The sequence below is a fragment of the Scardinius erythrophthalmus genome (genome assembly GCF_964197995.2).
Source record: "Scardinius erythrophthalmus genome assembly, chromosome: 2".
NCBI lineage: Eukaryota > Metazoa > Chordata > Actinopteri > Cypriniformes > Leuciscidae > Scardinius > Scardinius erythrophthalmus.
In genome coordinates this window covers 28,523,853-29,100,568 of record NC_138222.1, presented here as the reverse complement: position 1 = coordinate 29,100,568, position 576,716 = coordinate 28,523,853, and the positions used below count along the sequence as shown (strand labels likewise).

The window sequence follows — 576,716 nt, the reverse complement described above, 5'->3', positions numbered from 1 at the left end:
TACTGTAAGCTTACAGTAATACTGTTACATGAAAATACAAATCCAGTTCAGTACAGAATAAAAAAAATAAAAAAAACCTAAACATCTCAAAGCCTAGCTGGATCTGGCCACAGGGCCTTGTCAACATCACAGGCTATATTTTCATTTGCAAGGCAACGTGGGAAGAATCTTTCGGAGTGATGAATTCAACTCCCTCAGTATTAGTCCGTGGTTTATTACATGGTCCACAATTGTTTCCAAAAACGAAAACGAATTTCGTTACACGGATTTGGTTGTCTTCCCTCTCCCTCTTATGAGGCGCCACGTAGGATTTAAATCAAACTTCGCTTATCAATACATACATAACACACGTGCATATACACCTATAAATTACTCGCATATACATGTATACTATTGGATGTTCACAATACATATATGAAATACACGTGCACACTAATATGAAATCCATACCAATACATATTATGTTAGTCATGAATGCATATACTTGTGAATAACTTGCATATACATATAAACTTGACGCACGCATACACCTATAAACACTCGCATATACATATAAACTTCCATGCATATAAACCTAAACACTCGCACATACATATAAACTTTCATGCATATACACCTATAAACACTCGCACATACATATAAACTTTCATGCATATACACCTATAAACACTCGCACATACATATAAACTTTCATGCATATACACCTATAAACACTCGCACATACATATAAACTTTCATGCATATACACCTATAAACACTCGCACATACATATAAACTTCCATGCATATACACCTATAAACACTCGCACATACATATAAACTTCCATGCATATACACCTATAAACACTCGCATATACATATAAACTCGATGCGCGCATACACATCCATAAAACACTCGCGCATACATAACGTGGATGTGTGCTTTGTGTATGTATATGCGAGTGATTTCATATGTATGTGCGTGAACTTTTCAGTGCAAACGGAAGGCATTTCAGTGTAACCGGAAGGCATTTCAGTGTAAAAGTCATTTGTGTCATTTTGATAGTTTATTTTCCAATTTGAAATGAAATGAGTAAACGAGAAAACGGCCCCTTTATTCGTTTTTTTTTTTCGTAAAAAAATAAATAAAAAAGCCTAAGCCTCTTACGTTGTTGATTTATATTTCAAACAAGAATTCGACATTTGCTCGCAATGTTTTTCTTACAAAAAAACTCATCATTTTGCAGGACAATTGTCTATTACAGTATACAACACAGAAGGGTAACAATAAATCTGTGGTGATATACAACACGCTTTAAGAAAATTTTATTTCCATCACACTGTAAAGTGTTTTTAGATATTAGCCTACATATAGATTACATATACCAAAGATTTTACATATAAACTGGGTCAGCATACTGGTAATAACAGTTAGTACCATGGGAAATAGGGGTGCTGATGTGACCCCTGGAGTGGAGCCCATGAAGAAATATGGTTGGGGATAAAAGTTCACACAAACAAAACCAAAAAACTGTGGTGTTTAGCCTATAGGCATACATATTAAGTGTGTTTGTTTTTATTTATTCAGTATTATAAAATACCCATATAACAAATAAATTAAATATATTTGGAAATTGCCCTTTAAAACGAAGGCTCAGTTTGTGGTTCACAATTATTTGATTAAAAACAACAAAAACAATAAAACAAAGACAAAGTCACTTATATTAAACACTTTTTTATTGATTTTTTTGTTAACAGAAGTTATATCTAGCACCTTTAATTGCCTTCGCTATCGTCCTGTCAATCATCTGTCTCATTCTCGCGGGTCGCGAATATGATTACAGTTTCAGTAAAAATGTATTTCACCATCATCGGTACCCACCCTCAGCCGATTGGCATTACAGTATTTGCAATCACCATCCCGTGGCAAAACGGAGCGTCTAAAAGAAAAGTTCTGACTGCTGACTGTTGGTCAGCGCTGTCAAGCGCAGCTTCACCACACAGATTTAACTCCGCACAGCTAAATAAAACAGGCTGGTGGCGGACTAATAATTAATATCTCTGATGTAAAGATTTCTGTGAAACGCGTAAAGTTGCACAGAAGAAAGCCTGACCTGCCCTGTACAGTTTAAGAATCTGTAGCCATAGTAGAGGACTATTATTTTGTAGAACAGACCCGAGCGACAACTGATGACGTCACATGCTCAGACTTGCTAGACCAATCGGCGGAAGGGGGCGTGTCAGGCCGCCCACATGTGGAAAACGAATTTTGAAGTAATTTATTTGTATTTTGCCTGTGAACTAAAAATCCAGCCGAAATCTTTTTTTTCTTTTTTTTTTTACGAAAAAAAATGTATAAAGGGGCCGTTTTCTCGTTTATGCTCATTTCATTTCAAATTGGAAAACAAACTATCAAAATGACACAAATGACTTTTACACTGAAATGCCTTCCTTTTACACTGAAATGCCTTCCTTTTACACTGAAATGCCTTCCGGTTACACTGAAATGCCTTCCGTTTGCACTGAAAAGTTCACGCACATACACATATGAAATCACTCACATATACATATATACACAAAGCACACATCCACGTTAAGTATGCGCGAGTGTTTTATGGATGTGTATGCGCGCATCGAGTTTATATGTATGTGCGAGTGTTTATGGGTGTATATGCATGGAAGTTTATATGTATATGCGAGTGTTTATAGGTTTATATGCATGGAAGTTTATATGTATATGCGAGTGTTTATAGGTGTATATGCATGGAAGTTTATATGTATATGCGAGTGTTTATAGGTGTATGTGCATGGAAGTTTATATGTATATGCGAGTGTTTATAGGTTTATATGCATGGAAGTTTATATGTATATGCGAGTGTTTATATGTTTATATGCATGGAAGTTTATATGTATATGCGAGTGTTTATAGGTTTATATGCATGGAAGTTTATATGTATATGCGAGTATTTATAGGTGTATGCGTGCGTCAAGTTTATATGTATATGCAAGTTATTCACAAGTGTATATGCATTCATGACTAACATAATATGTATTGGTATGGATTTCATATTAGTGTGCACGTGTATTTCATATATGTATTGTGAACATCCAATAGTATACATGTATATGCGAGTAATTTATAGGTGTATATGCACGTGTGTTATGTATGTATTGATAAGCGAAGTTTGATTTAAATCCTACGTGGCGCCTCATAGGCGCCTCATACCCTCTCCCTCTCCCTCTCCCTCTCCCTCATCCTCTCCCTCTTCCTTTTTCTCTTTCTCTTCCTCCACCTTGTTCTCTCCAGATTCCCCCTCTCATCCGCACTTTCCCTCTTTCTCTGACACTGTCCATTTTTGTTGAAGACAGGTGAACTTACCTGTTGCCTTTTTATAGTGCATAAACCTGATTGGTGTGTCTACAATTACAGTTTTTCTCGATTGTTTACACACATTTTCTGAAAGCATGCCTCATATTCTCAGAACTCTACACACAAATCCAAAAACACACACACAATGGGCAAAACCCCTCAATTCTCCTGCAAAATGAAACTTTACATTCAAAACAATGTTATTTCTTCTCAAAATGGTATTTTGTTTTCAAATGACACACACAAACCATCACATGAATAGACATTTATAAGAACCAGTTGAACACTGATGTGCTCAATGTAAAACACTATGATGAATGGAAAACATTTATTCTCCATTCATCATAATGACTAAGGCCTTTTTTTGTTCAGCGTTACACTTACTACAGACAGTACATACATAAGTGTGTTGTAAAATTGAGAATATTTTTTTTATACTCAGAACACACAAATACACGGTAACAAATATATTAAATTTTTTCCACAAAAACAATGTACACAGTGTACATCCCCAACCAACACAAAGTTGTACATACAGTGGACTACATGGTCTACAAAACAACAGAAGAATTTACTGTATACAGTTACAGTAAAAAAAATAAAAAAATCCAAAGTTGGCATCCATTGCTCCATTGAAGAGCTCACCTGTTGCCCTTTTATGCTAAAGCTCTGATTGCTAATTGTAAAACTGTGTGACGGGTGTTTGTCCATGTGATGAGTCAGTGTGCATATTTGAATGGCAGTGTGTTCCTTGTGAAAACAAGAGATTTTCTGCATGAAAATTGTGCCAAAAGCAGAGAATTGTGTGTAGTGTTTTGAAAAAAGTATGTTTTAGAAGTGCAATTTGAGTGTAAAGCAGGAACTGAGCTTGTTGTTCAGCACAATTGGTTCAGGGGGTTGGCGAATGAGTTACATGTTGTCATTGTGTCTCAAGTACCAGAAAATGTGTGTAAACAATCGAGAAAAACTGTAAGCACCAGTGTGTGTGCACTCCTGGTGGCTGTGCTTAACCAATTGGTTCATGGGTGTGTTCATTTGAAAGCCTTTGCTTTGAAATTGCAAGGAAATTACATCATGATACATTTCTGTTTCAAATGTAAATGTAATGTTTTGCAAAAAGTGTGAAGCTGACCATGTGCTTACAATCGTGCAAATCTAGGCCGGTGTTTTGCTCCGTGAGTATAAGGTTTTGCTAATTGTGGGAAAGTTTTAATTTTAGTGTGTAAGCAATTGAAAAAAACTGTAAAACTAGTGTAGTTTGGTAGGGGAAGCATACACCCTACAGCAACAGCTCAGACTAGCGGCAACAGAATCTGATATCTTCCAAATAACGACTGGGCTAAATAACCTTAAAACCATCATGTTTCCAACATCACTAACAGCTTTTAGAGCAGTGGTTCTCAAACTTTTTTGGTCGCGCCCCCCTTTAAACCTTTAAAAAAAAATCTGAGCATGTTTCAAATAGCAACCAGATATAAGCATGTTTCCAATAGCTACAAAACAGCCTTAAGGACAAGCATGTTTCAATAACAACAGATAACCTTTAGAGCAAGCATATTTCCAATTTCACTAGATAAACCAAGCATGTACGATATCCAACAGAATCAACGCTGAACTGACTCAACTGAATAGTGACTGTTTACTATCTTTTTAGAGCTGTGCCACAGAAGAAATGATTCTGTTTGCACTACGAATAGTTATTTCCTAACTATCACCACAAGCTGCTTGAATCTGTGCTGCATAGTGCTAAAAGCACAGCATGTGCAACGCAAGCAGTTGCCAATGACAACAGATAAGTAACGCACATAGCCAATATGATCGCATAAGCCCAGTAAGAGCATTTTAATGAAAACGACTAGATAAGCCCCAAGCAACACGGATAGCATTAGCAACAAGCATGTTGCCAATACCCTGATAGCTTTTAGCAATGAGCATTAAAAGGAACTTAGCTTAGCTTCATGAAGACTTTCAGAGATGAATGGAGAGTGAATCACATTGAGTCCTGTGTCAAAAATGCAGCGATGCAGGCAGCAATGCAGACTGAGGTCACTTCCAAATCAGGCAGCTTATGATCAATGCGGCGAATCTTAACCGCAATCAAACGGGGGTAGAGATAGAGCCCTCAAAACTAGAGCTAGATCCCACAGCGGCACGGAGGGTGGTCGTGAAGGATACAATCTCCTCGCTCCCCTGAGAAATCTGATCACCAAAGCATGCTTACCGATCGATTGCCGTCAACCGCGGAACGAAAAGCAGCAATAGTGGCCACATACACCTTCAGCGTGGATGGCAAACTCCCGCTATCCATTCTGTGCTGTAGAAAGCGCAAAACATCCAACACGGAACAGATCCCCGGGTCAATATCGATGTCCTGGCACCATTTTGTAAAAACTCCCTATTTCAGAGCGTAGAGGCACCTGGCAGAAGGCGCACGTGCCTCCGGGAGTGTGCTCAGCACTCATGAATCCAGAGTGTCCCGCTCATTTAAGGTCCCCGCAGTGGCCACACATGAAGGTTCCACAGCTCGGGGCTGGGGTACCATATCGTGCCGTTTGCCTGACAGCAGGTCCTTCCTGAGGGGGATTTTAACTCTTTAAAAAATCCCACCATTAACTCTTTCAGGTCCACGAACCAGGGCTGATTCGGCCAGTTCAGAGCCAAGGGGATCACTGACGCTCTCTCCTCCCTGATTTTGCACAACACCATAGGCAGAATCTTCACCGGAGGGAACTTGTAAAGCCTGGCTTCTGGCCAACACGATGTCAGAGCATCTCCCGTCAGTGGGGAGTGAGATAGCGAGAAGAACGTCTGACAGTGCGTGTTCCTGCTTGTGGCAAACATATCCACTTCCACCCTCCCGAATCGATCCGAAATCATTTGGACTGATCCGGGGTGAAGCCTCCACTCTCCTTGAGGAATCCCGTTTCTCGAAAGCATGTCCGCTCCATGGTTCAGGAGACCGGGGATGTGCGCCGCTCTTATGGAGAGAAAGTGTCGGTCCGCCCACAACAGGAGACTCGCTGCCTGCTTGAACAGAGCTCTGGAGCGTACGCCGCCCTGGCGATTTATGTAAACCAAAAGACTGTGCTCTACTCCCCTCCTCTCCCCCTCCTCCAGGGGGGACCCGGTCATGGCGGCTGTGGCACCTGGGGGTATGGATCGATGAGGTGAGAGAAAAGGAGACGGAAGCATGAGGAGCGACAGAGACGAGAGAGGGAAGAGAGAAAAAAATAAATGAGTCAATGAGATTGTCTCTATGTGCTCTTGAGAGAGAGGTGGCCTCGCATCGCCATCGAGTCCAAACATACTCCCAGATATGTTATAGTTCGACTCGGTATAAACACGCTGTAACGAGGTTCAATGTTATGTGAAGAAGGAGGCGGGAACTGGCTCACTATGCTCGATGGCACCACGGATTCCCCAGAGCGGTGAGGGCTCTTTGACAGCGTGTTCCTCAACGAGGTTCAATGTTATGGGAAGAAGGAGGCTGGAACCGGTGAACATTTAACAAACTCCTTTATGCTTCCGCTCCTCCGTGAGAGATACAAGACTCTGATGTTGCTGTGATATGATGTTGCTCATCATTAATCATGCCACCGGCCTCGCACCGCTCTCTCACGGCCCTCGGCCTCGTCCTGCTCGCCACACACGCTCTTCTGCATATTCATACACAATCCCAGCGTATCCAGATGGCGAAGCAGTGTTTCCATGTGACTGATTAGCACATTTATTGAGTACGCAATCATGCTCTCTCTCCACGAAATGCAAAAAAATTCGAATTTTGTTTTCTTCCAGCTACGCTACATTTTTCTGGCTGCTCTCATAAGGGCCAGAGTGTGCTCGTTGTACCACGGTGTTGGACTATTTTCTTTAATCTTCTTTAAGCGAAATGGAGCAACTGTGTCTAAAGTGCTGGAAAAGTGAGAGTCAATCATTTCTGTTGTAACATCGAGTTATTCTAAGCTATCTGGGATGCTGACGAGATGAAGCTGATCAGGAAGATTATTTATAAAGCAATCTTTAGTGGCAGAAGTGATAGTTCTACCATATTTATAACACAGAGTTGGCTTTGCAACCTTGGCTAAATTAAATGAAGTTTTATGTAACAAAGTTCGGGGGGAGCATGTTCAGGTAATCATCCAATCAGCACAAGAAGAAGCTAATATAAATAAAGCCTTCCCTTACCGCCTGTCTCATGACAATTTCTCAGCATCGGATTCTGCCTTCGTGCCGTCATGGTCAAGTTAGAGCTCTTCCCCTCCGACGATGAGTCTTTCATCATGGAGGTGTCTCCATCGCAAACCGCAGATCCAGCGACCTTTTCCTCTCCAGCAGCCAACAACAACACTGAGCCTCCATCCTCAAACAGGAGACGCCGGCCCTCCAGATCCTCTCCGCATACTCCAAGACGCCGAAGACTCCCCTCACCACCACCAGCGAGGAACTCATCATCTTCCTCATCGTCTTCCTCCGCGCCTTCCCACCTTTCAGCTCACCCAAACATCCCTCCCATAGGGAAGTGGACAGTTAAGGGGCTGAGACAAGCCTTAATTAATTCGGATGCAAATTTTTCCCCCAGGATGAAAAAAGCAGAATTGTTTAATTCATATGTCACTTTACAATCTACTCACCCTTCTGTTTCAGCTCCAATCCCATCGGCTCGAACGAGCAAGGCCCGCCGGGCCCCGATCGCTCGTCCTGCAGCGTCTACACCTTCCTCACAGGCAGTGCCGGGCCCCGCCCCCGCGCCACGTCGTCGCAGACCTTCCGCTAGCCTAGGCCGCGCCCCGGAACCAGCCTCGGAAGGGCGCCAACCTTTTCCGGGTCAACTCCTCTCCTCAGCCCCTCCCACCGTGGTACCTCACGCTCCAGATCTCTGCAATTCCACTTTCACACACGATCCTCAGATGTCTTTCTTCCCTTCTACTTATTTCAGTTTTCCTCCTTTCCAAGCGCCAGGTGCTCACCCTAACGTGAGGATGCCTCCATTAGCCGGTCAATCGCCGGCGCATTTCCTTCCCCTTCCCCTTCCACACTATGCTCATCCTATTCCTCCTCCACCTATCCTGGGGGCCGATCTCTGCGCAAGGATGCCTCCGCAAACGGCCACAGCCCCGACTTTCCCTCCCTTTAACCCTCTCCAAGTGCGATCTCCTTTCTCTCTCTTCTCAGCCACTCCTCAACTAGCCCCTCCGAACGCAGTTGCCACAGAACCTCCTCCAGTGACGAACAACATCAGAGCTCAAATCCTCGCAGGTGCAGATGTAGATTTGGGTTCTCTCCTGTCCTTGTTTCCCCCAGCCGAGTCCAATCGCCAAGTGGACTGTGGTGATATTTCAGTTACTCTAAAAAATAACGCACAGGTTTCATCACGTACATTATCACTGGCCGAATTCTGTATTGCCTTCAGCCGCTATACAGAAATCATATGCTAGACTTTCCCCCATAGACGGCGCGAGCTGAACGATTATCTTTCTGTCATAGCGGAGTTCGCGTTGTCTTATGGGGGTAGTCATTTTTATATGTACCACAAGTTGTTTTCCGCAAAATGCGCCATCCGCATTTCTCAATGGAATCAGTGTCCCTATTGGGGAGCGTTGGACACTGATCTCCATAACCGAGTCTTCCTCGGGTGCCGCAGCAACATCTCCTGCGCAATCTGCAGATCCACAACCCGTCACCACGGCATGCCCCCAAATCAATCCCTCAATCCCTCCCTGCCCAGAACAGAATGCCATAAAATCCACAAGTTACGTTCCGCGACCCGCAAGAGAAGATTTTTCGATCAGAGCACCATACATTGCACCCGACAGACAAGTTTGTAGAAACTTCAATGAAGGGAGATGCCCAAGACAACGCTGTCGTTTCCTTCACATCTGCAATTACTGTGGTGGTGCACACGCCCGCGTGGTATGCCCAGTCAAAAAATCTGTCAATAAAAATGCAAAAAACTATCTCTCGACTCCTGTGAATGTTTTCCGCCTGGCTGAGGAATTATCCCACCACCCAGATGTCAACTTCACAAATTATTTGCTGACAGGTCTCAATCAAGGTTTTAAACCCGGCGTGGAAAGTTATCCCTCGCAAAACATCATCTGCGCTAATCTTCAGTCCTCCTTAGCGGAACCTGAAGTAGTAGACAAACTAATTAAAAAAGAAATTGAATCCGGTTTCATGATAGGCCCCTTCGAGGCTCCCCCGTTCGACAAATTTCGCGTCAGCCCCATAGGCGTGGCTACCAGGAAATTCTCGGGAAAAAAGCGGTTGATAATCGACCTTTCAGCCCCCATAATTCTCCATATCCGAGCATCAATAGTCTCATCCCTCTCGAAGAATATTCTCTCAACTATCATGATATCGAACAAGCCATAACCATGATTAAAATAGCTGGACAAGGCGCATGGCTAGCAAAAGTAGATATCTCCTATGCCTTTAAAGTAATGCCAATCCACCCTGATTCGTGGCACTTATTCGGTGTGAGCTGGCGAAAAAAGTATTATTTCGTCGTGCGCTTAACTTTCAGCTGCAAAAGCAGCCCAAAAATCTTTGACACTCTCTCTGAAGCCATATGTTGGATCCTTTCCAATAATTATGCAATCGCTCAGCTTCTCCATCTGCTCGACGATTTCCTAATAATTTCACCATACGACGCCATCCCCGAGGCTCACCTCCTCACAGTGCAAAAAGTTTTCGCCGAGCTAGGGATTCCGTTAGCCCAGGAGAAACAGACGACATAGATTGATCCAAACGCGAACTTCTCTCGCTGCTGGGCCACCTAAATTATGCTATGCGCATTATTCGACAGGGCCGCCCCTTTATCGCGCATCTTCTCGCCTTCATATCATCCGTTCACGCGCTGGAAGATCGGATTTATCCTTTCTGGCGAGTCCAAAAATGAGCTAAAATTATGGATTAATTTCCTTAACCAGTGGAACGGCTTAACTTTTTTTTACGACGACTTTATCTCTCTCCCCCTCGATATCAAACTGTATACAGACGCAGCTCCCTCGATCGGCTTCGGCAGCTATTACCAAGGACGCTGGTTCGCGTCTCCTTGGCCTCCTCAGCTCCAAGACACACCCCAGTCTTCGGCCTCCTCTGCCCTTTTCGAGCTCTACCTGATCATTGTCGCAGCTTCCCTATGGGGGAAAGAGTGGTCATCCAAAAGCATCCAAATCCATTGCGACAACGAGGCAACCGTACACTGTATTAACAAAGGTCGTTCTCGCTCACCCGCGCTAATGCCACTCCTCAGACGCCTCATCTGGATCTAGATAATGAAACCATATCATTCTTCATTAAACAAAGTAAAACTGACAGAGCTAAAAAAGGTCACTTCGTATATATTTTCAATCTACAAACTCCCATCCAACCGTACCATGCTCTTTTTAACTACCTGCAGTACAAACGTTCCACGTCCAAATCCCCACTCTTCACTAACGACTCCAATCATCCAGCTACGAGATTCTGGTTCTAGAAGCACCTTAAAGCAGTCCTTAACAAATCCGGTGTCTCAGCAGATAAATTCTCTAGCCACTCATTCCGTGTCGGAGCAGCTACCACAGCCGCACAAAAAGGTCTCTCCCAACAACAAATCAAAACCCTCGGTCGCTGGTCATCGAATGCCTTCAAAACCTATATCAGATCCAGCTGTTTTCACATCAGAAATGCTCACCAAGCCCTAACTAATTAGTTCGTTTATCTCTATCACCTGCTGCGCTTCATGTTTAGTTACATCCGTTACACCAAACCACTTCAGATTGCATCTGGGCTCTCCGCTTGCACGCTTGCTTAATATTCATAGGAATCGTTTTTACAATCATATGCAGACTCCCCCATTCGCACGCTGCAATGGCTCACCCGTTCGAAGGCCGGGCTCCGCCCCCCTTCTGAATCGCTGGTCGAGCCCTCCCGTTCGAATTGCAGTGAGAGCCTGTCCGTCTTAGTTGTCGCCGGACGGCCGCGCTCGTGCCGCTAGGTGGGCTCCCCATTCGTCGGGCCGCAAGGGGTCTATTCCCGTGCCCCAGCCCCGTCGAAGCGCCGGTCGAGCCCTCCCGACCGAGTTCAGCGGGCGCCCTCCGTTCAACCTGCCGAGGCTTACCCGTCCGATGCCGTGAGCATATAAGTTCCCGTCGGATGCTGCGAGAGCCCTCCTGGGTGAATGGTAAAACTCGTTCACAAATTCACGCTCGCATAATTCTTGCGTCATCGAGCTGTCAGTTCAACTGCAGAACGGGCTCATCCGTCTGATGCTGTGAGCATCCAAGTTCCTGTCGGACGTTGCGAGAGCCTTCCCAGTCGAATAGGCAAGCTCGTTCCTTGGTAAATACATACCCTTCACTTTTGGGGGAGATAAATTCTACGCTCGCTGTCCTGCGTTCATCTGGCTTTTTTGGGGGGAGTACTCTGGGGTCGGGACAAATTCCGAACTCAGAGCCCTCCCCCCGGACAGCAAGCCAAATATGCATTATAATATTACATCAGATTTCATTAACATGTGAACTCGTGAAATTAAGTTTTATGTAACAAAGTTCGGGAGGAGCATGTTCAGGTAATCATCCAATCAGCACAAGAAGAAGCCAGTATAAATAAAGCCTTCCCTTACCTCCTGTCTCATGAAAATTTCTCAGCATCCCACCACCACCCCATCACCTCACTTCGGCTGGGCCTGCTCATAGATACCCATGATCTATACATTCATATGGGGGAGTACTCTGGGGTCGGGCCGAATTCCGAGCTCGGAGCCCTCCCCCCTGACAGCAAGCCAAATACGCATTATAATATTACATTAGATTTCATTAACATGTGAACTCGTGAAGTATACATGAGATTAAATAATGATGTGAAATGTCATCGCTCTGCTGCAGAATTTCAACGGCATATTTTTCATTATCTACATGGATATTCACTAGTTCACACTTACAAATAAGTTAGATAGAATAAATGCGTATTTGGCGTGCTGTCCGAGGAGAGGGCTCCGGGCTCGGTATTCGGCCCGAACCCAGAGTACTCCCCCCGTATTCCTGGCTGTAAAGATTAAGCCAAGAGTGAGGAGTCGGGGTGGTGGAGGGATGCTGAAAAACTGTCAAGGAATATTAGGTGAGTTGACAGTGTGGATATATATATACTTCTTGTCATGCTGATTAGGGTAGACATAATTGTTTGATGACGAGTAGATTGGATTGCTTATTTGAACGTGCTCCTCCCGAACTTTGTTTATAAAACATCATTTAAAATCACCAACAATTAGGACTTTATCTGCAGCCAGTAGGCTACTAACTCTGATAAAAAAATTAGCAAATTCTTTGATAAAATCTGTATGGTGCCCGAGGATTTGTGACTCCACACTCAAATTGCGGAGTCCAAATAGCAGAGGTTCAGCCAGGCGGAAGTGGACTTCTCTTAATATTGGTAGCCCCATTCTGTCTGGTCCGAGTATGGTTCTTGGGCCTTGTTTCCTTCCTGGAATGTGGTGTCGATGTTCCCTTCAAAAGGGAATGTCTCAGGGTTATGTATATAACCCGGTTCCCTGAGAATGGGAACAAGACGCTGCATAGCGTTGCCATTCTTCGAGTACTCCTGCACGGCTTCTTCAGAAAAGAGAATCTGGTGACGCTTTCGCACAGGTGTTATTTATAGATGTGATTATGCACGTCATTGCGGCCAATAGCTTGGTGCGTACTACACGTAACTCTGACACTGGCTGAAACTGAAGGTGTTTCTGTTGCATCAACACCATGACATGGCATCTCATTTACATTCTCAGGGAACCGGGTTATATAACCTTGATACGTTTTTCTCAGTTGCTTTGTTAAATTTCTCAAATCATCCTTAACATGTGCAGACCAATAAATGCATTTTTCGCATCGAAGCCTGTAACTTGCTGAAAATCCTAATTTTATGTCAATGAACATTCCAATGCCATCAGAATGACAAGTGGTTGTTTTATTGTTCAAAAACAAGATAGTCAAAATGCCATGTTATCAATATAATATTGTACACTGACAATATTTCCTGATGTAAACTATTAATGATTATATTTATATTATTTAATGGGTGGTTGATTATGATTTCACTTTTCTATCTTTAGTTAGTGTGTAATGTTGCTGTTTGAGCATAAACAACATCTGCCAAGTCACGATGCTCAAAGTTCAAAGCAAAAGGAGATATTTTCTTTTAAAGAAATTGTTTTTTAAGGACTACAACAAACAGCTGGTAGGGACTACACAACATTCATCCCGGGTTAGTGACATCACTAACCCTAAAATGTACATAAACCTCGCCCCCGGGAAAGCAATTTATAAATTATCATGACAGAATATGTTAATCAATGATTAGGAGATAGTTAACTCCACATGAGCAACATAAATTTAAACATAAACATAAACAAAAAAAGTTTTTGAAACTTTCAGGACACAAGCTCTTGAAGCTCTGCCCCTTGTGCCAGGAGCAGTAGCTAATTTGCATTTAAAGGGACAGACACAAAAACTGTGCATTTTTGCTCACCCTTTTACATGCTATATAAAATTTTACAATTTTAACATGCTATATAAAAAATAACAGTGGGGTATTTTGAGCTAAAACTTCACATACACACTCTGGGGACAACAGAGACTTATTTTACATCTTGTGAAAAGGGAATTATACCACCCCTTTAATGATAAACTAACAATGATTGAAAATGCACAGGGTCAACAGTGCAACATTACACATTTTATTGTATGTGGGATAATGATTGCAAGAGATTGCATGGGATTCACATTTTACTGTTGGTCCATCAACAAATTACATTACAATGTCAATGCAACTAACACAATACTATTTTATAGCACTAAAGACAAAATAACTAAATAAATAAAATAAAAAATTTGAAAAGTAAACATGGAAAACACCTCTTAGAGCTGTACACGCAGCACTGTATGGGGATATATGTATTGAAATGTCTTATCATTCACATTCCCCTTAACTGGTAAAAAAAAAGAGTCAAGATTCACATGAGAGCAATTCATCAATTCAGGACATTTGTAAATAAGACATTTGTACATGACCAATTGCATGAATTCACTGAAGCACTTACAATTTGAACAAAATAATGAGAAATTACTTTTAAAGTTGTGTACAGTGGCAAGATATTTACCAAAGCGACTGAGAAAAATGGTTCCCTAAAACACACCTAAGCCTTACTGTGCAGAGCAGAGCCAATTCAAGGATTTCAGTGGTAGTCAGAGGATATTTCTGGTCTTTAGTGCGAGGGCTGTGATGTAGAATCTACTTAAATGACTTTTAAAATAAACTAATTAAAATGACATTTTCCTTTTAGTAGATGAATACCAGTAAGAACAGTTTAAGGGGGCTGAGAAACAAGATGAGGTTGAGTTGGAGAGACAGACTTTCAAAAAGGCCTATGCAAACAGCAATCAACCACAGGCACACAAAATACAAAGCAATCCAAAAATAGATATATTCTAGTGTAACAAAACAGACAGGACAAGCAGGACACACTAACTCCACTAATGAGGCACCCAGATCGAACAACAAGAAAAGACAGTGTCATTGACTGTGGTAGAGGTCTGTGGTTAATTATTTCCCAAATACTTTTTTGACAATGGCTGAACTATCACCACCATAAATGAGACATTTTCAGCTCAGGGAAACCCATTCTACATATTAAATGTCACAAGCAGGTGAAAAATTTAATTGCAATTTGATAAGCGTAGCATACAATCACTTTCACCTGGTGGCTCACCTTCTAAGAAAATGCAATTGACCAAGTCCTGGAGTAGTTGCATTTCCTTACCCATTTCCCAAACAAAAACTAACAAACTGAGGGGGAGAAGATGCAAATATACAAAAATAAAATTAACTGCAGGTTGTGACCACCAGATCAGCTGCCCCTTGTGTATGTGTGTGTGTGTGTGTGTGTGTGTGTGTGTGTTTTATTTAACTAATCTACAAAGCAATATTTGAATAGTTTAGGCGAATACAAATGCGGAACACTGTTGTTCACTATCTTTTTTTAAATTTGTTCTAATTTTAATTTTTGTAGACCCGTTAGCGAGGCTATTCCAATAGATACTTCATGCAATAATTTGGATAAATACAATTTTGAGAAACAAAGCCTCAAATGAATCTAGCTGATAAAGAGTCTGGGTGGGCAATAGTACTTCTGGAATATAGTGTCTTTATCAAGCCAGATTACTAATTTAACATTTTCACAATTATTGAACAAATTTACAAAACAGTAGTAGAGTCAACTAACGCTCATTATATTCACATACCACCTGCAGTCCAGTTTAACCAGGCACAATCTCCACTGGCATATTCCTGTACCATGTATATTTAAGTAATTGTCATATTTTATAGTGTCATAGTGTGTGTGTGTGTGTGTGCGTGTGTGTGTGTGTGTGTGTGTGTGGCCTAGTAAACTCTACATTATGGGGACAAAATGTCCCCACAAAGATGGCAATATTTGAAATCCTTGTCCTTGTGGGGACAGTATAGAAAATGCAAAAAAACAAACAAAAAGAGTAATTTGAAAATTCAATCCTCCCTGTACTATATTGAAAACACATTATTAACACATTATTTGAGGTTTTACTTTGTGAATTTAATTTATTTTTTTTAATTAATTTCAAATCTGATGACTGCAACACGTTCCAAAAAAGTTGGGACAGGGGCAATTTAGGACTAATGGCAATGTGACAAGTTGAAATAAGAAGGTGAAGCCTCCAAAAAAGGCCTAGTCCTTCAAGAGCAAGGATGGGTCGAGGCTCGCCAATCTCACCAACAGATGCATCAGCAAATAATCAAACACTTTGAGAACAACATTCCCCAAAGACAAATCAGTAGGATTTGGGGCATTTCACCTTCTACAGTGCACAATATAATTAAAAGATTCAAGGATGGATATCCTGACATGGGCTCTGGAATAATTTGGTAAATGGTCAGTCAACACCATTAGCCGCTGCATCCACAGATACAAGTTAAGGCTTTACTATGCAAAGCAGAAGCCATACATCAACACTGTCCAGAAGCGCCGTACACTTCTTTGGGCTCGATCTCATCTGAGATGGACATTAGCACAGTGGAATCATGTTTTGTTGTCCGATGAGTAAACATTTCAAATAGTTTTTGGACAAAACACCCTTTGTGTGGAAAAGGACCATCCAAGCTGTTATCAGCTACAGGTCCAAAAGCCAGCATCTGTCATGTTATGGGGGTGTGTCAGTTCCCATGGCATGGGTAACTTGAACATCTGTGAGAGCACCATTAACGCAGAAAGATATGTACACATTTTGGAGCAACATATACTGCCATCCAGACGTCGTCTTTTCCAGGGACGTCCCTGCATTTTCCAGCAGGACAACGCCAAACCACATTCTGCCCGGATTACAAGCGCATGGTTGCATAAGCAGAGAGTGCGGGTGCTAGTATGGCCTGCCTGCAGTCCTGACCTGTCTCCAATTTAGAATGTGTGGCGCATTATGAAACGAAAAATAAGGCAACGAAGTCCACGTACATTTGCGCAGCTGAAGAAATGTATAATGGATGAATGGGGGAAAATTCCACTTGCTAAACTTAACCAACTGGTGTCTTCAGTGCCCAGACACTTAATAAGTGTTATTAAAAGAAAAAGTGATGTTACACAGTGGTAAACAGTTGACTGTCACAACTTTTTTGGAGTGTTGCAGTCATCAGATTTGAAATGAGAGTATATTTTCAAAAATAAATTAAATTCACAAAGTAAAACATCAAATAATGTGTTAATAAAATAATTAGCCTATGACCAATTAATTTCATATTGTTGCCATTAATATGTGGACACCACTTGTTTTAGCAAGTGTAGGTAGTGTGTCTATTATAATATACTGTATATATATACAGTCGTGCTCAGAATTAATCATACCCCTGGTAAATATGATCAAAAATGGCTGTAAAAAATAAATCTGTATCGTTTGTATCGTGTGTATCTTTTGATCTTTCATTCAAAAAATTGGCAAAAATCTAACCTTTCACTGAAGTAAAAGAATTGAAAGCTGGGGGGAGATCACATTATGAAATAAATGTGTTTCTCCAAAACACGTTGGCCACAATTATTCATACCCCTAGAATTTTTTATGAATAAAATATCTCTGAAGTATATTCACATTAATATTTACCTTTTTTTCCGCACACCAGGGTGACTAGGAACATGAAATTGTCCAGCTATGACTTCTTGTTTCACGGGAGTTTAAATATGAGGAAACACAAAGGCCAAATTCCCTTAATCATCCATCACAATGAGTAAAACCAAAGAATATTGTTCTGATGTGCAGCAAAAGATTGTTGAGCATCACAAAATAGAGAGTGGCTGTAAGAAAATAGCTAAAGAATTGAAAATCCTTGACCATCAGGGCAATAATTAAGAAGTTAAAATCAACTAAAGATGTTACATATCCTCCTGGAAGAGGACATGTGTCTGTATTGTCTTAATGGAGGATGAAAGTTTGAGTGGCCAAAGACTCTTCAATAATCACAGATGGATAATAGCAGAGATTAGTTGAGTCTTGGGGTCAGAAAGCCTATTTAAAAAAATCAAACAACCCCTACATCCCCACATGTTGTTTGGGAGGTTTTCAAGAAAAATGCTCCTCGCTCATCCAAAAACAAACTCCAGCATATTCAGTTGTCAGACACAACTGGAACTTCAAACGGCACAGGGTTCTGTGGTCAGATGAAACTAAAAAAAGAGCTTTTTGGCAGCAAACACACTAGATGGGTTTGGTGCACACAAGGATAAAATGTACCCTATGTGTACAATTTAATATACCATTGGATCTTTAATGTTGTGGGCCTATTTTTCTGTTGGAGGTCCTGGACTTCTTATTCAGATACATGGCATCGTGGATTCTATCAAATATCAACAGATAAAAAATCAAAACCTGACGCCTTCAGCTAGAAATCTTATAATGGGCCGTGGTTGGATCTTCCATCAGGACAACGATCCAAAACAAACATCAAAATCAACACAAAAATGTGTTAGGGAGCACAAAATTAAGCTTCTGCCATGACCGTCCCAGTTCCCTGACCGGATGAGTGGAGTGAACTGAAGAGAAGAAGCACCAACATGGATCTGGGAATCTGAAGGATCTGGAGAGATTCTGTATGGAGGAATGGTCTCTGATCTCTTGTCAGGTGTTCTCCAAACTCATCAGGCATTATAGGAGAAGACTCAGATCTGTTATCTTGGAAAAAGGAGATTGCAAAAAGGTATTTAATAAAAGGGTATGAATAATTGTGGCCAACGTGTTTTGGAGAAACACATTTATTTCATAATGTGATTTCCCCCACACTTTCAATTCTTTGACTTAAATGAAAGGTTAGGATTTTGCCAATTTTTTTAATGAAAGATCAAAAGGATAAACGATGCAGATTTATTTTTTACAGACATTTTTGATCATATTTACCAGGGGTATGATTAATTCTGAGCACGACTGTATATATATATACAGTATATATGTGTGTGTGTGTGTGTGTGTATGTGTCTGTCTGTGTGTGTATAATTATTTATTTGTAGAATTGAAAATATTCTTGACTGTTTTTCTACCCCCTCTTCCTACCACAATGGCCATTTGGAGTTCCTAAGGCACCGAGGGGCTGATAGTGATCTAGGTCTGGCCTGCAGGCCAAATGTATGTACTTTGGGGGTCGATGAATTGTCACACCTTTAGTACAGTGGAGGACGTGTGGTTGTCTGATTGGTCAGTTTGAATGTCTCACATTTGGGTTTTAGTCACATGGTCAAGGAAAGGATAAAACAAGATTGAAACTGTTGCTCTGTCTCTTTGATGCTCTGGCTCTCTTCTTCTCTGGGCTCCTTTCTTGGGGGCTCTTTTCTTATTCTTGGGGCTCTCTCCTTTTGCCTCTTTTCTTTCTCTCTCTCTCTCTCTCTCTCTCTCTCTCAGGTAACATTTTACATGCTGGGTAAAATTAATGGTATAAGTTATCATCATCTCATACATCTATTTTGTAACTATTTTAAGTGTAACCATAACCATATTTTGTCATTAAACCTTTTCAATTAAAACTAATGTGCTAACTAGTTTTGATTTGGTATTGACTTTGAAGTGCCACATATTGCAATACAATATCCTCACTATCTAGCAACGCTCTCCCACAAATATTAAGCTATTGTAACTGCGCTTATTTTCGTAGTTGGTATAAGTGGCAGTGGGTGGAATAGACAAGAAATGTGCAGTTTTCTACAATCTTGCTAATAACGTAACTTTAGTCATTCGGCATTTCTTGCAGCTTGAACCACTGCAGGAATCCACCCTTACATATTCCTCGAGACATAATATCAACAATGTCAGGTGACTGACCTTAGGGGCTGGCTATATAACATCCAGGTGAACCAATCACTTGCCTTTCTCGCCTCATCTGAGACTGACGCGGTAGAGCGCATTTTTTGATTACAGGAGAGATTAGTTCCAATCTGTCATGTTTTCGTGCAGGTGCTTCTCAGGATTGCAGTGTTTTTTTCCTCATTTAAATATCTCGGCGTGTCGTTGGAACGCACGTCGGTGAGAGTTTCTTTATTTTTTCTGTTTGTTTAAAGGTATTTGTTGTTGGTTCTCGGGTCAGCTGTTCGCAGCAGATGAGAGTTTTTCCATCTTATTTACTGCGTGTGCACACGTAGAATGATGGATATATAATTTTCTAATAGACTACGATTTTTTTTAAGGAGTTCTGTTCGCAGACTTATTTTTAAAAATTAGTATGAAGAGTGATTCGTCACAATCTATATATTAATGTTATCTGGTTAATTGTGTTTAAATAATACCAGGCAGGAATTTTTGAGGAATTACAGTTTAAGGAAGTGTTTGATTTGATTAATGAATGGTAATTCGTCACAATCTATATGTTAATGGCATTATTGATTGTGTTTTTCAACTAAATGCTGGGTAGTTTATTTTGGAATCTTGCAGTTCAACTCCAAGAATTAGTTAATCTTTTGTTAATTTATTAATTTTTTTCTTATCATAAACTGTTATTATATGAGTGACTTGACCTCTGGCTTGTGTCATGAGTCACTCAAAATGTCGGTTTTGCCAAATTGGCATACACCCAAGAGATGGGCACCGCGAATGCCCCTCCTATTTGGGTATGCAACATTTATTAGACGATATCGAAAATCCCTTTGCAGCTGCAATAGACCTATCTTTGCAGGAAAGAGTGCAGAGAGCCAAACAGTTAACTGGTGGTAGCAAAGAAATGGGTTAGAAATGTTACACCCTTGGAAGATGTTACCATCACAAGGGGTTCCTCTAGGCAACATCCCAGCGAGGCGGTCTGTGATAACGACAGATGCTTCTCTAACGGGGTGGGGAGCAGTTTGGGAAGGCAGGTCCATCAGGGGACTCTGGAAATCCCCCTGGACCACGGAGCACATCAGTGTGCTGGAACTCAGAGCAGTCCATCTCTCCCTGAGGGCTTTTCTCCCATTGTTGCAGAACAAACATGTTTTGGTGAGAACGGACAACATGTCTGCAGTGTACCACATCAATCACCAAGGTGGCACCAGATCAGCGCAATGTCTCCAGGTGACAAAGGAACTACATTCTTGGGCATTTCTAAAGCTCTCATCACTCAGAGCAGTATACATACCGGGAGTAGCAAACAGAGCAGCCGACCTGCTGTCTCGAACTGGACCTCTCCCGGGAGAGTGGCCTCTCCATCCCAAAGTGGTGAGATTCATATGGAGGCATTTCTGTATGGCAAAGGTCAATCTGTTTGCGACTACCGAGACAACTCATTGCGATCTATGGTATTCCCTGAACAGCCAGGGAGGTCCCTTGGGGATAGATGCACTATCTCAAGAATGGCCGGAAGAATTGTTGTATGCTTTTCCTCCCCTACCCTTGATTCACCTGGTGCTCAACAGGGTAGCTTTGGGCTGTCACAAGGTTTTACTTGTGGCCCCGAGGTGGCCAAAGAAACATTGGTTTCCAACTCTTGTACGTTTGGTCCAAGGTTACCCTTGGCAGTTACCAAAGAGAGCCGATCTCCTTTCCCAAGCGGAGGGCCAAATCTGACACCCAAGTCCAGAGATAATACAACTGTGAGTATGGCCCTTGCTCAGTCCCTTTCTGAAGACTTGTTGCTGTATTGAGGACAATAAATAGTTCTAAGGCACCGTCTACGTGGAGTAACTACTCTAGCAAGTGGCGAATATTCTCAACATGGTGTCAAGACCGACAACTAGATCCGGCCAAGTGTGGCACCAGTTTGGTTGTTCGTTTTCTTCAATCATTGATGGATTCGGGGAAATCAGTTAATACCATAAAAGTCTTCATTGCAGCCATCTCACACTTTCATGCGGTAGTAGATGGTGCAAATATTGGCAAACACCCTTTGGTGTCTCAATTTCTCAAGGGTGCAAACCGTTTACGCCCAGGGAGAATTATGAGATCACCTGCTTGGGACCTTTCTATTGTCTTACACTCACTGGCCAAAGCACCTTTTGAACCTTTGGAGCAAGCCGATCTCAAGTTCTTTACTTGGAAAACAGTTTTCCTTCTGGCGATATGTTCAGCCAAGAGAGTTGGTGAATTGCACTGTTTATCAGTCAGTGAAGACTGCTTGAGATGGAAGGCGGAAAAAACAGGGTTTTTCTCTGGCCAAATCCATCATTTCTACCCAAGGTTCTTAAGCCTAGTACAATAAATCAGGTAATTGAGCTTGATGCTTTCCATCCAGATCCCCTTTGTTCGGGTGCAGGGCTGGATAATTTTTATCTATGTCCTATCAGAGCATTGCACACATATATTGAGTGTACTCATCAATTACGACAGTCACACACACAACTATTCGTATGCATTGACAAGAAGTGTGCAGGCAAACCTGTGTCTAAGCAACGATTGCCTCATTGGATAGTGGATACAATTTCACAAGGTCTGAGTGAGGTCGAAATAGATCGTAAGTTATGACTATAACTATGGATCTATGAGGCCGAACGATGACCGTCACCATCCCTTGTCACTCGGGACGAACTGGGGCGTTCCAGGCAAGAGGAAGTGGTTGGTTCACCTGGATGCTATATACCCAACCCCTATGGTCAGTCACCTGACATTGTTGATATCTCGAGGATAGGCGAAGGAATGGCGTCATTCAAGATAAGGCCTTGGTGATGATAATCTCAGGTACTGTTTGTGTGCTTTTTTTTGACAAAGATTGTTTTAGTAAATCAGTATCCTATGTATTTTAAATAATGTTTAAATGGTGTAATATTTGTGAATTTTACTACTTATCCATTTTCTTGTGAGTGCCGTCAAGATTACTCTCTGGTGCTGTGCACTTGACACTAGACCCCACCGAAACGCTGTTCTGATTGGCTGTGGGTTTTGATTGATTTTGACGCATCTCGCGTCGCGTCTAGTGTTTACAGACAAATTATGTGTCGCTGGAATCTTATCGCATCACATCTGGTTAGGACACGGTGTTAAGTTAAAATTTCGATCTAATGAAGAGCTTCATTAACGTTAATAGCCACTAGGTGGCGAAATGAGTGGCGTTTACGTGCTGGCTCCTCCTCGCTGGAAGCATAGCTCCTCCTTGATGGATCGCTCAAATGAGGAGGCGCTCGGCGTAAGCTCCACCCATTTGCTCTGCAGTGAGCACCATATGCTTCCGCCTGGCCGAAAACCCTTCATATAAGCTCCACAATCTTGGGGTGAAGTCTCCATTCCCCTAGCCTAAGCCCCTGCCTCAACAGGATGTCTGCCCCCTTATCCTTTTTTGTAAAGATGAAGTACCTGCTGGAACCTAGATAACCTCATGCTTCTTTACTGGTCTCTGGTTTTACCCAAACAAATACTGTGAAGTGATTACTGATATTTGGATGAGAGAAAGAGATGCCTGATTACACATGTAGACAAATGGCACCCAAGAGCAATGTGAAATCACTAGTAATTTCTCAGTCGAATTAAGGCCAGCACTTAATCAGATGCTTGTCTGCTGATTTCAAAGAGGATCAGTGCTATTTTTCCAGCTTATATGACAATGTTCCAAAGAATAATAGGAAGATCCACTGACAAATATATAACCACATCTCATTCCGGCAGACCATTTCCCAAGCTTTCCTTCCCATCTCAAATGTGTTCTGTATGAAAAATGGGAAAGTCATGAGGTTGTTTTTATGCAAAGCAAATTATGTACCACATATTTGGGCATATTATTGTTGGACAAAAAAATTTTCCCCCTCATGTGTCCTGTGATAGAGTATGGGAGGAAAGACACCAGGTGACTATGAATCAAACAATGACTAAATAATAAAATTCCATAGTGATAGCAGGATTTCCATTTAGGCCAGCTTTGCTGACAAGACTCTCAGTCTCCTGGGGCATGCAGTGCTGCCTTTTTGCCCTGAACTTGCTGTTAACCTCTAAAAGGGCGAGAATTCAGCTGATTATTGGAATGATGCAGGCCTTGAGCATTTTCAAATAAGTACAAGAAACAACAAATGTAAAAAATTAATAACTTTGATTATTTAAATTAAATGACTTGCATTCTGTTCCATCAAAATACAGTCAGTAAATACAAGTATCAGTATCCCTCAAGGTTTCACATCAGATGAGATAGGAAATGATTAAAGGAAAAATGGCATTAAGTCTGTTCAACAATCACATTTAACTGACTTTTGTTTGCAACCGAGCTAACCTGCATAACTGGAGGCGCAACACCTTGATCTGATCAATTGCTTTAACGTTTTTATTATTATTATTATTATTATTATCAATAGTAATAATAATATTGGCTGCTGTCGCATCATCCAGGTGGATGCTGCACATTGGTGGTGATTAAGGAGATTCCCCCTTCGAAAGCGCTTGAGTACCCAGAAAAGTGCTATTATCATTATAATAAATTTTTATTCTCCAAGAGCACAAGTCATTTAACTTTACCTGGATCATAATAGTAAAACTGTTTATTTGTTTGTTTGTTTGCTGGCAGGAGCCTACACTTTATGTATTAAGTTTGCATGTTCTCCCTGTGTTCCTGTGGGTTTCCTGGGTGCTCTGGTTTACCCCACATCCCAAAAATGAAATTCAGTTTAAGGGCTGTGACACCAATATCAGGCCGTCGTGACACATTATACTGCTGGGGGAATAACTAGAATATATTAATAAATAACTGTTATTTATTTATATATATATATATATATATATATATATATATATATATATATATATATATATATATATATATATATATAAGAAGTTCTACTTCGGATGTCATCTTACCTGAGCGTACTCCTCCCGAACTTTGTTAAATAAAACCTCATTTAATTGTTTTCTTTAATAAAAATTGCTTGTTTAAACGTGAAACGTCCTGCCTCTCCTGAGCAAACGGACTTGTGTCCCGTTTATTGGATTATTTCCCTGTGTGAGGGACCAAGCAGTCAAGGAATGAGGGCCATAAAAATATGTTCCAAAAAATATATATTTTTACTAAATTCAAAAAGTCATAAACAAAAGTTTAAAAAAAAAGGAAACAAAGTCCAAATAATCAAAACAAATATTTAGGCCTATAAAAGAGATCAACAGAACAAACTAAACTCAAACAACTGAGTATGTGTAAAGACAAACTGAACTGATCTACAAGTTAAACATCAGGGACACATTTATACAAACGGACTAGTCCACTTTAACACATAAGGGAAGACAAAACCAACAACTTCATAATACAACAACAAAATCAATACCAAAGCCAGTTAAATAATTACACTAATAATTAAAATGCATATTTAACACAAATAATAAATCCAGGAAAAAGAACAAGCAATTAGGAAAGAAAATACCAATACAGACATTCGAGAACCCCCCCAACCCCCCCCCCCCCCACACACACAATTAATCTACTGGTTGGTAGCGGCAAGCGGAACTAAAATAGCGGTTGAAGCGGCATGCCGGTGTGATCATAGACAGTAAATGAAATGGACACAGCGACCCCATTGGAACTCAATTGAGACAAGTGAAGCCCATTTTTAGCGATTTCTTAGCACTTCCTTTCCTGACGTGCAGACTCACCCGAGCAAAGCGTTACACGGACCACGTGAGCAACCCGTCTGTCTTCTAGTAGCTGTGCCAAGAGAAATCTGAATCATTCCCTTCCGAATATTGCAGAGACGGAGAGTGTGAGTAGGAATTGTCCATGAGCTTGGAGCAGGAGCAACCTTTGCTAGGTATTCTGATTAATTATATTGTCATTTTGCCTCCACGTCCCCCCGATTGTCCGCGAGCTTCTCCTCCCGTCCATACGGTAATCTCTCTACTGTGCGACAGAGAGTCGCGTGGTTATGACGCAATCGTTAGCCTACTTTTGCAAAAACTGCTTCTACGGGGCCATAACGTAAGATACAAGGTAATGGAGCATTTTATACATTGTCGTGTTTCTTTAGAAATAAATAATGGACAAATGGAGTCTTCAAACGCCTCAGATGTAAAGTTATTCGCTGTCAAAGTGACGCCAAAATGAATGGGAGTCAATGGGATGCTAACTGCAGGTGAAGTTCTGCTACAAGATGGTGGCACGCGGCCGGCTTCAACTTCTGACAACTTCAGAATGTGGAGGCATCCAAGGCAGATCTATAAAACATTAATATTTCGTTAACACAAACCAGGGGTGCAAACCAGATGAGGCTTCTGTAAGACTACAGGTGAAGCAGTGCTAAAAAAAGTTTTACAAAAGTCTCACAATAACTATTTTCACCAAAAGAGGACAGGTTTGCACCACGTAATTTGAAGTTGGTCAAGATTACTCTATCTAGCTAATCTATTAAACTCTATCTAACTAACAGTCGAAATCTTAACTAAACAGGAAACAGTCGAAATCTTAACTAAACAGGAAAACAATCTAACATGATTAAAAACTTACCCTCCATCGTGCAAAAAGATGTACACAGGGTAACGTTAACTTCCCACTCCACAGACGAGTCCAGAGACGGTTGGAATCTTTGACGGTGGCGCGCGGCGCGCTGAGGTCGACGAGAACCCGCATGAGAGATGTGACGCAGGACGTAACCCCGCCCCCCGGGCGAGATGCCCCAATATTTATGAATCCCATGAAGAATCAGTATGGCGTAATTTTTAAGTCAAATGTCATGAGCGTGTAAGACATGCTCACGAGCACATTATGTTATTTCACGCGCGCAAAAATGAACCTTCAGCTGGCATGATAAAAGTACTCGCGCACAAATTCAACAACCGAGAGGTGTACAGGTAGCTGCGAGCGAGCGCCTGGCATACTCTCATGCTTGTACAGTGGAATCCTGCTCGCGCGCAGTGGATTTCTGCTCGCGGAGTGCTGTTTTGCTCGCGCAGTGGATTTCTGCTCGCTCAGCTGATTTCTGCTCGCTCGAGTCTACACGACTTTTGACAATTTGGGGGCGGAAACCAAGGAGGGCACTGACCCTCTTATGATTGGTCACTTTCATCATGGGAAATCTTGGGAAATCCTAACCCCGCCCACCTTCTGACGCAGCGCGCGTCACTCAGCTCGCTCTGCTACTCCGGCTATCTCTGTATATTTTAGACAACGAAATATGTGATAAAACACCATACTAACTATTTTCGTTTTCATTTAAAGAAATCTTAAACATGATAGCCACACAAATGTGGTTCAGGCAACGCGTATTGATTATATTCACTGCACATAACGTTTGCCTATTAAAAACAAAACTAAATATAAAACACAAACCTGCCTCTTTTCGTTTTAAATATAATATAAAAACATTAAACATTTTAATATGGTCCAGGCAATATGTGCATTTGTACTAAACAACAGATTTTGCAGTAAACAACATTACAGTTTTTAAATTTTTAAATACAATTATTACAATTTAAAATGACAAAACTCAACCCAGTCTCTTTTTGTTAAATTTCAGTTTTATCAATATTAGCCATGATAAAAGTATAAGTAAAAGGTATAAGAAGCTATAAGCTACAAATAAAGCAAACAATTCAGTCAAACATACAAAGTCAGCGCTCTTGTCTAACCATACAACGATGACCGGGCGCTCGGCACTCATGTACCCCGCCTGGAACAGCCTTTCCTCGGTTATAGTCTTTCTGACGTTCGCCGCTTTCGCTGGGGTCTCTGTAGTGGTTAAACATGAGATATAATTCGTCTTGTGTATATCTAACGGGCGATTTTTGGTCTCGTGAATCTATAATTTATTCCCTGGCCATTGTGGCCAATCGTTTTGGCTGAGGGGAAGTTTCATAACTTTATAAGCTATTTAACATTACCGTTGTATGGTTAGACAAGAGCGCTGACTTTGTATGTTTGACTGAATTGTTTGCTTTATTTGTAGCTTATAGCTTCTTATACCTTTTACTTATACTTTTATCATGGCTAATATTGATAAAACTGAAATTTAACAAAAAGAGACTGGGTTGAGTTTTGTCATTTTAAATTGTAATAATTGTATTTAAAAATTTTAAAACTGTAATGTTGTTTACTGCAAAATCTGTTGTTTAGTACAAATGCACATATTGCCTGGACCATATTAAAATGTTTAATGTTTTTATATTATAATTATTTAAAACGAAAAGAGGCAGGTTTGTGTTTTATATTTAGTTTTGTTTTTAATAGGCAAACGTTATGTGCAGTGAATATAATCAATACGCGTTGCCTGAACCACATTTGTGTGGCTATCATGTTTAAGATTTCTTTAAATGAAAACGAAAAGAGTTAGTATGGTGTTTTATCACATATTTCGTTGTCTAAAATATACAGAGATAGCCGGAGTAGCAGAGCGAGCTGAGTGACGCGCGCTGCGTCAGAAGGTGGGCGGGGTTAGGATTTCCCAAGATTTCCCATGATGAAAGTGACCAATCATAAGAGGGTCAGTGCCCTCCTTGGTTTCCGCCCCCAAATTGTCAAAAGTCGTGTAGACTCGAGCGAGCAGAAATCAGCTGAGCGAGCAGAAATCCACTGCGCGAGCAAAACAGCACTCCGCGAGCAGAAATCCACTGCGCGCGAGCAGGATTCCACTGTACAAGCATGAGAGTATGCCAGGCGCTCGCTCGCAGCTACCTGTACACCTCTCGGTTGTTGAATTTGTGCGCGAGTACTTTTATCATGCCAGCTGAAGGTTCATTTTTGCGCGCGTGAAATAACATAATGTGCTCGTGAGCATGTCTTACACGCTCATGACATTTGACTTAAAAATGACGCCATAAATCGGGTCCAGTGTGGTGAACAATCGGGCCGGCTGAAGAGATGGGTCCGGGCTGAGGACCCAAGCAATCCGATTGGCTCAAAGCCCATTTTATGGGTAATCGCTTTAGTGCCTGGTTACAAATCATACAAAATCATTTTATTATAGAAGACGTTTGTACTACGTTATAACGAGTCATTAATGTATTTAATGTATTTTAAATTATACGTTTCATATACTAGTATTTAACCAAAGCTATAGATTGTGAAATTAAACATTTCTCGTTGTTAGTGTGTTTTTTAGTTAGCTTAGATAATAGCATAGCATACAGCTAACGTTATCCCATGATCGTGCTGTGAACTTATACTGCACTGATACTGCCTTACCGTATTCACAGCCATTCGTAATGCAATTATAATTATGTCATTATTTTTTATCGCAATAATCAGCGCAATATGTTACAAGTACACTTTTATTTATTAAAAGAGCCATAAAATGTTTATTTGTGTATATTACTATTTTTCTTATTAACAGTTTAGACATTTAAATAAATTACAAAATGCTAGCTATGTTTTGTGGGTATAAATATTAATTGGTTGTCTAGCCTTGACTAAAGAACACTATAATACAATTATGGAATCACAATCTTAATGTAATTAATCAAACCCCTTAATTCATATAATAATCTTTTATTTTAAAGAAATAACATTTATAAGTATGTTTTGTGACGCAGTTATTTGTTATTAAGCAATAGGGCATAATATGCTTTTTTTATTACATGCATGTCATTTGTGTACTAATGCATATGATTTATGTCATAATTAATTCTTAATACAGAACATCATACAACACAATAACATTTAATGTAATAAAATTAGAGAACCAAAACTTATATAAAAATTTAATTAAATTACACAATACAATACATAATGAATTCAACTGAATTATGAGATGTAATATATTACATTTTTATTAAAACAAAACTATAAGCAAAATGCACATCGTTTTAGGACATTTATAGAGCTTTTTAAAATACACAACAATACAAAGCAGCTTTAAACAGACATGCTATGTCTTTACTTTTCTAAATACTTTTGTGATAGTCCTCTGGCTATACATTGTGAAGATTTAAAAACAATTAATGTTGAGTTAGCTGTGTAAAATATTTAATGAACTGTAAGGTTAAAGTTTTTTGAGAGCTAATGAGACACAAATGCACTGTCTTTTGCTGTATGAAAAGTCAAATCTTTAGTTTGAAGTAAATTCATGTTGTATGTGCAGTCAATTCTTTGTGGAACCATCCTAAGGCCTAGATGATGCAGTCAGTCAATTTCCCCTTTAGATGGTGGGGGCGTGACCTGCTAGGCGAGGAGGCTGGACTAGGTGTCATGGATGGACTGGCTTGAGGGAACTCTGCAAAAACACACAAACATGCTACAACACGTCACGTGCAACTGTACACTTGCACAGTCTTTAGTGCTATGGAACACCACTCACTGTGTTTGCTTTGATATGCAAGCCCAAAGGTGCAACGCAGCAGAAGACGTAGTTAGCTCGTTGAACCTGGGTGTCATGGATGGACTGGCTTAAGGGAACTCTGCAAAAACACACAAACAACACTTCACGTGCAACTGTACATTTGCACAGTCTTTAGTGCTATGGAACACCACTCACTGAAGAAGACGTAGTTAGCTCGTTGAACCTGGGATGTTGTGACATTAAAAGGCTATTTTAATGACACACTCCACAAGATAAGATATATCAGCCCAAAAGTGACTGAAACCTTCCGTTCGTCTCAGTATTATAAGGCTGATCTGTACAACAAAAGATAAAAAAAAGTAATTACTTAATGAGTTAGTTTAATGAGTTAGTTCACCAAAACATATAAAAATCAGCTATCAGTTTCTCCCAACATATTGTCAAATGATACCAGGGTGAGAAAATGATGTGTTTTTTTGGTGATATAAAGTACTTATTTGTACCAACACGATCCCATAAAATGCGTACCTCAGGAATCAGTTCATACATTAAAAGGTCGATATGTTCAAGCTTTTTGTCCTTCTTTTGCTCAAACACAATGTTGTCGATGTGTCCTAGAAGTTCCTCAACATGTGCTGACAAGGCTGGATGAAAGCTCTTAGGTTTTGTCATTTTCCCAGTCTTCATTTGCCACCATTTGTTCCACGTGGGTTTCAGTGAGCCTTTCTCCAATCATGCATTCATGTCCATGTCTCAGCACCCTCTAACAGAATCCATAGTTGTGAGAATATCCATGAAATTTAATTTTTCGACCTAAAAAAACTATAAGGTGTACGTACCCTTTATAGATATTTTGGGTCGAAAAATAAAGTTTCTTGGATATTCTCGAAACTGTGGATTCTGTTAGAGGGTGCTGAGACATGGACATGAATGCATGATTGGAGAAATTTTGGGACTCAGGCGAGCCCTCCGTATGCGTCCAATGGAAGCTTATTTGTATGGGCGTTTGTACACGAACCTCTGGTGCTGAGACATGGACATGAATGCATGATTGGAGGCTCTAGGGCCTTCCAGAGCTGAGATATGGATATCCCACAAAGCATTTATTCCATTGTGGCAAATAGCGACTCGCATACAGTGAAATTTTGGGATGCAATTTGGCACTTTCACAGCTTTTTGTTTGGATGTTTTCTGGAAACCGGGACTAACTAGCGCTATTACAAATATGTCTCAAAAATGTTATCAAATTAAAATTCTAACGTCGTCATTCAGCCATGGGAAACTTTTCTTCTGTGGACACAGTGTCTCGAAATCTTCAACTGTGGCCTGGCATCTCGGAAGCTGAATGAGTGGCCGCTTTCTGTCGGTTTCCTCATTCAAAATTCTCATATACATTTCCTAGAAAAAAAAATGCTTTGTAATTGTCTTACATATATAATATTATATAATATATAACAGACTTCCATTTATTTTACATCTTACCTCTTCTAGCTCCAAGATGTGAAAGCGATCCACTGAAAACTGATTTTTTTTTCAATTTCTGTAAACACGTTAGGATCAGTCACAAATCTTTGTCAAAGTTACTTATTGTACTTTTTAAAAAGCAAATCAAATAAAGCATACCTGTGCGTGATGCATCACCTCCTGCCATGTCTGTCTTCAGGCAGTAAGAATCATGGTCATCATGAATATTCACTGAAAAAGGTTGTATATGTAATATGTAAAATTTGCCATAAACATTTACTTCAAAAAGTGGACCATCTACTGTAATGTACTGCCTTTCTCACCATTCAGGTTAATGTCACGCCGCAGGAATGGTTTGAGTTGGGGCACATTGGTTTTCTGGCGGAGAATGTTGCCTGATTTGTCTGCAAGTGTGGCAACCCTTTTTCCGGTAATTTCTTTGACTACAAAAGAGCCTGTCCAGTTCCCCTCTAAACGTCCACCTTTGCGTCCCTCTTTTCTTTTGTTTGCTTTGAGTACCTCCTCTCCTTCGTGGATGTGAAATGATTTCACTTTTTTTTTTTTTTCGGGACTCATACTCCACCTTTTGCTTCCCCTGTGCTTTTTCAATGTGATCCCGCACCTTATGAAAATAATGTATAATAAACAGACTTAATAGAATACCTTAAATAATGTGAATTATTAGTTAATTATAGTTCATACTACAGACAATCACCTTTTCCTGTACTGCTGTCACCTCTACTATCCGTGTGGGCATTACAATATTCGGATCCTCTGCTACAAAGCAATCTTTCTCAGATACTACCTTTGTGTTTAGAACCTCTGGCGTGATTGGGTGCCGGTGAAACATCAAAAAGAATGGTGTATATTTTGTAGAGCCCTAAAAAAGTGTTTCAACAAAATGACATTTACATAATCAATTGCATATAATCATTCATTTTTTAAGCAGTTCCAATCACCTGCTTTGAGGTGTTAATGGCATGCACCACATCCTCCAGGTTTTCGTCCCAGTCATTCTGCATGTCATTGCAGTACTTTGACAATGACCTCTTTATAGTCTGATTAGTCCTCTCATCCTGTCCATTTGACTGAGGGTGGTAAGCTGACGTGACACACTGCTTCGCACCCAATTCCTTGAATATGTCCTCATTTAGCTGTTATCAAAAAGGTATGCAAGACATGGTAGATTCTTATAACATATAGCCAAAAAATGTAATAATAAAATCTTAACTAGATAATAATAACCTGGTTCACAAACTCTCTCCCCTGGTCTGTGATTATTCTTTCAACCAGTCCATATGCATTAAATGCTTGTAAGACCCCTTTAGCCACCTCAACTGCGGTCTTACACTTCAGGGATTTGGCGAAAACCCATTTGGTGAAGAGGTCAGTCATTGTGAGGATATAAATGTTCCCCTGAGGACTGGTTGGAAATGGTCCCATCAAATCCATTCCTATTACAGTCCAGGCTTTAGTGACCTTGATAGGGTGCAACACTGGAGCCACTGTTTTAATAGTATCATTACGCTGACACTGTGGACAATGGGCAATCTAAAAATAAAAAAAAATTAGGTGTTTGTAACATCACAAACAACAGAAACACATTACTTTGTACAACTACATCAGGGGTCTCAAACTCAACATAGGATCTTGAGGACATGACTTAACACCATTAAGTATTTAATATAATATGATCTTGTGGCCTCAATATAATATGTTGTGGCCTCTACATAACGTACCCATGAGTTAATTATTTACATTTGAGGGGCTGTATGAAACCATCTCGTGGGTCGGGAATTTGAGTCTACAATTATCTTACCCACTTCGTGACGTCCGAAAAGATGCCTTGCCAATAGTATGCACTTGCAATTTTATTGCATGTCCTTGTTATCCCCTGATGCCCACCTGTAGCTGGGCTGTCATGGCAGTCCCGAAGGACTCATTCCTTCTGTTGCTCATCCATGACAACTAGACGGTTTGATCCGTCTGCAGTCTTGTAATAAAGATGTCCACCTGTATTAGAGACATAAAGAGGTAATGTGAGGGAACGCAAATTAAATCATGTTATTTATTGAAGAAAATATTATGTAAAATTAGTTGTTTTATCATAAGCAAACGTAGCGGATACTGTAAATTACAGAATACATAACACATTAAAAGGCAATGATATTTTTTCTACTTCCCCTGCACAATGAACTTCTTAGCAGAACGCCTGACAATTCTCTTGCGTCCGTTGTCGGCGTTCTCTTGGTAAACTCCACGCTCCAGGTACTCCTTCACCTCAGCATGCAACGCAAACTGTAATATAACTTTAATGCAAAACAAAAGTAATGATATTAGGTTGATTAAACCTATATTAATTGTGCAGTCAATTGATCCAAAAAATTAACTAGATTAATTACACTTTTGTTCTGATTAATTGCAATTGATCGCAATCATAAACACTCAAGTTTCAGTAACACTTTAAAATAACGTTCAGTTGTAAGTAATTTATTAGTGATTAGTAAATTATTAACTTTAAGCTTACTAAGATTAACTAATCATTTACAAAACATGAATATGCGTTTCATACATGTTCAATAAATAATGTTATTTTTTTTTGTATGTATGTAGCAATTAGAGGGTGCAGAAAGTGTTGTAAATGCCTTGAATACACATACAGATCATTTGTAACAGGTAAGTGTAACACATTTACAAGTGATGAATAGTTTACACTTAAGATTAGGGGATGCATAAAGTGTTGTAAATGATTTATTCATGCATTTACACATCTATAACAGGTGTTGAACACTGTAGTGTGTACTGCAGTGTAAGTGCTGACCGGTGAGGGTATAGACAGCTGTCTTCTCTGAAACATATGGAGTCTTTAACCACTGTTCACCTGATGTGAGCAAAACATACAAAAAATTTAACATAACGAACATTTATGAAAATGCATATTCATTTTTTGTAAATGTTAATCATTAACTAATCAGTTGTAAATGACTTATAACTGAATCTACACAACATACATAAAAATAAATGAAGGCCAGTAGCACTGAAACTAATACAGCTACTGATGTCTTGATAAATATGGGAAATACAAAGAAATTGAATAAAGCGATCAAACACTCTGCACTGCATAATTTATAAATTAGAAATGAATCCTTATTAAAGCTACAAAGGTTCTTTAGTTAGGAGCAGTGAGTAATTTTCTCTGTTCCCATTGTTATTTGATTGACCTCGAGTGAGACAGCTATATTGGGTGCTGTCCCTTTAAGACCTGCGTTGCCGACTGCCGACTGCTGCGCAGTGCGCACCATAGGTGCGCGTCTGTCAGGACACGTGTGTCTTTTCGCGCTCGAATGTTTTAAAACCATTTGCTTTAATAGCATGATCAATGTAACGCTAGCTAAAGGATGACAGAAACAAATAAAATAACTTGGATAGCACGAGTTATTCATATATATATTAATATATTCAATGCAACGGTGCGCAGGTGCTCAAACTCGCTTTGATGTATTTATTGTAAGTGCCTATAACGTTAACGTTACACGACCTGAGGCCTTTAATTTTTAATTCTTCATTCGGCAACAAAGACTTTCGTCCAAAATGTATTAGGCCTATAACATTGCAAATAGTTTTTCCGAAAGAAAAGCATGCTCATGCAAGAATTATGAACTTAGTTTTAAGTATCTATAACGGTAAAAATTATTACAGGCCGATAATTGCGTTATTATTAAAAAATAACTACAATTAAACATTATAAAAATACACCGGGTGATGGATATACTTACTGAGATGTTGGATGATGAGGGGAAAAAAAACAATAATTAATGTTAAGTTAAATTGATAATTAAATGGTATTTTTGAATTAAGTAAGGTAAATGTATTGGTCGCAGAGATGAAATTGTCCAGAGTTGTTTGATCACAGAGATGAAACTGTCCAGAGAGATGCTGTCATGACTTCGGTCTGATCGGCAGTGTTTTTGTCTTTTCCCTGTGTGTATTGTTGTCTTTTGAGCACATGTGCTTGTTTTGATTGCTTGCCATGTGCTCCGCTGTCATTTTTGTGCGTCTTCCCTCCCACTCGTTATCCTTGTTCTCTTCACACCTGTTATCAATTATCCCTCATTATCTCCTTCTATTTTAGATCCGTTTGTGTTCAGTCCTTTGTCAGACTGTTGTTGTGAGTAAGGCTTCTCCTGTGACCAACTCTTCCTTGTCTTGTGTCTTGCTGTGCTTCTTCAGACTCCAAGTGTGGGTTTTTGTTTTATGTTTTGGTTTTTGTCCTGCTGCCACTGTCTCCCTCTCATCCTGCCAGGCCTGGTTTCCTAGACTGCCTGGCCGTCCAGGTGTTATCTTCTGTTGGGACTTGGATGGACCACCCCAGACCTTCTCTGTGAGCTCATCATCTTCAGCAGGGAACTCAGTGTGACTTGGACATTGCATCGGATGACGCTTTAATTGGTTTCTTTTGTAAAGTGCTCTCCTGGCCCAGAGGATGTTTATTTTGGACTGCCTTTCCTTTCTGTGTTCCTGTTTTTTCCTGGGATCTTTTGAGAGCAAAATAAACTGTTGTTACCTGCAAATGAATCCGTGTCTCTTCCTGACAGAACAGTCTGACCATAAAATGGATTCAGCAGGTGCAGACCAAGTCAGAAACGCGGTGAGTCAACAGGGCGCACTTCTGGGACAGCATTCCAGTCAGTTAACTGCCACTTCACGGGAGGTTGAGTGTCTGACTGCCCAAGTAGCGGATCTCAATCTCCGGATCCAAGAACTCCAGCAAGAAGCCTTGGCCAGCAGATCAGCTGCTGTGTACGGCCGTTCTCTACCTCATGCTGAGCCCGAACCCCATGCCAAAAGTCCGCCACCCTATGACGGGGACCCCAATTCCTGTCGTGCGTTCCTGTCTCAGTGTTCTCTTGTCTTCGCACTCCAGCCTCGACGTTATGTCACGGAGGAATCCCATGTGGCCTCTGTTATCACTCTCCTGAAAGGTAGGGCCCGTGACTGAGCAACGGCTGTGTGGGATGCCCGTGCCCCATTCTCTTCCACATTTGAGGATTTCAGAGCAGAGATGATAAAGCTGTTTGACCGCTCTGCTCAAGGTGATGAGGCGGCCTCCCAACTGGTGCAGTTAAGTCAGGGTGGCCGTTCTGTTACGGAATACTCCATCCAGTTCAGAACACTGGCGGCCGCCTGGGACTGGAATGAGGCGGCATTACGTGCTAGGTTTCGGGAGGGTCTGACTGACGACATCCAGGATGAGATTGTCACTCACGAACTGCCTCGCGACTTTGACACCCTTGTGGAACTTGCTCTTCGTGTGGAGGGGCGTCTTCAACGTCGACGCCAGAGGTGGACAGCTCGATCCTCCTGGGTGCTGGATGAAGGTGCTTCCGGCGCTGTTCCCACCTCCTCGTCTCCTTCAGCAGACCCTGAGCCCATGCAAGTGGGGCGTTTTCGTATCACCTCTAAGGAGAAGCAGGATCGTCTGGTTCGGGGCCTTTGCCTTTACTGCGGGAAGCCAGGGCATCGGGCTATCCGGTGTCCGTTAAAAGCCGGAGCCCATCAGTAATCCGGGGGATCCTGGTGGGCGCTACTCTTTGTATCGACTCCCCCATCTCACGCACCCCCATCCGGAACTTTAGCCTGGTTGCTGCACCCTTAACAGCACTCACCTCTCCTAAGGTACCGTTCAGATGGAATTCTCAGGCTCAGGAGGCCTTTGATGTTCTTAAGTCCCGTTTCATCTCTGCTCCTGTTCTTTGTCTTCCAGATTCTGAACGCCAATTCATTGTTGAGGTGGATGCCTCCGATGTCGGGGTAGGCGTGGTCCTGTCCCAGCGGTTCCCCAGAGATGGGAAGGTGCACCCGTGCGCTTTCTTCTCTCACCGTTTGAGCCCTGCTGAACGAAATTATGACATAGGTAACAGGGAGCTGCTGGCAGTCAGGCTGGCTCTGGGGGAGTGGCGTCACTGGTTGGAGGGAGCAGCGCAGCCCTTCTTGGTCTGGATGGATCACAAGAATTTAGAGTATGTCCGTTCAGCCAAGAGGTTAAATGCTCGCCAGGCTCGCTGGGCACTCCTCTTTGGGCGGTTTAACTTCTCCCTCTCATATCGGCCGGGCTCCAAGAATGTCAAGCCTGACGCCCTCTCGCGTCTGTTCGAGGGTCCTGGGGGGGAGGCAGTCCCCGAAACCATTCTCTCCAGGCAGGTGGTGGTGGGGTCCCTTTCCTGGGACGCCGAGCAGCGGGTGAGGGAGGCCATTGAGGGGGGGGGAGTCCCCGAGGGGGTGCCCGGTGGGTCGGTTGCTTGTGCCGGCTGCGCTGCGTCCTGAGGTCCTTCGGTGGGGACATGAATCCAGAGTAGCCTGTCATCCGGGGGTTCGGAGGTCGCTGGCTGCCATCCGTCAGCGATTTTGGTGGCCATCCATGGCCCAAGATGTCAGGCAGTTTGTGTTGGCTTGCTCGGTATGCGCTCAAAATAAGACGTCTAACCGTTCTCCTGTTGGTCTGTTGCAGCCATTGCCCATTCCCTCTCGCCCTTGGTCACACCTGGCCCTTGATTTTGTCACTGGTCTTCCCCCATCGAGAGGTAACACCATGATTCTGATGGTGGTGGACCGCTTCTCAAAGGCGGCCCATTATATCCCCTTACCTAAGCTCCCCTACGCCAGGCAGATGGCACAGGTGGTGGTGGATCACGTCTTCCGGATCCATGGTCTTCCGGTGGACGTGGTCTCCGACAGAGGACCCCAATTTGTCTCCCGGTTTTGGAAAGAGTTCTGTAGACAGATCGGGGCCTCAACGAGTCTGTCTTCAGGTTTTCACCCCCAGACCAATGGGCAGGCCGAGCGAGCCAACCAGGATCTCGAGCGAGCTCTCCATGCTGCCTGGCGTCACATAGTCCGAGCTCTTGGAGTCAGCAGCTACCGTGGGTAGAATATTCCCACAACTCCCTGCCGGTAGCGTCTACGGGTATGTCTCCTTTTCAATGTTCTATGGGTTATCAACCGCCCCTTTTCCCAGCACAGGAACCCGAAGCCGCGGTCCCGTCTGCCTTGGCCTTTGTCCATCGGTGTCGTCGCACCTGGAGGAGGGCTGAGGAGGCCTTGGCCCGGGCTTCCAGACAGACCAAAGCGGCGGCTGACCGTCACCGGATTCCGGCTGCCCAGTATGTGTGCGGTCAGAAGGTGTGGCTATCTACCAAGGACCTGCCTCTTCGGGTGCCTTCTCGTAAGCTGGCACCCAGGTTCATTGGGCCATACCGCATCACCAAGGTCCTGAGTCCAGCGGCAGTGCGGCTCAAGCTTCCTTACACTCTTGGTCGGGTTCACCCTGTCTTTCATGTGTCCAGGGTCAAGTCTGTGTTTTGGTCCCCCCTTAATTCTGTTGTTTCTTCCCCGACACACAACCCTCCCCCCGGCTCGGGATATTCTGGACCAGACTTTGATCGAGGACTTTCGTCGGCGACGAGGTGAGCCCCTCCCGGTCGCGCCAGGTGGCGCTCCTGGGGGGTTGGGGGTAGTGTCATGACTTCGGTCTGATCTGCAGTGTTTTTGTCTTTTCCCTGTGTGTATTGTTGTCTTTTGAGCGCATGTGCTTGTTTTGATTGCTTGCCATGTGCTCCGCTGTCATTTTTGTGCGTCTTCCCTCCCACTCATTATCCTTGTTCTCTTCACACCTGTTATCAATTATCCCTCATTATCTCCTATTTTAGATCCGTTTGTGTTCAGTCCTTTGTCAGACTGTTGTTGTGAGTAAGGCTTCTCCTGTGACCAACTCTTCCTTGTCTTGTGTCTTGCGGTGCTTCTTCAGACTCCAAGTGTGGGTTTTTGTTTTATGTTTTGGTTTTTGTCCTGCTGCCACTGTCTCCTTCTCATCCTGCCAGGCCTGGTTTCCTAGACTGCCTGGCCGTCCAGGTGTTATCTTCTGTTGGGACTTGGATGAACCACCCCAGACCTTCTCTGTGAGCTCATCTTCAGCAGGGAACTCAGTGTGACTTGGACATTGCGTCGGATGACGCTTTAATTGGTTTCTTTTGTAAAGTGCTCTCCTGGCCCAGAGGACGTTTATTTTGGACTGCCTTTCCTTTCTGTGTTCCTGTTTTTTCCTGGGATCTTTTGAGAGCAAAATAAACTGTTGTTACCTGCAACTGAATCCGTGTCTCTTCCTGACAGATGCTCAGATGTCCAAAGATGAAATTTTCGCAGAGATACTTGGTAGAATTTCTGACGAAAGGGACCTGTGAAACATGACAATCGTATATATAGTCCTGCATTTAAAAAAAAAAAAGTGATGAGGCATTCTCATTGGTCATTTTCAAGTGTCTTTAAAAATGACAATATTTTATTGATGAGTCGCGTTAAATTGTTTTTAAAAACCTGTGTAACATATATATATTGCCCTTTCGATGTGTGCAAAAATATTGTAGATGGTAAAAAAACATTATCTCTAATAGTTTTTTTTGTAATGTACAAACGGCATGGCAATATCATTACATCTTTGCATTAGAATATACAGAACAGGTGCATAAAAGAAATACAAATACAACAAGAAAAATGATAATCATAGTATTAAACAAAAAAGATTGAAAGGTTAAAGGGGCCTGGTTGTGTTTTTGTTTTGTAAATCATATTCTTCTTTAATGCAAACACTATTTATTGCATTCTTTTTCATCACTTTAAGGGCTTTTATATAATAAACTCATTAAGAAGTTGTCTCTCATTTACAACTCTTCTCATTTATAACTCATTTATAAGTAAAGTAATATATTACAAGTAACATGCATTACATAATAAGATCACTTTTTGATGTTACGAGTAAAGAAACGCATTACAATAACGTACATTACGAAATCAGATATATATCTGTTTATATATTATTATTTATATATATAAATATTTAGGCCTAATAAATAAGATTTATGTAACATACACATTTATGTCACACTCAACTGAACACATCACACTAATTTTCAAGTCATTTCAGTGTTTAATTTGCATAAAAATGAGTGTCCTCGAAACCACTATTTGGCGGCAAAATAGTGGCTTCGCGGACACGGTGGTTTTTAAGCTTAGCTTTCGAAATATTTTGATGAAACCTGTTTATCAACACTCAGCGGGCTCCCCTGAGTCCGTAGCACCAAGTGTCATCCCAAAATTCCACTGTCCGTGAAACCACTATTTTGCACAGTGTAACAAATGCTACGTGGGATCTCCATATCTCAGCTCTGGAAGGCTTTAGAGCCTCCATATGATTAATGTAAATACATATACATATACACAAATACATAACGTAATGAGTAAATACATATGATTAATGTATTACAAATTTAATCAACCAATACTTTGCATGAGTGAGGACAGAGCATGTGATTCCTTCCCCGTATATTGGCGAACCGGCAATTGGGCCAATATAGCGGGCCTTACAAAAGTCATGGTCTCTTTTGAGCCTTTGTCAGTGATACTCTGAAATACTACCCATCCCATACATGAAAAAAATACATGCCATGTTGGTGATATCATATTATATATATATATATATATATATATATATATATATATATATATATATATATATTAAAATATTCTTAGGCTATATAAAATAAAATGACACAACCCTGTCTCCTTTAGTTAAATTTCAGTTTTATTGATCAATAATAGCAATTATGAAAGTATAAGTAGCCATACAAGTCAAGAAATAAAGTAATTAAACGATTCAGTCAAACATAAGTCAGCAGGCTACAATGTTAACGATAAATAGCCTAAATAATTTTACGTTATATAAAGTTATGAAACTAAAACTTTGCCCTCAGCCAAAACGATTTGCCAGGGAACAAATTATAGATCAATGATATCAAAGATCGTCCCACAAGACGAATTATATCTCATGTTTAACCACTCCACTAGACTAGAGAGCAGCAGCAGCTCTAGCCGAGGTAAGGCTGTTCCAAGCGGGATACATGAGCGCTGAGCACCCGGTGATCCCTTGGATCTCACATCTCCGAAAACGTCAGATCAAATTTTTAAATAGGCGCTATCTGTATAAACAAACAACATATTTGAGATTGAAACAACTACATTCTCGACTGAAAAACTCTTAAAACTACATTTCGTGACAAAATAACAGTAGTATTTTTAAATTTCGCGGTCTTGTGTGTGTGTATATATATATATATATATATATATATATATATATATATATATATATATATATATATATATATATAATATGATATCACCAACATGGCATGTATTTTTTTCATGTATGGGATGGGAAGTATTTCAGAGTATCACTGACAAAGGCTCAAAAGAGAACATGACTTTCTAAAAGATCTTTTAAATACAGATTGTTTGTGTTTTTGTTTTACTTTTAGGACTGGAGAACATCTGGCAATGAGATGTCACAACTTTTTTCTGTTTGTTAAATGCTTAGTAACGGTTGGGATCTCTGCAAAGGAATACCTTCTCACAACATAGCGACACTTTATAGTTAACTTAATGAATTACTAACGTAATGATAGCAGTAACACCAAAACGTTCTTTGCAAGATTAAGCGCTGTTTTATATGGATTAACCCTTTCATGCATAGTGGTCACTACAGTGGACAGCTATTAAAAAAAAATCTTAAATTTGTACGGGTTTTGATGGCATAGTTGCACATCATCTTCTTCAGTGGACCCACCCTGGTGCATCATCCTATATATTTAAACCAAGTGGCAAGCCATTGTGTTTCGATTTTTTTCCCCCTCCAAACCAAGATGGCAAATGGTCAGTCATAAATGCCAAGTTGCTCCGGAATATCCACCCATTCCTTCTATCCTAGGAGACTCTTGTAGGTAAAAAAAAATATTACAGCATCAAGCAATATCTAATGAGTCCTATCAAAGTTGAGTCATTATACGTAAACGTGCCATTTTGTGTCCCTTAGAAAAAAAGCTCTGTAAATCTTAATAAACCATAAAACAAATAAAATATTTTATAATTTAGTTTCCATAATATGTCTAATAATATAAGAATAAATTAATTTCTGTTCCTTTTGTTTTTAAAGGATTTTAATCACATTTTTGTGCAAAGCATCTTGCAGAAATGTTGAAAATGGCATGTCCCTCAGTATGATTTTTCTACTTCTCCTTGCATCATCTGCCTTTCATGAAGTTGATGGTAGAAGACAAGTGTTCTCTTCTTTTCTATGTGTTTATGTAATATCTGAAAGACAGGGACACGCTCATTGTGTCAGCCCTGTTACCAGAAAAGCATACGTTAAAAAGTTATTTGTACGTATTTAAAAAGGGATCTCCATATCTCAGCTCAGGAGAGGTGTAGAGAGCCAGGACTTGCACTCATCTCTACGCCTCAGCACCCTCTATCAGAATCCAAGGTTTCAAGAAGATCTGAGAAACTTTATTTTTCGACCCAAAAAAAAATATAAGGGTAGCCCTGTCATTTTTTATGGGTCGAAAAATAAAGTTTCTCTGATCTTCTTGAAACTCTGGATTCGGATAGAGGGTGCTGATGCGCAGACAGGAGTGCAAGATTGGAGGCTCTAGAGCCTTCCAGAGCTGAGATTTGGAAATCCCACGTAGCATTTGTTACACTGTGCAAAATAGTGGTTTCACGGACAGTGGAATTTTGGGATGACACTTGGTGCTACGGACTCAGGGGAGCCCGCTGAGTGCTGATAAACAGGTTTCATCAAAATATTTCGAAAGCTAAGCTTAAAAACCACCGTGTCCGCGAAGCCACTATTTTGCCGCCAAATAGTGGTTTCGAGGACACTCATTTTTATGCAAATTAAACACTGAAATGACTTGAAAATTAGTATGATGTGTTCAGTTGAGTGTGACATAAATGTGTATGTTACATAAATCTTATTTATTAGGCCTAAATATTTATATATATAAATAATAATATATAAACAGATATATATCTGATTTTGTAATGTACGTTATTGTAATGCGTTTCTTTACTCGTAACATCAAAAAGTGATCTTATTATGTAATGCATGTTACTTGTAATATATTACTTTACTTATAAATGAGTTATAAATGAGAAGAGTTGTAAATGAGAGACAACTTCTTAATGAGTTTATGTATTATATAAAAGCCCTTAAAGTGATGAAAAAGAATGCAATAAATAGTGTTTGCATTAAAGAAGAATATGATTTACAAAACAAAAACACAACCAGGCCCCTTTAACCTTTCAATCTTTTTTGTTTAATACTATGATTATCATTTTTCTTGTTGTATTTGTATTTCTTCTATGCACCTGTTCTGTATATTCTAATGCAAAGATGTAATGATATTGCCATGCCGTTTGTACATTACAAAAAAAACTATTAGAGATAATGTTTTTTTACCATCTACAATATTTTTGCACACATCGAAAGGGCAATATATATATGTTACACAGGTTTTTAAAAACAATTTAACGCGACTCATCAATAAAATATTGTCATTTTTAAAGACACTTGAAAATGACCAATGAGAATGCCTCATCACTTTTTTTTTTTTTAAATGCACGATTGTCATGTTTCACAGGTCCCTTTCGTCAGAAATTCTACCAAGTATCTCTGTGAAAATTTCATCTTTGGACATCTGAGCATCTCTCTGGACAGTTTCATCTCTGTGATCAAACATCTCTGGACAATTTCATCTCTGCGACCAATACATTTACCTTACTTAATTCAAAAATACCATTTAATTATCAATTTAACTTAACATTAATTATTGTTTTTTTTTTTTCCCTCATCATCCAACATCTCAGTAAGTATATCCATCACCCGGTGTATTTTAATAATGTTTAATTGTAGTTATATTTTAATATTAACGCAATTATTGGCCTGTAATAATTTTTACCGTTATATAGATACTTAAAACTAAGTTCATAATTCTTGCATGAGCATGCTTTTCTTTCGGAAAAACTATTTGCAATGTTATAGGCCTAATTTGGACGAAAGTCTTTGTTGCCGAATGAAGAATTAAAAATTAAAGGCCTCAGGTCGTGTAACGTTAACGTTATAGGCACTTACAATAAATACATCAAAGCGAGTTTGAGCAACTGCGCACAGTTGCATTGAATATATGAATATATATATTAATAACTCGTGCTATCCAAGTTATTTTAATTGTTATTTTAATATCCAAGTTATTTTAATTGTTTCTGTCATCCTTTAGCTAGCGTCACATTGATCATGCTATTAAAGCAAATGGTTTTAAAACATTCGAGCGCGAAAAGACACACACGTGTCCTGACAGACGCGCACCTATGGTGCGCACTGCGCAGCAGTCGGCAGTCGGCAACGCAGGTCTTAAAGGGACAGCACCCAATATAGCTGTCTCACTCGAGGTCAATCAAATAACAATGGGTACAGAGAAAATTACTCACTGCTCCTAACTAAAGAACCTTTGTAGCTTTGATAAGGATTCATTTCTAATTGATAAATTATGCAGTGCAGAGTGTTTGATCGCTTTATTCAATTTCTTTGTATTTCCCATATTTATCAAGACATCAGAAGCTGTATTAGTTTCAGTGCTACTGGCCTTCATTTATTTTTATGTATGTTGTGTAGATTCAGTTATAAGTCATTTACAATTGATTAGTTAATGATTGACATTTACAAAAAATGAATATGCATTTTCATAAATGTTCGTTATGTTACATTTTTTATATGTTTTGCTCACATCAGGTGAACAGTGGTTAAAGACTCCATATGTTTCAGAGAAGACAGCTGTCTATACCCTCACCAGTCAGCACTTACACTGCAGTACACACTACAGTGTTCAACACCTGTTATAGATGTGTAAATGCATGAATAAATCATTTACAAAACTTTATGCATCCCCTAATCTTAAGTGTAAACTATTCATCACTTGTAAATGTGTTACACTTACTTGTTACAAATGATCTGTATGTGTATTCAAGGCATTTACAACACTTTCTGCACCCTCTAATTGCTACATAATATACAAAAAAAAAACATTATTTATTGAACATGTATGAAACGCATATTCATGTTTTGTAAATGATTAGTTAATCTTAGTAAGCTTAAAGTTAATCATTTACTAATCACTAATAAATTACTTACAACTGAACGTTATTATAAAGTGTTACTGAAACTTGAGTGTTTATGATTGCGATCAATCGCAATTAATCAGAACAAAAGTGTAATTAATCTAGTTAATTTTTTGGATCAATTGACTGCACAATTAATATAGGTTTAATCAACCTAATATCATTACTTTTGTTTTGCATTAAAGTTATGTTACAGTTTGCGTTGCATGCTGAGGTGAAGGAGTACCTGGAGCGTGGAGTTTACCAAGAGAACGCCGACAACGGACGCAAGAGAATTGTCAGGCGTTCTGCTAAGAAGTTCATTGTGCAGGGGAAGTAGAAAAAATATCATTGCCTTTTAATGTGTTATGTATTCTGTAATTTACAGTATCCGCTACGTTTGCTTATGATAAAACAACTAATTTTACATAATATTTTCTTCAATAAATAACATGATTTAATTACTGTGTGTTGCGTTCCCTCACATTACCTCTTTATGTCTCTAATACAGCCAGGTGGACATCTTTATTACAAGACTGCAGACGGATCAAACCGTCTAGTTGTCATGGATGAGCAACAGAAGGAACGAGTCCTTCGGGACTGCTAGCGCAAGCGCATACTATTGGCAAGGCATCTTTTCGGACGTCACGAAGTGGGTAAGATAATTGTAGACTCAAATTCCCGACTCACGAGATGGTTTCATACAGCCCCTCAAATGTAAATAATTAACTCATGGGTACGTTATGTAGAGGCCACAACATATTATATTGAGGCCACAAGATCATATTATATTAAATACTTAATGGTGTTAAGTCATGTCCTCAAGATCCTATGTTGAGTTTGAGACCCCTGATGTAGTTGTACAAAGTAATGTGTTTCTGTTGTTTGTGATGTTACAAACACCTAATTTTTTTTTATTTTTAGATTGCCCATTGTCCACAGTGTCAGCGTAATGATACTATTAAAACAGTGGCTCCAGTGTTGCACCCTATCAAGGTCACTAAAGCCTGGACTGTAATAGGAATGGATTTGATGGGACCATTTCCAACCAGTCCTCAGGGGAACATTTATATCCTCACAATGACTGACCTCTTCACCAAATGGGTTTTCGCCAAATCCCTGAAGTGTAAGACCGCAGTTGAGGTGGCTAAAGGGGTCTTACAAGCATTTAATGCATATGGACTGGTTGAAAGAATAATCACAGACCAGGGGAGAGAGTTTGTGAACCAGGTTATTATTATCTAGTTAAGATTTTATTATTACATTTTTTGGCTATATGTTATAAGAATCTACCATGTCTTGCATACCTTTTTGATAACAGCTAAATGAGGACATATTCAAGGAATTGGGTGTGAAGCAGTGTGTCACGTCAGCTTACCACCCTCAGTCAAATGGACAGGATGAGAGGACTAATCAGACTATAAAGAGGTCATTGTCAAAGTACTGCAATGACATGCAGAATGACTGGGACGAAAACCTGGAGGATGTGGTGCATGCCATTAACACCTCAAAGCAGGTGATTGGAACTGCTTAAAAAATGAATGATTATATGCAATTGATTATGTAAATGTAATTTTTGTTGAATCACTTTTTTTAGGGCTCTACAAAGTATACACCATTCTTTTTGATGTTTCATCGGCACCCAATCACGCCAGAGGTTCTAAACACAAAGGTAGTATCTGAGAAAGATTGCTTTGTAGCAGAGGATCTGAATATTGTAATGCCCACACGGATAGTAGAGGTGACAGCAGTACAGGGAAAGGTGATTGTCTGTAGTATGAACTATAATTAACTAATAATTCACATTATTTAAGGTATTCTATTAAGTCTGTTTATTATACATTATTTTCATAAGGTGCGGGATCACATTGAAAAAGCACAGGGGAAGCAAAAGGTGGAGTATGAGTCCCGAAAAAAAAAAAAAAGTGAAATCATTTCACATCCACGAAGGAGAGGAGGTACTCAAAGCAAACAAAAGAAAAGAGGGACGCAAAGGTGGACGTTTAGAGGGGAACTGGACAGGCCCTTTTGTAGTCAAAGAAATTACCGGAAAAGGGGTTGCCACACTTGCAGACAAATCAGGCAACATTCTCCGCCAGAAAACCAATGTGTCCCAACTCAAACCATTCCTGCGGCGTGACATTAACCTGAATGGTGAGAAAGGCAGTACATTACAGTAGATGGTCCACTTTTTGAAGTAAATGTTTATGGCAAATTTTACATATTACATATACAACCTTTTTCAGTGAATATTCATGATGACCATGATTCTTGCTGTCTGAAGACAGACATGGCAGGAGGTGATGCATCACGCACAGGTATGCTTTATTTGATTTGCTTTTTAAAAAGTACAATAAGTAACTTTGACAAAGATTTGTGACTGATCCTAACGTGTTTACAGAAATTGAAAAAAAAAAATCAGTTTTCAGTGGATCGCTTTCACATCTTGGAGCTAGAAGAGGTAAGATGTAAAATAAATGGAAGTCTGTTATATATTATATAATATTATATATGTAAGACAATTACAAAGCATTTTTTTTCTAGGAAATGTATATGAGAATTTTGAATGAGGAAACCGACAGAAAGCGGCCACTCATTCAGCTTCCGAGATGCCAGGCCACAGTTGAGGATTTCGAGACACAAAGTTTCCCATGGCTGAATGACGACGTTAGAATTTTAATTTGATAACATTTTTGAGACATATTTGTAATAGCGCTAGTTAGTCCCGGTTTCCAGAAAACATCCAAACAAAAAGCTGTGAAAGTGCCAAATTTCATCCCAAAATTTCACTGTATGCGAGTTGCTATTTGCCACAATGGAATAAATGCTTTGTGGGATATCCATATCTCAGCTCTGGAAGGCCCTAGAGCCTCCAATCATGCATTCATGTCCATGTCTCAGCACCCTCTAACAGAATCCACAGTTTCGAGAATATCTAAGAAACATTATTTTTCGACTCAAAATATCTATAAGGGGGTACGGTACGTACACATTTTTTGTCTGAAGGTAAATGTAAATCTATGTAATAAATTTCAGGGACAGGAGACACACTTATTTACTTAAAAATATTTTACAGGACCTTGATGAGCATGACACGGTCCTTATTCCAAGAATTGTTGGTGGACAGAGCTCTGAAAAGGGAAACCACTTCATTTTGTGGGTATGTGTGGATTAAAAAAATCTTTTTTGCTCAACAGTTGTTACTCTGGTTAAAGCGGTTTCTGTTTATTTTGTAAAGGTCTTGGATGGTTTGCTGAATCATATTCGAGTTTACGACCCCACTGGCAACTACAAGTCAATTTCTGCGATGGACCTGGCTATACTATGGTATTTTGTGCTTTGTAAATGACAAAATTGTTATCTTTATTTACTAATGTACATTTATTAATTTATTTTTTCTTTTGTACAAAAGCAATGCCTTCCAAAATACTTGGGACTTGGGAAAATGGACTGTTGAATACCCAGAACAGTGGAGGCTGCCTGAGGCCACATTTACACATAGCCGGGTATAAACGAATATTTCTCCCCCTCCGTTTTCAAAAATAACATCGTACACACAACACCGTTTTCAAAAAAAGTTGTCGTTTACATCAACCCGCATAAATACAATGGGCGGCAGTGTAGGGAGAAGGATAAAGCCATGCAAGCCAATCAGAATCCTCAAAATCGACAACAACGAATAACACGAGCGACTTCCTGTTCCTTTCAAAACAACAGACATGACGCGAGGTTCGTTCGTGTGGACAGACAGCGAAGCAAATGCAAACAGGCCAAAAGCGTTTGCACAAAAGTAAAAATGAGTACCACTTTAACAGCATCCATGATCAAATAGTAGCCAAACAAACTCTAAACATAGGGCGCTCACATGACGTAAGCATTTTCTGGCGCATAATGTGACGTTTGAGAACCTAAAACCCCGTTTCTCCCAGTTGACACGGCAACACATAACCGGCGTTTTCAGAAATCTCCACTTTGGCCGGAGTTTTTAGAAATAATCGTTTTCTGGGATAAAAATGGCGTTTTCGTGTAAATGACAGGCCAAAACGCAGGGAAATATCTGCGTTTTCCCATCGTGTAAACGGGGCCTGACTCTAACAACTGTGGGGTTTTGGTTTGTACAGTAAGTTAAATAAATGCGTTTATTTATTTATTGTTTTTTTTGTATTACATCTACATTACTTTAACAACTGTGCTTATTGCATTAGATGGCAGAAATGGAGGTGAGGGACAAATGGACCTCTATGAAAAACGAGGGGATACAGGGAGACGATCTGTGGCATCTGAGAAGATATCACGCATCATCAATGGCAGCATATGCTGTTCAGCATATGACGTATAAAAGGTATGTGTAAAATGTGTGTCCTCATTCATATAAACCAACTTAAAAGTTTAATAATTCAAGTATATCGATGATTTTGGAAATATAGGACAATTAAGGAGGTGGAAAAAAAAGGAATTTGTTCTCTTGTCAGTGACACTGAAATTCAGGTACATATAAGAGTTTACTTAATTTTAAATGTCTAGATATTGTTTGCTGTACTAAATATTTTTTCAGGAGTTGTTCCAAGGAATTGTGAAAGGCTCACTGAAACCCACGTGGAACAAATGGTGGCAAATGAAGACTGGGAAAATGACAAAACCTAAGAGCTTTCATCCAGCCTTGTCAGCACATGTTGAGGAACTTCTAGGACACATCGACAACATTGTGTTTGAGCAAAAGAAGGACAAAAAGCTTGAACATATCGACCTTTTAATGTATGAACTGATTCCTGAGGTACGCATTTTATGGGATCGTGTTGGTACAAATAAGTACTTTATATCACCAAAAAAACACATCATTTTCTCACCCTGGTATCATTTGATAATATGTTGGGAGAAACTGATGGCTGATTTTTATATGTTTTGGTGAACTCATTAAACTAACTCATTAAGTAATTACTTTTTTTATCTTTTGTTGTACAGATCAGCCTTATAATACTGAGACGAACGGAAGGTTTCAGTCACTTTTGGGCTGATATATCTTATCTTGTGGAGTGTGTCATTAAAATAGCCTTTTAATGTCACAACATCCCAGGTTCAACGAGCTAACTACGTCTTCTTCAGTGAGTGGTGTTCCATAGCACTAAAGACTGTGCAAATGTACAGTTGCACGTGACGTGTTGTTTGTGTGTTTTTACAGAGTTCCCTCAAGCCAGTCCATCCATGACACCCAGGTTCAACGAGCTAACTACGTCTTCTGCTGCGTTGCACCTTTGGGCTTGCATATCAAAGCAAAAACAGTGAGTGGTGTTCCATAGCACTAAAGACTGTGCAAGTGTACAGTTGCACGTGACGTGTTGTTTGTGTGTTTTTGCAGAGTTCCCTCAAGCCAGTCCATCCATGACACCCAGGTTCAACGAGCTAACTACGTCTTCTGCTGCGTTGCACCTTTGGGCTTGCATATCAAAGCAAAAACAGTGAGTGATGTCCATAGCACTAAAGACTGTGCAAGTGTACAGTTGCACGTGACGTGTTGTTTGTGTTTTTGCAGAGTTAATTACTAAAATAGCGGTTGAAGCGGCATGCCGGCCCTTAATTCGCGGACCACAAACGGAACTAGCCGATCACCATCCGAAGCTCCAGTCATCCACTCCTCAGCGACACAGCGGTAACTTAAACTCAAGGGAAGCAATATTAATAAATGTGTGCACTGCACAACACCAACTAAATTGTGTGCACTTCAACCAGTTAGTGATGTACTGCAACTCAAATAAATATCTTAATGAGAAATAAAATAAACAATGTCTGAATCTTATTGCCAAATAAATATATGAACAAACTATTGAGAAAATAAAACGAAATGCTAAATAATGTGCAAGATAAATTACAAGACCATATGAATAATGGGTGTTTGTATGCATGTGCGTGCGCAACATCACCGCTCATTGATGTGTGGCTGCATCGAGGCCATCACACGCATCGTGGCGTAGTCACTATTAGACGAGCCACGTTTTGCTACACTAGGCTACATTCACACTGTCAGTCCAAATCAAATTATTTGTGTACCCAATTTGAATCTGATTTAAATGACTGACTGTCCACACTGTGTATCAGATCTGATTTGTGTGTCCATGCAACTCTTTCGTTTTCCGGAAAATCTGCATACGCCAAAAACAAAAACCACAATACGCATTATTCAAAGGGAGCCTGCAGCTCACAGCTTCGGATATGTGAGCCACACCGGCCAAAAGGTGAAAACGATTCCATCCTCCCAACTAGGAGGGCCCATCCAGCATACGACGGGAGCCTGCAGCTCACAGCATCGGATGGGCGAACCCTGCCGATAGACAAGCAGGGGTTCGAGCAATTCCGACTGCCCACCCGGGAGGACTTCCACAGCATTTGACAGGAGCCTGCAGTTTGCAGCATCAGATGGACAAGCCCTGCCAGTCAGTTAAATGGAGGTGTGAGAAGTTTTCCTAATATGAAAGGTTGGTATGGTATGAAAGGTTGGTGTGATTGTTTTTTGGAGGTGTGATTGTTTTTTGGATTGCTCCTTGCTAGGCTCGATTGCTCCTGTCTGCCCTGCTGCTGCTGCTGCTGCTGCGTTGCATTGGTTTGTGTCTGTAAGCTTTGTATCTTTCTGTTTTAATCATTATTTACTATCATTCCTTGTTATTTATAATGCTAAATATAACTTAACATCACACATTAACCTGACTTTGCTAGCTTCAATCTAAATCGTTATTGCTAGCACAACACGCTAGTAATCCGCTAGCCTGTTAGCGTGCCATCCGTGCGCTCTTTATTTATATATTTATTCTCTAGCGCGCTCGCACCTTCCGTGCGCTCTTTATTTATTTTTATTTTTTTTCTCTCGCGCCTTTTACGAGTTCATCAAAAAACTGTGGTGAGTATCAGTCAAAAAACACGGTGAGTCATGTCATCTTCTCTTCTTATTGTCACCTGCACCTCATGTAACATGTATAGCATAGCCTTCTCTGCCAGCACAGGTTTTACATGTGATAAATGCAGGGAGATAGTCAGGCTGGCGCAGAAGATTTCAGAACTAGAGACAACCATCCAAACTTTAATCAAGGTTAATTGTAAGAGTGCAAGGGCTTTAGATACTGCTTTGGATGCGATTAGCTTAGTGAACTCTGTACATAGTTCGGTTCCAGCTACAGAGCCCGTGCAGCAGGGCAATTGGGTGACGGTGAGACGCTGTAGTCACGGGACAAAACACCGCTCTTCTGTTCCGATTACAACATCAAACAGGTTCTCATCCACTGAGAATCCTGTTGATTGTGCCCTAGTTATTGGTGATTCTATTACACGGAACGTGAAAATAGAGACACCAGCCACCATAGTCGGAAACCAGAGCGCTTGACATCAAAGCAAATTTAAAAGTGCTGGCTAATGCTAATCGTAAATTCTCTAAGATTATATTCACGTCGGCACTAATGATGTTAGACTCCGCCAGTTGGAGATAACAAAAATTAACATTAAAGAGGTGTGTGAACTTGCAAGTATGATGTCAGGCACTGTAATTTGCTCTGGCCTCCTTCCTGTTTGCAGGAGTGATGAGATAGTTAGTAGATTGTCCTCACTCAATGGCTGGCTGTCGAGGTGGTGTCAAAATAATATAAAATTCAGAGACAATTGGAAAAGTTTTTGGGGCAAATCTGACCTGTTGAAAAGAGATGGTATTCATTCCTCCTGGGATGGTGCTGCTCTTCTCTCTAGTAATATAGCACATAGTCTGAGAGCTCAAACATGACAATCTGGGCCTCAGGTTAGGAAGCAGACAGACTGGCTAAACCAACCGTCTGCAAGCTGTCTCACGTCACCAAGGTCAGATAAATTCCATCACATAGAGCCTCTTGCACCTAGATATCATCATATAGAGACTGTGTCTGTTCCCCGAATTAAGACATACAAAAAACTCCAAAACCCATTCAAAGGTACAATTTAATTGATGTTCAACAAATAAAAAACAGATATAATACGGATGAACAAATGATAAAGCTCGGGTTGCTGAATATTCAATCCCTTACTTCAAAAGCACTCATTGTTAATGATATGATTACAGATTATAACCTAGATGTGCTGTGTTTGACAGAAACCTGGCTAAAACCAGACAATTATATTACTTTAAATGAGACCACCCCGCAAGATTACTGTTATGAACATGAACCTCGTCTGAAAGGCAAAGGGGGAGGTGTTGCTGTAATTTAGTAACATCTTCAGAATTACTGAGATGTCTTGTTTTAAATATAATTCTTTTGAATTGTTGTTGCTAAATGTAACACTATCTAGTTTAAATGATAAATCACGTTTAACATTTGTGCTGGCTACTGTATACAGGCCAACAGGGCACCATAAAGACTTTATCAAAGAATTAACTGATTTTCTATCAGAGTTAGTACTGGCTGCAGATAAAGTCCTAATTGTTGGTGATTTTAATATACATGTAGATAATGAAAAAGATGCATTGGGATTGGCATTTAAAGACATTCTGAACTCTACTGGAGTTAGACAACATGTGTCAGGACCTACTCATTCTCGTAATCATACTCTAGATCTAATATTATCACATGGAATCAATGTTGATGCCGTTGAAATTCTGTAGCAGAGCAATGACCTCTCAGATCATTATATAGTCTTGTGTAAACTTAATTTAGCCAAGGCTGCAAAGTCGACTCTGTGTTACAAATATGTTAGACCTATCACTTCTGCCACTAAAGATTGCTTTATTAAAGGGGGGGTGAAACACTCATTTTCAGTCAATCTCATGTTAATCTTGAGTACCTATAGAGTAGTACTGCATCCTTCAAATCTCCAAAAAGTCTTTAGTTTTATTATAAAAAAAAAACGAGCGGCTGGAGGCGTGCCGTGTGAGCGGAGCTAAAGCTGTGCTTATGCGCGGATAACTAACAACACTCAGACATTTGAAGCAGAAAAGCAGTTTTACTCACCGCCTGCGGGTCCAACGCACGACCGTGAACCTTTATCGTTGGGATAATCCTTAAGCATTAGACGATCGTCGCGAATCCGGCGTCGAACTGGGCTTTGTTTATAAAACAATCATCGTCGAAATGCAGGGAACAAACAGTCTTGCACAATCCGTTGATGCTCTGGAAAAACAAACTCCATCCACTGGTCCCTTAACGCTGGGTTCTTTGGGAATCTGTGCAGGGTTATCTTGCCCTGGCAACCAAAAACCCACTTCTTTGGTGACAATGAGTTCCCTAAAGCCGAGCATAGTGCTTTGATGGGCGTACTGCTTTCGCTCTCTTGCTCTGGTCTATGGTTGCGCGCGCGCCCGCGTCCTTCCGGGAGAAGTGCCCTTAGGACCCGTATAAGGAAATTCCGTCCCATCTGACGTCACACAGGCCCATACTCGAAAAAAACTTTCCGAAACTTGTGACAAACCGGAAGGAGCATTTTTGGAACAGAAATACTCCTTCAAACGTACAATTTAATTTTTTAAACTTTGTCCATGTTTAGCATGGGAATCCAACTCTTTAACAGTGTAAAAAACTCCAGTATGCATGAAATAGCATTTCACCCCCCCTTTAATGATCTTCCTGATCAGTTTCATCATCTTAGCATCCCGGATAGCTTAGAAGAACTCGATATTGTAACAGAAACTTTTAACTCTCTCTTTTCCAGCACTTTAGACACAGTTGCTCCTTTGCGCCTAAAGAAGATTAAAGAAAATAGTCCAACGCCGTGGTACAACGAGCACACTCAGGCCCTTAAATGAGCAGCCAGAAAAATGGAGCGCAACTGGAAGAAAACAAAACTAGAGGTATTTCGCATTTCGTGGAAAGAGAGCACGATTGCATACAGAGAGGCCTTAAAAGCTGCTAGACCTGCTTATTTACCGCCACAGAGACTGTTCATGTCACGTCTGCCGAGCCTGTGTCTTCAGACAAGATGGCCGACGCCGAGCCTGTTCACGTCACGTCTGCCGAGCCTGTGTCTTCGGACAAGATGGCCGCCACAGAGACTGTTCATATCACGTCTGCCGAGCCTGTGTCTTCGGACAAGATGGCCGCCACCGAGCTAGTGTCTGTTCCTGAGCCGGTAGTGTCTGTTCCTGAGCCGGTGGTGTCTGTTCCGGAGCCGGTGGTGTCTGTTCCTGTTCCTGAGCCGGTGGTGTCTGTTCCTGTTCCTGAGCCAGTGGTGTCTGTTCCTGTTCCTGAGCCGGTGGTGTCTGTTCCAGTTCCTGAGCCGGTGGTGTCTGTTCCAGTTCCTGAGCCGGTGGTGTCTGTTCCAGTTCCTGAGCCGGTGGTGTCTGTTCCAGTTCCTGAGCCGGTGGTGTCTGTTCCTGTGCCATGGCCGCCCGAGGGGTCGTCTCCGCCCTGGCCGCCCGAGGGGTCGTCTCCGCCCTGGCCGCCCGAGGGGTCGTCTCCGCCCTGGCCGCCCGAGGGGTCGTCTCCGCCCTGGCCGCCCGAGGGGTCGTCTCCGCCCTGGCCGCCCGAGGGAAAGTCTCCGCCCTGGCCACCCGAGGGAAAGTCTCCGCCTTGGTCTGTCCCTCCCGTCCCGCCCTGGTCTGTCCCTCCCGTCCCGCCCCTCCCGTCCCGCCCTGGTCTGTCCCTCCCGTCCCGCCCTGGTCTGATGGAGCGTCTGGTAGCCGCTCCGTAGGGAGGGGGTAGTGTCACATGCCTGTCCTGTCTTGTGTTGCACTTGGGTGTTTTGTTATTTTGGGCCATGTGCTACTGTCATTGTCTGATCCCTCCCCCTTGTTATCTGATTATTGAGTTCTTCCACCTGTTCCCTCTTGATTTGTTCCCTTTATAAGTCCCCTCCTGTTTGCAGTCTGTGTCGGTACGTTGTCTAATGTTTCTTGTTCCCCGTGATCCTGCAGTAAGTTTCATGTTCTGGTTTTGTGTTGTATTTAATAGTTATGTTTTCCCCCCTCGTGGGTTTTGTTTTGTGTTTGTTTTTCTTTATTGCTAATAAATATTCATTCTCCTGCACTTGAGTCCTCGCACCTTTTTGCACTCATCCCTACCGTGACAGTGCATTGTAGTCTCCTTGAAGAAATTTGATTCATTCATTGTTATGGAAGAGGAAGAATTTACTAAACTCATTAAATCATGTAAATCGACAACATGTATGTTAGACCCTATACCGACTAAGCTACTGAAAGAGATGCTTCCAGAGGTCACAAACGCAACTTGATCCTACAGAATTAGTCAATTACAGGCCGATCTTGAATCTACCTTTTCTGTCAAAGATACTAGAAAAGGCAGTATCCTCACAACTATGTTCCTTTTTAGAAAGAAATGACATCTGCGAGGATTTTCAATCAGGATTTAGACCGTACCATAGTATTCAGACAGCTCTCATTAGAGTCACAAATGATTTGCTCCTATCATCCGATCGTGGTTGTGTCTCGCTATTAGTGTTACTCAATCTTAGTGCTGCATTTGACACTACTGACCACAACATTCTTTTAAATAGACTCGAACATTATGTTGGCATTAGTGGAATTGCATTAGCATGGTTTAAATCATACTTATCTGACCGTTATCAGTTTGTAGCAGTAAATGAAGAGATGTCCTATCGATCACAAGTTCAGTATGGCGTACCACAAGGCTCAGTACTAGGACCGTTGTTGTTCACTCTGTACATGCTACCCTTAGGAGATATCATTAGGAAGCATGGCATTAGTTTTCACTGTTATGCTGATGATACTCAGCTCTATATTTCTTCACGCCCAGATGAAACTTACCAATTCACAAAATTAACGGAATGCATAGCTGATATAAAAAAATGGAAGACTAGTAATTTCCTACTACTTAATTCTGAAAAAACAGAGATTCTAATTATTGGACAAACAAAAAACTTCCTCACGTAATAACCTAGAATACTGTCTAACACTTGACAGTCCCTCCAGTTCCCTTTCGTTGTCACTCCGAGTTACGTCGGATGACGACGAATGGGGTTTCGCTTAGAAAGCCTATCATCTTCGAGTATATAAAACGAGCCAATGGCAATGAAATGCCATGGGTCTGCGGAATTTGCATAGCGTATCTCTGCCCCATCCTGGGGATATATAAGGAAGTACGCCGGCAACATGCAGATATGTTTTCGCTTCAGAGCCAAGATGATTCTTCACTCCACAGCCAATTCTGAGTTCATCTCTTCATTCTCTTCGAGACGAGCCTCTCTCCAGGTGTTGGTGTGACAGCGAGTTCCAGCGAGTGCACATTCCCTGCTTATCTGTGCAGTGATTTGCCAGAGTTTGTGTGTTCATCTCCCTGGTCGCTTAACATTTGCGGAGAAATCTCCTTTCACAAAAGAGCATTGCACGCGGCACGTCTTTTTAGATGCCTCGCCAGTGCATTTCTGGTTGCGGTCTGTATGTGTCTGACTCTGATGGGCACAATCGCTGTCTTGTGTGTCTGGGTGTCGAGCACGCTAAGGCAGTGTTTGTGGATGAGTCATGTTCCCACTGCGGGAACATGCCCATCGCACGGTTGCGGTCTAGACTCAATGACCTTCGTGGTAGAGTCCCCTCACCCGCACCCCGATCTACGAGCTCTACGAGAGCTGGTACTTCGGCTGGCGGCCAGGGTGACCTGAGGGTTACGGTGTGGAACAAAGCGTCGACTATTCCACGCTCCACACCGTCCTCTAGCGCCGTGCAACCCGCGAGTGTTCAGAATGAGCCTGCAGTACAGTCCTCTGACTTGCCGCAGGTCTCATTCGGCGCTCCAGAGGAAGACCGTATGTCGATCGCTGCATCACAAGGTGGGCAGGAGTCCTTGGGAAGTGACGATTCGGCTGTGCTGCCACCCTCGGGTGTCCCAGCATTGCCCGAGTCAGATACCGAGCTGATGGCCATGCTTTCCCGGGCAGCCGCGGCCATTGGTCTAGAGTGGTCCCCGCCACCTGGCCCAGTGCACTCGTGGCTGGACGATTGGTTTTTGGGAGCGGCCGCTGACCCTCGTCGCCGCCCAACCCCAATGCCTTTCTTCCCGGATGTGCATGAGGAGGTCACGAGGTCCTGGAAGGCACCATTGTCTTCCCGTGATCGCTCGGCGACCTCCTCCGCCTTGCCTCCTCTCGATCAGGCGGCTGCTAAAGGGTACACTGGGGTTCCCCAGGTTGAACGCTCTGTTGCGATGCAACTGTGTCCTCAGAGTCCTCATGGCGACACTGCAAGTCTACCAGGCCCAGTTGTTGCGTGACATGCACGAGGGGAGGACTGACCCAGAGTTGCGTGCCACCACCAACCTCGCTCTCCGGGCGACGAAGGTGACCGCACGCTCGCTGGGTCATGTGATGTCCACATGTGTGGTCCAGGAACGACACCTGTGGCTTAACCTGGCTGATATGCGGGAGGCCGAGCGGACCCGGTTCCTCGACACCCCCATATCCCAGGCTGGCCTCTTCGGCGGTGCAGTCGAGGACTTTGCCCAGCAGTTCTCGACTGCCCAGAAGCAGACTGAGGCTCTAAAACATGTCCTGCCCCGGCGGCCCGCTGCTTTGACAGTGCAGTCGTCGGCACAGGTGCCTCAGCCTGCTCGCCGTCGAGGGCGCCCTCCTGTGGTTCCCACCCCTCCCGACCGGCCTCAGCAGTCATCAGTCGTGGAGGAAGCCGCAGGAAGGCGCCACAGCCCTCTCCCGCCCCGCGCCCCGCTAAACGCCAGGCCAAGCGGCGCTCCTGAGATGGGCTGCTCAGAGATGGTTCCGAGTTCTTTTCAGGAGACGGTAGCAGGGCCGCTCCTTCCCCCGGTGGAGGGCCGGGGGAGAATCCTTGGTTGTCCCACTCCCGCTGCTCGTCCCACGACGGGCAGCACCCTAATGTGGTTAAAGAAAGAACTCACTCTTCCATCTCTGAGCACACAGAGTTCTCGGATGACAGTGTGCGCCGCTCACGAGCCTCGCCACTCTCGTCCCCCTCTGTCGCCAGACCCCTGCCAGAGCACGCCCCCGTGGGACGCTGGTCCTCCCCTGGCCTCCTCTGGCAGGACGCGGCTAATGACCGTGCCCCCGCACCGGGCCGCAATGCCACCCACGCCTGGGCCGGTCATTCCGCCTCGCTGCACCACCAACGGTACGTCTGTGGTCCGTATGACCCCGCTGGTTCAGTTTCTGGGAGCCTGGTTAGAGCTTCCCGGTCTGTCCCGCTGGGTCGCGAGGACCATCAGGCTCGGCTACGCGATTCAGTTCGCGCGGTCTCCTCCCCGCCTTAGGGGAGTCCGCTTCACAATGGTCGGTGGCAATGCCCCTGTCATGAGAGCGGAGGTCGCCACCCTACTGGCGAAGGGTGCGATCGAGACTGTCCCTCCAGCCGAAATGAGGTCCGGCTTCTACAGCCCTTACTTCATTGTACCGAAGAAATCCGGTGGACTACGACCTATCCTGGACCTGCGCGTCTTGAACCGCTCCCTTCACAGGCTGCCATTCAAGATGCTCACGGCCAAACGCCTTTTCGAATGCGTACGGCCACAGGATTGGTTTGCAGCGATCGACCTGAAGGACGCCTACCTCCATGTCTCCATTCTTCCTCGACACAGACCGTTTCTTCGGTTTGCTTTCGAGGGGCAGGCATACCAGTACGCGGTTCTCCCTTTCGGGCTAGCCCTGTCTCCTCGCGTTTTCACGAAGGTCGTCGAGGCAGCCCTTGTTCCCCTACGAGAACACGGGGTTCGCATCCTGAACTATCTCGACGACTGGCTGATTCTAGCTCACTCTCGAGACCAGGTTTGCGAACACAGGGACCTTGTGCTCCGGCACCTAGCTCGTCTGGGCCATCGGGTCAACTGGGAGAGGAGCAAACTCTGCCCAGTGCAGAGGATCTCTTTTCTCGGTATGGAAATCGACTCGGTCGCCATGTGCGCGCAGCTTACGAGCGAGCGCGCAGTCACTGCTGACTTGTCTTCGTCAGTTCGAGGGCAAGAGTGCGGTCCCACTGAAACTTTTTCAGAGGCTCCTGGGGCATATGGCATCCACAGCCGCAGTAACGCCGCTCGGTTTGCTTCATATGAGACCGCTTCAGCTTTGGCTTCGCGATCGAGTCCCGAGGTGGGCATGGCAACGCGGCACGCTCCGAGTCCCAGTGACTCCGACCTGCCGTCAGACCTTCCCCCCGTGGTCGAACCTCAATTTTCTACGGGCCAGAGTTCCCTTAGAACGAGCTTCCAGGCATGTTGTTGTATCAACAGATGCCTCCGCCACGGGTTGGGGTGCCATGTGCAATGGACATGCTGCCGCGGGCTCCTGGACAGGACCCCAGCGCCTTTGGCATGTCAATTGCCTCGAATTGCTGGCTGTACGCCTTGCCCTGCACCGCTTTCGTGCGTTGCTCAGGGGTCAACACGTACTAGTCCGGTCAGACAATACCGCCACAGTAGCGTACATCAACTGTCAAGGTGGTCTACGCTCCCGCCGTATGTCGCAACTCGCCCGCCACCTCCTCATATGGAGTCAGAAGCATCTGAGGTCGCTTCGAGCCATTTATATCCCGGGAGACCTGAACCAGGCAGCCGACGAGCTGTCTCGGCTTCGGCCTCTCGCTGGAGAATGGAGACTCCATCCCCAGACGGTTCAGCTGATTTGGGATCAGTTCGGGGACGCACAGGTAGACCTGTTTGCCTCCCACGACTCGTCCCACTGCGACCTGTTTTATTCCCTGACCGAGGGAACGCTCGGCACGGATGCACTGGCGCACAGCTGGTCACGGGGCCTCCGCAAGTATGCGTTTCCCCCAGTGAGCCTTCTTGCGCAGACCTTGCGCAAGATCAGGGAGGACGAGGAGCAGGTAATTTTGGTTGCCCCATATTGGCACAACCGCACCTGGTTCCCAGAACTAGTACTCCTCGCGACAGCACCTCCCTGGCCAATTCCCCTGAGGAAGGACCTGCTTTCTCAGGGACGGGGCACCTTATGGCACCCTCGTCCCGATCTTTGGAACCTCCACGTGTGGCTCCTGGACGGGACGAGGCAGGTTTGAGTACCCTACCACCAGCGGTGGTGGCTACCATCACTTCCGCTAGAGCATCGTCCACGAGACATGTCTATGCGTTGAAGTGGAACCTCTTCGTCAACTGGTGTTCTTCTAAAAATCTAGAACCCACGAAATGCCCGATCAGTGTCGTGCTTTCCTTCCTGCAAGAAGGGTTGGAGCGAAGGCTGTCTCCCTCCACCCTGAAAGTATATGTTGCCGCCATTGCCGCACATCACAACGCAGTTGATGGTAAGTCCTTGGGGAAGCACGACCTGATCGTCAGGTTCCTGAGGGGAGCGAGGAGACTGAATCCTCCTCGTCCTCCCCTCGTACCCTCTTGGGACCTCTCAGTGGTGTTAACTGCCATGCAGAGTGCTCCCTTTGAGCCTCTGCAATCAGTGGAGCTTAAGTTCCTGTCAATGAAGACAGCGCTCCTGGTTGCATTGGCCTCCATCAAGAGGGTAGGGGACCTGCAGGCATTTTCGGTTGACGAAGCGTGCCTGGAGTTCGGGCCGGCTAACTCTCACGTGATCCTGAGACCCGGCCTGGATATGTGCCCAAGGTTCCCACCACACCCTTTCGAGATCAGGTGGTGAACCTGTAAGCACTGCCTTTGGAGGAGGCAGACCCAGCCTTGGCACTGCTCTGTCCAGTACGCGCCCTCCGTGCTTACGTAGACAGAACGCAGTGTTTCAGGACCTCAGACCAGCTCTTTGTCTGTCATGGTGGGAAGCTGAAGGGAAAGGCTCTCTCCAAGCAAAGGTTGTCTCACTGGATAGTGGACGCCATTGCTTTGGCTTACCAGCAGCAAGGTCGACCATGCCCCCTTGGTGTGACGGCCCACTCCACCCGGAGTGTGGCATCCTCTTGGGCTCTAGCGCATGGCGCCTCGCTAACAGACATCTGTAGAGCTGCAGGCTGGGCGACACCGAACACATTCGCGAGATTCTACAATCTCCGAGTGGAGCCAGTTTCTTCTCATGTACTCGCCTCAACTAGCCGGTACTAGATTCTGCTCAGGTGTCTTCGCTTGCTCGCCATTCCTCTTCACGGACGGGATACATGCAATATTGTCCTCAGGTGAGCCTAATAAGCCCTAAGTCTCCTCCAGCACTGACGACGTCAACGCCAGAGTTATGCCACCGGCAGCTTTCGCGCTTGGCTAGGTGCCTCCATGTGCATGGTTCCCCTCCGGGCGACCCCCACATGTGTATTTCCACTGTAAGCCTCTTTGAGCATGTGTCTTTCCCTTGGCAAGCCACCTTGCCACCCCTGGGGTTGAAATATTCCACCTGCGGCTGGACACCCCAGTGTTACTCCGTATGCAGCCCTTCGGGGTCATATGTGTATTCCAAGTCCCCCCCTTCGGGTTGGGCATGATTGCATATTTCCACTGAGATATGCTTCCCAGTGTACCTTGGTATTCCTGTGTTAAGTAGGAGTCCTTCGTCCGTGCCAGTCTCACGACAGGGAGCTCAGACTTACGCAGGGCACTGGAAGACAGTCGAGAGGTGGCGTGATTACACTGGGAATCCCATTCGTCGTCATCCGACGTAACTCGGAGTGACAACGAAAGGGAACGTCTCGGTTACGTATGTAACCCTCGTTCCCTGAGTAGGGAACGGAGACGTTACGTCTCCCTGCCACTTCCGCTGTACCGCTGGAACACCTGAGTTCAGTCTCGGCTCCTCAGCGAAGAAACATATCTGCATGTTGCCGGCGTACTTCCTTATATACCCCCAGGATGGGACGGAGAGATACGCTATGCAAATTCCGCAGACCCATGGCATTTCATTGCCATTGGCTCGTTTTATATACTCGAAGATGATAGGCTTTCTAAGCAAAACCCCATTCGTTGTCATCCGACGTAACATCTCCGTTCCCTACTCAGGGAACAAGGGTTACATTCGTAACCGAGACGTTTTCTGCAATCGCTGAATACAACGCAAAATCAACAAAAGGTAGCATTTTTTTGCGATCCTGTATTATTCCTAATTTAACCGCAAAATAATCACAAAAATTAAAAAGACCTCACAAAACATTAAATTATAATCACCCAATTGAAATATCTCTAGTTTAATTAAAGTTCCAATGTATTTTTACGTGGATACAGATGTTGCGGGAAAAGGGGAAACTCCTTTTCCTCGATTTACGGAAGCCTATAATGTAAAACGCATTTTGCAGCTGGCTCACTCATTGGCTGTGCTGCGACAACTGCAATCCAATGGCGCGGGCGCCTCTGACGTGTGCGCCAATGAGCTAGCATCACGCCATTACACTTTAGAGCCCGCCAAGGGGGCGCGGCCTTAGCCTATATTATTCTTTTACTGTCTATGATATATTTAGTCCCCGAAAAACCTATTTTAGCAGGTTAAACGACTGAAGTGACAACTTGCCAGGTTACTATAGTGCGGCCGGCTACACAATACTCGTTCCCTACTCTCAGGGAACTGAGGTTACGATAGTAACCGAGTAGTTCCCTTTTGAATGGTCACTTCGTATTGCGTAGCTATACGCAGTGGGGACGCCATGCAAAACGCTGCACTATAAGTAACTGGTTGCCTTCTGCAGCTCAGAACCCCTCAACTCAGGATTTACACACAGTTCTACAGTATAAATTACTACACCTGCTGTTAATATTTACATAGGTCAGGTAGAAAAATTGCCCATAGGTTGTTTTAAAAGTTAATTTGATGAGAATTTGATAGACCGAAATAAACAAGCTTTATGCATTTTGTTTGTGATTTGTGTCATGTATGACTATTGTGCATCTGAAATAATACTATTATGGTAAATGTGATGTCCTAATTATAAAATATAAAAATCGCAAATTTTTTCACAAATTTCTGGAAATTACCACCACAAAATCAGTCATTTTAATCGCAAAAATCACACAAAAAAATCGTGAAATTCTGGAGGGACTGACTTGATGGCTGCTTTGTTAAGTCTTCATCGTTGGTTAGGAACCTGGGTGTGCCCTTTGATACCAATCTTTCATTTGAAAGTTACGTGTCTAGTATCTGTAATACCGCAAATTTCCATCTTTAAATATATCTAAATTACATCATATTCATTGACAAATGCGGAACAATTAGTTCATGCGTTCATGACATCAAGGCTAGATTATTGTAATGCTCTAATGGGTGGTTGCCCTGCATGCTTAATAAACAAACTACAGCTGGTCCAAAACGCAGCAGCTCGAGTTCTTACCAGAACCAGGAAGTATGACAATATCAGCCCAGTTCTGTCAACACTGCATTGGCTCCCTATTAAACATCGTATACATTTTAAAATATTGCTGATTAATTACAAAGGACTAAATGGTTTAGCTCCGCAGTACTTGAGCGAGCTCTTAACGCATTATAGTCCTTCACGTCTATTGCGATCTCAAAATTCCGGCCAGTTGATAATACCTAGAATATCAAAATTGACTGCTGTGTCCTTCGTGTGTGGCTGAACAGGAGGAGGAGGAGAGTGGGGCCTGGCAGCGGTGGAATCTGGGGCACGGCCGGGTATTGCTGAAGGCCTGCTGCTGTGTCCCAACCCTAGTCTTCTAGCGCGTTAATAAAAGATGCGAAGGAGAGGAGATATGAGATGAAAGGGCGGCCTTGCTGGATTGTGAAGTTTAAGTGGCTGAGTTAGCAGTAACATAGCAGTTCACGTTTAGAACAGTTTGGACTGTCTAGGAAGGTGTATGTGACCAGAAATATCAGTTTTTCCTTGTGCAGTGAGGCCTGGAAATTAACCATATCCAAATTAATATTGAGAATTCAATGGACGTGGCTGGACCCATGGTTTTATCCTGGGAGATTGGAATCCAGAGCTCAGCGGAAACAGAGCGGGACTGAGAGATCGATTATTAATGATCTATCCAATTCTACTTATTTTCGCTGTTTTTTCCTTGGTTTTCTCATGGTCATAACATGCGCTTACATGATGAGAATAAGCCTAAAATGCTTTATAGTCTGCGTATATTCACCTCTGACACATCAGTTTGATACTGTAACTGCTTTTTGAAATTCAACCAGGGATAGAAAACGAAAAGGATTTGAGCTGTAGGTCTTGCGGGGTGTGAGCTGGCAGGGACTGAATCTGCAGTGCGGTTTAATTTTGAAGGCCTGCTTTGGCAGCCTGATGCTGCTGGAAGGCCCGTTCTTTCACAGGAAGAGGCCGGCATTGCCTGAGGCGCGAGTTTGGTGACCGACGGGCCTTATTGTCCATTTCTCTATGGCAGGAATGATTGAATGAATCCAAAAATATTTCCTTGCCTTGATTTTCCAGTTGTAGCAATGGAAATAGTTATTTCCTTACACACAGGCGCAGAAGGCACGTGCTTTGCAGTCACCTGTAGTCTTTGCGGTGTGTTCAAGCACAGCTCTTTGGCCCAGATGCAGCTGATGCAAGGCAACAACACAGTCAGCTTTCGTTGCCGCTAGTTTCTTTGACGTCGGCTTGGTGTGTCAAGAATTTGTGGAGGAAATTAAATTAAGGTTCTGATATACAAAGTGAAATCAAAGAACGAACTGGTGTGACGTAATTTCAAACAAAATCAGATCAAAACAATATTCGTTTGAAGTTTGTTTCAGGAGTTTAAAACAGCTTGTTAAAGCAAACTTCCATAAAAAAAAAACAAAAAAAAAACTCGTAAACACCTTCAAACTACCATTGGTCTGTGACGATTACATAATATGTAGGTGTGCTCTGGGGCTCCGCCTTATTTGAGGTGGAAACATTCCATCTTATTTCTTCTGTTCTGTACGTCAATGTCAGATGCGAATAAAAGCATGAACACACTGGAGAGCCGCTTTAGAGTAGAAACTGAAGTTGTAATTCTAATTTAAAGTGACTGACATTTTTTTTTTTTTTTTTTTTTTTCATGTTTAATACTGTAAAGCTCTTGCTTCTAAGCAATCTATTGTTTTAAGTGCTATATCAAAAAAAAAAAAACGTTTCTTGACTGGAGTGCCAAATTGCAGAGCTTGTGCAAACATATCACTATCACTATGATCAGATGCTTTTGTAACTCCTGTCATTTTTATGTGTTTATTTTGTTTATTGAGAGAAGGACATATTTAGAGTACATATTCATCTAAACGCTCTTAGCAGTGTGGGTGGCGTTGGCTTGGGATGTTTGCTAACTGTATGCCACTGCTCAGGTATTTCAAACTTCTTTTTACCCCAAAGCGACGAACAAAAAAGAACTTTGGCGCGAATATATCGGGGCCTTTAGACATCACATGCGTCTGGGAGGCTTGAAACCTTCAAAGACAACAGGGATCATCAGGGTCATTGTATCTGGTTCAGACAACAAGGTAATAGACAGACGAAGTGCCTCACTGAAATAGTATGCACAACAGACAAGGATTATCTTAGGACTCACCAACATTGCTTTCCAGCTTTGCTGTTGCCTTTAGGTTTGACTTATCAAAGGCCTGACAAAGTCTTTTTCATTTAGTCTCCCCAACTCCAGACCTCCCAGTTCTGGCCAACAGCCACCATGCCCCCAGCTACCTCCTAACCTGCATCTGCACAGGGAGGTTGGGCCAGAGAAAGCAGATACAGTCGCCCTCTCTATAGCCTGGTGTGCGTAAGAATTGCAGGGGGTTTGGGGGAGAGGGCCCTTACATCAGTACTTTGATATTAGCTGACGGATGGCTTGTGCAGGGGTACTGACTGTGAGTACTGACTGTGAGTAACAGTAACCCCCCCCCCCCCCCCCATGCACAAGCACATGTGGTGTCAATTACAAAAAAAATTGTTTTTACCCACTGCCGGATGGAGAGGAAGGCCGTTGTTTTTTGGCAGGACAAGTAGGCAGCAATTCAATTTCGTATCAGCGTTATGGCATTTAGATCACACTATTGTTTACTCACTTATAAACAAACAGTACATTAGAGGCTCTATGACGAATAACAAAAGGATGGTAGTAACCGGAATGATCAAACTTCTCTCTTCTGTATGAATATACAGAAGAGAGAAGTGAATGTGTATGCAGTGTATACTTTGGTTAATTTTCTGATTTTTAGTACGCTTCAATGCGTTTGTACATAATAAACATACTAAAACATGTATATTTCAGTTTTGTCTGGAGGAAAAAAATAAGGAAATTAATTTGTCTTGAAAGATGGGCTTCATGAAACATATTGACAATTCCTGCTATATACAAATCAGTTAATCCTCTGAAAATAAGTCACTTTCAAACTGTTCGCTTAAATGAATAAATATAAATGTAAATGTAAATCTTAATGTGGCAAGCAGGACTCCCCTTCTTCTTCCCTGAATAACAAAACTTGTTACACTTAAAATAAAAAGCTACCAGCTTAGAGAGGAGCCGGTATGCATGTGAGAAGTGAAGAAAAAGTGTGTAGTGCCGTACCAGCCCACTTCAAGCACTGGTCATTATGATGACTTTTTTCATCAGTTTCAACTTTTAAACCATAGTTATGTTTTTTATGCATAATTTTTTACTTTAATGTCATAATTTTCATGTCATAATTATGACTTTTATATCACAATTAAAATTTACCAAAGCATGTTTTTGTGGTAAAAATGGGCTTCCAGAAACTCAGATATACTGTAGACGGATAGTTTACTGTAAAGCTGGTGTGGGGGTTTCTACAGTAGCATCCTGGTAAGCAGTAGGCTGTCTCACATAGTACATACAGCAAATTATGTGAAGGCATAGTTAGCATCATTTCCATAATTTCTAACCTTTTCACTTGCCTTTTCATACTCAATAAAATGTGAAAAAGAAACATTCCCGCCCACTGAGTCACTGCTGTTCACATGTGCAACTAATAGCACCTGTAAACATTGGGGGAAGTCCTTTACGCAGTTGTTAAACGAACCCCATCTTTTTCTTCACGGAGGCCTTGACAGGGGCTCAAGTGTTTGGGAAACACTGCTGTCTATAACGTATAACAACAGTGTGTTATTTGCGAGGTTCGGTTACAGAAATCCGATATGGAAACAACCTCATGTTCTCCACTGTGGGTGAGGGAATGAGCCAAGCTCATGGAAAGCACAGTTCTGCTTATGAGCTTTTGTTGGTAATGAACTGTACCTTCAGGGCACAGTTTATTGCACTGACTACCAAATCGCAACAAGCAAATTTTATATGGCAAATTAAGACAAAACCAAGCCTACACATTTCCGGAAAACTCTTTTTGTCTTGCAGTATTGGAGAGAGAACTGTTTTTGGATAAGCTATATTCAGTTTTCTTGTCTCCTAAATATTTGGACATGAGCGAAAAATAGCTTAATTGGGGTGGCTAATAGCAAGTAATTTGTTCACTAAGGAAAGTCTGAAATATGTTTGTGAAAGCTGTTCTTTCTTGGTTTATAAATGCTGTTACGTATCTCAAATGGGAAAATATGATCACTGCAAACCATGTCAAATCACAGAAGTCTTAAAGTTACAGCAAATTTGGACCTGAATCTAAACAGACAGCTTTTTTAGAGTGTCAGTCAGGTCAAATTCTGAGGTCACAACTCACAACTGAGTCCAACTTCATAACAAAATATTATATATTGCAAACCACAAATCCACACCACTATAGGCTGAGGCACATCAATCAAAGGTCTGGCTCATGAGGTCGTGTGGCTCCTCTGGTGTTCTGAGTATAAGGTAATGGAAACACCAACCCCCGTGACGCAGACAGAAACGTCCTTGATGTAAGTGAAAGCCAGTTGTTCCTCCGCTTTGAACAACTTTGCAATGAAAAGGCAGCGAGAGATGATATTGTTATTTTCTCACACCAATGAGTGATTTGGTAATGGACTGACAAGATGTTTGGGATACTGGGATGGTTGAGTGGAGAAGATGCAAGAAATGAAGAGCTGAGCCATTTCTTCCATACAACATTGTGTTATTCAATATGAACATTACTCCCATTTGGAAGCCTGGGAGATGGTGGGGCTCTAATGCTTACTTTTAGACAGCCTTTCTCTGTGAGTGAAAATCCATGACGCAGGTAATAAGACTTTCCCTAACGCAAAACCGTGTCCCCTCCCCCCTTCCCTATGTTTTCCATCTGTTTTACAGACTCTATTTCAAACTTGTTTAATTCAAGTCTGAGTGCAGGTTCATCAAGGAAAAAGTTCATGACCATTTCAGATCATCCAGCGCATGGTATATTTCTAGCAGCCTCAGCTTCATCTCCAAATAAAACCAGGTTTGCAATGGATTAAAGCGAACTGAAGAAAACATTTTAAAGGTTATTGAAAGTTCTGTAATCCACTCCTTTATTTATCATTTGCAGGTCATTTGCAACTAAATAGACTTTGAAAACAGATGTAATGTGAAGGTCAGAGCAGTCTTTTATGAAACATATTTCAAACATTTCTTTTATTATAACACAGACGGACATTGCTTTGCGAAAGGGAGTAGGAACCTTTAAAAAAAAAAACACTGAATAGGTTAAATAAACCAAATTCCCTGATTTAAGGGAAAAAGTATGAATCCAATAAATCCAGTGGGTAGTTCCATGGAAACTGTGTAAATAAGTTCCATTTCATTACCACTCTATGGCGACTTTCCTGAAGAGCCCATGATTAAAGCCGCCAGCTTTCAGTTCAAAGGGACTTACAAATTGTGTCGTTCTCACCTATGCCAACCACTCCTGATGACACACTGTTTTGTCATGACCTCATATTTTATTGACCAGACTAACAGTCAAATGGCAATGTTTGTGGTATTTCTGCCTGCACCACCTGGCAGCGGGGAAGAGGAAGTCGGGAATTCATTCATCCAGTGCACCTTCCTCAATTAGCTGTGAGCCAGCTCTAGGTCAAGGAAGTGCCCTGAAATCCAGTCTGTCCACCCAGCAAGAATGTAAAAAACAAGGAAAGACATGTGTCTAGTGTGTCAGTAACCTTGCTTTGACTAGCTCTGGTCAATCTTCTGTCTGTCCGTCCGTCCGTCTGTCCATCCATCCATCCATCCAATGTTCTCAATTAAAACACAAGCACATTTTAAAAGGCAGCAAGGAGCAATAAGAAATAATAAAAATGCTAATTTGTTCATAAATTGTTGTATTAATATAATAATACTAATCATATGATGTGGTGAATATTTAATCAAGATTAAAGTTTTAAAATTAAAAAGATAACCCTGGGGGTCATTGACCTCTTGTGCTTCTGTACATTTATACATGAACCTGTAGAACACACCCTGATCTGTGCCTAATAAAACACTGCCTCCTCCGCATACACATAAAAAGAGAATTGTTCAAGGTCTCCACCTGCTCTGACATTGACTCTCATGTTGCACAGGAGGTCTTGGATCACATCCATTCATTGAAGACGATGAATCTGTCATAGAGCTTTTCCTTCCGAAAAGGGTCTGCCTAACACCACTGAATCAGGTTGCAGTGCCTCAGGCTTGTAATGTTCCTAAATATAGGCCAATTCTTCGATTTTCAATTTCTCTTCTTTCTAAAATACTGAGCTGACAAAAGTGGCTGCTCTCAAATTCTGTTACCTATTATAACCATGACCCATTATATGCACCCTGAAACACACATCGACACAAACACGCACACACCCTCATACAGACACTAATTTCCACAACAAATGAAAGGGAACATCTTGCAGAGGAACTCTCTCACACATACTGTACACACACATATTCTGTATGTATAAAGGATATAGTGTCATGAATGGATTTTCACATCATAGCTTCCAATCAAATGAAAAACGTCATGGTAAACGTGACGTTTGAAGTGCACACAGTAAATAAACAAAAGACATTCATTGAGTTCATTGAAGTCAAACAGGCTACGTGGGATGAAACTAAACCAGACTGTACAAAACATCAGTTTACAGATTAGTTGGGCTGAATCTCTCATTTCAAGACAATCATAGAGGGTCATAAAAGTCTATTATATGCATACTTTCATTGAATTTATGAGCACTATCAGATTTCCACAAACTCTTTGTAGTTCCTAACAGTTGGAATGGTTGTCATTCGATTAAGAAAAGCCATTCATCAAACTCAATTCTTTGAAAAAGTAGGCTAAGTAAATCCTATGACCCAAAGTCCTCTGAGAGACTTTTTTGTAGAAGCTGAGAAAATATCAGTTCAAAGCTAAAAAGATGAAAAGCAACCTGGACAATTATTATTTGCCACCAAAAGAGTGTCTGTTTCAAAGCACAAAGGTATTCAGCATATCCATAAAACGTGTTCACTATATTTAAAGCAATTTACATTTGAATGTCCAAACGATTTCATGTTGTAACACATGAACGACTAGTAACTTTTGACATACTATATAATTTTGACATACTGAGTTCCCATTTTTCTTCTCATTTCAGTAACTTTCAGTGGTTCATTTCAGGTGATCTGCTGTTATTTCTCTGCTGTAAGTATCTTGGATAATACAAGGCAATAAGATACTCAGAAACAGGTAAAAGAACAAAAGAAAAGGCGTAGCCCTTGCCCCCCTCACTCCAGTGCCTCGCTTTTCACCAGAGACAGCAAATCCCCTCAGAAAAACAGACTTACGTAACCGCACGGCGCACCTGCAGTGAGCACAGAAGAGAAAATTTGAAAGCAACAGTGTTTGAATGGCTGGACTTAAAAGACGTCCTGAACCAACTGTCATAATATGTAAAGCAATATGGTTATGATTCCAAAAACTTTCATCTGTAATTGTTTAGAACTGACCTCTTCCATCGATTCTGTCATCAGTTTTGGGTTTATTTTAATGACCGTAAAAAAAAGCTCCATATTGTAACCTTGTATGCTTCATGCAATATAAGAGACTGTCTCATCTAGCTATGATAAAAGCCAAGCCAGCATAAACAGAACAGAGGGGATGCACTCATGCAACCCTTTGACCCTTCAGTGTGTCCACATGTTGGGCGTTGAGGTTGTCTGTGGTAATGCCTTTAGCTTGGAATTTCTTGCCACCTAGTGGACAAAAGGGGAACTACTGTAATTTACGCAAATTTGGAGTCTTGATCTAGTGTCATTATTGTTTTGAACCAATTCATTAAAATATGGAATAGTTTAAGGCAATCATGACACTGTAATGAACATTGTGTAGTACAGCTTAATGTGGCTGCAGGCCTTGTGTCCACTTTTTCCATGTAGACTACACAACATGTAGGCTAACTATTAACATTCATTATGAAGAGAGATGTTTGTGTCAGATATTGTTTGTACATTGTAGGCTACAGATTATGAAACCAAAGACAGATGTATAGGCTTTGGGGACAGACCACTCATAACAAATAACATCATCTAAATGGTTTGATCTTCACATATGCGTTGCAGAGGTACTGTGAATAACTGAATTTGGACTGGACCATGGCTGCATCTGCTCGATGTCTTAATAAAAAAAGAATTGGTGAAAACTTATAGAACCCCTTACATATTACATTATTCATAACCCCATTGGTCAATTAAAGGCAGGGTAGGCAGGATTTTTCTAAAAAACTTTTTCCCAAATTTGTTTAAACTGTCTTTATATCAGGCTTGTGCAAAATTCAGAATTTCAGAATTGGCCTCCATTCAATTCATGAATTGGAATTTGAATTGAATTTACTCCGCCCCACAGGACGTTGAATTGAATTTGAATTGGAATGACAGGAAGTGGAATTAAATTCATGGCAATTCAAAGAAATTCCACACAGTCACACAACAGAAAGAATGTGTTGAGTCTCACATGCATTCAGTGTTAGGAAAGTTGGAAATGTTATTGCTTACTGTTATTAGTTACCCATTATAAATGTGGTTTGGATTACTTTATTTGGATAACTTTATCAATGCAAAGCAATTTCGTTTTAAGTTGATTAGTAACTAATTGAATTAAACATTTTACCTCAGTAATACAACTAAATACAATTACATTAATTTTGTAATTTAATAACAGAAATTTCATTTCATGTAACTATTTATTTCTCAACCCTGCATACATTTTGTTCTAAAATAGATATTGATCAAATTCTTGAAATAAATTACCCCCTCAATGTTGTTTAATTAGTTTTGTTTTTATCATTGCTTTTAACATTCATTGCTGGGGGAAAACATATCCTTTTAATGTAATCTGTACAAGTAGTTCAAACTAATACCATTTATAATGCAATCATATCTGACATATACTGTAAAGCTTCATTGTTATTATTTATTATTATTATTATATGAATTTCTTTGAATTTTTATTGAATTGCAATTCTGCTTCCTTCAATTCAAATTCAAGAATTGAATTGGAATTAAGGAGTCATTCTCAATTCAATTCTGAATTGTGCTCAAGCCTGCTTTATATACCAATACATAATTAAAATGTAAGTACTCTGAAAAAGAGAATATAAAAATCGAGTGTCTGTAGTCCTCTCAGGACTGTAATAAACACAGCTACTTATTTCCATTCAGAACGAAATGATTGGCTGGGCGACTGTCACTCTCCCTCGCTACCATGGCCTTTAGTTTCAATTATTTGAATTATTTGAAACCTTTAGTTTCAATTAATTTCAATGGAGTTACCGTTATTATTTATTTTCGTCATCAACCCTTCGCAGGGATTTTTATGGAAGCTTGTTTCCGCCACAAAAAAAAAAAAAAAAGATAATTGCGACTTTTTATCTCACAATTGCGAGTTTACATCTCGCAATTCTGACTTTATTTCTCAGAATTGCGAGATATAAAGTCAGAATTGCGTGAAATAAAGTCGCAATTGCGTGTTTTAAAGTCAGAATTGCGAGATATAAAGTCAGAATTGCGTGAAATAAAGTCACAATTGCGTGTTATAAAGTCAGAATTCTGACTTTTTTTCTCGCAATTGCGACTTTATATCACGCAATTCTGACTTTATATCTCAGAATTCTGACTTTATATCGCGCAACTGGGAGATATAAAGTCAGAATTGCATGATATAAAGTCGCAATTGCGTTTTATAAAGTCAGAATTGTGAGATATAAACTATTCTAAGGGAAAAAAAAAAAAGTCCGTCATTTTTTTTCCCTTAGAATTGGACTTTATATCTGACAATTCTGAGAAAAGATGTCAGAATTGCGAGATATAAACTCGCAATTATGTGTTATAAAGTCAGAATTGTGTGATATAAAGTCAGAATTCTGAGATATAAAGTCAGAATTGCGTGATATAAAGTCGCAATTGTGAGAAAAAGGTCAGAATTCTGACTTTATAAGACACAATTGCGACTTTATATCTCGCAATTCTGACTTTATATCTCAGAATTCTGACTTTATTTCACGCAATTCTGACTTTATATCTCGCAATTCTGAGAAATAAAGTCAGAATTGCGAGATGTAAACTCGCAATTGTGAGATAAAAAGTCGCAATTATCTTTTAAAATGTTTTATTCAGTGGTGGAAACAAGCTTCCATAGATTTTGATCAACAGGCGATCTGACCAATCATAATCCGCCATTTTGTCCGACAAAGCAGTCAGGAGAGTTAGTAGATTGGAGGATTTAAACTTGAAAAACGAAGTGTACCGACGTCTTTTCGCGTAAAAACAACATTCCTTCTTATGTTCATTGATGTTTATTTGATGCTATAAATGAACTAGAAGGAAGAGATGATCGGTTCACGAGCAGCTTTAACTGAGGCTCTACAGCGATCTGTCAGACACATTAAAGAGCCACAAAATGGTATTTATTGTTTAAATTTCTTTAAAAAAAATGACTAAATTTGAAAGGTGAGAATTTGTTTCATATAAAAAATAACCTGGTCTGTCCTGTCTGTCAACGCCTTGTCAGGGTCCTCTCTGCTCTGCGATGTAGCAGCTATTTTTCTCTGTGTGAGAACATGGTGTGGCGTGAGAGTGGCGTCGCTTGTCGGACATATCAACAGTAACTAAAGGGAACGTAAGGGAGTGGTTTGGGACCGTTCGCAAACCAGTCTGCGAACGGTCAATTGGATGGGAATATACGTTGCACTTGACCTATCACTACAAGACGACTCGACAGATTTGGCGGCATTCATTCGCGGAAAAATCATTACATAGCCTACATGTAGATTCCTTTAAATGTTAAGGGGAAGATTAAAAAACAGAAACTGGATCTGTGAATTCTCACAGAATCACAATTGAATTCATATCTTGCTACTCAGTCAGAATCTCATTAATCTGGATGAGTCTCTGTCACAATAATCATATAGGCTATGATGTTTTAAGGCCTTATTGGCAGACATCCATTTAAAATGGCAATGGCATATTACCTTTTTTCCATATCCACTTAAGATTCTCGGCTTGTACTCCAGTAACATTAGTGTGGTCCAGGTATAGCTTTGCATAAAAAATGGTTGTCATTCGCAAGGCTACTTTTACTTTTATACTTAAAGTAAATTTCCAGGCCTGTACTTTGTTACTTTTACTTGAGTAAAAAAGATAAATCAGTACTTCTACTTTTACCAGAGCATTTTTTAACACAAGTATCTGTACTTCTACTTGAGTACGGGAAGTGGGTACTTTTGGGGCTGTTTACACCTGGCCACTTCATGCGTTTTCTCAGATCGGATAGCTATCCGATCATGAAAAGACCAGGTGTAAATGCCCCCCGAAACGCATTCGAGACGGATTTGAATTCGATCGCTCAAACCACTTCAGGAGGTGGTCTGGGCCGCATTCCAGACGAAACTGGACAAGTGTAAATGCATCTGGTTGTTAAAACCACATATGTAAACTGTACTCCTCCCAAAAATGCTAAAAAAATAAACGTGTGAGAGGTTGTTATATGTGTGGTGATGTGATCAATTACGGTAGTGATTAAGGGCGGATACGGTACGTTCAATGAGTATAAAAGATGAGGTTGACATCTCACTTAGCGCATCTTTCTGGGTCCTGGGAGTGACGTCATTTCAGGTGCGCCGTTTTTTTGTCCAGGAGTTAAGAGCTACTAGTGGCATTCTCTTCATGAACGTTTCGTGTGTAAGGGTAATTTGAGACTCATCTGATTTGTGTGTGGCTGAGGAGTATGTTAGACATGTCGAACAACTATTTGTCAATGTGAGGCCATAATTGGCACGCTATCGAGTGCACTGGGCGGCGTGAGTTACCATATGCAGGTATGTTACACTTACTTTAATGTTAGGTTCACAGGACAGTGATTTCTTACATTGAAATGTGTATTATATTTTAACAGTGACACGAGAGGCCAGGTGTTGCAGCAGGCTTCGTGGGCGCTTTTAGGCTTTATGTGACCCATTGCTGGTCCTGTGAGTTTAGGATTGCCTGCAGCTGGTAGCCATTATTCGAGCTAGAGTGCTTCGGAACGGAGTCGGATTCTCCTCTGCAAGCTGTCTTCGACCATTCCTTTGCCTTTTACTAGAATGACGCATTTACTGCCGATCTGTACTTTTACTCTAATTGACCCTTCGCTAAGCCACGTACGAAAACCGCCACAGGCCAATCGTGGCTTAGCAACCGTAACTAGGCGCGGGAGGTCTGGCAAGCTTTCGAGCGAGGGAAACATGCCGAAGCGGTGTGCGTATGGATTGTGCAAATCTGATACCCGGTATCCTAAAAGTTTGGACGGGGTGGTGGATTTTGTTCCCTTCCCGAAACCTAAAACCCAAGGGGAGAAATGCCGGGCGTCATCTTCATTTATATAGCGCTTTTAACAATGTAGATTGTTCCAAAGCAGCTTTACATTGATAATAGGAAATTAAAAGTAAAGTGTTTTGGCTTTATAGCAGCTCTAGAATAAAGTTATTAGCCAGATCGTGGATCAAGCAGTGTGATTAAAGGCAAGACGGAGGCTCACTGACATAATTTAACATTACTTAAAAATATATTTCAGCATTTTGTAATTTGTTAATCGACGGCCAAACTAGTAACTTTACCCCAATCCGATCGTGACTCTCCCGGTGTTAGTTCTAGTAAAAGTAAAAGATAGTAAAAGGAGGGAACATCAGGGGGCTTGCCGGAGAGCTCCAAGGAAAAGGTTGGCATGCAAACTTAATCAGTTCATAACAGTAGTCACTAATGTGACCCACGACGTGTGAGCAGTAACGTTAGCCTGGCGCACTACAAATATAAGCGGGAGAATGTTATCATTGCAAAGTGGTCAGGCTAATGTCTTGTGTTTATTCCACAATACATTGGATAAAAGCGCTTTGGCGCTTTGGATAAAAGTGTCAGCCAAATGCATAAATGTAAATGTAAATGTACATATGGATAAGCTGTTTGATTTATAAATATTAGAATATTTTCACATTTCACTTACCCTGCTGGCTCAATTTGTGTGTTTCCCATTTGAATGGTCAGCGTACGAGGCGGCTGCTGCTTGCGCTGGGACCTAACGTTATAGACTTTAGCTTCAATTTTGATGAAATTATTCTCTAATCGTTTGCATATTATGTCGTGGATATAGCCCTCGAATGCATACTGCAGTCTTGCTCTCTCATATTTTCGCATACCTGTTCGCCAAAAATGACTAATTATCTCCTTAGGAATCCCACATAGCAAAATTTGTCTGGCCCACCTCTGGCCCTCATCCTTGCTTCAATTCTGGCCCAGTTCTGGCTGGGTCCCCGGCCCAAAACTGGCGCAATACACTGAAAACGGACTCAAACAACTTCCTCTGGCCCAGATGTGGCCCAGGCACTGTAAAATGACTCTCATTTATTGATATGGCCCAGGTCTGGCCCAGGCACTGTAAGACAGAACTGGCTGAGAGTCGGCTGGGTCCCCGGGCCAGATGTGGCCCACACCCTGTAAAATGACTCTTATTTATTGATATGGCCCAGGTCTGGCCCAGGCACAGTAAGACAGATCTGGCTGAGAGTCGGCTGGGTCCCCGGGCCAGATGTGGCCCAGAAACTGGCAGTGAAACACAAATTCAACCATTTAAAAAGATTAAGGGTTTTTATTATAAAATTAACAAATACACTTTAATATAAGCATGTATTAACAATGAACAAATACACTATTAACATTTATTTACAACACAATTTTTAAACTACAAAATAATAAGTAAATTATATTTACTGTATATGATTAAAAGAAAAACATCACTCTTTCACACACAAACTATCTTTCACTCTCTTTAACACTAAATAAATTCCTTTTGCAAATGTCAAGTCACCATTAAATATATAGTGCTATATACAGTAATGACCGTTTCAAAGCAGCTTTACAGGGTCAAACAGGACAATGATCAATGATGCAAACAGTTCAATTTGGCTGTAAAGCTGCTCTAAAAAGAAATAGTGTCATTGTTCAGCTGAATTCAGTTCAGTGTTGATTCAGTTCTGTTCAATAACTGTATAAAGTATATCAATTATAAAAAGAGTTCATTTTCATTATTAAGCAGCTCTGCAGAAAACAGTGATGTCATCGTCCAGCTCAGTTCAGTTCTCATATAATGGTGTCAATGCAGGCAGATCAATATTATTAAGAATAAGTGTCCCCAACTTAGCAAGCCAGAGTCCATCAGTGACAGAATGGAGAAAGAAAAACAGGCTCAGTCGAAGGACCAGTTCTCCTCTGACCAAACAACGGACATGGTGTGTATTAGCATCCAGGCTGCTTCACAAGTCAGATTGTGGATTGATATCATTCAGAGTATTTTATTCAGCTCCTTTTGCTTGAAGGTTGGAAAAGATTACATCAAGGTAAAAGAGCAGCAAAACTCAAGAGCATGTAGATGTGAATTTGAGAACTTGTACAATAGATATTTGTACTTATTTACACTCACAGCTCCAATGTGAAAACCTCCAATGTGAAAACCTCCAATGTGAAAACCTCAATTAGGCATTTGCAACTTCTCAAATTTGCCATTGCAATTTTTTTTAATTGCCCCGCCTTTCTCTCTCACCGCCACTAAGTTTGCAAGTGCACACAAGTTATACAGTAGTTAGGCATCTAAATATATCGCGAAAATAGTTGCAAAGTCAATGTGTGAAGATTTGAAATAGCAATGGCAGATTTGAGAAGTTGCAAATGCCTAATTGAGGTTGTATTGCGAATGTGAATGAAAGAATACAGGTTTGTGACTATTGTCTTTGAGTGAAAATCTCAACATTCAATAGGTTTTCAAGTACAAATATTTATTGTACAATTCACAAACTCACATTTACATGCTCTGGAGTGTTGCTACTCTTTTACCTTCATAAGATCACACCAGCATCTGGGGTTGAAGCTGGCCGTTGGGTCTGTGCGGAAGACTGGTCTGGCTCTCGTGGATCTGATCCGATGACTGTGTCGAGGACTGTTGTGTCAACGAGGTCTTCATGGCGTTTGTTTCTAGGTCTCATCTAGTTGTGATGTTCTCGTCTGGCATTCAGGGCTGTTGTGGTCATCTGAGGGTGCAGGTCCATCATCTGGTCTGGATATGGACTAGATCTGGCTGAATTCAGTAACCTTGGGATAAGACTGAGACAGAGAGACTAACATTAGCATAGATGCCATTCTTCTTATGATGTAACAAGTACATTCGGTGTAATGGGAAGTGTTTCCGGTTCTGGTTGACTGAATTTATGCAGCCTAACAATCCTTTAACAGATGTGAATTTTAGAAATGTGAGAGTGTGTTATGTTTATGCTAGGTTAAAGAGGTGTGTGTTTTTAAATAGATTTAAACGTATCTTGTGTCTGCCCCTCGTTCTGCTGCCAGTCCATGATCCCTCGATCTCCATCTCAGCAGCATTAGCTGTGAGGGTTTCTCTGAACTGCACCTTTTAAATAAAGGAATAGATACTGTGAGGTCAATATTAAATCTTAAGCATTAGTTTAAGCACATAGGTTTAACAAATGTTGTTGCCAGAGTTCATACAGCAGTTTAAAATATCTGTAACACTTTACAATAAGGTCTCAATTGTTAAAATTAGGCTATGTGTTAACTAACATTACCAATGAACAATAGCCTACATTTGTTACAATATTTATTAATCTTTGTTAACATTAGTTAATAAAAACACAACAAAAATGTATAATAAAAATTAGTTCACAGTGCATTAACTAATCTTAACAAATACAACTTTTGATTTTAATAATGCATTAGCAAATGTCAAAATGAAAATGAACTAAGATTAATAAATGCTTAAGTATTGTGCATTCTTAGTCCATATTAACTAATGTAAACCTAGCCTACATTAACGAATGAAACCTTATTGTAGTGTTACCAAAATATCTGTAAAAAGCGTTGGTGTCAGATTCCAAACAGTGCGTTCAGATGTTCGTTCATAGCCTAATCATTGTAAGTTAACATCCCCTCTGCAGTAAAATGTTAAGAACTACCATTTTAATAACATTACACAGTGGTATACGCTTTAAATTTTTCTTTAACTCTAAAATGCACCTGCTCTAAAGCAGATTACGCAATAAATAAATAAAATAAAGCAGATTATACGCTACATTCAAGAACACAAGACGTGCCAAAGACAATGAATTAAGAAGCTGCACTTATTTTGCAGCTTCTCTTATGTATCTAACGCTTTTCGGAGTTCCCCAGGAGTGTTAAAACCAAATAAATCTTATTTTTTATTTTAGATTGTAGCCTAACGTTAACTGTTACACGTTGTCTCCGCGGGTGTAGTACACTGTGGTCAATGTAGTTCGATTCACAAATAAATTACTCTTTTGAGAGTTTGTGAATCAAATCAGAATCGCCTGTATAGAGAACTATGGCGCCGATAGCGTAGTCTGACTATGATTCGACTCCTATGAACTACTCGTTGAAAAAGACGAATTGACTGACTAAGTTTGAGCACAGGAATAAAACTCAATATCATTTCATTAGCCAAAATCCAGTGCACTGGATACAGCACAGCAGTTTTTCCTAATAAAAAAACCCCTTAAATTTATCCTAAAAAGAGACCGTAGCTCAACACTCTCTCCGGGACCGAATGGATATTCTGAAGTAACGTATTATCATCGTAAACATCTGATCTAACGTTAGATATATATAAAAACACTATTTATCTTGACAATTAATACATCAAACAGCACTATAACAACAAATTATTTAAATTACTTACTCGTTTTTTCAGATGAATGATTCCTCTCGAAAACGTTGGTCTGCGTCTGCAGCCTGCAAGATCTTCCTCAGGATTTAAATTAACCGCCAAAACCTTTTTTCAAGTGGCCCGCTTGTGACAAAACGAACTCGGGCCGATGGTAAATACACACAGCTAACTTATATTATAGCGCGAGTACAACTGCTTTTAGCCGACACTGGCCCTTCATAAAAAGCCGTATATGAGCCAGCGCGAGTACAACTGCTTTTAGCCGACACTGGCCCTTCATAAAAAGCCGTACATGAGCCAGCGCGAGTACAACTGCTTTTAGCCGACACTGGCCCTTCATAAAAAGCCGTACATGAGCCAGCGCGAGTACAACTGCTTTTAGCCGACACTGGCCCGTTCATAAAACGCCGTATATGAGCCAGCGCGAGTACCACCGCTTTTAGCCGACACTGGCCCATTCATAAAACGCCGTATATGAGCCAGTGCGAGTACAACCGCTTTTAGCCGACACTGGCCCGTTCATAAAATGCCGTATATGAGCCAGCGCGACTACCACCGCTTTTAGCCGACACTGGCCCGTTCATAAAACGCCGTATATGAGCCAGCGCGACTACCACCGCTTTTAGCCGACACTGGCCCGTTCATAAAACGCCGTATATGAGCCAGCGCGAGTACCACCGCTTTTAGCCGACACTGGCCCGTTCATAAAACGCCGTATATGAGCCAGCGCGAGTAAAACTGCTTTTAGCCGACACTGGCCCTTCATAAAAAGCCGTATGTCAGACAGAAGTGTTGTGTACACAGTCGGCACGACTCTGGCCCATTATCTTTTCACCGATGCCGACACTGAGCCGACAGTAACGCATTTCAGCCGGAATCGGCCCAAATGTGCTTGCTATCTGGGATGTCTGAAACCAGTGCATACATACTGTAATAGACGTGCCAGGCGAAAAAGCTTGACAGGCGTAGCAACAGTAACTAAGGAGGGCGGGGCTTAGCGAAGGGTCAATTAGGCTTGACGATCTCCTTTTAGCGAACGAGGGTCTCCTTGACGACCGGAACGACGCAACTGTTGCTTATCTGTACTTTTACTCTAATTACCTGACGATCTCATTTTAGTGAACGAGGGCAAAGAGTATAGAAGTACCAAGAGGCGAAACTCCGCTGCAGTTTTGACAACAGCCACTAGGTGGCGCTTCGGTAGCGCGGCCGCCATTTTTGACTGAACCAACGGCTTTACCGTTAGCACAACTACCATATACAGCATTAACATTATGTCTGGAAATAATTGGAAACAAAGAAAACAGTGTTCTGCCATCAACTGCAACAACTACCAGTGTACAACCAATCAACTAGCATTTCATAGATTCCCCAAAGATCCAGAGAGGTAAAGTAGAAAAGTTTTTTTTTAACGTTAAAAGTGAGCTAACGTCAACGATAACAGGTGCTGTAACGTTAATGTAAGCTATCCCATAACCGCAGTAGCTGCTAACAGTTTGCTAACGTTATGTATTTGGTCGAAATTGTCAAGCCTCGAAATTTGGCCTTTTTAAATCGCATACTTTCAGAGATATATGAACACCTAACCTGGCAAATGACCGCTTTATTAATTCATTGTTATCACTAAATTAACCCTTTAACTGTCACCTTTTTTTCCGCATAAACATGAAAAACACTAATGTTATCCACACTTAAATGGTTGTAATTCAAGAATGCTTTGGAATATAGACCTATTGGTCTTGTTTTAAAGAAGACATTTGTCAGATTATTGTTGAAGTGAAATAAATTATGAAAGTGAAACAGAAAAAAGTTATATAAGTTTGAGTTTATTAAAATGTACAAATTTAAAAATAGAATTATTTATATTTTATATATAATATATATATATATATATATATATATATATATATATATATATATATATATATATATATATATATATTACAAAATATATTTTACTCTATAACTGCAAGAAAATGAAAGCAAAAAATCTTAACAAGTTGTGTTCCACATTTTAGGTTGATTTAGGCTATATCTCGCTACCTCACCCTTTCTGCGTGTGCTCTAACGTTACATTGCTACACGTTTGGAGCTGCGCGCTCTTGCTCGCTCGCTCTAGATTCCGGGAGATTTTAGCTAATTTGCGGGCATCAGGGAGCCGCTATCAATATGCGGGAGACTCCTGGAACTTCCGGGAGACATGGGATGTCTGCTATAGAGATATTAAAAACTAGAAACTACTATTTTGTTCATTTAACCGCTTTTGAATTTGAACTGGTATCGTTCAATTCTATGACAGCTGTGTTGCGTCAAAGTCCTTTTAGGCAAGTCGTGCCACTCGGCCGCCATCTTGGCAACGCCTCCGGGCAGCTATTTTGGACTAACAAGACCAGGCTCCTATCTAAATGAATGGGCAGAGAGTCAGAACTGCACTTTCACTGGTCACCGGGACATAAAAACTGCATGTATAGAAACAGCAGTAAAATATGATAAAAATCGCTGAAAAAGTTTGATGACTTTGCCCCAAAATAAGTTTTAAAACGCCTTTTTCCCCACAGGTTATACTTTTACTACGCATGCGCAAGGATTCACGTTCACGACACCAACTTCATTCACGTCTCTATCCGGAATGCCGGTGTTGTGCCAAGCACTTAAACAATTATATGTATTTAAATGTCTGAAACCTAAAATAAACATTATGTGGTTAAAAACACTGAACAGTTGTGATATAGCCTATGACAAGCGCTGAGTGCGTCCGTCTTTGGCTCAGCGCCAGCCACAGCGCGCAAGCACAGGTTGAATATGGCAGTTATGTCACGTCACTGTACATTCGCTCCTTAGTGGTCAGCTGCTGACTGTTAAAAGCAGATGATTGGCTTTCCAGCGGGAGGGGCGGGACATGTGCATACAACCGCCATCTTTGCCGTTACGGGTTTTCCTTATATAGTTGTATTGAGGATTGAGGAAGTGGCATGTCTCATATAAATTGTCTCTGGTTGCGTTCAGTCCAAGATGGCGGAGCTGCAGCTCTGCGCATGGGTGCGTTTGTTGCAATGGAACGTTCTATCCATAGATATCATATAAAGGCTAGATGTCTTAAGGCGGAGTCACTTCCGGCATCACCGGCGGCCATCTTACCACAGGGCTCTGTGAATTAAGGTGAGTGAGCAGCACGCACACAAATCCTCTTATCTCGCTGAAATCTGGACGGATTTACAAACGGTTTGGTTTCTTACAAACGTTATTAACGTGGCTATAATTCTGAATGCTTAAACATTTTGAACATAATTATTCATATGTATGCAGTATAATAGCTACATCTCTGACGTTTATAACAAACCAAACCGTTTGAAAATCAGCAGAAAATTGAGCAAGTTATGGTTATTTAAAAGTACATGCACCATGTTATGAGTGAGAGAGCACCCTGTGGTAAGATGGCCGCCGTGTGCGGATGTCGAGCTCCATTGGCCAGCAGCGCGGACGAGACATCTAGCCTTTATATGATATCTATGGTTCTATCCACGACTTTCCCGAACTCTGACCTTTCCCGTGATCGCTATGGCAACGTAGAACAAGCTGGTAAGAAGTTCCGGTTTACGTTAGCCTGAAGATACCGCTATCAGAGAGCCTCAACAAGCCCAAACAATTTGCTTGGATAATGAGGAGTAGAGCTCAGGCTACGTTTACACATAGGTGGCTATTTTCATAAACGGATATTTCACCCCTCTTCGTTTTCAAAAATAACATCGTGCACACGAACCTGTGTATATGCTGTCAAGAGCATGCCAAACCTGTAGGTGGCAGTGTAACGAGAAGCTCAAGCCCACCTTAGCCAATCAGAATCCCGAAAATAGTCACATTCTGTGACGTCGCTACCTAAAACTCCGGTTTTCTCTGTTTACATGCAAACGTGCAAACGAAGATTTTCAAAATCTCCACTCTGGCCGGAGTTTTTAGAAAGAATCGGTTTCATTGGCGAATCCTCCGTTTGCGTGTAAACGAAGGGCGCAAACGAAGGGAAATGTCTCCGTTTTTCAAAATAACCATGTACGTGTAAACGGGGCCTTAGATAGGGCCCAAAAAATCAAGCCCGACCCTACCTGAGCCCGTTGTGTCCGAGCCCGGCCCGACACATTAACTGTAATTATGAGCCCGAGCCCAATTTAGACCCAATCATTTTTAATACGTGGGCCGTTATAACCAGGGGCGGCGCCAGATATTTTTTAACGTGTGCTGAGGGGGTGCTATATATATAAATAATTTTAATAAATGAGCAAAAATTGGCCACTTAATATTTAATATTCAATTATTTTAATGATCACAATTAAAGTATTAATTTTATTAAATTGAACAAGCACAGCATTCAATCAAATATTATTAAAGATTTATTATTATTAATAATGTTATTTCAACACAATATCTTGTTATTTCGACATCATATGTGTGCCGAGTGTGCGTGCAATAAGCAAGATGTGCATTTGTAAATCCAGTGACACGCGTGCATTGATTTTTATTAATAAACTAGTGTTTTCTGTCAGTGTCTGCTGCAAAGATGAAGATGATCATGGTGTTCACTTTTCATAATCAACATAGATGGAAAAAATTACATTATAATATTTGAACAAATATGAAACTAAATGCTCTTATTTAATGGCTACAACAAATATAGTAGGCCAACATACTCTCTATTTGTACAAATTGCTGCACATTCAAGTTAATTCTCGAATTAATTTAAATTATTGAAAACAATAAACATACCACTTAAAAATATATAGGCTACAGTTGTACTTTTTTCTAAGTAGCGTTACAAGAAACACTCTTTCTGCGTAGAGGGTCCGTTTATGTTGGAAACAACTCCCATTCATAAAATCCTTCAGTTTTCGCGTGTTGTTTGTGCACCTGACAACAGTACACGTTGAGCCACAAGGAGCCATTGCTTATCTGTCAGCATTACTACTTGTGTGTAATACCTGCGTGAAGTTGGCCCCCCACCCAACGCAAAACGTCGTCAAACTATGCTCAATCGTTTGTGCTCCGTTTGTGCTGGTTTGTGCTGTAAAAAATTTCGTGCTGTTTCGGTTTTTTAGATATTAAAAGAATATTTTTAGGTCATTCTGAGGTCACTTAGCCCCCCCACATGTTCCAAATTCACCCAAAATAGTCTCGTTCGTTTGTGCTTCGTTTGTGCTGGTTTGTGCCGGTAAAATTTTCGTTTGTGCTGCTTCGGGTTTTAAAATATCAGAAATTGAATTATAGACGATGACGTCACCAGCCCCCCCACATGCTCCAAATTCACCCAAAATAGACGCAATCGTTTGTGCTCCGTTTGTGCTGGTTTGTGCTGTAAAAAGTTTCGTTTGTGCTGCTTCGGTTTTTTAGATATTAAAATAATATTAGGTGGTCATTCTGAGGTCACTCAGCCCCCCACATGCTCCAAATTCACCCAAAATAGTCTCGTTCGTTTGTGCTTCGTTTGTGCTGGTTTGTGCTGTAAAAAGTTTCGTTTGTGCTGCTTCGGTTTTTTAGATATTAAAATAATATTAGGTGGTCATTCTGAGGTCACTCAGCCCCCCACATGCTCCAAATTCACCCAAAATAGTCTTGTTCGTTTGTGCTTCGTTTGTGCTGGTTTGTGCCGGTAAAATTTTCGTTTGTGCTGCGTTGGGTTTTAAAATATTATACATTCAATTATTTTTGATGACGTCACCAGCCCCCCCACATGCTTCAAATTCACCCAAAACAGTCTCGTTCGTTTGTGCTTCGTTTGTGCTGGTTTGTGCTGTAAAAAGTTTCGTTTGTGCTGCTTCGGTTTTTTAGATATTAAAATGATATTTTTAGGTCGTTCTGAGGTCACTCAGCCCCCCATATGTTCCAAATTCACCCAACATAGTCTCGTTCGTTTGTGCTTCGTTTGTGCTGGTTTGTGCCGGTAAAATTTTCGTTTGTGCTGCGTTGGGTTTTAAAATATCAGAAATTGAATTATAGACGATGACGTCACCAGCCCCCCCACATGCTCCAAATTCACCCAAAATAGTCTCGTTCGTTTGTGCTTCGTTTGTGCTGTTTTGTGCCAGTACAATTTTCGTTTGTGCTGCATCGGCCTTTAAAAAATATATATAATATAATATAATATAATATAATATAATATAATATAATATAATATAATATAATATAATATACCTATATATATTTTTTTACAGTAGCTAGTTGAAGTAACAAGGTAAGACCGAAACGGATTAAATTAATCAAAAGGGGAAAAAATATCAAAAATTAAATTTTCCACAAAAAATATTAAACATAAAAAAAAAAAAAAAAACATACGCAATATGTAAAAAATATAATACAAAATACAATACAAAATAAGAGCCTTTCTTAAATGAGCAGTGAGCACCAATAATAATTGAGCACAACATCAACATCTTATGATTTCTAAAGAATAATGTGACGTTGAAAACTGGAGTAATGATACAGAAAATTCAGCTTTGACATTACAGGAATAAATTACATTTGAATTATATTAAATTTGAATTATATTAACATTAAAATATTAATTATATGAAAATATATAATCTATTTATAGGCTAATCATTTTTCACAATATCAGCAGCACTTCCAAACTGTAATACATTACTTTGTTACTTTTATTTAAAGGAAATTATTTAGAGTACCTTACAATAAAGGCCGTCTCAGAATAGTAATGCATTAGCTACTCCAGTTACTTTCACCAAAATAACTGCAGAAGTAGAACTTAACATTTCTAAAACAAACGACTAGTGCTGTGTAACAATATGCAATATGAAACCAAAATCCCGACGCTCCATCCACGGACCTGTGTTGCGGTGTGAGAAGGCAGAATCGCGACACACCCCTTCCAACTCCTGAGTCCAGATCCAATGCTACCACATCTTCATATAACTATTATTTGAAGTTAACATTATAAAATACATAGACTTACACCACAAAAATAGTTGAGGATAAATTCTTTAAAATTGGTCAATTCCAGCGTTATGGACGTGACATTTCAACGCTATCTCACAACCAATTCGTACGAATTCGTAGAGTGATAAAAAAGTGGCTAATTCGTACGAATTCGTACGACCTCACTCGTACGAATTTGTACGATTTGTCTAAACCCACGTGATGGGTAGGTTTAGGGGCGGGGTCAGGGGTAGGTCATTCGTATGAATTCATACGAATTGGGCAATTCGTAAAATATGTACGATTTAGCAAAAATCGTACGAATTCGTACGAGTGAGGTCGTATGAATTCGTACGAATTAGCCACCTCGTGATCAGGCTGGACATTTGCAAGTCAAAACGTACTTGGTTACTTACGTAACCTCGGTTCCCTTAGAGATAAGGGAACGAGTACTGCGTTGAAAACGCTGTGGAAAAACTCCTTTTCTCGAGAATATTGAAGCCTTTATTTTAAAACGCATTGCTGCAGCACATGCGAGAGCTAGAAGCTCGCGTGAGCGTGCTGATTGGCTTGTGCAAAGCAACTGCACGAACCAATGGCGGAACAGCAGAGGAGCGCGGACCAATCGGGGCGCTTGGCACTCTGCCAGAGTCAAGCGCGCGAAACCGCACGTGACAGAAGAGTATAAATACACAGAGAATCTGCCATTTGACAGGTTTAAATCGACTGAAGCGAAAAGACACCTGCCATAAGAGACAATAGCACGGCAAGGCAACGCAGTACTCGTTCCCTTATCTCTAAGGGAACCGAGGTTACGTAAGTAACCAAGTACGTTCCCTTACGAGAACGTTCTCTCGTACTGCGTTGAAAACGCTGTGGGAACACTATTTAAAACGCCGTGCTTGTCGTCTTTGGCCAATCTGACTCACCGAGAGCTCCAGGAAGTACAGAATAGCCTAGGATAAAGAGACCGAATCTTCGGGCCCTTAGATATCCAAAACAGATAAAGCTGGGCCAAGGGCCAGTCTTAAGAATCCCACAACTCGAGATGACAACCAGTGTCTGAGTCAAAAACTAGTCTGGGTCCACAGAGGCAGCGTTAGGTAGAGACTACTCATGCCTATAAGGCAGGTACCATAGAGGTTTAAGATGCGGACGGAACAGACCAGCCGGCCGCCGCATAACGTCCTACATAGGCATTTTCATAACTAGTCTGGATCCATAGAGCCAGGGCCTAGCTAGAGAGAATTCGTACCTGCGGAGCAGGGACTTTTGGGTTGTAACGTTTCACAAATGTGGACGAAACAGACTAACCGGTCATCGCACAAATGTGACAGAAGGAATGTCAAAACTAGCCTGGGTCTGCAGAGCCAGAGCTTAGATAGAGAGAACTCGTGCCTGCAGAGCAGGAACTTCCAGGTTGTAAAATCTCACAAATGTGGACGGGACGGACCATCCGGCCGCCGCACAAATGTCCTCGATAGTAACACCACTTGACCAGGCCCACGAAGAGGCGACGCCTTTCGTGGAGTGAGCTCTAACACCTATGGGACATGTAAGGCCCAGTGAGGTGTAGGCCAGAGCAATGGCATCCACTATCCACCTGGACAGCGTGAGCTTCGTGACAGGAAGACCTTTGGTTCGGCCCCCAAAGCAAACAAAAAGCTGTTCAGACTGTCTGAAAGAGGCTGAACGCTCTAAATAAATCCTCAAAGCTCTGACAGGGCAGAGTGTGAGAACATCACTGAACTCTTCTGAGGTGGGAAGAGCTGACAGAGAAATAACCTGGGCTCTGAACGGAGTTGAGAGCACCTTAGGAATATATCCATGTCTTGGCCTAAGGATGACCTTAGAGTCATTGGGGCCGAATTCCAGACAGGAAGCGCTAGTAGAGAGCGCCTGTAAGTCACTTACACTCTTGACTGACGCCAGTGCCAACAGCAGGGCAGTTTTCAGGGAGAGAGGTTTTAGGTCGGCTGACTGAAGTGGTTCAAAGGGAGGTCCCTTAAGAGCCCGCAGAACCAAAGAAAGGTCCCATGCTGGGACAGATGGCGGCCGAGGCGGGTTAAGCCTTCTGGCGCCCTTAAGGAAGCGAACTATAAGGTCGCATTTTCCTAAGGAGGCTCCGGCTTCCAATACATGCTGTGCAGCAATGGCTGCTACGTATACCTTGAGAGTGGAGGGGGAGCGACCCGCATCCAGCATCTCCTGGAGAAAGGATAGCACTCTTGGAATTTCACAAGTGTGTGGGTCGAGGTTTCGAGCTAAACACCAGCTGGAAAACACTGACCATTTATGGTGGTAGAGGCGTCTGGTAGACGGAGCTCTAGCTTCCCTGATCGTGTTCAGGACGCCCTCTGGGAGGTCCTGGGGTACCCGTTGAGTGGCCAAGCGTGTAGGGCCCACAAATCGGGACGGGGATGCCATATAGTCCTGCTGGCCTGAGCCAGGAGGTCGCGCCTCACTGGGATTGGCCAAGGGTCTGTCACAGACAGCCGTATCAGCTCCGGGAACCAAGACTGGGTTCGCCATAGAGGAGCTATCAGGAGCACTGCGCATTTCGTGTCTCTGATCCGTTCGATGACCTGAGGGAGCACCGAGACCGGAGGAAAAGCATAGAGGGGAAGGCTGGGCCAGTCGTGGGCCAACGCATCCCTGCTCTTTGAAAAGAAGATTGGGCAGTGACGATTGTCTTCTGAGGCGAAGAGATCTACTTCTGCCTTCCCGAAGACCTCCCAAAGTAGGAGAATCGTCTGAGGGTGGAGAGACCATTCCTCCGGGGGAACCCTGCCCCGAGAGAGCATGTCTGCTCCTGTGTTCAACGTGCCCGGCACGTGAGCTGCCCTGAGCGAGCGCAGATTGGTGTGAGCCCATAACAGTAGCTGGGTGGCTATGGCAAGCAGGTTGCGGGACCTGAGGCCGCCCTGGCGATTTATGTAAGATACCACTGACATGTTGTCCGTCCGGACCAATACGTGGTGTCCAGCCAGGTATGGGAGGAAGGTTTTCAGGGCCAGAAAAACTGCCCTCATTTCGAGGCAGTTGATGTGTAGGCGTTTCTCCGAGCTCGACCAGAGGCCGGAGGCAGGCCTGCCCTCGTACAGGGCTCCCCAACCTAAGTTGGAAGCGTCTGTTGAAATCATCCTCCTCTTGGAGACCACCCCCATACTCACGCCCTGCTGAAACCAGCTGGCGTTCGTCCAAGGGGCCAGGGCTTGAACACAGCGCTGATCCACCTTGATAATCAATCGGCCTGAGTGCCAGGCGTGGGGTGGCACCCGAGGTGCTAGCCATAGCTGAAGAGGACGCATGCGCAGTAGGCCTAGTTGGAGTACTGATGATGCTGAGGCCATAAGGCCAAGGATCCTCTGAAACGTTCTGAGGGGTGCATGAGAGCCCTCCGTGAACGATGCGGCGAGCCGCTGAATCGATAGAGCACGGGCCGGGGAGGGCCATGCTCTCATAAGAACGGAGTCGAATACTGTCCCCAGGAACATGATACGTTGGCTGGGTGACAGAATACTCTTTGAAAAATTCACCCTGAGCCCTAGACATTCTAGATGGCTGAGGAGCCAGGCTTTGTGAGTATGTGACTCCGCCTCTGACTGAGTCAAAATGAGCCAGTCGTCGAGGTAGTTTAGAATGCGCATTCCCCGCTGTCTCAGTGGGGAGAGAGCTGCATCCATGCACTTCGTGAATGTACGAGGTGCCAGTGCCAGTCCAAACGGTAGAACCGTGTACTGGTATGTCTGCCCCTCGAAGGCGAATCTCAAGAATGGCCTGTGGTGGGGATTCACTTGAATGTGAAAGTAAGCGTCTTTCAGATCTACTGAGAAAAACCAGTCGCCTGGGCGAATTTGCGCCAGTATATGTCTGGTCGTGAGCATCCTGAACGGCCGTGACATGAGAGCCTTGTTCAGATGTCTGAGATCTAAAATGGGCCTCAGGCCGCCGTCTTTCTTCGGAACGAGAAAGTAACGGCTGTAAAAGCCTGACTCGCTTAGAGAAGGGGGAACCCTCTCGATAGCCCCTTTTGTTAGCAGACTTAATACTTCGGTGCGGAGGACATGACACAGTGTGCTGCTGACCGAGGTTTGAACCACAGCGCGAAAGCGCGGGGGTCTGCGTGCAAACTGAAGCGAGTAGCCGTGCTTTATGATGTTTATCACCCATTCTGAAACTCCTGGGATAGCCTGCCAGGCTAGGGCCCGAAGAGCCAGAGGCATCATCATATCTGGAACGCCCAGAGACGGGGGCTCGAACTGATATGAAGTCAGGGGAGAAATTTTGCTCGTTTTGTGCTCTGTGTGGGTCGCTGTTAAAACAGCGTTTGGGTGCAGGGGTGCGTAACACGTGACGGGCCCATTGTCTGCATACACAACTGCTCCAGCCGCCTGAACTGAAGAGGGAGCTGTGAGAAGCACTCGTGCGATCTTCGGGGCTGGTCCGGCCACGGCGGGACATAGACCCCTTTTCCTGCCGGTTAGGACGGCTTCTTGGGCTCATGGTCGAGCGTCAGCTTCGGTCGAGGGCCCTGGCGCCTGGGAAACGGGAATCGTTTTGCAGGCTTCAGGCGTCGAGTGGTGTCAGCCGCGGGGAGGGGCTGGAGAACCTGAGACGCGGGCTTTTCCGGTCGCGGCGTGCTCTTGGGGCGCCGTTGGACCGAGCTAGAGCGCTTGGGCAGGAAGTGCCTCATAGCACTTGAAGCTTTCTGAGCCTCCGTGAAGCGATCAGCGAAGCCATTTACAGAAGGGCCGAAGAGACCGGATGGAGAGACTGGAGAGTCGAGGAAGGCGGTTTTGTCAGCGTCCCTGATCTCCGTTAAAGTAAGCCACAAGTGGCGCTCTAAGACAACCAGGCTAGACATGTTCCGGCCCAGTGCTTGCGCGGTGGTCTTTGGTGGCCCTCAGCGCCAAATCTGTAGCACTCCTGAGGTCTTTGAAGGTGTCTGGGTCCGGGCCAGACTCGTCCATAGTGCGGAGGAGCTTAGCTTGAAACACCTGCAGGGTCGCCATAGCGTGGAGTGCAGAGGCGGCTTGGCCGGCGGCAGCATAAGCGTGGCTGGCGAGAGCCGAAGTGGTCCTGCACGGCTTAGAGGGGTGCACGGTTTTAGCCCTCCAACTCCCAGCAGTGGGAGGGCATAAGTGTGCAGCGACCGCTTCCTCTAATGGAGGGAGAGAAACATACCCTTTCTCTTCAGCGCCGTCGACAGAGGACAGCGTTGAAGAAGCTGAAGAGCGTGTTCGCGCTGAAAAGGGCGCGCGCCAGCTTTTAGTGAGCTCATCATGAACCTCGGGCATGAAGGGGGCGGCACGTTGACGAGGGGCCTGTTGGCGCCCCGGCAGGTACCATTCGTCGAGGCGGCTTTTGGTAGGCTCAGCTGGGGAAAGCCAGTCGAGTCCCAGTTCTTCGACAGCGCGAGACATGACACGGAAGAGTTCGGCGTCGATGCTCGCTTGAGTGTCAGTGGGATCCAGCTGAGAGAGGGGGGCGGGGTCCGCGGAGCCCGACCATTCCTCACTTTCAGATGCCGCCATAGAAACAGCGTCGTCCAGTTCTTCTGCTGACAAACCGAAAGAGACGAGACCTGCCACTTCAGAAGAGGGGCGTTGGTCGCTCTGGGAGAACAGGACTGGAGATGAAGGCGCGGGCGAAGCGTGCGGGGAGAGACCCGGCGTGCATTCGTCCAGATGAGCGCGTTCAGGAGGCCTCTGGTCGCGCCGCTTCTTCTTACGGGGCTCACGGGGCGCCGAAGATGGAAGGTGGGCGGGAACACTCAGCGAGGCGGCGGACTCAGGGCCGAGGCAGGCAACGCACAGAGAGTGTGTGTCAGAGGCGTGCAGGGAGACCCCGCATGAGTCACACACGGTGAGCGGCATTTGAAACAACGCCGCGCGCTGTGAAAACAGCGATTTGCTCTCTTAGAATGCTCTTTTTGAGTTAGAAAAAGGATACTCGTCGGATGCCACAGGGAAACGCTCAGCTTGGCAGACGCCGAGATGCGAAGCAGTTCCGCTGGAAGGCTGTTCGACGACGAGCGGCTTCACTCTGGAGAGAATCAGCGACGAGGTGAGTCGAAAGCTGAAGGAGATAAAATCTGTCAAATGGCGGATTCTTTGTGTATTTATACTCTTCTGTCACGTGCGGTTTCGCGCGCTTGACTCTGGCAGAGTGCCAAGCGCCCCGATTGGTCCGCGCTCCTCTGCTGTTCCGCCATTGGTTCGTGCAGTTGCTTTGCACAAGCCAATCAGCATGCTCACGCGAGCTTCTAACTCTCGCATGTGCTGCAGCAATGCGTTTTAAAATAAAGGCTTCAATATTCTCGAGAAAAGGAGTTTTTCCACAGCGTTTTCAACGCAGTACGAGAGAACGTTCTCGTAAGGGAACTTGAAGTATAAATTATCAGAAAATGCACTTAATACCAATATTTTGAAACTGTTTGTTATATATCCATAGGCTTCTCCCTTAATAAAGGAGTCCAGACATTAAAAAAATATCAGTCTACTCATGCGTTTTATATTTAATATGAGGGAAATAGCATGTGCGTTACATTTTTTTTTTTTTTGTAATTCTGCGCAAACTTAAAGTAGCCTAATACTAGCCTACCCACCGGATGAAGAAGCGTTGTCTCTCCGCAGAACATAAATTATTCATTTTATTTAATTTTTCGTGTTTGCATTTATGAGGAAAAAACAATGTAACGGACGGAGAACTGCGTTACGGACTGACCACTCTGAAAACGACACTAAAAGACTGCTTTAAAACTTTCACAGAGACCTCAAACAGAAAGCACAAAGCCTTTCTTTAAGGTGAAATTCGTTTTGTATTAATTTTATCTTAATTTTAATCATTGTTTCATCTACCAAATGCCAGGATTTAATAGGCAAAATAAAATGTTAATAGGCCTATATCAGACAATAGATAATCGGGACATAGAGGCGCCGGCGCCTGAACTGCAGTTGGTCTCATAAATGAACCGAAACTCAGCGCCTAGACCTACTTGCATCACAGACATGTCTATTTTTAAACAGAAAAATTCAAAACGAAAGAAAACAGACTGCTCTCTGCGTATGTATGAAATGTGCATTTCTCTGTGGTGCGTTCATGAAGATGCAGGCTGGTTGAAGTCATTTAATGGGCTGGTGAATTCACCGTCTATAATTCGCTTTCATTCGCTGTCTAATATTTTAAAGGCCGATGCAGCACAAACGAAAATTGTACTGGCACAAAACAGCACAAACGAAGCACAAACTAACGAGACTATTTTGGGTGAATTTGGAGCATGTGGGGGGGCTGGTGACGTCATCGTCTATAATTCAATTTCTGATATTTTAAAACCCAACGCAGCACAAACGAAAATTTTACCGGCACAAACCAGCACAAACGAAGCACAAACGAACGAGACTATTTTGGGTGAATTTGGAACATATGGGGGGCTGAGTGACCTCAGAACGACCTAAAAATATCATTTTAATATCTAAAAAACCGAAGCAGCACAAACGAAACTTTTTACAGCACAAACCAGCACAAACGAAGCACAAACGAACGAGACTGTTTTGGGTGAATTTGAAGCATGTGGGGGGGCTGGTGACGTCATCAAAAATAATTGAATGTATATTATTTTAAAACCCAACGCTGCACAAACGAAAATTTTACCGGCACAAACCAGCACAAACGAAGCACAAACGAACGAGACTATTTTGGGTGAATTTGGAGCATGTGGGGGGCTGAGTGACCTCAGAATGACCACCTAATATTATTTTAATATCTAAAAAACCGAAGCAGCACAAACAAAACTTTTTACAGCACAAACGGAGCACAAACAATTGCGTCTATTTTGGGTGAATTTGGAGCATGTGGGGGGCTGGTGACGTCATCGTCTATAATTCAATTTCTGATATTTTAAAACCCGAAGCAGCACAAACGAAAATTTTACCGGCACAAACCAGCACAAACGAAGCACAAACGAACGAGACTATTTTGGGTGAATTTGGAACATGTGGGGGGGCTAAGTGACCTCAGAATGACCTAAAAATATTCTTTTAATATCTAAAAAAACGAAACAGCACAAACGAAAATTTTTACAGCACAAACCAGCACAAACGGAGCGCAAACGATTGAGCATAGTTTGACGACGTTTTGCGTTGGGTGGGGGGCCAACTTCACGCAGGTGTCAGAAATCAGTTTCACCCGTTTGTAACGCGACGCGAGTATCCCTTGTGTGCAAGCTTCATTAAGCGTTACGCTAAACCGGAACTGAGATACCGGCAACAGGAAGTATCGAGTGTCATGGCGACGCCCATTAAGACTCGCAGGAAAGTTGTGGATTGAGTTTCGCCTCTTGGTACTTCTATACTCTTTGACGAGGGTCTCCTTGACGACCGGAACGACGCATCTGTTGCTTATCTGTAGCCTACTTTTACTCTATTTACTTGACAATCTCATTTTAGTGAACGAGGGTCTCCTCGACTACCGGAAAGAGAGCGCGTTCACAGCCGTAGTGACGCATCTAAATTTAGTCTTCTCCAGAATTGACGTTGAGACTGAGTGATTTACAGTGGCGAGAAGCTACTGATTTTCTTTGCCACTACTATTGTGTTTTATTGTGTATATTTTGTCTCTTTGAATGTCGGTTGTTTGTGAATGTGCTTTTGAGTATTGTAGTGTGAGAATACATTTTTATAGGACGGCGCTGGGCTGACAGAATTAACTTGTATCAGCCAGTGAATGATTGCATCATTTTGATAAACCGATTCTTATGGCAGCATGTGACAAGTGTAATTTATAGACCATTACATGGAACATGTATTTGTGTGTTTGTTTGTATCTCATTGTCTTCTCTCCCACTCAGAATTGGGGTTCCAGATTAGCCAGAGTCCTCTGTGTGTGGTGGTGGTTCGGCTATTGATCTGCAGTGTTCACAGCGGGTGAATTTGGTGTGGTGTGAGAGCACAAGTAGTTGCTGTGTTTATTGGATAGGCAAGACGAACTCCCCAATTCTGAAGTGGTAAAGTGTGTCAGTGTATCGTGCTGCATGATTGATGCATTTCCCCTTTTTTTAATGTTTGTATACTAAAAAGATACCAGTTTGTATTCTATCGTACGAAGTATTGAATAAAATCTGTGAATTGTTTATCCATTGTTGTTTGATCTCTGACTCAGCCACTGCGAATCTGTGTGCTTTACAATTTGTGACTGGGTCCCCGGCCCATTTCCGGGGTGGCGTAGTCGGTTTAGTGCCGTAATTGGCATTTTAGTAAACATTTGAAATCCAGATTGCCACATATGCTAAATGACATGTTATAGACAGATATGACGATGCTACGGGAACACGCATCACGCAAATGAGAAGCTGAGCATATATTCATTAAGCCAACGTGCAAACTATCGCAAATCAAAGTGAAAGTAAGTCGCAGACGCTTAACACACAATCATCATCATTAAAAGTAAAGAAACGAAATGATCTTACCAGGGCTGTTGCCGCTCTCTCTTATTGCGATCTTTGATTTTGAAATTTTAGCTGATGATCAATAAAATGCAGCTCATAGGCTATCTGTTGCTTTCGGTGACGTGCACTCCATTAAATCTGCATATAGCGCGGGAATTGAAGATCGGATTTAAATCCGTTTCGCAAAAGCACATTTATGTGACCAGGTGTAAATGGAATCGTTTTGATAAATAAAGAAAACAAGAAAGCCGCGCGCCCAATCAAAGACATGACAAAACAGGAGTGTCAGAGCTCTGTCACAAAACCAAAAAATAAACTAAACAGAAGTGACAGAACCAAAGTTTTTTGTCCAATAATTAGAATCTCTGTTTTTTCAGAATTAAGTAGTAGGAAATTACTATTCATCCAGTTTTTTTATATCAGCTATGTGTAACCCAGGTTAAAAGGAGATCAAGTGTAATTTATTCACAATTTATTAACATCTAATTTCCTTAATAAAGGTTTAAAAGTGATGTGTAAAAGCGATTTAGGTAAAACTGTTGAAGTTTTGAATTATTATTAGTTGATTTGTGATTGACCAATGAGAATGCTCCGTCATCACGCGCTGTGTATGTGGACGCGCGCGCGCCTGTGTAACGAGAAAAGAGAGAACTGAACGTAGAGGAGAGAAGACGTGAGTTGATCTCCGTGATTGAAGATAACATTATATAGTTAAGAGAAAAGTAGAAACACCCGTTAATTTGATTCATTTCATATCGTGAAGTGTATGGAGAAGCTCAGTGAATGTTATTGAGTCACATTTTACTCCGGTGAGTCAGCATAACCTTATAAATGGAAAAAGTTCATGTATAAACTTAATAACACGATGAAAAAATAATAATTTGTTCGATCAAACAATGCTTAATTCCATTTTCATGTCGCATTTCAACCGTCTGGGTATAGTGAACCGCGTGGGCGTTCCTCGTTCACTGACGCCATTGCTGGCCGTGCGTGCCTGTGAGACGCGCCTGGGTGAAAGCAAAAGACGATTAATATAGAGGTAAATGATTAATATAGGATTAAAAGTTCTTGTGATAAATTAATATTGCTATGTTCTATTGTTTAATTTTACTATTTCATTCTAAATTACTATAAGTGTGGTCATAGTGAACCGCGTGGTTATTCCTCCATTTCAGTTCACCGGCGCCATTATTGGTCACATGCGCCTGCGTGAGAAAGATCTAATGCGATTGTTCTAGAGGTAAATTAGTGTAATTTATCATTCCTTGAAAAAAAATGATATTTGTATGTTTAATTGTTTCTTTTGATTGTTTCGATCTTTGATGTGAAATTATTTCTGAAATCACTATGAGTGCTCTGGTCTGTGAACAGGCCAGGTTTTTCTTCTTCCCTGTATTTCTATTATTTTTTTCCTTGGTTCCACGGATTGTGATCTTCTGCGACATCCCTTGAAATTTCACGTTTGATGGCGAGCCACCCGAATCTGCTACAGAGAAAGGACGATTCATAAAGAAGAGGACAATATCCTTTCTTTCATTCTCCAGTCTTGCTTAAGCAAGACAATTACTATTTAGAGACTATTAAGTTCCCTGTCGATTTTGACTGACAAATACAGGGACTGATAGGAAACTGACCCGTGTTTTTTTTTTGAAGAGCACTGAACACTCTTTATGGTGTATGGTTACCCATAACCAAATTTGATTATTGAGATCCTTGCTTGATTAAACCATTGATAATTGTGACGTGTTGAGAAAAAAAGTGTTTTTAGAGAAAGAAAGAAACCACTCCATTATTTGCATTTTATTTTATTTATTTTTGTCATTTCAATCACCTGTCTGTGTATGTTTTTGGGGTAAAAGAAGAGTGCACTCAAGGGGAGATTTTCATGCTGAACTTTGTGTATTATTGTCTTATATTGTAACTACCTTTTCCCCAATTCTGTTTATTATTTTCACTGTAAATCAAATTACATACCAGTTCGTATCTAACTTGTGTTGTCTGTTGTTTCTCACCACAACCCGCTACCTCCTTTACGAATTTTAAAATCTTCTGCTAAATCTATTTGCATCAACAGCTATTCATTTAATTAATTAACTGTTAAATTTTTAGACACCTGTTACATATGCATTCCGTTAATTTTGTGAATTGGTAAGTTTTGTCAGGGCGTGAAGAAATATAGAGCTGAGTATCATCATGAGCTTGTCATGTATTTATTCTAAACTATGTTTCAGAACCCATGTTAGCTACCTGGTTTCTAAGCTTAAGATAAAGCTTGGCTATCTTTACAGATCAAAATCATGCTTATCCATTCGTGCTAGAGAATACCTGGTGATGGCCACTTTTCTTCCCATATTAGATTATGGTGATCTGATATATATGAATGCTTCTGCCAAATGTTTGAAGAAACTGGATGTTGTGTATCATTGTGCATTACGTTTTTTTCACTGGTTGTGGTTATAGGACACATCATTGTATCCTTTATTGTACAGCTAAATGGCCCTCTCTTTATGCAAGAAGGTACACTCATTGGCTATGTTTCATTTACAAGGCACTTCTTGGACTAGCTCCTACTTATTTGAGTGTCCTTTTAACAAGAAATCACGGCCATTATGGATTACGTTCAAATGATGTACTACATTTGTTGGTCCCCCATGTCAAAACAGAATTAGGCAAAAAAGCCTTCTGCACCTTCTGCCTGGAACCTTCTTCAGAAATCGTTGAAAATGACTACCTTTATTTCTTATAGACAACTCTGAAGAATGTGGAGCAGGTGAAAATTGTTCAGTGTAACTGTTCATAAAGTTGTATTAAGCCTTATTCAGCAAAGGGTCTTGTGGTATGTATGTGTTTTTGATGTGTTTTTTATATGTTGGAAATTGTTCTTTATGTTTTTTATGCTGCATCTTGGCCAGGTCTCTCTTGTAAAAGAGATTTTTAATCTCAATGAGTTTTCACCTGGTTAAATAAAGGATAAAAAAAAAAAAAATCATCAGCATAACAGTGAAAACTAATGCCGTGCTTCCTAATGATATCTCCTAAGGGTAGCATACAGAGTGAACAGCAATGGTCCTAGCAGTGAGCCTTGTGGTACATCATAATGAACTTTTGATCGATAAGACATCTCTTAATTTACTGCTACAAACTGATAACGGTCAGATAAGTATGATTTAAGCCATGCTAATGCAATTCCACTAATACATACTTTTTGAGTCTATTTAAAAGAGTGTTGTGTATCAAATGCAGCACTAAGATCGAGTAACACTAATAGAGAGATACAACCACGATCAGATGATAACAGCAAATCACAGTGACTCTAATGAGAGTTGTCAGTACTATGGTACGGTCTAAATCCTGACTGAAAATCCAAGCAGATACCATTTCTTTCTAAAAAGGGACATAGTTTTGAGGATACTGCCTTTTCTAGTATCTTTGACAAAAAAGGTAGATTCGAGATCGGCCTGTAATTGACCAATTCTGTAGGATCAAGTTGCATTTTTTTTTTAAGCAGTTTAATCATAGCCAGCTTAAAGGTTTTTGGTACGTATACTAATGACAAAGATGAATTAATGATATTAAGAAGAGGATCTATGACCTTTGGAAGCATCTCTTTCAATAGCTTAGTCGGTATAGGCCAGGGCCTAACATACTGGATCCACATGCTTCCGACTCCTCATTACAAAAGACTTCGCCATCTATGGATCCAGCAGCCGTGTATCATCTCACCTCCGAGGTTTCAGCTCAGGCTAACGTGTTAGCGTCACACCAACAACAACTCGCGTTGGTGTTTTAATGCTTTAGCCCTATAAAATAATAAAGGCTTTTTAACTTTTGCATCCTACTGAGTGCTTGGACCTGGATTCTTTTTTATGAACATTTAACCCTTCCACGAGCACCAGAGGATACAAGGGATACCAGCAGCGCTCTAGTTCTCCTCTGTCTAGTCTTCTCTTCTTCTTCTAATAGTTTAAATTTACCCATCTCTCTAATATGAATGTCATGGTTGAGACGATGGCTTTAATCGACTCTGGGGCAGCGGGAAACTTCATTGATATCAACTTTGCTAATTTTCACAAACTTCCTCTCCTTCCATGTGGATCTTGGTTGGCAGTGGCGGCGCTAGACGGGTGCCCTTTGGGCACAGGACTGGTCAAGTGCACTACCCAAGACCTCATTCTAAAGGTCGGATCCTTCCACACCAAACTCATTTTTCTCTTCGCCATTGACTCACCACAAAACCCGATAATTCTCGGCTTACCCTGGCTGGAGAGGCACAACCCTCGTATTTCCTGGACAACTAAACAGATTCAACAATGGTCAGAACCCTGTCAAAAAGAATGCCTGCAGTTCCAACTTCATGTCACAACCCCTGAATCTCCTTTATCATCAGAAACCTCGGTCATACCAGACCTTCCAGCAGAATATCAAGCACTCTCTGAGGCATTCAGCAAATCAAGGGCCTCTCAACTGCCACCACATCGATCCAGTGATTGCGCCATCGATTTGCTTCCTGGAGCTATGCCGATGAGAGGCAGAGTATTTCCCCTATCACAACCTGAATCTGAAGCAATGAAAGCATACATCGAGGAGGAGCTGGCCAAGGGCTTCATTAGACCCTCCACCTCTCCTGCATCAGCCGGGTTCTTCTTTGTCAAGAAGAAGGACGGGGGTCTATGACCATGCACTGATTACCGAAGTCTCAATGATATCACAGTTAAATTCCGTTACCCACTGCCTCTGGTCCCAGCCGCCCTGGAACAACTTCGTACTACCAAGTACTTTACCAAACTCGACCTTCGCAGCGCTTATAATCTAATTCGCATCCGTGATGGAGACGAGTGGAAGACGGCTTTCTCAACGACCACTGGGCACTATGAATATCTCGTTATGCCGTTCGGCCTCTCCAATATTCCATCCGTCTTTCAAGCCTACATCAATGATGTGTTCCGGGACATGCTCAATCGCTGGGTTATAGTCTACATCGATGACATACTAATTTACTCAGACTCTCTGGAAACACACATTCAACACGTCCGGGCAGTTCTAAATCGTCTAATTGAACATCAACTGTATGCCAAGAAAGAGAAGTGTGAGTTCCATCTAACACGAGTGTCATTCCTGGGTTACATCATCAGCGCCGACGGGGTTGCTATGGACAACAAGGTCCAATCAGTGCTGAACTGGCCTCAACCCACAACCGTGAAAGAGCTGCAACGATTCCTGGGCTTTGCCAATTTCTACAGGCGGATCATACGTAACTTCAGCACCATAGCGGCTCCGCTCACTTCGTTGCTCAGGGGAGGGAGACGGCGCTTAAACTGGCCGCCGTCAGCTCAGAACGCTTTCCAACAACTCAAGGATCGCTTCACCACTGCTCCTATCCTTCATCACCCAGACCCAGATCAAGAATTCATAGTCGAAGTTGACGCTTCCAACACTGGCATTGGAGCTATCCTATCTCAACGTCAGGGCAGTCCTCCCAAGCTATTCCCATGTGCTTATTATTCAGCAAATTGAATTCCACCGAGAGCAACTATGACGTTGGAGACCAGGAGTTGCTGGCGATGAAGGCAGCCTTTGAGGAATGGCCACATTGGCTAGAGGGTGCCAAAGTTCCCTTCACTGTTCTCACAGATCACCGTAATCTAGAGTATATACGCTCAGCCAGAAGACTCAATCCCCGGCAGGCAAGATGGTCATTGTTCTTCTCACGCTTCGATTTTAAAGTCACCTATAGACCCGGGTCCAAGAACTGCAAAGCCGATGCACTGTCAAGACTGCATGACTCTTCATCATCTCTGAGAAGCATCAATGAGAATGTCATTCCATCAACACTAATCGTATCTCCAGTCCAATGGGACATTCTCACTGAGATCACCGAGGCTCAAACTAATGATCCCACTCCACCGAATTGCCCCAATGATCAAACTTATGTTCCTCATGATTTTCGCCAACGGGTCTTACATCTGGTACACGACTCCCCCAGCTCTGGTCACCCCAGGATTACGGCATCACTTCAGCTGGTGTCTGAACGCTTCTGGTGGCCATCGCTACAGGCTGACACCATCGCATTCGTCCAACAATGTCCAACTTGCAATATGTCCAAATCATCTCACCAACGCCCTGCTGGGTTGTTACAGTCTCTGCCCGTTCCTCAGCGCCCATGGTCTCATATTGCCATTGACTTTGTTACTGACCTTCCCAACTCCAGGAATTGCACGACCATTCTGACCGTGATCGACCGATTCTCCAAGGCTTGCCGACTCATACCCTTACCCAAACTACCCACAGCCTTCGAGACTGCAGAGGTGCTCTTAGAACAGGTCTTTCGATTCTATGGACTTCCCGAAGACATTGTTTCAGACCGGGGTCTGCAATTCACGTCACGAGTCTGGAAATCCTTCTGTCAACAACTCAACATCAACGTCAGCCTCACCTCAGGTTACCATCCACAATCCAACGGCCAGGTGGAGAGACTCAATCAAGAGATAACCCGATTTCTAAGATCCTACTGCCATCAAAACCAGAATGATTGGAGTCGGTTCCTGATATGGGCCGAGTACGCCCAGAATTCGCTCCGCAAACCTTCAACCAATCTCACCCCATTCCAGTGTGTTCTCGGCTTCAAACCGCCCCTGTTTCCCTGGTCAGGAGAACCCTCTGAACTCCCTGCGGTCAATGACTGGCTAATCAGGAGTGAGAATACTTGGAATGCTGCTCATGTACATCTACAATGAGCTGTACGACGAACTAGGGAACAAGCCGACCATCGAAGAAGGGAGGGACCTGAATATACACCTGGACAATGGGTCTGGCTCTCCACTAGAGATTTACGACTCTGACTGCCAAGCAAGAAATTAAGTCCCAGGTACGTGGGTCCATTCGAAATACAAATCACTCCAGTTTCATATCGTTTAGCTAAATCTGCCAATTATCGTATCTCACCCACCTTTCATGTCTCCCTGCTTAAGCCCGCCGGTGGTCCCAGAGGAGAGAGGGACCAGGAGGTCGCTGACGAGAGAACCCCTCCCATCATTGTGGACGGCGAGGAGGCTTACCAGGTCAGAGAGATTCTGGATTCTCGACGCCGTGGACGAGTGTTGCAGTATCTGATCGATTGGGAAGGATATGGCCCAGAGGAAAGATCCTGGGTCAACACAAGGATATGGCCCATGACATCTTGGATCCCACACTTACCACTGAATTTCACCAAACTCATTCAGACAGACCTGCACCACGTGCTCGTGGACAACCTCAGCGTCGAAATACCCCTTGCGCCCGTAGCCGCTCGCAGGGGAGGGGCTCTGTCATGAATCAGACCTCTGTGGTTCTCTCTGACGGCCACCGGAGGGCACCCTCACCTGAGTATTGACTATCCCGGACTCCATTTCCCATGCACCCCGTACAGAGACTAATCACCTGCACAGGTGTTTTCCATTATCTGCTCTTCTTAAGCAGAATTCACACTCATACTCATTGCGAAGTCTTGTTTTGCCCCGGCTGACATTTCTAAGCGTTTACCCTGATATTCTGTGACCCTTCTGTGTATGATCTTGGATTGTTAGACTACTGTTGATTCTCTGCCGTCTGCCCTTGTGATCTTGCTCTCTGGAACTTCGACTGCTTTGCTGCCTGCCCTGACTCTTGTCCGGTATCGTTTCTGTTTCTGCTCTGCCTCTGATATTCCTGCCACTGTTGTTTGAACACTGCCTGTTTGACCCTGATCTTGATTATTAAAGATAATCTGCAAATGGATCACACATACATGTTGTCGATTTAGATGATTTTTTCGAGTTTAGAAAATTCTTCCTCTCATATAGCAATGAATGAATCAAATTTTTCCTCAAGGAGACTACAATGCACTGCCTGATGCGATACTGCAGTAGACGCATAGTTATAATTTACTCCCTGATATTATCAATCTTGTAAGTAAAGAAATGAAAGCTTTAGCATAAGTTCTGCCGGAAAGACTCAATTACTACGTCACCTATTGCCTTCACTTCTATCCAATCATATTCTTATGCTCACTGTATAAAAGCGGTACTTACACATGTTTGAGTTCGCAGATACTGAAGCGACGATTACCCCCATCCTCCCCACCACCACCAGGATGGTCCTGTCCATACCTCCCCGGGGGGTCGGCTGCGCCCCTGCCTTCATCTTCAGGCAGGAATTGCAGATCCGATACCCTCGGATTATGCACTACGGACGGGGCCTACGCCAAATGACCTTGTATATTATAAGCTTGCTGAGCTGTCAATGTACGATTTGTTGAAATAATTCTCCCGAGTCTTTCTGGTAGAAGTTCATAAAGTCATTTCTGCTGTGCTGCTTGGAAACGTCTGGGGTTTATTTTTCATTAATTTAGCCATTGTTTCAAATAAATACCTAGGGTTTTGTTTATTTTCTTCTAATAGGGTTGAAAAATAAGCAGATCTAGCAGCTTTTAAGGCTGTCCGCAAACGTGCTGTCTTTCCATGAAATACTATTTTCTTTAATTTTCTTTAAGCGCAAAGGAGCAACTGTGACTAAAGTGCTGGAAAAGAGAGAGTCAAAAGTTTCTGTCGCAATATCGAGTTCTTATAAGCTATCTGATATGCTGATGAGATGAAACTGATCAGGAATATTATTAATAAAGCAATCTTTAGTGGCAGTAGTGATAGGTCTAACATATTTGTAACACAGAGTCGGCTAGATGGAGTATACACGAGACTAGATAATTATCTGAGATGTTATTGATCTGCTGTAGAATGTGATAATATTGGATCTAGAGTATGATTATTTTATTTTTATTTATTTTTTTAATATGGACATAGCAATAACATTGGACAAACCAGATGCATTGTTTAAAGTGTTATAGCACATGTGCTAATTTTCAACACCTGTCCATAGGGGCTTTTACAACAGATAAAACACATTGTTAAACAAAGCAAGACACATATTACACATGGGAACAACTTTGGCCCAATTTAAGCCACTGTTTGAGCTCTCTGGTAAAGATTCTAATATTGTTCTGCAGTTTGAATCCAGTGGGGAGAGAGTTCCATAGTGTAGCCTCTCTGAAGGAGAAGCTAGACTGTCCAAAAGATTTTCTGAACTTTGGGAACACACAATCCCCACTAACTGAGGCTCTGGTGGAAGGTCTAAGAGAGCCCTGACGCCTCTGCATGAGACCAGAGAAAAGTGGTGACACACAGTTGTTCAAACATTTAAAAGTCAATTTCAAAATACTAAAATTTACAAAATTTTCAAAAGTAAAAAGCTTGTGCTTTTGTATGATATCACAATGATGCCATCTCATTGGTTTCTTGTCAAATATCTTAATTGCCTGTTTATATAGGGAAGTAACTGGTTTCAGAGTGGACACTGATGTTTGTGACCATGCTGTAATACAGTATGACAAATGTGAAAAAACCAATGCATGCATAAACAATAAAGCCGCATGATGTGACAACTCTCCTCTAATAAAACGAAAACATTTCAGATTTGATTTGACTTTCCTACAAACATGGTTTACTATTATGACAATGAGTAGATCCTGACACGTGTTGAGCTCCAATAGAGTTCAGAATTTCTTTCAAATGCCAATCCTAATGCATATTTTTCATTATGTACATGCATTTTAAAATCACCAACAAGAGCAGCACCATCCCAGGAGAGATGAATACCATCTCAACAGGCCAGGTCTGCCCCAAAAACTTTTCCAATTGTCTATGAATTCTATTACTTTGCTGCACGGGCTCTACAGCCGGAACCGAACAATGTACAGAGTTCACTAAGCTAGTCGCATCCAAAGCAGTATCTAAAACCCTTGCACTCTTACTATCCTGATGAAATTTTGGATGCGTGTCTCTAGTTCTGAAATCTTCTCCGTCAGCCTGACTATCTCCCTGCATTTATCACATTTAAATCCCTCATTGCTGACAGAGAATGATATACTATAAATGTGACACAAAGTGCAAGTGTACTCACCGTGTTTGTTGACTGATCCTACTCACCACAGTTGTTTGATAGACTCATAAAAGGCACGAGTGCACGCAAGAAAAAAAAGATGGCAAGCACGGATGGCAGGTTAACAGGCTAGCGAGATACTAGCGTGTTGTGCTAGCGATAACAATTTATTTAAAAGCTAGTGATGTCAGATTAATGTGATAGGCAATATTAGACAATATCTTATATATGTTGAAGAGTAAGTTAAATTTAGCAAATAAAAACAAGGAATGATAATAGAGATTCAAAACAGAAAGCTTACAGACACAAACCAGCAGCAAGGCATGAGCAATCGATTAAAGTGTTACGGTAGAAAAACTGTGTGTGTGTGTGTGTGTGTGTGTGTGAGAGAGAGTTTGAGTGCAAATGCATAGGCCTACATGTTTTTCTATCCTGGTGGGGGCTTCCATCTGAATGCACACAGATTCATGGGGACTCGTGTCACTGTGGGGACCATGAAGAAACAACGTTATAAATCATACAGAATTAGTTTTTTTTTTTTTTTTAAAAATGCAGAAAGTTTTCTGTGATGGGTATGTTTAGGGGTAGGGTTAGTGTAAGGGGACAGAATATACAGATTGTACAGTATAAAAAAATTACATATATGGAGTGTGTGTGTGTGTTATATGTAAACAGAAAACATTCCATGTCATAGATATGGAATATACATATATGTCTGACAGATTTTGATAACTAAATGGATCTTTTTGCATGCATGGCTCACACAATTAAAGAAGGTTTATCATTTTTGATCAGCAAATCATGTGAATTTAATTACTATGCAATTTGTAAACAATTGCACTTGCTCTTTTATCCCAAAACACATGCAATTTGCTTAAATAAATAAGAAGTTAAAATCTAGTGTGAACAAGAAACTAAGTTTTCAGAGATTTAAACTTATAGTTTTGAGAAAAAGAATTGAACCAATGAGAGAAACTGCAAGAGCAGTAGCTATATGGGTGTAACAATATATTGTCACAATATATCGCAATGCAAAAATGCAACAATATGTATCATGGATAGTGACAATCTATACTGTGTATAGAAAAGTACATATATATATGACTGAGTTTTAGTGTCAGTACTACATTAAATTACTATATATAATGTTGAATTATATAATGTAATAATGCAATGGAGGAATATTTGTGGGTCCTGATAATGCCAAATGTCTTATGTTACCAGTAAAAAGTTACATTATTTTAAATATATAGTCAGTGACAGAGTGCAAGCATATTTATCTAAAATAATTCTGTATTTTGAGGTTCAAAATATTTTTATTGTGGTGTCACCAAGCCTTTGCATTTCCACCGCCAATGTAATACCACATTTAGCATTTTAATCAACAGTACATTTGTTGTTAACCTTGTAGCGACAAATGACCATATTGTCACTTAGAGGTGTTTGTAGGGCTATCTGATGCGTGGTTCCAAACAAATACACTTCCAGTCCAGTACTGCATTTATCTTCTTTATTTGTCTCAGTTCTGATGCTCAAACACATTGCAATCACCAGTTAGCATGTCCTTACATGATCCTGACACGGTCAAACCAGAGAATGTCTAATAAGGGGAGAAGTTTCACTCTCAGTAAACTTCCGGCTTCTGAACTGGTTGCAGTTCCACTCTGGTTCCATATGAGGGCGCTCACAGGACGAGTGCAGAATGAATGGAGGTATGGCGCTATAGCACTCAAAATCCACTTTTCTCAGGATATAATTTTTTGTCTAGTAATTTGAATGTTGTATTCGAAAGGAGATGCAAAGAAATTACATATTGCAGGGTGTTAGATTTTTTAGAGTCACTTATTTGCTTTAAAAAGTCTTTTAAAGTGTCAATGACGTCATACACTTCGTACGACCAGGGATACTTCTTTACGGCAATCCTTCAGTCACTCTGGTGCTTTCGCGCTCTGCACTTTCTTTTCTCTCGAGGCATCGACAACACACCTGACGTAAATACACGTGCTAGAAGAGTTTTTGTTTTGTTTGTTTCTGGTCCCGCTTCGGATGCCACGATGCCATCAAGTGGTATCTCTGGTCGTAATCAGTCCTTCACTGACCAATCAGCATTCATTAGCAAAATGCTAGCGTGTTATGGGCAACAACAACTCAACCTGTACGAAATCGAAAGGACATAAGTACTCGTTCATTCAACTTTCGACCTATAACCCATGTTGAACTGGCAAAACCTACAATCAAATCTGAGATTTCTCAACGGCAGTCGGGTGAAAGAGACAAATTTAGCCGTCTAGCCCCATAGACTCCCATTCATTTTGCACTCATGGGCGATCACCCCCAGTTGAACTCTGGTGGAACTACAACCAAAATTCGGTACAATAGTACTTAATAGGGAGTGGGCAGGCTCTCCGTAGACGGGCTCTGGTCAAACATTGTTTGCTTCCCCATTACACCTAACGTCTCTTGCTCTCCGATTACCTATATACCCTAAACCCATACTCCACCCAGTGTTCTCCAGTGGAACTACAACAGACATTTAAATAGAGCATAATGGCTCTTACAAATCTTTTAACATATGTCTTAGAGTATTGCGATAATAACGTATCTTGAGTTCAGTATCGTGATATATATATCGAATTGTGACATGAGGGTATCGTTACACCCCTAGTGGCTACAGGTAAGATTATACAGATTTTCTTTAATGGTATATGTAACCCCTCTAGCGGTTAAAAACAAAAATAAATGCATTTTGAACATTGTTTTGGTTGTGCTTCGGCTTTGCGTGACTGTGCGGATGTAAATGGTTATCCTACTGCTCATAAAACATTCACTGTATAGGCTTAAGAGATATACAGTAACCAGTTTAGATGGAAAGGATCTCAAGCTGACTAGCTGAAGAAGTTGCTATTCATATTAATAGAAACAATACTTAGTTGAAAAGAAATTCCACAGCGCTACAACAGCCCACAGTGAAATTACCTCTTACGATAGATAATGCTTTACAATGAACTATGTTAGAGAACTACACATGGCAATTTATCTGTTTAATAAAATACCTTATACTCACCTGTAGAGTAATAAAACACTTTTAAAGCATTTAAAATCCCATCTGATCTGTTCTCGCCATTTTCGAGAACCCAAGCCGATGTTCATTCTCGTTTTATTACAAACTTTGTCAAATTCTCTTTTTGCCAGCAAACTCTCCTTTGTTCAGAATTTTGTTTTTTGCTTTTTAAAACGGGTGATTCCCTGGAGGTTCAAGATTTAGCTGCTCCATGCATGTCAACCTTTCTCTCTCATTGTGGCAACTCAATGCCAGCACCATGCACTCATTAAAGCAGCCAGAGAAACTTTTCTCCCTGACCAGACACACATGGGCGATTGATGTTTTTGATTTTGATTGATTTCTCTAGAAAAACATCCCTTTAGGTCTAAAACATAAGCACTTATACTGTAATAGGCTTACCATAATCAGGGAAAGACAAAAACACATTTTGGAAGAAGGATTTATGATGTATTGAGTCATTATTTAAATTTAGTTCATTTTGAAACAAAAAAAAGTTACATGAACCTTTAAGAGAAGGTAGTACAAAAATGTAGCTGCAAAAATGGTCTTTACTTTGATTAATATTTTTATTTATCACATGACGATGGCTCTAGGTGGGGTCCTATTCAGTGAAAATTGCAACATAAACACCTAACTGCATTAAACTCATAAAACTGTGTGAAACATTGTGATGAAATGTAAAACATCACTAAATAATATAGCCTAGTCAGGCTATTAAAATAGTAGGCCTAATTTAACACAATGTTTAAATAAAACCACTTGTCAAAACTATATTTGGAAAAAAAAAAAACTTTTATTGGTTTATGATTGATGTAGCCTATCATAAACCAATAAAAGTAGCCCAAATGTCACACCACCCCATCAAGCAGACTGTACCATAGACATAATACATACATAGACGCCCTATTGGCCGCTGGATACGTCAACGGCGCTGCCATATTGCGGAAGGCAACTTTCCCATAACTTTCATAATGGGAATTGAGAAAAATGCCTGCTTCGTGTGCTGCTTGGGGCTGTACAAATCGCCACAAAAGACTGAACATTTGTTTCTGGTTGTATTTGGTCATTATATAATCAGTAATAGTAATGTTAGTTGGCCACCGGAGTCAGTCAGACTAAAATAGATGTGAAAGTTGAGACATGAGTTGACATGATTTATATTATAGTTTTAGCTTAAATATTATATTTTATATAATAAAGTAAATTTCCTGAAATCTAAATATTAATCTATATTTTCTTAAAACCGACTTTTATGACAAGTACTCGTTTCGGGTAGGTAGGCCTATAGTCACTATTTAATTTACTATTTGTATTATTGCCTATATTATTCTGTAATTGATATAACATTGTATTTGCTATTATTATTATTACTATTACTATTATTATTATTATTATTGCTATTTTAATATTATACCTCTTGCGATTATCAATCTATTATAGTTATGCTGATAAATGATTGTACTATTCGCTAGTCACTATTTAAAGGGGCTATATGTAGTTTTCAGCGGCCTCTGGCGGTAATGTTTCAGATTGCAACCAATACAAAGCGGAGGTTTCTCCATGATTCAAAAGCCCTGCCGATGTTGATCCGTGTTTTCGTCCGAAGTTGATCCGATTCACGTTTGGCCTGACAAGCTTCAGCAGATAAAACTTTTTTTTGTTTTTTTATCATTATGTGGAGTTTGTGTTGGAGTCTGTGTTGTGCTGGGAGCAGGTCGTTTCTTAGTGTTAGCAGACTCCATGTCATACGTTGCAGTGTCGTCGCTGTTGAGTGCAAAGTCAGTAGACGAGGCGAGAGGCTCAGGAGCGCGCATGCAGGTCTCAGTCACGTCACTGGATTTCGCGGTAAATCCGACCCGGAGCCTTCACATAGAAATAGGAATAGGTTGTTTTCACATGACGTCACGCTGCTGCATGGCTAGAGCGCGGAACTCAGATGGAGGGCAGGAAGTGAAATAGCTGAATCTGCTGTCTGAAAAAATGCCAGTGTATTGTGTAGTTTACGGCTGCTCCAATCATTCTAATCGAGAAAAGGGAAAGGGTTTTTATAGAGTACCTAAGATTGTCACTCATAAAGGTGAGAAATGTAAAAAGCTCACAGAACAATGCCGTAAAAAGTGGATTTTTAACGCAAGTTACATCTGCGGTCGGGAGGAGCAGAGTCTGTTAATGCCCGAGTCTGCAACGATCACTTCGTCGGAGGTATGTTAGCTAGCCAACGTGTTTTTTGTGTCTGTGTTTATATAGCATTAGGTTGTTGTTAAATGCTCATTTACCTCGTTTACACTGTCAGTGAAATGTGATCCAATTCCGATTTTTTGCTCTTATGTGAGACAGATCGGATGTGTTTTATGAGTGTAAACAGGGGAAAAAAACGCATGCATTCAGATATTTCGAGAACGGTTTCAGGCCTCATTCATATGTGGAAATAAATCGGATATTTGCCACTGCGACTGTCATGTAAACAGGCAGATCGCGAGGCATTACGTTAGGCAATGTCTCCGCGGTTAAAGCCAATATTTAAACACAATATGCTCCCACCAGTCATGAGATCTCTTTCACACATAATAACTGAAGCATATGTGCAACGATGGCACTTTTCGTCCTCCTTCGCCTCATAATCATGATGATGTTTGGCGAACTTCGCATATATCGCAGAGCATCCAGCATATTTCGCGTCCGCCCATCTGTGCAAGAGAATTTAACCGTTTAAGCATGCGCGATGTTTCAGATAGTATGGCAAGTGTAAACACATGAATCGGATATGGGTTAACGTTAGAGTTGAAAGAATGTGTAAACGGACGGTCAAAAAAATCTGATAAATGTACAATACGGACACTCCGCAACGGTTTCCTCCATAGACGTATTCTCCATGTTTACTTCCTGCCCTCCATCTGAGATCGCCCCGCCTTCGCGCGTCATAATAATCACGTGACTGAAACCCAGCTATACTTGCTTTCAGAGGTAATAGGAAAACCCGCCAAGTGGATCATTTTAATGTGAGATTACAACCTCTTCTCCTCACAGGCAATAAAAAAAGGATTCAGAAAAACTACATATAGCCCCTTTAACTTGTTTTTTTTATTGTCTATATTCTGTCATTGATATTTCATATTCTATTGCTATTATTATAGTATTATACATAAACTATATGCTATTATCAATCTGTTATTATTATATTATTGTACTTATGATATTATATAATTATACCATTCATTACTATTTTATTTGCTGTATACTGTTTATTTTTATTTTATTGACTACACTAACTATTTACTATTACTTCTCACTTTATCTTATATTTACTATTTGCATTGCACTGTAGTTGTACCATATCATATGTATTAACATAAAGAATCCATCAGTTATCTTTGTTATTGTATATTTGGAGTATCTATCTGTAAGTATCTATCATTTTAGTGCTATAAAAATACAGAAAGCAGCCTGCCGGTGTGATTTGTATTTGCTGATTTGTTTCATTTTCTCAATGGCGGTCAATTCTAAGCACAAGAAAAGCTAAAATCGGGTTAAAGACAGAAAATGCTTTTTCCACAGTAAGAAAACTTTATTTCATTTAATGTGAAAATTTAATTATATCTCAGTATGGGGTCTTCACAATTAGTATCCAAGAATAAAAAGCCAAATACATGACAAGCCTGAGCTTTGACAATTCCTTATAAAAAAATATTTTATAAGTCTAACTATCGAGATTTTAAATAACTAGAGATGGAACTTTTTGTACACCACGTAGGCCTACAAACCACTGAAATCGGTTGATACATGTAAACGTTATTTTTGTTTTTATCCAGAAAAACCGCAGCTCACCCATTTACTTGCATTTGTTTACAGCGCAATCTTGACGCGTTGACATATGTATTTATTATGTTTATGGACTGTACTCTGGGGTAGGCCTACTTGCATGAGGTCAAGGGTCAAACCCACAGCAGATACATTATAACGCAATCACCAACAGAGGGCACAATTGTTTCTCTTTTCACTCTTTGTTGACAACGATTTTGAATATGGACTGTGTGTGAAATTATTAAAAAAATAATCTGTCTGTTCGTCCATCCAGTCATGATCCACCCAAACATCCCATACCCTGAATTATTTGGAAGGTTATATTGTTTTATATTTGAACCGAACGTGGAAGAGAAAGTGTTACTAACAATGGCATTTCAGTTTTAAACAAATATTTACAAGTGCTTAATTTCACATATTGACATTTGTCAATTACCTCATACACCTCTTACATCTTTCAGTCTAAGGCCTTAGTTTAAATTCACAGTTTATACATATGTTACTGTTAAGCTACATTAAGACTCAAGACAAACGAGTTTGTATAACATTCTCCAACACAAAGGTGAAGAGCTGCGTTTGCTTAGTGTAATGAACGGTCATCATTTCCATAGTTGGCAGCAGGTCACGTGACCAGACCTGCCAACGGTTCAATCTTTCCCTGGGTTTACTGGCAGGTCACGTGACCAGCTGCCAGCCAGGATCTAACTGCACAGGCTTCTACAGTCTGTGCGCTCTGACGTGCTGCCTTGCGTTGCTCTCAATGCTTTTAGATGAAGCTATTGTATTCGCCACGGGATTTTAGCTATTCGCTTCGCTTTACCTCCCATGTTTTCAGCGACGAAGGAATGAAGAGTCTTCACAATAAACGGTAATGATTTTTCCCTTTATCCGCATTTTATTTATGTATTCGATATCATGGCATCTGGTTCACCATTCTTACTGTTACTGGATGTTGCATAGCATAACAGTGATATTATGCAAGATCCATTACACAAAAAGAACTGCAAGGACACAACGGAATGTCATTTTAAGTGATTCTCATTAGAATGTATTTTGCAGCTGGAGTGAGAGCGATTTGAAACCCACTATATGTAGCATCAACATCTCGGTTATTTGTGTCTTGTCGCCTGTTTTCAAAATACACGTAACGTTACAATTGCTAGTTATTCTAAGAACCAGTGAATGAAAATGCAGAAGAAAGCAGCGAGAACCCGCCACTTTCAGCGGATTTAAACTGAAGCTGTTTACAAACATTCTCTCTGCATCACACCTCTGAAATGCGTCCTTCATTCTGGCTCAGTTCAGGTGATTCGGTGATGGAATCTCCATGTTTTAATCTAGACACATCTTTGATGCATGCCTTTTGATTCTGCATTTCGAATAATCCATTTCATCTTTTTCAATGACCATTATGCACTTTTATTATACTATTTTGGATTTAGTGCTTACATATACAGGTTCCTTTATTCTGCTTTACTGCTATTGGAATATACCTCTATAATCAGAATATTAGCCTATTATTAAACTGCTGTTTCTTGAGTTCTTGAGATAGGCCACTAAAGATTTTGCTCTCACATTTGTGTGATTTAAAAAGTATTTCTGAGGAATATTAATACAGACAGCAAGAAGCTAATTTATAAATGAAACACGTTGTTTGGTGTGGACTGTGAAGATAACATTAACTAACATTTTACAAGCATAAAAAATATGACCTATAATTGTAGATCTAGATTCTAATGGCCTACATTTTGCAATTCACTAGACTTTTATTGAGAATTTTTATCCAATATCTTGTTAATTGTTTTGATTAAAGTGAATGATTTCACATTTGAATGTATATTCCCAATAAATATATCTTTACAAAAATTATATTAAAAAAAATCTATAAATATACAGCATAGTAAATAGCAAGAGAGAAAAAAAATAACATGCAAGTCTTTCATTTAGATAATGCTGATACATGCATACAAGAATATTACAGTAGCTGTGAAGCATGTAGCCTAAACTTATTTTTCTTCTTCTTCTTCTTCTTCTTCTTTTAAAATAGTTTTAACATTAATCAGAAATTGATGTGCATGTAAACATGGCCAGTGTTTCTCTTTCTCTCTTCCCACACACAAACACACAAATTTAGGGGTAAATCATGCAGCTTTTGCATTTCCACACACAGATGTTCAGTAAATGGAAGTAGGCCAGTGATAGATCTGTGTGTAAGCTTTTGGGTGGGCTTCTCTGGCTGTATTTCACAGTTATTTAGCCTTCATACGGGTCTGTAGACTTTTAATTGTAGGTCAGAGAGAAATAGCCTCTAAAAAAATCCCACATTTCTGTTCTCACAGTCTCAATTCCAACCCTCACTCTTAAAAATGAAGGTACTTTATGGGCTTCTATGGTTCCATGAAGAACATTTATCATCCATGGATCATTTCCATTCCACAAAAGGTTCTTATAGTGGAAAAATATATTTTTTCACAGTTAGAAGGAAAAAAAAAGCTTCTTTTAGGAGCTGTTGACTGAAAGGTTCTTTGGGGAAACAAAAATGGTTCTTCTATGGACTCGTTGTGAAAACCCCCATTTGGCACATTTATTTTTAAGAGTGTTGTGTAAATCTGTGTTAGTGCATGCTGTTTATAATCTTTTAATTCATTTTCTGATATTGTTTTAAAATATGGGATGCACCTTTTCACTGATGTTCAGAGGAGAGATTTCAGAACTGTGTCCAGTCTTACAAATCCTGAGATGAACGCTCAACGCTTCAGACATGGACATGCACACCAGTTTAACACACTGCTTTGGCTCTGTTTATGGATGGCTGAGCCACTGAACATAAACACTGCTCATCTGGCAGACAAATAAACTGTTTAGTGATAGGTGTGCTTGTGCATAGCCAGACTTTTGACTCCGGCATAATGTCTGGACCTCACTGCATGTTATTCTGAAAAAAAAAAAAGAGTGTGGACTATTATTCAACACAATTCCTCATTTACATACATTTACAGTACATGCATACGTGTGAATGTAAATGGGCAGAACACTTAATACTACTTTGTTTCCAGGTTTAAATTGGTAATTTCAGTCTTTTTTGAGTGAAATATGTATTATTTAGACAGTCAGTGAATGGATTGAGGGAGGTCTGTGGGTGTGCCGTCTGACGCTGAGACTAGACTATTATCTTCTGCTGGTCTTTGTTGATGTCATAGGGATTAGTTATTCTTATAAATCAGCTCAAGAACAATAATTTAATCTGTTTTTTCTTTTTTATTGCATAATAAGCTTTTTATTCAGCCCCATGTGGGTACAGCTTTATCATTCAGTGGTTACTTGTTACAGTGACATTAAAAACATCTCTCATCACTGAGGTTTATCTAAATGAGCTACCTCAATCTCAAGTCTTTCTTTTAAGTTTTATTTTTGGTCTTTTCCCTATTGTATTGTGAGCTACAGTAGAGAAGTGGGACAGGAAATGACAAGGGAGAAGGATCTGAAATGAATCTTCTTCCTGACTTAAACAACCAGACGCAAACTTGCATCACCTGAATGAGCAACATAGCTCAATGCATTGGCTGCTAGGCTACGACTATCTTTTTTCATTTACCAAGGTGATCACTAGTGCTCTATCGATCTCACACAAGGTGACACTGTACAAGGTGAAGCAAAAAAAAAAAAAAAAAAAAAAAACCTAGATCACTAATCAACTTACTCTCAGGGTTTCCTTCTTACTTTTGAGACTACTGAGAAAATCTTTGTAGCAACTGTGGAGTTTTAAGAAATATCTTATAAGATGTATTAGGCCTGTTCGCAAAAATCATAATCACAATTATTTTGGTCAATATTGAGCTCACAATTATTCAACAAAATGACTAATTCAGTACATCATGCATTTATTTAACATTTTAACCATGCATTTGGGTCCATCTTGACCAAGCAGAGGTACATAAATAAAAAAATAAATAAAAATCAAAATTTGAAAAAAAAGTTGAAATACACATAACTTATTATTTTTTCTTAACCAAAAAAATGTAAGAGATATAACTATTTAAACTAAATTGTTAGACCATTTGCATCCGGGTCCGTTTTGACCCGAAATTGAACTGTTGTTTTACACATGATTGACATGAAATTATGCTGGGCTTTTTTTTTTTTTTTCTCATATATATATATATATATATATATATATATATATATATATATATATATATATATATATATATATATATATATATATATATATATATATATATATATGAGAAAAATATAGATATATATGAGAAAAATATAGATATATATGAGAAAAAAAAATTCTCATGTATATCTTATATGCGCCAGACAAACAAGCGTGCAGCCACTTTAGAATACATTATTGTCTTTGAACTTCCATTTTTGCGGTCGCGTTATATTTCTATGGCATCGCTGTCCAAGAGTAGCCTAATTAGCTGGTGAAGTGGATTTACTTATTGTAGAGTTAACTAAAGTTATCATGCGCATTGTAATGTTTAAAGCAGATGTCTTAACAAATGTCAATAGACCGGGAAGATTTTAAAACAAGCCATTCATTCATAAATATGTAAGATCGCAGTGAAAATACAAACCGGAAGAAAAAAGACAATGAGCGCAGCGCTAGAAAAGGGGCGGGGCTACATATAGGCTATACTGTATATCTCTATTAGTTAGATTAGTCTCAAATTACTTCTGTAAAATACATTTATTTTATATACATAGCCTATATACATAGCATACATAGCCTCTTACACACACTCATTTCCTTCCCATTGGGGCTGCATTTTGTTTATAAATGAACACAAAATAATTCTGAAATCAAAATAAAATGGCAAACCAATTAATCTCTTAATGTGTTTGTAGAGCAGAAGTTCATAGACCAAAGAATTTACATTTGAAAAAGGAAAGAGGGTTTGGAAAAGAAAAGTTTAAAACGCTGTTTGACATAATTTTTTCATATGAAAGTAAAAGTTTATGCAAGTAAAATAAATGTATTTTGTTTGAAATATTGATAATTGAGTAATATTGATATTTTGGTGTTGTTTTGTTATAAAAAGAATATGTAGGTTTCATAAATACTGTTTTATAAACTTATGTTCCACCAGGTCCAAACAGACCCTGGAATGCAAAAAGTGAATACAGTTCATTAATGCATTAGGAGGGTTTAATATTTGATCTAAGAAATTAACTAAAAAATAAAAAATAAATGAAAAAAATTTATAACAATAAATAATTCAACAACCCCCCAGAGACTGTAATCATTTACAAAAGTAAAAAGATCCAGAGCAATGTTAAATAAAATATAAAGTACTGTAATATTTTAAATGTAGGATTTTTTCATTTTTTTTTTGTAATACAGCTCAGCTGTCATAATTATTCAACCCTTGTTCAACATTGCTATTTTTAAGTCACCTGTATAGTATGGCACAAATTAAGCCTTTGGAAACTCTATGGCATAGAGTCTATGACAACATTTAATTAGCTTGAGCTGTTACGCATATACATTTAGCCCATGCATGCGCTTCAACTTATTATTCATATTCTTAAGACATTATCTCAGTTAGGAGAAAATAGTGAACACCAGATTCTGCTGAACGTGTTATTTAAGTTCAAGTTCACTTGTGTATGCACATTTTGTGCAGAAGCAAGTTGTTCTAATATTGCATTTACATAGAGCATTGCATTAATCACTTGGCCATGGCTCCAACATGAGACATATTTTAATTTTTTTATTTCAGTTTATATGACTGTAGGTATTGCACATTTCCTTCCTTCAACCACTTGAAGTGTTACCACATGTTTTGTTTTGGCATACTTCAGGTTTTAGATTCTTATTAGTTTTTCCTCTCCAGGATTTGCTTTTCCATCAAAGATATATATTTTTTCCTCAGACCTTAATGGGGAGTTGTTCAGATTATAAAATTTGTTTGTTTTTTTAATTAGTACTTTGTGTATATCTGGGATCTGGTTTATTCCAGTAGGGCAATATTTCGAAGTTTCTAAGTCTAAGTTTTAGGTCGACACAGACAGCCAAGAATAGACTGTACACATGACCATTACATACATGTGACATGCTTAATGTTGTAAGGTGCAATAAGCAAAGTAGGGCCTACTCATGCACACTGGAAGCATAATCCCGATTTCAGTTCTCTTCCGCAGCTTAAGGGGCCAAATACACACAAAATTATGTCAAAATGTCCATCTTGGTGAGTATTCACGTAAACACAGTCAGTTATGTCTTAAGTGGGGTAAACAGTTGAGAAAGAAAGCATGTGTGTAACAATATATTGGACCCGTGCAGCTGTAAAGTGACAGGGGGATGTAACGATTCACTCCAAGCCGGTTGAAAATCGATAAAAATCGGTTGATATGTTAAACAAATTGCAATACATGTTTTAAACAGCATGGGCGCTAAAGCTGTATACTTAGACCTTGCTTTACAGGCACAATAGCAGCAAGCAAGTTGTAGCTAGCGTTATGGACGGTGCGTGCACACTGGGGCGGAGCAGAGCGAGCGTTTAGCAAACATAGCGATGGCAAGCATAGATGTTGACGTTGACTCATTCAAATCGGAGGTGTGGCGTTATTTCGACTTTCCGAAGACTAATAGTCACCACAGTAAGATGCTCCAGTCACCTCCGTTTGCATGTAAAAGATATTAATTGGCAAGGTGCATCAATGTTTTCATGTCAAAAGATATGAGGCTATGAGAGAAAGACCAGCACGAGGGTGTATTCCAAAGAAGACTGAAGGAGAAAGCTGTGCTTTTGCAGAACCAGGTGTTGTATTTATTTTACTATCCCTTTCTCTAAATGTGTAAAAAAATTTTTTTTTTAATTTGTTGATTATTATGGCATATTTTTCTAAATGTGTTCTGGTTTCTAACTCTTGCAAGTGTAATGATACAAATTATAACAAATAATATTACAATCTTGCCTTTAAAACTATGTGAAACAGGGTTGCTGTTGTACTTAAATTTTACTTATTCTTTTAGTTTCTGCTATTCCTCTGCGCAGGATGAGGGTGAAGAAGGAGCCAGTGGCCAGACAGACAGACAGACTGAGCTGAAACATCCTCCTCCAGAGAAAACAGCATTGGAAGATCTCTTTGGAGGGACTTTTTGGGGATAAAAAAAAAAATTAAACTGTTTTATTATTTGACATAAAATATATTTCAGTTTTACAAAGACATGTGCAGCATTTTGTCTGAGAAATAAAATGATACTTTTTCATTTATATTTTGTCTTACATCTAATTTTGTAAAAATAAATTGTGAAAAAATCTTATAGTGAAACCAGTATCGTGAATTGTATCGCATTGTGAGTTGAGTGAATCGTTACATCCCTAGACCGCAGCCTTATGAACCTGCTTCCCTCTGTGTGTTCTTGAGTGAATAACTTTTGTAGCTTCAATAAGATTCAAGTATATTTAATTCATACAGTAAATATTTTTTTTATTTTTTACAATTGATTATTCAATTTCTGTTGTTAAATAAACCTAATGTAGACCTGAAACCCTAACCCCCCTGGTTTACACTGACGTTAAGATGACACTTACTTTTTATGTAGTCCAAAGTAGTCGATTGCCGAGTTCACGCGCATAGGTTTAGTTACCTATGATCACGCGCGTGAACTCGGTAATCGACTACTTTGGACTTCAACCGAAAACAGGATGTAAACAGGTATTTGCACTGGCTTAAAGGAGACATATCATGCTTTTAAATTGTTCCTTTTTACATATAAATCATACATTTGTGGTCTATATAAAGCGGAACTGCAATGCTTGGGTCTGAATTCCTCATTATTATAGCTCCACGGGCCCCTTTTTTACCCCTTTTCTGAGGTGCTTCTGAGATCAACTCGTTTTGGTGCGGTCTCTTTAAATACAATTGAGACACTTCATACCCCGCCCCCTCTCCAGGTTGCAGAGGTTCAACTCCACCCCGTTCGGCCATTTTTGTAGTCTGATAGCAGAGATAGGATTATCTAGCGGCACAGAAACTTTTTATTCACACGTTATTAATAAAATGTCAACAACGGACGACTTGTCCAGCCAGCCTTAGATGTTCGAGCCAGAGTTGGAGCCGGAGCGAAATGAAAATGAAGACGACGAACCTGCAGAACAACGTCTTCATATGGATGTATCGCAATGGTGTGTTACTGTATTTATACATGAAACTTTGGTCTTCCGACCTTTTACCACCGTGTCGATTTATTTTGATTAATATGTGCGAGGGAGAGAGAGCAAGACAGCGTCTAGTTTGGAGACGGTGATGTCTTGTTTACACTTTCGCCTGGCTCCGAGAGAGAGTGCGAGCGCGCGCGAGACCGGGTCTCTCTCTCTGCTCGTTCTTTTAGTTAAACATGCGCCACAAGCGCGGCAGTTCATCTACATTAGACGGTGTAATGAAGCGTGTGGGTTACTACATCCAACAACCGATAATTTTAACTTACCCTCTCGTAACTTCTGCATCCTTTAGCTTGGACTACAAAATTGCAGCGAGAAATAATAATGGCGGATCGCTCGAAGTGTTTGGCCGGAAGTCAATGTCCTTATTTGGCAGTTCCGCTGCAAATACTGTGACGTGATAGTTCACAAAACGTCATAGATAACAGAAAAATCGGAACAGGTTGAAAAATATGACCAAAACAGAATATAAAGATATCAACGAAGCACCTGAAGAGAATAATTTCATCTTTTCTGTACTTCTAAACACTCCAAATATACAACAAAATGCATTTAAGGGCTAAAAAAGTGCATTTAGCATGATATGTCCCCTTTAAATAACATAATTTTTATACATATCTTTCACATCTACTGCAGTCAGATTCACTCGTGTTCACTCTGAAGGAATCACTCACATTTTCTGTGCACTTGTAATCAAGGATGTTAAGAGGCTAAAAGCAGGTTTAGTACTTGCCCCATTGAAGTCAACAGGGTGCAAATTTTAAAAATAGAATAACTCGGTGTAGGCAACACCGATTTTTGTCGTTGTTCTCTGTATTGACCACTCCAAATGTACAAAAAAATGAGCTCAATGTTAAAATTGACCGGAGTTCTCCTTTAATTTGCTGGTGTTTTTCTATTTGCATGTGTTTTCTTCTGTTGCAGCGCGTTGAGCTCTCTCAGCCAACGTAAGTTAGGGTGGCTTTCTTCTCTAAAAAAAATAGAATGAGAAAAATGTTGGTTGTATCATTTTCAGTTTTTATTCATATTTAGAATATAATAAATAAATTAAAATCTTAACATAATTTAAATTTAATTATACTAAAAGCATTATCATATCGCATATGGAATAACAAGTTATCGCATTTCCCATTTTTCATCAAAATTGTGTGCAGCCCTACATTCCAGCATACTGTTACTCATCAGTTACTCAGATGTTGTCACTTGTCACTGCCATATGCTTGTGCTCAAATAAAACAACAGCACAGAACTAATGTACATTGACTAAACAACTTGCCACATTAATGGTTGGTCTCAGTGTTGCCCCCACTGTGAGTGTGAAGACTCTTAGCCAGGACAAGGCTCTCTCAGTGTGTTGAAGTGCTCTACATCTGTGAGCTAGCTAGTACGAGGCAGCGACGGCCCACCCAGATGGCGGTGCAATTGATGCCAGTTGTCCCGGCACGAACATTGACAACTGTTCTCCCCCACACGACTGTTACTCTCCCCAGCTCCAAATGTTGAGCTTCTCCCTTTTACGTCGGAACAGTAAATGTCAACAGAGCAGAACTAGATGCTTATTTAATCCCATCCAAATTACAACTCTTTCCTCAAACAAAAAGTGTCATACCGCCCAGACTTGGCTTGTTTAAACCTTGACCTCATTGTTGTTGTTTTTTTAGCATAAAGTGAACTTTTTTTTTGTCATAACAATGCTATACTCATATTTCCATGTACACCCAGTAGCCTGGCCAATAAGGCCTGATGTCACACTTTGAAATTAGTTTAGAAGGTGTAGTGCAATGTTTTGAGAATGACTCGAGAATGAGATCTATTCCACTTGAAGCCCTTTTTTTTGTGTTGAGCCCCTGCCAAACAAACACAATGATTTTTTGACAAGCTTTGAAAGAACTACCTTGTATAAACTCCTGCCAGCTTTTTATCAAAAACACATTTCTCAAATAAAATTATGACATGCTTTTGACGTTTAAGATTATTTATTGAGACCGTATGATAATAACTAATAGCGATGGCAAATTGTTTGTTAAATTATTTGTTTATTATTTGACACATATCAAGAATAATGAGTAAATCTTTTCATTTTAAACTGTTCTGGAAGATGTCAAATAAGCTCAAATGCCATGCATGCATATTGCTGTTTAAAAATGCTGAATACCTCATATTATGTATGCTTGCCAACAAACATAGCCCTCATTCAGCACACATGAATAATTCAGAGCTTTAGCCCACATTTATTCACTCATGTTTACTGTCATACGCAAGTCATGGTGTGCATTTGTGTTCATTCGCCAATATTCTTCATTTGAGTGAACAACAAAATCACCATTACTGTGACATCACTGAAACATATTCCAAAGGGACATTTTATAATAACTGTCAATACAATATCAAACATTATTTCATTATGTAATGTACAGCAGAATATGAATATGAACCTTAATGTTTGTTGATGACATCAATCAGTTATTATATAATGTTACATTATTTAAATTGGTGTTTGAACTTTTTAACTTAACATAAAATCTGCACTGCCATAAAACATGCTTCAGATTTTGTGAGACTCTATTCTATCCTTAGTGTCCATATTTTTAGAGGGCAATGGGCAGTGATTTCTAGGTCAGGCGTGGAGTTCCACATCCAGCTGGGAAGATTTTCAGCAGAAAGGCCTGTCATTCCATATACTAGTGAGAGCTGAAACAATTAGAGAGCCAACCGTTAGACTCCTGCTCTCTAGAGAAATGGCTATTTATGGCACCTTGTATAAGATCTATGCCCGCAGGTCAACATTTTCCCTTGTATTTGACTCATAAATAGAGTTTATTTAAATAGAATTTACAGCAGTCAGGCCTAAAATGGAAAGTCCAGATGAATTAAACAGGCTTTTTTTTTTACACTGACACAAGTGATCAAATACAAACCCCACCCAGTCTCCATTCAAACAAGAACACAATGTATTGGCCTAATTTCTGCCATGCTTGTTTCTCAGAAATAACTGAAACTAAACTGCTTGATCCAGTGAATTGAGGAACTTGCCTCTGTTAAACCCCTTTTCATTCCGTGTTTGATAACAGGAAGAAATTGCGTGGATCACAAATGTTTTTTTTATTTTTTGGGGGGCAGGCAGTTTATGCAAAATCCATTTGGTTTAGTGCCCCCTTTTTTAAGATTTTCTATAAAATTTTACACACTGGATTCTGTTGTTTCAACAGATGTTATGAATGATTTTTTTACTGTCTCTAATGTTCTTTTCAGCTGGAAACTGCAGTGAATTGTATGTATAGGTAAGTTTTTCAAATGAGCTTAGGGTGGAATCTTATTGAAGCTTCACAAAAAAATTAAATGAGTATGAAGGGGATACAGGCCCATGGTTTTGCCATATTTTCCATATTGTACAATATTTAGAAATAGTGTACTATAAACAATTCTCAGTCATTGCAGTATCCCTACTGATATTAGAATGATCTATAAGTAATAAAACCAGCAGAATGTAAGTCTTTTCAGTACTGTCAGCTGATGGGTCTGTATGAAATGCTTGCTCATCAATGTGTCCAGTAAGGCATCCATTTCTCTCTCTCTTTGAAACAGGGATGGTACGAACACCGACCAACAGAGCTACTAAATCAGTTTTTCTTCGTTCATTCTCAAGTCAAACGCAGCAGCCCAAGCTTAAAAAAAGCAGATAGTTTCCACATCACCATGTTATATTCAAGATTATTTAAATAATATTGGATCCAGGTTCTTCTGATTGACTCTTGTCCCTCCTTTTGGGGACTGTCATCTATCGTATCAATCAAACAGTCCTCAAGCCCCTGAGAAAGCATCTGCTGTTGCATTGCTGATACCTCACAATGAGAGGCCATGTAAATGCATTTGCAGATGACTTGTGCAGATGACTTGTGGGATTTTGCAGGGATTTGATGATGTGCCACCATTCAATGAAAATACAGTATTTCAATTATAATATTTTCTTAGTAGGAGATGTTTTTAATACATTGAGGAAGAATCAAAATTGTGTGTATGCTACACAGGTAAAATAATAAATTTACATACATTGTAAAGGCATATCAGCAACAACAAAAACACTTGCCTCTTTAACTATAGGGTTAATGAAAAAGTGGAAAATAGTTATCTAAAACATTATTACTACTATTCTTGGTGCATTTTAAGTGGACATCAGGGGAAAAAAGTATGATGTGGCCTAAGGCATACAGCGAAAATGACTCACTTTATTCTATTAGGCAATGGTAAATGTAAGAAATGAAAATAAAGCTAGGTTAAGTCTCTGTGACAGCCCAACAGATTAGACCAGGTTAAAAACTGTACGCACCTTCACAAAGAAACTGACATAATTGCATAACAAAAATGAATGATATTTTCCTCTACCCATCTAATAAATCTAATGCAATATAAATGACTATAACATATTCAATATAAATATTACACATTTCTGCCCAAACCATGGTACATTACTACAGTACATGCATGGTAAATGTTTGTAAGGGTGGTGATTAGGGGATTTAAAGTATTCTACATAAATTTTGTTCATGGCACAATGTTTCTCCTGCTTTCTTCATCAGATGTTGAGGCTGAGAACAATGTTGAGGCTGTTTCATCCGATTTAATAGTAGTTAAATCATCGAGTGATTTGTGGTTTGTAACAGAGAGGTGTCTGTCGAATTGAAACGCTTCCCACTGGTTGTCACAATGCTGTTTAATAATAGTGTCCGGGACCGGGAGTAAACGCAACTCTGTGCTGGGCTGTACTGAAACAACTAGTGAAACAACTGAAAACAGCGCTATTTGTTGTTACTGTACTGATCGAGAAACTGCTTCAGATTATTCAGTGACAGAGCGGTCCGAACGAATCTGAATAGTTTCAGACCGTTATGCAAGCGCGTTTAGAAAGAATCGAATGCTTCAATAGAGGAAGAACAAGCAAGAAAGCAGGGTTGTAGCAATGAAGAAACTGGGTGTCAGGATGAAGTTGGAGCAGACAATGGAGTGGAAGGTTTTCTGGCTGGATATCTGCAAATGGAACCCTCAGAGAATCAAGGTTTTGATTCAAGGGGTGTACAATGTCCTCCCAACCTGTTTGGCAAGGTAGAAACTCTAGCATGCACCCTGATAGGCAGGCTCTCTTGAACACATCTTGAGCAGTTGCTCCTGGGCAATGGCCGTTATCGCTGGTGACACGATCAAGTCCTCAAGACCTTAGCTGAGGCAATCAGCAGGGGGATTAATGAGAGCAGAAGCGCCAACACTTCAGCCAGGATGATTGCAAAAACAACCCTGGTGGCTTGCTCTACACAGCACAAGACTGGGTGATGACAGTTGACCTGGATAGACAGCTGAAAATTCCAGCACAAATCAAATCACCCAGTCCATGCTTAGACCAGACATCATATTGGTCTTGGAGTCAACAGCTTATCCTACTGGAGCTAACTGTGCCTTGGGAGGAGAGGATGGAAGAGGCACAGTTAGCTCCAGTAGGATAAGCTGTTGACTCCAAGACCAATATGATGTCTGGTCTAAGCATGGACTGGGTGATGTCAGTTGACCTGGATAGACAGCTGAAAATTCCAGCACAAATCAAATCACCCAGTCCATGCTTAGACCAGACATCATATTGGTCTTGGAGTCAACAGCTTATCCTACTGGAGCTATAACTGTGCCTTGGGAGGAGAGGATGGAAGAGGCACAGGAGAGAAAAAGGGCAGAAGTATGAAGGACTGCTGGAGACCTGCTGCTGGAATGGGTGGAAAACCAGGTGGATTACAGTGGAGGTGAGTTGCTGAAGATTTGCAGGTCCTTCCTTCAGCAAGGCTTATTGAATGCTGGGAATAACTGGTGCAAGCCGGAGAAGAGCCATCAGCAACAGCATGGAGGCTGCAAAGAATGCATAAAAATGGCTATGGCTGAAAAGGGGTGACATGGGGGGATAGTGAAATGCCACTTGGACACAGGCCAAGGCTTGATTAAACTCATTTGGGTCGCCTGGAAGAGGGTGTCTGTTGAAAGACCCGAAACTTGATATGTCCAAGTTTGTGCATCAGAGGTTGTATAAATAACTGAAAACATATGTTATAATGAATTTGGTATTTTGGATTAGACCGAGCACTTGTACTGTCAGAATGACAATCTTGAGGGTTATAATCTGGGGTTTAATCACATATTGCATAACCTAAGCCTTTGCTGCTTGCTGCAAAGGTGGCAGATGACGACACTGCTTTCCTCAGGAGAAGGAAGGATTTCTGCACTTATCCTTAGGGATGTGGATTAGGGTGTTTGGCAGATTATCATCTTGGTTTATGTAAGTTTGGGATCAGGCCATCTTATCCAGATTTCAGATCAGTCTCTTTGAAGGTGACTATTTTGTGTATGGGTTAACAAGAATTCACAAAACTGATAATAATTTTTTTTATTGAAACACCAAAATTATTTTTACTCCAATTTAATATAACATTCAAACTGTATCTGTAATTAAAAAAATTGTGATGCTTGATTTATTCAAACATAGTCTACATTAAATTAATATATAAAATCAAAATGCTCCTCTCTTTTTTTCTAGCTAACTAATGATCTGTGAACTTTGAATGACTTTCCTGAGGAAATGTGACATTAAATGGCATATTGTTTTTGTGGCGTAAGCTCTTTATTGTTTCTCTGTAAATATTGTTTGGATTATTTGAAGGCTTTGGGAGGAGTTTTGCAGAGCACTACCTTTACACTAAAGTGTTGTGTTGCATTATATAATCTGACATGTTTTTAATATTTCTTATGGCTAAGCCATGATCTGGACAACCTCAGCTGCCCTTTTAAACCATTTATAAAACTGACATAGAGAGTGATTTTAGTGAGAGGATATACAATGTAATATAATGCCAGTAGGCTGAACAAAAATGCTTAGTAAAGTCTTTTGCTTTCCTTTAGTTTTACAAACTGTGGTATGGGTTTTGGAGTAAATTATTTTCTCATTGAGTAGTAAAAGATTCACAGGCACATAATTATTTCCTGTAGTTCTGCTAGTTTTAAAGTCATCTAAGCATACTCTCTCTCAAACCATTATTGTTCCTGATGATGCCTTTAACCACTTGCTATAATTTATTTATGAAACACATAGATCAGCTTCTCTGTTCACTTGTACTTGCGTCAGCACTTATCAGCTCTATGATTGGAATAAGCTTCAAGTTGAAGAAACAATGAGAGTGATGGAAAAATTGGGAAAGGGGCAGAAGAGAAGGCCATAGTGATAAAAATCATTATGGTATATTATTTACGAGTGTCCTGTCTAAATACATCTGGAAATGTCATCAATGATACTGTACAAACGAAACGGATGCGCTTGTTGTTTTGTTAATTTGGGTATGAGGGTTAAGTGACTTGTCATTAAGAGAAATACTTTACTGTGTTTTTGTCTCTCCTGCTTATTGAAGATTTATATGCCAGATGGTATGTTTTGGTGATGGGATCGAAATATTGAATATGACATATGATGGCAAGCCATGCAACGCTGTGTCCTAGGGTGGGTGACTGTGTTTGTCAGTTTCTATTTTTTGTGTGTGTGACAGACTCAGCAGACACACAGCACTCTCAGACAGCTGAAGCCTGGCGGGAATCTTTGTTCCCTTCCTGTGGCTCTGAGGTTCCCATGGGGATAATGTTTCTGAGACAGTCAAGGCCTTTATATGACCAACAGGATCTTAAAAACATTATGAGCGCTCAGGTTGCCAAGTGCCAAAAAGATCTGATTTTGGACCAGTTCCTCAGTCTAAATGATGAATATGTTGCGCTCATGAGCAGTCTAGGTTTGGTTCTGTATTACTGAGCCGTCCTCATAGGGTAAAGTGACTATAGGGTTGGGTATCATTTGAATTTTAGCGATTCTGATTCTGCTTATCTTTTCCAATTCAATTTTCTTTAAGTAAAAACATTTAGTCAAACATCTTTTGTGTCTTTTCATTACAAATTTCCGATTCCTGACCTTAAGTATCCAATTCCAGAACTGGAATCCATTTTCGATTCCTAACCTTAAAATGTACCCTTTTTAATACTGATCTTTACAAACATATAGCCCCTAAATAAAACTTAACGTATCTGTCTTCCAGACTGTTCAGCTTTTGTCAGTATTCTTTTTTTCTCCTTGTCATTAATTGTTTTTTATGTGCTGTATTTCTAGATATTGACATGAAGAAGGACATAGAGGTGCTGATAGCAGAGGAACGTGCTGAGATCATCTCTAAATATAATAAGGTAAATTGTGCCGTTTACTCTCACTTTTTTTTAATCAGATATTCACTGAAAAAGTATGAATAGTGTGATACTTTCTGTAACTTTTTCAAGTTTGCAAGTTTCCTTTAATGTACAGTATGAGTTAGTAATAAAAATGTCTGTTCCAGAATTGATTAAAGTTCATAAGTGAGTAAATTAATACTTTATTCAGCAAAGATGCATTACATTGATCAATAGTTACAGTAAATTTATGTATGATGTTCATTAAAATGTATCAGTGTTTTAAGCAGCACAACTGTTTACAACATTTATAAAAATAAGAAATGTTTATTGAGCAGCAAATCAGCATATTATAATGATTTCTGAAGGATCATGTGACACTGAAGACCGTAGTAATGGTGCTGAAAATTCAGCTTACCATCACAAGATTAAATTACATTTAAAAATATTATTATTATTTATTTATTTTTTACAGTATTTTTTATTAAATAAATGCCGCCATCGGTGAGCATCAAACACTTTAAAAATCTTACCAACCACAAACTTCTGAACACTAGTGTAATGATTCGATTTTGAAGATGTGTTTTGAAGATGTTTATGCTGAGCATTAGCTTTTATTAGCTGGGGAAATGTATTATTGTACTGTATGTTGCTGTATGAATTTTGAATGTTGTAGATGTTGTTTATTTTGCACTGTGTGTTGTCTACCTCTAACCTTTGAGGTTGTTCACATATGCTATGATGACCTTTGTGGCTGCTGAGTCAAGCCGGTTTTTATTTGTATAGCGATTTTCACAATACATATTGTGGTAAGGAAAACTCCCTTAGGGAAAGAGGGAAAAAAATGTTGGGAGATGTTAAAGGCAGTTTTATGTGCTAGTGCAACAGACAGAAGATTTTTTTGTACCAACAAAGTGTTTGTGGTCTATATGGATGACATGGTGATCAATTTGACCATGGCACATCATAACATTCTCTAACAGACTCATTTGAAATTGGGGGAACACTGAGACTATAATCCCTGGCTGTCTGTCACACATCACTGCTTTCCACTCTTCTCTCCACCATGGGGTTGAGAAGAGGGCAGGAGAGCAGCAGCCGTCCCCCCTCAGGGAATCAATCCACACCAACTGGAAAAGCTTTTAAACGTCAGCTGCACTCAATGGCATTGGTTTTATGACAAGAGTTGAGACACATTTGTTTGCATTTAGTAATTTCACTAGGATGTTTTGCGAGCCACAGAAAAGTGTGTAGAGAGCTGTGTGCTAGAGAGAATATTGCTGCTGTCGTTTTCCACAATTGCATCGACCACTCGGCAACACATTAAAAATAAAAAGTCCCAGCACAGAACTGCCACTTATAACACACAAAAAAAATGAAAGCTTCAGCTCGACTACTAGAAATGTTTCCCCTGTATTACAGTAGATGCATCACTGGGGTGGGATGGAGACAAAATCAGTCATGGCAAAAAGTGATGAGGCGTAGATTCAGATCACCAATGTACACATTTGTGATAATGTAGATATTCAGTGAAATGACAAGACATTTAATATGAACCCATTGAGCAAAAATGTGTTGCATATCATATTTATTTGTTTTATTCAAGTTCTTTTTTCAGTTTATAAAAACTGCAACATGCCCAAGTGTTTAAAGTAACATTTATTTACTTTCTTACTTACTTATTTTAAAACTGTCAACCACCTAGTCAGTTCAAATAAATGCAGAATTTTATTTGGCTCACATTGTCACACACAGTTGACAACACAGTCACAGCACAGCACAGACTAGCCTACTTTAATCACAGATTTACTGCTGCCATGATCACTAGGACATTTTATTTCATATTCATAATTAATCAAATGTAATTATATCATAGCATAGCATTCAATGTGTTATTACATTACCATTATTTATATAATTATGAAAATAATATAATCACTCACGAAAGTATAGAACTTCAGAACTGTTGCCTTTAAAGATGCTTTAAAGTGGCCTGGAATTGGAGGAACAGTTGCACCTTTGATAAACTCTACAAAGTCTGTGTACAAATTAGACAAAATAAAGTATTGGCTCATGTGTGTATTTCAGGGTAGAGACGCAGGGGTTCAGATCGATCCTTGGGAGGATGCAGACTACAGCATATACAGAGTTACGGATCGCTTTGGATTTCTTCAGTAAGTCCTGGATAAAACCCAGCATTCAGTTTCCATATTGTCAAGTGAAATATGCATTTACTCATACTGTATGTTCTTAAATCCCCGTAAAGCTATTTTTATTTTGTCTGAAACAAATTGTCACTCATAATGACAGTCTCTTTTTTCATTCATTGCATTTTTTTATCAGCAAACATTGTCTGTCATTATATGTAACCATAAAGCAGCGATGTAAGACTATAATGCTGTTGGAAACAAATTAGTTTTCACTTATAAGGCTATGCAAAGTTGGATTTACAAGACATACACTACTATTTAAAAGTTTGGGGTCTGTAATATATTTGTATTTCTTTTGAAATAAATTCATATTTTAATTCAGGAGGGGTGCATTCAATTGACAGTGACAGTAAAGACAAAATGTTACAAAATAGTTTATTTAAAAACTATTTTCTTTTGAGTTTTAAAAATCGATAATAAGAAATGAACAGCAAATCATCATATTAGAATGATTTCGGAAGGATCATGTGACGCTGAAGACTGGAGTAATGCTGCTGAAAATTCAGCATTTCTCAAAGGAATAAATTGAATTTGGTAAGCTTGAGATTTTTTTTTAAAAACGTAAAAAAAATCAAACAGACCCTAAACTTTTGAACGCTAGTGTACTTTGCGGTTTTAATTCTGTCTGAATCAAACACATCTGACACACAACCTCAGTATAATTACAGATGGTCTACTCAGGGTCTAAACCTAATCCCATCCAAACAGGAATGTTTGTGATTGCATGAAAGTATTAGTTAGTATAGTGTTTTTACCTGTTTGTTTTTCCCACAGTGAAGAAGAATTACCCACACCCAGTGCCATTGAAGAGAAGGTAATATAGACATACACAAATTAAGCATGTAAATATAGTATACAGGTGATGTACATTCAAACAGCATGCGAAAATACTATTAAAATAGTATTTTGTAGAATGGTGGGAAAGATGATATTCACAGACAGAAACACAAAAGAAAACAAAGGATCACAGACTGAATCAGTAGCAGTGTGGAGACTCTTTTGTAAACAGGCTTATGGTGACCTTCAGACATGAGCGTTTAGTATACAAGAGTGTGTGGCAAACACAGCTGGACTGTCTGGAGGTGTGTTCCCATGTGACATTCACAGCGTGGAGGTGGCAGATGCATTTTCCAGCTGACATTTGTGCAGTCGTGTTGTGGCACATAAAGGTTAAACACTAAGGTTGGAAAGAGTGAAAGCTGTCCTCAGAACAGATGTTAATAGCAGCAGGGTAATCTGAATTCCTGTCCTGCATCTAATCCTGAAGTACTTGTACATATGAGGAAAGAAATATTACTTAGAAAAAGAAAAAAAAAAACAGGAGGGTTGTTTGTGTCATGTAGCAGATATTTATATTCAAACCTGTGGACCTAAGGATTATAAGCATGTGATATGCACCATATACCTACCACTGATGACATATTCTTTCAGCTTTTTATTTATTTTTTATGTATTTATTTTTATTTTAAGATAAAATAAAAACATTTTTATCATCATTATCTATTATTATTATTATTAATTACGATGATGATGGTTGATGTTATTTATTTTTAAATAATTTAAACATTTAAACAGAAATTAAACATTTATATATATATATATATATATATATATATATATATATATATATATTGCAAATCATTTTTCATCAGATCTCATTGTTTTCCCCTGTGCAGCAAAAACAGGTGGAGATTGAGAGGGTGCAGAAATGGCTGAAGATGCTGAAGAACTGGAACAAGTACAGGAACAGTGACCGGGTGAGCTTCACATATAGAGGTTGCAATCATTCATCTGAAAATAATGATGTATTATTTATACTGTACAAATTCGATCCCCTAACCCTAAACCTACCCGTCACAGAAAAAGTTTTGCATGTATACATTTTCTAAAACTATCACTTAATTTGATTTATAAGACCAAAAATGTCCCCAAAAGGACAAGGATTTTGTATATTGCTATCTTTGTGCAGACAATTTGTCCCCATAACATATACCTAAACCACACACACACACACACACACTGACACACTTGCACTTACTCCTGGTGTCTTTGTGCAGATGATTAAGCGGGTGTATAAAGGCATCCCACTACAGCTGAGAGGACAGGCTTGGGCCCTGCTACTGGATGTCGAGCAAGTAAAGAGCGACAATGCAGGAAAATATGAGGTAAGGGAAAAAACATCCATGCATATACAGTGAGGAAATTAAGTATTTGAACACCCTGCTATTTTGCAAGTTCTCCCACTTAGAAATCATGGAGGGTTCTGAAATTTTCATCGTAGGTGCATGTCCACTGTGATAGACATAATCTAAAAAAAAAAAATCCAGAAATCACAATGTATGATTTTTTAACTATTTATTTGTATGATACAGCTGCAAATAAGTATTTGAACACCTGAGAAAATCAATGTTAATATTTGGTACAGTAGCCTTTGTTTGCAATTACAGAGGTCAAACGTTTCCTGTAGTTTTTCACCAGGTTTGCACACACTGCAGGAGGGATTTTGGCCACCTCCTCCACACAGATCTTCTCTAGATCAGTCAGGTTTCTGGGCTGTCGCTGAGAAACACGGAGTTTGAGCTCCCTCCAAAGATTCTCTATTGGGTTTAGGTCTGGAGACTGGCTAGGCCACGCCAGAACCTTGATATGCTTCTTACAGAGCCACTCCTTGGTTATCCTGGCTGTGTGCTTCGGGTCATTGTCATGTTGGAAGACCCAGCCTCGACCCATCTTCAATGCTCTAACTGAGGGAAGGAGGTTGTTCCCCAAAATCTCGCAATACATGGCCCCGGTCATCCTCTCCTTAATACAGTGCAGTCGCCCTGTCCCATGTGCAGAAAAACACCCCCAAAGCATGATGCTACCGCCCCCATGCTTCACAGTAGGGATGGCGTTCTTGGGATGGTACTCATCATTCTTCTTCCTCCAAACACATTTAGTGGAATTATGACCAAAAAGTTCTATTTTGGTCTCATCTGACCACATGACTTTCTCCCATGACCCCTCTGGATCATTCAAATGGTCATTGGCAAACTTAAGACGGGCCTTGACATGTGCTGGTTTAAGCAGGGGAACCTTCCGTGCCATGCATGATTTCAAACCATGACGTCTTAGTGTATTACCAACAGTAACATTGTAAACGGTGGTCCCAGCTCTTTTCAGGTCATTGACCAGCTCCTCCCGTGTAGTTCTGGGCTGATTTCTCACCTTTCTTAGGATCATTGATACCCCACGAGGTGAGATCTGGCATGGAGCCCCAGTCCGAGGGAGATTGACAGTCATGTTTAGCTTCTTCCATTTTCTAATGATTGCTCCAACAGTGGACCTTTTTTCACCAAGCTGCTTGGCAATTTCCCCGTAGCCCTTTCCAGCCATGTGGAGGTGTACAATTTTGTCTCTAGTGTCTTTGGACAGCTCTTTGGTCTTGGCCATGTTAGTAGTTGGATTCTTACTGATTGTATGGGGTGGACAGGTGTCTTTATGCAGCTAACGACCTCAAACAGGTGCATCTAATTTAGGATAATAAATGGAGTGGAGGTGGACATTTTAAAGGCAGACTAACAGGTATTTGAGGGTCAGAATTCTAGCTGATAGACAGGTGTTCAAACACTTATTTGCAGCTGTATCATACAAATAAATAGTTAAAAAATCATACATTGTGATTTCTGGATTTTTTTTTTTAGATTATGTCTATCACAGTGCACATGCACCTACGATGACAATTTCAGACCCCTCCATGATTTCCAAGTGGGAGAACTTGCAAAATAGCAGGGTGTTCAAATACTTATTTTCCTCACTGTACATTCCCACGCAATAGCTCCTATGGACACTATGTAGCCGCAAGTCTCTGCTGGCCTAAAGCCGGGTGTTTGGTGAAAGTGGGATTACTGGAGTGGTGTTGTGGTAGAGCTATTTCAAAGGGATTAGAGTGTGATCTGAAAACAGACAGATGGCTGATATATGGCATGGAAAGAGATAGGAGGGAACAAAACACAAGCTAAACAAACCTTCAGAGCTGCTGAGATTTTACAACTAGCAGGAAGTATTTGTAGCCTCCACCATGTCGCTGTTGATAAACAGTTTTTTTTTTACACAAGTAGCTTTGTAAATGCATTACACAGCTGTCCTGAATACTTGATTCTGATTGATATTTAGCAGTATTTTTGTGTAATGACCTCTAAACTGTATACTTGCCACACGACCAGGAAAAACTGTATTACAGTTTCCACAAAAATATTAAGTAGTTTTCAACATTGATAATAATAAATGTTTCTTGAGTCAACATATAACAGTGATTTCTGAAGGATCATGTGACACCAAAGACTGAACTAATGGATGCTTTGCCATCACAGATATAAATTACATTTGAAAATATATAAAAATTACAGTTAACAGAAAACAGTTATTTAAAATTGTAATAATATTTCACAATATTTGTTTTTAACTGTTTTTATCAAATAAATGCAACATTTGAACGGTATTGTAAAAAATTGTGGCAAAATAAACCCCATTCAATATTATAAAAGATATAATACCACATAATAATTAAACCTAGAGATGTTTTTCTTCTAAGGTCATCTTGTAATGCACGTTAGTATGTCAAAGATGAAACTGTTTTTGATAAAGCCGTTTGTTTGATTGACAGAGAATGAAGGAGCAAGCCCAGCTTTACTCTCCTGAAATCAAACAGATTGACCTTGATATCAACAGGACCTTTCGAAACCACATCATGTTTATGGATCGATTTGGTGTAAAGTAAGTAAAACACACATGCATTCAAATGTGCTATGATGAGATAACTTTAATTACTGTACTGTAGATGCATTGATGCATTGCAGCTCTGCTTCATCTGCTCTGTTCTGTTCTCCTCCTACTCGTTCAATAAAAACACTAATCTTATAATGCTGCTCAGTGATGTAACGTTAGCATACTTACATGCTGCCACTATATGTAATATATGTACGCTGACAAATCACCGTAATTTGCAGCTTTGGAGCATTTAAAACACTTGACCTTGAACAGATTTTTCCCACAGGCTTTCAGACTACACTAGTTTACTATGACTCAGCTCTTGAAACTTCACATAACAGTAATGGCTCATAAATGGTTTATCTGAGTGTGCCTGAAGAGATCACGTGCAACCTGTAACAAACTGCCCACTTCCACTTTTATATATTAGTATATGGAATTTATTGTCTTCCTATGTAATTTTCATACAGTTCTCATATAGGAAACTTTGTACTTGGAGGACTGATTTCAGAATCAACTAACACCCTGTCCCAAATGGCATCTCAGATTATGTGGACTTCACAGAAGTGAAGGCTATGAGACCACAAGTCCAAACCAAGTGTGCCATTTGAAACAGGCCCTAAGATTTGACCCTAAAACACAGACACATTTACAAAACAGAGACCATGTATATGTTTATTATTAAATTAAATTACAAGTTTGCTCAAAAATTTCTTCCATCGGTTTTGTAAGTGCTTTAGTAATGTGTTATATCCAACTATTTACTGTATCAATGATGCTGCAGCATACGGTAGTATACACTACCATTCAAAAGTGTGGGGTCAGTAAGATGTAAAAAACAACAACTTTACACATTTTATAGAATTTAATAGTCTTATTCAGCAAGGAGAAGAAACTTTTGAACGTTAGTGTGCATCAAATATTCTGTATAAGAGAAATATAAAAAGGCAGAGTGGATGGTCATCAACATCTTGCTCTCTATTGGCTGCTTCTGCAGACAACCTCTGGAACTGGTTTCTCGATTTTGAGAGCTTGTTCCCCCAGCAGGCCAGAAATGGGAGTGATGTCACTGAGGATTTAATAGATTGCAGGCTTTAGAGAGCCAAGTGGAAAGTCTTGCTCATCTGAAGGGTGTCATTAATGCTCACACATGATGGGAGGGGCTCCACTGTAATTTGAAGGAACAAATGCATCTTTGTGGGAAAATATGGATGTTGGTTTGTGTGTTGTTGATGTGTGTTTGTATCACCGATGATGTGACATTCAGTAAAGGCAGCAACACGAGAGTTTGAGCCTGAGAACTCTGTTTTTCTCTTCTCAGGCAGCAGTCTTTGTTCCATGTGCTCACTGCGTACTCTGTTTACAATACGGTAAGTGTGCAATCACATCCATGGTTAATAAAGAGATGTTACATAATAGCTGACTTTGTCTGTTCTTGTCTGCAGGAAGTGAGTTACTGCCAGGGCATGAGTCAGATCGCTGCCATTCTGTTAATGTTCATGAATGAAGAAGATGCATTCTGGGCTTTGTCACAGCTCTTAACCAATCAGAAACATGGCATGCATGGTGAGCTCTTTTCATTTATTCTGCTTGTGGCTAAGAATTTTAATGTTGATTTAATTGCTAGCGTATTATATAAGCTTCATAAGACTTTATGACATAAAGCACACTTCTGTTCAATAATAAAAAATTTTTGTGTGTGTGTGTATGTGTTTGAAAGAAGTCTCTTATACTCACCAAGCCTGTATTTAATTTGATAAAAAAATAAAAAAATAAAAAACAGTATTATTGTGAAATGTCATTACAGTTTGAAAATAATTATTTGAAAAAATAAGTATTTCAAATTGATGGCAAAGCTGAATTTTCAGCAGCCAATTAGCAGTCTTCAATGTCACGTGAATCTTTAGAAATCATTTTAATATGCTGATTTGCTGCTCAGGTAACATTTTTTATTATCATTATTAATGTTGAAAACAGTTGTGTGTCTTGATGAATAGAAAGTTCAAAAGAACAACTTTTTTATAGTAATATTTATAATATTCTACATCTCTTTACTGGCACTTTTCATCAATTTAATAAAGTATTTATTTGTTTCAAAAAGAAAAGTCTTATTGACCCTAAATTAAATGCATAACACTTTAGAATTTAACACAGGGTATTTTTGTTGGTCTTCTGTTGGGAAATTTTTTTCATACTTGCACATTTGCCCATCCCAGGATTCTTTGTTCCCGGATTTCCCAAACTTCAGCGTTTCCAAAACCACCATGACCAGATTCTCTCCAAACTTTTACCCAAACTGAAGAAGCATTTGGTAAGGTTGCTTTGGCAGACACAATACTGCAAAATGTACTCAGAACCTGTAAGATTAGTTAAGTTAAATAGTTTCTCTTTTGCTGAGCTCTCTTCTTTTCTCGTTCCTTTTTTTTCCATTTACATGCACTCGCATCAGGATAAGGAGCAGATGTCCTGTGGGATTTACAGCACTAAATGGTTCCTCCAGTGCTTTATTGACAGGGTACGTGTTTGATCTCAGCAGATGCATTGTAACCTAACTGACAAGTGTGTTATGTATGCAGTGACTAGTAGATAGGTATACATGCTCAATCATATGCTAAGCTTAGTCATCAAAGCCAAGGAAATGATATATCAGCTGTGTGTATATTAAAGTGCCTGATCAGGTCACTGCAGACAATCCTAAAAGTGGTGATTCATATGCCAAACGGAGGTGGAGTTTTGGCTTTATTTGAATGCAACTGGTGAGTCAGTGTTCTGATAGAAACCGTGATTATCTTCCACCATCGAGGGACTGAAAAACATATGAAGAGGTGCTGGCAGTGAGACCTGCTCAGCTAAAAACTTCACCTTGAGGTGATAAGTGGACATTCAGATTTATACAGGCAGAGGTTTTGATTGATATTATAGATGTGGATACAGAAAGGGGAATTGGAATTGAGTGTCATAAGCAAAGCATTCATAGGGTCTGATCTTATAAAATGTGTAAAGGAGTCAAAACAGTGGCATGAATTCCTCTATCACACACACAAAGATCTGCTGCAAGGAAACGCGGTTCCGATGCCTTTACTGAACTGTGATGATAAACAAAGTATTCTATGATGAGAAAAAAACAGGTATGCTTGAGCATTCCATTTTAGAGTCACATCTTTGACATCACATACTGTTTTTGGTTTGTTTAGATGTCTTTGGTCCGTGCTGTGTTCACATTCCACTTAAACCGCAGCAGAGTTAGTTTGGAAGTGGACTTTTCAGGGGTCTTGATCCACTTGTTTGGTGCACACCAGGGTTCGGATTTCAGCTTTCACACTTCTTCAAGTGAACCGTGCTAATAGAGCAATAGCACCAGTTTGTTTAATCGAACCAGTGTGAACACAACCAATTTGTATATTTATAATAGATATTCATATTGCAATATTGAAAGTCTAGGTCTAGGTTAAGAGTACAACATTAAAATCTGTAAAGAGTAGTACAAATAAATAATGAATAAATGGTAAATAATTCAAACTTAATTTTGGGGTCAGTAGGTTTTGAGGACATAAAAGTACCCACAGTTTAAGGAACATCCTAAAAAGGGCTCTCTGATGGATGGACTCACTTTGGTTACATGAGGAAAACAGTTTATGTAGAGTGAGTGACCAATGGCCATGTCTTAAGTCAAACAAATTGTTATTAGTTGATGTTTGGCACAGTGCACTACTTCCCTAAGCTTCTGACCACTAGTTTCTGACATCCAACTTATTTGAATAACCTTAAATTTGATCAAAAACACCTCATTAGGTTCAGTACAGGCTGGTGATATATGTGACAGTCTGATTTGAAAATAGCTAATAAGTAGCCACAATACAGCATTGTAAAGCATGGGAATGTAGATTGAGGTTGGTGGACTTGGCGAAGAGGAATTAGGTTTCAAGAAAATGAAGGAAAGGGGTTGAAAGAAAGTGTTTCTTCCTCTCTTTTTCAGGGCCTCTTGATAGAGGGAGAAGTGTGCAATTAGCAGGCAGACAAGGGTGTTTCAATGTTTACTCTGCACATACACACAATCCTGTGGGTTTGGCTCTGGAGGAAAGAGAGCAGCCACTGTCAGCACTGCAGAATCCTGTCCAGCTCGGTTTCAGAGCTGTGCTTGTGGACTGGCAGGATCCTTGCTGAGGGAGATCAGCTTTAGAGCAACAGAGGGCCCAGTTTAAAACTGTATTTGAGAATGAAGATTCTACAGATTTAGATAGTCCATTATGCTGTGAGGGCCTTTGTATTGAGCTGCCGGTCTTAGTTCATCCACAAACATGTCACCTTTTCCAGACCCCATTCACTCTGACCTTACGTCTGTGGGATATCTTCATCCTGGAGGGCGAGAAAGTTCTGACAGCCATGGCTTACACCACCCTTCATCTCCACAAAAGTGAGTTCCTCTTTTTACAATACTAAATTAACAACAATTTTAATGCAAAGATCTCAAAATCTACTCCATATCCATTAACAACTAGAGCTATTTACTACATACCCTAAATAGACTTAAATTAAAACCTCTCAGCACATTATGGAAATCTAATGATTCTTCACTGTGAAATGAAAAACTTACTGTACCTACTTATGTCCAGAACGTTTGCTTAAGATGTCTCTGGAGGACCTGAGAGAGTTTCTGCAGGAGAAGATAGGAGAGTCAATCTACCTCAATGACGACATTGTCATAGAGCAGCTTAAAGTATCTATGTCTGAACTTCGCAAAATGAAGCTTGACTTCCCACCACCAGGTTCAGCTATTTTCTTTATATGATATCTAACTGCATGAATCTGTTCACTTATGTGTTGTCATTTGAATGTCTTTATCACTGTTAACTTAGTTAGGAGAGCTCACTGTGAAACACACACCCTTTTTATCCCTCATATACAGAATGTGTAAAAGAATATTTAGTTTAGTTGACATAATATACAATTTTATAACATAATGTAAAGTAATACTGTATATACTATACCATTCAAAAGTTGGGTTTAGCAAGGACACATTCAATTGATCAAAAGTAACAGTAAATACATGAATAATGTTACAAAATAGTTTTATTTCAAATAAATGCTAATCACTTTTAAACTTTCTATTCATAAAGGAATCCTGAAAAATGTATAATTGAGCACATGCAGCACAATATTTTTAACATTGATAATATTAAGAAATGTTTCTTGAGCACAAAATCAGCATATTAGAATGATTTCTGAAAGATCATGTGACACTGCAGACTGAAGTAACGGCTCAGCTCTGCCACCACAGGAATACATTACATTTAACAGCAAAATCTGTATTCAGGATCTGTATTCATTATATTATTCATTATATTTTTGGCCACAGTTTATGTAGGTCACCTACATTTAGTTCATTATTACTTTTGTGTTCACAGCTAAGCCTGATGAGTTTCCAAGGAAACCTCTGGGTCTGGAGCTGCCTGTAGTTCTGACTCCGGACAAAAGGCCCAAACCGAGCCTCTCAGAAGATACGCCCAACAAAGCCCAGCTCATCAAACGGCCACCAGTCTCTCTGCACATCTCTCTACTGCAGGAGTCCATCATGCTAGATGACAGCCCTCCACAGGACAAGAAGCCTTACAAAGATGGAGGCACCGGCAGCATGTCACCCCTCCCGTCACCCGACCCGGTTCTAGTGCACAGCCAGATTCCCCTCACACCTGACGGAATGATAGGAGCCCCTGAGGACGGCGGGGAATGGCCTCCTCCATACGAACCTCCTGTCCCAGAGATTATTAAGACCCAAAACCAACCGGAGCTGTACGATTCTACTCGTCCTCCAAATGTGGCTGAAACATCACCTGGTGAAATGGCTTCACAAACATCTCAAAACTTGGAGCAGGACACTTCAGAGACAGTAGGGGGCAGTGTGGAGAGTGACTTACCCTCGGACAATGTTTCCATGCAGCATTCCAGTGTATCCAGCTCTGAAAATGGAGAGGTGGGAGATGATGAAAGTCAGAATATGGACAAATCTTCAGAGAGACTCTCCATATCGCCCAAAACATCCTCAACAGCCTGCGAGCAGTCACAGTTATCTGACAAACCAATTCCCACCGTCCATTCAGACCCTCTGTTTCAACACCCAACCAGCCAACACTTGCCCAAGTCAGAGACATTTTAAGCCGCCAACTAACTTTTATTCAAGTGCTTTGCCAGTGTTCCTGTGGAAAGCATTATTGATAAAAGCAAGTATTTTAATATTTGACTTTTCAGCAGCTCAAGTTTGTTCAGGCTGAATCTGGACGCGTTTGTACAAACATTACAGTTGGCGCGTATGACCAAGATAAAGTCTTCATAAAAAAGTGAGCCGGCTCACTGTTAAATCAACAACTCAGCTTATAGTCAATTGTTTTATGAACAACTGCCTCCTGACTTTTCTTCCGGACTATCTTAGTTGGATATGGTTTGCACAGAACCGTCACTTAAGAACACCACAACACCGCCAAAGTCTTTGCAATTTCTGTATCCTAATATAATGTAATGGTATTAGCTGTAATGAAAAGACATGCTCTGAACCGCACTGCAAAATGACTGATTTTCAACTATAGTGATTTCTAACATTCAAAATCAACCAGTGGTTAATATGCTATGGCTTGACAGAATATTGTAATTATTTGTTATCACATTCCACTCCAGGTTAAATGACACAGTAGCTTACCCTTTCAGATAAGAAGGTACAGAGTAATATACTTGTAGTGTGTGGTAATTTTAATGGTCATAATCAAATAGGCTCCGTTTGTGATGTGAATTGTTTGTTGATATCAGCTTTATGGTAATTTTGCAGTCCACAAGCCAATATTTTGAATTCTGATAGGGCAGTATGGCTCAAAACGATCTGGCACAGTTTCACTGAGACAGCTGCAATTTAACTTCCCATATAGATAAGCTCATGGCAATATTAAACATGGCCTTTAACAAGATTGAACCATATTTTTCTGGTCACCTCTAACCACAACTTTCTATACATTTGGTATTTGTACATTTTTCATTTGTGCGAACATTTTGTACATTTAGCTTTTTAGAGTATAGTATTTTAACGCTTTTGTATTTGTAAATAACTTTAATGTCAGATTTGCTTTCTGATGGCCTCATCTAGCATAAGCCTACTTAATAATAATAATAATAATAATAATTTGGTCCTGGAAGGCTGTACCCAGGAAGTGCTTCAGGTTTATTTCAACTGGTTTAACAAACTCATGCTTTGAAGGTTATGAATTGTTTTGCCAGATGATGTTTCTCATCATTATATTACTAAACTAAAATTGTAATCTTAAACAGAGAAAATAGAATGGAAACAATGGAAATAAGTATTCTTAAGTAAAGTAATTATACAGTCATTAATTATCAAAACAGGTTCTCTAAGCATTTTTAAGCAGCTGTATTGCCTCTCAGAATAACAGTGTAAACCTATTGTAAGTCTGAAATGAGCAATGTATTGTTATTATTATGCCATTGTATTAAGACATTGATGGTTTTAAATTCTATTACAGTGTGGACTCTGTCAGATGCCTCTCTGTAAATGTCATGGTTATCAGTTTTTTTCCCAAATTCAAAATATGTTTTCAGTACACTATTTGAGTTATGGATAGTGTACATTCCTTTTAAGGAGTTTTGAGAACTCCAACCAAAAGGCTTTGGTTTTATTCAGTCTGTATATAGTAAATATACCTATTTAATTTGTTATTCTATGTTTGAATTAGATTTGCAGAAATAGAACTTTTCTAATCTGGTGTGGGTTGTTTAGATTTTTTGTTGCTGTTGTTGTTGTTGTTGAAACACACAATACGCCACTGCTCCGTATTACCACAAGAGGGCTCTGTAAACGAACTGTTTGTTTACAATGTATCCTCACTGAGTCCTCATTCGCACTTCATCCCACGTTTTAGTTAGCCTACTTGTCTTATTTTCAGCAAAAGATTAATAGCATTATAATCCATTTAATTATGCCTTTCTTTTATGCATAGAAAAAGTGTTCTTGTGAACTACATGGTAGGCACAGCAATGTTTTTGCATTTTTTTTTTGAGATTTCCATCTCAGAGAACACGTCAGAGATTGATACCGCAGTGAGATATTTGCTAGCATCATCAGACTACCTGTAATATGAGTATCTTTCATGTCTGTTTCCTGCTCTCGGAGGACACTGACAGCATGTGGTGACACAGGTTTGTGTGATGGATGCCACGCCTTGGCAGATTGTGAGTGCCATACATCATAATTGAGCCTCAATGAGAGAGAGAGAGAGAGAGAGAGAGAGAGAGAGAGAGAGAGAAAGAGAGAGAGAAGGGCTGACAGAAGTAGAGCAGACGCGAGAAAGATGACACCCCATCACTCATCTTCATAATTGAGCAGGTATTGATGCGCTCATCTGTGCTTAGTTTTGCAATGCAACACTTTACCCTACAAAGGTTATCGGACTGCACTCATCTAGCCTACTCTTTAGCCTTTGATCTGAAGAAGCAAAAAGATCAAATTTTAGATCAGATTTAAAGGTATATAAAGCAGCTGGACTGGAAATCTTGTCAGTTCATATTCAGCTTTGATCTGATTTTGATCAGCTCCTTTTAACTGAGACAGAATCAACTCTCAGGGTTGCTGAACATTAGCACTTGCACCTCTCTTTCTCCTCCTGCTTTATGCCTGAGGTTATCCGTTTAAAGACAGTTTATCATGTGCCTTGGTTTCAGCATCCAAAACAAGGAGGACAGAAATCAGCTTTCAAAGGTTATGTGCCTAAAATAATAATCTCCAAAGGAAGCACCTTTAATCCTGACATACTAAGGGTTTTTCAAAAGGATGCTTTATTCAGACCAAGCTGTTATCCAGCCCTCCATGAGCCATAAATAATAGACTCTTCTGGTAGAGTTTTAGCAATGGCTCAAAACAGAAACTGCTGTAAATATCATATACCCACATACTGTACACTGTTAAATTTCGCTGTAGATTTAGCAGCACAGTACTGTAATAACCTACAGTACAATACTGCATTTCTATATTACAGTAAAGTACCGTCATTTGCATTGTATTGTGGGTAATTTTGTTTGAGCGGGAACATTTTACAGTACATTTTAGTGTTGCTGTAACCTAGCTGTAACCTGGCTGTAAAATGCCTGGCAATAATACAGGGTTGCTGTAAACAGAGAGAGCGCGCGCCGCCCGACTGACGTCAGACTCAACTGCAGGCAGATCGCAGCAGATCACTCGCTGGATGAATGGATCTCACTCTGCGGATATCTGGAAATTTGGTAAGTTAATTTTGAATTTTATAATAAGGTTTTAGGATTTTACACTATAGTGTACAAATGACAGTGGAAGTTTAGCCAGCGACGGTTGCAAAAACACCGTTAGTTAGATCTGCTCTTTCACCCCGCTGCTTGTCTCGACCGTCTCGACATTTTCAAATCTAACTCGAGATTTGAACAGTGAATTAACATTACCTTACGGTTTATTTCGACCAAAACAGACTTGGTGATTGTTGGAACGGTGGAAGGACAAATCGAGGTGGTTAATTAACGTTAAATGTGTTATACAATCGTCTGCGAGATAAAAATTACTGCATTTGACGTTAACGTTACGTTTGAAGGATCTTATGATAACAAAAATGTCTAACGTTAACTGTTATCTGTAAGGATCCTTTCCATAACATCCGAGCCCATCAGTGGTAAAAACAAGCACTTATAATAGACATAACGTACGTTATTTTGCTCAAAATGCTATATTTGCAGTCCGTTTCTCGGATGGCGAACTTGATGGTTTTATGATTTTACGAACTTTTATGATAAATACTGGACCAAATTTATTAAGTCGTTTAGACACAAAAACACGTGAAAACACGGGTTAAAAATACTGCACTTTCCTTTGCAACGCAAAATGGGTGATTTGGTCTAAGAGAGTTTGGCTATTGGTACCAGTTTAGCCTTTTATTTCATTTCTATTAATTAGGCTGGAGACCCATTTCTGTAGCATTGTGATTTGTAATGACAAATAATGATTACTATAATAATTTAAAAATATAAATAAAGGTGTAAATTGATCTATAAAAAAACTATCAGAGTTAATAATGATCTATTAGGCAACAAAGACAAGTAAAATGCATGCCCAAAAAGCAAGTTAGAATATTTAGAGAGGTCAAGTGAAGCTTAAAGTGAAGCTTATTTTTGTTAACCTAGATGTATTGTAAGCAAGATGTATGAAATATATGTCCTCAACAAGAAACATAACAGTTAACTGAATAATATGTATTTTGATTTCTTACAGCTGTACGTGTGGGACGTGGGAATTTTATTTGCAGCCTGGGAAGGAGTTTTCTGTAAGTATTAGCCATGTTAATACAATGTTTTAAACTTAAAGTTTTAAAATCTAAAGGTTACATTTTTATTTTTATTTTTTTAATTGGCTGTTTTTTTAATTTTTTGTTATTTCTACAAAATTTAATTTTACAATTGATCTCTTACACTGTCTGCTCATCTTTATTGGTGCTGTGGATAACAGGATTTGTCATACGTGTTTTTGTGTGTCATGTCTTTTTCAGTTTTGGTCACCGCCAGGTTCCAGTACCACCTCAAAGTCCCAACCAAATTTTAAAGTGTGTCCAGCTACAGCTGCAAGTCATGCAGTTTCTCAACCTCTCACGCCGACTTTTTGGAACTTCAGCTTATTCACCGTATCCCCCAGAGTTAGATAAGTGAAGTCCATACATACCCTTTTCATCTCCGTGCGTGCTGTAACTCTGTCTGACGCACCCACCGCCAGCCTAGCTTAACACAAAGACTGGAGGTAAATGTCTCCAGCTAGCATACTGCTCCCAATAAGTGACAAAACAACGGCAACATTTTCCTATTTACATGTTGTGATTTGTATAGTCGTCACAGCGTGTACAAATAACAAGGTCACATGAGACACAACCATCTTCTAACCGTACACATACTGAGAACTATATTCTCGTAGGCGAATGACTACTACTTGGGCGGAGTGATTAGCGCAACACTCTGAGCGAACTCTCTGCTCCTCACCACAGGTGCTGCGAGTAAATCACTCCGCAGAAGTAGCAGTGCTTCGCCTTCTGAGAATATAGTTCCCAGTATGTGTACAGTTGGAAGATGGTTGTGTCTCATGTGTCCTTGTTATTTGTACACGCTGTGACTTTACAAATCACAACATGTAAATAGGAAAATGTTGGCGTTATTTTGTCACTTATTGCGAGCAGTATGCTAGCTGGAGCCTAGCTTAGCACAAAGACTGGAGGTAAACTACGGTGGCCGAGAAGGGTCACAACACATACAAACGCCACAACAACTTCATATTCAGAAAACAACTTCGTCGATTTCACATCACGTACGCTGCAAATATTCACAGCACGAGCAAATAGGGAAACTGCAAACTGCAAAGACACAACGGAAATGTTTCCAGGGGGGCCTTGATCAGTGACGGACCCGCATCCATCTGGTTGTCCTCACGCTATCTGAATGTGCGCTTTTGTTGTCTACAAGTCTGTCATAATAAAAGAGAAACACTTACCTCTTGCTCTTGTAGACATAGACAACAAAAGCGCACATTCAGATGGATGCGGGTCCGTCACTGATCAAGGCCCCCCTGGAAACATTTCCGTTCTGTCTTTGCAGTTTGCAGTTCGTTTCCCTATTTGCTCGTGCTGTGAATATTTGCAGCGTACGTGATGTGAAATCGACAAAGTTGTTTTCTGAATATGAAGTTGTTGTGGCGTTTGTATGTGTTGTGACCCTTCTCGGCCACCGTAGTTTACCTCCAGTCTTTGTGCTAAGCTAGGCTAGCGGTGGGTGCGTCAGACAGAGTTACAGCATGCACGGAGATAAGAAGGGTGTGTATGGACTCATCTAACTCTGGGGGATACAGTGAATAAGCTGAAGTCCCAAAAAGTCGGCGTGTTCCTTTAACTATCCCTTTAAAAGCTGTTTACCTGTAAAGTGTTGGTGTACTGGACATGTAGTGTTCCTAAATGAAATGTTTTTTCACAAATACACAATAGTGTAATTGATTAATAAAAAATGTTTTTGACAATAACATTGTTTGGATTGATTGATTTGCAGTTATTCTGAAGTTGCAGTATAATATTATTACCTGTAAATGTATATACTATAATAACTCAATATTATATAAATATAATATTATCATTATTAGTAATTTGAAAATTATAAAATTTAGCAATAATGTATCAATATAGATTTTACAGTACAATACTGTACAATTAATTACAGCAGAAACAGAAACATTACAAAAATACAGTAAAAATACAGTAAAGTACTGTTTTGTAGTTTACAGTACTGATATTGTGTACTGTAAAGTAAATTACAGTAAAGTTGCTGTAAATCAAAATACAGTAACTTGCTGGCCACCGTGCTGCCAGTACTGTACTGTAAAAATACAAGAAAATCGTTAACAGTGTACCTAAACTGACTTAACATATAAAGAAATATCCATTTGGATAAATGAAGATGAACAATACAATGAGCAATTCACTTGTTATTAGGATATTTCTTCACATTAGCTCCAACGCTTTGTTACAGACCTATATGAACATGTAATCAGGGCCTTATACAGTATGTTTTAATTTATTGGGCTGTGGTCATTTTCTCATGTTCTCAGAGTGGTACAATAAATATTTTTTCACAAAAATAAGTGCTAAAATAATTAGATTTAAAAATATATTATAATAATGGTAGTCTAATAATGTACAGTAATTATGTTTCTCATCATGGATACAGTCCATGTTTGTTGGATAACAGGTGGATGTTATCCAAAAAAAAACATATATAGGCTATGTTTTATTCAAAAACTTTAAAACCACATCTATAATTAAAACATACTTAAATAAAATGTCCACACTGTTATGCAGGGATTTAATAATAGTTTAGTAATATAAAAAAATATTATGTTAAGTGTGTCTCTTAAAAACATTCTAATCTAAATTAAAAGTGAACTTTAAGCTTTATAGTAGGCTTTAAAGCTTTTTGACATACAATGAAATTACTTATATTGTAAAAAATAATAATAGTTATAGAGAGAGAGAAAGAGAGAGAGAGAGACTATTTTAAGGTATCACATCAGGGGACATTTTGTCACTTAATAAATGAAAAAAGTTGCCTATTATATCAAAAGTTTAAATTAGAGGTCTATTAGGCTAGTATTGTCAGTCAATATTTTGAAAATGTTTCCATAAATAATAATAATTAAAATAATTGCCTAATATGATAATAATGCCATTTAGTTGTATGATTTTTGACAACTTCCCTTTAATAAACTTAAACTTGGTAGACTTTTTCATAACCCCAAACATTAAATGGTAGAAATGGCTCATCATTACTGAGCAGGAGTCTCAGTCTAAAGAAAGGCTACTTTACTTGGCCTCTGCATCAGGCTATACTTTTCAGAACAATAGCCTACAGTACATGAAGATACAACATTACCAAATAAGTAGGCTACCTTGCTTAACATAGTCCAGTCAATGTCTTTTTAAGAGTCGTAACCGTCAGTGTGTGAATGGGATGATGAAGGTGGATTCAACAATGCCCAGGGATCATTCTTGAGGCTTTCAGGGAACGCGCGCTGCGAAGGCTTGCTCATGAAGGTAACAGCTCCCTCTATCATCAGAACAGACCACTGTTGAAAACCAGGATGCAACTATGGGATGCGGTCGGACAAGTGCGCTGATGCTGGGGGAATATTTCAGTTTTCTTTAATAGCAGAGAACACCAAAACAAAAAGGACTCAAAACAAGGATTTAGATGGCACCAGACGAAGATGTTTGCAGTCGATTTGTTATGACTATAAAACAGACCGGGAAAACAAAAGCGTGCTCGTGAATACCAGCGCGAGAAGAGGCACCGAGACAAACCCAGAAAACAGCGATGCTTTATCAACGCAAGCAGAGCTTTATTTGTTTTCATCGCTCTTTTTACAATAAACACGAGAATAATCCGAGAAAAATAGATAATTTAACACTTCCACTGTCTGCTCATCACATAACGCGCCTGGAGTAATGATTTGTGCTGAACTATATTGACAATAACAGACTTTAAGATGAAAACCTCCGTGTGAGACATATCGAAAAGGAAAAAAGTGTGTACAGTAAGTTTGTTCTGGTTGGACTCAAGTGAGCAGTCAAGACATACACAGGACATCAGCCAACACACACACATCTCCTGTGTTGACACCGGTTAGACATGCCAATTTTATTGAGAAAAACACGTCTACGGTAAGTATTAATTATCAAAGCAACAATAACTGACTGTACACATAACCGTGTAAATGTCATTTATAATGAATACCCTTTAGTACAGCAGATGAGGATGTGGCGGGGAAGTTTTGAATGTCATTGTTATATAAACATATGCTCATCAAGTATAAAGGAAACATTCTTTAGATGTTCATTTGCAAGTCTAAATCTGTTCCAATCTGCTAACTATTATCAGTATTGTGGGTGTGAAGCTGATCATTTCAACATCTTTTGAAATTCTAGCTGTACAAGATCAACACTGAAGGGCACCAGTCTGAATTTTCCACTGAGTGGGTGATGTTACTGTAATGAGGATGCGCTTTCCTCTGAAGAAGATCCGCAAGCAGTTTAAACTCCTTCTGCTGCTCGTTTTGCTTATGTTTGCCATTGGGTTCACGTATCTTCACATCAACCAAGGCAAAGCCATCAAACTCCACTTCAACTATGGGAAAGGTCAGTATGGATGATGGTGAACGAGATTTCACCAAGTACAGCATGTTCCTGGATCAACATCTTTGTTGATCCTGGAACAACATTCCAATCAACCAATCAGATTTGAGGGACGTTGAAGTTTATAGTTTGTCACTAGGCTTACAACCAGTGTTTGGTGCTTCTACATCAGTGTTATTCACCTATATCATTCATTTCTCTATGATTTTATGGGTAATTTATGGGTTAGGGTTCTTGGAAAAATCATGGTGACCGGATGACACTAGCCTTGAACATTCATATTTCTTATCAGCGAACAGACAGGCCCATTGAAGCTTTAATGAACATATCCCGAATAAATTGGACAAAAATCTAACCATGTGAAGAAATGAAAAATGGACTATTCATAATTATCAATTCAATGTTTCTATTGGGTTTCAGGAGGTTAATGAGAAAGGCAGTACATTAAAGTAGAGCTGTCCATTTCTTAAGCCATTGTATGATCTAAATGAGGATTTTTTCTTCAGGTTAAAGTTTAATTATCTCTTATTTCTGCCCAGCGAACTGCTGATTATTCTCAAACTAATTTGTACTCTTGGTTGTACAACCATTAGTGTCATTTATCTCTTTTAATTCCTTTTATAACTGTTTTAATTTCCCTCGCTTTTATTTTGTGCTTATTTTCTATGCAAAGCACTTTGAATTACCGTAGTGTGATATTTTAATTCCTTTGTAAAGCATTTTGAATAACTGTTTTAATTTTCCTTGCTTTTATTTTGGGATTATTTGTATTCCTTTCTATGTAAAGCACTTTGAATTGCCATAGTGTATGAAATGTGCTATATAAATAAACTTGCCTTTCCTTGCCTAGTACTACAGATAAGACTTGAAGCGGCTCTGTGCAAAGATGATTTTCCTTTATGCTTTTTAAAGAGAAATTAAGTCTAACCCACAGGCACAATTTGATGAATGTCCTGAAAGGTACCAATTCAGTGACAAGAGTTCCCCTTCCTTAAGTTACTGTCAGGAATAATCACTTACCACACAATTCTAACAGCACTAGTGACCTTTTACACATTTTTCTTTTATACTTGGTGTTGTATGTGAATGCATAAGAGAGGTTGACGTAAAATGCTTTTTACATATCAAGACTTTTATTCACATAGTAGATATGCATACATGTAGCATAAAATGTATGATATATACAGTATAGTTAGAAATCATGAATTCCAGTGCTCAGACATTTTTATTCAGCTCACATGATGTGGGTTTTGTTTCTGCTTACCGTAAATAACATTGCATCAACTTAAAAAAAAAAAAACATTTAAAATATACAAAGATGTTTTAGCAAGAGTAGTCTGATGTAAATTATGATGTCCATGCATAATGCAGAGTTCGGATGTTGTTAAATAGGTTGTCCTGGAAAACTTATGATATACAATAATCAGCACATTCACTAATCAATATATCAAAAGCTTAGTTTGAGATTCTGCATTGGTTTCCCACATTAAAACACTCACACATTAAAACATTTTTGTTTGTTTTTCATACCACACCCACATCCTCTCTTATGCAAAAATCATATTTGCTCTGAGAAAATTTTGAAAACAATTTCTAATTTAGCATTCTAAAAAACTAAATTGGATTTTTTTTTTAATCACAGTCTCTCATTAACGTTTACCTTGAAGCCATATGTCCTTTGTTATTAGAGGTGAAGTAATTGTTGCGGATTAGTTGATAAACCATGACTATTTGAGAGAGGAATACATTTGTATATTTCTAATTATAGCATAAAGGCTCTAGGCTTTTTTTTCCCCTTGGTTTTCCACTGATTGAGATTTAAAAATGGAAGCTAGCTGCTGTGAATTCTGTGGCTGAAGTTGACAGGCAGAGAAATTAGAGGTACAGACTCTTTTAACCCATAGGTTAATGAAATTTGTGTTAAGCTTCTCTCAACACACAAGGTAATGCTTATGCAAATTGGTGTTTTGGACAGATGCCACAGTTATCTCAAGTGAGACGTTCATATAGGTGGGAAGTAAGAGCGCTAATCTCGAAAGTCACTTCACCCGTTAGTCATTAGTCAGAGGGGAGGTAAACGTCTTGGAGGGCATGTTGATCTCTGTGGACAAAGGTATTTTGGAGACACACTTGTTGCACAATTGAATTTAAATACTGTGCATCTTGAATGCTAGTCTTTTCATCAGCGGGAGAGATCCTGCATTTGTGTTTAAGTGACTGAACAGTCCGTTGTCTGTTGACTTGGCTCGGGGCAAGGACACATGGAGCAGGTGGTGGTCCACTCAGCACAAGACAGGAAGAGCATAAAACATGCAGATTTTGATGAGCATACTGCCAGTCAGAGAATTCAGGCAGAAGCACATTTTGAAATATGAAGTCTTATTCAAAATGACTACTTAGAAGAGACACTGGAACATTTTTTTCTTACAGTTATTCTTAGCTCAGTGAGGTAGCCTATCATATGTTTACATATGCACATGCACTTTTTATGTGCAGAATATTTCTATAACAATTTTTATGAACAACTCAGTTGTCCATGCAACCAGCAATGCTTTGGGATTATCAGTGTTTCTCGTCTGGGCAGCTTCAAGTATCACCACACTTCATAGATCTGTCTGCGGCTTCTTTCTGCAAGAAGGAGCAGTTTGTTTACCACCCACTCGGTTAATTGGGAGGCAGTCGGCTGACATCCAAGGAGCCGTTCATGTGTCACCTACACCTGCTATGAAATTTGGACTGAGACTGACTGGTCATATACGTTCAGGTGTGAAGCCACTGGGCTGCACTCAGATTGGATAAGCCCATCTGTGCCAGGCTCATTTCCTTCTTCAGCAGGATATCACAGATATTAATGTATGAAGTGAAACCACGAATGCTCAAAGTATACACCTTTCCAAAGCATACAGTAATATGATAACTGTGGTCACAGATGAAGCTCTTATTGGACTTGCATCACTACTCTAATGTGTTACCTAGTCACTCTTCAAGAACTACTTGAAGACCTGGACCATTATTGTAAAGTGAAAAAAAGTTTTTCACTTTAAAATAATGGCCAAGATCACTAGTAGTTCCTGCAGGTATATTCAGAGTAAAAAGAAAAAAGAAAAAAAGATTGATTACGTCTCAGACACACGATAATGTTGTGATTAGTGATTAATTTATAATTCTTTATAATTTGTCATAGTTAATAGTTATTAATGAGGCTAATCTCATTCAGTAATTATTGATTACACATAAGGAGCTCTCTTAGTCCTATGTGATGAGGTTCAGAGTTTGGAAGGAAGAAGACAGGGTCGGCGTGACCGGGACTCATACGTTTTATTGTGAAAACTCCAAAACAATTAACAAAACAAAAGGCGCGCAGACAGTGCATTCACCGTAGCCTCGCTACAGCACAAAACAATCTCACATTAAATACTCTTTCCACTTGATCAGCTCAGACTCATTCCACTAAGTTGTCGGCCACTCTTTCCACTTGATGACGGCGTACGAGTCCTCAGTCCTCTCTCTCTCTCTCTCGCCACATCCTAAATTTTATATTACTTACTGATTAGTTAAGCATGTTTCCATATTAGTTAATAGTAGTAGCTAAAGTGTTAATGTAGTACTACTCATTTGTTCTGAATTACTTCCTGCATTACTTATTAATGACGGACCATTATTCTAAAGAGTTACCTAGCATGTTTCATACACCCAAACATTATGTATTACATATAAAAGATGCTGGCACCTCAAGCTCTCATTGGTATTCCTGGATGCAGCAGTGGCTCTGGCTCTTGGGCTGAAGATGTGCTCTGCATGGCTTGAGTCCAATTGTAGAGGAGCCATTATCATTCCTTATTCATGGCTCTTTTATTTAGGGAGAGCAAACTATATGAGAGGTTGCAGGTTGCATGTACTTTTTTAACAAATGTTCTTTTACTGTGAGAAGTTTGCACATTGCTTTACACAGTTCGGATCCTATACATTATTTCAAAATAATGTATTTTGCAGCCTTTGTCTTATTAGTAATCTTTGCCAATATTGATATTGTGTTTACCTTTCAAAAACTCATGTTAAACTCATGAGCAAAAGTCAGATTGGCAGTTGTTAATGTACTGAGTATAAATAATCTTTTATACAGGCAGTTTTGCAGTACGAAGGAAAGGAAAATCTTTATCCATCTGCTAGGCTAACAGTACAGGTGCAAGTTCAGTTGATTCTTTGAAGATGGTGTGACATCCAGTCATGCTAACATTATTCATTTAATTGTAATAATCATCATTTAATTGTAATATTATTTCACAATATTACTGTTTTTACAGTATTTCTGCTGATTTATTTAGCAATGACGCCCCTCTGCTGTGTGTTGCAATGGATCTGCTTTGGCTTTGGCTTTGTATGAAGCTATCTTTAGGTTTCGGACACCGTTACAAATGGCTGTCCCCTCAAATAGTGCTCTATTTAAGGGTATGGAAGCATTTTCAGACAGCCTTGGAATTTGCAATCCATGTTTTCACTGTCATACGGTATGGAGTGGTATTACGTCTCTTTTGAAAGAGTACAGAATCTCCGGATCAAAACACAGTTGAAGAGAAACAAGCGATAGAAGCATTGCTTATGCACAATGGATGCTTGGACATATCTAGCACCAGAAGATCTTGTGTTGTTAAAAAGCAATTCCAGACAGAGTCTTTAGACGCTGCTTGGTTTTTCCTCACTATATATTCACTCCTAAAGTAGATTTTGAAACTATGAAACATACATCAATTACTAATCAATACTTAATTTAAAATATTCAAGATATTCAGACATTTCTCGGTCTTTGTCATATGGAGGCACATCATCCATGCATGTTTTGAGAACAGCTGTATATCTGGTCTTCATAGAGCTTGTCTGTTAGCCTGGGGCATGTTCAAGTTCAAAACGGTGCGCAACGTTTTGCTACGGTTTCCGGGTTGAACGTCACGTTTCCTGGAAACGGCGTGCACCGGTGTGCAACGAGGTTTGAGATACGTTTTCTCTTGTTTGGTGGGTGTGTCAGAACTGCAGTCCAATCAGCAGCAACATGTACGCGGTATTAAAGTGAACTCGCACAATGGGTTTAAGGAAAGTAATTTACAAATGTGTTCGATGCAACTCGGTATACGCAACAACTGAGGCTATTAGAAGACATGTTTGTCGTAAGTTTTATTGTAAAAATATAGGATATCAACATAATGATGTAGTTGTTTATATTTTTAGCTTCATTGCAAGTGTATGACATTTGGTATAGAAATAAACAATGGTAATTAAGTGCTTTTCCTGAAAATGAGAAAGAACATACAGGGTATTAAAACAGTATGAACTACAAATAAAGTCAGTATGTGAGGCTAAATAGATGTGTTTTAGTCTGAATTAGGTAAGATGTGTGCTTCCATTTCAGTTTCCACAAATCCCTTCACTCGATTGGGATGTTCTCTTTTGTTCTGGGCGGCAAGTGCAGTAACTGTAACATCGGGCATATTTTGTAGTATTAAAAACATATTTATACCGACTTCATCAGGCTCAGAAAATTCTTCACAAAGAATGACCTTCTCAGCTGCCATAGTTGCAACTCTTGCGTCATCAGAACAGTGAGTTCAACGCATTACCGTTTCTGTTTAAAAAACGTTGTGCAACGTTTTGTCGGGGCTGAACGCAGCCCTGCTGTCACGTTTCTGTTTGTTTGGACTTCCTCTGTGTTCATTTTTCAGTTTCTAGCCACTCCTCCTTCATTAGTTCATTTGGTTCAGCTGTATCTTGTTAGTTACTATGGTTACTGTCATTGAGTTCATTTGCCCCAGCTGTGTCTCGTTTCCCTAATCCGTTCTCTCTGTATTTAAGCCCTCTGTTTCTCACTGTTGGTTGTCTTGCATTATATATTGTTATCAGTGATTTGTGGTTGTTTGTTTTCGGGTCTAAGTTTTGAATTAAGAAAAAAAAAAAATATCCTATTGTATCTCCTTTGCTGTGCGCTTGATCTTAACCACCTCACCTGTGACACCAGCTAGCTGACATGGACAGAGATCTAGATGCTAAAGATTCATGTGTGGGTGGGTGGAGGCACCCTCTGTAATGGATGTGTTCAATATGCTGCTTTGATGAAAGCAAGAGTTTGTATTGTTGTAAGAGTGTTGTGGCAAATTGGTGCAGGTGTATTTTTACTCAATGCTGTTGAATCTGTTGGACTTTCAATGTTAACACAATTGTTCAATTTAACATCTTAAACAAATAGTTCTGTCTTTGAAGGATGTGATTTAATTAATTTTAATGCTAGCATTTTAAACAAATGTGGGGTAGGGTTATATAGAGTATAAGTCAGAGCTTGTATTTTCACTTGCCGTTAAATAGATGCTTGCAAACAGAAGTTTTGACTGCAGAGGTAACCATAGCAACAATAAGCATGAATGTTTTTTTATTTTATTTATTTCATTCAATATTGCACATCAATACTATATACTGGCTTAATATACATGCATTGCCATTATTTGTCATGGTCATCATGATGTAATCCCTTTTTTGTTTTGATAAAAAAGCTGGAATCTGTACTGAAACAAATTTAGCATGCGATTAACATTGACAGGTTGCACCTTAAAAACATTCTTACAAAAAAGTTGACTCGTCTGAAAGTCACTGCATAATTTGCATGATTTTTTGTTTCACAATGAACACAATGCTTTCTTGTTTCATTTAAATATAATTCTGTGAAATGTCTTGAGAGTGCCATGGAAAATGCAAATTCCTACGGTAATATAAAGTTCAGATTCTGTTGCCATTTTGCAAATATTACATGTTTAAAGCCCTTATTCTCAAATGAATTTGCTTTAGCTGTTAACACCCCTGTCTCCGATAGCCTCTTAAAATAAGTTGTTACATTATCACATCTATTTTAATTAACTGAAGTACATAGTACTTTGCATCTAGCATTTTTAATTGGTCCCACAGAATCAATTCAGTTCAGGTAATGTTGACACATCTTTCTTTAATGTTCTATCTGTTCTTACGGTCCTGCTGCCCTTCTTATCTATGTGAGTATTTGGGTATAAGAGAGTGAAGTTCTGTTTATTCTGGTTACCTTTTACTCCTTTATTTTCTTTTGGCCTAATGAAAGAAATCACTGGCTGCATGTGTGACTGATTTAGATGATAAATCTTGTTGTTTTTGTATCAAAGCCTACAGCACTGAAATGATTCTTGAGGCTTTTTAGCTGTACTGTAGCTCCCAATGACTGTTACAAATCAGCAGATGAGGGACCGGGCAGTCTGTTTTCTCTGTAGGAGATCTGTCCCTTCATCCCTTTCATTTAATCTCCATTTTTTCTCTCAATGTGAAATGTACTATCTCTCTCATTTTCCCAAACAAAGGAATCTAACATATGCATGTATTCATTTATAAATATTAATGTTCCTGGAGCTGTCTCCATTATTCCAGAGCTCGGAGGCTCAGCTAAAGGACTTTACTCAAGAAAGACACACTTTTAAACCTCCACACAGGATTATTTGTGATGAACTGGGTGAATGTTTTGTTATCCCCACACTACATATGACTGGCATGAATTCATAAATGTCACAAAATATCATGGTTTTTATTCTGAGCTAATGATATTTTGGATCCCCTAACCCTAAACCTAAACATAACACTCCACAGAAAACTTTCTGCGTTTTTACATTAAGTATCATTCAGTATTATTTTGTAATAATTGCAACAGGGGACAAATGAAGCTTACTTGACAACAACAGTTTCATTTCAATATTTTAACAACTAGAAAATAGCCTTAAATACTGTATAATTACCGTCAGTCCAGCACACATCAAGCTTTTTTGTACTTTTTACACACGATAAGCGTGTTCAACATGGATGCACAATCGATTGCTGTAACCAACAATACCTGCTTGTAAAACCAAATTTACATACAGTATCTCTAAGGCAAAATTATTAAATATTGAGAATGCAACAGAGCGTATTATATTTTCTCCATATTTAACTCCAAACGATCGCCACTGATCGGAACCAGCTAATAATCACACATTTCGATGATGTAAAAGACACGCGCATGCTCACGCCGTGAGAGGCAAACATGCATTTAGGCATTTAGACAATATGGGGAAGAACTCAAATATGCACAGCATGCTGGGAAACTTGAACTTGCAGGACTTGGAGGCTTTTTGTCAAGAACAGCAAACAACTTAACTTTTCAGGACTAACCAGAGACCACAGGAATTCTCACTATTAACTAATTGCTTATATTACTAGGATATTGTCTATTTATTAGCACTTATAAAGCACATTTAATGCCTTATTCTACATCCCTTAATCCTACCCAATACCTAAACTCAACAACTATTAATAAGCAGTAATTAGGAGTTTATTGTGGCAAAAGTTGTAGTTAATAGTGGGAATCGCCGAATTGGACCCTTATCTAAAGTGTGACCATTTTTATTTTTTGTCTTGTAGAATACATGTAAATATCTGTTAAGTCACATACAGTAGCTTGATCGGGGCATTACAAAAAAAAAAAAAAAAAAAATATATATATATATATATATATATATATATATATATATATATATATATTATATCCAACTTTATCTGCATACATACAGCACACTCACATAAAGCGTTATATAATTAAAGCAAATCTCAACTGCCTGATTTTTATTTAGTTGCTGAATGTAACCATATTGTCACCCAGCTCCCTATCTAAATTTGGATATATAAGAATGTCCAACTTTATTTGCATACATACCATACTCAAGTATAGCCTTCTCATTTAGTGCAATATATATCTATTGTCTTGACTTCTAGATTCTACAAAGAGCATGCACACTTATGAGCAGAACCATATGTGCCATTAATATTGTAGTATAGTGGTTTGCAGTGTTAAAAAACACATCATGCCACATGTTAATTTGTGTGTTAGTGGCCAATCTCTCTGTTGGTTATTAGTTTCAATGGGACAGCCTGGTGGAATGCAATTCCCTCAGATGTTGTAGCGGCAGCTGGCACACAGATGTTAGAGTCGCCGTCAGGCTCTGCGGGTAAAGGGCAGAGAAAGGCTATAGGCACACCTGCCTTATGTGTGTGTGTGTGTGTGTGTGTGTGTGTGTGTGTGTGTGTGTGTGTGTGTGTGTGTGTGTGTGTGTGTGTGTGTGTGTGTGTGTGTGTGTGTACCCTTCTTGAAAGTGCAGGTGCATTGCAATATGAATGAATGCATTACATAAATTATTTTGTTATCTGAAAGTCAGCATGAAATGGAAGTTTCTTCCCTGTTGTGATGTACAGTATATTCGAGTGAAACGGCTTCTCGAACAATAACAAATATAGGGTGGGGCTTGATTTTGTCCATATGGAAATGATTGCATCATTGAATTATTGTGGTTTGCTATTGCTATGACATCATGTGAGTGACAGGTTGTCCTTTTGAATTGTCAGTTTTTTATTTCATAGTGACTTTAACATGAGTCATTCAAGGGAAGCTTGTTACACATTGACTAATTGCTCATAAGGTGGCTGCGCTCTGTTGAATTTAGAGGCTAATGATAGTTTCCCCCTTAACCGTAATTATATCCCGACATCACTCCTTTAGCACTGTTTTTGGTATGAAAATAAATATGTTAGTGAAATGCCACTTATTATTTTAAGTACATTTGACACTTCATTTGAATAAACCATATCAGACTTTAATCTCTGTTCTTATCAATTGTCTCACACCTCAAACACGCAAGAAATTATTAAATCATACCTAGCACCCTGCTGCACTAAGCTAGATTGATCTTTTTATAGAGTCTGTATTGTTAAAGACCTGTCTTATGTGAGCGGGTGGCATGATGTAGGTGCGCTGTGTGCTGTCACTTCATCAGATAGACACGGATCAGACAGACCGATCTCAGCGCAGACAGCAAGTGTCAAAACCTGTCTGGAAGAATATGTTCATTGCCCTACAATCGATTATCCATATACGAATGTATCTCTACATATAAAGTTCATGTGTTGCTCTTGAGGACTATTTTTAGTAATGCATATTTTAAGATTTTTTTTTACTAAAAACAGTCTCTCTAAGTACATTAAAAATGATTTTAGCCACACATTCTGCTTTAGTGGGGAGTCTGGTATGCTTAGCTCATGCTCTGTCATCAGTGAAGTTAAATTGACTTTCATTTGGGAAAAAATCAGAAGAGGTAATCAGTAGAGTGTGCAGAAAATTCTCAGTGGTAGAAAAAAAATGCAATTATCTGCCCAGATTCCATGTTTCTTGCACACAATAATGGAGGTTATTGTTTGGAGTCTAATGGAACTGTTTACTCATTGTAGAAGCTTTGAAACTTGACCAGATTACACTGTCAATTTGGTTTTATTTGTATAAAGATTAATGAGAGAAATTGCCTTGGTATTTGACTTCTATATATGAACTAATTATAGTTAGTTGAATTGCAGCTCATTAATATGTAAATACACAAGCCTTTCTCATTAACGCACAAGACAGTTTATGCTGAAACATCTAAATCGTTTACAAGTGCAAGGTAGGCCTAATTGAAATGGGCATTTAAGGACCTGAGGGTGACCTCTGCATTGCTGATACTCTTTTGTACAATTGCAGAATATAATAATTTTTGCTGTGGCAAATCTGTAATTCTTCAGTAGGACGCCTTGCTGCATACGCTGCAGAGATAGATTAGTTTTCAATTACCTGTGTGTAGTGAAGCCTAAAAGCTGGACTGGCCTCTTCGTCATAGCTGTTAGGACTATTTAAAGCTCCACATATGAGATTTTGCTGATTCTGAATCTCTGAAGTGTCTGTAGAACTGCTGTGACAGACCTAGGGTTTTTGGATGCAGGCATTTCAGTGGAGTATTTTGCAGCTTCAGAGTGCTGCCCTAATGTACTTCAGATTCAGAGAGTCATGGAAGATATCATAGGGAAAGAAACACATATGCTTCTGCAGAGGTTGATACTAATTATAAACATTTGCGTTCATGATTCATTTGTTTATTATTGCAATTAGCAAAATGTCAGTGTGTTCAATCTTACAGTTTTGCAAGATTTAAAATTAAAATGCATTTATTTTTTAATGCATGTGAGATTTGTGGGATCGTGTGTGTGTGTGTGTGTGTGTGTGTGTGTGTGTGTGTGTGTGTGTGTGTGTAGGTTTGGCTGTACTTGTGAGGGCCAAATGTCTGCTCTTATATAGTGAAATATTATGGCAACCGACCAGTGAAGACATTTTACTGGTCCTCATTAGGTAAAAAGGCTTATAAATAAATGAATATATATATTTATTACACAGCTCTGTCTAATACTTGATTCTGATTGGTCAATCATGGCATCCAGCAGCAGTATGTTATTCTCGGATAACAACCAGTGAAAACTGTTAACACAGGCTCATCTGGGTAACTGAAATCAGTGTTATACGCTTGCTAGGCACCGTGCAAAATACAGCAAAAACATTTTAATAGTATTACAATTTAATATCCATTTTAATATATTTTAAAATGCTGTTTATTCCTCTGATGGCAAAGCTGAATGTTCAGTCTTCAGTGTCACAATATTCTGCAGAAATAATTCTAATATGCTGATTTGGTGCTCAAGATTATTATTATTAATGTTAAAAACAATTGTGCTGTTTAATTTTTTTTGTGGAAACCATGATAAAAAATAAATTAATTCAAAATAACAGCATTTATTTGAAATGGAAATCTATTGTAACATTATAAATGTCTTTACTGTCACTTTTGATCAATTTACCACATCATTGCTGAATAAAAGTATTAATTTTATTAATTTAAAAAAATCCCCAACGAAATACATATTTACAGTTGTATATACAGTATATATATATATATAACTACCTTAAATTCATACCACATTTTTATGATTATACTGTAAGGTTTTTCTGATTTAGTTTGCATATAAATGATGTTTTGTCAGATTCAGGCATGAAGACGTGAATGCTCACACCACTGCTGATTGCTCTTCTGCCTCCGCTGTGAAAGCCCACTGTGCAGGGAAGGACGACTGCTTGTATGTGTGGGTTTCATGATGCAGAAGATAAAATGCCTGCCAAAACTCAATTGTCTAGTTTCCTGTCCTGCAGCTATAGACTCTTTTTTACCCTTTCGACAACAGCACCGCTCCCAAGCCCCTCCATCTGAACAAATATAACTTTACCAGATGCATCTTAAGCCTCGCCTCAGACCAAACTGTTCAGCTGATGCCAACTCTCCATTTCAAATCTTTTTAATTCAGTTTAATCCGTGACGGCAAACTCATACTCACAGACTCTGAGGAGAGCTCACTTACGTAAACAGACAAAAAGATCAACAGCTCCAATCACATAAATAAATCAGTGATTTGCTTTTGTGTCCAAGGTCAAAACTAAGATCAGTACAAATGTCCCTTTTAATGTTTCTTCACTCCCCACCTTTGTGTTTTTTTGTGTAAAAAGCTGGTAATTTTTTTTTTTCTGCTTGACAAATCATGCCTTCCCATCAGCCATCTGTCCTGATAAATGAAGCATTATTGATGGCAACATGCTGCATTTTTATGTTCCTCTGTGAATCAGTGCGCATAAGAGTCAAGTAAGAAATTACCATGACAGTCATATCAGGGGACAAGGCATGAAATAGATCAAGGTGAAATATTTCTTATTAAATGTCTTATCTTCACCAGCTGTGCTGATATTAGATATTCTGTCAGATGACTTGGACTAAAGGGATCTCAGATGGTTTGTTTTTTTTTCCTCAAAGACGCTTCTAGTTTCTCCATTAAAGCACGTGTATGAGCACTCCCAGTGGAAAATGTTATTGCTCAGAGGCTTTTCTAGCTTCAGATACTCAATAGAGTCTCAGTTATGTATTATTTATGTATCAGCTGTATATTTAGTTATAACTCCTATAAAATTAATTGGGAAGTATATATACAAATTCTGACATAGCCTACTGTAGTATAGAATTAATGTGGATAGCATACAGTAGCAACGATTATTTGGCTTTGTGTGTGTGTGTGTGTGTGAGTGTGAGTGAGTGTGAGTTAGCTCGTGTGTGTGTGTGTGTGTGTGTGTGTGTGTGTGTGTGTGTGTGTGTGTGTGTGTGTGTGTGTGTGTGTGTGTGTGTGTGTGTGTGTGTGTGTGTGTGTGTGTGTGTGTGTGTGTGTGTGTGTGTGTGTGTGTGTGTGCTCATATTCGTATATAGGCCTAATGACTTTTTCTCCAACAACAGTCATGTTTTACTAAAACAATTTTCACTGGCTTTATTCACAAAGTCTCTTATTAACCTATTCTTCACATTTCTGGTTCCTCTGACATTGACAATAGGGTGGCTTGCAGACCACATCACTGGTCAGGACCTTTTTTAAAAGCAAGATTTAAATGCAAGATGAGGCTTCCCTGAGCTTGTGTAACTGTTATTTTCTTTAGGACAAATCAATGTCATATAGGGAACACTTAGGTAAAGCTTAACCTCTACTGTAGGACAAATTAGACTAATACGTCTATTTTTTTTTCTGAACATCTACCTAAAATAGAAGACAATTTATAAAACAGATAAATATAAATTCTCAACAAACAAAAAAGTGACCCAGTGACACAACTTGGGGTAAGTTGTGTCATTGGGGAATTAAAAAATGTACATTTAAAATACAAATATGAACATAAAATTACTTGTTTAATGCATTTTAATGAGCCACTAGCACAACTTGCCCTCAATCTGATAAACTTTACTGATAGGTTTATTTATATTTATATAGCGCCTTTCCGTAGCTCAAGGTCACTTTACATTGTTCATTACAAAACATTCACACACCCGCACACACATTACAATCACATATGGACACGTATAGTCACATTATCCCAAATACATGTTAAATAGATATGTTTTTAGCTGAGTCTTGAATGTTGCCACAGATGAGATATTACGAAGTGTATGAGGTAGTGAATTCCATAATTTACGAGCATTAACACTATGACCTTCCACCTACAGTAGACAACCGGACAATAAACCAAGCTCATCTGATCTAAGGGACTGGGCAGGGCGGTAAGAGTAAAGTAGATCTGACAGATATGGAGGTGCAAGACCATTTAATGCCTTAAACATTAGAAGTAATACCTTAAAGTGAATATGTGATGCCATGGGTAGCCAGTGAAGGTCATGTAGCAGAGGAGTAATGTGAGCAGAACGCCTGGTGGAGGTGAGAACTCTTGCTGCTGAGTTTTGAACATACTTGCAATACGTTTTTTGGGCAGACCAAGAAATAGAGCATTGCAATAATCCAGACGTGATGTGATTATTGCATGAATTAAGGTTTCAGCATCAGCTAACGTGAGAGAATATCGAATATTACGAAGATGGAAAAAAGAGTTTTTAACAAGAGAATAAATATGAGAGCCAAAAGATAGAGTTGAGTCGATTAAGACACCAAGGTTACGATAGATGACGAAGGCTTAACATGAACTCCATCAATATCAAAAGACAGGTCCATCCTTTTGACTGAGGCAGCAGAGCCAATCACCAATATCTCCGTTTTTTTATTATTTAATTTGAGGAAATTCAGGGACATCCAATGTTTGATATCCCTGATACATACAGTGAGTGAGTCAGGCAGGGATGGCCTATCGGAGCTGGTGGTAAGATAAATTTGAATGTCATCAGCAAGTCCATGTTTGCGTATTATGTCACCAAGTGGATATATACAGATGATAAACAATAGTGGGCCAAGAACTGAACCTTGAGGAACACCCTGTGTAAGCGAAGCAGTGGCAGATCTATACCCTTGTATGTTGATATACTGTAGTGCTTTCTGTCGCTGATGTAAGAAATGAGCCAGGAAAGAGCGGAACCAGTGATGCCGATATCAGAAAGCTGAGAGATATCAGTATTTCTTGGCAAACTAAATGCAGCGCTTAGATGAAGAAGCATCAAGATGTTTATTAACCCTGAATCCACGGACAAAAAAATGTTGTTAACCACCTGAAGAAGAGCAGTTTCAGTGCTATGAGATGGGCGAAATCCTGACTGAAAAGGTTCAAAAAGACCATTAACATCTAAATATGATCGCAATTGTGAAGCCACAACCTTTTCAAGGATTTTGCTTAAGAATGTTAAATTAGATATTGGCCTATAACTGTCCATATTTAGATGGTCAAGGCCTGTTTTTTTTTAAGAATGGGGGTCACCGCAGCCATTTTTAATTCTGCTTTAATTCTGGGACAATGGCGGAAGCCAAACTACAGTTTATCATATGTGTTATGAAGGGTGCAACCTCGAGGACACACATCTTAAGCAAAGCAGTAGGTGTAGGATCAAGCTGGCAGGATGTGGAATTAGACTTCACAATTAGATCACTTATGACAGCAGGAGTAGTCAGAGTAAAAGCAGAGAGAGAGTTTGTTGAGTGAGCTGAATTAGATAACATCAAATGAACATTTGAGTCACTTGTATTAGGGGTGTCTTTGGTGATGGATTCGGTGATTGACTTCAATTTGTCTGAAAAAAATTTGGGAAAGCTATTCACAAGAACCCCAGAGCTAAAATAACATGTTGTGGTGGATTAGTGAGTTTGTTAACCATAGCAAAGAGTGATTTGGGCCTGCACGTGGAATTCCTAATGGTATAGGAGAAATAAGAGGATCTTGCATCGTTGAGGGCTGTACGGTAGTTGAGCAAATGTTCTTTAAAAGCCAGAGAGTGCACAATGCGTCCAGTTTTCCTTTCTAGGCGGCGACCCTCAGTTTTCATCGTTCGAAGTTCAGGAGTGAACCAGGGTGAGGCACGAGTAGATGGAACCAGTCTAGTTTTAACAGGAGCATGCCTCTCAAGTATTTGAGAAAAATCATTATTGTAAATACAGCAGATTTAGATAGTAAACATTCTGACAAGGTTGAAGCCCTTATTGATTCACAGAATTGATTTTACGATAGGTGAGCATTTTCTTCAGTGGTGATATAGATATTGGAAAACTAAATCTGAAGTTTATGAGTTTTGATCTGAGAAAGCAAAATCAGAGCCACTAACAAGAATATTATATAAGCCAGATGTACATATGAGATCCAGTATATGACCCCTGGAGTGAGTAGCAAAAGTTACATGTTGAGTGAAGTTAAAACAGTCCTGCACATACATGAATACTTTGCATTGTGCAGTGTTTTCATGTATATTAAAATCACCAAGCAAAATAACAGATGAATGACTACCACAGACAAGAGTAAGTAACTCTCTAATCTCAGAGAAAAATCCAGAGGGAAATTTTGGAGGTCGGTAAATTAATATTACAGCCAGTGACGTTTGGCCAGTCATTTTCAGCACTAGGTATTCAAATGCTGCAACATCATGAAACTCGATCTTGGATATTTTAATAGATTTGCTTTGAAATAAAACATCTCAGGGTTACGCATGTCACCCAGTTCCCTGGGAAGGGAAAGAGATGCTGTGTCATGGCATTGATGCTATGCCTTCAGCGTGCGCCGGTGTCTGAAGCACGCATTCAGACACCGGCGAAATTACATATTACATACCTATTACATATGTAGGAGTCTTAAAAAATTCCATGCTCCTAGAGTAGACTCTCTGATGCCTAGAGACAACACCTTTCCACACGCCTCATAGTCAAGGTGAGCACGCAGGCAGGTAAACACATTTTCCAACAAAATGTGTCAAAACAGTAACAGTTCTTTACTTTACTTGCAGAGGAGCCATCTTTCCATTCTTCACAGCCAGTCTGCAGTTAAACTAATTTAGGTTTTACAACCTTAAGAACACAAAACTTGCCTCATCTCTGTACGGATATGACTGATAGACTTAAGTTCATATTAATACAATCACTCTGACGGATTCAGTGAATGATTCGTCAAACTGATCCAGTCAGGTAATTCCTGAGTTGAATGTTTTTTGAATTATTGATTAAAAGAACCAGCTCATAAGACTCCTTTGTTCATGAATCGTATGAACTGGTTCTGCCTAATGGAGCTTTTGTTTGCAGCCCACAATGATAAATCAACAGAAAGGTGTGTTTTCTTGATATTACTTTATGATAAATAGTCTTTTTCTGTGATCACATTTGATTCAAACTGAAAGCTGAAACCGGGTAAAATATAATTTATTTTGCTGTGGCACTGGATGAGAAAACCAAAATATATATTTTTTTAGACGTACATTGTAGTACCATGTAAATACCATGGTACGTGATGTTTCTGAAAGTTTTAATAGCTTTTTGTGCCTATATTTGTCAACACAAGAGTAGCGTTAGTTCTGGCAGGTCATGTCAGTCATGCTCGCGTCAGCTGACTCTCAACTGATTCACATGGATACAACACTTATCATAGCATCCCTGTATATAAGGTCCATTCAGTATTATCAGCAGATTTATCGCGTTGCTCAGGTGCTAATAACCCTCCTCCATTGCCATCTCCTCTCTCGTCCACAATCAGGACTTGGCCTTCTGATATTTCTCTTCAAATCAAACTGTTATTTATCTTGATTCATGCTGTCGCATTAAATTATTGTCATTAAGAACATTAATGATATCTGCAATACATTTATGTTGGTTCTGTTCTGTGTATTCTGTTCTTGCCCAGAATGGAACCATACAGCCAATCCAAACTGTATGCTAATTGTTAATCATCTTTGACGATAGTGGTCCTGACAGAATCACCGTTTTTGTAGATACACACATAAAACAGTTTTTTATCATTAGTTTCATAAGCCTTTTAAAATCAGCTGTCAGTCTTCAGATTCTCTCTGACTGTCTCACTCTATCTCTCTTATGTCTGTAGTTCATCTCAATCTGAAAGTAAGTTTGGAGGAGTAGGACAGGTGTTATTCTGGTGAGCTCTCTTAAAGAGTCATCAGTTCTGATTCTCCCCAGGATGTGTTTGCCTTGATTAAAAACTGCTCTCCAGGAGAAGACAAAGCCTCTCTGAATGCTAAGAGTGTTCTTGAGAATTCAAACATAGCAGGCAGTAGCTAGAAACTTGTGTTCATTCACACATATTTTAAGACTGTAATGTCTGAAAAAAAGTTGTCATTACACTTTCTGCTGTATTTGATGCATTTCATTTACATCCTAAATATTCAGAGAGTGATGAACTCACTCATGCAAGATTTAATGATTTTTTGAAATATCAGTTTGTAGCTGAACTCTGTTTGGAGATGGATACTCTCGTCGCAAAAGCCTATATTTTTAAAAAGCCTTGTTCACTTCTGAGAGAGATTGAATTTTTGAATAGTAAGACCCAGATGCATATAAAATGATTTTATATGTTTTTTGATGAAAGTAAAATGAGAAAATATACAATATTATTGTGATTCTGGCTAGTAGACATGCTGCTCTCTCTAAATAGGTGGTCGTATTGACGGGGCAATTAGTCATTATTAGACCTACATTGATCCTAACTCTTCTTTCACCAGCAATTAATGTTTTTATTGGGATAGCAATTGGAGTTAATTGTGTTGTTAACTATGCTGTCTGCTCAGGTGTATCCTTGAATACAACAACGGACAACAGATTCATTGCTTAATTGTCTCTCAAGCATCCCTCAAACAACAGACCTTCTGATCATCATCTCACTTTTGTGACCTTCATTCCACTACCACTGCATAAGAAGTGGGATGGATAGATATGCCATGTTTCCGACATTGAGAAGAAACCAAATGACTTCTTCACTTGATGTTCCATATTCATGCTGCATTGGCTTTGCAGCATCCCCATCAACACTAACACTGACAACCTTTCAGGCTTCAACTTGTGAAACCACCCATTAGTCACATGAAAAGAAATGGAAGAAATTAGGAAAAAGGGGATATTTTATCTGTCTTCCATCTGCCAGCCTGTTATCTTGTTAGAGCCAGATGCAGTGGGAGAAGCACCCTGCTCCTTGGATGATAAAATGGCATCCAGTCCCCCAATTTTCCTCTGCTTTCTTTTTCTTTAGTACCTTATCATTTCACCTGATTTTCGTACTTTTCCATGCCTCTCTTTCTCTCTCATTTTCTATTTAAATTCCTTAAATTTGTATTTTTAATTAAGTAAATTTCTTTCTCTAATAACTGTGTTTTTTAAATGAAGATTTCAATAAATTTTGTTTCTCCCCACAGATATGGAGAAGCAGGCAGACGGGATAGGGTCCAGTCATAAGAAACACCTATCCTCATCTCTCATACCCTTTGAGCATGACAATGCTGCTGACAGTCAGGAGGAGGGCTGGGGGGTGAGTGAGCCATGTTTTGTATCATAATCAACACTCTGTTCACTTTCAAGTAGTAAGGTGAAAATAGTTACTCTTGGCTTTGATGTGTTAGTTATACAGTATGTGATGTTTGGTATGCTATGCTAAATATGATTTTTAAAAGTTTTATGTACTGTTTAGTGGGTGTTATGTATATCTACGCATCAGGATTTTGCCATGCTCACAATAACCTTTAAATAAAAAGCTCTCTAAATGAGGGTTTTTACTAATTTCATGCCAGTGGATTGTTGACATCCATGCATAATATAATCTCTCTCTCTCTCTCTCTCTCTCTCTCTCTCTCTCTCTCTCTCTCTCTCTCTCTCTGTGGCCCTGTGGGGAGCCAGGCATGTAACTGGCTCAAGGGATGAGTCTCATTAAAAATAACAGTACTTTCATACCAGCACGATACATTTAGATTTTTTTTTTTTTTTTTTGGATCTTGTATAAGTCCTAATAAAATCAGAAGCTAGTGAGCTCCAAAACAATGTCAAAATTCACGTTTAGAAGATACATGCATTCAAAATTTACAGTCTCATTCTAGCACCAATACGGATCAATATTTTTGATTAAATAAACATCATTCTGCACTTCAGCTACTCCCCAGCTATCAGCGAACATTCCCAGAACTTTGGCTATTAACATTCAAAGGTTGTTAATACCTAACAAACAAGGTTTTCTCAAAGTTATGAACAAACGTTCTTCAAGTAACATTAATAGAACATTCGTTCAAAGTTATTTGGTCTTTAACAATGTTCTCAAAACATTAGCACAAAAACATTATTTATACATCAATTATGGAACTTTTTTTCCTTATATGTTTTAACTGGACGTTCGTCTAACAGCTTTAAATGTTACTGCTTGTTTCAGAATATTCAGAGAACATTCAAAAGTAACATTCCCATAATTTTTTGGAAAATGTAATGCTCCCTTAAGGTTCACATCACCAAGAAAAAAAAAAAAAAAAAAAAAAATATATATATATATATATATATATATATATATATATTCTGTCATAATTTACTCACCCTCAAGTTGTTTCAAACCTGTATGAATTTCTTTTTTTTCTGCTGAACACAAAGGAAGATATTTTGAAGAATGTTGGTAACCAGACAGTTGATGTACCCCAATGATGACAGAATTTTATATTTTAAAGTGGTCATCGGATTCCCATTTTCTACAAGTTCGTATGATTCTTTAGGGTCTTCATGCAGGGTATCCGTGGGGTCTTGAAAAGTATTAAAAGGTGATAAATCAATTTTGGGAAAATTAAGACCCTTAAAAAGTATTAAAAAGTCTTATCACGGCTTTATGAAGTCTTAAATTTTGAAAGTATTTTTTCTGAATTAGCTGTCCAACAGTTTGAGTCCCAAAAACATCGTAAAAGTGTGTGAATTTAGTCATTTTTATTAAAAAAACGAAAAGGTACATAAAAAACTAGGCTATTGTGGGTGCGTTCGTAAATTGCCTCTGAGAGCACCAGAGCGGGCAGGCGGGCGGAAGTTCAAAAGCACAATGTACGCTCTGGCGTTCCCAGTGCGTATTACGAACGCACCGAAATGTTTTAAAGGTGAACTAAGTAACTTTTTTATCTTAACTGAACAGCTTCGGAGTCATTGGAATGGTTATATGACTGTTTTCGGGTTGAATGGTGGTCTTCTCGCACCCCTCGAGCGCCTGTGAGACGAAAAATCACCCTTGCAACATTGGGCCGCCGGCCGCAGCGTCAGCAAGTATCCCGTGATATCAGGTCTCGCGATGTAACTGCTTTACGGCACAACACACATACACTATCTAAAAAAGTGTTTACCCTCATTCATTTCCAGAAACGCTGGCCGCAGAAAGTTATCAATCAACATCAACATTTATTTGTATAGCACTTTAAAACAACCGTCAGGTATCCAAAGTGCTTCACATCATAGAAAAAATAAACATTATATCATACAATAAATACATATAACAGTAAAATCAAAAAAGAAAAGAAAAAGTTTGGGGAAAAACAAGAAAAGGAAATTGTGTCACCACTACTACATATTAAAAGCCATTCTAAACAGGTGGGTTTTGAGTTTAGACCTAAAAAGAGTTTCATCAGCAGTTGTACGAATATATCAGGGGGTAACTTGTTCCACAGTCTTGGGGCAGCAACTGCAAACGCCTGATCACACGTTATTACAAAGTAGCAAAAAAATATGGAGTTGTAGCCTACAAAGCGGAGCCCTAGAGCAGGGGTCTCCAACACTTTGCTTGTGTGCTACCAATAGCTCGTGGCTTGATATGAGCTAGCTCGCCAGAGGCTGTTCACATATCACGGCTTTTGCACGCTCAAGTTTGTTCAAATGTAGGCGCGCGGGCAAGCGCGCTCATAATTGAAGTGACGCGCTAATTTTTTTACCAGGCGCAACGAGATGAAAAAAATCTAAACTTTTCAGAATGCCGCAAACGCACCGCAGGTCATGTGACAGGAACCAACCAATCACCCCTTTCCATAACAACATTGAAAGCTCAGTCAACATGAAGGATGGGGGTGCACCCAAACACTACTAATAAATATAAGCTAATGTGTAAATGTCAGTAATTTATCTTTTTTGACTCATTCTTTTTATAAAAAATTATTTAAAGGCTGAAATATGAGGTTTTTCTTTGTATAAAACCTTTTTTGTCAAAACTTTATTTGAACTTGTACATGTTAGTAGATAACATGTTGCAAGACACTCTTTTATAATCTGGCCATCATTTTTTATGGTATTTTAATGTTTACATAAACAAAACGTGCATATTGATGCTAATCAATTTGTTATTTGCTGTTTTTCGACATAAAACTTGTTGAATTGACTTCATTCTGTAGTATTAGGCTAGTACTTTTTGAACAGGATTCTGTGATAACCGTGATAATTTTGGTCACTTTAATCATCTCATCATTTCCTCTCTAGTTATGATCAACTGTGATCAACTAAAATCAACAATAATTGTTTTTTTACAGTATAATATGCAAAAGTACAATTTCGATAAAAAAAATTTACCTCTCCCTCTCTCACACACACACACATCAGATAATCCTAGATAGATAGAAAGATAGATAGATAGATAGATACTCTAATGATCCCGAGGTAACTATCTATCTAACTTGGATAATGCGTCGTGTAGGTCTTAAATTTCAATCTTTCATTTGTTAAAGGGGTCACATCATTTTTGTACAAGCTAATATGTTTCTTTAGGGTCTAAATTAAAAGTTTGTAATATACTTGAATTAAAAATTCTCATTAGTATTGTAAGAAAACACTAATTTTACCTGGTCAAAAACAGCTCTGTTTTCAGCACGCCGTTTCAGTGCATGTGTCTTTAAATGATAATATGCTTTGCTCACCCCGCCCCTCTGTTCTGTGCGTACACCGTTTGTAACACAATTTAACACAATAACCATAACGCGTTGCTTATTATAAACATGGGATTATTAATTATATTGAGAACGTCATACATAGAAAACATGCCATAATGTACCCTGAGAGTAAAAATAGCCGCATTCATCGTGAAGCGTGCAGCAAGCGATTTGCAAAGATTAATATAAAGATTAATATAAAGGTCAATAAAACGTTACACTCACTTCAGTTCTTCTGGAGGTTCAGCAGGAACACGAATAGTTGGTACCGATCCTTTTTTCAGGAACAGCTTCTTAGTAAAATCAGCTTTATACTGACCCTCGTTTGTAAAGCAGTCTGGTGAAATGATTCACGCAAACATGAAAGTATTGACGTTGATCGCGGGGAATTCCCTTCGAAAACAAACTCAGCCACTGCGTCTTCAGCTGTACGGATTTAGTAACATCAAAATGACTGCTGTGTTCGTTATTACCATTACACCCAAGAACACCACAATCGCTTAGACGCCATTCTACTCAGTGCTCCAGCTATCAGCAATAAACGCGCCGGTTGGCGCGGGCTATGATTGACAGCTCGCTCACGAGGGCGGGCTGTCAATCAACCATTGTGGGAGGGGCGTCGATTTTGTGACGTCACAAAATCGAACAGCTTGATTCAGGAGAGGGGGAAACATATAAGAATATTAAAAAAAAACACTGGATGGATTTTTATCATTTTATGATGGTTGTGTACAGGCACTGCCAACACACATTTCAGTACAATCAACTTGTAAAAGTGCATGTACCATTATATGACCCCTTTGAAATGTCTTAAAAAGGTCTTAAATTTGACTTACTGAATCCTGCAGAAACCCTGTCATGTAAAGTTTGTAACATACTTTGGTTAAAATTTCTCAATGGTTGTGTAAAACAACACAGTTTTTACCTCTTCAAAAACAGTTCAAAGCGATTAGTTTCGGTGCATGTCCCTTTAAATGATAATGAGCAACTTTAAATGATAATGAGCAACTGCTCACCCCACCCCTCTCTTCCGTGGGGCGTGTCAACACAAGACACTTAAAGTGCTGCCTTGGCAACCTGCCTTGGTGGACAGTATACAAATGGATGAGGGGAAAATATGCTAATACGGGACAGTCCGTCAGTGGTCGTGGGTGGAGCATGAGCAATATGACATCATATTGCTCAGAAAATCCAAACGGCTTGATTATTAAAAGTGTTTAGGCTTTTTGAGGATTAAAATAAAAGGAGTGAATGGATTTTTTCATTGTATGGTGATTGTGTCCACACACTGCAAAGACACATTTATATGCAAACACCATATAAAAGTGATTTTCGCATCCAATGTCCCCTTTAAGTGAACAATTCCTTTAATGGCAATGTTAGAAAAACATTCTTAGAATATATTTTTGTTAGCTGGGTCATCAGATTTTCTGTTCAATCAAGACTAGAATCTGAGGCTCCCACCCCCCAACTCTATAAAAGACTGAAATCGGTCACTTGCTCACACATTTACTATTTTCTATTTTCTATTCTATTTCTATATATAGAGGATAGTGAACTTTCAAGACAGTGTAAATATGCTTTCCATTGAAGCAATTGTAGTCATGTTTTGTGTCAGTGTGCTTCTGGTTTGTACCCAGAAATGTACTCATCTAAATGTTGTATTTATACATACATATGTATATAAGTTCTGGCATGAAAATCTAGATGGTGCAGCATAGCAAATTTATTCCGCCAAGACCAAACATACACCATTGTCATACCCATTACCATGCCAATCACTCCGGGAGTTGCCATGACAGAAATATTATTATAATGGTTAGAGAGGCTCAGTATTATAAACAGCAATGACGAGCAGATCAAACAACATTGCTGCCGCACATCAAGAGTGAATTACAAGCATTTTAAACTACTACTAAAAAATACCTCCACCTGACTAAACATTACTCTTTTGCTGAAGTAACAGTGTCATATTAAATCTAAAAAATGAATCTATTAGATTTAATTTGTGATTTAACTGTGGCTCTCAAATGTGGCATTGTTGAACGGTGACATAAACAAAGCACTACTTGTTAGGTTTTTTAGAAAAGGATGAGCCCTTTGATGTTGCTTTCCCAGAAATCATTTTTCAATTGGAAAAAAACCCTGCTCATTAAGTAAGGGTTTACAATGGGTTATGAGTTATATGTATTATAATGAACTCATGTAAAGGATGGCATTTTAAACCTTACAAAGCTCACTCATTCATATTTGAAGTCATATGGAGTTTCTAACTGTTTGTCAAAAAGTATGTGCTAGCGATTTGGACAAATGGACATGAAGGAATAAAGAAAGTGGTTGTTTGAAGTGGCTGTGGAGGTCTAACCTGATTTAAGAGCTCTGTGTATCTTTGTCAGCACTGAGATAATTTTAATCATAGTGAGGTTTTTATGAGCCCTGGAGTAAAAAAGAACTACTCAGCCTTTTCTTTAACCCCACTTTGGCATAGGAAACGATGAATTATGTATTTTTTTCTGCGTATAGCATATATGCCCAGTTTGTACAAATCGTCCTCCAGCAACACTTGTGCCATCCTGCAGCATGGTTTTAGCTTAGTCTCTTAGCTGTCAGCTTACTGTCTGTCCCTGTAGCTTTGACATACTAACTACATGTGCTTGCCATGTTCACAGATGCACTTCTTTGTCAGGCTAGGCAGAGAATGGCAACAAAGCTTCAGCAAGTCAACACTGAACAGTTTTAGCCTATGCTAATTTCAAATATGCAATACTGAAGCGTAACTCTGTATCCCGAAATATAATTCAGTGATATTTAGGCTGACTTTCAAGGAGAAAAATGTGGGTGAAGCGTCTAGTATACACAGCACCAGTAGGTGAATTTAAATCTGCCCATCTGGATGCCACCATTAGCTGCTCTGCTCGCTCCAGAAGAACACATGGCTGGGATAGCAACAGTCACAACAGAGAGTTGCAAAACAAATTTTGGGAGGAGAAAAGGAGAAGCCAGTGGGAAATATCTGGGACAGCTGAACCTGAGTATTGAACTGGGTTTTTGTGATTTGTTTAACCTCAAAAGAGACACATTCAAAACGAGACAAGTTTAGACAGAATAAAGGACACATAAATGTGTTAGTGTGTGGTGGGATTTGTATGTTTGGATTCGAGTCCTTTATGGTCCTTTTGTCTTTCTGTAGTTTAGAACATTCTATCCTCTCCTGAAGAATGCCGTCAGGGACATTTGTCACATTGATTTTTACTAGTCTTCTGCACCCATGATTGATTTTCTAACCATGATTAATCCCACTCCTTGCTGTGTCTGCCTGGGGCCACAAATAAGTCTTGCCTTAGCTTTGCTCTTTTAAACCCTCAAGTCATTTTTAAATCATATTTGTTAGTTAGAAATGTGAATTTCTTACAAATGTGATTTTTTTTTTTACTATAGTATATGTGCTTATTATGTACAGTATATTGTGCAGTTTGCAGCATTTTGAAAATGTTATTTTCATTCTTAGTGCATAAAAAAGTTTAGCATATTTGTTAAAGTCAGCCTGAGAATACCGCATGATGAGCCAAAATTGGTTTATACAGACCTGCAGGTGGTAATCTCAGTGCCTGATGGGTCTTTGCAGTCCTCTTTCTTCACGTTTTGGTGGTATAAGGGGTTAGAGTTTGATCTAGACAGGCTGGGAAGAACTTTTGTTGACAAGCTTATAGAAATCTCACTTTGAAAAGCTCCTACAGCAGACCTTGCTGAGCTCACTGGAATAACACGAAAAGAGATTCTGTCTTGGAGTTTGCCAGAGCCCTGAAGAGGAATTTTAGGGTGTGAGAGATGTCTCAACAGATATAACCTTAATAGAATTTTTTTTTGCCATGGGCTTTGGGCTTTATTTCAGAACAACAACAGAATAAGCCTCACTGCGTTACTCGTCACCATTCTTTAGTGGAAGATCGTTTCTACTGTGGAAAATCATATCATTGAACTCTTGATCCCCCCCTGAGGGTGATATGAAGGCATAACCGGGACATTACGAGACCAGCAATTTTCACACAGAAGTGTACTTGCTGCAAAGTCATACTTCTTGGTCAAACATCTTGGTTATTGTGAGCATTTGGATGAACGTGGTGACCCAAAGTGATGATTCCTTACTATATGTTTGCTTAGAACATTTATTTTCTCTTCACTCGATTTAAAGCTAGTTAGTTATAAAGACATTGTATGAAATAAAAAAAATCAAAGTAGTATTCTGCTTAACTCACAGCTAGCATGTGTGTTTAATATTTTGCATAAAAACCTCTCAGAATCCCTGGTTAAAAATATTTCTATGATCCAGTGCATTGTAATTTTTGTATTAAAAACAGTCACATGATTTGTTTCTTCATTTGATACAAAGTGCATACTCTGCAAAATCTAAGGTTACTTACAGTTGTCCAAATAACAGGTTTATACCATAGATATATACACTTGATGTCGCCTTGTATACGGCAGTTCATTGGAACGAATGCATCAATAGAGCCGCCATCTTGAAACAGGGGAGCCCCTCCTCTTTAATGCATCAGCGTCAATGTAGGCAAAGGTCTAACGGAAATAAAATCACCAAAAATCGTCATGTTTTTTTGGTTCGTTCCAACGGTCAGACATGTATTTATCATTGAGTCCAGAGAAAATTTTTAGGTTTTGATATTAATATAATCTACTTCTTTTTCAAAATATAATGCATAGTGCAGGTAGGCCTAAGTTTATTAGTCACATTCTTCCACTTGAGTAAACTTAGAATGAACTATCGCTACTTTATATATATATAAATATATATATATATATATACAGGTATGAGCAAAACTTGGCCACTAAATATTTAATATTAAATTATTTTAATGATCACAATTAAAGTTTTAATTTTATTAAATTGAACAAGCGCAACATTCAGCATTCAATCAAATATTCTAAAATATGTATTATTAATTATATTGTTATTTCAACATAATATCTCGTTATTTTGACATAATAGCCTATGTGTGCATGCAAGATGTGCATTTGTAAATCCGGTGACGCGTGCATTGATTTTTTTTTTATTAATAAACTAGTGTTTTCTGACAGTGTCGACTCGGCTGCAAAGATGAAGTTGACATTCGCCATATTTGTAGTGAACGCGCCTATAGAGAGAAATGCACATTATGGATTACATAATCAGAGAGTAGACTTTTTCTTTTCGTTTTGAATTATTTCGTTTAAAGACATGTCAAGCTTTGTGTATTTGATGTATTTCTCATGTCTGTGTGAGGCATACACTGAGTTTCGTTAAGTTAGGATGAGATGCGCTCCAGTTCACGTGCAATGCAAGTGACCGTGCGGGCGCCTCCATGATTATATTGTCTGACTGTTATATTTAAATATGTTATACTGTTAAAAATAATCCAGGGAATTGGTTGATGAAAAAATTATTAAAATTAAGATACAATTTATACAAAACGAAATTCACTTTAAAGAAAGGCTTTTGTGATAAGGTTCAGCTCAATAATGACAAGGAAGGAAGAAGACAGGGGTCGGCTTGAGCTGGGACTCGATTTTTATTCACTCTTTCCAAAATAACAGAGGTGCGCACAAAGCGCGTTCACCGTGCACAGGCACAGCAATAAATAAACATTAACTCAGAATTCTCTTTAAGCGTTTCTTTCAGGTTTCCAGCAGCACACGAGGTCCCAGCTCGTCTCTCTCTCTCTCTCTCTGTCACTCTCCGGCTTATATCCGGTCTCTCCACGCCAATTACTGCAATCAGACACAGGTGTTCATCATCTGCACTTGACCTACTTACGTTCCGTTCTGCTCCGTCCTCTCTCTCCCATTACAGACTTTGCAAAACCACGCCCCCCTCGCCACAGCTTTAAACCAGGGATAGACAACTCCGGTCCTGGAGGGCCACTGTCCTGCAGAGTTTATCTCCAACCCTAATTAAACACACCTGAACAAGGCAATCAGTGTTTTCAGGATTACTAAATAGATACAGGCAGGTGAGTTTTTATCAGGGCTGAAGCTAAACTCTGCAGGACAGTGGCCCTCCAGGACTGGAGTTGTCTATCCCTGCTTTAACCCTCTGGGCTTCTTCGTATTATAGTCACACTTAGCTTCCTCCCGCCCGAAAACGGGCGAAGCCTTAAAATCTTACTTTACTTTTTCCCAGGATAACCAATCAAATATATTTTTGTTCTATAATGTTTTCTGATTATTATTTAGAATTTTTGGAATTTTTTATGATATTTTGCATTAATTATATAATTTTTATGAGCTATTTTTTCCATTAGAATTAATATATTATTTTTTATTTTTTTTATTTTTTTATTTTTTTCAATAAATGCAACATTTCACATCAAAATAGAGTGCAGGCCTAAAAAAAAAAAAAATTAAACTGAGAAGAGCGCCATCTAGTGGCTTCAAAATGTATTAATTTGTGTCATGTCCTATAACCGCCTATAAGTTATATACATTCGGAAAGAAAAAAAATTATTACTAAGCAACCACTGAATGGAACAACACAAATTATATATCATTTTAAAGCTTAGGATCTCAGCTTTTTAATGCATCTAATTACATTTATTAACTCCTAACGAGTGCTGAGGAATCCCTCTAAAACCGAGTGTACCGCCAGCAGGCGCCACCTAGCTGCGAAAATATTCTTTACCATATTTTTTAAAAATCTTGCCTTGATTAACACAAAGTTGATGTCATTTGAAAGCTTAGAGTCTGAACTTTACAGTGAATGTATCCACTTTGAAAAACTCTTAAGTATTGCTGAGTTATTTGCTGATAAATAGAATTTCTTTTTTTTCATAATCTATAAAATAATGTACTGCAATGTGTCAAAAACATCATACAGCTCATGAAACATTCTCAGATAATTGAAAATGGCACTTCATTTTTTACAGCATATTATTACAATTAAAATGAGCCCAAAATTAACATAATCTATTGCTTTTATGACAAGATATTCTTCATGAAGAAAAAATTGCCCATGAGGGGGTGTCAAAGACTGTACAAAAAGGCTATCTCTTTTCCAAATGCTGTAACTTTTGATTCCTTTGTCCAAAAATTATTATTTTTTTTATCCAGATGCAGCTAACATGTAGGCGGACTTCACTAAAAAAGAATTTTCCTCCTACCTTATTTCCTTCCTGAGTTATTCCATGACAAATAAGAAAGATATGCAAAATCATAATAAAAATTATATATATATATTGTCTTTTATCCGCTGTTTCTTGGCAGGACAATGTCCAAATGTAATGTAATTTATATTTTCAAAAAATTTAAAAAGAGTTCTTTCAAACGATACCTACCTTTTGACTCTCCTTGCTATAGTTTTGGAGTTATTATGATTATATCATTTTTATATAGTTTGGGGCAAAATGTGCTGTTTCAGTCTTACCAGTTCATTTCTCTGTGTGTGTGTGTGTGTGTGTGTGTGTGTGTGTGTGTGTGTGTGTGTGTGTGTGTGTGTGTGTGTGTGTGTGTGTGTGTGTGTGTGTGTGTGTGTGTGTGTGTGTGTGTGTGTGTGTGTGTGTGTGTGTGTGTGTGTGTGTGTGTGTGTGTGTGTTTGTGTTTGTGTGTGTGTGGGGGGGTGTCTTATTTGCACTCTTGATGTTCTAGAGTGTCACCCCTTCATTGCTGTACACTTTTTTTCAGCACAGTGGCTGATCTGTAGCTTGTACCACCAAAAGTTTCTCTGAGTTTTCCTATTTTTTCGTATTTCCCAATCATTTCCTATGTCGCCCGTTTTCGAGCGGGAGGAAGCTAAGTGTGACTTTTTTTTTTACGACCCTTTAACATATCAGAATCATCTCCTTGATTTTTTTGTGTGTTCATATAGGTAATAAAACAAAAGTCACCAAGTTTCACCCCCATCCGATGAAGCAAAAAAATTAAACAATTCGAAACGTTCAAGTTCCCTTTCGTAAAGGGAACTCCCGCTGCATCGATACTCGATACTTTGGGGAATGCCTTCGGCATGAAGCGTCTGAAGTCAACTATGGAACTATTCCAATCTTGATTGGTGCAACGTCACCCGTGACGTCGCATGTGACGGTGATCCGGAAGCTACAAAAGGGTCACAGGAACCAGGAAATGTTAGCTTCTGGTCTTCAGCAAGCGCTCTATGTCAATCTTGTCTGTTCTATTTGGTGTTGTTTGTCCCGTGAAAAGAGTATTATTTATGGCGAAAAAAGAGAAGCTATTCAGGCAGTGTGCGTCCCCTTGCCCACGTTATTTAAGCGAGGATGATACACACACGCTTTGTGTAGTTTGTCTGGGAGTGGAGCATGCACGGGCGGTGCTCGAGGGCGCTGTCTGTGCAAACTGTTTTCAATGAAAAAGCTCCGCTCCCGTTTGAGCCTGATCGATCAGTTAGATCAGGCTCGCGTTTCCAGTGCATCAGGTCCCGCGTCTGTTGAGGCAGCGCGCCGCTTGTATGCATGTGATTCGCACGTGGGGCTGGCATATGATACTGAGACGGTTGCGACCCTTTCTCAGTGTTTATTAACCAGCTCCACTGGTCTCGCGCACGGTTCGGAAGCCCGCGCTGCGGCTTCTTCCGACCGTGTTAAAGACACAGCGTTTGATTTATCTGTCTCCGAGGAGATAGATATTATCTATTAACACTAAATCACGTGGATATGGGGATTCGCCACCCCATATTTCCGTTAGTGAGGAGTTGCTGGAGGTTGTAATCAGGGCAGTGGTTAAATTAAATGTTAAATGGCCATATAATAAGCAGGAAGCGACTAAGAAAAATAAAATGAATGAGCGCTTCCTGCAGACCCAGTCACAATCTCCGTGTCAGAGCCTTCCCTTTTTCACTGATCTCCATACTGAGGTATCAAGATCGTGGAAAAATCCATTTTCGTCTCAATTATTTTCCCCCATGTATATATTTACTCATCCATTAGGGAATCTAATGAAAATGGTTATTAGGTGATGGCTCGGGTTGAGGAATATTTTGCGAAATATTTTCTCCCCGACATTGCGTCACCCCTGATAGCTCAGACACTTCCCTCCAAATCTCGTACATCGAATTTGTTAGGGAAAGCATATATGGCGGTGGTCGAGCTGGTGCATGCCCACACACGATGGGGTTATTACAGGCATACCCGGCTGACCTCCTCAAGCAGGTGGACTATAACTGGGAGGTCTCACTCTATATTACTGAATTTCGTAGAGTAGCTGACTTATCTCTCCATATTATTAAAGAGACGGCCCGTGCTATTGGCCGTGGCAGCACTAGTCGTCTCAGAGAGACATTTATGGCTTAATCGCTTGTGGATCGGGGAGAAAGACAGGGCTTTCCTTCTCGATGCTCCACTTTCACCTTCTGGCCTCTTTGGTGACGCGGCAAGAACCGTTGTCGAGAGGCTTCAGGAGACAGAGCGACAATCAGCTATCCCCAGTTGTCAGTCCAGGTCTCATGGGGTTGCTGCCAGGGGGTAGCCTCATGGGACAGCCGCCAGCTCCTCATATTTTGAGAGGGTTCCCTCTTGTGCCCCCCCGTATAAGGCTTGGGGCCAGAGGAAACATTCTCGCACGAAGCTCTCCATACCGAAGACAGGTCTGAGGACTGTCTCTCGGGCTAAGACGGCTTCAACTAAGAGGTCTTGTCGTAACACGCAGACCCTTATGGGCGTTCCCCCAGGAGAGCGAGTACAGTAGTCTAGCCCCCTTATGCAGCCCTTAGGAAATCGATGTTCGCTTCCCGCCGCCGATGGCGCTTCGGGACACATCGGCTTCCAGCGAACACAAATCGCAGTATCTGCCCGAAGACGTTGCGGCACTGTCGAGTTCGCCGCCTCTCAGGAGGTCTGTAGAGAGCATATTTCGGTTAGTTCCTGCCAGTTAGCTGCTTCAGGTCACCGAAGCCATTTGGAAATTTATAGCCGAGGCCAGTCTCGAGGGACTGGTCCCCATAATGGCATATTTAGACACCCCGAGGGGTCTTCAAAATACAGCCTAGGGGGTCCTGCTTACAGTGGAGTTAATATACAAATATTATCTACTAAGGGTGGTTCACATGTCGGCCAGCCCAGAGCAGGGTCGGTTTTTGGAACAGGAAGTCTAGTCCCTCTTAACACAGGAAACCTCAAAGTGGGCTCTTCCTTGGTTTACGGGAGCCCAGGTTCTACAGCTGGCACTTCATAGTTCCTATGAGGGGGGGAGTTAGGCCTTATTTTGGATCTCAGGGTACTGGATCAACCTCCGAGGGGGTTCAGATTCAAGTTACCGACTGTCAGTCAGACCAGCTCCAAAGACTGGTCTGTCTTGATAGATCCACAAGCTCCTTAACTCCTCTTTCCCTTCTAACCCCATCACAGGAAGTTTCCGAGATCCGCTTTTGGGGGGAAAAGCGCATCAGTTCTGGACTCTTCCAGTCGGCCTAGCCTTATCCCCTCGCACCTTCACTAAATGTATGGACACGGCCCTTGCTCCATTGAGACTTCAGGGGGTCCGTATCTTATAGATGACTGGCTCATTTTGGCTCAGTCAAAAAGAACTAGCAATTCAACATCGAGATGTTGTTTTGCGCCATCTGAGGTGCGTGGGGTTGAGACTCAATGTGAAGAAGAGTTCCTTAACTCCTCTTCAGAGGACTATGTCCCTTGGAGTAGAGTGGGACTTAGTCAATGCGGGCACAATTGTCTCCTGCTTGTATAAATACTATCTTAAACACAATGAAGAGTATTAGGTTAGGCCAGGCTATCACTGTCAAACACTTTCAAAGAGTTTTGGGTCTTATGGCTGCAGCTTCCACGGTAGTACCCTTTGGTCTTCTCCATATGAGGGCTTTGCAGTGGTGGCTCAGGAACAAGGGATTTTCTCCTCTGGGAAACCCTTTTCGTACGATCAGAGTTACGCGCAGATGCCTTCGTTCTCTTGTCGTATGGAAGAAACCATGGTTCCTGTCTCAGGGCCCGGTTTTGGGAGCACCATGTGAGAGAAAAACTCTGACCACGGATGCGTCCCTCACGGGCTGGGGTGCGGTTATGGAGGGCCGTTACACCCGAGGTACTTGGAAGGGCCATCATCTCACATTGTATATTAATCGCTTGGAGATGTTGGCTGTATTTTTTTGCCCTGAGGCACTTCCTTGTAGACCTCAGAGGCCATCATGTTCTTGTTAGGACAGACAATATGTCAGTGGTCTCTTATATCAACCGCCAAGGAGGTTTGAGATCTCGCCCTCTTTGTAGACTGGCGCATCAAATTCTTCTTTGGTCCCAGGACAAATTTCTCTCTGTCAGATCTATTTATATTCCTGGGGTTGAAAATATGGGAGCAGACATCCTGTCGAGGCAGGGGCCGAGGCCCGGGGAATGGCGGCTCCACCCTGAAGTGGTTGAGCTTATATGGAGAGAGTTTGGCCGGGCGGAGGTTGACCTGTTCGCTTCTCATGAGAACTCTCATTGCCCGCTCTGGTACTCTCTCTCACATCCAGCTCCTTTGGGCTTGGATGCCACGGTACAGATGTGGCTGAGGTCACATCTGTACACTTTTCCCCCGATCGCTCTGCTCCCTGGGGTTCTAGAAAGGGTCAGGAGGTACGGAGTGAGACTACTCCTTGTAGCTCCGTACTGGCCGGCCCAAATTTGGTTTTCGGACCTTATTAGTCTCTTGGAGAGTCCTCCATGGAAAATTCCTATTAGGAGAGATCTTCTGTCTCAGGCTGATGGTATATTATTTCATCCCCGACCAGAGTTATGGAGACTATGGGTCTGGCCCCTGAGGGGGTCCCACCCATAATTAGGTTGCCCTTTCCACCGAGGTGGTCAGGACATCCATACTAGAACCCCACTCTACTAGGAACTAAACAATTAAGTTAGGGAGGGCATTGAACCCAGTTTATTACTGCCCACTGGCTTCAGTACTAGTGTTCCATCCCGCTCTCTAACGGGGTCTCCTGTTCATGCTTAGGGCCTCTGTGGCGGCCTCAGTGCCCTCCGCAAGCCTCTAAGGGTGTTCTCGAAAGGACGTTCCCACTGAAACTCCATGTTCCTGTAGATTGGAGGATGAATCCTTTTCTTCCAGCCTATTGGCATCAGGCTGATGGGTTATCCCTGGCACCCATCATGTCCTGTGGGTGAGGTATACGAATATATATTTGAGATATATAAGTATATATAGGAGAATCTATTGAGTCTGCTTCCTGCTCGTCTTACTCTCTGGAAGAGTGGTGGTCGTGCCCCCTCTTACTTGCTAGCGTGGGAGCCACTCAACGTTATTTTTGCCCTGTACTGAGGTACTTGTAGGCAATGTTAAGATTCTTCAGGTATTCCATCCTCCATCGCATGTGTCGGATGGTCAAGGTCATAGCCTTTGAGGTTCCTACATTAGGACTCAGGCTGAGAGGAGTCAGTCCATCTAGTTATGCATCAAGGGTTAGGAGCTATTCCCTTTATTAAGAGTACAGTTGGTTATCTAAAACCACTCATATTTGAAGTACAAGGTGCGCTTCTGCCTTCACCTCTCATCTAATATTTTCTACTGTCTGGGGCTCCCAGCCATGAGGTCAGTCGAGCCTCCGGCTCCAGACCTCCCCTTCTTGCACCAAATCTTATGACAAGCTAGTTTGGATCTGCCCTCTACTCATTCTATCGTCCGTGAGTGTACCAGATGCTTTATACCAGGGCGTTTTTACTCTCAGTGTGGCGGCGTGGGTATTCGTTCCCCAAAGTATCGAGTATCGATGCAGCGGGAGTTCCCTTTACGAAAGGGAACGTCTCGGGTTACGTATGTAACCCTCGTTCCCTGAGTAGGGAACGAGACGCTGCATCCCTCGGCCACACTTTTCGCGCCCCTGAGAACGACTTGCTTTGACCAATTAGAAGCTAACATTTCCTGGTTCCTGTGACCCTTTTGTAGCTTCCGGATCACCGTCACATGCGACGTCACGGGTGACGTTGCACCAATCAAGATTGGAATAGTTCCATAGTTGACTTCAGACGCTTCATGCCGAAGGCATTCCCCAAAGTATCGAGTATCGATGCAGCGTCTCGTTCCCTACTCAGGGAACGAGGGTTACATACGTAACCCGAGACGTTTTCGCCCGTTTTCGGGCGAAGAAGCCCAGTTAAACAGTTGACATTTTCACAAATTCCAGTGTCCTTCCACACCTCCATCCCCAGTTTGCAAGGAAGAAACAAGCCTTTACAAGCGCCACACTGTTTTTTTGTTTGTTTGTTTTTTCATTAAAAGGTTTGAGTACAATCGGTAAAAAATCGAAAGTTAGGAACAACAAAGTACAACAACACAGCCAAAGGTGGGTATTGAGGATCAACTCCTGCATATTGTAGCCTACATTTTAAACACAAGGGTTATTTCAAATAATATCTAAAGAGTACAGCACATTCACAGTTCATTTTCTATGCGAGAATCACAGTTCATTTTCTTCCTCCAAGCAGAGAAATGTACACTGAGCTTATAAAAAAACAACTTGACTACTACCATCCACAGAGTAAATGTATTCCCTTGCTGTCTGGTTTAGATTTCGTTCGTGTGAACATCCATACGCAGCACAAAAGTCCGATATCATCCATGAATTCGAAGTACAGGCGGAGATAGCAGTGTTACCTAGCTACTTCCTATGACAAGACCCCTGTTCCAAGATGGCGGCGGTTTTGACGCATGCTTAGAACCCCAAGGCGACATCTAGTGTATAAATATATATTTGGGTTTTTACTAGGCAATATCATTTTATATCCTTTTCCCATTATAATTACAAATATTGTTCACAGTTTTCACATGTCCTGTGAAAATTCAGGCACCATTATGTTCTTATATAAAAATATATCAGTATTTTTAGATCAAACATCTTACAAGAGTCTACAAGTCTCTCAGGTAAGTTTTGAAATGCATCTCCTGCTGTGACATTTCACAGGGCTGTACTCGGATCATTCAAGTAGTTCTAGTGCTACTGTGAGTCTGCTGTTACTCTAGTGCTTAAAGACTGACAGGTTGAGTTGTCCAGGCCAGAAAATACATTTTTGTTTGTGAACCCTGGCATTCATTCTGCAGACTGTTTCCTCACTTTTGTGCTGGGAAAACAGTGTGCAAAGTAGTTTTCTTCATGTTAAAACAGTTTTGAGAACTAAACAAATGTGCAAACAGAATATTCGAGGACATTGAAACGTTTTTGAAAGTTGTGCGGCTAAAATTACATTTTAAAAAACGTAAAGATAGATCATGTCTGTTGTGTCTAACATATTGCTTCTCTGCCATTGACATCACCAAACGGAGCTCTTGCAAGTGAGCACTTGTGGCAAATTTTATTTAAAGGTATACTATGTAACTTTTGGCTCTCTATCGATTAAAATCCAAACTGCATGCATTTTGCAGTGCAGTTTGGAGTCTCATTAACTAAGCATGTGTAAACACAATTTTGTGCGTGAAATGTGCGTACAAATGATTTTAAAAATAAATTATGATTCACCATTTTTTTTTAAATAAAATCTATTCTAAATTTACGAAAAAATATAGGAACAACTAAAACCACACGTACGCAAAAAGCACTTACTCTGTATGGCCTTATAAACATGCTAAGAAGTGATATTTCATCCTAACACGATAATTATATTGAAGGATGTTGCATTAATTGTATTATATAATCCATATACTGTATAAAATGATATAATAAAAATTATTAAATAATGCAATTGAATTTTATCTTAAATACATTCCATCATATACAGTTAAAGAGTAAGAAAAGCTGCGTTATAGCTTCAGCAGCGAGGTTTCTCTGAACAACGCAAATATACACGTGTGTACAACTGGCTTATGAGAGGTCTGTATAAAAGGTGTTTATTGTGAGAACTGGTGAGAATGGCACACTTGGCTTTGCTCGAGGATTGGGTGAGAGCGCGTCTGCAAAAAGTGTTAAGTTTGAAGAGAGTGATGAAAGGCTGTAAGGAAATCGTGTGCTGAAAACTCTACATGTTCAAATCTCTGTATACCTAACAGGGCCTATAACAAACTTTTTTGTTACACCTGCCAATGGCCGGTGACTTTACTTGCCAAAAATATTTTTTACCAGTCATGACAAAAATAGGCAGTTATGGCAACAAAATGTTAGATACTAGTTAAAATTTACAATCCTCTATTCCAATTTTGATCAAACATGTAGTAAGCTTTATCTATATTGATTCCAAATCTTATTTATATTACATATTATCTGTATATATTTATATTAATCTTAAACTAAAATTGCTCATATGTAATGGATTGGGGGTATAATAATTATATGAATAATAAATAAATCATAAAATAATTATAATAAATAATCATTACTATAGCCAGACAATTTAGTCTTTAAAGGGGTCATGAATTGAGAAATTTTCCTTGAGCTTTTGACATATAATACTATAAGAATATCCTGTAAGTTTCAGAGCTCAAAACGTCCTTGTTAGGCCAAAAACAGCTTTTATTGTAACCAAGCCCAGCGAACGACTGTGGAATGTGCCTCTTTATTACGTAATAGTGTGACAAAAGTCCACCTCTGCAGATGAAAATCAACACCTACTTCATCATTGCAACTTTAGCCCCACCCATTGGTGTGTTAGTGAGATGATGAGGAAAGAGGAGCACAGGATCACTCACTGGACTAAAAATGACATTACCTTCCAAAGGATCCTAATGCTAGGAATGTGGTTATTTCTTTTCAACAAGGTGAATGTCTCAGTTGAGCATTATTTATTTGTAATCGGTACATTTCACTGTGGATTCTTTGGTAAATCAGTTGCAATTTTGACGCAGGATTTGCAAACAGACTTTTACAATATGGACTCGACAATAATGCGACCATGGCTGGACTGGCCATTGGGCATACCGGGCATTTGCCCGGTGGGCCGACGTGCTTTTTGGGCCGATATATCTCATACTCATATTTTTTTTTTTTTACGGCCCATAAAATTTGTACATCGGCGGCCCATTCGTTTTGTTTTGTTTTGCTTAATTGGCGGCGCTGGGTTTGTGCCGGTGTAATGCATTGGTCAAAGTCAGTGTTAGTTTTTTTTTTTTTTTTTTTGACAGACCAGCCCATGAAACACGTAGATCAGCGGCCCATTGGCTCTTTTCTTGATTGACACTGGGCTGGCCCAATCACAACTTTAAACAAGTGAGCGAGCGTGCAGCAGTGTCAGTGTGTATCTGTCAAAAATATATGGAGAAGAAACGCAAGGAATGTGCAGATAAATAGCGTGAAAAAATAGAACCAGGCCCTTAAAGCAGACACTGTAAACTGTGTCAAAATATATGTTTTCTGACCTTCATCAGCTCCTGTGGCAGATGATGATAGTGAGGACGGAGGATCAGGAGAGAGATGAGAGAGTGTAGAGTCCGCGGTAAGCAGAACTACTTTCAAAACACTTAGGCCATGTCATGAGTGTAGGAACCCATAACCCAGTTACAGATTATTTCCACATCTGCATAGTTGACGATTACCGCAATTCACTAGACATTTAATAAGAGGCGTTTGTAAACCATGTTTTCTGCCAAAATAAAAGCTTGATGCAGTTTGCGTCAAAATAAAAGTTCATGTGCTTATCTCTTTCAAGTATAGAAATTGGTACAACACTAATTATGAAAGTTTCCTTTATTTTTTAGTGCATTTGTTTTACAAAATATGGCTATTACTGTCATTGGACTAATATTATAGGCTAACTAGTATTATGTAGTAGGTGTAATGTACACACTGTAACTAAAAGAGGTTTGAAGTCCAGCCCTGAATGCGACAACATGTAAGTAAGTGTTAATTCTAATGCCTGATCGCCAGTGATTTCTGATATATTGATTCATGTACAGTCAGATGTTCTTTTTTTTTCTTAGTAGGATGAAAATAATCTGTTATTTAAACTGTGATTAAATTATATATAGAAAGTGATCAAAGAGCGCTCCCTTTACAATCGCTGGAGAAGCTGTGAATCAAACAGCATGAGTTTATCAGTGACTGAGTTCTGGACCTTCCCCAAAACTCCCGTTATAATAAACAAATCTCTTATTTACATTGTGTTTGCACTGTTAGTTTCGATTAAAGTATTCGTTAGTGTGCAGAATTTGAGTTTGATGTGATCACTGCATTCACACTCTCAACATTTTTGTGATCAGCTACAATCCTCATCACTGCAACCTTTCATACTGTAGATTTAAATATAATGCTATAATCAACACTTTTCACAATTAGCTAACCTTGAGAGCTGTAATAGTAAAAATGTGCTTAAAGGTGCATTGCGCAACATTTCATGTTAAAAATACCCGTTTTTCTAACCCATACATGCTTAAACAATTGCCTGATGGGCTGAATGAGCCCTTCTCTCTATAATCCTGTACAGTAAAATAAATAAGAGGGATTCGGGTCGGAATTTGAGACTGGGCGTGACGTCATGCGCGTTCAGTTGCAGTGTTGCAGTTTCGCTTGTCGCCAGAGGGGGCATAGTTCTGCAAAAACTCAGACACTTGCGCAATGCACCTTTAAAGTTACAGTTTTACATGTAATACTTAGCTATTTCATTTGTAAAGATCACCAATCACAGAAGTGGGCATTTACTCTGAAGTCTCACATCAGACATAACATAGAACATCCCTTGAACATAGCGTTCAAATCAGAGGGCTAAAATCAGGGTAGGAATAATGCCTTTTATTTCTAAATTATGACAACTTTTGATGTAAAAATCATACTAACATTATGGGCCCTATTTTAAAGATCTAAGCTCATGATCTAAAGTGCACGGCCGAATCCACCACCGGGTGTACGATGGGGCCCTATAAGTGCACCCCAGGAAACATAAAACAGTAAAACAAATGCAGTTCATGACCCCTTTAAAAATCTGTTACTATGTACTGTAGTGACCTATAATTTAAAGCAAGAAAACTTGGAAGTGATTTTATTGCGTCAGACTTGAGTCACTTTGAGCAAGTTTGCGATGGAGCGTAAGTTACAATGAACACCACTAAAAACCAAGCCAATGTCATAGTGCCTAAACCCCTGAAATCACGCAAACTAAACTGAAACATACCTGGCTAGCCACTTAAACCAGCTTCATGGTATAGGCCCCTGGTTTCACAGACAAAAGTGATTAGATGATAGTTCATAAAAGGATTGGGATTAGACATTTAAAGGCACAATATGTAACTTTTTTGCTTTAAAAATAGCAAAAATCACTAAATCTATGTTATATATATTTTTTAGTTGTGTACTTACATTAACCCGACTGTTTCCAACAACTTTCAAACCAGGAGAAATTTTAATTTAATTAGAAGACACGGCACGTTTCTTTATTTCCGTTTTGTCACAGTCAATGGCGTCATATCCACGTTGTCCCTGGTTTCCGCTCATACTGCCATGGTAACCAGAGCTATGAACCAGAGCCCTCTGATAGTAACCAAAGCGACAGACGTGGACAATGTAGTTCGCAATGTCTATTTGCACGCTGTTGTTGTTTCGTTCGAACATTATGGACCATGGCAAGCAGACTTTGGATAAAAAATGAGAACTTAAACGAGAATCAATATCAGCGCAGTGTTTTCGATATGCCGAGAGCTCCCATAGACAGTATATAAACGAGAGCTCCACGTCCGAGACTTCGACCGCTCCTACATGCACTTTATTAAACAGGTGAGCACATTTACATAAAACTAATCAATGTTTTATAGTTCAACAATGATAAAATGTTATAATATGATCTGTATATTATTCTAATGTTGATCTAGCTTACTGCTAGTCTCATACAGACAAACTAACACATCTATTTCAACACATTGAAATGCAGTTTAGTGTGCTTGTGTAATGTTAGACCAAGTGAAACAGCGCTGCGTTACCTCACAAGTTTAATTTGTCTAATAAACTGACCTGTGAGTTCTGCACTTCCGTGTAGTTCGGTAGAATGAAATGTCCATATTCCTTTTATATCCGTGGGACTAGCGTCGCGTTTGGAGCTGATAGCTGTCTCTTAGCAATCCCGAACTGCTTCATATCACAGTCGTGATAAAAGCATTGATGTATTTAGTCATCCATAAACATTATTAGATCGGTTGGCTTGACGTTGACGACAAGATCCATAGTTCTTAGCAAATGTTGCATCATCAAACTACGCCTTTGTTATTGTAAAGAGGTTAGCGACCCCTAGTGGCGAAAAAATTCCATACTGTCTGTTTAAGTAAATTTTATAAATGTGCCTTATAAAAAATAAAATAAAAACATTAATGGTGTGCATCATGAGACAAAACAATGGCAGTGACATTTTAAGAAATGCGGGTCTATTATTTATAGACCCGCATTTCTAAACCCCTATTTTGCTTTACACTTAGGATCTGTCACAGTTTTAAGGCCTGTTCACACCGGGACGAATAAAAGCATAATTACGCCACGCGTAAAAGCATATTTTTTTTTAAAAACGACTCGGGTTCGTTTTTTTTTGGTTTGACGCGCCGCGTCAAAAACTATCCGACCAATGAGATTGCCGCTTTTGCTCACGTGTCTAGAGCTTCTGAAGTTACAGTAAAACACAACTTGGGGGCGCTCAAACACAAAACGGTCTTGCCGAGCACACATACGTAACGGCGAAGAAGATATACGCCGAGTAGCGTCTAAACACTGCCGGGAAGAAATAAGACGAGGAAGATGCAAGGCGAGATGAATGTAGAGCTGCTGGTCTCGTTGGTGTCGGAACATAAAGAACTGTGACAAACGCGACAGCGACTACAAAAATCTTGATAAAAGAGAACTGTTATGGAGTGGTATTAAGCGCCATCTAATGTCAGGGAATGAATTTGCATGTTCACTCGGCTCATCGTCAGCGAAAATCGCTTGGGTGTGAACCCAAAAAATGCGTTGAAAAACGCTGGCGAATAACACGCGCCGATATTCGTCCCGGTGTGTACGGGCCTTTAGGCTGGTTTTCACAGGGCTGAACAAACATGTTTTAGAGGTTCTTTTTTCCTTTCTTTTTGGAAGTGTGAAACTATTTGATTTGTTTTGAATTAACACTTTATTAAAAATTAAATGAAAAGTTTATCCCAAAGTTTATGAAATCATTTTAAATGCAATATGTAGATGTGATGGCTTAATTTTTTTTAGCAGTCATGAAAAAGATGAGTTTATAAGCATGTGGCATTGGAACAGAAAGTTCTCAAGTTTAGAATGACTGTTGTATCTTTAACTAAAATTATTATTAGTATTATTATTATTATTCGTGTGTCACACAACAGAAGAGAACAGACAGGTGATCATATAAACAAGGTTTATTAATAGGATGGAGGGAACAAACACTGGTCGATGGAAGGGTGAATGTGAAGTTCAAGCAGTTGCACTGTGACTTAGCTGGGTGGAATATGATGATCACAGATGCAGGTGGTTGAAGAATGGCTCAGGATCAGGATCAGACGACAGAAGACGGTCATCCGAAGACGGGTAGTCAGGCAGGTAAGTCTCAGACTGGTAATGGGAGTTGTAGCAAGAGATGAGTCTGTACATGGTTAGATGAGACCAGACAATGGTGCGCAGGTTGTGTGTGGTATATATAGTGCAGGTTGATAAGGAGGTGCAGGTGCGTTGAATCAGTAGTCCGGGGAGAGTGAACAAGTAAGAGGAGCGTGCTGATCTGGTGACGATGGGCTGATAGATGGTTGTGTCACCGTGACACAGTAACTGAACAGTATATACACCATCATTCAAAAGTTTAGCTATAGTTTTTTAAAATGTTTTTGATAGACATATCTTATGCTCACAAAGACTTTATTATATGCAATATTGTGAAATATAATTACAATTTAAAATAAAAGTTTTCTATTTTGATATATTTTAATATTTAATATATTTTCTTCAGTGTCACATGATCCTTCAGAAACCATTATATGCATTATATAAAATGCTGTTTTGGTGATCAAGAAACATTTCTTATTTCTTTTCTTAAACATTTCTTTATTTATTCAAAAACTTTTTTGCTGCTGTCACGAACAGTAAAGAACGTTAAAGATTCCTCAATTGGTCACCGGAGGTCTCACTCGCCTGAGTGCTAGCATTCAATTTGGACTACATTTCCCAAGAGCCCACACCTGGACTGATTACCACACACCTGTCTCTCATCACTCAGACTATTTCAACCCCGGCTGTGTCCGAAATCGCCCCTATACCCTTAAATAGGGCACTTTTTGAGGGGACAGCCATTTGTAGTGGTGTCTGAAACCATAGTAGATAATATTGAGTGCACTCATTCAATCCCAGAAGGCACCGCATTAATGAGTGTACAAACAATGTATACCAGAGATGGTCTTCATCTAGTGGCTTTGTGTAGGCTCAACGGCTAGAGAATACCCATAATGCACTGTGAGTCGAGCGTTGGATGAATTCCTGCATCTCGATGGGAGATGCCGCCGACAGCTGAATCAAATCATTCATCCATTTTCCAAACCGCGCTGCAGCGTATATCATACAGGTATAAATTCCTTTTTAATTTGTTATTAAATAGTTTAATTACATTTTATATACTAGTTTCCATGTCAGGGTTCAAGATAAACCTTTTCGTTACTATTGGAGCTGCCAGTGTACCAAGTTACAAATGGTTATTATTAAACCGCAAGCACAAACTATGCAAAAGCGGCAGCCCTTTCGGCGCACTCAGTGTCCGAATTCACTCACTCGTTATCATCAACTCCTTTAATTGGACTATATTAGTGGAGTAATGTAGGTAACAGTGAAAGAGGGTATAGGGGGGCGATTTCAAACACAGCACCTGTGTGTGTGATCTCTCATTGCAAAGTCTTGTTTGCCCCGGCTGCATTTCTGTGTGTTATTTTCCCTGTGTTGTTCTGCCCATGTTTGACTCTGCCTTGGATTTAGTGGTGGGCAGAGCGAGGCTTCATGGAACACTGAAACAGTTGTGTAACAGCAAATGTGCCGTATTGTGTTGAGGCTTCGAAACAATCCGACACCCGCCTCCAAGATGACACCGAGTGGTCAGAACAGTGGAAATGCAACAAAAACTCAGGCCAAACATGCATAAAAATGCCTTTTACAATCCCATTTTTAATGAAAGTTAAACATATCAAACTAATAATCTAATTCGATTTAATATCAAGTGTCTGTGTTCCTTTTAAACATTTTCAGTGCTTGTTTTGTTTGTTCCATGGATGGATGGATGGCTCAGATAACAGGCCAATAAGAGATTACTATTATTACTAATAATTACTATTATTCCTTTTAAGTATACTAATGTCTAATTAAAATGTGTACAAATGTATAAAACTGATCAGAGATCAGGTAAAACTCATAGAAACACATGATTCATGGGTTCACCTACATTCGAAACAGTTATGATGTAACGAAGCCTTGTTTACCGAAATTACATGAGTTAGGCAGTTTAATACATGCTCCGATCCACTGATTCGAAAGAAAAGATTCATAAAGGTTTTGAAGCTTCATGAAGCATGTTTTCGAAAGTGCCCATCATATTTGGACTACCGTGTACAACTCTTTGCTGCCTGCAAAGCACTTGTGTTTGCCTTGACTACTTATATTGCTGTTTGCTGCCTTCCCTGATCCTCGGCCTGTTATGACCATGTTTACTGCTCTGCCTCTAATATTGTTGTTTGCCCTGGAATTTCGACCAACTCCTGTCTGGTTTTAATAAACCGCAAATGGATCTCACTCAGCCTGAGTCCTCGTCACAGCTGCTTAATATTTTTGTTATACTTTTTTCAGGATTATTTGAGAAAGTACAAAAGAACAGCAGTGCTCTCTGACTTTTGACCAATTTAATGCATCCTTCCTGAAATTATGCATATAAAAAAAGTACAGACCCTAAACTTTAGTGTATCTACCTTTAACAAAGGCTACTCTAATTTGACTTGCTTGCTCGTTACAGACAGACTCGTTGTCATCTTGTGTTTTCTTTAGTTTTTCTATGTCTGCTCAACTTTGTTAAAAAAAATGTTATTCAGAAATTGTCACAACAAGTAGGACAAAGTTTACCTCCAGAACATTAGGAAGGGGCTTTCAAAGAGTTTCCCAATTATATGTCTATCTTTCTTTTTAGTTTCTGTAATGTGAGTCTTTATCCTCTTCCTATTATCCTTGTGTGTGGACCCTTTTGTAGCAGGGCTATTCATGCTCCCACTGTCAATTTGTCTGCTTCTATGTCCTCTGATTAATGGCAGAGAAAACACAAATTGAAAGCCATCGTCTCTTGCGGATGAACATCTCTGTGTACAGTCCCCAGTCAGAAAAAAAAAATTATGATGGAGGCTTCATTCAAAAATTTCATGAGTATTATAACTTCTATATATATCATTTCAGCTAAACATGACTTCTAAGTTGGCTAAACAGAACAAAAAAGAACCAAAAAAGGTCTCCACCGTACTAAGCTTAACATGGCAGACCACGTTGTCAGATCACACACACAAGATTGCTTCACTCAAATCGAGTGTCAATGTGATAGACGAACAGGTTCTGGGCCCGGTTGCATGAAAGCCTTTAAAGGCCCACTGAAGTGTCTTGGAACGCACAGGTTTGTATGATGCTTTGACGTAATTTCCACTGAAAGATAAGACGGGACATTTTGAATGGTTCCTCCCCCTTTTAAAATAGCCAATAACGTTTAGTTTACCTCACAGACTTCAAGTCGTACTTTACAGCACCATGGAAGCGAATCAGAGTGCTGATGATACGTTGGATTCAGTAGTAGAGGTGTGAATAAATTCTAGCCATTTCATTCTTAACCAACGTACAGTTGGAAAACGGAATAAAACTTGAGTGTTTTAGCAACCAAATTCACATCTCCAACCCATATTGCTCAGTGACATGAGCAGGCAGATAATATTGTGTCAATGGTCACTTTGGCCAGGTGGTATTTATAGCATAGGGGGCGGGATGCTATAGATTCTAGAGAGCATTTGATTGGACAGAAGATGTGATGAGAAGCTGAAGTCTGTGGCAATGTCATAAAACTGTGATCCATTTTAGCGGAAGTGAGAGACTGTAAATTTTGAATGCTTATATCTCCTAAATGCGAATTTTGGCATTGTTTTGGAACACACCAGCTTATTCATAACTTTAAAGCTAACATATTCATACTAAGTATAAAAAAAAAAAAAAAAAAAAAACTTACATTTTGATTTCAGGGGGGCCTTTAAGTTAAGTTAAGAAAACCATTAGTTTTAAGGTTAAGGGTACCTTTAGGCTGTCATTAAGTATTTTCCCTTAATTACTTTAGAGTTCCCTTAAGTTCTGTTATGCCTTGCAACAAAGTCCTTATTAACCATTTAGCCCTTAAAAAAATGAAGAGATCAAAACAGGTCCCTTAAGTCATCTGCTGAACTCAAACGCAATGGATGATTTCATGTTAATTAATGGAGGAAGAGGAAATACTGATGTGTTTTAGCAATCAAAATAAGCCTGTTGAAAGTATGACGTCAAACAGTGTGTATTGTCAAAAATAGAATCGAATAAACACCAAAGCTTTTAGATTTTTTTCATCACTTCCACTGTGCACTTGAATTAATGATCTCATGCCAGTCTTTCATCTTGTGCGCAAGAGAGATATAGCGGCAGGCGTAGATTTTTTTTCCACATCTTTAAAAAATGAAGATTTTTTTTGTCCTTGGTCCATTTTGGTTTAGATTTCTTCTTTCCAGTAGCCTACTGTAATGCCGATTGGCAGACAGGACTAGGCACGTCGCGTCTAGGAAAAGACGCTCCGCTGCACTCAGCCAAAGGCAATGGATTTCTTTAAGAGTGTTGCAACAAACGTCTTAACCGTCACCTTTCCCTAAGTGTTTATTAAAGCTACAAGATAAAGTTGTGTGAATAGAATTCAAGGTCCACAACTTTCCTTTAATTATATAACTTAGGCAAGCTTTATAATGACTCTTTTAAAGCAGGATTTTAAAGCAAGGCTCTGACAACTCAAGTCAAGTCAAGTCATCTTCATTTATATAGCGCTTTTAACAATGTAGATTGTCTCAAAGCAGCTTTACAGAGATAAACGTATAATTTAAGGTAACAGAGATTGTTTCGGCTTTACAGCAGGGTTAAGTTATTTCCATCTAAAGTTAGTTTTAATTGATTTGCTTCTGTCGCAATGATCATTTGTTATTAAATTAGGGGCCGCTAAGACGACACTATTCTCTCTACACAGACTTTAAACGCGAACCTGTGAGAAACGCTGATGGCGTTCACATGCGCATTTAGAATGGGTTCTATAGTTATGTGCGTTTGAATATACGCAGGTTTGGAATTCCCTACAAGCCAAGCCTAAACAAAATACTTGTCTTTCCTTATAAATTTTGATAAGGAATTTTATTTTATTTGTTGCTTTGGGGTAGGACCGCGAGACGAATTTTCCCGACAACGCCTTATCTGTAGAGTGGTAGTGGGACCCTCCATAGGGAGAGAATAGTTGGCACTTCAGCACTGCGTTGTCATCAGTCCAGGCGAAGGTCCTTCGTCAGATCTGGATACGGCCTGGATCCGGCAGGCTGCAGGAAAACCTCGGGATAAACACAGACACTAAAATTAGCGTAGATGCCATTCTTCTTATGATGTAACGAGTACATCAGGATTTTTGGGAAGTGTTCCCGGTTCCGGCTGACCTACTATATGCAGCCTAACATTAATTTATAAAAGTCTATAATGTATTATGTGAAAGCTAGGTCAAAGAGATGTGTCTTTAATCTGGCTTTGAACTGACAGAGTGTGTCTGCTTCCTGGACAATGGTAGGAAGACTGTTCCAGAGTGTTGGTGCTAAATAGGAAAAGGATCTACCGCCAGCAGTCGATTTTGAAATTCTAGGTATTATCAACTGGCCGGAATTTTGAGATCGTAATAGACGTGACGGACTATAATGCGTTAAGAGCTCGCTCAAGTCCTGCGGAGCTAAACCATTCAGTGCTTTGTAAGTAATCAGCAATATTTTAAAATTGATGCGATGTTTAATAGGGAGCCAATGCAGTTTTGACAGAACTGGGCTAATATGGTCATACTTCCTGGTTCTGGTAAGAACTCGAGCTGCTGCGTTTTGAACCAGCTGTAGTTTGTTTATTAAGCGTGCAGGGCAACCACCCAGTAGAGCATTACAATAATCTAGCCTTGAAGTCATGAACGCATTAACTAATTGTTCCGCATTTGTCAATGAGAGCATATGGCGTAATTTAGATATATTTTTAAGATGAAAAAAAAAAAAAAAAAACTGTCCACAATGGGTGCATACAGAAACTGTCGAAGCATACTCTTTACTCTCTTGTTCTCAACTTCCTTTGGTTCTAAGCATGGTCTCAAACAATACTGAGTCGATCGTGCCCTGCGATGCGTTTTCATGAAAATCGAATGTAAAGAGTTTTATTTATAAAAACAGATTAGCTTATAACACTAGTATATAGGGCAGAGAGTAAGTAAAAGTAAATCGCAAGTTAATACCACTAACAAGGCTCAAAATAGCCTCACACTAACACGGGAGCATAATGAGGGTCCCTACATGCAAAACGAAGCATTGAGAACTTTGTAAGTGTACAGACAGTTTAATAAGAAGATACTTTATTGATCTTTAGGCTATTTTGAGCCTTGTTAGTGGTATTAACTAGCGATTTACTTTTACTTACTCTCTGCCCTATATACTAGTGTTATAAGCTAATCTGTTTTTATAAATAAAACTCTTTACATTCGATTTTCATGAAAACGCATCGCAGGGAACGATCGACTCGGTAACCATGTGTTAATTAACCCCAGGTTAATTTTTCACTTGATTTGTCCTTTAAGCTGTACCTTATCGTTAATACGTGTTTCCCGAAACGTTCTTAGTTAAATATACCTTCTGTAAGTCATACTTTCGGAAGGTTGGTCTGGACCACTCTTAGCTTTACCTTATCACTGTTGCAGGTCTATATGAATATAATTCTGAAGTTTTAATACACACAGACAGTGTTCAGTTAGGCTAATTCAAGTGTTTTCATGCAAAGAATAAAATTGTCATTACACTGATTGATAATAGAATTTTGATTATATTATTATATAGGCTATAATAAAATGTTATACATTTATTTTAATTAAAGAGTGCTTTTAAATTAAAGCCAGTGAAAGCATAGGCTACTGTCAGTTAAGTCCTATTCGGACGCTAATATTGATTCTAATATGGGCTCGTACAGTAAGTTGGTTATTTTAGTGCCGTCCGAATCCATAATATCAGTGTTTTTTTCACCCAACCCGCGTAAAAATCCCTGGCCAAATTAGTACCTACTGTTTTTTGACAAACAGGTTGTACGTTAATTTAATTGCCGTCTGAATCCACATCTCCGAGTTTACAAGAAGAGATTCAAAATCCACTGTTTAAATCCTTTTTGATCACTGCCGAGCACCGTACATGACGTACACTTTTATTACTGAAATGCTGGAAAGTATTTACAAGAACAATATTTCATCACAGCTCCACCTCAGCGAACAAAAATGGGAAAGAGAAGAAAGCACATAAATAATTGAAATGGTTATTATGGCAGCAATATATGATACAATTTTAAAATATGTAGGCAAGGCTATTATAGGCTATTATAGTTTGGGTTATTTTTTATAATATCCCATAAGTCCTAATAAATGCAATTTCAACTATTTATGAAGTGCTTATTTTATAAAGAACACCGCTTTCTCACATAAACAGCCCCTGCACGAGAGAATAATTGATTCTCGAGCCATTGATATCAACCAATTCAGCACCATCGCCACGGACAGCACCGGGTAACGTCGCACGTAAGAAGGTATATCTTAAGCGGCTTCCTAAGGTATAGTTCGGGGAACACGCCTAGAAATGGTATACCTTCAGTTAAGTTATCCCATAAGAGTCTTCGTAGCGAGCTAAGAGACAACGTTATCGGGAAACTCAGCCCAGACCCTTACCTTTAGTCATCTGATGACCTTCTCAAGATTAACTCCTGTGCGTTAATTAAAAAAGTTACACAAAGGTCCATAGAGGACAAAAATGTCGGTGTCAAAAAACTGTCGTAAAGTTTAAGCTTGGGAGCACAGACTTATGTTTGGTCTCATTTTAAAGAAGAACTATAACAGATTATTGTTGAAGTAAAAAAAGTTTAGAAAAGTAAAAAAAAAAAAAAAAAAAAAATTATATAAAATATATATTTTATGAAACATGTTGAACTCTAAAACTACTAGAAAATCAAAGCCATAAATCTAAAGAAGTTGTGTTCCAAATTTGAGGTTGATATCTCAATAAATGAGCTTCAAAATCAGATTTTGTTTGGGCGCAGTACCACATTTTTAGATTCCAGCAAAGCTCCACCGGTGCAAAACCACACTCTAATATCATTACCAACACACCCAGACAGCTACAGCTGCATAATTTATCCAATTTGCTCTATAATATGCATAAGCAGAAAACGATAGACCAAACCTGAGAAAATGGCACCATCTGGTAAAAAACAGTGAACATTTAAATGTTGAGGCCTTGCCAACAGAATGAAAGCCTATTAACAAAGATTGCATTATTTTATAGTTAAATGGCCCTACACTGTAAAAATAAAAGGTGCCTGGAGGAACCTTTTGGGATTCTTCACTTTGCCACACCGGCGGAACCGTCTTTAGATCCTCTAGGCACCCTTTAAAAAGGGGCGGTTTTCTGAGGAACCACAGTGGTTTTCTGAGGAACTCTTATATTAGGCACTGTGTGGAACCACTTTGGGTGCCTCCAGGAACCAAATTTCATTTTCTTCACATATTTAATTTCATGTTGTAACTATGGTTACCTTTGACTTCTATTATAATAAACAAATTGAACCAAATACAAAATAAGAATTGTTTATTACATATTTTATATTCATTTTTATACATACTCTTCTATGCACATAGGAAAAAAAGCTAACTATAGATTAATATCAATGAATACACAAAAAATAGTATAATACATAAGCAACACATGTTCCACGAAATAAATCAATGTAAACAAGTAATGAAAACTCGGTGAGTGTTTTAGCGCAATTTTCTCACCTCATGGGATCACAACACTAAGAGATAGTAAATCTTTTCCTGGATTTTTTTTTGTGCGTTCCCGAGATTAGACCTTCCTTAACATAATGCCGAAAACCCGAAGTCTCTAGGTGGTCTGGTTGAGGAGTAGATAGAAGTGCAAGATTGGTGCGCACAGACGCACAGAACAGAAATCATGAGTTAACAAGCGCAATTTTGTCCGGTGGAAAATTGCGCTAAAAATAATAATTTTGACTAATTAAAAATGCCCATCTTCACTTAACTTTAAAACATTTGTGTTTCAGTTCGATGGCAAGTCTGACATCACTGTTTCCAAGTCCAAAAGCTCTATCAGATGCCAAAAACAAACAAAAAGTGCTAATATGCACTCATTGTGCTGTAATATTCCTGAAAATTACGATCCTAACCTTTATCTCTATACCAAAATCTCTGATGGTTAGATATTCAGCTATTTTGAATCATAAAATGTTGAAGTCTGGGATGCCGTTAGACTGGAGACTAACGTACACTATGGCTTTTGAACAGCTTAAATGTGTGACTTGAATCAACAGTGTTCATAAATGGTTGTTGAGTATTCTCATGAAACAAGATAGAGGAAGTAGAGGCTTCGACCCGGAAACAGTATTAAGGTGCAGTACAATTATCTGTTGTTCTGTGAATGTTCACTGGTGAATTCCAGTCATTTCAATAAGAATACACACGATCAGCAATTCCGTTTGTGGTCAAAAATGTCACTATGGGACCAAGTTGGTGTGAGGTACTTAAAGAGTTAGAAAAGTGAAAAGGTGCCGCAGATTTGGTTTCCGTTTGTTTTTCCTCTTTTCTGGTGGATGGTCCAGGCACTTCAATGATTTTCAGGTCTACAGGAGGATTTTTATTCTTGTTCAAACTTGCATTTCAGCTTACCGAGATCCTTGAAAAGTACAAAATGTACTGTTAGTAATGTTATTAAAGTGATAGTTGTGAAATTTAAATAATTTCCACAGCCTTGTGACGTTCCAAACCTGTTTGACTTTCTGTCTGTGGAACCCAAAAGCAGATCTCAGGCCTAATGAAACCCCAGTCACCATTCAATTTCACTGCATGAAACACAAGCAGAAAAAAAAATGTGTAAATCATTCATGAAACCATTCTTGTGTACACTTGTCTGGTTCAATTCAATGCAACAATTTATGTAAAAATGGTTAAGCTCCAAAAATGTCCCAGAAAAGATCCTAAAAATAATCAATGAGTTCACAACTCATGTGTTATGGTCTTACAGTCTTCTGAAGGTCTATAAGGTCTATACAGTCTTCTGAAGCCATATAATAGCTTTTTCCTTTTTTTGTCGAAAAAGACTAAACTTGAAGTTATAATTCAGAGTTAAAATGTCTTATATTCAAATGCAAATGATAAAGATATAATAAAAAATGCCTATCATTATTTGTGAACCAAACCTGTGATATTATTTTTCTGAGTAACATGAATGAGATTTGAGAGCATGAGGGAAGATTTTCAGAGAATAACTGATTAAAAAACACAAGTACACAGTCAAACAATACAATTTCACACAGAGAAAGTTCATAGTAATTAAGTACTTGCATGTGGTGCAGGTAACTTACTGTAATTCAATGTTGCCACTGAAATGTTCAGGTTATTTTAGAAATGTAATGGTTGTTCTGGGGAAACAAAAGAACAAATCTGATTATTCACAACATAATATTTATTGACCAGTAAATGGCTTTAAAATGGTATTTGAGAGAATGAGAGCACCTGTAGTAAGTAAAGTTAGGCTAACATTAAACAAAAACAGACTATATTAACCTGCTTTTGTTATTCATAACAAACGCCAATGACGACAGCAGGAATCAGCTAAATTATAGGCTATATCAGCAATTTGAAGACACAGTTGTACAGAATATGTTGAATTGAATGACTAAATCAATCTAAGACAATAAGTCAGTAATTTCCATTTGTTCATTAGATCAACGTACGTTAGTTAGCATCGCGACTAAAACCTTCATACCAGATACTGTGCAATAAATGAGTGGTTAACACTGTAAAAACGTAGTAATGTATAATACATTTAGTTTATATGTGTGTTTGAATATATAGTGAGTAGACTCTGTATTTATATTTATTTGGCGAGTTTACAAACCTTGTAACGGAGAGCCGAACAAACGGTGGAAGCTTTGATGAGAGGAACCGTTACTTTCAAACCCGATGACGTCGATCAGCTGAGCTTTGTTGCGCGCGAGCAGCGCGAGCTTCACTGAAACGACGAGAGCAGAGGAATAGCAGCAGTTTCGCGACACAATAAAACTTTTCTCCTCCTGGTTCTTCTTCTTCATATTATTAATATTATTATTATTTTGGGTTGTTGTTTAAGGTTTAAATTACTCAATAAAATAGACCTATACTAAATAAATGTAAGCTACCCAAGTGAAAAAGACGTAGGCTACTGTTAAATGTATTAAAAATGCATTAAAGTATTTGTATTGTAGGTCTACTAAAAACACACTCAAGTACATTTTTAATACATTTAATAGTACGTCTTTTTCACCTGGGTATGTATACTGAATCAAACTTAAGTAGCCTATAATAATACAGTAATAATTATAGGATAATAATAATCGTATTCTGGCCTCACTGAACCATTGGGTTCCTCCAGATGCTGGCTTTAACATAAGAGATCTTCCAGGAACCACTTAAATGTTAAAAGATCTTCCAATAACCATTTTTTTGCATTCAAGTTCCTCTATTTTCTCCCAAAGCACTTTGAGGACTCATGGTAATGAAAAGGTGACTCCAGAAACTCTGAACTAAATACAAAGTGCTTAAAGGATCCCATAAGTTCCAGCAAGAACCTCAAAGATTGTCAATGCTCCTCCAGTAACCCTACTATAGGAGAAAGAGCTTTGAGGCACCTAAATTACATTTTGAAGTTCCTTGAGTATCCAACAGGATATTTGAGGCTCCTTTAGTTTTTACAGTGTAGGATTAAAAATTGCAGTTTTAATGGGTTTCAATGGGGACATGTTTATCCCCAAGGTCCTGAGTGGAACTATTTTGTGTACCTAGTGCAAAATAGTTTTATTAAAGGAAATGGGGGTGAAATAGTAAAATTCCTATAAAAATACACTCCTGTGTAAAAATGTGTGCAGTTGGCATTAACACAGGCAAAATGATTAAAAAAAAATGAAGAATTTTTACAAAGACAAAAATATCCAAAAAGTCGCACATGGGTTCAGCTAATTTTTCCTCAAAATGAGCAATAATGATACTGCATCTGGGCATTTTAGTGTTGTTGTTTTTGTCAATTCCATTATTAGGTGATTTGTCATTATTGTAATACAGTACTATTGCAGATGTGCTTAATTACCTCTACAAAGAGGGAGTATTTGCTTATCTAAAAAGTATAACCTACCCAATCATTACTGATTTTGGTTCTTCCAAATTAGACATTTTATACAGAAGCAGTTCTCTCACTTCGTCCCCTGGAAACACACATTGATCCCTTTCTCTCTCATTTCAACCATAAGCATCTAATCTCTGTCATATTATAATTTCATAAACTCTATTAATGCGGACCCTACAGGAAGCTTGACCTAGGAGTTGCTGTCTCAGAGGATCTATGACATAACATCTTGAACACCATACAGTATGTCCCATGGTTTACTACAGTGTAAAATACTATTCAGAGCACACCTAGCCAATGCTGTTCCATAAGACTTGGGATCCCGTTTTGAACTACATTAAAGGTCTACCTTGCTCACCGGTAACTGACAACAAATAATATTTGTCAGATATTAGAAGGAACTTTTACTTTTTCTCTTCACTGTTTCTTGTCCATTTGTGGAATGGGGGAATCATGGAAGAGATTAATAATGGACAATATCTTAGTGTTTACCCTGATCATCAGTGTACCATTCTGTATTGTCACACAAAATGATTACATAAAAAAAAATATATTACCCTAACTCCCCACCCTATATCGTCTGTCAATGCTCACAATAAATAAGCCCCATCTCTTCTCCCCCACTAATGTAAATAAGAAGAATTCATTAACCTTGCTGATAATCCTAGGTTCTGCTTCCAGGGTGTTGGTGGGAGCCATCTGGTTAACATTGCTGTCTTGTCAGAGAGCAGAGAGGAGATCCAGATCTCACTTATTTATGAGTCCTGCCCTCGGTCTCGCGTTTGGGTCAGATCTACCAAACACTTAGACAGCAGTGGTTAACATTAGGCTTGCAGAACAGCTGGGAGGCCGATTGCACAGACACCATTAGCCGGGATGAAGCCTGCCTTCTGGACTGCACGACAGGGGCACATAGCTTAATTGGGATAGATGAGCTTTTAGGCTTGTCTTCGTTATTTTGTGTAGTTGAAAGTGACTTTAATTTGTCTTGAAGGCAATGCAGACAGAATACTGATCTAAAATAACTGTTTCCTACACTGTTATTTACAGCACAGTATTGTGACCACTGAAGTGAAGACCGATTGCAGAATAAATGACTCTCATGAGTTGTTTTTTTATTCTGAATGAAAAACATACAGCACGTCCTGTGTAGTCAAATAACCAAATGAATTATGCATTAAATTGACCGAAAGTGGTGGTAAAGACAATGTTAAAATTGAAAACAAATTATATTGTTCACCTTTTGAATCACAGTTTCCACACAGATATTAAGCAGCACAGCTGATTTCTAAAGGATTTTTTTTCTTCTCTTTCTCTGTCTCCCTCTTTGATTGTTCATCAGACTATGGAGGAGTGTGAGAGAGAGGAGTTCATGATCTGTACCATCTTGTTCACAGCATACAGATGAATACAGACTCTTTTCCCTGGATTTCTATTGTGGGATCGGACATTGCTTTGTTGTTACTGTTCAAATCTCTGAAGTCTGAGAGTTTTTTATAGAGAACTGTCAAATAAATGTTACCATTTACGTTACTCCTGTATCTCCACTTTATTTTTGGTACATTTTATGTTTGTAAAGTGTAACACTAGTACACACACACACACACACACACACACACGCACACACACACACACACACACACACACACACACACACACACACACACACACACACACACACACACACACACACACACACACCTGTGTCAAAGTGTTCCCATTCCAATAATTCAATTCATCAAACTTTTTTATAGTCGTCAATGAACTTGCAATTTTGGTTGTGCAATTCATTAACCCCAACCCACTCAACATGACACAGACAAAAGCAGGAGCTTAAGTGCTTTTCCTTCTCTCAGCACTTAATATTGCAGTTTCATTCACAGGCAGGGCTTCTAAAGGAAACGTGTGCTTGTTATTGGGCCCTGGAACTCTTCCAGTCATTTTTAATGTGATTTGTAGTGGCTCTCACCTGGATGGAAACATTTCTTCAAGAGAAGTTCTTCATCTGCTCCACTCAGTCATTGTTTTGATAGGGACTAATTCACAGTTCAATTCACAATTCACCTGCACATGTCCTTCTGAATCTCAAGACCAGCAAGACATGTAGAGTAAAAAGTCTTATTTATAGAACATTTTTCTATGGATGTGTAATATTTCCTTTGACTGTGATGAGTAGTATAAGTGGTATATCATTTTGCATTTAGGAAACATACATTGTCTGTTTTGTCATTTAAGCAGGCCTTAACGGTAAAACAGTGTTGAATATTTAAAGGGGCCACATCATACCATTTTTTACAATTATATATTTTTCCCTCTGCGGCCCAATTTCAATGCTTATGATGTTCCTCATTTGCATGTTGCTTTGGATAAAAGCATCTGATAAATGAATAATTGTAAATAATATTAATGAGAGTTTCATGCACTAAAACAGTTTTAGATTTGCAGTCAGAACATTTCCAGAACATCAGAACAGAGCAAAAGTCCACATTTTAATTAAAAATTAAATACCTTTTAAAACTGAATAAATTGTCCTCCAAACTGACATTTTCCAATGACACATTATTAGTGAATAGTACACTATGCAACTTTTGGCGCTCTCTAGCATTTAATAAACAAAACTGCATGTATCCGGAGCTACTTTTTTCTGTTTATGTATATGACGAGTCACGCAGGTACTGGGCTACTCTGCAGTGGTTGTCGTCCCACATGGTCTAAAATAGTCTGAATATAAACACTTATTATTAGGGGTGTAACAATACCCTTATGTCACGATTCGATACATATCATGATACTGAACGAATATGCTTGCACTCTGTCACTGACTAGATATATTTAAAATAATGTAGGCCACTTTTTACTGGTAACATAAGACATTTGGCATTATCAGGACCCACAAATATTCCCCAATTGCATTATTATACATTATACATTATATTCAACATTATATATAGCAGTTTAATGTAGGACTGACACTAAAACTCTGAAAACTTGATTTTTTTTCTCACACATTTTTTATTTTGGTTGAACTATAGCCTACACAATACATATTGTCACCATGATGCATATTGTTGCATTTTTGTATCGTGATATATTGTGATACGCTATATTGTTACACCCCTACTTATTATAGGCATTACCTTAGTGATTCAGGATAAGACAAAAACACGCTTTGGAAGATGGATTCATGATGCACTCACTCATATCAATTTTATAGATTTTGCAAAGTGTACCTTCAAATAAAGCTATACATAATTGGACATCAGTCTAATTCAATGTCATCTCATTGGTTTATTGAGGAAAAAAACGAATCAATCTTTAATTTCTTGATTCAAGCTGCACTAAACACTGTATTTTGGCATTATATGAATAGTAGTATAGCACAGGCGCTGAGTGTTGCTTGAAAATGTCTATGAGCCATCTCTTTATGTAAGGTCACTAAGCACACCTTGTTCCTGCTGTTTCAGGGGGAAGAGCTCAATGAATCTGCTCAGGAGAGTCGTGCCAACGCTGAGATGCACAGACTCCTCGGCCAGAAGTTCCTCAGGTTGCCATGGAAACCAGAGGTAAAACATCCTTTTATAGTGTTAGAAACGTACACTTTAGTTTCCTACAAAGAAGACATTCCTACATAATGTGTATGATAATGTGTAATACTCAAAACCACACTGGCAGTGTGCAATATAGCTGTGAATCTCTCTCACGCTCTCGCTCTCATTGTGTGTGATTTCCTTAGGGAGGCTCATCCTCCCTTAGCTCTGCATCCCGCCAGGAATCATACTAAAATTACATGAACAGGTGGCCGAAAAGACAAGAGAACAACAGGCGCTGTATTGATGATGAACCAGCCAGTTCTGCTTAGCCCTGCTATCTTGTTTTATATATAAAAATGATTTAGACACCCACAAACACCTGAATATCAAGCTGTAAAGGGAATTTATTATGCCCTTTTTTACAAGATGTAATATAAATTTCAGGTGTCCCCAGAATATATCTGTGAAGATTCAGCTCAAAATACCTCACAGATCATGTAGTATACCATGTTGTAAATGACCATTTTTGAGTGGAAGGAAAAACATTCTGTTTTCGTGTATGTATCTTTAAATGCAAATGAGCTGCTGCTCCCCATCCTGCTTTCCAGGAGTGGGCGGAACCTTTACAGCTCGTGCCTCGAATACTCTGCCAAAAACTAAAATATCTGTTTGGTTTTGATTATCAACTCTATTGCAGTCACGCTCACATGACATTGTAGTTCTTCATCATCACGAAAGTTTATTATCTGCATGCGTTTTAAAGGGGTCCTATAATGCCTTTCCATTTTTTAAACTTTAGTTAGTGTGTAATTTTGCTGTTTGAGCATAAAAAACTATCTGCAAGGTTACAAAGCTCAAAGCTCACTCCAAAGGGAGATACTTTATTTAACAAAGTATTTTTTTAAAGAACTACAACAAACGGCTCGTTTGGACCACATAAAAACGTGGCTCGCAAGCCATAGGTTTCAGAGCTCTGTTCTAGGGGAACCCCTGCCCATAAAAATTTAAGCTTTGCCCGAGGGCAGAATGTACGGAGGCCGACCGTTGTGATTTCCATGCAATGCATACCAAGGTGCAATGCCCATCTCTAGACTCGAGTCTGGCAACCTGTTTATATGCTTGGGTGAACCTTGTGATGTCATCGCACTGCGTCTGCCAGTGGCTTAGTGTCACATGTGTCTCAGACACTCCGGGTTCTGCGGGATGCGTCCCCATAGCATAATTCGACACAGTGTGGAGTTCCTTGGAAAGGGAACATGTATTATTAAACATGCTTTCATATAGGGCTGTGTGGTATATCGAGTTTGTACAATATATCGATATATTTTTTTGAAACGATATGGAATGAGGCAAAACCGTTTATATCGATACAGTAGTTTGATACGAGCACATCTGAAAAACAGCGGAAGACGCAGTGTGAGCTGCCGCAGTGAAAGTACATAGTACAATTTGTCCTAAACATGACACAAGCTTATATTAAGGGCTTCAAAATAACTGGTAAGATATAGTTAACAAGTTTAAAGCAGCTTGCCCTGTCAGATGCTTACTGACAGATACTGTTGCTGACTGACAGATAAATACTTGCGCTGTTTAATGCGTTTGAGATGTGTTGCTTTCCGCAGTGCTTAACTTACATTTCACAGGTATATTCTCCATCTGTAAATGTTAGAAAGTCAAACAAATATGTCCATTTCACTGTCAGGAGAGGACGGGCTTCTGCAATTGAATCTCTGCTAATATTCAAGCTTCCGTGAATGAGCGACGCCGCGCGCATGCGGGCCAAACAGATGGAGCACAATAGAATAGTAGCGCAATAATTCTGGCTAAAATATAGCCTTCATATTGCTAAAATATTTGTTGTTGGAAACAATAAATATGCCATATGGGGAATTTTAAACTTACAAGTATATTTTTATGAAAGTGACCATTATAACGGGGTAATCAAACGCAGGCTAATAGTTGAAGTTCTTTTGTTTTTATTTTAATTTTTAGTTTAGCCTTTAGTCAATTTAAAAACAAAAGCATTATTTTTGTTAGAATGTAATGTGATTTTAACCACCTTTTTGCACATAATATATTGCATAGCCTACATTACATTCACTATATTTGTTTCCATATCCTCCAATATCAACACTGTTTGTAGGATATCATTGGGCAGGATGAAAATGGCATGTTTTTTAAATAAATACAGATTTTCTTTATCCAAATGGAAAAATGTAGAAAGTACCGAGATATATATCGTATATCGCCATTTAACCCAAAAATACCGAGATATGATTTTTTGGCCATATCGCCCAGCCCTACTTTCATAGCATTTTTTTTCATGGTATGACCCTTAAGCAACATGTCTATATACCGTACATAAAGTGACTTCAATATTGTAGCTTTTTTCTAAATACTGTGAAATAGATTTCCGATCGATAAGCCAACAGTCCTTATCTTCTCTCCCCACCTCATCGACATAGCAGGCAAGGAGACCAGACACTATGTGTGATAATGAAGAGACAATGATCAAAGAGGGTCCCTGACCGCATGCTGCCCCCAAGGCCCCCTTCCTTTGGGCCTGTGACAGATGAGCTCCTTGTTTGACACTGAAGTTTCAGTTGCGGGCGAACCCTCCAGGAAGTTACGAGAGCACAAAAGCTCTTATGAGGCATGTGATTTAGGGAGCACCAGATGCCAGAAATAGCGATGGCGCAAAGACATCACACAGGAGTCCTTGTGCTGCCCTGTTCTCCCGCCGTCTATTTTATTGGATATGTGTCAATTGTTTGTCAGATATTTATCCACAATGATACACAGCAGAGAGAAAAAAATACCCCAGTGCAGAGATAACCTCTGTTTTTATCCATTGATTTATGTGCTTTCCTCTGTGTTATTGAATGTCATTATATGGCCAGAATAACCAGACTGGGAAATATATCATCAAGGCTTTGGCTTGAAGCAAAGTGAGACAAAAGATCTCAGGCCATTCATTCACACTCCATATGCCGCGGCATAAGATGCTCTTATCGTGCACTGCAGAATGTATTTTATAGTTACTTATAATTCAGAGATAAAGGGAAGATGAATGCTATTCATTTTGTGTGACAACACAAGATTCACAGGTATTTATATCATACCTTATTCTAACAAGTACAGACAAGTCTATTACTGATACACAACGAGACTATTTAAATATTTTTTTTATCATACCTCTGGGGGATTATGGTAGAAAATCCCATTTTTTCATGATTTATGGTGCATTTATATTACATCGCTCGTTTTTATATAGATGCTGTCACAATCTCATTGTTTCCCTTTGCGCAAAACAAACCAGGGTGACAGTTATTCATCTATTCTGAGCATGTGAAAATTTAAATGGTACACTTGATAATGCCCAGAGCTAAATCCACCGTACCACCTGTGACCACATTGCATACTTTCTTTTCCCTTGACGGAACCCTTGCCATGTGTTAATGCGCCGTGGAGTCGCAATCCAGTTGTGCCAATGACAGCTGTAACCATGCCCAAGATTTCTTAGATTTCTGTGGTGTCCTGTCCGCCTCTGAGTGGGTGGGATGCCAATCCCACCATTCACATCAGATGCAATTATATAGGCTAAATTTAAACGTAGCTGTGAGGAAAGAGACCTTATGACTGACAGAAGGGGAAAGGCAATGTAATGTGAGCTCACCTGCATGGTGAGTAATGCTTGTCTCTGTCACCGCCACCACCAGGAGAATTACAGAAAGATAAAGGGTGGTGAAGAATTCAGTACATGAAGATTTGCAAAGGTGCACACATTTCCTGCTAAATCCCACCACTGCTGCACCACCAACTCATAAATTCTTCATTAAATCGTGAGCATGAAGTTGTTGGTAATGCATTGCCCAATTTTCCTGTTTATGACAATTGGTTTTTTACTGAAAGCATTTCTGCGTATCCAATATACAAGTAATCACTCTGCAAACTGTGAGCATTTTGTCGTATCCAGCTTTCCGTGCCAAAACATGATAATTGTTATTTTCCTCCTGAGGAGAAATATATATTATTGGTATTAGGCCACTACATAGTTATATTACAATTAATGTTAAAATCAAAGAGGTCTCTAGCAACTGGAGAAAGGTATCTGTTAGCGTTCCCATTCCCATTTACTCAGTGTTGAGCTGGAGAAAGATGCTTTTTGCCCCATATGGTATAGTTATGACATTTACAGTACCAGCAGGGGAGTAACTGGATCATTATGCCAAACCTTGACCTTTTGGTTTAAAACTACACTGTTTCTTTAAAATTGCTTGGACCAACATTATATTTATACATTTATAGTTCATTTACAGTTTACTGTTACTCTTTTGCCTTTATGGTAGTGGCATATTGACAGATTGATTATCAATTTCAAATATGCTTTTTGTCTGGCTGTTCAGTGTATAATCTGGGTCTGTGTGAATGCCTGGGGTCCTGGTTTCACCTGTAAATCAATTGTTAATTCAGCCAATTTTATTTTTATTTTAAAGTTTTTTTAATCACTGGACATTTGCTTTTTCCTTCAAATCAATGCTGGTTAGACATGAAGCAAAGGCTGATTCTCTTTTTTTTTGTTCTCTATCAGTATAAAGGTCAGGCCAATCTGCATGTGTTTGAAGACTGGTGTGGTTCATCTATCTCCCAGCTCAGGAAGAATCTTCATTTTCCTCTCTACCCACATGTAAGTTTCTCAGACACTGAAAGAAAGAGTTTGATAGAACAATTAAGATGAACTTGCTTGTTTGAGTGATAAATAAAAGTCAGTATATTATTTTAATATATAAAATATAAAAAAAAAAAAATATATATATATATATATATATATATATATATATATATATATATATATATATATATATATATATATATATATATATATATATATATATATACACAGTGCTATGCATAAGTTTAGACACCCATGCTAAAGTTGACTAAAAAGAGGAATAAAAAAATCATCTTTTGGAAATTGAACTTAATGCCTTAATTAAAAAATTTTAAGGACACCAATTTTCTTTGTAAATGAATAATGTATCGTAAATAAATAAATGTTCTTCCTTAAAATACAGGGTGCATACGTTTGGCCACCCCTATGTTAAATTCCCATAGAGGCAGGCAGATCTTTATTTTTAAAGGCCAGTTACTTCATGGATCCAGCATACTATGCATCCTGATAAAGTTCCCTTGGCCTTTGGAATTAAAATAGCCCCACATCATCACATAGCCTTCTCCATACCTAGAGATTGGCATGGTTTTATTTCAGTTAGCCTAAGAGCTGGTTTAATTTGCATTGAGAGATGATCTTATGGAAAATACTCCATGCCAATCTCTAGGTATGGTTTTCACTCCATTTAAGTGAAATTATTGAACTTAAATATATGAGCGTGATAAAAATGATCATTCTAGAAGAAAATTTCAGATGGCACATAGAGGCTTTTGCATCTGAACTCTTCATATATATATATATATATATATATATATATATATATAATTTTCAATATTTTTATTAACAAAACCCAAATGTTGGCCTATTTTTGCTTGTGGCAGTATGTTTTACAGCCAGAGTTAATATAATTTCTTTTCACAGTGTTTTGAAGCTGTCTGTTTATTCTTCTTAGAAGTCGTTTTGAGGTGTGATTCTGTGAATTATTGTTTGTGCCTTGGGTTTAAGAGTGAATAGGCCTACAGATGATTTTATATTTAATTCATCCCCACAGACCAGGACCACACTGAAGAAAATTGCAGTGGCTCCAAAGTGGAAGAATTATGGCCTTAGAGTCTTTGGATTCATTCATCCTTACAAAGATGGTTAGTGTATTTCATCAAGGTTTTTGTTTCATTACAGGGATTTCATCTATACAGTATTTTTTTAACAAACATGATTTATGAACTTTTGAAATATTATGGATTTGTTTTTATCATAATTAAAATCAAACACATTCTCATTTAATTTCTAATGCCTTCAAAAATGCACAATAATTTATGCAATTGCTGTGCATTGATATCCTTGTTCAGTAACTAAATCAATCTGTCCTATTGGTGGTGGTAACTAAATTGGTGGTGGTAACTAAATCAACCATTGGTTGAGGAGATCCCCCCCCCCTCCCATAGAATTTAGAGTCTTTTCTTCCATCATGGATTTTTTTTTTTTTTTTTTTGCCATCCTACATGATTCAGCTTGTATTAAACAGATGGCTTGACATTCAGCTGTAGCATTTTATGATATAACTTGGACTGCATTGGTCCCTTAGGGATCTCAAACCATTCAGGTCTGTAGACAGCATAGCAGATATAGATCATTATATTATCCAGCCTGATCGTTTTCACCTGATTTGTTCCACTGTTTACACATTTATGGAGAGAGTCTTGTCATCTGTCCAAAGGACAATGTTTCAGAAGCGCTTTCAGAAGTGAAACATCTGGTGCATTACTTTATACCATTTTGTTTGAAGTCATGAACACAGGCATTATTGAATTCCAAAGGTACTTTATCATCAGTAACTAGTTATTTTTTATCGTAATAAAATGTGTTCTGTGTAAATAAAAAGGGTGAATAGAAATACATACTAGTAGTGATTAATGCCCAATTCTAAAAGCTTCTCAAACCTTTGTGCTGTACCATCACACACGTGCAATGCATACACATTAAGTGTTGCTTTGTGTTCGAAGTGTTCCTCAAAGCAGGATTGACTGGGGTGTAAGAGATCTGAATATTGCCAAAGCTGACAGGACGTCTAAAGGCACACAGAAACCATTATTTCAACGGATTCCCTGCAATCAGCACATTTTGCACACTCTGCTTAACCTGATAAGAAAACGCTGCTGTGAGGACTACTGTATGAGCCCTGATGTGTGCAGGCGTGCTCATGTTTGCAGGGGAAAAGTTATGAGACTTAAGACTTATGAGACGTTTTCATTAACAAATAACCAGGGTCGCTGAGTCAGGCTTTTGACTGTGGTGCACTAGCTCACAAAACAATCAGATAAGGAAGAGCTACTGTCAATTTAAGGTATATAGCGGAGAACTACAGACAGCCAGAATAAAGCCACTAGCACTGCTGGGTGATAGACTACTGCGAGATCCCTATGACTGCCAAACAACATCTTATCAAAGGAAGCTTAGAAGTGAGAATCTGCTGGTCAGTCATAAGGTTATGCAGTACAACTCTCTAAATGATGCATTATTTATTTCAGGGGATTTCCAGTTCGCCATAGCATCGGATGATAACTCTGAACTGTGGCTAAGCTCAGATGAGAGTCCACTCAATGCCCGGCTCCTGGTGTATGTGGGACAGGTGTGTACTATGATGCATGGCTCCTAAATAAACCAGGCTGCACTTCTGAACAACTTCATACCTACAGTAAAAGGGCTGAGTTTATTTTTATCTGTTTTTTGTTGTTGATTTTTTTGTCTGACATAGGGGCAGGGAAATGTCAGAATTGAAAAATGACTAAATTTATGAGTGTGTAGCCTATTTTAATTGAATTGGCCACACCCCATCTATCTATCTATCTATCTATCTATCTATCTATCTATCTATCTATCTATCTATCTATCTATCTATCTATCTGTCTGTCTGTCTGTCTGTCTGTCTGTCTGTCTGTCTGTCTGTCTGTCTGTCTGTCTGTCTGTCTGTCTGTCTGTCTGTCTGTCTGTCTGTCTGTCTGTCTGTCTGTCTGTCTGTCTGTCTGTCTGTCTTAATTCACTTTTATTCTTCTTCCTAACATTCAAATTGCAAGTTAGCTTCCTCTTTAATACCTCAATTAAATTGTAATTTAAAACGCCCTCTCAATTCAATTCTGAATAGTACAAGCCTGGATATTGTGTCCTGTGTGTCCGTGCTGGAGATGAGTTACAGTCTCTGTTGTCTGTTGTCATATAGCACGGCTCAGAGTGGACAGCTCCAGGAGAGTTCAGCAAGTTCAGATCCCAAACTTCCAAACCTGTGCGGTGAGTGTCATACAGCATATGTTTCCTGGATTTATCCTCATAATTAAATGCATATTAGGAGAGTGTGACTAAAGGGTTGTCTGCAACATGGAAAGGTACTTGCCAGCTCATTGCTTTATACAGCTATACAGTACGTTTAAATATGCTGTGCTCTGGATGAGCAGCAATGAGTGAGACAGGATGTTAAGATCACAGTTGTGGTAAGTGACACATTAACTTGTCATTTCTTCTCAAGATGAACACTGATGTTAATTTTTTTCATTTGTCACTGCTTTTATTATTTCGCAGAGGGTATGAACATGCATATTCATCACACATATCCCTGGTTTCACAAAAAAGGCTTAAGCCATTCCCAGACTAAAATGCATGTTTGAGCTGTTTTAACTGAAAGCAACTTGCAAACTAGTCTAAGCCCTGTCTGTGAAACCAGGCCACATATTTGTATTTGTAAATTGAGTTTAAATAACCTGAAAAACAGTCATGCCACCAAACTTTTTGAATGAGTGAAAACATTCAAGATATTTTCCGCCATTCCTTATCCATTCACATTAAATCGAGGTGTATGCACCTTATATACTTTATGCCCATAATGATTTAAGACCGCACACGCTCAACTTCACTGTTAAATGAACAGGCATCAGGGGCAATTACTGTAACTGTAAGCGTGCTGCCGAATAGGTGTCTGCAGAGACAGTGTGATTGGGAATAACAAGGGGACACATTAAATAGTAGTTTGTCAGAGTGAAGTGTCATGTCGTCCGTTTGAATCGCCCTTGTCGGTCTTCTCCAGCCACTACTGATTGGCGCAGAAGTCGAGCTTCGGTGTAAATAGTGTGAGCCGCTGAATTATTCATCAGCAGTGTCAGTCTAAAAGCAAGCGTGTACATGTTCCAGAATATTTTAGTGCCAATAAAAATGAGCATGCTTATTGGCACTCCAGAGGGAAAGGCAGAGAAGTGCCTCCTCTTTTCAGCGAGCTTTGACAATGGCCTGGCAACGGTTCAAACTGCCACAAGAGTGTCTTTGATATCCTCTGCTTTTCTAGTTGAGGATGTCAGGATATAAACTTTTTTTGACTTCTGTTCAACTTGAGTTAGACGACTTTCTGTCTACGTACCTCAGTTCACTGTTTGCTTTCATTTTGCCCTTCGATTGGGGCTTGTTAGTTTGGTGATAGACAGAGCAGTGTAGGCCAATGCGTCATATAGACTAATGGGGTGGATTTTAGAGAGCAAAAATGGCAAATGTCTGACAGGATTGTCTGGAATTCCCATAGTTGCTGGGCAAAATAGCGCACTAATGAACTACAGGGAAAAGTTTACAGAGCAATCAAGAGGCGAGACATGCCTGTCAGTTGTGGATGACAGAAACTAGGAAGATGCTTTAAGAAATTAGCTTAATACATGCCCAAACATCTCCATATAATATATTTCCACACAACCCCCCTGTCTCTCTCTCTCTCTCTCTCTCTCTCTCTCTCTCTCTCTCTCTCTCTCTCTCTCTCTCTCTCTCTCTCTCTCTCTCTCTCTCTCTCTCTCTCTCTAATAAATAAGAAATATATCATTTTAATTTATGTAATGTACATGAGACTCTGTGTCTTACTCTTATGTAGTATTTTCATGTATCACTTACATAATAGAATGGAGAATATCTATTTTGCCCTCCACGGCTGAAAGAAAGAAAGGGCAGAGTAACTCAGAGTCTTAGATACTGCAACTGACATTTATGGCAATATGTCAGTTCTACAGGGCCAGCAGAGGTCAACCTCTCTTGACATTTTAGAAGTATCTGTCACAAGTGTGCTGGGAAATGTTAAAAGCAGTTTCAGTTCACTAAATATACTGTATAAATGTATCTATCAACTGGACTTTTTAATGCTAGTACATTTACACTGCCACTATAAATCCATCCATCCGTCCATCAATCCATCCATCCAGTATATATACAAATTGCAACTATAAAAGTGCTAATGTGAATGTACAAGTACTAGAATTAAATGTTCATTTATTCATTTTTTATACAGTGTAGTCCAAAGACTCCATCCTAAATTTTCAAATATTTATACTGTCTAATTCAGTGGATCATACTATTATTCTCTGTTTTTCTGTATTCAGTTCAGGCAACTGTTGTTTTTCAAGCCTGTCCTGTCTGTTTGTTGTCCGCTAATCTGTGCATAAATTACTTGATTACTTCCCAAAATGAACAAACAAGAAACTTTACTCAAGAGGGAATTTGCATTTTAAAATACTTAGCAATCTCCCTTCTAAGGTTTGTTTTTAATTCAAATTTGTGTGCCAACGCTCACTTTCATGTTACATTAGGTTTATGCAAATGTCTGGAGCATTAATTAATGAAGTCAGGATAGTGGGTGCTGTCATCAAAATGAACTAGATAAATATTGGTTTTATTTATCTAGCTCATTTTGATGACAGCACCCACTATCCTGACTTCATTAATTAATGCTCCAGACATTTGCATAAAGTAGTGGGGAAAATGCATTGTTAGCTTCAGATTGTCTGAAGAAAGAAGTCCAGACATGCCTTAGTATTACAGTATTGCAATGCAACTCAGAGTCTGCCAACAACTTCTTATAGGAAAGAGTACGAGGGAGAGCAGGTGGGGCAAATTAACCAAATCAGGTGACAACAAGGATTGGGTTAAGACAATGGACAGCGGAGAACATGGGACATAGAAACACACAAAACAAAGCCATGTGTCCGCACAAAACATGACATCAGAACACTCAACCAATGAGAGTTATATTAAAAATGTCCTGGCTCTTCCAAGCTTTATAATGGGAGTGAATGGGTATGTTTTTTTGGAAGTCCATCAAAGCGCATCCATCCATGATAAAAGTGCTCCACACGGCTCTGGCGGGTTAATAAAGTCAGCCCTGTGTCAAATCGATGCGTCCGGCCGTCTGCTGGAAGCTAGTTATTTTAGTTGATAAAGTTTTAAATATGGATATTTTTCTTTCATGAACGCATCACTTCACTTCAGAAGGCCTTTATTAACCTCCGAATCTGCGTGACACCTGGCTCCCATCCCCCATTGAAAAGAGCCAGGTGGGAGCAGAGCTTCTTCACTGTGAAGCGGTCACAGTAAGCACAGCCAGCCCCCTCAAGTGCTGACAGAGCGCGCTCCGCTCCTAGACAGATGACACACAGCTCGTGTGTATCGTCCAGTGTGATAAATCTATCACACGACATGACACATCTCTTGAGTCTGCTAGTCATGTTTCTTTTTCTTTCTTCTAACCACTCACACACATAGATTTCATATGCACACACAAAAACCTGAAGACTAAGAAGCTGATGATGCTTTAAAGTTCCACTTTAAAAGGGAACCCCACTACTAGTGGGACCAGTGATCATACACTATGATTATACTATAACACCGTGTCCTAACCAGATAAGATTTGCAATATGTTGTCTACTATGAGAAGTTTGCCCTTGTGAGTTGACTGACATCTCAAACAAGCCTACTGTCTTGCTACAGCAGTTGAGAGTGTGTTGAGAGTGTGTTCATGTGGGTTTTGTCTGAATACACTCTTTCTTTATCTCTCCCATCACTCAGTCCTATTCAATTATTGAGCAGAACACTTTCAGATGGAGCCTGGCAATTAGTCAGCCAATTAAAACTCCATTCTGTACCCCCTCAAGCCTCTCTCAATTTATCCTATCTAGCCCTGATCTACTGGCCAGTCCTTTCTTTTGGAGTCTTCAAATCCGTTATTTATTGAACTCTCAGTAGACATGAAAAACATACTGCCATCCCTTAAAGAACAAACAAACACACATAAAATGTGTGTAATGCTTATTACTAATGCTCAGTTGTTAATTCGGTTTTGTGTGTGTGTGGCCCTGGTACGTCTTCACAAATATAGTTATACCAGGAAATGTTGACCTTGTGGGGACATTTTGTGGTCCCTATTAGGAAACAAACTTATAAATCATACAGAATGATCTTTTTTGAAAATCAAAAAATTCTGAAAGTTTTCTGTGATGGGTAGGGTTAGTGTAGGGGGATAGAATATACAATTACACAAAAAATTGTTTGTGTCTGTGTGCGTTCAAAAATACTTATTATGGAAATAATATGCTTTAAACGAATTTACTTAAATGCAAAATTAATGTAATGTAACATTTATATTAAATGCAATTATTTAACTTAAGGTTAAGAGGATTGTCATACATTTATAGTTTGATGTCATTCAGATACTTGAATGCCTTTTTCTTGTATGTTATGTATTTAAATACATTTTACACATTTGTATAAAAAACTTGCACAGTTAAAATGTGAAGTATTTTACAAGTGCTTTAGTATATTAGTCAACACATCAAATACTTATTTAAAACAACATAAGATTCTTAAAATTAATTATTAATTTTCATTATTAATGAAATTATTATAATTAAATTATTAATTCATTATTAATAATTTTCATTATAATGAAACGATACACAAAACAAAAGGCGCCCACAGCGCATTCACCATAGCCGCGCTAAAGCACAAAACACTTTCACATTAATACTCTTTCCGCTGGATCAGCTTAGACTCTTTCCACTTGCTGACGGCATACGAGTCCTCAATCCTTCTCTCTCTCTCTCTCTCATCTCTCACTCCACAGCGGCTTATATCCGGTCTCTCCACGCCAATTATTGCAACAAGACACAGGTGTTCATCATTTGCACTTGACCTACTTACTCCTTGCTCGTCTTCTTTCTCTCTCTCCCTCGCGGAACCACGCCCCCCTCGCCACAGTGTACTTGAGTGTATTAAATACAGTCATGAAAGTCTCTTTAAGTACACTTTATGACCTTTTATTTAATTGATATGACAAGTACTATTTAAAAAATAAACAATTTGTGAAGTCTTCATGAAACAGAACGTGCATCGACATGATGTAGATCCAATTGAAATGGCTTTTTGAATGAAAAAGGACTTGTTTGGTTTATCGTTGTGGTTTGCTATTGCTGTGATCTTAAGTGGGTGTCAGGTTGTACAGTTCTCGTGCAGTAAACAGGTCATCAGAGAAGAGATGTTGTTACAAGAGTTTTAATTTTTTGTTTAAATATTATGATGTAGGCCTATATATAGATACTTTATAATAAGCACTGCAATATTCCGCCAGAAATATGAATTGTCCATTTTGATTTCATTGTGACTATAAGATTTGAAGTTCACTCTTCATTACATGAAACTTCACTACATTCTCATGCTGTCACAGTAAGCTGCATTGCACTTGGCTGATTTAATCAAAGCAACTCCAGCAGAACATCTGAAGAATAATTGTCATAACACAACCTCTTCATCTGAATGCTATTCACATGTCTGTCTGTTTGTGACTTTTGTCTTTTCTAAGATGAAAATATCTTTCTAACAGAAATCCAAATCTGTGGTCTGAGATAGTTTACATTTGTGTTTTCATCCCCTTGTCAACATTAAATAAAAACCTCCTTGCAGCTGACATTAGAAATCTATTTTTTGTAATACAATTTTATTTTGTTTGAGGTTTGATGGAAAGACTACGTAGGAAAGAGCATTCAGCTGCATTTCTGAGGAAGGCGCTTCTTTGAATTTTATTTGGCATTGGATGGTATATGGCACAGCTTCTCTGCCCTTTTTGCTTAATTTGACAGTCAGAGTTGTTTTATATTAGTAAGGTTTGTAAGTCAATTTAAAGGGCTGCAGTAACAGAAAGGCAGCTTGTCTGTCCACCCATGCTTTTGTCAATATTTTGATCAGTTTGAGCTTTCACCAGCCTCCTTGTTTTCATCAATTGTATTCTATAAATTAGCTTTTCCTCTGTGATGGAACTACAAAAAAACAGTCCTTTGGAGATTCTTTAAATATCTCTAAATGGAGATTTTTTTTTTCTAAACATTAAAGTGCACATATGAAGCTTTCATCAACTATCAGACACAGGTAATCACACACTCTATCTCTATTTCTTTCTCTACCCAGTAATACTAACTTCACTGATGCAGTCCAAGCTATATTGTTGATAGTTCTAAATAGACGTTTTTGAATTGGTACAGAGGATTGGGCTTGACTCTTGTTAACTTGAGATTTAAATTTGTGGTGGAAGAAAGTATACAGTAATGGCTACAACACACAATTTCGTGAAGTGTACGTTCCCGGATGAAAACTGAAGACTGATAGAGAATAACTCACTTTGGAGAGGACTTTGTACTTTGTAACTTTGCAGAACTTTTTCATCCTCAAACAGCAACATTGCACAATAAAAAAAGTTGCAAATGTAAAAAAGAATAATAGGACCCCTTTAAAACATAATGATTTAAAATGTATTAAGTAAAACATTTAATTTGACATTATTACAAAGTGTTCTTTTTAAAAGTGTAATTAAGTCATACTCTTTACACTTAAGTGTACTTTTACTTCAGTAATAATATAGTATCTGCAAGTATTTTTTTAAATATACAGTAATTTTATGATTTGAAGTACACTACAAGTGGACATTAATACAATTAAGCACACTTCCTTTTCACCAGGACTATCATGTTTGAAAATCAAATGAAATTACACTGGCTAGCATAAATGGCTAAGGTTACTTCACTGCTAATATAGTTCTTTTTCAAACAATCGAGATAGACTATGGAAACACCAATCACAGCTCATGACAAGGAGCCCACCTCCTCCCTATACTGTATACACCTGTGATCCCCGAAAATGCATTCTTGTTCTGTCAAGATTGACGTTGCCGTCAAGGTTGACGTTGCCGAACGCAGTGCAGTTAAAATCTGTTGTGGATTCTCTGCTCTTTACTGAGCGTCTCTGCTTCGCTTTCATTAGCGGTGTCTCCTATCCTAGCTAACGCGTTATGGCGAGCTAAGGTTACAGGATAATCTGACTTACCATGTATGTGTCCAAGGTCGCCACGGAGAAAGGGATGGCAGGATGTGGATTTATGATCTCGGGCAGGGATCCGCATCCGATGTGTATCGCATGCATGGGTGTCAAGCATGCTCAGGCCGCGCTGGTGGATGCGGAGAGTTGCGTGCACTGTCGTGTAATGCCAGCCAGGATCTTGAAAAGAAGGCTTCGGGTGGCTGCATCTTCTAAAGACGATCCTGTTCTCTCTTCCGTCCCTCCTTCGGCAAAGGGGGTCCAACCCTCTCCCCTGTGGGATATTTCTTTGTGGGGGAATATTATGGATTCAGAGTCCCCTGAGTTTACTCTGATTTTCGACCAGCAGCTGCTTGCGGAAGGCTTATATGCCTTTTATGAAGGGAGTGAAGCGTTTGAGACCAGTGTCAAAGCGACTGGTCCCATCATGAGACTTGTCCACGGTTTAGAATGCTTCAACTCGGGCCCTGTTTGAACCTCTGGAGAGTGTTCATGTTAAGCTCCTATCTCTGAAAACAATCTTACTACTTGCTTTAGTCTCAGCTAAGCGAGTGGGTGAGTTACATCCCAGTCAGGCATGTCTAAATTTTAGTCTGGATGACAGCAAGGTTACGCTGCTGCCTAACCTGGCTTTCGTTCCCAAAGTCAGTGATTCAGCTTATAACTGCTCTGCTTTGGAGTTGCGTGCCTTTTACCCCCCTCCATTTTCTTTGGAGGAGCGGAAATTGCACAGTTTGTGCACATTATGTAAACAGGACACAATTGTTCAGGAAGAATGATCAGTTATCCATTTCATTGGCCACTCAATGTAAGGCTAAGTCGATCTCATTTCCCATTGGATGGTAGAGGCAATTAAATTGGCCTATACTTCTATGTGTCTTCATTCCCCGGCAGGCTTAAGGGCTCATTCTACAAGGAGTGTGAATGCATCTTGGACATTGTTTAAGGGGATTTTAGTTGGAGATATTTGTGCAGCGGCAGACTGGGCTTCCCCTCATAAATGATCATCAGATTTTACTGTCTGGATGTCACTGCGCCTTCTATGGCTTATGCAGTTCTCAATGTTGGCTCTTTAGAGAATTGAAAGGTTATCTTTCTTTCTTGCTGGGTCTGTTCGGCGGCTTCTGAAAGCATGCGTTATGGGAGTTGGCTTCTGTATATCATTCCAAAGTGAGATACCGAGCGATTGTTTGAAAGAGAACGTTAGGTTACTTGGGTAACCTCGGTTCTTTGAGAACAGAACGAGGAATCTCACCAAGCTTCCCTACTCGCATAACACGGGGGAAGAGCGTGCTTAGAATGCTGTTTCGAGGATAACATTTGTATATATAGGGCGGGGGTGGGCTCCTTGTCATAAGCTGTGATTGGTCCGTCCTTCAGACAGACGTGGTGTAATTGGTGGTGCTTCCATAGTCTAGCACGCCTGGGTGCGTTTCCCATAGTGAGATACCTTGCTCTGTTCTCAGAGAAACCTGAGTTATGCAAGTAACCTAATGTTTTTCTAGTAGTTGAACAAGACTGTAGTGCTTCTTTGAGGAGATAAGGCACCTTAGTGATTCTGTCACTAACAATGTACACATCCTTCAGTGCCTATGGTGCTTTGTGATTTTTTTTTTTTCATCTTTGCATCGGCCAAATGTTTTTTTTTCCCTTTCCTCATCTGGTCTCTCTCCATACCTCTCTGAGAGTGTCCCCTGCCCTCTCTTTCTTTCACTTTAATTCTCCTCCTTTTCCCTCCTCTCTCTCTCTCTCTCTGCAGTCTTATGTCCTCGCGTCGATACTACTTTGAGGTTTTGCACAAGCAAGATGACCGAGGTTCAGACCATGTGGAGGTGGGGGTGAGTACAGAGCCGGAGTTTGGAAAATTCTGGTAATTTACTGTAGATGTTGAACTGTCCTCAATAAAACTTAAGTGAATGTGTCAATGAAACCTACTATGTGATAGTGTGTAGAAATTGTATATAAAACCTTTTTATTGATATTGTTTTATCCAGGACATCTTGCTACCTTTTAGTATATTTTCCTACCATTAGACTGTCCACCAAAGCTTTAATGTGCCCTTATGCTTCTATGGTCTTTTATGGTCTACCTCTTTTAGTTATTGCATCATTTAAAGCTGAATAATAGAGAAGATGAGAAACACGGCAAATTAGTCAAGGAAATATTTTCCAAGGCTTTCGTCACTTAATACTGCAAAACACATACAGAGATGTTCTTGGTAATGGTTGAGTCAGAATTATTGCTGCAGTGCTAACCATGTAAAACTTTGTAAAAAAAAATATATATATATATATATATATATATATATATATATATATATATATATATATATATATATATATATATATATATATATATATATAGTGTCTATATTCACAGCAAACAGGCATCTATCAGCCCACTTTTGTAACTCATTACCCATTTAAACATTTATAGATACTGCGTCTCTGATCATTACAATATCATTGAGTAGCATAACAGCCTCTTTGATAGCCTGATTATTTCCAGACTGCACCCAAAGGATGCAGAGTTTAGCCAGCGCATCTCAGTAATTTTATTATGCAGGAGAAGATAGAAAGTAGAAGAGAGAGAGAGAGAGAGAGAGAGAGAGAGAGAGAGAGAGAGAGAGAGAGAGAGAGAGAGAGAGAGAGAGAGAGAGAGAGAGAGAGAGAGAGAGAGAGAGAATAATGGAATAGAAAACAAATAGATTAAAATTGATTAGATAATTTTGCGTTCTTCCTGCTTGAGAGGGGCACACTTGAGAATGAATATATATATATAATATATTTTAATACATAATTACATAAATGTACATATAATACATTTCCATACAAGCCCCTTTGATAACAGATGTTGTTGCTCCCTCCATCTCTCTCTATCCCCCTTCCATATAAATGTTATTTATGTAAGTTAACATTATTTAACATTATTTAATTTGTTTAACTATTTATCCCCTTTAATATTCCACACTTTTTTATTATATATGTATTTCTCCTAAACTAAATTTAGCTTTGTGTTAAATATGATTAACAAAATAGCAGGAAAGTCAGCTACCACAGGGTGCCTCAGGGTTCAGTGCTTGGATCCCTACTCTTCTAGATACACAAAACATTTCTGAACTTAGAGTATCATCCAAGCACATAGATTTTTCAGCAAAATCGGACCATTCTTATCTAAGCATGCTTCTTGAACGTCTCTATACTAGACTACTGCAGTGCTCTTTTAGGCGGTCATCCTGTATCCACAATCAAACAACTGCAAATGATTCAGAAAGCAGTGGCATGTTTGGTCTTCAGCGAACCTGTCAGTGCATATATCAATCTTACCAACTCCATCAGAACAGCTGAGTCCTTTTCTACCTGTCCTTTTCTATCTCTACTGTCTCTACTCTTAATGCACATACTTAACTGTACCATTCTCTTTCTGTTGTTTCACAGGGTCAGGGGTTTCACCTATATTTCTGAGCTTGTATTTTTCTGGTCAGTTATGGAGCTTTGTATAACAGCACTTCTCTATGAAATGCCAAACCTTACTTAATAATAAATAAATATATAAATAAATAAACACATACATACATACATAAATATACAAATAAATGTATATAAATGAATAAATTCTTATTTATGTATAATTGTTTATTTCCACATGTATTTATTTCTACATTTATTTATTTCTATATTTCTTCCTCTGTATGCTAATGGTGGGGGCGGGGGTTTACCTCAGACATAGCAATCGAGCTGAGAGTGGCAGTGCTGATGCTTTGAGGCCACAGTGACACTTTGTGGTGTGACCAAACCAAACGTAAGAGGTTTGTGGACGTGCCTGTACAGGAGGTTACGCAGGGAATGAATGACTTAGAGATTGGCAATATGGACAAAATTTTATAGCACGGTTTATGTCCTTTAATATCACCCTAACTGTAGGTTTACCATACATAGGCCTACACTTTATTCCGGACATGGCCGTAAAACATCAACGGTCGGGATTTCTAGAATGTCTTGGCACACATGAACAGAATCCGCATACTCTTTGACACGGAAGCGCGTGAAATTATCCACTATTAATCACATTTCATGTAAATGTGCTGGATGAGGCTGATAAGAGCTTGTGTTTATTGTCGATGAGACTCGCACACCAGCTCAGAACGAGGAGAGAAACCAGCGCACATTTTACTGTTTAAAGTCTACGCAAGCATAGGCTATTGGTCAGTGCGTTTGAAACGCAACTGCAAATTCAGTTCACATTTCCTAATTTACATGTACATGACAATTCAAATGCTTTACAATATAACGCATATTCTAAAGATGCTGCTCTTAGATACTGATTAATCACACATCTTAGGCTAAATCTTCAATTGGAATTATTCGGGATTAAATCAAACAAGAGCATCATGTAAGCACAGCTAAGACACACATCTCATGCCATACATTGTAGAGAAGCTAACTGCATTTTTAATGTATCTTCCAAAAACAATGTTGACAGCAATAAGAACAAACTTTTCCATAAAGAGGTGATATTTCCGCTATAAATTGATTTCCATGGGCATTTTTAAAAAAAAACCTTATTAAATATAGGCCATCATCAGCTAGGCCTATGTCAAGTTCTTAATTTTAATCGATCAATTCAGTTAGAATACAAAGGCACTACTATTATGGCTATTAGCCTACCGGTAAAATACAATCAGTTTCAGCAAAATCCATCTTCGCACTGCAGATGTGGGACGTGCAGAAGCGGACTCTGAATGGCATTAGATGAGTCATTCCACGAAACCGGTATGATTTGAGTCCCTCTGACCTTTTTAAGTGTGTTTTATTGGGTCACCAACATTTATTTTTAAAAGCTTTTTGTATTAATTAAAATGTCTCCTTTAATAAAGTTTAAAAATAATAATGACATACATTTAGTTATATTAGAAATTATGTTGTTGTTTTTTTCTTTCAGTTGACACCACCTACTTTGTCATGTCCCTCGTGGCCTTCTATAAATGTGTATTTGGGATATGAATAATACAATTAGAAAAAAGTCCATACATTTTGCCATTCCAATGAATATCTATCTGGGGCCGTATTCACAAAGCATTTTATCTTACCACTAGGAGTACTCCTAAATCGCACTAAAAGATTTTAGCTTGGAGTTTTCTCTTAAAAGTTATTCACAACGCCTTTCAGACCTACTCTTAGTAAAGAAAAATGACACCTCTTAAACTAAGAGTGAGTCTTCGTTGCTATGGATGACGTCATTACTCATGCACGAGCTTGACTGAATGACCACCTTGATTGGCTGATGATTGTAACGCGGGAATGATTCCAAACACCTCCCCTACGATGATGAGTGACAGGTGACAGGTCTGAGAATGCGTGCGCTACACAAGTAGTGTGAAGGACGGAAGATGATGAATAACTGAATAAATAGCCTAAATGAATAAAGAGTAAGGCAAAACAAATAGCCTAGTAGCCTAATGAAACATATGGATTGATGCAATATCTTTGCAACATTATTGAATTAATCTGTCACTATATGCCTCTGCCTACGTTTGCAAAGAGAAGAACATTTTAATTTGATTCACAATGATACGTTACAATTAGTTTACATGCAATGAGTAGCCTAGTTTTGGTTGTTGTTGGTGGCGTTATTGCATCCCTAGTTATGCCTACAATGCAAAATTGTTCCCTCGTGATTGGAAGCTCCTGTAGCCGCCGCATACGCATTTCAAAACATCGCAACGTGAAATGCCACAAAAAGCGGTTTGTCAATAGGTCTTAGTGAGTTAGGAGTCCTCTCGACTTCTTTTAAGCTGTCCCAGGCTTAGGTGCTACTTTTAGGGCTAAAATGCTCAAGTTAGGAGTGACACGCCCATTATTTTTAGGAGTTGCTCCTAAATTCGCCAGTTAGGAGCTACTTTTAGCCTTAAAATTCTTTGTGAATACGGCCCCTGTGCTTTTTTGCTGGTAATGTGTTTATAAAAAAAATATATATATATTATTAAATTCATGATTATTAATTAAAATCACATTATTTAGTTCCGTACCTCAGTAACCCCTCAACCCTGTTACACAAATAATTCTCCCCCCATAAAAATAATGAACGGATCCTTATGTGACATCATAACATCATATAAGTCCTCTGAACAACATTGTGTGTAGACACAGGCAAGTTACCACCTTCTTTTATAACTACAGTATAACTTATTTAGGATTGTGATATTATGGTTGTCAAGCTCAACGACTCAACCCTGTTACATCAAATAAAGATATAAATCTATTACTTGTGAAAATGATCTTTGTTATTTCAACAATATACTGTACAAGATTTCTTAATATCATGCATGCCATGTGCTCCCCTGTTATTCACTACATGTAGAGCAGTGGTTATTTTGAGCAAAAAAATCACAACCCTGTCACACTCAACCCCGTTACTTCTTTGTCACGAAGCGCACGCACATGCAAAAAAACCGCACAAACACACGCTCACGCACGCACACACACACACACACACACACACACACACACACACACACACATCAAAAAAGCACACAATTTATGCTTTATTTTGAGGTCATTCATTTTATAATGTTCTAATGCAGGTATGTTATTGTTTTTTCTGCAGTCAGGTCAATAAAACTCATTTGCAATTGCAATTTATATCTGTTGTCTTTCTTTGTTACACAATGAAATTCAGTGCTTATAGAAAATCTTACAGTGAATTTGAGTAAAAAACAACTATTTATATGTTATGCTGTATTTGTCTCTTCAACCCCGTTACCATTTTCAACCCTGTTACCCTAGTCTCAACCCTGTCACACCTACATTTTTATTAATTCTTTTTTAAGTTTATAAAAAAGTAATTTAATGTTTGTTGATCTCAGTCTGAAATGTTCAGAGCCATCATAAGAATACCAGGAGTTCAAATTCTGAAGTTAAGCCACATCTTTGATCAAAAATGATGAGGTTGCGGTCACAAAAAGTGCCCATGTCAGGCTTTAGTACAGAATAAGAGTGAAATTTTACGTAATTTTTATATTTGCAATTACTGAATTAGTGTGAGGGACATCTGATTTATAGGAAAATGTTGATTTCATTACAAATATATTTTAGAATCATATTGAGAGATTTCCCATAGTGTCCATAACGGGGTTGAAGACTAATAGTGCCCATATCTAAAAAATAATTACCAGTAATAATAGGGATTTGATGCCTGAGGTGGGAATATGTTTTTCTGGAAGTTAAATATGTCATTAATGTTGTGGGGTGTTCAGAAAGTAGTAATACATTTTGGTAAAAAATAAAAATAATGTGTAAGTCAGTTAGCTTCTGTGTACGTATCTACAATGCATTTTTAAGCATTTGAATTGCCACATGTTGCGCATGTAAAATTTGAAAATGTGAACTGAATTTGCAGTTGCGTTTCAAACGCACTGACCAATAGCCTATGCTTGCGTAGACTTTAAACAGTAAAATGTGAGCTGGTTTCTCTCCTCGTTCTGAGCTGGTGTGCGAGTCTCATCGACAATAAACACAAGCTCTTATCAGCCTCATCCAGCACATTTACATGAAATGTGATTAATAGCGGATAATTTTATGCGCTTCCTTGTCAAAGAGTATGCGGCTTCTGTTCATGTGTGCCAAGACATTTTAGAAATCCCGACCGTTGATGTTTCACGGCCATGTCCGGAATAAAGAGTAGGCCTATGTATGGTAAACCTATATACAGTTAGGGTGATATTAAAAGACATAAACCGTGATATAATATTTTGGCTATATTGCCGATCTCTCAGTCATTCATTATCTGCGTAACCTGTACAGGCCATAGACAGTGAAAGAAATGGACACAGCGACCCCATTGGATTCAACGGAGAAAAGTGAAGTCAATTAGAAGCACTCACTTCCTGATGGCTGAGCGTACTGCGCAGACTCAAACTGAGCTTGACGACGTAGATGTGATGTGAGCAACCTGTCTGTCTTCTAGTAGCTGTGCCAAGAGAAATCTGAATCATTCCCTTACGAAACTTGTAGAGATGGAGAGTGTGAGTAGGAGGTGTCCATGAGCTAGGAGCAGGAGAAACTTTTGCTAAGCAGTGCCGGCCCGAGCCTTTTGGGGGCCCTAAGCAGAATTTGATTTGGGGGCCCCCTCCCACCACGCGGAGTCACCTGTGCTTGACGATAATTGACACAATGTCACTCTATAATGTTACATTATAAATTAATACAATGAGGTTATGTATTAATACAAAATAAATAGCCAACTTAATAAAAAATAGATACTTAAATAAAAATGTTTTAACTTTTTCTTTACTCTTTTACTAACTCTTTGAAACTTCTGAAAACAAACTGTCAAAAAACATATTAAAAAAAAATTATTTGCAAAATATCCTCCAACGTTTTGCAACCCTTTGCAGTTTGAATGATGTCTTATATGAACATGACGGAGTATGTGTTTATGTTTCCACTGTTCGATCGCGTCCGCGCCTCACACACACACACACACACACACACACACACACAACATAGGCTATTCCAGCACTGCAATCTTGACATCGCAGCCTGTTCGTTATAGCCGTAATAAAAAATACTAATAAAATAGTCAAACTAACATATAAAAATTACACTGCTCTTTTTAAATAGTCAGTAGTAGCCTACAATTCGTACCATTCAGTGCTGCGTATAAGCACCGCTCCACTGTGATGTTTCCAAGCACATTTTTGCGCATGTGAAGAGAATGATTTTTTCCCTCGATATTGGATTTCAAGCACATTTTTGCGCTTGTGAAGAGGATGATTTTTTCCCTCGATATTGGAACGTGGGTGAAGTACAAAGAAGCCTATAATAAATAATAGTTTACCATCCAAATCCATCGCGAATGTTGAAACATTTTGATTCTAATGAGAGAGATCCGCTTTCACTTTCGCTTTAAATTATTTCGTTTTGGCTTGTTTATAGTTATTTTTTTATTCTTGTTCTGTTCTGAATATCATTAAATTTAAAGGATAAATCATTGATCAAATCAAATTTGTGTGAAATGGCTTAACATTAGGCTACCGTGACTTTGCGCACGAATTTTATGCACGCGAGGTTATGCGCATATGACTCAAACACTGGCAGACACAGCAGCAGTTGTAGGCAGGTATATTGATCATGAAATCAGAATTTTCTTGTCTTGAATTATTAATCCATTCATTAATTTATGTCACTTGTTTAATTTAATTAGGCCTAATATGTAAAAAAAAAAAAAAAAAAAACTCGCTTGGGGGCCCCCTGGTGGCGAGGGGGCCCCAAGCAGCCGCTTAGTTCGCTTATGCCTCGGGCCGGCCCTGTTGCTAAGTATTCTGATTAATTACTTTGTCATTTTGCCTCCACATCCCCCCGATTGCGCACGAGCTTCTCCTCCTGTCCATACGGTAATTCTCTACTGTGCGACAGAGAGTCGTGTGGTTATGACCCAATCGTTAGCCTATTTTTACAAAAACTGCTTCCACGGGGCCATAACGTAAGATACAAGGTAATGGAGCCTTTTATACATTTTCGTGTTTCTTTAGAAATAAATAATGGAAAAATTGAGTCTTTAAACGCCTCAGATGTAAAGTTATTCTCTGTCAAAGTGATGCCAAAATGAATGGGAGTCAATGGAATGCTAACAGCAGGTGATGGTCTGCTAATCAATGGCGGCGCCCGGGGAAGCTTAAATTTTTTCCGAATGATTGCCCCCCTGGTACAGGCACGTCCACAAACCTCTTACGTTTGGTTTGGTCACACCACAAGGTGTCACTGTGGCCTCAAAGCTTCAGCACTGCCACTCTGAGATCGATTGCTATGTCTGAGGTAAAACACACACCCCTCATTAGCATACAGAGGAAGAAATATAGAAATAAATAAATAAATGTACACATTAATACATATACAGTATACATAAATAAATGTGAAAATAAATAAAAGTGGAAATAAATAAATAAATGAAAAAAATACAATTATACATAAATAAGGAAATAAAAGTTACTCATTTATTTAATTTTTATTTTTTACATTTCTTTGTATATTTATGTATTTATTTATTTATTTATTTAGTCAGGTTTGGCATTCCATATTCTCATGTTGCTGTTTTCATAGCAATGCATTTTTTGTAGTAGCTATTCCTCATTTTTAAATAACTTTGGATAAAAGCATCTGCTGAATGAATAAATCTAACATTGTATAATCAATAATGGCTAAAGAACAAAAGTGAATTCATAAATGTTTCAGGTTCATAAATCTTTCTCATCTCTGCATATTATATGATGCTTCTTAGAATAGCAGCCTCAATTTTGTAAACTTAATTCATGACCCCTAGATCACTTTGTTCCTTTATGATAAATATTTAGATAAATTAATAAGAATGTAGAACTTCATCTAATGTCAGTCAAACAAAAGAACAAACTAGACAACTGAGTAATTCAGTTGGTTTGACCCTTTTATTTCACACACTTGACTGGACAATCAGCACGGAGTACAGATAGTGGAGCTGTTAATTGGAAAGAAAGGATTTGGTGTCATTGTCTATAGATTTTTCACTTCTGCTCAAAGTCTGTCAGCTGAATTGTTACGTCTTTCCTGCTAGTCTAAGAGACATTTTTTTTATCTTTAACTCATTTATCTACTCACAACGCTAATGTGACCATAAAAAAAGCTGTCACTCCTGCACAACTTTGTATCACTTATTATTATTATTTTTTACACCCAAATCCACACTGCACAACTTTCAGTGCCTGGAGGCAAAGAAGGCCCAAGATGACGCATCTGTGTTTCACATCTTATTTAATGTTCACTGCAGAGCGAATAGGATGTTCAAAGACATGAGAGGAGCCCAATGAATAAATTCATTGAACTTGGAGGTATTCTCAGCTAGAGAGTCAACAGGGACCAGACACCAAAAAGCAAAAACAGCTAATTATCTGTGGCAAACACAGAAATTCATATATTAACAAAAGTGCAGTGAGCTAGACTGTCGAGTTGACTCGAGATGCTTCAGATGTTATATGTTTTTAGGCTCACTGAAACGTTAAGATTCCCCTTTGCCCCCAGTTCCAGCTATTAAATCAGAAAAGGTAGGATAACCTCTGTGATGTGCATATGTGCTTAATCTTTTCATGGTTGCTTTGAGAGTATTCTGAGGCTGATTAGCATTTTAACAGAATCCCCAGGCTTTGTAAGGACAAAGATATAATAAAGCCTGTCTGATGTAGTCTGACCAGAAACTATCCAATATGACATTTGCAGGAGGAATGGATGGTGCTGCCAGTCAACAGTGAATGGGCTCAATTTTATTCATCGTCAATCAATACAAAGCAGAAATAAATATGTAGCTGATGCAATATGTGCAACATTATGCAAGCTACATGTTGTTTTCTAGGGATTGCAATGCTTTGAGACTGTCTTTAACTGAACACAGTTATTTGTGTACCTTTATTTAATAACGTTAGTTAATACTAATACAATGTTCATTTTTAGTTAAGGTCCATTGAATAATATTTACAGTTATAGCTTTTGATTAATGTATTCATACATGTTGAAATTAACATGAACCAAGTGTCTTTCGTTGTTAGTTCATGTTAACTAATGTAGTTAACTAATTTTGACAAATGGAACCTTATTCTAAAGTGTTAGTAAAGATTTTTTTTTAGTTATATAGACAGTGATAAAGGACCGTATGTGTTGGCTGCCAATCTTGTCCTTGATCAGTGTGTAATACTGCTTACAGCATAGGTGTATTTGTTGGTGTGGGAACGTGCATGATTGTTTGCATGGATATATTTGTGTATGTGCGCGTGTGTGTATTATGTCACTGGGGGCAAACAGGCATCTGTGACTTCTCAGATCTGACATTGTGCTGTAACTGCACTCCATCGATTCCCGAAAGGCAAATCTGACCTTGAGAAACACAAGCTGTGCAGAACAACAGGGTGAATACTAAACACTGAAGAAAACTGATTCAGGTGTGTGGATGTTTATGTTGTGTTTTCCAAAGCTAACCCTCATCAGTGTGTTAAAAGTAAGGGTACGTCTATTACATGTTTGATTGTGGCACTTAACTGGAGTCTTTCTCAAGATTCCTCGACTGTCAAATAAATCAGCGAATTCATAACTGAGTCAAATAATCTTTCTAAATGCTCATATTTTGAATGTGTGCTTGTGACGATTAGTATGCAAAGACAGTGAGTTTGATAGACATTGCTTCTCTATTATGTACCATTTTCTGGACCTGGAACTGTCAAACTATAAGCAATGTCGACATCAAACTGCTCTAAATTCAAATGAATTTCTCTCATATTTTCTCCTCTCTTTGTTCTCTTTTTCTCTCTGTATCTCTTCCCCCTACTTTGTTCAACTGTACAGTCTGAAATGCTGAAAGCTGTTGTGTAGTGTAGCATTGGTGTGCGAATGAAAGAGTGGAAGTGTGTGATTCTAAAGATCAGTGTGATAAGAGTTTTTTGTTACAGTATGTGATTGCTAAATTGACCTCTTGCATAAGAGTGGCCGAGAAGTGATGTTGTAATTGTAGAGCCTCTTTAGAAAAATTGCTATGTGTCTGTATCCCATCTATTTCGAGAGCCAGTGTCGTCCCAGAGCATTGTGAAGGTGAAAGCAGAAAGACAGTGAGGGTGGAGGGGGATTCTCTAAAAATGAATTGTGTCTGCTTTGCCTTCGCTGTCTGCATTGTTTAAGCTGTCGATTCACTAAATGAATTATATAAATGCCACAAATATGGCAAAAGTCTGTGCTAAACACAAAATGCCCACATTTGAACTGCAGGTTTTGATGCCCAATTCCGATTTGTTGACTATATCCAGCTTACATATTCTTTTAAAACTGACCCATATCCGATATCTGCATTTACACTTTACACTTGGCATACATAGTAAACTATACAAAAAAACATGCCAAGGTAATCTTACTGACCCGGTAAAGCTTATGCCAAGGCAGACTAAATGACAATACAAGCTTTAGCTTTCTGCACCATCTTCAGAGGTCAGCAAAACATTGGTCTCTTAAGGCGGAGAAAGAGAGGAGTGCCCTTGTTGCAGCCTGGGCATTGAAAAGAGTCATGTGATCACAGATGGTGTCCACCTGAATTGACGTCATTCGCCACCATCGCTTTTTCAATGACGGATGACTCGCATTGACAGGGGAATATCTGATCTGTCCACTTTCATGGCAGGCGCAAATGCATGTATCTTCGCAAACGCACGTATTGTCCTGCTTACATGTTCTTGGGTCATATCCGATCTGTGCCACATGGGAGGGAAAAAAATCCGAATTGGGTCACTTGAACCATATAATGTAAATCTGGCCTTTGTATGGTACTATTTCAGACCATACTTTATTGGAACTGTACAACATCACCTGCCAGTATCCTGCTATCGAGGCACCATGAATCAACATATGCCCAGTTTTAATCATTTTTTTTAGTTTTATATAGTTAAATAGTTTTATTTATTTCATTTTTAGCATCTGGTCATCTGGATGGCAGGTGGTTAGTGAATTATTAATTTTATGAACATTTTTTATTTTAAAAGTATATTCATTTAATTATTAGCATCTTGAACTGAATTCCAGGTGGTTAGGTGGAATAAAGCGCCCTGGAATAAGGCATTTGTTTTGCCCTGAAATCCTGTATCGCAAAGTGTCGCAACTGATTCGTGAATTTGCCCCAGCAGACTTTTCTCTCCTTTACACCTCTTTGTCCGTCTCTTCTCTTGCAGTGGAGACCTTTCCTTCCTGGGCTGAAGTATGATGTCATTGACTCAGCTTATATCTCGTTGTACACAGGTAAATCCTCCTTCCTTTTAGAGATTTTTTTAATGCTAAATATACAAGCACATGTTAAGGGAAGATAAAACAGAAAATGGAATGAATTCTCAAAGAGTAACATTTGCAAACTCTGCCATTTGCAATCATATCTGAATATTGCAGTTCACATTCACAGCCTCTGAACATCACAGCTTCTGCAGTTCTGCTGTTTGTGTGAAAAGTGACATTGCACTTACATTTAAATGGAGGCGGTGGCAACTAGGTAATCACCAGAAAACACTTTCCCCTGAGCCTCCTGTGTTTGCTGTGACAGTCAGCATGTACGTTGTACTCCTTTGCCTATCGTCTTATCAAGTATTACATATGTTCACACGCTCCCCTTCAAATTACTTCTATTTATCAAGGGAACTGACTTTAATTTACACATGCTTTTAAGAGGAAGTAGAGACACAAAGTGAGAGAGGGAGGGGAAAGAAGAAAGACAATCCCCATGGCCCTCCTTTGCTTCGTTTACATAATTATTTGAGACGAAAGCAATTTTTCGATTAAATCCTTACTGTACTTAACAAGCTGAGGGAGAGGGGGATGTGCATTAGCTTCCACCGCCATCCCACACAGCTCACCGGAGAGTACGGAGCCAACTCCGGAGTGTCCTAATCATTAATCACGCAGACCACTCCCTTAAGGAAGACCGCACCGTATGTAAGGCACACAGACACACTCTTTTTCTCTCTCTAGTCATGCCATCTGGGAGATGCAGATGGAGGGAGATCTCCAGAGCGAGAAGTTTAACTTTGACTGTCTTTCTGCTCTATTAACAAGAGATAGAGTATATGGTGAACCTTCATGAACCAGTCTCCCTTCCATTTGCTTTGTTTTGTTTTTCATAATTTTTCATTTCATTATCAACGTTTCTTTTAATTACATTTTTATTTCGTTTTTATTACATCTACATCATGGTTATATTGATCATTAGGGGTGTAACAATACACTCATGTCACGATTCAATACAAATCGCAATACTGAATTTGTGATACGATACTATCGTGATATTTTAAATAAATAAAGAAGATCGTTTTTTTTATTATTATTACTTTATAATTCTTAAAATAATAATATTAATATTTTATTACTATTAGGACACACAAATATTCTCCTATTGTATTATTCTACATTATATTCAACATCATATATAGTAGTGTAATATAGTAGTATCACTGAAACTGTAAAAAAAAAATAATAATTCTCACGCAGTACTCTGCATAGGCCTTTTGCAAACCAAAGTCAATTGTATTGGAAGGGTTGTTGGATACTCTCTTTGAACCCTTGGAGTCAGTTTCTGAGACGTTTTTGACCCTTAAAGTGGTCTTGTTCATCGCCCTTTCAGTTGCAGAGTCCTGTCTCGGTTTTGCCCCCGGACTAGTTAAGGTGAATTTGCATCCTAGGCCAAATTACATCCTAAAAGTGCCTTCATCTCCCTTCCATCCTGTTGTTCTCCAATCCTTCTCCCCTCATCTGTTTGATACTCCAGAACAAGAGAGACTGAATACGTTTTGTCCAGTCCGGGCCCTTAAAACAAACGTCCACTGTTCAGGCCAGTGGCTTATGACTGATCAACTCTTTGTATGTTTTGGTGACCGAGGTTCCACCGCTTCCAAACAAACTATTTCTCATTGAGTCTCAAATGCGGTCTCTCTGTGGCCTATGAGGCGCGTGGTCTTGCTCCGCCTCTAGGTGTGAAGGATGATTTTATCCGGAGTGTGGCTGCCTCAATGACGCTGGCAAGGGGTGCATCTTTGCAAGATGTTTGTGCTGCGGCAAGCTGGTCCTTTCCGCACACATTCATCAGGTTTTATGTTGTGGATGTTTGGTCAACCCTGGGCTCTCAAGTGCTGTTGGGTTGTCCCATTCCTAAACTACAGTTGGTGCTTGTGCAACTTTCACATCTGTGATGCAGGCATCCTCTCAGTATGGTGGCATGGTCATTGATGTTCCCATTGTGTCTACAACATGATGCATTGTTGATGTTTCCTCGAAAGGGAACTTCTCAGGGTTACGTACATAACCCGGTTCCCTGAGATGGGAACGAGACGATGCGCCGTGTTGCCATACTTCAATTACGCCTGTGCAGCTTCTTCAGACAATTGAATCTGAATGACAATCATGCAGGTGCCTTATATAAATGTAGTCGCGTACTATGTGGCGTCACCTGACATCATCCATGACCAATCGGAGCTTGGCATGTGGCACACGTGGTTCAGACACCTGCACGCTCTGAAGGCTTCCCATTGCATCAACGACATGACACATACGTAACCCTGAGACATTTTCGAATAAGAAGTTTATACACTAAGTTTATCATCTATTTGCTCTTCTATGCACTGAAATGTTTTGTTAATTTTCCTATACTTAAAGATGCCACAGTCACTGTATGCATGTGCTGCACTTTATTTGTACCATTTTGTTTTATTAGTAGATTTTTATTTATCTGTTTACCTTTCTTTTGAATTTTTCCAGATCCAGTACAGTTGGCTTCTTCGTTTGTCAACAACATATTCTTTGCAAACTCTCCATTACACTGTGCCTCATTTACAAAACAACCTGCAGTCAAATTCTCTGAACAAACATACAATCCTCTTATTCAATCCATTACACCAATAATAAAAACATCACTGTGTCAGATTATGCAATTTTGACTACTAAATTCTTGTGTCGTTGACAAGAATCATGTCAGACTTCATATTGCTCCCTGACCAATCATCGCTAGCCGTCTTTGACAACATCGAGAAGGCAGAATTAGCGATTGACTTCACAAGAGCATAAACAAACAATACTAGCCTAATGCTAATTTCAGTTCTCACCGGGTTTCTGAAATTCTTCCGATATAATTTGCGTGGTAGTCCCTGGACAAAACATCATATAGGTAGGAGAATTGTTGCCATAGCTCCATGAACCTTTCCTCCATTGCATAATTCCACCTAGCATCACCAATACAATCGTTACTCTTTCGTTTTGCTGTGTTTGAACGCTGTGTAAGGAAGATATCTGTGCTCATATTGGTCAACGTCACAGATGTGATGGAACCCCTTGTCATGTCGTGAAGCGTCCACTATGACACACTATACGAGATGAAACGATCATTCTTGCATCCCGGAGGCCATTGTCGTTTATGAACCTCCACAACAACTTACGTCAAATGGATTGTGCCAAAATCAGGCTGATATCGTGTGGTCTGAACCCGTCATTACGCCTCCATTTAGTCTTCCTTTTGTCCTCTTGTCAGCAGACTCAAGTGCGTGGAGTGCATGAGAAAGCATCTGTATAGCAACTCTATCCAGTGTAGACAGCGTCAGTGATTATAATGGGTTCTATTTGCTTTTAATGCAACGCTCACATCCTGTGTAAGCAAGTGTCAACTGTTAAGCGACTGGATGCCAGTGGGTGGGGCCTATGGTGCAATGTTGTAAAGCTATTAATCGATGTCTTGCTCTGGAGGCAGTCATATGCAAATGTATTTGCCCGTGTAATATCACAAATCCCACAATATATAAAAAAATCTGTTTTGGGAGCTTGATTAAAAAAATGCTTTGTTTGTAATGAAACAAAGTTCCATAGCTTAAAATGTCTTTAAGCTATGAAACTTATAGGATGTTTTAATGGAACAAATACCTCTTACAGTATATGTCAAAAGATCAAGGCAAATTTGATTTATCATATCATGACCCCTTTAAAGTGATATCTTTGTACTCTAAGGTACTAAAATGAACCTAGGAGTAGATAAAATACAAAGTTATCCCTTTAAGGGTATTGCCCAGTTTTCGTTATTTTATCTTTATTATTCAAAAATAAGATAAAACATCTGCAAATTATGAACAATACAATTATAATTACAAATTATGAACAATTTATCCAAAGCGACTTACAAGAGCCAACAATATTTGTAATATTTGCAAGTTAGAAAGAGGAGAAATGCAGAGACAAAATAGAAGAAAGTTTGTTTGAGATTTTATTCTATTTTATGTCCAAATTAATTTGCTTGTTATGTGTCTGTTCAATAATTAATAAAGCCATATGGCCTATGACTAAAGCTTTAAAGCTTCAACAGCATCAACGGACACATCAGTCAAAGCTGCAGTCTTTTTAGCCTATAATGGCACAACTCTGCTCCATCTCTTTGTTCTTTGTCTTCATATTGGATGTTACTCTAGGCTATCCCTTTATACTTTCTCTTTTCATCCCTCTGTCAGTGCCACGTGCTTTCTTTCAGCATTTCTAGCATCAGTGTAGACAGACTATAACTTGACTGATAGACTATAACTTATACTTGCCCAGTAACATATTTGCAGTAGATTGATAGGACTAATTAAAGTGTGTTTTCATCAGCGGCTAGCTGAGCAGACACTGTTGTGAGCTCTCATAATGTCAGGAGAAAAGCCGTAATGAATATAGTCTCCCTCTCACAAACGCACACACACACACACACACACACACCTGCATGCTTCAGTTCCCATAGACTGATCTCTAAGGGATTGTCTTAAAGCACGGGAGGTGTGTGTGAGCCTGGTTGCATCTCTTTATGCCTTAGGGAAGTGTCCATACAAAAAAAAAAAAAAAAAATGAAACTGATCCAACCAGAAATTAGGTTTCCCAGAGGGAGGTTGGATTTTGAATTTGAAGCCTAGCAGTGTGGAAAGTGTTGAAGAGTAACATGTTTATTGATGGTCTGTACTGGCTCCAGATTTAGTGTAAAGATGTAACGCTATAAAAGCTGAACTAAAATATGCAGTCCATAACTCACCTCCTCTCTGGTGCAGTTTGGCTCTGTGTCAATGAAATGTCACTTTAAACTTTGCAGTTGTGGTGACAAGCAGCAAGCATCTTGTTTCCTGACGGCTGTCTATGAGCATCGACTGTCAACTTTAGGACATTTTATACATTATTTTCAGTGGTTGTAATTCCTTTGTAAATACATATACACTGCTCATAAGTTTGAAATAATGTTTTTAAAAGACATCTCTAATGCTCAGCAAGGCAGTAAAAACAGCAACATTGTGAAGTAAGGACCACCCGTCGGCCCAGCAATGGAATCCAACATCGTGGACGAAGGTATAATGTGTGTAGGTCTTTTCAGTGCTTCTGTGAAGTTCACTTAATTTATTATAATTTCGTTTAAATTTGATTCTAGTTCCGTGCTTAGTCTGACTCAAATTTCAAATGGTTATTAAATTTAGACTTGGGTTCTAGTTAGGAACTAACCATAAATATTGGTTATGTTTTAATAGGTAGGTATTTGATTGTTCTGGGTATCCCATCATTTCAGTTATTCGTTCATTAGGGGCCCGATGCCGCATAAAGACACGCCAGCTGGGTTACGTGGATCTCAGGGACACAAACTCGCCTGTCTGATCTTACTCAAAGGGAGCAGAATTCCCAGTGACTCTTCGGACAGTTTCCTTTAAATACCCAGACCAGAACAAAAGAGTTGTTTGTTGGACTTACTCTCGTGCCCCAAAGGGCCACACTTGGTTTTGGGGGAGAGGAACAATGATTATCAGATATCCTGAAGAGACACCACCCACAACAGGAGAACAGAATTCTCCTAAGTTTTCAATCTTTCACGTAATATAAGTGACTGCTGTGAAATTTGAGTCATTTAAAATGATACCAAACATGAAAGAGAAAAAACAATATATTTACAAGATACATCTTATAACACAAGATATGTGTAAACAACATTCTTAGTGAACTTTCATTGACTTGAGCCAGGGTGAAAGGAGGGGAGTAGGTAGAAAGAGGCTCATAGATAAGTGAGGAGAGAAGTCAAAGCATTGTCTTATGCTCTTTCTTTGAGATCTCTCCAGATGAGTGAGTTTTATTGTTTTATTGCAGGTAAGGATTCTCAAGTTCAGTCTTAGCAGAAATCCATCCTTACAGTATTATAATTACAATTTAAAATAACAATAATAATTATTGTATTTTCAGCATCATTACTCCACTCTTAAGTGTCCCGTGATCCTTCAGAAATCATTCTAATATGCTGATTTGAGGATCAAGACACGTTTTATTAATATTAAAAGTAGTGCTGCTTTATGTTTTTGTGGAACACTGATTTAAAAAAAAATAATAATAATTTGTGATGAATATAAAGTTCAAATGAACAACATTTATAATTTTTGTAACAATGTAAAACTCTTTACTGTCACTTTTGATCAATTTAATGTGTCCTCGCTGAATAAAATGATTGGTTTTTTTTTTAGGAAACAAAAAAATATCTGACCCCAAACTTTTAAATGGTAGTTAATGCCCATTTGCATATAACTGCAAATATTCAAACGCACATAACTATAGAACCCATTCTAAATGCGCATGTGAACGCCATCAGTGTTTCTCACAGGTTCGCGTTTAAAGTCTGTGTAGAGAGAATAGTGTCGTCTTAGCGGCCCCTAATTTAATAACAAATGATCATTGCGACGGAAGCAAATAAATCAAAACTAACTTTAGATGGAAATAACTTAACTCTGCTGTAAAGCCGAAACAATCTCTGTTACCTTAAATTATACGCTTATCTCTGTAAAGCTGCTTTGAAACAATCTACATTGTTAAAAGCGCTATATAAATGAAGATGACTTGACTTGACTTGACATTTGTCACATTAAATAATCATGTTAACACATACCTTTTGAAAGTGTGGGACCATGTTGAAAATCTAGGATTCAAAATAAACCTGTCAAATTTGTTTTAGAATTTTTAGGATTAAAACAAAGGATAATTTTGTTAAATGAATATTATAAGTCACTAATCAAATTATTACATTTGTGACTTTGATCATGTGACTCTCTAAAGATGGTCAGATATTCTTGCTTACATTGAAATGCAAGATGCTCTTTGGATCATTCTTAAATCATGTGTTAGTACTATAATGCTATTTTCTGGTATTTAGACAATTCTAAAGTTCATGTTTATTTTTAATTTCAACTTTTCATTCATATAGTTATGCTGATAGTTATGCTTTAAACATATAATAAAAAAATTGCAATAGCATCTACACTACAGGAGTCTGAGTATAAAGTATGCCACTCCATTTATTTTTCAGCGATATATTCCAGTACCATTTCTATAATGGCAAACTAACAGCACAGGCTGTTGAATGTTAGTATGACAGCTGATTTAAATTTAGATGCTGTCTCTCACTGTCCTTATTCTCTCTCTTCTCTGTGTCTTTGACAGATGAATCCAGTCTGAAGATGAACAGTGTTCATCACATCCCACAGACACTGGCCAGTCACTCTCTCGCTCTACAGGTTAAGCACCGGACAGAGACACATTCTGCAGACATGCTCAAACCAGATCCACGAGACACCTTCTACAAGAGTGAGTATTCCCAATGGTGTGTATGCAAATTCACAGATTCAGTTCACTGTTCCCCTTTGTGAATCATCCATTTCACCTGATCGAACTGAGCCTCTAGTTCGATCATTGCATATCTGGATACTACTCTTTGCCTAGTAAAATAATTGATATAACATATCATATTACACTAATGTTTAAAAGTTTCGATTTTTTAATGTCTTTGAAAATCTCTTATGCTCACCAAGGCTGCATTTATTTGATCAGATTTTTTTTTCAGTTTTAATATATTTTACATTTTAATTCATTCCTGTGATGACAAAGCTGAACAGCAGCAATTACTCCAGTCTCTAGTGTCACATGATCCTTCAGAAATTAATTTAATATGATGAAACATTTCTTGTTTCTATTGTGACATTATATCCAAGTGAAATTGCTTCTTGGGTGAGAAAAAACATGGGACTTTGATTGGACTGGTTGGATTGTTGTCATTTGCTTTTGCTGTTATCTCAAGTGAGTGACATGTTTCTGGATCAGAGAGGTTAGTCACACCCTTGTGCTGATGAACACATCATCAGAGAAGAGAAGCGTTGTTGCAAGTGGGAGGGGGATTATTTGATTAGAAAGTTCAAAAGGCAGCATTTATTTGAAACATAATTTTTTTCTGACATTATATATAGAGATGCACCGATTACAATTTTCTGGGCCGATTCCGATTTCCGATTTTTCATTAAGTTTGACCTGCCGATACCGATTTTAGCCGATTCCGATTTCATTTTTTCTAACCACTTTACAGCACACACAAATATTTATTTTATATCTTTTCTGTAATAGAACATTTTACAATTTGCATAGTTCCCACACATCTAAAGTGCAGTGTTGTGGAAGAACCATTTCCTTTTCACATTCAATATCCAATATATATATATATATATATATATATATATATATATATATATATTTAGCAAACGAAACGTCTGTATGAAAACAGGGAATGGCAATAAAATAATAGGCTATATAAATAAAAAATAAAATAAATATAGCCTTGCAGTATAAAGATATTTCTCAAAGCACACACACACAGGCCTATTGCAATCACTTGTACAAACTGAATAATAAAACAAGTTTAAAGGGTACATTTTCTATAAATATTAGTCTTTGTTTTCTTTTCTGACATAGCCTGCTCCAGTTCTTGTTAAAACACACAAATTCTGTGCATTTTGGGCACTTTTTTGTGAAACCCTATTTAGGCTATTTTCCATCAAAAGTGTGCTTTCCCTTTAATTGAGCGCGAGCAGTGCAGCAAATAGACTCGGCGCCGAAACACGCGCTTCACTGCTCGCGACGCTCCTGCTTGACGCTCACGCGCTGCTCCTGCTTCCGTTGTGAATGCACTCATTGATTAACATGCACGCCGAAAAAAAAATACGCGCTTGCGGTCTGAACGGACGTAATTCACGAGGTTTTCTACATGTGCTCCGTGTGCACGTGTGATGCTGATGTTGCGCTATGTTAATTATGCCGCGCCCGAGTGCATTTGACCGGCATTTGTCAGACTGACCGGCCGGTCGCCGGTTACGGCCGATCACGTGAAAATCGGCCAATTCCGGTCACCAGCCGATCAATCGGTGCATCTCTAATTATATATCATTACTTGTCCTGGAAGTGCCAGAACTTGGTATATAATTTATTTTTATTTTATTTTTTCATGATGATCTTGTAATAGAACTGACAGCTAATTTTGAAATGATGGTTCAATCAGCACTGAAAAAAAAAAAGTCTACATGCATGTTATGCCTGCATGTTCATTCTAAACTGTCCATATGTATTGACTTTTTTTTCAGCATTCTAGCACTATTACGTGTATGGCTGTGGTTGGTGAACAAAAACAGCCATCTATCTGGATAGACAGTGGGTTGCAGTTGTGCTAATGTTTAATTGCTAGTTGTGTGGAAGCTTTGCAGTGCACTGGTAGGTCCATATGGTGGTGTAGATATAATGTCAGCTTGTTAAAAGCAACACCACAGAATATGTGACAGTCAGGACTGAGGTGCATTTAGTGAGTGTAAATGCGCAAGCTTATAGTGATGAATGGAAGCCATTGGGAATCTGTATGAAAACCAGCTAATTTGCTAAAATGTTTGTACTGAGCAGCTATTTGTAACAGCTATTTAAACTGTCCCATCAAAATGTGTGAATTGTCCCATTTGATGACATATTTGTTATCCTAGTTCCCATGATAGATCGGTCCAGGCTGGAGAATGTTCTGCCATCTTGTGTCTACTCTCCTACGTATGTGGTGAAGGACTTCCCTATCGCACGCTATCAAGGCCTGCAGTTTGTAAGTAACAGTCTCACCAAACAGGTTTTTAGCTGCTAATTTCTGATAAACATTTTTATAACATTTGTAATAATTATTTTGCTAGTTTAGTTTTATAAGTAGGATATTGAAAACTTTTCATGCAGCGGTTCTCAACAAGGGGCCTGGGATCCACTAGGGGGCCTCAGCACACTTCCGAAGGGGGCCACATGATGGCTTATTTTATTTTTTTAAACAAAGCAAACGTTAAAATAAACAGCTAAAAATAAAGATATTAAAGATATATAGTTAACGGATATCATATTTTTCATTTCAATTCGTTTCCTCAACAACTGTCACACTGGATATATGAGGGAATTTTAAAAACATAATTTCTAGACCGGAAAAAGTCATTGAATGTTTTTAATTCTTTAAAAATGTATATACAATATCATTTTCTAGTGATGCCAAGCTGTGATCATTTGTTTTTATGATTAAAAATTGTAATTTAAAATAAAACATATCTTAATGAATATGACTGGGAAATCATGTACATTTAAAAAATCTAAATAAATTTTTTCCACTTAAAAAAAACTTTTATGTAATGGAAAGGTTCCATGGATGTTAAAGTTTCTTTGTGGAACCATAGATGCCAACAAAGAACCTTTATTTTTAAGGAGTGTGCCACTCCTAGTTTATGTAAATAAGCAGCTTTGTCATTACAGCCACAAATATCTTGTCCTTGAATATTGTCTTGGACAGTGGTCCCCCAAAAATTTTGAGAACCACTGATATCTAAATATCTCTTTTAATATGTTTCTGAGCTTAGAGCAAACAGTGCCCTCTTTTGGCCATTACTGTTCAACACAGGGGTGGTGCATCTGTTATATCTCATGCTATCCAATTACAGTCACTGTTTTTAATTCTTCCAATTTTCTTATTTGATAAATTTTTCCGTAATATTTATTCATGTACCAAAAATCACTACCAGTTTTCTCATATTCGTATGTGTTCTCAACCAGGTCTACCTTTCCTATGTATATCCCAATGACTTCACCAGACTTACCCATATGGAGAAAAAGAACAAATGCTTCTACCGAGAGTCCCCTGTCTACTTAGAAAAGTATGAGTCCCAACTGATCATGACAAGAAATTAGGCAATCAGTCAATATCTAAATGCATAAATAAAAAAGGTAAGCATGGCCCTGTCATTCTTTTGAATTGTCATATAGATTTGGCTTCTATAAGTACATGAAGATGGATGAGGAGGAGGATGACCAGCCTGTTTTCTTCCCCAAACCTGATGGTCTGTGTTCAGCTGGGATCTTAATAACAGATAAGAATTCAGCAGCTGTTTCCTCTCTTTAAAATCTCTCCATGACATCTGTAATGAGCCAAGCGACATGTGTGTTCCCAAGGTTCAAAATTAACACAGGCCAGACGCCAAATGTGAGTAGAAATGGGCTTTGAAGAGTAAATAAAACAGCTGGCCACCAACTTTATTAGGATCATTACATGGTTTATGTTACACTATTAGAAAGATACCATTTGATTTACTGATACAAAGACCTATATTATGGCACAATATCAGAGTTTCACTACACAATTACCATGCCCAAAAAAGTGTGGTAATAATATTATTGTGATAGCTATAGAAATCTTGAAAAACATTTATCAAGTCAAATTCATCTTTTACTTAATTTCATGATTCTCTTTTTTGGCCAATGAGTCAAACTCATTGAGTGTCGGGAAACTTCATAGCCATAACTGTAAAAAGACAAAAATAATTGAGTGTTGAACTGTCTTTTTTACAGAATCGTAATTTTTTTTTTTTTTTTTTAAATCCCTCACTGATGAACTTACTTTTTTGGGGTGCAGGCAGTCTTGCTTTTTCTGTCTGTTATCTCCTTTGACATGATTTTGTGCAGCAGGAGCTACACACTGCGTCGTTTCTTTTCCCCCCATGTTATGAAAGGTGGCAAACAAGGTGCAGTACCGCCACCTACTTTGTTGGAGTGTCAAACAGACAGTGGTACTGGGTTATTTAAAATATTATCATATGCGTAGTATTAACATGAGAACAATATTTCTTTTTTTTTTTTCATGCTTATCGTTAATGCCGGCATATTACGACACCCCTAGTACAAAGTTCCTACATTAAGCCACTAAAACAAAAATATTTGAGGAAAAAAAAAAATCACAATGTGCCTTTTTGTTCTGGTGCAGTTTCCCTAATGAGTGGCTCCATTTCATATATAATTCAAGTGCATTGTGTGTCAAAAATTACCACACAATTTGGACTGCTGCAACATGCTGTGTGCAACAGCATTATTGGAAGGCCTGGAAATGATAATGGTTAGCCGTAGATTTCTATCAACATCGCAACACATGTCACTGACTCTTGAATCATGTCATTAAGCAATTCTCATTTCAGATTATATTAATTATTTAAAGGGTGTTAGTTTGATGGGGCTCGTCTCTTTCGACAGATTTCCTGGAGGAGGAAGAAGGTGTCGACCCAGAGGAGACAATCAACTCCAGCAACCGGCCAGTCAGGAGGACCAGTCAACCCTATCAGACATCAAGGATTACAGCCTCCTCAAAGCCTGATAGATTAGACACGGGTTCAAAGAGCCACGTCTTACAGCAAGAGAGGCAATACAATCAGTTAAAAGAGCAAGAAAGGAGTAAAATAACTATAGGGGGGAGGTTTTATAAACACACTCTGGTGGTGGATGATGAAATGACAGAAATAAGGCAAAGAAAGGCAAAGGGTAGTGCAGGTGCATTAGAGTCTCAAAGTGGGTCTCTAAATGAACAGACGGAAGCGAGCGAGGAGCACAGGGACTCCCAACCACCTGCACTGGTTCAGAAAGGCCGTTTTTTAACATGGCAACTCCCTGACTCGGGACTGCCAAACAGGAGTAAACTTAGAGAAACTGTTAGTCCACCTGTGAAGGGAAGATCCCCCTTTAAGCTTCCTCAAAAGTCCCCTCTCTATGTTTTGGCTAATAGGATTATAGGTAGCGCAGGCAAGCCTGTGTTTGGGACAAGTGTGGAGAAAGAGACTAATACCAACAAAATTTACATCACTAGACCCCGTCCACCAGTAAGCAGACCAAAGCCTCCTATGGAAGTGTTTCCTGGTGTCTTCCTTCATCAATCTAGAAAGACCAAGAGGCTTGTGGATTTAAGTTCGAAATGGAGGTCTTTACAAACCCAAGTCGCTGCTTCTCTCCCATGGCCGGACTTCTCCTTAATGGGGCGTAAGACTTCCACCCAAACCGCCCTGTTAAAGCACAGCCATCCTTCCTTGCCTACAGAGCCTGGGCCTCATAATAAGGGCGACCCTACCGCCTTCATATCAGATCCAGACAGCTTGCCCCCGTCAAGCTCAGAAAAGAGAGGCCACCCTGGGCTAAACTCGTCTGAGAACAGCCGGCCTCCGGAGGTGCAGCCAACAAAGATCTCGGAAATGCCCGAGGGATCGGACATGGCTCCTCAGAGCAGGGGTCTTGAAGAAGGAGAGATGTCCGAGTACAGTTACGAGGAGGCCCAAGTGAGGCCGAGTTTGAAAGAGGAGGCCATCAACTGGCAGCGCACCTTCAGCGTGAATCCTGTGGACTTTGAGCTGCTGAGGTCGGACTGGAACGACCTGAGGTGTAACATCTCAGGAAATCTGCAGCTCGCCGAGAACGAGGTCGTTGATGTGATCTCACAGTACATGGAGAGGCTGAACGAGCGGAATGGAGGGTGAGTGTCTGGGAGCAAATGAAGATACTGAAGATAAAGGATGGTTCACCCAAAAATAGCAACTGTCATTAATTACATGCCCTCATGTTGGTACAGTATAAACCAGTATGATTTTCTTTCTTCTACAAAATTTTGAAGGATCTACTGGTTAATTCTTTGTCAATTTTACAAATAATGAACTTGGACCTTTCAAAATAAAAGTGCATTCCGTATTTATTTTTCACCATAAAAGATCTCCATATTAACTGGGCATTATACTGAAGTTTTCTGAAGCTATTCAATAGTTTTGTATGAGAATGATTTTAGTTGATTACTTCACCTTCGATGAACTTCTATGACTGGATCAATGAGTTGAACTCAAGCATTGGAATCATTCAGGTTTTTGTGTACTAAATCAACCAGTTTATGAAAAGAACTGAGTTAGGAGAACAGTTTGTTCACAAATCGGACACCTCCCTCACGCAAAGGCAGCGTTTAAATAGTCTTAAAGATACAGCAGAAGAAGAAGAAGAAAAAAAAAAGGTTTTAATACTATGAATAATTATATATAAGGCATAAAATGTATTTACAATATAAATGACGAGTATTTTAGATGTAGACAACTTTACTACTAATAGGGATCTCCCAGTCACGTGACCTCTAGCCGCGTGTCAGCCATTTTGACGGAATACTTCAGCGCACCTACATACATGAGAATGCGGATTATCACATGTTTTATGACTGCGAATTGATTAAAATAATATAATAGTATATAATGGTCACTGTATTAATTATCTTGAGCCTGCTGTAATGTTCCTATAAATATATTTTCTTTCCAACTGTGCATTCTGAATAATAAATAGGCTAAATATATTTATCCACTAAGCTGCAGCAGTCATATGCTCGTCTTCCCATTAACAGTTTTTTTTTTCTTCTCTTTCTGACATTTCTTACCTGTTGGGTTTACATTTTTTAATCAAATTGACTATAAAGATTGCTTGTGTGTGCTGCTGGTGTTTATTCCAGTCTTTTAAAATAGTTGAATGAATGCTCGCGCTCGTGCCTAGTAACGATGTTAAATAGGCTAACGTTAGGCTATTTAATCAATAATGTACACAGGGTAGAGGAGAATGACAGTCAACTACTTTGAATATTATAGCATTTTGGGCATAAACATGTAAATAATGAAAAGATTGACATTGAAAAATGACACAGAATGATTGAAATTTAAATATTTAATTCAAATAAATAAATGTTCGTGGTTCACACTGATGTTTTTCATTTGTTCTCTCACACACTTCAGCGTCACGGTCACTGGTTTAGACGAACACTGACCATTATCTATTATTAGCACAGCGGCCGTCAGCTGGGCAACTCTTCACGTCATGTCATCACAAAAAGAAATATACAAGAGGAAGATAAAGGAATTAGTAATCATAGATCCTTATGAAGCACCACAAGTTATTTTTACAGACATTAAATGTGTAGAAAAACTTCCTGACATTGAGTTCGGTGACATTTACAGCTAAGTTACCTTATTCACTTCCCATCACGCTACACTGGAGCTTCATTAAAAGCATACACAAGCTTAGCAGGCTATCGGTATCACAGCATCGCTCGGGCATGATAGAAAAATAGGTGAATATAGAGCCATAATAGACATTCTCTGGTGAATATTTCACGACGACCTGTATTATGACCAGCGGTTAAGGATTTTCTATACCGTCAAAATGGCTGCTCCAAATGGCGTGACGTCACGCGGGACATCCCTATATAGACCACAGTGAAAAAAAATGACCCCTATAAATATTTGTGTGGATTTTTCCTGCTGAGCCTGCAGCTCAAGTGTACATTTTGAACACTCCTGCTGTTAAGCACTTTCTCAGTGGGTCGCTTTATGCAGATTTATCAAATAACAAATGGGAAAGCTTTATTACCCCTGACACAACTAGATTAAACATGATGTGTGGTATTACAGTATGTGCTTATATTTTACATGCTCATTGTCTCATTGAAGTTGACTCTATTTACAATACCGCTGTCTCTTTTTCTAACTGTTTCTTCTTTTTTTCCTCTCTATCAGGATCTACACTTTGGTCCGAATTGTAAATGTAGAGAAGCGGAGAGATTCAGCTAGGGGCAACCGTTATTTGGTGGAACTATTGTTGATGGAGGGAGGAAAAAGAGTGGTGCGCCTGTCTGACTACATCTATCTGCTGTTGCACCGCAGTCGACATGAGGAGGGAATTGAGAGCAGAGAGGGAACTATGCCCTCGTCCCACCATAGACCCTCCAAAAAACCTCCACCCAGCAGCTCCAGTACCCAAACGCACAACATCACACTCTGGAGCACCAGCTGGGCCAAACCCCTGCTCTGCCAGCCAGCCATGTTAGAATGGCGACATGACGTGATGGTACACTTTGTTGTACCAGGTATTTATAATGAATAAGAATTCCTGTTTATATGCATTTTTGGGAAATGGGTACTGACTTGACCTGTAAATGATCATTTAAAGGCACAATATGTAACTTTTTTGCTTTAAAAATAGCAAAAATCACTATATCTATGTTATATATTTTTTTTAGTTGTGTACATTACATTACTTACATTATCCCGACTGTTTCCAACAACTTTCAAACCAGGAGAAATTTGTAATTTAATTCGAGAAACATCGCGTTTCTTTATGTCCGTTTTGTCACCGTCAATGGCGTCATATCCGCGTTGTCCCTGGTTTCCGCTCGTGCTGCCATAGCAACCAGAGCCCTCTGATAGTAACCAAAGCGACTGACGCGGACAACTTTGTAGTTCGCAATGTCTATTTGCACGCTGTTGTTGTTTGGTTCAAACATTATGGACCATGGCAAGCAGACTTTGGATAAAAAAGGAGAACTAAAACGAGAATCAATATCACCGCGGTGTTTTCGAGATGCCTAGAGCTCCCATAGACAGTATATAAACGAGAGCTCCACGTCCGAGACTTCGACCGCTCCTACATGTACTTTATTAAACAGGTGAGCACATTTACATAAAACTAATCAATGTTATATAGTTCAACAATGATAAAATGTTATAATATGATCTGTATGTTATTCAAATGTTGATCTAGCTTACTGCTAGTCTCATACAGACAAACTAACACATTAATTTCAACACATTCAAATGCAGTTTAGTGTGATAGTGTAATGTTAGACCAAGTGAAACAGCGCTGCGTTACCTCACAAGTTTAATTTGTCTAATAAACTGGCCTGTGAGTAGTAATTCTGCTCTTGCGTGTAGTTCGGTAGAATGAAATGTCCTTTTTCCTTTTATATCCGCGGGACTCGTGTCGCGTGTGGAGCTGATAGCTGTCTCTTAGCAATCCCGAACTGCTTCATATCACAGTCATGATAAAAACATCAATGTATTCAGTCATCCATAAACATTATTAGATCGGTTGGCTTGACGTTGATGACAAGATCCATAATTCTTAGCAAATGTTGCGTCATCAATCTACGCCTTTGTTATTGTAAATAGGTAAGCGACCCCTAGTGGCGAAAAATTCCATACTGTCCGTTTAAATTATAGCCATAATCTGATACACTACTTTTCACAAGTTTGGGGTCGGTAAGATTTTTTTAATAGAAATTATTACTTTATTGATCAAGAACATATTAATTTGATCATCAATGACAGTAAAGCTATTTTCGTGAACGTTCTATATCAAAGTATCCCGAATTTTTTTGTTTTATCACAGTTTAAACAAAAATATTAAGCAGCAAAACTGTATTCAAGGACCAAATCAGCATATTTGAATGATTTCTGAAGGATCACTGAAGACTGGAGTAATGATGCTGAAAATTCAGCTTTGCCATCACAGGAATAAATTACATTTTAACATGTATAAAACAGAAAACAGTTATTTTAAATTGTCGTAATTTTTTTTACTGTTTTTCTGAATACATAATAAATGCAGCCTTGCATAAAAGACTTAAATATACATAAAACTTATGGTTTCATAGCCACTCATCTGAGTTGTCTCTTGTGGCAGTGAAGAATCAGGCTCGCTGGGTGCAGCAGTTTATCTCAGATATGGAGCTCCTGCACCTTGAGACCAAGGATGAGAATTTCAGCGTGATCATCGTTGACTTCCAGAGCGATGACATGGATGTGGAGCAGGCACTGAAGGAGAGCACTGTGCCCAGGTGAATACTGAGTTCTTCTTTCCACTTTTATCTGAGCACCTGCAGAGCAGTGTCCCTGCATATGTCTTCTAGAAGATCCCTACCTTTTCCTGTTCTTGGCTGTGTGTATGTAGGTATGAGTATCTGAGACGTGAAGGGAACTTCGAGAGATCGTCTGGTTTGCAGATGGGGGTGGACAACATAAAGGTAAGAAAAAATAAAAGATTTTACAGTATTTGTGAGTCAACAGCTTGTAACAATTAGATCCACAGAAGACGAAGATCATTATAAAAGAACATAAGATTTATTATGAACTCAGAATAACAAGCAACAAACAAAACAGCGTGCTATTGCACAAACAACAACCAAAGGAACTTAAGTAGTGGCACAAAAAAGGTTAATAAGGAGACACAGCTGAACTAAGAGGACTAATCACATCAGTTATCATGGCAACACATAAGTGGCGAGAAACTAGACAAAGGACTGAATGAAAACAAAAACTGAATGTAACTGTGACATCTATTATAAAAAATATTTTTTAAAGTTATTGTGGTAAATGAAATTTTATTTAATTGCCTTTTAAAAGAATGTAATTACATTACTTTTAATGGAAAGTGTTTTTTTTAGCTGATTTGAAGATCTAACTCTTCCAGAATTAAAGTTTTAATTCTTTAATTCTAGAAGGTATTTATTAGTGTTCCAAGGTGGTGTTTTAGTGTCTGCAAATCTTTGTCCACCTGACATAATTTGCAATAGTAGTTTAGTGTCTACATTGAGAAATCAAAATGGTGTAGGATTTACTCGAAATAATTTTCATTCATTACAAATAATTATTAAAAAAAACACTGAATTAAACGTGATTAAGATGTGCAAAATGTGCTACAGTTATATTTGTTTACACTGTACATTATGGAGAAATATTAGGTTTATGGATGTATTTGACCATAAATTATACAGAACAGAATGTAATTTTTAAACAAAATCAAAATTATAAAAAAAATTGAAAAGTAATGTAAATGTTAAAGTGATTATACATATGTAACATATTTACACATTTTCTCCAAAAAGTCGGTTACACAAAGCATTTTACTTGTTGCACGCTACCCCCAACACTGGTGATGGTATAACATGTAATTTCCAGGACAGTCACAGCATAGTATTCCTGTGTGACCTGCACATCCACTTCCCTCACAATATCCTGGAGACCGTTAGGAAACACTGTGTGGAAGGCAGATTGGCTTTCGCACCCATCGTCATGAGACTGGACTGTGGGAGCTCACCTCTGGAGCCTGATGGTAAGACATATACACAGACACATTTAGAGACAGCTGCTAAACACTTACACAACACATTTGCTTAAACACCAGTTGTGCATAATGTGTCTGATTCTATTTCTCGCAAATCCTGTTTGTATTTAAATGGAGTCATATTGCTCTGCTTTAGACATAATGCCTATAGTTTACTTTGTATGTATTTTTGTATTTTCTGTGTGTGTGTGTGTGTGTGTGTGTGTGTGTGTGTGTGTGTGTGTGTGTGTGTGTGTGTGTGTGTGTGTGTGTGTGTGTGTGTGTGTGTGTGTGTGTGTGTGTGTGTGTGTGTGTGTGTGTGTGTGTGTGTGTGTGTGTGTGTGTGTGTGTGTGTGTGAGTGAAACTGTTATAACAAATTTTCAGATTTTCAAAGAACAGATTTTCATATTTAAGTAATTTATTTAACCAGCTGTGTTTTACCATAAGCAGGATTGATATGTGATATTAAAAGCTGACTTTTGAAATGTTACATCTGATTATATAATTGGTTATTTATCGGGAGACAGGCTAATTGATTTTTTTTTTTCTCAGTTGCTTTTGTCAAACATATTTTTTGCCAAAAACAAATAATGTTACTCAATTTGAATATTCATTCTGATTGGTCAATATGTTCATCAGGCAGTCTGCCTCCTCATGTGATTTCCCTCACATAGGGTACCACATATGAATGCATTCTCAAATTAAATTGTTTTATACAATATATGCATCTAGGCTATGTACATTGGAATGAACTAAATGTGTTTAAAATAAATTAGAGACTGAGGGAATGCCACTGCCAGTGTACATTTATCTTATGTCTCCAATTTTCACACACAGGCTTTTGGGAAGTGAATGGTTTTGGCTTGTTTGGAATTTATAAATCAGATTTTGATAAAATTGGTGGGATGAACACAGAGGAGTTTAAAGACCGCTGGGGAGGAGAAGACTGGGAGTTGCTCGACAGGTAACTGCATTTTTTCTATTGGGAATGCCAATTGGCTTTGGTAACACTGTACAATAAGGCCCCATTAAGTAAGGGATAATGTAGAGCGAGGCGGTTGTTATAGCGAATATAACCCCGACAGGCTGATCAGGACCCCGACGCGAAGCAGAGGGTCTTATTACATGGCTACCTACCAAATAAATCAATAATTTGACACAAAATATTGATTTAAAAAGGAGTTTATTGATTTAAAAACGATTGTATTGCTTCCGCTAAAGAAAATAGTCTGTTCCGTGTCTACGGTTAGAATCCTGCGTCCATAGCAACGCTCTGTTTTTCATGGCAAGGGTGTGTTACACTTAGCGGTCTGTTATCAAGAATTATTACATGGCTTGGTTGAATTCCAATGTAGAATGCGGTCTGTTAATTCTTGATAACAGACCGCTGCGAAGTAAAACACACCGTTGCCATGAAAAACAGAGCGTTGCTATGGACGCAGGATTCTAACCGTAGACACGGAACAGACTATTTTCTTTAGCGGAAGCAATACAATCGTTTTTAAATCAATAAACTCCTTTTTAAATCAATATTTTGTGCTCTTCTCTACTATATTCTCGCTCTACATTATCCCTTACATAACAGACTGCATTCTACATTAAAATTCAACCAAGCCATGTGATAACATTAGTTAATGCTAACATTAATTAACAATGATCAGTACATTTGTTACAGTATTTTTTAATCTTTGTCAACTTTAGTTAATAAAAAATACAACTGTTCATTGTTAGTTCATCTTAACTTCAGGGTCCATACAGATTTAACCATTATGTGATCATTTTTTTTACGTTTTTGAACATAGAAACTGCATCTCTGTCCTTTTCTTTTTGTATACATTGCAGAGTAAATAAATGGATATAAAAGTATTGCCTTGGGAGCAAAACTCAGTAACCACTCAATTTTGTCAAAAGGTTTCTTAGAATGTGATCTGTCCCATGACAGACAGGTGTGGCTTAATTAAGAATGTGAAATTTAATATCTAATCAATCAATCAAAAACATAATGTTGTTACACTTTATTTTAAGTGTCACGATGTAGTTATACATTTAAGTACTGAGGAATATTAATGAACTATACAGGATTAGGACTTGGTTTAGTTGCATGTAATTGTGCATAATAATTTATAGTTATTCCTACAGTAAGAGTATGTAACATGTAAGAAGGACATTGTAAAACAAAGTGTTACCAAAATTCTCAGTTTCAGTGTTGGTGTAATTACTGTTTTTTGCCTCTCTTCCTCCATCACATCTGCGCTCTTCTCTCAGGGTTCTGCAGAACGGACTAGAGGTAGAAAGACTGCGACTGAGGAACTTTTACCACTATTTCCACTCCAAGCGGGGAATGTGGAACATTCCTATTAAAAGACCATCTCAAGGATAAGAGAAGAGCACAGAGGACCCTGCTGTTGTTTCTGGCTGGCTGGCTGTGGGTGTGTAGTGGTAATTTCCGCCCCAGATGACACTCTTACACTGGAACATGGGCCCGCCACACTGCATTTGATGTGAGCATTGGACTTTGATAAACAACATTTTACTGAAGGGCTTTGCCAAACTTTTAATTGATGGGTAAAACATGAATCTATGAGGACACCAGGAGCTAACAGTGGATAATTGAAGGCACTTGCACATGAGACATTTGTAAATGCTTATTTGTCAATCTTAGAATTGAAAAGAAATGTGAAGAGAAGGGGTTGTCCAATATTCTGCAGTTTGTCTCTTTATTTCAAACGTACTGAGTAGTTTAAAATAGTGGAGGTTTATTCAAAGTGCTTATTATAGAGGGTGTCAAAATATAAAGAGTGCTAGACCTATACAGTAATCCAGACACGTTTTTTGATGAAGGGATAATTTCTGTGAAATTGTTTGTAGAGGATTTAGGTATACTTGTTTCCCCTGTTAAAATTTCTTATTTTAAAGAATAAATAAAGTTCATTAAAATGAGTCTCGTTCAGGTGTTATTTCAGCATAGTCCTACTAACCGCCACTCGAGGGCACACATGTGCATCTAACAGATGCAGGAACCTTTCTACTAGTATACCTCTTTCTGGCCCATACTAAATTTGATTAAGAGAGCTGCTATTTATTGCCTATTAACTCTATACTAATCAGATTCATTCCTTACTGGGTCAATTTGTTCCCCAATACAAGTAATGGCATTTGAAATTTAGTTTTTTTACGTTTTTCTTTTTTAAGAAAAACAAATCCAATCCAATCCAATCATATATATTTGTGATAGATTGTGTTTAGATAGAATAAATAAATAAATAAAAATGAGCCAAAGGCCAAAACTAAATCTTTAGTAATGACCGAACATTTTTGTCCCAGTTAGAAGAACCAACATCTCCTCACTTTACTCCGCGAGCGCTGCATGTGTCTGATTGGCTGAGAGAAAGCTGTCCGCTGATTGGACGAAACTTTCCGCTGTTAAAAGTTTCTGTCTGAGCACCAGGGTTCATATGGCACTGGATTGCCCATGAGAGCTGACCTTTAAACCAAGAGCCGTGCTTAGCGATGGACGTGCGTTAAATTAAGACAAGGATCGTGCCTTTGCGCTGCATGTTTGCTAACCAGGGAAGGAGTCCACCTCCTGTTAAACACTATAAATTGAAAAACGTGGAATAAATCACTCTAAAAATTAGAAGGCTATGGCAGCCTTGATCAATACTACTATGAAGACTTTGGAGGATTTGACTCTGGACTCTGGATATGGAGCCGGTGACTCTTACAGATCCCTCAGCCTGTCCTCCTCCAAGTCCAACTCCCAGGCGCTCATCAGTTCTCCACAGCGGGGAAACTGGTGGAGCAACACGGGATCCATAAACAGCAGGAACAACAGCTGGGACACAGTGAACACGGTGCTTCCTGAAGACCCAGAAGACATCTTCTCCAAGTGTCCGAGGTTACCAGAATTAGAGGAGTTCCCTTGGACAGATGAAGAGATCGATGTGGTCCTGCGTAAAGTTGCTCGAGAGGGACTGTCTTTCACTCCAGAGAGCGTCAGGAGTCTGTCAGTGCTTATGCGCAGAGCTTTATTGCGGATCTCAAGAGAAGCGCAGCGGCTGAGTGTTGTGCACTGCAGGTGCACGCGGTTCGAGGTGCAGAGCGCGATGAGACTGACCATGAGCTGGGCGCTGGCGGAAAGCTGCGTCTCGGCCGCGGTCAGAGCCATCTCGTTGTACAGCATGAGCGCTGGAGAGGTTCTGCGCAAGAGCAAGTCTTCCCGCTGCACGCTGAGTTTGTCAGTTGGACGCTTTTTCCGCTGGATGGTGGACACTCGCATCTCAGTGCGCATTCATGAGTACGCGGCCATCTGTTTGACCGCGTGCATTGAAAATCTAGTGGAGGAAATTGGTCTCCGTGTGCTGGCGGTGGCGCGGAGCGGAACCAACATCTCACCAGTGACGGCTGATGCGCTCGAGGCTGCAGTCAGCAATGACGCGGATATATTTGGTCTCGTGCAAAACTATGAACATCTCATCTGCGGGAAGAACGCCAATGGTAAGACAAATCATTCAAATATTAAAGTAGTTAACACTTAGCAGTTGTAAAGTAGTATTTTGAGCCCTTTGGTTACCCTGTGAATTTTCAAAGGTGGTTATGGATATAGTTATATATGGTTATCACAAATTACTGTTGTTTATAGTCATCATACCACAAACGTGAATTTTGAGTTCTTAATGAAAGTTGTTAAGGACTAACTACCACCAGAATGTGAATTTACACACTTGAACAATACAAAACAAGAGTGCCTTCAAAATTCATATACATTTTAGTTTGTTTAATTTGTTACAATTAACTACTTAAAGAGCACTTTTCATTTCTGTTAAAATTAATAAAATTGTTATAGTGTATGCTATAACCTAAGTATTTACAATATACAGTCGTGCTCAAAAGTTTATATATAATATATTTTAAACACAGTATTAAAAATCAAGGATATGTAATCTTTTGAATGGGGTCATTTGTATAAATTCAGCTATTTATTTTTGTCTTGTGGACTATATGTAAACAATTTTATGTTAAAACACTTATTCAGGACAGTACTAAATAAAAAATAACATGCATTTTGTATGATCCATCTCATTTTGTTAAAAAAAAAAAACATTTTGCAGATTCTGCAAGGGGGTTGTAAACCTTTGAGCACGACTGTATCTATAATAGTGAACACCAATTTGTAACAAGTGTCTCTGCAACATAATTACATTTTGTAATGTAACAAGCTCTATATTGTAAAATGCAGCAAAATTATTCGTTATTATTTTGTTTGCATGTGTTATTTGAGTTTGATCTTTGACAAATGTCTTATTTTATTAGATTCTGAGTCTTTGGGAGGCACCTTGATCTTGGTCTCAGGGAAAAAAATAATTATCTTTTCCACTTTCATCTTGTCTCAAAGAGGGATGCGCACAGCTCTGCATAATTATGTGTAAACAAATGTCAGAAAAGCGAGTCTCACCACAAGTCTGATCATTATGCATGACAACTTGAGGCCCAGTGATGCACTGCCTTTGGTGTGAAATGTGAATACAAGAAAATTATATTTGCCCTCTTTTGGCACAAGTGATGGCTTATTAATCCCGTGAATACATCAGTTCCTTGTAATACTATAATACTGTAGATAATACTGATTAAATCATGAACAAACTTTTAATGTTTCAGACTTGATTTGCTACCTGTGTTCACTTCACTCTCACTCTCAGAGTTTACAACTTGCTGGTAAAATGGTAGCTTCTACATTATAAATAGGGTTTGGCCGTGGCTGTACATCCCACTTGTCAAACACATTTTCAGAAATGAACAAAAAGGCCATTGTTCTGCTCTAAGCCATGTATAGCTCTGGAAAATGAGCAGAAACAAGGCCAGAGTGAAAAGAATGGAAAGCCATCACACACTCTCCTCTGGTTTAAATCAGTCTGTTGATCATCTCTGTGACAGGGCAGCCTTTTTAAAGCAAGAGAGGAAATTATGGTTTAATTTTCACGCATAAAAGTAAGAGTTTATTGATATCCTGTGGGAATGAAATCGCAACCATCAAGCTGCCATTAAGCCAACAGCAGCACACAAACTACATACTATTGGGTAGGATACATCAACACCTACTTCACTTTGTGCTTCTGAATGTGGTATCTATTAACATCTTTCCATGAGTGTTTTTTACTTTGCACCCTAGGTGTAGTTCAAACACCATGGAGGCATAGGCTTAGAAATGTATTAATCTGATTCACAGGTACACACTCAGCATGATTGATGTGACAGTGCACTCGTGCTCAATCACCCATGGCTGGTAAACTTGTTTTGCTCACTTATACTGAAATACAGCTGACCTGCATGATACTGGGGCTTAGAAACTCAGCAGTCTAAAGCACACTCAACACATTGAAATATAATGCTAAAATATTATTTGCATGCGCTCACTGCTAGTCAATTTTGAATTTTGTTCGTCCTGGAAATCAAATGTTTGAGAACCACAAATAGGCCTAGTTATTTTTTTACTTGCTAGAGACTTGTCGAATGAGAGAAGGCTGCCATAGGCTTTCATGTCAAACACTCTTGTCTCACATGCTGAGCAGAGCCACATCTGGAACTGTTTAGTGCCGCACAGCTTAAATGACAGAAAAAATGCCCATTTTCTGTTGTGAAAGCTACTGTGGTCTTGTTCTTTGGCCTCTATGCATTTGTCCACACAAAGTGCCTTGAGCAGATGGCATCAGAAGACTGAATTATGATGCATTAATGTTGTAGGTTGCCAGGTTTCCATTTAATACAGAATTTGAGTTCTCATATTTTGTTTGTTTTTTCAATATATTATTAGGTCAGCGTAGCAAAATGGTTTGTTGGTTTAAAAAAAAAATGACAACAGTGTTGTGGCTGGCCATATAGGAAAATCCCAGCTGAAAATATATACAACCCACCAGTGGCTGGCAGGGGGTGATTTCCTTTTTAAAAACAAGCATCTCTTCAGAATGAGCAGATAATTTTGCATAAATGGCTCACACATGTATAATTAATTCTTGCTTCCATGAACAACTTCTGTAGTATTAAAACTAGTTTACTAAAAGAACCCTTAATCTATTTGATAATTGTATCACCATAATTTTAGGTGGAGGTCAACTGCAGTCACAGAAAAGCCTTTACAATAAACAAGCTAATACTGGCCATTATGACTCAGCCATGCAAGATGTCAACCGGAAACACGATGTTGGTCTTCTAAAAGGAAAGCGCTTGAGCCCCTTAAATAAATAGTCTGATTTAATTGAGGTCCCCACTTGGCTTTAATGACAGACAGGACATAAAAGAGCTGGTCAAATGAGGGGATGCAGGTGAGACACAGTTCACATCAGATTGGCTCTCCACACCGTGAGAGCAGTCCCACTGAATGGGGTGTTGAGTTTTGGTCTGTGTGTGGAGCCTTGTAATCATCATTGGTTAATTATCCTCATAAAACTTTCCGCCCACACAGCCCAGTTTCTTTGAGCTTGACTACAAACCGCAGAAATTAGAGCATTTCCCAGCCATGGTCATTTCAAGCCAGAGAGTGTGTTTAGGAGGCTGAGTTCCTAAGTAAGATGATAAACTCTACTTTGATAAGACTTTCTCAAAAGTCAGAAATGTCTTCTGGGATTATTTAGAAGTAAAAACATGTATAGAAGAGGTCTCACCTTTTTGTGTGTGCTAGATGGACTGAAGCTGCAACAGAGAAGCTAGTATTTCACATGAGGTCTGTGGTGCTCTCTGTTTACACATGTAGTCAATAAGTGCTATTATAAACATCGTTCTGAGGGTCTCACTTGAGCACCTAGAGTGGACAGATGCTTTCTATAAGGAGAGGAGAAGGTGCCTTTCTAGAGCATGCAATGACAGCTGCTCTGTGTGCGAGTTGACCTTCCTCAACTCCCCAGCATGCCTGCCTGGACCCATTAGCATCTGTTCCAAAGAGGTGTTACTTAGTCTAAATTCAGGGTGGCCAGTAATGGAAGTTGCACTGCAGTGACTTTAGAATCATCAGTATTCAAACACATTTCTGTACAGATGTAAAAGTAAAAGTTCACCCAAAAATGTAAATGCTGTCATCATTTACTCATGTTTTTCCAAACCTATATGACATAAAAAGAATATATATATATATATATATGTATGTTTAATAATGTTGATAACTAAGCCATTTTGATTGACTTCCATTTGTATGGACACAAAAAAAGAGAGACATTTCTCAAAATCAACATTGAAACTATTTTACATTTTGCCAAATTGATGGCTAATTCATATGAATTTTATACAGTATAATCTCATATGATCTGGTTATATAACCAGATCATATGAGATTATACTGTATAAAATTCATATGAATTAGCATACAGTATAATTTTACAGAGCTCTGTAAAATTATACTGTATGCTAATTCATACAGTAATTTTGTAACCCTCCCAAATCAAAAATTTCAATTGACCGATAACATCTAAATTTTTCAATTGGCCCAAGTGAAAATCTGTACATTTAATTTTAGAATTTACAGAATTTCACTTGGGCCAATTGAAAAATTTAGATGTTATCGGTCAATTGAAATTTTTGATTTGGGAGGGTTACAAATTTTTTACAGAGTTAGGGATGGACCTTCATGCTTATGCTTTTTCTAAAAATTGTATGTTATATAAAACTTTTAATGCGTTCTGGCCTTTCATTTAAGCGACAACGGCCTTTTGGTGGCCTGAGAATGCAAACTTTGAAGTAGTGCAAGTTTTTGAAAACTGGTTTTGAAAGCGATACCGTTATCATCTCTGTGTAAATTTCAAAAACGTACAGTAAATCTGTGAAAACGGCGACTGCGTGCACATGCGTATTACGTGTGTAGTCTATAGGCGCGGCATTTGAATGCGTATGTGCGCGACACGTCGTCTTTCTTGCCGTGAAAAAAAAAACAATGGCAGGTATGTTCATCAAGTGCACAAAATGCTCCTTTATATTGATTTGAATTAAGAGAGGAAACAATTGTGGTTTAATTTACATCAAATGAGAGCTTAATGCATGTAGGAGTGTAGCATTTTATGATACAACATAAAACATTTTATGGGGCAGCTTCATTGTTTTGTTACAACAAAGATCTAATCACTTAGACTCACATAAAGAGCTTGCAATTGAAAGAAAAGATTCCCTGTACCACCTCATTAATCCAAATGTAAAAACTAGGGGTTTTACACATTGTTAATGTTCAAAGAAGGTACCTTGGAGCTTTTCATAAAGCACAGAAAATGCACGGTGAGTATACACGGGAACACACCTGACAGCCAATAAAACTCACTAATCAGTCATTTTATGAATACAGTCCATCTTGAGTTACTCTACACCTCTTTGTTCCGACTTTGACCATTTAAGTAGGTGTCAAATAAATTTCAGCCTCTTGCTGTTTGAGTATTACCATTTCTGTTAGCTTGTGTGAAAATAATGATCTTTGCTGAGGATCTTTTGTAAAACTGAATTAAATGTGATGTAATCAACACCTTGTTGAAAAGTTATTTCAAAGGGTTAATAGAGGATAATTACACATCCACATTGTGTTCCTTGAGTGATGTATGCAGTTTCTTCACTACAGAGTGCAAGTTAATCAAGTGTTTGTCATCACAGCAATTACACACAGTGATTTATTTAGCAGTATATGTTAGCCTTCAGTCTTGACACCCATCATGTTTTATGGATTAGCTCTGGATGATTAATGTTGTAATGCTGTCTCTCCTCAACTTATCCCATACTTACCAAACCCTCCAACTTTGATTAATATTGCAGTCTGACAAGCTAAATTACATTAAAATCCTACTCAGTGATAACCCCTTTAGTCTGCGAAGGCTCACTGAATAGTCTGTAAGTAATTAAGCTATCATCAGAAAGAGATTTTGTCCTCCGTTCAACCCCAGATCAGGAAATCCACTCTAGAGCCATGACATGTTTTGAAAAACTGCTACAAAAATACTTTGCAATTGAAATTACTGCCTCCATGGAAACTGGCTCAAGGGTTTATGGGTGAGAGAAGCGGGCAGATGGAGATCCTGTATAGTAGTTACTGTTGTTCTGCTTTTTCCATCTTCCTCAAGAATGAGGCTTCAGAGTGAATTCCTGGCTTTAGATTGCAGCTCTCAAACGGGCCGCTCTGAAACTGGCCAGGCTGTCATTCTGGTTTAGTTATGGCTTGAGGTGGCAAGTGGTGTCATGGGGCTAAACTGAGAGGTTGTGATCAGTGACCTGTCTGTCCATCATTAATGCTTTTCTGTCCCCTTTTCTGATCCATGATTCTAAAGAATAAAATGTTCATTTTAATTAAAAATTTGTTTTACACAAGTGTATGTACACAATAAGTGTATGGCATCCAATGACCAAATCCATAAGAGAATGCAACAGAAATTGGGGGCTCGTCTGGGATTTGAACCCAGGACTTCTCGCACCCCAAGCGAGAATCATACCCCTATAGAATCTGTACTGCATTTACTACATGTGTTGAATCAGGAAATGTCTATGTTTCACAAATGTTATATTTTCAATTAAGTAAAAAAAAAATCAAATGTTTTACTGCATCAGTAAAATAGTAAAAAAATTCAAGATTTCAAGTAGTCAAAAGTTCCCCTAATTGTAGAATCATCCTTACATTCTTCGAAGCTGACTTAAATAATGTTTTGCTGTAGTTTGCCAGTGAGATGCATGTTATCCCTATTACAGTTGAGTATGTGAACACCTGGAGTAGTAGCCCCTTGCCAAGATCTGCATAATGTGTATCATTATGAAGACTGTTAAACTCCAGGAGGTTCTCCTAGAAGGTTTTGTTGCACTTAGGTTACAATTGACAGTAGAGCTTTATGAGCAGCCCACTGTTTCAATTATATTGCTAAGTTTATTATCTTTTATTGGATATGTCATACATTTAAAATTGAAATAAATTAAACATTAAATGACATATTACAATAAAAGTTTCATGATTCTGAAAATATATTGGATTTATTACTTTCAAACTAGGTGATTTTAGAAGTAAAACAGCATATGCAAGTAGGCCAAGTTTAAGAAGTAAATCGTTTGACCTTGTACAGTATCTCCCTGTTGACTGGAATTGTAAACCCAAAGCTCTTCCAATGAGTGGGGGCTGTGTCTTAAATAAGGAGCTGGATGCAGGAAGTTGTTATTATTATCTATGGTCTGCCCTCTGGAGAGAGGAAATCTTGGCAGAAATGATCCGTGTGCGCAGTCACACACAACTGACAGGGCACCTCCCCTTTTACCACTTAGAGATAGCAGTCAACGCTCCATGTCCTCAATCTACAGGCACTTCCAGCACAGCACCTAGTTACACAAGGGCCGATTGACTCTGGCTCTTCAGCACACTTGTGCCATTGTGCCTTGTGTAGAATGGTGGTGTTGTGGTAGTGTGTGACTGGACCCACTGTGTTCACACCATATTACCTGGGCAAAATCAGGCAAGGAAAATAAGTTGATCACTCGTATTTAAGCAAATCAGTGTGGCTGCATTTAGGTTTGCAATAGAAAGGTTTCTTTCAGCGCTTTCTTAAGGGATTTGTTCTCTGGTGACGAACACTTCTGAACTAAAGAACTAACCGGTTCTTAAACAAATGGATATAAATTCTTAATATAGAACAGTCTGAATGTTATAAAAGCCAGGTTTATTGTCATTTTAAAATTTCAGAGCAATGGAGTAAAGCAAATTGTACTTTCAAGTAACTATGGATGTTAGATATTTATTTAATTTATTTGTATCATTCAATATTGGATTTATTTTTGGATTGGATTTAATGCATGCTCATTTCCAACTGTTTTTATTGAAAGTTTTCATCATATAACACAAAGAAACGCTTAAGCAAACTCTAAATTAATTACCATAAATTATAACGTTATGATGAACCATTGATTTGGTAGCACTTACAGTATTTATTAACCTTTGTTAATGTTAATTAATAATAATACAAATGTTTATTGTTAGTTCATGTTAGCTCTTAAATTAAGATTTAAATAATGTATTAGTAAATGTTGAAATTAACATGAACTAAGAGTATTCAATTCTTTAGAAGTATTTGTATTGTTAGTTTAAGGTAACTAATGTAGTTGTAACTAATGTTTACCAATTGAACCTTAATTGAAAAAATTTACCTTTTTGATTTATTTTATTTAGACAAAATACTGCAAATAGCGTACATTTTAAATTTGGTAATTTTTTGGTAATTGGACATTATATCAAATACTGTAATTATTGATTTATTGGGTTTACATCAATGTGTGCTCTTTTTTTAAAAAATCTCTTAGATCTTAAAAGATTAAAACTTTACTCAGACTATTAGATGTGTCTGATAGGTTTAAAAGAAGATACCATATTGTTCGGCTGAAATATTTCTGGTTTTATGATGGTTTTCTACAGTATACACACAAACACATTAGGAGAGGTCAATATTGGAATCACTTCAGTAAATGTTGCTGCTCATCTCATTTTAAGTGTATTTTCTGCCACATAACCCCTAACCATGTCTCTTCCCGGCTTCTCTCTCTCCTTCTCTTTCATTGGCAGCGTAACTCCTGGTCAGGTCTATCACACTCGTATGGATTTCCCAGTCTCCCATCAGTGGTGTGTGTGAGCTCTTTTTCTCTCCACATAATGGCAGTGCACACACATTCCCCTCTTCCTCAGTCCACAATGATGGTAGCAGATGAGAGTGTATGTGTGCGTGTATGTGTCTGAGGGAGCGTGCGGCTGCCTATGACGCATGTCATGGCCTCAAGGCTGCCAGTATAGACACGGCTAGCTGTGGGAAAGGAATGGGTGTGTTCTGGATAGAGGGGTTTGGGTCTGTGGGTCCACAGCCTGACCAGCTGCATCGCACACCCTGTGGCTCACCCGTGCCCATATACAAACCCATTTGGCAGTAGATGCCAGGCCAAACAGCCACGCAGCTCCTACACATGCAGACCTGCTTTAGATTTAGGGTCTCTATAAAGACATATTTCTGTATTTTCAGCTGCACTGTATTAACTAATAACTATGATTTGTAGCACATGTAAAATGACCTTAACTAGACCAGACTGCCTCAGTTCAGGAGGCATGTGTATGTGGTTATAGACAGAGTTATATTCTGACTAGGCTCATTACCACATACAGTATGTGCAAAAACATTTTTCATATTTCCACATCTGCTAGTCGGTGAGTTTCCCGAACTACTAGTTAAACAAACAGTCTTAAGAAAGCCCTGTATGAGAGTACATAATACATTTAAACAAAACATTAAAAACAAGCAAATTGAGCCAAAAGGTACAGAATCCAACAATACGTTTGGAGTTTACCTTCCAAACTGCATCACATCACATCACATCACATCACTCATCACATCACATCACATCACACATCACTCATCACTCATCATATATCATATTCATATCATATAAACTGTTTACTTTTCAAATATATATTAAAATGTTTATTTCTGTTATGGTAAAGCTGTGTGAGCCTGTGTCATATGAACCTTCAAAATGATCATATGCTAATTTGGTGCTCAAGAAACATTTAGCATTATCAATGTTGAAAAAGTTGTGCAGCATAATAATTATTTGGAAATGACATATATGCCACTGTGACCCATCCACACAGTTCTGTTTTTTTTTTTGTTTTTTTTTACACTTGATGGTATTTAATAATTTATATGGAAAATTATTAAATGCATACATACACAGATTCTGTTCATGAAATCTACAATATTTATTTGAATATCATTCAGACATAAAACTGCTGTGCTCTGCTTTGAAGATCACTCTTTTGTGTTTACTAGGCAGTTGTAGCACACTGAGCTGAGAATCTGCTGCTATAGCATAAGCAAAACTGCTCAATACGATGAGTTTGTTCAACCAAATAGCTGTAAGATAAATACTATTTAAGAACGATGTTATAAAAAAAAAAAAAATTTGCCCAAATAGATCAGGTAGTCAACATCTGGAGAGATATTTTGAGTCATCGTGGCACAGATTAATGTGTATACTGTACCTCATGAATGGTTTATCGTTTAGCTTGAAGAAGAAACCAAATCCACATACAAGTCCCTCATTTGATCCCCTTCTGATACCCAGTGAAAGAGAGATCCAGGGGTAAGGCATGGATTTCAAATCAAATCAAAAGCCAAGCAAGCACACATCCTGTATTTGGGTTTGATAAATCAGCTGCCAAACATATGATCTGCTCATTAATTTTACTGACTATCAACTTGCACTTTGTTTCTGAAACATTGGAAATGTATCAACTCTGCATTCAAGAATTATTATTGTTTTTATAACTCTGTAGGGATTGATAATCTTTATAAACTATACTTATGCTGTGGCGAGAAGAAATAGATCAACCTTCTGTTGGGAGCCGTATACGGCATTCAGCATGACGGCCAATGTGCCAGTGTTAAACCAGCTGCACACCGAGTGATTTGTAATAGTATCAGCTTTACGATTGTTTCTTGTCAGACTGTACGAACATGATCACTGCTGTAAGCCAAGTCACACTGTAGGATCTCAGAAAAAACTGTAGGATCTCAGAAAAAAGTGAATTAGTCTCAGATGGCCAAATTGTGGTCAAAATCGTACAGTGTGCACCAGGCTTTAGACGTGGCTGAAACATATCATGCCACCAATTATTGTAAATTAGAATTAATAATTAATCAGCAAAAGAAATCTACAGGAATAGAATGGATACTTAGAGACAGTTAGCAATAAGACACAGCATGAATAATTTAGCGAGGAAGAGACGACTAAAGAAAGGAGAAGGAGCTATGTTCCGAGCAGAGGAAATGATGACTTGCCACACTTCCTCTTCTTATCTCTGTCAGACACACGTACTGTATATGAAAACGATTGGCTTTTCCTTGGCAGTCTGTCTCCCCCCATCCCCCCATAATTGAGTTGTACAAGGCTGACGCAAGGGTTCATGTTTAGAGACACATACGATAAATGAATCAAATACTAATGAATTGTTCGATGCTGTTGCGAGTTCTGATGATTTAATCTCATTGAATCTGTTTATGTGTAGGTGAGCTGTCTCTGCCTGCCCATTTCAGCCCGTATGCTAAGGGTCCAGACTCAGCGGTGGAGAGCAGAGAGAATGCCTACGCACAGCTGGAGCTCAGGACGCTGGAGCAGGCCCTGCTGGCCACCTGTGTGGGCAGCCTCTCAGAACTCAGTAAGTTACAACCCCTCCAGTTCACATTCAGTTCTTTTGAAGGGCTGTGACAGTGTACTGTGTATTATTAGTTTAAAAAAACAAAACAAATAAATGCTACATTGTTGTCATGTTACTAAGTATAAAAAAGTCATTAGAAATTTAACAGTTGTGGTTCTGAATCTGATCCTAAACCTAATCTGGTAACTCAGTGGTTTGAGTAATGGTTCTTTTAGAACTTTTAAAGACTAATAATTCATTTTAAGTGATTTTGATTCCTTAAATATAACCAGTTAATAGACATTCATTCATGTATTGTACTGAACAATTTGCCTCTACAGTATGTTTTAGGTTCACTAAGAATAACTGGCTTATAACAGTCATTGGTTTGGTAATCAAACTACAGTGGTTGCACTGTACGTTTGTTGATTCGCTAAAAAGTTCATAAAATAATGAATTTGTGTATTGCACTACACTTCTTGCACTTTATGAAAAATGAAAAAAAAAAATTAAAGTTCGATCATCATTTATATACAAGACTTTCGTTCATCTCTGAAACCCAATTATTGATATTTTTAATGAAACGAGATTTCTGAAGCCTTCAAAAAGTTCAAAACACTGTAAATGAAATCCATATAAATTGAGTGGTTCAAGCCTTAATTATATATTTTCATCAGTTAAAGTGATTGTATCTCTTCAGAAGACTTGGATTAAACCACTTGTTTCCAGTGGATGACTTTTACAATATGTTTTTAGTTTTGGTTGCTTTCACGATACTAAGTTTTGGTTGCGTGGACTTTCAACGGATGGACAAAATGGATTGAATAATATAAAAAATATCTTCATTTGTGTTCAGAAGATGGTGAGGGTAGAAAAATGATGACAGAATTTTCATTTTTGGGTGAACTAACCAAGAAGAAATAGCTTTTCTCCGCCTAGTAAAAAACTGCAGTTCTCTTTAGGAATTAGGTCACCCAAAAGGCACTTGTTAAAACTTTAATGTAGAAACACTGTCGTTGTCCATTTTTCATCTCAGTCTATTACTGTCCAGTGAAATGCTATTTTTGCACGATTGTTTTTACATGTCTGCAAGACAGAGTGAGACATCTGTACATTTTAAGTGCCGCTCTTCTGACAACTCGACATTGCAGGCCTGCCTAGGGGGGTTTGAGCGCCTGAACTGTGGGCAGTTTGTTTACGTTGCAGACCTCAGTTCAGGATGAGGGAGGGGGGCCGCATTCACCAGAGAGGGAAACACGCTCTCCCTTAGGGGACCAGCAACACTCCTGCAGTTGTTTTGCTGGTACAAGAGCACCTTCTGTTTGGGTCAAAGGAGTAAAAAGCACCTTCTTTATGCTTTATGATTGCAGACGCTCAAGCAATCGTAAATCGCCCTTTGTTTAACAACTAATGCGCACAAGTGTTCATTAAGGTCCATGTAGACCATATGTGATTGATTGCTTAGATTGTTTCCCATACCCCTCTTGGGCTGTTGTTTAAAGATTAGCCACCTGTAGTTAAGTACAAAAGCAGTATTTCCAGTCAAGGATAAAATAATGCATCTCTGCTGTTGTTGTGTTCTCTCAGTCTCATCTCTTTCCTAAATGATGCTTTCCACATATGGATGACAGTGTCCCCTGACTTTACTGTAAGCTGCTCCGTCTAATGGTCAACACAGACTTTAAGGAGTGCGTCTGTCCTCATCATATCTTCTCCTCCTTTGGGGAGCAGCTTGAGTCTGGATTTCTGCATTGGGAGGCAAAAAGAGCAGATTTAATGTCCCTCAGAGTAATTTAGAATAAAGCTCCTAGACGTTTGAGTTTATGCGAATCCTCTTCCATTTCCACATTTGGACATAAAACAGATGGGTCTGAAGATATATTTTGCTATATTGAAATATGCTTTGTGTTGTGTGTTGTCAGCACTTTTAAAAAAAGAAGACATATTTGCACTTGGCTGCACAGCTACTGTCTTTAGTTTATGGGGTTGAACTGGAAACACAGATGGCTTTTCTACATCAGCAGTGCATTTTGATTTTGGTGCAAGTCTGCTTTCAGATCTTAAGGAATTTATTGCAGAGTCCATTTGAAAGGCATTTATTTTTTCTGCATGCTAAGATATTTGACAATGTGAAACTTTTCACAGAATTTGTGCTTGCAGCTCAAATGTATGTGTGTGTCCTGCAGGTGACTTGGTCTCCCGTGCAATGCACCATATGCAACGTTTGGTTTCAGCAAGTCCCAGTCTCAGTCCAGGACGTCCTTTCAGCCTGCAGCCCATCTCCTGGTCTCCAGACGCTCTTCACACACTCTATTACTACCTACGCAGTCCACAGATGGAGTCACTGGAGAACCCCAACCTTGAGCCACCCAGGATAGCCCTCAGTAAAGAGAGGTGAGATCAATGAGCCAAAACCACTTTTACCTGTTTAAGGCTCATAAAGAGCCAAAGTCAGGAGACAGAGGGACCATTACTTTGCCATCACAGGATTACATTTTAAATAAAAATGTAACATATATATACATATATAAATAAAACAATAATATTTCACATAATTACTATTTTTAACATACATACAGTGTGTTTGATGCAGCCTTTGATGATGTTCTTTCAAAAGCATAAAAAAAAACTTATTGTCCCCAAAGCTTTCAAAAGTAGTGTATATTAGATTTCTATGCAAGCATAATGGATTAGTCAACAACAACAACAACAACAACAACAACAACCTTCATTTATAAAGCACATTTAACACAATACAAATTGATCCAAAGTGCTGTACATAGTGCATAGCAGGACTACACTATAAAAAACAACAATTATAAGTTTCCAAAAGCTAAAGAATAAAAATGTGTTTTCAGAGTAGATTTAAAAATGTCCAATGAAGGAGCAGACCTCACATGATAAGGGAGAGCATTCCAAAGCTTGGGCCCTGCCACAGAAAAGGCCCGATCACCCTTTAATTTGTAGCGACATCGTGACACATTTAAAAGCAAGTGATTTGAAGATCTAAGTGCCCTAGCAAGACAGTATGGCACAATAAGATCACAAATATACCTTGGTGCACAGCCAGACAACGCCTTATAAACAAACTTAAGGATCTTAAAATCAACTCTACACTTAATGGGAAGCCAGTGAAGGGATGCCAAAACAGGAGAAATATGATCCCTCTTTCTAGACCCAGTCAAAAGTCTTGCAGCTGCATTTTGAACAATTTGTAAATGAGATAGTGAAGATTGAGGAAGACCACAATAAAGAGAGTTGCAATAGTCTAATCGTGATGTTACAAATGCATGAATTGCAACTTCAAAATCTTTGCTTGAAAGACGGTTCTTCTACTTTGCAATAGATCCTTAGTGGAAAAAGCTTCCTCTAATAACCACACTAATTTGTTTATCAAAAAATAGTGAAGAGTCAAAGATCACTCCAAGGTTTTTGATTTGTTTGCATACATTTGTTGAGAGAGGACCTAACTGGGCTTTCAGAGCAGGAGAGGAATCTGCTGGACAACCCAGAATTAAAACCTCTGTTTTATCCTCATTTAGCTGCAGAAAATTATTTGTCATCCGCCTCTTGATATCATTCCAATAACACATCAAATGAAGCACTGGTGTCAAGCCTTACTGGAAGGTAAAGCTGAGAATCATCTGCATAACAGTGATATGAAATGTTGTACTTCTGAAAAATGAGGGCCAAGGGGAGCATATAAAGGGAAAACAACAAAGGTCCCAAAATAGATCCCTGAGGCACACCAAACAAAACAGGCGCAGATGACGAGGAACAATTTCCTAAATTTACAGAAAAAGTCCTCTTTTCGAGGTAGGAGGCAAACTATTTTAATACAGTTCCCCCTGACGCCTACCATATATTCTAGCCGTTCAAGAAGAATGTAGTGGTCAATGGTATCAAATGCAGCGTATAGTCGTCCTTGACTATTTTAAGTGCATTTCTTGTAGACTCATTTGTCCATTCCTCTTCTGTTTTTCTATCAGTATTTATATATTTTTTTAAATTACTGTAGCTTTTTTCCCTATAGATTATAGACATACTTAGAATTTCACATTCAGGTCTGTTCTAGTAAGATGAGTGGCTCCACTCTGTGTGGAAACCTTGCTCTGCATTCACGTCAGATAATGAATACTAATGTGTTTAGCAGGTGGACAGTTATGGTTGTGAGCATGCTTCAGAATCACAGCACTCCTGGCACAGATACTAGAAGGAGGAAACCGTAGAGGATTTGTTCTGTAATATCACACTGATTTGAATTGCAGCGAGACTGTGTCTGTTGAAGATGGCAGATGTTGTTATTCAAATTGTGATTAAGGCTTGTTTGTGGTAATAAATGACAGGATTGAAAGAGGCTGTGGCGAGCCAAATCAGCAGCCTTTGTAATTACACTGTCCTCTTTTCTCTCTGATCCAGTTTTGTGCCACTGTTGATCTCCCCTAAAATTTTCTGGGTTTAAGCATGTTTGTGTGTGTGTGCATTTTGGCAAGGAGAAAGACAGAGGGGTGAAGTGAGAGATGTTGGTAAATAACTGTAATGGTGTGTCTTTCTCAGGCCATTTCCTCTTCTTCCTCCTCTGATGGAGTGGATGCGAGTCGCTATGGTCCATGCGGAGCATCGACGGAGCCTGTTAGTGGACAGTGATGATGTGAGACAGACTGCCCGACAGCTTCTCCCTGGACTGGACTGTGAACCTCGACAGCTCAAGTAAGATGTTCCTGTTGCTTAAATGTAAGAGCATAGTGCTGGCAAAATTAAGGTGAAGGGTTTAATCCCTACATACCGTAACAAACATGTTCAATTATCTGTCTTTACCCAGTTAACTTTGTACTTTGGCTCTCTATTTGTAAAATATATTTTTTTACTCACATTTTTTTAATGTAATTAGCTCCAAATTCACTCTCTCTCCTTCTTTTTCTCAGGCCAGAGTGCTGTTTCACCTCCTTTAAACGTCTCGATTCAAAGGCTGCCACAGACAAGTTTAATCTGGATCTTGGCTTTCGCATGCTCAACTCTGGCCGCACTGATCTGATTGGCCAGGCTATCCAGCTTCTGGGCCCAGATGGGGTGAACACAATGGATGACCAGGTGAACGCATAAAGATTAAACTTTTTTTTTCCAGGTTGAAAAACCATATACTTGACTCCATGTTTTTTATGTTTAACTCTTTCTGTGTTGGTATGTAGGGCATGACTCCACTGATGTACGCCTGTTCAGCAGGGGACGAGGCGCTGGTGCACATGCTCATTGATGCTGGGGCAAACTTGGACATAGCGGTAATGACACTGTGCACGTTCAGTCGTATTAAATCTTTTTTCACCCATGTATCCAACCCTATCTTCAGGCAATTCGTACGAATTTTATGAGGTGGTTAATTCGTACAAATTCATACGACCTCACTCGTACGATTTTTGCTAAATCGTACATATTTTACGAGTTGCCCAATTCGTATGAATGACCTACCCCTGACCCCGCCCCTATCCATCACTGGGGTTTAGACAAATGGTATGAATTTGTACAAGTGAGATCGTACGACTTAGCCACCTTTTACTCACTCGTACGAATTCATACAAATTGCTCGTGAGATAGTGTTGATGCATCTATAACAGGCCATCCATTCCTGCTCCTAGATGGCCAATGTCCTTCCCCAACACACTTGCCTGGAAGTGTCTATTAATCCTGAAGGCTCTGATTACCTAGTTTAATTAGGATTGAAGCTAAACTCTGTAAGATATTGGCCCTTCAGGAGCAAGCAAGATTGAACACCCTTGATCTATATCTTACAAGTGGGCTCATTTCAGGTTAACATTCTTGAATGGATGGTTGGTTTGCAGTAATGTAGCACTCTGAGAACTCACACATATGCAGTAGAATTTTGGTTGTTTTTCTCTCTCTCACTTTGTTCTTCTTTTCAGGTGCCCAACTGTTCACCAAAACATCCCTCTGTCCATCCTGAGAGCCGCAGTTGGGTGGCCCTCACCTTTGCAGTGCTTCATGGACACATATCTGTAGTACAGGTGAACACACTACTTACATGTACAATCCTGTTACAGTCCTGTTAATAATAGTGTATTTTATTAATGTTCATTTTAAAAATGACTTGCAAAAGAAGGCATGCTTTATATTCAGATCTATAGTATACTATAAAATATTTTATGTTAACATTGGAGGACTATCATGTTAAATGAACTTTGTTTGCCCTTCCAGCTCTTGTTAGATGTGGGAGCAGATGTGGAGGGAACAGCCCTGAGAAATAGCCACCACAGCTCAGCAGAAACACCCCTCCAGCTGGCATCTGCCGCAGGTGGGAAAAAAACTGCGCAAAGTCATCCTTATCATGTTTTCAGAGTTATGTTTCAATGTACTCCCAATAAGAAAAAAACATAGCAGAGGCTATTTGTAGTGTAAATAATACTACTACTATTCAAAAGTTTATGATCAGTTTTTGAAGGAAATTAATACTTTTATTCAGCAATGATCTATTCATTTAATCAAAAGTGACGGTAAATGCAGTTATAGTATTACAAAAACATTCTATTTCAAATTAATGCAGTTCTAATGAACTTTATATATATATATATATATATATATATATATATATATATATATATATATATATATATATATATATATATATATATATAATCCTGAAAAAAAAAGCGTATTACGTTTTTTACAAAAAAAAATTTTGCAGCACAACTTTAATTTAGTTGTAACTTTAATTTAACATTGATAATAAAAATAAATGTTTCTTGAGCAGTAAATCGGTATATTAAAATGATCTCTGAAGGATCATGTAAGACTGAAGACTGCTGAAAATTCAGTTCTGTCATCACAGGAATAAATTACATTTTTAAATATATTAAAACAGAAAACGGTTATTTTCAATTGTGGTAATATTTCACAATATTACTGCTTTTTATGTGTTTTTCATAAATAAATGAGCATAAGAGTCTTTATTGAAAAACATTTGAAAATCTTACTAACCCCAAATGTTTGAATAGTAGTGTAAAAAGCATATCATATAGTATTTGCAAAGAACTTTCCACGTCATGCTTTATTAGAAAAAGTTTTAATTGTGTGTGTATGTGCGTGTTTTCAGGGAACTATGAGATGGTGAGTTTGCTGTTGTCCCGCGGCGCTGACCCCATGCTGCGGGTGCATCTGACATCATCACTCTATGAGGGCATGAACTGCTTCAGTCATGCTGCAGCGCATGGACACAGGTACTGACCCCTCACAAACACACTGATCAATATCAGTGGTGCGATTTCATTATGAACTTATGTAATGAATATTGTATTTCCCCCTAGGAACGTGTTGAGGAAGCTGTTGAGTCAGCCTCAGCGGCTGCAGGAGGACGTTCTGTCTCTGGAGGAGATCCTGGCAGAGGGAGTAGAGGAGCAGGAGAAGCAGGGAATAGAGGACGGAGCAAATACGAAGTCTGTCTGTTCTCCACGGCTGTGCAAGGCCCGCATCAGAGCCCTGCAGGAAGCCAGTCTGCACAGCGCCGAGCACGGATACCTGGACGTCACCATGGAGCTCAGGGCACTGGGTACACATCTGACTCATTTACAATAAATCAAAGAAAATGGACAACAAATTGAATTAGAGATGCATAAACAGTGAGAGATTTTTGGCATGCAGCAACCATTTGTTAGATTAACCTGCAATTTTCTAGGCACTCATAGGGCCGGGGCCCACCAGGGGGCCTCAGCAAATTATAAGATAACCAAAACAAGCAGCTTTGTCACCATTATAGCAGAAGTACCAGTCGTTTTAAAAGTAATATTTGTGATTTTACATAAGTAGAATCATGTTTTCTCAACCCCTGATATTTAAACACTACTATTTTTTTATTAATTAATTAATTATTTTTAAAGAAATTACTACTTTTATTCAGTAAGGGTAAGATCTGCATGATTCTGGATAAATTGAGAATCGCAATTTTTTGGTTCCAAACAGGGATCATGATTCTCCAACGATTCTGAATAGACAACTAAACAAAATAACATTTCATTTATTAGAGGTTCTGACAAATGTGACAAATTCTGCAATCTATTTAAAATGTTTAATGATTTTGCCTAGTGAAATTAAATAAATTAAATTGTATGACATGCAGTCTACACTGGTGTTTAAAATATGAAATATGACTGTTTTTACTGTATTATTGATCAAATAAATGCATTCTTGGTGAGCATAAGAGATGTCTTTCAAAAACGTAAAGACATACAGACCCCAAACTTTTGAATGGTAGTGTATAAACAGATGAGAAGAGTTTGAACAAGCTTGTTGTTCTCTCCCAGGAGTGCCGTGGAAGCTGCACGTGTGGCTGGAGTCCGTGCGCAGTGCCCAGTTCCAGTCCAGGAATGAACTCATGCTTTCTCTCCTTAAAGACTTCACCACTATTGGGGAAGAAAAATACTGTGAGGAGCTGCTCTCAGAGGGCCTTCCACTCCTCTTCTCCATTATCAAAACTAGCAAGGTAACCCTGACAAAATAATCATCAAAACATCTTGTGCACGTTAAAAGTGGGATGCTACATTTCAAGAACTATCAGTCAAGTGAAATATAGTATTTTAAATTAGACTTTTTTATGTTTGTTCTTTTCATTAAATTCAGAGTAAGGACATCCGTAAGCAGCTGGCTGTCATCTTTAGCCACTGTGTCTGCTCTACAGCCGTCCCATCTATTCTGGCAGTGAAGGATACACCTACAGCTCAGCTGGGTAATGTAGATCACCACACACCATACTTTACTTACACTATCGTTCAAAAGTTTTGGGTGGGTACGATTTTTTTGGTCACACTTTAGATTAGGGTCCAATTCTCACTATTAACTAACTTATTAACTATGACTTTTGCCTCAATAAACTCCTAATTACTGCTTATTAATAGTTAGTAAAGTAGTTGTTAAGTTTAGGTATTGGGTAGGATTAAGAGATTTAGAATAGGGTCATGCAGAATAAGGCATTAATGTGTGCTTTATAAGTACTAATAAACAGTCAATATCCAAGTAATATGCATGATAATTGTTTTACCGATTTTTTTTCTTTTCTTTTCTTTTTCTTTATTTTAAGTCTCTTATGCTCACCAAGGCTACATTTATTTGATCATACACTTATGGAAAAAAACTATAATATTGTTAAATATTATTACAAGTTAACTATTTAATTACTATAACGGTCACTGTGTAATTTATTCCTGTGATGGCAAAGCTAAATTTTCAGCATCATTTCTCCAGTCTTCAGTGTCACATGATCCTTCAGAAAATATTCTAATATGCTGATTTCTCATTATTATCAATGTTGAAAAGAGTTGTGCTGCTTAATATTTTTGTGGAAACCATCATTTTTTTTTTTTTTTTTGGATTCTTTGATGAATAATAAAAAAGCAAACTATTTAAGTCACGTTACTGTCACTTTTGATACATTTAATCTATCCTTGTTGAATAAGTTTCTTAAAAAAAAAAAAAAAAACCTGACCCAAAACTTTTTGGACTCTTCCATGCTGTAATAAAAGTACCTGTAACATTTCAGCATCAATAATATGATATCATGTGATGTTAATAAGTACTGTGTCACCCTCGCAGATGCTCATTTTCTGAATAACGCTGAGATGTCTGATGTGATATTTGCGGTGGAGGGAAGGCCGTTTTATGCCCACAGAGTTCTGCTCATGTCTGCTTCACAGAGGTATTACTCAAACTGATGTTACATGCTAATGTTACATGTCACATGCCTTATAATCAGTTATGTGATTGGTATGCTGTACTTTCATTGAAGGTTCAGAGACTTGCTGGGCCTCTACAGGAGCAATGGCACAACAGACCACATAGCCATTGAAGTCACTGACATAAAATACAGCACGTTCCAGGTGACTAAGAAACCTTGGCCTAAACATACACAAGATAAACGTATGACATGTAAAATGGCTTCTATATGGTTATTTCAGATGATGATGGCACATCTGTACTGTGGAGGAACAGCATGTTTAGACGTGTCTGTGCCTGATTTGCTGGAGGTAAGAAAACATGTCATGCAGCACATATACATTACAGTACTGTTTAAATACATGTCTGTAATTAAATGTAAAGACTTGGCATTAAAAACGAGAATAAAACATGTCAAGTTAAGCTGAGATGCAATATGTCATATCCTGTACAGCTTCTGCCCGTGGCACACTCATTCCAGCTTCCAGTATTGAAGAGACACTGTGAAATCCTCTGCTCGGAGAAAATAAATCTCATCAACGCTGTGAGCGTCTACCAGACTTCCAAAGTATGTACATACAGCTTACCTGAGCATATTCATTGTTTCAGCGTTCAGTCTTCTGATGTCATCTGTGTGTTGTTGAGCAGGCGAGTGAGGCAGCGGGGCTGGCAGTGTTCTGTGAAGGCTTTTTCCTGCAGAACATGGTGGATCTTCTGGACTGTGAGCAGTTTGAGGAGCTGCTGCTGGGTTCTGACTGCAGCACTGCACTGGATCCAGATGCACTGGATGGGCTTCAGGCAACACTGGCTTCAAGGCTGCACTCGCTCTGTGGCCCACGTCGAGCTTGAGCGCATGAGGGGAAAACATTTGAAATTACAGGTGTGGTTCACAAAGCTCAGATTTGCAGGCAGTCCCATACCAACACATTGTTTGGAAGATGTTTGTCCTCCAGGTGGCATCTTTGCAATTCCTATTTTTTGCCAGTGCCAGTGTTTTAATGTGATGTGTGAGCTATTTATTAGAGTTTTTAAGACTTAAATGGTAAAATAATGTATGAAATCGTTTCCTAATATTGTGCTTTGGTCATGGATAATGAATTTAAATATGGACTGCAGAGGTGTTTGATCATACCTCAGTACAGATGGGATTTACACTTTTTTTTTTTTTTTTTTACAAGCAACATGCTTCTGAGGGAAAGTTATGTAAACTGCAGTATTAGCGCCCTCCAGTGGTCAAAGTGCCCTACACCTGCCTACGAAGATTTATCAAAAATGTATATAGTAGTATTGTAGATACTTTTGTATTCTCATATCACAAGTGTAAATATATTTCTAATATGCAGTATGGCAATGGTACGGAGATATCTTGGGATCAATAAAAATAAATTATTTGATATAACATTTTTCATGCAGCAGCCGGATGGGCACAAGTAATTTTGAAAAGATTAATAAATGTGAAAAATACATTTGGGCTCTGATTGTTTTTTTTTTTTCTTCTTCTTTTTTTGGAGTAGGCAGGATTTGCAGTTTTCACATCCGAAAATTCCTATAGTATGTAAATAGGAGTGTCAGAAGTTTGGGATAGTCTTCCTAAATATTTATTTATTTACCTTTATTTTACTAGGAAGTCTCATTGAGATTAAAATCTCCTTTTCAAGAGAGATCTGGAAAAGGTAGCAGCCATACAGTAAGACAACATTTAAATAATAATAATAATATATTAGAACATAGTATCCTCTCAACAAAAACAATCACCACTGTCTTTATGATGCCTTTAAATTCACCAATAGACAATAGACAATAGACTTTTTGCAAATTATTCCATTCCGTGACCGTGATAGGAAAATGCAGTTTTCTCCAGTTCTGTAAAAACTCTAGGTACATTTAAAAGCAAACACTTTGAAGAGCGTAGCTGGTAACTGCCAGAACTAACACAAAGAAGGGTACAAAGATACGCTGGAAGTTTACCTATTGCTTTATAGATAAAAATGTACCAATGCTGTTTTCTTCGTATAGTTAGTGATGTCCAACCCACCATCTCATAAAGATTGCAATGATGAGTGAGGGATTCTGCATTTGTAATAAAGAGTAGTGAAGCATGGTAGACTGAATCAAGGTTTGTTAAAATGAGGCTGCATGCATGTATAATATATCACCATAATCAATCACAGTTAGTTTCTTTTCAACATTAAAAGTAAAATTTGATTTATTTCTAAAATAATTTTTACTTTGAGCTTTCTGATTAGATTAAAAATATGTACATTGAACAAAAGCTTATCATCCATCCAAATGCCCAAATATTTGTAAAAAGATACCCTTGCAATATTTTTACCATCAGATGTAAAAATGCTAAAATTATCAAGTACTTGTGAATGAGCCCTTGAAAAAAAATAAAACTGTTTTCTGTGAATTTAAAACCAATTTTAAGCTCACAAAAGCACTTTGCAATGACTGAAATGCAGTTTGAAGCTCTTGCACTGCCTGTGCTATGGATGGAGAAAGGGTATAAAAATAATAGTATCATCAGCATTTTGCTTGAATCTCCTTACCCAGATAATTTATATAAATATAAAACAAAACCGTTCCCAATTTGGACCCCTGGGGAACCCCTTTAGATATATTAAGAAAATCAGATTTGTGATCCTTTACATGAACACACTCCGATCTGCCAAATAATTTCTAAACCATTTCACCGTCCCAGGTTCAAAACATGCACTGCTAAGTTTGTTCACAGGCAATTCATGATCCACTGAATCAAACGCCTTGGATAAATCCATAAATAAGGCAGCACAGTGCTATTTTCTGTCCAGGGCACCAATAAGGTTGTTTATCACCACCGAAGTAGCAGTAATGGTGCTATGGCCAATTCTAAAAACAAGATTGAAAAAAAGTTTAAAATATTGTCAAATAAAAACTTTTCTGTTTACCTGAGATTCAAGGATCTTAGCCAAAATTGAGAGTTTGGAGATTGGACGGTAGTTATTCATGTCTGAGGGATCACTAATGGGAGAACATAAGCAGCTTTCCAAACTTTAGGTAGCCTATATAGAATGACAAAAGACTCAGATTAAAAATATGAGTTACTGGCTCTGCTATAACATCCGCTGCAACTTTTAAAAGATAAGGATCTAGGTTATCTGGGCCTACAGATGTTTTGTGGTCAATGCCCTTCAAGGCTATGCAAACCTGACTTACTGAAACAGGTTTAAAAACAAACACATCCAGATTTCCAATCGCTGGTGTAACCACAGAACATGGGGTAGTTGTATTTGCATTTAAACTATCAAATACAGACCCAGCATGAATGAAGTGTTTATTTAACTGATTGATCATTGCAGCTTTTTCCTTTATTTTATCTATGTCAACCTGAATATATTCAGGAAGACTAGAGGCTACATGAGTCCCTGACAAGGATTTAATTAATTTCCAGAATTTTGAGGGGTTATTTAAATTCTCTGAAACTGACTTTAAATAAAACTCTGACTTAGACTTTCTAATCATCAACGTGCACTTATTCCTCAGTGTTTTAAATGTAGACCAATCAGCAGGGGCATTTGAAAATCTGGCTTGCGCCCATGATTTATTTCTTAAATGAATTAGCTCTGAAAGACCAGGGATCCCAAACCATGGATTGTCTCTACTGCTTATCCTTAATGGGAACATATTTATGGACAAATAAATTGATTGAAAATATTCCCATGCCAGTTCAACATCCTGTATTAGAAGTACTCTTGCTGCACTTTAGGATTTGGCCTGGTTGGTGCATTAATAAGTTGTGCAAGGAGTCACACAATTCTTTAAAACAATCAGATGTCCCTGAGAGCCATTCTTAAATCACCATAAGGATGAACTCGGAGTCATTTAACTCATGTAAAATATCTAAAAGGGCTTTGAGAGCATCTTTTGTTGCAGAAGGTCGTCTATAACAGCCAACCCCTAATTTAGGTCCTACTTCAGAGTAGGGTCTAAACCAGCACTATAGGAACTATCCGTGACGTTAGTGTATGCTGATTGACCGAACGCACGCGGAACACCAGCACCCGCCATTTTTAAAACAGCTAGAATGTAAACACATTATAGCCTATATATTTACTCCATAAACTAACTAGGCTATACAAAATGGAAAACAGTGATAGATGGGTATCTAAACCTTAAATGCTTAAGAGAAAATCCAACACAACTTTGAGGGGACCAAGCCAAACATGATTATGTAGGCTAATAACCTTTTTTCATATACTGTCTACTTTCTATAACAGTTATATCTAATAAGATATTAAACAGTACTGTTAGACAGATCGCTAACTAATAAACACAGAGAATGCGAGCATTGTTTGCTCTGGCGTTCTCAGCGCCGCCAAAATAAAGGTCCGTCGCGCCGTCAAAATAAAAGTCACCGTGCTTGCGTCACTCCCTTACCCCTCCTACCAGTTCCTATGGCCACTTGGCCAGTGCGAACGCAAACAGCAAAACCGAGTTTGGGGGAGAGTAGTTCTTAGAACTGTTTAGAAGTGGACAGTTCCTAGAACTAAGTTCCTAGAACTACTTGGTCGGAAAGCGGCCAATGACTGTTTAGCTCTAGTAATTGACAAGTTTACATATCTAACAAACTTAGATTTGACAGATGGCCACTCCACCTCGTTTACCCACCGGATCGGTTCTGTAGACTTTATAGCCATCAATAAAAATCAAATCGCCATTTATAGATTTCTTACGCCAGGTTTCAGAAAGAACGACTACGTATGTCAGCGTTTGTCATATTTACCCAAATCTTAATCGTATCCAATTTAGGAACCAAACTTCTAACATTTAAATGTATAAAGCCAAGACCTGTTCTACTTTTAATCTGAGGGAGTGGGCAAGCAAAGCATAGATGTAATCGGCCCAGGATTTGGCTGAACCTTTCCAGATAACATCAATAAAAGCATTACCATACATCATAATCTTAGTTTAACAGGAAATTATTTATCAGGTCCCCCATTAACTGCAATCTGAGTCCTCCTTGTCAATAAAATAGTCATTTAACACCATAAGATTCTGAAGATACAGGATCTCATTTACATACACTTGAGCCTGGGTTCTCCCAAGGTTTTTTTTTTCTCATCAACGTGCACTTATTCCTCAGTGGTTACATCAACGTGCACTTATGCAACGTGCACTTATTTCTCAAGGGTTTTTTTCTCATTTACATACACTTGAGCCTGGGTTCTCCCAAGGTTTTTTTTTCTCCATTAGGTCACCTGATGGAGTTTTAGGACACCATTAGGTCACTTGATGGAGTTTTTCGGTTCCTTGCCACTGTTGCCTTTGGCTTGCTCAGTTGGGGATATTTTGGGGATATTTAATTTTATTTTATCAATCAATAAATTCCACTAGAAACAAACCTTGTTGTATTATTTTAATTTAATACTGTGAAGCTGCTTTGATACAATCTGTATTGTGAAAAGCGCTACACAAATATACTTGACTTGACTTTACTTAAATAGAAATAATTCAATTTATGAAATGGGCTTATTGACTGATGATATAACTCAAATTTCAGAATTTTCGTCTATGAGGTTGAAAGTTGTCTGATAGTCAATATGCTACTGGCCTGGAAAAACCCAGCAGCAACTGAGTCCTTAATTCAGAAAAGCCGTTATCCAGAAGATGGATTCCTGATAGTCCTAGGCCTCAGCAAACCGAAATATAAAATATGTGGCAATCAAAATGTTCTCATCAAAAATTCCAGAATGATCATAAAAATGTTGTTCTTAGAAAGAACCTCACCTTCAGGCCTCAACCAGGGTCCACAGCTCTGATAGTCCATGTACTACTAGGCCAGGAGAAATCCAACAGGATCAAATCCGTAATTCAGGTTTAAAATAAGGCTGTAATCCACTGCGAATATAAATCTTCTTCAAAATAGCAGAACACTGGCAGCCACTGAATCTGTTAAAGGATCCATAAAGTACTGCTTTGTCAGAAGTTGTACTCCAGCAGATGGATCCCAAACAGGCCTTTGCCTTTGCAGGCACAAGTCAGAGTTCTGTGGCAATCCAGTGACATCTAATACAAATATAGCATCCAAAGATCCCAAATTGGAAAGAGTGATGTTATTTTTGAGAGAACCACTCATTCAGGCTTAAATGTGATTAAAAAATAAATAAATCTTACATAAAAACAAAAACTCAGAGCTCATACACTGACATTCAAACAACAAACTGCCATCTTGGATTCTATCACCTGATAGAATCTATCCTATCATCTTCTCAGTTCTCACGCATGCGTTGTGGCGCTCTCGTGAACTCACGTCAGAGGCCCACACAGAAGTAAATGAATAGTTGAATAGTTGTTATTTTTGTTTTTCGCACAAAAAGTATTCTCGTCACTTGATAAACTTAAGGCTGAGCCACTTTAGTCACTTGGACTATTTTAACAGTTTTTTTACTAACTTTTCTGGGTCGCAGAATGAAATTACATAGAAGCCTATGAAGGTGTGAGCCAGCTCTCAGATTTCATCAAAAATATCTTAATTTGTGTTCCGAAGATGAACGAAAGTCTTCGAGGGTTGGAACAACATGAGGGTGAGTAATTACTGACAGAATTTTCATTTTTGGGTGAACTAACCCTAATCAGTCGTCATCTGATTGGTTGAATTCTACAGGATGTCCGGGTGACTTGTGTGTCGCGTTCATTAACGATCCGCCTGGAAACAAAAATGTCATGATGAACTCCCTCATGGAAGAAGAATGGCATTGAGTTTACAACTGACAATGAGCGCTTATCAGGATCAACTAAACGCTGGATTTTCAAAAGTATGTGAAGTATGATTTTCTGCTAGTAAAATGTTTATTCCTCAGAGAAAAACACTATTTTGTCAAGTGGCTAACATAGCATAATCAGATTTCAGAATCAGATTCAGCTTTTTTTTAGTAACAGTAAAGCAGCATTTTCTCCATCATACAATATGTTGTAAAATGAATTGAATGCCATTTAGCACCAGCATTTATTAATATGATATTCTAATATCGATCTAGCTTACTGCAACAAGTGTCTCATAGCAGCCGAGTAACGTTATAACATAATTTTTAACAGACAAATGTAAATTATAAAACAGCGCTGCATCACCCAACATACGCTTGACCTAAAGCTTGATCTCAGGTCAAGGCGTCATCAAGCTACACCTTTGTTTTGAATAGGTGACCTCTAGCGGCGAAAAACTACATATTGTGCTTTTAAGACATTACCAACAGCCAAGTAGCTGCTTATGCTTTGTTTTAGCTAGTCTTAGCCTCAGACGTCAAGTTTGTGTCTGATGCATATGTATGACAGAGAAAATGCTGCTTTGCTGTTACTAAAAATAAAGCTGCATCTGATTATGATTGCTATGTTAGCCACTTGACAAAAAAGTGTTTTTCTCTGAGGCATGGTAAAAACATGGTACTCGCAGAAAATCAAGAAAACAAGCGATGATCTGTCTTAAAGGGACAGCAGCTTAATAAACCTGCTGCTGTGTTTTTAATGTTAATCAAAAAACAAAGGGTAAAGAAATCACTCACTGCTCTTGACTGAATTACTTTTTTAACTTTAATAAAAATGAATCTATAGCCTATTTAATTTATACAGTGGAGACATCGCTTGTTTGACTTTTAAAAAAGTCATTCATATGCAGTGTTATTTTACATTTGATTACTTTATTCAAATGCTGTACCTGAAAACTACTGTTTGACCTATACCTGAAAAAGCACAGTTTATTTCATTTGTATCTTTGTTCTATTGTATTTATTTGTAATTGGATTATTTGTTCTTTTTTTATTATTGACAGTATACTTGTCTTTAATGTTTTAAATTTACATCAATTAGGCTAGTAGTTTTTGCTGTAGTATCAAAATTGTAATTGAGAATTGTGATATTTCACTGATATCTAAACATTTGAACCACTGACCCAACCGGCCAGTAGAAAAAATATCAGCTCTAAATATGCCTTGTGCTATTAAATGAAAGATAAAATATGATAGAGCAATAGCATGAACAGTGAATGTAACAGAAGCTTGTACAATACATTTTAACAGGCATAATGAAGCATGAAAATAACTGAAGGAAATACATATTTGCTAAACAAATTAAACCAATGAATAGAATTCATTTTCTTTTAGTTTCTCTATCTAATATATTTAAAGATTACAAATGCAATGAAAATCGGTATCGGTAATTGGCCAGTACCAAAAAATGAAAGTATATCGCTATAGGCCTAGTTCTGGAAAAAGTGGTATCGGTGCATCCCGGAAAAATTTGTTTCATTCTAAAAATAACATACTCTGTCTTGTCTGTCGTTGTGTTGTCAGTGTCGTCTTTGCTCCGCGATGATTCACTGCTTGAGAACGTGTGGAGTGAGAGCGCCAAGGCTTGTCGGGTGTAGCAACAGGTCTTTACGAAGAGTCAATTGTCCCGTTGTCAGCTAGTAGGAGCAGGCACAACTAGGGCTGTATCCGAAATTGCATACTTCCCTACTATGTAGAAGGTGAAGAACTGTATGTGACAAAAGAAGTATAGGTGTTCACACAATGTCATAGTTACCATAGCAATTCTGAACTGTGAAAAGCCTGCTTGTAGAACTTGTAATTACAATGTGTAAACTCACTTGGACCACATGACCGCTGTACCACCTGACCGCTGCAGATTAAGGTGTGTTCGTGGCGTTGTGCAGACAGATCAAAGTACCGCAAGAGTTATTCTAAAGCATATGGAGCTTTATTTACGGTAATTAGGACGTCGCGACTCGCGGGATCGCAGCATTTGTCCGAATTCACAGTAGGCCTACTCATAAATGAGTTGGCAAAAAGTACCCGGATGACCTACTTCTGGCAAGATTTACTATCCCATGAGGCCACGGGAGAGGGTTTTTGTGACCTACCATGCAACTGACGTGGTAGGTCATGTGATAAGGGCAACATGGCGAATGTAGTACATCCGGATTACATTCATACTAATACATTTTTTTAGCAGGCGTGAAGAACCGTAATTAGGCATTCAAAATAAGTAGGCCTACCTGCTCGAAAGAGTATGCGATTTCGGACTCAGCCTAGGCTTTATGCTGAACGTCACAAGAAAAAACAGGTCATGAATCAGGTAAAAATCAGACATGAATCTCTTTGTCTATTCAAGTATAAATTGTATGTATTATCATATGTATGCATGTCACAGTAGTGTGGGTGGGTAGCTGACAGATGTGGGGTTAATGTATAAAAATGTTGTCTTTCAAAGAGACAGTCACCGCTCTCCCCTAAAAGAGATTTATTTGAAAGGTAAGTTTATTTTATTACTAGTAGCTATACAGACATGAATATTTACATATGGCCCATATTTTATTTACTCTGTAAATTCAAATGGAATGATTTCTCTTAATTAGCCTATAGGGTTTAAATGAATAGCGAAGATGTCTGAAATGTACAACGTGTACTCCACAATCTAAAAACATTAATGTGTCCACAAATCCCTCATTAACAAATAGACAAAAAAAGAAAAAGAAAAACTTTGATATTCACCATAAAGAATAACATGTCTCCATTCATCAAATGTGTTGAGATTTTGTGCCATCTATGGCCACCAGATTAAAAATAAGGTCTTCATTTTGCTCCATCTTACCCTACGTTGCAGAGATATGAGCAGAAAACAGCAAACACACATACAACATCCCAAAGTCAATGGATTTATTTCCGTTGCACTGAAGTTGTTCACAGTAGTTACAAGGGGATACGTTAGCGGTGATTCTATTTTTCCCGCTCTGTATTAATCAAATCCGTGATACATTACAATCCAGCTCTCCCAAAGTACAAAATATGAAGGACAACAATGTGTATTGCTTAGATTACATCTCCACTTATTCTCCACACTGTATGTTCCCATAAGTGATCATGTGTTATGACATCCCAGAACCCCAACCCCGAGAGCATGATGCAGTAGAGCATGTGGCGAGAAAGCGTTCACGATAAGGGTGATGAAAGAAAAACGACAAACTGAAAATGAAGGCATGATAACGGGGGAAAACAAGTTGATGATGGAAACGGAGAAGGGGAGGAGAAATTTAACATCCACAACATCATGCAAATTAAAGCCGAATGTCGGACATGCAATACGAGAGATAGAGTCAGGAGCAGCAGGATCCCCTTGATGGTTTTAAGAAAGTCATTTGCCCAAAGTTGTCTATTTACAACATGTGATTTGAGCTCGTCCACCTGTTTTACACGCACAATGAGATGAGTGACAAATATCAATACTTCATTATCCCTCACCCCCCCCACCCCCACCCTAAAGAGGCTAGTCTACATTCTTAAATTACCAGTAAATAATTTAACATATACTACAAGCTCTTTAATCTGGTCAAAGCCGGGAAAAAAAGAGTGCTTCATTCACAAAATCGGATAAGTGTTATCGTACACAAAACACAAGATCCTTCAAACAATCTGACGAGTCGCCCTGATGCAAACAATAAAATCTTCACCAGCCGGTTTTGTATATATAAATATTCCCCAGCTGAATAAATTAAAAAAGACAAAAAACACATAAATAAGTTAGAAAAAAAAGGTCTCTAAAAAGGTCTCTGAATCCTGCAGATGTTTCTCAATAAAAATTAAACACAAAATAAATAAAAATTGAACATTGACATCCTTGAATACATTAAGCATAATTGTCATTCAAATCTAACATTTCATGAACGCTACATGAAAAAAAAACAAAAAAAAAAACAGTATGTGGCAACACAATTCATCTAAGCAATGTCACTCATAGACATTTGTTACATAAGGAATATTTTAGTCTGTACAACAGAATAGATCATTTACTGTGACGCCCCCCTCCCACCCCCGTATCCCAGTCCAAGTGCTCCCCATCATTTTTCAAATAGGTTCTCCAAATCTTGTACAGCAATGACACTGAGTTCATAAAATGCTTTAAATTCTTCATTTCACAAAAAAAGACTACAATGAAAAGAATACAATCCAACAACGGTCCTCGAGGGCAACTCCTCAAACACGTGCGTTATGATGTCCAGAGTTCCATTCGCCATTTGTCCTTTTGTAACGATGTCCTGTATGTACGTTTGTGTGTGCATCAGCAGAGAGAAGGAATAGGATAAAAGACGAGCAAGGATTTTTTTTTAAAAAGAAAAAAGAAAAGAAAACCTGAATGTTTAAATAAACAGATGAATTGTTGGTTAGCTTATTGAGAATTCATAAACATCTTTATTTTAAGGCTCCACTCCAAATCCATGGACATGTGTGGCTGTATGTACAGTAGCTGCAGGAGGAAGGAGTTGAGGGATAGGTTGGAACAGCTCTTGTTGGTGTTTGGGATGTTTAGATGCATCAGAATGAGGAGTTTCCCTCAGCGGCTTGTACTGAACTTCCTGTGTAATGTGCCCTCCATCAATGTGCCAAACATTGAATCTTGTGCAAGAGCAGGACTTGGGCTTTAACACGTTTTCTGGATAATTCCTGGTAGCAGAAATAAATAAAGGCATCATAAAACAGAATTTAACGAGACACTGTGAAGACAAAACAACACTGGAGAGAAAAAAAATATAAGTGTGTCTGTATGCGCCTTTTGTAAAGTGACGGGTCAGTACATACAGTACTTCAATATTCATTCCATTATATAAAACTTTGTAGAGGCTTGGTTAAAACCAACTTGAGTCAACAACATCCTTTCAGTAGTCACCATGACTGGATTCTTTTATTTGATTTTAAAACTAGTTATCTAGTGTTTCTCCAGGTTTTAAGGTTGTTCCTGTGTCCCAAATGATGGTGCCATCTTGGCTTTGTCTTGGTCAGATGGACATTTGGAGTCATTAGGCTCAGGCTCGTGTCTCTTGCTGTTGGCATGCTTGGGCGTGCCGGGCGGATGGGACACCTGCCCGTTCTTCTCGTCTGAAAAGAGCTGTTTAATTACGTCAAAGAAGTTACTCAATGGGCTGCCTGGGTGCACAGATGGGAGAAGAGGAGAAGAACAAGAAAACAAGAAAGGAGAGAAAGAGAGAGAGAGAGAGAGAGAGAGAGAGACAGAGAACAAATACATGAACAATGAGGATCACAGACGAGGCAAGGTGAGATGATGAGAGGCAGGATGAGACTGCATAAACTGGAGACAATAAGCCATGTATCTGACATGGATACAGCACACATCTGCAGGCATGTTAACTGTTTGACAGTACAGCTGTATTACTGTTCAAAGGTCTCATTGTGGTAGTGAGTATCTGTGGCTGAGCAGTCTCCATCTGATCTGTGATCTTCACTGGATGGAATGAAAACAAATGTGACTGTTGATGCATTACAAAGAAATTCATCTGTACTGATGAGGTTAAGGAATTCAAATTGTGTGTGAATATACATCAATGAAGAATTTAGCAAATACTGTATATGGTAGGCTATATAGTATACATAAGGGGTGTAAATATGCATCGGTACACCTGACAATGAAAACTGTCTGATTGATTCATTTGTTCACAAATCAGACTACTCTGGTCATTATGTATGTTTCTGATTCCTTAAAATAATCGGTTCATAATACATGTTCATTCACAAATTGGACTACTCTGGTCATGGTGTTTGTTTTTGATTCACTTAAAATAGCCAGTTTATAAGAAGTATTATTTTTTTCGCACTAATTGGAACTGGTCGAGTTATATGTATTTGATTCACTTAAAATAACCAGTTTATAATAAACTTTTTTTTTTTTTTTTCATGAATTGGAACTGGTAGAGTTGTATGTTTTTGATTCACTTAAAATAACCAGTTTATATATATATATATATATATATATATATATTTTTTTTTTTCCATGAATTGGAACTGGTCGAGTTATATGTATTTGATTCACTTAAAATAACCAGTTTATAATAAACTTTTTTTTTTTTTTTTTTTTTTTTCATTAATTGGAACTGGTCGAGTTATATGTTTTTGATTCACTTAAAATAACCAGTTTATATATATTTTTATTTTATTTTTTCATGAATTGGAACTGGTCGAGTTATATGTTTTTGATTCACTTAAAATAACCAGTTTATAATAAACTTTTTTTTTTTTTTTTTTTTTTTCATGAATTGGAACTGGTCGAGTTGTATGTTTTTGATTCACTTAAAATAACCAGTTTATAATAAACTTTTATTTTATTTTATTTTTTTTCATGAATTGGAACTGGTCGAGTTGTATGTTTTTGATTCACTTAAAGGAACACTCCGACTTTTTGGGACTTTAGCTTATTCACAGTATCCCCCAGAGTTAGATAAGTCCATACATACCTTTTTCATTTCTGTGCGTTCTGTAAGTGTTATTTGACACACCCACCGCTAGCCTAGCTTAGCACAAAGAATGGATGTAAATGGATAATGGTAGCATACTAATCCTAATAAGTGACAAAATAATGCAAACATTTTCCTATTTACATGTTGTGATCTGTATAGTCACAGCGTGTACAAATAACAAGGCTATATGAGACAGAGACCATTTTTAATCGTATAAATACTGGGAACTATATTCTCACTAGGCGTAGGAGCACAGCTACTTGGGCGGAGTGGCTACTTGGGCGGAGTGATTAGCGCAGCACACGAGACGCCCTGACTGTTGATGGTTCCGTAAACAAAACAAACGTGACAGACTAGCTAGTAGCGAAATAGACTCGTGATCATGGCTGACTTTGAGGAATTGTCAGAGGAATGTGTATCAAACCAAGATCCAGAACCATATAGTTTTGAGCCAGAATACACAGACGAGGAGTTACAAACTTTGGAAGCTGTAAGACAAGATGCCGAACAGATTGATGTCGAAGGGAGAATCAGAACGAACACGGACTGGTGGTGTAAATGTGGAACATGCCGACCTATGCCGACAGAAACCGAGTGCCTTTGTTGTAATGAATGGGACCGGGTATTGCCATCAATGTCAAGGCTTGACGAGTGATGACAATCAAAATATTTGCGTCACTACCACGGAAGATCAACTGGAAGAAACGCCCCATGCCAAGTGAACCTAATGGTCAGCTGTCCACCAAGTAAGTGATTTTGTTATAATGATCATTCATAGTACAGTGATAATAACAATAAAGGGGATACACGGAGCCTCTATTCACGTAATAGTGTCACTACTAAGGTTACATTACATTAGCATGGCGCTGTTACAGTATGGCTAATGTTAGTCATCTCAAAACATAACGGAACACTTACCGCAGCAACAGGTGATTCAATTTGTCCTGTCTTTATTATCGATGGGATGGCTGTATCCTTTAGCACACGTTTCATGGTCCATATGGCAACTTGCATTTTTTCTAAATAGTCGTCTATAGTAAAATGTTCAGAGCAAACGAAATACTTATTGATGCTGTTTACAGGTGTGTTTGTAGCCATCAATTCATCAGGTCAGCGTTTTTGGTTGGAATTCTATGAAACATCATAGTATTACCTGGTCTCCCCTGTTTATTGTCGCAGCTCTTTACAATACAGCGAACACCCATGATTGTAAAATATAAATTTACTATCTAGTAATTCCTGACTCTATTACTCCAACTCTGAGCGAACTCTCTGCTCCTCACCACAGGGCGTCTCGTGTGCTGCGCTAATCACTCCGCCCAAGTAGCTGTGCTCCTACGCCTAGTGAGAATATAGTTCCCAGTATTTATACGATTAAAAATGGTCTCTGTCTCATATAGCCTTGTTATTTGTACACGCTGTGACTATACAGATCACAACATGTAAATAGGAAAATGTTTGCATTATTTTGTCACTTATTGGGATTAATATGCTACCATTATCCATTTACATCCAGTCTTTGTGCTAAGCTAGGCTAGCGGTGGGTGTGTCAAATAACACTTACAGAACGCACAGAAATGAAAAAGGTATGTATGGACTTATCTAACTCTGGGGGATACTGTGAATAAGCTAAAGTCCCAAAAAGTCGGAGTGTTCCTTTAAAATAACCAGTTTATAATAAACTTTTTTTTTATTTTTATTTTTTTCATGAATTGGAACTGGTCGAGTTGTATGTTTTTGATTCACTTCCCAGATAGCAACATAGTGTCGGCCCAGATCCGGCCCACATATGGACCGTGTGGAAACCACATGTACCAGATGTGGGCCGGATCTGGGCTGACACTATGTTGCAATCTGGGTTACTAACTTGTTTATAAGAGTCATTTGTTTGGGAATCAGACTACACTGGTGACAGTGTATGTTTTGTATTGACTTAAAAGAACCAGTTCAATAATCATTTTTAGCGAATCGGACGACAATGGTTTTGCTGTAGGTTTTTGAACCACTTGTTCATCATTTGATGAATCATTTGTTTGTGAATCGGGCTACACTGGTCACACTGAATTTGTTTGATTTACTTAAAAGAACCGATTGATAATAGTCTTTTGTTCAGAAATTGGACTACACTGTTTGCAAGACAACCTGACTCCTGGTTTCTGTATTTTAGTACAGCGGAAGAATAGATAGTGAAGAACATCATTAAAATGATTTGTTTCCAGTAGACAACTAGACTTGGTCCCAATCCTACTCTAATTAATTGTGTCTTCATCATTTAATAATTAAGAATGGTGCTAAAACCACTGAGCTGAATGGAATCATGAACAAATGTCATGATGTATTACATGACTTAACCATAATTTAATTCAAACATTGTCAAAGGATATATTTACACCCTGGTACATATACTGTACAGCTACATATATTCATGCTAAATTCATCATTGGAATGCAGTGGTACAAATTGTTGCAGATTCTGAATACACCTGACGGCCGGTTCAAAAGGATTAACTAAACACCCTATTTGACACAAACACAGGCTTGCAAACCATCACCTCTATTTCCAATTTTATAAGTGGCTGAGTAGCAGCGGCCCCGATAACACAGGCTATAGCATGGCAGAACGTGGCCTATGTGAACACTAGAGTAGATTGCCTTCCCAGAGCTTGTCTCTGAGTCTCTCAACACAATCTGGACTCCTCTCAACATCATGACAGGCTGCTTTACCACAGCCTAAGAGACTCTCAAAGAGACATGACAGCTGTGGCAGCTTTGAGACACTCAGGACACTGCTTCAGCATTTCTACTGTGAGACATTGCAAATGTTCATCTCTGTTTAGATTTATGCTGGGTAAACCATTACAGATACAGAAAACTACCAGTACAGCATGGCTATTTTTCTCTTATGGGGAATGTTCTGAGCTGCAGTGAAAAACACTATATAGGTATTGGGACACACGCACCTCTAAATAATTGAATTCAGTTGTTTCAATCGGATATGCATACATTATTATTATATTATTATAAGTGGTAAGGTTTAGGAACAGCAGCAACACGAAGCAGAGGACCACGTAAATTCACAGAGCTCTGGGCTAAACAGAGGATTTATGTCTCACCCTAAAAATGAAATAATAAAATTATATTTGTAGTTATCATATTCCAGATTTTAATGCATCCAGGTTAAGTCAATTAGAACAGACATATTAAAATCAAAGCTTATGGCATCTTATAAAAAAAATAAAAAAAAAAGAAAGCAGCTGAAATTGCAAATGAGCCTTGGGAGTTATACAATTGAGGCTTTATTTTATAGTTCCTAAGATTAGGATTAGCTGTTAGTAGGACTACATTTTTGGCAAATAACTACTCTTTTCCTTCAAAACTACTGTTAATCTTGTAGTAAACCCCAAAAATTCTGAACAGACTTTACTGGTACTTGTTTTAATACTCGCATTGTATTTACAGGGACCTACATAAGTAGGTCACGCTGAGCAAACTAGTCCCTTTAGTATTCTACCCCTCATTACACAGTGATTCTACAGATGATTATTTCTACTGTAAAGTCCCAAATGATCAACATGAAAGAAGTGTTTAGAAAGCAGAGGTGCTGAGATGCATGCTAACATAAAAGCTCGACATTATCTTCAAATAGAAAACCTGGTGTAACAGATTCATAAGATCTGCTGATTAAATGTCTAAATAAGAGGCCTTTCACCAAAGTGATTCAGAATGCAACAATTGACCCACAAAGCAAAGTAGAATGATGCAAGAATTGAATACGGAGAGAAAAACAACATGAAGTATGCATGAAGATTTCATCTCTAGAGAATTTAAACTTTCATGGATTGTTCTATCAAGTGAGATCATGCTCACACACACATAAACACATCTGTGCATATATTATATTTAAAGGGTCAGTTCACCAAAAAAAAAAAAATGAAAATTCTGTCATCATTTACTTGCCCAAACACATAAGACTTTTGTTCATCTTTGTAACACAAATGAAAATATTTTTAATGAAACCGGAGAGATTTCTGTCCCTCCATTGAAAGTCCATGCAACCAAAACTTAAACGCATCAAAAGTACAAAAAGAGATCCAAGTCTTCTGAAAAGACACATAGGCCTAAATTAAATCGGTTCATCATTTAAAACAATAGTGTCTCTTCTACTTTTTGATGCGCTAAAGATTAGCGTTTCGAAGAGGAACGCTCAAGGGTTTGGTCAATCATGAGTGAGTAAATTATGTCAGAATTTATCCCTTTAAAGAACTATCCCTTTAAAGAATCTTTGTGTATAAGTGCCACGCATTGGATACCAAGTGTATGATAAAAAAAGTGACATACACCGTGGCTGAAGAGTTAAAAAAGACCTCTTACCACCCTTTGAACGCTTTCCTGTCAAAGGAACATGACATATTACTGTAACATGTCCGATCAAATGAAATATTCAGCCTATATTGACATTCTCAATGCACCCCATTGACTTTACAGTAATGAAACAAACTCAGTGATTCAACCTTCTTGCACAGATGTTTATTGCGTGGCCACATCTGTTGAGAGTGAAGCATGCTGGTGATCAGTGCTGTGCAGGTCTGCTCACGGTCAGTAAGGACAGGACAGTCAAGCTCACGTGCCCATTCACTCAACAGCCACCATGACCATGAGCCGTGGGAGAGCGGGGGGTGAAGGGCAAAGCCAGGGGGAAGGGATGGATGTGATTGACAGGGTGAGAGAATGGCACGATGGCTACACTGGTGATGGGTCACGATCCTGATAACAGCTCTTCAAGACAGTCCAAATGCACAATATGAATACAATTTCGTGAATCCTGTTTCTCAAATCTTTTATAGAATTAGGCATTAAGAGAGAGGGGTTTTGTTTGAAATGGCACACTACAACAATTATACTATTTTTTGCAGTGTGCAGAATGTAGGCTATACTGTCCACAATAATTTTCTGTATGAAACATGGAATACATAGATGACCTGTTACATTTGTTACAATCTGCAGTATACAACCAGAGCACACAGTGACAGGCATTGTACCTCACTATACAAAATGTCCAAATTGACCTTCCATTTCAAGAGTAATGAATGAAACAATATACCAATACTAGCACAGTGTATACCAGCAAGCAATTTTGCATTTTAAAAGCCGTCTAATAGCCGGTCAAACACAGCCTTGACGTCTAGGCTAAAACAAGGCAAAATTTGTTTTAGAACAAATAGAAGTGGGTTACTCATAGTCGGACTATATCGGGTCCATAGTTAGCCGAGATGGTGAAATGACAACTATTGCTTGCTGGAGTGCCTACTATTTGTAAAAGATAGTATGTGAAACCGAAAGCATCCAATTTTCAGTTTGGACGAGTCAACGCTGGTTGCTTAAAATAGATTTCACAGAAAATCATGTAGTGTATTATGGGCAAAAACTCAAAAATTTTAGCTTCAGATTATGATTCCATCCAGTCAGAGGATATCAGACATTCATATTTTAAGTTGATTTCAAAACACGTGCAATGAAGCACATTCTGATGAAAACTATAGTATTTTTTTTTTAATAAAATAAAAACAGAAATGTTAAAAATTCTAGTTAATATTGCTTACAGTTGCTTACTATCTCTCTCTCTCTCTCTCTCTCTCTCTCTATGAATTCCAATACACTGGAAATGGAAGTTGAACATTGCATTGTGGGATACAGTACCCAATGCAGTGTGAAAACTGTGGCATATAAAAGTCATCCAGGTATTTTATGCACATGGAAAATGTGCTTATTGTGCACAGTAGACTTACGATAATGCAGAAAGGATATACCAAACTCCCTTTTCTGTATTACTGCTTTTATTGCTTTTGGACGGAAAGGATTTGGAGCTGTCCAGCAGAGGGAGCTGTAACAGTCTCTTCACCATGTGCACAAACAGCCATATGAGAAGACAGGGGAAGGATTTCTCTGTTCTCTTATTTCATCATCTCCAGCAGGAACCACAGTCTAGCCCATTACATTTCTGCTCGTAAAACGAACAGTTTGAAGCCACATTCATTTAACTGGGACACAGGTTTGATTTGAATATCTGCAAGACATTTCCTGGATATGGATATAAACCCTTGTTAATACACGCGAGTGTGCTCTAGCATGCTCAGTGAGCGTTTGTGACTGCTAAGGAGAGTGTGTGCGTGTGTGCCAGTGCCTTGCAATGCAGTTCTGTGCAATGTTCTTTGATAAGGTCAAACGTGTATTTCCAGCACCTTTAAATAAGACATCACGTCCGACAGAACAGTGGATACATTGTCTCTAACCCGTTTGAGAAGTTTATTTTCATTTTGACGGCCTGAAAATGTCTTTAAAACAACCTCTAACAATAATTTGAAACACTGGAAAGACTCGTTTGACCTTGATGGGTGTGTGCAGCGTTCAGTGCTCTGCGAGGGTGGGCTAGGCGCCATGCATGTTCAGGATGCTGTGTAAGAAAGCAGGAAAGAGAGAGAGAGAGAGAGAGCCAAAGAAAGAGGTGTGTCAGTGGAGTGACTGGCCACTCACCAGACAGCTGCTGGACACCAGGCTGGTCATGTGTAGTTAACAACTGAGCCTGAATCGTCTCCACCACCCGCTTGAAGCGTCGACTGGGACCTGCAGGGGACACGCAAACACAGACAACACCCCTTTGAATGTTTCGCAATGATCCTGTACAGACTGGTACATGTGTGTCTTTTGAAATGAATGTCATTTTATGCTGATACATCCTGGGTTGATTCCCTCTAGCGGCTGCCTCATAAAGTCTAATGGGATGGGGCTGGTTTGTATGTTGCATTTGGCCAACGGCTGAGTTTGTGACACGTGCACATGCAAAATGCATGACTTTAAGAACAAGATTCAATCCCTTTTGTGTAGCCAAGAGAGGAAAAAACGAGGAAGGGGGGAAATGAAAAGAGAGGAACAGGGTTTGCAGTAATGGCACCAGCAGCATGGGATCTTTTTGGATTGTCCTTTGAAACACAGCAGGTTGAAAATGCATAGTGATTACCAGAAGGCAAAAAGGCCTCTTTTAGTTTAATTTTTTCCATTACCCCCTCGAGCAGTTGGTCTATTTTCAGCTTAAGAGAGGGGGAGTGTAATGGAGGAAGGGAACCGCTAGCGGAACGAGAGAGGGAAAAAAATTATCCCACCACTGCGACAGACAAAGTTCAACATCATCAACCAGCCTCTCCATCAACCACACACACACATCCCTCTGTGTTTCTATTGGTTGCCGGCGAGTGTATGACATCAAAATGGGCTTCTCTATGTCGGCATGGTTACCTGAGAGCAGTGTGAAAGTGACAGAGTAGATGCCGTTCTCCTTGGTGGCAGCCGTGCTTTCGGTGTAGGTGATGTCCACCTGGAACTTCACTGGTTTTTGGAACACGGTGGGGCCGGCCGTGGACTTGTATTCTGCCCGGAAACTCGTCTGAGACACCACACTGTGGCTGAGGCTGGGAATCTGAGATAACAGGAGAGAGGTCTTAAACAGAATCATTCACCCCAAAATGAGCACTCCGTGACTATGTACTGATGTCTTTTGAAACCAATGACTTTCTTTCTACAAAAGGGGATTTTTTTTGAAGAATATCCTTGACATTCTTTTCAAAATAATGTCAATGAAGGAGGTCTGGGGCTATCAAGTTCCAAAATGGCAAAAAAAAATGCCTCAAAACTATCACTGCGTCTATGAGTTAAGTGATATCTGATTTGTGAATTAATCTTTATTTTGTGTCAGATCTTTTCAATGAATCAGTTAATAGTTCACAAAACAGGTCTGAATGATTTGTTCAACTCAGTTGTACTAACTGACTCAGTGATTCGGTCGCAGATGTTAACAGCCCATTAGGGCAGATGATTGTCAATCAATAACAACCTAAATTCTGGTCTGTTGTCACACAGAGAAATCACATGACTTTAAAAGACTTAGCACACAAGTGATATTTTTTCTGATGCTTTCACATCCTTTTTGAAACTTAGAAGAAAGTAAAAGAAACCCATGAAAGTAAGAAAGTCAAACCGGATTGGAATGACATGAGAGAGAAAATGGTGGCAGAATTTACACACTCATCTGAGACTTACAGAGAGAAAGGCATGGACAATATCTGCTTTGATGGAGCTCAGAGGCTTGTCCCGAATCACCACAAAGATCTGCTCCTCCTTTTCAAGGTTAATAAAATTTCCAAACCAAGATTTTTTGGCAAGTCTGTGAAGAAGAAAAACAGGAGTGAACAAGACAAACAAAAATCACTCAACTCACATACCATGCATGAATCAAGTACATGTTTGAATAATGTTGCATGCTATCACATACAAAACATACTTTTCATTTCTTCAGTGTGATGTATAAAATGTATAATTAATTCTCAAGAACACATCCTGCTATTCATATACATAATATCATCATACAGTTCAAAGGTTTTTGCTCACCAAGGCTTCATTTATATAAAAATAAATACAGTAAAAACAGTAATATTGTGCAATATTATTACAAAAATAACTCCTTTATATTTGAATATATTTTAGAATGTAATTTATTCCTGTGATGGCAAAAAATATTTCTTCATATTATAAGTTTTGAAAACAGCTGCAGGTATTTGAAATAGAAATCTTTTGCATTCCTTTTAAATGTCTTTACTGTCACTCTTGATCTAACGATTTAATAATAATAATACGTGCTAACCCCAAATATTTGTATGGTAGTGTATATATTTCAGCCTCTCCAATAGTGAAGAACAGTTGGCAGAAGAATTTCAGACCATCAATTGCTAAGTTATATTTTTAAAAAGTTGGTTCACAGTGACAACATACAGTATCAGCGGAGGTTCCCCCGCAGAGCTTGGCTGAATATGTCTCAAAGTGATATACAGACTGAATGCTGTCGAGATGCGCGTTAGTAAGTTGTCAGTCAGTTGATGTGTCTCTTGGACATGGCAAGAAATGAAAACGTATGATTTTTAAAAAAAGTGACTGCACGGGCTGTCAAACAATTCAAAACTTGTATGATATATATGCTGTGCAGCACCATGCAAACCTCAAAAACTTTTTTTTTTTTTTCAATTTTGCATTTAAAATGTGAGAGTTCACACATAGGTTTAGTATTGGTAAACTAGAATAAGATGACAGGGGTTAGTCACGACACAGTATTAGCTGACAACTGAAACGTCCTCTGGGGTGGGGAAGCAATGAAAAGTTACTAAAACTTTTCAAGAAAAAAGCCTGAAGGGAGTTATGAATGCTGGCATATGGCTCATTTCTTAGCCCTGTTTGAAATCCCTGGGATTTTACCAAAGTCAATGACTATCAAGGCTATCTTTGAGCCAGACAACATACTGTGACACTAGCTCACCAAAAACTTAACAACAGAAAAATAAGAAGAAAACAATCCAGAAGAAAGTTTCCACTGTGGTGCTGCTCTGTGTGGCCGTGAAGCTAAGTGGAACTAAAACACTGAATTATTCATGACGAACTATTCCCTGATAATGTCTTTAGCTACAAACTAGGCTAATGGGGCCAGGAAGAGTGTTTGGACCACCACATTAACTTTAGCTGCAACGTTTTCAGAACTCCTTTCGACTCAAAATACAATTTGGAGAAAAAGATAGTATAAAGAGCAAAAGTTAAGTGTCTTAACTAAACGAGCTTTAATTGAGTGTTGGTGATTTAACTCTAAGCCACCCAGGTTACCACAAAAGGTGATGCCAAGTAGAAGAATGAATATTGAACTGCATTCAATTATAATTTAGTATTATTTTAATGTTTCTTTCACACTTTGGGATTTAATAAAATCACATATTTTACTTGATTGTCTTTGAAAATAGCTAATACTTACTCGGGGGAAGACTCTGGTGTTAGGCTGGACATTTCCTCTTGTGTGGGAACTGGAAGGAGACAAAGCAAACAAGCCTCAGTGGAATTTGCATCATATTCTATATCCAGAGAGATTAGACATTTAGAACCTGAGGAGGGGAATGCTGATTAACCACAGCTAATTACTCCAAACCTGCAGAGATTAAGAGTAATCCCCCCCCCCCCTTCTATCAGCTCATCTGATCCTCTTCCCGGTAGAAGAGGGAAAGAGGAACAGCTGGAGGTGAAGGGAGATGCTTGTGCACTTTTCATTATCATTACTATATATATCATCAGATATAGCTGATAATAGAGTATCAGTGAATTTATTACCCAGCGATCTGTAAAATCAGTGCTTAGTGCTTATACCTAGCTAAGAGGGGAACATCAACTGAAAACCGCAATAAAAAAGGATTAGCAAGCATAATTAATTCACTTAAACGCTTTCCTATATGCTATGGTGCCTTACTTTGCACGTGATCCTGCATATCATTGCTTTACTGCCATACATAACTAAAGTTTTATAATATAACATACAATATAATGTGTATTATAATTTCTGTAGATTTACCCAAAAGTAAAATACTATAGAATTTTAAAATAATTGGTATTGTCCAGATATTTTCATTCCTAGTTGTATTGGCATTTGTTTATTGATTTTATCAGAGACAATACACATGAATTACCATCATGTTGATGTAAATGTGCTAAATTTAGTCAAAATGGAAAATGTTCATTTGCATCCACCTGGCAGATTATGTTAAAGAGTGAAACCACGGCTACAGGATGTTTCGGGCGCTGCTGGTACCTTGTAGTTTCCTGCGGTGGAATCGTGGTGAGCCAAGGAAGCTGTTCTTAATGGAGTTGAGGCGTGTTCTCCACGGCATGCCTCCAATGGAGGGGCTGGGGGGAGGCGTTGGGCTAGGGGTCCCAGCTGGGCTCTCCTTAGGCGTGTGCACTGGTGTTCCTTTTGGAGTTGGCAATGGGCTGCCCCTGGGAGAGGGGTGGGGCGTAACCTGTATGGTGGGGATAGATTTGCCGTTGTGGTCAGTCCCGGCCAGCGGGTGAAGGTGGTGAAGCCGGATGGGTGAAAGGGGAGTAAGGGGAACAGAGAGCTTGGGTGGCACCGTGAGCGGTGGCCGGCGCACTTTCGGGCTGCCAGGCATTGGCGGGGGCATGGGTTGGCAGGGTGTAGAAGGTTCCGACTTGGCCGCAGATGGCACTGCCGTCGTGTTAGGGAGCGGGTTGGACCTGGTGACCTGCAGGGGCTTGTCTGCAACTTTGGGCTTGGCTGGAAGTGTCTGGGTTTTGTTGTTGGGCTGATGGGCACGTGTCTTTGGTTGAAAGGTTTTGGGGGAGTGGGGGCCTATGCCGTTCAGCCGGGACACAGGCGCGTGGGTGGGGCTGTGGTTGGGTGACTGCGTGAGTTCTGCGGATTGTGGAGGAACGGCGAACCGTCGCATGGGCTGGAAGAGCGCATGCACAGAGCCAGCAGCATAAAAAGAGCCAACACAGCCCATACACACAACACACGGCCCCGTAGTTAACAGGCATTACGGCGCAGACGCACGCACACACACACCGACACCGAAAATGAAAGGATGGTGAACAAGGCACCGATGATGAGAGGTGAGGGAGGAAATGCAGAAAGAAAGAAAGAAAAAAACATGCCATTAGCACAACCAGCCAAGAGGCAACGAGACAGTGGAAATAAAATGTTCCCAATCCAATGTCCCAAAACCAAATCAAAACCGAACAGAAATTAGCAACAAAAAGCTCCGGGTTGTTGTTGGGATGAAATTAAAAAAGGTGTTTTCAGCACTGACTAAGCAAGCAGGAAATTTGTGCAATGAGCTTTGCTTTAAAAGGACGCTATTGTCAGAATACCTCATATCATTTAAAATAATCATCATATATTCAGTAGAAATGCCATTGAATGTGACAAGTCACAGTATGTAAGTACTGACTCAACAATTTGAGTTTTTCAAGACAATAGCGCCACACTATCGAAATGGCTAGTGAAAATAAGTGCAGTTGACCATTAAACAGAGCATAGAGTACAATGCTGCTGCTGGAGGTATGACATGAGGATGCTGCTTGACAGATGACGCTGTATAATAATAATTGGGTCAGAAATGGGGGATTGATTCAATACGGGCCACTAGAAGTGAAGAGTGTGATTACAATAAGTGAAGTAAAAGCTCATCAAGCATATTGTAAAACATTAAAAAGAAATACAATGGTGTGTTAACTGTACCAGCTGCAACCGTACCACGAGCATAAAGGGGAGCACAAATGCAATAAAATGGATTTTTAAAGCTCTTTCATACTGCAGGGAAGATTCTTCCATGACAAACCTTTAAGTCTCTGTCTGAGCAGTAAAACTAATCTCAGATGAGCTGTATCAAGGAGTTCTTCACAGACTAATTTAAATTACTTCCACCAAGCATGTTCTCTACATGAGCCATTTTCATCAGATCAGATTCGGAATTGACTTTGGGATGAATCCTGCAGGGAATTCCTTGATGTAACTCAAGGACTGCATATTGGGAAGTCTTAGTAGTGGATTTGTAATCGGTTAGCCTCTTTAAACAAATCAACTGTAAAAGCTGGCTACGTCCAGAGGCTTCACCGTTAGTATGGAACCAGGGATTTTCAAGGGATTTTAACAAGCCATTAGTGACTTGGGCTTCAAATATTTCAAGGCAACAAGGCTGTGAATTGGGCATAGATTAGCAGTAATTATGCTAAGCATGGTAGTCTGATTGGGCTAGAAGTAGTAAAGGTGGATCGGTAGGGACAGACAGCGATGTTGCTGCAGTATTTGAGCTTATAAGTGTTATATAATCGACTGTCTTGTTTAACATAGTTAACAATATACATAATTATCATTAATGCTTCATCATCACTACCAATTCTGAGAAATAATCTTTCATATTGCATTGGTCCCCTTGTTTCATATTTTATAATATTAAGTGTAGCACTTTAAACCTGGCCTATAATAACATATGCATTGGTAACATTAATGTACTTTTTACAATCTTTACTATTGAAAAGTTTGGGTCTGGTTATATTTCTTAAGGGTTTTTTTTTTTTGTTTTTTTTAAAGAAGTCTCGTATGCTCACCAAGGCTGCATTTATTTGATCAAAACTTGATTCAATCAGTCTATCATGCTTAGCATAATTACTCCATTTTTAAAGATTTATTGCTAAATAGAAACTTTAAAGGAACAATCTTTTGTAAAATGTAAAAGTCTTTACTATCACTTTTGATCAATTTAATGCATTTTTGCTATTTTGCTATTTTTTTTCTTAGTGTATACAGTAGTGTATTTATACTATTACAACACACTGCTGTACCACCTGTTGATGCATATATTCATGCTGAATGATTGAAGATCAGATGTGACTTGAGACATGAGTTTCTCATCAATAGATATTATGTAGATAGATGCCACACCAGCTGGCTATGGACTGCAACACAACCAAACGCTTTGAGTGAAACAAATGATTTAGCATTGATGGAAAGCTTACCCGTGGACTGCTGAGGGGACTAGTGGACAGACCAGAAGAGGCTCCGCTGATGGACCGAGACCTAAAGTTACACAACATAAACAGTAAAGACATTTCTACCCCATGTATAGCACACTGTCGTAACTGTATAGGAGGTTAAGCATGTTGTGTTGAGTGAAGCATGAATAAATAATTGAGTTGACACTTGGACAGAGACAGCAGTATCACACAAGACCTCTATGTTTCAAAATAAATTGCATTTATGTTAATTGTATGTCAACTTTCTATGTAGGCCTATAGGTCTTTTTGTTGATCATGCTATTTTTACATTTTTAAGTTGCAATTAAATTTGAGCAATTTATCATTACTCATCCTGAGAATGTAAAAGGTCATCATAACCTTTTATGGTTGAAGGTTAGCTAGGTTCTGTATGAGACTTCCGAATTTCATTGTGTATTAGATGGTGAGCTTCAGTGCTTCTCCAATAAATGATTGGGATTTAATTGACCGTGGACACAATGGGTTTTGTCATCAAGGCAAATTGAAACCGTAAATCACCCTCAAAGGTGTCAACATTCAGACTCACATGATTAGACTCCAGGAAGGATTTGATCCATACACTGATCAATTGCATTTGCAAATGCTACTTAGATGAGAATTATGCGTGGTCTCAAATTGTCTCATTCAAGCGTAAAAATCACAACACTAAATACGCCGCGGCCTGATTCAGCGCAACGCTGATGTTCATTATATGCCTCTTGCATTTAGCTAATTAGCTTAGCCAAACACAGCGTCAGGAAGAGAGCTCTTTATATGCATAATAAATGGCTATGGAATAAAGTAATTCATGGAAAGAAAGGACAGGCACTAGAGGATAGTGACTATATGAGAAAATATTTCTACCGTTCAAGCAATGAAAGTATTTGTGGAGATTATATAAAGTGAAAGTGAATCATTAATATTTTACAAGAGAGAAGCTACAACTATATTAAGATAAGTACCGCTTGTAAAAATGCTGTATTAAATTGAACAAAAGATGCAGGGGAGCTTTTCAGTTCAAGTAAGTCATTACACTTTGAATTGTTAACATGCATTCAACACAATTCATTTACTAGTGCCTAATTCAGCCCCGATACTCAATGCAAAAAAAAAGAAAGAAGAGTCTATAAAGAAATATTTGAGGCCCGTTTTGTTCTCTGGCAGATTAAACAGACTCAGTGAATGCAAATGTGGGACATGACAGTGAAACTCAAGGTTGAAGAAAAATGCCTGAACAGATGAACACAAACAATCGGATAACCTCTGTCTCTCGCCTACTGTAGGTGCACACATCACTCGAAGAAAAACAAACATCCAGGGTGAAGGCAAGAGAAGCGTGAAGGCAAAACGAGAGCGAGGGGAAGAAATTAACAATTTGGGATCTACCCAGGGACAAAAATGCCAGACATCAAACGAAACATGAAAGGCAAAAAAAGGGAGATAAGATGCTTTTGATGTGTGTGGAGGGAGCCAGAGGGCCACTGCTTTACCAAAACTGAGAGGCCAAACCGATAGGAAAAAAAACTCTTATTTACATGTGCGACTTCCACTTTTAAAAAGAAAAAATTCCCTCTTAAGCAAGCTAAGCTCTTGAGATCTCAAATGTCAGTGGTTGAAATAAAAGGCCAGTGCTCTCTGTTGCATGTTTCGAGTGTTAAAAACCCCACTGCATCTTCAGAGCAGAAAAGAAAGCAAGGCGGTGGTTTGTACCTCTCCTCTTTGCTTTGCAGTATGGGGTTGGCATCTGAGATATCCAAGCTTTTACTGAAAACAGATTTACTACAGTAAGAGAGAGTAAAGTTAGAGTAAATTTACAATAAGTAATCATGGAGTTGAGCCAAAGCATCTACACAGGGAAAGGACATGGGGCTGATGAAATGGATCACAATGAACATGGAAAAAAGTGAAACAAATCTGTAACAAAATGTGTCAAAGATACAGAAAAATGAAAGGCACATTAACAATCCCATTGTTCCCCTTCAAACCAATCTGAGAAGTCAAAATGTACCTTCTGGCACATTTAGCATGCATGCAGCTAGCGTGACTAGCTGAGAGATGGATTTTCAGAGAATAGTAAAACACTGAAATCATTGTTTTTTTTTTTTGTTTTTTTTTTAAGCTGAGCTCATTGATCTTATTTTTTTTACTCTTCATGTGCAATTTAAAAAGCATTTCAAAGCTAGTATGCAGCTTCTGATAACTTTGAACTCCATTGTTCAAAAGTTTATTTTTGCTTTTATGATAGACGTCATTGTCTTCAAATGTTTCTTTCAAGGCTTCAAAAAATGTGACATGCTTTCTGTCGTTCTTACTGTGGCACTTGCTGCTACGATGGTAGAGTTCTGTAAATAATAGAGGAGTGAGAAATGTCGCTGTACCTCTGTCCATGTTGTGCCATGTCGATGGCGCGTCTCACAGGAACAGGAGAACCGCCCTCTGTCACGCTCAGCACCTCCATAGACTTGCGCTCTGGTCTCCTCTTGTTGTGCCTCGTCAAGAGTGGGGAGTCCACTCGCTTCCTGGGTGGATCTGGTGAGACCAGAATATGATAAATGCAATGATCCCAAACACATGAAAACAACCCATTAAGCCTATGGCGTTCATAATGGAAAAGTCGTACAAGATTTTTCATAATGTCTTCAAGCATTTAAACCCCTGTAAGATTTTTTTTTTCCTGAAAGAAATGTATACTTTTATTCAGCAAGGATGTGTGAAATCAATGACAAGTGACAGTAAAGTCATTTATAAATGTTAAAAAGATTTCTATTTCAAATAAATGCTGATCTTTCTATAACTTTCTATTCATCAAGGAATCCCGAAAGATCATTAGTTAAAAAAAAAAAAAAAATTATATATATATATATATATATATATATATATATATATATATATATTGAGCAGCACAACTGTTTTCAGCATTCATATTAATAAGAAATGTTTCTTGATCACCACATCAGCATATTAAAATGAATGGATCATGTGACACTGAAAACTGGAGAATTGGCTGCTGAAAATTCAGCTTTGCCATCAAAGGAATAAATTACATTTCAAAATATGTTCAAATAGAAAATAATTAATTTAAATTGAAATAATATTTCAATATATTTTTGTTTCTACTGTTTTGTTGATCAGTAAATGCAGCGACTTCTGAGACTTCTTTCAAAAACATTAAACAATCTTACAAACCCCAAATGTTTGAACAGTAGTGAATCAAAAAAATTACCCAATGACTTAAATTATAAATGTTCCTGGTCTTGTGTACGATTCATCACTAAACACATTCATCAATTGAAAATAATGTTTTCATGATCCTCCATTAATTTTTCTTTTTTTTCTTCCGGCTTTTAGCTCTTTCCCTAGCCTAGAAATCTAGACGCACCCTAGCGGCAGCAAAATTTATTTTGCAGCCAGTGTAGTCTAGCAACTTTCCGTTGACTTTCGAGCTGGAAAAAACAAACTCTAGTCAGGCCAATCAAATCGTGTATAGAGTCGGTGGGCGGGCTTAACATAATGACGACAGAGTTGTGACGGTTCCGTGTGAATTCCCTGCTACTTGAAAACAAAGAATGGCGGCTGCTGCTGGCGAACAGCGGTCTTTCGAATCGGGTTTGGCCGCGACTCTGGAGGACTTGGAATTAAGCTTTTCTTTGAGAAAAGAACAAAGAACGGCACTTAAGTCATTCTTAAAAAAGATGTGTTCGTAGTTTTGCTGACCAGATACAGCCAAAGTTTAAAGACAACCGTTTATCCCGCCCCTCGGCTTGAGCCGTGCCAATGGTGAGTTGCCAGACCTAACATCTTGATGTAGGTCTGGCTTGCCAGGCTACTCTTTCCCCACTGTTTAAGCAAATTTCCGTCATTGAGAAAACGCTTCCCGCCATTGACAGAATGTTAGAGAAGGGTATAGATGCAGCCTGGAGATCTCCAAATGGTGGTGGGGTCTCAAAAACAAGGTGGAAGCTTCAAAATTGTGAGTGGCTTCCTCCCATTGACAGACAGGCACATGACACGCAAATAATTCAGTAACGATACATAATACATTTTTGGCAACACTAATCAGCGTTATGATTGACATGACCAATGAAATCTTTAGAATTGACTGTAGGTTGGTCAGTCAATTCTAAAGATTTCATTGGTCATGTCAATCATAATGCTGATTAGTGTTTCCAAAAATGTATTATGTATCGTTACTGAAATATCTGAAACGATTTCAATACTGCAATATCAATACACCGATACCAGCTGCTCTTTCTTTTTGTCTCTGACAGCGGGTTGACACGCACCCGTCTCCTCTCATTCAGTCATCTCATTCTAATTTAAATAGTGTTATTGTGACCGGGTCTGAATTTCGGCACGGGGTTGTGCATAATTCTACGCATTCCCACAGATTTCGCGCTCACATCCGAAGCCCACACATATAATAAAGCCGGCTCTGACATACAATTGCCAAAATTAGCTTTTTATTAATGGTTATTGTCTTTTTAAAATTCAATTTATCATTCAAAATCAAGCTTACCCCACTGTAAAAACAAATACACTGAGTTAGCAAATATTTGTGAGATAATTGTAATGGTAATTGATCAATGTTTATATATGAAACAAGCTTAAAAGTTTTAGCACATAAAGTGATCTCTTCAGAAGAATTTTTTGATTGCCTAGACTTTCAATAGATGGACAACAAAATAAATAATATTGAAAATATCTATATGACAATAGCATATGCAGCATTTTTCCCCCGTGGTATCGAAAATGGGATAGAATATCGATACTTTTCAAGGTATCGTATCAAAAGTTAGAAATTCCAGTACTGTGACAAGACTAGTGCTGATTTCATTCAATGCTATACTACAACAAATTCTGAACCCTAAACCTACCCTATACCCTAACCAGTGAAATCGACTGCAAGGCGGGATTTGCGCTGAATATGCTAAAGAAAATGGCAGTTCAGGAGATAAGCAGTTAATAAGATCGTGCGATATGAGATCGCTGAGCCGGACCATCAGGTTCTTCCCAACCAGACCTCACCAGACAAACACATATGTAATCATATGCATATGTAAAATAACGCAATGTTATGTTACTGAATGAAATGTCGACCCAGGACGAGCTAAACTAAAGGACTGTGTGTGCAAGCATTAGGGGTGTTGATGGACTCAATCTACTCCATCAATTGATCATCATTCTGAATCCGATCTGGTTGTAGTTTTTAACAAAAACGTGATTTTCTCAGTTTTTTACTCAAAATGTATCCTTTTTTTTAATGAAACTTACCCACATTCAAGTGTTGTAAAAACAGAACGCATGGAGCTAGAATAAAACTTTTTCTTTTGTTAAAGCAAATGTTCTGTTCTTTCTTTTGATATATTGCATGTTCAGATATTCATACAACAAAATATTCTGGGGGCTATGAAACTTTGTGAAAATGATCAAAAACGCTGGCGGGGAAAGAGTTAAACAACCGCTCGTTTATACTGGTGTATCCTAGGCTGTGTGGGCGAGAAAATGATGTCATCACAGAGGTGTTGTAAATGCCATGTCATGTTATCATTAAGGACGAAATACAAACAAACAGATTAAATACTTAACAGGCAAACTGACTGAATTGTTCTTACCGATCTCATTTCTGGGTGGTAGATTCTGATCCTCATGGCTAGGATATCTCTCCTTACGGTCCAGCAGAAGGAAGTAGATCATCTTTTCCTGGTTATCTCTGGAGGTGGAAAGGGCACAGAGGAACAAAATGTTTCTGATATACAGTAAAATTTGCAGTGCTCGAGAATAATCCTCAGCTCAGTCTAATTAACATCATTAGTTAAAGAGCAAAGAGTAGCAAGCACCTCATTCCCAGAGAGCTAAAAGACACCCTGCAGAGATCACAGGATATCACTTATTTCATTAATGATGCACGAAGACATAAAATATCCGAAAAAGAGTCTGGGCGAGTTCAAAAACTCTTGAAATTCTCCCAGCGAGAGGCCTTGTGTTGAATTTTTCCACCCCGGACCACACAGCGGGAAGTAAATATGACCGCCTTTGCTGCAGGCGCCATCTGAATTGTGTTTAAACGCTGGGCAAGAGAAGAGACAGGGGCCATGATGTTTTAGGAGGGAACACCCAGGCCATCTATCAGGGGGTCTAACCAAGTGATCGCGCACAGTGGAGCGTGCTGGTGGTAACTGTGCGAGTACGGAAGATGACAGATGAGCGGGAGTGAATGGGCTTCTCTAATAGCCTGCAGCCAAGATGTTGTACTGCGTGTTTACTAACCCTAAAGAACAAGGATGTAAAATAATAATACCCTCACATATGGTCTCCCAAAGCAAACGCAGTCAGTCTTGTCTAATCATGGGCAAAAAAAATAAAATAAAAAATAAAAACACATTTGGTATCATGGGAAACAACCTGTCTGAGGTGACTGTGTGGTGAAGAGTCTCTTTCTTAGTTACTCACTCGTCTGTCAGCAGGTCTTTCATCAGTTTGTTCTTGTCTCGGAAGCAGCCTAGCGAGTGCATGCTTTCCAGCACATCTGGGTCGATGTCCTCAGTGGAGGGTAGCATGCGAATCGCAACTTTCCGTGGCACCGGCTGTTCTGGTTCTGGCTCGTTCTTGCCTCCTCTGAGAACAAATGCGTAGATGTATAGACGATCAGAACAAGAGCATGTGAAATAATCTAGCGTTCTTGTTTATTTTTCATGAATTGAGCACACATGGTATTCGCCTCTGGTGTATTCTGGGATCCTTGCTGGTGGTATACAGTAAGTCACAAACAGGCCCACATGGAATCTGCGCCCACAGAGAGCTCTGGAGATTTGAAGCGCCCATCACTCTACAAATGAACCTCCTCCCCACACATTTGTTTATTAAGTATTTTACCGAATATGAATAAGGCTTTCATTTACCAGTGTAGAAAAATCTTAGCTTATATTAAAACATTTTCATAAAAAAATCTAAAGATTTTCTCCCAAAAAAATCTGTGGAGCCATTATAAAAATAAAAGTCGGTAACACTTTAACATTTTACAGTGTCCTTGTTACATATGTTACATGTACTTACTATAGGGTTAGGATAGGATTAGGATTTGGTTGAGGGTTAGTTGCATGTAATTGTGCATAATTTATGGTAAGTACATGTAGTTAATTAATATTACTCAGTACTTAAATATACAATTACACTGTAACAATGACACCTTAAAATAAAGTGCAACGAAAAAGTCTACAGATAATGTCTGGTCCCAGCAGTGTTATTATAACCTATGAAAATTAAAAATGAAAGAAAGCATTTTGTTAAATGAAATAAAACATTACCGGAAAAAAAAACTGAAACTAAAAAAAAAAAAAAAACATTTTTATGACTGGAAAACAAAATAAAATAAAATAAAATAAATTCTAATACACGGTATATTATAAAACTTATGTAACCTTTACAACCTGCCTCCATGAAAATGCCCCTAGACAGCAATAAAACAAGAGTGTGCTGAGAAATTAAATTATTTAGTTACACCAGTTTCCTGTTGTTAGACTGAAATTAGAAAAAAAAAACTGAAAATGCTCAAATTAAAATTACACTCAACTAGAATTTTAAATTAAATAGAAATACAATATATATATATATATATATATATATATATATATATATATATATATATATATATATATATATAAAACATCCAAATAATGATAACCCTGGGGCCAAGTAACAAATCATGACTAACACAAAAAGTTGGATACTGGAGGAATGTGTGTTAAAAAATGAAGCAGTTCAAGATTAAAACAAGCTATTGCTTAGAGGGCACAAACATTGAGTGAAGCCAGCCAGTTAGAGATTAAGGCTCTTCTCTAAACACACTAAATGTGGGTTTTGACTGTTCTGTCCAAACTCTCCAGTACCCACTAGCCGGGCAGCCCTGGCACACAAGAACACGAACACACACACACACACACACACACACACACACACACACACACACACACACACACACACACACACACACACACACACACACACACACACACACACACACACACGCAAGCAAGCAACACACACACACACACACACACACACACACACACACACACACACACACACACACACACACACACACACACACACACACACACACACACACACACACACACACACACACACACACACATATACAGTATATATATTTGTGGGGACCCTCCATAGACGTAATGATTTTTATATTGTACAAACTGTATATTATCTCCCCTAACCCTTAACCTGCCCAATCACATAAAAATGTATGCAATTTTACATTTTCACAAAACGCAATTTTATATAATTTATGATCTGTTTTCCTCATGGGGACAAAAAAATTTCCCCATAAGCTTTGTGGGGATATTTTGTTCCGATAACGTAGGGTTTACCGGGACCACAAACGCACACACACTTAAAGAAGCACAGAGCCATCATCATTGATCACATAACATAGCATGCAGAGATACTGAGCAAAAACAGGCATATGACGACAAATAAAAAGTGACGTTTATACTCACATGTACCATGTGTGCTTCTGTATCTGTTCTAACTGTAAAGAGAGAAAGACACATGAGCAAAAACATTATCTAACCATTAACAGAGCTACACAAAGACAGCAGTGCATGACAATAAAAGCAGTGAACGTCAGGCAGTTTCCTGCTGGCCATTTCTAATCTCTCTCTCATGTCGCATCCACTGATCTCTGCGGATTTAAGTGGGGAAGCTACAAAGACATGTACATTTCAGCAGCCAGCTGCTGTGGCCTGAGAACAAAAACAACAGACATAACAGCAGCAGCCCATGAGAGTGAATGGTTGTTCTGCCTGTGCATGTAATGCCAACAGGAATAACTTTAAGACCAACTGAAATCATTCTCAATAGTTGTTAGCAACAGAATCAACAGAGCATGTGTCCTTTCAGGAGCAAACATTCAGCACTTGACCTGATGCAGAGTCTGTGAGGAACGACACACTGAGCTGGACTATTCAAACAAAATACTTGCTGGTTTACTTTCATATGGTGACCTGTATCACATACTCACCTGTAATCCAGTTTTCAGAACTTCTTTCTATTTAATTCAGGCCTATTTGAGATATTTTTCACAAAATTTATGAACAATGAATGTTATGCAGAAAGTAGGTGTAAATGCAATTCCATTTAAACCATTGGTTCCACACCAGGGGATCTGGGTCCTCAAGGGGCCTCAGTAAACTTCCAATGGGGTCTCAAGATGACTTAATTTTTTTAAAAATACATTTACATTTATTCATTTAGCAGACGCTTTTATCCAAAGCGACTTACAAATGAGAACAATAAAAGCAGTTAAACTAACAATAAGACAAAAATATGCAAGAGCTATGACCCTTCCCAGTTTAATCTAACGCAGTATGTGTACTTTTTTTATAAAGATAATAGATATAGAATAGAACATAAAAGTGTTAGTATTAATGGAACAAGTGTGGCAGTTTCTTGAAAATGGCCACGGACTCAGCAGCTCTGGTTGAGTTAGGCAGATCATTCCACCAGCAGGGAAAGAGAAAGAGATTTTGTGCCTCTTTGAGATGGCACCACAAGACTTGAATTTGATGCGAGCGGCAACTGGCAACCAGTGCAAATTTTGTGAGGAGAGGAGTGACGTGTGCTCTCTTCGGCTCGCTAAAGACCACTCTAGCTGCAACATTCTGGATCAGTAGCAGAGGTTTGACAGAGCAAGCTGGAAGACCAGCCAGGAGAGCATTACAACAGTCCAGTCTGGATAGAACTAGCGCTTGGACAAGGAGTTGTGTAACATGCTCTGATAGGAAGGGCCTGATCCTCCTTATGTTGTACAAGGCAAATCTGCAGGACCGAGGAGTTCTAGCAATGTGGTCTGTAAAGTTCAATTCAGGACAAAACAAGCATTCAAATAACCTAAAATTATTTTTTTTCAATATATGTCTTATTTTAATTTACCCCCTCAACTGCTTTTGTCTTTGAATAACCAGGGTTCTCACAATCTTGGAAATCTTTGGCAGTGCCATTTAAAAGTGTGATTTCTAGACATGGAAAAGGTCAAGTCAGTTCAAAAGACATTTTAACAATAAATAAATAAAAAATGTCAAGCTCTAAATGATTTTATCAGACAGAAATTGAGAAAACATATTTTTAAATATATTTTATTCAGTAAATCACGAAAGACTACAAATATCATGTAAATGTACAAATGTTTAGTTAAAAAGTGTGGGAACCATGAAAAACAGTCCGCTCCTAAAACTTTTGAAACTTAAATTAAGAAATTATTTTATTAACTTATTTCAATCTATAGAGACTCCTATGTTATGTAAAAAAACTAAACCTAGCTATATTTGTGCCACTGCACTGATTTAAAAAGTTTTTTTTTTTTCTATCATTGACGGCAGCAGTAATTCATCAAATGATGATGAAATGATTGCGATCAGCAAGATCATGAATTGTGCCATGCAAATTGCATTTAGCACAGTTTATGTGGGCCTTTAAATTCCATTACAGAATCAGTGTGTGCAGATAAACGGTGCTATAAACACATAAACGATAAACACACTGCAGTGAATTCCCCCTTGAATGTGTGCTGACGTGACCGCGTACAAGAAACAATAATGATGCATTGTCCACATGTCTGTAAAACCGTATTACTTTTAGTACTCAGCAATACTCTATTGGATTGTTTTAACTAGGTCTATAAGATAATATTTCAAACTAGCAATAAGACAGTATCGACTTCCTTCCCACACTGGAATCATACAAAAGATCTCTTTTATATAACTGACAAACCGCACAGGAAATGGGCTATGTTTGGATCCTTCCTAGGAGAGCACTATTGTTTTCAATCACTGAGAGATGTGGGCAGTGAAGACAGCTATCTGTTTTCTCTGGAAAGCAAAAAAGGAAACTGGAACATTTCAAAGGGTTGGTATTAGGACAAGCTTATAAACCCCTTGTCACTCCAGAATGTTATATGGAAAAGGGGGGCTGCTCCGAAGCCGAACAATGAAAACAGTAGCTGAGGGAGAAGAGCAGAGAGACGAGGAGACCATGAAAGAAAGAAAGAAAGAAAGAGATAGACAGAAGCGCATACACGGAAGGTTTTTGAAGTTAATGTGTGAGATCCGGACGGACAGGATGGTTGGATTACTGCGGCTGTGTGTTGACCTGAAGTGACAGCTCAGAAGCAGAAGAGCTCTCAGACTCATAACACTTATTTAAGAGAAATCAGCTTAATATACTGTAGATGTCTGTAGAACTGAACAGCCAACCAGAATTTAGACAGTGTAGTGCACATGTAAACTGTCACCACCCATGATTCCCAAGGTAACATGAGCTATTTAAGAGACAAATACTTATTATTTGTTTTAGAAACTCTTATGGTATCAGGTTTAACAAGGTTTGAACAATGATGGTATAAGATGAAATTGTCAAAAATCTGACCGTGAATCGTTTGGTGGCGTCCACTTCGATCATCCCCCTCAGGAGGTTCTGGCAGTCCGGAGGAATGAAATGGGGCATGTGAAAGACCCCGAGCTTCACTTTCTCCAGCAAGTTCCTCAGGTTGTCATCGTCGAAGGGCAGAGCACCCTGACAGAGAGAAATATTGTACATGTCAGAACTGTTGCCCTCATATTTAGTGAGAGGGACAAGTTATGCTCAATAAATATGTATTATAGTGCTGTCAAATTGATTAATCGCATCTAACATAAAAGTTTTTGTTTACATAATGTATATATATATATATATATATATATATATATATATATATATATATATATGTCTGTGTGTGTGCATATATATATATATATATATATTGTATATACACACACATAAACAAAAGCTAATTAAACAAAAGCTTTTATGTTAGATACAAGTAATTGACAGCACTAATTTATTATTAATATCAATATTTAAAACAGTTGTGTGCCTTTTCTGTGTAAATCGTGATGATTTTTTTCAAGATCCTTTGATGAATCTAAACTTGAAATATATATTTTTTGCAACAATGTTAAAGTCTTTACGGTCTTTTTTTTTAATCAATTTATTGCATCCTGGCTAACTAAGTATTAATTAATTTCAAAAATATTACAGACCCCAAACTTTTAAACATAAAAAAAAAACCATTTGAATAGCAAAAATTAATATTTAAATAGCTTTTTGCATCATTTTTCAAAAAAATTGTGGTAAAATTGAAGGGATAGAAGTGATGAATGCTTTGTCAAAGAGAAAGCACCCCCACTTTTTTAGAGAGCTTTATAAAAGGATAGCTACACAGGAAGTAGGACGCAAAATAAATAAAGAAAAGGCTGGCGCAGAGAGATGATTGTGCTTTGATAATTAGCTTTGTTTTGTGCCAGATACACTTCATAATTTTCACATCAGAGAGACCCATCAGGGTCCCTGACACTACTGAGATGTCAGCGCTTGATAAATGACACAGAAAATTCACAAGCATGACTGACGACAGGGCCATGTAAAAGATGATATAATCAAGCAAAAACTAGCAAAGTAGAGAGAAGAGAAATAAAAAGAATGCAGATTACTCTATTAAAAGGTCTTTGATCACTGAAACATTAAAGAACAGGTTCCAGGGACATGCAGGAATAATTTGATTGGTTTGTGAAGAGGAAGCAGTTATAATGGAGCACACAAACACAAAAGAGAACAGGGAATCAATTGGCTTTTCAATTTCACTGGGGCAAACGGTTCTGCTGGGATGGGATTGTGTTGGGCTCATGGTCTTGAACAGTAATTACACTTGGACCAGCTTGATTATCCAGTATCAAAGCAGGCCGTCTGCGTTCAGAGCATCAGAGGAGTTGTTGTCTGGTTTGAGAATGATTTAATTATAAGCTAGTGCCATTTGTCTCAGATATTTGATATTGGAAAAGTAAAACAAGCATGGATCAGAAAGTTCTAAAGTTGATCAACAGCTTGGTGTGACCATACGTGTCCACTGGCACAGAGCTGAGCGGGCATTTTCAGTTACTAGAGCTGAGCAGCAGCTTGCATTGGGGATTGTGGGATTGACAGCGGTGCAGAGTAAGCAGACTATGCAAATAAGAGGTAAAAAACGAACTATCTTTATTACACATTTATCAAAAGTGACAGTAAAGATGTTAAGACTTTCTATTCCATGAAAAATCACAAAAAAAAAAAGAAATCTCAACAATTTTCAACAGTAAGAAATGTTTTTGAGCAGCAAATCATCATATTAGAATGATTTTTGAAGAATCATGTGACACTGAAGACTGGAGTAATGATGCTGAAAATACAGCTTTTCCATAGGAATAAGTACAAAAATAAATAAGATATTTTAAATTATAATAATATTTGTGACCCTGGATCACAAAACCAGTCACAAGGTATAATTATGGCAATAGCCAACAATACATTGTATGGGTGAAAATGATCTATTTTTCTTTTATGCCAAAATTCATTAGGCTATTAAGTAAAATATTTCCATGTAAATTTCCTACTGTAAATATATAAAACATTTATTTGTGTGAGTGAATGCAGCATAATTGCGAACATTAATGGACAACTTTAAAGGTGATTTTCTCAATGTTTAGATTCTTTTGCTGCCTCAGATTCCAGATTTTCAATTTCAAAAGAGATTATTGTTGTATCTCGGTCAAATAGTGTCATATCAGAACAATACATCAATTGAAAGCTTATTTATTCAGCTTTCATGTGATGTATAAATCTCAATTTCATAAAATTGCTCCATGTGACTGGTTTTGTGGTCCAGGGTCACATTTCACAATTTTACTGTTTTTACTGTATTTTGATGCAGCCTTGGTGAGCATAAAAGACTTCTTTCAAATACATAAAACAAATCTTGCCATCCCCAAAAAGAGATTTTTAAAGGTTTGACAAAAGCACGCCACTCGAATTATAGCTTGATTCCATCCTCCAAAATCTTGAAATCTTTTACAGTCTAAGTAAGTCAGAGTAAGAAGATAAAAGTGGATTCATGAAACGCTCAGCATGATGGAAAAAAAAAAGAGCTGATCTCACTTATGTCTGATATAGAGATGATTCACCATCTGAAGTGGGAAACCATAGTGCAGCTTTGGTGTTGTCAATCTTTTAAGCTCTGACTACAGAGCCGGTATAACACCTTGATTCTCTTAAAACCCAACTCTTGCTTAGCTGATTAGCCACCATTCAAATATCTTTGTCTGGATTCTCCCACATCCTCTGATAGACTTTCAGAGGGGAATTTTTTTTTCATTGTCTGCTGCTGAGAGGCTCAAATTTGTCATAAGGGCAGGGGGCTACATTACAGCAGAATTATATGACACAAAATGAAGTTTCTGCCACAAAAAAGCTTTCACTCACCACCAAAAGTGCAAAGAGAATGACTCCACAGCTCCATACATCAGCTTTCCTGCCATCATATTTCTCCCCCTGTCAGAGAGAGAGAGAGAAGTTAGAAGTGGAAAGAAAGAGATTCAGAGGAAGCCCCATTATGAGAGATGCCACCGAGAGCACGTACTTACCCTTATAACCTCTGGACAGGCATAGTGAGGGGATCTGAAAGAAGAAAGGACAATATGTCATCATCATCCTCACCCAACCTTGGCAAAAACACCCATTAGACGACTTATACACCAAGGAAACATGCAGTACACTAATTCAGTAATAACTCATTGCGATTTGCATGAGGATCTTCACATCATCCTTTCTGACAAACAGCCCTATGTCTAACCACCCTATATAAGCTGTTGTCAAATGATCCAATAATATAACATTATATTGCAATAACTTTCTGCTGGGAGTGTGTAAAACAGGCGTGTAATCATTTGAATTGTGTAATGCATTTTAACGCCGTTGCACATCATCAGAAGCAGTTCTCCATTTATCAACACCAATGCTCTATAAATGCATGTTTCTTCATTGCAGGTGTCATATACCATTATGTAGACTGAGTCTATAATGATAATACATTCATTTAATGGTTTGCTCTCTCTGCTTACTGCTCACTGAAAGAGAAAGCTATTATTGCTGTTTCCAATACCACATTGCAAGGTTTTTATACCAAATTAAGTGTTAATGCAACATGCTCTTGCTCAGCAATTTCAATTTGCTTTTGTGCCCATTTTATACATAGCTAGTGCCTCGTTCATGGAAAGTGGAAAGAAATATAAGCTATTACTATCACAATAATGTGATGAAACAAAGTATTATATAGTTTCTGTGAATATGTCATAGATGCATTGTGTCATTTTTCACGCACTGAATGCGCTGAACACTTAACAATAAGGTTTCATTTTAAAAGCATTAAATATTATGAACTAACAATAAACAACCTTTTTTACAGCATTTATTAATCTAGGTCAATGTTCATTTATAAATACTGTACACTATCGTTCACTGTTACTTCAAGGTGCATTAAGCAACTTTTCATGTTAAAAATACCCGTTTTCTAACCCATACATGCTTAAAAAATTGCCTGATGGGCTGAATGAGCCCTTCTCTGATCACTGAGATTGTCTCTATAATCCTGTAAAGTAAAATAAATAAGAGGGATTCGGGCCGGAATTTTAGACTGGGCGTGACGTCATGCGCGTTCACGGCACGCTCACCTGGCTATGTCTGGCAGGTTTGTGTATTCGCCGCCATTCTCCGTAGAAGATGGATTCTAAGAGACCGGCTTGTAGTTCATTTCAAACACCAACGCAAACTCCACGTAAGATAAAAAAAAGAAAACTTTTGTCCGTGAGCGTGCACACTTCTGGTTGCAGTTTCGCTTGCCGCCAGAGGGGGCATAGTTCTGCAAAAACTCAGAGACTTGCGCAATGCACCTTTAAGGCTGCTCTGTGCCTTATCAAAATTCAGTGTAAAGACATAATAATGCCATTTAAAAGCTAACTAAATTATGCCTGTTCTGACCCACCTCATCCCCTAGTATCAAAGCATTTATCCTATCTCCGAGCAGCATTAAACATTCTGTGTAGACATCTAACGGCACTTCAGTAGCGCTTCTTTGCACAATTTAAATGTAAATTTGGCATTATACATCTTGAATGTTAAAAGTGTCTTTGTACGTTTAAATTAACATTAACCTACATTAAAGGGGGGGTGAAATGCTATTTCATACATACTGAGTTTTTTACACTGTTAAAGAGTTGGATTCCCATGCTAAACATGGAAAAAAGTTTCAAAAATTAAATTGTACGTTTGAAGGAGTATTTCTGTGCCAAAAATTGTCCTTCCGGTTTGTCACAAGTTTCGGAAAGTTTTTTTCGAGTATGGGTCTGCGTGACGTCAGCTGGGGCGGAATTTCCTTATATGGGTCCTAAGGGCACTTGTGCCGGAAAGCCGCGGGCGCGCGTGCATCCGTAGACCAGAGCAAGAGAGCGAAAGCAGTACCTCATCCAAGCGCTCTGCTCGGCTTTAGGGAAGTCAATGTCACCAAAGAAGTGTGTTTTTGGTTGCCAGGGCAAGACAACCCTGCACAGATTCCCAAAGAACCCAGTGTTAAGGGACCAGTGGATGGAGTTTGTTTTTTCAGAGCATCATCAACGGAGTTGTGTAAGACTGTTTGTTTCCTGCATTTCGACGATGATTGTTTTATAAACAAAGCCCAGATCGACGGATTTGCAGATCGTCTAATGCTTAAGGATCGAGCAGTCACAATGATAAAGGTTCGCGGTCGGTCGTGCGTTGGAACCGGGCGGTGAGTAAAACTGCTTCAAATGTCTCTGTGTGTTGTTAGTTAGCTCGGCGCGTAAGCACAGCTTTAGCTTCGCCCACACGGCCCGCCTCCAGCCGCTCGTTTTTTTCCGGAAAGACTCGGTACAGCCTATCTTTCTTTTATAGATATAATAAAACTAAAGACTTTTTGGAGATATGAAGGATGCAATACTACTCTATAGGTACTCAAGATTAACAGGAGATTGAGTGAAAATGAGCATTTCACCCCCCCCTTTAATAAATAATGTTGTTTAGTGTTAGTTCACGATGCCTAATGCATTAACTAATATTAAGTGAAACTTGTTGTAAAGTCAAACAAATCGACTCCATATTTAGCAAAGTATATAGGTTTACCCTTTAAAATCAGATCCCCTGTGACAGGGCATTTAGTTAATTGCTATGACCTTACAATGTTACACCCTAGCAGTCAAAACATTCACAAGACCACGTTAAGAAACTCATGTGATGCACTATAAACAGATACTCTCCGCCTCATTATCTTGCAAACTAAACTACAATAACGGTTCCGGCAGTGTTTTTTTTTTTTTTTTTTTGCAGAAGCCTGATTTCTGTATGTGTGCCATGGATATCCCCTATGATAGGAACATGAGGGAGGATTGATATGGCAAATCAGGAAAGCCACAGGGGGTGATTAAGCTGTTGTGAAAAGACCCCGATGAAGAGAATTTACTAATATAAACCAAGATGCGGTTCATATTTTTTTTAAGATATTTTATGTTATTTGAGGGAAGCTGGTTAAAGAGTCAAAAACACTGAAATCGACTCTTTTTCTCTTGACATTAGACATTAGTTTTTACTCTGAGCTAATCTGACTTTGTGCCAGTTAGTTAGTGCTGGTAATGCCTCAGAGAACAAGAAGCAGCAAAGGAAGGTTTCTTTGATGTTATTATCAAACTTGCAAGCTTAAGGGACATAGAGTAATGGTCCAAATATGACCAGTGGTACTAGGGAAATTTGCACTATATTGTGGGTAATCTAGTTTCACTTGAATGGAGGTTGTGGAGGGGGATCTAATTAAATTGACTGAAATTCCAAGCAGCCATGGCCATTTTTTTTTATGTAACCACCCCTTCACACAAAATTACCAAATATGGCAGAGAGACTTTTCAGAACTAAAGGTATTTCAAAATTAGGTCAGTCCATCCACTCGGCAAGGAATGAGCCTCAGATCCAAACGAATGAATGCATGGCAAAGAGGTATGACTGGGAGGCTCTGTGTTAGTCGTCCTGTCTTGCTGTGTTCATACGTGAGGGGTCTGCCCCTTTCAAATTCAATTGGAGTCCATTAACCGTGGTAAACAGAATGCATTTGTGTCAAGCAGACAGCATACGCGGAGCCTAAAGATGAATGTGTTTAATTAAAAATTGTCATATCTGTGCCTAGAGATGGGAAAGTCACAATCAATAATTACAGCACGCCTCAGTCGAAGGAAAGCATCAAAGCCCTGGCACTATTCTAGTGATGGCTAATAGGAGCAGAAGTACACCGACTGAAGTTAAGGCCATGGTCTGGACACTTGGGGCGGATTTCAAAGTCTTGATTAATCTCTATCCGTGATAATATGCTCTGCACTTTGGCACCTAGCCCTCTCCTTTTCATTGATAATGGTGCCTCTAATGGCCTGCATTACACATTCACAGGGACTATAAAAGCCAGAGTGGGGTCAGGCTATCATATTCATATTTTTCACTAATAGTAGCAGTTCAGGAAGTGCCTCAGTGGCAACAGGCTCAGCCAAGTGTCTCAATGCAAGACTTAGTCATTCAGTTACAGCCATCAGTTGTTAATATTATGCCATTTCTCTGGCTCTTATCATAATGATGTATGCAAATGAACAAAGTGCTGCATTTGTGCCTTAGACTATCAATGGGAGTGATTTTGCTAGTTTTGGACTAGCATACTTTTCAAATCTCTCAAAAGCATCTTCTCAGTACGACGCTATTCTTCTCAATAGCCATTTCATGTGAAAGGGACTTGTAAATCCAAGCCTAAATTTATACTTTAATTCTATTCAGATCAAAATGCAAATCAAACAATTACATTAGCATGTAATGTTTTAGCCAAATTAAGCATGATTGTACCCTATTATAAAATTTAAACAGTGTATTTATGCTCCAAATGTGGTTTCCCCTTGTTTTATGAAAAACATGTTTCACGTATGCTGCTAATTGTTGCCGGAAGATGGAGTATGACTCACCCACAGCTGGTTTCTAAGAGACTGTCTCCAACCTGTAGAGAAGCCATGCCAAAGTCTGCTATCCTGATGTTATTCTTCTCATCCAGCAGCAGGTTCTCTGGCTTCAGGTCTCTGTGACTGCAAAACAAGAGGAACAAAAACATGCTTAAGGTATAAACATCTACACAATGGTGTATAACTTCTATGATGAGCATGTTTTTAATGTCTTTTTTTTATAATTATTATTCATTTTGAATTATTTCAAAATGCATACACACAAATGTCCTGATATCATAATGAAGAAAAAGCCTCATTAAAAGATACAATCCTTAAAAATGTGAAGTTCATTAAAGTTGTTTTTCACTGAGTTTCATTGTTATTTCTCAGAAAATTATATTTGAAAAAAACTGATATTTGAAAATCTAAACTCGTTGTTGACTGGTAAACCTCCACTGAGCACATCGGTCAATAAAGATGTTTGTGATTTTACTGAATGTTCCAGCTTAACCACATCTTATATTACTTGTTTAAGCTGCCAGTATCAGACTCAGCACCAAATCTCTTGATCAGACATCATGGGAAACATGTTGATTCCTTGTACCATTGTGAAATCCTCTGATCTGAAGATAAAAATTCAGAGCTTTGTGTGCCAGTGTCAAGAAGCGAAGCCTCTTTCATCCTGAGCGAGGAAGTGGTCGAGGAACACAAGTCCATTTTAGTCCCAAGAGATCAAAAAGCAGCTTGTACATTTCAAGTATCTTTCAAAAGACAGCTGATCGTGACTTGTGAGCCAATGAGAATTTACTGAAGCTCTTCATTTGGGATGGTTTGGCAACAACAACTGGCCAATAATTGTTGGTGGGATAGAAACGTGACTTGAACCAGAAATACTTTCCTCCTTTTGCCGCAATAACTACAATTGCACTGAAGCAAGCTTAACCATTCTTAGAACTCAATAACCATCTGCAACCACCATAGTGAACTGGCAGACATGAAAACATCTGGCCAGGCACCTATAGTAATTACTTGATCATGAGATAGAAAGACAATCAGCGCGGGATCTTGTCAATATTATCAATGCATTTCAGTCAAATCTCATGCTCTACTAGTCAACACAATCACAACATTATTAGTAGTAGCCTAAGTGAAGCTTTTAAACTTCACACGTTCATCTATAAAAGGCTCTGTAAGTTGGAGATGCCACAATAAATGCGACTTCTGGAAGCACCAGCTATAAAAGAGCGGGTATCTCTTCAACCAGAAATAAGTTATTGCGAAGGTTAAACACAGACCAGCAATAGAGTTCTTCACTACAGAGATTGATTCATCTCTCTCATGCCAAGGCCACTAAGGAGAAGGAGGAGCTCACTGTAATGGAAAGATAGCATGAGGCTCCTAGTCAATACTGGTGTGTGTTTACTGAAAGGCTCTTCTGATTAGATGCCAGCAAGAGAATGACTGGGTGAAGCAGGACTGACTGGATGATCTCTGGGTATCAGAAACTACATGACACAATCATAAACATCCTTTTCAGATGAACTCTGCTTGTTTTAAACACAATAACCAGATACTGCACTATTCAAGCATGCAAAACATGCTGTATGCCCTGCAACAGCACTTAACCATCAACTGTTAAGCCATTCTGCTGCACTGTCTCTCATTATAATGCCTGAGTGCAAGGAAGTCTCATTATGCACTGTCTAATTATGAATGCTCAGGATGAAAAGGCATCGAAATGAAATTGAATAGCTTCAGAAGGGAGACCCTTTGTTCTATACGGCAAACTGGTTACCAAACCATACCCACTACTATAGCATCCACCAACTGTCCCAATCAAATGATTTGAGAGCTAAATATAACCAAAAAAAGACAAGGAAGGGGCATTGATTTCATTTCATAAATTAAATAATTTGGTTTTCCACAATCTGCCCCAAAACACTGGGCTCTCCCCCCCTCAGTGGTTTGTCCAGCTGACTTTCCATTCAGCTCACATTAGCTCAATTTCTCTCTGGTCCTCCATCCATACACTTAACGTAGGTGTAAAATGGGTGCTCATTATATTCCTTGACAAAGTAGAAGTTCATGGAACGGATACCCGCAATCCCTCCTCGAGGAGAACACTGGTGACCATGCTGTGAGGTTGCTGTTATACCATGACGTTGCGTGATGTAGAAATACAGATCACAGCCTCATTTTCATTCACATTAAATAAAATATGGTGTCTACCCTGACTAAGGTCCATTTATTGAGGTTTTAATAACCACCAGTATGTCAGCAATATCACTTTTCTCCCATCTCTCTGTGCCTTTTCCTGTCTCTATGTGTTCTCCTAATTTCTATGTCCTCAGAACAGCACATTCATCTTTGTAGACACAGTCCACACTTAAGAGCACTAAAATATGCAGACCAATAACTATAGTCATAAAAACAAGCAGTTAATCTTGGAACTATTGTTCTTCAGTTTCTTTTTATAGTTTGGACTGGAGTTTAGCAACTCACACTGCTGATGCATGTAGCTACTAGTAGCATTACTCATTAAATGCCGCAAAAAGTTATCAATCTTTCCATACAACACTGGCAACTGCTTTACATAACACAGGATCAGGCCCAGTTAACTAAGACAAGAGTTAACGTGGCTCAACGCTTTTCTTTTTCCTCTCTGACGACCTTGTGTAGCTGACAGCACTTGCATTATGTAAAAGGCTGATGAATTTGACAGACTTGATTCAGACTTTAGTCTTTCTGTCTGCCCTCACAGTCGGGCCAGAAAGCCATAATTTTATCCCTGTGAATGCAATGATAGCATAAGGCTATCAACACTGAACATAATCTGTGTGGAGGTTTCAAACCCCAGAAAGGAAAATGGCTGTGAACGAGCAGAGGAGAGAACGAGTGATGCCTCCCTGCTATGCTGTTTATTCAATGCTTTCCATCATCTATCGAGAAAGGCCTTCAAACCATCCATCAGCTAGTTGAGCTGTGCTGGAAGCATGAGGCATTCTTCATTAAGCTGTGCGCCTGCTGAAGCGCATTGGTAAACACATGCAAATATTGTGCTAATGGCTGCCCCTTCAGTGCATTAGTATATTAGCATATGAAGAGGATATGGTCGTGAGAATTCAAACAGAATCATTATTAGCATTAGCGATATCTCTTAACCCTTTAACAAGTAAGCTTAAAATATTCTGGCTGACACCCCAGCATGAGTTTTTCAAGGCGACCGTTTTTTAGAACGTGTCACTTTATGGTTTCCACGGTGACACGCCATTTCTTGTCACGTGACATACCGCAGCCACAACAGCGCTGAACGAATGATGATCTGCTTTTATGTCATTTTTTCTTTTTTATTCAAAATATTCAAATTTGTCAGCTATAGCATGAAATATCTGATATTCTGATTGTCAATTATATGCAAGTGGATGTGTTTTGTTGTTTAAACACCTTTATAATGACCGCGTTAGTTGAGCTGTATGCGTGATGGGCGCCGCCATGTTAGTTTGTGCCACAGTTCAGAGAATCGGATCTGTTGGATTTACAACACGGGAATTCATCCACTTCTCCCGAAATTCATGAAAGTAAGTGGCCGGTGAACTGGGAGAAGAATAGAGTAAACTTTAAAGTTACTTACACAATGTGTATCTGATATGAATAAAACGTTTCTAATTATAATGGAAAGCATTATTATTGCCGCTTCCTTAGACATAAGTGTGTGTATTTTACAAACTCTAAATGTATTGTTTTTCTAGTACGTATGTGAATTTATATGTCTGAAACCTAAAATAAACATTATGTGGTTGAAAACATTGAAAAGTTGTGATATATGACAGCTCTGAGAAAGTCCATCTCTGGCTCAGCGCCAGCCAATGCGGGAAAGCACATTTGAATTTAGCAGTTGATCACGTGATGCACTGACCGTTCTAATCACACCGGTATGATCGTACGCTCCAAGGACCAGCCTAGACTGATCACACCGGTGTGATTGTACGCTCCAAGGACCAGCCTAGACTGATCACACCGGTGTGATTGTACGCTCCAAGGACCAGCCTAGACTGATCACACCGGTGTGATTGTACGCTCCAAGGACCAGCCTAGACTGATCACACTGGTGTGATCGTACGTGCGAAAGGGTTGAAGTTGTAAAAAGTTAGATGAAAGTACATTTAAGACTACAGTCAAAATTACAGGCTGTTGTCCGACTGTCTAGTTTGTCACTGTTCCTGATGTATAATTTATCAAGTTCTGTAGTTGTACTTGGTTAGTTTGACAGGTTAAAACTTTGAAAATGTTTATTTTTATAAGCAAAATTTGAGAATCCACACTTTATTTTCCCAACATAATGCAAGATTGTATCCTAAAGTGACAACATAAAATCTTGATGGATGATTATCATTAAGGATTTCTATATAATAATCAATGTGAAATTCTGAAAATTGACCACAGTAAGTACTGTAGGCTATACATTATTTTAGATTTTTAAAGAATTTTCTGTGTTAATTTATCATTGCCACAACACGTCCAGCTTGAAAATTAGACAGTTAATCGTATTACAAGCTAATTGTACTTTGTAAAACATGTAATGTATGTTTCAAAAGATCCAACATTAAATAAAATATATATTTGATGATCCAGACATCACTGATTAATAAAGAATTTTAAAAAGCCAGGTGTCCATAAAGCCATTTCTCTGTATTGCAATACTTTTTGCCTGCCTTCCCAAAACCTTTTTTTCTAAGAAAAAGTCTTATTCTACCATGATCTATTAGCAAGAGAAATTCATATGGATATTTTACTTTTTCAAAAACGAAATTAGTTTTTAAATACCCCTGAAAAGATTCTTCTTTTATTTGTGTTTTGGGGTAGGGCACCTCATTACCACAACACACTTCGAAACAAACTATGCTGGGGTAAAGATGAAGCACTTGTTTCTCAGTATTTTAACTTAAAATTATTTGAAAATCTCAGTAACTGTGTAAGAAGGCAAAAACCTTTATTATTTTCCAGTTTTTGTACGGCTAATTGAAACCCTCTTGGCTCTTTAGTCTATAGACTGAGGCAGAGAAAGCATACAGAGAAAATGTGAGCATATTTTTCATTTATATCTCAAAGATGTGGAGAGAAAAGGCTTAAGGATACACTCAGTGATAAAAACTCTACTTTTCTGCAGTTGCACTGGAGGGGAGCCATTAATCTTTGACCTGGAAAGTGTGTGTGAGTGTGAGTGTGAGTGTGAGGCTAGAAACTAAATGTGCAAAATAGTAATATCTCAATATGATGATATTTAGTATTCATAACAATGCTTTGCAATGACTGAAACATGCTTCACTTGAGGTGGCTTTTACCATACATAATAAATGAGACAGCAGCAATAAAACAGGTCGGACAACAACAGCTTGTGGCTATACATGATGTATGAAAACAAACAAAAAATGTTAGCGGCTACAAAACCAACACGTTTGACTTTCTTGAACCAAAATAATGAGAGTGTGCCAAGCAATGCTCAAAATAAAGGATTTTGATGCCCCGTAAAACAAACTGAGATTTGTACACAGCAATGAAGTCCAGAGCTCTTACCATATAGAGTGACTGTGGCAGAAGTCCAGCGCAGAGATGATCTGTCTGAAGAACTTCCTGGCCTCTTTGGGTGTTAACCTGCCCTTCTTTACCAGGTAGTCAAAGAGCTCTCCACCTGACACATGCTCTAGAACCAAATATCTGTGGAAAACAAGCAGGAGATAAGAAATCCTGATACACAGCAGCTATGAAACTCCCAGGACAGATCTACTACCATGCCAATATACAGTATACACTACTTTTAAAAAGTTTGGGGTTGGTAAGGTTTATTTATGTTTTTGAAATAAGCCTCTTATTCTCACAAAGGCTGCATTTATTTCATAAAAAAATATAGTCCAAGATGTTATATTGTGAAATATCATTACAATTGAAATGTTCTATTTGAATATACAGTATTTTAAAATGTAATTAATTCCTGTGAATTTTCAGCATCGTTACTCCAGTTTTCAGTGTCACATGATCCTTCAGAAATCATACTAATACTCTGATTTATTATTATCAATGTTGAAAATAGTGAGTGGTGGTGCAACATGGCTGCTGTCGCATCATCCATGATTCCCCCCTCCATATGTAAAACACAATTTTGATATTTTGATGTATAAAAGTAAAGAATTATAGTTGTGCTGCTTTTTTGGAGACTGTGATACTGACTATACAGTTCAAAAGAACAGTATTTATTTGAAATAAATATTTTCTGTAACAATTTAAAATACTTTATTGTAAATTTTGATCAATTTAATGCATCCTTGCTAAATAATAGAAATAAAAAAATACTGACCCCAAACTTTTGAATGGTTGTGTACAGAGGAGGGGGTCCACTGAGACCACTATAGTGAAAGCGCTACTATTTAAAAAAAAAAAGTCAATTACAAACTATATTATCAACACACCAATTTGAGTAAAAGCCAAAATGAATAATTACAATATTTGATTAGCAACTCACACCATAATGTTTAAAATTCCCCCCAAAATTCTGTTCACCTTATTTAAATGGAAAAAAGGCCAACATTTTCAATATAGACTGTATTGCATTTGAGTGAATGTGTACATGTTTGCGAAATATCTTCCTGCAATCGTCCTGTCTGATGGGCAAACACATTTATGTCATACTCATGCATTCATGTATTCATGAGATACATGCAGACTCCCATTCACATCTGAACACACATACAAACACACTCACTGACACGGCAGACGTCTGATTTATTAGTCGATTAAAGGATTTTCTCATGCGATTACCTGTCAGCGTGATTTAAATTAAGGATGGATTCATACTTGATTTGTTGCGTGTAAAAATGTTCATAGGCAAATACTTAACGAGTGTGCGGGCCATACATCTGTGTCATCTGAATATTAAGAAAACAAATTCCTCAGCTGCATCTATGGTGGCTCCTTTTTCAATTATTGAAAACTACATTAAGCCCAGCCACTGGAGCGCGAGCACATATCCAGGGATATCAGAGCCTCTGCTCTTCTGTACAGATACAGAGTTTACCAGGCACTGATACACACTCAGCTCATACATTGCATGGTGCATGGATAAACAAAAGTGGTGTATACTCACAAATATTTCTTATTTTCGTAGACATCATGCAACTTCAAAACATGTGGGTGTTCTATGAGCTTCAGAATAGCTATTTCTCTCTCTACCTGTAGAGACACAGAGATCAAAAACGATTAGTTTTATACACAGTAGCATGAGGTTAGAGTGAAACACAAGGAGACATTTACTGTACGATAACAACCTTTGGTTAGTCTGTGCTAGCAAAATGATGTTGTATGGTATTATCTTGCCAAGCCATGCCTAATTAGCATCCCACCACTTTCATTAAGTGGTTAACCCATTAATCACACTTTGGCAAGAAAATAAACAAGAAGACAATAGCTGCAGAAATACACCAGTCCAAGTGCCTCATTATAAGATGCCTATGATGAAGTTCACATGAATTATAAGTGGACAAGACTCTAATTGCATTAGTCTTTAGAAAGGGATACAGTAGCATGACAAGGTGAAGCATCATCATAGTTGTCACGAACATTCCCACATTATATTGAGAAGTGGTAATTAGCGAGCATACAGTCGTTCACCAAAGTGTCGAAGTGTTGTTTCAGGGAGCGTACACTCTTGCCGCTGCAGGAAAATCCATCTCTTGTCGCTTTGAGGGAGCACCAGAAATAATTAGACTTCATTATCGGTGGGAATATGGGAACAGCTAATATGGATAATCCCACACTAATGAAAGTTACATTGCAGAATTTGACGCTGCATGAAGTCTCCCATCACACACCTGCTCAGAGACTGACCTTGTACAGTGTCTAAGCAAACCACAATCCCATTACATTTAATCAGCTTTCCTTTGTACTCAGCCGAGGTGTTATAAACAGAATTATGAAAGACGTTTTGGTCAGGATAGATGGATGCAAAGAATCAGAATTTGTCTTTTTGTAGTAAAGAATCATGTACTTTTCCAGCCCACACAGTCGCTGTTCAGGTAAATAACACCCTGTCTTGCCTTCTTCATGTTAACAGTTTACAGTACTAGTCAAATTTTGTTCACACACCTACTCCTTCCTTTATTATTACTATTTTTCACATTTATGAAAAGATTTGGTCATGCTTTAGTTTAGGGAACACATATTCACTATTAACTACAACTTTTGCCTCAAAGTCCTAATTAACTGCTTATTAATAGTTAGTTGTTAAGTTTAGGTATGGGGTAGAATTAAGGGATGAAAAATAGGGTCACGCAGAATAAGGTATTAATATGTGCTTTATAGGTACTAATAAACAGCCAATATGCTAGTAATATGCACGCTAGGTAATAGTGTAAATTAGTCCTCAAACTAAAGTATTGCCAAAGATTTAACCAACTTCATTATACACCAAATATGCACCTGGAATACATTTTAATAATATTGAAGGAGGTCCCCTTGTTAATGTTTTTTTTTTCTGCATAAATTGTTTAAATTAATTCATTACAAATAAAAATGAAATTAAATAAAATCCTTGCTTTAAGTCAGCGTTACTTTATTATAGTTTTTATTTATAGTTTGAATATTTGTATTTTTATATATTTAATTTTCATTTGAGTTAGATCTAGCTTGTGCATTTCTGTCATTTTAATTAGTTAAGATGTACAGTATATGATATATTTGTATTATTTATTTATTCAAGTTTTAGTTATTTTAGTACATCAAATTAAAATAAATAAAAATGAGATTTTAATACTTTTATTTCATTTAACATTTATTTTATTTCACGTAACAAAAATGTATGTTTTTTTAATTGGTTTTAGTTTCAGTTGCAGTTAACTCTAATAACCATCCTGAGTCCTGGCTGGGATAGGCTCCAGTTTTCCCGCAACGCTTACACGGGATAAACGCTTTGGAGAATGGATGGATGGATGTAATATAAACTCATACGTTTTGCCGAAAAGAAATCCACAGGCACAGTTTATTTATCTGCTAAACTTAATTCAAGCCTTCAGGGCAAAACGTAAGATCATGAGAAACATAAACCGAGTCAAGTGACACCAGACTTTTGACTGGTAGGGTACATAAACACCATCAAAACAATCTGATACGATTACAGACGGAGTTATATTCAAAAGCACAGACTGGCATGTGAAAGCAAACACAGACACACAGATCTTTCTTTGGGCTCCATCACCCTGATACACACACTATCTCTCTAACCATGAGGCTGTAGCCTTTCTTCCCCACATCTCTTATGTCACTCCAAAACCAGAACACGGCCGACCCAAGTAAAGAAAGAGAGAGAGAGAGAGAGAGAGAGAGAGAGAGATGTCAATTTATCACCATCAAAGCCCCAGTTCTTCAAAGGTCTTTCACCTGGACTTCTGCAAAAGAGCAAGAAAAACTAAATAATGAAATATTTCCTTCTTTAATCTACATCGCGGTCTCACTGACTGCCTTATATATAAATCCCTGTCATGGCAACCCTCTCTCAACATGTCTCTCTTATTTTCACGTTCTCTCTTTTACGTGTTTTTTCTTTATTTAGCAGATGGCTTTGAGCTCTGCTTTCATGAACTACACAGAGAGAGAGAGACAGACCTTCTCCCTGATCTATCACAGAACATGGTCTTTCTCATTGGGTTTACACAATCACTGTAATCATTCAGGGGCAGGATGCTTGTTTCTGCTCCTGGCAGAGGCTTTGATTATTCCCTGTGCTATCACAGCAAGTCTCACCTGCATTATGTGTCCATGCCAATTTGGAATGAACAAAGTGCTTATGAAGCATCTTCCCTGCAGAGACCCTAAATCAATGTGTGCTCGAATCGAGCGCAAAGGCGAAAAATGCTTAATGATCACTTATAATTAAATGGAACAGACTCTGTACAATCAGGTGGAATATACTCTTCCAGTATTAGCCCTTTGAATAACAGGACCTCTTCTAAGTAAGCGGTAAACCCCAATCAAATAAGGAACAATGACAGAACTCAAGTGTGTGAGTATAAGTGATTGATTGAACAGGTTGGGTAAGTTGCAAACACACACACATTTGTTTTTCTACAAGGACTTTTCATTGACTTCTACTGCTTTTGAATGAGCAAAAGATATTTTCAATCCCCAGACCCTTAAAATCCTTTCTGAATTTTTACATGATCATTCTTCACAAGAAGATATTGTGAGGAACTGAAACATTAATTTTAGTATTATTTATAAGGTAAGGGTAGTTAGGTAATTGTCCAATAACAACATTGGACCCCACTGTCTTTCATTGCATGGACAAAAAAAGCAGACTTTTTTTGTTTTGTTTTGTTTTGTTTTTTGTATATCCTCTTGTGTATCTTTCTATATCCAACAATGTGAGTAAATGTTGGCAGAATTATTGTGAACTATCCCTTTAAGAAACTATTTATATGTTCATTAAGCATTAAGCATATTTTCTAATCAGTGTCGGTTGTTTCAGGTTTTACTACAATCGTGGGGATATTTGGCCATCACAATGCAGGCAAAACGTGACCCACGCGCGTACACACACACACAAGCATTTAGGCTCACACACACATCCATCTGTGGCAGGTGAAAAGCTGTGCTGGCACAGACAGGAGGAGGGAAATCCAAACACACAACATTTACCTGCATGTCAGATCTCTGCCAAACAGCACTTGTGATCACAGGATAATGGAGACTTCATCTTATCAACAAGCCCCAGTAATCCTGTCTGAATCCAGATGAGTTAAATCCAACTCTAATGCAAAGTTAACACTTACAGCAAGTCAAATAAACAAAGACAGCGGCAACACACCGGGTATTTGTTATGATTTTAATGATCCAATAAAAATACACACACACACACACACACACTCATCTGATTATGCGGACGGATAGGAGCCGAGCAGTGATCTGCATCATTCCTCATTATAAAAGAGGAGGCCGGTTCACCTCAGTGCCCTTTTTCATTGCGTTTCCATGTTTAACAATTAGCACCACTGTAATAGCATCTTTCTTGCCAACAAAAGTGATTATCAAGTGATTAATTTCCCTGGAGAGAAAGATTTCAGTTTGGGTATGACATAAAATTACAAGGTTAAATGGCCACAAGTCAGAGACATTAATGGCATTGATGTATTTGGTTTCAATTGATAACACGGAAGGCTTTAGACAAGAACGAGATTTCATTTCTTGACTGGCTTTGAGTAGAGAGGGAAAAATGAATGACTAATCCCGGATATTGAAAGAGCAAATGGAAGAGAAAAATAAATGTGTTAAAGTGTGTGTGTGTGTGTGTGTGTGTGTGTGTGTGTGTGTGTGTGTGTGTGTGTGTGTGTGTGTGTGTGTGTGTGTGTGTGTGTGTGTGTGTTAGAAAGGCTTGCAGAGTACCTTTTTTTCTTTTGCAATTCAGATTTAATTAAGACATTGCAATTTAAATCAGCATATTTAACAGTGTATAATTCAACACGCCCTAAACAAACAACTTTCAACCTCTGCCTTTGTTAATGGATTTAACATCATTTATTATGCTCAATTATTGTTTGATTTCAGGTTACAGATGGTGTGTTGATGCATGTTAATAAAACTGCACTTGTGGGGATGGTCACACAACACACAGCAAATGAATGAAGGCAGACCGAGCTCATGTTCTCACAGCTGGGACTGGGACTGGGACACAACTCCCATGTATTGGAGAGCATTCAGATTTTACCCAATAATAGCACATTTAACCACACAGCTGTCTGTTTGTGGTGGTTAAAATATTTGGTTATGTGCTACTTGTGTCTATAGGTGTTTGAAACAATGGCTATTTGCAAAATTGTGTGTGTGTAAAGAGCTCATGAAGTGATGATGAGTTGGAAGAGGAGGTGTTTGTCTCAAGAGTATGTGGGTTTTGACTGTTCCGTCCAAACTCTCCAGTGCCCACTAGCCGGGCAGCCCTGACACACACGCAAGCACACACACATGCAAGCATCACACACACACACACACACACACACACACACACACACACACACACACACACATTTGGTCCTCACTCTCTAGGTTAAATAAGCACACACACACATTTGGTCCTCACTATCTAGGTTAAAAAAGCACACACACACACACACACACACACACACACACACACACACACACACACACACACACACACACACACACACACAGTTTCCATGTTGGGTTTCCATGTTTTATGGGGACATTCCATAGGCGTAATGGTTTTTTACTGTACAAACTGTATATTCTACCCCCCTACACTAACCCTACCCCTAAACCTATTCATAACAAAAAACATTTTTACATTTTCAAAAAAGGTCATTCTGTATGATTTAAAAGCTTGTTTCGTCATTGGGACCAAAAAATGTTTTGTGACACATTTTGTCACACACAGACACACATTGGGCCCTATCTTGCACCCAGCGCAATTGACTTTGTACACCGACGCATGTATCATTCCTATTTTGCACCCGCGCACAGCGGACTTTTCCCTCCACAGACGCACGTCGCTAAACTAGCAAATGCATTTGCGCTCCCGGGGGCGGTTCAGCGAAAAGAGGAGGCGTGTTCCGGCGCAAACGTTCCCTGATGCTATTTTGCAGGTTTAGAAAACAATTCCACCACTGACCAGGAAAAACCTAGTCTAAAGTCAGTGGCGCGTTGCGCATGTTATTCATATGCTATTTTAAGGGCGCATGCTTGGCCATAATCAATGTAGCGTGTGCACAACGCGCATACACTTTGTTTTTCTCATCTACACAGCAGCAGTTTTCATTTTTGCAAATCATACATTATTACAATAGATAGATAGACAGTTTATTATAAAAGCATAAATCTAGCTTACACATTTACCCAAATTATCATACGCCTGTTTAACCGAAGTTATTTTGGGTGGGTTTCTCCATCCCCATTGTGACATCTCTGTCTTTTACGGCCCTGACGAGAACGTCAGTCTCCTCGGCTGTGAACTGCTCCTGGTGCCCGTCTGGCAAATCCGCCGTTATAATATCAATCCGCCATGGAACAAATGCACTTGCTCTTAAAGGGAATGTGAGATATCGCTCTGATTGGTTTATTTCACGTTACTAATAATGAAGCTACTTCAGACCAACCCATTTTAGATTTGCGTCGGGCACAAGAGTCATTTTTCTCGCCGGTATAATAGCAACAGCACCCAAGACCCGCCCACAAAGTTACTTGCGTTTCGCGCTTGATACTTGTGTTTCAGATCGTTAAAATAGGGCCCATTGGGTTTTAATAGAAAGTAGAGTTCTGAACTTTTCAAGTGAGCATTCAAAATCACATCAAATAAATTAACTTTTATAAAAAAATGATTTAAAAGCAATTTCATTATTTAAAGCTCTGGATCTTTTAGGTGAGCAGTCTAACAAAATTCAAACAGACAGATAGACAGACAAAATGTCCATATTGGTGCATCCCTACAAAATGAGCAGCGACAAGATGCTACTGCTATTGTAAATGCACATAGTGATGCCCCACCTGAAACATTTGGATACAGCAGTCATGTTGGAACACCTATAATCAGCCAAGAGCACTTGCTGACCTCGAGGGTTTAACAGTTGTCAGCGTGAGCGCGACTTTACACAAGACACGCCGTCACCTCTCCTTCTGGCAGTTCCCTGATCTATTTATCATTGATGTCTTTTTTCCATCAATTTTAATTCCTCAAGCTCCCTCACAACACACCAACTTCCCAATTAGAGGAATGGAAGAGTAGCAGATGAAATAAACCATTAAAAAAACACAAAAAAGCAGAAGGAAAGCACTCAAATCGCGTTTCTTTAATAAAGATGGAGGTTGTTCTGTAGCGCCGTTCCTCCGGGAGCTGCTGTGGCTTTGTTACTAATTAACTCAAACACATGTGGAAACAGACACTTGAGCACGAGGGGGGAGGAAGGGGTTAAAGCAGCAGACCTTAACGTCTCACTGAAGGCTTAGACTAGGAGCGCTGGGAGGCATATCATGGCTTAGCTAATACCTCCAGAGACACACCGTACAGGATATCGGTGGATATTAAACACAATTGCCATCCCTCGGTGATAGCCAATCCATCTACGCGACCAACCAGCAGCTGTGGCTCAAATCGGATCCATCAGGTGTGAGTAGGTGTGAAAATGGCTGGATAGCAAATGAGTGAAAGCTCAGTGGGAAAGTAGGAAAGGAGAACAACAGGGAAAGAGGACAATGTAATACACAATTAAAGGTAGAATTTCTGTGCCACTAACAGAACCAAATTTCAAATATAATGATTATTTCCAACCCAGGCTCACTGGAGAGAAAAAAAAAGTGTGGTGACATTTCAGCAAAATGATGCTGCTTCTTGCACAATTCACAACACTTTCGAAGTGAAATGTCTAACTAACGAGTGGTGCTTAGGGTTAGGATAAGTGTTAAAGTGCGTTAAGTTTTATCCGAAACAGGTTAACGTGAATCTGGCAATGTGTCATTAAGTTGGTTCTTCTACATATCACAGCAGATCGGAAATGAAATGTCCAGTGAGATTAAAGATGCTCTAAGCGATGTTGGGTGACGTCACTTCTTGTTGACGTTCGAAGTGATGTCAAACAAAATGGAGGCTAGCTCGACCCTCCCTCCTCCTCATCCTGTCCTCTCCCTCTCCCTTCCGTGCTTTTCCGATGTAAATTCCGATGTATTGGCTGGAACACTGTTTGTTATGTTTTGTGGTCCAGGTTGGGCCAGTTTGTTTTTCTTGCCGTTTGTGGAGTCTGGGCTGTCTACAGAGACCGCGTTTTTTTACAGTGTGTTCAGGGGACAGGCAGCTAGCGGATAGTGAGGAGATGTTTACTGTATGTGACAAAAAATGTTTCGGCCTAAAAAACACGTCACATTGCTTCGAGACCTTTAAGGTTAATGCTCACATTAATCACTTTTGAAAATAATGTACACTACACTGCACTAAACCCTGCCCTACACCAAATGTGAGATAAAAGTGCATTTGCTAAAGTAAACATGTCATTTTAACTTGCTTCTACAAGTTTAAGCTATTTTATCATGTCTTAATAAAATATCTTAAACTTGTAGAAGCAAGTTAAAATGCATTTTATGTTTCGTGGGACTCAAACCAAGCGCTATGCATTGCACTGAGCAGTTTAGAATGTCAAAAAAGCTATACATACCTGTACATACATTCAGAGCTGATTATGTGATGTAAACATCTAAATGAACCATATTCATTTACAAATTGTGCACTGAGGTCTTACTATATCATTGTGCAAGAAACCAAGCAAAAATATGTCTTTTAAAATTGATAATCTGCATCTGTAATCATAATTTGTGTGAAAAGTGTCACTGTCACTAGTGGTCATTTCAGCTGGAAACTGCAGTTAATTGCATACAAAATGTAGGTAGAATCACGTTTTTCCAAAGAGCCTCAGTTTATTATTTCCAAAGGTTTCCTAAAACATCCAACCACATACATTCAGGATATGAGTGGACACAACTGAATAATTTAAAGGTTTAGTTCACCTAAAAATGAAAATTCTGTCATAATTTACTCACAATCATGTCGTTCCAAACCCGTAAAACCTCTGAGAAATCTGAGAGCTTTCTGTCCCTCCTTTGACAATCTACGCAACTACCACTTTGACGAATCAAAAAGTTCATAAAGAGATTGTAAAACTAATCCATATGAGCGGTTTAGTCCAAATTTTCTGAAGAGACATGATCGCTTTATATGATGGACAGATTGAATTTAAACATTCATCAACGCACACATCAGGTGTGGTAAATGGAAGCTCAAGCAGGTTCGCTTGACATGTGACTTGTGCGAGAACCAATGAGGTTTATTCTCTTGTGGGTTTAATGCTGCATGTTTGAGCTCCTGCAAGGACCAATGAGGTTCATTCTTGTGTGTTACACAGCACGTCTGAGCTTCTGAAAGAGGTTTGTTCTCATGCATCAAGCAGGTACGATTGAGCTTCTGTTTATGACTAAATACTCATACAGTAATTCTTTCCAGTGTTCCAGAGAGGCATGTAATAATGTTTAGTTGTAATACAGTAGATGTAATAATGTTATTTGTGAACGGCTTCTATTAGTTGTGTGGGTGTGATTACTTAAGGATGATTTTGGTCTTTGAGCTTTAGAACTGAATGTTCAGCTCTGTATAAGCCTTTGTCATTTCTTTCACTTCTAAAAAATCTAAATTGCGGTAGAAGTGCCAGAGCATAATAGAGCCTCTCTTATTACTATTCATAATAGCGGGTCTCTTTAGAAAATTAGGACTAAACTGCTCAATTCATATAGATTAGTTTTACGATCTCTTCACAAACTTTTTGTAGTACAAACTGGTAGTTGCGTAGCTGTCAACGGAGGGACAGAAATCTCTCAGATTACATTGAAAATATCTTAATTTGTGTCCCGAAATAAACAAATGTCTTACTGTTTTGAAAGGACAAGAGGGTGAGTAAATGATGACAGAATTTTGAAACAAAATGTGCTTATTTTTGTTATTAATATTTAATATTTGTTAGTTAATATTTCAAATAAATTGTCCCAGAGATCTTGATGTTAATGGTTTGGTAGTGTGAAAGCAGACTTGTAACAGTAAACATAAGTAAACAGTAAACATGGCACAGTGGCTGTGCCTCACACCTCATCCCATCATTCCAAACACTTCCAGTCTAAAGAGGCACCTGAGTGACCTACTAAACCAGCACTGCTGACATCCAAGAGATCTCAGCCACAGATTTCGGCCTCAAGTTTGAACAAGCAAAATGTTCCTGCGCGCAATCCTGTTGGTCTTGCTCTGTCCTCTCGTCTGGACCGAGCAGATAACCGCGGCTCTCCGCTCAGTACAAAGCCTCGTTCTGTTCGCAGCCGACCTGCTTCTTGACCCATGACACACACGCAATGTTTGGTCTCACAATGTTCATCTCCCTTAAAGCCACACATGAAGCACAAGTGTTAGAAATAAAACACAACTTGCTTTAAGGCCACATAAACAACAGAGTCTGAATATTTATGAGTGAAAGGTTGAATTTCACCCCTAAATTGCTTCAGGAAACACATTTTAGAGGCGTGTGATTAGCATGTCTGCTATCGAGAAATTGGATTTGGAAATAGAGTGCAGTGAGGCAGACTTTGGGATGATGGGCTGGAGGATCTATATGGGAAGGAACCGTTCGCTGGGTCCACCGAAGATGACTTCCTGATAGAGCTCCTGTGAATCCGTAGAGGGGAATTTCATAAGCCTGACACTAAACAGCAAACATCACCTCCATGCACATTCTGCTTGTTGTAATGTTGTTGTTTCCCTTAAGTAAACTTTGCAAATTATATCTTACAGGCCAATGTCAAAACAAGAAACACTGCTTGTCATGAATTCAAATTTATGCACGCACATTTGCATAGGAATATTGGGTGCTTTAAGAGCGTCTAGCCTCAATAAACAACTGCTTTGATGCCTTTTGACCTTCCAGAAATTAGTTGCCCTGGGCTCAGTGAGGAATACATGTGAAAAACATTGATTTAAATACGAAAGGAATGTGTTTTAATTGATCAAAAACTTCTGTCCACAGAGGCTCTTCTTCGCAAACTTAAAAATACACTGTCGGCATCTCATTGTGCTGATTTGAACCCTGCAGCTTTAGTTTCTTTCTACAGAAGAACATGTTAGGAAGAATGCAGCCATTTCCCAAGACAAAGAGTGATACGGCAAATCTGTTTAGCCCTCTCTTTTTGTTCCTTTGGATATTGATGTATGAGATTATATATAGGGGGGTGGAAAACCTTCAATTGCGCACTGATGAGTGAAACAAGAAAAAGTGTGTATTCTTGCAGATATGGCAATGTTAAACCTGAGTACAGTTTTCTGGATATAGATTTATGACAGAAGCCATTATTTTCATCCTGCCGTGAGCGGACACACACACGCTAAAACACTCCTGTGCTCATAGAGAAAAGTAATTATGATCTATCTTTTGCATCACTCACTCATCCTGGAGAGGCAGCTTGATCTCGCACACCAATCACTACCACACATGCTGTATTTAAATCAATAGTTCAATGGCGCAGTGCTAGTCACAGTTTTGCACTGTGTGGTGAAGTACAGATTTATTTTATGAAGGAAAAACTGCCCACTGACTCCATTCTGGCTCAGAGAATCTGCAGTGCTGAAGAAGTGCTTAAATATCCCATAAATCATTGCTTACCTGTGGTACAAAATGTTGGAAACTTACTCTATACTATACACCAGGGGGAATAGCAGCCATTATAACCGGGGGGGATTGCATCACGCCCCACTTTTCGGGCAAGAATCATTATGTTTTAAGAGCTTTGTTTTGCTTGGCTGCAGTGTGAGGAAAAAAAATGTAGGTGGCTGCATAAAATGACAGTTTTAAGGCCAAGCGCAAGATTCTGCCACACAGCTGCATCGAAGGAAAGTCAAACAAGCCAGTGTTATTTTAGTATTATTTATATACTTTTATAATATTGAATAATATTTTTAATTAACTTTTATTTGTATATTTTAGTGATTCTGTCATGTGCTATTGTCATTTATGCTATTTTTTTTAAATGTTTCTTAATTTTAATACTTCAACTTATTTTATAGTTTAGATTTTTTTAATTTCCAATTTTAATTCAAATTTTCAAAGTTAAAATTATTTTCATCTAATATTTTGTTTCAGCTTTATTTTAATTAACAAAAAATATTGTAATGGTTTCACTTAACAGCACTGAAACAAGCTGGCAAACGCATAATCGCTAAGACCAACTTTTTTGCTCAGGAAATTAATTATTATTATATTATGGCATTTAAAGGTATAGCGGAGGATCTTTCCGAATTTTAGATAAGACCCGCCCTCTCCACTTTTTGAAAAGTTTGATCGATTCACCAGAATGATTGACAATTAGGAGGACCAATAGTATAGGTGATCCACCCGGAAGTAAAAAATCCTCCGCTATACCTTTAAGTATTCATAAGCCAGGCTGATATGGTTTATAATCATTTTTCAGCTCATTCCTAAGTCCTAAGCATCGACCCCTTAAACTTTCCTTAAAACAGAGCGCTAATGGTAACCTTTCAAGAAAGGTCAGCAATCTGTTATTAGGCTATAAAACTAAAACCAGTTTTTTATGTAGACAGGTGCGAAACCATTTTTTAAGTAGACAGATCTGCTAGTTAACGTCACAAAGACATCTTTCACCTTCACATCCTCTCAGGGCGTCTGTGCAATCATAATCATGGAACACAGGTGTCCACGTCAATTGATTTATCTGTCATTGTAGGCAGCAATGGACATGGACCACAGTTATAAATCTCACATAATGGACATTTTCTCTACTGCTCCTGTCTCAGTTCAGCCATAATGACTTTGGCAAGGAAGGAAAGAGGGTTAAAGGTCACTCCGGGGACCAAATGAAAAGGTAACGGCGTTCCTTTATCTTCTACTTCCTGATTCCTCAGGGCCTTCTCTGTTTGACCAAATGATCAGTCAAAGCTGATGCACCCAGTGTCAGACGGAGGGGAATAGGATTGTGGAAAAACATGATTGTGAGCTAAAACATTAAACATGTTTCACAAATTTGACATAAACAATGCACTTTTATCTATGCATTTTAAACTGTCCCTTATATGCAGTTAACTCTTATAAGCAATATATATACACTACCATTAAAAAATCAGTAAGATTTTTTTTTAGAAAGAAATTAATACTTTTAATCAGCAAGGATGCATTTGATTGATCAAAAGTGATAATCATTTAAAAGATTTCCATTTCAAATAAATGCAGGTTTTTAGCTTTCTATTCATCAAAGAATCCTGAAAAAAAATATTTATTACGGTTTCCATAAAAATATCAGGCAGGACAACTGTTTTCAACACTGATAATAAGAAGAAATAGTTCATGAATGACTTTTGAAAGATCATGTGACACTAAAGACTACAAGAAAACAGTTAAATTGGAATAATATTTTGCAATGTTACTGTTTATACTGTTTTCTTTTTTTTTATTTTTTTGAAATCAGTCTTGGTGAGCACAAGTGACTAAAAAAAAAAAAAAAATTATATCCAACACTGTGAACTGTCCTTAAAAGCTGGCTGATAATATAAGCGAGGCTCTATTATGCTCTGACATTTTTACAGCAATTAAGATTTTAGAGAAGTGAAAGAAATGACAAAGGCTTATACAGAGCTGAACATTCAGTTCTAAAGCTCAAAGACCAAAATCATCCTTAAGGCGAGACACGGCAGGCAAAAACATCGATTTTCATGCAGTGGTCAATTTTGAGATTTTGGGCTAGTTTACTCCTTCAATATGTGTTCTTTCAAGCTGCTATAAAGAAAACGTTGAAAATATACATTAAGATGTTTATTTTATTACATTTTGTTTACTTGCGGCTGTAAGTTTCTCCCGAATTTACCAGGAAGTTAGCATTACAATACGACGCGCCGAGCTCCGTCTGTTTACTGAAGTCTGTCATGACTGGCATCACCGTGAAGCTCTGAGTCTCCTGCACAACGCTATGTAACCCAAATATGGGCATTTCCTTTCTATAAGTAACCAATCGTGAATGTCCAAAGGGGGATTTTAAAGCTACGACGATTTCTCATTTAGAGCTATTTAAATCTTTAACTGCCGTTCCCTTACGAGAACGTTCTCTCGTACTGCGTTGCAAACGCTATGGGAAAACTCCTTTTCTCGAGAATATTGAAGCCTTTATTTTAAAACGCATTTGCTACAGCACAGGCGAGAGCATCAGACCCACGTGAGTGAGCTGATAGGCTGTGCTGTGGGCAACTGCACGAACCAATGGCGGATAGACAGAAGCGCGCGAGCCAATCAGGGCGCTTGGCGCTCTGTCACTGTCAAGCGCGCGAAACTACACGTGACCATAACATATAAATACAGATAGAATCCGCCATTTGACAGATTTAATCTCCTTCAGCTCGACTCACCTCGTCGCTGATTTTCTCCGGTCGTAAGAAGCCCTCGTCGTGGAAAAGCCGTCCAGCGGAACAGCTTCGCATCCCGGCATCTCGCCAGCTGAGCGTTTCCCTGTGGCATCCGACGAAAAATTATATCCTTTTCATTGCATATTTATCTAAAAGAGCAAACCGCTGTTTTCACAGCGCGGCATAATGCCTCTCTCCATCTGTGAGAGCTGCGGGGTCTCCCTGCATGCATCCGACGGACACACCCAGTGTGCGGCCTGCCTCGGCCCTGAGCACGCCGAGGCAGCGCTCATGAAAGGCGGCTGCCAATTCTGCGACGGGATGCCTGTCTCCGTTCTCCGTTCAAGGCTGTCTTCGACGGTGACCGATTCCGCCCACCTTCCGTCTTCGGCGCCCCACGAGCCCCGTAGGAAGAAGCGGCGCGATCAGAGGCGTCCTGAGCGCGGTGAGTTTAGCGAGTGCACGCCGGGCCTTTCTCCTCGTGCCTCGCCCACGCCTTCTTCGCCTGTCCTGTTCTCTCGGAGCGAGCAGCGCCCCTCGTCTGAAGCGGCTGGACTCGTCTCTTTCGGCGCATCTCCGGATGACGTCGATGACGCACTTTCTATGGCGGCATCTGAGAGCGAGGATTGGTCGGGCTCCGCGGACCCCGCCCCCCCCTCTCAGCTAGAGTTTTCTGATACTCGAGCGAGCATTGACGCCGAACTTCTCCGTGTCATGTCTCGCGCTGTTGACGAGTTGGGACTCGATTGGCTTTCTCCAGCTGAGCCCGCCAGAAGCCGCCTCGATGAATGGTACCTGCCGGGGCGCCAGCAGGCCCCTCGTCAGCGCGCCGCTCCATTTATGCCTGAGGTTCACGAAGAGCTCACAAAATGCTGGCGCGCGCCCTTTTCAGCGCGAACGCGCTCATCTGCCTCTTCTACGCTCTCCACTGTTGACGGCGCTGAAGAGAAAGGATATGTGTCTCTCCCCCCACTGGAGGAAGCGGTCGCTGCACACTTATGCCCCCCCACTGCAGGTAGTTGGAGGTCTAAGACGGTGCACCCTTCTAAGCCGTGCAGAACTACTTCGGCCATTGCCAGCCGCGCATACGCTGCCGCCGGTCAAGCCGCCTCTGCACTTCACGCCATGGCGACGCTTCAAGCCTTCCAGGCCAAACTTCTCCGTTCCATGGATGAGTCAGGCCCGGACCCAGACACATTTAAAGACCTCAGGAGTGCCACGGATCTGGCACTGAGGGCCACGAAGACCACCGCTCAAGCCCTGGGCCGCAATATGGCCAGCCTAGTGGTAATGGAGCGCCTTCCTCGACTCGCCCGTCACAGCCTCAGGTCTCTTCGGCCCATCTGTCAGCGGCTTCGCCGATCGCTTCACTGAAGCTCAGAAGGCTTCCAGCGCCATGAGACACTTTCTACCAAAGCGCTCCAGCTCAGTCCAACGGCGCCCCAAGAGCACGCCGCGACCTGAGAAAGTGGTGTCCCAGGTCCTCCAGCCCCGCCCAGCGGCTGAGACCAGTAAGCACATGAAGCCAGCGAAACGGTTCCCGTTCCCTAAGCGCCAGGGCCCGCGGCCGAAGCTGACGCTCGATCACGAGCCCAAGAAGCCGTCCTAACCGGCACAAAGAGGGGTCACTGTCCCGCTGCGGCCGGACCAGCCTCAAAAATCGCTCGACTACTGCTCACGGCTCCCTCTTCAGTTCAGGCGGCTGCAGCAGTTCTAAATGCAGTTCATGGGCCCGTCACATGTCACGCACCCCTGCAAACAAACGCTGTTTTAACAGCGACCCACACAAAGCACAAATCGAGCATAATTTCTCACATGCATACATGTCAGTCCGAGCCCCCCACTCTGGGTGTTCCAGATATGATAATGCCTCTAGCTCTGCGGGCTCTAGCTTGGCAAGCTATCCCCGGAGTTTCAGTATGGGTGATGAACATCATAAAGCATGGTTACTCGCTTCAGTTCGCCCGCAGACCACCGCGTTTTCGCGCGGTTATACAAACCACGGTAAGGGGCACATTGAGTCATGTCCTCCGCACCGAAGTGTTAAGTCTGCTGGCGAAAGGGGCCATCGAGAAGATCCCCCCTTCTCTGAGCGAGTCAGGTTTTTACAGCCGATACTTTCTTGTTCCAAAGAAAGACGGCGGCCTGAGACCCATTTTAGATCTCAGACATCTGAACAAGGCTCTCATGTCACGGCCGTTCAGAATGCTCACGACCAGACATATCCTGACGCAGATTCGCCCAGGCGACTGGTTTTTCTCAGTAGATCTGAAAGACGCTTACTTTCACATTCAAGTGAACCCCCACCACAGGCCATTCTTGAGATTCGCCTTCGAGGGGCAGACATTCCAGTACACAGTTCTTCCATTTGGACTGGCACTAGCGCCTCGTACATTCACGAAGTGCATGGATGCAGCTCTCTCCCCCCTGAGACAGCGGGGAATGCGCATCCTAAACTACCTCGACGACTGGCTCATACTGACCCAGTCAGAGGCGGAGTCACATACTCACAAAGCCTGGCTCCTCAGCCATCTAGAATGTCTAGGGCTCAGGGTCAATGTTGCAAAGAGTGTTCTGTTGCCCAGCCAACGTATCACGTTCCTGGGAACAGTTCTCGACTCCGTACTTATGAGAGCATGGCCCACACCGGCCCGTGCTCTAACGATTCAGCAGCTCACGGCATCGTTCATAGAGGGCTCTCTTGTACCCCTCAGAACGTTTCAGAGGATCCTTGGCCTGATGGCCTCTGCATCATCAGTACTCCAACTAGGCCTACTGCGTATGCGTCCTCTTCAGCTGTGGCTGGCTCCTCTGGTGCCACCCCACGCCTGGCATTCAGGCCACTTGATTATCAAGGTGGACCAGTGCTGTGTTCAAGCCCTGGCCCCTTGGAAAAACGCCAGCTGGTACCAGCAGGGCGTAAGCATGGGGGTAGTTTCAGAGAGGAGGATGATTTCAACAGACGCCTCCAACTCCGGTTGGGGAGCTCTGTACGAGGGCAGGCCTGCCTCCGGCCTCTGGTCGAGCTCGGAGAAACGCCTACACATAAACTGCCTCGAAATGAGAGCAGTTTTTCTAGCCCTAAAAACATTCCTCCCATACCTGGCGGGACACCACGTGTTGGTACGGACGGACAACATGTCGGTGGTCTCTTACATAAATCGCCAGGGCGGCCTCAGGTCCCGCAACCTGTTTGCCATAGCCTCACAGCTCTTGCTATGGGCTCACACCAATCTGCGCTCGCTCAGGGCAGCTCACGTGCCAGGCACGTTGAATACAGGAGCAGACATGCTCTCTCGGGGCAGAGTTCCCCCAGAGGAATGGTCTCTCCACCCTCAGACAGTTCTCCTACTCTGGGAGGTCTTCGGGAAGGCAGAAGTAGATCTTTTCGCCTCAGAAGACAACTGTCAATGCCCAATCTTTTTCTCAAAGAGCAGGGATGCGTTGGCCCACGACTGGCCCAACCTTCCTCTCTATGCGTTCCCCCCGGTCTCGATGCTCCCTCAGGTCATCGAACGGATCAGGAACACGAAAAGCGCAGTGCTATTAGTAGCTCCTCTCTGGCGGACCCAGGTTTGGTTCCCAGAGTTGATGCAGCTGTCTGTAGCAGACCCGTGGCCAATCCCAGTGAGGCGCGACCTCCTGACTCAGGCCAACAGGACAATCTGGCATCCCCGTCCCGACTTATGGGCCCTACATGTATGGCCACTCAACGGGTACCCCAGAACCTCCCAGAGGGCGTCCTGAATACTATAAAGGAAGCTAGAGCTCCGTCTACCAGACGCCTCTATCTCAGTAAATGGTCAGTGTTTTCCAGCTGGTGTTTAGCTCGAGACCTCGACCCATACACTTGTGAAGTACCAAGAGTACTGTCTTTTCTACAGGAGATGTTGGACGCGGGTCGCTCCCCCTCCACTCTCAAAGTGTACGTGGCAGCCATTGCTGCTTTTCACGTATTGGAAGCCGGGGCCTCCTTAGGAAAAAGCGACCTTATAGTTCGCTTCCTCAGGGGCGCCAGGAGGCTTAACCCGCCTCGGCCACCGTCTGTTCCGGCCTGGGACCTCTCCTTGGTCCTGCGGGCTCTTAAGGGACCTCCCTTTGAACCACTTCAGTCAGCTGATCCTAAGTCTCTCTCTCTGAAAACCGCCCTGCTTCTAGCACTGGCGTCAGTAAAGAGAATAGGGGATTTACAGGCGCTGTCTACCAGCGCTTCCTGTCTGGAGTTTGGTCCTAATGACTCCAAGGTCATTCTTAGGCCAAGACATGGATATGTTCCTAAGGTGCTCTCAACTCCGTTCAGAGCCCAGGTTATTTCTCTGTCAGCTCTCCCCTCCTCCGAGGAGGATAGCGATTCTCTCATGCTTTGCCCAGTCAGAGCTTTGAGAATTTATCTGGAGCGTTCGGCCTCTTTCAGACAGTCTGAACAGCTCTTTGTGTGTTTCGGGGGCCGATCCAAGGGCCTCCCGGTCACTAAAACCACACTGTCCAGATGGATAGTTGACGCCATTGCCCTGGCTTACACCTCACTGGGCCTCTCTTGTCCCATAGGTGTTAGAGCTCATTCCACGAGAGGTGTTGCCTCTTCGTGGGCTTGGTCAAGTGGTATTCCCATTGAAGACATTTGTGCGGCGGCCGGCTGGTCCGCTCCGTCCACATTTGTGAGATTCTATAAGCTGGATGTCCCTGCTCTGCAGACATGCGTTCTTTCTGTCTAGACTCTGGCTCTGTGGATCCAGACTAGTTTTGAACCATGGTCACTTGGGTATTCCCATCTATAGCATATGTGCGGCGGCCGGATATCCGCTCCGTCCACATTGTTGAATTATAGCTTTAATGCCCTTGCTTGTAGCTACAGTTCTTCTGTCTAGACACTGGCTCTGTGACCCAGTCTAGTTGATATTGAACACAATGTTTTCACTTTGTGGGCTAAGTGACTGGCTCTGGCCAGATCCGATGAATTATAACTTTAATGTCCCTGCTTTGCAGTTACAGTCTTTTCAGTCTAGACTCTGGCTCTGCTGACCCAGACTAGTTTGATATTAAACACACGGCTATCACCTTGTGGGTTAAATGACTGGCTCTGGCCAGTCTTTATTACGGATAATTGATGGGCCCGATGTTCGGTCTCTTTTTATCCTGGCTATTCTGTACTTCCCGGAACTCTGGTGAGTCAGAGCGGCCAAAAGATTAATAGCACGGCGTTTTAAATGGAAACGTTCCCATAGCGTTTGCAACGCAGTACGAGAGAACGTTCTCGTAAGGGAACGTACTGGTTACTTTCGTAACCTCGGTTCCCTTAGAGATAAGGGAACGAGTACTGCGTTGCCTTGCCGTGCTATTTTTCTTATGGCAGGTTTGTCGCTTCAGTCGATTATACCTGTCAAATGGCGGATTCTATCTGTATTTATATGTTATGGTCACGTGTAGTTTCGCGCGCTTGACAGTGACAGAGCGCCAAGCGCCCTGATTGGCTCGCGCGCTTCTGTCTATCCGCCATTGGTTCGTGCAGTTGCCCACAGCACAGCCTATCAGCTCACTCACGTGGGTCTGATGCTCTCGCCTGTGCTGTAGCAAATGCGTTTTAAAATAAAGGCTTCAATATTCTCGAGAAAAGGAGTTTTCCCATAGCGTTTGCAACGCAGTACTCGTTCCCTTATCTCTAAGGGAACCGAGGTTACGAAAGTAACCAGTACGTTTTCTCAAAATGACTTTTTGTCATTCTCCAGTAGAAACATCTCAGCCTATGTAGCACCTATGTACACCAAACTTTCCAGTTATACACTTAGCAGTATTCTGAAGATATTTTCAGAGGGATTTGTTAATAAATCATTCCTGGCCTGATTTATGTGACATTTTAATCAAAAAAATATGGTGAAAATCTATGTTTTATGGCTATGGACAGTATATTTTGATTTTATAGGTAATGAAAGTATATATCCTGAAATCCCTCTGAGTTTTTATTTTCATCTTGTGTGTAAACAAAATGAAAAAATATTTTTTCACCTGGCTTTATCATATGTTCAGATCTATCTACCGAAAATATATGCAAAATCGTGCATATTTAGATAATGCCTAATTTGCATAATTAAACATACAAATTTGTAAAACTTGTAATACATTTTTTTTATATACTTGTGAAAGTAATCAACTGAGGAAGTTTCATGGTGATATCTATTATTTTAACATTTTACCCTATTCACCTGTAGTGTCTCGCCTTAAGTAATCACACCCACACAACTACTGTAATAGAAGCCATTCACAAATAACATTATTACATCTACTGTATTACAACTATACATTATTACATGGCTCTCTGGAACACTGGAAAGAATTATGAGGTCAAATATTTTTTTTCTATTATTAAAACTTTATAACGGACCATTGACAGTGGTCCCAGACAACACTGCATGGCATTTATTTATTTGGTAAGTAACTTGATAAATCCCATTATAAAATTAAGTCTACAATCAAATTAAACCATGTTAAAAAAAAATCTAAACTACTGCTGACTGGATATCATGTGGATATCATGATCCCTGACATATCATGTGCTGACTAACAGGTAAGGATGGACATAACCAATGCTGTCTTTTTAATAGGAAGAAGAATCAATATCACACTACTACTCTATCACAATTTTAACCTTGAACAAGTTTCTTCAGGACAGTTGGATCGATGTGTGCTTTAAAAATTAACAATGTTAATGAAAAGAAATCAACAACATGTACCGATTCCTCACTCCAGTGTGATTTAAAGGCTCAATATAGATAAAAGCACCCAGAGACTGAGATAGACAGCATATACATCACAAAAATGGCATACATATACGTATAGAAATATATCTTTTGAGAGCATGTCATACTGAAAAAGATAAACTGTATATTAATTAGCCCATGTCTTATCACAAACCCAAATGATTCATCTTGAGTTTGATGAAAAACTGAATTTCAAAAAATGATTCACATTGAGTCAACCCACATATCTTCATTGAAACATAAGTCTATTCAATGTTGAGGTGAATCAAATAAATTAGAGACCCAAGTGTAAATCAAATGTCCATCTGTTGCTGTAGCAAATGACCAGCTCTCGAACACTATTCTGAACAGCTTGATGACTTTCACACTGTGCCAGAGCAACATCACTCAAGCTCGCACATACCATGCTGTGGATTGAACAAAATAACTTTACAGTATATGTGGTAGCTCAAGCAAGAAGACCTCCAGTGAAGTGCTGAGACTTGGGGTCAAAGTTGCAGCTTAATCATTTGAGAAGGAAGTGCACATGGAATAGAGGAAAGAATGAAATGTATACTTTAGTGTGGGAGTATTACTATACACATTTATGTCAAACAGTGCTTCAGAAAAAAAAAAGAACATATGGATTTCGAACATCATGAGGATGACTTGATGATAAATTTTACATTATGTGTCATTATTTACTCACCCTTGTGTCATTTCAATCCTGTATGACTTTGTTTCTACTTTTTTAAGAATTATGGTATGAGATATTCTAAAAAATACATATATTTTGTGTTTCACATAATAAAGAAAGTCATGCAGGTTGACACGAGGGTGAGTAAATGATGACAATTAAAAATTTTCGGTGAACTATCCATTTAATCTCGAAGGCTGAATTAAACATGAACAGTAATACAGCTACAAATACACTCAAATGTACTCAATATCATAAACTGAAATGCATGAATGTGGTTATTTTGGTCATTTGTTCCAAAAAAAAATTTGAACACACAGATATGGAAGATTTTCCACACTCCATGTATTAAAGTGACACAGGAGAGAGGTATTGTAACTGAACATAGTATAAGAGCTACTAACAATACAGTGCTCGTTTGGGTCATCAATAAACTCAAACCTTATAAAATCAGCTTGGCATCTTCAAAGAGTTATATATGCAAATTAGACGAAGATGCACCGGGCCAGAGGGAAGCGCGTGACAGCCATTTATTTTGTTTTGTGTCCCACTCTGTGCACGCGGTGAGAGAAACATCTCCCTCGCAAACACAACAATCTACCCGCAGAGCGCAGGAGAAGATGAATGATCCATAATCATTTAGAGGAGAAAAGAGAGAAACGTATAGAGAGAAAATGACACTGCTGTCATCAATGGCAGGATAACAAGATTAGGGTCAGCCATCATTCATCAGCCATTCAATCTGCCTCGATTTCTGCCTCTGTGCTGGACTGCAAATTTCATCTTTTATTCCCTCCTTGCCATATTCCCTTCCTGCATTTTCTCTATCATTACAAGAACAGAAGCTGGGCTGCTGTCTGTATTATATAGGGAGCTACTTCTTTTATACGTTTCATTGTATATAAAATATATTTCATTTTGAAATAATTAGGGCTGTAAACATACATTTAGTATAAAGAAAGTGGGGGGAGGGAAATAATGCATTTAAACAAAATGCATTTGTATGCTATTTTGAACTACATGTCATCTTAAAACATGAAACTCATAAAATACTGCAATACAGCAAATACTGATACACTATTGCTCAAAAGTTCGGAGATTGTTTAATGTTTTTGAACGAAGTTTCGTATGCTCACCAAAGCTGCATTTATTGATTGCAGCATTTATTTTATTTAAAAATACTGTAAAAACAGTAATATTGCAATTTGCAATAATTGCCTTTTTAAATATATTATCAAATGTATTCCTGTGATGGTAAAGCTGAATTTTCAGTGTCACATGATCCTTCAGAAATCACTCCAATAAGCTGATTGGTGCTCAAGAAACATTTCTTATCATCAATTTATTATTGTAGAAACAGTTATAATAGTTTTTTTAGATTCTTTGATGATTTATGAATAGAAAATGTATTCGAAATCTAAGTTTTGATAACATTATTCAGTAAATGTCTTTTTAGTCACTTTTGATCAATTGTCCTTGCTGAATAAAAGTATTAATTTCTTAAAAAAAAAAAAAATTCACTGACTCCAAACTTTTTGAACAATAACATTAAAAAAATCCTCAGAGCTCAAGCAAACATGAATTGTATTCTGCTTTGAGATCTCTGCGCTGCGCCTCGTCACTGCCTCAGTGATCGCATCATTAAGACCTTCATCTATCTCTCTTTTCCTAGACTAAAGTGCCAGTGAATGCGGATTAAACAAACACCATCTTAAATCACTTCAGTGCAGCACCATTAGAGAGGCAGTGGTTCATTTGACTGAGAGATCATGGATGGAGCGAACACCGCGGGGGGCAGAACAGGATAAGTCATACCCAGATGTGGAGCTGTGTCTCTGCGTAGAGCGTCACAGTTCATCAGCTCTTCTGGAGCATCGGTGTGAAGAGCTGACTCCATCTATCACTCAGCAAAGCGTCAGCAACACACAAACACTAAAGCACTTCAGGTCAGCAAGAGCTCAAACACAGTGCTCCAGATCAGCAGAGGTTAGAAAATAAAGTCTCAAATATAAAGACGTCCCGCTGGCCTGGGGACTAATGAGGGACATTTGACATTTAACAGTCTCTTGTCTATTCAAGCCAGTGCTGCACTGAACACTTGTACATCATTGTTTATGCTTTGCAAATGTAAATGTTTGGTTTTCTGTAATTCTATTGATTTGACACCAATGTTTTCTAACTGGCAAACATAGATGAGGGTTTGTCAAAATTGCAAAAGTGATGACACTCATACGGAATCAGTAAGAATGTACTGAAAAATACAAACCGAATCAGTAATGTATTGCCTCATCCGCAGAAAACGTAATACATTTATAATATGTAATAATAATAGTAATAACAATAATTTATCATTATATAGCATTTCAGGACCTCAAGTTCGCTTTAAAAAGGAAACAACAAACACCAAGACAGATATGAAGTGAGAATCGGGGCAGAGTTAGGAACCAGAAATATCAGAAAAAAGTGAGATAAAGCAGTGAGATATAGGTTGAGTTTTGAATATCTGAATGGATGAATTTTCATAGATGTCGTAGAAGATTTTTCCAAAGTTGACAAAGACGATCTAAAGAAGGGGTGTCCAAACCACTGTCCAATCAGGTCAATCCACCGTCCAATCCAACCAATCAAGGTCTTACTAGGCACACTAGATTCTTCCACGCAGGCTTGTTGAGGCAAGTTGGAGCTATATTCTGCAGGATAGTGGCCCTCCAGGAGCAGGACTGGACATGCCTGAAAATGTTTGGTGCTGCTAGAGCTGCGGAAATCACACACTCCTCCTTTAAAATACAGTTAAGTTCAATATATAGTTAAAGTTCTTTTCCACTGTCACTGCGTAACATATAGTGTGCACACTGGCACTCATCCACAGCTTGAGTAATCTCTTCTCTGCAGGGGTGCAACATGTCCCTCCTTCTCCTCAGCAGCCAGTCTCCTGGGCAACACTGGGCTCGGTTTCAGAAATGTTAGCTTTCCCCTCGGGACCTGTCTGGATTCGACGCCGCACGCTGAGAGAAACTTTCACTCCCACCATCCCTAGGGCCATTTACCATTAACCACCCAAGACTTGATTAAACCAAAGAGTGATACCTTTCTGAAATGTTTACTGGGATCCACCCTGCAGTGTCAAGAGGCATTCATTCATTAGGAGGGACTGATGTTTAATGCATGGTTTGTCATAAATAGTTTTGAGTGGCCTGCCTCAAGGGAAACTGAAAGATAAGCACACTATTTAGCATTTTAAAACAGCTTTTCCACAAAATGGCACCAGACTGGAGTGGAAACACAATGGGATACGCTTTTCCAGTGTTTAAAGAGCTCTGTTTTTCATCAAATTCATTTATTTCAAAACATCACCTATGCGATATAATGAATGCGCACACATACCAACATATTCCCCTTAAAGAAAATGTTGCTGTGAGGCATCTAAGGCACATTCTCTGAGGTAAAGTAGGCCGAGGTCACCTCCTGACATAACCCTCATTAGTGTGACCGCAAAGTAAGTCAAAGAGCTTTTCTTTTCATGTCTGAAAATGTCAGAGACGACTTCATTAGTTCAGGAGGGGCCTGGCAGGGGCCGTGGAGTTCTCCGCGAGGAGCATGTTCTCAAATGCCAGGCTTCTGTTCTGTGCGTGCCACGACCTAACTCACAACGCCGCCTCTCCCTGGGAGTAGACATGAACACACACACACACACTGCAAAAAATGCTTTTTTTACTTAGGATTTTTGTCTGGTTTCCAGTCCAAATATCTAAAAGTTCTGAAATCAAGATGCATTTACTAGATAAGTAAAATCAGATAAGATATTGTGTCTCGTTTTCTGGGGGAATTAATCAAAATTAAGTGAGGGTAAGAAAAATAATCTTAATTCAAACAGAAACAAGATTATTTTTCTTACCCCAAGGACAGATAATTGTGCTCGTTTTGAGCAAAAACTCACTTAATTTTGATTTATTTACCCAGAAAACAAGACATAATATCTTATGGCATTTTACAACTTTAGTAAATGCATTTTGAATTTTGGACTGGAAACAAGACAAAAATACTAAGTAAGAAAATTTTTGCAGTGCACTAACAGACACTCAGGATACAAACACAAATAAAACCTGACACGCTCACCCTGGGCTCTGCTTACACACATGCACTCTCTTACTTTTACTGTGTCCCACCAAGCACACACTGACAGGAAGTACCGAACCCCTGCTTTCAACATACAGACACACATGCTTTTCAACACATTGACAGCTGCACACCGGCTCCACGCTATGCAAATGCCAGACAACGAGGGGTTCACTGGAGGCTGAGGAAAGAGAAGAGGAAAAACAACAGAATGACAGGTGACCTCCTGCCGACTGTCTAAAATTATGCTAATGAAGTCATTATTGTTTATTTATTACTTCATGACTGTGGCAAAGATGAACTCCAGGGGGAACATCGCAGCCAATGACTGGGAGACTATCCAATGAGTTAAACTGAAATGAAGTCTAGTTAAAGCCAATGAATGGAATCATGGGAAATTACACCATAGAGAAGATTAGTCATGACTTTGGGAAGTGCGCAAGAACCACGGGTTGTTGTTTCGCTCTTTTGCCTCCACTGTCGATCCCCGCCGCTCAAAAAATCTCAGATACACCGAAGGAGGCGTGCAACATCTGAAGCTGTTTTTACTACAAGCATATCGTTTTCTCCCCCACCTCCCTCCTCAAGCCAATCATGTTAGGTTGCCACGACAACAACCCCTGAGAGAAGCTAAAATAAGCAGGAGATACAATGCAATGGGTTATGTGACCTTCAGAGGACGCGACTAACTATCAGTCACGGAGGCGGATTTACTCTGAATTTGCGTTAGGATCAGACAGCATCTGTTTGTTTCTGAAATTATACAGCTTGGTGAGGAAAGTAAAGTATGACAATGAGAAGCACAAAAGCATGCCTCCACAATCAGACTCCCATAAGGCCTAGCTCTATTTCCTGCAGAGAAGCAATTTCCCTCGCAGTCCAAACACCTATGTGTAAGCAGGGGGATCTGGGACCGGATGACTGTAAAGCTCTATCTCACATCCAATTACAATGAGGAACCAATCAGCTCGTCTAAATTACTGCTGCCCCACAATCCACCAGGAGTTAATGAGCCATTAACCATTTAATGAAATCCATATGATGCTGGATGGACACTGAGAGGAAATCATGTTGATTGGGTGAAAAGTTGAGGTGATCTGCAGTATTTTTATGTTAAAGCTCTATGAATTTATAAAGCAAAATGGAAAAATCAGGAATATCTTAGGTGCATCTTGTCATTTTTGTACCACAGTAGCAGTTTGACAATTATTCACTCTGTAAAGCAAAGAAAAACTGCTGACTTTCAGATAATGTTATAATAAAAACACAGGTATGTGACCACCATATTTGTCCAGCAAAAAAAAAAAAAACACTCTATTGAAGACAATTAGACTTAAGAAAGACATTCATTCATTCATTCAGTTCATTTTTCAACAGTCCTGAGATATGTCCTAACACATAAGATCAATTAGCATGACGTTGTCCATTTATATATTTTCCTTGTCACAAATTGCCCCATGAAACATGCAATCTGTGTAAACAACCCAAATTTTGCAGCCACATCTGTGGCATTTCCTGACTCTTTTCAGATAATGCTCTTGGCGGAAATTCATTCTTAGTGAACAAAATGGTATAAGAACAGCTTTGTCCCTGCAGTGATTAAACATGAATAGTAATAATATGAAGTAATGGGTTTATTAAAATGTGTTGTTTTAGAGTGTTTATATTTGTTTATAGTGTTGTTTTTATAGTGTTGTCTATTGTATTGTCTATAATATGTATGAGAAACAGCCTTATTCACTGAAACCTAATTTACCTACGGGTATAAAATAAAGTAACCTGAACCTAAATTTCTCTCCAACATTTGGCTTTCAACAAACACAGAGAGGGAACTTTACATATGATGAGCTATGTATAACGTGCCACTTTCATAAGAACTAGAGCATCACAGATGGAGAGCTCACTGTGCACGATTCAAATCGGATAATGAACGATTAGAGATAACCTTAACTGAACTCCTGCTAATCAATGTCCAGTCTGATAGTAGGTCTATGTATGTCATTGCCACTCCTTACACACTACTGAAGATGGGTAAAAGCATTCAGGGTAATCCTTTCATATACTCGAACAATCCACTGACGGCAGTTCAGCACAACAGTGACAGCAGCCTGTTTGTACTCCAAAGACTCTTTCATGTTTTGTTGCTGTAGCAAGAACCTTGGCATAATTAGGACAGAAATTGTGCTAACTTTCCCTTTCAGCAAGATTTTTTTATCGCATTGTGACAGAATAAGCTTTGTGAGTCTAAATAAATGTAAATCCTCAAACTCACCCACCACAATGTAATTGTAATGTAAGTGACAGATTTGGTACAAGCAGCCATCTTTAATTGACAACTTTCAATTCCATTATAATTCAGCACAGAGAGACAGGCTGGTTTACTTAAGTCATCGCATGAAGTACATTAAAAAAACAGCACAATCTTACCTTCATCAACACAGATTCGCTGAGTTTCTCCCGGTTAACAATTTTTATGGCAACTTTCTGACATGTGACACAGTGGATTCCCAGCTTCACGAGGCCTGGAGCGAGAGTAAAAAGAGAGAAGAGAGAAAAGAAATTCTGTCAACACGCATAAAAAGTACATCAACCTAAAAAGCACTTAGATGATAAAAGGCTGGTCCCAGCGTGAGTTTCATTTCGGCAAAATGAGAATTCTCTATCTAAAGCCCCCTGGTATCCATAATGTGACAACCAGGGGCACTTTTCATGTCGCAAAGTAAATGTCAGAGAACATACATAAACACAAACAAGGCCAGATCAGAGTCGAATCCCCCACAATGGCTTTTTGTCATATCAACGATAAAAGACTGTCACTACGCTCAAAGGCTGACACGGGCAGAAACCATATTTGGCTAAATGCCATGTCTGTGCATGCCTTTATTACCCCCATACATTTTTCAGCATGGCTCTGCATATCAAACTGTTGATTTCCCTGAAGGTTTACACAGGGGGCAGAGGGGATATAAAGACCTGACAGGTCTCTGGATCTCTTTTATATGTATGTCGTTAAAGCCCAAATGGCATCTTGCTCCACTTTCACAACATGCCATTGATGTTGTATCACAGGAGAGGACGCTCCACAGACGCAATCAACACCCTCACACCGGACTCGAGGGCGCAGGGGAGAGCGTCCGGGGACCCGATGAATATTTCATCTTGCCGTAATTGCCTTACGCTGAGATGAACACACACAGACATGTGTAAAATGCCACACGGCGGCTAATGCAATTGTGAGTCACCGGCAGAACTTTCGAGGAAGACAAAACCTGTAGCCGAATACAAAAAGAAGTTGTCTTTGCATACACAGTGAGAAAGGAACTCAAGAACTCTGATGGCCAATGTCAAACCTGATTTAAAGACTAGCATGGCATGTTGTGTGGCCAGCATGGGATGCTTCTGTGCTAGTGTCCCCACCAGGCTTCTCAACTATCTAAACCAGCAAGACTTCTTCGAGCAACCAGCTTCAACACCACCTGGAAAATTCTGCTGGTAAACATGCTAGTCCATAAACTGGATCATCACCAACCAGTCTGAGGGTCAATGACATATTAGACGATCCACTACAAAGAAAAGGACAAATCTTCTAAAAGGGAAGAAATATCTATATTAAAGCATGTGTCGAGTTTGTGTATATAAATTATTTGTAGACATCTGAATCTTTAAAAAGTTACATAAAAGGAGACCTAATGTAAAGATTTTCAGTTAAGTCAAGAGTCAAGCCACATGAAATTTTAAAACCTAAACTGAATAATACATTTAAAATTTGAAAATATGCTTAGCAGCTTTTTTAAATTAATAGATGAATCCCAAAAAACTTGGACTAGCATGATCAGGGAATGAGAGACTTGAAGTCTCCACTCTCCTGGCTAGTAATTATTTAGGGAGGTCAAAATCATCTAGTCTGAAAATGATGAAGCTCTAATGTCAAAAGGCACTTCAAATTCCCCTAAAAATCAACTTTCTAATCATTAAAACATACGGCAAACCTCTCTCATAAATTGGTGCAAAGGAAACCATGGAAACCTACATGAGCACAACTAATCAAAGATAGGCTAAAGTTAGGCTAGCACAATTCAGTCAGTGTTCTGTGCAAAAACACATTAACATGAATGAGTCAACAACGTTCGAGTCTCTGAAGCAAGTAAACAAGCAGAGTTCTTGTCATTTGCAGAGAAAAACAACACTCGCCCATAAGAGATTTCTCAACTTGACACACAACTAAAAAAAAAGTAAGGTTACTAAAGCTGCGTGTGTGAATAAAATGTCTGCAAGCAATGGGAATAGTAGAAACCAATATGTTATGAAAAAAGAAGAACAAACGTAATATAGAGCGTTGAATGAGTTGAAGTGGTACTTGACGAATTAGGTGCCAGAGTATGGCTAAGGGTTTGTTCAAATATGAACACCAGTAATCAGGGCCGGTTCTAGACATTTGGAGGCCCTAGGCAAAATTCATGTTGGAGGCCCCCCACCCCCAATAAAAAAACACTTGAAACAAATATGATTCCTAACCTTTTTATTTATACAACATTTAATTTTAAAAGCAGTATATTTTTACTTACACAGTACATAAGTTTGGACACATTACTATTTTTAATGTTTTTGAAAGAAGTCTCTTATGCTCATCAAGCCTGAATTTATTTGATCAAAAATACAGAAAAATAATATAGTGAAATATTATTAAAATTTAAAATAATGGTTTTCTATTTTACTATACTTTATATTTCTGTGATGCAAAGCTGAATTTAGTGTCACGTGATCCTTCAGAAAACTTTATAATATTCTGATTTATTATCAAATGTTAGAAATGGTGCTTAATATTTATTTTATAACCTGTGATACTTTTTTTCAGGATTTTTGATTGTTAAAAAGTTGTTTTAAAAAAGTCTTCACTATCACTTTTTATATATTTAACACATCCTTGCTGAATATTCCTGTTTTTTTTCTGTATTTTTGATCAAATAAATGCAGGCTTGTAGAGCATAATAATCAAAAACATTAAAAATAGTAATGGGTCCAGACTTTTACCGGTACTGTATGTACATATTAATAAAACTTTATCTAAGGTAATCTCTTTTTTGTTTAATGAAGATGTTATTGTTGTTGTTGTTGTTGTTGTTATTTTGCTGTTTTATTCAATTTATTCACAGTTCCAGAATCCCACTTCAGTAGATGAGCATAAGTGTTTTTATATTGCATTGCTACCTTAAATATGCTATACACAAATCAAGTGGAAGAGAAAGACACGATCGCTACTGAGCAGAAAAAAATATATAAACTGATATTATTGGCGTAATGTCAGGGTATAATCTAATCAGCAGCAGAATTTAGAAGATAGACCCATAGATATGAGATCCTTTATTTGAAACATTTAAAAATGTTGTAGTGTGTTGGCTTTTTAACTTAGAATACAGACGTCTTGTCTTTTAATTTTGTAGCTTTTTTACTAGTCAGCTCCCGACGCGATGTTATTCATTGTACGCGCAAATTCAAAGCGTCGCGTCTGGGCACGTTAATGACGCTCGCGCTCTTTTAAACTCGTAATAAAGCGGTGAATGATTTTTCCAGAAATGACGCTGATCTACAGTACAAGTTTATATTTAGAATACATTGCAATCACTCCAAAATAGATGACGACAACTCACACACCTGCATTATGAGCTGTGCTTCTTTGTGTGCTTATTAGGCTTTTGCCTCGCAGCACCTGATGGATGCGTTCGTTACACATACTTTCAGAAGCCGGCACCCGCTTTGTAACGGACACATTAATTGGTTTAACTGCAGTAATGTAACAGTCTATGGTTAAGATAAACATCGTACAAATAAAAATTGTAGATAGGACTTTTTTTTGTCCCTCTGTCTGGGCCCCATCCCGCCAATCGGGCCCTAGGCACGTGCCTAGTTTACCTTTGAATTAATCCGGCTCTGCCAGTAATACACTCTTTGCTGAAAAACCATTTTGGTTCCACAAAGTACCCAACAGTTAAAATAACAATTTGTTTTGTTATTCTAAAGAACATTCTGGCGTATATCCCAGTGAAACGGCTTCTCGGACAAGAAAAAAAGTAGGGCGGGACTTGATTTTATCCTTTGGGAATTGTTGATTGCTATTGCCGGGATGTCATGTGAGTGACAGGCTGTCCCGCTCTCGTGCAAGTAAGTAAACACGTCATCAGAGAAGTGAAGAAATGTTGTTGCAATAGAGAGGGGAGATTATTCTGACTAAAGATTTAGAGAGCACATGACTTAGAGATCTGCACAGATAAATAATATGCAATATTCCATAAAAAAAAGAACCGTCCTTTTTGATCTAATGGTGACTTTAAGAGAAAAAAAAGAATGGTAGTAAGTAATAGCCTTTCTTGCCATATTTCCCTTCACCCTGAGACTCCACCCTCTCTTTATATTTACTCTTTCCATAGTAGTAAACTGAAATAGAGCAGCTTTGATAAGCTAACACATACACAGCAGCATGATATCATGTTCTCATGGCTGCACAGTGGAACAGCATCCCCGGAGGCTCAGCGTGTGTTCTCGTAGGCTTCCCTCATCCACCCGCTGCAGGGGCTCAACAGATCAATAAATGGGAGTTCATCAGTTAGAGTGAATTGCCTGCTGGTGACCTTCAGCAATAACATGCATCAGTAATCACCAGGGCTTCTCCCATCAACTACCACTCTGTGTCAGATCGTCTTTGCTGTATGTACACACACGAACACACTCAGACAATACCTACTTTTCTCACACAGTCTCTGTCTTCTCTTTTTCTCCGTAATCCCCACATTCCCCCAAAGAAAGACACAGTAAAGTTTCTTTACCTACTCTGTCTCAACTACCTAGAAATAAATCCCACGGTAGGCCTTGAGATCCGTTTATTTTGCCGGGACTCTTTTCTTTTTCTTATTAAAGAGCATGTAGCATGATATTTGGCAGTAAAGTTGAGAACACAATAGATAACCACGGCTCTTGCCAAGGCCCTGTAGTCCCACTCAGATCTATTTTTGATTATTGTTGCAGCAACAGGGCTCCAGTATAAAAAAAAACATAATTACACAGTGGCTGAAACAAATGGAGTCAGTTTGAGGCTAAATGGAAAAGGCTACTTATGCTTATGTATTATGCATGTTGCTGATAAAGGTATTACAGTATGTATGTAAATGGTTTGTGACATTCAACCTGAGTGTTGGACACTTTTTGAGAACAATCTGTAAATTAAGTGTTGGTTATGAACACAAGACTTCAATTTAAAAAATGACCTGCAGTCACTATTAACGTCTTAACATAGATCAGAAAACAAAATGTACTGTTTGAGAATATTATGTTATTTACAGTGGGCACACACACTCCAATCTATTTTATAGTAATCCGTTCTAGTGAACATCACACACACACAAAATTGCAAACACTCCTGATATACATCCACTGATGTACAACTTCAAATTTGGTTCAATTGGTTATTCGGAACTCTCAAAACACTGACCTGCAAAATTCCAGAACAGACAGTGGTATTTACAGGTTGGATCATTGGATAATTGAATTTGAATCGAAACCATGACCTTGGCATTGAGAACAACATGCTGTTTGAGCTAAAGGAATTAAGCTCAAATGAAATCTACTATGGCCCTGGATCAATACATCACACAGACAATTGATCAAAAAGATCATGTTAAATTATTAATATGACCCCTTCCCTGCCAACTAACCCCACAGCCACCTTTTTTGTTAAGTAATGTCAATGTAATAATACAAACTGGCAGCCATTAGCCTTAGAAGCACTTGTTTCCTATGCAAAAAGATATGCTAATGTTTCAAACCTCTGACCTTCCACATCCCCATTAACCCATTGAGTGCTGACTCTAAACGCAGCCAGTCAAAAGTGTCTGACAGTGACGCAGGGCAGGTGTGAATCACAGGGATCTGATGAGCGCTTGTGTTCTCTGACAGGCTGTTTAGAGCGGGTCAGCAGGAGTGTCTTCAGCAGTAATGAGGGCTAACCACTGAAAACAATAACACCAACTGCTCTAATAACAGCAAGTAGCTCATAAACCCTAGGAGTCAGGCATCATCTTTTATGTTTGTTTTATTTTCCTCGTCGCCTTCACTGAAAAAAACCTTCAATTAATCCTTTTATAGTTTCTGCCTAAGGGCAATGGTGGTCTTGAGATCACCACCCACACTTTCACCACTGCTCTTCCCTCTGTCTTGTAACTACCAGCGTTCTGCATTTATTTAAAGGTCTGTTTTTAGCATTTGCCGCTTAGGCCTCACAGAGCAGCTGGATGGAGATAAACGATTCACTTTGCATTTCAAATCACTAATTGTTCATGCGGCTTCCACTGGTCCAGAACGTCCATGGGTCTCTTCTCTCAGAGTGGTTAACACCTGGAACCTTCTGAAAACACACTTATGTCCTCAAATGTATCATTTTTACTGTAACTAGAGCTTCCTAAAAATGATTGGAAGGAAAAGGGAAGTTATACTCCTCACTACATCACAGTTGTGAAGGACATGACAGTTTAATTTATGTAGATTTGATGCGGTGTAGTAACATTTTATAAAAAAACTGAAAAACTGCCAGTAAGGAGCAATTTTGCATTAAAAATAAATTCAATGATGCTCATGGTAGAGTATGGTAACACCACATACTTGAACATAAAACGGTTAAGGAAACTGTACATATATTTCAAATAAATGTGGTTCAATTGAATGTTCTACTCATCAAAGAATCATGTAAAATATGTCAGTTTCCACAAACATTTTAAGCTACATAATTGTTTTCAACTGTGATTTCTGAAGGATCACCTGACACTTTGCCTTTAAATATGTATCTTCCAACAAAGATAGTAAACCTGATAGTAACCTGAAATCTGGAACATTGGAGACCAGCCAACAAATAAGAAAATATCAAATATTATGTACTTTCTCAGTTTCTCAGTATATAACTTTAGAAGTCAGTAGAAAGTCCCCACTGTGATTTAAAAGTGTGTGTGTGTGTGTGTGGGTTGGGGGGGGGGGGTTGTTACCAGGTGACTGCCTTTTAGAGAGAAGCCATTTGGAAATTTCTCAGTGAGCCATCTGTGCCTGTCAAAATGATGATTGATGATCTTAAAATCTGAATATGAATATATATATATACTGCCATAGCCAACTTAATTTACATATATATATATATACAGTATATATATATATATATATATATATATATATATATATACAGTACCAGTCAAAAGTTTGGAAACGTTACTATTTTTAATGTTTTTGAAAGAAGTCTCTTATGCTCATCAAGCCTGCAGTTAAGAAAAAAAACAAAAAAACAGTAATATTATGAAATATTATTACAATTTAAAATAATGGTTCTCTTTTTTAATATACTTTAAAATGTAATTTATTTTTGTGATGCAAAACTGAATTTTCATCAGCAAGTACTCCAGTCTTTGGTGTCTTATGATCCTTCAGAAATCATTCTAATATGCTGATTTATGATCAATGTTGGAAACAGTTGTGCTGCTTAATATTTTTTTTATAACCTGAGATACTTTTTTCAGGATTATTTGATGAATAAAAAGTTAAAAAGAACTGTATTTATTTAGAATAGAAATCTTTTGTAACAATATCGTTCAAAAGTTTGGGAACAATAACTTTTTTTTTTTTTTTTTAAATTAGTACTTTAATTCAACAAGGATGCGTTAAATTGATAAAAGGTGATGGTAACGATTTATATTGTTAGAAATGTTTTTATTTTAAATAAATGCTGTTTTTATGAATAAATGCTGTTTTACTCATCAATGAATCCTGAAAAAAGTATTCCAAAAAAATATATTAAACAGCACAACTGTTTCCATCATTGATAATAACTGAGTATCAAATCATCATATTAGAATGATTTCTGAAGGATCATAAGACACCAAAGACTGGAGTACTTGCTGATGAAAATTCAGCTTTGCATCACAAAAATAAATTACATTTTAAAATATATTAAAAAAGAGAACCATTATTTTAAATTGTAATAATATTTCATAATATTACTGTTTTTTTTTTTTTTTTACTGCAGGCTTGATGAGCATAAGAGACTTATTTCAAAAACATAAAAATAGTAATGTTTCCAAACTTTTGACTGGTACTGTATATATATATATACAGTATATACATGAAAATTAGGTTGGCTATGGCAGTAGTGAAAAGTTACTTTTAATAGCAGTCCATTTGGGATGAAGCTACATGAGACACAGGGGAACTATCCCCATGAGGGATTCAATAAGCAAGGGATCACTCTCTTTCTCCTGGCTCTTCTTTGTGAGCATGTAATGTAGATTGTTGCATTTATCAAGCATCATTGAAACAATCTGAGATGCCATCTGCTAACTGCAAACACAGAGATATAATAAGAGTCCCCTCCGGCAGACAGACTGAAGCGCACTTCCTCCCAATCATGTCCGTCATGCTGTATTCAGAGCAGCCGGGAGTGATTATGGCCTGAATGGCGACTCACCATGAAGGTGGTGAAGGGGCAAAATAAAGTTAATCCCAACACTGGCAGAACAATAAAAACAATGATTTATTTAGCAGACACATTTAACAAAAGCTCCCTACACAAAATAACCACTACAAGCCTGAAGAAAATATAACATTTTAAGTTTGATCAAAACAATGTAACTGTAGAGGGTTAAGTAATTTTGTATGTAAGGGGTATGTAAGGGGTTTACTATAAGTTCAAATGTTAAGCTCAGCATTTGTGCCATAATTCTGATTACAATTTAAAAAAAAAAAAAATAGAAACTCCTCTCTTTTCCTTTAATTGTTTTTTTTAGAAATGTGAAGCTTATGAGTGAAGTTAATAAGTGTTTTTTATTCACGTCGGAAGCACACACACACACACACGTATGTGTATATATAGGTGTGTGTGTGTGTGTGTGTGTGTGTGTGTGTGTGTGTGTGTGTGTGTGTGTGTGTGTGTGTGTGTGTGTGCGTGCGTGCGTGCGTGCGTGCGTGCGTGCGTCCATCAGTATGCGTGTCTGTGTTGTAGATTTAAACATAACCATTTTTAAAAGATTATTAAAGTTTAACTGAAAAATGAACACATTTCTGTTCAAACCTGATGATTCATGTAATGCAACAATCAACCACAAACTTATTTGCTTAGTAACAGAAATAAAGCAAAATCTCACATATTTATGGTGCAATTCTTCATAAAATATTATATCAAAATCCTAAAACTTTGATTATTTTTAGGGTTAAATTAACTTTGAGTAACAGATTTACAGTTTTACTACTGAACCCCCACTAGTATATGTTCGATTTTTTCTTCTTAGCTTGCACGTCACCATCATTGAGATGAATGTTAAGGATACAGAGTGGAAAACTTAGCATTAACTTCTTTTGCTTTGAAAGCTAAGAGCAACAAATTTAGCAGAACAGCGCACTGTCATTCACTCAATTGCACAGCAAGACTGGAGCGAAACAGAGCTCGGGTGCTGCTGAAGTGCATAGTTTTTCAGCGACTTGAACTGTATATGCGCAGCGGTCGCACAAATGGTTTGTCAGAGTTTCTCACACTTTAAAAGTATTTATAGCACCATAATGTAAAAAAAAACAAAAAAAAAACAGGTTGTGTGACTATAAGAATTGATTACCTCAAAATGTACTGTAGATCACCATGAAGGTGCCAGGGAATTTATTTTAATTAAATGAATACACCTCTGGTTATTGTTCACGTGCAAGTGATTACCCCTCCCATCTGATGGTTATGCTCATTTTTTAGAACAAAATAGGACTTTTTACATTTGAAATAGTTAACCCTAGGTCATTTTAAACCCCGGGTAAACTGAATCCTGGGTTATCATGTTTCACGTTCCACACACTGCTCATAATTTACCCGGGGGTTAACAATTAATCCTGGGTATTCATAAACTGATGTTTCACGCTGTACATTCCTAAACCCTGGGTTAATTATTTGCATATTTGCCGTGTCAGTGTCGTTGACTGGATGAACGCAGCATGCGTCCGGTTTACATAGAAGATCTAGCATTACGCATCCTCGTATTGCCGACTGCACTATCGAGTTTATCCTGAATGGACATTTCGGACTATAAAGGTAATAATGAAACGGCCTCTGATGAAATGGTCATATTTTACATTTTTCCTCTCAAATACTGAATTTACTGTGTATACAATGCTCAGTGTTTCAGTGACTGTCCAAAGCATGCAAATATGACTACGCAATTGGTAACATTCTAACACTGCATCGTTTCACACTGTACACGTTTGTCACCGCAATGCAGGGTTAACACCGCAAAAGTTTGCTAAGCCCACTTCTAAATTACTTCCTTTATCCGAGGTTAAAAAGTTGTGTTTAGAACCATGATAACCCGGGGTTAAGCGCAGTGTGAAAAGCCCTAGTGAGAAATACAGATGCAAAACGGGACTGTGAAGTGAATGGAACTGTTATAGTACCACACTGCTATGTAAAAATGCTTAGTAGACAGTCACTCAATGTTGTCAAGCATACTCAATTTCAAATAAATCAATGAACTTGAGTCTCAGGGCTTATTTCGGGCTCATGTCGGGCTCATGTCCAAAAACATTCCCAAAGCTTCTACATGGGATCCCTGGAAGGGGGATGTATTGGACAGCAGACATGTCTCCAGCTGCCCCTCCCTGAAGCACATGCTCCATGAGCATCTTGGGCCCGATTCAAATAAAGGGGCTGCGTGCCAACGACATTAAGCATGTGTTTATTGCTTTTAATGAAAGCCAAGGGGAGACAAATAAATCCTCAAAGGCTAAGCTGTTATTGCTGCCTCCTGGTGGGCTGTGAAAGTGACCAAGACATCACAGAGAAGTGGACACTGATGGATAAACAATAGACAAAAAATCCTGTCCCTAATCCAATCCTTATTAACAATCAAATCTAAGAGCAAAAACCCAATGTCAAATCCCAAAACCCAATTGTAAAATTGGCACCGGCCAACCAGAAGCATGTGAACCGCAATGCAGAAGTGTTTTGGGGAGGTTTAGTGGGCTTTGGTGGGGGTTGTGTTATACCGGTCACCATTGTAGGAGGCTGTTGACATCTCTCTCAAGCACTGGCTGATTCGAGTGATGCGCCAGTGATGGCTCGCTCATTACCCCACTGCCTACTGTATATTAACAGTCAAGCGTGGGGAATTCTGCCTCTCAACACATCATCTGCTCACTCTCTCACACTCCCACTCGCCTCTGTGCTTTGCTCTCTTTGCATTCTTCCTTTTGATCCCCTCTCCTCTTAATTCATTACAGATAAAGGAGCCTCCACAATGGATCTGTCCGGTTTAGATAAAGACAATAGAGGAGCAAGGTGGAGAGAAAGCAATGGTTCAGTTATTGTACAAAAGGCACAGCAATGCCAGTATTGGCCACAGTTCTACAAGGACTAGCATCTGTTTTGCATTCAACAATCAAAGTCATGAAATGGACAGTTAACCAAAAAAAATTAAATGTTGTCATAATTTACTGCTAACATATTGTTTATAACAAGGTATTTTGATGAATGTTCTAGTTGTTTGTACATATAAGCAAAGTTATTGGCCATGCTTTGACTGTATGGAGAAAAAAAGACATTTGAGATTTTTTGCATTCCACAAAAAGAGGATATTATTATCCTTTTTGGAAGAACTACCTCTTTAAAGTGAAAACCAATGCACTTCCAAAATATAAACAAGACCATTTTTAATGATTTCCAACACATGCCGCTAAATTAATTATGCACATTTGTGTGGCATGACTGAGGACTCTGAGAGGGATATTAACGTCATTCACTTATTTCAGCTGAAGAGCTATCGACCCCCTCTGCTTTCCTTTCTTATTTACTATTATGACAGCTGGCTGTCACTCCTCCTTCCTCGACCTCAGCCAATCATGTCACCCCGCTGAAGCTGTTACAGCCAATGGGCTATTGATTTACTGTCTTCGTTACTTCTCAGATGAGATTTAGGATGATGCGATCGGGGTCACTTCGGCAGAGGAGGACGAACAGCAGCAATAAAGATTTATTAATTTAGTTAACGCATTTATCATGCAGATAGGTTTAAATCTGTCCTGAAATGTGTTAAAAAGTGTCAATTAATTTTCAGTTTCGCCACTGAGAAAAGTCACCAAAAAGAACAATGGTACTACCATGGTGTTTTGGACATTGAACTGATTTTGATATACGGTATACTGTGGCAGCAGTACCATTTATTTTATTTATTTTTTGGACATGTTCCATTATACTGTAATTAATGTGGTAAAAACCAGGGTATAAGTGATAACACTTTCCATATAACAGCTGTACAGCAGCTGCATGTTTTACTGCAAGTAATCAGGCATCATTTCAGATCTGCACCTGGGCATCAGGTCAGCATCACAGACAACCTCTGCTCTTTTCCTCCATTGTATCCGTTTATCAATCAGATCCGCACGGGTGCTCTCCAGTACGGGAACACGGAACAAGAGAGGGAAAAGAGAGGGATTAGAGGAGACGTGCCTGCAGAGTCGTCATGAGTATTCACAGTGCATCACATGTGGGAGAAAGATGAGGACAGAGCAGGCTGTTACGCAGCACATTCACGTATAGAGTATTCCTCTGAGACTGCAAAAACAGACAGGACCAGCCTTCACTCATACACGTATCTCCTGTTCACACTGCTGTGTCTTATTTTTCCTCATATTCTTAACCTTTTGCCAGTCCCTTTGGGGTATGTATGTGAGTGAGTGTGTGAGTGGGTGGTAGTAGATTAGTTCAGCAGGAGTGGAGGGGCATGAGGTTAGGGAGGTTACAGAGTTAATACCTCTGTGTTCAGGGGTTTCTCTGTGATTCTCTCATCTCACTGGGGGAGTGAAAAAAGAGTCACTTAAAACAAAGAGTGGAAAGATAAAGAAAGAGACTGAGAGAGATAGAAATGGAGAAGGAGAAAGAGAAAGAGAGGAGGGTGGGAGGGGACAGACAAAGTAACTCAAACAGTCTCTCGCTCAAGAATGGGTGTCTGCTCCTATTTAGGATGGCCTCTGTCTGGAGAAATGTCAATGAATGCTGACAGAGCAAGACCCGGAGCGCTGTTTTAAGATGAGCGTGGCCTCCAGTCTGATAAATCAGCTGAAAGTTTCATGATCGTCATGTTCTTTAAGTCACCCAAGGTCAAGAAGGAACACAAAAGGAAAGCTTTTTTCCATGCAATTGCAACAAATGGGACTTCCAAGATTTAAGAAAGACACAAAACAAATTCATCCACGAAACAGATTGATTCAAAACGCACAAAAAAACATTTACTCACCCTCAGGTCTTTCCAAACCTGTATGACTTTCTTTCTATTGTGGAATAGAAAAGAATATATTTTGAAAAAATGTCTCATTGTTTTTGTCCATACAATAAAATTCAGTGGTCATTAAAGCTGTTTGGATACCAACATTTCTCAAAATATATTATTTTGTGGTCCACAGAATCAAGAAAGTCATACAGGTTTGGAACGACATGAGCATGAGTAAACACCTGAACATCATGAGTATATTGACTACTTTTAAGATTTTTTTTCTTTTTAACTATGGTCAAAGAAAATTAAGCATAGCGTCAGTTCTGGCAGGTCACGTTAGTCAAGCTCAGCTGATACACGTCTACCTATGGGAATGCGACGCCTATCAGTGTATTCATATATAAGCTCCTTCAGCATTATCAACAGCTATCGTGTTTCTCAGGAGCTAATTACCCTCCTCCATTCCCAGCTCCTCCTCTTGTCCAGTCAGTGTGGGATTTTGATTCCCCTTGAATCAGAATAAATTCTCGAATTATGTTGTACTTTAAAATCTTGAATTAATGATATCTGCAATACATTCATGTTGGTTCTGTTCTGTTTACCCTAAAGGGGATTATTGCTGCTGTCCCTGCTCTTATCCATGCTAGGCTGGGCTGCGTTTCCCAAAAGCATCATTAGCCAACTATGTTCGCAAGTTCTGTCGTTATCAGCATAGTTCAACGAGTCAGTGTTTCCCGAAACCATCATTCTAATGAACATTCGCAAACAGCATCGCAAAGTTGTGTAGTTGGAACGACAGCTCTCGACCTGTGGCTAGAAGCATGGTTTCTAGTTTACATGACATGTGGACTTAATAAATCCTTATCAACCCGTGTCTTTTATTTAGAATACATACAAATGTCATTTACGTCTTTTAGTTCGTCAAGAGATTTAAAGCACCGTTTTTGAAGAGTGCGCATGTGCGAACGTGCTCTACTATGTAAGAACGAGCCTATGATTGAATCTGCAAATAAAGCAAAATAACTGAGAATAATGAGAAACAGTCCTCAGATGCCATGTCTGTAATTTATATCAAAACATCTAGCATTAATTCGATCCAAACAGATTCATTAAAAGAAGTTATTACTCCACTACGTGCTTGATGTCATAAACCAATGTGGTTGAATGACCACTTTGCGACAATACGGTTTCGGGAAACAGTCGTGACTAGCTAGTTGATTCCTTCAACGATGCATCGTACTATAGTAGTTAAGCAGCGAGTTACGTTGTTGTTCGGGAAACACACCCCTGCATGGATGCGCAGGGAGTTCTTGCCCAGAACAGAACCATACCGCCAAACCTAACTGTATGCTAACTGTCAATCATATTTGACGATGGTGGTCCTGACAGAAATGACCATTACATTGTTAAAAATGTCTAATTTTGTCTTTCAAATTAGTCAAAATAAGAGTAAGTGCAAGATTAGAGTTTTTTTCAGGTGAACAACCGTTTTAAAAATGAAAAGGAATCAAAACCTAATTTAAATAGGTGAAAGTGATGGCTTTTTTTTTGTGTGTGTGAGGAGCAACACTCTCTCAGTGATAATACAAATCAGTTTCAGTCTCCCAGAGCAAGAAACTCATAGGCAGCAGAGCATGACAGAGAGGACTTGAAGAGAGAGAGAGAGAGAGAGAGAGAGAGAGAGAGAGAGAGAGAGAGAGAGAGAGAGAGAGAGAGAGAGAGAGAGAGAGAGAGAGAGAGAGAGAGAGAGAATAAATACCTTTCTAAACAAATCAAATTACATTTGCATCCTAAAATTCTTATAATGTCAACATCACAACAGGATCATGAATTTTTTTTTTTTTTAAGAGCCCATCAATGTTTTTTCTAAGAAAAATATATTGCAACTCTTAAAGAAAATATAGAAGTCTGACATCCGCCTGTTAGAGGCCGTCTGAGGAAAAACATCCGCTTCATCTTCCCCCACAGAGCAGCACCACACTGGGGCAAGAGGAGACACTGAGCGGCCCCATTCATTATTAATCAGCTAATTAAAAGAGGTTCACTCCCCCTATCACACAGCAGATGATGAATGGAGAGGGAAAGACTAGAAAACAGGACAAGTCCCCTGAGGAAGCAGGAAGAAAGTGAGAGAGACCAAATGGGGGAAGTGGGAGTGAGATGCATCTAAGATGTGAAAGGGACCTTGAGTAAACAAACAGCAAAGTTTCTTCTCATTTCAAGTAACTGAATCCTTATAAGACAGAATATTAGGAAGACAAGTGAGAGTAAGAACCACGCTGAACTTTATGCACTCAAATCTGACTGTAAATAGTGAGCCAGTCTAGATATCAATATACTATATTATAGTATATATAATATACTATAACTGAATAAGAAAAACAAAGTTTAAAGCAATATTTTACGTTTTGTTTAAGAAAGCAAGTTGCACCAGAGAGTCTAAGCTAAAATTCAGCCTTGCCATCCCAGAAATAAATTACATTTTAAAATATATTACATTTCACTTTTCTCATTATTGTTTATACCTTATTTTTGATCAAATAAATGGTCTAGGTGAGCAGAAGAGAATTCTTTCAAAAAGATAAAAAATATATATATATTATACATTTTAACATTTAAAGTTGTGTTCATTTACATTAGTTTATGTATTATGAACAAAAAAATTAACACCAATATGTTAACATATTAACATTAACCTATTACTAAACGCTGTCAAAACACTACCATTGTTACATTCCTGGCTTGTTTCCCTGGTTTTGTGTTGTAAGTGTATTTCCTGCTCCCCTTTTTCCAGTATTTTGCCGCTGGCAAAAACAGCAATGCAATTTTGAGAGGCGTCACCCCGACAAATCTCGCGAGAATCCCGACTTGCTTTATGGCACGACGTCACATGAAGTAGCCTCTATGGAAGACTAGCACGCATTTCAGACGTGAATCATGGCAGAGTCGACGAAGAAATCGCGGTCGGAAGAGTGCAGAGACGGCTCTGCGCGAGTGGTATTTACTCCACAGCGACTCTAGGGGGAGCTGTTTGAGAAAACCAGAAACTGCATAGTGTGATTTTAAAGCTCACCCGCATTACAACCATAGTACCACCACATTATTTTCTTATAAGGGAACTTTGCAATTTACTGGCTGAGAAAAAAATTGGCAATCACTGCACATAAAATTAAAACTCGAGCACTATTCCAAGTTTTCTAACACTATATGGCCGTATCTAATTCACAGCAACATTGCAGCGTGTTTGTCTGCAATTCCGCCATCATGCAGACTTTTCCCAGAGGTCCTAGAGAACTGCACATCTCCTCTTTAATTACGAGCCTTTTATATAACACACACACACACACACACACCAACCTGCTTCCTCAACTTAAAAACTAATTAAGCCACAGGAGGGAGCATGCTCCAGTTTTTTCCTCCTCAGCCATGTGATATCAGAGAGAGTGAAAGAGTCCTGGCATCTGAAGAAGAGGATGAGGCAGAGAATGTGCCCTAACACAGACGGATCGTGCTTTGAAATGCATATATAACCATGTTTTTTGTGTGTCCGAAGGGAACGGCTACTATATTCCTTCCTATAATGACCCTCAACACACCCAAATGCTGCAACAACTACTAAAAACAAATATAGAATGGAATTAGGACACATCCTTGATTTCCATACCTTATTCATATCACACCATTACTTACTTTGCATATGTTGCTGAGTCAGCTTCTACACATTTGCCTCCAGGAACCACATGGCTAAGAGACTAGTCAAACCCATGCCAGTCAAGTTAATTGAAACAGAGGGCATCAGAGTCGACTGGTATAATGATTCGTTAATAGCGCCTTTAAATATTTAAGGACTACATTAACGGAGAAGATAATGTCAATGTATTTTCTAGACAGACAGCGGCGTAGTATCCAATGGGTGGGACGTGAGCAGAACGGGTGTTAGGCTGCCAATGCTCACTATCCTCCACAGACATCCCATCATGCCTGTGCTTCCTTTGATCTCCACATCCAGAATGATGTCTTGAATTAGACACAAGACTCAACATTCCTCCTTTACCTTCCTAATTATCTCCAAACAGCTGTTTCCATATTTCAAAATACAAACATCTTACGTACAACACATGCATGCATAAACAAATAAACATATTTTGTCATTTAAAAAGGTGTCCCGAATTTTTCGAAGCATCTGAGGGGAGACATTGCAGGTTTGTGAAGAGATATTCGTATTATTATGCACGTAAGCTTGTGTTTGAGGCTATAACACAAAAGAGGTGCTATTATATAATACATTAGCCCAACTGTATACGTCTCAGATGCCTGAAATGAGTGCTGACCAGGGTGCCATTAGCAGGAGACATTCCTATTGTCATTAAGCCTTACTCTGTAGATGTGCTAACGTCATTTTATGACAGATCTTTTCACATAGCAATGCTTTCATGTCAGTAGCTTAATTGACGGGGAAAGAGAGTAATTGCACGGCTCTCCAAAATTGCTTTTAATTGGAGAAAACTTTCAATGATGTTGTAGAGTTTGGCATTTCAAGACTTGAATTGGTCCTCCTTAAGTATTAAATGTTTGTCCTTAACAGCTCTTTTTCCATTGCGGTAAAATCACAATTTGATACCATTGCTACACAACAACACCGTTTAAAAGCCTTATAATATATACCATGGCATATAGAAAATGACCAAGGTATTACCATCTCATACCGTCATTGTTATCACCACCATGATACTTTCATATAATTTTTTGTATTATATGAGGGCATTAATATAAAAATTGCTATGGACAATTATTGATAAATTATCAATATTAACATTTATATTTAAAGGGATAGTTCACCCAAAAATGAAAATTCTGTCAGTAATTACTCACCCTCATGTTGTTCCAACCCCGTAAGACCTTCAATAATCTTCAGAACACAAATTAAGATATTTTTTATGAAATCTGAGCGCTGTCTCACTCCTCCAAGGGACTGAAACTTGCTGGCCCAGAAAAGTTATTAAAGAGATCGTTAATATAGTCCAAGTGACTACAGTGGCTTAATCTTAAGTTCATCAAGTGACGAGAATACTTTTTGCGCGCTAAAAAAAAATAAAAAATAACGACTTTATTCCACTATTCATTTCCTTCTCTCTGGGCCTCGAGTGAGTTAACATAGTGTTTTTGCGCAGCGCGTCACACATATGACCAGCGTCGGCCAATAGTGAGCCTACGTGGTGACGTGCAACACTGACGCGCTACGCTTAAACACTAAGTTAACTCACTTGAGGCCCAGAGAGAAGGAAATGAATAGTGGAATAAAGTCGTTATTTTTGTTTTTTTTAGCGCACAAAAAGTATTCTCGTAGCTTGATAAACTTAAGATTAAGCCACTGTGGTCATTTGGACTATATTAACGATCTCTTTAATAACTTTTATGGGCCAGCAAGTTTTAGTCCCTTAGAAGTCTATGGAGGAATGAGACAGCTCTCAGATTTCATCAAAAATATCTTAATTTGTGTTCCGAAGATGAACAAAGGTCTTACGGGGTTGGAACAACATGAGGGTGAGTAATTACTGACAGAATTTTCATTTTTGGGTGAACTATCCCTTTAAATAAATAAATACAATAAATACTAAATACTTAAAACAATCATTTTAAATGATACAAGTGAATTTAAGCATCACAACATTGTAATGTGCAATACGAAACATAAATGTTAATTTTGAGATTTGATAATGGTTACATTATTAGTGTCATTAAGATTAAAGTGAGTGTTAGATGACAGAAAAATGTAATCCAAATGTAAAAATGGAGGAATTAAGCTTGCACATTAGAAAAATTAAGTTGTGGTCACATTAGCGATATTTTGGCACAATTTAGTGGTGAATCAAGTCACTGACACATGAATCAAGTCACTTTCAAACCAAACAGCTTTCTTTTGGTCAACAATGCGAATTTGAACACTAGCGAAATCTAACTACACCTTTAAATTAGGAATGAGCATTTGTGTCCATTTTTTATTTTGAGTATTGTTAGATTTTAAAAAACGAGTACTTGGGGGCGGTGCGTGTCCATCATGGCGATAATGAAAAAATATTAATTAACACACTGTAGTGTTTATGTTAATGTTGACAAAATATTACATGCCTATCAAAATATAAAAATGACTAGAAAATTAACACTCAATAATGCATCAATGTTTTCGAAAAAGAAACATCTAAAAGGAAGAACAGCTGCATGAAGGCTGAAGAGTGAATGAACACCAGTAAACTAAAGCCCGTTTTATATGATATATCCTATAAAAGATTAATCAGATATCCTTGATACACAACATAAATGTAACATTACAACTTGTATCTGCACAAAAGAACACAAATACATGTAAACTAAACCAGAAAGTGTTACTCCCATTGTGGATGCGCTCTTCCCGTAACAACGCGGGAACACGGGCAAAGCACAAAGAATTCACAACATTCTATAGTGTTCTCATAATAATGTTATGTATATGGAAGATTGGCGCTGCACATCTTGCAATTTATTTTCATCTACTTTTCAAGTGGTTTTAATTAAAACACAGGCTTACTGTAACATAACTATACTGTTAACTATAACAAGAAAAAAACTTGCTGGATTAATAATAATATCATCAATGATTTTTTGTTTTTTTAAGGAAACATCTAAAATGAATAGGACTGTATCAAATAACTCAATCATAGTCATTATTGTCAACATGCTGTTTGTGCTGTGAGGAGTGAATGAACACTGCGTAGACTGCAGCTCTTTGCTAGAAGGTAAATAAACTCAACCAATCGCATTCTATATGAGATTAATCAGATAGGCTACATACAACATAAAAGTCATATTACAACTTACATCTGCACAAAAGGACGCAAATGTGTACGTGAACTTGTCTGAATGTGTAACTCCCATTGTGGATGCACTCTTTCCCCTAACAGCAATGCTGAAACACGGGCAACTAAAGCATGAACATTCTATTGCAATAATGTTCCCAATATAATGTTGTGTATATGTGGCAGTTTGGTGCTGCATATCTTGCACTTAAGTGTATTTTCATGATCAAAGTGATTCCAGGCATAACTGCACGCTTTCAAAGCCATAGCTTCACTTTATTTCATAACTAATCAGGAAAAAAAAGAAATATATGTTTTAATGTCACGGCGATCATAGTTTTCTTGATCGATCGTCGCTGTCACGTCCAAGTACATGGGAACTCGTGCACATTACTACTTTAAATATCCAATGTCAACCAATACCGATACATTTAAAAATATCAGCTAATCAATATGGTACCAATGTATCATGCAATGTTCCTTTTTTGTAAGGTTGGTCTGTGAGCTTAAGAGGAATCAGCAAGAGAAAGAAAGGGAAACACAGAGCGTGAATAACTGGCGGGCGGTATTGGGAGCTCATGGGGCAGTCATTCGTATTAATGTCTATTACACCTGCACAACAAATACATCTGCAACCAACCGGCAATCGGCCGCACATACACTCAATGCTTCATGCTTTATCTAGCTAGAAATTTCCCATTAACTCCAAGCAGATCCTGAAGTATTGGTCTAGAGACATTTAGCTCCTGTCCATTGCATCCATTACACTTGTTGTGTTAGTTGGTCACCGTGATTGACTTGATTATCAAAAACATGTCTGGTACGCACACTGTGGCTTACGAAAGAGCAAATGCTCATAACAGGAAAGAATAGACGGCTGTCGTCGAATACAATTATATGACTTGTGAACCACACTATGACTATAACGTAATAGGTGTGTAATAGTAAAGTCAGCACTAAATAAGATGTGCTGAGGTTTTGCTTGAGATGTAACATGGTTCCCCTCCAGCAGGACTGCACAGTTCGCAGTAATAGGTCATCCCGAGGCTGTTAGGTCTCTGCCTCCCCCCAACTGAGAACCTGTCAGACAACTCAGCCTGCAGCGAACACATCAACACACACACAAACTCATGTTTGCATGCTAAAATGCAAGCCTGACTTTTCATCTGGAAACTTCAGTATCCCACAGATGTGTTAATTGGAATTATCTATCAGATGAACAAGCTGTGCAGTTTCTTTGTAGATAGTAACTGATGATTAAAAAAAAAATATATATATATATATATATATCACAATTACTTTTATTACTGTAAAACTACAATTGAAACGTATAAAAATAAACTGCGAGATGCATTTTTTAATAAACAACCAGCAATAGCAGCATGTATTAAAATACCACCATGGCACATAATCCCTGAAGGCTGTTTAAATTTCATTCTAAGGTTGTCCTCTTCTATGCCCGTTGTTTTTAAAACATCTAGAGTCGACCCCGTTGTATAAAAAGAGCAGTAGAGCTGCCCGAGGCTTTTCAATGCTGGTATATTAGTTATGAGAATTTCCCGTGTACAGTAAAGGACGTTCCTACTGTACTCCTGCTGTGAGGGGAATTCTGGGCTTCTGTTCTTACGTAAGCGGTCAAAGTCTGGAACACCTCATTACTCTCTCTATGCTTTGAGCTACTTTAGGACCCCTTCCTCGAGGATCCATGAAGTGGGCCAAAGCATCCATCATGGAGGCCCAGAACTGAGACGAGCTCAGAGGCTCACAGGGGCCGACTCAGGAGACCGGGTGCCATTCCCCAGGGTCCCGCAGGGAGATCCAGAACACAGCATGGAGGATGAAGCCTGCTTTTCTGCCTGGATAGTACAGTACACATCCATTTTAGCTTTGTATTTTATTCATTTCTTCAGTGTTATTCAGGTGATACAAAATGTCACTAGATCGATAGTTAGATAGATAATGTTTTTGATATTAATACATTTTATGTCTCAAAAAAAACATCCCGGTGAACTGTGACCACATATGCATGAATTTCCTGTTGATCTCTCATCTTGGAATGACACAGGAACGGTTGCAAATGCTACATCCCCCGCAGCAAAGACATGTAAAGTCAGAGAGTAACTGTGAGGCTAAGTGGTTTGGGAAATGGACTGCCGATAGGCCCAAGCTGCCTTAGTGCCCTTGAGCAAAGCACTCCAACCAAATTGCATCAATATATGTTCAATCACTCAAGTACAGAGTCCACAGAAAATGACTGTCAGCTGCAAATAACACGGTGCCAGGGAGAAAAAACATCACATTTAAAAGCAGTCTTACATTATGTTTATCATTCATGAGGTTAAAACATAGCCTTTCTTAAAGCAGAGTAGTCTTGTTTATTTTTTGCTAAAACTAACGTCATATCTGCAGTTTAAAACGGTAGCTAGTCACTAAATTAAATCTTGTTTAGAACTCAATACAGGTGGGGACAAAATCAATACTGTATAATACTGAGTAATTTATATAACTATTTGAAATCAATATATACTGAAGCCAAGAACCTAAACTCCTTTCTTTTGGCATTAATAACAAAATACACTGGTTACATCACAAAATGAGTCTTTTCTTTTATTTGAAAGCACAGGCTGCAAAGTTCAGTGTAATTTAATGTATCCCAATTACACAGATTGAAAATGTCCTTTCTGCATTCAAATCAATTCACTTTGGCTTTGCAGCATTAACGGGAAGAGCAAGCGGGATAAGCATCATGCAATTTACAAGCAATGTCACGTAAAAGTCTTACTGCATTACAAAATGTTGCAATACTTGGCGAATAACAACCCAAAAGTAAAGAATCACAATGTAATGCATCTTTCACAGGATCCCTGGTGATTCCGACCTCCTCTGTTCCAGTACTGCATGACTTGGATCCGCACAGCAATCCGTACACCGAGAGGCTTTGGAAAATAAATAGTCTCTTTTCTCTCCACACCGTTTCTGTGTGTCTGTCTGTGCTGCTGTACTGGCAGTCTACAGAAGTGATATGTGAGAGCACTCGAAAAAAAACAAAAACTGACTGAGAGGTTTTATTCCCTGCTGGCCGCCGGCATGGGCACTTTCTGTGCGGGAGCACTCTAAAGAAAGAGAGAATAAATGAAGGGGTAGCACAGTCCGTTCACAGATATGCAAAATAAAACCGAGCAAGAGGGATCTGGACGGTAGAGTTTCCAGAAGATTCTACCTTTCAGTTCAGTTCTGAATATGTGCAGCCACTTCTATTATTTTACAGCTCCTGATCCATATGACATAAACATGCTCTGTGCAGAAATACTCAGCATTTTACACAAAGCAAAAGAGTGGGGCAGGATGACTTATTTTTTAGGCCAACCAGGAATTTAGCATCACCCATGGTGCCCTCAACAAAAACCCAATAGGGCAAATGTGTTCCATTGGCTTTTGGATTATTGCAGAAAATGAGGTCTGTGTCGAACAAAAGCTTATGATTCTTATACGTTTTGTACATCATGATAATCTCCACAAATGATTTATGAATTTTGAAGCTTAAATACCATCAGCAGAAGTCAAAAGCTAAACGTAGGCTATAGAGGGAATGCATTGACGTCACTTTCCCGCCAAAACACAGCCCTCTCAGCCAGACTGAGTGGCAAAAGAGCTTCTGTGTGACTGGATTTAATAGGGGAAACTGAAAAAATGCAAGTAAAACAAACGATTATCAGTTTAAACAAAAGGTTGGACTCAATATAGTGGTCCTTACAATTTACCAAAGATCCAGTGATCCATGGATATTAAAATGCAGTCAGGAATACTGTTTCCTGACATTAACAGCTTATGTTATGTGCCGGATTTCGACTCAGGGGAAATACATAAAGCAAATTTGCATGTGAACGCTTTATATAAATACAATATAGGTAGGTCTACATCCAGGTGATTGCTCAATCCAATGTTATATATATATATATATATAATCATATCATCCAGCCCTAAAAGTGGTATAGTTTTTTTGTCAGTGTTTATTTAAAAACATCCGATTAAGCAAAGCCGACAACGCACGTGGTCATAAACGCTGAAACTCGTTTTCTTTTATCGGAGTAAGGTCATAAACGGCTTAAGCATAAACCGGCCAACACAGGTAGTTTTTTGCATCTTACTCCGATTTCGCACGGTATGTTAACACATTATCCTGCTTTCTGTCGGCTTATCGAAGTGTGCATGTGTGAAATGTGACAGGAACACATTCTTAGTGCAGATTTAAACACATCCAGACAGAGCGAGCATTTTGCAGGAAAGGAAGAAGGAAATACTGTATATCACAAATGCAGACTCTTTCATGACCCAGAAAATTATGAAAATGTCCTCTCATCTTGTGCAGCAGAAGTAGAAGTGGTTCAGTCAAAACGCTGCATCTGTAACTGCATGAGAGGATAATATACGAGCTGTAAGTTTCCCGCTGACATGTTGCAAGCTTTAATTCACATCATAACCGACATAAGTCAGTCAGACTACCCACTGACTGAGTCAGATACGCAAATGATTGTTTTGTCGTCACACAGGGGCATGGCCTGATTTATTAATCAAGTAGTGTAAACGCGCAGCAGTTTACTTGCGTTGTCATGGTTACTGGCTACGTCACCATCACTAAGCTTTCGACAACTCTTTCAGTCTTTGTTTAAAACATTAATGATGTATTTTATATTGTAGAATAAAACGTCAAAACATCTTGAGCTTGTGTTCACCAAAGACCTTGTTTTAAGAATTACCAACTAAAAAAAAAAAAAACATAAAAAAAAAAAACAATGACTTCAGGACGATGGAACCAGAAATGTTAAAATGCTAACTCATTTCGGGGTTTTGGCTTACAAAAATAAGACATCCCTGCAGCTCTCAATTAGGATAATCTAATTGTGATTTGGATAAGTACTGTATCTGCATGCATTATATAATGCTCCTGTTTTAGTCCGATCTATTAATGTAGTGTGAAATACATAAAAATGCTTTTATATATATATATATATATAAATGCATTTTTTGCATTTTTATATATATAAACTTGCACATGATATGCGGATAATAAACACATATCGTGGCCATGAATTAAAGTCCAACTGAAATCAAAATTGACCCTATTTACTTTGTTAGCGCATATTACTAGTCTTGTGGTGAAAAATTAATCCGTGCAAGTTAATACACAGAAAAAAATTTTTTGCCGTCGTAATCTTTAATCAAAGTCTGAAAAGTTACTTCCGGTCTGGAATGGCGTTCCTTCTCTGATGATGTAGGTTTGACGGCTTGGGTTGGGAAACGCTTAACCACTCCCCTCAAACCGTTAGTCTGTTATGAGCAGAGATGGAGAGGAGGAGTGCTAGAGTAAAACCCTGCCCTCTGTTCAATATTCCGTTTCTCTTTGAAATACGTCACAACACTGGAGAAAAGTTTTTTGCCTTCTGGTTCACGCAGACTTTAAGAATTTGTTCCCTCAATTCAGTAAACCGTGGCCATGTTGTGCAAATCTGTTCCCTTGTTTTGATGCAACTAAAACAAGGTAACAAATTATTACAACGTGGCCACGATTTAGTAAAATAAGGGCGGTGAAACCAATAAGCAGATAAAAAAAAAAAGAAGAAAAAAAAAAGAAAATTAGGACACTTGCAGACTTTTAGAGACACATCAATAGTGTGTTGTTTTCTTTGCTTCTTGTGCATCTGGCTACCAACCAACACATAAGGAAACTGTCTGTAAAAAGCATTTGACATGTACACACACAGAACAAGCATGAGAGCTTTTTTTGTGCTGAACACCGCAATGCGTTTAACAACACTCGCAGCTCGCATTACAGTTCATTATCCAGACCGTAGTGAGCGTTTAAAGTTTTTACGAACATATTTCAAATACTTTTTAATGTCTGTAAATTAAGAAATTAAAATGTAAATTTTCGTCTTTAAATTTTACAGATGTACTATTAAATAAATGTATTATTTTCCTGTTATACCAAATCTTTGATTAAGATTAATCTTACAGTAACGTCAATTGTTTTCTAATCTCAAATATTTTGGTAGGTCTTGAGATCGATTATACTTGTCTAGGTGGGGTCCTGGAATGGAAAAGTTTGGAATACCAATGTTGTGTGACTCCCCCAAAATGAATTTATTAATAATGGGGAGGGGGGGGGGGGGGGGGGGTAATAATTAGGATGTGTATACTCACATGTATTGGAGGTATAAGGAAAATACGTTCTTCAGTTCACTACAGAATACATCCTAATTTTCAACCAGTTATGCTTTCAGGCAAGTCATACTCTACACAGGATGGATGAACTAATTCACAATGCGTTATAGTACCATTAAAACTAAATCATCGACATGTTGTCACTACAGGTGTGACCCTTCGTAACCTCATAAACCCACAGAAGCCATAGAGAAACCAATCAAAGGCTTTTAGGTCAGTTATTCATAGCCACTTCTCAGCGATCTCATATCCTTAACTGGGAAAGAGAATAGATCAGACTTTGTTAACACATAATCATTGACTCGATTAGGGAATGGTGATAATTGGAGGGAGAACCCAATGGACTGACATGCTTCCAGCCCTTGGACTGCAGCCCAGATGTTCCCCACATCAATGAAAATCACACAATTAACAATTCTTCAAGAACACAGAGACAATGCTCTTTGTTGAGTGTCAACTTCTCATTTCAAAATCCGTGCGCTTGCCTTGCCTACCGCTCAGTCTGTCATGAGAGATTTCTATATGATTCACAGAGCTGCTAATTAGTAGTCAGAGAGTCTTATCTAAGAATAAAACTCCTACAGCAGCACTTACTGTCAGGATCACTGATTGAGCTGGGAATGGAAAAGATTAAGTAATAAGGAGAAATGTGAAATGACTTAAGCCATTGATGTTTAATTGATGACTACGGTGGCTTGGTGATGAAAGATGTGTTTTTTGCTATGACTCAAGGTTTCAGTTTTTTCATGTTTTCACTAAATATTTATTTGACTGATATCTGATGACTGCATGTGAATGAGCTAAACGCACAAGAGGGTTTCAAATCAATAAACAGAGAATTAAATACAGAGCTGTGCTATCCTGCACGCCTTTTACTTCCTTCACTCTCTCTCTCTGTCTTCTTCTCTTTCAGATGACAGCACAATGGCATGACCCAAATAGACAGTAGCTCTCCTCTGATTGGCTGAGATTACTCAAAGAAGCTCCTTCAGATCATCAGCTTTAAAAATTCATCAATTTACGCACAGACTCCCCATAACCACAAGTCCTGGCAGACGAAAGTCAAAAATTAACTTACACTTCGCAAGAGAAGTCTTAGAGATATCTGCCAGAGCGTATACATGCACACTGCGAGACATAAACATACATTACATATTGCTGAATTTGATCTCATTCATTGTTGTAAGAAATTTAGCAGTCAAACATTAAATTATGTTTAAACAGACAATGAAACAAATAGCCATTCAACTAATCTCGTAACACAGAGGTTCTCAGTCCTGGTCCAGGTCCCACCCTCTGAAGGATTATGTGACACTAGACTAGACTAGAGCAATGGCTGCTTTTATGATATGTCTATTCTCTAGGCAGAATAAATTAATCTTTATATCCGTGTGTGTGTGTGTGTAAGTATCACACAGCAGTAACAGCTCTTTCCCACAGGCTAGCGATGATGCTATCAGCTATCAGTTCCTCTCCAGCAGGGCACAGGGTAAGAAACCCACCTTAAATGCTCACTCTGACAGACCCTCACGCTGAGGCAGGAGGGGGGGGTGGAGCGAAGGAGAAGCTGTGAGTGACTGACAGATCTGTGAATGAATGCAGGAAACAGTCACCTCATTTCCCTCCAGCAGCGACATGCCTTTATACGTTCAATTAGACATCATGGTCGGTCTGAAGAGTGAACAGACAGGAGGGAAGAAATGGAAAAGAGGAAAGATGGAATAGTGAAAGGTGAGGTGAGAATAAGGGTCGACTAGTTTCGAGGGTTTTATTTATATTGTGAATTATTAATAAAATTTCAAATAACTGTTTTCTATTTGAATATATTTTAACATGTAATTTATTCCTGTGATGTCAAAGCTGTATTTTCAGCATCATTACATTACTCCAGTCTTCAGGGTCACATGATCCTTCAGAAATCATTCTAATATGCTAATTATTTCTTATTATTATCAATGTTGAAAACAGTTGTGCTACTTAATACTTAATATTTTTGCAGAAACCGTGATACATTTTTCAAACTTTTTTTGATGAATAATGTTCAAAAGAACATTTATTTGAAATAGAAATCTATAGTAACATAATAAATGTAAATTTTGTTTAATTCAGTGCATCTTCGCTGAATAAAATTTTCTTTGGGGAGGGAAAAACATTTGAATGGAGAATAGGAACTTTTCAATTTAGAGATTTCAACTTATTAACAAAACTTTTTTTATTTTTTTTATTTTACAAACTAACTGATCAGCTAAATTATTAATTTTGCTTCAAAATCATCAATATTTTTATTCTGGTGTCACCATTGTCGTTACCAGCACCAAGTTCAAGTCTATTTATTTCCAACCCCAATGTAATTCCAAATTTAGCATTTTAATCAACAGTACATTTTGTGTTAACCTTTTACCATATGTCTTGGAGTATCGCAATAATATCGTATCGTGAGTTCAGTATCGTGATATGTATCGAATCGTGACATGAGGGTGTAATACACCCCTAGTTGACAGAATAACAAACTGAGGAAGAATTACTGTGTTGTGTATATAATATACTTGAATGGGTTGAAAATGAAAATGTAAATGAAAATGTAAATCCTCTATTAACACACTAAAACAACCCATATGTTAAAGTAAGATTTTTTTAAATAAAAATAAGCAGCAATTGTTACATTGTTTAGCATGTTATTAGGCCAAATTTTGTGGAATAGAAATGTTGCAAAACAAATTTCTGTAGGGAACACTGATTTATACCATTGCTTCCATTGCTGTATAATACTCTCACAACAATCCCACACACAGATGGCATGTGTAATGTACAAGCAGCCCCACCGGACCCCAAGGGCATGCTTTACAATGCAGCTGTGGTGACACAGAGTGATACAGATGACAACAGAGTGTGTGTGTGTGTGTGTGTGTGTGTGTGTGTGTGTGTGTGTGTGTGTGTGTGTGTGTGTGTGTGTGTGTGTGTGTGTGTGTGTGTGTGTGTGTGTGTGTGTGTGTGTGTGTGCGCGAGTGTGTGTGGATTTCATTGATATAACATGCAGCGCTGCATGTCGACTGAGCTTAACCATCCTGAGTGCGAGGCGTATACAAGAGCTCAGAGATCAATACAACACAGACAGGCTGAAGAAAAGAGCTTTGATTAGGAGGATTCACTTACAGGCCCGATTCACTCAACACTTCATACACACAGAAAATGACTACAGCAATTTAACAGGACACGTGCAACTGTGAGCTATACTTGGATCGTCTCTAACACATGTGGCGGGAAGGTAATCATGATCTCATATTACTGCAAATGATCTGTTCAATTTTACGTGCTGCAGTAACATAAACATTTATGGTGCACATAGTAGTCTTATTACCAGTCTAGACTATGGCTTTGAACTAGTAGACATACCCCCACCCCTGAGCTGAGACACACTCTCTCACGCACACACGCACACACTATATAGGGCCAAGGTACTACTAGCCCACGGCAGTGTCATGTATTATAAATGCAGCATCTCTAAATGCCTCCGCTCTTCTCTCTCCCTTCTTCTCTCTCATTTCTCATGTTTTTAAGACACAGAAATGCATCTGTGACTGCCACATGACCTTTGCTCCCTCTCTACTCATGATTTTCTTCCCTCTATTAGAACAGAAAATGAGAGACAGAGAAAGATGCAAAAGCAGCTAAAAAGAAAATTTCCCCTTCATCCTGACATATTGTTTTCACCCACTCTGTTTACAAAGGCCCTGTTTACACCTGGTATTAAGATGCATTTTGGTCGATCAGATCACAAGTGGACAACGCTAAATACAGGTGTAAACCGGGTCTAAAACATTTTGAGCTTGTCCACTTTTGACCACTTCCACAGAAAGTCAAAAACGCATTTGACCGGATTGCTTTCGTAGTATAGATATAGTGTAAGATTTAAATGTTTTTGAAAGAAGTATCTTATGCTCACCAAGGCTGCATTTATTTGATCAAAAATACAGTAAAAACATTAATATTGTGAAATATTTCAATTTAAAATAACTGTTTTCTATTTTAATATATTTTCAAATGTAATTTATTCCTGTCTTCAGTGTCACATTTCCTTCAGAAATCATTATTATATGTTGATATGCTGCTCAAAAAACATTTCTTATTATTATCAATGTTGAAAAGGTTTGTGATGCTTTTTTCAGGATTCTTTGATGAATAGAAAGTTTAGAAAGAACAGCATTTATCTGAAGCAGACACTTATTTTTGTAACAATGTAAATGTCTCTACTGTTACTTTTGATCAAGTTAATGCATCCTTACTGAATGAAAGAAATTATTTATTTGAAAAAAAAAATATTCTGGTCCCAATAACATTTGAAAAGCAGTGTATGCAGGCCAACACATTTCTACACAAATTTTATAGAAGCTTAAATTCAAATGCAATTTTTTTTCATCCCGACCAGCCCGACTATCAGCATTAGCTCAACCACTGATGTGTGTTTGGTGAGTGACTGTGTTTGTTTGACCAATGGCAGTTTGAAAACAATCTTTGGTAAAATGTTTGGTAAGACTAATTCTGCTGAAATTCTTAAAAAAAAATTGGGTGCTAGATGCACCAAATGGAATTGCATGAATATTTTTTAAACTAGGCTATATATTGTTCATTCAAACAGAGAAAGTTCAAGTCCAGCCCCAAACTCACACCTTCGGCTAAGCTAATATTGCTACGTAGCTACAGAAAAATGTTAGCACCAGAGAGAACATTGTTTTACACTCTTCAAGTAAACCAGCCTTTTTATAGGAAACCACTTTTAACAATATGAACATGCAAGTGCCAGGAAATAAGGATTGGGATTTTGAATTCTGGGAAATCTGCATTCTTTGTAGACCAAACTGTAAGTAATCATCTGTTCTTTATCTGGTATTATACGGGAGTTTCCTCCTCTCTTCTGCAGAGAGAACAGCACACAAGCAAAGAAAGCAAGTGCTATTTATAGATGCCCGTCTCTCTCTCTCTCTCTCTCTTTCATTCAAAACACATAGACAACCACACATCAGCTCCCACAGCACTGTCACAGGACTAATTCTCCATTCTAAACAATCTCACGCACCTACGCAGACACATGCGCGCAAACGTGTGCAGACACGGGCGTGGGCTTCTCCTGCAAAACACTCATATCAGAAGGTACTCTCCTCTTCCATCTCACGGAGAAGACTGTGTTCATAAAAGCTCTCGTCCAATAAGAGAAGCGATCCTTAAAATAGACTCAACTCACAATGAGACGGAGAGAGTAGCCGCAGGGCAGAAATATAGAGGAGAAGACATACGAACACGCGCGCTAAAAAGCCTGATGTAACTCTATCTCCAATAACATCCATCATTCCTTTAATGAGAGCTAATAAACTCACTTTTAAAGGGGAAATGCACACAGGGCTCACGCTGCAGTGCAGTGACAGTAACGGAGCACTGAATTGTCCGCTATGAACTTCACAAAAATGTGTGGTGTCTGGGAATTAGCTTTGCAAACTCATACTAATGCCCATCTCTCTGAAATGATCCAAGACTGTTTACCACACAGCCTACATCCTGTACTTACTGTAAAATGACCCAGCTAAAAGCCTATACGAGGCAATGTGTGTCTTGTGTGTGCTTTGCTGGCATTTTGCAGAGCAACATCAATGTCTGGCATTTCTGATGCAAAGAAAAAAGAATTTGCATATTCTTTTTATATTCTGCATGGCTCTATGGAATGATTCAGTAACACTTTATTTCGATAGTCCACTTTAGACATTCTACCAACTATAAGTAACCTTGCAACTACATGTCAACTACCACTCACTGGTGTATTAGTAGACTGTGCTTTATATCTGATAACACTGATGGTCCCTTAACACACATTTTATGGATGGACTATAAGTAACCTTGCAAGTACGCATCAACTTTTTCTTCTAACCCTATCCTAACAGCCTAATACTCTAATGAGAGTTAGCTGACATGTAGTTGCAATTTACTGAGAATTAGTTAATGTTACTTATATTTAGTAGAATGTCTAAAGTAGACTACAGAAATGAAGTGTAACCCTTGATTCTGATTGGTCAATTGCAGCATTCAGCAGTCAGATTTCCTAATATTCACAGTTGTCCATTGCAAAACTGTAGTATATCAGTCTGATCATCAGGGAAACTCAAACCAGTAAGGCTGACTGTACTTAGATGTTCTGATAAAAAACTAAACATGTTCTTAAATATTTTACGATAATGACCCTTATTTTTATCAGAACATATATTTCCTCAAAATATTGCTATTACCAACAGAAATGACATATACATATGCACTCAGGGACGGGCTTTTGGCGTGTGAGTGTACGTGTGTGTGTGTGTGCAGCAGTTATGTGGGAGGTGGTGTGCCACGCATTTGTGGCATTGCGTGCAGTGAAGCAAGGCCAAGCAACACCTGGTGCCACCTGACAGTGCCCTGCACCTCATCCATACACCACAGACACCCACGTGCAGCACAGCAGATGGGCACGCAGACAAATGGAGAGAATCTGTGTGAGGACCTCATGGCCAGACACATGCTGTCAACAAAAAGAAAGATAGAAAAAAAAAGGAGCGGACAAGGTAAACTTTTCAAATGAACACATCCAGAATTCACACACAAAAAAACTGCCTTTCAGTCTTTCCATCCCTTCTTCCCACTATATATTTCTTCCCACCTCCCTCCTCCTCTGTGAGGATGTGTCTTAAGCAGAGGTCTCGCCTGCAGTCAGTCTGTCGGAACATTCTGGAAGCTGGCCAGAATGAGTGTGGGTGACTTCACCTTGCTGTTATTGCCTGTCACAATGCTCCTCCAGCAGTCCACCACACCCGTCCAGAAAACACGCAGGGATGTGAGGTCCTGGCAAACCCTACGTGATGGGGACAAAATATCCCCACAAGGATGGCAATAACAGAAATCTTTGTCCTTTTGGGGACATTTTTTGGTCCCCATGAAGAAAGCAGCTTATAAAGCATCCTAAGGGATGTTTTTTGAAAATGTAAAACTGCAGAATGTTTTCTGTGATGGGTAGGTTTAGGGGTACGGATAGGTTTACGGGATAGAATATACAGTTTGTAAAGAATAAAAATCATTAAGTCTATGGAAAGTCCCCATAAGTCCCCATTAAAACCCAGAATGTGTGTGTGGGTAAAGCCTGAAATCACCAACACTGTGGATCCCTACAAGGATAACAGCTTCAAGTTGGCATGAAATGGCACCAATTTTCTAAATGCATGTTATTTATCTTAGTGTGAATGATTTACCAATGCACGTTTGATTATTTTATTTTTTTTACCTTGTCAAAAAAATTCATAACTAAATCTTCCGGTGAAACAACAGACTTACTATCTGGGGACGCATGCGAGACTTCTCCAATTTAGTCTGGTTAAACCCATGCCATTTCTTCCAATTGAGTCGTATTCAGACAATTGCAAGCTCGCATTCAGATCTGCCTCGATGCAATCAACGACTGATGGATAGAACCAAGTCCACGTTCTACATTTTTTTCTTTTACGACAGTCTGTTTCACTTAGAGGTACACCAAAATATGAAAGAAAAGATCGGTCAATTCTTCTAGTACATTGCAACTTTAATAATACTAAATAATGTCTTAAGAGAAAATTGTCATCAATCACCCCATGCAAAATAAAATACTAAAATACAATGGAAGTCAATGGGAACCAAAACTGTTTGGTTACCAACATTCTTCAAAATATCTTATTTTCTTTTCAGCAGAAGAAAAACATTTATTCTTTTTCGAAAAGACGCAATAAGGGTGAGTAAATGATGACAAAAGTTTCCCTCTCTTTTTTAGTTTTAAGTTTAGGGAATCCAAACTATCAGTAGTTCTGTATAAAACAATGCAAGTCAATGGATACTCCACATGATAGAGAAATAAAAGTGTGTGTGTCAGCCCCTCTACTCCTTCACTGGACCCCTTATATAACACTGCCACCTTACTAATTACTGTGAGTGCTCTGAGCACAGATGAAGTCTGAACATCAGTCTGGTGATATAAGCAGCCCTTTGTCTTCTTACTACAGCCAGGGGACAAAGAGATAGAGAGAATGTGAGAGGAGAGATAGAAACTATAAAACTGTGTGACACAAAATGCTTAAGGGATGTAGACAGAGTGATGTAAGGGATTGAGAAGGGTTGAGTATGTGAATGTGGATGTGTGATAGGGCTCCATCTCACCCATCAGCAGAAAGATCAATAATAATGTTATTGTGCTGTATCGTGAGAGAAGAGAGTGGAAGTTAAATGGAATGAATGACACACACCGCCCATTACAGCAACACTCTCACTCATACACACTGCTGTATGGAAGCCACTTCAATCCATCCGAGTCTGCTTCCAAATTCACCATTCAAGCTATTTTTGTCCTTCTAGGTACGTTAATAGATTTACTTTAAAATCAATTTAACAATAAAAAGCTGATGGTGTGGACATCCATGTATGATGGCACATTGATAAGGTTGTTGTCAAATGAATGCTGCTCTTTTGAACTTTTAAAAGAATCTTGAAAAAAAAAATGAATATGAAATATGGTAACACTTTATTTCGATGGTCCACTTTAGACATTCTACTAACTATAAGTAACTTTGCAACTACATGTTTACTAAATCTCATTAGAGTATTAGTAGACTGTTAGGTTAGGGTTTGGGTTAGTAGAATAAGTTGAAATGTAGTTGCAAAGTGACTTATAATGAGTTTTGAACTTTTAAAAGAATCTTGAAAAAAAAGGGGCCGTTGAGGGGCTGTCAAAATAAAGTTAACAGATATTACGCAGACAGTCTACTAATGAGAGTTACTTGACATATTGTTGCAAAGTTACTTTATCTCTAAAGTGGACCATCGAAATTAAGTGTTACCTAAAATATTACATACATATTATAATAAGCACCCCTGTTTTTAACATTCGCCATACGTTTAATCAATCCACCACCCTCCTAAAGGGAGTGGACAGAGAGAAGAGAGGCTTTTGCTACAACAAATTGATGCAGACTTTTCATGATGTCCACACTTTGCTCTACAGCAGGGCCACCCCAGCAGGTCTCATATTTCCATGACCCCCTAATGGAGACAGATGACTTCAATCCTCTAAAGTGAGGGCTGGGGGGAAGAAACAGAGCTCCACAGAGAGAAAGAGAGAGAGAGAGAAATTCCAGGGTTCCCTCGCAAATTGTCTTATTCTCTCTCTCTCTCCATTCCCTCATTCCCTCTCGAGGGAAATGGCGACACTGTGCCCCATTTTGTCACTCTGAAAAGAAACCTTATTGGCTGTAAATTAAAGCTCTGCCGTGTTTGAAGGCTTTGAAGTTGGAGGCTTAGAGATGATCTAGGGCACACAGAGAGAAAAGGAGAGAGAATGGGAGGAGAAGTCCACAAAATTCAAAAACATTTAGAGTAAAGCAGCTCTGAATAATCGCCCTTCAATCAGTCTCCTTTAACAAAGATTTCATTCACAAGCATGACTCCTCCCTGAACATGCATTAATATTGCTAAACAGAGGGAAAATATTGATAAGCCAGTCATTATTTTCATGTTATGACCAATTACTATTTTGTCTAAACAAATAAAAAATAAAACACTAAAAACTAAAATAAAACATTTAAAAAAAAATGTATTTAATTGGTAACACTTTACAATAAGGTCCCATTAGTTATCATTAGTTAATGCATTTACAAACATCAACAATAAGCGATACCTTTGTTACAGTATTTATTAATCTTTGCTAACTTTAGTTAATAAAAATACAACTGTTCATTGTTAGATTGTTAGCTCAAGCAGGTTCATTAAATCCTATTAACAGATACAGTATAAGTTATACACTAAGTTATAACAACATGTGTTTTTACCAACGCATTCTCATCCTTGGGCGTCATATACTGACGCTTTTGACATTTCGTCGACACATGGCACCCTTTAGCGTCAATATGACATGCACAGAGCTTTGTTCGGTTATGGGTAGGTTCAGGTCTGGTGTAGGGTTAGGGTTAGACCGCTAGGAGGCGCCTTCTGGCCCATATCTATCTGCGTCTCATACTGACGCTAAAGGGTGCCATGTGCGTTCGATGTCGACGAAATGTCAAAAGCGTCAATATATGACGCCCTAGGATGAGAACGGGCTGGTTTTTACATTGCTTTAACTCATCAAAATAAGTTCAGCAGTTTTCAACTTTTTTATGTTATACAAGATTCAACTCATTTTTTAAGTCCGTTTAATGTAATATAAGTTGAAATGACTTATATAATGACATCCAAGTTGATTGTACTTGATTTAAAGGGATAGTTCGGCCAAAAATGATATTTAACCCATGATTTACTCACCCTCAAGCCGTTCGAGATGCATATGTCGCATTACGACAAAACCGCACGGATTACCCTCAGAAGGCCTTCGTTTATCCCCCTGGAACCGGATGGATTACTTTTGTGAAGGATGCATGCACATTTTGGGACTTGAAGGAGGTGGACCCCATTACTTCACATTATAACCACTGAAAGATCTAAGACATTTTCTAAAATAACTGAAAATGTGTTCGTCTGAAAAAAGATTGACATATGCATCTCTAACGGCTTGAGGGTGAGTTAATCATGGGTTAAATATCATTTTTGGCCGAACTATCCCTTTAAAGCAGAAACTTTTTTTTACAGTGTATTTTGCAGATTATTCATATATTCAGCTGTGCAGAGCATCAAAAATAGAAACAGCAACTGAAGGTCCATCACAACACAAAGTGGTGCGCCACAGTATACAGCTCAGGAGATTATAATGAGAGCGAACTAGTTGTCACATTGCAATGTGACGCACACACTCATCCAGTCCAGATGTGAAATCTGAGGAAGGGTCTCTGTTTTGGTATCTCTCCATTAGCACAGTGAGTATAGCGCACCTGTTTGTGTCTATAAACGCTTATGTACTTATGTCTGTTAAACTCTGATGCGCGGTGTTGTGATGGGAGACAGTGAGGATGGACGAGAGCTGACAAATCAGTAAAAGGTCAGAGATGTGTTTTCCGTTACATCTTATCTTCACAAACAGAATGTTCGTCCTCCAAAAACGCCTGCCATTTCTGTACAAACTTCCATTTTATTTTCTTGCACTGTCAAAACTGAAGATGGGAAAAACAAATCTGATAACAGGATGTATGTTTGTGGCCGTATGCAGTAAATAGTGGATTTTTGTGAAGGGCGTTTCATGACTTTCCTGACAAGTATTTCTCTCATCAAAAAAGTGGTTGATGTCATGCATTTTATCATGCTTTCCAATCTTCACACATATTTCATTAAGTCTCCAGCCTGACCTTCAAAATATGAGCGGTATTCACACATACAAATATCCATGGCCTGATTTATCAGCAACAAATCCTCTGTGCCGTCGGTATCAGAGGACGGTAATGGTGTTTGTATCGGTCTATGGAGGTGGCATTCATCTTAACCCAGTTTTAGGCAATAATCTACATAAACTCCACCATCTCCTGGGAGACTGACTGCACAAGACAAATTACAGCTTCAGGGCAAATGTGATTGCGGGTCCTCCGCATTCATGTGTGTGTGTGCAGATATTGTCCTTTGACAGCATTTTACAACTCTACGGAGTGCCCGGCCACCATGTAATCCAGTGGCGTTTAACACAACAGGAGTTTCGGGTTTTAAACTGAAATTTGAAAGCCAGTATCGGAGATAGGATTCGAGAATCCCACTCACATTCGCTATTTCGCACATCCCTTCTCAGGAGGTGTGATAATGACAGTTTGATTAGCTTTTAAGTGAAGACCTCTCTGGCATGTCTCCTGTGGGGCTTTTACACCTCATCCCCTATTAGCATGATGCACAACATCTGACCACAGCTGAACACATACATTAGTCACATGATTAGAGAGGAAAAACACTGGTGAGAGCACATGTGTTAAACCACTTTGCAGTCAGTATTCCCCATGCTAAGAATACATCCTCTCCCTCAACAGGAAAGGGAATAATAATAATTCTGTCAACCAACAGAGAATTAAAATGAAAAATAACTTTAGACAACAAACTGCATTTATCTTGTTGGTAGTTGTATTACGACAAATGGAGATTTATGAAATTATAAATGCATGTGCACAGAGAGACCACATGTGCAGGGGACACAGTCAAGTGAATCTATTCAGGACCATGGACAGCAGCACAAGTCTGAAATCACATACGCTAAAAAGGGCTTTAAAAATCTCCTCCAGCTCATCCTGGAACTGGAGATTCTGATTGATTTGCATACAAATGTCATGACAATGGCGAATCAGCTCTGATGAAGTGTTTCTTTTAAGCAGAAACAAAGCTGAAAAACTTCCACCTTTTCTTTGGCTGCCTTCAAGCACTGGTATTTCCTTTGTGAAAATCAGTGCTACTCCTTTTATCCACATTTAACATCTGATCAAAAAATCCTTCCATTGACCTTATTCTTACAATCATTTGCATACTGAACTGTGAATGGTCTCATTTTTCTTGCATATACTTAACCATTTATAGCCACCTCATCGTGTGCTGATTCTTGCGTGCAGCTGACTGACATTTCATTTACGTAGATCCCAAGCAAGCCTAAAAACAAGTGACCTAAAAACACTTTTGCACTGTTATTTACTTCAGGAAATGCAAATATAGTGTTATTTCTTCTACCCACATTCAATGTGGTTACACTATAGCACACACACAAATCCTTCTATAGACCTCAAAATACACACCACAAAACCTCCCAGAAATCATCCCTGAGAAGCAGATGCATGACAGCAACAGGCGGCAAAAGTGACTTAATAGGCGGAAATTATGAATACATGCAAGGGGGAAGTGTTTCTGTCCGTTCACGGTTGCATTTCCATCCCTCACCGAGGCCTGTTCTCCAAACAGAGCCCTCGCAGTCAGATAAATGATGTAGCCGTGGAAAGAGGCATTCAGGTGGAACATTTTGCATTCAAGGCGACATGGCTTGCTCTTACATGAAGCGCCATCACTCCCCTCTCTTCCTCCAATCCTCTGGCCTTTGCTTCTTGACGATTGATTATAATCAACAACACGCCGAGAGACTTTTTACAGGGAAGTAACTCGATGTTAAAATTTGGATGCAACACCAACAAGCAGCACCCTTGTTGAATGACGCTTTATACGTTTGCATGTCAGCCAGTTTATGCATGTAGAAAGTCAGTGAGTTTGGATTTAAATTATGAAATTATGTCAAGAACAATTAGATCATTCAATCCTGTTCAAACAAACACTCCAGCCATGTGTGTTTGTGATTTGTAAACTCAAGCAGAGTCTTAAACAAGCACCATCAAGATTTACCAAACCTCTGATGGTTTATTTAGTATAAAGCTTAAGATATTTGAAAGTCCCCCTGGTGGTGAAAATCAAGTTTTTAATGTTGTTTATATGTCTATGTGGTGTTTATAATATGCTTTAAGACAAACCATGTTTAAATGCATAAGTCAACACCAGAATGTTTTCTCCTTAAAACTGCAGTGAACCAAAGCCTCGGTTTGAAATCGCTGGTGTTTCTGACGCCACAAACTACCTTGTAACCAATCACGTCAATGTGTGATTTTTAACTGGTGTGAGTGAGTGGAGGCGGGGCTAATTTTCATATTCATAGAACCACATATACTAAATGAGGCAAGGGCGTAAAGTAACATTCAAGTTATTTTAACGCATGAATAAATTTTTTTAGGGAAAATTATGGTGATCAAAGATGAATTTTTAATTCTGTATTGACTACAGGGGGACTTCAACATAAATAAACATACAATAAGACTAGTTGCGCACAGACAGAAGATTTGTACTGTCTACACACCCATGTTAAGAGCGTTGGAGACTCAAACCTCAACGTTTTTTTCCCCAATCAACCATGACCATGACAAGTGATGCACAACACTACAATTTGGTTTCTCTTTCTGCTGCATTACACATAATGGTTAGCACAAAAGCTCCTTGGACCAAAGTTACCCTCCTTATAAATATTGTGGAAGTTGAGAAACATTGTGTATAAATCCCTTAAAAAAATATATCAGTTTCCACAAAAATATTAAGCAGCACAACTGTTTTCAACACTGACAATACCAGAAATGTTTCTTGAACAGCAAATCAGCATATTAAAATAATTAAAAAAGTATCATGTAACACTGAAGACTGTGTTATTGCTGTTTTTATTTAATCAAATAAATGCAGCCTCGGTGAGCATAAGATAATAATACATAAATAAATAAAAACCCAGACAATACTGCCTAAGTGTTTGGCCAACAGAAGGTAGAATCACAATTACGTTGTGTACCATTTGGAAAAGCCCTCTACACCTGGAGAGCGCCTGTAATGCTTTAAAATGCCATCTAAGTAGGCAGCCCACTAGGTTTTGGAACGGAGCTAGAGCGTCTCAGTAACTGAGGTGGTTAAGGTCAGTGTAAGGTCACGGGTTGGAGATTTCAGAGAGCGTCTCTCGCACAGCGGTCCTTCTCTCTGTCTCAGCGTGGCTCTCTGCTCCAATCACAGCTCTCCCTGCTGTGGGAGATAATGAAGGCAGGCGGACCCCTCTCGTCAGACGGCCTATCAGCATCACAGAGGTATAATCAGCACAGGCAACCCCCTCCAAGCACACAAATTATTCATCCCATGTCTCACATTCCATCGCTAACCCATCTTGTCCCGTCTCCCTGCTTCTCCATCATTGAGAACTTCAGTTATTTTCCCCATCCACCTCCAAGCTTGCGACTGGTACGTCGGTCGCACGTTGGTCGCCCGGATAAAAAAGTGTAAAGTTGTTGTCGACATGCCATTTGTTCACCCTGCGCATGGTGCCAGTGGGACGGCAAAAAGGATAACTGCCCAATTCTGAGTCAGAGATGTTTTTACGACACGCTGTGCGTCAGTCCTCAGTCAGAACCTTCATGTGAAGAAACCATGAGCACTGCTTAAATCATAGACCACCATCCAATAGGATGTTCACGTTTGAACATTTGCATAAATGCCTCTGAGACATCACAGTGCCTCAGATGTAAACTATGCTTGAGTTCCTCCCACTCGGAATAGGGAATCGATTCATGAGTGATGCTCAGCGATGTGCAGCCGCAGAGGTACAGAGCGAACCAGACTGCATCAGGAGGAGGAGAAGGACTGGGATTACGTGTCTTGCTGTCTGTGCAGCCCACTCAGACAACCTCTAACGTGTGCTCTGTGCAAAACGGCCGAGATACATTGCCACACTGCTCTACTGAGGACAATTTTCAGTCCTTACAAAGCTTTGGTGCTGAAACTCAGGTGGTTATCTCATTTATTAAATACAACCAAAATCAGACTTAAAACGTACAGTATGGCTACAGCCGCGATTTTTCTCTCTCCCCAAAATCACGACAAACATGACAATTCAATCTTTAGAATTGGGGCAGAGTTTGCACTTAAATTGTTTGGGGCGGGGGAAAGGGGGGGTTCGTGCTATCTACAGCAGCCAAAAACATGACTTATTAAAGGGCGAGTTCACCCAAAAATTATAAAACTCTCATTTGCTCTCCATTATGTCATGCCAAACCTGTAGAATTTTTTTATTTGAATTACATTTTTAAGTGAATATCCTGGCCACTCTTTCCCTCAGAATTAAAAAGAATGACATCTCGGGCTCCCCAGAGTCCAAATAAAAAAATATATAAAAAAAAAATAAAAGCAGTCCATATAATTTGTGTCCTACATTTCAAGTCTTCTGAAGACTTGCTCAATTTGTGTGAGAAACCGACTAAAACTTCAGCGAGATGAGAACTAGATCAGTCCAAATTGTAAATGAATAATTCAGACCAGATTTATGAACTATATAAACTGATTGAGAAGATATTACTCAAACAATTCATTCATCAATCTGACATTGTAATCTGTCACATCTTTTATTAAAACCAAGCTCAGAAAACAACTCGTTTCGGATTTTGTCACATTATTATGTCATAGGGCAGAAGAGGCAGAAGATTAACGCCTACTTCTACATCCTTGTCTCTTTAGCCCCGCCCACCGATTCGCACGTCATGTACTAGTAAATACGAGAGAGACGCAAACAAAATGATAGAGATACCAGTCAGATCATGTCAGTAAGACACTGTTAGTTTGTTCGCTTCATTTTTTGCATTTTTATACAAGAGAAAGTTCGATGATACAGTGCCGACTACATTGGATCCAACAGTAACGTTGCAACACACGAGTGAGTAACAGTATCATGTTTCACTATTGCTTTGTCTGATACAGATCGTTTGATATATCAAGTGTTTAATCCGTAACGCCAAAATCGACTTTGAGGGAAAAAATGCAGGTCATGACCAATTTAAATTTTGGTCTGTTCCTCACACAAAGCCATCACATGGATTTTTTTTTTTTTTTTTTTTGCCCTCCTGTAGTATAATAGCCCTGGACCTCATTCACTTCAATTATATTATGTAGGAAAAGTATGCAGTATGGAAGTAAAATAATCTCAAATGTTTTTGAAACAAAAAGCCTGTTGAATTGCACTACTTGAAAAATAATAGGCATTGCATTAACCATGCTTGCATTTTAATGCATTGTATTTTTAGGGCTTGCATTTTTATGGGCTGAAATTCAACATGGTTGAATATTTAAGCTGTGAATATTTCAATTAAAAACATTTCAAACACATTTTCATTATTAAAAATTCAATAATCCATATTCACCTTTCATATTTCACTTCCAAAATATTCAAACTGTTTAAAAATACAACCTATAATATTCAACAGGCAATTTTCGGTCCATTTTATTTCGCTTCCACAAATTCGCTTCCACAAATTCAGTGGTTCAAATTCGACAGTAAATTCAACGGAACTGCAGGAAAAGCAATAGATTATCGAGCATACTATCCATCTGCTGTTAGTCAATCCCACCAGCAGGTGGTGCAAAAGCGCGTGTTGTTGACGAAGACCAGCAACTGTTAGAGCAAGCCATTCATTCATTAAACTCATTTAACAGCAATGTAAGTGTATTTGTGATTATTATGACGGCGGTTGTATGTTAAATTCAGTGTCTTCACGGTTACTTTCCCTGTAGCCTACAATCATCTTTCTCTACCGTGAACAAGATTATACGTTAATGTTATTCCCCGATGCGGATACGCAGATCCAATGTTACATTTTTGAGGTTGACGTATATTTCTCTTGGTTGTTTAGTTGCCTTAACTTTATATTGTGGCGATGTGCTGCATGCAAGCTATTAGGGTTTCCCTCAAAACGTCAGGATTCCCCTGCTGGACATATAAAACGCTTAACGTAGCTTAATGGACTAATTGTGATATAAAAGACCAAACTCGCAGGCAAGCAGATGGACTCAGAATAACGCACAAAGTTTAATGCTGAGCGTTTCCCAGTGATAGACTGGCATAAAGTTGACTTGACGTTGGACATTCGCACATTTAGGGACCGTCTCTAAAGTGTATACGTCTTTGGTATACACGTTTCAAACTTCAATAGCATGTGAATAGAACGACTTACAGTCATAACACCAACTGTAAAGTGTTCATGTGGTGCCAGCCATAATGCGCAGCCTTTGGATTTTTGATATTTATTCAAATAAATTAAAGTTTGCTATTGAAGTAAGAAACGTGTATGCCAATGTTGTATGCAACTTTTGAGACGGTCCCTAAATGTGCGAATGTCCAAATGTCAAGCCAATTTTACATTTAGGCTACATAGTCATTTATTTAGCAGACGCTTTTATCCAAAGCGATTTACAGTTAAACTAACAATAGGAGGACAACAATATGCAAGTACTATGACTCTTCCCAGTTTAAGCTAATGCAATGTACTACTCTCTCTCTCTCTCTCTCTCTCTCTCTCTCTCTCTCTCTCTCTCTCTCTCTCTCTCTCTCTCTCTCTCTCTCTCTCTCTCTCTCTCTCTCTCTCTCTCTCTCTCTCTCTCTCTCTCTCTCTCTCTCTCTCTCTCTCTCTCTCTCTCTCTCTCTCTCTCTCTCTCTCTCTCCACACACACACACACACACACACACACTGTGTGTGTGTGTGTGTGGAGAGAGAGAGAGAGAGAAGAGAAAAGAAAGTGTTAATGATCAAGTGTTGATTTTATGCCAGTATATCACGAAACGCTCTGCATGAAACTTTGCGCGTTACGTTCATATTCTTAGTCCATAGTAGCCTACAGCCTACATCCCCTTAAAGGTGCGAGTTTGGTCTTTCATATCACTGTATTAGTCCATAGCGTTTTGTCCCGACGGAAGGGGAATCCTTGAGTGTGAGGTATTGAGGGAAACCGATTATAATCCTGTTCATGTAGGTAGAGAAAGCTGATAACATGTAGGCTACAAAATGTAACAATGAAGTTATTGAATGAAACATAAACACAGCTTTTGTGTCTTTATCATCTTTTCCGCATATATATACTGATACGGGTAATCATTTTCATTTTATGAATGAATGGCTTGCTCTAACTGTTGCTGGTCTTCGTCAACAACACGCGCTTTTGCACCACCTGCTGGTGGGATTGACTAAGAGCAGATGGATAGTATGCTCGATAATCTATTGCTTTTCCTGCAGTTCCGTTGAATTTACTGTCGAATTTGAACCACTGAATTTGTGGAAGCGAATTTGTGGAAGCGAAATAAAATGGACCGAAAATTGCCTGTTGAATATTATAGGTTGTATTTTTAAACAGTTTGAATATTTTGGAAGTGAAATATGAAAGGTGAATATGGATTATGGATTTTTTAATAATGAAAATGTGTTTGAAATGTTTTTAATTGAAATATTCACAGCTTAAATATTCAACCATGTTGAATTTCAGCCCATAAAAATGCAAGCCCTAAAAATACAATGCATTAAAATGCAAGCATGGTTAATGCAATGCCTATTATTTTTCAAGTAGTGCAATTCAACAGGCTTTTTGTTTCAAAAACATTTGAGATTATTTTACTTCCATACTGCAGGATATTCTTCAAAAATATTTGTGTGTGTTCAATAGAAGAAAGAAAATCCATATAGGTTAGGAACAACATAAAGGTTAGTAAATAATGAATTTTCATTTTTATGGACACCACAAATAAAGACACTGCCAATTCCAAAGACACATTACATGAGGTCATTCTGCAGCTGAGCTTAACTCCAGTTTTATTAGAAAACAGAAGTATTGCAGAGCGCACATGACAGAGGATACCCTTGTGTGTAGTGGCTATAGAGGCCAAAGCTGTTTCCCCTGCGTAAGCAAAACACACCGATTGTATTGCAGAGGAATTCCAATGCAAACCTGTTTGGTGATACAAGATTCTAATGACAACAAACACTGCATACATATGCGAGCGCCAGGGCCCTAAAGACAAGCCTCATGCATACTGCATGACTAAACTCATAACACGCACAAATAATGAGGTGAGCGCAAGTATGTGGAAGACTGAGGTGGACAGACTGTGCCGGCTCAGCCCTCTCAGGAAAATACAAAAATGTATTTTTGGATTACATCAAGAGCAAGGAGGAGGAAGCGAGATGGTAGGGGTTAAGTCCTCATTGCTCTACATATTGGAGCTCAAATATGAAAAGCGGAAGCATGGCAGAGGGAGAAAAGGGGGGTTTAATCCATTTTGATCCCCTCCCCTCTGCTAAGCAAACCCCACAAACAAAGGCATGCCCAAAAAAAAACAAATATCACATCCACCTCCACAACAGAGAACTCGAATGAAGGCACAGGATGGGCTCCTCAGCATGGTAATCTCCATAAAGCAAACTATGCCAAAAGTCATGAGATTATTCTAAATGTCACCTTTTTAATAAGCATTTCAAACATCTATTCCAACACTGGTGACAGATAACATATCTATCCTCTGGAAAAAAAAGGTTGGAGAAGCCTGGAAAAATATGCTATAAAGAAAAACATTTCAATCATAGTGACTCTATCCAGAAATATCTCAAATGTACTATTGAACCAAAATCTAAAGTAATTGTTACAATAAATATGTCTTCAACAATGTAGATATCATTATTGAACTACCTGATCCCATTGAACAAGAATCCTTCCAGTTGTCATGCCAACACCTGTGATTTTCCTGTTGTAACTGTTTTATGTTTGTGGTAAATGTAAAATAATAATAATAAAACCGCATCATAAGCTAGAAACCTGTCTGTTAAGGTTTTTATTTGAAGGAATGAGCTAGACTATATTTTAAAATTACTATCCACAATATCTCAACATTTATCTCAATAATAACTCATGGTGCATGTTTCCAAAACCCAGTGAGATTGAATCATTTAAAAGCATCATGGGTGTGATCCTTATCCAAAAAGTTTCTGTTCCAAAATATAGGCATTTTAATAATGCTGCCTCCTATTAAGTTTACCTTCTTGTGGCCAAATTATAAGGCAGCACTGCATCTATCCTTGGTGGAGAAAGCAGTCCAAAAATTGAAACATCATTCCATTATAGCAGTTGATGCAAGAGAAATGTTGATTATTAAAAATTATTAATTCAACTACTGATTAATGGAAAACAATTCAAATTACATAAATATTTATTTATTTGATAGAACGGTGGATAGAATGGTAGATAGAACAGCAGACAGATGATAAGACAGACAGACAGATTTCACACAGGTTCCACTTCAGCTAGGAATCTCACTCTGTTTTGTTGTAGCTCAAATGTTAGATAGTACAATGGCTCACTTACATATAATAAGACAAAGCACAAGAAATTCTTTGGGGATCTTTTGAAGAAAGTAAATGGGTCTAATCTTTTGCCAACAATGCTTTGAGAAAGTCATCTGGGGACTCTATGTGCGTCAAAGTTGGCACGACGGTTCTTTTTTATTACTGCCGGAATGAGGCTTTACCCTTATTAAAGTGGCTCATGGTCTTTCTCTCCAAACTCTGGAAGTTCTGAGACCACGTGTGTCTGCAGAGCCACTCAGATGCAGTGAGACAGACAGTTCAGGTCCTCGGCTCATTACAGCAATAAAACCGCAGAGCTGCAAAATCCTCTTTTGGCCCTTTGTAATCCTCCACAATCACACCAAATTATATCGGCAGAACGCTATATGACAAATACCCAAGAGTGTTGAAGAGGAGGAAAAGAGGATGGACAGATGGATGAAGGAGCTGAATAACAGAGCACTCGGTACATGTAACCTTTACGTCACAAGCCACGGTGGTGGCCAAAAAAAAAAAAAAAAACTTACCATAATCCTTTTTATGCAGTATTTTAAAGTCAGCGTGAGCTGTCCTTCACTACAGGAGATGGAGCCATTACTCAAATGATGATCGAGAAAGTGAACTCATATTAGGATGTCAAAATTTGAGAAATATATTCTCAGACCTTCAATCTGGCTCAATCTATCAATGGAACCGAAATAGTCTCTAACCTAATTTAATGGGATAAATGGAATGGAAACAGAAAAGGTCCAATTCCTGAGAAGACACAATTGAGCGTGAATGAATATGAATAGAGATAGAGTAGTCAAATTCTAAAGGACTTATCTTACCCACTCAAAACTGCTGACAAGCAAAAAAAAAAAAAAAAAAGATTTTTCTTAAATGACTACATAGACTTCTATTTCTGCAAGGCTTTATGTTGTCAACGAAATGCAGAGCTCACTGCAAAGACAAACTGGAGGGGAGGGGTTATGCCCAAAGTCACAGCCGAATACACTGGCACTTATATTTGTAGACAAGCACACACTTGTCAAGTCGAAACCTCACAACAAACCAGCCATAATGTCCTCCCACTGATCTAGCGAGAGGTGAAAGTGCTAAAGGGGGAGGGTTTGTTTTGAAATCGCTCAGTATTCTCTTCTCTAGAAGATCAATTTGTTCTATAGAGAGAGCAGAGAAGTCCAGCCTTCTTTTGTCTGTGGAAAGTGAAGCATTGGACAAGTGTGGCAGGGGAGTCAGCCTCTGAAACACAACCTCCAACACAATACAAGCGACCGTTCACAACTACACATGGCTTCATGCCAAGAACAGTTGCTATTGATCCAAGGCCTGAGGTTCCCCTTTCTTAACACTATGTATGCATGAATTTGTGTATGAATGAAGGTGTGTGAAGATATAAAAGCACAATATTTTTTTGTGCAACACGCTAAATTCAATTATTTCAATCACTTGAAACGAAAAAAAAAAAATGACAAAAACATAAATAATGCATTGTTATAAATATTGCTGGATGGAATGGGGCATTATTAAGAGCATATGTTAAATCAATATTTTTCAAGAAATTTATTCTGTGTGCTGTGTATATATCTCATATTTATAGTAATAATCTAATAAAACATATTATTTTTGTCTGGTGTCCAGTTCAAAATTTGACACCAAATAACCAGTATATTGCCTGAAATATTGAAATACACAGCCTTTGGCATAGCTTTATGAAATTTTTATATTATCTCTTTTTGGTCCTTACAGCGCAGAATCTGAAAAAAAAAAAAAAGAAAAAAAAAAAAAAAAAAACCTTCCAGAAATGATTGCATGAGTGTCTGCATTTGGCAAAGAAACCGAGAAAGGGAAAATAATTAAGAAAATCTCAGAGTACTTATCAACAAGAAAGAGCGGATAGGCATCAGCAGAAAAGTAATTTCACCGTTCCTGATTGTGTCCCAGGCCTTATGGGGGGTGGCAGAGTGTTAAATACTTCCTCTTGTGCAGTCAGCAATTTCCTGTTCCTCGGTTGACCTTGCGTTTGGGAATGGGTGACTGTGTGCAAGCTGGGATCAAAGACGTAGTAACATCAGGTGTGGCGTCAAATGTTAATCATGCTCAGTGTTTCGCAATTTGAATAGACACAATGAAGTATCTAGTGTCTATGGCTGGTTTAAAAGCCTTCTGGATCTTTAAAAACGTGTTATTATTTGAATGTCAATAATTAATAAGATTCGACTTACATAAGGAACTGCAAAAAGGCCATGTTCACATCTGGCAAGTTGACAGTGTATATATATATTCGCTCTGAGCTTAAGTGAAAATATAAATGTCATATAGCAAAGGCTATATGTATATAAAGCCTTTGCTATATGACATTTGTATTTTCACTTCAGCTCAGAGCGAATAAGACCTCAAACACCTGATGCTGTTGATCTCAGCATGCAAGATACATTTGGTTTAAATTAAAATAAGTGTTCAAGAGACATCACTGGTCTCTTATCATCTATGGCTAGGGCTATACGATGCTTATGTCTTGTGGAGTGGTCGAAATTATATACATCTTGCACAGTGATTCTCAAAAACAGCCAAAAAAACCAAAAAAAAACAATTACCAACAAATTGAAGTAGTGTACAAAGTATCCTTAGTTTCTAAGCTAGCCTCACTTATACTGATCCATAATTTGCCAGACTGCTGTTTTGTTATTATTTCTACTTTTAACTAATGAACTTTTGAGCCAACTGTTTGCCAGCCTATGTGCAGTCACATTTACTGCCATTTATCAAATTTTCACGGGCGAAATGGGGTCATTTCATTAGGAATCCACATGATCTGGAATTTTTGTGTGAGAGTGAAAGATTTGCCCATGCAGATTTCACAACTTGTTCAAGATGGTCAAGTTGATCAACAGAAAGATGCTTGGTTTGAAAGTGACTTCTGTGTTAGCAGCGCTTCATATATTGTTAAATATATATTTTTTGTCTGGAAAATTTCACTGACATTTTACCAGAATGGGTACAGAAACACTTTATCTTTTATATGTAGGCTATTCATTGTTATGAATTGGTTAAATCACTGAATTAACAGAATGTTGATGCTTTATGTCAATTAAAATAATTATATATTGTTTAGGCCTAAATCAGCCAATCAACTGAACCACCTCATGAACCACTAAAAATCCTGTCTGATCCACAGTTTCAGAGCCACTGATCTACAGCAATGAAAGTAAGATTGAAGGACTGGAAATATGAACTGTCAAAGCAGACAAAGTAGTACAAAAGGAGCATCCCACATCTCACACAACACACTTTTCAGTGCGTCAGCGCGTGAGCTCTGAACATCATTGGGTTTGAACAGCACTGCTATTATACTGGGAGTGATGGTACACTTTGTATAAGGGATCACACTTCACGAACAAGCTTCCATTGTTCCTGCATTGCTGTAATCATTACACATGCGTGAAGTGTCAAGCCAACGGCAGCGTTGAGAAGCACTATGACATCATACATTGGAGATGAATGAAACGCAGCTACTGTGGTGTGCCAATAATTGCATGCCATGCTGGTACATTTCCTCATACTGCATGTCTGCAATACCACCCCCCATCTATAATATAAACCTTAGGGATTCACAAAGGAAACCATGGTTCCTGGAGGCAAATATGGAAAAACATTATGTATGCACAATCCGCAGAAGTCAGACGCTAATACTCTTACTGTACAGCAACAGACAAAGCCACATACGCCGCAGTGTTGCTGATTCCCTGGTGAGGCAGACAGCAGCGGGTTAAGTCCATAAGCTCCAGAAAAAAAATCCATATTCACAGGTCTTTTGATCAAGATACTGCCTAAAATGGTCGAAAATCTACTAGTCCCTGAAGGCATGATTTTAAGCATTTACATTTTATTTTTCCATTTTCATTTTCATATGCCTGCCAAGCTAAAAACCCACTATTATTAACCTGCAGGGCACATAATCAATTCAGTGTGTCTTAATTGACTAGCCAGAGTAGAAGGGCCAAAATGACTTTTTAGATGTTATTTTAGGCAGTAAATGAATTCCATTCCCATTTTTAAAGTTTCTTGCTAATGCTATAATAGCATCCCCCATCTGAGAAAATATGCCTTGTGATCCAACGTCTCTCTCTCCAACTCGGTCTCTCATAGTCAGGGCTAAATGGCTTTGTGATAAGCCTGTTGTTGATGTTTTTCACTCTCTTGAAAATCAATGAATCCTGACAGTCTCTCTCCTTATTCCTGCCATAGCCACGCATTCACCATGAAATGGCTTTATTCTTCACAGACATTGACAGAGGCGTTAACATACGACCATGAATGATATTTGTAAAGGAACACTCATTCTTCAGCAAGCTCTCACTCTGGGGCGTCCTGTTCTCTATTTTTTCCTCAGAGGCGTTGCTTCAGAGTGTTTCTTTTACATTTGCTTGGATGAGTTTTGATCTGCAAGGCAGGTGTAAAACAGAAGAAAGCAGAAGCAAGAATCTATCATGAGGAAGGAAACCCATCAAACATGAAGAATCAAGCAGAATGTATTATTTATTTTGGAGAAACAAATATTTAGTTATTTAAAACGAAACAGTATGGTTTTGATTTGAGCCTTCCCCTTGTTTACCCTAGCATTTACTATGAGTGAGAAATCAGGCTAAAGTCTTTTAGCTATAGCTAATAATTCTGTCATTGTGACGCACAAGAAGTATTTAATACTTCAAATATTCGATTTCGCATTGTGTCAAAAAAATGATGTAGCTTGATTATAACTTTGCATGTATATGTACTGTTTAAACATGCTAACTAAATTCAACATGGATTAACTAAGCATTTAAAGAAAAGTTCATACAGACAATGGTAAGTTAGTGTTACATTCAAAGGAAAGAAAAATCACAACAATAACTGCTATAAAACCTTAAAGGTCCCGTATTATGCCCGTTTTCACAAGATGTAAAATAAGTCTCTGATGTCCCCAGAGTGTGTATGTGAAGTTTCAGCACAAAATACCCAACAGATAATTTTTTACAGCATGTTTAAATTGTCATTTTTTGGGGCTCAGAAAAACGCGCTGTTTTAGTGTGTGCCCTTTAAATGCAAATGAGCTGCTGCTGGACGACCCAGGGGGCGGAGCCTCATGAGCTCGTGCTCAGTCTGTCAGGACAATTTCATCTCACGGAATGATGATAATATCAGAAACTCTCAGTAACGGTGTTCAGTTCGAGTCGGACAATAATGCCTACAGAGTCAGAGTGCTGTATAGAGATGAAACAGGTATAGTTTAGTAGTTTAATTAGGTTATTATAATGTATTTGTCATCTGCTTGTATGTATCCATTATTTATTAATAGCCTACAAGTCTGCTGTCTGAATGATGATCAAACATATACTGATGAGTTTAATAAAGTTTATTGTACATCACAAAAGATGAAGCGTCAGTTTTACTTCAGAAAATCACCGTAAGAGCTGAGTAAACACAGTAAGTTATTAGAAGTGCGCAAGTACATAAACGAATTTCGGTAGAGTTGAGGGAGCATTCCTGTGGGCGGAGGTTAGTCAAATAACGGTTTTAATGACGTCATTAAAGAAGGAAGTAGAGGGATGTAGTCCAAACGGGCCGTTCGATGTAGTCAACTTCTGTTAAATAAAATATCTCGCTTGGCATTGAACTTTGAGCTTTATAATTTTACAGATATTATTTATACTCTAACAACAACATTACACACTAACTAAAGTTTGAAACATGGGATCACGAAGAACGGGACCTTTAAGGCCAATGCTAGCAGCTAAACAGCTAAACATATTAGCAGCTCCGTTGCACTATAAAAGGCTGTATTCCTTCTTGGTCATACATTCGCAATTCCCTTTTTGTCAACACACCTTCATTTAAAATAAGTAAACTTCAGCATACTATTAAAAAGTGTACTTATTACAGAAATAATATAATTTAAAAGATCTGTTTACAGTAACTGCAAACTGAATGTATTTCTTTCTTTAAAGCACAACTAAAGATTATTAAAACATAATGATTTAAATTGACATCATTACAAAGTGCACATTTTAAGTGTACTGAAGTGTGTTAAAAACAATCATTTAAGTGTTCTCTCTTTAAGTTCCCATAAGCGGCCTTTAATTTGAGTAATATCATACAGACATCTCGTCTCTCCCGGAAGGTCCGGGAATCTCCTCTATACTGATAGTGGCTCCCTGATGCCCGCAAATTGTATAGCCTATTTCCACCTATTTGGATGCATTTTTGGTGATCCGATCACAAGTGCTCAGCCAAGACGATATTACCACTTTTGTTTGGACTTTGTTGAGACCCTCGCCTCTTTTTTGTCACATTCAACCTGTGTTAGGTGGCTTACGCAAATGAATATAATAGTATAGGATAATTTTTTTATTATTATTATTTGGTGTTGTGACATTTCCTGGAAATGAGTTTTTTTCTGCGTGGGATGTCTGTATCAAATTACCTGCAAGTACAGTTTTTAATGTACTTTTTAAACTTAAAGTACAGTACAAGTACACATTCAATACAATTAAGTGAACTTTTTCATACACTAAAAGTGCTTTTTATTATTTACACACAGTTGTTACCATTATTGTCTAATTATATTCTCTGTTTTGAATTTACAGGGGGGGGGGGGATCATCTGCTTTTCTGTTTCTGTAGGGCTTATTGTTTAAATATGCTTTCTGAAATGTCTATAGCTCTTCTGACAAAAAGAGCAATTCAAACATACTCTACTTTGTATTTAGAGTGTGTTCATAAAAACAGCTTTGTGGAAATCCACCATAAGCAAATTACAACTGACTGGCCATAAGGGGAATTAAACATCAATGGTACTTCTGGCTCGCCATGTGCTTAAATTGAGGCCACTCTCGCTCCAGGGTCTGATAGTCAGAGGAGGGCCTAACCGGTCTTACAGCAGGTGGTAAAAACGCCTAATGACTAAAAACAGCAGCTTCATCATTGTCCAGATTGTGTTGATTGTTGCATATCCATGCATAAAATTTGCCCCTTTTTTTGCTAAATCTACTTACGCTGCATTTTTTTCACACTATTTTGGGAGGTGCAAGACGGCAGCACAAAGAAAGATGGGGGAGGGTGGCACAGCACGCCGCAATAAGAGCCTATGCTAATCGGCTTTAATCCAAGACCAAGTTTAACCAAACAATGAAAGAAGGAAGTAGAGAGAGTAAGAGAGAGTGAAAAAACGAGAGCCAGACCATGTCATAAGTGAAAGGGTCAAAAGGCAGAGTCGTTTATGTCACAACATCAGCTTCCTCTGTCAGTTCCTCATCATTGCAGTAATAGAAATAGATGGAATGATTCAAAAAGTTGCTTCTAAAACCCTCCGAGATGTAAGACACCCAGGTTCAAGCGTCCTGACTTTTATTCCCATACTCCCCCTCCACGTTCTGTAAATGTGCGACTTGCACCTGTTAAATGATGCTTGATAATGGAGCTACTAGAAATGTGCTTCATGGGTTTTCATATTCCTCACAGGAAGCACCATGGCAAGGGGTGAATCAGTGCTAAAAATACAGTCCTGCTCTTCTGTGAGTCATAGACCCCCTCCAGCAGGCATGCTCTCCAGCCAAACACAAAGGAAGCGCTGGGAGAAAGATGGAAGGAGAACGTGAAACAGACAAAGAGGGAGATGGAGAGCTGGGGGGTGGTCTTCAGAAAAATGGGATGTCATCCAAAAAAAATGACGTAATCTGCAATTGTTACCTCATTAGTCTTTGAATATTCTGGAAATATGGCCAATCATCCATCAAGCACTGGTGATGTGATGCTTGCTCAGCGAGAGAGGTCAGATTCATACCGCCAGTTCAGTTTCAACACCACAGGCCATTTCTGAAATATGCATAGCATATTCATGCAAGTTGGCAAAGGGATGTAGTGAATAATATTTCATTATGTTCTCATCACTACAGAACATTCAATATGTTACGTACATGATTTGCTAAACACGATCAGCGTAATTATGCAATAATGTCATTCACCCTTTTTTCCAATTCAGTTAATGTGGCCTCATTGTCATTTCTAATGATCTATTTGAACAACAAAATTATCATTATGACTATATTGAATTTTATTTTATTTAAATTTTTTCATTGAGTGAAAAACGGAAGACGCAACATGAATGGTGAAATTCCACAGATTATATATAAAGATATAGACTAACAGAGAAAAATAGAGCATGTTAGTGGAGGTAATTATATATTAGGGGTGAGAATTGCCAGAGGCCCCACGATATGATATTATCACAATACTTAAGCCACGATACAACATTATTGCAATTTTAAGCATTCTGCGATAAGATATTGTGATATATTACAATTTCTTTCTTTTTTTTACTGAACATTATTCAGTAATGAAATGCAATTATGTGCTGAATAATAGTTATATTGTTGTTATAGGAAAATACATACATTTGCCATTACCAGCGTTTAACTTGGATACTATATGGTGCTGTGGAATTATTTTTATTGTGAAATAGTCTACACAAAAACGTAAGACAGGTGAGCTCCCAGGTAAGAATGATGAAGGCTGTTTTAAGAGAGAGATGTGCTGTTAGTACAATTACAGTCTGGAAGAAATTACAAGAAAGAAAGAAAGAAATTTTATATTTTACATCACATTTATAAATGGTCATCATTTAACTATTGTAAGATGAATATTACAGAGATGGATCACACAAAACAAGCCTACTGCACTCCAAGGTCAGGGTGCTTCATAGTCAACCCATCAAGGGTGTGAGGGTGGCATCTGTGCGGGGCGAATCCGACCCCTCACCTCTTCCAGCACTCTGACTGTATCCAGCACAGAGTGACGCCCTTGAATCAGTTTGGCACTGAGCCACAGGCAAAGTGACACTGGCCAGTTCAGAGAGTCTGCCGAGTGTCTCTGAGCGCCGGCCGCAGATCAGTCAACACAAGGATGTACAATCAAATCAAGGAACATGAAAAATGGAGATAATAGTTTTGTATAGCACATGTCACAACGATGCTTCTGTCATACGTTGTGTATTTGTGCATGTGTGCTGTGATGGTGGTGGTGGGGGTGACTGCCTTAACATGCAGACGGCCATCTGTTCCACTCAGGGCTGTGGCTGCAGCTGTGGGGGGCCTGAATAATCCCCAAACCCCCTCATCTGGTCAGCCGGTGACACAGTGGGGCAACATGACCTGCTTTCAGCCAGCTACCCAACCAAACATGCCTAATACCCCAACCAATTTAAATCATTGACCACGTTTTAATGCACTTCATCTTCAGAATAAGGTCCATATTTTGGTTTACATGGTTCACAGTTATTGGAATATTTCTGTATGCATGTAATCAGCATATTCTGGATAATGCGCCTGTCATTCTCTTGAGGAAATACTGGATATATGCTCACTCTTCGTATTTCAACAATGTTTAAGTAACTCACAAATTTGTATTCATGTTTCAATTCACAGAATTCCACAATTCATCTGTGTATGCGTGTTAATTTCTTCTATTTTTTTTTTTTTTTTTATATCTTGATGTCTCACATTGAAAGAAGCCTCTTATGCTCACCAATAAATAAATAACAGTAGAACAAGTAATATTGTGAAATATTACTATTTGAAAATTTGAGCAGTCATTACTCAATCTTCAATGTCACATGATCCTTCAGAAATCATTCAAATATGCTGATTTGATGCTCAAGAAACTATATATAAACTAATAATAACTTATTATTATTTATTGTTATAAACAGTTGTGCTGCTTAATATTTTTGTGGAAAACGTGGGTTTTCAGGATTCTGTGATGATTCAGGAAATGTCTTTACTCTCAGTTTTGATCAATTTAATTTGAATATATAACCAGTCAATATTAGGAACTGTACATTTTATTTGCTCTGCTTTACATGCTATTTTCTCACTGCTATTCAATGACATTTCCAATCCATTAAACATATAAAATCAAAAGATGTATACACACACACACACACACACACACACACACACACACACACACACACACACAGTCAAACATTGCTGTAACCATAGTGACAGGGCTGAAAGCAAAGGAAGATGCCCACATGTAATGCACTGAAATAAAGGATTTTTCTTCTTCAGCATAAAGCATCCAGCAGAAAATAATATCTTTCATAAAGCACTCTGTGGCTAATGTAAGGAGAAAAATAATACTGGACTGCACAAGTGCAATATGGGTAATATAAAACCACGCAAAAAGCAATAATGCACTTCCATTCAAACACAGGCCAGAGATACGCACCCTTATGAAACTATATATCAGCAGCACTCACAACATACGATAAGAAACACTATGCACCAATGTGTCACAGGAATCAATTTTATAGGTTATTAATAAACAATTCAGGGTTTAATAAGTCAATTTGTCAAACGTTTAACAATAAAATAGCCCTGTAAAGACTAAAAGAGATCCATTTATCAATCACTGCTTGACTTCCAGCTCAAGCTGAACTTAAAAAATGAACAGAGAAGAGGTACCAGATCTGCATTCAGTGTGAGGGCTAAAATCTGAGCAGAGAGCAGGCCCTGACCCCTCCTTGTGACGGTCTGTAGGGCTGTGTGATGCTGTTGCCATGCTGAACCAGGCAGCACTCGCCCAAGCCAGATGTGCTCAGCATGTGTGCCGCACCATCTCCACAGAGACACGTCTGGCAACAGTTGCTGTGCTGTAATGCAGTAACGCAGCCTCACTCCTTGAGTCTCCTCAGTCCAGAGCACAACTAAATTAGAAGGAGCCCAGTGCGCACATACTGTACACACAGACAGGAATTAGCTGGCAACCAAACTGTCTCTCTCTCTCTCTCAATGTGCCCGTGGCAGTAACTGTCATCATTGCAGTCAAAGTGAAAATAATGTCTGTTCACCCTCTCCCCACCTCCCTAATATGATTATGCCACTTGATCAGAAGCCTGCGCAAAGGCTAAAAGCTGCGGAGGAACACGAGCGCATACGCAGACACGCACGAGCAGTCGCGGGGCCATCTGTGTGTGTTCTGCGGGGTGTGAGGGTCTTGACTTTGCGGAGAGATCACAACCTCAATGTAGCCCGAGGCGATGAGCCGCTATCTCTTGTAGTTATGTTTTTAACATATTTTGAACAGACGCAGAATGACCAAGTTCCTTAATGCTTGTGTGTGTATTTTACAGTAACACGTGGGTGGATTTCCAATTACGCCAGGGATGGATTATTTCAGTTTCTAATAGGGGTAAATGAGACAAAAAAAGAGTCTCTGAACCGTATGCCCTGCCTGGTCTGATGTGCCAGGCAATATCAATAACAATGATTCATGTTGACACAGTTATCTAGTTAGCGAGACCTCTCATTGGCTCTGTCCGTGTCATATGGATATGAGGAGCTGGTCACATGATGTCATTTACAACACAAAGCTCATTCAGGCATGAGGAAAGTCGCTACAGGAGCAGGGCAACTTGAAATGGAAACGGATGAATGATTTCTTGTCAATTGCACAAATTAATGCAGGTCATTAACTTTCATCGCTCAAATAAAGAAAGTCTGGTGACATGTTACATTTACAGTGTGTTTACACAACACACGTACTGTAAAGATTATTTTCAAAAACACTTTCAATGTAAAGTATGAAAGAATATTTTTTAAATATATAATTTATTTAAAAAAAAAAAGATTTTCTTATGAGCCGGTTCTTTTCAGTGAATCAAAAACATACAGTGCGACCAGTGTAGTCTAATTCCCATAACAATCTGTTATGAGCAGTTTGTTTCAATGAATAGTTTGAAAAGGCCCAAAGAGCCCAAAATGCTGGTCTGTATAATTCACAGCATTAGCTGAGAGAGAAATTATTTCATATGCAAGAATAGCAAAATGGACAGCATAACTAAAAAAACTTTTTGAGTTGCCTATGAATCAGAACTGAATCAGGAAAATATCATAACCCAGTCCTAAATCTAATTTAAAGCAGCACTCAGTAGCTTCGGGATTTCTTCGCTGTATTCTCGCTTTTTGCTCGCAGGTTTCTCTCTAGAGCTCCCCCCACAGCTTCGGAATAGATATTTGACAACACTGTTGTAAAGTTGGTGATTCTCAGACACCAGAGGCTATAGATCAACGACATCAAAGCAGATGGGACATTCTTTAAAACGTCTTCTTCATTCGGGTTCGGACAGCGTGAGGGAGCGCAATAATGACAGCATTTTAGCAGATTTCTTTTGGCCGTAAAGCAATTGTTTACATCGCGAGACCTGAGACGCAAGACTTCCTGACGCGGCGGCCGGCAGCCCAAGTTGCAAGAGCGTATTTTCCGCTCACGGGCACCAGTGGTGCATGCTCATGACATTTCACATAAGAAATAAACATAAGATAGAATATTATTAAATATTATTTATTATTATTAATTATTATTATTACAGCAAGTATTTACTATGGTGTTTGTAGCATGAAATTGCACAGACTGAATTACTATGAAATGCTCTGTATCGTGTGCATCTAAAAGCTTTGTGATCCCTCTCATGATAGATTGGCTGTGGAGGCAAACAAAGCTTTGCCATTAATTGAGTTTGACTCCAGTGTTCAAAGAAAGCATGCTGGCTGCTTCTCCTGCAGTCATTTACTCTTTTCTTCATCATATCAACATACCTCAGCACTGATCATGTGCAAAGCATGCCTTATAAACCCATTTACTAGCCACGTTCAAATTAGTAATAATGGTAGAAAATGGTTATGGTGTGTGAACTCTATGTTGAATGGATCCCTGTAGAGCAACAAACCTCATGCATTCCTCATGGAGAAACGGCTGAATATTTCATTACAACTATATTAACACATACTACATTGACAGGCAAAGAATTAATGAGGCAGTGCCACAGGCAAACTAATGAAAGCACTGAAAAATAGCGTCCGTAACCTGCATTTGCTCAGAGAAACATTCAAAGAAAAGTGGGAGAGGAACGCTTATGATATAAATAACACTTCTTTCTCTCTGTCCCTCTCTCCCTGCATTGTGTTGGTGTCAAAATAAGCAGCCTTTGTTCTGATTTCCCACTGATTTCTAAATTTAATCTCTGAAAACACTTTCTCCATTAATTTAGGTAATTCTAAAGCCACCTCAATAGCAATAATCTAAGCATTTTTTATGGTTTAGTCTATTTAAAGGCGCACTCAGTTGTTTTAGGTTTATGTTGCACTGGCCAATGCTGCTGTTGTCTTGAACTCAGTACTCACAGTTGGGGTTAAATAGATAGTTCACCCAAAAATGAAAATTCCAAAATTGTACCAAAGTTCCAAAGCCCCTGCTCTGATTTTCTTCCATCTGTGGAACACAAAGGGAGATACTTGAAGAATGTTGTGGTACAAACAATATTGGATCCCACTTACTTAATGGATAAAAAATAATGGATCAAAATATCTACTTTTATGGTAAACAGAAGAGAAAAAAAAGGCATACTGGTTTGGAATGACAGGTTAAGTAAATGATGAGAGAATTTTCATTTTAGGGTAAACTATCCCTTTAAAGCCTTGTCGACCCAACATCTACAAATTGGAGCGCTTTCCTTTTATATCTCATGTGACTGAATATCAAAATAAACATACTAAATTATCACAGTCCCACTAAGTATGAATGCTTCTGAACACTTTAAAGGCAAGACTTTCAGGTCTTCTAGCTATTATAAACTGAAGTACAGACAGACATAACCAAGAACCATTAAACTGTGTTCAGTTCTACAGGAACCCTTCGGGCATTCAAAAACTCCCATTGGTACACCAGATCCCATCATTAGGTGTGAAATTATGAGCTAACCGATAATATCAGACAAGGTCCAAGCTCAAATTCGGCCTTGAAAGGCATTATTGAGCACACATTAAGAGATGGGGGAGATCCTCATTCACATTCTAATAACTCAGAGAAGCTACAATCAATAGCTGGACCCTCAAGGCAAGGCTGAGGAACCATGCGGCATAGCCGTCCAGAAAACATATGTATAAAATTGCACACAGCCTCCCCCGGTTTCCATAGAAACCCTCAACTTGCCTTAGACAGGGGAAAAAAGATGTGTGTAGCTATTATTCTATTGCTGGGGTTGGGCGGCACAGGCAGTGATTGGTTGAAAATGAGTAGTACTCTGCCACACAATTAATACTCTGTGAAATTGTACTCAAGTGATTTGCAAATAGCTAGTCTCTAAGCTGGGTGTACTAGCTTATACACTCATTCCCTCAAACCCTGTTAATTTTCACCTGTAAATTCTCTCTTGTAATTTACTCTTTAAGTAAAATAAAAATAATGCCTTTCAGTTGCGAATAAAGGGGCCACCAAGCATCAGCAACCACCTGACTAATGACACGGCTTGACCAAACCCCACCATCTGGACAGGATATCCAGCCCTTCTGGGTTCTTTACCAATCAATCATGCGTGCAAAACAACATGACACCTCATTTCATTCATACAGTACTGGCACAATGGCACAAACACCCAAAGAATATAATACATGAATACATTTGTATTGTAACGCTGTCTTAAAATTTCTATTTTCAGTGTGCTCTGTGCTTAAACTGCTTGTTTAGCCTTCAGTCATCTGTAACTATGTGAGACTGACATGTTCATGCTTGAGTATCTTTTTTGTGGTAAAACAAATCAGTCAATTGTTTGTTTTTGTTTTTTGAAGGAATATTTCACCTAAAAATGAATTCTGTCATTGTTTACTCACCCTTACGTCTTTGCAAACTTGATTCACTTTCTTTCTTCTGTGGAACATGAAAGGTAAACTTCTGAAGAATACCCTGGACACTCTTTATATGCTAGATGAATGAGGACTGGGACTGTCAGGCTCCAAAGAGCAGCATAAAAATGGTCCATTCAACTTGTACATTATTTCCAAGTTCTCTACAATAAGTTTATGTGAGACACAGATGGAAATCAAATTGATATTTCGAAATCATTATTCACTGAAAGTAGGGTTGTCTGTTTCATAAAGAAATCATTCTTGAGAGTTGGATCTTTTTAATGAACCAGGGGGCAAAATGTTCTCAAATTCACATACTGATCTGGTTCAGGTGTTTAACTCACTGACTCAATCCAGTCGCAACTGTTAACAGCTCACAGGACTGGAAGATCTGTTCATCACATAAAGCTATCATATGGTTTGGAGTTTAGCACACACATTGTATTGACCACTTTTATGATACTTCGATACTAAAGGGATAGTTCGAGCAAAAATGAAAATTCTGTCATCAACATCAATCGACGCACATTCATAGAGCGCTTTAAATGTGGTAAACGGAAGATCAAATGTGCTTGTTTGACCCGCAAGAACGAATGAGGTTTGTTCATTCACATTGTATGAGCATTGATTAAAGTGTATATGGAAATAAAAGCCTAAATTAAATCTGTTCATCCTACAAAGTGAGCGTTTCTCTTCAGAAGACTTGATTTACATGGATTATACTTTTATGATCTCATTATGGCATTTTTTTTAGCTTCAAAGTTACAGAAACAGGGACAGAATTCAGTGAGTAAATAATGACAATTTGAATTTTTGGGTGAACTAACACTTTCTAACTTCAAGAAAAGGTTACCAGGGATAGTAAATTATGATAGATTTGTAATTTTTAGGGTTATTTTTTTACTCTCCCTCTCAAACACTATGTTTATCTCTCCCCGACTTTCAAGTTCTCTACAATCTATTCCACTCAAACTCTCTCTTTTACTGTCCTCTCCCTCCACATTTATTTCTGTACCTTTCACTTATTTAACCCCTTCTCCCTCCCTCTCTCTCACTGTCCGTGTACTATCAGTGTATTCCCATTAATCTGTGCTTGCAGTCTCCGTTTTGGCTTGAACTAGCAGATAGGCACCAAAGCACTTCACACAGGCTACAGGCTAAATGTCTCTCCTAATCAAGCCCAGAATTAGTCCATCTGTTGAGCAGTTGCCCACTGTTTGGACAGTGTCACTGCAGATGTACTTGTAGCATTTCATGATACGTATAACAGTGTACAGTAAGATTGCTATTTCTGCAATTATTGCTCTTGGCTGTGCCATTTCTGATTAGATGCTTCTCTACATGGCAAGTCACAAATAAAGTCACATCAGAATTGTTCACGTCAGTCCTGTGACTCCAACCTTGGAACTGCCAATACCCTCCAGCTAAAACCTCCAAATGTTGTGTAAAGAGCAGATACCACACATAGCATTCATGGCAAGAAAGCAAAGCTAAAAGACGGTGCTGAATGGGATGGTGTGATGGCAATAGAGAGAGGAACATGGTAGGGACAACACCAGGAGTTAAGGGTCTCTGCTGTGTTTCTCTGATAAAAGGCTTCACAGCTGCATCAGACACTAGGGAGCAATTTTCTGCAGTGGGAAAGGGGGAGGGGACCACCAAAACTACACAATGCAATGTATAGCACCACGCCACAGATAATATGTGCAGCACAAATGACACTTCTGTCTGGACAAATCTCCACCAAAACAGAAGGGAGACTAGCTTTTGAGATTTTGATACTATAAATAGTTATTAATCCCATTCAATCAAAATGCTATTCCATTTATGTTGGCTTTGAGGTCATAAGCTAATGCACTCCTAAACAATGACAAACTTCTCTTTTAGCACATGTACACAATTATACTGCGCACAATTAAATTAGTCTTTCTATTCTGGTAAACGGACCAAAATATACTGATGACTCATCCTGCAACACACAGATTTTTCTGCCCAATCAAATGCTCTCTTGAATGTGAATACCCCTCCCTCTTATACCACCTGCCACAGATTATCAACTAGCAAATTCAAAAGGAAACACATCAACACATGGAGAACAAAATAGTGCTTTTCATGCAATTTTGTTATGTTGAAATATATAAAAAAAATTTAGCTTGTTGGAAATAGTGGTCAACCTATGAGGTTTATCTTGAAATTTTTGTGACTTTTTGCTTTGTATGTGCTTTCCGTAAATCATTCTGTACGTCATTTTTATCCTATTGTTTACTATATTTATGTGCTTGGTCGGTGTCGTTGTGGGTTTTAGTTCTGTGGGCTGTAAAGACCTTTGAAATAACTGAAATCATTTGGCGAAGTGATATGGAACTGTAATAAGGTCAAGACCTGCCTGGAACTACTTTACCCGTGCGTTTCCCTGAAAATAATTGCATACATTAGAATGTTACTCAACCAATCAGACTCAAGCCTTCAACAGCCCCATCGTATATTAAATATAATAATGTACAACAACACTTTTAGTGCACCGAATTTGATGTTTCTCACGATGAAAAATGTTTAGCACAAAACACTGGCAGGGAAAGCATGGAATCTCTTTAAAATGTTCCTTAGGCTCAAGAGAGAGGATTCATTGCAAGGAAAATTAATGATGAGTGACAAGAATGAGCAATAAACCACAACTAAATATAAATATATTTATATAATTGCTAGTCAACAAGGAACAAAATGTTGGCAGTTCATTCCAGCCTTAAATGAGAAATACTCTAATCTCATGTATAAGAGCCCATCAGTGGAATCAGCTCTGCTCTACCAATCATTCCAGCGCACATTCCTTCAACAGTTTTCTGTAGGATTAATTTCTTGCGTATGACGTAAAGGCTTCGTATTCCTCTATAGATTCATCTGTGCACATCTTACAGTGTTAATAGCAGAGAGTGAATGTAATCTACATAAATCAAGGGTGGGAAAGAGGGGCTTCGAGGACTGTTGCTGTCTGCCTCTGATCTCTGGAAAGATGGAAAGCATGGCCATTGTAAGAAAAGGCTTGTGGGAAGGGGGCGCAGCCATGACAACCAACCACTGCTATCTGGCACTTAGTAAATGAGAGCCAACTGAAGGCTGGAATATGTCTGGGAGACTGCAACCCCCTCAGACAGAAACACACTGACAAATTGTTCACAAAGTCAGCCCAGCAAGACAGTCAACAGCTGACATTTCAAACAGGCTTTTCAGGCTAAAAACAAAACATTCTTTGTGGTGACGAAGAGTTTCCTAAAGTGTGATTTGATCTCCCTCCCTCCTAACTATATTATCTTAACTTCTCTCCCTTAGTCAAGGAAACTAACTGGATAATACGGCTCCATTTTTTATATTACAAGCCATTGTATGTAAAGTGATAGTTCACCCAACAATTATTACGCACATTCTCATTGTTCCAAACCTGTACATATGTCTTTCTTCTCCGGTACACACAAAAAACATATTTTGAAAAATGTCTCAGTATTGTTTTTTGGTCCATACTTTGAAAGTCAGTGGGGACCAATGGTGTTTTGGAGCCCACTGATCATCATTGTATAAACATTCTTCAATATACCTTCTATTGAGTTCTGCATAAGAAAGAAGATCATACAAGTTTGAAACGACATGGAGGTGAGTAAATGATGACAGATTATTGATTTAAATATTTCAAAACAATATGCATCATTTGCCAATTCTAAATTCCATAATATATGACCATGGCTTAAAATGATGCAAAATGTCTCTCATACCAAGTAAGCCATTCATAGTTTGAGTTCCTTCGAAAACAAAAAAGTTTGAGCATTCCAACCAGAAACATATGACTAAACCAAAAGCATTAGTTTAGGGTGGCACTATCTGTTTGTCAGAACGATAGTATTTCAACACTTCTGTTTGGTGTCGTTATTGGCACTGACTTCACCTTAACTCATAAACACATAACTTGGGTCTTTTTTGACCTGGGACGTCATTCACTACCCCACCCATGATTGGCAAAACATTCAACCATTTAAGGGTTAAAGTGTCATTGAATAGGCCTAGTGCTAATACTGCGTCTTTCTAAAATACATTCTGGCAAAGAGAAGCAATGGCATCCCTTGCATGAAAGCACTACCTTGGATTGAAATCAACCCTTCGTGCACTGCAGCAAATTGACCATACTTTATGTGGTTCTGCCTGCAGCTCTTCATATCCGCCTTGCACCAGTTACAGACACTCACTGGCCCTGAGGTAGTGTGTATATATAGCTTGATCATCTCCATGTCCATGCTGGAAAAGCGGTGGAGGCCTGGGGCTCTGCATGGAGCCTGCCCGTACACGCCGTCTAACCCTGACCCAGCAAGAGGGCACTGTTTCTGCCCGTGACAGTGTTCGTGATTCAAGCACTTCGCCGCTTCATTAACGGGCTTCCTTTGGGACACCCTGACAGAGTGAAGGAAGGAGAAGAGGAGGGAATAAGTAGAGAAGAGGGGATACGAACAGAACGAATTGGCAGTACACAGTAACTGCACGAGTCTCACAAAAAGCAGTGTAACAATATATTGCAATACAAAAATTCAACAATATAGTGGATAGCAACAATGTATTATGTATAGTTTACCCAAAATGAAAGTTTAGACAGATTAGATTTAGCATTAAATATGGTAAAACCATAAGGTCACACATTTGAGCTTCCATATTCATTATTATTAGAAACGAAATGCATTATTTTGTAAAATACAATATTTAAAACATTTTAAATGTATGTACTCAGGGACAGAGTGCAAGCATGTGTGTCTCTAGTCCATTCCAGATGTAATACTAAATTTAGCATTTAGCACTTTTGTTTATCATATGTCTGCCGTTTTAACTCTTAGTTTAAAGTATTGTGAGAGTATTGTACTGTGAGATCAGTATAGTAGTTTCGAACCAAATCGTGACATGACCGTATGGTTACACCCCTAGAAGGTATTGTAACGTTATTGTTTTTTGGTAACCACTACCACGTTCCAATCCGTCTCAGCCGGTGATCTCCTGTAATCTTCCTCTGCCTACTTTCAACTGACTCGAGCAGCGAGGACGCTATATGCGATGGCTGAAGCATCACAAAGAAACAGAAAAGGCAAAAATACAGGCACGTACATCCGTTTTGATTTGGGGAGGTGAAGGAGGGGGGTAAATTAAACTAGAGCGTCCTTTTTACTGTTTCCCATGGGGGTCCCGCTTTAGCTCTGAGAACTCTCTCTCCTTCATCCCCAAACCCACCCCCTTCCCATCTATCCCCACCCCTCCCCCAAGCTCCTCTTTCTATGTGTGAGCCTCTCTCATGACATATGGGCTCTCCTCTGCAGCGGCAGCACTGAGAAGCGGCGTTCATTGTGCAGCATTCTCTCAGCAGCCATGCCAACGGCAGCAGAACAAGCAGGAATACCCTCCGCTCTTCTCTAACCACGGGCTACACAAGGATTTATTTTAAGAAACGGAGCCAATAGTTTAATTGCAGACAAAACGTCCTATTCTTAAATGAACAGTGTGAGACATCTCTCTATTAAACAACAAGCAATGCATGTATTTACAGTAATTACTCCATATAGACATATTGCTAGCACTGGTTGCATTTTGCAACTTACTATTGTTCGGTTAAATGAGAAATGTGACTATAATTCTGCTGAAGCCTTGTTAAAGAGATAGAAGATCACCCAAAAAAAGAAAATCAGCCTGCCCTAACTTTCTGTTTTAATGGGAAATGTTGTCACTGGAAAATAAACTGCACTCATCAAGACATTTAATGGGGTATTAAATGGATTGTTCACTCAAAAATTTAAATTCTGTCATAATTTACTAACTCTCATCGTGTCGTTCCACATCTATATGGCTTTTTTTTCCTTTGCAGAACACAAAAGATATTTTGAAGAACGTTGGTAATCCAACTGTTTTGGTGACCATTGACTCCAATTGTATGGGGGGGACACTAACACATTTCTGAAAATGTTATTTTCAGCAGGAGAAAGAAAGGCATTGAATTGTATGGAGTGAAAAAAAAACACTGACACATTTCAGAAAATGTTATTTTCAACAGGAGAAAGAAAGGCATAGAATTGTATGGGGGGGGGGCACTGACACATTTCTGAAAATGTTGTGTTCAGCAGGAGAAAGAAAAGCATTGAGATATGGAATGACATGAGGCTGAGTAAATGACGACAGGATTTTAATTCTTGAGTGAACTATCCCTTTAATACCCCATTAAATGGCTTGATGAGTGCAATTCATTTTCCTATTGAAATGGTTTGTCTTTATTTTTGAATAGCAAATAGCTTTTAGTTCATATAACAGCTATGGACCATGATCTGTTAATTGCTGTTGCTAGGCAGACGTAGGTGATCATTTAGATTCTTATTGGGACAAAAATTTAGACACGTCCACGAGTGCAAAATGAGTCATCAATATTTTTCCCAGAAGAGAAAAGTTGCATCCAAATATCAGTCAGAGTATATACTAAATTTGATGGAGAACGTAGTCCTCGACAGTTGACGAAGTGCGTTCTTTAAGTATGCATGTCTTTATATGAATACATTCCTAGATATTATACTTCACCCACCATGTTGGCACTGTCCTTGGCTTGGGCCTGTGTTTTATTTGACTTTTGACGTACTAACAGCAACGACAAAAATATTTTACTTTGGTGTTAAGTACAATTTAACCACAAGTAACAACTTTCCTGGTATAATCACTTATACTGTACTTGAAAAGACCCATCTGCCTCACAGTTATCATTTTGAAATCTGACAACTACTCAACTACCTCGGACTTAGCAAAGTGTCATCACTAACTGCACACTTTAGAATCTCAGCAGATACACATCATACACGTATAATTTACCTATTGTTTCATAAATAATGTATATTCAGACATCATACTCATTCGATCGGGAGTAATGCTTTACTTTTTGCATATGGTATATTTGGACACAGGAAGAAACTGCAAATTTTAGATGTGTACATTTGTTGAAAGTGAAATTTAACATGAAATGTTTAGAACATTATATAAATTGCTTCAGAGCTAATTGACACAGACTAAAGGCCACAACAATGCAATTATGATTCCTTTAATAATAATAAAAACCAAATGCTACATTTTTTAAGCTGTCAAATCATCTATATGTGACCCTGGACCACAAAAGGTCCCATATTATCACATGGGTCAATTTTCTGAAATTGACATGCTGAATAAATAAGTTTTCAATTGATGTATGGTTTGTTAGGATAGGAAAATATTTGGCAGAGATACAACAATTTGAAAATCTGGAATATGAGGGTGCGAAAAAATCTAAACGTTGAGAAAATCGCCTTTAAAGTTGTACATACAGTATATGTTCGCGATTGTGCTGCATTCACTCACACAAAGAAATGTTTTATATATTTACAGTAGGAAATTTACAAAACATCTTCTTCATGGACCACGATTTTTACTTAATAGCCTACTGATTTTTGGCATAAAAGAAAAATCGATAATTTTGACCCATACGATATATTGTTGGCTATTGCCACAAATATACCCGTGCGACTTGTGACTGGTTTTGTGATCCAGGGTCACATATGCCAATGTTAGATTGCAGCCTTACTGGTTACTCTTAACAGGAAACATGATTGAGAACATGAAGACCTGACTATCATCAACCCTGGCTTCCATGTTCTTCGAAATACAGTCAATCTGATACTCTAACAGTTGCAGTTAATGTGTTGCATAACAGCTGCAGGCCCCTGACTTGGATACGTCTGGCCATGGATATCGACTCAAGAACTGTTCTCCACCGAAGCCACACTGGCCACAGAACATTGAGCACACAAAAAAAAAATGCCCCCAGATCAATCATTCGTCCTCCTCACTCCCATGTCATGCAGCCATTCTCAGCAATAAACCGAAAATAATAATAACCTTTTTGTCATTCAATACGTGGTCATATAAACCTAGGCTATATGATTATGGTATTGATTAGCACAACAGCTCAAATCAGCAAGCAGGCTCTCAGTGGCCTGTGGCAGAACTAAAGCAAGACTAGTTTCCCTTATAGCCCGTCTCAAACTTCAACACTATATTTCAGCACCACCGGACTGCAGAGGAAATTAGGTTGAACACATGGTGCACTACGGATGCACCAAAACTGTCCCATCAGCAGCAGCAGCAGCAGCAGCATAAGAGGGCCACCTGTACCCTGATGTCAAACATTCAATTCTAGCTCTTGTACGAGGCAAATGGATTCGGCAGTGGGACCTGCAAGTGCAACCACATCCTGTTGTCTGACAAATCGGGATTAACGGCATTAGGCAGGGGCAAAGCGAGCCGCAAAGCCAAACTGTCATTTGCGAAGACCAAGTTCCTTTTCTAGAAAGAGAATGCAAACGTTTTCCAACTTGTTCCACCCAACAACAACAAAAAACAGCAACAATTTATTATTTTTTGCAACTAATAAGATCTCACCAGATGGTCAGAAAAGTAGGCAAAGGTCCTTAATCTGCGGAAAACCTCTCTACACAATGACATGTCAGCACAAGCAAACACACACACACACGCGCGCGCGCATCATATTTAGTCATCGTATTGAGCAGCGCGTGTCATCATCCCAGATCTCAAGCACACAAAAGGACAAACCTGTCTGTCCTTTGCCAAGCGTCTTTTCCAGGCGATACGGTCCCACGTAATTCGCATGTTGGGAGCTGTTGTCTTTTCCCGTCGATGACATTTTGCTTTACACGGACGAAGTTGCGATGCCGACAAATTGCTGCTGTTCGGCAATGAAGTATTTCTTCAGTACCGCAGTTATTTCCCCGCCCAGCTCTTGCTCCAGACGCTGCTTGAGGATCGGTGTTGCTGCTGCTCTCCTCCGCGTCTCCCTCTTTCTCTTTCTCTCTCTCTCTCTCTCTGCTGCCGAGCGCTCGGATAATCTCACAGCAGCGCGCGCGCCCGTGTGCTGCTCAGCCTGCGCCTGCTGCGTGTGTGCGCGCATTACACACATTTCTCATCACAGATGATGAAGAGCGCGGACGGATGCCGTGTTTGAATAATCAATGTCTCAATACTGCATTATATGAGGCATTATCAGTTGAAAGCCCCTTGTTTTTGATGGATGCACTGTACTAATAGTTATGTTAAAAAAATACAGACATAAAATGGTTAGTAGATTTATTTTATAATTAATTATAGACTAAACATAAAATTTAGAATGTTCGGAATATTCCACGTTGCTGGGAAGAATTAGAGGCATGCCGAATCCTGTGTTGTGAGACATCAGATGTATTCGATACTATTAGCCTATAGGCCCTAGCTGAAAGAAAATTGACCTCGCATACTGGTCACATGTCCCATCCTCCACCTCTGGTTCAGAGGTCAGAGCTCAGAGGTCTTGACCTTCTAGACTGTATTTAGCAATTAAAAATACATCTTTTGAATTAGTATAAACAATATTAACAAAAGACTTAACTCGTAACAGATTTATCTCCACATTTTACATGCATGCGACCCTGTTTTCCCCATTACAAAAACTAAATAAATAAATAATTAAACATAATTTGGACCCTTTTCAACAGCATGGGGAAGTAAATAACCTCATTACATTTTATCAGTGTTCATTCAATTGATTTTGTCTATTTTAATGTCTATTTAATGTTTACTGCTAGAAAATCACATAAATCAGGATTTTAAAATATCATATAAATCTCACCTCCTGATGATCAGAGGTTCTGAATGGCAAGCTGTTTTGTCTTTTTTTTTTATTAATTATTTTTTATTGCTAATTCATATGACTTTTTTTGCATTCTCTGTTAATTGCCATTTTGCCATACTTTTGAAATCACTACCACAATACTTAAAAAAAAAAAAAATACTACTAAAACTGCATGTTTTTGCTTTGACCTAGTCACGTGGCTCAGCTTCTCTTTGAGAATCTGGTGCCGCTGAGATTTTGGCTTTGTTTCAATATATTCCCAGGTAACTTTCTTCAGAGCTTCTTAAAGACTTTGAAGTCACTCAGAACATCTGGCCAGGTTGTGTCTTGTCATCTCATTCATCCTCTCATCCTCCCTTTCGCTGTCCTTTCCCTTTTAACTTTCTTGTTGAGAGTGTGACATGTAAACAAATCTCTCTCTCTCTCTCTCTCTCTCTCTCTCTCTCTCTCTCTCTCTCTCTCTCTCTCTCTCTTTAAAAACAAGAGCTAGATGCAGAACATTGGGTTATTTTCTTTAGCTTTTCCAAAAAATCATGTCACTTAAATATAAATTCATGATTCTTTTAGTGATTTTTACTGCAGTAAATCTCTGCAGTCTGAGGCTAGTAGAAGAGGACACTCTGATCTGATTAAATCAGAGGTCAAATGCTGTGACCATCTGCCTTTATTTTTATCACAGAAGCTGAAGATGTAGTGAAAAGGCAGATGAGGCTGACCTTTAAACATCTCTGTAACACATAGACAGACACTTATGAATGACAGGTCGTTGGTATAGCAGGTTGACCTGTAGAGCCCATAACAACAGAGGTTTTACAAGCAGAAATTCTCATTAATTAATTGCATCCCCTTCCCTCATTTCATTTAAGTCATTGTCTAAGCTGTAAAAGCCATAACCTGACAGCTAAATCAATCCACATTATCTTTTGTCATTTAGCAATGGCCCACAAAATAGGACAATCTGTTCACGGTAAAACATTACATAAGCTACTCCACTTCTGTGCAATCAGATAATTCTCAAGTCCATTGTTGAAAATATTCTTTATAAAAAAGTTTTAGTTTGTTTTAAAGGGAGATATAATGAAATGACAGGGTTGGCAGGTCTCTGTTCTCAGTCTGAAATGAAGATTGCACATGCTCAGCGCTTAAAGAAAATCAAATGTTTAAAGACTGGAAGAGATGTGTACACTAAAGGTCCATCTAATGAGTGCCTGCTTGAAGTTTGATTAGTTTGGCTCTTTTTCTAATAGAATTTAAAGCAGTTTGGGGGAAAGGGGCTATATCAAGAGCTTTTCTGTTTTGAACTATGAAATATTACGTGATACAAATTCATCATAACGTTTAGAGGTTTAATCTCCTATATACACAATATAAGGATGTTTTTCTTTAATATTAAAATTTTTATCAGCCTCCTATAGGTTTCTCAATGGGCTGAGACTGGGATTTAGTGAGTTTGAAGTGAAAGTATATTTGATGTACGTATACTATGTGCGGAGAGCATTCACTCAATATTATTATCTCATTTTTGACATAGGTGGCTTTTAGAGGCTTTTGCATCGGAGGTCTTCGTATATTGTGTCGAATCTAATAGCTAATGACTGTTGAGTTCTAACCTAAATTTATACCATATTTTATTTAATTACGATGAAACTAAATAAAACTTAATGTTAATAGAAGTGAATCTAAGCACTTGCTGAATTATAATGTGCCTCTTAATAACAGATGGCTGTCCTTCAGCATAATTTGTGGTTGTTTGTTAATTAATGTAAATAAAATCCATTTAGAGTCACATGGATGTCTCCTTTCTCATCATATTTGAATGGAATTATTGACCTTTGCATTCTGCATTTCATATTCACTCACTCAACCAAATGAGAGATATTAGGAAGAATATTTGACTAATGTTCCTCAGTTGTTGACATTATTTATAAGTGTTGGCTAATGTAGGCTCTGCATGTTTTATACTGCCCATGAGCAAGGGCCATTAATGATAAATTAGCTCTGTATGAAAAAAAGAAGTGAAATAAATTAAGAAAGTGAAACAGAAAAAAAAGTTTTAGAAGTTTGAGTTTATTAAAAAATGTACAATGTGAAAATTGAATTATTGAAAAATTGAAAAAATCAAGTTGTGTTTCAAATTTTAAGTTGATATCCCCCAAAAAAATTACGAATACCAGTACCAAACTTTTTCACACATTATGTGGTTTGCGTGATCTGAACCATGTATTTCCACATTTTCATTTTTCAATTTATGAAGTAGACATCATATTCAGAAGTAGTATTTGGAAATTTGGCAGATTTTGATATGAATTCAACCTCTAAGAAAAATAGCACATATGTGCGTTATAGCTCGCTGCCACATCACAAATGGTGAATCTATAATTTTTTTCTTTATATTTAAAACATTTTCAGACCTTTTCTTCTGAAAAATACAAATGGCCATTTTCTATTTCAAAATAAAGGTCTGAAAATCAAACTGATAAATTACGGCTCCTCTTTAATTTATTTTGAAAAGCAGTCACCAAATATGAAAACGAGAGATTGTAAGCTTTCAAATGATATATTTTGTCAAGATTAGATTTAGATATTACTGTTTTAATTGCTGTGGGCCCACCGGTGGGCAAGTGACACTTAAGAAAAATCTGATTGATTGAGTAACTTAAGTGGATTTGCAAACGTTTGGATTTTCTAACTGAAGCTGGTTTTGATAATTCTTCATTGCAAGACCAAGCAAGGCTGTGAAGTTTGCGACACTGCTGCAATGCCCTCTTCAGGACATCTCTGAAACACTCAGGACACTCAGAACTGCAATCTGCACTCTGCACTTTTTTTTTTCTGATGCTGAGCATTAGAGGACACACTGTAAAAAAAATCCTGTTGTTTTTACGGAAAAAAACTGGCAGCTGTGGTTACCAGAACAATACTGTAAAAATCACATCAAACCGTAAACATACTTACAGAGTAACATGTAAATTTAACATTTTAAACATGTGAATTCAACATTCTGTTTAAGTATTAATATCTGTTTTGAGCCATAGTATTACACTGACAAACCAACAATCACAGCAGTAATGAGAATCACATGATTTATCAAAGCTCATCACAAGTAGGTCTTCCACAAGAAAGTTAATATTAATGTATAGAAGGTGCACAGTGTCATTCACACAAACATTAAACACCATCATGGTAACACACATGAAATTTTAAAAATACCATAAACATTAATTTAACAACATTAAATGTAACATAAAACCCTAATGTACATAACTGATTATAAAAAAAACTAAGAAAACTATGATGAAACAGTTATTTCAACAAAAATACATCAAATGTGAAGTGTCACGCAGGGAATTGTGGGAATGTCACTTTATATTTTTTCACTGTAAATTATACAATGACTTGTTCGTTTTTACTTCCAAAAACTGTAAATTTAACAGTATTTTACATTAAATGTACCGTTAGATCTATCACAGTTATTTACCGTATATAGTAAGGAAACTTTCTGTTAACCAATTAACAGTTTTTCACTGTAGCATTTTTACAGTCTTTTACTGTTAAAATCACGATCATTTTTTAAGGAACACTAGATGAAGACTAGCCAATACTGTTATTACATTTTTGTTACATTTAGGCACACAACAATAAAGAAATATATATATATATATATATATATATATATATATATATATATATATATATATATATATATATATATATATATAAGACATTTTTGAAATAGTACATGCAGTGTTGTTTATATTTCCCAGAGAGTATTATGTGACTCACCAGTGTTGCAGATTCTGATCAGAATTAAAGGTAGTAAAGCAAAACCTAAAGTTAGATGTGCAGTATTTGTAGACACTGGAAGATATATGGAATTCAGTTCTTTAGTATGCGAAAGCTATAAACAAAAACCTCTTTCCAAAATATATTTCCATGCAATGTACAAAGACCAATTTGTGAGAATAATTGAATGCATTATTATATAAAAACAACACGTTTCCAAAGTTAAATCATTTATACTAAAGCCGAAGCAAATTATTAAAAGATATTTATGTATCTTCAACAAGTTTTTCAGAACTAAACCATAACAATAATAAATGAATTTAATGTTTTAAAATGTGTTATTTCAATCAAAACCTATATAGGCAGGGTACAGGCTATTTGTTCCAGAAACATTTTTTGTTATGCTGGTTTAAAGTCTCTTCACATCTATAGCAATCAGTTAAGTGGTCTAAATATGTTATTCTCAAATATGTTATATATATACTGTGGAAGGCATAGGACCATAAAATGTTCATCCAATCATTGCATTCATCTTACCTGCCTGCCTGTAACTGTATATATTTTCATACCTCGGTGCACCCTTTTCAAGCAGACATCACACTTTATCAGTGCGTCTCATGCTATGCAGAGTTAGACGGACGTCAGTCACCGAGCACCGCAACCACCTTTTACAGTTCCTCCTGAACCACAACAATGAGCTTATGCTGCGTTCACACCATAACTACAGTAATTTGGAAGAGATGTAAACCCATGACATTATACTCAGAGCGGTTGGTGACTGGCAACTTTCAATGGCAACATTATCACCGCCAAATCTGCAGCAGTCAGGTGATAGGCCTACAGTTCATTTGTTTATGTGCATTATTATTGTAATATTATGTGCTTTGAGACATGAGTTTAACGCCATCTCTCGTGATGCTTTGCAAACTCTGCTGTGCACATTCATGTTCTGAAGGGAGGGTGGGATCTCATGCTTTCAAAGCTAACTTGCTATTGCTAGGCGCTTTAAGTTAGCACATTAACTTTGACTGCACAAACATTCATTTTCTTCTTCTTCTTGTTCTTAAATTTTTCCCTGGACCCAGTTAAAACCCCTGCTCTACTCTACATATTGTGGAGTATTTCCTACAACGACATGCAAACACTTTTCTCCATAAAAAAAATATCATATTCAGGCTTGCTCATCCACTAGATACAACTCATTTAAATATTCATGACCTTGCATTCTGCTTACCTTTTCTATATATCTGCACTCTAGACTGCTTCACTTTGCGGGTGGAAATGCGGTAAACTTTCATTAGAAGTTGTCAGATCCTGAAATCAAATGGTTGCCAAGTAGCAGTAAATGAATCTATCATAAGATACATCGCTCTGACTCAAAAGCAAAGAGCATGAGAGAGAACTCAACTTTTCTGCAGCTCATTATGTTACAAGTGCATAAAGTAGGCTTTAGGAGAGAATAAATATACTGCTCTTCCTTAATTATAATTAGAGAGAGTTTCTGGGGTAAATAATTACTACATAAGGCACAAATTGTTAGTAATTAGGAGGGGACTATGGTGCAAGCAGAGATAATTAAGTCTGCAGTGCTTAAATAATTGCACAGTGGCTAACACAGAATGCTGTGTTGCAATTGTAGTCTCTTCAAATCAATGCAATTACATTAACCCAAGCTACATAGTTAACCCCTGACTTAATGCAGAACACATCTCCTCTACCCTTTAATACTTGCTTGTTCCTAAAGTGTGGGCTTTGGCTTTATGCTTATTGTCTTTTGTTTTTACAATTCTTTATTATTCGGCTCTCTATAGTATTCAATATGATATGCCTTATTCCTGACCATTCAGTCCACAGTATGGCTGTATCTGAAATCACCCACTATACCCTTCAGTATTCCCTGCGCTAGTCCACATATAATCCACTTGAACGCGATGGATTATACACTGCCCGGCTCAAATTGTAAAAGAATGGTTGGGAGGGAACATGAACAATCAATTTCACACATGGATTTGCACCTTTGAGTCTTAAATTAATTGAAAGTCGTTGGGATGTGCTGGAGTAGACTTTACAAAGTGCTCGACTCTTGCATTGTCAATACAAGATCTTGACCAAAAATTGAGGCACCTCTTGATGAAATAAATATTGTGATGTTATTTCCATCAAGAGGTGCATCAAAGTCACAAACTTTCCTAAAAATTTGCAAATCCCTGCAAATTTGAAGTGTGTTCAACTCAATACTCTTTTGCTGCATCCCAATTCGCATATTATCCGTCCTAAATAGTATTTGAAATTAGAATTATGTGTACCAAATCATAGTAGCCTATGTTGAAATGAGTATTCCAAAGTTACCCGGACTTTTTCCGGTTAGAAATGGCTAATATTGCCCACAACCCATTGCGCATTGGATAAGGATTCGATGAGAACTAAAAAAAAAAGTGTTCAATAAAACTACAAACATGGCGGGTGTGCGAGTCCGACGGTTAAGTAGAGAGGTTTAGCTAAAGGAGTTTGAGTGATTAATAATTAGTGTCTAAACTGACGAAAATATATTTATTTAATGCTAACCACATTATATTTCATCTGCAACAGCATTGTGAACTTTTGTAAAGATACGTTTGGTCATTAACTTTTAATGCATCATTAATCAAACTGCAAAAGCATGAGGAGAGTTCTCCGCGTCAATTTCTCTCCAAAACGGAAGGAAATTAAATTAAATTGTGGAGGATTTTAACTGACAAAACGATTGGCAGGGCAGTTTAAACGGTGACAGGATGCACATAACTTAGCAACACAGCTGTCCGTTAAAGGAGAACTCCGGTCAATTTTAACTTAATTTTTTTGTACATTTGGAGTGCTGTCAATACAGAGAACTACGACAAAAATCGGTGTTGCCTACACCGAGTTATTCTATTTTTAAAATTTGCACCCTGTTGACTTCAATGGGGCAAGTACTAAACCTGCTTTTAGCCTCTTAACATCCTTGATGTGTCATTACAAGTGCACAGAAAATGTGGGTGATTCCTTCTGAGTGAACACGAGTGAATCTGACTGCAGTAGATGTGAAAGATATGTATAAAAATGATGTTATTTAAGCCAGCGCAAATACCTGTGTTTACATCCTGTTTTCGGTTGAAGTCCAAAGTAGTCGATTGCCGAGTTCACGCGCGTGATCATAGGTAACTAAACCTATGCGCGTGAACTCTGCAATTGACTACTTATCTTTCACATCTACTGCAGTCAGATTCACTCGTGTTCACTCAGAAGGAATCACTCACATTTTCTGTGCACTTGTAATGACACATCAAGGATGTTAAGAGCCTAAAAGCAGGTTTAGTACTTGCCCCATTGAAGTCAACAGGGTGCAAATTTTAAAAATAGAATAACTCGGTGTAGGCAACACAGATTTTTGTCGTTGTTCTCTGTATTGACAGCACTCCAAATTTACAAAAAAATTAGCTCAATGTTAAAATTGACCAGAGTTCTCCTTTAAAGACGCAGCTATGACAAAGTTGTACGTGAAGTGTGTCTACTATTCTGCTACACACTCAAAAGTATGTACTTTTTCTTAACAAAATTAGTACATGCTTTTAGGGCATAGTATAAGTAGGCGTATTGGGATGCAGCATTTTAATTTTCATTAGTAGCCTACATTTTTTTATATTTTCTCCAACAGCCCAAGCATGCATACAGGCTTATAGAATGGTGCATAAAACAAATTCATAAAGCAAAAAACTGTAAATAATAAATCGGCTCCATTGCGGATTCCACACATTGCACGGGTTCCACGCAATGACGTGCATTTGAGTGAATGAGACGGAGGAAGGGCATAAAAAATTGGACTGAAACTGCGTCCTCCTCAGCATGCAACGCTAGAATGAGACGGTCTAGGAATTGCGCATGGCTGCGTAATAAATGTTTCCACATTTAGCATCTGTGATTAATTTAAGATTTTTTTTTTGGTCTTGCATTACATAATGAAATTGGACAAGCTCAGTGCCAATTCAATTTCTGATAATTCTTTTTCGTAAATTGAAATGTGTGCAAAGGATTGTGGTTGATTGGAGGACATGAAGGATACACTTGATGCATCCTCCAAAATAAGCCTAATGAAGGACCCAAATCGAAAACTGCATCTTTTGATGAAGCTTGATGACGTGGCAGCCAAAATATGCTTACAAGGACGCAGCCTTCCGACTGAGAAACACCCATTGTCAGGGGGTCGGAATTCTACAACACCAGCACTATACTTTCATGTCTCTTGTTGTATCACACCCCGGATTCGCTCGATCTTATTTCATGTAGAAACTTCCGCTAAATACAGCAGTGGTCGTCGTGTTAGTGAGCCAATTGTTTTGTACATTTATATGTAGTGGAAGCTTCAAGATAATATACAGGTACATTTATTAAATAATTTGTGATAGACTGGCCAGGGTGATTCCCTGCCTGCAGCCCAAAACACTGGGAAAGGCTCCAGCATCCCAGCGACCCTAAGCAGTTGGGAGAATGGATGGATCGATTAAACACAAATCAATATTTCATGCATTTACATGTCGGGGCCCTGTCCAAGCTTACGAGGGCACATGAATTAAAAATAATTAGCCTATGTGCAAGGATAAACCATTTATAATAAATACTCAATATTCCATAAAAAATGAGAAGTCAATGTTGATATTATGGTGACTTTCAACCACAAGTATGGGCAAATTACATTGTTTTTCCATCAATCCAACAGCCTTTCAGTGTTTGGAGGGTGTGTTTCAAATCCTGAGGCCTTCACAATGAATAATATTTTTCAGTCAAACCCTTGTGCCCTGGGTTCAAGTTCAGTCAAACCCTTGTGCCCTGGGTTTTGCCTAGAGAACTTTCTCAAACTAAGGCCAACAGGCTGTCAGAAAGATGAAAACATATAACATTCCCATACGATGGGGCTTCCACTGAACAGACAATCAATGTTTCAGCTTTGTCTCGTCACTGCAGGCTACGGCCGTCACTCCAGCTGAGAGCGACCTGACAGCCAATAAACACCTCCGCCAGTTTCTTCCACCGCACACATATGGGCCAGTAAAAATCGACAATGCCAAGGTGACACATTAAGGCCCATAAAAATATTTGTGGGCTCTGTGTGCTTTCTTTGTGCGTTTACACGCCTGATCTGAGATACTACGTCAAATATTCAGTAAATCAAACTTGACTTTTGTCACCTTTGAGATAAAAGACACTGAGAAGGGTTGTAATCTGTTCAGTTCAAAAAGGACGCAAGAAGGTTATCAGTCAGTGCAGCTGCACCGCTGCAGGCCAAAAAAAATAATAATAATTCAAAATTTCAACCAAGATTGTGGAAAGAAAAGGCAGAGAGGGTTGGGTTAAAAGGAGCATAGGCTGTTATGAAGGTTAGTGATTGAGGTTAACAACTATGACAGGCCTATTAGCTTTAACATCTCCACCTGCTGACACATCACTGCCTAGCAGCAATGAGTGAATTAGATTTAACATCACATCCAGCAGCCACACATCTCCTGTCCCCCTCAACCCAAACCCGAATCACGAACAGCACAGGTTCCAGCGGCGACGGGCTGTTTCTTTCTCCCGTGTGCAATAAAAGCTGATTAGAGTTGAAACAGTTGACCGGTCCTACCCTCCTTCACAGCTGCTGGATTAGAGGCTGAAGTCCATCATCTGTGAAATGAAATTTCGATGGTCGAACAGAGACAGTCTGAGGTGCAGTGTGTGTATGCGAGTGTTAGAGAGTAGAAGAAGGCACAAGACACAATATGCAAGGTCACACATCACAGCTAAAAGGAACATATGAAGATGGACATTTATCAGTCAAGTGGTAACAGGACACTCTGTATTGAAAGATATGAAGTCTAGTTGTTAACGATAGACGTAGGTTTAAAACAATTGTATACAAAGCAGTTTTTACATGGGAAGTTCTTAAATTCCATCGGTGAGGGTGATAATCCTATATTTTAGAACTATTTAAAAATGAACAATTTACAATTACAGTCTCAATAAATAAAAAAATCGAGATATTTTTATGTTTATAATAGTATATATGTCTATTAATAATAAAATGATTTCGTAATTGACTTTTTGATACTATTTTTAGTTTACTAGCATTAGCAACAATCCTGGAAATACCATGGAAATGAAAACAGCCATGCACAGGCTCCCTATCACTGTCCCTCCCTCACAAAAATATCATCATCCTAACACAGCTTTATAACTGGTAAAACTTTATGCAATATCAAACATTTAACCCACAAGAAAACAGTTTAAAGTAGCCCAGGTTCTGTGGGAAAACCGCAGACTTGGCAGCCCTGGTCAGTTGTTCAAAGCAAAACGAGTAACACTGTACAACAGATCAAGGTATCATATGAGGTTTGTGCAGTTAACAGAATAAATGAAATTGAAACTGTCTGAAATTATACCGAATTTTACATTTTTTAAAACATCTACTGTGACAGTGTAAGATGTTTAGATAACCAGACCCAGATTTAGCTAATAGTTTTTTTTATTTATTTTTTATTACAGATATTCATTAAACATTTTAAATACCCTCATACCTCAAAGACACACTGCACACTAATTTGGTCTTTCATTCCCTTGTTTCCCATGATTGTAAGCAAAACACTTCATTCATGCTTATAATGCCGTTACATTCTCTGCAACAACAAAAAAAGTTCCCTTCATTCTTTGTGGTTTTATACATCATATCTCAAATAGATATACAAGTTTAATCTGAAGATGTCTGCATAATATGCTTGCAGTTCAACCAAGTACATTCATGTAAACTGGCAGCATAACAACTGTTATCATAAGTAGAACTGCAAAAATGCTTCAGTGCATTAAGCATTAACAATGATACAATTAGATTCTGAGATGTTAAAGTAGATTGATATACTAACTTATCTAAAAATAAAACAAAGTGCAGATTTTAAGAGAATTATTCAGTTACAGGTACTATTTGGAGATTAAACAATATACAAATGAGACTAACATTCAGGTTGAGCTTATTGAATGCAATTCCCATACTTCTTTACCTTTACCCTTTACCTGAAAAGACACTTGAGAAGAATATGAGGCACAAGTTACAAAAAGTGCAACGATTGCGGTTTTCAAAAGGCTATGCTAAACTCCTTAGCTGAGCAAAAATGTATCTTGCAACTGTTTGATTTCCTTTCTTTGTTTCCCTCTCAACAAAGTTAAGAACCTTAAAGGTCACTATTATTTTTTATTTTTTTTAACATAATAAAGATTAATTCATTGCACTTGTTGTCTACAGATGCTATGAATGTAAACTTCAATCTCTCCGTTTCACAGAGATTTGGGGTTTTGGTCCTGGGTAAATTACAATCACCTTTCACATCACAAAGACTGTGATTTAGTTTACCACGTGGTATAACTGAGAGGGAGAATGATTTATTTGGGCAGGTCAGTACAGGTCACTGAGGCCTGCTACTTTCCGGGCCTTCTGCATCAAGGCTCGCAACTGGAACTGTTTTCTGGAGAGGAGGCGCACATGCTGCACACAACAGGATATTCACATTAATATATTTCAAATATTGTGTTTTAGCTTAGCCAACAAGACAATGACAAAAAGGGCTGTTGACTAACCTTGAGGAAGACATCCAAGTCAATGACATCTCTGCGTAACGCTTCACCCAAGTAGAAGATAGTGTCTTCAATGGCGTTTTCTTCAGCGTAGAGGTTCAGAATCTGCTTATAAAGAGGAGCGGTCGGCACAATCACATCATCGAGGTCATTGTCCTCAGATTGGTTCTGCATTCTCTCCAGGGCAACAGTCAGCTCCTCATCTTTCTGCTTGAGGCTATCAATGTTTTTGTCCACATCAGCCTGTGATTCAATGGAAAGAACATGTTTGATTTTTACATTTTATAAAATATTTAATAGTACAACGCTTTCAGGCAGATACCTTGTTAAAAAGTGACTTATTAGATTGTATAAATTAGTAGCGTTATAAGCTTCAGTCACTATTATCTGAGGTATCATCAACAACAAATCAGAATGTTCGGCTCATTTCAACTGTAGCTGTACAATTACGAATGTTTCTCTTGTACCATCTCCAGGTCTAGTTTGGTCACCATCTCCTCCAGCTTCTGGTGGCCTCTCTTCAAGTCCTCCTCTGTCCTTTTCAGGGCATCCAGCTCTGCCTGTGCTCGATCCATCTCTTCTTTCATCCGCCAGCGCAATTTGTCACTGACCGCAGACACCAGAGATGCACGGATTGTGTCCTCTCCGATGGTACCATCACGAGTGGGCCCTGAAACACAGCAAAAATATTTGCAGGGGTTTGAAAGTACAGTTTTTTTGGAATAAGTTTGTTCACTACCGTTGAAAAATTTTTGGTTGGTAAGATTTATTAATGTTCTTAAAATTAGTGTCTTAAGTTGCTCAACAAGGCTGCATTTATTTGATCAAAAATATTGAGTATTATTACAGTTTAAAGGGACGGTCCAGAGTAATTTCAACCTAGGGTCCTTTGCACCATGACCTTGAGCCAAACACCCCACCAGAAGCTTTTTTTCCCTTGGTCGAACATTATTAAAGTTAGAGCTTATTTAGAGATATCAGCCGAATGGCTTAGTGCAGGCGCTAATGGATCCTAGGTTGTATCTCGTAAATTTCCCCACTAATAAAGCCCGGAATGGTACCAAACTTATACAGAAGTACAAATAGGTTCTGTACTCATAAAATGAGGCATTGGAAAGTTTGTAAGTACATCAGGAGTTTATTTAAATAACACTTGCCTGATGGTTTATGCTACTGCTAACCTGGACATCCAGGTCACTTTTGTGATTTGGGAAAAGCCTGTAAAAGTCCTGGCAGAAAGCGATGCATAAGAATGTAATGTAATGACGCCCAGTTCCAGGAATAAACTAATATTTTGTTGGTAGTACCAGTTTGCAACAATTATTAGTTAACACTACATTGTCAACATTTCGGAAAAAAATAATAAAAAATGTTGGATATACTGGCTTTCTGTCAGGACTTTTACGTGCTTTTCCCAAACCACTGAAGTGACCTTGACGTCTAGGTTAGCAGTAGGTATTTAAATGAACTCCTGATGTACTTACAAACTTTCCAATGCCTCGTTTTATGAGTACAGAACCTATTTGTACTTCTGTATAAGTTTGGTACCATTCGGGGCATTATTAGTGGGGTAATTTACGAGATACAGCCTAGATGGTTTGGCCCATCCCTTTAAAATAACTGTTTTCTATGTGAATATGTTAAAATTCATTCCTGTTTGCAAAGCTGATTTTTCAGCTTCATTACTCTAGTCTACAGTGTCACATTATTCTTCAGAAATGATTCTAATACGATAATTTGCTGCTAAAGAAATATTTCTTATTATTATCAATGTACCACTTGATATTTCCGTGGTAAATTATGATGCATTTTTTTCCCCTCTGGTCAATTTTAACATTGAGCTCATTTTTTTGTAAATATGGAGTGCTGTCAATACAGAGAACAACGACAAAAATCGGTGTTGCCTACACCATGTTATCCTCTTTTTAAAATTTGCACCCTGTTGACTTCAATGGGGCAAGTTTTAAACCTGCTTTTAGCCTCTTAACATCATTGATGTGTCATTACAAGTGCACAGCTAATGTGAGTGATTCCTTCAGAGTGAACACGGGTGAATCTGACTGCAGTAGATGTGAAAGATATTAATAAAAATGTTTATTCAGCCAGCGCACATACCTGTATTTTTCTTCCTGTTTTCGGTCGAAGTCCACAGTAATCGATTGTCGAGTTCACACGCGTGATCATAGGTAACTAAACCTATGCGTGTGAACTCGACAATCGATTACTGTGGACTTCGACCGAAAACACGAGGAAGGAAGAGGAAGACAACGAGGAAGACGACGAAATAAACCTGCGTTCTAAACTACTTAGAACACTATCTAAGGCTGCATCGAAAGGTAACTTCGCGTCTGATGCCATGTTGGATCCATAGATATAAACAAACTGCTTCGGTGTGTCACATAGACGTCGTCATCATCTTGCTGCTCCCTCCCCGTTCTGTGATTGGTTCCCTTTTTGAGGGGAAAATCTGGTCCATGGTGTCCAGGCCTAGCAGTGAATAAAATCGCGCTGCACTCAAGGCAGCATGGGGAAACCCAGGCTAGGTCTCAGCACCAAATTAGCTGGGAGAGCGCAGTGAGTGTGTTGACCGGATTCTTTGAAGAAATCTTATATGATAACATTATAAATGACTTTACTGTCACTTTTGATCAATTTAATCTCTCCTTGCTGAAAAAAAGTTTATTTTATTTTTTAAATCTTACCACTAACCCCAGTGTTTTTGAGAAAGATACAAGATTAGAAATGCATTAGTTTCTTTTGATTCTTGGTTTCTGAGATTTCACTACTATTGCTCACCCACTGTAGTAACAGGCGACACCGGGGTATAGAGAGAGGACCCGGTAGAGGGGTATCCAGAAGCTGTTGCAGGATAAGGGTAGCCCTGAAATCCCCTGACAGACAGAAAAGAAAATTTGGTCACGCTTTATATCAGGTGGCCTTAAGTTAAACATTTGATACAATATACTTATAATGTTCATACATGATGGTGCATTGTAATTACATTCAATGCAATTAATTAACATTTGTAGTTACACTGTTACCTCTTTTTAATACAGTGAATCCAAATAATTCTTCAAAGAAGGAAAATACGATTATATTCATGATTCGTTATAGGAACACTTGCATGTGCATCGAGCAGCAATTTCAAAGAGATCTAGCATGATTATATTCTGGTTAAGCCTTCATTACAAAAAAAAAGTTGGAATCTTATAGAGTATATCTGTTCAGAAAATGTATTGTTAATTAAAGCCGTATTCGTCTGAAGTTCGTTATTTCCCTGCTATTCTCTCCTGGAAATACTGTTCACTCATACCATGTATTATTCTGGAGTTTGCCAATTCTGCTCACTAATTTAATAAAATTATTAATTCCTACTCATGTATGTTGTTTCATTTGTGCCAAAAAAACAGCCTTGAGTCTATAGCAAGATTTTCATGAGTCTCAAGAGAAACTTATGGTGCTTTCACCAAGTGTGTATTTTGATTTACAGCAGGGGTTCTCAACTATGGCCCTCCATTATCCACTTCCCGGCAGCGTTATGCTCTAAACTTTTAATGCTGGTATAAAAATAAATGTCTTTTTGCTGCAAAATGCATGCTTGACTGTCCCACTTTATATTAGGTGTCTTTAACTACCATGTATTACCAATTATTTAAATTAATGATTTAATCTACTGCACTTATTGCATACATACATGTTCTTCCATTGTACTTATTTTTTAAAAATACATGCATGTAGTTACAGCTGTAATTACACTGTTGACCCTCACTTTACACTGTAATCCCTCCCTTAAACCTAACCGTATCACCAAAACGATTTATTTTTTGAAAAGTACATAGTAGTTAAGGACACCTTAAAGTGTGACCAAAATATTATGTTACAATGGATGTCAATGTGGTGGAATATTGTGAAATAATAAGAGGAGGATCGGATTTAAGTCTTTTGACATAGGTCAGATGACCAGATATCTGATATGTACTGGATTTAGAAACGCATATGAAAGAGGCCCAAATCAGATGAGAAAAATTGTATGTGTTTTTGCTGTCTCACGTAACAAGACCACTGATCTGTGGCAGATGTCTGAGAAATAAACTACTGTTTGGGGTCAGTACGGTTTTTAAATGTTGTTTTTTTCTCTTATGCTCATCAAGGCTGCATTTATATGAACAGAAATATAGTAAAAACAGTAATATTTTAATATTATTACAATTTAAAATAACTGTTTTCTATACATGTTTTTTTAGTTCTTTGATGAATAGAACATTCAAAAGAACATTCAATTGATTATCTTTTGTTACATTATAAATGTCTTTATTGTTACTTTTTTATCAATTTAAAGCATCCTTGCTCAAAAGTAATTTTTTTTTTCACAAAAAACCCCCACAACTTTATACTTTTGTGTACATAGTCAACTGGTAGACCATATGGTCAAGATTTGTGACTTGAAAGCACTTACCCTGAATTGGCTGAGTGTCCTTGATTATAAGGCAAGCCTGGTGTGCTTGGCATGTAGGAAGCTGGAAAGAAAAATTAAATGATATAATTACTGCTGATGCCCGAAGTCAAATGCTAACCTAAATCTTAAAATACATTATCTATCAGATCCAATATATTGCGCTGAACCAATCAAACAATCAGACGCAAGTATATGCTTACTGTTAGGTGGGCCTGCTGCCGGGTAAGCTGGGTAAGTTGCCTGAGTGCTGGGCCGTGAGAAGACTGGTGGTTCCTCTCCAAACACCACAATCATCACCTGGATCAGTCCCAACAAATTAGTCTGGGGCTAAAGAAGAGAAGACCAAAGCAAATGAAAGATGCATGAGTTTACGCCCTCCTGAATTAAACATACAAAGATTTTATTTATTTATTTTACAAAAAAACACTTACAGGTTTCCATTCATGCAGGTATGGGAGGTAAATCTTTCCATTGGCATCAACGTGTTTCCCGGGTTTTATCATCATGGCACTTGTGGGTTTGACAAAACAGATGGGAGGGTTGTACGGATACGTGTCAAGAAGCCACAGGCAGATGGGAATGTTGTACACATTTCCTATAGAAGAGGAAAATATTAAATAGGGAAAAGGACTTTATTCATATGGATACAGCTGGATTGTTTATTAAGGCAGTCTGAAGAGTGGAGAAACTTCTTCTTTGAAAGCAGTGTATCCATACCTCGGTAGTTCACTGGCACCGTTCCTGTGAGACTCAGCAGCTCTTTGGTAGAGCCATCATTGAACACTAAAATAAAAAATAAAATGCTGAATGAGTGCAGGCCTGGGAAATATATTTATAGTACAAACTGAGCTGATATCAATTGGTATACATGTAATTAAAAATGAAAACAAAAGTATAAATTACTTCATACTGCCAAATTTAAAACCTTGCGAACTTTTTATGTTCATGTTATCTTTATTGAAAATAAATGTTAAGTGCTTTTAAATATAAAAACGACATTTAAACATTTGTAAGTGTGTTTGAAGTTTAGAGCCACTGTCAGTCTTACCGTAGTTGTCCAACACAGGTTTAAGATCTTTATAGTGAGACGTCACGTTTAAGTCGCGTGCGGTCAGATCCCTGTATTTATAAATCTGTGTACACAGAAAAACATAACCCAGATCACGTAAAACACTTTGTAAACATGTTCTCTGGTACGCAAGTGTTTAACATAACGTACCTTCGCCAGAATTTTCCGAAGAGAATTTTCGTTCATTGTCGTCATGTTTACAGTGATTATGAACTAATATATTACTTTACAAAAAGATTGTACAGCGTTTACCAGTTAAATCATATAGTTTGTGTTATGGATGTAAACTCATAAAGACCAAATCATCGCATCCATAACAAACAAGGAAATCTCGGCTGAACTGGCATTACTTCACTTCCGGTCAGATGACTGATGACGCAGGACTCAGAAGTTGCACTTCATTGGTTGAAGTGTAGGTTCTACTACAGTTTTGCTACAATAATAATTTTCAACCTTTAAAAATCCATATTCAGGATGTAGTGACTAGGTAAAATTCAACATTTAAAGATCTATGAAAATATTCAAATGTAAAACAGATGTTCAGGAAATCAAAGCTTCTTTATTTGACACTTTCTTTACACAATAATCATAACGGTAGGCACAAATCTATAATGACAGATTGTTAAAATGAAATTCAGTGTTGCCTTCACACCATAGACACAAAATAAGAACAACTTCTTAAAAAAAAGAAAAAAAAAAAAAGAACCGAATTATTTAAATACCAGAGCCAACAGACTTTTGCCATTTCTTCTGTAGGAACGCTACTATAACGCTGTTCTGCTATTGTTGTAAAGAAAAGAAAAAGATTTAGTAGCAGCATTTTGCTTATGACATGTTTGAAACAGAATAACATAGAGGTCCTATGTAATTCGAGGTCATGTATTTGTGTATTTTACATAATGTTAATAAGAGTGTCATGGAAAATGGACATTAACAATATCAATGTACAACAATATTCAGTAAGTCGTGGGAGCCATCACACCACGTGATAAACCCACATTACTCTGTGGCAGAGTAGCTAAATCCATCAAAACGATCTGGATGCCCACAGCATTCTGATAGAAACCCTTGAAGGTCATATCCATAGCTACCGACATGTGATTTAAAGGGAGAATCATATCCGCCCATGTATGTCCTTGAGAACAATCAATAGACTTCAAGGAACAAAACACTCTGCAATCTTTATCGAGCAAAATCATCAAATTTCAGCCAGAAAGAGAAGACACTCACCACTAGTCAAAGACACTGTTAGGTGTTCATCTGATTCACGTAAATTAAATCGAAAGACCTTTGTTTAGATTTGAAATCTAGCAGAAAGAAGGTCTCATCATAATTTATAGTAATGATGAATTTACATGATGATTTACAATAAGTGTATAATACAAGCAATCTGATGTCTGATAGAAGTATATTACTCCTTATTGACACAAAACATGTAAAATGTACTTCCTAAAGGTAAAAGGGGAAAAAATGCATTTGAAGATTAGACAAACGTTTCAAGCATAACCTGAACATGGGAACTGCACAGTGCTGGCAATATCAACAAAAGCTTTTCAGTCCAAGCTTTGAAGTTTATAGTAGGTTTGCATTCATTTTTTTTTTTGAAGAGACCTTCATTTATTTGTCTTCTTTAGCCAATGCAATTATTTGTGATGCATGTGTCTAATCATGTAAATGAAAAGCATCACATCTGGATATTTAATCAAGCCACAATTCAAAGACCCTGAGGGCCATTCAAATACAAAAAGGCTAACAAAGAATAAATGCGATTCCATAGCATGTCCTATCGGAGATGTACCTTCTAATCGCAATCTATTGCACTATAACTTGTGATACACACACTGCATATGACTATTCTCTTTGCAAGAGAATGTAATGAATTATGTACATTTTATTAGGTTAGACTTCTTCTAAGCAAATGACAATACAAATCTTCCTCACATCCATACATATGCTAATCTAACTGATGTAGCAATTCTCCTCCCCATCTCGTAGTGTTTTTCTAACATACATCTGACAAATCAATATGAGAGGTTATTTTCTGAGCTATTACTTCCAGTTAAGAGTAAATAGTTTGTTTAATGTAAATATATTTAAGTGTGACAGCGCTCATCCAGTCGTATAGCAACTCCAGTGTTGAGACCATTAAAATGAGGTACAACTTCTTTCCTCTCCAGTAAAGGAGAGCGATGGGAACATCCCTAAGAAGACTGCAGGGCTGCCAGAATAAAGATTTCCCTTTTACACAGTCTGCTCTAAACGTCCAGCATCTGTGTAGGTGTTGCAGTGTTTGTGGTCTGTAGGGCTGCACTGCTTTCAAAGCCACGCCATGCACTTTCACTGCAAAGAGAAGGAGAGAACTGAGTAAACATGTACAGCACTACACAATTGTTCAATTATTCATGAACACTTGTATATTTATGTTATTGAGAGATTTACATGTATGTCATATAGCCATGGTTGGATCATTTATTAAAGTGCCCCATTTATTATATTGTAATGGTTCCTAATTTTGTTTTGGAGGTCTGCTACAATTGGTTCACACACAGGTAAAACAAACAACAACAAAAAAAACACTTTAAAGGGTTAGTTCACCCAAAAATTTAAATTATGTCATTAATTACTCACCCTCATGTCTTTCCAAACCAGTTAGACTTTTCGAGATTTTCAGAACACAAATGAAGATATTTGAATGAAATCTGAGAGACAGCTACACAATTACTACCCTGGAAATCCAGAGTTCTCACGAGGGCACAAATTGAATTTGCTCAGCGAGTTACTCTGGCGTCGAGTAATAATGCTCATTAAATATGCCCTTGTATCCGAGCTGCACCAATCACATCGGGTTATCTGATATAGGTGGGCCAGAGGCAAGCTAAACCGATGACGACAGCGCTGTGACGTCGAAGTCATTTGTAAACATTGCAAGATGGCTATGGATGAACACCAGTTGTTTGAAACGGCTTTGGCCGCTACAATAAACGAGTTAGACTTGGCTTTTTATCTAAAAGAGGAACAGAAGACGGCGCTCGAATTCTTCCTTTGCAAGAAGGACGTTTTTGCTGTTTTGCCGACCGGATACGGCAAGAGTCTAATCTACCAGTTAGCTCCACTGGTAGCTAAGCGAATGGGGCTTGTAATTGGTCGTAGTGTTATCCAATTGCGTGCAGTGAGATTTTCAAATGCATGCTTGGTGCCGCCCCTCGAGCTGGGCGATTTTCATTACTCGATGCCAGACCATTAATCTTTCATATTTGGGTCTGGATTTCCAGGCTACGCAATTACCACTTTGATGCTTCAAAAAGTTCATAAAGAGATCATAAAACTTATCCATATGAATTGAGTGGTATAGTCAAAATTTTTTGAAGAGACTCGATCGATTATGATGAACAGATTGAATTTAGGCTTTTTTTTCACAAATAAACATTGACAGCTAACATAAACACAAGCGGGAATGAACCTCATTGGTTCTCGCACATCAAGCGAAGATGCTTGAGCTTCTGTTTACCACAACTGATGTGTGAAGTGATAAATGTTTATAAGTGAATAAAAGCCTAAATTCAATCTGTTCATCATATAAAGCGATCGAGATCGAGAACATTTTGATTAATTCAGAGATTAAAGGCCTCTTTATGAACTATTTGAAACTTCAAATTGGTAGTTGCGTAGCTCTCAATGGAGGGACAGAAATCGCTCAGATTTTATTAAAAATATCTTCATTTGTGTTCTAAAGATGAACGAAAGTATTACTGGTTTGAAACGACATGATGGTGAGTAATTATTAATGACAGAATTTTTGGGTGAGCTAACCCTTTAATTTTCTTATATATACATTGTAGCATCACCTCTTTTCTCACAGTGTCTGAAACAGTGCCCAATCCTGCTCCTGCCGATTGACTGTCCTGCACAGTTCATCTCCAACCCTAATCAAACACACCTGCCTTTAATTTTCAAGTGATCCTGAAGACCTTAATTGGTTGCTTCAGGTGTGTTTGATAAGGGTTGGAGATGAACTGTGTAGGACAGTCGATCGGCAGGAGCAGGATTGGGCACCCCTGGTCTACTGCTTACAGCGTGTGTTGGAAACGAATTGCCATTTACCATTGCATTACCATTTCTGAATTTCACCTCCTCCACTTGTATACACAGTGATACGAACAGTAACAATGCCGTCGGTTTTACCGTATCAATTCGAGCCCATGGACTCATTCATTGGAAGTGCATGCAAAGTGCTTTCGCAGAGCAGAAAATAGTATCTCGACATGTCGACAACAAAAACCAAACTCTTCCAGGCCTCAGCAACAATTACAGTGTTTGAGTGCGGGTCAAGTAGATGTGGTTCGCGGGAAGCCAATGAACATGCAAATTTGTTATAAACCTACATAGGTTTATGGAGGAAGTAAGACTTCAGAATCAGTTCTTTCTTTTAGGAGACTTAATTTATTGTATATAGCTATATTACACACAACATGAAAAGTAACATCTAAAAAGCATAATAGGGCCACCAGCTAACAGAATAAAGGAATTTACCAGATCATGACACCACACAGCGGCAGTTCATACAGTCTTGGCCGTTGTCATCTGGCGGGTTCAGTTTCCTCAACTTATGCTGCCTGATTTCACGGACGAGTGTGTAAAAGGCATCTTCCACTCCCTAATCAGAAACACACGCACATATACATTCAGTTATATACATTCAACCATACAATGAAATTAGGACAGCTTGATACTTTATTATCAAAATGATTGGTTATACAACAGGCTGAAATGTTTCTAACCTGTCTTGTCTTGGCTGAGGTTTCAATGTAGGGTATACCGTAGCTACGGGCGAGTTCCTGGGCTTGCCTTGTGTCCACAGTGCGTGCTGGTAGGTCACATTTATTACCCACAAGCACCATAGGCACATCATCTGAGTCTTTAACCCTTTTAATCTGTTCCCTTTAAAAAGCAGTGCAAACAATCCACATTTATAATGATATTAATTATAAGAAACAAAAAGATGTATTTTTATGTGTTTCCTATCATTTAACCTGTACTGATGAATGTCCTCAAAAGACTTGGTATTGTTGATGGCAAAGACGCAGAGAAAGCCCTCTCCGGTCCTCATGTACTGGTCTCTCATTGCACTGTACTCTTCCTGACCTGCAGTATCCAGGATATCTAACAGACACGTCTCTCCATCAATCACCACCTGTTTCCTGTATGAGTCCTGTGAGGAAGAAATATCCAATGTAAGAGGCAATAATATTTGATTCAAATAAAGTATCATGGTTTTATAGAATAACACTGTTAAAATACATGATATACATAATATAAACAATCATCTTATGTCCGTTATTTATTATAACAAATGCCTGCAGAGGGCGCCCAACGCCTGGTGATTGTTGTTGTTACACTTTACAGTGTGATCAAGAATCCTCATTTAAAGGAACACTCCACCGTTTTTTGAAATAGGGCTTATTCACCTTCTTTCCTACATTTAGATAGGTGGGCAAATGCATTTTTGTCTCAGTGAATGCATTGTTTTAGTTTGACAGGGCCGGCACTAGCTTAGCTTAGCACAATGAATGGAATCCTTTGTTGCCAACTAGCATGTCCTGAGTAAAAGTGATATATAAAAAAACTAAAAAAAACACCTAATTACTTCTTGTGGCCTGTGTATTCACAACGAGTACAAATAGCGATGCAGATTAACACTAGGCGATTTCCTAGGCAGATATTGACTTATATATTGGAAGCACTGCAACTTGGGCGCAGAGATATCACGCCATCAAAGCAGTGCTTTGCCTGTGCTTCCCCCTAATATAGTCCTTAATATATAAGTCAATATCTGCCTAGGAAATCGCCTAGTGTTAATCTGCATCGCTATTTGTACTTGTTGTGAATGCGCAGGAAAGGAAAGAAGTTGAATAAGCCCTATTTCAAAAAACGGTGGAGTGTTCCTTTAAAATTGGCCAAACTGCATTTAATTGAAATGTTTACTTAATCTTACATATTTGGCCACTTCTTTACAATAGAAATGCTACAACCACTGTAATTTCCTGAACAAGAATATGTGGACATCAAAACATGCAAACTTCACGCGATGAACAGTTTGCATATTTTGAAACATATTGATGTATTCTCCTGTGTTATAAATTTACCTTTCAAATCTGATGAAATGGCGCACATTGCGTTCCCTGATGAACGTTATAAGCAACCCAAACTCACAGCATATGCAGAGATGGTGTGTGAGATGCGCTCCATGCATGTAAATGATAACAGTTAATGTGGAGCAGCATTTACTGTGAATGGATCCGCTCTGTGATGCACATAGCCTTGCATCTAAATAATTAAAGCACATATATATTAAACCATATAAAATATATTAAATTGCAATCGAGGATTTTTTAAAATCGAGTACTCGAATTTAATCGAGGAATCATGACAGCTCTAATTGTGAATTCTCTTACTGCTCAATTGACACTGCAATATACAGTAAAATATATTCTGTTACTGATAAAGAGAAAGTGGAAACTATGGATTATTTGACCAAAGTGGGGCGAATGTTTTACCCTCAGATTAAATTTTGATGTTTTCTATTGATAAATTATTTTATTTGAAATTATGGAACTATATTATGCACTGAGGTCTATTTTTTTTGCAATCATGAGAACTCTAAGAAGTTTTGGCATGTTATTGATTATGGCAATGTTAATGTATTTGGTCTTCACGGACTAGATCTACTATGCTGCTGCAGAGAAAGTATGGACTTGCTACTGCCAATAGATACACAGACACGCTCTCATGCGCATGTAAGATATGCTGCTGCATGAACAGAAATACATAAATCTAATAATAAATAGCAGATCAAGACAGGAGGAGCTGGGGGAGGTGGAGGGTTTCAGAGGATACAGCATACAATGAACAAAACTATTTAAATGTTAGGCAAGCAATCTCATTGGCTGCATGATCAGCAGAGAACAAACAGCTTGTGCCATGTGGTGACGGTTGTAACTGCTTGCAGATTGCATGTAAAGGACCTATCAGCCTGTGCCATCTGAATTTGATAACTGAACATATAATAAACTATTACATATGTGACAACGGTAATGACAGAAACTACCATTTTGACTTTAGGCTTACCTCAATGGTTGGGTCGTATTCATCAACAAAGTGGTTCTGAATGAGCTGGATGGTCAGAGCACTCTTGCCCACACCACCTGCACCTACCACCACCAACTTATATTCTGTCATTCTCACTGCTGCGGAGTCAGAAACTGAAAGAAACCAAGAAGGAACAAGGAAATTTGATTTTTTTTTTTAATAAAATGAATCATTATAGGACTTATATACACTTGAAACAGTCTGTTGAACAAGTTAAAATAAGGAAACAGAACTGACAGGGAGTTCATTCAATAAAAAAGTAAACGGGGGATTCCAGTCAACATCCATAAAGAGTATACCAGTGCTTCCTGGAGTAAAGCACTTGTCCTGCTGACAATATTTAAGACAGATAAAATTACCCTTGTCTAGTAATGTAACACTGGACCAAAAAAAAAAAATCTATTTTGGGCTGCGGCGGAAACTTGCCAACAGGACTTTCCCTTATAGTGATCTATTTGTGTTATTAGTTAAAATGTTTGATTCAGTGCCAGCAGAATCTATTTCACTCATAACCTGTGTAATTTTATCCCTTTCAAACTAGATTTGAAATTCTGACAATCTAGTTAATAAATTATGGATCCTCAGGAGAAGATACAAGTCAAAGAACCTAAATATAACAGCTGATCATCTATATTTTTTTTCTGAATATTTATCTGAAAGTATTTCCTAAACCATTTTTGTAAAAAAAATTCATGGAACAGTTAATAAAGTAACCAAATATGAGTCAAATATTAGTCGTATTATACAACTATTCTATTCTTTGCTAATGAGAAAAAAATAAAGTATGGTTCATCTGAATTTCTGTGCACTGTTAAAAAACATCAGTCAAGCCATCAGGTTCAGCTTTGTCACTGGACACTGCATCAAGTATTCCATTTGAAAATCTATTTTTAGCTCCTCCACCTGTCATGTAGCCTTACCTGTGAAATTTACAACTTTTATATTGCCTTTAGGCTCTGGATCACATGTCAGGCAAAACAACTTTTAATTACCGAATCAAAAGAGGGTTCTTTGCCCATAAAATTAGTGATCACACTGTACCAGGAAGGATACCTCACCCTTTAAAAACACACACAGTCCCACACTAAGATATATATATGTATATATATATATATATATATATATATATATATATATATATGTGTGTGTGTGTGTGTGTGTGTGTGTGTGTGTGTGTGTGTGTGTGTGTGTGTGTAGGCAGGCTATGTATATGTGTAATAAATCCCTTTCATTTTTCTCATTACCGCTGAAATGCAATGACATCACCTTTATTGACTTTTCAGACGATGCGCAATGTAAACAACGTAGTCATTTTAGTGAGTGGATCTCTGCTAGCCCTACAATACAATGGCAACCAATCTATGTGATGACATAATAAGTTTCAAAAACGTAAAGACTAGAGTAGGCTACAAAAACTAGTCTTTAAAAAAAAAAACGTTTCTTGCTCTGTTGGTTTAAATAAACTTATTTCTCCTGCATCGACCATTATGTCCATAGTAGCTACGCAACACCGCTGTATGTAGCCTATATGAATATAGTTGCACAGCTCGCTACAATGTAACGAACTAGAAATGAATGGAATTCAGGCGCGCGCGCACTGATTTGACGCATTTGTTTCGTTTTCCATGTTCACTACAGGAGTAGTTCTTCAGTTTCGAGATGCTGGTGAAATGATTTACGCCTTGGTGGCAAAATATATATATATATATTAAATAAAAAAATAATTCCGTCCAGCGTCTACAAGGAACATTTTGTTGCTGCTGTTATTCCTGCACGACACACAGCACAGAAAGACAGCAGCTGGACTAGTACTTACAGAATCCACGGCGCTGTTCGCTCGTCTCGACGACACTCAGCACAAGTCAATAATATGTCGACATCCTTCCCGCTGCTCCCCTCAATGCTCCGTTGCTCTCAACTATTTTCGTCATTAGACAGCTCGTGTTATTCTTGTTCTTCCTCTCGCGCGCTACAGATTCGCTGAAGCAGATGCGAGCAACACAAACATCGAACAACGAGCTGCCGGTGTGGGTCGACTGATAGGCGAGCGAGCAGTGTGTGTGTGTGTGTGTGTGTGTGTGTGTGTGAGTGTTGTGTGTGTAGGGGGAAGAAGAAGAAGAAGAGGGAGCTTAGAGCCACAGCACACGCCCAAACCCTGTGTGTTTCAATACACACAACACACTCTCTCTCAACCCTTTACATTACAGGTGGGCTGTCTTATGTTGCAAACACAAAAATAACATCGTTTCTTTCTTTCTTTCTTTCTTTCTTTCTTTCTTTCTTTCTTTCTTTCTTTCTTTCTTTCTTTCTTTCTTTCTTTCTTTCTTTCTTTCTTTCTTTCTTTCTTTCTTTCTTTCTTTCTTTCTTTCTTTCTTTCTTTCTTTCATTGCAGACCATTCCCCATATAGAGTTTAATTCTCATAAAATCACTGACAATTAGAGGGGAATTTCAGATGACAAACTCTTGATGACAAAAATTATTGTTGGCTAATTCTTTTTCCTTTCTTTTTATCATTTGTACAGAACAATGTCCATATAGAATTAAAAAATCAGTTTCTTTCTTAAAAATAGTTTTATAAATCACTGATTACAATCAGAAGGAAATTTCAAATTATAAACAGTTAAGTGTCTCAACCTTAAAAAAATATTCTTTCTTTATTTTCTTCTTTTTTTATTATTATTACAGAACAATGACAATATAGCAAAGTTTTAATTATTTAAAAACTGACATATTTCTTTATTTTCATCTCAAACGCTTACATGTTTTATCGAGATGAGTTATGGGAGTCTGAGGGACGTATACAGCGAATATATCCAAAACGTTACTGAGTCCTTTGAGAAATAGTTAATGATTCTCTATAAAAAATAAAAAAAACAATGATGGAGTATATTTGATAAGCAGGCATGTGTCGTTGCTGTATTTCTCAGGTATGGCTGCTGATTTATTTTCATTGCATACTTAATTACCATAAACCTTTCTCAGCGTTTAATTACTGACTGTTTTATTATTTCAAAATCACTTTTAAATGAAATAATTTTCAAACTAGAGGTCCAGCACTGATGTAATTTTCACAATTGTCCACTAGGTGGCAATCTTTCATCTCCGTAGACTTAAGGCACACACTTCCAATCCCAATTTAACCTCAAATATATTTCAGACATCTGCTTCAGTTATGGGACCGCAGTCATCATAAAACAGACATAAACGAGTATAAAGAAATAGAATAGTGCTGTCATTCACACGTCATTTTTCCTCGTGTTTCTTGTCTCCTCCTGCTGAAAGGCAGCCAGAGAGTCACATGGCCTTTTGTATGATGACCAGCGCGCATTTCATTGGCTGATTTGCTTGAAAAAGCATCCGTCGTCAAGGCAACCAAGAGCCGCAGTCCCACTTCACTTGTCTGGTGAGGCCTTGACAAAGTCACACAGATCCTTTTTTACCTTCTGCTTTTTGATTCACTCTCTCCTCTCCTGTGCAACTCAAGAGTTTATAAGAGGTAAGTCAATAGATGAGATGTAGCATGTAATGTGCTGTTTTACCATAGAAGTATATTTCTTGTAATGATGAAAGCTGCAGACAGATCACATACGATGAGGGGTCCTGAAAGATAATGCATGACATTTTATAATTTTTTTACATATTACATCAAGTGGGTTATTTTCTTTGCTTGTCATTGATCAGCAAAACAAAGTATGCCATTAAAGCATATAAAATAGGTTACTTGAATAATGGTGACTGAGTTGCCACAATTCTTTAGGCTTTTGGATTGTTAAATGACATTGTGCTTTGAGCAAATAGTCTCCATTTGTTTCAGTCCGGCGTTCATCACTTTCAGACTTTATTCATGCTATCCATGTCTAACAAGTGCAAGATGTTCCATTGTAGATAATGGTGTCTGTAGCCTCATGAGTGATGTGAGCCTCTTCCCCTCTCTGTCATGTAAATTAAGAGCAAACACAGACTCATCAAGGTGGCCATGTTGATAGTGGAAGCATGAAATAAAGGCAAATCTATTTCTGCAGGCCAACTTGAATATCACCTCAAGAGATGCAACAAGTTGCCGTCATTTCTTTAAAAAATGAAAAGCACTGGAAAGTTTGCTTGTGTAGCAGTAATAATTTGTATTTAAAGGATTTATGGAAGAAATGTTGTTAAATGTACAAATATTGTCCAAAAAGCCCATTCAGGATATCATTGTATTGATTTTTAACTGAGTAGATGCTGTTCAGTGCTTTTACCTGCTTTGTCTAGGGAGTTTCGGATTATGTTGAGGGTACAGTAGCCGCTTTTTATGTGTTAATGTGGCAGTTTAAAGGGATAGTTCACCCAAAAATAAAAATGCTGTCATTAATTACTCACCCTCATGTCGTTCCAAACCAGTAAGACCTTCGTTCATCTTCGGAACACAAATTAAGTTAATTTAAAAAAAAAAACAAAAAAAAAAACATAATTTAGGCCCTACCTCTTTATTTACAAAAATTTAATCTCCGATGCACGTTCACGCAACGCTCTCGCGTGAACACAACACGCATCTGTCGTGCGCTCTCGTGAACACACAAACAAAGCACTCAATTCGCTTTATTGCTATGGTGAAATTAATCTTTACATTGCCAAAGCACTAATAACATAATTTATAGAACGGCCTACACACATAATAATAATAATAATAATAATAAAGAAAATATATATGACAAAAATATGTAGAATAAAATATATCATGGAATTCAGATGAGAATAAACGTGGCAATTAAAATGTTTAATCTTATACTATTTATAAAAGTGTCTCTAGGCATGTCTGCTCTCACTATCTGTCTCGCTGGATCTCTTTTGTCGTGACTTTACCTCACATTTCTGACAGCCAGGTTTGAGCTTGCTGGGCTTTTTCCTAGCAGGTATGGGAACATTTTATGAAGCACTCGCGTCGCTTTATAAAATTGGGGTTAAACCACTGGAGTCACATGGGTTACTTTAATGATGTCTTTACCACCTTTCTGAGGCTTGAAAGTGGTAGTTGCCTAGGCTGTAAATGGAGGGACAGAAAGCTTGCTGATTTCATTAAAAGTATCTTCATTTGTGTTCTGAAGATGAACAAAAGTCTTACGGGTTTGGAACTACATGAGAGCGAGTATTTTCATTTTTGGGTGAACTAACCCTTTAATGGTCATGTAGCGCAACAAGTGTTTAAAACATCGCCTTTTCACTCATGCTTAGGATTATAGATTTGGGGTTTTAACTTTTTCTGCATCAGTTAAACTGTTCAAAAGTTTGGGGTCTGTAGATGTTTTTTTATTTTTTTTTATAATACTTTTATTTAGTAAGGATGCATTAAATTGGCCAAAATGGTTTCCACAAAAATATATAGCAGCACAGCTGAGTTTTACATTTGGGTGTCCTGATACATTTCAGATTATTAAAAAGATACGGGGTTGGGCTTTTTTGACTTGGGCTGGTAAGCAATTGCCTAGCAACCACTCAACACACCTTATCAACCTTACATCAACATGTTACAAAACACTTAGAAGACCTTAGAAACCAAATAGCAAGACACTGGAAGCAGCACTTTAAAATGAAAAGGTGGGGAAATATTCAACTTAAGATACAATCCAAAACACCCTAGTGACATTCACATTTTACCAACTACATATACAATGCACAAAAAACACCCTAAACAACCTATAAACCTCATAGCAATGGCTTGGTAACTTCCCACACCATCCTATTGTTACAGCATTTACAGTTTCTTACAGGTAGGTATCATCTGGTAAATTATAAGGAGGAAGTTATTCAGTTTATAGAGGAAGCCAAATCATTTGATCTTTACAGGAACACAATGACACAATTATGTCACATAAATACAATGACAGGCAACAGAAAAAAAGATACAATAAAGTAATACCAAGTGTACACTGCCCGTTTTACAAACCGTGCTAAGACTGGGAGAATGAGAAGAAGGGCAGAGAAATACAGAGAGAGATAATGAGAGCTCTGTTACCTGTGGAGGGGGAGGAGCGTGGGAAGGCTGTGGTATGTGTTAGCATTGGAGAGAGCGGAAAGAGCGAGTCACTTTCAAGAGGCGAAACGAGTAGTGCGCCATTAATCCTGCTTCTATAGATACAGGAAAAACAACACCTGTTGGACTCTTACATCTGCGTTACAGGTTAACTCTTTGATTTTACATTAGACACGCATGACGGTACTTTTTGAAATTTATTCATCATGGTAACCAGGAAGGGGGACACACAGAAGCAAGCTTTCAACTCTAAGGTAAATTTAGCTTTCCCTCTGACCAGCAGGTTTGTCTAGTTAGTCTACAGACTTGACAAAAAATGTGCTAAAATGTACGCAGGTGTTACCATTCTGCCTGGAAAGGAAAGTGGTTCAAACAAGGAATAAGTTGCCGAAATTGTTTTTTGGATTATGTCATTGATTTTAATCAGTAACAAGGAAATGAAAATAATTTACAGACGACAGAGAATTGGTAAACTTGCTCTGTTTGGAAGCAGTCTGTTACCTGAAAAACTCAATGAGGTCACCAGGTTTTGTAAAAAAAAAAATGTTTTATTGATAAAAAGGGAAAAAATGCCTGAGGGTAATTAGTTAGAATGGTTTAGCTTTTAGCTTTTAGAATTATTGTCCATGGCTAATGCATATAATGTATTTCACTTGTGTGGATTGTCCAATATGAGTTGTGCTTTTCTCAGTGAAAACTGCTCTTTGGCTCATTCTGTCATTATGTCACTCTGTAGAGTTTGTATTTGATAAGGATCTGTTTGTTTAACCATCTGGGTATTGTGCTGTATCTGATGATATTTCTTCGATGAAGTTCCTCTGTTGATTAACTGTTCCTTGAAAATGTAACATGAAAAAATGACAAAACAAGCCCATAATGTATCTTTTTATGGACTATTTGAAGTTCAGTTTCATAAATGAATAAGTAAGATCAATTTGCAAAGTTGCCAATCAGCCATCCAGATTAAAAACAATCAGTTCTCCTTTTTGATACTTTTTTTTCGACAGGATCTACTGTCATTTACCTTTGCAATATGCTCAACAAACAGGGCCACAACTAGTTTGAATTGATGTTTTGATGAATTTATTAACTTGGAGATCAATTACTTCATTCAACATCTACACAGTAGATTCTTCTCCACATTCTGTCCTCAAAACATTTAAGGAAATATCTGATTACATACATTTCCATTTAAATTCTGCTGCATTCCAATCACCTGACAAAATTATGTCACTATATTTGGATATGCAAAGCAAACAGCAAAGTCACATCTACTGCTGTTTGCAAACTTTGCGAGGGAAAATGGTTGATTTCATTGAACTGACCAACTGCAGGCGAGACCAGTGCATTCCGATTGATGCAGTTTAAATTATGGATCTTGAAACAAGTTTGAAAAGCATTAGTGATGAAATCAGTGTGTGAAAAAAAAGAAAGAGCAGTCTATCTGATTTATGTTCCTGCAGCTCAAGGCTACGAATCATGTCGTAAATTTAGAATAGAGGTTGTCTCGCTCTGAGGATGGTTTGAAAGAGAGGACTACTCCCAACCTAAAGTGATTTTGTGGTTATTCTTTGTGGAAATGCCAGTAAATCAGAGGTTTTCAACACAATAAAATAAAAACATAGTCGACTATTCAAAAAGCAATATGTGTGTTTTAATGATAACGCTAAAAAAGGAACACACTTTTGGTTTGGAGGTGCTTGAGTAACTTGGCTGTATAAATCATTTCAACTGAAATGACATTAACTTAAAAATGTATTTACCATTTTTTATAATGTGGGACAAATAAGACAAAAAAGGTTGGGAAACATTGAAGTAGATGAGCTGAAATAGATATTGCACATCTCACACAGATTTTTACTTTAACCTCTTATTACGGTTTCCTTTTTTTAGCCAGAGAGTTCTGTTAAGAATACTTCTTTACTACATAAAATTCGTCTGGAATTCTTTAGCAGGAAAAGTGAGGTTGATGCACCTGTAATGCTGCATACCAAAGGTATCGTACATTGTTTGGAGACACTATTTACTTGCAGTCGTCAATGAACTCACATGAGAGGGAGGGAGTACACTCCTTCTGCATACAATGGACAAGGTTTAGATACGCTGCCTACGTAAGCAGGCCAGTTTCACCCCTTTAACACAAGAAACCTAATGCCTGTGAGACACATCCCTGAGCCTGCTTCTGGCTGGTTCACATAACAAATGGAATTCAGACAGTGTAAACATTTTTCTTGGTTCTCATTTGTTCACTGAGTGAGAATGCCATCAATATACAGTCTCACTTAGTGTAGGTGAACTATCAGATGTATGAAGGTAATATGATGCCATAAAGAATCGCATGCGCAGGGTAAGATTTGTGAAAGTGTACATAAGATTGGAAGCGTAAATAAAATTTTCTTGTGCTAGAGAAGATTTGTAAAGGTGTAAATCACATTTCAAGTGTAAGAAAGAAATATTTGCAGCATTTTACTGTTATTCGTAGTGTAATGCATGTATTGTGAAACTGCAGCTTCATGGTTACGCAAAATAAATATGATCTGTATTCTTCTGACTCATATAGTCAGCCTAATGGTCCACAGCTTATTAAGCAATCATGATTTATTTATTTATGTACCATGTATGTGTGCATTAAAAGTACAATTTCGGGAACGAGAACGATGGTGTGCCAAATGAAGATAAAGATGTGGTTCTGGCGACTGGCGTGTTTATTGAACCAATCAGATAAGAGTAAATCGAGAGTCAGCGAGAAGCTCATTTGATTGGCTACATGATGAAGGTGGACCCGCCCTCCTCTTCGCAAGAGTGAGAGAATCGTGCCAAAACTGTAAGCGCAGGTAAAAGTAAGAAGCAACTGTACAAATCGAGGTTATTACGGAAACTTTTTGCCTCATGTACACAAGAAGTCATGTAGACATTTGCAACAGTTTATTTTTTTTACACAAAGGTTGATTTTACGCGATCAATCTGTTTTGCAGTTCCAGACTCTGTTGTTTTCGCTTGCAAATTTCTGTTCACAGGCCGCCAATGCTTTTGCCCGTATTTGTGCGAAAAAAAACCTGCCAAAAGTGTAAGCGCGGAAAAATGGAAGTCAGAAGAATACAAATCATATATATTTTGCGTAAGCATGAAGCTACAGTTTCACAATACATGCATTACACTATGAATAACAGTAAAATGCTGCAAATATTTCTTTCTTACACTTGAAATGTGATTTACACCTTTACAAATCTTCTCTAGCACATGAAAATTTTATTTACGCTTCCAATCGTATGTGCACTTTCACAAATCTTACCCTGCGCATGCGATTCTTTATGGCATCATATTACCTTCATACAGATGACATTTCAAAAGCAGAGAGTTCCCTATTGGTCATTTAGCTGTCAGACAATCTCATCTGTCATAATCAGACGGAAGAAAGAGCCTGAAACCTGTATTTCTAGTTTGCCATATGTTTCTGGTAGCGTGTGCCCTCCGTGGTGCTCTTCAAAACCCATGTTGACAGGGAAACATGAGAAAAGGGATGGTTTTCCCAAGCATATTTGAGCTTCACACCTACAAAGACACAATATACAAACAACTGACGATTCGGACTTACCTGTAGAGGAAACATTGTGAAATTGATGTTAGTAATTTAACTAACTACCATAATTGTAGGTAGTTAGAGTCTTAAAGATTCCAGTTCACCCAAAATGTTAATATCTTTCCTCTGACAAACCCAAAAGATGATATTTTGAAGAATACGGTCAACCAAACAGGCCCAAGGCCCCATCGGCTTCCCCCCAAGTCAACTGGGCCGGCCCATCAACTGTTTGGTTACCGACATTCTTCAAAATATCTTCTTTTGTGTTCAGCATAAGAAAGAAATTCAGACAAGTTTGGAACAACTTGAGGGTGAGTAAATGAAATTTTCATTTTTAGATGAACTAGGTGAACTTCATTACTAGATTCCTAGTTCTTTACACAATATTACTGAGTTCGTTGAGTCAGTTAGAGCTACTGAATCTTTGATGTTCTGGCTCATGATACTGGTTTAGGGTTTATGGTCTTAAATTTCAGTAACGGAATGTCTAGGCAAAAAGTAGGCAGATTGCATGGGTCTCTACACTGTAAAAAATTTGCTGTAGTTTTGCAGCTGTTTGCCAGTAACTTACTGTAGATTTAAATTTATTTTATTTACTGGCAACAGTTTGTTCAAAGTTAAATGAACATTAAACATTAACAAGTCTTTGTCTTTAAAGAATAAAATTATAAAATAACAATCTAATGCAAAGCATTCTGGGAACCAGAAATCTTCAACAACCTTTTTCTGTTTTTTTCCTTCAGATTTTGGTTCCCAGAATGCTTTGCATGAGGATGTTATTTTAGTTTTATTCTGTAAAGATAAAGACTTGTTAATGTTTAATGTTCATTTAATTTTGAACAAATTGTTGCCAGTAAATAACATCAATTTAAATCTACAGTAAGTTACTGGCAAGTAGCTGCCAGTAATACTGTAATTTCTACAGATTTTTCTAACAGTGTACACTTCATGGTGGATTAGTTTAAAAGACACTATGAGAACAACAGAGACCAGGATCTACTGCAGGTCTGCTGACGGAGGTGGACGGTATGTGATTACACACACATCATCAGATCTGCTACAGACAGCGAGGAAGCTGTACGCAATGTTTGCTGACTTTTGTTTTTTTGTTTAATAGGTTTTAAACATACATTGAATATTATGTTATTATTATATACTTTTTCTTGTATTTCTTATTCTAGTGAATTAGAGGTCTTGATGCGCTGTTTGATGCATTGTGTGAGACCATTTGCTACTTAACAAAACATGTTCCACTTTACCTGTACAGAGCAGGGTTTTTTTTGTAATCTTATTTTTAGAATAGCTTTTTTGGATTTATGAGTAAAACAAGAAATGTTGGTAACATCATAAAGATTTACACTTTTTGCTTTACAACATATATTATAGATCATACCTCAATTGTGAATTTTTAAAATGTTGCGTTTTTTAATGTTTGATTAACAAAGTTCGGAAGGAGCACGTTTAGATAATCTAATCAGCATGAGAGGAGGCATATATAGAGCCAACTTGACCCAGTTCCACGACTGTTTTCCAGCGTCCCTTCTCAGCCCCAACTCCTCACTCTCGATTGTTGCTATCCCTCCCAGGGATGGGGGGAGTACTTTAGGTTTGGGCCAAATCCCGAGCCCTCTTCTCCTCGGACAGCACGCCAAAATATGCATATTCTATATCTGATTATATGCAAGTGCGAACTAGCGAAAAACTTGTGATTCTAAATAAGAACTACATTTACCACAAGAATGGCAGTTTATATGCGTGATGAATCAGAAAACTTTTGTTCTTAGCAGTAATAAAAACAGAACTGTACATTATGATTATTGCACCACCCAGCTTTTTAGTTGTATTGTAATGACATGGCTGTCACTGGTACAAATTAACACCTCCTTTCAGAAAATTGAATGTTTTCACAGCAACACATGCTATGGGGATTTCACACACACAGCTTTGGGCCATTCATAAAGTTCTGATGGAGAAGTCGTGAATGCTCTGTGCCGTTTACAGTTATAAAGGCTGGTTCAGAATGTGTTTTATAAATTTAAATGTGCTCTAGATGGACTGTTGCGGTGTTTCTCGCACTTGCTGCTTTTTCAGCGTCTTTCACATGAGCCTCAAGAGGGTCTAGAGAACCTGCCTTCTTATTCATTCATCTGCACTGCGGCTCTGCAGTTTGCACACAACCTGATCTCATGAGAAAACTATATTTTACAAAGTGAACCTAACCATCAGTAGGGAAGTTGTGATAGTCTTTTCTTCCCTATTGTGACACATATCCAAGTGAATTGCTTCTTGAACAAGAAAAAAAATGTTGGACAGGACTTTATTTGAACTGTCAATTTTGATTTCATGGTAACTGTAAGTAAATCGCACGCAAACATACAAATTAGATTGTACAAATTCATCTGAATTAGCCACCAAATTGCCATGAGAGTTTGTTGGTTGCATTGTTGAGCTGCATTACTTTGGACACCTTTGGAACTAAAGCACTTCTCCTCATGCCGGGAGATAAAGAAAATGTGAGCTGATATGTGAATGTTATCCCAAAAGAGGTGTGTGAACAGCAGAAAAATAACCGGAAAAATAAATCTGACAATTTTATGATAATTTACCAAATTCAATGTGTTAAAGCAGCTATGACTCCTATAAAAACAAAATGTTCAGACATGTTAGCTTAACATTTAATTAAGGTTAAATATGGGAAGGTCATTTTGCTAAAATAAGTCAATGATTAGGCTACAACAGAGGCGTGACAATAAATTTAAAGGCATGACATCACTCTTACAATATAGCATTATAAAATACAAGCTACGAAACCTGAGCCATGTTCTGTGGAGAGACTGAAAGAATTGTTTTAACTTCGTCCTGCATCCTGTATTGCCATTTTATCAAATGAATGATCTAGTGTGACAGGCAGAAGTGTTGTGACTGTGTGAGTACAGTACACACATTCTTTGAGCATGTGAGCACAGTTTCAAGGTTTACAAGAATGTGAAGGTTGGTTAATGATTGCCTCAGGAGTTGAGCGTTATGTGCAGGTTGAGGACATGAGACACATGCTAACTCACCTCACAGAACAGAGGACAGACAGTTTTTAAGAGATCCAATGTCTTAACCTGTTCGTTTGGCAGAAGCAAAGGAAACGTGCGTTTCAAAATAGGATTGTTTTTTTTTTTTTTCAGATCATACTCTAGGGTATCATTGAAGCACTTTGATCTGTTGCGTCTAAAGGCCTTGAAATCTTAATAAAAAAAAAATGTTTTTTTAACGTGTCTTCTCATTAATGTGTTGGTTGAAGGGGATTGTTGTCTTGCATTGCTGACATGCCAAAGCAGAAGTTGTTTTAAGATATGCTCTCTGAAAAATACACCTGGTTCATTTGCAGTCTAGATGAACATTTTACCATGCATGCTTCTAGAGAAATGTGGTGTCAGGTTCAAAGCGTTGATCCTATTCTACCCTTTTTGAACTACGTTATTACATCTTAACACGCCTCTTTGATGTAGTATTAAACATTATAACAGTAACCATGTTTATAATACATTTTGACATTCATTGGTTTATTCCATGGCATACTTTGCCATTATCTGACTTGTAAAAGCAGCATTTCTCATTATCGAATACAAAAACCTTTTATTGCACAGACTATGTCTCTTGTTATAGTTTTGGTGAGTTTAGTTAGTTTGATCTATTACATTTAACTACAATTGCAATTTTCATTTCTGAAGGAAAGAAAAAGGAACAGAATCTGGAAAGCTCCCAGTTTAAAGTGTGACCTGGGCTGCTTAGCCACTTCATTTTAAAAACAAAGGATCATTTTTGTTGAATTGTCCTAAAACTGCTTAATAAAAAAATAGCATTCTGTCATCATTTAATCACCCATGTTCTTCCAAACAAATAAGCCTTGTTCATCTTCAAAACACAATCTTTTTTTAAACCAGAGAGATTTCTATCCCTAAAAGGACATGCAACCAAAACTTTGACACTTCAAAATGTAAGACATTGTAAAAGTAATCCACATGAATCGAGGGTTTTAATCCAAACCTTCTGAAGAGGACACAGTTACTTTAGGATGATGTTTCATTTACTAGGCTTTTATTCACACATAACAACATAAACACTCATTCATAAAGTACTTTACCTTTAACAGTATGTGTCATATCACTTAAAAGGTAAAGCTGACTCCTGATATCAAGAATATTAAAGGACAGTTCACATCCAAACCCATTTCTCTACTGTACATTCTCCCTTGATTAATATGCATTTAACAACACAGAAATCAGTGCCTGGTGGTTCATATCTGCATTTACTACCGTCTGAACATAAAAATCAATTTTTCATATATAATTTTTAAACTTTACAAACAATAAATAAATGATGCCTTTGATTGTTTCTAAAGAGCTGTTTTAGAGCAACTTTTGTTGTTTTTTAAGTGCAGTTATTCTCTAGTATTGTAAGTAATTGTTCTTCACAATCTGTTCAGCAGAGCATTGTGATGTAGAGACGCTCCTTTGACTCCCTCACAGTCATGGAGCTGAAAGTATGGGTGGATGGCATTCCACGTGTCGTTTGTGGCCTATCAGAAGATACATCTTGTCAGGATGTAGTCATTGCTCTTGCCCAGGCTATAGGTAAGTTATTAAATATCTCTCTCTTTCTCCATGTTTTTTCTTTGTCGTTGAGAAGCTAATGCATTTACATTTGAACTTTTTCAGGGCAAACAGGTCGGTATGTTCTCATCCAGAAACTACGGGATAAAGAACGGCAGCTTGTGGCCAATGAACGCCCATTGGAGTCCCTGGCTAAACTGGGTCAGTTGGGCAATGAAGTGCAATTCATCCTACGGCGCACCGGTCCCACGAGCAGTGAAGCCTCAGACCAAAGTCGAGCCCCGCAATTACCCAGACACCCAGATCCAGTGCCCCTCAAACACAAGGAGCCAAAAAAAGCTCTTACTTTCAATCTCGGGCCCTCCACGTCACCCCGGACTCGTGCAAAACAGGTTGAAAAATCACCCAGAGACTCCCAAGCGCGAGGGGTGTCCCCATCGCCACCCTCGTCTCTTGCCCAAGCTGGTCCATCCAAAGACACACTCTATCAGCAGATTCTACGACAGCAGGGGCAGCTACACTCTCTGCAGGTACAGCTGGAGACTCTAGAGAGGGAGGCGGCCGTTTGGGAGCAGTCTCCTCCTCCAACCCTTTCCCCTGACCTCCTTGAGGAAATGGACCACCTACAGCGTCTTCTTAGGCGGAACGAGGATGAGCTGGCTCATGTGCCGTACTGGGAAAATGAATTTCAGTCTGAAGTTCAAATAGAAAAGGACATGCTACGGAAAAAAAATGAACTCCATTTATCCCTAGACAAACACAGTCAAAGGCTGCATGACACAGACAGCCAATCTGAGCTGCTAGAGCGAGATATTCAGCTGCTTATTGAAAGCAAGAGAAACGGTATGCTTCAAGCCAGACCCAGTGTTGAAGAATCTGTACTCATAGTGAAAGAACAACTGGACAACCATCAGCGTCAGGGGGCTGAACTGCAGGCATCAGTTGAAGAGACAGAAAAGGTGTTAAGGCTGGTAGATGAACAACTGCAGGTGTGCATTGCTGTTTTTATCACCCATAATGCTACACACTTGTCATATTATCTGTCCCACTAGAGGTTACGTTTCTAATACTCATTTATTTATTTATTTTCATGCGTAAAACACTTAATCCAATCAATGTATCCTCGTATATTATGAGACAATATTGCATGGGCTCACTGACATTATTTGGAGACTTTAGTACTTTAAATGCTGCATCCAAATATGCATACTTCCTTAATATATGGAATGTGAAAAACAGTGCAGTGTAGTATGTCCAAAGACAAAAGATGTGTTCCAATTCATGTACTTATGCACTATTCGATACCATTTTGTAGTATAAATAATGCGATTAGTGTGTTCAGACTGAAAATACCCAAAAGTAAAAGTGCACTTCAAATACTCCGATGCACAGATTTATGTCACAGCTTTAATCACATAGTGAAGAGGGAGGGGCTATCAGACTGTTTCTGGGTGACAAAATAACCTTGTAAAATTCATGCACTATACGACTGAGTACATAGTGCGTAGTGTATATTGCACCAACTATAGTATTTGAAAAACAGTAGTTAAAATCTACCCGGATGACTTACTACTTCCGCAGAGATTCTGGAGTGTGCATTCGATGGACACTTTACTATCCCATGAAGCCACGGGTGAGGAGCTGTGAATGTGAGTGTAGCTATTCAACTGATGCCGTAGGTCACATGACAAAGCCAACATAGCAGATATATAGTATGCCCGGATTTCATTCATACTGCACAATTTTATACTACATAGAAGATACGTTTTTAACAGTTTACAGTTACAGAAGTAACCGTTTTTCATTAAATGAAAAACGTTTTTTCATTAAATGTAGTACCTACTATATTAAGTAAGCAAATACTGGAATACTTGATCCTGATTGGTCAGTCTTGGCATTTGGTGGTCTGATATTCTGTAACACTGTAAAGACCTTAATCAGGGTAGTGCCATATTTGAGTTTTAACAAGAATGAGAACGAAGCTGTGAGGGATAGAAGTAAAGTGCGTTCAGTGTATTTTACTGTTGTTTAACCCGATTGATCACATGACAAACCTTTCAGTAGACAAAAACTCTTAAAAAAACATTATTGATAGTTATAAGTTGTGAAAATGACTTGATCTAGGAACTTTATGCAGTGCTTGCCATTGTAAAGACTGTAAGTCTAACCCTCACAGCCTCATTTTCATCCGTGTTAAATTCAATATGGCGTCTAATCTGACTACGGCTCACAGGCACAACACTCATGTCTCTCGTATCACACCTGACTCGGCCTCTCTTGTTTCATCTCATTTATTGATTGTAGTGAAAATGACATCAGTGGACCAAAGTGTTAATATTACTGTAATGTTCTGTTGCTAGCCTGATTATTTTGTACATTTTTATTAGTGGAAGCTTTTTAAGATCATGTACAGGTAGGATTATAAAGTAATTTGAACTCAACATTTCATGTTCACATATATATGGGGGTCCTAAACACCCTGTCGGGGTTTAGTTAATGGTAATGACTTGCTGACTGTACAGTATCCCTTACATAAAACCTCTTTGTACTAGTTGTTGCCTCACAGCATTAAATGTGGACACACAAAAGCATGTTGTGTGTTCTCATCATGACTAACTGAACCTCAGGGCTGCATACACACTACTTAACATGTTGTCTCACTCCCTTCTGCAAGGGCAGTGCTATATTAATTCGTCCTACAGGTTGTTGTTATTACCAACAATACTAGTCACACCTTGGATGGTTGAAATAAAAAAAGCGAGTTTGTGGCTTTATCTAACAATTATTTCTGATGGTAGTAAGGAATGAAAAATGACATTTCAAACACATCGCTTGGCCATTAGACCTCATTGTAGAAGTTAAAGGAGAACTCCGGTCAATTTTAACATTGAGCTCTTTTTTTGTACATTTGGAGTGCTGTCAATACAGAGAACAACGACAAAAATCGGTGTTGCCTACACCGTGTTATTCTATTTTTAAAATTTGCACCCTGTTGACTTCAATGGGGCAAGTACTAAACCTGCTTTTAGCCTCTTAACATCCTTGATGTGTCATTACAAGTGCACAGAAAATGTGGGTGATTCCTTCTGAGTGAACACGAGTGAATCTGACTGCAGTAGATGTGAAAGATATGTATAAAAATGATGTTATTTAAGCCAGCGCAAATACCTGTGTTTACATCCTGTTTTTCGGTTGAAGTCCAAAGTAGTCGATTGCCGAGTTCACGCGCGTGATCATAGGTAACTAAACCGATTAGTACTTGCCCCATTGAAGTCAACAGGGTGCAAATTTTAAAAATAGAATAACTCGGTGTAGGCAACACCGATTTTTGTCGTTGTTCTCTGTATTGACAGCACTCCAAATGAACAAAAAAATGTCAATGTTAAAATTGACCGGAGTTCTCCTTTAAGTCTGTGTGGGCCTTTCATTTCAAGAAAAGAGAACTATGTGTGATAAAGGATCATTGATGCTTGAAAGTCACTGCTTCAACTTTTTTTCCTCCAACCCAACACTAAATCCTCCCTTATGTTCCCCGTAGGCTAAAACCAAGGAAATGGATGATCTGAACAAGGAGCTACGCCAGTGTAACCTGCAGCAATTTATCCTGCAAACAGGAGTCACTCCAGCACAATCCAATCAGCAAACCGAAGATATCGATTTTGCTCTCCTCAAACCTGATGGACAGAGTGATGAAGGTGTGTAAAATTACAAGCACTTTTCATGAGCCACTAGTTGGGTCTTTTCTGCTATGCATGGTAATATGTTAATATGTCTTCCAAATGAATCTGGTGGTTTCAGAAGAAAACTATACGTAAGCAAATAACTGACACTGTGTTTATGACAGATTCAAATTCCTCCATCTTGGAGTTTAACCCTCGCACCACTGCCAAGCAAATCCTAGGGAACCCACGCAGCCTCCAGAATCCGCTTGTCTCCAGCCTTCATCCTGAGGGTGTGTATGTGTGACGCACAGCTTGCACACCGCTGCCCTCTGCTGGCCTAAGTCTTCTGCTTGTCCACCTCTACCTCTTCCTGCTTCTCAGAACGCCCACTCGTTTCACTGCACAACTCCTCTTCTCTCTGGTGGCTCTGTGTACTGTCAAACACACTGTAATGGTCATTTTTCTGATTAGACAATTCAAGTGTACGGCCAAAAAGACAGATTGCGGACATTTATATTTTTAATTATGTTATTTTTTGAGCAAGAACACAAAAACAGCGTGTTCACTTTGTCTTCTGTGGTTTCCTATAATCAGATAGCAAGCCTCTGTCTTGCTGCGTCAAGCTACTACTACAAAAACAAAAAAAGGTCACTTTCTCATTTTGCTGAAACCTGCATTGCCTTGGGGTTCTTTCATGTAGGCTCACATGAATCATGAGCTATCAGTGTGCTTTGCTCTGTGTTTCCTGCCTGGCACACGTGTGTTATGTAGAAAGAAATCAAGTAGTTATTAATTTCACATCTTTCTATGGAACTGCCTCCACTGGATGCTGCAACAGACTCAAGGTCTGACTGTAAATGGAGCATTTTGATGTTTGATTTTGAGGTTTTATGCTGCTGCTTTTGTCTTTTTCTTTGTTTACATTTTCCACACCCTTCTTTCTTTATGTAATCTTCCCTGTATCTGCTATATGAAACCATCTTCACCAGTTGTATTTAAAAACATATTTTCCGATCATCCTCCATGAAGCCCAGAACCTCATTCCATTTTGTGTGTGTGTGTGTGTGTGTGTGTGTTGCAGTCCTGTCATCAAGAGAGACATCATGGCGATAAAGTCTGGACTACAACCCCAAGGAATTATTCACTGTTCACTTTATATTATTTTCTTTATTTGTCTGAATATGTTAATTACATTTTCTTTTGTATGATACTCTGTGAAATGCAACCTAATAAGTCTATGTAAATACAATGCTGTCTTTGTAATTATTAAACAGATTAAGATTTTTGAATGTATTTTAACAATCTTCATATATTTCATTAACTAAAAACATACCAAAATAAAAAGAAATCATTACAAGTTTTTAGGTTTATTGATTTCCCACTCTATAATTATAGATCTGCTACACACTCTGCTGCAAAACAAGTATGGACTTGCTACCACCAATTTCATTACAGAATGCTGCTGTGAGCATGTAAAATTTGCTGCTACGTGAATAGACGAACATAAATCCTGTAGCAGATCAAGACAGGTGGAGTAGTGGAGGGTTTCAGAGGAACAGCAAACACTGAACCTGACCATTTAAATGTTGAGCAAGCAATCTCATTGGCTGCAGAATCAGCAGAGGCCAATCAGCTTGTGCCATGTGATGTGGTTGCCAGCAGGTGGTATGTTAAAGACCTATAAGCTTGCGCCATCTAGAGTTTCGTGACTGAACTACATATACTCCAACAACCTTTATTTATACAACTGACCACAAAATATTTAAAATTTATCACAAAAAAACTTTTTTTAAGCTGAGACAGGTTTTAACTTTTAATTTTATAATTATGTTTTTTTTATTATTATTGAAAATCATTTAGCTATTAACATTAACACTGAAGTTTGTCTGGAAGCCTTCTTTTCTGAAGATGAATCAACACAATCAACATAAGAGTGGGTGATATGTTCACTAAATAATCACAAAACTGATATACAGTTGCAGTTTTACTTGGTTTATTTAGATTATGCTATAAGAATTCTGCTCAGATTTAAACTTGAGACTAATTTTATCACTCAAATGAAAAAAAATAATTTCTCTCTTTTGATACATAAGTGTACGTTGATCTCTTTTATAACAAGATGGCATAAAGTATTACAATAAACAATAATAAATAACATTAGGAAACCACTTCTCGTGTCTGATCAGGATTGTTTGCCTACAGGCGATATTAAGGGGATGACAAAAATTCTCTACAGAATGAGTAATTAATGTTGTGGACCGTTTCTTCTGAAGAGAAAGACTTAATTGGCAATGTATATGTCTGCTATATTACCTTGTCCACCATTTTGGAGGACACAAGCATGTACATGGCATAGAATATGGAACATTTGCCATTTGTATCCTATGTTTGCTTTGCGTCGTTGTAGGCTGTAAGGACCTTTGAAATAACTGAAATAATTTGAAGTAATATGGAACTGCAATCAACAGACCTAGAACTGTGTGTTTACTGGAAAATAATTGCATACCTTCATTCGTCAAACATTCAGAAGCATTCAACAGCCCCTGTTTCCAACTAATTCATGAAAGCAAAACTAATTCAACTAATTCAAGAATCAGTTGGCAAAATATAATGCTCATTGGTTTAAACGACCGTAATGTAGGCCTATTGTTCTCTTTTAAAATGTTTGATTTCAAAACACTGATATCATGTTTTTATGTGTAAATTATGTGTGAGTGTTCCCTCTATGACAGTGTGATGGGTTATTTGATTGTTGTCATATTTATAAAAATATATAGGCTACTGTAAAAAAACATGTCTGTAGGCTAATTAAAGTAAAATGATTGATAAACGAGTCTTTGGTATGTAATTAAATAAGTACTTTGGAGGTCTTGTTCATTATATTTATTTTCATATAAAAGCAACAGAACTTGATAACACCGTGCACGAGCGTGAATCCCGCGATATCCGCCTTTGATCTCGCAGGTGTCAGATCCATGCGAGAAGAGAGAAGTTCAGTGAACTGTCCCGGTGCGTCCCAATTCACATACTATCCGTACTAAATAGTTTTCGAAAGTCGTAGTATGTTGAAATGAGTGTTCCAAAAAAAAAAAAAACCGGATGGTCTACTATTTCCGGTCAGAACCCGAAGTGCAGATCGATGCGCACCATGAGCCAGTTGCACCAACAGGGCTTTACTAAGCCTAGTCCTAACTGCTAAGTAGGTCTTAGTTAAGACCAGTCTTTAGAGTTGACTTAACGTCAGTTGCACCAACCAAACTTAAGCCTAGGCTTAACTACGCCTGGTCTTAGCGTTGCGCGTTCATGTGAATGACCACGGAACGTGCGTTGCTAGGTTACGCTGTAAACTATCTTCCGCTGTTTTGTTAACTTGTAGCTGTATCAATCGACACGCGGTGGATTTGTGGACATTAATCATGTCTCCAACAGTGTTTTGAAACGCACCATTTGCATAAAAACATAGCGCTATTAACAGCTGTACTGCTGGTGTCAATGCTGCGTTGTGGTTCGACACAAACTGTAACCGTTTATCTCTCTGACAGAATCGAAACCTCATTGTAACAATGTAAATGTCCAATGGATTGCTTCTGTCCCTAATAACTCTCTCCCGTCTAATTTTTTGTGATTGATACATGTATCCCTTGTGCTTTTTGTTTAATAATAATAAAAATAAACGAATAATAAAAAAAAACTCTCTCCCGTCTAAAAGCCCGCTATGTCTTTACTGCTGAGTTATCAAGTGGTTACTATAGAAACACTATCTGTCGGATAACGGCTATTAACACTATTATATGCCTAGATTTTGAATTTACGCCTGCTACTGATTAGGCGTAAGATTTACGTCCGGTCTTAGTGAGAAGAGGATTTAAGCCTGGATGGTGCAACTGTAGTAACTTTTAGGTCGGACTTAGAATGCTGAGTTAAGACCTACTTACCTTAAGACCAGACGTAAGCCCTGTTGGTGCAACCGGCTCATAATAGGATCATAAACAGTAAAAGAGCATAGGATGCGCACACTAATATTGCCCACAACCCATTGCGCGCTGGACGAGGATTCGGTTAGAACTACAAACACGAGTGAAAAGTGTTAAAAAACTACAGACATGGAAGGAGGACACGCGAGTCCGGCGGTTAAGCACAGTATGCGGTTAAGTAGAGAAGTTTAGATTAAGGGGTTGCGTTTGAGTGATTAATTATCAGTATTTGACCAGACGAAAATGTATTTATTCAATGTTGTCTACATTATATTGCATCTGCAGCAGCATTGTGAACTTTTGTAAAGATACGTTTAACAATTAACTTTTAAATGCATCATTATATTCAAATTGCAAACACATGAGGAGAGTCTCCGAATGAAAGACCCATGAATGGCAGATGAACGTGCTACTACATTTCTCTCCGAAACGGTAGGAAATTAAATTAAAATGGAGGATTTTAACTGTGACAAGATGATTGACAGGGCAGTTTGCGGTGAGGATGCACGAGATCTGTCCGTTAAAGATGACGAAGTAGTATGTCTCAAAGCTTGCCAACTTTTTTGCTACACTCTCAAAAGTATATAGCCTACTTTTTCCTTCACAAAAAGAGTACATACTTTTAGGGCGTAGTATAAGTAGGCGAATTGGGACGTAGCATCCGTCTACATTTCAGGCAAGGCAAGGCGCATCTCAAACAAGCTGCTGCATGTGGGAAGGAAAGTTATTTTGATAGTTTACAATGGATCATGTATAATAATAAAAAAGATGTGCACAGATAAATCCTTTATAAGAAATACTGCAATATTCCATGAAAAATAAAAATGGTCAATTTTGACTTCATGGTGACTAAAGTTGAATCTTTCAGGCCTACTTCATTGCTACTGTCTTTTCGTAAGCACACTGGTGCACTTTTTAGCCAGATGATGGCACTGCAGTGCTGCATTGTGTAAATCACGTGAGAGAATCTGAAACCGATACCGCTGCATTTTCTTGAAAATGAAAGTAAATCCAGGCGTATTGCTCTGTTAAAAGTCCGTCACCACTCTGATCCACGGGACATGAGGAAGTAGATTACTTACCAGACACACAGACGAGCGAAAGAGTTTCTTTAGCATCTCGACAACATGCCCACTTTAAATGGTATGTTCACACTTTTTATCTTTATCTTCAAGAAATGCTAATGACTCGTGTGAATGTATAATTTCCTAAGAAAAGTGAACACCATATAGGTTATTATAATTCGTTTGTCTGTACAGTGAGGGTGACTCCGGATTTGCTTTATCATATCATGCCATGTAACATTTCGTGCTGTATCAATGTATCAGATATAATAATTGTTATTCTTGACAAACTCACGTTGAGTTTGAATTATTTTTTTCTGTTTAGAATGAAAACACTCATTTATTATTCATGAAATATGTATGCCTTGCTTCTCCAAGTCGATGTTAGGAGTATGTTGGTTATAAAAAAAAAAAAAAAATAAGCATACAATTTCCACACTTTGTGTTGTCTGTGTGTGTGTGTGTGTGTGTGTGTGTGTGACATGTTTACATTAACAATGATATTCCCATAGGAAATCAAAATGGCAAAAAGGACGATGACTTTTCTGGAAAGAAGTTAAAAACACTTCCCACTGAGCTACTCAAGAGAGGTGGAGAAGCTGTCAGGGTAGATCTACAGCGTAACAGACTCAAACAAATCACTGGCATCTCGCAACTGACAAACCTGAAAGAGCTTAACCTGAGCAGGAATGAGATCACTGACTTCCCCTCTGAGATTAGAGGGTTACACCAATTGGAGAAACTTTATTTGAATCAGAACAGTCTCAAAACCATTCCAGAAAATGTATTTCCATCTTTGGGGAAACTTAGTTTCTTAAAGTTGAGTACCAATCGGCTTGAAAAGCTACCCATCGATTTGAACAGGTGCCAAGATCTCACCTATCTGAACCTGTCCAACAACTGCCTGAAGAATTTGGATCCTATTGTGGATCTTTCACACCTTAAAGAACTTTATGTCGAGAGGAACCAGTTGTATGAGCTACCAGACAAGCTCTTTCAAAACAGTAGTTTAACTCAGTTCAAAGCCAATGGCAACCCTCTTAGAAAGCCACCTGTGGAGGTCTGTACTGGGGGATTGAGAGATATCCAGAGTTACTTTTCAATGCTTGAGGCAAACGCCCCACATGTCTACACTGTGAAGACCATGTTTCTGGGGAACTCCATGGCAGGGAAATCCACTCTGTGCCGCAGTCTGGAGCAGGGTTGCCCTGTACCAGTGGAAGAGGCTGATCGTACTGTAGGGATCGATATCAGTGAAGTTGATAGAGATGGCATCCGTTTTTTCTTTTGGGACTTTGCTGGACAAGAGGAATACTACATCACCCATCATGTTTTTATAACAGCTCAAGCCTTTGTCATACTTGCCATCAACCTTTCCAGGTAAAGCATTCATTTTTTTTTTAATTTAATCTTTTTTCTACTGTTAGATCAAATGTTTCAATATACTCTAACCACTAAACACCCTACAAGTCATTGAAAATTAATTTCTCTATTAGCAAGAATCACTTATTACTTTTGCCTGTCCTTTTAAATCGTTTGTGTGATGGGCTTTAGGAGGGACTATTACTTTTCTAAACAATCAGAAATGTGATCTCTGCATTGTGGACAATTAAATAGGCAAAACCAGAATATTATAGAGGATTCACGATTAACATTCATTTAACTCCTCTCACATTTTTACGATTTTTTTTTATTGTGAATTTTCACATATTTGTCATACAAGATTAACTTTATTTTTATTTATGTATTAATTAATTTTTTTAGATCTTTTTTTAAAGGGGTCCTATTATGCTTTTTCACATTTTCAACTTTGTTAGTGTGTAATGTTGAGCATAAAAAAGATCTGCAAGGCTACAAAGCTCAAAGTCCAAACAGAATTCCCTTTTCAAGAACTACAACGAACGGCTTGTTTGGACTAAAATGCGATTTTTCCGGATTTTATGAAGTCACAATGTTACTCATTAAAATAATTCCCACCCACGGAAAATGCAAAAAAGCGGACAAGGCCTGGTTGAGCTTCATTAGAGTAGAAAGTGTTGAAGAGACGCTGTAACGATATAAAGTTAAGAAAACTAAACAACCGAGAGAAATATATGTCTACTACATCAGATTTAAAGTTTTATCTTTACATCAGCATGGAGAAATAACATTATAATCTCTTTCACAGTAGAGGAAGCTGCTTACATGTGCAAAACTAAATGTGAAGACTTATATACTGGCCCTGATAATCATCCCAAATACTTTCCGCTTGCTCCATTTTTGTAAATCCGTTTTTTGAATGAATGACTCTCTCACCTGTTGCTCTAGTCTTCATCAACAGCTCCTCCTGCTGATGAGGTCGACTAACAGATATGGAGATTATCAATCGGCACTGATATTCCTCATTCCTGGATGTCAAATGTTGAATTTTCTGTGGAATTTGAACCACTGAATTTGTGGAAGCAAATTGCCTGTCGAATATTATAGGTTGTATTTTTAAACAGAATGAATATTTTGGAAGTGAAATCTGATAGGTGAATATGGATCATTGAATTTTTCAAAATGAAAACGTGTGTGAAATGTTTTGAATTGAAATATTCACAGCTTAAATTCCAGCCCGTAAAAATGCAAGCCCTAAAAATACAATGCATTAAAATGCAAGCAGGGTTAATGCAATGCATATTTTTTTTCAACAAGCTTTTTTGTTTCAAAAACATTTGTCATTATTTTACTTCCACAAGAGAAGTGCTGTGTAATAATGTAAAATATGTGAAAAATAATGTATGTTTTGAATAGTCAAGCATGAAAGCATATTCTAGAACATCCCAAAAACAAATTCAAGACTTCGTAAAATAAAAAGGGCATAATAGGACCCCTTTAAGATTAAGTTAAAATAACTTTATTTAAATAAATATATATATAAAATTATATATTTATTTTAGTTACAACATGGACAACCAGAGTTTCAAAGAGAACGTGGAGTTCTGGATCAAAAATCTACAGCTTAAGATACCAGACTCAGTGGTCCTGCTTGTAGGCACTCATGTTGACCAGTGCACAGAGACTGAGGTGAATGAAAAGAAAACACACATCGAAGTGGGGGTGAAGGAAATGCTTAAAAAGCACACAGATACCTTAGAGCAGCGGAGAAAGAACCTCCAGGATGGGGACAACCCATCTTTGAACTACGACCAGATGCATCAAATCGAAAGACTCACTGAGTACAAACTAAAGGTAATTTGGTTTTGTATTGTTGTCTTAAAATATGCATCCAATGAAATGTGCTGCTATGATCTGCTTCATTTCCTTATGTTTTTAGGTCCTTGAATTTATACTTATAGATTGCACTAAACAGGAGGACATTGACAGACTACTCACTCGCATCAAAAACGATGTTTTGAACAAAGATACATTCCCCAACATTGAAAAGACTTTACCTAGGAGCTACTATGATGTGGAAAAGGATATCTATGACCTTGTGAAGAACGGTGATATTCCAGAGCATGGTGAGTAGTTTGTTTGTTCTTAAATTAGTTTCTTTAATTAATAGTTTTCTTAAGTCTGAAATTTGCACCTGTTAACAGGAATTGTGAGTCAAAATGTCCTCTTGCCTGAACTGAAGAATAGACATGATACACTGGACGATGACAAACTGAGGTTAATTCTTCAGTATCTTCACCGAATTGGTGTCATTATGTGGTACAAGGAAATCCCAGAATTGGCAGGTTCTGTGTTTGTGAAACCATCCTTCCTCATCTCACTGTTCAAGGTTCATGCGTCAAACATTTAAACTACAAACATTAAATGTAATTTGTGTATCACTTAAAATCCTTCATCACTTATTTCTTTTGATTCTGACACAGACTATTGTGAGACATGACCTGGTCCAGGAACTGAACAAGATTTCCGCTGCACAGCTGAAGTCAGAAAACGCACTTGTAATTCAGAAGAAAAGATGGATCAGTGACTATAAAGACAGAGCATCCTTAAGCAATGTGGCTATTAGGATCCTTGTGCGGACTGAGCTCCAGAAGAGTTACGGCGAGAATGATGAAGAGCTGATTGAGGAGGTTGTTGGGTCCAGAAAGAAGGAGGGGAGTCTCCTTTCACTACTAAAACACTTTGATGTATGTTTGTCAACCAAACATAACAGTCCTCTCAATCCAAAAGCCAACGAATTCTGTCCAAAAAAAAAAGACTGGGTGCCCTCAAATCCAATTGTGTACGAGCCAGATGCTTGTCTTTTCCCGAATTACCTGGCAGACAATGAACAGGTAAAGCAAAAGTGGGAATCAGACAATACAGAAGACCTCAACATCCATGTATACCTCCTACCAGAGATTCCACATGGTTTCTTCCACAGGTGAATGTTTATGCTTGTCTTTTTTAGACAAAATAACGAAATACATGTCATTGAAGAACATTTTGGATTTAATCACTCTATTTGCTGTAAGGGAATGTAAGAATAATTTGCTCAAAAAGCTAATTTAAACTGATTTGATTGTGAATATTACCTTGGATGACTAGTATGACTTGTAAAACTGTCGCTTTACAGGCTCGTCATCAGGACATGCTCCTTATACTCTCCATACTGGATAGGAAAAGACCAGTGTATGCTATGCAGTGGCAACAAACGTTTTCTGCTCAGAGAACGCTGTGATGATGAGGATCAGTTCATTGAGATCCGCTGCAAAGAGAGTGAACGTAAGACCCCTCTTTTTGATTACATTTGTACATTAACTTTTTGCCTTTTTATGTGTGCAAGTTTTGGAAGTTTCCTTTTAAAGGAATAATTCACCCATAATTTACTCACCCTCAAGCCATTCTAGGTGTATATGTCTATCTTCTTTCAATCAAACACAATAGGGGTTATATTAAATAACATCCAGTCTCTTCCCAGCTTTGTAATGGCTTTGAATAGTGTCCGATTGTTTTTCAACTCCAAAAAGCGAATCCATCCATCATAAAAGTAATCCATACAACTCCAGTGGGTTAAAGGAACACTCCGACTTTTTGGGACTTTAGCTTATTCACAGTATCCCCCAGAGTTAGATGAGTCCATACATACCTTTTTCATTTCTGTGCGTTCTGTAAGTGTTATTTGACGCACCCACCGCTAGCCTAGCTTAGCACAAAGACTGGATGTAAATGGATAAGGTAGCATACTAATCCCAATAAGTGACAAAATAATGCAAACATTTTCCTATTTACATGTTGTGATCTGTATAGTCACAGCGTGTACAAATAACAAGGCTATATGAGACAGAGACCATTTTTAATCGTATAAATACTGGGAACTATATTCTCACTAGGCGTAGGAGCACAGCTACTTGGGCGGAGTGATTAGCGCAGCACACGAGACGCCCTGTTGATGGTTCCGTAAACAAAACAAACGTGACTAACTAGCTAGTAGCGAACGTGACTCGTGATCATGGCTGACTTTGAGGAATTGTCAGAGGAATTTTACTGGGTATCAAACCAAGATCCAGAACCATATAGTTTTGAGCCAGAATACACAGACGAGGAGTTACAAACTTTGGAAGCTGTAAGACAAGATACAGCGAACACCCATGATTGTAAACTATAAATTTACTATCTAGTAATTGCTGACTCTATTACTCCAACTCTGAGCGAACTCTCTGCTCCTCACCACAGGGCGTCTCGTGTGCTGCGCTAATCACTCCGCCCAAGTAGCTGTGCTCCTACGCCTAGTGAGAATATAGTTCCCAGTATTTATACGATTAAAAATGGTCTCTGTCTCATATAGCCTTGTTATTTGTACACGCTGTGACTATACAGATCACAACATGTAAATAGGAAAATGTTTGCATTATTTTGTCACTTATTGGGATTAGTATGCTACCTTATCCATTTAGATCCAGTCTTTGTGCTAAGCTAGGCTAGCGGTGGGTGCGTCAAATAACACTTACAGAACGCACAGAAATGAAAAAGGTATGTATGGACTTATCTAACTCTGGGGGATACTGTGAATAAGCTAAAGTCCCAAAAAGTCGGAGTGTTCATTTAATAAATGCCTTCAGAAGTGAAGCTATGGGTTTCTGTAGGAAAAAATATCCTTATTTAAAACTTTATAAACTTTAATCCCTGGCTTCCAGCAATGGCCATGTGCATGTTCACGAGACAGTCGACTTCCGGTGAAAGGGTCATATGTCATACTTCGGGTCAGAGGTCACCCTTCTGCCTAAACTCGACTCTCTTGGCAACGTGTGTATGGCCGATTTTTTTATATTTCTGAAAGAAGTCTCTTATGGTCACAAAGGCGGCATCAATTTAATCAAATATCCAGTCAAAACAGACTGAGCGCCAAACTAGAGGTGTGCAATCCTGACCCGATGCAATAGAGTGCGGCGCAGGACAAGTTTTGAATTGCTGATTGTGGATGCAGGAGGGAAGATAGAGATATTTGCACTGCAAAAATATAATAATCTAATAATAACAGCACGCAGAATTCTGTCACTTGAGATATGAAGCAACGTGTGTGGAAAAAATAGCCTATAGACACCAAAACGAGACAGAATCTAACTGGACTGGGACTGAAAATTCCATGTAGACCTCTTTCTATGGGCTTTTATAATGTTAAAAAACGCAGGAGCATTATATATCACATTTTTGTTGGAGGGGTATTGAGAAAGTGAGTGCACAAGCGGAACATTTTTTTAGAAAGACTGTAGAAAGAGAGATGGCTGAGATATTACCAAAGTTGAAAAGGTCAGAGGAATATAATTGGAACGATCAGGCAAGAGCTAGGACCCGCGTTAATATTGGAAAAGCTTTCCAGCACTGCAGGGACGTTAGAAAGCGAGAAGGCCTGAAAATGGACGCAGAAGTTTTTTTTTCATAAAAAAATATAATTCTATATTTTAAATTAAAAGTTGACAATGACTCTGATCATAGAAAATGTCACTGGATTACAATAGCTCACAAAAAAACAACCACTGTACAAGTAGCCTGCATTGTACTTAATGTTGGTAATGTACATTTTCTTAATGTTGTCACCACTAGGTCTTCTTCATATTAAATCTAAATTATTATATTATACTTCAAAATGTTTCTTCCTGTAGTTGAAACCTCAGAAGACATCCAGAAAGCATGGAAAGTGATAAGGGAGATTATGAAACGACTGAACACACTGACAGAGCAGTGGCAAGGGTTGTACCAGACTGTCCACAGTCCTTGCAAGGCCCAGGACTGTGACGACTACTTTGAATGGAATGACTGGCATGAATGGTTAGACAATTTCGGAACAAACCCATTTAATGTGTAAGTTGTAATTTGAAAAATGCTCAACAGAGCATTTTTGCTTTCGTTGTATAGTCATATTCTTTTATTGAATTATATGTTTGGCTCATCTTGTTTTTAATCGTATTGAAATCAGGTAACTGAATACTGTGTTCTGTCTTATAGAGGACTAGAAGAGAATCAAACTTGCCGTAATGGTCACCAACGAAAGACAGAGTTGCTGCTCCCTAGAAGTAAATGCATTCATTTACAGAGAAATACAACACACACTTATTCTTCTGCCTTTTATAATTCTTTGTAATTACTTTTTTGTATGCAGCTCCTGATGCCTAGACCTGAAGGGAGGACACATGAAATAATAATGCAACAAAGAACCAATACAAAAAAGGTTTATGTGATAGATAAATTAATTAATAATCAACTTGATTGTGAGCACAAAAAATACTGTCTTAATATATTCGACACTGCAAATTGTAATTGCTCCAAACCAATGAACTAGTTGCCTACATCCTATTTAATATAGGTAATGTATTTTTTTTTTTTTTAATTTTGTCTAGAATGGACAATCAAACGTTATTTACGTGAAAATACACAACATTTTTGTTGTTTAATCTATACTGTCTTGTAGAAACATATTGTCACCGCTAGGGGGTGATCCAATCATTTACGTTACACATTTTGTTTGAGAACTATTTGTGGAGGGCTAAAGTTAAAGTCTTGCTGTTATGGAGTCCTGGCTTTATCATGTTAGTTAATTGTCCAATAAAGTTATCCACATACTGTACCAAAGTACCTTGGAATTTACCAAGTCTTGTATTGTCAGATCATACTTGCTTGCTTCGCTTAGCCTACTTGCTTACTTGTTTACTTCAACACAAGTAGCAATTTTTACACACACACACACACACACACACACACACACACACACACACACACACACACACACACACACACACACAGTATATATTTTTTAAATGTATAGCCTAGTTATATTTTTCACAAACTCTTTTTGTCTGACATTAGTTTTTGTTGACATTTAGGTTTTTTTTTCCATCTGTTCATTTATGTTCCGATGTTTACTTCATTATAAAGTATGTAGCCTAGCATGCTGTCTATGACAGTTGATTTGTTTGAACCGTATTTACAGTAGCCTATACTTATTATGACTGACGGTTCAGCTTGGAGCAATCTGGGGTTTGGCACGCGCGCGATGTCGCGCGAGCACAAACACATTGTAAAGGCTTTCCGTTGACTTTTGTTATCTTTAAATTGAGACAATGTTATTATATATCCCCGCAACCTAAGCCTCGTTAAGACCTGAGTTAATAAGTTCATTCAAGTTTTTTCCTCATTAGGACCGGCTGATCCACAATATTTAGGCGATTTCAGTACTATTCTTGTGGAGACATATGATCCCGACAATGAAAAATCGGATCAAAATATTAACTATGGTCAAAAAAAGTCTTTAAAAACTTAGTTTTCCTCCATAGGCTGGAGGATAAGTTATTATATTCAGATGAAATTTCTCATTCAAGCTACTTGTTTGCATTATGCCCCTAACAAAACTGTGACAGTTAACCATGTTGATGATGGTTCTTTGATAGGCTATTTGTACCATGATAGCCTACTTTTTGGCACTTTTTGTTAATAACATGCAAGTCGCTGTTAGGTAATAACCCGCAGACTGACAACAGGTACAGTTGAACTTCTAAAAACTGACGTCACTCCATCGTTTTATTTAATATCAATAGTTGGCACGTTTTACATTCCACAACGCTGAACATGTAGGCCTACGCGTGCGCCGGGAAAGCATGATTCCACAGAGATGGGCAATGCCTCATAAGCGTGGCGCAGTGAGCGCACAGAATAGTTCCTTTGAGTTTGTCAAAGCCACGCGCCCGGCGCGCGAAGCCCGAGCAGGGATTCATACAGGGGGCGGGGTCTTCCTTTAGGAGCGTGCGGCCCGAAAGGGGGTGGAGGTGTGGCGCACGTGTAGAAAAGGGAGAGCAAGTTGCTTTCCTCTCAAATCATTCGCCTAACAGGTGTATCGTTTCTTGCGAGCCACGCGAAAGGCACGAGAGCGGGCGCATTTCTTGCAAACTCCTCACCTCATCTATTTATCTATTTATTTGACGCGACATGGAGGCAACTGTCATCGCCACGACGCAAATAACGCAAGACTCGTTTTATCAGCCGTTTTCGGAGACCCTCCTGCCTCATGCGAAGCAGGACATGGAGTGTAAAGTGCTGAAGAGACAGCGCTCGAGCAGCCCAGAGCTACTCAGGTGCAAGAGGAGACTGACCTTCAACGGACTCGGCTATACTATCCCTCAACAGCAGCCCATGGCGGTGGCCAGACGGAACGAGCGCGAAAGAAACCGCGTCAAGCAGGTGAACATGGGCTTCCAGACGCTTCGCCAGCATGTGCCGAACGGAGCGGCGAACAAGAAGATGAGCAAAGTGGAGACGCTGCGCTCGGCAGTGGAGTACATCCGAGCGCTTCAGCAGCTGCTGGACGAGCACGACGCCGTGTCTGCTGTGTTGCAGTGCGGTGTCTCGTCTCCATCGGTCTCCAACGCGTACTCTGCGGGAACGGAGTCTCCTCGTTCTGCTTACTCCTCTGATGAAGGCAGCTACGAGCCTCTCAGCTCTGAGGAGCAAGAGCTGCTGGACTTCACCACATGGTTCGACAGATATGAATCAGGTACGAACTTTTTTTTTTTTGTGGCTTTCAGACCCAACTTTTTTTTTTTTTTTTTTTACATACCCATGGGCCCCTCAGCCAAACCAGGGGCCTCCAGTTTAAAAAAATTATATCTCTGACACTTTATTATAACAGCATAGATGCATAACATTAGAAAAGAGTTCTATATCTTTATCTGGTTGAAAACCCTCAGTTTTTATCTGAATTGTATTCATTTTTGGTGTATGCCTGTGACTCATAACTGTTGTTATTCTATTACAGGTGCTTCACTGACTACTAAAGATTGGTGCTGAATGGACAGCACAGGACCGGTACCGGTCGGAGATACGTTGTCTGCTGGTGCCTGTGAAGAATCCGAGTTCATTGACTGAGCACTGGACACACAGAGGGCCATTTCCAGCAATGTGCTCATGCACACAAATGCAACACTCGCACGTTTCCAAACGTTAGAACTGCACTGGATTTGAGACGAGCGAGGATGTCTAAACTGCTGACTTTTGTCTTGTCAATGTCACCCCATTCTGTATTCAACATTTTGCCCCGTTGATGCAATAATGTGTAAATGCGACTGAATGAGCCAGTTCGTTCCTTCCACATTGTACAAATATCGAGGTGACCAGTTGTAGATAAACGAATGAGGATAAATAGTATCAGGTCCCATAAACGCCATCTGTTAGGGGAATACACTAACGTTACACTAGGCAGCCCACATGCAACCTGTATATTATAATATTTTGTTCTAGATATGTGACAGCGTTTTTATACTGGATGAATAACTTTTGTATCAAAGTGTGCACTTGTGTGTGTTTTTCTACAAACCTGTGTATATGCAATTTTTTATAAGAGAAAACCTATTTTATGTAAAATAAAGACTTTATTTATTCAGATAATTGCCTTGTGTTTGTTTGAAATCAACCAACGCCAAATATGTTTAAAACGGTTTTAAAAATAAATATTTGCTTGCAGAAATGTAGATACTTAAGTATATATAATAGAATAGTGCTGATTTACATGGAAATAACCACTACAGATACACTTTATCTTGATTTCAAATGTTCAAAAGAAGTGGCTTTTGAGTATGTCAACATGGTTTAATTAATGGGAGTCATTTACTGTATAAGCACAAAGGAGAGTGACAGGCAGCTGTAGACGGGACACAACCTTGGGATACAGTGTGTGAACAGTTAATTTTTAAGCAACAACAAAAAAGTTGAAGTGTAAAGCAATTTATAACCCCCGAATACCTTTGTGCTGCAACCAATGTGTCCGTACCAACCTATGGAGGCTGTGAATAGACGTCAACTGAAGACTAATGGTGATGAACTAACTGTCCTGGAGGGCATCCAAAATTTCCTACCGATGTCTGTTTTCCTGTTAAATTTGTCTTTCAGATATATACAGGAGTCTTATCAGCAAAGATAAGGAGACTTGTTTAGGTTTGTGCGGTTCAAACTCTCCCCATTTAAAATGGATCGTGCAAAAAGCAGATCTATTCTTGCTTCAAATGACATCCTTCAAAGTGCTTCAAATGTGAGTCAACCGAGCACCAAGCTTCTGAGTGCATGAAAATTAGCATTTTCTATTGTGCGTGTGAAGTTTGGATGCACTGTAAGGCCTTTCGCCATCATCCAATCAGACAGACCCGTGCTGATTTTGAATGGCCTCTGATTTAAGTGACACAAAAGCACTTTTGTGTGAGGGCTACACCATATTCATCACATTGTGCCTTCAACATAAATCTGATTGGATGTCTTGGGCACTTTGATGTCGCTCCAGTGTACGAGTGGCATTGTGATGTCCAACTTCTGTCTGTATTACCTATTTTCAGCACTTAGAGCGGGAGGTCCTATTAATTTGTGAAGAGCGAATTCATAAAAAAATTCTCTTCTCTGATAAAACACCAGCAGAATGATTGACACTACTTTACAGAGCCTCACACAAAAGCCTGATTTGGGTCCGGCGACAAATGAAAGGGGCCGGGTGTGGGCCTCATTCAGACTAATTTTAATCTTTCACTCCCTCTGTTTTTTTTTTATCTAGACACTTTTCTATAGTTTTGTCTAGTTCTCATTTTAGAGATCATAGGATAGTTCTCAAAGAAGGAATCCCAGTGTTATATGGAAAACAACAGCCTCAATTTTCCAACTATTTTCCAAATCAGCAACCAGATACTGAAATACAATATTTTAGTCTGGGATTTATGCCTTACATTGACAATATTCCCGTTATTCTTCACAAAATGTCCTTTCTCCTCCGTTTTTTCTCTCTCCATTTGGTTGTTTATCTCTCTCGCTCACGGCTCATGATTGTGTGCAGTCAGGTTGATTTGCCCTGTCTGGCTCTGCATGCTAAACGCTGTCTTAAATTGCCCAGCACCCTCCGCACACACTCCTTCTTCCACACACAATAGTCATCCGTCTCGGCCGAGGGCCAGACCCCCCCTCCCACCCCTCAAACTTCATCACACACACCCAAAACAAACCCTGCTCTGAGCACTGTACTCCTCAGTCCAGCGGCCGCTCCAAAAAGAGAGAGTGCGCTTTATTCCACGCTCATGCTTTGACTCCCTTTTTGAGAAAATTTCATTAGTGCTGTTTAAAAATAGTAGATAAGAGAAAGATTAGTCCTGTAATGTATGACGATTAAACAAACAGTGATTTGGTGAACCCGTGTGTGGTCAGTGAGTATTGGTGCTGGCCAGGGGCCTTGTAAGCAAATACGCTCCTGAAGTTCCTATATCTCTCAGCCACACTTCCATTGTTGTGAGGCGACTCATATCTCCATGGCTTCTGCTTGTTTGAGGAGCTGGTCTGATAGAGGCCCTCTTTGTGGGTGGCTTTCTGAATTTATTCAGGCCTCCCCAATGTAATCTAAATAATCAACTAGCTTTCTTAACTATGGAGGCTGGTGGCTGATTAGATGTTTGTGTTCCCATGTTTATTTCCTGCCGATCAGCTGTGTTGTCTCATTATCTCATTGATGATTGTTATCAGAACGGGCAGTTATGACCTCACCGCTTGGCTTCGTGTCAAACTGCCCACTGCCCACCCCACTTTTTGTTCATTTTAGGATGTCATTTTCATTAAAACTTTTCAAAATGCCAGTAAATTCAATTGTTTTTGCAGACCCAAAGGGATGTAAACGATATCTTGAGTCTTATTCACCAGCGATTTCTACTTTTAACCATGGCTTTCACTAAATAGTGTTTTTTATTTTCTGTATGTGAACATGGACCACAAAACCACATGGACCACATGGGTCAATTTTCTGAAATTGAGATTTATACATCATCTGAAAGCTGAATAAATAAGCTTTCCAGAGGGTTTGTTAGGACAGGACAATGTTTGCCCGAGATACAACTATTTGAAAATCTGGAATCTGAGGGAGCAAAAAAATCGAAACATTGAGAAAATCGTATTTAAAGTTGTCCATTTTTGTTTGCGATTGTGCTGCATTCACTCACAAAAATAAATGTTTTATATATGTACGGTAGGAAATTTACAAAATATCTTCATGAAACATGATCTTTACTTAATATCCTAATGATTTTTGGCGTAAAAGAAAAATCAATAATTTTGACCCGTACAATATTGTTGGTTATTGCCATAAATATACCCGTGCAAGTTCAACTTGTGACTGGTTTTGTGATCCAGGGTCACATATTACAATTTTATTTCATACACTTCCAGAAATTATTGATGAAGAGCCATTCTGATATTCACATTACAGTGATTTTCTTATGGTTTTTTTTTTTTTATGATTGATGGGAAGTTGTTCTGAGATTCATTAATCAGGGTTCTAACGTATTTTTTTTTTACTTTTTTATATTTACACTACATTCAAAATTTTGGGTGTCAGTAAGATTTAAAAATATTTTTTAAAGAAGTCTCTTATGCTCACCAAAGCTGCATTTATTTGATCTAAATAGTAATAACTGAATTATTATAGCAATTTAAATAACTGTTTTCTATTTTAATTAAAAAAAAAATATTTTCAGCAACATTACTCCAGTCTTCAGTGTCACATGATCCTTCAGAAATCATTGTAATATTCTGATTTGATGCTCAAGACACATTTCAAATTATTATCAATGTTGAAAACAGTTACTGCTTAATGTTTATGTAAAAACCATTATTTTTTTTATTTTTTTCCGGGTTCTTTGATGAATATAATATGGCGGCCAAGAGAGCTCAATGCACTGCAACTGAAGAAAACACATGCAAATAGAAAAAAAAAACATCTTCATCAGTTTCACAACACATGTGCTCCAAATACTCACAACACAACCAAATACAGAAACGCGCTGCAAATAGAACAGAACACAACGGAAATATTTCCAGGGGACCCCAGTAAGTGACGAACCCAGCTGGGACGTGCTTATTGCTCAGTCTACTTTTTTTATTTATTTATTTTTAACTTTTTTTTGTTGCAAAACATACAGAGATGACATGTTTATGACATATAACTTTGTATAGCCTACAATGTGTTCAATGTCATCAGAATACAAATGAGAAAAGAAGAGTTAACAATGAGCTGGAAAAAAAAAGATAAAGAAAAAGAAAAAGAACATGAGGGTAAGATTTTAATCTATACATCAGTTACATAAAGTTTGTCATGTTATGTTTATATAGGCTAAGTTTCATAAGAAATGTTAGGTAATGCAGGGTCCAAAGATGAGACGGCAAGTTTTAAAGTTGAGACATTCACACACAGATATATAACGCATATTTTAAAAACTTATTTGCAACAGTTATGTTAACAGCAAGAATAAGACATTTCTGTCGTAAAAACAGATATTCAGCTGATGGACACCGTGCTGCGTTGTCATGGGAACATCCCAGGTTTAAATAATGAGGAAATTATGTTGTCTTTAGTTGCTCCCTTCACCAAGTGAGATCCAAACGGCTACATAATGGCACTGTGCCCTGCATAAGTGCCCTGCTCACTTCAAAGTCCCCACTTCAAGGGCTCTGCCCTTCGAATGGAGTAGGGCATAGGGATGCTCACAAGCAATAAGCACGTCCTAGCCGGGTTCGTCACTTACTAGGGTCCCCTGGAAACATTTCCACTGTGGTCTGTGCTATTTGCATTTGGTTGTGTTGTGAGTATTTGGAGCACACACATGTTGTGAAACTGATGAAGATGTTTTATTAATTTGCGGGTGTTTTTCTATATGCATGAGTTTTCTTCAGTTGAGGCGCGTTGAGCTCTCTCGGCCACCGTAATGGAAAGTTATAATATAAATCTTTTGTATTATAAATGTCACTTTTGTTCAATTTAATTTATTTTTTATATATATTTGGTTTTATTTATATTTATATACAGTATACAGTATATATAAAAATCTTACTGACCCTAGTGCACATTTTATTTTTATTTGTATTTCTCAAGAATGATTGCTGAAGAGTGCATGCACCTTAAATGTACTTCAGTGTTCCCCAGTGCTCAAAACAACAGGTACAGTTGGTTTGAGGTCAACACAGAGTGACAGCGTACAGTGATGACCCTCTGATAGAGGTCACACAAAAGCTCAGGTGTCACTCCGGATTCCATCCCTGCCATTTTAGGCCTGCCCGCTGTATGCCATTCTTCAGCTGTCCCTCCGGGCCACCATGCTTCAACGGACAAATAATGATAAGACTCCACTCCTGATAAGCTTTACTTGCTTCAAAGAATGATGGCTGTGGTACCCTAAAAGAAGGTTAAAGCATCTTTAGTTTTGGTAATATTAGTCCAGATATACATACACATCTGTGCATGCATGATAGCATGCACAATTTGCATCTTGTGGCTTCAGATGGGTTTCCAGCATTCAGTGTCTTTAATTTCCAAGTTTAATAATTTGCCTGGTGTTCTCGCCTCCCCTTATCACCCTCTGATTAACAATCTGTATGCTTAGTGTGACACTATAGTTAGAAAAAGGCATAGATGTGAGACCTAAGCTCATTTATCAAAGGCCTGATGATAAGGTACATGCTCCAAACACATTTTATGTCAATAACTAAGCAGGTGTGGGAAACCCCTGCTATGAAAGGCTATAGTGACTCCCAACCAGGGGTTTGGGGTACTTTAAAAGATAAATAATGTTTGACATTTAAATCTATAAAACTGAACTTGCATATAATCTTGTATATATACAAGAAGACTGCACATATTAAAGCAGTCAAATCATCTACCACTGTTGAAACATTTGGGGTCAGTAAGATTTAAAGTAATCAATACTTTAAATAATACTGTAAATAATACTATAATTTGATTAGAAGTGACAGTAAATACTGTGATATTATAAAAGATTTCTGATGCAAATAAATGCTGTTCTTTTAAACTTTCTAATCATCAAAGAATCCTGAAAGAAATGTATCACACTTTCCACACAAATATTAAGCAGCACAACTGTTTTCAACATAATAATGATAAATGTTTATTAGAATGATTGATCATGTGACACCGAAGACTGGAGTAATGATGCTTACAATTCAGCTTTGCAAACAAAAGGAATACATTACATTTTAAAATAGAATACAAATATTTTAAATTGTAATACTATTGAACAATATTACTGATCAAATACACTCACCTAAAGGATTATTAGGAACACCATACTAATACTGTGTTTGACCCCCTTTCGCCTTCAGAACTGTCTTAATTCTACGTGGCATTGATTCAACAAGGTGCTGAAAGCATTCTTTAGAAATGTTGGCCCATATTGATAGGATAGCATCTTGCAGTTGACGGAGATTTGTGGGATGCATATCCAGGGCACGAAGCTCCCATTCCACCACATCCCAAAGATGCTCTAGTCTATTGGGTTGAGATCTGGTGACTGTGGGGGCCATTTTAGTACAGTGAACTCATTGTCATGTTCAAGAAACCAATTTGAAATGATTCGAGGTTTGTGACATGGTGCATTATCCTGCTGGAAGTAGCCATCAGAGGATGGGTACATGGTGGTCATAAAGGGATGGACATGGTCAGAAACAATGCTCAGGTAGGCCGTGGCATTTAAACGATGCCCAATTGGCACTAAGGGGCCTAAAGTGTGCCAAGAAAACATCCCCCACACCATTACACCACCACCACCAGCCTGCACAGTGGTAACAAGGCATGACGGATCCATGTTCTCATTCTGTTTACACCAAATTCTGACTCTACCATCTGAATGTCTCAACTGAAATCGAGACTTATCAGACCAGGCAACATTTTTCCAGTCTTCAACTGTCCAATTTTGGTGAGCTTGTGCAAATCGTAGCCTCTTTTTCCTATTTGTAGTGGAGATGAGTGGTACCCGGTGGGGTCTTCTGCTGTTGTAGCCCATCCGCCTCAAGGTTGTGCGTGTTGTGGCTTCACAAATGCTTTGCTGCATACCTTGATTGTAACGAGTGGTTATTTCAGTCAAAGTTGCTCTTCTATCAGCTTGAATCAGTCAGCCCATTCTCCTCTGACCTCTAGCATCAACAAGGCATTTTCACCCACAGGACTGACGCATACTGGATGTTTTTCCCTTTTCACACCATTCTTTGTAAACCCTAGAAATGGTTGTGCGTGAAAATCCCAGTAACTGAGCAGATTGTGAAATACTCAGACCGCCCCGTCTGGCACCAACAACCATGCCACGCTCAAAATTGCTTAAATCACCTTTCTTTCCCATTCTGACATTCAGCTTGGAGTTCAGGAGATTGTCTTGACCAGGACCACACCCCTAAATGCATTGAAGCAACTGCCATGTGATTGGTTGATTAGATAATTGCATTAATGAGAAATTGAACAGGTGTTCCTAATAATCCTTTAGGTGAGTGTAAATGCAGCCTTATTTGGTGAGCAGAAGAAACGTCGTTCAAAAACATACAAAAATCGAACCTTCTCCAAAATTTTGAATGGTATTTTTTTAAAACATAATGTTATGTTACACTTAAACCTATTTTTTTGCACCAAAACACGACAAATGATCACAATGAATTTGATTTATCATGCATAAAATTACCCTTTTATGTTTTTTAATCTTTTTCTACACTTTTTGGGCAAATTTTATGCAATAGATGCATTCAAGCAACTTAAATCAGAGCAGTCGCCCCTCAAAGACCAACTAACAAAGCCCAAAAACCTGTGTGCCTGATTGCTGTTCTACATTCTGTATCTGAACTTCCAGATATCCACACAGATGACTTTCATGATAACTCCATGGTGCCTTTCTCAAGAAAGTGTTCATGCTTGATCAAACATTTGCTCAGCTGATTATCATTCAGCACTCATCAGAGCAATAGCTGCTCCAAACAAATACAACGACTGTTTACACTGGTCCAGTTATTTAGAAAGCAGCAGCGCATCTCACCGGCTAAAGTGTAAATTCCAAAGAAAATTATTTACACAATCTCCATAAGATGAGATGGATTTGATGACAACCCCCAAAACACACGCAAACTCATTGTCAAATCTCCTAATGCAATTACATCGAGTGTGTATATTGTGCACTTGTGAATGGCACACAACACACAAATCTGCCCTTGCAATAAACATGCAAGTCCTTTTTTCCTGACGGTTTGCATTTCATCTCATTCAGTGAAGACAAAAAGAGCTCACATGCACACCAAGAGCAATATTTACCTCTCGCTATATACACGCGTATTTGTCTGTGTGGACAATTTAGTGTATTTTTAAACATTTAACCGTCCAGACCTATCCTCTAGTGAACATTCAACTGCGTCTCTGCAAGGGGCTTTTGTGTTCCCAATGCCTCACCCCATGCTTTTCTCATTGGGCGTATTTGTCCTTCATTGCAGAAAGACATAATGGAATTCAGGCTCTAATCACATCTACGCTTTCCGCAGTGTTTTTGTACGCTTTCTCTCCCGCTCATTATATCAATACTCATCTTCTAGCCGTCCCGAGCCGCCCTCTGTGAGCGGAGGACAGGAACGGAGGGTGCGGGTGGGGTGGAGAGGAGTCTGAATGGGTTTATGAGGGGGGTTGGGGTTTGTTGAAGGGGTCTGAAGACTAAAGGTTTTGGGTTGTTGCTGCCCCTTCAAAAGAGCCAAACGTACCATTAAGTCTTTGTCGGAGAGCTCTTGTACTATGCAGATTTTCGCTAATTCTATTCACAGCTCTCTTCTACCCTAGACATTGAATAAGTCTGCTGGTTTGGGATGTTCTCTTGACCCCCCCCCCACCCCCACCCCCACCCAAAAAATGTGCTTGTGTTTTGTGATTACACAAAAATATTATTTCTAAACTTTCATTAATAAGTTATTTTCGGCCACTATTCTTCAGCTAAGTTGGTTGATGGAATGCTTACATGACATCCATATATTTGTCTCCATCCTGTTTTCAAGGTCAACTCCTCTATAGAGCTCTGTTTCGAGGTTAGTTCTTCTTTTACTGCCCCGGTCTCTTTCTTTCTTTCCCTCTCTTGCTGTTTTGATGCATATTCCTCTTGTTCAATTAGATTTCCTCGGTCTGAAGTGAAATTTGGGGAGCTTAGGCCCCACCCCTCTTTAATCTGAGCAATAAGTCTACTGTTATGCAAATACCCGTTTTTAAAACTATTAGTTTATTTGTTCCTGACATCTAATGCCCTTTTACATGAGCTGAATGTTTATTTGGTTGAGGGTGTCTTAACAGAATATGTGAGTGCTCTAAACTAACAGAAATGTCCATTGTGTCATATTTGCACAATACATTATTTGTTTGTTTTCTTACATGTTAGGTCTAGGAAGGGTCTCGTAGAGTTCAGGAAATTTGAGATGAGGTCAGAGTTCAAATAAAAGAAAACTGCTTTTAGTTGAAGGGTGAGTAAGAGGAACCACGCTGCAGGCCAGGATGTGCTGGAGAGAGAAAACAGGTGACTGAGCTTTACGTCACTTGTCCATCGTTCTCACAGGCTAAATTATCACTGTGATTCCCTGAAGCCTCACTTCCATGTCACTAACTCTGCCTCTTATTTAGAGAAAAGATGAATTATCAGCTGTATCATGCTGATTTAAAAAAAAAAAAAAACCTTAAAAAAATAACTAAATGCATTTTAATTAGCATGATCATCATAGAAAAGGGGTGTGTACATTACATAAACATCACCGTTCAGAAGTTTGGGGTTTTGAAAAAAGTCTCTTTTCTCACTAAGGCTGCATTTATTGGATCAAAATGACAGCAAAAACAGTAATGTTGTGAAATATTATTAGAATTTGAAAGAACTGTTTTCTATTTGAATATGTTTTAAAATGTAATGTATTCCTGTGATGGCAGGGCTAAATTTTCAGCAGCCATTACTCCAGTCTTCAGTGTCTCATGAACCTCAAATTCGGCACATTCATCCATACAATGACTATGTGTTATTTCATGTCAGCATGGTGCAAAAGAAGCCTTCACATGCAAACACCACAAATATGATAAGCAACGGTGATTCTATGGTATGCATGTTGAGACATTTGCCCCTGGCTCTGTTGATACTCGAGACAAAAAGTAAACCGTCGAGTAACTGCCTGTTAACTTGTTGTCACTCACAATCACATAAGGGTTGGTAATGGCGCAGACCCAACTGTGATGATTAATAATGCTTTGGGTGAAAAATATATGTTGTGATGGATCACTCACACTGGAAAAAAGGTCAAATCAAGGAGCTTTTGTTGATTATGAAATACAGTTCAAAAGTTTGGGGTCGGTAAGATTTGAATGTTTTTGAAAGAAGTCTCATGCTCACCAAAGCTAAATTTATTTGATGAAAAATCGACAATTTAAAATATAATATATTTTAAAATGTACTTTATTCCTGTGATGGCAAAGCTGAATTTTCAGCATCATTACTCCAGTCCAGTGTCACATGATCCTTCAGAAATAATTACAATATGCTGACTTGCTGCTCAAGAAAAATGTCTTATTATTATCAATGTTGAAAACATTTGTGCTGCTCAATATTTTTGTGGAAACAGTGATTTTTTCATTATTATTTGATAAATAGAAAGTACAAAAGAACAGAATTGATTTAAAAAAATTATATTATAACAATGTACAATTCTTTACTGTCATTTTTGAATGAATGAACAAAACTTTTTTTTATGTATGTATGGATGGATGGATGGATGGTCTAGTGTAAATGTGAATAGGTAAAGGGAAGAGTCTCTTCTCCGAACTCCAAGCTCAGGCTCAGTGTGAATTGCCAGAGAGTGTGTTGCATTCAGCATACCATCCTTCTTCTGGTGAGAATGAAATGTGAAGTGACAGAACCCGAGGCAGTCTCCTGTGTGTGTCTCGAAAGCGCGCTTAATTCAAGACGAATTCTGAGCCTGCCAGGCACAGCTGTACCAACCTCGTCTCACACACACAGAACTAAAGAAAGAAAATATAAAGAGAAAAGATTGGCATGATGAAATGATGTCCTATGAGAGCATGTGTGCTTTGTCTTTTGTCAATTTTTTATTTTGATGAAATTTATAAAGACTACAAGCAAAAACGATTATGAATAAACCTGCAGTTGTTGGTGAATTAATGTTGTGAACTCAACAGCATACATGATATTTTTGCTTGTTTGTTTCTTTTTACAAAATTACATGACTACAAAAGTCACCTAAGCATGACCCAACTTGTTCTGCACAAAGTTCTCCCACTTTTTTCCCATGTCTCCTTGTTTCCATGAGCATGTCTTTTTTCTTTCTGAACGATGTCCTGTCAGAGGAATGACACCCTGCATGTAAGTTAGAGTATGGCAATAAAGTACCTTGTTCCTTGTTGATCGAGGTCAAGATCACTTTGAGTCACACTGTCTGCATGAAAACCCCTTATGCAACCGTCCCATCCCCTTCTCAGTGGGGGCAATCCGCTAACTGACATACAACCGTGTTTTGCCCCAGAACAAGAATTTAAAGCTTCATTTAGCAGCACCATTTATTTTCACTGTTTATATAGATATTGATCTCAAACAAACAGCAGCACAGTTAAGGTATATGTCTGCACTTGTTCTTTTCTAATTTATAAAGCACATTTAAAAAGAGTCTGCGGACTGACCAAAGTGAGTCAGATAAACACAACAGAAAACTAAGCAACATCCAACATAATTTAAAAGCTAAAGAAAACAAATAGGTTTTCAAGAGAGATATAATAAGTGATAGGGAGGGAGCAGCCCTAAGTTGTGCTGGCAGGCTGTTCCACAACCTAGGTCCCACCACCGAAAAGGCTCTATCTCCTCTATGTTTCAGCCTTGTACAAGGAACCATGAGTAAATTTTGGTTAACCCATCGAAAGACTCTGGAAGGGCTATAAGGATGCAGCAGTTCAGATAGGTATAGTGCAAGGTTGTGTAGACATTTGTACACAAATAGGAGAGTTTTAAAATCAATCCTATGAACCGGAAGCCAATGAAGAGCTCGTAAAATAGGAGCGGCGTGATCATACTTACGACCCTTCTTAAGAAATTTGGCTGCAGCATTTTGAACCTTATTCTAGCCGAGTAACCTGGGACTTTGAGATGCCACAGTACAAAGAATTGCAATAGTCCAATCGACATGTAATTAAAGCGTGTATTGCTATCTCAAGGGACTTTCCAGGCAGAAAATTTTAAATTTTAGAAAGTAGACATAGCTTGAAGAAGGTAGAGACAACAACAGAGGATATATGTTTATCTAGAGTTAGCCGACTGTAAAGAAGGACACCAAGGTTCCGTACAGACCCTGAATTAAAAGGTAACAGACTTTCTAAAATAGAGTTATTAAACTTAAAATTGTCAGATGGGCCAAAGACTATAACCTCAGTCTTTGAGTCATTTAGGGTTAAAATGTAACTAGCCAGCCAAAGCTTTACCACATCAAGACATGTACTGTAAATAAAGATTGAATTGCAGAAGGGTCATTTCTTTTAGAGGCATCCGCATAAAAATGGAAGGATACACCATGCCTTTTCAGAATCAAACCTAAAGGAAACATGCAGAGAGAGAAAAGCAAAGGTGCAAATATAGTTCTCTGTGTCAAATGGTCTATGGATCTTCTCATCCACAACTGTAGCAACCATATAAAACTAAAATTATATATACATGGTTGTGGTTATATATATATATATATATATATATATATATATATATATATATATATATATATATATATATATATATAAAAATCAGTTCAGAAAACAGATGTTGATTTAACCACTTTCTGATGGATTCAGGTCAGTTAAGGAATCATCAGATTGATTCAAACTAGTAACTTGTTTTGTACTATTCATTAAAAGAACCAACTCAAAACAGTCATTCATTTGGAAATCAGGCTATAGGTACACTATATGTGGTTTAATCACTAAAAAGAATCAATACTGTATTTGTTTGGATTTACTATAGAGCACCGACTCAAAAGAGTCATGTGTTCATGAATCAGACTACACTGGTCCTACTGTATGTTTTTGATCCAATGTAAAGAACTGACTCGTAAGAGTCATGTTTTAGCGAATCGGACTACATTGGCCATATTGTATGTTGTTTGTGCAAGCAGTCTGTGAGCTCAAATCAATAGAAAGAAATTTCTTGCTATTATTTCACAACACACACACACCTTAAAAATGCATCACATTCAATATAGACTGCAAACTCACGTTCACAACTCGGACAAAATATTTGTTTGTGCTCTGTGCTTTCACTCATAGTCTTGCATGTGAGTGTGCAGTTTCTGTGTGTCATTTATCACATCAGCCTAGCACACTTTTATTGCCGGGCCCCTCCACACTCAGCAGTGGCAGATGGGGATGGACTGCAAGGAAAAGGGCTTCCCGCTGCGTATCCTTTCTCACAGTTGGGTTGTGGGGTTGCTGAAAGCATGTTGCCTAAAAAGCCCTGCGTCCTAACATAGGGCGGAGCGTACAAAGTACAGATTCTTGCAAGAGCTTGCTGACCAGGGGCCAGTTATTCTCGTTCACCTTAAAATGCATTCCTTCACCTCCTCCTTCTTCGGGCTGTTTCCCTGCACTGGTTCTCCATTTTGAGACTCCATTCATGCTCTAATCGCTCGGACAATGGACTTGGGCTAGGCCTCTTGCCGTCTTTGATTGAGCTTAGAAATCACATCCTGTCAAATATAAACCAAAGGCCAGCTCAATCTGTGATAGAATGAGTGGAATGGAGGACCATCTGTCCATCACAGAGAGGCAAAAGGACCTACATCGGAAGAGATTACAGAATAGAGTGTCTAATGTTGGTACTTACATGTTGTAAGTGGTACAACTGTTGGTACAACAATGTTGGTAATGTTTGTTGGTTTTATGCTACATTCAAGATCATTAATTTACTTTAGCATATAGCTATAAACCTGACAAGAATAGAAGTACAGGTGTGTTTGTTCTCTGATCTTCCATCCAAGTTCAGTGCAAAACAAACTCACATGTCAAAAGTCCCTTCCTTCTACCAGCCTGACACTTTCTTTTCTTCCTTTTCCATTGACACTTTTCCTCTTCCTACACTTTGCATCACTCCATTTTTGCCCAGTGGCCAGACACCATGTGGTCTGGATGCTGTCTGCTTTGCACCTTCCATAAAGGCCCAGTGAATCTGTAGACTAATGGCTATTGTGCTTCCCTATTGATCCCTGACCGGCCATATTGAGGCCCAGCAGGATTTCAAAGGGACAAAAGCAGTGTACTGCATTGTCCTGTCTTCTAAATGAAGAAGTCCGTCCTCCTACAGAGAACAGTCCCTGGAAATGTCAGCAGAGAGAGGGTCTGTGGGGGAGGAAGTGAAGGGGGAATGGTTAATTATTAATACACCAATACAGCTCTTCCGCAATTGCTTTACTCCCTGCCAACCTCTACAATGACGATAGAATTCCTAGAGGTGCACAGATGTTTGACCTCCATCTGTATTACAACATGTCATGAGGCAAATGTGTGGCGATTCCCCCAGTCTTCTGAGCATGTATTACAACCCATCTTCAGGTAATAAGCTGAACACTATTTGTAAGCAAAATTAAAACTAAATAACTAAATTGTAAATCTTTGTTTTTTGTGCATCTCAAACTTCCATAATTCCATTACATACCTGCTACCTGCTTGAGCTGTTTTAAATATGCAACTGTCAAGTACCAAGATTTACCAAAATTACATAAAACATGGGCTAATAATTCAAAAAAATGTGTGTGCATGTTAGACACTTTAACAATTGTGTTAAAGGGATAGTTCACCCACAAATTAAAATTCTGTGATTAATTGCTTACCCTCATGTCATTCCAAACCCGTAAGACTTTTGCTGATCTTTGGAACACAAATTAAGATATTTTCGATGAAATCTGAGAGCTTTCTGTCCCTCCATAGACCACTCCAACTACCACTTTGACGATTCAAAACGTTCGTAAAACTATATGAATTAAGTGGTATAGTCCAAATTTTCTGAAGAGACTCAATCGCTTTATATGATGAACAGATTGAATTTAGGTTTTTATTCACATATAAATCAAGCGAAGCATTAGTTCTGGCAGGTCACCTTAGTCAAGCTCGCATCAGCTGACTCTCAGCTGATCCACGTCTATACGACGCCTATCACTGTATTCATATATAAGCTCCTTTATCAGCAGCTAAAAACGTCTCAGGAGCTCCTCCTTCCCCAGCTCATCCTCATCCAGTCAGGATTTGGTATTCTGATTCCCCTGTGAATCAGACTAAATTCTCGAATTGTTGTACATTAAAATATTGACATTAATGAGCTATACAATCCATTTTTGTTGGTTCTGTTCAGTTTACCCTAAGGGGGGTTTGTGCTGCTCTCGCTGCTCTTATCCATGCTAGGCTACATGGATGCGCAGGGAGTTCTTGCCCAGAACAGAACCACACCGCCAATCCAAACTATATACTAATTGTCAATCATATTTGGCGATAGTGGTCCTGACAAAATGCTTGATGCGCGAGAAAAAAACTCTCAAGGAAGTTCAAACGTGTTGCGTAACACACAAGAATGAACCTCATTGGTTCTTGCTGAAACTCAAACCTGCTGCGTGACACACGAGAATGAACCTCATTGGGTTTTGTGGAAGCTCACACCTGCTGCGTGAGACGAGAAACAACCTCATTGCGTCTTGCAGAAGCTCAAACCTGTTGCGTAACACACAAGAATGAACCTCAATGATTTTTGAGGACGCTCAAACACGCTGCGTAACACACGAGAATGAACCTCATTGGTTCTTGTGGAAGCTCACACCTGCTGCGTGAGACGAGAAACAACCTCATTGCGTCTTGCAGAAGCTCAAACCTGTTGCGTAACACACAAGAATGAACCTCAATGATTTTTGAGGACGCTCAAACACGCTGCGTAACACACGAGAATGAACCTCATTGGTTCTTGTGGAAGCTTCAAAGGTGCTGCGTGACACGAAAATGAATCTCATTGGTTCTTGTGGAAGCTCAAAGGTGCTGCGTAACAAACAAGAATGAACCTCATTGATTTTTGAGGAAGCTCAAACACGCTGTTTAACACACGAGAATGAACCTCATTTCTTCTCGAACAAGCTTAAATGTGTTGCGTAACACACAAGAATAAACCTCATTGGTTTTTGAGGAAGCACAAACCTGCTGCGTAACACAAAAATTAACCTCCTTGGTTCTTGCTGAAGCTCAAACTTGCTGTGTGACACACGAGAATGAACCTCATTGCTTCTTGCAGAAGTTCAAACCTGCTCCGTAACACATGAGAATGAACCTCATGGATTCAGGCAGAAGCTCAAACGTGCTGCGTAACACACGAGAATGAACCTCACTGGTTCTTGCTGAAGCTCAAACGTGCTGCATAACATGAGAATGAACCTCATTGGTTCTCGCACGTCAAGCGAACAAGCTTGAGCTTCCGCTTACCACAACAGTTAATGAATGTTTGTGTGTGAATAAAAGCATAAAATTCAATCTTGTCATCAAATAAAGTGATTGTGTGTCTTCAGAAAATTATGTCTTTTGATCAGCCTAAAATCTACCTTTGGGGAGGAACTTACCTCTTGTTAAAAAAGCACTTGAAAATGATACCAAATGGATAATTTTACATAATTTACTAACTTAGTAGCCCTGTTTTAATGTTTATTAAGTATGTCTACTCATAGTAAAAAGCTGTACCAAAAATATAATTTTCACTCCAATCATACATAGTGTGTGCAAGCGAATATAGTTGTGAAACACAATTACACCAGCGGCCTTCTCTTGTAATGCCTACACTCTCTTGCCTACACTCTTCTAATGAACTTGCAGTCTCTCCACCGGTCTAATCCCCCTTTTCAGCTGGAGGGTCATTTGGTGCAGATGCACTTCCAAGCCTTTCCAAAGTTTAATTAAACATTCCCCAGTTTCAGCCAGACTGCCCTTCTCCCCGCTGGCCCATTCAGAGTATTGTGAAGAGTAATGGCGTCCTTGTTTAGTTTAAACCTGTACTCCTGGCTCTGTGGCTTTTTGGTAAAGAGGATGCTGTGCTTCCTTGTAGTCAGAGGTGGTGGGGAGGTTTAATGAGTCTGAGGCAATGATCTGCCAGGACAATGCTGGCTCATTTATGTGCTGGTGTCACATAACCACACGTGCACTCCTTCTAGAGGTTCATTTAAAACTGCACTCTTACTGAGCTGCACTGGCCAGCAATTTCAGTATAAAATACTGATTGTTCTGGTAGAAACAGCCCTCAGTCCGTTTAGCTAAAGCGAGGGTGGCTTTCCCTCTCTGTCTTCCATGTGAATCACATTTATGATTAATTGTCATTTTTAAGATGCAGTTCTTTATAGATGAATTCAAATGGCTGTAATCTCCTTGCCATCTGCCTGTGTTAATTCAAAGCCTGCTATTATGGATGTGATAAGAAAAAAGTCAAGCTTTAGTCCAAAATCTTTGTTTTCTTTTATCAATTCAATTTCTTATCTCCCTTCACCAGCCCTCTAGAGAAGAACACATTCAGCCTTTCCCTGACCATTTCAAGGCTGGTTGTGTCTGAGAGCCTTTTTTGCGGGTCAGTTGATTCCCCTCTTTGTGTTCGTTTGCCTCATTCTCTCTTTAACTAGATTCAATGTGTTTGCTTTTACTTTTTTTTGTTTTGTTTGGGGCTGGGAAGGCTGACACTTTGCAGCTAGGTCTCTTGGGGCTCTGGTTGACCGCACAGGTCTGCAAGCATATGGGACGGGTCTGGCAATCAAATTACCTTTGTCTTCTTTAGGTAAAGAATTAAAAATGGCCTTTAACACAGACTGACTTTCAAGGGGTCAGTCAGGCCAGCGCTGGGGTGAGATTCCATGGGTGCTAATTAGTAAATTAAATAATTAGATCATCTTTCTCACGTCTTTCACAAGTTGTTCTGAGGAAGCTTGAAAGCAAATAGTGATGGTATGTATAAGGGTTACAGGGTCATTTTCAAGAGAAAAGAATAATCCAATCATTTCTCTGCATTATTCAGAAACTATAGTCCCAGAAGTATTTGATTCCATTGAAACACTGGAAATAATGCATCAATTTCAGTATCAAGCCTTTCATTTATGGGCTATTACATAACGGATATAAAAAAGTTCTCATCATATAAATGCATTCTTTTTTCTTCAGGCCTTTGGATGAAAATGTGAAAGGTGAATAGAAAAAGGCCATGGGTGGCCAATTAGAAATGGTAAAGGGAAAGGTCTCTTTGTGCAGTTGTCCCCCTACCTAACTCCTCCTTCGTACTTTGGCTATGCATCTTTATAATGCTCATAAACCAATAACCCAATTACTGCACAAAGAGAGAAACAGGCAAAAAGCCTACTGAATGTCCTCTGTTTAGAAAAGTAATATAGTCTTTGACACCACAAGGCCCGAAAAACCTTCTTAATGCACCTGCTATTGTCTTTTAGTTGTTCCTTTTCATTGTCTGTATGGTAAAACTTTGTGTTGTATAGTTTGTTATATATCTTCCCCTCCTCCAACTGTGCTTTGATTGTTTTTTCATCCCCTTCCTTTTTTTTAAATAAAATAGTGAAAGTTGAGAATGCAAATAGACCTTGAGGACATGAAATTCAGCTAGTGATGATACAGAAATCTCTGATATCTGTGAAAGGAAGGAGATGCGCATTTGATAAAGTTTGTGAAAGTTCATTAGTGGTCAGTGAATTCGAGGAGTTTTGAGGGGTGCGCTCAGTATGAATAGAGCTGGGGACGTGCTCCCCAAAACCACGAATCTTTGTGTCAGCATGGCAGTGGGCTTGACTTTGGGGGGGCTCTTTGTTGGACTGGGGACAAAGCTTCCACAGAGCAAATCCCTTCAACTACAAAGAACCTGATTAACATGAGAAAACGTTCAGTTGAGGAACCATAGCTAGGCACGGGATGATGAAGGACTGTGGTTTTAGGCAGTGCGGAATGGCATCATGCAACGGAACTTCAAAATTCCAGAATGTTTTCCTAAACACTATTTCTGTTCTGTTTAACGCTTAAAATGCCCTTTTCAAAAATGTTTTAGGAAATATCTGTTGTAAAACATTCTGGGAAATATTATCAGAATGATAAAGGACAATACCACATTATGAACAGTGTTTCAGTGCTGTACAGTCAACACAAATTGTGTCCAACTATGCAAACATGACAGAACAAGCATCTATTTTGAGTATACACATAGTCATACAGAATCTATCAGGGATTTCATCTAGATTGCAAACAAAACCATTTTACGTTCCTCAAAATCTGTCACCTACTTCAAATAAAATTCCTGAACAGGATGTTGATAGTCACTGTTTTGGTTTACAACAGAACTGACATTCATGATGAAGAACACAGACTAGTTAAGTCTGTTAATATAAATATAACCACAATGTTCATTGTGCTGAATGACAAGCAACAGGATTTTCACTTTTGTGAAAGTGTATCAAAGTATATTGCTGCATATCATTTTTAGTTTACATGTATGCATTTGGCAGACACTTTTTCCAAAGTGACTTACACTGCATTCAAGGCATACATTTACGTTTGATTTCCCTGGGAATTGAACCCATGACCTGGGCGTTACTAACGCCATCCTTTAATGTTTGAACTACTTATAAGTTTACACTTATTTAAAATAACACATCAAGCTTTACTCCTTTCACCAGTCATTTAGTTGTTTAGTCTCTTGACCTGCCAGCCAAAATCTCAGGCCGTTATTTTGTGTCCCAGAGGTTGAAAGGAAGTGTCCCAGCGAGGCCTAACAGGTTTTTTATACCACACTCAATGCATCCTGTGGTCTTGATGCGGCTGCCCAGCAAGAGCTCAGTCAGTAGTGGCTATTGGGTAGTACATTATCCCTAAAGTCCACTGTGACTCCAATAAGAGGATTCCAAACACCGCTGAGAGTAGCCACTGCTCTAAGTCCCTGAGAGGAGGATTTCAGTCCACAAGTCATGTCCCTATACCGTAGTCCTGGGATTAAGTGGGAATAGGCCCTGCTGTTCCACCTCCTGGCCTGGACTGTCCTCCAGTCAGAGACTAAGGGACTCCCTTTTGTCCCTGATGAAGCCCTTCTCAGCTGGGGGAGCGGAGGCTCTTTGTGTGCCCATGGGCTGGAGAGAGAGGGGCCACAACTAATGAGAGATGAGAATTACGCGTCTAAAGCCTCTCATCTTTGACAAGCCCTCTTGAAACTCTCTCTCATCAGGCCTCAGCGCTCCTGCAATAAGGAGATAATTACACCACTGTTTGGAGTGAAAGGCACCTTAGGCTCGGCCGGAGGGGAGGAGGTCACTGGCTGACCCTAGCGTGCGGCCAGTGTGACCCCTGACAGTAGGCCGCAGAGATTAGTCTATGGTTTACAGCACTCAGGAGGGCTGACTTTTTCCCCTGAGGACGGCATGCCGCAGATACCATTAAAAATAACTGTGCCAGGGGACACAGCCTCGGCCCTAAAAGAGCTGACCATATCAACTGTTCCAGAGTCAGTTCACACTTTTGGAGTCTAGGCTTTTCCTGTTTTGACCCAATGATGAAACTGTTCCAAGACACGTAGACATGTAAGAACCAATACCTGCGCTAGATTGTGAGTGTGGGTTAAAATGCACACTCTTTTTTATACACAAATACATGCAAAGAAATCAAATCACATGCTTACTTACTGTTCTGAGACTTAAAGCCCGTTCACACCAAGAACGATAACCAATGTTGGGGGTAACGCATTACAAGTACTTTGAATTACTTAATCAGATTACTTTTCTCAAGTAACTAGAAAAGTAACGCATAACAGCAAAATATCTGAGTTACTTTTTCAAATAGGTAATGAAAGTTACTTTGTTTTCCCATTTATTGGAAACAACATGATGGTTATTGTAGTTCTACACTAAATGTGAGCATAAATTTACTCTTCTCACTTGCGCAAAACATTCAGGTTAGTTTGAGCTTGCAATTAAATGTGCATTTCCTTCAGTCAGGCTTATTCATTTCACTTTTGGTGTTAAAGGGCCTTTACATTTGCAAAAAATATAACTTTTTTAATGTTTTGTTATTAAAAAACAAACAAGCAAGCCCAGCCCAGGTGAGAAAAAGTAACACAAAAGTAACTTAACATTACTTTCCATGAAAAGTAAATATGTAACACAATTAGTTACTTTTTAGGGAGTAACGCAATATTGTAACGCATTACTTTTAAATGTAACTTTTCCAAACACTGATGATAAGTATAACAATAATGACAACAATAAAGTTTTAATAATTCCATGAGAATAGGGAAGTCCACACCACAACTATAACAATACCGACAATATCATTGGAATCACTTTCAGAATGATTTTTTCAGCTGATGAATGATAAAAACATTGACAGCCAATCAGAATCTATCCTGTTTTAAAGAGTGTGCGCATTTAAAGCAACAGACAAAATAACTGTAGAGTGCCCTTACAGAATGTTATTGTGGGTTGGTGTGGACGCTATAGTTATCGTCAAAGTTATCGTTCTTGGTGTGAACAGCCTTTAGATGCATAACTACACTCAGCTCAAGCCAGTCACACTTGTTACTTCAGAAGATTTTGCCAAATATATCATGACAACAAATGTTTCCTCAAATTTATCTTGAATAAAGAGCATTAAAATAAATGATCTCACTAAATAAAGAAATATCTGGTCATTTCAAATGTCATTCAATTGTTTGTAACTCCCTGAAGAAATAAAAGACTGACTTCTAATGAATAAAATTCATAATGGCAGACGGCGTGGATGGCATTTAGCTCTCTGAGCTCTGGAACACCACAGATGCACTGGCACCTCATTTATTATCATCAGGACCAATGGGCCTTGCTGCATTGTGCGTTCAACTCCAACTGAGCCAGTGCACTTTGCCTAGCAACATGTATCCCCGCAGGCCATTCCAGTTCAATGCCTGCCCTGGACTATGACCTCTATCACACACACATATGCACAGAGACACCGCATACAAATGTCGTTTCTCAACACGCACTACAAATGTTATTCATTTTAGCAACAAAACGCACAGAACCGGTCTGAACAATGCAACCTAAAAGATCCCCGTCTAACCATTCATTTTAAAATGGATAGTTCCGGTCCTAGATTCGGATTTGGCAAAAAAGTAACAAAAAGTAACAGTTATTATGCAAAACACTGGTTCACTTGATTGCTCATAATTTGACCTTATGTTGTTTTGTACATATCAGGGACTTAGAATTTGCATAAGTAATAAGTAACATTTTTATGTGGTAACTGTTCCATAATAGCAATATATAAATTGCTTTTCTGAGCATAGGTGGACATCAGTTATGATATGTGCTCAAGTTAAACGACTGTCCACACTTTCCTACTCAATCATTTTATTCATAAAAAACTTGACAACAAAAAGAGAGAAAGAGAGAAAGAAAAAATTATTTACTCCCTCTCCTCCTTTCACTCTCTCTTTTCTTCTCTATGCATCTATCACAACTGAAATCACTTTATCTTTTGCGCTCGCTCCACTAAATAATATTAGTTAATGAGAGGCGTCATGCTCTACAATACTGAATAATATAAGCCCATCAACCCTGCTTTACCTCTGGTCCCTCAAGGCCAGTTCTTTTCACTGTGCTCGCTGTCTCCTAAAGGACAGCTGCAGCAGGACAAGACAACCATGGCAAATCCTGAAGAAAGCTTTATCAGAGTGGTCATGAAAGAGGCCAAACTAGATTTCCCAACCAGCCAATCATACGGCCTCTCAGTTTTTACCCTCACACAAACACTGAATTACAAACAGTCCCGCTAATGCGAGTGTGTGCCACTATTCTATCTGCACTCCTCCCTGCACAGCGGGGTTCTTGTATTGGGATGCAGCGTAATTTGAGGTTGTGGCCCCTGCTGTCTGAGTGGCACATGCCCGCTCAGGAAAGGGTATGAGGCTGGCGGAATCCCTGCATTCCACACTGCTCACTTTGAATAGCTCTTAAGCAACAGGGAGTTCTGTGTTACGAAATAGGAGGGAGTAAACAATCTACAAGTAGGCAGACAGTTCCAGAGAGCGGAGTGATGAAATAACAGCTTAATTGTACATTATTGTGTTTATGTCAGCGAGCCAACACACTGCTAGATAACTTGAATTTTTTTTTTATTCAGTTCAAAAATATAATTTTATATTAAATATTATTTAAATATATATTTATTGTTGCATGTATTATATGTTAAATATTACACTACATTTATTACATACAAAATGTTATGTTTATATTTTTATTCAGCAAGGACGCAAGTTGATCAAAAGTGACATTGTTACAAACAATTTCTATTTCAAATAAATGCTGTTCTTTTGAACCTTCTATTCATCAAAGGATCCTTAGAATCCTCACGGTTTCCACAAAAATATGAAGCAGCACAACTGTTTTCAACATTGATAATAATAAGAAACGTTTCGTTTTACAGTATATTTGATGTAGCCAATGTGAGCATAAGAGACTTCTTTCAAAAATCTCACAGACCCCAAACTTTTGAACAATAATGTATATTAAATATTGTGTTATAAATATGACTGAATCAGCATGGGTTCACTGGGTTACACACACACACACACACACACACACGCACACACACACACAAAATAAAAAAATTAAGGGTAAGTGCTGTGCACATACCCACTTTTCACATTGTAGTCCTATGTAATGCTGGCGGGTTTCAATTATTGTGTGCTTAAACTGCAAAGAAGAAGAAGAAAAAAAGAACTAGAATAATGAAGCTGAATGATGTATCCTCTTGAATAGTCATCTTATTTTGTCTGTCTTAAATTTCAATAGTAATCATGAATTTGATAGAGAGCCAAAAAAGCACTGACTCAAGTGGGACAGCAGTACAATAACTTTCACACCGTGGTAAGAAAAGTACTTTTCATCTAAGTCTAAGACACTGTCAAAAGAAGCCCAAACTAAGACTCTTCAACATCAATGCATCACTTTTGTGGACATTTTGGATGCAGCAAAGGACAGCCACTCTGACTGTGAATGGACACCAGTTTATTGTTGTGGTATCAGCGCAATAGGGGGCAGGCCTTACCAACCCCTCTGAGAGCCTCACACAAGAGATGCTGCTGGTGACCGGAGAGAAGAGGGCTGGTGAAGGCGGGTCCAGTGCCTCAGCACAGACACTCCCTTTTCTCTCTGTTCCTGCCCGGTTACATTGTGTGGGGGGCCAGGCCGGGGCACGACAAAAGGGAGCCGCGGGCCGGGCGGTTCGGATTCCATGTGAAGGTGTTTGGAGTGTGTGCTACCCTAAAACCCTCTCTTGTTTTGGGGAGAGGGTGGCTGTGGACTGGGGATTGGGTGGGGGGGTGGGGGTGTCACTGTGACGGATGGGTTGCGGGTTGTTGGCGCTTTTGTGGATGGCGGTGTGTGTCTGAATAGGGACGTGCTGCCTCCCGCTCTGTGAGTTTCTGGAGCCTGTGGCTGGGTGTGTGGCGGGTGTAATGGGGGATTTGATTAAGGAATAGAAAGGCAAAAAAAAAAAAAAACTTTCAGGGTTTTGGATGGAGACGAGAACACAATAAGTGAGACTGAGTGAGCATGCCTGCCTAATATTAGCGTGAGGCACCGCATTAACAGCCTGCTGTGATAGGAATATAAAGACACTGGTTTTAAACTAAAACTGAAGCCTCCAATAATATGTAATGTCTAACAGAATCAAAAGCAAGAGCTCAGAAAATATACCACCTTAGCTTCATATGTATCTTATTTACTGATCCGTGAACCAGTGTTTTTATCATTAGTGTTGAAGAACTAAAGTAAATTAAAACTGATGTAAATAATATAATAAAAAACTGAAAATACAAAATAAGCTAATTTAAAATATTAATAAAAACTATAATAATACCAAAACAACACTGGCCTAAACAGCATTAAGAGAACCAAACAAAATGTAAAGGGATAAAAATGAAAATGTTGTCTTCATTTGCGCCACCTCATGTCGTTCTAAACCTGTATTACTGACTTTTATCTGTGCAACATAAAAGAAGATATTTTTTGTCCAGACAGTGAATGTTAACGTGGTTCGGTGTTGTTTTGGATCCAGATTACTTTCATTGTACAGACAAAAACATTCTTCAAGAGAATGTGTTCCAGAGAAGAAAAGAAAAGTCATGCATACAACATGAGGATGAGTAAACGATGGCAGAATTTTCACTTTTGGGTGACCTTTCCCTTTAAGACTCAACTAAATTTGATATTTTGAATATACACAATGCCGTAATCTAAATTTCCATCTCAACACGGACCGTATCGCATTCTACCCGTTTGATGCACGGACAGACAGAAGTAATGAGATAACATTTGTCTGCCTGCATATGTAATGGAGCAGTTCACAGATGAATAAGATAAGCTCCCCATTGCTTAATAAAAGAGTGCTTCTCCGGCCTTGTCCTTAGTGCAAAAGTCAATGGGAGAACACAACGGCATGCATACTAATAATGAGCCCACATCCCTGGAGCCTGGGACTGTTTTTGTTCTGGGAGCCTGAGCCACTGTTCGAGCCTCTGTGGATGTCTCTTTCCGAGGGCAGATGAAACCATCACAAGCCCAGCGGCTCTGCAGGGATGACAGTTAACAGAGAAGCTCACCTCAGACTTCTGATAGTTTGACGGGCGGACGATTAGCATTTCCTGCTTGTAATCTTTTGTGTGGCACTGAAGGGAAGGTATGTTTTCTGTTTTGCCAAGTGAAAGTGTGGCACTCCTGCGGGGGATCTTTAAATGTCCCTTGTGAGCCTGCAGACTGAACTGAGCTTGGAATGAAGCTACATGTGCGATGAGAAGAAGTTAGGTCTGTTTTTTAAACTAGTCATAAACTGAATAAACAGAATAAGTGACTCTCAGAGCATATTCCACTTAGCAAGTGCACCGATTAGTGACAGAGTCAAGGAAGCCTTCGAGAAACTCCAGGCCTACGATCTCGCAACAGCAGAACAAAGCTTTTGACTATGAATACTATAAAAAAAAAATAAAAAAATCCTGTAATATCCTGCAGCTGTGGTTGCCAGAAATTCACTCTAAAAAATATGATGACAATTTTTCAAGATAGCATTCTGTTGCATATTTTACCACTCATAACTCATAACTTCAAATACTGATAACCACCATAATAAAACAGGTGGTACAATAGAAAGTCAAATCAGAGTTCATTGTAAGTGACCTGTCTCTAAACTATGGCCAAAAATCGACTGTGCAAAGACATGCATGACACTAAAATAATGCAATAAACATCAACTAAATAACAGAAAAAGTAACAAAACACAGCCTCATAACAAAAATGAGAGAAAACTAAATTACTTCAATAAAATATAATCATATGAAATTCATCAAGAAGAGATGTGCTTTTAGTGTTTTTAATCATAAAGTAGGCCTATTCGGTAATTCATAGTTTTTACTTCCCAAAAATCATAAGTAAAATAACTGTAATCTCAAAAATGTTATATGTGAAATGTGTCAAATGTATTATGTTCCCTTTTTAGGGTTTGACAGCCCACTGAAAGGGGTAGTTTGATGGACAGATGATTTCTCCCTTGTTCTCTTTTGTGTAAAGGGAATGTATGTTTGCTTTTTGAGAGAGTGAAAATGTGGTCAATACTGACTGTCCCGCAGTAGGGGGTCTTACCCATTACAATAAGCCCCGACTGAACATATAGACGGTGCTGACCACTCTTGGCACAGGGAAAACAAAATATTTGCATCACCTGGTGCTCTAAGGCATTTAATTCGGGAGGAAGTATCAGCACTCCTGAGGGAATTACTGAGGCATTCCCTTGTCTGGAGATTCCTGAGAGCAAGGTGCAAGAGGAGAGAGGAGGGGGATGAGGGAGACACAAAACAAGACATGATCATGTGGGAGGAACATTCTCACTATATTGTACACTATTACTGTGATAGGAGCATATCTGTAAATAATTCTTATCTTTCATTTCTTCATTAAAATACACAAAGATTTACACCACCAAATCCTTATTGTTTCCTTTACTTTATGGGGAGTGGAACATCAATGCTGGTCTGCAGAATTCAGAAGGACTCCACTTTGTTATAACAGACTGCCACCTGGTGGCTGAATACACATTTAGTTTTTTTTTTAAAATAACCTTTTATATAAAGGAAAATAAATTAAGAGCCTATGAGACTGAAATGTATATGTATATATATATATATATATATATATATATATATATATATATATATATATATATATATATATATATATATATATATATATATATATAAATTTATGTTAATATAACTTGTTTATGCATATCATGTTTATGCATATAACTTCTTTAGGCATATCATGTAAAGAGTGTTTAAATGTCAGATATACTACCAAAGTTTGAGGTCAGTCATATATGTATATATAAATTTAGAATTATTAGAAATTAATATTATAATTAATATATCATTCATAAATTAATACTTTTATTCAGCAAGTAGACATTAATAAACTGAGAGTAAAGACAATTATAATGTTACAAAAGATTTATATTTCAGGTGCAGTCTGTTTTTTCCCCATCTACATAAAAAAAGTATCATGTTTTCCAGAAACTTACTAAGCAGCACAGCTGCTGATCAATGATAATATTTGCTTGAGCATCAAATTAGCATATTAGAATGATTTCTGAAGGATCATGTGACACTGAAGACTGGAGTAATGATGCTGAAAATACAGCTTTGCTGTAATAGCTTTGTATTTGCTAAAATAAATGTATCCTTGGTGAGCATAAGAGACTTCTTAAAAATAAAAACAACGTAAAAAATCTCTTTATAGTAAGAACACCTTACGAAAGAGCACAGAGCTTATGTGTCGAGCTTTGTGAGTGAGATGTGGATGAGGCCATTACTTTACATTTAACAAAAGAGATGACTTCATCTTTTCTGTACCATTATAGGATTCATGAAAGAGCTATTTTTCCTCTGTGCTGAATGTGCTTTGAGATCAGCGGAGGGAAACACAGGGGAGGGAATGTGCTGTGTGCTATTCTCCTATTTACTTTTACGGCTCTTCCGCTTTCCTCAGTGTGGTAGCAAAATAGCGCCTGGGGAGAGAGAGAGGGAGAAATGCCAATTACTGCCAGTCTGCTATGGAGTGCTTTGGCATTGCCTCTGTTCTTCCATAGTAACTCATGAATTGCATGTGTACATGTGTTTGTGTGTCTCCAACTGCAAATTGACTACAACAAACAGTGCATTCATGAGCAAATAATTCTCTCGAAATCCTAGCAGATGAGAAACACAAAAATATACCTTTTCCTGTCAGACTAAAAATAAATAAATTGTACAGGTTTTCACTGAAGCATGATACATTTATGTGCCAGGGTTATCAAAAGTCTGAGTCATTGAACTCTCCATAAGTCCACATTTACACCCACCTTGCAGTTCTGCAACTCCCACGTCTGTTCTGATCGATGGTGATCCAACTCAAACTTCTCACACTTCCACTCGGCTCCATGTACTTGTCATTATTATGGATGAGGTCTATTTGGTTCCATCAGTGCTGGTGGCGCACTGTGAGGGGAAAGCTTTTCGACTGGAGGCTGAGTAAATTATTTGTGTTCCATAGAGAGGGAAATGGGTTAATATTTTAATCATACTTGACACCCTCACAACAGGGAATTGCTCTCATTTTTGTTGAAGTTAGGAAAATGGTAAATACTTTCTGCAAGCTGCTCCATATATCACTGTAAAATAAAAGCTACAGCAGTACACAAAACCACAGACCTTTGAAAAAGAGATTAAGGCCTTGTCTCTGAGGCCATTATGTAATGCTTATGGACTTGCTTCAAATACAAAACAACATACTATTGGCACTACTATTTCAGCTTCAAAAATTCAGGGTTGGTAAGCTTTTTAATACTTTTGAAAGAGGTATTTTATCCTACACCAAAATGGCATTTATTTGATGAAAAAGTGATATTGTAAAATATTTTACAATTTAAAATAAGTCTTCTATTTGAATATATTTTAAAGTGTACTTTATTCCTGTGAAGTCTTCCTTTTTTAGCATCATTACTCCAGTCTTCAGTGTCACATGATCCTTCAGAAATCATTCTATGTTGATTTGCTGCTCAAGACACATTTGGAATATTTTTGTGGAAACCTTGAAAAAAAGTTTTAGGGTTATTTGATTAATAGAACGTTCAGAAGAACAGCATTCATTTGAAATTTAAATATTTGGTAACAGTAAAAATCTTTTTTCACTGTCATTTTTGATCAATTTAAAGGAATAGTTCACTTTAAAATGAAAATTCTGTCTTCATACTCACCCTCATGTTGTTTCAAACCTGAATGAATTTCTTTCTTCTGCTGAACAGAAGGGAAGATATTTAGAAGAATGTCAGTAACCAGGCAGTTTCTGGTACCATTGACTTCCATAGTAGGAAAAAAATATACTATGGAAGTCAATGGTACCAGAAACTGCCTGGTTACTGACATTCTTCTAAATATCTTCCTTTCTGTTCAGCAGAAGAAAGAAATTCATACAGGTTTGAAACAACATGAGGGTGAGTATATGATGACAGAATTTTCATTTTAAAGTGAACTATTCCTTTAATGCATCCCATGCTAGTAATAGTATTTATTTAAAAATAAATCTAACTGTCCACAAACGTTTGAATGAAAGTTATGATTTATAAAATTATATTCTATTTAATGATGTCTTCAAAAAAGCTACCTTAATCACAGCGAACAACACAACATCAGAATCCCACAGAAAGAGTTTAAGGGTATGTTTACACGACAACAATGTAATAAAAACTGAACTTTTTTTCGCGTTTTTCGCATACAGGCAACAGCGTTGTCAAAATGATCCCCGTTCACACGAATCTGTGAAAACGACTAAAAACGCTGTATTATGCATGCCAGGTCAGAAGTTGGCGGTGTCACTGTAAAGAAACACAACACGCCTTTTGATTATTAAAGGCACAATATGTAACTTTTTAGCAAAAATCACTATATCTATGTTATATATTTTTTTTAGTTGTGTACTTACATTATCCCGACTGTTTCCAACAACTTTCAAACCAGGAGAAATTTTAATTTAATTTTTAGACACGGCACGTTTCTTTATTTCCGGTTTGTCGCAGTCAATGGCGTCATATCCGCGTTGTCCCTGGTTTCCGCCTATGATTTCCGCTCGTACTGCCATGGTAACCAGAGCTATGAGCAGAGCCCTCTGATTAACCAAAGCGACAGACGCAGACAACTTTGTAGTTCGCAATGTCTATTTGCACGCTGTTGTTGTTTCGTTCAAACATTAGGGACCATGGCAAGCAAACTTTGGATAAAAAAGGAGAACTAAAACGAGAATCAATATCAGCGCGGTGTTTTCGAGATGCCGAGAGCTCCCATAGACAGTATATAAACGAGAGCTCCACGTCCGAGACTTCGACCGCTCCTACATCTACTTTATTAAACAGGTGAGCACATTTACATAAAACTAATCAATGTTATATAGTTCAACAATGATAAAATGTTAGAATATGATCTGTATGTTATTCTAATGTTGATCTAGCTTACTGCTAGTCTCATACAGACAAACTAACACATCTATTTCAACACATTGAAATGCAGTTTAGTGTGCTAGTGTAGGCTAATGTTAGACCAATGAAACAGCGCTGCGTTACCTCACAAGTTTAATTTGTCTAATAAACTGACCTGTGAGTTGTAATTCTGCTCTTGCGTGTAGTTCGGTAGAATGAAATGTCCATTCCTTTTATATCCGCAGGAGCTCGCGTCGCGTTTGGAGCTGATAGCTGTCTCTTAGCAATCCCGACCTGCTTCATATCACAGTCATGATAAAAGCATCGATGTATTCAGTCATCCATAAACATTATTAGATCGGTCGGCTTGACTTTGAGGACAACATCCATAATTCTTAGCATGTGTTGTGTCATCAAACTACGCCTTTGTTATTGTAAAGAGGTTAGCGACCCCTAGTGGAGAAAAATTCCATACTGTGGCTTTAAACATGCAATACGCATGACGTTATCGTTTTCACAAATTCACATTTTTGTAATTTACACGGAGAAGTAAACGAAATCGTTTTCAAAAACTTGCACTTTGAAACCCGTTTTTTAAAAGTTTGCTTTTCAGGTCCCAAAAACGTTGTTGTCGCGTAAATGAAAACGGTGCCGTGAAAACGTCCCTTTAGTATAGTAGACTTACTGATATAGTTTATGATCTGTAAACTGTAAGAATAAACATATTTAGCTGAGGTGGCGGTGCGTGTTTGACATGGAAACTGACTGATTGGACAGGTGGCTAAACATTCCCCTAGTTAACCTCTGACCTTCACTTAAAGGCACACTATGCAGTTTCCGTTTTTCTCAAACAGCGACCCCTAGAGTCACCGTGGAGTACTTGTATTTAACGTTACAGTGTCGTAAATACCACTCACGCAGAGCCGTCGTTTTCTTTTCCTTGCTTTCTTCGTTTTCTTCGCCGACTCTGCCATGATTCACGTCTGAAATCTTGCATAGTGTGCCTTTAACCACTTCTGTGTTCCTCCTACTGTATATAAGCTACAGTATATGACTCCAAGTCATACCAACATGAAATATTTAAAAGATATGTGGCACAAAAAAGTATTTAAAAGGCTGACTTTGTTGTTAGTGTTCCTGATCCCAAAGCAGTCAAGATAAAATAGCCTAAAGAGGCTATGCATGATGTTGATGAAAGCTGCAAATGCCTTTGAAACCGAATCCCTCTCAACACAACACAGCCATGAAAGGACTGAGTCTATGGGGAAATGCAGAAATGGAGCCCCCTGTGCTGTCAGATACCATCTTTGTTTCATTCAAACTCCTCTCTCAATTCCCACAAAATGCTATTTCTTGTCATTTAAATAAGAATTGTTGCACCTTTTGACAAGAATCCCAAGTCATGCTCTCATGAAAGTGTGCTCTTAAGATTTTACTTTAATATTTAGTGACAGTTCACCCTGCTTCTGTCACATCTGATTTATGGGATGAAACTGAACACAGCTGACAGATTTAAAAATATATGAATAAAAATATTAGATGCAGGGAGGAAATATTTTTATGTATTTGTTTATTTTTTTTGCTGATGCTATTCTGCCAATAAAAATGTGGGCAAATAAACTAAATAAAGTATCATTCTAAACTAGGAAAATAATGCATGTTATTGTTTTGCAGGGAGGGGTTCATAAAGCACATCAATCCTGCAGATCAATCAAATAGTAGAATAACATTACTGTCCCAGCATTCATAAGCAGCAGTGGACAGTCATAAATCATTCTGTCTGGCTGACCAGATGGGGATATAACACTGAAATTTACTTCTAATGGACCTACAAATTCTGCACACAAGACGAAGCGAAGACTGACGTTAATGAAAAACGTCTAGGTTACGATTGTTACCATGGTTCCATGAGAAGGGAACGAGACGTTGGGCACACAGCACTGATTTCGCTCAAAAAGGGAACACAGTTTGTTCACTAAAAGAAATAAAATGTATTGAACATTTTAAATTGTGTGCACTAACCAGACTAATGTGATTTGTCTGACATTAATTTACACAATTTAGGGAAAGTTTTTTTCCCCAATGTACAGGACACATGCTAATTTAAGACAGTGCCAAAAGATTATTGCTATACACTTCCCCAGTTTCCCCTAATCATCAAAACCCCGTCAAGAGCTCACAGCTAACATATCACACAGGCTAAAAGGAAAATGAAGAGAAAATAATTATTTGATTACTTTTTTGACTGCAACTAAGATTCATCTTTTTATTATTATTAATCTTACAAAATGGACCCTCATGAAGAAGAAGAAGAAGAAGAAGAAGAAGAAGAAGAAGAAGAAGAAGAAGAAACATCTAAAACCAGCTTTGCCTGGACAAACTGGTGTTCAGTGTTTTTGAAAGCTGGTCTCCCAGTCTTATCAACTGAAAAATGCTCCAAATCCTCCTAAAACCAACCAAAAGAGCAGCCTGGGAAACCAACACATTAGCTTAAACTGGTTTAAGATGTTTGTCTGTGTTTTTTTTTTTTTTTCAGTAGGAGAGGGAGAATGTATCAGCCCATTGACTAAACAACAATAGCCTAATACTCCAATTCTGTCACGTTATTCATTAAATCTACAAAACAGTACAGTGGAATGACATGTATGATGAAGTTAACAGTACAGACAGCAACAATGTGTAAACTTGAGATGAGCTCCCAAATGTCTACATGATTTCTGTGCACTGCTTAATATGTTTGTAAACGACATCAATCCTGTTCTGCAATGTAAGCGCGTGCTCTTCAGACAGAGAGCCCAGCTCGCGCGCCAACGGTTCCCTCGCGCGGTACAGTTCACACAGCAGTTTTGCGCTTTTTCCAGAGCGCTTCATCTCAGATATACGCCGGACTGTACTTCTCCGAAATATACACGACGAACTTAGCAGTAGTGTGTGATATCGTTCCCATAGGTCAAGCACTCTGTATCCGTGAATAAGCCCTGCCTCGTTATCAATAAAAAGCAAATGTCCACTGATTGTTTTGAGAAGGTTATTAGTGGTCCTCTCCATTACGCGCGCGTCCCATTGGAGACTGAAAATGTGACTGACAATTCGATCAAAGTTGGCTGTTAAATAATCAAATAAGATTAGATCACTCCACTGCATTAATTCAACCAGATATGTAAGAGTCATGTTCGATATAGTCTCGGCAGAGAGTTGTAGACCTCCCCCTTGCTGTTTTCGTAAAGGTAATGGAATAAACACTCCAGTGACATTTGGGATGAACTCAGTGAGAGACACAATGACATTTGGCGACCATTCTAACGCCTCGATATTTTCCCGCACACTTGCCCACTGCTCACTCGACAGGTTCAGTTTGGAAAGCGCCAAGGGCGGAAGGTTGGAAATCCCAAGCAGTTCAGCCAGATAATAAGAGAGGGTTTCGCCCAGCACTTGATCCGCGTCGATGCCGTATCGCACGCATGCTCTCGTGCCGTCGGCGAAGGTCGCGAGACGGTTTGTTGGTCTGCCGCAGCCCGCTTCCAGCACAACCACCCGAGCGTCCCGAACCTGATCTCTCCACTTCCTCTCGTGCTCCACGTCAAAAACACGAGTGGAGAGACCTTCCAGCCACGCGCTCCAGAAGACCCGGTGCTCGACCACGTTATCCAACTGGGAGCGCATACGAAAACTTTTACCGTTGCGCAACCCTGCGTTCCATGGCGCGTGCCATTTAGAAACATTCACCTGCTCGTTTGCAAAAGAGAACACGACGCCAGAGCCTCGCTCAGTGGCTTGTTGGACAAAAACGGACCAAAAATGCAACTTAACATTTCCTATCCAGGTAACTATTACAAGCCACATACAAAGTGACGCGCATAATTTCACCTTGCCGGCTTTCATGATTTCAAAACGCATTTTAGTCCATTTCGCTTTACCTTGACATCTTCTAACATGAGTCTCCTAAGGTTGAAATAATCATCATGAATTCTCATCTCCCGTGCGGTGTTCCCTGTCTCTCCTCCCAAACTCTTTCTGTGTTCAGTACAGCTACAATCGCATGGACGCGAACCATGTGACCAGATAATGAGACTTGACAAATGTCGTTTCATATTTCTCTAGGGGGGATGAGAATGACGAAAATGGAATGTTAGACGAGAATGTTCAAACTTTTCTGATGAATTCTCAGGCAACTATTCGGATTTTATATATTTACAGACTTGTCTTTCAACATTAGCTGCAGTATTTGTTTACACAGGGAGTGAACGCTTTAGACTCAGAGGTCTCTAGCGACATATCCGTTACATGGCGTGATTAGTTGGCGGGTTGTTACTTAAAGGTGCACTCAGTGATTTTTGCTAATTCAAAAGTTTACACATATAAAGAAATGAACAGCACTTTTCAGAAATATTATTTGAATGATGCAGATGTACACTCACATTTAAGCTTAAGATTCATGTCATAACCCATCAAAATAGGCTTTTTTTATTTTACATTAATTGTGTTGCAGCCCTCAAATGTAGGCCTACCACCAAACTGACTTTACATGACCAGTGACCTGTAGTTTAAAAAGTTATGTGCCCTTCAGGTGAAGCTGGAAATATCTTAATTAAGAGTTGCAAGCACATGAATGACCAAGCAAAGTCATTGTAGGAAACTTGGAATTCTAGAATCTAGATGATACACAAGTTTGTCATATAATTTTGAAACATGGCGGAAACACTGATCTATAGGCTATTAGATATAATCGATCCATCTTTAATGTAAAAGTGGGTGGAGTCATTTGTAACTTGTATGTTGTGCGAGGCTTCCGGTGTCATCCACTTCAAGGTATTTTATCTGTACAAAAACAGTCTGTTGTGCTGCTTGATATTGCAAACTGGTATTTTTTATCATATTATTTTAATTAATCGTAATCGTAAACACACTGTTTTGTAGGGCAAATGAGTTATTCTTCTTACCTTCTACCTATATAGCTGCTAATGGAAGTCTTGCACATTCACAATAGCTTACATCCACATTGCAAAATAAGGTGGTTATATAGAGATCAGTAAGCAGAAAGCAAGACTGTAGTGAATAATGTAATTCACTACAAACAAACCAACACTCTATAAAAGTCCTTAAAATAGGGCACCATGTGCAAAACGCATGTTAATATGAAGGAGTTTTCCATATTGATTTTTTACAGGTGTTTTACTTCTTATATTGAAATATACATTGCATTGTGTTGTGTTGTAGAGTTAAAGAAAATGCCCATAAACATGGATAATGTCCTGGCAGAAAATTACCAGTACCTTTTCTGTTTTTTACAGTGAAAAAAAAAAAATCTGATAATGTAACAACAAACGTATATAGTGTAGTCAGTGTACATACAACAGTCACAAAATTACTACTGAGTGTGAGTCAACAGATTAGTCCAGAGTGATGGTATGGATCAGTATGTGTGCAATCCAGCAGTCAGTCCAAACACTGTGAGTTTAAAAGGAAACATAAAATGTCCAAACAAGCATTCCCTGCTAGAGTCATGAGACAATCTGCAGCTCTCACACCACAGATTGGGAATAAATGTCGGAATATCAAGCGCCAAGCATAAACACATGATGGTCACAGTTGCCACACTGCAAAATGCATCAAACTCAGCCACAGCAATGAGAGAACTCACACAGACCAGTGGATTGCGGGAGGCAGTCATGTACCGGCACACACTAACAACATGTTCAAAATGGCTGAGATTGACTCCAAGAATGATAATTACATAGATGTGTGGTATATTGAAAAGTAACAAAAGATAAAATCTTAAGGTTGTGAAGAGGCAGCAGTAAACAAACTTCATGCATCCATTCCAGTTGGTGTCAATATAAAAGTCAAGAACACTGGTAGTATTGGCACAAGTAAGAGCCAGCTGAATGTAAAAACTTACTGAATGCACCTTTAAATAACTCAAATTATTGAACAAAGATATTTCTAGCATTTAAAGACCAATGCTGGTGTCTTTAAAACTGGTTTGAGGTGGTAATAGCAAAACATTATGTTTTGACTTGTTTCTTGAATGCACTGCCAGACATACAGCTGGTCAGCTCATGTTCTCAAAATGTCTGGCATGGAGCATGAAAAGCTGCAGGTGTTGTGCCTAAATCTTCCCCCTGCCACCATTCTGTCACTCTTCAGATGAAAGCGCGCACACTGATGTTGGAGCTTTGCACCTGCTGGGAAGACTAGGATATGTTGTGATAGTGTGTTGGTCTAGAATGGGATGTTGGTATCGTGGAACATAGCCAGACCAAATCAAAATCACAGAACTGTTACTAGTGTAAATGTTAAGAACATATTTTTTCAGCGAATACACAAAACGCAATTATTCTGTAAAACCCTGTTGCTTTGGTGTATGCCCTCAAGATAACAAATCTGCACTGCCAATGAAAACCAATCAAGCCTACGTATCTGTACGGACATGTTGTGTTGTATTGGCTGGCAGCGTTGACAAGTCTTTTTTTCTGGGTCTGTCTTTTACAGGTGTTGTTTTTCAGCCTGGCCAATTTGGTTCAGAGACAGTGAGCTGGTCTTTGAGAACCGATTTGAGTTGTGTGTCAGGCATCAGACAGGTCCAGTAGAATGAGGATTGTTGGTTTTGAGGCACTGCAGGATTTCATTGAGATCAGTGAAGTCTCTCTGGAATGTCCAGTTTTGAAGCTAGGCTACAGAAGAAAACAATGGACAGAAGAAAGCCCTGACTGACAAGAACTCAGGACAATAAACCTTAATAAAATATTTGTTAGACTGTTTGTCTGCTCCAGGCTGCTTGATCACATGATAATTCTCAAACATAACCAGTCCAGCAGGACCATATTAATCACTTAGACAGGTATTATAATTGTGATTTAACAAAGCAAATAATAACAGGCAGAAGCTTTAGGTGATTTTGGCAATTAATCTGAAAAACTATACTTGTACATTTATTTATTTAACGTGTACATTTATTTATTTAGCAGATGCTTTTATCCAAAGTTGCTTACGAATGAGGGACATCACAAACAATTTGTCATACATTAAAACTACTACAGTATGTAGACAGTTCACTCCATATTCCATTCTACTCCATTCAAATGGGTTTTATGGTCCATTAATCCTTTACTTTGTGGACGCAAATAAGAACAGGTGGTATAAAAAAAAAGGAGCAGCACTAAAATATAGTGACTAAATTTTGCAGAGCTGCACAGAGTGTGTGCCAAAGTGGCAAAGCACCAAAGTGTTCCCTCAATGTTCTTTCTCATTGGAAATGCACATCTTAGAGAACTTTGTCCAGAATGTCCATGAATATTTTAGAAAGAGGCCCTTTTCCCCTTCAGACTGCCCTGGAGCAAGAGATGCTAAATAGAACATACCATCATCAGAAACAGTTCTTAAATGTTTCTTATTTGGTAGTTGACTCTAAACATCCAGAGGCAAGTTTTGGTTTTCAATAAGTGATTACAGTCTACATATCATAAGCTATACAGTTGCACAAGGATATAATCCAATATTGCTTAGATATTGATGATTGCCCCTGAACAGAAATAAGAAGTTTGTGATAATCGAAACAATCGTTCAAATATTACTTTAAAACTACCAACAAGATTCCTAAAATATTTAAGTTTGGAAGGAAATATTTGTTTGAAAATATGTTTTATACTCTGTCCTTTCTGTAGAATTTTGCTTGTATATTGCCACAGCTGAAACAAATTAAATGTTTGGGCTGCATGTAAAATTTCTATGACAAACCCTCAAAAAAACATAACAAAACAAGATACTTTTAGTGAGTTTGAAATTTATTGTATGCATATGGTACTTGTGTGCTGTTGAACAGTTTCATTGTTACCAGATCTGATGCTACTTCAATATGACATTCTGAGGACATTATAACATCTTAGAATTTGTTTTCAATATGCACACAATCATAAAACATGCAAAGCTGAAATTGAATATGGATTTTACTGTTTGGAGAATGAAAAGGATTTTAGGAGGGTTTGATTTGTAAGAATTGATACTGTATGGTATAGCGAGAGTGGAAACAGGCAGTGATTAAAAAAAAAAACAAAAAAAAAAAAAACATGGAAAGTGAGATCTGAGATCATTTTAGAATACTTTTCTAATTATAAATAGGTGAGATCAACTGTTGTTTACAAGTAGGATAATTTAAAAACTGTTTTTTAGTTTTATAATGTGTTTGTGCTGTGTGTCTTGTTACACATGTTAATCATCACAGTCATTCGAGCAGGGGGGTTGGGGGGTTTTCTTCATTCGGACAGAATGAGTGTATTTGGGAACGGTTAACAACATGGAAACTCGGTTTCCATGGGAGCTCAAAACAAACTGGGGAAATGTTTTCCTCTTTAAGTTTGTCCTGCTCAACCGTTCTACCAAACACAATCACTCACATCTGTACCTTTGGAATCAACCGTAAAATTTTTCTTATATCAAAATTAAAATCTGCAGCAGAAGGCTGAAACTAAGTCTTAGAAAATAAATACTCCAAATGGAGAAACAGATGGGGAGGGGTTAGTGTGTGAGAGAGAGAGACAAACAAATGAAAGAATGGTTCTCAGAGTCAGTCATTTGCTTGACCAGTGAAATGACGCCTTTATAATCAGGACATGTTCCTTGCACATAATATAGATGCACATTTCACTTTTTTTTCAACAGGGTTTAGTCAGTACATAAATTATTACCTAAATCATTATAATTGAAGACTCCTCTAGCAACTACATTTACAGTTGAAATTCCAATGTTTTTTCCAAGCTGCTACAACAATTTGTTTTTTTTCCAGATCAGTTTTGAGAGCAATATTTAGAAGTAACTTAGTAACTGTATCTAACAAATAGACAAACATGACATTGGTAGGATAATGGGTTAAAGGTTTCCCCTTGCTCTGTATCAAACTTCTTACGTCACAGTAACAGTTGAGCAGTGAAACTGTAACAGACTGTAAATTGAAGGAGAGACTGAGAGAATAGTATAACAGAAAGAAGCTATAGAAACTTTCTGAGAGAGAGAGGGAGAGGAAAGACAGAGAGACTGAGGGGGTTCTAATCACTGGCCTCATGTTGCAGGAGCTCATTTGACACAACAGAAGTCTTGGCAGAAGAATGCTCTTTCCCACAGGCCAGCTGGCTGTGAGCGCAGGGATATGGATGTCCCCTAAGTGTGGATACCTCTTTTCGCTCCCTATCCTTCTTTATCTTCTTCAGCTTTTAAGCACTGGGGCATCTTGGCCAAATGGTAAGAGTTTTGCAAGGACTGTAACATTTACTTTTGATGAATGTGCTTCTCTGACACAAACACTGTTATTGCAATGCGCTGTGCAATTTAAATACCACAGCCACTGGAAAGTATGTGTATATGACAGCATGTTTAGTCTTTATAACAGCACTTAATGTTAGTCTGCAGGTTACTTTCAGTTAAAGAGTGCTTTAAAGATCAGAGAAGCGTTCCTTAAGTCCCAGTTGACTTTTTTTCATATCTGAATCTGTTTAAATATTCATGACAAGTTGTCCTTGTGTTGCTTGCAAATTTGAGATATTCTTTATCCGCATTGTTTAAAATATATAGAGGTTTAATTAAGTTAAGTTTAGTAGACCTGAATACATGTGCTTAACATGCATAAATCTCTTTGGACTTTTTCACACAAATGAGAAAAACAGACATGAGATAAATCCACCAGGAAATGACTATGTAAACTCAAAGACAGCAAGACACAGACAGGAATCTTGCAAGAGTAGGTTATAATTTTGGCGCTGTTGCACAATTATCACAGTTGCTCATCTTAATTATGGTCACAGCAAAACCCTTGATGGGTGTTGAAATATCACAGACTATAATTACAAGACTGGTAGTCAGATCTATGACAGAAGCATGACTCGGAGACACCGTTGAGAACTTAAAGATAGTTTGGCTGTCTACACAGCATCATAAACTTTTACATTTTTGTCTGGCACAATATTCCTTTACAAACCTTCACATCTGCTTTTGCTGACTGATTGTTAAGAATAACGACTTTTCCCTGACTGAATTGGTGACTTATTTTTCCTCTAACATGCCAAATGAAACTTATCACAGAGAACACTTCATTTGAAGAAGGCACCATTCACGTGAAGTCAGCAACATGAATTCTAGAAAAGCAGGCAAGACATTCTGTTTCTGACTTCTTGTCTGTTTGATTTAGTTTTTAGGTCGCAGGAGGATAAGTGTCCCGGCCCACAGTGGAACGCCATGTGTCGTACCTGCTGTGAGTACGAGCAGATTGCATGTAAGTGCCCATCTCAGGGAACAAAAGTGGGCTACGCTGTACCCTGCTGTCGAAATGTTCTGGATGAGTGTGACCCCTGCATCCTACACCAGGGTAAGACGAACACAACTCCAACTTTACATAACCTGCAAGTGTATTTTTTCAACTCCAGCAGTTCAAATGATTGGATTTATATCACTGTAAAAAAATTCTGTAAAAAAACAGTAAAGTATTGGCAGCTGTGGTTGCCAGCATCATACCGTAAAAATACGGCATGTTACTGTTAATGTTTAAACAGTCTATCTATCTATCTATCTATCTATCTATCTATCTATCTATCTATCTATCTATCTATCTATCTATCTATCTATCTATCTATCTATCTATCTATCTATCTATCTATCTATCTATCTATCTATCTATCTATCTATCTATCTATCTAAGGTTGCAACATTTTTGACAACTGCAAGACTTGCAACAATGGGACCTGGCAGGCCAAGGATAATTTCTACATCATCGGCAGGTACTGCACATCATGTCGTCAAGGATGGTCTGGTGGAGACTGTCTCAGTGAGTCTTTCGGTTCTTTCCAGAATCTATCATTAAGTTTAATTCGATTGCTTTTTATTATGTCACAAATATGTCAATATATTTAGACACTCACTCTATTCGCCAACTTTAGCATGTGGAGAAGTTATACAGAGACCCCAGGGTCATGTGACTTTAGAGAGTTATCCAATCAATGCCAAATGTGAATGGACACTACAAGTTGGCAGAGGAGCAACGATGGAACTCAGGTAGCTACTATAAATGCTACAAAGCTGATGAATAATAAATTGGGTTTCACTTTATTTTGATGGTTCCTTTAACACATTCTGTTGACTTTAAGTAACGTTGCACCTACATGTCTACTAACTCTCATTAGAGTGTTAGTAGAGTATTAGTAGACTGGGTTGGGTTAAATAAGTTGACATGTACAGTGGGGAGATCAAGTATTTGATACACTGCCGATTTTGCAGGTTTTCCTACTTACAAAGCATGTAGAGGTCTGTAATTTTTATCATAGGTACACTTCAACTGTGAGAGACGGAATCTAAAACAAAAATCCAGAAAATCACATTGTATCATTTTTAAATAATTAATTAGCATTTTATTGCATGACATAAGTATTTGATCACCTACCAACCAGTAAGAATTCCGGCTTTCACAGACCTGTTAGTTTTTCTTTAAGAAGCCCTCCTGTTCTCCACTCATTACCTGTATTAACTGCACCTGTTTGAACTCTTTACCTGTATAAAAGACACCTGTCCACGCACTTAATCAAACAGAATCCAACCTCTCCACAATGGCCAAGACCAGAGAGCTGTGTAAGAACATCAGGGATAAAATTGTAGACCTGCACAAGGCTGTGATAGACTACAGGACAATAGGCAAGCAGCTTGGTGAGAAGGCAACAACTGTTGGCGCAATTATTAGAAAATGGAAGAAGTTCAAGATGACGTTCAATCTCCCTCGGTCTGGGGCACCATGCAAGATCTCACCTCGTGGGGCATCAATGATCATGAGGAAGGTGAGGGATCAGCCCAGAACTACACGGCAGGACCTGGTCAATGACCTGAGGAGAGCTGGGACCACAGTCTCAAAGAAAACCATTAGTAATAAATGAAGGAGTGGGCCAAAATCCCTGCTGCAGTGTGTGCAGACCTGGCCAAGAACTACAGTAAACATATGATCTCTGTAATTGCAAACAAAGGTTTCTGTACCAAATATTAAGTTCTGCTTTTCTGATGTATCAAATACTTATGTCATGCCATAAAATGCTAATTAATTACTTAAAAATCATACAATGTGATTTTCTGGATTTTTGTTTTCGATTCCGTCACTCACAGTTGAAGAGTACCTATGATAAAAAAAACAGACTTCTACATGCTTTGTAAGTGGGAAAACCTGCAAAATCGGCAGTGTATCAAATACTTGTTCTCCCCACTGTTACTTAGTAGAATGTCTGTTGGGGAGCATCATAACAAAGTGTTCAGATATTAACCAGACAGTCTACTAATACTCTAATGAGAGTTAGTTGACATGTAGTTGCAAAATTTCTTATAGTGAACAGAATGTTCAACATTGACCATCAAAATAAAGTGTTACCATAAATTGCAGTTTAAACATTTCCCAATTGAATTAGTTTGAAGAAACTATTATATTGCAAATATATACAGTATGTTTTTTCAATGCAGGTTCTCAATGATTAGCCTGGAATCTGACCATAGTTGTCGATATGACTATGTAGAGGTGCGAGATGGGGACAGTCTGAAGTCACCTGTGATTGGCAGATACTGTGGAGATGATAGCCCTTCACCAATCAGAAGCTCTGGCAACTCTCTGCATATTCTTTTTGTGTCAGATGGCTACAATAACTATGATGGATTTTTTGCCACATTCCAAGAAATATCAGGTACAAAATAGCTGTACACTTTATTTACTTGTTTGTTTTTGTTTGAGCATATTTTATTTGCAGTTCATTCATTTATAATAATTTGGTTATCAGATCCTGAACCATACAGCTAATTTCCTAAATGCAGGCATATGCATGCATATTATATGTTTTCTCTAATTTTAAAGACCTCGTTGAGGCTTTTTATTGTTTTTGCTGAGTGGGCTTCATGGTAGAGAGTTTACTTTAAAAGTCATCTCAGCAAAAAAATATGTTTAATTTTTAATGCTTACATATTGCATCATAACATTTTATTGCTTTTCACAAGGGCAAACACCACCTCTCTGTGCAACCCCCCTGAAGCCTGCACACGGAGATCTCTTCCTGCGGTACAAGGAAGGTGACATCCTCAGCTCGGTTCAGTACCTTTGCTATAAACCGTACAAGCTCAAGGGTGCATCTCAGCGGGCATGTCTTTCCAATGGCACTTGGAGTGGAAGTGCTCCTGTGTGCATAAAGGGTACGCTGACTCTTATGTAGTTATGACAACTGCTTTTGGTATTACACCCTTTGAGAATGACAAAGCTGCTTACCATCAGAGTCAGGTGTGCCCGTGTGCCTGGGAGTCGTGCTTCTCAGAACTTGAGATCATAGAACGTCAGAATGTCTTATTGGGATCTTTCAGCATTTTAAAATGTATGAAAAATACATGTATTTTAAATGCATACAATGCTCTAAAAATATATTTTAGTTAGTAGGAAAAAGGCTGCCGGATCTTTGCAAATTTCAGTGACTTCAGAGTTCTACTGCCATTTTTAATTTACAGAAGTGATCAAAAAAGAATGCCCCACTCCACCAGATGTGCACAATGGATACTCAGCAGAGGTTTCAGGCTCTGATGGCCGAATAAAATATGTGGAATATTTCTGCAATAATACATACATTCTCAGTGGGGACTCAAAAAGAACATGCCAGAAGAATGGGACCTGGAGCGGCAGTCAGCCCCTCTGTGTCAGAGGTACCGTATCTTCTTCGAGTTTCAAATCAATTATAAAATATCTTACACTTTATTTTGAATGTGTCCTGGCCAAACATGTTACATGTATTTACTACAGTAATAACTATAAATTAGGCATAATTACGTGCAACTAACCCTAAACCAAACGCTAATCCTACCCTAAACCTATAGTAATTAATATTACTCAGTACTTAAAGTGCAGAATATTCCCGAATATTCCCTTTTAATACAGTGACCAGGTATTTATAGCATAGGGGTGGGACGCTTTCGATTCTAGAGAGCATTTGATTGGACAGAAGATATGATGAGAAGCTTAAGTCCGTGGTGATTTTAGCGGAAGTGATAGACTGTAAGATTTGAATGCTCATATTATTTTGGAACACACCAGCTTATTCATAACCTTAAGGCTAACATATTTATACTAAAAGCTAAAAAAACTTAAATTTTGATTTCAGGGGGCCTTTAAAAATAGCATAATAGGGGCACTTTACATGTATAATTAGACTGTAACAGGGACACATTACAATAAAGTCTAACCAATATCTTTTGTTCACTCTGTGAACTTGAACACCTAAACTGTTTTACAGCCTGTAGAGCACCTAAAGTTTCAAAACTTGTGCGACAGAAGGTTTTAAAATACCAACCTCCTTCCAGGTAGACTTTTTTTCATTCCTTTGTGACAAAGTGATATTAAACTCGTAAAGTTGTTTTAAAGACTTCTGGATCCTCATTTTATCCCTTTTAATGGTAGAAAAAGTCCAGTCCACAAGCTGTACTCTGCATCCAGTCAGGGAGGGACTGACGCAGACTTGCTGGGGAAAGTTTTTCCTGTTTTCAGAGATTTGCCATCAACTTTCCATCATGTGTATACCAGCATAGAATATGAGTGTGTTTCAGCGCTTTACAAGCCCTCCGGTAGTGCACGCCGCACATGCCTAAAGACTGGCAAGTGGAGTGGTCGTCATTTCTCCTGTTCACCAGGTGGGGGAAGCACTAACACATTTACAGCATGTTTTGGAACCAGATTTTCTCTTTACAAATATTTTCTATGTACTAATAACCCTGACAGATGTAAGCTTACAGTACAGCACTCAATAGCATTCATTTTAAATATATATAATATATATGTAATAATATACTTCAATATAATTGCAATAATAAACTTGTATATTTAATCTTTATTTTTTTATTTTTTTATTTATTTTTTTATACCAAAGCAGGCATTCACTTAATAATCATATATCATTCGAAATTAGTGCCAGAACTCACTCTGGCTCTCCTTCTCTTCCAGTATGTGGTAAATTGCCACCTGCCAGTCCCCAAAATTTAACAGAGATCCACTGGCCATGGCATGCTGCCATATATACCCATCTGTACAATGCCAGTCCTCTTATGGCAAGGACCAAAAGACGGGGGGACACGTTTGCCATAGATGAGGAAGAAGAAGGGGAGGGGGAGGAGGAAGAATGGGTTAAGAAGGACCAGAGGTGGCAGCTTGTCTGCAGCGGGGCTCTGGTGAACCAGCACTGGGTCGTGGTGGCTGCTCATTGTGTGGCGGAGCCTGGACGAACTGAAGCTCTCAGTGCAGATGATCTAAATGTAGTGATGGGGAAACGTGACCTCAGAGAGAACAAGAGACTACAGCACATACAAGTAAGAGCTTTCAGACTACACTAAAAACAGTCATGCTTGTAGAAGTTCCTCTAGAACCTCAGATACTCTATATTACAGTACCAATGCAATTCAAACATGCCCTATTTAGTCTTTAATCTTATTTGTGAGTTAGATTTAAATAAATTGCATGTAACATTGGCGAAATAACTCCTGACATTAATAGAATGAGACCTTTCCATAAATCAAACTGCATTTCCATATTTTGTGTCTTGGAAAGTTCTTGGAAAGCCCAAAGCCATACAGAGGATACTGCAGACTAAATATACGCATTAAAACTAATCTATGATTAGGCTTTGCCAAGAAGTCTGTAGGATTATTTACTTCTCAAACCGACCAGCCTCTTTCAGTGCGAGTCTTTCATCATATCTGTTCCCACACAGATTGCTCAGATCTTGATCCATCCAAACTACCATCCACATGTCTTAGACTCCGACGTGGCCATTCTGAAGCTGGTGGACAAAGCTCGAATCAGTGAGTATGTGTCCCCTGTTTGCCTGCCGCGTCTGCAGGGTGGCGAGATCACTGCAAAGCAGGCCATCCTCACTGGTTGGCCCGTGTCAGGCCAACACAGGACACCCACAGACTCAGAGTCGGTCCGGACCGGACTGATAGATGTAGCTGATGTGGTGAAGTGCGAAAAACAATATGGCAAACACGGTGTCCCGATAAGTATGACTGACAACATGCTATGTGGACGGCAACATCCACTCAGCCCATCTTTGATCTGCCCTTCTGAAACTGGAGGGATCATCCTTTCACCTTCTACTGACTCCCAACTCACTTTAGGGCTGGAGCACACTGATTCTAATCGTTCTTGGGAACTGCTGGGGTTAGTGAGCTTCGGATATGATCTGCAGGATTGTAATCCAAATATGTACACCATATACACACGGGTAGCTAACTTTAAGAACTGGATTGAAAAGAACATTGCATAGAGCTCTAGATCAAATATTGTAGAGCAATTGTCTGTACAGCATTTTCCATGTTTTAGATCATAGACAGTGGAGATTATATATTTGCCCTTTTCACTTTCCTTTGACAGTGAATTGTTCTGGCAGAAATGATATTGCACAAAAATCATATGTTCATCGATGAGAGAAAGTGTGACACTTGTGATTTCACAACTAGTTTATGGCTTTGCGTGTGGGTGAGGATATGTTTTTGCATGGTAAAATTAAGAGGATGCGTTCCATGTGAATTCAGTCACTGGGTTTGCAGGCCTTAGCTTGCCTTTGGTCTCTCTTCAAGATGTTTCACAACCTATTTTGCTCATATTTTTTACACATACATGTATTTACACTTGTCTTTTGTGAAGCCCTTGTCTTCTTAAATTTGGACTCTGTATTTATTATTCAAAATGTTTTTAATTAAATGAAATTTGAGGAACACAATGTGGCATTTACTGTTTTTAGTTATTTTTGCAGTTAGTTTTATCCAAAGATTACAGTGACAACCCCCTGAGATTAAGTTCCCTCCTTAAGGATACACTGGTTTTAGCTCATGGCTCATTCCTTTCAGGAATCAAACCAGCAACCTTCCTAGTGTTGACAACTAAACAACACTAAAATCACACAAATGACATATGATGCTATTATGGTGAAACATAGGGGTTTCTCTAATCTATCAAAATCTTAGTTTTTTTTATATTTGCAGTATATGTAAACTTCTGTTCTAACAGTAACTCAAATAAACACTTGTTACAACCGGTGTGCATAAGTGCATCTCTGATCACACAACATGTCCAACCTTGAAGCAGATAGGATACAGCAGAAGACTACACCCGGTGCCACTCCTGTCAACTAAGAATAGGAAACTGAGGCTTCAATTTGCACGACTCACCAAAATTGGACAATAGAAGATTGGAAAAATGTTGCCTGGTCTGATGAGTCTCATTTTTTTGCAGCGACATTCAGATGGGGTCAGAATTTGGCGTAAACAACATGAAAGCATTGATCCATCTTGCCTTGGATCAACGGTTCAGGCTGGTGGTGGTGTATGGTGTGGAGGATATTTTCTTGGCACACTTTGGGCCCCGCGTGGTTACGTGGGACGTTAAGAAGGTTACGATGTAGCGAGTACACTTGTTACCCGGCACATAGCAGCTTGCCGACATCTGCATCGCCAGACTTTGTTACCTGGTTCAGCTACAGTAGTTGTGGCATTTTCCATAGGGACCTCTAGTGTCACTACATCGACACTATGTGAAGTGAGTGACGGTGACGGATGGGAAACATCTTGGTTACTATTTTAACCTCCGTTCCCCGATGGAGGGAATGAGACGTAGTGTCCCTCTTGTCACAGTACTGAACTACCCGCTGAAATGCCCGGGACACTCTCTCGGCTCCTCAGCACAAATGAATGCACGGAATGAGTGGATGCAAGCCACCTCATGTTATACCCATATATCGGAGTGGCATGCAAATTCCATTGCCTTTTATGAAGTATCAGAGGTGTTTGGGGTTCCCATATGCAACCCCTAGTGTCATTAGATTGTCACTACGTCTATCACAACATCATCAAGGATACAATAGTAGACATTTTTTATGTCATTAAATGGAGCTTTTAGTGATTTTAAACCAGTAATATCACTGAGAAGGCCTCTGTTCTCATGCACTACTAATTGTTTGATTTGGTTAGATGGATTTGATAGCATCTGTGCTTAGAGATCATGAGAAGCCCCTGCCAATTTTTCTCATGTTAGGCCAGGGTCTGCACACAATTGAAAGGTCATCACAGGTCAAGATTGTGTTTCTCTAAAATAATGCAAAGTTTAGGTCATTATCCCCCAGTTTCACAGACAAGGCTTAAGCTAGTCCTAGACTAAAATGCATGTTTGAGCTATTTTAACTGAAAGCAACTTGCACCGACATATATTAAAATATGTCAGTGCCATTGTTTTATCTCAAGATGCACACCAGTAATGTTTCTAAAAGGTACTTAAATGCCCTAATTGAACTAAGGCCTAATCCTTGCTTCGTCTAAGCCCTGTCTGTGATACTGGGCCTATGTCTCCATAGAAAGAACCAAGCAGTCTGCATTAATGTATAACACAGTTTTGCCATGGTCATATGCAAATAATTACAAACACAATCAAATAACTGTTTCATTGTTTCATATAGTTAGGATCTCATTTACAGATTTTGCTGAATCTATTTTGCATAAACGGAGCTGGAGTGCTGGACTTTACAGAGTGTTTGACTCTTGCATTGTAAATACAAGATCTTGACCAAAAATGCATGGACCTCTTGATGGAAATAACATCACAATATTTATTTCTATCAAGTGGTCCATCAATTTTTTGTCAAGATCTTGTATTGACAATTTCAAGTACTTTGTAAAGTCTACTCGTTTCCAGCACATCCCAACGACTTTCAAAGAATTTAAGGTCTGGACTCAAAGGTGCCAATTCATGTTTGAAAATGATTCTTCATATTCCCTCCATTCTTTCACTATTTAAGCCTGATGAATCTTTACACTGCCATCCTGGAATATGGCCATGATATGTCTTCCTACATGGTTGTTTAAGAAATGAAAAGCTATACACACTCCATCAATTAGGGTTAGAAGAACTGTTCCCAAACATATAACATGCTAGAAACATAATAATCACAGCAATAATGATCATAGACTTAAATCCAAGCAGCTCTTTTTCTTTTCTTTTCTTTCTTTTTTTCTTTTTTTTTTTTTGTTTGTTTTTTTTGTTTGTTGGTCAGGCAGTGAATAACATATTCCACTGTGTGGTTCACTTCAGTCTCAGATAGACTTGAACAATTCAATAATTTTGTGTACAATGCAAAAGTGTAGCATCATGATACTGGGTATCCCTGGGAGTTGTTCTCTGTTTTCCACACTCTTCTGTAATGTTGTGCATCTGAAAATAGAAAGTGTAGAAGCTTGCTAATCTGTTACTACCGATAACCTGCAGGGTAGGATCCTGACCTTACGCCTGTGCATGTGACTGCTTTTATGTGTGTGTATGTGTGTGTGTGTGTACTCGTCTGTCTAAGTGGGGACCTTGGTGTCGTTACACACTCACCAACAGGGGACCGCCGAGCCAAGTGGGGACATTTGTCAAGTCCCCTGTTGGTCATGCTTTAAAACGTGTTAAAATCAGCTAAAACACGCTCTGGTGAATTTTTTACATTTTTGACCAAGTGGGGACCTACATGTGTGTGTGTGTGTGTGTGTGTTTAAGTCCATACTTAGCAGTGCTCCTGTAGGCTGGAGCAGGAACTGCAATGGCCCGTTGTTCACACACTTCTCTATTGTTTGAATGGCTTGCTGTCCTAGAGAGGCTCTGAGACTGTAGGGCTGCTCTTTAACTGGCTGCTTAGTTCAGGACCTTTCAGTAACACTTTATAATAACTCCACGCTATTAATTATTAGTTAAGCATGAGTAAACAGTTAATTCATTTATAAAGCATTAATAGACATTAATAAGCAGTTTATAAATACAGCTATAAATGCTTTATTATTGTTTTAAAAGCTTATGTGTTTAATAATTGTATTTTCATACTTTATTAATGATCAATTTATCATTTCTAAATGAAATATAGCATTATTTACAAACCAGTTGTTTAGGAGTTGTCAGTGGTTCATAAGATCACTTAAAGTGTAAGTAAATGATTAATAAACTATTTCAATGTACATTCATACATCTTATATAGTAATAGTTACTTAGTGTGTTAATAAATGGTTTATTAACATGTATTTCTGCTGTAATTCAGGGTTAATTCAGGTAGTTATAAAGCATTTAGTGGTCAGTTAACTATTTTTGTGAGCTCATCTAAAGTGAAGACTAGTTATGCCTTGTAAAGCGTTTATAAAGGAGATTTAAAGGCTCAGTTAAATATTTGTATGTTCTGTATCACTGTGTTGTGTTTGTTTCCTTTTTCTGTTTAGAAGATCAGTAAGCTTTTAAATCTCCTTTATAAATGCTGTAAGAGGAAAAAAAATATATATATTTTTTTAGGAAAGACCATTTGAACCTGTTTTTCATTCAACGGGGTAAAAAATACAGACGGCGGCAATAGTTCAAAAGCATATCATTCATGAAAATCATTCAAAATATTATTTATCTTATTTAACACTCTCTCTAGATACTTTCTATGCTTGGTTATGCAGTCCCTAACAATTTACTTGCCATTGTTATGTGCCATTGCACACACACACATACATGTATATTACTAACAGAGCACTATCGCTCTACACTGGCCAAGAGGGGACTCTCTGACCGATGTCTACCTATCCAACAGGGGACTCCCATCAAGGTAATTGTAGTCTGCCAGTTTTTATTTTAATATCATTTTCAAATTTCCAATAAATTTCAGTTTAGTTTTAGTTAGTTTCATTAATGGTTTTGTTATTTGATAATGGTTTTTATTTTGTGAACACATTTCTATTTAGTTTTTATATATTTAGTTTCAGTTTTAGCTTTAGTATTAGTTTAGCAGGGTTAACAGAACACTTCCAGTTAAAGACAATTAATTTCAGCAAAGTTTAATGTTTGCAGTTTACAGTTAACTCTTGTGAAAACCTCTTAATAATAAAAAATAAAATAATAGTTTGAGGATGAGCAAAGAACCAAACATATGCATCTAAAAAATACAAAAATCATTTATTCATACTCATTCATATTAAAAATTAAATTTTGTTAAACATGGTGGATAAGAAAATGGGAAAAAATATGCGTATGATTATTATGATTATTCTTTAAGGCTATTTCTATGATTAATCCTTTCAAACATTATTCTTGTATTGATACATTTTTGCTTTTTGTCTATTGCATCGTTTAAAATCATATACTCATATGTTCTATTCAGACCAGACATTTAGTATAGGCCTACTTCTATAATAATTATAGTAATAATTCGTTACATTTATATTGCGCTTTATCTGAGACCTCAAAGCGCTGTACATAGATGGGGGAATCTCCTCAACCACCACCAATGTGCAGCATCCACTTGGATGATGCGACGGCAGCCATATTGCGCCAGAACGCCCACCACACACCAGCTTACTGGTGGAGTGGAGACAGTGATGAAGCCAATCAGTACTTCTACTTCTAAATGTAGCCTATATCTATTTCTGGGCTAGACATGCTATTTGTTTTTTTCCGTTTGCTGATCAGTGTTGTATCTAATCTAATATGTGTGGTTTAGTTTCACATGAGATGGTTATCTTGAATTAATGTACAGCTGTATTTGCATAAAGTCATGATAGAAATATTTAATTGGCTATTTCTGCTTCCTAGGGCAGGTTCACACAGAAAGCGGTTTTACCTTGAAAAAACTGAAAAAAGACACGGGCAGTGGAATGGGAAAAAAGTGCAAGGTCTCGAGACATGCCTTTTAAAATTTGAACTTATTTTAACTTGATTGTGCCGTGTTTTTAGAACATTTGTCATTCGCGAAACGATGCAAAAGAAGGGAGACTCGAGCACAACGGTCATACATGGAATGGAAAAAAAGTGATTGTCCGGTAGGCTACAGGATGAGAGCTTCTTAATTACGAATACGATTATTTAATTTTTCTAATTATTATTTTATTTCATTTAGTTTTTAAGTAAGTGTCGTTAGTTTCGTTTAGTTTTAGTTTTTTATTTTTGTTGAAATTTCTATTTTATTTCAGTTTACGCAAATGTTTTTTGACCAATGAAAATTACCTATTAATTGTCATTTAAGTGAAATTACTTAAATATACAAGCTTGATAAAAATGACCATTCTAGAAGACATTTTCAGATAGCACTTAGAGGCTTTTGCATCTGAACTCTTCATATATATATATATATATATATATATATATATATATATATATATATATATATATATATATATATATACACTGTATATAGTTACAAAATGAAGACAGACTTCACTGCCAGTTCACTTCACTGTTCACACACACACACACACACACACACACACACACACACACACACATAGTTCCATTGCAGGCTATGGGAGTCCCCTGTTCGATAGGTAGAGATCGGTCAGAGTTGCAGGTCCCCACTTGGCATGTTTTTTAAAAATAAAAAATGCATTTTTAAAGTTAGATTATGAAAAAAGAACTTAAATGTATGTCATTTTTGTTTCTTCAAAATGACCATAAACACTAGCCCCTTCCTGGCCAGTGTAGAGCAATAGTCCCCTGTTAGTAATATAGACGTGTGTGTGTGTGTGTGTGTGTGTGTGTGTGTGTGTGTGTGTGTGTGTGTGTGTGTGTGTGTGTGTGTGTGTGTGTGTGTGTGTGTGTGTGTGTGTGTGTGTGTGTGTGTGTGTGTGTGTGTGTGTGTGTGTGTGTGTGTGTGCGCGTGCGTGTGTGTGAGAGAGAGAGTGTTATGTATGCAGCACAGAATCTGATAGATGTTAATAGTGAAATGGGGGTTATAAAGCTGGGCAAGTCAAGGCAGGGCTATGTTTATGTCTATGGTTTCTAGGTTTGTCTGTTTATCTAACATCTTTTTTCCTAAAGATAATCTGAGGAACTGTAAGAGTGATATCCTGCTTCATCCAAAGATTCGACTTGAAAGTATTTTTCTCCTTTGAAAGTGTGTGCTTTATACTTTTATGTACTTAGTTGACTCATACTTTGCAAATAGTCTTTAAATGCATTTGCTAAGAATTGTGAAAAGTGTGTTAAAGTGTTAAAGCCTTCCTCTCAGTAATGACGAACATTGCAGAATTTATTTACTCTGACTAAGAATCACATATGAAACTATTGCATTGTGGAAGGTTGTGGGAGTGGTTTTAATTAAATCCTACAAAAATGTGTTTAAGCTGAAAGACACAAAAATAAATAAATACAAGTATGGTCTCAAAAATAAATATTTTAAATGAATGTCAAAGTCATTTACAATGAACAATTTGTGCATAAGGTACTACAGGCAATGCTAAAAAATGATCCAATTATAGTTGTACTTCTCTCTCTCAGACTCTCCAATAATTTAATCTGATTAAACCCTGCCACTACAAGCTTCAGGTTAATTTGCCTCCATTTTTGCATGCAACGCCCACATCTCAAAAGCTATTCAACAACCGATACATATAACACAAGTCCCCACCCTGCATTTTTTTCTTCTTCGATAATCATTTACATTCAGATACACATCACAATATGGAAGAAACAATCTGTCATGACTTCTGTTTCATTGCGACTTTTTTAAATAAAATTTTTTCCTGTGGTGTCATAATTTTTATTTTTATTTTTTTATTAAAATAGTATTCAGAGAAGCATAGCATATCCAGGGGTGCCGGGGGAAGATTAGCACGATTCTAAGGGCTCTGGTCAGACAGGCCCGTTCCTCAGCACCCAACGGCCCCAAAAGAGAAAAATTACGCTCCGCACCCCAGTGATCTGTTTGTGTGTAAGTATAAATGTACATTTTTGTACTGTAACGTTTTCCACTTTTTATGTTATTTCTAGCAAGAAGTTACTATTGTACTAATTAAATATCTGCTTATCACCAAAGCTCGCTCTGTTTTGCTGTAGATCATTAAACTGTTATGCTGACTCAGAAGTCTGTCCGAAATTAGTATTGAAAGATACTTTCCTGCACAAATGCTGCCTGCAAAGCCATTGCCTCAATGCCTGATAGGGCAGTGAGGCAACAAGTCAGCTGCCTAAGTTTTCGGACGCAGCCAGAATTTCAGCTGCACCTGCACACACCCATATTCTCCTGAAGCACTTGTTCAGCTTTTGAACTCCTTATAACATGTTTGGTACTTGTTCAATGATGTGAATTTGTCTTGCAATTTACTTTGTGATTCATTCTCATTGTTGCATGATGAATGAGTAACACAGACCACTGACCTCAATGACGCTGGCAAGGCTGGTACGGGCCTGTCTGTTTTTCTTTTGTGATCTAACATTTGTTCACCTGTTGTAAGTGAGAAAAGGCGCATCCATTCTGGAATTAAGTTTCAATTACCTACGTAATCGAGGACTTAATAATTTTTCAAGTGTTCTAAAATCTTTTAAATAGCCTACATGAAAGCTTTATATAAATGATCCTGAACTTTCATTTTAAGGTGGGTTCTGTATGTTTTGGTATACCTTCAAATATCCACATCATGTGGACAGACGTCACACATGTGATGCAACACATGCTTGTGTTACTTAATCCAGCAACACAACCCTTAGGAACCGTAGTAATTGTATAGTTAACCTTTACTGTTGGGCAGTGCCACTTGATACTTCAAAAAAACAAATTTAGGGAAAGTCTGATTTTGGCAATTTGAAATTTGTCAGTCATGTTCATAACAATTTCAGGTTCCTAGAGATGCATGCCACTGCACACCAGCACAATACCACATAATCAAGGTCATTTAAAGTGTAAGATTTCCATTGCAATGTTATGTATAGGAATGTAAAATGTACGTTTGAAATAACACATGCATGAGAGGCTTTAAAGAGACAGTTTGTGTACATGCAGTACTTTCACCTGAGAATATATGTGCGTGTGTGTGTTTGTGTGTGAACCATGTCTATGTATGAGGGATTAGAGAGGTTTGGAACAGATTAGTTAATTATAGACACCTGTCTGCTAAGCATGGAGACTGGAGTCAGGTGGATGAGCTTGAAGAGTGTGCTGGGCTGCATTCAGCATGGTGTTGCACAGGTGGGGGGTAGACCGCAGATGTGAGACCATGTGCCTGTGCACATTCCTTGCATGTGGCCACACTCCAGAAAACGAGTGTTTCATCTGGTGGGACAGTAGCTAACCTGCAGATTCACAACAGACAGATAAAGCAGTGTCAGTATGATTAACAAAGACCATTTTTTTTAATATCTTCTGTATTTAGTCATCATTTTGTCACTCTGAAAAGGCAGGCCAGTTTTTGAGTATTTATAAGAATATTTATAAACGCGTAAGGTTGCATTTTTATGTAATCAAAATGGAGCTTTTAGTGATTTTAAACCTGAAATAGCACTGAGAAGGCCTCTGTTCTCATGCACGACTAATTGTTTGATTTGGTTAGATGGATTTGATAGCGTCGTGCTTATGAGAAGCCCCTGCTAATTTCTGTCATGTTTGGCCAGAGTCTGCACAACTGAAAGGTCATCACAGGTCAAGATTGGGATTTCCCAAAATAATGCAAAGGTAAGGTCATTATGTCCCCCTAGAATGAACCAAACAGTCTGTATAAATGTATAACACAGTTTTGCCCTGGTCATATGCAAATAATCACGCATACAACCAATTACCTTTTCGTTATCAGAGTCAGAATCTCGTTCACAGATTTTGCATGAATCTGTTTTGCAAATGTAATTGCTCGACAGCTCGCCTGACTCCGTATTTCTGCCATGCATCACTCTTTGATTCCGTTCATTCATTTCAGAGCTCATTAGAGAAGATCAGACCTGGGGAGTGAGATGGAGGGGTTGAAACAATGAGAGAGAGGACGAGGAGTCTCAAGCATATTAGCTGCTACTTACACATAATCTGGGTGTCAGACTCCTCCTCCGTGTTGCCCCACGGAGCCCTGAGCAGCACCTCTTCGCCCATTTCACTAGTACTAATGGTGGGATTAGATCAATTCAAAGACAGAGGATTGTGCATGGAATCTCCTATCCGTCATTTTGACTGATCTTGCAGGGAAGAGTTGCTGATTGCATCAGATCTATCACTTATTGCACTGCTATCCACCTGTTGCTTTGAGTTTTTGATTGACATTTCTAATGACCTGGACCGGATTTCCAGATGGATAAACTGTAGATTGACAGAATTTCATTCAAAGGAATTTGTATACCCCATGGCTGTCTAGCTAACTGCTGCGAAACTCTTCCCTTTTAGTAACTGCACTACAACAGGTAAGATGGATGATGAAAAGTCTCTCGAGATCATCTTGCTTGTCCTTGCAATGCTGTTATTTTTATTTGACAACTTTTGAATAGCGTTACCCTGGTGAATACCAAGTGGATTTTGTGCTTAATGGTTATGTTCGGTCTGCAAAGGTTTTTTTTTTTTTTTTTTTTTTTGCTAAACTTTTATAAGACTGTGTATGTTTCCAGCAAATAAAAATCAACAAAGTCAACAACGTCTGTAGGAAATGCATGTACAATATATGCCTTTAATATCGTTGCTTGACCTTGATTGTCTTAAATGAACTGATTTCTAATATGATTTCTAATACTGATTTATATATATATATATATATATATATATATGGCCTACACACACAGTAAGTTTTTTTGTTGTTGTTGTTTTTTCACATATAGGGCAAATTTAAAGTCTCTGCCTTATCAGAATGCTATTCTCAGAACTAATAATTACCAATCAAATCTTTTGGAATGGTTTGAATAATTTAATGGAGTCAAATGCTATTATTTACAGTGTGAAACCAAAACTCACACATGCATTGACTTTTGCTACATACTTTCAACTGTTGTGCAACGCAATTATTGCTGTGCTCGAATGGCTAAAATTAACCAATCGCCAGTCTTTTATCTCATTAGGACTGGAGCTGTGTGTATCAGACAGTCTTTGATTTCTTTGGCATCATTCAGCTTTTTAATCTTGTTCAGATGAGCCGGATTCCAGCTACTTTGAGAGTTCACATTGTACACAAACAGAAGAAGACATTTTATGTCATTAGAGTATCTTTTGTGTTTCTTTTCTGATTTGGTAGATGTTTTTTGTTGCATATGTATTAACAATTTTTCTTTGCATTTCCATGCAGGTAATGATAATTGAATTGTACTGGTCCAAAGATGGCCTCTGAGATACAGTTAGGCCTATCAATGGTCATCCTGTTGCAATATACTGTTGTTGCATGCATGTGCTTAAGTACTGCAAGCCTATGGTTATGTAACCAAACAAGGTTATCTCTGTTGGAGAGGAGGGCTGACTTCTTAGAGCCTTTTAATCCAGAACAGAGTAAAGCTAAACATCTCTCGTGTCATGTGACATGACCACCTGTAGTAGTTGGTATTCAGCTGGTGGACAACAGTAAAGGTGATGAAACAATGACAGGCACGTTAGTCATATTCTCAGAAAACCCAGCACTGCTGATATGATACCCTCACTTCCCAAAATCCTTAAATTCTCAAATTCTCAAGATCCTCAAATTCCCAAAATCAGTGAAAAATGCCAATTATATAATTGTCCAAAATATGTCATGGTGCTTTTTTTATTACCTTTTATTACTGTGGTTACGGTTTTATATCAAACGTTACCTGGACAGATAACATCATATTTGTATTTGCATTCCACTTTGTGGTCCATGGACATCGATTGCATCTGTACAATACGTGCAGTTGTAAGATGTACAAACGAAATGTAAGATATGTAAAATGTAAGCATTATGATTCTGTGTCAATGTGTCTGCAGCACGTCATACACAAACATATTTTGGTCCCACAAACTGACACCAAAAACAATTTGTATTTATGACAATGAATACATTTTGCTTCAAGTGATAATTTCATGAAGGACTTGATTTCACAAGTGTAGCTCATACTGTGTACTAGAGCTTTTTGATTAGATCATGTATATTGACATACTTTATTGTCTGCTCCACTTCTTCCGTCTACCAGTGCCAACAAAATGCAGAAGCAAGTGGAGATCAGAATGCACGAGAATCATTTGGACCTTCCTACAACACCTGAAGAGCCCATGTGTGGAGGCTTCTGTGACAAACTCATGAAGAACATGCTACTTACTCTCACAATCCTTGGCAAGTTACTTTAGCATTTTTGTTACTTTAACAATTTGCTAATGGAATAACACTTGTTACTGTTTGTGGTAAAATATGCACGTATATGATCATTATAATTACCAGAAAGCTTTCACGTGCAATATGGCCATGCAGCCATCCATTTATTAGACTCAGTTTTTTAATTAAAGCACTATGTTAAAACACTATTACTCCAAGATACTCATCAGACAATATGTTTAATAGATTTGAACACATTGTGCTGCAGGTAATTGTTAAACAGTATTTTTGTTTGTTTTCCCGTAGGAATATATAGACATCCTTAAAACAAGATGCATTTTCTTGAGAAGAAAATTTAATTTTATCTTAAAAATGCCATGGGATATGAATATAAACCTAATTCAAGACATATTCTTTGAAAATATATCAAATAAATCAAGCCTGATTAAGAAAGAAATTTGGTTACACTTTATTTGAAAACACGGTTACACTTTATTTCGATAGTCCACTTTAGACATTCTACTAACTATAAGTAACTTTTCAACTACATGTCAACTAACTCTCATTAGAGAGTATTAGTAGGCTGTAATAGACAGTCAATAGACTGGTAGGTTAAGTTTAGATGTTAGGATTCGGGTTAGGAGAATAAGTTGACTTGTAGTTGCCAAGTAACGTATAGTCAGTAGAAGGTCTGTTAGGGGACCAACAAAACAGAGTGTTAGCAAATATTAAGCAGACAGTCTACTAATACTCTAATGACAGATAGTTGACATGTAGTTGCAAAGTTACTTATAGTTAGTAGAATGTCTAAAGTAGACTATCGAAATAAAGTGTTACCGAAAACACTCTATTTTACAGTGTCCTTGTTACATAAATTACATGTACTTACCATAGTAATAACAGTAAATTATTCATAATGCAAGTAACCTTCAACCAAATCCTAATCCTACCCTAACCCTATAGTAAGTACATATAGTTGCTTAATATTACTCAGTACTTAAATATATAATTACACAGTAACAATGACACCTTAAAATAAAGTGTAACCCTTTATTTTAAGGTGTCATTGTTACAGTGTAATTATATATCTATATAGACTTTCTGACCCAAGGAAGTCTATGTCATGCTTATTAAGAGGAACTTTGCCATGGTTTTGTTGTTCAAAGTGCACTCACACTAATATAGTTGGCTGAGTGGGTTATCTAAGATAAATGAAATCTCAGAATCCTATTCAATGGTACTTTTATCGGCGTTCAAGAAACAATTGTGTTCTGATATTGTTATACTTCACAAGAGGTTTAATATTATTTGTCATTGAAATGTCTAATTTCTGTACCCTGATGTTCACTGTGATTCTCTGTGTCTGCCTCAGGTGTGATAGCAGGTTCAGTGGCTGGTATGCTATTGCGGTACGCATCACCACTCCCCGCTGATGTCATTATGGTCATTGCCTTCCCGGGTGACATTCTCATGAGGATGTTAAAAATGGTGATTTTGCCTCTGATCATCTCAAGTTTGATCACAGGTACTGTTATACGCTTTGCTAAACACCTCCAACAATGCTATCATTGTAAAAAACAAAACAAAAAAAAAACAGTTTTTTTTGCTATGTGCTGGTAAACCAGCATAAATGTAGCTGCATCCGCAATGCTATATTGATATATTGACCATTAATATGCGTATGTATCGCAAAGACCATAAGCAATGAATTCAGACACAGAAATAACCTGCAACACAATGTTACAGCTTTTATAATAGCTTTTACAATTTGAAATATGGAATAGCTACAGAAATGGTGATTTTGAAATGGCTAAGGCATTTTTTGTCCTTTCAACTATTTCTTTGTAATTCAGTATAAGATAAAATGAAATAAAAAGAATGCTTATTAAATTTAGGGTGGATCAGTTTCAGTGGTTTATGAGCAGAACATGTTTAAACATGTAAAAAAAAAAAAAAAAAAAAAATTGAAACCATTCCAAATTTGTTAGTCATTCACAAATCACAGAGAATAATTATAAAACTTGCTCTGATAAACTTTTGCCTATAACTTTTAGAAATATTGCCTAGTATCAGTAGCATTTTTTTTTTTTTTTTTTTTTAGGATTAGCAGGGTTGGATGCCAAGTCCAGTGGTCGTTTGGGCACAAGGGCCATGGTGTACTACATGTCTACCACCGTCATCGCAGCTGTGCTGGGGGTGATCTTGGTGCTCCTCATCCACCCCGGTAACCCCAAACTGAAGGCAAACCTGGGCGAAGGGAAAAAGAATGATGAAGTGTCCAGTTTAGATGCCTTGTTTGATCTCATCAGAAATCTGTTTCCAGAAAATCTTGTTCAGGCTTGTTTCCAGCAGGTGTGTGCATCCAATGTGCTTTTGACTTCATATCATTTTATTCATTTAATACTTTATTTTTGTCAATCTTTCATCTGTTATTTCTCATTAGTCTGAATTATAAATAATAAACAGTTCTTCAATCTCTTTATGTAGATCCAGACTGTTACTAACAAAGTAGAAGTAGCTCCTCCTCCAGTTCCAACTCGATTTGGACGAAATTCTACCAAGGGTGCAGCAAAATATGTGATCAAGAAGTCTCTTCAATTCAAGAGTGGCATGAATGTGTTAGGTATTAGATGGCTTTGATTCCATGATATATGCATTAAAGTGTAATTTGTATAAAGTCATGTACCTCACATTAACATGGTGTCATTGTGTGTTTCTCTAGGTATCATTGGGTTCTTTGTGGCATTCGGCATTTGTATGGGAAAGATGGGAGAAAAGGCCAAGCTGATGCTCGATTTCTTCAACGTTCTCAACGAGATCGTTATGAAGCTTGTCGGCATGATCATGTGGTCAGCTTTTATGATTATTAATGAGTAAAGTTTACATGATGTCCATTTTCTACCTTTAGTAGTCCATTTGTTGACTGATTTATTAACTGACATATATAAATCTTATGCTCGCCAAGGCTGCATTTATATTATAAAAACAGTTGCTTAATATTTTTGTGGAAACCGTGATGCATTTTTGTAGAAATAGAAAGTTAAAAAGAACAGCATTTATTTGAAGCAGAATAGTGCTGTTTAATTTAATGTGTCCTTGCTGAATAAAAGTATTCATTTATTTTAAGAAATCTTACTGACCATAAGCGTTTGAACGGTAGTGTTAATGGCTATTGACTTTGCTGCACGTCTCTGTCCTGTAACAGGTATTCCCCCGTTGGTATTGCGTGTCTGATCTGTGGGAAGATTATTTCAATTAATGATCTGGAGGTGGTGGCCAAGCAGCTTGGAATGTACATGGTCACTGTCATCGTTGGACTTTTCATTCACGGAGCCATGTTCCTTCCCTTAATATATTTTGTTATTGTTCGGAAAAACCCATATACATTCTTCATGGGAATTTTCCAGGCTTGGGTCACCGCTTTAGGAACAGCTTCTAGGTAAATTATAGAACTTTTCCTCAAATTGTGCCATGTTTTTACTTTTGAGAATTTTTAGTCACGTCGAGTTAAAGAGAGGGAAGGCTATTGTTTCATTTGGCATCTTCAGAAGTAAACCGGAAATCTTGATATGCCTCTTTTGTAGTGCTGGGACATTACCTGTCACTTTCCGCTGTCTGGAGGAAAATCTGGGCATTGACAAGAGAGTCACTCGATTTGTATTACCTGTTGGAGCAACGATCAACATGGACGGTACAGCGCTTTATGAGGCAGTAGCGGCCATCTTTATTGCCCAGATGAATGGAATAGAACTTGACCCTGGCCAGATAGTGACAGTTAGGTAAGACCAAACGTCTAGACAAAGAGAGAAATGCATGTAAATATGTGCTTTACACTAATTCATTGGTGGCTACATAAAATTAAATGAGAATTCAATCATGGTTTTCTCGTCCACATGTTGTTCCAAACCTGTTTACCGCCTTTTTGTCTGTGGAACAAAAAAAGAAGATTCTTGCCATACAACATTCTTAGTGATAACGTCTGCAAGCTCTTAAAATTACATCTATAGTTCCTAGGAATTGTGTGCTATTATATTATTGGGTACATTCCCTCATTAAGAATGATAGAACAATCTGATTTGTGAATCCAAGCAACTGGTTCACTGAAAAGAATCAGCTCAAAATAGTGATTCCTTTTATGAGTTTATGATCCGGTTCTGGAGAACTCAATCTGATAACAGCGCATGACAGTCCATCAGTGGGATGATTATCAGTAAATGAAGACTTAAATTTTAGTCAGTCTGTCATATAAAGCTATCATATTGTTTTAGAAGGCTTGGGATGTATGTAGTATATAATATATAATATACCTGTAGTGTATTTTATAGCTTTACAGATGTGGTCACTATGACCTGTTGCTATATGAACCATAGCTGTTTGAAGATTCTTTGAAAGTTCTCTTGAGTTCCACAGAAAAGACAATCACAGGCCGAGTATGAGTTTGCATTGACATGAAGGTGAATAAATATTGACAGAATTGAATTTTTTTAGGATAATTATTCCTTTAGTGGTCTGCATGCTACTTGTTTGAAACAAATGTTGATAAAATCACATGAATGAGAGCCAAGTGATGTATTATTCTTAAAGTTTGCAGCTAATCAAATGAAAAATGTATGTTTTGTTTGTAGCCTTACAGCGACTCTCGCTAGCGTGGGAGCAGCCAGTATTCCCAGTGCCGGTCTGGTGACGATGCTTCTGATCTTGACAGCTGTGGGACTACCGACTCAAGACATCAGTTTACTGGTAGCAGTCGACTGGTTACTGTAAGTTAAATCAATCTCTCTCCCTACTGATTTAGTGATTTTAGCTCAAGGATTAGTTGTCAATCAAAAATGATCTACAGTTTAAGATTTAGTGTCGTGGCATGTATAACCATTTGCTTTGCATGTTGATACAAGCCCTAATGGCATTTGGAGTCGTTTTAGCCTGGAGAGATGTGGTACCTTTCTTTGTTTCCTCCTGCTTTATCAAACAGGGACCGTTTCCGAACATCAGTCAATGTCGTTGGTGACTCGTACGGGGCGGGAATCGTGTACCACCTCTCCAAAGATGAGCTTGACCTATTTGATGCGCAGCAAAGGCCAGATGACTTTGAGATGGCCAAGACACAATCTTTTTTTGAGAATAACACTAACCACGGTGTATATACATCTCACAACTCCTATCAGCCGGTCCAGATAGATGACTGCAAGGTACATTTCACTCTCACAGACATAGAAACCTGTATGTAGATGCTTTTATTTCTTTCCCCGACATTGTATGTATCATTGTGAGTTGTTGTTTTTTTTACACTTTTGTATTTTTTGATCATTCCTGATGTGAAGGCATAAGAAATGAAACAAAACGATGGAATAAATAAATATGGTTTATTTATTTGTTCTGGTACTCAGTGAAATAGCAGTTTTTCTGCAGGCTTTGTATTATTCTTATCAGTATTTGGATATGATCTATTTTGGCAATTCTATACGTGTGTACAATTATGCACTTAAAGTTTTGCATTGTACTAATGCCAAGTTGCCTTTGGCTGTTCTCAACAAAAAATGAAAGTGATACAAAGCATTAATGCGCACCTCGTTTTTACCATCTACATTTTGAGACGACAAAGGCTGCTATTTCATTCTTTCAAGCTGAATGTTTTTAAGCTTGACAGAAAAGTGATTGTTTTCCATCAGTAAGAAAACTGCAGTGTTTGCCTCTTTTTCACTGCACTTGAGTAGACATTTTTACCCTGTGTTTCAAGAATGCATAGGTCTGTGTGGTAGCACGCGTGACACTTTTAGAAGATTAGCTTTGGGCAGAGATTCACTGCAATAAGGAAAAAAATGCAAAGTTTGTATATACAAAATATGATAATTCAAATGATTTTCTCTATCTGTATTCAGTCTTTCAGCATTCTGTAAGGAATCCCGCTGCAGCTAATTATTATCTGTCTTGTGGTGGGTACATTTCTGTGAATTTGGATGTAAATTACACTGTTAAAATATCAGACTCTCTGCTCCAAACCATAAACAGTTTAGTTAGCACCGGTTAATGCATTTTGACTGTGCCTTGGTCCAACAGTTAGTTGTCCCTGATAATTGCTTTCAGGTAACCTTGGCCTCAAATGGTTCCCCTGCGGAGTTCTCACTTGTTGAGGAGGAACCATGGATACGCGAGTAACACAGCACACAGATCCAGCTCCGCCTTATCCTGAGTCCCACAAGCTTATCCTTTCTGGTGAAAACCAAATGCTAATTTTATACATATAAATAAACAATCAGAAGTTACCACAGAACTTTTCACATGCACAAGCACTGACTTTTGTATGACAATCTCAGTTCATTTGATTCACAAAGGGAAGAGAATGTAGCTCGAAAGTAGCAGGTGCTCGTAGTGGTTCAGCTGGTTCAGCCTCATACATTATTATTCACACTCAAGGATTATGATAGTTCTAGGCCTTGGGTTTGGCGATCGATCTGAAACCTGCTGCCTTAAGGCTACCACATAGAAGGATCACAATGGCTTGTCCAGCCTGGGACCCCAGACTGACCCTAGAGCACTACTAGTGGCAGGAGGAGAGAAGTGCAGTTTGTTTGCTGAAGATACCTTTGACTGGCTTGGCTTAGGTGGATTAACCCTTGGTGGCGGCACTCCAGATCAGCCTCTTATAAGAGCTTACCAATGTACTTAGAGGTTCTGAAATAGTGGTTTGCCTCTAAATGCTGCCACTTATTTTTAGATGCCACCCGACGTAAGTGCCACGTCAGCAATTACAGAGCGATTAGACATAAAGTATGACATTGAGTTGATTGGCGTTATCTGAAAGGAATGGTGGCTTTAATATCCTACATAGTGGACTGCATAAGAAGATATTCAGATATTTATGCGTGTTTTTGGTTGAGGGAAGGGACTTGCATGTGTGTAGGTTTTGTACGTATCTGTGTGCTTTGTTAAGTTATCGATTTATTTATGTATTTATTTGCTAAGTTGCAATCTTGCCTTGAAGACATCAACTGCAAACGGTGCAGCCAGAAGACTTTATGACATTAATATCAAATGCTATCCCATTTTCTTGGATCGTAGATCAATAGTAGTCTTTGATTCTCTGAGGAGCCATTTTGGATACTCAGATATTAAGTCCAGTTGAATGGATTCTATATACGTGCTGATAATAGAGGCTCTTATGTTGGTTGGTGCTCAGGTTGTTAGCATGTTAAGAGATGACAGAATTGAGATTTATCATTAAATCTGCACCATTTAATTTAGTAGTTTTTAATTGCTATTATAGCAACACAATAAACATTCCTATTTTGCACCAGAATCTTAAAATGTTCTCATTAAAGTGCCTCCTTGCACTTTCTGTAAATAAATAAATACACATATATATGCTGTCTTATTTTAGATATATTTTTCATGCAAACTTAAGTGTGGTATAAATTTCATCACTTTTTTGTCTGTTGTTTTATAAAACAACGGCAATGCATGTATTCACTTGCGTATATTATTTTACTAGGTAGATTAGAGTGTAAAAGGTTGTCTTAGTTATCACTATGTACCGTATACGTCATTTGGAACAGGTGGCTGTGAAACACTGACTGATGAGTTAACATGTTTGGAATGTAAGCATATTTTTCACTGTTATTTTGTCTCAAAATTTGTGTATTGTTAAACATTTTGTTAGGGATAATGACACTAGGGGAAAAAGTCAAATTATGAATAATTATAAACCAGGCTTGCTACAGATTTGACAGCCCTGTAGAGTGCAGAGAAAATAAAGTGCAACCTACAGTAGATACAGAATCTGTAATATAAATGTGTGCACTGTTGGAATATCTGTTCAGGCAGGGCCTGACACATCTAGAGGTACTGTGATGTATGGTATAAATGTGACTATCCTGCTCTTTTTATTTGTGCAACCCTGTTTGGTTACAAAGACATTGTATAACTTTGTCTACCAAACTGTCCACTTTTTAAATTTGTCCTTTTCCTCTATTTTTCTATTAAATACCTATAACAAATTGTAAATAAAGGCAATGCTTCTTGTCTAAAAGTGTTTCTTGTTTTTCTTCACTTTTCAAGTCTTTAGGCAGTGGGTGTCAAATTTATTTTATTAAAATATCTGTAGATTTGACATATCATACATTTTATTGAAAGAAATGTGCTCTGAGAGCTGGCAAAATATATATTTATGGGTAATTTAATAAATGCAAAGATTTGCAATTGCCTCATTGGAATACAAACTGGATATGGTATCTCTATTTATAAAAGACAGGGCAATATCTAACATTCAGAAATGCATCATTTCTCACACAGTACATAGTACTTACAAACAGATGAAAACCAGTATAAAATGTTTTCTCACCATATCATTCTTAATCGTCAGTCAATAAGAGATAATAATCATTTTCTATTATTGAAATAATACTTTAAAAAGGAAAAGAAATATGAAATGAAAAAAAAAAAAAAATTCTGAAGCAACAAAATGTAAGAAAATTGCACTCTATTAAAAAAAAAAAAAAGAAAGTCATCAGTGCAAATGAAAGCGACAGCAGAGTTTTCAAACCTACACAGTGTCCACTATCTTTTTCTTTTTTTTACTATTTAAAGATACTTTTTATTTGGCATACTGTGTATTATTATTATTATTATTATTATTATTATTATTATTATTTTGATCTATTTTGAGAGCTTTATTTAAAGCTCAGGCTCTGGCAATGTTAGCCATTTCTCTCCATCAGCTTCACCTGTGTTACATTAAATACTCTTTCTCGTGCTCATCCGGACAGGTAGCTGTAATGTCCTCTGTTTTACCATTCAGGGTCGTAACACTCATCAGTGCCACTATCTCCTGCTCTTTCTCTGACAGTGGCAGAGTTTCTGTTTTACTGTAATCTTTGTTGTTCTCCTCAGTCGTGATGTTTGTGCTCTGTCTCGGTCCATACCACCTAAGTAAGGAGTTACATTCAGTAAACTAAAGCCAGGCTTCAATGGCAGATAATTGTGATGAATTTACTGAAGAAGAAACAAATCTAAAAAGTAAACTTACTTGTCTCTAGTGGCAATAGCAGCAAGTATGCATACGATACCTCCAACAACCACACAGAATGCAAAGATTATCAACCAAGCTGCAGAGGAGAGAAACGTGGTAAATTGACAGATTTACATTATGTCAGGTAAGTAAAAAGTGAAGAAACTGATGGTATCTGCAGTGCTGTCACATGAACTTACTAGATGGTCCCTCCTCTTGTCTGGCTGATTCTGGTATGTCTGGAGATAAATCGAGATTACGACCTGCATTGAAGATACATTTGTAATGCGACATGATGACTCAAAATATGATGTATTACAAAATTGACCAGCATATTTAAGCATCTAAGTTATGTACCACTTGATGATATTAAACATTAATGTCAATTAAAATGTAGCTTATTTATGTAACTATCATCAATGGCCAAACTAAATGTGCAAAGATGGATCTAAATCCGCTGGAAACCTGTTTCCAGGTTAAAAAATGGGTAACACTTTATTTTGATGGTCCCTTTTGAACATTCTGTTGACTTAGTAACTTTGTAGTAACTTTGTAACTATGTCAACTAACTCTCATTAGATTATTAGTAGTCTTTTTGCTTACTATCTGCTAACTCTTAATTATGATGCTCCCCAATAGACATTATACTGCCTATAAGTAACTTTGCAACTACATGTCAACCTAACAATCTACCAATACTCTAACACTAGAGTTAGTAGACATGTAGGACATGTGGGTGATTGATTGATCTGTTGATTGATTGATTGATTGTTACTCTGAGGCAGAAACATGTTGGCCGAATATATAAGAGGGCAATGTGGTGTGGATTTTGTAGGGACATTCACCTTTATAAATGGTGTTAAATTTTGAAGCCACTTCTGGAACCTCAAGTGTGTCTTGTATGGATTCTTTCTTAGCTGCCTCTGTGGTAATCAACACTGTTGTGAATTGACTAGGCTCAGAATATGACGCTGATCCACTCCCCTCTGTATCAGGGAACAAAACACTGGGGGCAACAGAGGATGAGCTCTTCTCAAAACTGGGCTTGTTTGTAGGGCCTTTAGTGTCCAAGGTAGGAACAGTAGATGGTGTCATGTCCACATCAGGAAGAACTGTTCTGGGGACCTCCATGTCATTCAAAGGGGAAGTTTCTCTTTTCACTCTTCCCATTACCTCCTCCAAATCTACTAGAAAGCCCTCCGTCTTGACCTCCTTAAGAATGTCTTCATGTGGCTTTTCATCTTTGCAAGAAAACACATAAAATATTACTGTCAAAAAGCTTAAAGGGATATTTCACAGCTGGAAAGATAAATGTGTATTTAAATTGGGTCATTTGTGTAGTAGAAATGTGAAATTATTTTAGAAGTTGGTGCCTTCTAGACTGAGAAAAGCCAGAAAATGTATTTTTGGCTCATGTGGATGAAAGACAACAACTCCCAGAATGCACTTGCTTCGCTGCCCTACGAGGCCACTCCCAAGCCACGCCTACCGGTTACAGAGGGCAGTATCGGAAGAAATGATACAACTAGGCTAGTTGACTCGAAACTGAAAAGACGCCGTTTTATCATGAGATCCCACCCCCTATGGGCGGGTTGAAAACAAGCGTAACTAGCTCCTACTACTAGCTGTAGTCTCTAGCCTCTGGCCAAAAAAGCCTCCGATGACGCAAAATTACGATTTTTGTGTCATCGGAGGGTTTTTTCCAGACACACAATACAAAATGTCTCAGGGGGACATGAGGAAGGGAAGCACGGTCATTCGAAAATACTACCGGGTTTCTACTGATACAAAGCTTAATGCTAATCGGTGAAGTATCCATTTAAATATTCAAGTGATACATTAGTGTTTTGCATTGCTGTGCTGACACCAAAACAAAATTAAAGATCGGAAGGTTGCGTTTTAATGATAAACTACACACTTTGCTATGTTAGTACAGAGTGAATGGTCAAACAAGAAAAAATAATGAACAAGTATTTACATCCTAAGTATTCTAATCCGATCAGCAACTTTTGTGCTTCCTCCTTCATTGTGGTACTGCATGTGCGTAAAAATGTCTGAGGTCATAGAGATATGACTAATGTCCTGGATTAGGCGTGGTTGGATTATGAACAATGAAGTGTATGTCTGCTGCATGTCTTGCTTCTTCACAATACACACCCCTCAACTCAAAAAGTAAAACTAATACAGTAAGTCTAAGCAATCTAAGTCAAAATGTCTGCAATAAAGTACAGTATATCAAAATCTAATTCTACTTTCTGTGGCTGTGATTCCATTGGTTGCACCCTCTGAGTTACTTTTAACAGTATCTTCACAGTTTGATGAATCTTTGAGGAAAGGAAAATTAAAAGTCAACAAGATATATGTTTTTATATTGTTTCTCAAGACACTCCATTAGCTTTACACTCACCTGATGGGTTAAAACAGTAAACATCAGAAAGATATTCTGCTGCTTTAGGGTGGAAGGTGACTTCCGTGGAACTAGAGTCACAGTTTGGAGCATTAACGTGTGGGAGGAACGTGACATTTTGACCATCAATCCAGCCGTATCTAAACAAAGGTGTGGGGTTCATTAAAAAAATTAAGTACTGCCATTCGGCAAAATCAAAAGAAGTGCGTTTATGTCTGAACATGTTGTTAAGCTCTAGGCTAAGGCTATTGTACTCAGAATGTTTTCTTTACCTGCATGTTCTCAAACCTTTTTGGTAAGCTTCAGTGATCTGTTCCTGTGTTGCCAGTTTGTAATCTAAACTCTGACACAATTCCAATGCCTGTTGGAAAGTCAGAGAGTAACGGCTGGTCCCCTCAACATGGAGAACACCAGCAAAGCTGCATCTGCTACTGTGACCTGTCGATAGAGAATCTAACGTAAATATTCAAAGGCAGAAATCTTTATTTATGTATTAATTGTTTTCCATGCATAATCATACTAATGACTACCTTTACATGAGGGCCAAATGTAGGCTCTGTAGTGTGACGGATGAGCAATTTAGCATTAGGTATCATTAGATGAATCTCTTAATGATTCATTGCATGTGCAGACATGAGCACATCTGTAACATCTAGATCATCTGTAAGCCTTCGACTTTGTAAAGGACCTCTCGTTTTTGTTTCAAAATAACATGTTTAGACCAGCAAGTGATTTTAAAGAAATCAATTACTTGAACAACTGATATAGGCCTATAGTGTGCAGAAAAGGGAATAAGTAGACACCAGGTATACTACTTGATGGTCCGAGATTGCTGTATGATCTTACAGGATTGCCAGAATCGCACAGTCTGTAGCAGGCAAGATCATTACAAATCACACTGGATCTAATAAATCTGGGTACAACATGTAGACTGTACGCTGATGACACATATTAAATCGTTGGCTACGACGCAAGTTAGTATAGAAGTATAAAACGTCATCAGCGTGCACTAGTGGTAAACAAATTGAGCAAGATGAGTCGCACTTTGGGAACTGTGGTTTTTATGTGCGCTGAAATAAAAGAGGAAGCGAGAAAGGAGAATATGCGGTCATGGCTAGGGAAAAGGGGCCAACTTGGCATGCCAATTTTGTAAATGGAGCTTAAGGTAAGCAGTTTTAAATTTTAGCGCCATGTCGCGTTGATCAATACTCCATTTCATGTTGCATTTTTATTGGCTGGTCAGTAGACATAGGTCGTAGCAGTAAACACTGTGAGACGATCACTGTCAGAAATGTATCGCAGGCTGTCGTTGGTCGCAAGACCTTGACAACAGACGTCTTTGAACCTCACTGTACTACTTAGGACCACCGTTTAGGAGTCACGACCACAGAAATCATCACGATTGGTCATCTTTCATCTGGGACAGCCCAAAATCTTACAATGTGTACCGGGCATAAAAGAGGAGGAGATTAAGAAACTCCTGAGTAAAGGAGATTATATTATTATATTGTATTATATGTACAATAAACTTAACAAGCCAGGGGCTGTATTACAGAAACATCATTACTCTGGAATCCTATCTTATCTTAAACCATTGCGGTATCAGTTAAAACATGTCAGATCTTAATTTCATTCCAAAGATATGAAGTTTCTGCAATTCAACCAAAGGCCTTTATCCTAAACCATATCACAACATCTGAAATTTATCTACAAAGAATATCGTCAATGCACTAAAATCGTAAATATATCCTTATCTTGCCACTGTATGCGTCTTGACAAGACTATGCTAGAGGCACCTCTGAGATCAATAAGTAACACATTCGCCATCACTCACCCTGAACCGAGGCTGCCTGAAGTAGAGCTGGTGATCCAGTAGCTAGTACCACAAGTAACAAAGTCCACATGGTCCGTGCTGTGTCATGTGCTAGATGAAGGAAAGTATACCTGTTTGTTGGCCCTGAACTGGTTTGGTTCTTACAATGCTTTGATTCTCCTTTGTAATTTTCTGAACCCTCTAGAAATGAGTCTTTTATATACTCAGACTAAGGTAGGCTACTTGGTGAGCAATGATGGGTGGTGCTATAAAGAACACACCCTCACTATTGTCTCTCACATTTCCTTTCTCTCTCTCTGCGTCTGTGCAGTCAGCATTAACATACCACACACATTGAAACTCATGGAGTTTCACTGAGATCAATCGTTTTCTAAGTAAATGTAGGCACTATTTTGTAATTGTACTGCACTATTTCTATCATCTAAATAAAATGATTAATATGTTCGAATTGCTTCTTCATTCATGTACATTTAAAAAACACCAACAACTAATTACTGTAACCAATTTCTTGACAGTTGACCCTACAGTACATCTAATCCTGACCTTAACACAAACCTGTCCCATAACAAGTGTATTGTAAAATGAACAACATGATTTAAAATGTAATTACATATAGCCTAGATACCTATATGAATTGTGACTAACTTAAATGCATGTCTGGATAAATGTGTTGTGTGCTTTTTCTCAAAATGAAAAGGCTGAGCAGTGGGAGTAAATAAGCTAGTTTGGCCCCATTTATTATGATGAGTCACTGCAAACATTACAGTGGTTGACTCAGGTGTGTGAAAAATGACCTCGCCCCATGTGTGCTGATACACGTTCACTTCCTGCTTCAAGTTGGGGGAAAAAGTAAAAGGAACTGAAGGTGGCTCATAGGAGGTTATCACGGGCCAGACCTCTGCGGTTTTGGTTTTCATGTTGGAACTTGTTGATCTTAAATGGAATTTAACAAACTACAGTATAATTTGACAATATTTCCTTGAAATTTTATCAGTGAAGTTAATATGAAGCAACAAGCGTTTAAATGCGAATTCTAAAGAAACTGGTGACAAAAAGGAGATACAATTTTTTTTTTTTTGTTATTCCAGGAAATAAAATTAAATTAAAAGGAATTTTTTTTTTCTGTAACTGATTAATCATTTGAGAAGACAATGAGCTGCATAATTTTGCAAGTGGCCAATATCAAAATGACTGTGCCTAATAACTTGTGACAGATGGGGATCAAAAGAGTTCAGTTTGTACAGCCATGTACAAAAACAGTAATTCTCATATATTATTATACTATATTATTATTTTAAACAAAATGGACTTGAAATGTGGAGCTAACATATAATCAGACAGTTCATTCCTTCTGATAATCCTTTAAAGCCCCCAGTTTAATTATTATTCTGCAGTTATTTACATTAGACAAATATACACACACACACACACACACACACACACACACACACACGTTTGTACAGCTATCTCTGTGGGAACATTTAACCCCTTTCACAAATACAATCTCTAGCCCCTTACCCTAACCTTAACCATTACAACTAAGTGCTTAACCCTAACCTTTACCCTAAATATAATAACTGTATCCCTAAAACCAGGTCTTGACCCTCAAATAGGTATTTAAAGGGGTATCAGAAAGTGAGGACCGGTGTACAGAGGAAACATACCTATCAGATTCTGCTAATATATTTGCATTGAAGGGGTAGGTATGGACAGGTAGCTATATGGATGCTGAAAAAAAGCTTCAAACCACATGAATATGATGCTGGTATACAATCTGATAGGTATGCTATAGATAGCATTTTTCATCGATTTATGCTACCTATCTCAATCTGTTTTAATGAGAGGTAGCACAAATCTGTATAATGTCCTCACTTTACTCACTCCGATGGTCTAAAACTCTAACTGGTCATCACAAAGATAGTTGTACACATGGACCACTTCTCATGTTACACAGAAAATACAGCACTAGCCTATATGGTAGGCTACCTAGAAAATGGCATCCATCAATTTTAGCATCCGAGCAAACAAAATGCATGCTTTGAAATGTAAATATAGTCTACAACATTTTGAAAGTTATTCACATTTAGCCTATTTGAAAGTTATTCACATTTAGGCCTATTAGCACACCCACACGTTTTATCTAGCCACACACACACAAATGTAATATATATTATACATTTTCATGCTAATCTGGACACAGCTACTGTAGGTAGCCTACTGCAAAGTGCAGCCCTATATGCACATAACCTGTTTAATTGTACACTGTGGTACTTGAATACTAGACGGTGTTTCATAATTACTATGGTTTCAGATTGTCCGATAAAATAACTATATTAAAATAACTGTGGTTTTAGATTATTATTTATTTATTTTTGTGTGTGTTTTTAGACATTTACCGACGTCCCTGATTGGGAGTCTTTTATCTTTTAAAGTTCCGCACTTCCGCCTTCCGCTGTTGCGCAACAGTTTGATCACGCTGTTTTGGGCTTGCAGTCTTAAATTAACAGAAATGTCGTAAATATCTTGAACTTCGTTGAGAGTTTTTTATACAGTCTTCTTTCAGTGTTTTAAGAATGTCGTCGGAAGTGAATACTGCACACGCGGAGAGCAACGGGAAGAAGATAGGGGTAAAACTATAAATAATGTTCTTCTTCTTGGTTTTGTCATGATATAGCATAGGCTACTCGATATTGTTTGTGTCTCAGAAGCTTATAATTAACCCTCTTAACGAGACGACATATTATCGTTTAAGGATCAGGAACATCCTCGTGTGCTGATCCCAGAGCTGTGCAGACTCTTCTATGAGTTGGGCTGGGTGACAGGAACCGGGGGAGGAATAAGCCTGCGGCATGGGTTAGTCGAGGCATCTTACACAGCAATAATAAAATCCACTGTGTTCGGCAATATGTACTTGCTATTTGAGCCAGACAGTGACGTAAAAAATGTCCACGGTAAAGAATAGGAAGGTATTAAACAAATTCTTAGAAATTGACTCCTTAATCACGTGGTTAGGCTAAACGTTTTTGCCTTATACAGTACATTTAATGACGAATAAACATGATGTGCGGTGTAAAATTATAACTTGTATTATCTTATTGACCTCGAGACACCTTGGGGGACTGCAGGGTCTTCTCTTGTATGAATATTAGTTGGACCACGTGACTGATTTGGCAGACAAAAGTTTTTTCTTTTTTCTTCTAAGAAATAATCATAAAATGTTTTTTCTTTTCATAATTTCATTCATTTAATTTCTACATTATGATATCAATGTGGTTGTATCACTGTGATGTTTTGGACTTAATGCCTGCCAAAAATATTACAATTAATAAATTAACTCATGTAATTAAATATGTATGGAATTCATTACACAGCATACAATAATTATTTCTTCTCCCAGTGAGCACATTTATATAGCTCCCTCAGGTGTTCAGAAGGAGAGAATACAAGTAAGGCTTTTTTTGTTTGTTCATGAGTCATATGCACCACACATCAGTAGCGTGTTGATGTGTTTAAAGAAATAATGCCAATAAACCATAATTCCACTCCTGTTTGTAGCCTGAGGACTTGTTTGTGTGTGACATTGATGAGAAGGACATCAGTTGTCCACCTCCACAGAAGAAGCTAAAGAAAAGTCAATGCACACCCCTCTTCATGAACGCCTACACTATGAGAGGTACGTGTCCACTCCACACACAGTGTTTTCTTCCAGTTCTGTACTGTATTTGCAATGCATTGTCATTTTCTTTCACAGGAGCTCAAGCGGTTATCCATACACACTCAAAGTCTGCTGTCATGGCAACTCTCATGTTTCCTGGCAAGGAATTCTGCATCACACATCAAGAGATGATCAAGGGGATTCGAAAAGGAAACTCCAACACAAACTACAGGTTGTACATCCTGCTAAGATGCTTGACTAGTCACTGATCCCACTCATGCCATTTTTTACATGAGTAAAATGTAAAGTGTTCTTGTCAAATGATACTAAATCTCAAAAAAGAACAGTTGTGATGTAAAGAAAATCGTGCTTTTACTCTACTGTTTGTATGTGTTTTGGCCCCAGGTATGATGAATCTCTAGTTGTTCCAATTATTGAGAACACCCCAGAGGAGAAAGACTTGAAAGAGCGCATGGCCCGAGCCATGGACATGTACCCCGATTCCTGCGCTGTTCTCGTCCGCAGACACGGAGTCTACGTCTGGGGAGAGACCTGGGAGAAGGCAAAGACAATGTAAGCTACGAAATGAAATGCACACCTCATTTTTTGTATGTACACTATGTATTTATCTTTTAAAACTGTTATTTTTCAGGTGTGAATGTTATGACTACTTATTTGACATAGCTGTTCAGATGAAACAGTGTGGCTTGGACCCTTCTGCTCTTCCCACTGAAGATAAAGGCATTGTTTAACACATTTGACTCTGTACAATTAACCACTGTTACCATCATTCGTTTTTTAAATGACAAATCCTCATTGCGCATCGCACTGTTTTGAAAATGTACAGTTCAGCATTTGCCATGTTAAATGTCAATTACCTGCAAACAGAATGAAATGTAAGAATGCAGATTAGAATGGCTAATATTCTGAAGTTAATGAGTGTCATTCATTCTGGAGCTAATGAGTATCATTCTTTTTGTTTGGATATTTTGATGCTTAGTAATAATGTCATAATTAACATTAATCTTGAAAGCTGTTTGTATAATGATATACATTAATAGCTAGTTATAAATACACAGTAAAAACATGTATTTGTGTTTTGTAATTCTTGTATTAATTTACATTGGGTCCACTCAAATGCTTATACTTTTATGATGATATACACTACCATTCAGTGTTTGGGGTAAGATTTTTCAAACATTTTTTAAATAAGTTTTTCATTATGGCTGCATTTATTTGATTAGAAATACAGATTAAAAAACATTAATATTGTTAAACATTATTACAATTTAAAGTAACAGAGTTTCTATTTTAATACATTTTAGAATGTAGTGTATTTCTGTTTTGGCAAAACTGAATTTTCAGCATCATTACTGCAGTCTTCATTGTCACGTGATCCTTCAGAAATCATTATAATATGCTAATATCCGTCTCAAAATGATGAAAGCAGTTGTGCCGCTTAATATTTTTGTGTAAACTGTCATACATTTATTTCAGAATTATTTAATGAATAGAAAGTTCAAAAGAATACAATATAATATATATATATATATATATATATATATATATATATATATATATATATATATATATAAAAAATACATAATTTTCCTTATTGTCACAATTGAATGCAGCCTTGCTAGTGCTGTCAAATCGATTAACCGCATCAAACAAAACATTTTGTTTACATAAAAATGTGTGTATTTTATATTTAAATATTATATACATGTCTGTATGTGTGCGTTTCTGTGTATATATACATATACATAAATATATGTGTGTGTATACAGTGTACACACACAGACATAAATATAATATATATATATATATATATATATATATATTATAATATATATACATATCTTCTGTGTTAGATATGACTTATCGTGATTAATTGATTTGACAGCACTAATCCTTACTGAAAATATTTATTATATTTAAAAAATGTTGCTGACCACAGAAGTTTGTAGTTGTAACAGTAGTGTGTGTATATATATGGTCTGTTTAAATCATAAATAGCACTATGTCTGTTGGGTAATAAAGCCAGGAGATGGCAGTGTTGTCTCTGGCCTTTTTGTACTTTGCAAGAATTCTTGTGGAAGTGCCCTTTGTAACTTCAAACATGTTTGTTTTTTAACTGTTTTTAGTAAGTCTGCATTTAACAGCTTGAGTGTCAGTGAAATATGAAAACTGACACACAGCTGAAAACAAGTGTGTTGTACCAGAGTCGGGACTCAGAGAAAGACTCTATCAAAGGCTATTTGAGGGAATTCATGTAGCCATTTTTTTTTTTTTGCTGCCATCCATTTTATACTGCTTCTGCCTGCCCATCCATTTGAATGAACAATATTCTCAAAGGCCCTGTAATTCGCAAGCTACCCGCGCCTGCTAGAAGCTACAGGGCTGGTCTGAACTGAGCTTGGGTGATTCAAACCCCCTCAGTGGCTGGTTTTATCATTCCTCCATATGCTGCAGCATTTCATCTCTGAGGGAATGCCTCTTGTTGTAGAGCAGGATTCATCAGTCATATACTGTATGAGCTTATTCAGTGCAATCAACATATGATCAAATATGATGCACCCTTCTTTCAAAAGTGCTGCAGACCATCACTGGTACGGATCTAAATGCAACTGATGCTGTGAAAGAATATCCATATGGTTCAGTGGTCCCAAAATACAATATGACAATCTTATTTCACTGCAGTGTCCTGTAAAATTGATACTAGATCATTAAAGATATCATATAATAAAATGATAATACAGTTTATTATCTTTATCTTTATTAAATAACGCAGTGAAACTGCACAAGCCATTGCAGTTCAGGAATCTACGCGAGTTAATTGGCTGAGCAGTAGCAACTGCACGAACCTATGGCGTCACAGCGTATCTGCACAAACCAATCGTGCGCTGAAGCGGCCTGTATCCCGAACTTATTCAGCCCCTAGCCACCAGGGCCAAGGCTTGGGAAGCCATCCCCAGACTGTCGAACTGGGTTCTAAACATTGTAAAACAAGGTTACAATTCGTTCGCAATCAATTCGCTTATTCAGCCCCTAGCCACCAGGGTCAAGGCTTGGGAAGCCATTCCTGGGCCTCCCCCCCTCTCAGAACCTTTCAGAGGATGCTGGGCCTGATGGACTCTGCATCATCAGTACTTCCGCTGGCCCCTGCAGTACTGGCTCAAACCCCAGGTCCCAGCTCACGCTTGGTGCTCAGGTCGCCTCTGCGTCAATGTGAACCACGGTTGTATCAGAGCCCTTGCCCCTCAGAAGGACTCCACTCTGCCTTCCCGAAGATACTTCAGATTCTTTGAACTGTCTGGCGATGGAGCGTCCATTCCCTTGGGGACACGTTGTCCACCCAGCCTTGGTTCCCCGAGTTTATGCAGCTGTTAGCAGCAGCCCCATGACCAATTCCCCTTAGGAAGGACCTCCTTTCCCAGGTGAAAGGAACGATGTGGCAACCTCAACCCGAGTTGTGGGCCCTCCATGTATGGCCCCTCAATGGGAACTTATGGACTTTCCAGGTGTAGTCCTGAATACTATCTCTGAGACCTGTCCATGAGACACCACTACGCCCTTAAATGGTCTGTTTTCTCCGACTAGTTTACAGTCCGGAATGAAGACCCAACTTCCTGTGACATACCACTGGTACTGTTTTTTCTAAAAGAGCACCCCTTCTACGCTCAAATTCTACATGGCAACCATAGCAGCATACCACGCTTCTGTGACCGGCCAGTCTTTAGGCAGGAACAAAGGTCGATGGTCCTTAGGGCCCTCAAAGGACCTCCCTTTGAGCTGTTACAGTCGGAGGAATTAAGACAACTTTCACTTAAAGGAACACTCCACCGTTTTTTGAAATAGGGCTTATTCATCTTATTTAGATAGGTGGGCAAATACATTTTTGTCTCAGTGCATGCATTGTTTTAGTTTGACAGGGTCGGTGCTAGCTTAGCTTAGCATAATGAATGGAATCCTTTGTTGCCAGCTAGCATGTCCTGAGTAAAAGTAATATATAAAAAAAAAAACAAAAAAAAAAAACACCTAATTACTTCTTGTGGCCTGCGTATTCACAATGAGTACAAATAGTGATGCAGATTAACACTAGGCGATTTCCTAGGCAGATATTGACTTATATATTAAGGACTATATTAGGGGGAAGCACAGGCGAAGCACTGCTACTTGGGCGTGATATCTCTGCGCCCAAATAGCAGTGCTTCGCCTGTGCTTCCCCCTAATATAGTCCCAAGCCAATATCTGCATAGGAAATCGCCTAGTGTTAATCTGCATCGCTATTTGTACTCATTGTGAATATGCAGGCCACAAGAAGTAATTAGGTGGGGTTTTTTTTATATATATTACTTTTACTCAGGACATGCTAGCTGGCAACAAAGGATTCCATTCATTATGCTAAGCTAAGCTAGCGCCGACCCTGTCAAACTAAAACAATGCATGCACTGAGACAAAAATGCATTTGCCCACCTATCTAAATGTAGGAAAGAAGATGAATAAGCCCTATTTCAAAAAACGGTGGAGTGTTCCTTTAAGGCCACCCTCCTGCTAGCATTAGCATCGGTTAAGCGGGTGGGTAATTTGCAAGTGCTCTTCGTAAGCGCATCTTGCCTTGAGTTTGGGCCTAACGACTGCAAAGTCATCCCTTAAACCAAGATATGGCTATGTGCCTAAGGTGCCCTCTACTTTATTCAGGGCACAGGTCATTTCACTGACTGCTCAGGTTTCGGAAGACGAGCGAGAGTTACACTTACTTTGCATTCACACCGGACGCGAATAGCGCGTCAAATTCGCTCCTGCCACGTCTAGTTATACGCTTGACCACTTTGTGTTAATTCGCGCATCAAGAGCGAAATTGACGCGCGTAAAACAAAAGTTTGAAGCGAAATTTACGCACGTCAGAGGCGAAATCCAGAGGCAAAAGTTTCGAAAACCCGTTGGCGGCCATCTTTTTTAGATGTTTATCGAGCATTAGCATTAGCATTAATCGAGAGAGTCACCGCTCGTATATGCTCTGAAGAGCAGAAACAGCTGCGTAGGGGACATCATCGCTATACTCGGGTCAACCAGACCCTCCGGAGGGTTTCATGAGTTTCACAATTTGCTCCAGGAGCTAGGTTTGGTGGACCTAACCGTGAGGACGCTGACGAGGACAGCGTAGGCCGTATAAGGTGTAGCGTCTGGACCAATCAGACACACAAATTATTCATTTATTTAATGAATAATCTGTGTGTAAACTCACTCTCCCAAATAAGGCCTGTGAAACGTTCCCCAAATGAAGCTAACACACTGGCAGGACGCGGTGTCTTGTTACAGGACACACACTGAAACGAACGAAAGGAATGTCCTGAGAGCTGCGACTCTCACTTAAACTCTTGCAGAGGAAGAGAAATAAAAACCCTGTTAATCCTATATATTCTATATATATATAACCACTTGATAAATGTGTAAACATGTATCTAATTTTCCCACCTCATGATTTTCCTTTGATGTGGTTGTCTTTTGTATTTGTGTAAACTCTATTGGGTTAATATTTCAGACTTTGGATAATATGGTTAACCAGATCAAATGTGTGGCATTTTTGGTCTCTATAAACTCCAATCTTCATCCCCGTTTTGTTAATTTACATTACATTCTGCTAACTTTGTGATGCATTAGTATTATAAGCATCTTAAAGATTTTTGTGTTAAACATCCAATCAAATTGCATGTTCAAAGGGACAATGGGTCGTAAAAATTTCCCTCCAAAGGGAAATCTCCTCATTGGCTCACACAGCTACAGAGGTTGTGCCATCTTCACGCTTTAAAGTCACTGATCAGCTCTTAGCTCTCTCTTAGTCCCTTTCTGAAATGCTGACGTGAAGATGATGCTGAACTAGAAGCCTCTAAGGACCCACCAAGCTTGTGCCAGGCTGCGGCCTTGTCTTTCCATTCACCAAAGATACTCTGAAAACCACTGGTTCTCTCTCATCAAGACCACATCAGCAAAGATCAACTGGAGCCTCAACAAATTGCATCAGGACATTTTAATTCAAATGGGCGAGACATGCAAGTATCAAACTTAGTCTCATTATTTGATACATTAAGTATCCTTACCCCTTTAAAGAAGGGCGTTTTAGAACTAAACTGATGGTTTGCTCAAGGCTGTTGATCTGCTGACAAACAATGATTTCAAACAATGCTATAATTTCTTGCTTTCCTGTATTCTGCTTCAGCTCTCTTTCCCTTGGTAAACTGTATGCATGTATGTGTGTGTATGTTAGAGTAGTTTAAGTGTTTAGACTAGTTAATAAAATCTTCTTCATGTCACACGTAAAGTTGTCCTTGTCTCAAGCTCATACCTGGAGTCACTATCACTAATCATTTAGATTTTTGCTACTGCTCTTAGTAGTACTGTAAATTAAGAAAGACATTTCCCATGCCCCGGAAATGTACAATTCTTAGAGTTAATAAACAATTAATCCTGAGTGTTCACGGGATAAACAGGCTAACTGATTGTAATATTAATTTACGACAGTAAGTTAATTATATTAACTGATCTAAATATTCATAATCAATTATAACCAGTTATTATTGATTATTAATATTTCATAGAGCTAATTTGCTACAAAGGCCTCAGCCTCAGAGTGGTCGCTGCCTGACGAGCCCGCGCTGTACAGCCCGGCGCGAGGTTCACCCTCGCCCGCACCCACCTAATCTGTCATTTATTTTTGTTTTGATAATAAATGGAGCCGGCCTCCAAAAGTGAAACCTGTCCTGTGATTTTTGTTTTTGTTTTTATACACTAAATTGTGTTTGTTGTCTTTATATTAGATTATTAATGTTTCATATAATCTAGAATAGATATGGAATAAATAGCATTCAATACAAAATGAGTAGCCTATCTCCATATTGAAATCGAGTTTTTATGTGAAACATTTGCTTTGTGCATTTTAGTCATATTACAAAATAATTTATTGAGGCCAAACATAACGCCTCCGCTTTGGGGTGTGTCTGTTGCGAGTGTGTTTAATCTAAGTTTTTTCAACACACGGACATTATAATCACCAGCAATGCACGCGATTACATTTAGAAATAGCTTTGTTTCCAAATGCATCAAGCAAAGATATCCTTTAAATTTTATAAACCCAGCCAATATAATCACAATGAACACATCCAAAATAAAATCTTTAACATATCAACTGCAAAGCGTCTAATTTGTAAACAAAATGATTTACGCACTAAATCCAGCATAAACTCCGGCACAATTTGCATATTTTTAAACTCTCAAAACAGACGTCACATCCCGAACCTCACAGCAATTGGCTGCCGACCGCGTTTTTCGCTTGATATTTGCAGAAAGTCGAGAACTGCCCAACCTTTTGACGCTCTCAGTCGCTCTCAACGCTTTCTCCGGTCCGCTGTCAATCCCAAAATGCACTGCGCGAGCGTGAAGCTCGACTTCCATAGGAATGAATTGAAAACGCTCTCTCCGCTCCGCTCGCACCGTGCCAGTGGACACGCACCGTAACTCTGCCCCCTTCCTATATATTGAGCACTCTGCCCAGTCAGCGCAGCTCTTTGTCAAGTCAAGTCAAGTGTATTTGTATAGCGCTTTTCACAATACAGATTGTATCAAAGCAGCTTCACAGTATAAAATTAAAATAATACAACAAGGTTTGTTTCTAATGGAATTTATTGATTGATAAAATTTAAATTAAATATCCCCAAAATATCCCTAACTGAGCAAGCCAAAGGCAACAGTGGCAAGGAACCGAAAAACTCCATCAGGTGACCTAATGGAGAAAAAAAAACCTTGGGAGAACCCGGGCTCAGTCGGGGGCCAGTTCTCCTCTGACGTTTATGAACTAAAGACCAGATTTAACTGTAAGATTAAAAATATTATATGAATGCCTGGCTGAAGAGATGCGTCTTTAATCTAGTTTTAAACTGGGAGAGCGAGTCTGAGCAACGAACAGTATCAGGAAGGCTATTCCAGAGTTTTGGAGCTAAATGTGAAAATGCTCTCCCTCCTTTGGTGGATCTGGATATCCTAGGTATGACCAAACGGCTTATATTTAGTGATCTTAAAGAGCGCGATGGATTGTAGGGCGATAGAAGATCGGTTAAATAGACTGGAGCTAAGCCGTTTAGGGCTTTATAAGTCAGTAGCAATACCTTGTAGTACAGGACTTTATAGGTAACCAATGTAGTGATATTAAAATCGGTGTTATATGATCATATTTTCTTGATCTAGTAAGAACTCTAGCGGCTGCATTTTGGACTAACTGTAGCTTGTTTATTGAGGATGCAGGACAACCAGCTAATAAAGCATTCCAGTAATCAAGTCTCGAGGTTATGAATGCATGAACTAACTTTTCTGCATCAGAACCTGATAGCATATTGCGTAGCTTAGCAATGTTTCTAAGGTGGAAGAATGCTGTTTTTGTAACATATGAAATATGATTTTCAAAAGACAGGTTGCAATCTAATATAACACCCAGTTCTTTTACTGTAGAGGATAAAGTAACAGGACATCCTACTATGTTAAAGTTGTATTGTAGGAGGTTTTGTGGGTGTTTTTTTGAACCGATAAGTGGTACCTCTGTCTTGTCTGGATTTAATAACAGAAAATTACGCGTCATCCAATCTTTTATATCTTTAACACACACTGTCAGTTTGGATAATTTAGCGTTTTCATTCGGCCGTGATGAAATATGTATTTGAGTGTCATCAGCATAACAATGGAAACTTATTCCATGTTTACTTATAATATTTCCAAGTGGCAACATATATATTGAGAATAATAGAGGGCCTAACACAGATCCTTGCGGCACTCCATAGTTTACTTGAGTTATGATCGATTCTTCTCCATTAAAATAGACAAAATGATAGCGGTCAGATAAGTATGATCTGAACCAGCTTAATGCTTGTCCTTGAACACCAGTAGAATTTTGTAGTCGATCTAAGAGTATTGTGTGATCTATAGTATCGAACGCAG

At 38.7% G+C, this 576,716-nt stretch overlaps 13 protein-coding genes across 20 annotated transcripts; 8 read left to right on the top strand and 5 right to left on the bottom strand.

Moving 5' to 3' along the window:
* Window positions 1-115,299: 115,299 nt before the first annotated feature.
* LOC308682651 (USP6 N-terminal-like protein) lies at window positions 115,300-144,317 on the top strand. Its single transcript, XM_081352507.1, has 14 exons — window positions 115,300-115,456; window positions 130,948-131,021; window positions 133,089-133,174; window positions 133,985-134,024; window positions 134,887-134,967; window positions 135,268-135,375; window positions 137,856-137,965; window positions 139,281-139,329; window positions 139,405-139,525; window positions 140,176-140,270; window positions 140,409-140,474; window positions 142,274-142,373; window positions 142,573-142,725; window positions 143,365-144,317. Exons 2-14 carry the CDS (start codon window positions 130,956-130,958, stop codon window positions 144,111-144,113), a joined length of 1,824 nt encoding a protein of 607 aa, XP_081208633.1. The 5' UTR covers window positions 115,300-115,456; window positions 130,948-130,955; the 3' UTR covers window positions 144,114-144,317.
* Window positions 144,318-152,549: 8,232 nt separating this feature from the next.
* On the top strand, window positions 152,550-261,018 carry b4galnt4b (beta-1,4-N-acetyl-galactosaminyl transferase 4b; the record flags this gene model as incomplete). The annotated part of the gene is made up of 20 exons (XM_081393940.1): window positions 152,550-152,694; window positions 171,774-171,886; window positions 211,142-211,240; window positions 215,799-215,894; window positions 216,931-217,021; window positions 218,408-218,508; window positions 219,097-219,164; window positions 227,794-227,872; window positions 239,764-239,830; window positions 247,040-247,183; window positions 249,391-249,500; window positions 250,481-250,581; window positions 250,691-250,764; window positions 251,948-253,211; window positions 255,274-255,623; window positions 257,219-257,372; window positions 257,486-257,558; window positions 258,493-258,646; window positions 259,476-259,602; window positions 260,904-261,018. The coding sequence occupies 20 exons, from the start codon at window positions 152,550-152,552 to the stop codon at window positions 261,016-261,018; spliced, it is 3,525 nt and encodes a 1,174-aa protein (XP_081250066.1).
* Window positions 261,019-262,093: 1,075 nt separating this feature from the next.
* Window positions 262,094-284,978, top strand: abtb2a (ankyrin repeat and BTB (POZ) domain containing 2a). Of its 2 annotated transcripts, XM_081393918.1 has the most exons (17): window positions 262,094-263,135; window positions 273,679-273,828; window positions 275,994-276,201; window positions 278,365-278,517; window positions 278,733-278,898; window positions 278,997-279,086; window positions 279,726-279,827; window positions 280,018-280,114; window positions 280,913-281,036; window positions 281,124-281,365; window positions 282,117-282,295; window positions 282,433-282,538; window positions 283,402-283,504; window positions 283,595-283,685; window positions 283,764-283,832; window positions 283,976-284,089; window positions 284,170-284,978. In XM_081393918.1, the coding sequence occupies exons 1-17, from the start codon at window positions 262,283-262,285 to the stop codon at window positions 284,368-284,370; spliced, it is 3,048 nt and encodes a 1,015-aa protein (XP_081250044.1). In that variant the 5' UTR covers window positions 262,094-262,282; the 3' UTR covers window positions 284,371-284,978. The 2 variants fall into 2 exon arrangements, with proteins under 2 accessions (XP_081250044.1, XP_081250043.1); XM_081393917.1 differs by having other exon boundaries at window positions 262,187-263,135; window positions 283,595-283,832.
* Window positions 284,979-295,153: 10,175 nt separating this feature from the next.
* brsk2b (BR serine/threonine kinase 2b) lies at window positions 295,154-434,293 on the bottom strand. Its single transcript, XM_081394144.1, has 20 exons — window positions 433,958-434,293; window positions 364,057-364,151; window positions 336,244-336,329; window positions 334,680-334,820; window positions 329,130-329,246; window positions 324,714-324,747; window positions 324,553-324,621; window positions 321,649-321,795; window positions 318,723-318,754; window positions 316,657-316,821; window positions 315,819-315,916; window positions 312,585-312,735; window positions 311,917-311,985; window positions 310,189-310,249; window positions 307,463-307,670; window positions 306,638-306,686; window positions 304,888-305,011; window positions 304,087-304,267; window positions 303,324-303,417; window positions 295,154-295,468 (listed from the first exon to the last, which is right to left on the bottom strand). The coding sequence occupies exons 1-20, from the start codon at window positions 434,046-434,048 to the stop codon at window positions 295,273-295,275; spliced, it is 2,208 nt and encodes a 735-aa protein (XP_081250270.1). The 5' UTR covers window positions 434,049-434,293; the 3' UTR covers window positions 295,154-295,272.
* A 10,744-nt stretch (window positions 434,294-445,037) lies between these two features.
* On the bottom strand, window positions 445,038-452,351 carry tsg101b (tumor susceptibility 101b). Its single transcript, XM_081359045.1, has 10 exons — window positions 452,102-452,351; window positions 451,931-452,015; window positions 451,600-451,665; window positions 451,314-451,477; window positions 451,083-451,209; window positions 450,883-450,943; window positions 449,223-449,317; window positions 446,894-447,096; window positions 446,430-446,669; window positions 445,038-446,337 (listed from the first exon to the last, which is right to left on the bottom strand). The coding sequence occupies exons 1-10, from the start codon at window positions 452,144-452,146 to the stop codon at window positions 446,248-446,250; spliced, it is 1,176 nt and encodes a 391-aa protein (XP_081215171.1). The 5' UTR covers window positions 452,147-452,351; the 3' UTR covers window positions 445,038-446,247.
* A 141-nt stretch (window positions 452,352-452,492) lies between these two features.
* Window positions 452,493-461,256, bottom strand: hrasb (HRas proto-oncogene, GTPase b). Its single transcript, XM_081394074.1, has 6 exons — window positions 460,914-461,256; window positions 459,077-459,210; window positions 456,982-457,160; window positions 456,730-456,889; window positions 456,482-456,605; window positions 452,493-454,291 (listed from the first exon to the last, which is right to left on the bottom strand). The coding sequence occupies exons 2-5, from the start codon at window positions 459,185-459,187 to the stop codon at window positions 456,486-456,488; spliced, it is 570 nt and encodes a 189-aa protein (XP_081250200.1). The 5' UTR covers window positions 459,188-459,210; window positions 460,914-461,256; the 3' UTR covers window positions 452,493-454,291; window positions 456,482-456,485.
* A 3,829-nt stretch (window positions 461,257-465,085) lies between these two features.
* rassf7b (Ras association domain family member 7b) lies at window positions 465,086-478,288 on the top strand. 2 transcript variants are annotated; one of them, XM_081359975.1, is made up of 6 exons: window positions 465,086-465,362; window positions 473,169-473,313; window positions 473,398-474,281; window positions 476,831-476,987; window positions 477,137-477,244; window positions 478,036-478,288. In XM_081359975.1, the coding sequence occupies exons 2-6, from the start codon at window positions 473,211-473,213 to the stop codon at window positions 478,065-478,067; spliced, it is 1,284 nt and encodes a 427-aa protein (XP_081216101.1). In that variant the 5' UTR covers window positions 465,086-465,362; window positions 473,169-473,210; the 3' UTR covers window positions 478,068-478,288. The 2 variants fall into 2 exon arrangements, with proteins under 2 accessions (XP_081216101.1, XP_081216100.1); XM_081359974.1 differs by having other exon boundaries at window positions 465,249-465,362; window positions 473,166-473,313.
* A 2,763-nt stretch (window positions 478,289-481,051) lies between these two features.
* Window positions 481,052-490,336, top strand: LOC308687354 (malignant fibrous histiocytoma-amplified sequence 1). 2 transcript variants are annotated; one of them, XM_081359858.1, is made up of 10 exons: window positions 481,052-482,071; window positions 482,505-483,372; window positions 484,914-485,205; window positions 485,291-485,477; window positions 485,556-485,740; window positions 485,835-486,334; window positions 486,527-486,675; window positions 489,054-489,252; window positions 489,397-489,464; window positions 489,551-490,336. In XM_081359858.1, exons 1-10 carry the CDS (start codon window positions 482,056-482,058, stop codon window positions 489,562-489,564), a joined length of 2,478 nt encoding a protein of 825 aa, XP_081215984.1. In that variant the 5' UTR covers window positions 481,052-482,055; the 3' UTR covers window positions 489,565-490,336. The 2 variants fall into 2 exon arrangements, 1 of the variants encoding a protein (XP_081215984.1); XR_014029731.1 differs by lacking the exon at window positions 489,054-489,252 and having other exon boundaries at window positions 481,942-482,071; window positions 489,551-490,034.
* A 207-nt stretch (window positions 490,337-490,543) lies between these two features.
* On the top strand, window positions 490,544-492,823 carry ascl1b (achaete-scute family bHLH transcription factor 1b). The gene is made up of 2 exons (XM_081359859.1): window positions 490,544-491,935; window positions 492,197-492,823. Exons 1-2 carry the CDS (start codon window positions 491,371-491,373, stop codon window positions 492,226-492,228), a joined length of 597 nt encoding a protein of 198 aa, XP_081215985.1. The 5' UTR covers window positions 490,544-491,370; the 3' UTR covers window positions 492,229-492,823.
* Window positions 492,824-525,054: 32,231 nt separating this feature from the next.
* fjx1 (four-jointed box kinase 1) lies at window positions 525,055-526,803 on the bottom strand. Its single transcript, XM_081359847.1, has one exon. It carries the CDS (start codon window positions 526,700-526,702, stop codon window positions 525,512-525,514), a length of 1,191 nt encoding a protein of 396 aa, XP_081215973.1. The 5' UTR covers window positions 526,703-526,803; the 3' UTR covers window positions 525,055-525,511.
* On the top strand, window positions 526,521-556,984 carry LOC308687339 (excitatory amino acid transporter 2-like; the record flags this gene model as incomplete). Of its 4 annotated transcripts, none has more annotated exons than XM_081359834.1 (12): window positions 526,521-526,628; window positions 531,871-532,039; window positions 532,983-533,159; window positions 533,490-533,615; window positions 533,728-533,842; window positions 535,283-535,500; window positions 535,808-535,999; window positions 536,306-536,497; window positions 537,085-537,151; window positions 537,249-537,478; window positions 537,789-538,150; window positions 550,710-550,820. In XM_081359834.1, the coding sequence occupies exons 2-12, from the start codon at window positions 531,907-531,909 to the stop codon at window positions 550,779-550,781; spliced, it is 1,884 nt and encodes a 627-aa protein (XP_081215960.1). In that variant the 5' UTR covers window positions 526,521-526,628; window positions 531,871-531,906. The 4 variants fall into 4 exon arrangements, with proteins under 4 accessions (XP_081215960.1, XP_081215958.1, XP_081215959.1 ...); XM_081359832.1 differs by lacking the exon at window positions 550,710-550,820 and adding an exon at window positions 538,552-539,560; XM_081359833.1 differs by lacking the exons at window positions 526,521-526,628; window positions 550,710-550,820 and adding an exon at window positions 538,552-539,560 and having other exon boundaries at window positions 531,771-532,039.
* A 2,448-nt stretch (window positions 556,985-559,432) lies between these two features.
* On the bottom strand, window positions 559,433-564,235 carry cd44a (CD44 molecule (IN blood group) a). 2 transcript variants are annotated; one of them, XM_081359848.1, is made up of 7 exons: window positions 564,074-564,235; window positions 562,512-562,677; window positions 562,240-562,379; window positions 560,678-561,073; window positions 560,033-560,095; window positions 559,851-559,929; window positions 559,433-559,749 (listed from the first exon to the last, which is right to left on the bottom strand). In XM_081359848.1, the coding sequence occupies exons 1-7, from the start codon at window positions 564,141-564,143 to the stop codon at window positions 559,554-559,556; spliced, it is 1,110 nt and encodes a 369-aa protein (XP_081215974.1). In that variant the 5' UTR covers window positions 564,144-564,235; the 3' UTR covers window positions 559,433-559,553. The 2 variants fall into 2 exon arrangements, with proteins under 2 accessions (XP_081215974.1, XP_081215975.1); XM_081359849.1 differs by having other exon boundaries at window positions 560,033-560,071.
* Window positions 564,236-566,484: 2,249 nt separating this feature from the next.
* Window positions 566,485-569,077, top strand: apip (APAF1 interacting protein). The gene is made up of 7 exons (XM_081359851.1): window positions 566,485-566,700; window positions 566,826-566,926; window positions 567,471-567,519; window positions 567,629-567,746; window positions 567,825-567,960; window positions 568,134-568,301; window positions 568,381-569,077. The coding sequence occupies exons 1-7, from the start codon at window positions 566,647-566,649 to the stop codon at window positions 568,478-568,480; spliced, it is 726 nt and encodes a 241-aa protein (XP_081215977.1). The 5' UTR covers window positions 566,485-566,646; the 3' UTR covers window positions 568,481-569,077.
* Window positions 569,078-576,716: the final 7,639 nt, after the last annotated feature.

Bases quoted from the DNA above. Each gene is read 5' to 3' on its own strand.
- apip (XM_081359851.1), top strand. From the start codon at position 566,647: ATGTCGTCGGAAGTGAATACTGCACACGCGGAGAGCAACGGGAAGAAG. The intron at 566,701-566,825 runs GTAAAACTATAA...TTATCGTTTAAG, and splicing joins GCAACGGGAAGAAGATAGGG to GATCAGGAACATCCTCGTGT. The intron at 568,302-568,380 runs GTAAGCTACGAA...GTTATTTTTCAG, and splicing joins TGGGAGAAGGCAAAGACAAT to GTGTGAATGTTATGACTACT.
- LOC308687354 (XM_081359858.1), top strand. The intron at 483,373-484,913 runs GTAAAGCATTCA...TATTTATTTTAG, and splicing joins CTTGCCATCAACCTTTCCAG to TTACAACATGGACAACCAGA. The intron at 489,253-489,396 runs GTAAGTTGTAAT...TCTGTCTTATAG, and splicing joins GGAACAAACCCATTTAATGT to AGGACTAGAAGAGAATCAAA.
- abtb2a (XM_081393917.1), top strand. From the start codon at position 262,283: ATGGCAGCCTTGATCAATACTACTATGAAGACTTTGGAGGATTTGACT. The intron at 276,202-278,364 runs GTGAGATCAATG...TGTCTTTCTCAG, and splicing joins ATAGCCCTCAGTAAAGAGAG to GCCATTTCCTCTTCTTCCTC. The intron at 283,833-283,975 runs GTAAGAAAACAT...TATCCTGTACAG, and splicing joins CTGTGCCTGATTTGCTGGAG to CTTCTGCCCGTGGCACACTC.
- brsk2b (XM_081394144.1), bottom strand. From the start codon at position 434,048: ATGTCATCGACGGGAAAAGACAACAGCTCCCAACATGCGAATTACGTG. The intron at 321,796-324,552 runs GTGAGTGAAAGC...TCTCTCTGTCAG, and splicing joins TTCTCTTTGCACTTTTGGTG to GGTGCTCTGCCCTTCGACGA. The intron at 306,687-307,462 runs GTACCAGCAGCG...GTCTCCTTCCAG, and splicing joins CCACCGCAGGAAACTACAAG to TTCCCACACAAGAGGAAATG.
- rassf7b (XM_081359975.1), top strand. From the start codon at position 473,211: ATGGAGCTGAAAGTATGGGTGGATGGCATTCCACGTGTCGTTTGTGGC. The intron at 476,988-477,136 runs GTGTGTAAAATT...TGTTTATGACAG, and splicing joins TGATGGACAGAGTGATGAAG to ATTCAAATTCCTCCATCTTG. The intron at 477,245-478,035 runs GTGTGTATGTGT...TGTGTGTTGCAG, and splicing joins CTCCAGCCTTCATCCTGAGG to TCCTGTCATCAAGAGAGACA.
- hrasb (XM_081394074.1), bottom strand. From the start codon at position 459,187: ATGACAGAATATAAGTTGGTGGTGGTAGGTGCAGGTGGTGTGGGCAAG. The intron at 457,161-459,076 runs GTAAGCCTAAAG...TCTTCCTCACAG, and splicing joins AATACGACCCAACCATTGAG to GACTCATACAGGAAACAGGT. The intron at 456,890-456,981 runs GTTAAATGATAG...TGCTTTTTAAAG, and splicing joins GAGGACATTCATCAGTACAG to GGAACAGATTAAAAGGGTTA.
- LOC308682651 (XM_081352507.1), top strand. From the start codon at position 130,956: ATGAAGAAGGACATAGAGGTGCTGATAGCAGAGGAACGTGCTGAGATC. The intron at 134,025-134,886 runs GTAATATAGACA...TCCCCTGTGCAG, and splicing joins CCAGTGCCATTGAAGAGAAG to CAAAAACAGGTGGAGATTGA. The intron at 140,271-140,408 runs GTAAGGTTGCTT...CACTCGCATCAG, and splicing joins CCAAACTGAAGAAGCATTTG to GATAAGGAGCAGATGTCCTG.
- cd44a (XM_081359848.1), bottom strand. From the start codon at position 564,143: ATGTGGACTTTGTTACTTGTGGTACTAGCTACTGGATCACCAGCTCTA. The intron at 562,380-562,511 runs GTAAAGAAAACA...ACCTTTGTTTAG, and splicing joins AAAGGTTTGAGAACATGCAG to ATACGGCTGGATTGATGGTC. The intron at 559,930-560,032 runs GTAAGTTCATGT...TCTCCTCTGCAG, and splicing joins ACAAGAGGAGGGACCATCTA to CTTGGTTGATAATCTTTGCA.
- fjx1 (XM_081359847.1), bottom strand. From the start codon at position 526,702: ATGCGTTTTGAAATCATGAAAGCCGGCAAGGTGAAATTATGCGCGTCA.
- ascl1b (XM_081359859.1), top strand. From the start codon at position 491,371: ATGGAGGCAACTGTCATCGCCACGACGCAAATAACGCAAGACTCGTTT. The intron at 491,936-492,196 runs GTACGAACTTTT...ATTCTATTACAG, and splicing joins GTTCGACAGATATGAATCAG to GTGCTTCACTGACTACTAAA.
- tsg101b (XM_081359045.1), bottom strand. From the start codon at position 452,146: ATGACGACAATGAACGAAAATTCTCTTCGGAAAATTCTGGCGAAG. The intron at 451,210-451,313 runs GTAAGTGTTTTT...TCTCTTCTTTAG, and splicing joins ACCTGCATGAATGGAAACCT to CCCCAGACTAATTTGTTGGG. The intron at 446,670-446,893 runs GTACAAGAGAAA...ATTGAATCACAG, and splicing joins CCAAACTAGACCTGGAGATG to GCTGATGTGGACAAAAACAT.